Source organism: Pipra filicauda, unplaced genomic scaffold, assembly GCF_003945595.2.
Source record: "Pipra filicauda isolate LSUMZ 115617 unplaced genomic scaffold, ASM394559v2 scaffold49_size4853605_pilon, whole genome shotgun sequence".
NCBI lineage: Eukaryota > Metazoa > Chordata > Aves > Passeriformes > Pipridae > Pipra > Pipra filicauda.
The window spans coordinates 3,243,657-3,796,714 of NW_024104642.1; the positions used below are offsets into that span (position 1 = coordinate 3,243,657).

At 41.0% G+C, this 553,058-nt stretch overlaps 9 protein-coding genes and 4 long non-coding RNA genes across 26 annotated transcripts; 9 read left to right on the forward strand and 4 right to left on the reverse strand.

Moving 5' to 3' along the window:
- Positions 1-31,175: 31,175 nt before the first annotated feature.
- Positions 31,176-60,742, reverse strand: LOC114000617. The gene is made up of 3 exons (XR_005565581.1): positions 60,468-60,742; positions 53,907-54,026; positions 31,176-31,268 (listed from the first exon to the last, which is right to left on the reverse strand). It is a non-coding gene; the product is annotated as an uncharacterized LOC114000617 (long non-coding RNA).
- A 263-nt stretch (positions 60,743-61,005) lies between these two features.
- Positions 61,006-64,528, forward strand: LOC120324339. The gene is made up of 2 exons (XR_005565583.1): positions 61,006-62,306; positions 62,584-64,528. It is a non-coding gene; the product is annotated as an uncharacterized LOC120324339 (long non-coding RNA).
- A 62,084-nt stretch (positions 64,529-126,612) lies between these two features.
- LOC120324338 lies at positions 126,613-250,779 on the reverse strand. Its single transcript, XR_005565582.1, has 5 exons — positions 250,425-250,779; positions 214,084-214,170; positions 211,663-211,720; positions 183,225-183,323; positions 126,613-126,680 (listed from the first exon to the last, which is right to left on the reverse strand). It is a non-coding gene; the product is annotated as an uncharacterized LOC120324338 (long non-coding RNA).
- On the forward strand, positions 157,244-161,013 carry LOC120324340. Its single transcript, XR_005565584.1, has 2 exons — positions 157,244-157,466; positions 160,613-161,013. It is a non-coding gene; the product is annotated as an uncharacterized LOC120324340 (long non-coding RNA).
- Positions 211,439-222,475, forward strand: RBM24 (RNA binding motif protein 24). The gene is made up of 4 exons (XM_027744996.2): positions 211,439-212,094; positions 212,623-212,746; positions 213,856-213,910; positions 220,360-222,475. Exons 1-4 carry the CDS (start codon positions 211,927-211,929, stop codon positions 220,688-220,690), a joined length of 678 nt encoding a protein of 225 aa, XP_027600797.1. The 5' UTR covers positions 211,439-211,926; the 3' UTR covers positions 220,691-222,475.
- On the forward strand, positions 249,950-318,903 carry CAP2 (cyclase associated actin cytoskeleton regulatory protein 2). 2 transcript variants are annotated; one of them, XM_027744992.2, is made up of 13 exons: positions 249,950-250,044; positions 261,731-261,855; positions 265,397-265,497; positions 282,212-282,289; positions 294,642-294,785; positions 295,012-295,097; positions 296,788-296,893; positions 310,287-310,479; positions 311,341-311,516; positions 312,649-312,772; positions 312,985-313,067; positions 315,649-315,789; positions 317,350-318,903. In XM_027744992.2, the coding sequence occupies exons 2-13, from the start codon at positions 261,732-261,734 to the stop codon at positions 317,431-317,433; spliced, it is 1,440 nt and encodes a 479-aa protein (XP_027600793.1). In that variant the 5' UTR covers positions 249,950-250,044; position 261,731; the 3' UTR covers positions 317,434-318,903. The 2 variants fall into 2 exon arrangements, with proteins under 2 accessions (XP_027600793.1, XP_027600794.1); XM_027744993.2 differs by lacking the exon at positions 249,950-250,044 and adding an exon at positions 255,841-255,941.
- Positions 318,904-326,504: 7,601 nt separating this feature from the next.
- On the forward strand, positions 326,505-334,734 carry FAM8A1 (family with sequence similarity 8 member A1). The gene is made up of 5 exons (XM_027745017.2): positions 326,505-327,085; positions 330,448-330,568; positions 332,762-332,885; positions 333,109-333,248; positions 333,564-334,734. Exons 1-5 carry the CDS (start codon positions 326,530-326,532, stop codon positions 333,706-333,708), a joined length of 1,086 nt encoding a protein of 361 aa, XP_027600818.2. The 5' UTR covers positions 326,505-326,529; the 3' UTR covers positions 333,709-334,734.
- A 2,232-nt stretch (positions 334,735-336,966) lies between these two features.
- Positions 336,967-383,315, reverse strand: NUP153 (nucleoporin 153). Of its 4 annotated transcripts, none has more exons than XM_027745016.2 (22): positions 383,165-383,315; positions 365,504-365,720; positions 363,283-363,531; positions 361,935-362,074; positions 361,723-361,824; positions 359,812-359,928; positions 359,648-359,692; positions 359,497-359,550; positions 355,128-355,274; positions 354,315-354,367; positions 351,704-351,842; positions 349,998-350,135; positions 349,529-349,621; positions 349,211-349,301; positions 348,806-348,925; positions 346,604-347,218; positions 344,505-344,699; positions 343,227-344,075; positions 342,280-342,639; positions 340,340-340,612; positions 338,866-339,025; positions 336,967-338,398 (listed from the first exon to the last, which is right to left on the reverse strand). In XM_027745016.2, the coding sequence occupies exons 1-22, from the start codon at positions 383,255-383,257 to the stop codon at positions 338,314-338,316; spliced, it is 4,335 nt and encodes a 1,444-aa protein (XP_027600817.1). In that variant the 5' UTR covers positions 383,258-383,315; the 3' UTR covers positions 336,967-338,313. The 4 variants fall into 4 exon arrangements, with proteins under 4 accessions (XP_027600817.1, XP_027600815.1, XP_027600816.1 ...); XM_027745014.2 differs by having other exon boundaries at positions 351,704-351,839; positions 361,723-361,851; positions 383,165-383,314; XM_027745015.2 differs by having other exon boundaries at positions 349,211-349,298; positions 361,723-361,851; positions 383,165-383,314.
- A 2,647-nt stretch (positions 383,316-385,962) lies between these two features.
- Positions 385,963-399,888, reverse strand: LOC114000598 (tRNA selenocysteine 1-associated protein 1-like). Of its 6 annotated transcripts, XM_039386663.1 has the most exons (10): positions 398,064-398,075; positions 396,556-396,631; positions 395,467-395,543; positions 395,237-395,370; positions 394,546-394,677; positions 393,519-393,638; positions 391,102-391,297; positions 390,453-390,498; positions 389,492-389,660; positions 385,963-386,286 (listed from the first exon to the last, which is right to left on the reverse strand). In XM_039386663.1, exons 3-9 carry the CDS (start codon positions 395,494-395,496, stop codon positions 389,524-389,526), a joined length of 795 nt encoding a protein of 264 aa, XP_039242597.1. In that variant the 5' UTR covers positions 395,497-395,543; positions 396,556-396,631; positions 398,064-398,075; the 3' UTR covers positions 385,963-386,286; positions 389,492-389,523. The 6 variants fall into 6 exon arrangements, with proteins under 6 accessions (XP_039242597.1, XP_039242598.1, XP_039242599.1 ...); XM_039386664.1 differs by lacking the exon at positions 395,467-395,543 and adding an exon at positions 399,710-399,888 and having other exon boundaries at positions 385,963-389,660; positions 398,064-398,234; XM_039386665.1 differs by lacking the exon at positions 395,467-395,543 and adding an exon at positions 399,251-399,268 and having other exon boundaries at positions 385,963-389,660; positions 398,064-398,234.
- PAK1IP1 (PAK1 interacting protein 1) lies at positions 399,088-408,333 on the forward strand. Its single transcript, XM_027745029.2, has 10 exons — positions 399,088-399,434; positions 400,855-401,017; positions 403,372-403,492; positions 403,591-403,665; positions 404,326-404,378; positions 404,843-404,988; positions 405,080-405,177; positions 405,894-405,993; positions 407,140-407,266; positions 407,821-408,333. Exons 1-10 carry the CDS (start codon positions 399,372-399,374, stop codon positions 407,979-407,981), a joined length of 1,107 nt encoding a protein of 368 aa, XP_027600830.2. The 5' UTR covers positions 399,088-399,371; the 3' UTR covers positions 407,982-408,333.
- Positions 408,334-411,352: 3,019 nt separating this feature from the next.
- Positions 411,353-416,967, forward strand: LOC114000599 (transmembrane protein 14C-like). 2 transcript variants are annotated; one of them, XM_039386666.1, is made up of 5 exons: positions 411,353-411,510; positions 411,713-411,796; positions 414,110-414,211; positions 416,106-416,193; positions 416,380-416,967. In XM_039386666.1, exons 2-5 carry the CDS (start codon positions 411,721-411,723, stop codon positions 416,435-416,437), a joined length of 324 nt encoding a protein of 107 aa, XP_039242600.1. In that variant the 5' UTR covers positions 411,353-411,510; positions 411,713-411,720; the 3' UTR covers positions 416,438-416,967. The 2 variants fall into 2 exon arrangements, with proteins under 2 accessions (XP_039242600.1, XP_027600837.2); XM_027745036.2 differs by lacking the exon at positions 411,353-411,510 and having other exon boundaries at positions 411,588-411,796; positions 416,069-416,193.
- A 27,631-nt stretch (positions 416,968-444,598) lies between these two features.
- On the forward strand, positions 444,599-516,127 carry LOC114000621 (glucose-fructose oxidoreductase domain-containing protein 1). The gene is made up of 2 exons (XM_027745068.2): positions 444,599-445,158; positions 510,754-516,127. Exons 1-2 carry the CDS (start codon positions 444,906-444,908, stop codon positions 511,671-511,673), a joined length of 1,173 nt encoding a protein of 390 aa, XP_027600869.1. The 5' UTR covers positions 444,599-444,905; the 3' UTR covers positions 511,674-516,127.
- Positions 516,128-529,678: 13,551 nt separating this feature from the next.
- LOC114000591 (TBC1 domain family member 7) lies at positions 529,679-550,135 on the forward strand. 4 transcript variants are annotated; one of them, XM_027745007.2, is made up of 10 exons: positions 529,679-529,763; positions 531,098-531,149; positions 531,228-531,381; positions 531,830-531,950; positions 532,664-532,744; positions 536,036-536,268; positions 538,406-538,543; positions 540,237-540,382; positions 548,012-548,141; positions 548,988-550,135. In XM_027745007.2, the coding sequence occupies exons 4-10, from the start codon at positions 531,839-531,841 to the stop codon at positions 549,072-549,074; spliced, it is 927 nt and encodes a 308-aa protein (XP_027600808.1). In that variant the 5' UTR covers positions 529,679-529,763; positions 531,098-531,149; positions 531,228-531,381; positions 531,830-531,838; the 3' UTR covers positions 549,075-550,135. The 4 variants fall into 4 exon arrangements, with proteins under 4 accessions (XP_027600808.1, XP_027600806.1, XP_027600813.1 ...); XM_027745005.2 differs by having other exon boundaries at positions 531,231-531,381; XM_027745012.2 differs by having other exon boundaries at positions 531,098-531,381; positions 536,036-536,223.
- Positions 550,136-553,058: the final 2,923 nt, after the last annotated feature.

The window sequence follows — 553,058 nt, forward strand, 5'->3', positions numbered from 1 at the left end:
GTAGTACTTCTCTCAAAAGCAGTGAGATTGGACAAAAATGACAGGGTCTTTTTTTCTACCTTCTGGCTTCAGAGTCACATGAATGCAACAGGTGCTGTGCTGCTCTGCACTCAGAAGGCAGAAATATTTTGCTTTTCACTGAAAGCTGAGACAGGCACCACCGCTTGCTTTGGCTGCTTGGAATCTTAAGAAAACATCAAATATCAAGAGAGTAGCAGCCTGATAAAATGCCAGCAGTGGCATTTTTCCCCAGCCTTCCTTCATTTCACAGTGGTGCCTCTCTCAAAAGGCCAATGGAGCTGAACGGACTGAGACGATTTTCCATTCTAGGTAACTTGCACGTTTGCTATGTTAGCATGACTTGACTCTGATCAAAACTGATGAAAAACCACAGCAGTGGAAACAAAGACTCAAGTGAAGAGAGAAATGAAACCCCAGGACAACCTACAGAGAAAGACTCAGCTCTTATTTTTGGATTTGGGCAAGCTTGCCTACCTCAAAGCCTGGGCAGCAGACAGGACTGCCAGCCTTCCTTGCCATTCTCAGGGTAAACAGTTCTGGGGTGGGTCTGGGCAAAACCACTGTGGTACTTATTGCATGTGACAGGACAGAGCCAAGGGCAGTTAATAATAAAGTGGATTCCCAAAATACGATTCCATTTTGGGATTAGCTATGAGGGCAGAGATATGGCATCACTAAGCTCTCTGCACACCACTTTTCCCCAGATTTCACAGGAACAGGCCTACTGCCCTCCCTTGCTTCTGCTGAAGATCTATCAGGCTCAGGCACATGTTCCTACATGGTATTTACTCTTTCTCTTGCCTTCTGCTCGTAAGCACAAACACCATAAACTCCGCTCTTTCCTTAACAGCTGAGAGTGACTTTATTGCATGATTTTTGGAGCAAGGACTACCAGCCCACGTTCACTGCTCCCATGTCCTAATGCCACCTGTTGATTACTACAAGCTGACACAGAGACATGCTCTCCCACTTACCCAGAGGGGTGTCATATCTTTCCAAATCATAAACCCTCCAGCCTCACCAGACACTGACCTCAGGCTCTGCCTGGTACCCTCTTAAGTGCCTCCTTATCCCAGCACCTTAGCACAGCATGAAGGTCTGACAGACACGGACTGCATCACAAGTCAATGGCTTCATCCCATGGCAGGCGGCCCTGCCATACAACTGCCTGCACCAAGGAGCAGCCCCCCCGGCTCACAACCCCTGAAAACCAGGAGTACCAGTGGATGAAGAGCTGAATACTCATGGCATGATTTTCAATGTCCACATACATTCTGGGTTCTTCAAATGAAGAAAAATTCTCTAGAAAAACAATGGAAATTATATGTTGTTTGGGACAGATGAGTCTGGTACCTTCTTCCTATTGCCTTCTGCTTTACTTACTCATCTCACCTACCTTCTAGCTATATGAGGTTGGTTTTTGAGATCTAGTTGTTCGCTGCTATATAGAAAGACCTGAACAATCAATATTTCTTATACATTTATGTATCTCCAATGACACAGAGTACAGGACACCTCAGAAGAAACCTGTGGTGACCTTTGTTGCAGGAAACTTTGGAGGCCTGACTATAAGCTGTTTTTAGAACAGAAATTTGACTAAGCTACAACCAGCTCAGCACCACAGTAGTTTGGTCTTACTTTTTGAGAGTAGCAGGACTATGCCAGCAGCTTGGCAACTAAAATCTTCCAGGCAGAGGAAGAAATGTTGTCCTCTGCCTGGATTCAGTGAGTTGTTTGGCTACAAAAATTGGTTGGTTTTTGTAGTCAAACCTACTCTTTTAATCAAGAAGAGACAGGACATTGAGAAAGATAAAGTTTTCAGTAAATCTACTTGTCCAAACTTGTATTTTCTTTAAAAAAAATCCCAAACATTGTACAACTACTTCTATCATCTCTACTTCTTCTTTTTCTTCAGCACAAAGTGTAACAACAGTATTTTAGCAAATACCAGGTTTGGTCGTAGGCTCTCCGGGCTGCCAACTGTCAGATCCAGAAAGAAGGACTGTCACATCTGCCAGACTGGCTCTCACAGCTACTCCTTCAGAGAACATCATATATTTTCCCAAGTCATGCTAGCAATAATATGACATTTCACCTTCTCTGCCTCAGGACACATCAAAAAGAACCTATACACCTTTAAATAAAGGATGCCCAGCCAGTGTCTTATGATGACCGACAGCCTCAGTTCAGAGCAGTATCTAAGCACCCTTTTTAATTTAAGAGTGTCAGCACTATCCCCATGTGAGCACACACTCACATCAGTAGGTCAAGTACAAACCGCTAGACATGGGTCATTACTGGTTAAGCATCTAACGTGCACTCGGCATTGTATAAGTTCCTTAAAGGAGATATGATCCTTCTTTCAGTAGAAGATCTCTTCTTTCTAACTTCTCAAGACAGCCTTCCTTCTCAGAGGCCTACTCACGTCAACCTTCCCTTTTCAGTAATAATTACAAAGAAAAGGGAAGAAAGAATACTAAGAAGGAAAAATGATTAAATGAGTTTTACTAACTGTTATAACGATCAGATAACTGAAATACATCTTTCTTTCCATGCTTTCATCACACTACGTCCCTATAGGGCAAAGATAGATACCCTCTGCTTTTGTTAGATCAGGCATGCAGCTTTTGAAGCTACTCTCCAGATAATCTATCCAACCTGGGTTTTTGGTTGCATTGTGAGGTGGTCCTGGATTCCGTGAACAAAACCCAGTTCTTGGGAGGAACTGAACTGGAAGCATCATGTTCCCCAGAGCAGGCAGCCAGCAGCACCAGACTGCTCAGAAGAAAAAGCAACCCTGAGACATGCCTGGTGTGAACCTCAGGATCCCAGAAGCTTTTACAGATAATATCTCCAGTCAGTCCACACTACTTACTAATGTAGGCATAATCATAAAACCCAAATATTCTGTTGTCGTTCATCTTTATGCCACCAAATAAGAAGATATTATTATTTTCTGTTATAATAATGGAATAGTGTAATACTGACAGCAGCAAGAGCATCTTGAAGTGAACAATATAAAGAATAGATCAAAGTAGTTTCAACTACAATAACTAACTTAATTTCTGTAGTTTTACAATAAGTTCTTCCATTCTTTAAAATATTTTCTCTTCGTCCTGCACCAAAATAGTAAAGAACAATAACAGAACAGAAAAAGTAAAACAAATCTTGCAACAAAATAGTAAAGAATTATTATGGAAGTTAAAAAGTAAAACAAACTAGATGACCAAAAAAAAAGTACTACCTAAATCTCATAAAAATAATAAACTTTAGGCATGATAATAAACTTTAGGCACTAGTTGTAAAAGCACCTAGCAGAAAATTTTAGGCAGCAGTGCTTTTTTAAAGTGACTATATTCTCATCTGAGCTTATGTCAAATGTCCTCTGGTATTTTTTACTCACAGTCAATCTTATGTTCTCTTTCAAAATGTCATTAAATAGACCCTCAAAATCTTGAAATTTATCATAACTAATTCAATTAATAAGGCAGTCATCACACTTTCAGTGCATGCAAGGCTAAGAATCCTCTGACATGATGACTAGCTTTCTCAGTTTCTTTTTGTCCCCTGTTAAAAAGTACCTATTACAAAGTCTGTGGAGATATGCAGGCCACATGGAGGTCTGCAGGCCACTGGCTAAAAGCCACCTGTCTACACAATCCACCATATTTGTTGAAAACATTATCAGGAAAGAGAAAAGGATCTTGTCCTCATAAGCTGTTAGTTCCTAGCAGTAACAAGAGCATAACAGCGTAGAGTTTCACTGGAAGATACTAAGAAACACCTTGTGATGGAAACCTCCTTTCACTCCTGGTGCAGGAAACCAACTGAACCTCACTGATCCACTTGCTTAACTTTCCTTAAACAGTTCCGGACCTTGCAGCAAATTTGTGAGCAAGAGCAACGCTGTGCTGAGGCCCTGGTTGAGGCAAAGTGAAATGCTCTCCTAGTACTCAAATACTTCTTGAAAGCTTCTTTCTTCCTTCACATGCCTTTCACACAGGAGACAGGTCTGAGCTTGGAAGCCCAAGCATGGAGGAAGTATGTGTAAAATCCACAGTCTCACTTCACCACCACTGTCCATTTTCATGACTGAAAGAGGCAGTGTTAGTAGGGGAAGCTGTGCCCTGTCATGACTGCTACCATGTCCTCTCCCTTCAAAGCATTGTGTATTGTGGTGGGGAAAAAAGTGGTTTTCCCCCTGGAGTTAAAAGAATGGTAACCCCCAAGGGGGTGGTTTCTCTCTTGGTGTTGACCCAATCAGTGCCTCTACAAAATTTAAACATATCACACCAGACTGGAAAAGAAGGGATGATGAGGTAGTTGTTGGAGAGAAGTGGTCATGTTTTAGGCCATGAGGGAAGAAGAGCCAGGAGCCCCGCTGGGGGCTGGGCCCCCCCAGCCCCCAGCTGGGGGCTGCAGGAACTTGGAACAGTGTTAGACTGGGCCAAGCATCTGTAGCTAAGAGCTGGGGGAAGTTTCCCTGCTGTGAGTGGACAGCCAGAGATAATGAAAGCGGTGGCAGAGCAGCAGTGAACGGAGAACTGTGGCAGAAAGCCAAGAAGATAAGAAACAAGCAGCAAAGATGGCATGCAGCTAAGCAAAGAGACATAGAGAGGTCTGATGGAGAAAGAGAGAGAGGACTAAGCTCAACAAAGACAGTTTTGGGGTAAGAAGTGAATCAACTCTCCCCAGAACCCCTTAGAGACCCCTTCTAGGAGGACGAGGTGGACTCCTACTGGATGGAAGTCCTGAAATGCAGCATGCAGCAGAGAAAGAGGAGCTGAAAAGCTCATAGACATCCTGGAAGCTGGACCGGGACGGCTGGACGGAATGCGGGGGAAGTGGCCTTGTCCGCCCCCGCTGCTGCCACACTGGCAGTTTTGAGACAGAGCAGAGGAGCTCTGATAGAACACTTAGGGCAAAGACTAAACTGAAAGCTGCCCTAAACGTTCTGACTCAGGGAGTAAATCCCCTGAAGAAGGGACTGTCACAAAGACCCCTGCACTTCGTGATATGACGTGGTGAGGCAAGCTTTGTCCCTGCTTCACAGTCCACAGGACAGAGACCTTCATTTGGAGCCGAAGGGCTGAGAGAGGTGAGAGAAGACCCCCTTGTGTGTAAGGGAGAGAGATCCAGCTACAACAATCGAGCTATGACTGCTGCATTGAAGAGTGAGACACTGCTGCCCTAAACGTGGAAAGGATCTTTCCTTCTTCCCTTCTGGACTTTTATTGGAGGGAGAGGAGATTTGATCCAATGTAAATACTGCTTTATCATAGGAGAGATAGTTAAGATTGTGTATATAATGTATTATAATATTTATTTGTGTAATAATTGTAATATAATTCCCTTCCCCCCCTATTGAGTCTTGTGTTGTGTCTGGAAAACCCCTCTCACACTGGGGTGAGTTGTGGGAGGGGGGCTTGGACTTGGGAATTGGATTTTTGGGAGTCTCAAACCACCACATGTATCCATATTAGTTTCCTTCAAAGATAAATGTTTCTATATATTAAACCAGCCAGAGACACTGTTTCTAATATGGTTAATTTTTAACAAAGAGCAGAGCAGCTTTGTGCCTTACTCCTCATCTTGCTTTTTTCAAGAGCAGTCTGAGAAAGTTTGGGACATTTAATAACTGTGTGTTTAAACCATATTCAGTAGTGACTCTATGCACAGGACAGAAAAGGTGAGAGGTTGGGCTCTAACCTCCCAGCTCAGCTGCGCAGGCCAGTGCTGTGTTACATCACCCATATAGCCCTGGTCACAGCGCTCTGTCCCTCTGCCTCAGGCTCCATTTGTCTCCCACAGAACATGTGAAAAAAGAATGACGGTGCTGTTGATTTAGAGGAAAGCTGGAAACTTAAAATACAACATTTACTAAATAAAACGTGGGAGAATTAAAAGGATTTAAGATATTCTCCCTCCTTAAAAGATCAAGCAATCCCACAAGCAGTGGAGTCCGTGAAGGCTGGTTTCTTGTGGCTTTGCCTCTCATGGGCACGTGACCCCATGCACAGTAAGACACATGTTCTGAGGAAAGCTAGCCCTGTGCTGGGAGCACTAGCAACGGCTCTCACACCAGTGCACTCTTGTATTTGCGATAACACAAGCAAGCCTTTCCTTCAGAAAGGTCACCAATTTCTGCCATTGTCCTATACCCAACTGATTGTTTCATCAAACTGCTAGAGCTCAAGGACTTTGTGATCTCAACCTGTCTTTTAAATTTAGCTGGAGGTGCCCAGTGGATTCCAGCCTCATTGCAGAGACTCAGAGAGACAGCAAGACAGTGTTACTCCAGAAAGAAAACAAACTAAAATATCCATCTTGGCCCATGAAAAATGACGATGAATTGGTAAGAATGGTAAACAAATGGATCTGATGTTAAAACTTAGAATTGCAGTGTCAGTTCTGCAAGATTCATCAGGTACAAAACCAGGCATAGCCTTGCCCAGGGAGGTTTATTTTACTTATGCTGGTTTGAAACACAGCTTTCCTTTTACTTACTGCGAATTGCATTTATGAACAATATTAAATCTATCTTCTGGGGAATTAAATTGCAATCTTTCCTCTGTTCCATTTCTTTAACACATTCAGTTTACTACTGTAACTTATTTGTGATTTACTAAATTGCAATTACAGAAAATAGGACAACATTTTGTTCCTATGCAAGACAGGAAAAGTGCATCTGTAGATTTTGGTACAGATAACAGATTCAAATCTGCTTCAGATGACAGAGGACAAGTAGGTGTCTGGGGTTTTGGGGGAGAGGTGAGATAGACAAAGGGTTTTTCCCCTGGAGGATCAAAACAAAGTATTTTTTCCTTAACATGATTCATAATATAAGACAGATAATGACATCTTCAGGAAGAAAAATAAGTTTATGGAACATTCACAGTGTTGCATATGGCTACATATGCCTTATTAATTTTGGTGAACAGACTTCGTAAGCAGAAAAAAATTACTTACAGTCTAATTTAGTTTGGATATTGTATCTCTTTACATACATACACATGTACTAATAAGGGCTGCAGTGCAGTCTAATATCTCCAGCATTTATTTAGACCGAGGACAAAACTGCTTTCAACCCGCAAATATTCATCATGACAAAGCTAGCACTTAAGAGTTTTGTTTTCCGGCATCAACCTGCGTCAATTTTAACATTATACTGTCTCTGCCACCATTCCTTGATCTTACATCTAGGGTTTCTCTTTTATAGTTAGTAACTACACCACTACATAACTTTCCTATCACCCCAGTCCTGGAGAAAATGAAAGCAACCCTTCAGCCAGTCTCTGCAGGATGACTAACATTTGCAAGGAAACCAACTGCTCAATTTTCTTTCAAATTAGCAAAATAGACAACATTTTGCTTTCAGTAACTGGTAATATTACTAAAAAAGCCAGTAATTATTACATAATTGCTTTAAAAATCTACAAACACACCTCTTTGTACTAGTCCCCTGACTCATTTTTTATGCTAAAATATACATGCCTCGACATATAGGTATATATTTAAATGTAATCTACACTACATTAATCAATTTAAGGCTTATAGAAAAAATCATGAGATTTTGAAAGTCAGCAAGGACCATTTTGTTCCTTTAGGGTTATGCTAACCATATGACATATGACAATTTCAGCTTAGAATCCCCTCCACAGTGGCAATCATCCTTCCATTTCATGCAAGTGAGAAAACTTGCATGAAATGCAAGCTCAGAAATTTGCTGCGTAGTATTTTCAAAAGGACATCCAAACTCTACAGAAATATTTCATCTACCTATGAATGTACTATTTTCCTAGGCCTTTTCACGGAGAATCTTCTCATTATTATTAAAAACAAACTGTTCTTCATTGAGAAAGAGTGAACTGTTTCCCCTGTTCTCCCAAGTTCCAGCGAGCAGGATTTTCCACAAGCATTGACACATTTGTACTATAGAAAAATGTTTCATTAAAAAAAAAAAAAAATCCTTCACTCTCATTTGAGTATTTTTTCAGGACTGTTTTCCACATATGTTAAAAACTTTCTTAAATTAACAGTTGCTATTTAAAATCCATGTCTTTGAAAAATAACAGCAGCTGATCAGCACACAAAACCATAATATTTTCATTTGTTGCATCTTTTTGGAGCATTGAAGATTATTGGCATACATGAACAAATGGACATGCATTCCCTCCACTTCATATCCCACCGACATCATGAGCCACCCGCCAGAAGCAGGAAAAGACCTGTGATTTGGGGGTCATCCTGTATCATATGGTTTTGAAGCAAACTCTCCAGAATGAGCCAAGGAGACTTGTTCAAGTCCCAAAACATTTAGGTGAATAACTTTAGGGGCTCCAGAAAGTGAGCAGGACTACTCCAATTTGCAAGTTAAACGCCCACCTAGCCAGAATTGTAATCCAAGCCAGTCAGTGGTACCGCTGTTAACTGTCTGGAGCAGTTGAACTTGTTCCCTCTGCTCCCCCAGCTTTTCCCTTCCTTTTATTTCCAGAAGCAAGATGAAGGGTATTTGTACTAATCACCCATTAGTCATAGGAGTCTGAAAGGTAAACTGACACATCCAGTCGTTTTTACTGTTTCCAGTATTTACAGTATTATTTCTCCAGGACTGTGAAGCAGCTGCCAGTGATTACTAGAATCTGGCACATAGAAGTTCACGTATATGATAAAACATGATCAAACAATATGCACCTCATTAAAGGAAGTTTGTAACTCTGTTCCCTGCCCTAATACTTTGTTTTTATCTCCTGGAAATATTTACCACATACCTGATTAGACTGAGCTGCTTATGTAGTTTGAAAATACAAATTATGCCATCAGTCATTTGTTGTATGACAGTAAACTTGCAATTATACAACTCTGCGAGCTCATGCAGAGCACCAAGGCAGACACAACCCAGCCCCAAGTGTCAGTACAGTACAACTAGGCTACCCAGTCTTTATTGATCTTTGAAGAAAACTTGGGCAATAAAACAGCCTACACTCTGAAGAACAAAGCTTGGACCGGCTCTGACCCTGAGCCAGAGTAAGCAGAGTCATGTTTTTCCAGTTCACCTCTGCAGGCAAGGTGAGAGGGAAGCGCTTGCAGAGGAAGGATTGGCTGGCACACTTTCCTAGATGTATAACAACCCTATCAAAGACTCATTTCTCAGAGTTGGACGTTTATGCCAAGAATTTAATGGACCTCAATCCTATGTCAAAACCTACTGACATTCTTTCTTCTCCCTCTCCTCCAGTTTTCTTCTGAGTTTTTATGGTCCTCCATGTGAAGATTCAGTCCTTTGCATGTGTGCAGAACTTTACATCCAGGGAGTCACCTGTGGCTTCCAGGAGAAGGATCCAACTCTTTTGGACTGTGATGGCTCAACAGAATATGCTCTACAGCCACCTGGATTGACAGCTAGCTTAAGGACTTTGAGAAATCTACCCTTCGATTTTTATATTCATCCTCCTTTCTACGTGTCCTAGCACACTTAGAATAAAGCCTCTCCCTACACAAAACTGGCAATAATATTTATGGTGAACTAGCAAGTCAAAAAGTAAGAAATTATAGTGTATGTACAAAATTCATGCTGCTGTATTTATTTCCCCTCTCATGTATCTATCATAGCACAATTAAACTCCCCCAACGCTAAACAGCTGGTTTCCTCTCTGTTGATGTGATACACTATCTTGATTCACAGGATACTGGATTCGCCCAAGGTTGCAACTCATTCAGAAAGCCAGCACAAATGCCATGTCCCATTTAAAATCCAAATGAGGCTTTAAAACATCAGCCTAAATCTACATAAGCCTCATCCCTGACTCCTTCAGAGCAGAGAGCATCATCCGAGCAAGCCTTTCTGCCCTCGGAAGGCCCAACCTAACTGGTCAGTATGAGTGGCATGACACAGGTAGCCACAGAGGACTGCTCTCTGCATCTCCTTGAGACGTAGAAGGGAACAGCGCTTGGTCCCGCACAGATCTGCACAGCACCAGCGATCTATTTATACAGCTCTAGCAGGCTGAAACTCTGCATAGAAACTGCAGCCATCTCTTCAGCTTTCAAACTGAAGAGGGGTGGATGTCTCTAACTCTGATTTCCATGGTGTTCCCTGCAAAAATGACAATCATTTTAATTTAGCGTGGGGGAGAGCTGCTGGCATGTTTTGTACGTCTTTCCCTACACCAGCTTCAAGATTCTTACATCTCAAGGATTATCAGCTTTGTCACTGGGTTTTAGATTCCACATCTGTGATTTATAATATGGCCACCCAAATTAAATTGAGGGTAACACTTCCCCTCTATGTTCACCTAATCAGTAGGCACTGCAACTTTCTTTTTCTTTCCTTAAACAGTAATAAAACAACCCTCCGAAAAAAGTAATTTAGAGTCATACTATACCCAACTGTCATTTGTAAGACTTTACTGTATCATTAGTCAGAGCTTCGGGTGACAATATAACCCACAAGACTGAAACTTGAGTGGCTTACACATGTCATCAGAGCCTTAGATAAAAATGCCACTTTAGAAAGTGGGAGTATTTAATTTTTTATAATACTTTTGTACTAGTATAAAGCATTCACTTAATTTAAATCAGTGACTTCTTTTCTTAAGGTATTTGTATCTGTTTGATCTTTTCCAAATATCTAGCTCTTTTTTTCAGATCTAATAATGCTGAATATTTCGAAGACAATTTGGTAACGCTTATTAATTAGAATTTCTACAAACCTTTAGGATTTGGGTTTGGTGAGGGTTGTTGGTTTGGGCTTTTTTGCGTTTTTGTTTTGCTTTTTATTTTTCCTCCAAACTAGAGAATAGCATTGCAAATGCAAAATTGCAAATCCCCTTCCCCAAACACCAAGTGGCAGATTTTTGAAGTGGCAGTTAGTTATGTCTCATAACTTCTGCCTGGTATAATGACTAGGTTTGCATGAACACATATCCACAGGCTAGAAAACACCACGAGCCAAATTCTCAGCTACTGTAGAAAGGCTAAACCGAAATGAAAACTGGCTGTGAAAGAATGCTGTGGCTCAAATTCATCACAGCCATCACTGTGGACGTTATAACTACTTACACAGTACTAAGAATTACATATCAGAACTTCATTATTGACTTTCCTAGTATTGAAAATGCTTATAAAAATGGAAGCAAACAAAAAATGGAAGCAAAACACATTAAGAAAAAAAAGTCACTGCAATGAAATCTGGAAGAATCACTTAATTTTATGGCAATTTTCCATTAGCTCATATTGCTCCACGGCAGCTTCACTGTATTCATGGAAATGTGCATGGGCATGCATTCACACATATGCACACACAATTTTGGGAAGTGGAGGGCAAAGAAAGAAATAGATTTGATGAACAACCAAAGAAGTAGAAATTAAAGAACTGATTCAGTAGACCAATAAAGCACATGATTCATTTCCGTTATCTTCAGTGGAGCTTGACTACAGTTACAGTGCTTTGATGAATGAGGGTCCCAAAAACACAGTGCTTCTCAATCCATTTATCTGATCATGGCTTTACGTGAGGCAAAACATTTGAAAGGGACTAAAGGTAAGGAAACAATCCGGTTTAGCAAATAAAGGTTTGTAGGAATTCTTCTGGTTAGGAAAAAAATAAGAGTGGCTTCCTAAATGTTCATCACCTCTAGTAGTTTTTGAATAATTCAATGGTCTTTCTGGCAGCTTCATAAAGCTGTACGTAATCCGCACAAGAAGTTCTACAATGTCTCAGCATTTCCCAGGGACTTGGAGCAGTAGGATAGCCTTGCAACACAAGCAGAGATTAATCATTTTCTAATGCACAGTAATAAATAATGTATCCCCCATAGTACATAAATTAAAGCTGTAATTCCATCCCCATACTGTGATGACACCAGAAGCCCAAGATGGAATTTCAGCCTCATTATGAATAGTCAGGATACACATTATTCCTAAAATTATGTTCTGAGAGTTGATGATGAACTGAGAAGGCATTACCAAAAAAAGAAGGATGTGTAATTACAAGCAGAAAGCAAAACTATTAAGTCAGATATTGTTTGCAGAACTTCCTAAAATAAGCGGCAAATCTCATCCCTCAAAAGCCCACTCAGCGTATTTGTAGCAAGGCAAGCAAAGATCACTACTACTGTCAAAAAACTGAAAGTTGTTCTACTACCACAGGGCAATGCCTTCATCACAGCGAACAGTAAGAAACTACACGTTGAAAATCAGGTTTATACGTTACACAGTCCTTAAAATGCTGAATATAAGTCCTCCTACAACCACACACAGTATTTAATTCAGAAGTCACACAAGTATTGTACAGGTGCATGACAGGCATAAAATATCAGGATAAAGTCACAGTATGTCTCAAAACCACATTCCTATCTGAGAAGAAAGCTATTGAGAAAAGCAAAATACTCATGACAAGAAGTATACATATTCTGGTGAATATATATATATACACAGTTTACACACTGTAAAGGATCTAAAAAATTTTCATTAAGAACATGGTCCTAATATTCTTCTTGCAGATAACTTCAAGAAATCTTACAAAGACTCTAAAGACATTTTACAAGTCTAACAACAAGCATTTTGATGGAAATAAAGTTAGAAGTATGAAGACTGAGAGCCAAAACAATCATGTATCTAGAGTTAACTGCTATATTCACCCTGACTTTTGTTACCAATTCCCATGATTTTTTGCAAATCCCACAAGATTTCAAGGAGGTCTGGAGCCAGCTGTCTTTCAGAGACAAGAAGAAAATAACTTTCTGACCATCTTCCACAAACAAGGCATGAAACTTTACAGGATCACCCATGGCCTGGAGTGGTTCCATGTTCTGAACTTTTTTGCACAGTATTATTCACAGATTTATCTCCCCTCCCTGTCACCACATTCTTGATAATGTGAGACTCCTAAGTCACGCTCACTCTCTTGTGCTTTCTCTCCCCCTTCCCTAAGGTTTCTAGCTTACAGAGCTGTAAAGAGAAGTAAAGAAGGGGAAATCTGGAGATTATGACAAAAAGTCAAATAAACTGGTGCAGGAAGTTGATATTTTTAAAAGCTGAAAATCTTTAAGCCTAGAGCAACTGTTTTTGAATATCTGATGTTTTCCCACACGCCACTGCATTATTTGTTCCTTGCCTCCCAACTCTTCCTCTTTCCACTTCCCCTTTTTATAAAGTCTTCAAACTTGAACACCTGAACTTATATTTTCTACACTCATATTTGAGCACCTTAACAATAATGGTCTCATATTCAAGGGGCCACTCATCTGGAGAAGCCTACTGATTTTTCTGTTCTCTTTTAATCAATCATTCTGATAACCAGTAAAACTTAAAATCTAAATATAACTATTTATGTGCCTACATTTACATTTAAGGACACATGTTTTCCAAGAACCAGGCCTTTCATGACTATTCAGACAACAAAAAGTACCAAAAATAATGAGAAAAGGACAATGAAAGCAAGACAATCAATGTCTAAAGCTCCTTGCCTCCAAGGTATCTCCACAAGAAGCATTTCATCACCTCTAAATAGCAACCTGAAACACTCAAGAGATTTACGTAAGTCATGAGTCAAGAACTAAAGCAGTGAGTGTCAAAACATTCAAAGACACAGTACCCTCTGCTCCTAGTAGTAAAGGAGTACTGAGAATATGCAAAGTAGATCCTTGCACGGACAAAAATCTCAAGAGATCGATGAATGGTTTGGGTTGGAAGGGACATCTAAAGATCTATGCCAACCCCTCCCCTGCTATGTGCATAGACATCTTTCACTGGATTATGTTGCTGAAAGCCAACCATTCAAAAATCATCCATGCAAACTAAGTTACATGCTTCAGCAACAGTAGTACGCTACCAGAAAACCTTCAACCTGGTGTGATCTTGGAGGCTTATTATGTCTCAAATAACAATATAAGCTCCCACAGAAGTGTTAACATAATGCCCAAAGCATGCATAAATCTGTTTTTTACAGGGGACTCAGAGAAAGAAATGGCTTTCTATGGGATCTCTTAGCTAGTAGGTTATGTTGCTTATGAAATATTGTTAATGTGGCATGGCAATCCAACACAGAGACTAAAAGGTGACCCTGTAAATAAATGCCAGCTGCAAAATAAAATACCTATCCTGAATAAACACAGTGATATTGATAATGTAAACAAAATGCTGAGAAGAGATAAATCCCCAATGAAAAATGAAAGAAGGAAAAAACCCCTAGAAGTAAGCAAGAGGGAATGTGAGACGGAAGGGCACATGGCAAACTTAGGTTATTAGAACTCTGACCGATGCAGGTTCTTCCCATTCTCATCACCACACCATCTGTGCTTAAGTATAAAAGGGTTACCTATCATGTTTGCTTTCCTTGTGCAAATATCATTTTCACTTTTATAAATTCTGAGGACTATATGACTTATTAATTAAGAAATTAATCTAAAATGTTGCCTATATAATGCACATCATATTGATTCACAATCTCACTGCACTGGTCACGCAAACACATATTAGAAATTTTTGTTCAGAACATTTTTCTCCTTTCTGGGAATTACAGCACTTCCACTCTAAATTTAAAGGCATTTGTACACTAAAGTCTGAGCACTAGTCTGTTAATTGGTTTTCTTTCCTTGGTCATTAGATCAACACACAAGATGCATGGGTGAGGACTCAGTAACAGTGAAAATTTCAGTGCTTGCAACCCAAGGAGAGGAGTAGGACTTCAGAACAGTGTAATTAAAAGAACTAAGAAAAAGCACAGTTGAAAGAGTCCCTATTTCTGACACAGCACATCTCAGAAGAAACAGCAGCACTTGTCACAATAAAGCATGTGGCTAAGACTTCCCCCCAAACACCATAACCAGAGATGTGGACTTTTCATCATAGAGAATTCCAATTTTGCTACTGGTAAAAAGGAAGGAGACAGGTGGCCCTCAGGACAACTGGCCTCTAGAGCAGATAGACAGAGACAGAGAGCTGAATAGCCCTCCTGTATTCCAGGAGGATGTAGTTAGCGACTTACTGAGCCAGCTGGATCCTAACAAGTCTATGGGACCAGTCGGGATCCATCCCAGGGTGATGAGGGAGCTGGCAGAAGAGCTTGCCAAACCACTCTCCATCATCTTCCAACAGTCCTGGCTCTCTGGGAAGGTCCCAGATGATTGGAGGTTGGCGAATGTCACCCCAATCCACAAAAAAGGCTGCAAGCAGGACCCTGGCAACTACAGGCCTGTCAGCCTGACCTCAGTGCCTGGCAGGGTTATGGAGCAGATCATCCTGAATGCAATCACATAGCACCTTCAGGATGGACAAGGGATTAGACCCAGCCAGCATGGGTTTAGGAGGGGCAGGTCCTGTCTGACCAACCTGATCTCCTTTTACGATCAGGTGACCCACCTGGTGGATGAGGGGAAGGCTGTGGATGTGGTCTATCTAGACTTCAGCAAGGCCTTTGACACTGTCTCCCATAATATACTCCTGGAAAAGCTGGTAGCCCATGGCTTGGACAAGTGTACCCTCTCCTGGATTAGGAGCTGGCTGGAGGGTCGGGCCCAGAGAGTGCTGGTGAATGGAGCTGCATCCAGCTGGCGGCCGGTCACCAGTGGTGTTCCCCAGGGGTCTGTGTTGGGTCCAGTCCTGTTTAATATCTTTATTGATGATTTAGATGAGGGGATTGAGTCCATCATCAGCAAATTTGCTGATGACACCAAACTGGGAGGGAGTGTCGACCTGCTGGAAGGCAGGAGGGCTCTGCAGAGGGATCTGGATAGACTTGAGAGATGGGCTGATTCCAATGGGATGAAGTTCAATAAAGCCAAGTGCCGGGTCCTGCACTTTGGCCACAACAACCCCCTGCAGCGCTACAGGCTGGGCACAGAGTGGCTGGAAAGCAGCCAGGCAGAAAGGGACCTGGGGGTACTAATTGACAGGAAGCTCAACATGAGCCAACAGTGTGCCCAGGTGGCCAAGAAGGCCAATGGGATCTTGTCCTGTATCAAAAATAGCGTGGCCAGCAGGAGCAGGGAAGTGATCCTTCCCCTGTACTCTGCGTTGGTGAGGCCACACCTTGAGTATTGTGTTCAGTTCTGGGCCCCTCAGTTCAGAAAGGATATTGAGGTGCTGGAGCGGGTCCAGAGAAGAGCAACAAGGCTGGTGAAGGGACTGGAGCATAAGTCCTATGGGGAGAGGCTGAGGGAGCTGGGGTTGTTTAGCCTGGAGAAGAGGAGGCTCAGAGGTGACCTCATCACCGTCTATAACTACCTGAAGGGAAGTTCTAGCCAGGTGGGGGTTGGTCTCTTCTCTCAGGCACTCAGCAATAGGACAAGGGGGCACGGGCTTAAGCTCCGCCAGGGGAAATTTAAGTTGGATATCAGGAGAAAATTCTTTACAGAGAGAGTAATCAGGCATTGGAATGGGCTGCCCAGAGAGGTGGTGGATTCACCACCTGGAGATTTTTAAACGCAGATTGGACGTGGCACTGAGTGCCATGATCTAGTAAATGGACTGGATTTGGACCAAGGGTTGGACTCGATGATCTCGGAGGTCTTTTCCAACCCAATCGATTCTATGATTCTAAGAAGGAATTAAGTATTTTTTCACAACATTTATAAATTATTTAAAGCTACTAACTGAAAAAGACTCATTAGCAATGAGTTACTGAGTTGTTGCAATACAGGCATTAAGAATCCAAAAGCAGAAGCTCTTGCTGTCCATACAATTATTGGTGCTGATTTGTTCCTGACAAAATATAGGACAAATGAACATACTGCTAATGCACCCTGTGTTAATTATTCTGTGGTGCCATGTAGCAACCCTGATGGAAGTTCAAAGAAGTTGTGACAGATACAGATAGAAACAGTATTATATATAGTTGAAATTTGCATTCAGTCAAGTTTGCAGCTATAGCACAGGAGAATTGAGTTGCAAAGCTGCACTACTGCCTAAATGATCTCACACTATGCTACCAGATTAAATACTCCTGTGAGCTAAAATACTGTAGAGGGTTGAAGTTCAGAAAATCAATTTCAACGCTATTTTGTAAACTTCAGTATAGCTCCAAGTCTCTGTTATTGATACCAATTCAATGGACCACATTTACATTGCAAGTGCACACCAGGCTTAAAAAGTCAACTAGTTACTGCACCTTAGGAACGTAGACACTTACAGACAACACATTGCCAAAACAAAGCTTTAATTTTGAGGAAAAAATACCGGCCTCTGGAGCTGTAAGAATCATGCAGAGATAGGAACTGGGAGTACACAGATAGGCAGAAGCAATGTTATGAGTCTACACAGAGCAATTCCAAAACTCACCCTCCCACAGTTTTACCAAAAAGCAGCCAGGTAACCTGAGCAGCAGTAGCCAGTTGTTATTGGGGACCCCTATATGGCCCTGAAACCAGGCAAATCCCCATTCCCTGCTCAGCCCAGATACCCAGGACACCCATGCTCAGCCTACAGCCTATGGGCCACAACGCTGACTCCCAAAATGCCCAATCCAGCCTGCCACCTGCTCACACCCACCCACCCTCCAACATCCTTTGCCCCTGGGAAAACATGGCAGGTGCTGCCTCACCCCAAGGGCACCTCTACTTCAGTTCACGCAAACCCACAGCAAATTGTGGGGTGCGGTTTAAGAAGTGTTTGATACTGATCCTCTCTGAACACAGCAGATCTCCTGGCAAACTCCACCTGTCAGAGGAGAGTAGGCACCAAATCACTGCAGCTGACACAATGCACACCTAAACACAGACACAACTAAATATATCAACCCTAAGTACAAGCTTTCTTAGTAAAGACAGATTTGCGTCTATTTACAACATACAGTCTTATGTCTTGATGTTGAAGTGTTGTTACCTCCCCCATACTCCCCTAAATAAATAAATAAATAAATAAATAAATAAATAAATAAATAAATAAAGGAAAGTCCCTTTGGCTTTCTTCAGTCATTAATCATATTCCACTAATAAATAATCTGACAGTGACACTGTTCAAACAATCTTCTCTTCATCCAAAATCCACTGGCAAATATTGTCATAAATAAGCTGACCATCCCACAACCCTGCTTTTGAATGCTAATCAAAACTAAGTTCCCCCAGCCAGCACAGTAAAGAGCTACTCTTTGGGAAGTGGAGTGCAGAAAAGAAACAAGAGAGGGGCCTTTGAGAGGAAATAAAAATAGGATCCCTTGATCCCACCATGACACAGCCCAGACATTCTCTCTGTGGGTGAAGAAAATGTATTTACTGCAGTAAGTTTTTATAACACTTTCTTCTTTTTTTTTCCCCTGTGCAACTTTGCTTCCTGAAGAATGCTTTATGTAAAAGACATGACATTTGGCAACCCAGCTCTGCTGCTTTGTGAAATTCTTTGGCAAGTACCCCACGTGCTGACTGCATTAAGTACATCAGTTTATTTATTTATTTAGGCAGAAGTCAGAGGGAGCAAGTCATACATTTAACACATAGCACAGTATTGCTTCATCCAAAAAAAAGCAGGAGGAGCTGTGGAGGGTGTGGCTTTTGGGAAACCTCATCATGGGAGGAAAGATGGTTCTCCAACCTGCAAGTGTTGTTACCGCTCTGAGGCATATGCAGTGATTCTTGGATCTCAAGGCATTTAGGGAACATCAATTACTTAATTAATTAAGACTCAATTCCACAACAAAGGCAGGTATCATTACACACTTATTTTGCATACGGGTAAAACGAGCCACAAAGTAAACCTAAGCCTGTCCCCCGAGGCAGGAGGTACACTACCTTGCTCTTGCTGAGCGAGAGCCACTCTGCACTAGCAGGCAGGAGGGTACTGGCCACCTGCAGAACCACGCTTCCTCCCTCACACTACAAGTGAAAACAGAAAGCAGAGACATTTCTACATGCCACCATCTTCCCAAGGGTGCAGCCACAGGGCGTGACTGTGAGGCACAAGAATTCCCTGTCAATAAATACTGATCTGCTTTGCTCCACATCGTGTGCCCATGACATACCTCAGTGCCATTAGCAGCAAGTCAGGGACAGCACCATGTGTATGTACCATCTGTGGTCATGTTCTCACAAAGGCAAAATCTCCAAGTGTCGAGAACTCAAACGAGCAATGCCCATCTCATAGTCAGACATCACAGTCTGAGCAGGAGGGCCCTACATTTGTGGTTTGGAGTTATGGAGTGTATTAGTTTAGGCTTACAAGAGAAAAAGATGCTTCTCAGAAACAATGGAATATTTTTGCTTGTGACCATGATTAGCCTCATTTATTCACACCAGAGGCCAACAAAGCTTGGCAGCACATGCCCAGAGACACCCAGCAACAGCAAATTCACAGAATCATGAAGTTTTCAAGCTAAACAGGAAGGAGAGATGGGAAGAGGAGAGGACATGACATACCTGCCCAGAGACAGAAGCCAGTCCCACAAGCTTGGAAAGGTAAAGTTTCTGCCCTTACCACATATCCCCTGATATTTTCAGGGCAAATGGCTAGCAGTAAAGGCTCCAATCTATCCAAGGCATTGTTTAGTACACACGTCATGAGGGAAATGCTGAAACATGGTCTGGTGCCTTCCAGGGGAAGGAGCTACCAAGTCAGCTACCCTGCAGATTGCAGAGGGATGAGATGGGACTGGAGAGTTTGCCTGATCAAGCGGTGCTGCTTCAAAGGCTATGTCCAAGGACAAAGATAAATCACATAGCCTTTAGAAAAGTTTTAAACAGCTTGGTCTAAAACAAATGTTACATGTTTAACACTAAAAGGTATTTTCTACACACAAGTCTAAAAGAGACAGCCGTGAGTTCTCATCTGTTGTGCAATGAAAAAAAAAGAAGTCTAACTTTGTTCCTAGAAAAGAACATTGACACAGCAGTCTAAAGCTGCCTAATGTTTGCTAGAAAAATATGAGGGCAACTTTTTTTCTTTTACATGAAAAAAATCTTGCATTACACTCCCTTTCCATTTTAAAACTTTTTCCAAGAATTTATCTCCTTCGTTTCTAGGCTAGTTTTTATGATATTTTAGTTATCACAACAGCAATATAAAAGCCCAACTCTTCAAGGTTTATTCAAGGCAAATAGACCTCAACCAGACTGCCAGTTTTAGCAGAAGTTTGGTGTGACCAAGAACTCAGGACAGTAAGATACAGCATCAGTTAAACTGTACAGCAACCTCTGCCAATCATCTGTCCTCAATGAAGGATGTACCAGGCTCTCCATTGAAAAATATTTAGGGATCTCAGGACTGAAAAGGGCCAAATGGACACAAACCTGTCCATAAAGAAATCACTGGCAAAATTCCCCTCACCCGAGGCAAGGAAATACCAAGCCCTCAGTAGCACAACTCAGTTGTCCTCTTCAACCTGGAAACAATGCACTAGCACTTCAAGTGGGGATTTCAAGCTTGCTGTAACAAGTTACTGACTGCCACACAGGATGCACACCTTGGTCTACAAGCTGATTCTGAAAGTACAGGCCAAAAGCAAGCAAGGGAAACCTCAGTAAAAGTTGTCTGAAGCTACGGTCTCTCTAGTCCAACACAAGGGCTTGAAAGTGCACACAAAATTTGAAGTCAAGTGTTTTCATATCTGTGTGCCTACATTACATATCAAGACATGAAAAATGCACATGTTGTCCCCATGCAAAATTTCACACCAAAACATTAATAAACACACTTTTTCTTTAAATAGAGGAAATAATTAAAAAATATTCCGCACGAAACGTATCTGTGAAGGCAAGTAAGAGGAACTAAGATATTTTAGCACAGACTGCCAATCTCACTAGCCTGAGGTGCACAGTGCAGAGATGCTATGAAAGAAGAAATTATACAGCTTAAAACCTAATTACAGATGTTTTACTTGGGGGAAGGAGTAGATTATGACAGAGGGTCAAAACTTGGAGGGAAAGGGTAGGAACAGGACACAACACATGAGAGGGGGGCAAGACCGGGTTGTTTTTGGCTTAACACTTGCCAAGTGAAAAAGTAAGTGTGAGTCATAGTAAAGGTAACTCAAAGTGTGATGTGACTGCAATGGAGAGCTGAGCAGACCACACTGCATGAGTCAGCAGCACAGATAAAAAGGGTGATAAGAAGCAGCAGATGGGACATGTCTTTACTGAAACAACCCCGCAGGACACAGGCCTCCTTTGCTCTAATGAAACAGTTTTGCCAAGCTGCCCTGCGCTGGCTCGTGCACTTGCAATCCTGTGAATCAAAGAACACCACGCATGGTTAGAAAAGCAACAAGGCAAACAGCTGCAGACAGATCCACATGCAAAAAAAAAAAAAGCACAGAAAAGCAAAGCAACAGCACCACCCCAACACTCACACACCCTGTCAAGTGCTCTGGGACACCACCCTCCAAACCACTCAGGCAGAGGGGTGGGGAGGAAGAGAAGAAGGGAAGGAAGCTGTCACTGGGATCATGGCATTCAACCTGGCCGACAGCCAGCTCTTCCGTTCCAGCTAGTCAGACTCTGCCTTCCTGGTGGGTGCTGAGGGCAGGCGGCTGCAGTTCCCCCAGCCCCTTTCTGGCTCCCCAGCGCGCACCTGCAGAGCCTGGGAGCAGCTGCAGCCGCACAGCTCATACGTGTCTCGAGAAGCCAAAAGGGCAGCTGGGGCTATTTGTGGAGCTATGCTCCAGTACACCTGCAGCTCAGGTGGCTTTGGAAAACTCAGGTTTAAAGCTCCATCTTTTTGTTCAGGGTTGCAAACCCTGTTTTGCTGCAAGAGCAGAACATTTACCCCCAAGAGACCAAGAAGCACGTTATTGGGTAGCAGAAGCCATACAGTCATAGGCAAGGCCACATTACCTGCAAAATGCAAATGCAGCCCTGACCGCACAAACCACCTGCAATGGTGGTTCCTCACTGTCAGAATCCCTACTCTCTGCACTTCTGGACCAGGTCAGGAAAGACAAAGGTCCTCTGTCATAAGCTCAAGAGAGGATAGAGACATAAGACAAATCTCAAATCACCTTTCATCTCACTTCTTGGATGAGGTAAAATTATACCCTGCTTGCGAGGGGCAAGATGGAAAGTAAAATGCTCTATTTTTAGACACAAGATCCTGCTTCATCAGGTTCATCTAATTTCTAAGAAACAAACTTTGGCAAAGGTCTGCAGCTGAAGGGGATGAAAGATGACTTATTTCATTTTCTTTTAGTGTAAATCATAGCATGACTAGCATAAATCTAAGGAAACCTGCTTTAGCCCTATATACATGCCAGCTGTTTTATTTGGGACAGACAGTCCCTATATTTTAGCAAAGCACATTATGTCCAAGCATTTCAATGGAGTTAGGTGTGTCTATTCCCCCTGCTCCAAACATCCTTATTTATAGATTTCAAAAGTTGGCAGGTATGCCAAGGAAGAGCAGTTGCTGAGCCTAACACACTCTGCACAGCAACAGATCTGTTGTAACAGATTACAGGGAGAGAGAGAGACAAGAAAGTGATGTACTTTCCTTCTTTACACATGTCCTTGCTTTCAAATGCAGCTTTATGGAGATAACGACAGCAACGGCGTGTCTAAAACAAAGCTGGACTGAGAGCCAAGGCTCATGCAGCCGCACTGACAGCAGAGCTTTGCACTTTGGTCATGCACTTTTCTAACCCAAGTGTGTCTGTTCCAAGAAGTAGGTAGAGGAACTGCTATCCTACAGTTATCAGGAGCATAAGTGAAGGGGGAGGCGGTCAGCCTGTATGAAAAACAGTGAAGCTAGTTTTCATTTCCTGTCAGTTTTAATCTTGTCTAAAGGCTTCACTAGCTGATATTTTCTGACCTGCGTGCAGTGGAACTCCTTTCTTTACTCACTCACAGAAGGTCCCCCTTAGCTGCCTGCAGTTAGTGTCTCTCGTGCTCCTGGAATCCCCACCACCACCACCATTTGTGGGCTACAGCAGCAGTCAATCAGTCTGCAACCACAAATCGCTGTGTTGGCTTCTCCCTTGTAATTCTACAAACAAACATACTCCTGATTATAGTGTCCACTGGCAAGTTATTAAAAATAAATAAATAAATTAATGCACAAGATTCATGGAAGCTGATGCACCATTTTATTTTTCCCCAGTCTAATCTTTCCATTACTCCTTGAAGGGTCTTGGCCATGCAGAAATACCCTTATACCCATTTTACTGCTTAGTTTCACACTTTCTGATTTTCTTTGAACTCAAGATGCAAGTGTGTCTATTTATTCTGCAGATGATTCCTGAAATCACTGCGCAATTTGCATATGGACATACAGCGTCGACTAACCTGAACACAGTTAATGACAAACTGTGATCAGAACTCAGACTCAAGCTCAGTGAGGACTCTCTTGTCCTCAGCCTGGAGACAGTGCTGCACCTACATAACTCCCACTACAGGGCTCTCAGGCCTTCAGCGTGGAAACCACTAAACAGTGACAAATGGATGACAAAACATGACTGCAGAAAGGTTCCTACATCTCTCAGTCACAGTCCCCTGGCAATATACACACTTCTGAGCATCACCTTTCAAAAGGACCCATCAGATGCACTCATCCATCCAACCCAAGGTGGAAGACACAGCTAGACAAGAGTGACATCCTGCATCAAAAGTGGCTGAGGATGGGTATCAAGCTAGGAGAAGAGAAAGGAGCAAGTGATGAAGCACAGAGCTCATGATGCAAAGAGTTAACCAGCACAGTACATGCCAGGAGCAATAACTCCTTCCCATCTGTGAACTCTGACCAGGAGCAATGCCAGCAAGGGTGTGCAAAAAAAGTCATGGCTAAGAGAGATGGAAGACGGGGAATCATCTGATCCTCCATTCATGCCCTTCTCTGAAGATTTATCTCAGCACCACATCCTTAATCCCTTTCCCAGTTTCCAAGAACTAGCCTTCATAGACTCGGTAAAGAAAATTAGTTTGTCCAGTATCTTTACTTCCAGCTCATGTTTGCAAAGCTCTCAGGGAAGAAAACTGCCAGACTCCACAAGTGATCAGTGTTATTGCACTTGATCTGTATGTGCCTTGAGCTTGCTGGCCCCCATGGGACCAACAGCCATCACTGCCTTTTCCTGGGAGAGATTATGTAGCGTATCAGAAATCAAAATTGCTAACTTTATTCCTAAAATCTCTCAACAGTCCTCTGCCTCAGTTCCTCATTTACAGCTGGATGAATCTGAAAGACAGAGTCACTTCTGCAAGATCCAAGAACGTGACTGGGAACACAACAGCAAAGCTCCAAACCCTACTCCTCACACAACCCACTTCTCTCCCTCTGGGTAGAGACGGATCACCACCTTTTGCATACAGGCTAATATATAAGTGACTTCTTTCTCATGCATCTATATATGTAAATTAAGACATATTTTAAAGTATGTTGTGACAATTCATATTACATTCAAATGCTGTATCTAGTGAAACCATTCAAATTCAGGGTTTTTCTTTGAGCAACATTTAGGGAAGGTTGTGTTTGCTGCTGTAGTCATGAAGAAAATTAAACCTCAAAACTGCTAGCAGTTACTGACTACAATTCTTAAACCAGGACTGACTGACAATCTACACCAGCTTGCAGCAGCAGATCCTTCTTCCAGGCCAGAGAGGGTATCTTTCATGCCAGTGCATTTAGCAGGTTGAGTTAATACTTGGCTCAAACAGAAAAAACAAACTGGAAGTTGTAGAAGTAAGAAAATAGGAGTTAAAATAACTTAACAGAAGTGATGTGCAAGAGTTCAGGATCTATTATTCCCATACTCTAATCTAAGATACTGTGACCAAAACTCAAATTTGACTTAATAACTACAATTAACTGTTCCTTTTAAAAATGGCTTAATTTTAATGCAAAACAAGCTGATTTTTTTTTCCTTTTCTCCCCGCCTATTTTTCAGCTCCTATTTTAAGGAAGCATTTAGTTACGTGACAGAAGTGTTTCAGAATCTCCTTTTTGGGCATTTTTGCTGAATGTTTATTTTCATGTGAATATAGCCTGAAACACGTCACATGCAAAACTGTAATCTAGTAAACAGTGAACAGAAAACACACCACTGATTAAAATAAAAGATACAAAAACTGGAGACCCACTGAAGTCTGTGTTGGACCAGATTATTGACAGAACATCTGCAGAAATATAATGTAATCTAAGTTTAAAAAAAGATATATGAAATTATTTCAAATACTGAAAGCATTCTCTTCACTAAGGACTATATCTAAAACGAGTAAATGTAAAACAATATTTAGAAGCAAACTATTTCAATAAAGTTTTTCTGCTTGCTGATTTTAGTCAATTGAAGTCAGTCATTTAAAATCTCCTGAAGAACCTCCACAGGAGGAGCAGTGCTGATTTATTTCTCATGACATGGGACACTCAAGATCATGAAGAATGCCAGTTTTCTGATGCATAGCAGATACACTGGGACAGAGACAAGTGCATGCAACTATTCCAAATTTTAAAAAGGCAACAGACTAAAACATATGCACATATGTACACGTGTGACTTCGTGTCCTCATTTTGTTATCACACTCAATCTGGACACTGACCTGCATAGCAGCAGATCAGGAAGAGGAAGCTCCTGCAAAAAGGTAATGGCCATCAACTCTTGAGCACTCAGGGCATCTCCTTCAGATGCAGAAGCACCAGGACTGGCTCAGCAGTAGGTTTCTTGACGTAAGCACAGCACTGAGAGGCGAGAGGTGCAGGGCCGGGGACATGAACGCATGATGATGTGTGACTGCTAGGGGGTTAGTGTGGATACGGCCAGGATTACGATAAGCCTTGCTAAATCTGTGCCGGGCACATGGTGACTCTGCACCATCCTTCCCCAGTGCTCCTAGTCTCAGGATGAGGGTGACAAAACATCCCTCAGGGCTGTCAAGCCAGAGGCTGAGCTAAGCAGGACACAAGGCTGCTCTCACCTGGACCCAAACTGCCTGGCCCTATCTACTCAGGGGCCTCTCCTATGGGTGTCCTGTAGCACCTCCACCACCCAGCTTGTTCTCATGGGCTATACAGCAACACAGACCTCCTCTTCCCTGGCATGCACAGCAACAAGAACAGGAGAAGCTGTGTTTCGAAAAGAAAAGTACTTTTTTGTTTTATAACAGAAACTTAGCTAAAAGGCTTCAAGGGACCTGCAGAAACTCGCAAAGTCATGGAGGTGATCCTCCAGTGAGAAAAAAAAGGAAGAAAGTATCCATAGGGACACCGCAAGACATTTCTCAAGGCATCAGGTTACTCTATGGGGAAGTACCTCTCCCCTTCCTCTGTGCTGCCCCCATACACTGAACAGCAAATGCATGGGGAGCTGCAATCAGTGGCTGCAGGAGATGCCGAAGAGCTTCTTGATTTAAGAAGCAAAGGACAAGTTTGAGGTTTGTTCTTCAATTGCTGCCTCATGCACTTAATGTAGCAAGACAATGGAAAAGAATAACTCATGTATATAGATAGCAATGAGGTAATTGAAGCTTAGTTCTTCTCAGCCTGCTCCCTGTCTCCACATAAAAGAAGCACACAAGTGCACAAACATTTAGGCTGAAAATACAACATCATGCTCCCGTGCCTCATGGAGTACTGCTGGCTTTACTACGGCCACACTGTGTACAATCAGTAATGGGTACTGATAGTGTCTGCACAATATTTCAATAAGCAAAGCCAACCAAATCACTTCCTCTATTTCAGTATAGAGTAAGATATTTACAGGAACAGCTTTTTGAAATGTTCCAGTAAAATTAGCTTACTCAGATTTTTTTTTAACTAGAACAGAGAGCAGAAGGATAATATCATCATTGGGGTTTGTGCATAAATCAGCTGTCTATTTACCACTGGTATGTTGCAATAACGAATTGCCACTATCTCCCGAGTTATTTGCTGGGTTATTAGATTATCTAAATTCACAGGATTAAAAAAAAAAATTCTTCATTATTTCCTGGGAAACGACCTTCAGATGCATGTATTCCACCTCCTTCCCCAAAGCAATGCCCAAAATATTCCTGTAGGAAGTTTGTCTGTTTTATAAAAACCTCCAGTAATGATGCTTCCAACAGCTTTCTCAAAGGCAAATAACTGCAGCACCAAAATACCCTCACCACTTGAAAGCTTTCTTAAATGTTTACCTAAGTCTTGCCACCTTCATATTGAGTCCATTTCTTTTAGTTCTAACCCCAAGCAGTCATGCAGTACAGTTTACTACCTTCCTCCCTGTAGGAACCTTCCACATACTTGAACACTGCTATCATGTCTATTACTGGCCTTCTGCGCTGTAGACTAAACAATCCCCATTCTTTCATCTTTCCCAGGTCGTGTTTTCCAGATCTTTGATCATTTTCCCTGCATCCTCCCTGGACACCATCCAGTTGGCACTTGACTATATTATGCCCCAAAGTAGATGTTAAGCCATTTTGAACACTGAATGGAGTGGATGGGCTATGTCTTTTCTTTACACACCCCCAAAACAGTGCTTTTTTGAGGGAAATGGATGGCAAAACCTTGTTCCTTGTATGACTGTATGACACACCCACAGTCTCAGGTCTGTGATCGCTCCCCCTCCCTCTCAGATGCGCTATCCTGAGCACACGGATCAGGCCTGGGAGGAGTTGGGCTGGGGCACTTCCCTGCAGGCACTCATGATGGAGCTACATGGTCACCAGCTCCAGGGTCAGAACCAAAGCAGGCCCACTCAGCAGAGCACTGGCAGCCCAGGTCCCAGGGGAGAAAAGAGATGGACACAACATAGACTGGTTTTCTCTGGTGGTCTGGGAACCAGATGTTATTTTTTACCATTTTATTCAACTAAACCAGGCCAAATTGCCTCCAACACAGCCCAACTCCAGGTCACAGGAGGACCACTACCGAGTCAATCATTCCCCATCCTGTCCCATGTAACTGAGTATTTCTATCCCTGTACAGTGCTTCTAAGCTTGTGTCCTGGTTGGTTGGGTTTTTTGGCTTTTTTTTTTCCCCCAAACCATTCCTCCAGTTAGTCAAGGCAGCTCTGAACTTTAATCCTGCCCTCCAAGAAGCCTGCAGCCCCCCTTCATGCTTCTTATCCTATGTAAATTTAACTGTTGCTCTCTCTGCTCCATCAATCATTTCAATAATGAAAACAATGAGTATTACCAAAGCAAGGGCAGACCCCTGGGGAATCTCACTCACTCCAGTCTTGCAGCTTTAACAGCAAATCATGAATAACTACTTTGACTAGTGTTTGGTGAAATTCTGTGCACCCACATTTACAGACCAGCTGACTAGACACCCAGCCTGCTTCAAAGAAAGCTGTGTTAGAAAGCATCCAGAACTCCTCCTTTACAGAGGGAGTAATTTCTGTCAGATAGGGAGGTCCAATTACACTGTCATAGGCGCTGTTGGAAAGTCTTTGCTAAACACTGCCATAAAAATGTAATGCATGCTGATAAGAGGAACAGGAGGGTTGATAACCAAGCTTTAGGATGACAGGAAGAACTTTAGCTGAACTGAGACAGCAGGAGTCTGACTTTGCATCTAGCAAAAGAGAGCCTTGGAAGAAGCAAACTGAAACACAGAATAAAAATTACAGGAATTTTATACTTTCCATCAACTGCTGCTGACTTAGCAGTTAAAGAAGATACTATCACACAGGTGTGGGTTTGTTTGGCTTTTTTTAATAAAATCAAAATATTTTCTTAGTTCTTCCAGATGTTTTTTGAATTGGTTTCCTTACTACATCCTAACAGCCAGTTCTGCTCAGGGATCACAAACAAACCAGACAGATAGCAAAGACCACGGCTCCCAAAACCCTGAAAAATGCTTTAATCAATCACTGAAAATACCCCCAGCCCCACATCACCACTAGGAGAAGCAAGTGGCAGTGGCTGGTGCCTGAAAGAGGGAGAAAGGGTAAGTTCCATGGAAAGTGAAAGGTGAGGCAGCTTTCCAATGCTGGCTCCCTCTGCTTGCCAAAATAGCAATGCCCTGCCCACGCCTCACTCCTACTTCTGTGGAAGATGCGCTTGCTTCCCAAGAGAGTTTACTCTTGCAATGCAGATGTGCTTCACTGAGGCAATCGCACTATGTTGTGTAATGCAACACAGAATTAAACAGTATATGCTATTTGGTGCATTTTTAAAATGTAAACCACAAGTTACTGTGGAGCTCAGTGAGCTGCCAAGAATGTTAACGCTATGATTTTAGCAGGGAAGAATACATCATATCCTCCTCCTCCCACAGGTTACTCCAGTCGTAATTTTGCAAGATCCTTTTGTACTTGTCAGTAAAATACAAAGTCTACGTGACTTTCATTTTGATTCTTGGTGACTTCGGGTATCATAACCTCAGGACATAACACAGCCACACCAGTGGCAGAAGCAAGGCAGCTCTGGGAAGAACCTGACAGGTGACTACACCAAGGTCCAGAGAGTTGAATCCTTCACCCCACATGCTACAAAAGAGGGTTAAAAAAATAAATAAATAAAATCATAAACAGAACCTGCAACCAATCACTTTCAGTCCCCTACGTGAACACTGCAGATGCTGAGGCATACTTTGAATAAGAATATACATATATTTAGATTCTTCTTAGTTTTCAGGAGTTGCACAGTGCCATTCCTCTTTAGAGGCATACAGGTCTTTTCTAAATTATATTATGCATAACCTAGTTTTCCACAGCAGAAAACTCGCCAAGGGAATACTGTTTGCTCATACCAGAAATGTATCCCAAAATTACAGTAATTTATAGCCTCATTTTCATTGACAAAAGAAATAATATCATTCTCTTCTGACAAATATCAGTACACTGAAAAAGTAATGAATAAATGCCTATAAACAGGTATCAAATAAAGCAACTATCAATCACTGCAACAAAACTTTAATTAAATCATGTGTTAAACAAAAAAAGACTGAAGTAAAAACAAGCCATATAATCTGAGATCAAAACAAAAATCTGTCTATCATGCCAAAGCACAATTCAGAGCACTAAAATACCATACCCTGTTATGCAATCAGTCATCTAATTGTTAATTGTAAAGCTCCAAGTTTGCAAAATGAAGACAAACATAGAGATTCAGCAAAGAACTTCAGCATATAGTACTTTTTTTATACATAAAATACATGTGTATTTTAGAAACATATTTTAGATGACTGAGTTCAAAACTACGGAACTGATCATGTACACCTCTACAGTGATTTCTTCTTAAGAGACAGAAAGCGATCTGCACTGTTCACATTTTAGTTTTACAAATCAAATCAGCATTCAGCCTAAGCTGAATACATATTTCTGGAGACACATCAGAAAGAACCCTGAGGATTAGTCCTAACACAAAAGGATGAGGGAGTTGCTTGCTGTCATCCTGCCAGTTTTTCAGAACAGAAGAGTTAGCAAATGAGGCATAAAAAGATGTGAGCAAAGAAACTCACACCTGCTAAAAATGCAGGAATATCAGGTGTGCAAGAAAATGATAGTAAGTAGTATCAGGCCAATTCACAAGAACTGCTGACCAGCTGAAAGTCCTTTTGGCCTTATCTGGAAATATTTAGCACTCTTAAGGCTAGTTAGACTTAAAAGCCATCATAATTTAATGCTATAAATTAAATTTGAATATTCTGCACTTAACTTTTTTAGCCTCTGACCTTCTTTTGGAATCAGCAGAAAGGCACCAGCACTAGCTGAACCTCTAGTTACATTAAGAAAATCTTCCTGTGTGCCTCTGTTTCCATCGGTTATCATAAAGAAACGGATACAGTTCTCTCTTTTTCTGTTGCTTACAGTGATAGTGATAGCAGTATCAAACACACCTATCTTACTGCTGTAGGAGAAGCCCAAAAGCTCCCATTCTAGGCTCTGAAAATCATTAATGCAGCTGGTGGCTTTCAGAGTGCATCAACAAAGGGAGAGCATTGTTCAAGTGTGTGGGTACACACACACACATGGGCCGGGAAAGTGACAAAGAAAGAGCCAGACAATATATACTGTAATTCTCTGAACATGAATGCAGCAACCAGCCACATTTAGGGCAGATAGACAGTCATGTCACAGTAGTGTGGAGTCAACTGTGTTAGTTCCGTATCTAGCAAGGTGGGGTAACAGGTTTCATATAGCAAAAACTACCTCTGGGGAAAAGGAAAGCAAAGGTGAGGATGAGGAGTTTTGCACCTGCCTGGAGATACCTTAAAAGTAATTTTAATTAATCTGATATATAAGATATTTTTAAAAATACCGAAATCAGGAAAATAAATAAATTAACTGAAGAACAAAAGGCTTAACTTACTGAATAAGACAGCACTTTAAGAGGTTTCTCCACTTTCCCTACTGTAAAGCACTTCAGAAAAATTCAGCCACTGAGCTAGTGCTTTTCTTGACCTTTTTGCTGAAAGAGAGCAGAGTAAAAACAGGAAACAGCTAAAATGATACGCATTAAAGATGCTTCATGTTAGGAAAGTCTTTTGAGTCACTCTTGCAAATTCATTCTGTGTCAGATTTGCCAATATAATGCTTGCTAAAGACTATCGATTAACAGGAGCCCCAGTTAAAGCAAGCGTATTGCCTCTCAGCTGTTGCAGCAACACCATACACACCATACAATTCAGCTACGTAGCATTTGCATTTGTTGCTGGTTTTCCACACCCAAAAGCTCACTGCATGTCTTATGATTAATTTATAATGCCCTGAGTCCCAAGCAGATTCGCTCTGCTGATTGCCCTTTTCTTAACAATAACACAAATAAACATTGAAATAAATCTATTGTCTAAAGAATCCTTCCACTAATTCTGTTCTTTGATGGTTTGGTTGATTTAGTATAGCTAGGAATCAAGAGTGAAGTGGATCATAGCTTAATATAGAGTGTGGTTAATCTTCCCTTTGCATAATGCTGGTACACTATGGCCCAAATACCAGAGATTTATTTGATGTGTACATGCTTTCAAGCATTAGTAAACAAGTTGCAGCCCATTATGAAAGAAGAGCAGATCCAAACAGTTGTGAAGCTCTTTATGTACTAGATAGACACAGGCAGTGCAATATACTTACATCTGCTTGTATACTAGCTTTAAAATTTTGGACACTATTTCATCATGAAATATCACTCTAAAAATATGACTAAAAGTATGGCTGAGATCACTTCCTATGTCCTGATGCACTGTTGTCTGAATCACAACAAAACTGAGCAAGAGGCACAGTCTTCTTTTTCTCTTTTTCTTCCTTTAATTGATTTTATTCCTCGTAACATAGGCAAAAAGAGGAAGAACATATACTAGAGCCTCAGAAATATACAAACACATTCATTGCCATGGAAAAACAAAAGGGTTCTCTCACTTCTCATTTCTTATTCTTCCATTACTTTGAAGAATGTTACAGAACATACAGAAGTACTCTATCAAACATCACTTAATTTTTTACTACTTTACAAGACCTATTGAATAAATTACTACTGTACAGTCTCTTAACTAAAACATTTTTGTTGTTGTTAATGTACAAATTAAAACAAATTGGTCCTTTAGAGGCTGGATGTAAGAGCAAAATATTAACTGCAATAAAAATTATTTTTAATAATGAAGTTCCAAGCAATGGTACAGTGGAAGCACTTAAAGTGCACAAAAGTTACTTGCATGTGGCAATGCTCCCTGGATAAAAGACCCAGTGTGAGTCTACTTTTTTTTAACACACACAGGCAAAACTTACCCAAGGTGTACTGTTAGGTATCAATAAACCATTCTCACAATACAGTGCACTTTTCCTGCCTAGGAGAAGAACCATGATTCCATGCTCAGGCACTAGCTTTAGAGAATAGTACCTAACTCTTAGCACTGTCATGTACATATAGGATTTTCAGCAAGTCTCCCAGTGTTTATACTACACTCACTGGCCCCCTACACAGGCTACAAGTGCGTATCATCCATCACTTGCTGTCTCTGGCCTAGATTTTATCCTGGTCTGTCCTCAACACTAACTTGGGATGACTCAGGAACAGTTGCCTCTGATTTTTCCCCCCTTATAAATAAAGAAGCCACAAGAGAGACAAAGTTGGGGCGGGAAGCAGGAAAGACTCTTCAGACAGCAATTCAACTCTCATCTATAAAGGTATAGAAAACATACACTTCTGGAGCAAGCTGTTCAGATAAAGCCCTAAATCATGGTGGCAACTATCAAATGGACACGAAAGTATATGCCTGTGAAAGAGGTGCTGTGAGAACAAACATATCAGTGACTGAGAGACGCCAGGATACCACAAAAAAGTAACACAGTAAAAACAGAGGATGCCAATGTCTCAGATAAGCAGTTATGGCCATGTTTACTTAAACTGTTCTGCTGAGCTGTTCCCATTTCAGGCAGAAAACTTTGATTTAAGGAAGAGACTTGCAGTTCTGTCTTGATTTTTTTCCTCCTTCAAAGCATGAAAGAACTTCCTTTTTCAAAACTGATTTAACAAAGTTTACATCCAAGCCCTCTCAGTCCCAAAAATGTCAGATCTGAACTCTATTAAAAGCAGCAGTTAGTGCAGTAAAATGTTCCAACAGTAGGTTTAATAGCCTATAATATTTCTAATGCCCTACTGCATGAAGTCTATGATCTGGAAAACCAGCCAAGCACACCCACCCAAGAGCAATGTTACAGGGAAGACTCTTGTCTCCCTTGGCTATGGCCCTCTGCCACCACTTGCATGAGCAGACCAAGGACTCTCCAGCTGCAGAAAGCAGGCACACAGACCACCTCTCTGGCAAGAGGAAGCCTGAAGGAAGCAGACAAATTAGAAATGGAATTTGTGCCAAGCATGCAAGCATAGAGCTACTGTTTCAAACTTCAGGTCCTGCAGATGTGTTTTATTACTTGATTTTACTGGATCGTCCTTCTCCTAGCCCACTGATTCTCTCATATCTCTTACAGTTCCTCTCATCCATTTCTACCTCACATCCTTCAGGCTGGAAGATTGCTCAGATCAGTTTCCCTAGTTCAACCACTAACTCTCTTGCTGTCAGTGAGGACCAGAGCAGGCATCTGCCCTGAGCTCAGGTATGAGCAGCCTGCACACCAATATGTATTTTTCCCTAGATGGCCTAAAGGATGCTTGGGAAAAACATTTTGATGCAGATTTCACAGTTGCTGGTTGTGGCACTGGAAAACAGAGTTTATGCTGTCTCCTGACAAAACACCACACCGCATGTTCTTCTCTGTAAGGTGTACATGTAGGAAAGTAAAATACTTTTTTTAGTATCAGTATTAGCAAAGCAGAAACAGCTTCCTGGTACCTATTACAGCCGACTGGAAGCTAAAGTGATACTAATTATACAGTTCATTTGAATTCTAGCAAGGCTGCATGAGTCCTAGCATGAAGAGCACTGCCTGAGCAAACCCCCTGGCATGCACCTCCCTGCCACCACATGCGGGAAAGGCCCATGCCAGGGGTACACAGCTAGGAAGGGCAGGCAGCTTTCCTGCCTGCCCCATGGACACAGCCCACTGCTCCTCCTCCATCACCCTGCACCACAGCACCAACAAGCACAGGACAGGAGCAAGGCCGTCCTCATCCGAGCAAGAATTTACTCCCATCTCAGCAGATTTCTAAGCATCAAACCTTATGCTGAAGAGCATCCTCCACTCCCTTGCCAGACTGACTGCTCAAGGTTAAGCAAAGGTATGGATGACTCTGCAGCTCATTCTACGTTATCATGCCAGTGGGTTGATGTGGATTTGCAACGAAGCAAGAGAGGCAGCACACTCAGATATGAACCAGGTTGAACCTTCAGGAATGGTTTCTCCTGTTTCAGGGCCATCTACTAGCACTGCAGTGGAATTTTTAAAGAACAGTCAGAGATAGTGCAAAAAAAAGGATTATTTGCATGTATCTAAATAATGAAATGAGGTGGTTTTCACTTCCATGCTTCAGTATCTCAAAAATGGCCAGGAGAGTATTATCATTTACTACAAGGTATGACAAATGGATGGATTCCCACAAATACTAACACTAACAGTTTATTCTCTTTTATAACGAAAAAAAGCAGAAAATATTTTATTCCAAAGGATGATTTCTCCAGCAAACTCTCAAGTTCTGTGAAAACAGCCATAACTACAACACTACTCACAGAATGTTTGGTAACTTTACAGAAGATGCTGTATGTTAAACATTAGTTTTTAAATAAATTCACTAAGCTACCCTACTGTGTTTTAGAAGTCACCCCATTTAACTACTATATTAGATCAATAAAGAATTTTGGATAAGAAAAATTGCACATGTAGTCAAAAAGAAGGACAGAGATGTTAATTGACTCAAAATGGATGGGAGAAAAGCAGAAAAAATTACATGAAAATGAAAATGTTTAATTAATATTCTAAAAAAAATGAGCATACCAAAAAGATAACTTTCATGATCTCTTTTCACCTCAGAAAGGCTGAGCAGGCTTTCAATCTTTTTCCATTTGCAAGCTCCCTAAGGTAATTTCCCCGATAAAAGTGAAGCATACCACAGAGCAACTGCACCAGCTGACAGCTAGCTTTGTTTCTTGAGTCCCTGCTCTTCAGAGGTAGGCTCCAACCAACAGGCTCACAGACCAGAGTCACTGGTCCCTATTGCCACCACAAACTAAAAATCACCATTATCCTGCAAACCAATTAACCCATGCAGCCAGGAACACGCTGCTGCTCACAACCTCGAGCGAGAGCTGTTATGCACGTGCGGTGGAACACTGTTGTATCCAGTTAGCCTAAAGGGGCAGCATTCCTAAAGGGTAGAAAAATTTAGTTAATAGATATTATGCAACATTTGGGGTGTATTTAAACAAACTCCAGGCTTAGCAATTAATTGCCTTAAAATTTTCCGGGTATCCTGAAACCATGCATAAGGTGAGCAGGCTCACAGGCAGCCTTGGCATCGCTCGTTCCTCTTTCAACCACATCCCAGCTGCACCACTGGCATCGAGAACCAACAAGCTCCCAAGAAAAACCTGACCCTGCAGCAGCACAGAGCAGCAGAAAAATCCCTGTGAGGAGCAGCTGCTGCTCCAGCACAGTAGGATCACGGTGGTCCCACAAACAGGGAACACCTTGCCCACTGCATGTCCATGTGCCATCACTCCAGGAGTGGCACACCGAGGCGTGGCTGGGACTCAGAAGGGCAGATAGGGCAGGGCAGGGGCAAGCAGCCAGCCTTGAGCCCATGGATGCTTGGGAAGACATGGGTGGTGGAGTTCCTCCAGAAGCTCTGCAGCCAGGGGCAACCCCAGGGCCTTCTCTGACCCCAGGGGCTTCAGGAAAGACTCAACAGGCCCCGTCACCAGCAGCTCATGGAAGAGTACAGCGAGGGCAGGAGATACCCCTGCACCACCACCCCCAGGGGAGTCAAATGCCCAAAATGCAGTGGATTGGCTGAAGTTGGGGAATGAATTTATCACAGAAGCTACTGGAATTCCTGCAGGAGTAAGATACAGCTGTAATGAATACATCGCTATACTCTTTCTCACATAAAAATTCCCCAAAATACCACATACAAAACAGCCTCATCAAATGCAACAGCAAAGGGCAGGCAGGAGCAGGTGGGAAAAATTAAAATCTGGTCATCTGCACCCAGGCAGTTTCTAGTCTCTGAGTAGCAAACAGGCACATGAGGCCCCAGTTTTCACAGTGTAACGTGAAAGAGCCTTAATACTCCCATAACGCACCCTCAGAGTCTCCAAAATGTACCCCCGGGAAGGACATCTCCCATAGTTTGAATCCCCTACTCCCTAGGGTTCACATATAATCAGGCAGCTCTGACCAGAGTCATGAGCAAGTTATCTCTCCTCAGCCAAGTGATGTCAGGTAAAACATTTCCAGATCGAATTGCATGAGGCTCTCTGGCCTTGCATGCACCTCTTCCTAGCTGTTTCTCCATTTTTCTGAGAGGCTTCAGTACTTCACACATATTAATGAACAGTACCGCTGTAATGCCAAAAAAACAATTTCTGGGTCACAGTTCTGACTATAAGGTTTTAAAATCACTAGCTGTCAAACTCACTCCCAAGCTGGCTAAAGATTCAACTTTGAAAGCAAATACTAATAACTATTTAGAAGAGGAAGGCTGTGGACAGTTACACCTCGGGGTATTTCCAGAAATGACAAATATTTTAAAAGGCAAATTCACAAATTCTGCAGCATATATAATTTGAATACCTAGTGTACATCCTGGCCATATACTATATTGCAAATACCACAGTGCAAACAATTTTTTCAAGACTACATATATCCCCAGTGACACACTAGAATGTAGTTTTAAACAATAATACAAAGATAAAAGCATGTTGTATACGGCATGCTTTGGAGCAGTTACCATATGCTCTGTCAATAATCTATGGATTAATAGGGCCCTGATGCACAATAACACATTGGCCACTCAGAGTTCCATGGAAGATTACTCCATTCACCACAACAATTAGCTGAGGTTTAGGCATATGTCACAATTTTTCATTCACATTTTTAACTTGGTCAGCTCTAAGACACTACTGTTGGAGTTTAGAGTTTTTTTCTGTAATTCTTAATTCCTTTAAGGTCTGATCCTAATTCCACTAATTTGCACTAACATCAAGGAAGCAGGTTCAGACACTAAATCAGAAGGTTAACAATCTACTTCTATGTTCCTTTGAGAACCTATAGTATGGAATTTTGAAAAAACATATATTTATTTAACCTATTATCCTACCACTGATAGTAGATGTAGCTGATACTCTGGGAAACAGTTGTAGAGATAGAGGAAGTACAGGATATAAAAAAAAGCAATTTGTTTCAGTATGATTACTCCCAGTTTGGGCTGTGTTTCTGGGCAGTTAAAAAATCAAGACACTTTTCTAAATCTTGGCATTAGGAACAGGCAGTAAAATAGATCTATATAATCATCTGCAGCAGCAACCCATCTTGTAACAGGCCAAAGTCTCACAAGTATTTTATTTTCTTGATTTTTATTTAGAACAGGTCTAGATTGTTGGGTGAATAGCTGGCCACAAAATAAAATGTTATTTACTAGCTACAGCCTAACCTAGGATGTAGGAGGTTCACCTTCCACTCTTTGTAGCTCTAGGGGCTCCCTGTACAATCACCAGCATTTGTACATGAGGAAAATTACTTCAAAATAACAACATACTGGAAAGCTTCCAAGACAACATTTTCCATTCCTTCTGTACATGCTGTGAATCACCTTACAAACAGCACAGCCCCAGAGAATAAGATCTCCAATGAGTTACTATCTTATCCAGGTCTCCTTTGTGAAAATGAGATCGTGCCTAACAAATTTAAGAACTCATTGGGGCAGGCTAAAATGCCATTGGCATCACCCCAGGGTCAGGAGTCTGCCCAGTTTTTACATGGCAGCAGGGGATTTGCATTTCTTAATATAAGTGCTGTTGTTTCACCCTTTGTACAGGAATGCCAACGACTGCCAGGGACGTGTGATTCCCCATAATCCCCCTGCAAAATGTACCTCAGAGGGGTTGTTCCTGTGTAGGTTACCACCACCGAGACACAAAGGCTTTGCCATGGTTCTAGTGAAATGCCTGACTTTTTCTACCTACAGCAGCAACACGCAGCTAAAGGGAGCTGCTCACACTTGGCAAAGCAGAATAGTGTCACTTTGGCATAAATATGTTGCAGCTATGAGTATACAAATATTTCAGAAGGTAAACTGCACTTTGGTTTTGGTTGGTTGGTTTTTAAATACATACCTATCTTTTTAATTTGTCTGGTAAGCAGTTTGTGCAGAGAGAAGCATTATACAGTGCAAAAGTATGCTAAAATTGCATTTGCATTCTAAAGATAAAAATTACCATTAATCACGTCTGAAAATAAGAGAGTCTGAAAGCACAAGATATATTTTTGAAGGGAAAAAGCGGTCACAACTACCAAAACACTTTCAGAAAGGAGGCTGACAAATTTTTCCTTCCTGTCCTCAAAAAAATAAAACTCCTTTAACTAGCTTGCACACAGCTAAACAGCTAAAACCAAACTGGTGCAACCTATATTAACAGTACAAAGTCAAAAATGTGCTCTATGTACTCCATTGACAAGGAATTTTGGAAAGAAATGTACCTATCAGCGCTACCACCAGCTGAATGACTTACCTAATCATCTACATAACAACATGATTGCCAAAAGCCACCAAGAGATTTCTCAACAGGGGGGACCATCCACATCAGCACTGCACTGCAGTGACTCACAGAACAGAAACATTCCTGTTTCTTTGCATGGGCTTGGCTTGGGCTGGCCTCTTCTACTTGCAAAGTATCATCAGTAATTTTCACCAATCTCTATCTTTATTTTGTATCCTCTTTGAAGGAAGTTTGTTACAGTATGAATACAAAGAGGACACAGTCCTTGGACTCCATCATGTAGGTAGGCTGAAACTTGCTGTGTATTTGTATGTGAAGTGATGTATTCTGATTTCACCACACATTGCTGTAAGAACCAAGAAAGTCTTAACAAACTAATAGTAAGGGATTGTGCACACACTCATATGCACACAGACGTGGAGAGAGCAAGCTTGCTTGTTAAAAAGAAAGGGAAAGTTAGCCCTACTTTACGTTTAGAAAAGAAAGGTCTCCCTTTAATAAAGCAACCCATAGCCAAATCACAACCTTACAGAAGATAACTTACAGTGCACCTCAAGCAAGTTGGCAAATGGATATCAAAGACTCCCACGCTCTTTTCTTGAACCCACATCCACTCATGCATTTGTACAAGTGAATCCAAAACACTTTGTAGCCCAGTGCTATCAGCCTTTTTTGAAACAGTCTTCATCAAACTGCAAGCGGGGGAGGAAGGGGGAAGACAAAAATGACAGAGACATCTCTTCGCTTCCAACAATACCTGCACAGATATTCCCAAAACTGGATATAAAATATCCAATCTTGAAAGGTAATTTTGCCCCAGTTTTCAAAAGGTCTTTTTTCAACCTATCAGAAGAGCTTTAAAATTCTTCTGTCTTTACCTGATCAAAATGCTGTCCTACCTCCTGCAGTCCTGGCATTCTTTGTGGTGAAACTGTTTCAGTATCAGTATTAATATTCAAATGTCAAGTTTGTGACACTACATTTCCTGTGCTATTTAAAACAGTCAGAACAATTATTATCCATGAAATATGAAACAGTAAATTTTTGCTACCTGCTTACAATCTCAGCAGCCCTAACTGGGGCAGAACAGCACTTACACCAGTCACATGCCATTTTACATAGAAATGTACTGTTCAGCTTTTCTAGCAGTACTCATGCATTTCCCCAAATTTGATTTTGTTCTTTCTAGCAAAGCTACACATTTATTCTTTTTCTGAAGTGCACCAGCGCAAATAGATATTTTCTGAATATCTATCAAATTTATAGCATCTAGTATTTCAGACTTTCGTTCCAAATATATTCCCTATCTGATAGCAACTTTTACATATAGTAAACCACTGAGCTTTTTTGTTTGTTTGTTTTTAATATTTATAGAATAGTAATTCTGTCCTTTGTAGATTCTACTGCTCTTAAAAATATTTTGTTGTTTTTTTTTTTCCTGTTTCAGTACTTAGTTGAGTCTCTGTCTTTTGTCATTACCTAGACTGTGGTCACACATCTTTGGCTATAAGGGGTATTTTTATTGTAACATGTAGGTGTCTTTAAAAGCAACATATGTTAGAGCTGCACAGCTGAGAATGCACCAAACTGTCACTCCTTTCTGTCAAGTTGCCAAAGTTTTGGAGAAGCTTCTATATAATAGTACAAACTTAAAATAATGAATTAATAATAATACATACACAGAAAGGCACATGTTAAGGCCTTTTTCTCTGTGACAGAGAACAGCTTTATGAGGAAAACTACACAGAGCCTTACACTAACAGGGAACACTATAAAGTGTAAATCAAAATGAAATATCCAAAATATCTTAAGGAAAGCTTTATTTTCAGTGTATGGCCTGATGATGCCATAAAGTACTTCAGTATCACTGTACAGGTCAGTTATTTCCACTATTCTCCCTTCCAAAACTAGAGGGTGATTTCAGAACATGTACACTCAGTCTTAATTCACTCCAAATTTGAGCCAAAGGGGTCTGATTCTAATACTCCAAAAGTCAACAGGAGGAAGCCAGTGGGAATGGGGCCTAAAACAACATGTCTACAGTAGTCAACAATTCTGAGTTATATAAATACTTGCTAATATATCTATATTGACTGGTCATCAACATTTCCATTATAATCCTTGTACTTAGGGATGTCTGTATGTTGGATGCTATCCATGTTTCTCGCCAGCAAGCTGAATTATTTTTGAGTGATACAAGGCACTCCCTCTCCTCTGGAGACCTGCAGACAACTAACAGAACCCTCATTTTTCACACAAATTAATAAGATACTACCATCTTCGGCTGAATTCCAGTTTACCTGCTTTGCTACAATGTGCTTTTGCAGGGCCATAAAAGGAAGCTTTGGGTTTGTTTCAGGAAATCAAGGGCTACCAGATTTTTCACGTAGTATGTCATCACGTGAAATCATCAGGGCTAGAAATGCAACAATGAAGTTTAAACAACAGCTTGTGAATAATGTGTCCTGCAATTCTTCTTCATTCTGTTTACACTGCATTGAGAGTTATAAATGAAGTAATAAACAGCAAAACCTAGTCTGCCAAAATAAGGAGCCTCTCACAAATGCTTTTAGAAAAAACAGATGGGGTAATACTAACATCACAACAGGTATCCTTCCCACTCCTATCAGCAAAACCATCCCTGAATTTGATCTCCTGTTGCACTCGGAAAGACAGTTATGTTTGTCTACAGAGCCTCAGCACTATTATAGCTGAACTCATTATTTTAAAGTGTTTGAAGTACCTTGAGCATAACAGAAGACACAGAAAAACAAATTCCATTAGACAATATGCAATTCATACTAATGTTATTTAATTCACATCCACAACATAAACTGAAGCTGTTCCAAAAACCAAAATTGGTATATTTTGAGAAAAAATACTGGGAGCAAAACATAAAGCTTGACTTAGTTTAATCAACCTACCAACACAACTTCATGTATCATTCTAAAATGATCCCAAGTCTTCCTTCTCCCTTCTGCTCCTGGAATGATGCTAATATTAGGTCCACCAAACTACACGGATCAAGAATCAGCCCTAGAAGTAATTCTTATTTCTGCAGAAATCAATTGTTAGGGGGTCCAATAGCAACAGTTTTTAAGAGCATTGTGATGTGAGTGGAACTGCTTCATGCACTACTTGAGCAGTCTAGCCGAAAGAATGGGCGTACATGTTACCCTTAGCTTTTACAGTGAAATATGACTGTTCCTTCTCTTGCCCTTCCAGGATTCCTCTGTACCTGCTAATTTAGCTTTGGCCCCGCTGGGTGCCTAGAAACCGAACCATGCAATGTACAGGCACTTGCAAAATGGTCCTACCAATACCCCCCTGAATTTCCAACAATTTGCCCACATAAGATACAACCCTGCTGAGGAGAACTTGCTTTGAGACCACAGAGCACTCTGCTCTGTAGAAGCTGGGCCAGAAACAGCATGACAGACACCAGCAGGTAACACAGGACTAGCTAAGTGAGGTGAGGTGAACCCTGTGTGGAGGTTCATGACAGGCCTTCTCCATGGCCGAGGCTTCTCAGTATTTTTTCTGAGGTACAAACACACAGAGTTTATGCACTTATGTTGTCAAGTTAGCAGCTTTGCTCTCAGTAGTAACCACAACTTCTTTTGAAGTCTTCAACTGAAGTTAAGAGATGACCCAGGTCAGTATTCATACATCACACACCACCGTGTTTCTCAAACACAAGAAAAAAAAAAACAAACCAGCAACAAAAAGCCTAGCTACAGAGTAAACACCACTTACACACACCACAAAAGCTCTTATTTTCCATGCCCATCCAAGAACACAGATTGTCCAAAGACTGAATACTGGCTTTCCACAAAGGACCTCTGAGCCCATATGAGTGTCTCAGCTCCCTGCCAACCTGCCTGCTCCTAACAACCAGGCACTTGCACATAACAGAACTGTCCTCAGCCAGCTACAGCAATGCACTTAGCATCCAGACAGTGGCTTCTTTTCATTCCATACCTTCTTGTGCAGGCCTTTGTAAAAACACACACACAGAAACTTTACTAGCATGGAGGGAAATCAGTGCCTACATCTGCAAAGCGCCGTGTTGCTAGCCAGAGACAAGGAGCGCACAATTTGACGCTGAATGACTGCCAGCAAGGAGGAGTCCCAGCTTAAGGCCTCGAAACCGCTTGGAAAGCTGTTGCCTGGCTGATTGCATCCCCACTGAAAGGGTAAGGCTTCGGACCAGTGTGCACAGCAGATTAGACGCATGGCTCCCATCACCGCCAACAGAAGCTGCAGAGCTGAGCCGACACACGTACTCTGCAAGTACACCCTGGTGCGTACTCGCACTGTAACGCGCCTCCGAGCGACACTGCTATGAAAATAACTGCCATTACCACTGAAACTGTAGCCCACGGGCAGGGACCATAAATACAAGCTAAACTCCCTCTGAAACGAACTGGTCCTTAAGAAAATTTTAACACCAAGTGAGAGTTGTGGTAAAACTCCCATCAAAAAAAAAAAAAACAAAAAACAAAACAGTAAGGGCAGCGTCTCTCTGAAAAAAGGGACAATTTGGCATTTGCAGCGTGTTCAAGCTGATTCCTTGCCAGTAACTATTCAAAAAAGACCACTTAACAAGCAAACAGGTCTTCAGCACAACAAATAATAAAAAAGAGAGCAAAGCTTGTGCTATTTAAATATCATGAAACATTCTGCTAATCATGCACAGATGGAAGTACAGACGCTTCTGCCAGACGCCTTGTTCAGAAACTTTGCTCTATTTTTAATTATTTGATGCACAGAGGACCTGTTTGCTGATTAAAAGGGCACTGCCTTAAAAAGGACTCCATCAATATGGAGTCTAGCCTTGTTTTTAACAGAGGACTTTAAAAGTAGTAACTCATGCCTCCGAGCTCCCTGCACCAGTTTTTATAATCTTATAAGCATGTGGTTGGGGTTTTTTTCAGATGTTTCTCTCACCTTGGGAAACTGCCTATATAAAGAAAAAGTGAAACTAACTATATTCAAGTTACTGTTATATTCACTGAGTAAAACAACTTAGAAAATGTGTATTTTCCTCTAATATTCCTTAGTCTGTATCTTTTTATTGTTACTTATAATAAGAAGGGTTATCAATTTCCAGATAAAAGCATTATTTTTGATGGTTTTCTCTTTTGTCAAAAGCCTACTTTTTTGAGAAAACGTATAAATTCGAGAATTATCAACCAAATATTTACCATTGTTTTTTTTTAAATCTGCCATAGCCACAATATTATTCCAACTGTCAGTTCGTGCCAAAAGCACACTGATACACCCACACACAAAAAGCAAAAAACCCTCACATATTTTCACTTCACACCTTAAGTGAACCTCACTCATTCAGTGGTTGCTTCATTCCAGTACTTCTCCATAGCAGCCCAGGAATTTTTCCTTCTCTGAAGAACCTCACTCAAAATGCATACTATGTCAAATTTATTTTCTTTTTCTGAATGAAGTCCTTTTCAAAAATTCTTTTTTTTATTTAACTTACATTTTATCTTGGAAGTTTCCTTACACATTACTACAGAACTTTACCACTGGATCAGAGTCATCATATGAATAGAAATGGAAGCCCAAAGAAGAGTGCCCAAGCTGCTACTTTTGCCCCATCAGTATGATACGTGAAAAGGGTATTATATTTTTTTAAATTTACATTAACAGTTTGAACTATTGCTATTACACAGTAAAAGAATCCTTCCATTAGCAGATCACATGATAACAAAGTAATAGTGACCCCATTATTTTATGAACAAATGACCCAAAGAGAGTGGCTCCTGTCTCATGCTCAGGTACAGAGAAAATAACTGAATGAGTTTTGGGTTTGTGGGTTTTTGTTTGGTTTGGTTTTGTTGGGTTTTTTTTACAATGCCAGCATGTAATACTATACAAACAAATATATGCTACTGATTTGTTAGAGATCAGCAGAAAAGCTGTATAAGCAAGATGTCTGCTGAAGAGACACTGCAGCAGAAGCCAGGGAAGACTGGCAGGGGCATACGGACTGAAAATCCAATGTTCAGCCAGGGAAACAGGCACCCACAGAGAAGCTTCAGAGAAGAAATAAAGGGTCTTTACCCGTGAGGAGAAGAGGAAGGCTGCATGGAGTGAAAGGCTTGTTCAGGCAGGTCATTGGGGTTGCAAAGCTCAAAATCCAGCAATTACTAACTAGGAATGGAAGTAAATGAAATAACACTCAAATTTGTGTTTCTGAAGAAAACTACTGAGGTATTGAAACACTCTAAGCAGAAATACATTTTAGACACATAGAAACACACACACAAAAAATCAAACTAAAGAAAAGGCCAACACACAGTCTAAGTATCATGCAGGTAACACACCCAGCAACGGAGCTGTACAAGTAGGTCAGATATGCAGCAGCAAGAATTGCTGAGCATGGGAGAATCTTGGTAGAGAAGGCAGTAAGGAGAAAAATTAATTGGTCAGCAATAAGAGAATGAAGTCTGGAAATGGTTAAAACAGGACAGAAAGATAAAAAGGCAAAACACTGCTTGAGCTATATAAAGAAAAATTAGTCTAATTCACCAACACATCCACCTGAACCATGACAAGAAAAGAAGATTGATGACACTTGACTAAGAAACAGCTTTCACTCCCTTTCCACTTGGAGGAAAAGCCAAGCGAATGCTCTACTGCTGCCAAACAAGCAGTGTCTGATCAGAAATGCTGACCTGCCAGCAACAGCTCTGAGTCCAGAGGGCCCTGACACACCCTGGCGACCCTAAGCTCCATCACACAGCATTTACACCCTCATGGCTCCATTTAAACCATCCAAGTAACTAACAGAGGTGGAAACCTGACCTCTTCTTTCACCTAGCCTTTGGCTGAGCACCTCAGTGCAATGTGGAACACATGCAGTTCACGTTTAATAAGATGAGGAGCATAAAACCCCCGGCTGCTGCAGCACTACAGGTTTCATAGAGACACTCTGGCTGAGCTGTGTGAACAGCACCAAACACTGCAGCCAGCCAGCTGACAGCTCAGATAAACGCTCTTCATAGCAGAGCTGCACACATAGCAGAAGTGTGTCTTAGTTTGCATTTCTCCCATTCCATACAGCCAACATGACATTCAACAAGTTTGACTCCTTAGGTAACGGGTGTACTTGATTGCTGATGTTTAATGCAGTTCTGATGTTTACTATAAACCTTCTACCCACTTCAATTTTCCTTAGGGCTCCTTCTAGCTGTAAGCTAACAGATAACAACATCTGGACAATACCATCACGTAATGTCATATTTTCACTCAGGAATTACTTTAATTTCCTCAGTCACTACACACCATATTTCCTCTGAATCTGCTACTGTGAAGCAACCAAAACAAACTAGTGGTGATCAAAAAATGGTAGGATGCACCCATGCTGGTTTGTATCACTCTCACAGCTGAAGACCAGGCAACAAGACTTAGTTATTCTGTCATCTAGTGCAAATATTCAGTCCTTTCGTTATTGCAGTATCACATGTATTTTAAGACAGTATGTAACATACTTGCGAGCTATCCAAACACATACACAGTGCAATTTTAAACTACAGATCTATGGTAGAGGTCTATAAACTTCACCATCATCCTCTTTCTCCATAAAATAGAACACAGATGTGTTACACATACTGACATGTCACTTATCTCCCCACAATTTAATTAAGCAACTGTCAAGTTCACAAAGGAAATCACAAGGGATTTTCAAGACTGTCATTAACAACAGAAATATCAGGCCAGATCACAGCAGAGATCCAAGAAAGTTTAGCAAGCCTGCTAAGTAGGAAACCTGAAACTCTAACCCTAATTCAAAGAGGACACAGGCAAGTCCAATGTAAAGAGGTGAACCAGCTCCTCAGTTCTGCAAACAAGGAGATGCAAAGGCAAATAATTTGACCAGATGTATACCAGGTCATCTTTGGCTAGTCCATCAGCCAGTGTTGCTCACAGAGGACTCATTATAGTATGGCCCAGGGCAGCTGTGGAAAAAGGGAAAGAGAATCCAGATGAAAGAAACACAGTATCTAGGATGTATCAGTCTCTCATTTGTAATAAAGTAAGAGGAAGGTACCATTGAGTGCCAGGGAGAGAACAGCAGCTGTCAACAGAAAAACCGTCTCCGTACGTTAATCGTTGGGTTTTCTTTGTTTTCAACCAGATGCCCAAATCTTAAGACATTAATATGTAATTAAAATCTTGTGTTAAATGAAGATCACGTTCACAATATTCATATGTTACTGTTTTATTAATAGAAATAGTATTGGTGCATTCACTTAAGAGTTGGACTTGATGATCCTTGTGAGTCCTTTCCAACTCGGAATATTCTGTGATTCTGTGTATTGGTGTTTCTAGGGTCGAACATTTTAGTCTAAAATTCAATCTCAGTAACAAGCAACACTGCCTCCCCTTGCTGAGGGAAGAAAATACCCCGGGCCAAATATGTAGTCTTTTAGTACAACCTCTTCTGAAATCATAGGCAGTGCTGTCCAAGCGGAGTCTCAGCCTTTGGGGAAATGCTGCTAAGCCTGGAGAGAGTGTTTCACAGGTGGACAGACCATCTCTGAGTAGGCAGTTGAAGACTGGCCTGAATCACCATCTAATAACTCTTTGGCTGCCTCTGGAAAATGAATGTGACATCACAGCTCGGGATGTAGGGCCCTTCACAACAGCTATAATGGTTCGTAGAAGGATTTGTCAAGGGACAACTCCCAGCAGTGTAAGCAAACCTTCATATCACAGATGGGGCATTTTGCTCACAGTCATATTTCTTTTCTGATTCTTACAGAGGATTTCAGTTTTCAGCAATGCCTATACAGCACTACCTGAGACACCTTGACTCATTAAAAAATTAAATAGGATAAAACCTAAAATGGTTCAATGACCTTCTGTGGGGCTTCAATTGCTTGTGTTGTTATGCTCTCTACTTACTGCATTTTACAAAATCTGAAATTTTATATGTTTTGCCCTCTTGTATCTTTGCTTTTAAAACACGACACACTCTCTTAAAAAAAAAAAAAAATCCAAAAAGGAAAATGGGACACTTTTCTGTATTAAAAATTAAAAAAAAAAAACCAAACCCAAGCTACAGCAAACATACAGATAGATAGAAAGTAAATGTGTTCATATTTGAATTTTGTACTTCAAGCCACCTTTGATCAACTTGATTAGTAATCCTTTCAAAAAGATTTTATAGCTGGTGTACTTCAAGAACACAATTAAAGTAGATTAATCTGCTCTGCATTATGTGTTTCATAAAATTACTGTTCCTCTGATCAATTTTGCTAAAAAACACATGTAACTATCTACCATTTTTCTCATTGATAAAACAAGCTTGTGACACAGCTTTCAGTACTGGCCAAGCAACAGCATTGTGAATATCTAATAAATCAGCAAGCCCGATGATGCAATGTCATGTGAGCTAATACACAAACTACTACACTTTTTATTCATGGGAAAAAAAAAATAGCCCAATTCTCAGCTTATAGCACCGACCTGGAAATCTACAGGTATCAGTATCTGTGAAATAATGCCACCAGCTAGTCAAAGTGACTGTAGCTGATCCATAAACCCTTCTCTACTGAAATCAGTAAAAAAGTCTTATTCAAATTCAACAGTATGGTTTTGCATGGCTGAATTTCAGAGATACTGTAATAAACAGGACCCATCTGATTCCTGATCTGCAAAAGAGACTCACTTTGACCTTACCATGACTGCCATGAGCAGGCTGATGTCACTTCACCCCATAAATCCCCTCGCCTGGCGCTGTAGCTAAGCACTGTTGAACTCAGGTACCCTCTAGAAACACTGTGATGTTGTAATTAGCAGTGAGACTCCCAATGCATTCCCCAGCCAGATACAACAGTTGCTGTGGCCACTAGAGTAAAAGAATGTGAAAAGGGATTGGGGAAGAATGAAAAAGACAGGTAACGGCAGAGAAAACACGGTAAAAACTTATCTGTCTCATATTAAAAGAACACAATAATCACCAGGAATCAGCTGAACTGTCAGATAAGTATTACAAGAAACAGTAGGTTTTTTAAAAGAAAAAAAATTCCATTAAATTGATTATTTCAGTGGAGAGGAGCAATGATACACAGAAGATATAAGCTTTTGCTTCTTGATGTCTAAATTACATTAGGTTTAGTTTTGTCTTTTTTTGAGAAATTATGTATTTAAGATTCTGTTCGCAGTGTAACAGTAATCTAAACCCTTCCTTTATTTTTTGGCAAAAGCTGTGCATCACTCACGTTCAGCTGTTAACTGTGAACTGTTCACATCTTAGTGGTGTTTCAATGTTCCTATGGCAAGGCTAAATAGCATTTCTAAAACAATGATATCCCCAGGCCTGCACTGTAGTTTCTGAAGCACAGATTAAGCACAGTATTCTGCCCAACAAGCTCATCACTGTTAAGTAACTCATCAGAAAATAAAGAGGGAATTATCAAATGGGAATTGCCAAGTAATTAGTTCTCTGAAGCAGATGACATACAACTGTTAAAGGGAGGGGCTTCCCTGTTAGTCATATGTCAGAGTAGAGCCTACTAATCTGTAAATAAAAATGCAGTACATATGATTAGTGCCAAGGGGTTTCTAACAGCTAGTGGTACATGGAGAATAAAGTTACAACTTCTTGTACTGTAATAACCTACTAGGATTTTTTTTTTCTCTTGTATACAGTGAATTTTCAAACCATTCTGGATCTGCTTGTTGTCAGACTACTTTGGAAAAGCTATGAATACAGCACAGTATCAAGAAGGGAATGTGTTCAGGGGCTACGGAAAAGAAGAAATGCCTTTACTATCATATACATTAGAAAATATCACTTTCTATTCAACTGCTACACATGGCACTGAAAAGGAACTGCACGAAGAAGAAAATATTCACAAGTACGAAATATCTGAGCACAGTAAGGGATTAGGCCTGTTAAGACTTTCTTTTAAGTAGCTGGCCTCACAGAAATGTTAAACATACAAAACTGCAATGGCCTTCATGCCTTTGGGTATGTGACAAACAAAAATATGGTAACAGTCACAACCACACTCCAATATGAGTGAGAAACACTTTAACATTTGTACTTTTTTACAGTGCAAGAAGTGACCCAAAAAATCCTAAAGTCAGGTTTACAGCTAGTTCTAAATAAGTAATTGATGAGAAAATAAAAAAGCAATTATCAAATTTAGGGTTTGCCTCTATCACTGTCTCACTATGAGAAACCCCTTAGTCAACACATTTAAATCCAGATGCTGCCACCGGGGCTAACTTTTGACCAAAACTATACCCGCTGATACAGAAGGCTAACTTTCACCCAAAACCATACCCAAAACCATGCCCAGGAGGGGGGCACACACACAGACTCAGGCGTATACACAACTTCATGTCACATCTAGTCACCTCACCACTTTTCGGCCCCCAGGACACAGAAGCTCTCCAACTCTCTCATACTTACACTAACATCCAAAAGCCTACACCTTGAAAGTAATGCTAACAAGTTGCAGAGCATGGGACAGCAAGTTTCTTATTCCATTTGATACACCTTCTTAAAACACCAAGGTGGAAGGTGAATCAAACCTCAGATTGTGGCTTGTATCACATTATGAACATGTGTCTTGTATTTTTATGTAGACAGACCACTACACACAACTGCATTTACACTTCGGACTGTGTATGAAACTTTCTATCAGTCAGACACCAGACCTTCAGTATCTGCTGAAGGAACAACAGAGCAAAAACATGAAAGGTTACAGCTGAGGTGAGGAGACCACAAAGCCTCACATCTCAATGCCTGCACTCACAGCATTTCATTTAATTTACCTTTGAGTTACCCACGCACAAAACAAACAATTTGAAAAAATAAAATTATTTCTAATTACTATCCTATTATACCTAGTTCACAGCTCCATTTCACCTGTGCTCTTTACATGCTAAAAATCTCCACTGCCTATCTTCTTTTAACCCTACAGCTACTGTAGACCTTCATAAAGAGCATGAGAGGGAAGAAATAAAACCAGCTATGATAAAAGGACACTGAAATGATAACCAAAAAGCTACCATTGCACACAGTAATATAGAGACAGATTGGCTCTTTTTGTGGTCACTATTAAGTATTTTAAAAGGGCAGATTGTTGTCTGTTTACAGAGAGCAGTAGCCAGAAGCCTGCGTAAAACAGAAATTATGTCTTATGTACAAAATAAGCTACAATAGATAGTGTACAGACACACTTATTGAAAATTCCGCCCCAAAAAATTTTTTACAAATGGGCTGCAGCTGTAAATTCAACCCAGCACTATAATATGATTCATAAATATCAAGTGACTTGACAGTGGAAAAGATTAAAAAGAACTCTTTAATTGTTAAAATGTCCAGTGTATCATGCAAAATCCACTCAAGACAACTGTTTAAAAGAAAGCATTGAGTCATTTGCCTACGTGGAAGGAGGCAGTGCATACTGTGAACAAATAACAATAGAGACAATAACAAAACAAATAACAGTAGAGAAGGCTAAAATTAACTAAAAAAAAAAAAAGCTAAACTGTATCTATTTATTTTTATTTCATTTTATTTTTACTAAACCCCATTTTCTTATCCAGGCAAGATGCTTAGCAGGCTCTGGAAAAAATGCTGCTGCTTGATTTGGAAGGGTAAGCACACTGGAGCTCACACACGGCAGCGACATTACTCCCTGAAAGCCACACAAATCCTCAGGTGAGTAAAGCCATGAACGCACATGTAGGGATATTAGGTCTCAAGAACAGTTTCTGAGATCTCATTTTTGGATGTGTTCAAATGCATCCAATGTTCAGTCTCTCTGCCAGACACCATGGTAATAACTCAGGTCTGCCTGAAACAAGAGCAGACCTGTCACTACCTTCACCCCAAAATAAATGCAAATGCCACAAAGACAACGGGCCTGAGTATGAGATATTCTGTCTTAAGCTGTGAATCTTACCTGTGGCTGCTCACTGCATGGTGCCAGGTCACGTTTCTTTCATGTGTTACTACTGTGAGCTCCTGCCTGTTTCTCCCAGTGAGAGAGAGAACACTTGTAAGCAGGCAGTGTCTATCTCAACAACTTTTATCTCACTTATTTAGTTATACAGTGGGCCTGATTTTGATTGCTCCATAGAGAAGATGAGAACTAAATAATGAGGTCAACAGAAATACCCCAAATTCAGTGACTAAAAAGTCCAACAAGAAAAGAAGCTAAACTAAATCTAATCTAAGATCCCCAAATACAACACTATACTTCAAGTTGAGCTGGTACAGAAAAAACAGCAGTTTAGAACTATATTCCTGTCGTGCCTCTGCATCAGACTTCACTGGGTTACATTTTTTATCCAAAATGTTTGCTTAACATCTAATATATTCTCTCTTCTGCAACTGCAGAAAATGCCAGATGCTAAAATATTCAAGGTGACTTAGCAATACATTGTGGGTAACACAATCTGATTATTCATAGGATTTGACCAATACGCTATAAACTATTATTTTTTCTAATTAAGAAATACAAGCCTTTCCTTGAGTAATCACTTTTTCAAATAAATACATTTTCATACAACCCAAGCTTACCCTGAAAAAAAATGAAAAGCTTTGTGGAAATGATAATGTCTTAACAAAAAGCTTCCTTCTATCTCCCAAGTCAATAGCTAGTCACTACTATAGCTGCTACCAAGCCAGTTTTCTTCCAAAATAGAAAGACGAAGTGTGTCAGTGCACAGGGCACTTTGTGTGGTTTTTCACTCTCAAGAAATTCTTATTGATCTGAAGAGATACAGTGGTTAAAATCTACCCTCACCATTCAAGATCATTTGTAAACCATAACAGACATGTCTTTGCACATAAGTACTTGCTTAGGCAACTTCCCTTTAAAACACAGCACCCTTCCCCACAGCCACAATAAAATGTAAATTATAGGCTGCATACTTGGCTATGACATGCTGTATACATTAAAAAGTTATTCTGCAATGGAGACTTTCTGATCAACCTCACATACATAAATGCTACAGTAATTAAGTTTTCTGGTAGTAAATTAAAAAAAAAAATCTTTGATTTTCTGCAAGTAATCACTATATTTAATTTTCTTTCATTTAAAGACACAAGCAATTTTATTATGACCCTTTATCTTTTTTTTTTTTTAAAGCATTAGCAGTATTGCCAATCCCAAGCACTTAAAAATCATAGAACAGGTCCAAAAAACCAGGCTGGCTTAATGACAATCAGATTAAAGAAATAAAATAAAAATTTATGTTCTTTTTATTGGCAGTACGATTGTTGAGTCTTGGGACTTGGTTTTTTAGAAGTATTCTCCACAACCACATGGGAAGAAGAGAGAGAGGAAAGGGTGAGCAGACTGATATATGTGCACTATTATAACCTGTCTGACTATGATATTTCAGGGAACAAAATCAGAAGAATCTAAAAGATTCCTCAAACCAGAATAAAAGACACCTAGACACATCAGTAGTGACTAGTCATCCTAGGAAGTATTCTTATGCCAGATAAAGTTCAATGCACAGGAGGAACTGGGGACAGTGGAAAAGGCAAGTAGGTGGCAAGCAACAGGAACCACTGAAAATGTTCATAAAAGTGCAGGAAGGATTTATATCATTTTACACATGGCATTTTACAACAAAAATCGAAGTCTGTCAACTTTTCCGTTCATACTATCATCTTTTAGTAACCCAATGTGCTCTGATCTGAGGTGAGCATAAAACCACTCATCTGGAACCCACTTGTCCTGTAAGTCACTGAACTGAGTCACTAGAGTTAATGGAATTTTTCTGAGTAGAGTTTCTCAAGGACCTCTACTGCCAGGCAAGGGAAGTACAAATGTATCCCGGGTAGGTAATCACACAGACAGCAGGAAGGTGTGCACGCTTCTTAAAGCCCAGAGCAGACAGTGTATACTTGTTATAGGAAAATAAAAGCATTGCATTCTCACCTTATTGGCAGTGCATAACTGTATGGTGAAGACAAAAATGAAGGTCGTCACTGTCCTACAGGGTCAAGAATAAATTCACAGCTTGTATTGCTTGCCCATCTGGTTTGGCCCACGATGTGACTGTTGATCCAGGAGTTGAAGAGATGGAAACCAAAATAAGAAGAAACAAAAGCACAGTTAAGAGTCAAGCAATTTACAACATGCCAAGACATTCCAGTGAAGACTGAGAGAGGCTGCATTTGCTATTACTCAAGCACAAATAAACTATAGATTTAATCCTGCAGACAGAGAACATACAGTAGAGAGTAGAGCCCATTTATTCAAACTGAGTGCTCTTTTCCTAAATGTGATCTTAATGAGGTGAAGAATCATAAGCGAGTTGAGATGACTGCCTTCACTGCCAAGAGAACATATTTTATTTGAGAAGCAGCCGCATCCTGAAAACACACTGCTGCAACTACTACTATTAGGTGAAAAATAATCACCTTTTGGACCGTGACTTTATCTTGTACACTATTTTGTCATTAATGGTGGCATGCTAGAGTCAATGCCTACTACTGCAAAGTCCCAAATAATATAAACAAAGCAAAACTCTACCAATGTGATTTTTTTAAAAATTTCTGTAATTTTGCTCAGTGAAATTATAAAGAGCCAGCACTGAATTTCTGCTGACATCACGTATTAAACAAAATACATTTGGGTTTTTCACTTGGAATCTCACCAAATATTTTTATCACTCTTGGTACAATAAAAGGATTTAGTGGGACCATTTCTCCCTCACTGAGAAGCATTTCTGTTGTTTCAGTTACGAGCATACTTACTAGTTCCTATTTATGGAAGGATTTACATGCATATTTAACTCTAGATGGGTTCTTCAATCAATTCTTATTCAGCAAAACCCTTACTGGGACGTGTACTAAAGTAACTTTGCAGACTGGGACCAATGAATGCATACAGATCTGCACATGTTGTACAACCACCTCAGACTACAGTATTATGAGGAAAAAAACCCACGAAGAATTACATTCTCAATACATGCACTGAGATCAGAAAGGAATTATGGTCATCAATCTGGTTTTTGTCTTTTTGTAAAAGTCAGGAGTCTACAAAGTTTCTTACATTTTAAAATATTAGTCATGCATCACCTCAGTCAAAACAGAGTAAAAATCTTAAACTTTCTTATATAAAGAATGTGAAACACTGAATAAAACTCCAAAATACAGTGCCTTCATCCAAATACCTATTTATTTATTTATCACACTTGCATAAAAGTAAAATGAAAGGATGAGGTCAGGATTTTCACTTTGCAAAGCTTAGGTTATTGAAGTCATCAGAATATAGCATGTCAGTTCTTCGCAATGAAATATTTACCTGTACCAAGCCTGCCATACTTTTGTTTCTTGTGCTAATCATGTTTTTATCTGTTAACGTAGAGTTGGTTACAGCAGTCTCAGAAGATAACTACAACTAAATCTGTTATCTGCACTCCCTGCATTGTACACACCGTACCCGTACGGTTCTCCAAAACAGGCAGATCATTCACAGCCTGCATGCTTATAGCTGAGGCTGTCACACAGCCTGACTTCTCTCAAGCAGCATCAGAGTGAGCTGCCTCACATGCTGGAGTAGGTTTGCAGCCAACCAGTGCTTTCAGACCACCTATGCAATTCTGACACGCATTTCCTTTACAGCCTGCCATACTTCTTTATTGCATTTCTCCTTCAATTAGTACACCAAAACAAAAGAAGTGCATTGTATGAACAATGACGATGATAATCCTGACTGCCACTTACTAAGATGTGCTGCTAAGCTTCAGCAAGGGGAAAAATAGGGCTTGATTTTGTTTTACTAGCTATGTTACTAAAACAATTGTTTTTAAATTCTAACGTTGAAATCCTTAGTTGATTTTCAGGTGACTGCATCCAAGTGTCTATTTTCTTAATTAATGGGAAACTAGGCCACTGGATCTATTATATAAAAAATGTTGTTAAGTGAAATTCCAGGCCTCTTGTAAATGTCTTTTAAAACAAGACTATTTTTCTCAACTTTTCTAAATAAATTCAAGCAGGTCAGAAAGGCAAAGAAGAAAAGTTGCACTGTTTATTTTCAAAAAGTCTTTTAACTATGTATATATGGCCTTTTTGAAAGCAATTACTTTCTAACACTCTTAGTCACACAGGTAATTTGTCTTACAATAAAATATGTATAAGCAGCATGCGGCACACAAAGACTCACACTACAGGAGTCATCCTGCGCGCGACTATTCCACTTTCTCCAGCCAGTCCTCCTAACAAGCTCTTCTATTTCAAGCCACCTCCTCAGTATGGAAGCCCAAACAGAAGCAGACACACCGAGCAGAGGATATTCTCTCCTAACCAGAAGGGCAAGTTAGCTGAGGCACTGAAAAGCTGCACTTTGGGTGCAGAAAACTGCCCGCAAACGCCCTTTCCCCTTGTCCCTCTGAGAAGAAACACCTCTGTTCAGCAAGCAGGCTGCGACCTGCAAACTCATCACACCAAACCCAAGACCACCAGCTGCCTGTTACCACAAAGCTGAACCACCAACAGGCATTTCTCATTACCTCTTCCTTCAGCTCCAATGTTTTAGCACCAGAGAGATTAAAATATCTATTTTAGAGCTATTTCTAGATTGCTTTATGCTCCAGTCTGATACTTACAAATGCTCAGGAGCTGTGGGTGCTGATGATTTCTCATCACTGAAACACGAAATCCTCCAGGCCAAGTTCAATATTAGTGTAAGTCCACACAAGATTAGTGACTGGAATAGGGGTGTTACCCACTTCTACAGACACTTAATGCAGCTTCTTAATCAGGCAAAAATCCTATTTAAGCCCACAGTGCTTTTTGCCATGAAAAGTAATATAGAGAAAATAACAGTAATACGCACCAGATCACTTTCTGAGCTTGGTTACTCTACTACATGCCTGGATTAAGTCCAATAAACGGAGTTATTCTAGATATACACCCATGTAAGTGGCTCACAATCCCGTCCCCTGGAGTTGCTCCAGATTTATGACATTAGAACACAGTGCCAAATTTGGTGCTTTTAAAAAATTATACCTACATTTGTGGAAAAGTGGCTTAAAAGAGTGATGTTTAAACACGGAGAATGAAGACAAATATACGTTGCTTGATGAAACATGTTTTTAAGAGCAGCATGCAGTTTGAAGCTAATTCTTTGCATATTCTTTCAAGGTATTATAAACTGCGGCAAAAAGTCTCCTGCTCTGTGGCTATAATATTTTGATGAGCACAAACACAAAAAAATTAAAATGAAAGAAATACTACTACTGGAAATGAAGTGATTGCTGAGGAGAAAATTGCTTTTAGTAGCATATACTTAGGATTTTATCAAGAGAAACTGCAGTCAGCTTTAACCTAGAACACAAAACCTTGCTAAGAACTATGACAAGGCTTAGCAAACCTAGAGTGACAACAGTGATATCAAGTATCACTGATTTTCATTTTACCAGGCAGAGGGTGTAAAGTACAGTACACGAGTGAAGAATAACAAACCTGTGGCCTAAAATGTGAATGCTGGAATGGGAACTGTTCCAAACAACATGACAGCCACCAAACAGTTAATCCAGACAAACAGGAGGGGGGAAAAAAAAAAAAAAAGGAAAACTCTGAAGAAACTTTTATGCAAGCTTTTATAAGCCAAAAGCATTTTTACAAAGTACCCCACCTTCGTTAATTTGCTAGTAATACACGCAAGCGGAGCTGACGATTTGGCTAACCTGCTAAGCGTGCCATGTACGGTCCCATCTGCCTGACACTACCGCAGGCAAAGAACACTCTTCCCAAGAAGTTCAGCCATTAGGAACCCACCACTGGCATCCTTCAATTTTCAGCAAGCCCGAAGCGGTGCCCACGGCACACACAGAGCCGGCGGTAGCCCTCTGGGTCGCCTGCCAGCCACACACACACACCTGGCTGGACGGTGAATACGGCGAATCCCGTCTGTTACCATGGCAGCCTGATCTAATTACATGACTGATCAGGGCTGGAGTAAGCACACTGAAAGCCTGCACCGCTGACATGTCGCTACATGATGAGAGAGACAGACAGACAGACAGCCGAACACGAAGGAAAACCTATCGACCTCTGCCTTATGTAAAAAGTGAGATTACAGCCACCCTTTCAAAATAACTGCTGTCTGTAAAATACCGGGCCGGTTTTATGAACAAATTAGGTGCAATAACGTACAGTTACTACTATTATCTCACATCACAAAAATAACTACAGCATAATATTTTCACTGGCCATTCTCAATTTCCCTCTCCCCCATTCATAACCCTTGCTCCTTATGATAAAATTGCACCGTCTCCATCACCCAGAACAGAAATAGATTAACACGAAGCCGGGATTTTCCTTTAGGGGAAGGCTTCATTCGAAACTGAAATTAAAAGTCCTTGACTTCTCGGTGTGTCAGCACAGTAACTCACTATTCCTGACCATATCCGACGCGTAAAGTAACCATTACTGCATGATATACATAACCATGAGTGTTAAAGGTTAAAGTGTAAGCTGTGTTACAAAATATGAATTTCTTTACCATATGAAAGGGAAAAGGTCTCCAGCAAAGGTCATCTACCTGCACACCCCTGCCAATCTGTACACAGAAATCATTTGTAAAGAGGAAGGTTTTACAAACACGGATTTCTTTGTCTGGGCATAACAGGAATGCTTAAAATTTTTCCCCAATTCTATCTGAAGTTTGGGCTCACGGGGGAGAGATGCTGCTCGGAGGAGTCCCTATTACACAGCATACGGTAAACAAAATAAAAATAGCCTGTCGCTCTCGTTGTCTACACAGTGCATTATATAACGGGCTTCCGACTTGTTTTCTTTTCTATTATTACTCTTCAGTAATTCCTCCTCTTCAATAATATGTAAATCGCTCCCAATTCTGTCATTTTATTATTACAGCTATTACTATTACAGTAGGAGCTAATGCTTTTCCAGCACGCTTTAATTTAGACTTTAATATTCTCAGGAATCGCATTGACGGATTCAGCACCCACAACCGTACACGGGGTCATTTATTTGTTTTTCTGCCAGTAAATTAGGATGCCTCAGGAATAAAAAAAAATAACATTAAAAAATAATTAAAAAAAAAAAAAAAAAAAAAAAAAAAAAGCCGAACCACCACCAACCAACCCCAAACTCCCGCAACCGAATCACCCCCCACCCGACCCAAGCAAACCCGGAGGTGGCGGGGCATCGGTGAGCGGCAGGAGGGCAGCGGCCGCCGCTGGCGCCGAGCTGAGCCCCGGGGCGGCGGCGGCGGTGGGGGGAGCCCCGGTCCCGCTCCCCCTCGGGGCTCCGCCGGCCGGATCCCCTGGCCGCAGACGGGCAGCGGGGCGGCGGCCCTCCGGCGCTCCCCTTCCCCCATCCCTCCCGCCCCGTCCCTCCCGGCAGTACCGGGTGGCGTCTGCAGCCGGCCTGGGCCCTGAGTGAAGTGGAGCGGGGCTGCTGCCGGGCACATCCCAGCGCCAGCGCCGCCTCCTCCACCGCCTCCTCCTCGCTTCATTCACCCTCCGGCAGCCGCCCAGCCCCGTACTACATACGCCGTGCGGCGGCGGCGACCGGCCCTGCCGGCGACCGGCCCCGCGCTGCGCCCCGCCGGGTCCGCCCGGCGTACGCGCCCCGCACGGCCCCCCCGCACCGCGCTGACACACACGCGCGCACACACATCCACCGCACCGGCACGGCACCCCCCGCACTCTCACACACACGGCACTGCACCGCACCGCACGTACCGGCACCCTCCGCGCACACACACACACACACGCATCGCACCCCCCGCAAACACATACACACAAATACACGCACGGCACCGCACACACACACACCGCACCGCAACCCCCGCATACGGGCACCGCACACATGCACCGCATCCCGCACGTATATATTTATATATATATACACACACACTCACACTCACGCACAGCACCCCCCCCCCCCCCCGCACACACAGTCTCACAGCGCAGTCTCACACACCCCGAGTCCGCCGCCGCACCGGGGGCAGCCGCGGCTCGCAAAATGTCCACCGTCCCCGCGGCCACCCACACCCCGCCCGGGCCGGGGGGAAGCAGGAGGGAGGGAGGGAGGGAGAGGGGGGGTGAGGAAGAAGGAAGGAGCCGGCGCGGGGGGGGGGCAGGGCTGTACGAGCGGCTCCCGCTACGGGGCCGCCCCGTCCCCTCGCTCCCTCCCGTGTCCCCGCATCTCCACTCCGCTTCCTCCGCGGCGCCCTCGGTCATTTCGCGGCCGCCCCCTCTCCCTCGCTCCCTCCCTCTCTCCCCAAGGCCGGGCCCGCGGCGGCAGCGCCTGCGGGCCAGGCCGGGGGCGGCCGCAGTGAGGCGGCTGCAGCCCCGCGGCAGGGTGGACACTGCGCTCCCCTTCCCCCCCCACCCCCAGCCCCGTGTTTTTCCAGCTGGAAATCGACGGAGGTTTGCAGCCTAAACAAGGGAAGAAGCCGGGGGTAGGGGGTGGGGGAGGGAGGCAGAAAGCAGAGGAGGAAGAAAAAGCCACTTACTGTAAAGTGTCAGTGGAGGTGGGGTTGGCGGGGGTGGGGGGGTCAGAGAGAGACTCGCACACAAATGTCTTCCTAGCTGATCACGGGGGGTGGGTCTGCTTTTTTGTTTGTTTGGCTTTTTTTCTTCCCCCTGCAGTGACACAGGTCCGGGATGTCTCCACCGCTGTAGTAGAAATGATGTCTGCGGTACAGCGCTCGCTCCCTCTCCTCTCTCCAGCATGTAAATGGGTAATAGAAGCCAAATATGGAGCAGTTGGCTGCCTCTGCAACAGCTCAAGGATCCTACTTCATGCAAAAGGCGGGGGGGGGGGGAGGGGGGAGAAGGGAGGAGGAGGTGGAGGAGGAGGAGGAGGAGGCAAGGCAACACTCTGGCAGGCGGCCAAGAGAGCCACACAGATTATTGCATACGCACGGCACCGCCGGGCCAAGGCGGCCTTAACCCTTTGCGGGGCCGCCGCACGCTGCCCGGGGGCGGGGAAGGGGGCTGGGGGGCTCGTCTCGACACTTACCTCCTCCTTCCCCTTGTAACACTTCAAAGGCCAGGCTGGCTTTCTACGGTGGGCTTAAACCCTGCGCACACCAGTGTTCCCGAGAAGTCCCCGCTCCTGTGGCAGGCTGCGTTGCGCGGATCTCAAACCACTTTGCAGGCGGAAAGAAATGAGATGGGGAGGGGAAAAAAAAAAAACAACACCACACCAAAAAAAAAACCAACCCCAAACCTATATTGTTTAAGGGGGAAGAAACAGGCAGCTAGCGACGCGTGCTGTCCTTCAGAAATGGCAGGGAATGCTGGTTTAAAGGATGCATGAAAATCGGTTGCTCAGTCAAGGCTGGTCTGTCTCTCTAAGGGAGGAAATAAAACTGTGCTGGAAGCCAGGGAATGCTCTGAAGCAGCCTCTGCGAGAGTCAGAAGAGGGTGATTTTATTTAAGATGCCATATTGCATTTCGCTGTGGAGAACTGTGAAGTGATTTAGAGCAAGAGCCTGCATCCCACTCCCTTTTTCTGAATTAGTTTTATTTATCTGGATCCTTGGCATATGCTTGAGTTGCTTTGTAGAAAGTACCTTCCACTTCATTCAGACCAAAGAGGCTCTGACTCATACCGTCACTGAACTACAAGACAGGCAGGGCTGAACCACGCATGTTTGGGTACTGACTCCCTCTGGATTCCTCAGCACTGGTTTTATCAAAGATCTCTTCGCATCTCTCCCAGCTGTATGCAGACCACTATGAGCCTCTCCCCCCGCCCACTATGGCAACTTACACTTCCCTGGCACTCCAGCGCAGCTTGTTACTCTCTTACTTCTCTCAACACAGGTCTCTGCTCTGCAAGTGCCATAAACTGCAGTGATGGGCAAGTAACAAGCACAGATGCATAACAGAGACCAGAGAAAATACCCTCCTTCTGGACTGTCTCAGTCTGCTATTCAAGTGGAAAAAAAAAACAAACTCAACTTATTAAGGGAGGTACAACTTAGAGAAAAAAAACAACTTATGGAAGCAATGAATGCAGCCCAGAGTAAGGAAAGGACAGCAGGCTGCTATACTTGCATGCAACCTGACAGTGGTACATAAGAAGCCAGTCACTGATTTGGCATCAGAAAAAGTAGTAGAGCACAGAGAAGGCTTCTCCCCACCCCAAGGACATTGCAAAAAGTGTTGTATAAATACCAAAGGCTGTTCAGCTTCCATGGAGCTGGATGCTGTGCGGTCACAGGCCTCAGAAAGGCCTGAGATGTGCACTCCATGTGACATGGCCATCCCGACCAGGCCATTTATTGCAGCTTGTATGAATTTACCACAACAGTATGCTCCAAGCTACCTGGTTTCTAGTGCAGGTATACCTCCTATGTGTCCATTATCTACTAGCATTAGGTTTTAGCATTAAATCTAGCATTAGAGTCTAGATGCAAAGTACCCTAGGACTCAGCCTGTCACTGTGCAGATCAGCAAAGTAGTCCTTTCTATAAATGACTGTACTAGTCACCGTAATTGCTAAAGAACATAGTAATAACATTGTAAATGCAGTGCTCTTGCTTTACAGTTGATATTGTAATACAGACTAGCTTTATGAAATGTAAGGATCTTTTACTACAGCACCTTCTGCATCTTTAGTTCAGGTTCACTATGAAAACCAGCAGGATATTCTGCTCTAGGAGTGGTCTGGGGACAGAAGAAGCAACAGGCTAAGATGTCTGGACAAACGTGCCACTCAGCACTACAAGACAGTGAATCTACAGCAGCAAAGCAGATGGCAAAATTATATTCACCCAGCTAATGTAAGGTTCATTGATTTAATAAAAGGAACCAAGGGAGAGAGACAAAGACTGGAGATTACTGAAAATCAAGTGAAAGCCCTGGAGAAATTCAAACCTATCATCAAGGTTCAGTTCTGAGTACACGGCATTCTCCTGTCTGCCACCTTTTTTATTCCAGTAGTACAGAGTGTTACCTCAGGAGAAAGGAATCTTTCCTTCTCAAACGTTCACCTTGCCAAGAGGTGTGGCACACGCAGAGAAAGAGAAGCCACATTCATGCTGAAGCAAGCTTTGGGCAACTTTCCCTTCTGCAGCAGGCTCATGTAAGAGGCTTGTGTGTTCCTCCACTCTGTGGCCATGGTGTTTGCCTCAGGACCCTCATTTTTTGCCACAGTCCAGGCTCTAGGCTTTTACATCTTTGTCTGTGTTTCTGCTTCAGAGTAGTAAATAGATTCCCAAAATGTAGGTCCACTGTAAGTCAAAGCAATAGTTTTCCTGAGCCAGCAGGCAGCCTTAGCCCATTGGCTCTGGAAAGTGCCACAACCGCCACCAGCCACGTCAGGTGAATAAGCCATTCTCAGCTCCTTTTTGACTTGATATATAACAGGTGAGGGATGAGGGTACTATGCCTCTGCAAACATTGACTGACCTATGGGACATACAACTGTGTCATAAGATGTCCTTGTGCCTCTGCATCTCCCCTGCTGAGGGCCTACACTGGGCCTCAATATATTCCCTCCACAGAGAATTCCACAAAATGTGGAGGTGCTGATGAAAGCAGTGAGTGGGACACAAGAACCCACATCAACTCGAGCATTTTTATTTACTGCTGGTGATATGCTGAAACTGATATGACCCCCAGTGGAATACGGTATTTACCAAAAGACATTAAACAATTTTACATGCAAGATGCACACTGTGTAGAAGAAACTATGTTTCAATTGACTAGTTGTAGTGTGTCATCTACACTGCACACTTTATACCATTAATAGTACTTACGGAAAATGAAAGAATAAGAGGTTGGAATTATTTTTTTGTTAAACATTCATATTCAGGGAAATCCAGGGATTGACAATGTATTGAGCATGAAAAGTAATTTCGCAATTATTGATCGTTACAGTCCAAGTCTCCAATCTGTCATAAAATGACATTGTTGGTCTCATTACAGCCTCTAGTGGACAGCAGTAATCCACTTCACAGACCTGTCATACCATTTGCTCAAATGACAAGCGTTATCAAGGCAGAGGTTACTCCAAGAGAGCATGAGCATACAAGTCATTCTCATCCCCTGGCAAAGAGGATTTTTGAATACAATCAAAGGTTTGATGTCATTGCTCGTAAGGTGCCTTGCTTTACTCTTCAGGTATTAGCATTGGCCTGTAAATAAACAGGGAACTTCTGCTATTCATTTCAGCTTCTGACAGCTTTCATAAAAACTAAATTCATCTCAAATATTTTTATAACAGAAAATATTGGTTGCCATGTTTTTGGCTTAAGTAAGATGTTTTTATTCCAACTCAGAATCTGCCGACTGTCCAATTCACCTCCTATCTATTTATAGCCCTCTTGCATTCAGATAAGTTTTGCTAATGCAGTTATTTTCATTATTATTTCAGACATATGCAGCTGATTTAAGGTATTTTAACAGCTTTAACAAATGAGAAACTATAATTTGGATTGCAGCTGGCTAATTAAGGTATGCTTTCCTCAGGAAAGTTAAAAATGTACACAATCTGAAGAATAATGTATTTGGACTGCATTCTTTAAGTGCCACTTGTGTGAACATAATAAAATATGACTAACATCTTTATTTTTTGTGTATTCACTTAGAAATGAGTGTACCTCCTGTCAAAACAGAGATGTCAAGGATGTTCTCCAGAACGCTGTGATTGTTTTCAGATGCAAGGAAATTAGATTGGTAGACACAGAGCGCTACTGCTGTCTCTTTAAAGCCACAACTATCTCATGCAAATTAACATTTAGTGAAATGAGAGCAAAGCATTCATGAAGACTAAGCAAGTATGTAGTACTACACTGTGACTCAAAGAGAAAAATCTTATGATCTAAAATGCTGTGGTCCTTTGCAAGTGAATTCAAAGGAAAGGCTGCCCTTAAATGCTTTATTTTACCACATTGTGGCTAGGTAGGGATTGTAGGGTACTGAACAAATCATTATTTGTCATGCCTTTGAGTATAGGTAATGGGATATTTAGGTACAGAAATATTTACCATATCATTGTCTTGATTTTTTAAAAGGAGCAATCAAGTTCCTCTTCTAATAACAATAGCTTCAATAGCTTTAAAATAACAATTGGTCCTTAGATGCAGATCTTTTGCTTTTTCTGAAGTAGGTAAAGCGATTCATTGGGGAATTAAGAAAACTGAGGAATCCTCTGAAGTCTTAAAATCAAGTCTGATTTAGTCTTCTGAATAAGCTTTCAGTCAGTTATAGGTCTCTGATCTGGAAGGAAGAACAGCTAACCTACTAGTGACCACCCCAGGAAGGACCACAGCCACAGTCAGTCCCATAAGCTGTTCCAACAGTGACCAGTGGGAAATAAAAGTGTTTGGCCCTTCTCTAGAGGTGCTTAACTGGTCTAGGCACCTCTCAAGTAATAACTAATATGGCCTGTCATGTGCTTTATGGCTGGTGGTCTGAGGTTTCCACCCATGTCCTGGTCTCCACATATCTCCCCTGCAGTTACCCCTATGGCTGGTGTGAGAAGAAGGACCAAGCACAGATGGACACTAAACAGCTATCTTATTCCTAGAAGTGATCACTTCATCTTGGGGTCAAAGTACACCAGCAGGGCACAGAAGGGAAGCTGTACTCTGTGGAAAATGCTTGGTTTCCAGGGATGTCAAGGCAGTGCTGTTAACGAGGATTAACATTCAACCAACGGTGCAGACCTCAGGAGAATTCACCGGCCACTTTCTAGGAGGGGACCCTCAGATGCTAGCAGGGAGCAGACAAGAGGCCACAAGTCCTCGTAAGAGACATGTGTTGTCCCTTTAAATCAGACCTGGTACAGAGACTTATCTGGGAGTTCACTTACACCAGTTTTTTTTCTGTCTGTTAAGGGCGTTATGGTCTAGACAGATTAGATTAGCATCTATCGTGTAAACACTTAGGGTTGGGAAATAACTCTTGACCTTTCTTAAAGCTTCTTACCCACATATAAGGCAGTGTGGTTTCCAAAACCTGCCACAGTCTCTCTGATCAATGCTATACATACTTTGATAAGTGCAATGAGTTTTAAGGGGAGAAGGGGAATGGGCTAGAATGGACTGGTTACCTGTTTGAACAGACATAGGGATTGAAAACATGGATTTTTGACTCCTAAGTCCTTTAATGGTCCCAACTGAGCTGTTCTGGTCTATTGAACAAATCCTTCCTACCTCACGGATCACTGACCTACCAGACCTCCAGAGCCAATGTGCTCAATCCTACTGCTAAGTCTGCTCATTTTGTTCACACTCTAAAAATCATTATGTTTCGTTGAGAAAAAGCACATCTTATGAATAACAGCTATTTTCTACTCTCCCTGTCTCTACTTCCTCACAAAATATGATATACATGGGCCTTGGCCCCAAAGGTGTCATGCAAATTCAGAACTCAGGTTTACCAAATCCATTCAATATGGGTAAATCTGGGGCTCATGCCTTGGTTTCAAGACAGAGACAAGTGCAAGTTGCTTTATGTCCAAGACAGAATTTATTTTGTATCTATATTTTCTTCAAAAAGAAAATTAATAACTAGTACAGTATTAACCAGAAAGTCAGTAACAGTTCTGAATGTAGGTATCTTTTACACAGAAAAGAGCTGTATTTCTTTGTTTTCAAAAGGTATCATATAGCACAAAACAGCAGTCACCTGATGCACAGGAATGGTGACTTGGAATGGTTCATAAACATCAAGCAAAAATTTAAATTTAATAATTTTGGTATGAAGGAGTTGCTAAATCCCCTTCGATTTGATTCATAGTCATAGTCGGCTGGAAAATCCCCGGGCAGAGATAGACCACAGGCATGACAGTGTATTGCCTGGAGGGTAAGAAGTCCTCAGCCTGCAAGGCTTTGACCAATAACCTAGGTGAGCATGGTAAACATTTACCTTCAATTTATCCAATTACAAGCTGAGTGGGCATTTTTCCCATTTATTCTGCAAGGTCACAGGGATATGCTCAAAGAACCCTGAAACTCTGTAGTTTAAAAAAAAAAAAAAGGCCTGGGAAAAGTGACAGGAGGTGTGAGGTAGGATATTACGTTAAATCAGAGTTATTTCTGCTTGTGCAGACCATATTGTAACTACACTGGTATCACTTTGACTTCTTACTGGACAAAGGCAGCATCTTTCCCTCAGAGATTTGCCAGATCCTCATGTTCTGTCTTTACCCTTCAGCAGAGGCCTTTCTACTACTAGGCAATAATTGTTCTCATATTGACTGTCATATTATGTCTCTCTCTTTCACCCTGTCCACTTTTTCCGCATGAGAGCTTCCATTTATACTTGCCTACCTCTGCTTGATCTGTCCTTGATCTGCTCTCATATTATCCTCATATGATTATATTCATTTATTTATACTTAAGGTAATGAAAGATACTTATTCAAAGCTCTAGAAGCCCTGACACAGATATTACAAGCAAAACACAACAGTGCGAAAGAAGTTTTATTAAAAGGAACTTAGCTGGGCAACAGGTACACCAAAGACACTTGCCTTCTGACAGCCTATTTTTAACCTTCTCCCAAAGCACCCTCAGGGCCTCTTCAAAAATCATAAAATTCAAACTCTTGTGAAGTGTAGGTTCTATCACATGGATAGACTTGCTCATGTGTGGATTGTTCTGTCATGGAGTCAAGTATATCCAAGAGAGTGGAGTGGACACCTGAGGGCAGGACCATCTCACTACTGGTTGTTCCTACTCAAGAGAAGCCAGTTTGGAAAGGTTTCTAACTATAGATTTTTCACAGTTTATATTCTCACAGAATCATAGAATTGTTAAGGTTGGAAAAGACCTTTAAGATCATCAAGTCCAAATTGTCAGTCCAGTACCACCACTATGTTCACCATTAAACCATGTCTTCAAGTGTCATTAGCCACATGGTTCTTGAACACTGCCAAGGACAGTGATTGTACCACTTCACTGTGAAGTCTCTTCCAATGCTTTACAATCCTTTCCATGAAAGTTTTTTTCCTAATATCTAGTCTAAACCTCCCCTGGTGCAACTTGAGGCCATTTCCTCTTGTCTTGAAAGTCCTCTTATCTTCTTTGTGCATGAGGACAAAAAATGGCCACACAGTGGCTGTAGGACAACAGTGGTCATACGCAGATGCTTAAGGAGACATGGGCATTGTATGCTACTTCCTCTACATACTCTCCATCCTCTCACTGTTTTCAGCTTAAGGGACTTTCTGATCAGGATGTGGTTTCTGGCTATTTAGTGATCCTCAATGGATTATGTCCCAAGACTTGCGCTGTCTCCTCCATCAGCACGTGTAAACTGTAGATATGTGCTATGTCACAATGCACAGATTGAGTCCCTGATGCAAGAAGAATCACCTCATCCTTCCTGCTTCATTCAGTGTTCCTAGCTCTTGCTTGACAGAGAATGGCCAGTTCCTACCCAAACTCTCCAAGCGATCCAGATCTTTACAGCCATCTATCATATTGCCTCTAAAGTATCATTCTTCCAGGCTGGAAAGGTTGTTACACAAACCAGTCTGTTAAAGACTTCACTGCTTCTGCCTCAATTCTTACCTGGTTTTAAGTCCCTTTGTCTTGGTCTTACTCCTTTGACATCTTCACTCCCTCTGTTCTTCTGCCTGAAGAAAAGACAGTAAAAATTATCCTTTGCTTTCATGGAACAGTAGTGACACAGTGAAGTACAAGTATTATTACTATGAAAGCAATACAGAATGCTCTCTTTTCCCAAGGCTTAGTCAAGGACTCAGAAAAGCAACAATTCCATATATCAAGGACAAGACAGAACAGTATTAATGTAAACAAAAATAAACCCATGGTTCTATCTACATTTTTTTCATACTTGTTTAGCAACACAAACTGACTAAAACCCTTCATATTTCACAAACTACCTCTGTCAATCAGTCCACTCTGGTGTTAAAAATCAGAAGTGATGGGACATCTCCCACCAATTTCAGGAAATTATTTCATACACTAGTATGCATAACAGGTCTGGAAAATATGACATGCTACAAAGGTGAGATTGCCACATGTTTTTCCTGCCTTTTAATCTGTCTCTTCCCTTTCCATGATACATCTCATTTCTTAGGATATATATTAAGTCATTTCTCTCCCTTACTTGGCCCATCTTCAGCTAGGTGTGTAAACTTGGTGTCTGATATAAGGTGTACAAGTTGTCCCGTTGTCTTAATGATTCTGAATCATACATTTAAAGTTAGCTTTGTGCTTGAGGGTATGGCCTTGTGAACATGTTACAGTGAGGCATTCAAGGGTGTGGATTTATAGGACACCAGCTACTCTGCAATAACTGCACAGATAAACACCCTTTGCTTGCTGGTAAATGCAAAGCAGGTTAGCCCAGAGTCTCAGCCAAGATCACCTCTGCCCCCCACTACAATTGCTTCTGCTGCTATTCCCTGAACACTTGTCCTATTAACAGTCTGTCCTCAACAGCAACACTATGCCCAGAAATAAGCATGATAGTTGCACATAGAGGCGTTGCCACCTCCCTCACCTCCAACGTGATTCACCGCCAAACACAGTTCAAAGTGTACTTTTTTTTTAATACACCCCAAAATCTTGCAAACAGAAGTCATATTTAAGAGACTTTCTCTCCCTTGTTGCATTACAGCTTCAGCTGGGTTTTTTTTAAACGTTTATATAATAGGATATATTCTTTGCCGAGTCTTTGTTATGTATCACACATATATAAGTCCTCTAATTCTTGAACCCCTCTGTTTCCCTCTGCTGGTTAAAAATGTGTAGCTGTGGGGAGCAGGGAGGGTGGGAAAGGGCAGGAAATGCCTCAAATAATTCTCAGAGTCAAATCAGGTACCCAGTGTGGGAGGAGGGGGCAGAGGGGACAGACCTCACAAGTACTGTATACGAGTGGTTGCTGCCCTAGTATATGTATATAAATTTATATATATATAAAATGTATAATATATAATATTTAAATAATATATTTATACATATTATTATATATAAAATAAAAATAAATACATTTCGGAGAGCCTATAGGTATTGTTACAGCGTGTATATACTTCATAGGGTCCTGAGAAGAGTTTATCAGCTGTACAGAAATTCCTGCATGCTTTATCATCTGGGCAAGCATCCCAGTGCCAGTGTTGTCTCTTGCTAGAGTCTCTTTGGAGTATCAGAGGTTCCCAGGAACATTCCCAGAAGCTTTTAGCTCAGCATGAGTCACTGCCAAGTTGAGCAGTTTCTTCGAGTCCCTTGTAGCAATCCTCCTGAAAACTGCAGAAGAGGAGCTTGCAGGCTCTACAACAGTCCCTAAAAGGCTGAACTTGTACAGGAGTCATTGTCTGGCCTCTCAAAACATTTATGCAAATGAAGACACATTTATCTCAACCTTGCACACATTTAAGGTCTCTCCAATGAGATTGCAAAATCTGCATGTAGCTGGAAATGAAAGACTTCTCATGGAAGTTTTTCCTTTGGTGATTTCCTAAAATCTTTTTTTATATTCTAATAATCCCTCAATGATGATCAGCACCCCTTTCCTGTTTGAACTAGATGCTCAAGTCAGTTATATGAGGCCAAGTTTCCTCCCCAGGCAGTTTATAATGTCAGCACACAGGTTATGTTGTCTGCAGTAACTGATGCAGTGAATTACTCCATTATTTGACATATCTCTCAGAACAGTTACCCTCTGAGAAAAAACTGCATTTTTGAGGCCAGCTGATTTTTCAGAAATAGCAAACCATCAGTGGGGTAAAAGGGTAGATTTCACCAAAGGTGAAATAATATTGTTTTCTTATTTTAGCCTACAAAAATTATAATTTCCCAAAAACAAAATGAAAGAAAAAATTCCAACAACCACCAAGCCCTTTTTATTCCTGAAGAACCCGCTATTCCCCACTTACTTTGCTGTGTAAGAATTTGCCTATGTTTTATGTTAGCATTTGAAATGCTTCTTACTAGCCAAAATGCTAATTGTGTGACTTAAGTTCCAGTATATTGCTTCCTTTGAACCTGCTACTCTTGTATTTCCCTTAATAGCACATTGAATTCATGCAGTTTATGGTCATCAGTTCCTAAATTCCCTGTAGTACTCAAATCTTCAATGAACAGAAAGATGAGCATGAAGCATTTGCCAGCTTGAAATCCCTGCTATCTGGACAACAGACTGAAAATTGGCTTTTAATTATTTCAAGATTCTAAACACTGAATGTGTGGCTAGATAATTAAAATTGGGATTGGTAAAATATACTGAAAATACATTTACCATTAAAATGTATCACCTGTTAGTTGTTCTGCTTCGAACTCTGTAACTTTGCAGTGTTACTATTTTCTTTTCTTTGATGTTTGTTCCTTTTAAGCTAACACTGAAGAATTTCACTCTCACCCATCGTGGTTATCAAGCTGTGGTTTGTCAGCATTGTCAGTATTTATGATATACAACTCTCTTCTTCTGCTCTTCCCAGCTTTGGGGAATTAATACCTTGTATGCGTTGATTAATAGCCCTTCTGTATTGATATTCCTTTTAGGAGAGTTAGGAATGTCCACCACATAATCATCTCCATCACTTAGTAACACTGCTCCTGGTCTGTTTTATAACTCTTGTATAGGGACACTTGGTATGTAAATACTCTCCTTAATTTTCATCTTTTGTTTCAAGGATAAAACAAACAAAACGATAACAAAACCTCCTTTATTTTGCATGCTGGAAGCATATGCCATTAATATTAATTAATTTATTTATTTAAAGTTGGTAAAAGAATTTGCTCTTAGGCTGGGAATGTGACTGCCAAGTTTCCTGTCTGCAATTTGTTACGGCTCAGTAGTAAACTCCTGAAAATAGGAATTTGAAATGGAAATAGTGACAGGCCTTTTAACTACGCTATAATAAGCAGGGTGTTTTATCCTGCATACTGTATGTCGTTACACAATGGCAGCCTATCATAAGGTGCACGGAAAACAAACAGGGTCTCTTTAGATCACTCTCCTGGCTAAAACTGGGCAGACAGAGGAAGCAAAACAGGCTGAAAAGACAAAAGACTAGAAGGTCAAGAACACCACACCCAGACCTAAGCCCTTCTGTTACACAGCAGAGCAGAAGAATCTTAGAGAACTTGCGCTTGAATAAATTGACTTTGATCAGCTTGCCATAAAAAAAGAGGTGTAGTCTGCCATATTGCTAAAGGAGGTAAAGAAGGAAATTTCCCTCTAAGTCTTAAGCTGCAAATTAACATACCCAGGCCTGCCCTGTTATGCAGAGCAAAGCTCAAAAAAGTATGTTTCTTGTAAATGTTTCTTATCTGCCTATAGCAGTATTTTCTATGTAATTCTGCACACATAAAACACAGGAACATTAAAGCTGGTTTGCATACTAGCTTTCAAGTGACAGTTGTAAAATGTAATTTTTCAGAGATGCTGAACATCTGGAGTCCTAACAAGTCAGCTGAGTTCCTCCAGATTTACACCTGTGTAAATGCCAGCAGTACTGCATCTTTGTGAAAACAAAATACTACTACTGCTTTTAACTAGGTATTTGGCAAACAGGAGAAGAACTGAATCATATGTGCAAAACAGAACAGAGTTATCTGGGACTTGAACTGAGCCCTTCTGGTTTGTAGCACACATGCTTAAATGCCACATATTGAACTGCCACATCATGTCTATTTTTACTAATTGAGTTTACTTGTGTTTGGGCACTGTACCAGCTACTCGGCAAGTCCAGGAGATTAACGTAAAAGCCTCTCTGCATTTAGAAAGTATAGGCATTCTAGATTTACAGCTGCTTATTCTGAGGGTGGCTGACTGCTGATCCTGATGTCTTTGAGTAACAGATGGTTTTCTGAGCTGCACTGATAATGAAAATTATGTAATTTGCCTCTTAGTAAAATAAAGCAGAGAGGCGGAATAAAAGAAAAAGCAATATATTCACCTTCTACAAATAGCATATCTTACTTCACAGTGGGATGGGGGGGGAGAAGTCCAGTCAAAACTCAAGGCTATCAATAGTATTGGAAATTCACACAAGTTAAAACTTGCATAAAATAACCCTTCCTGATCTGGACTGGGAAAGCATTTGCTCCTGTAATGTTAGAATTTATAGCTTTAATCTTCTTAAAAGCTGCATGGTTCTTCTCACATGTGGGGAAAACAGATTTGATGTTTCTGAGATTAAAACTACTGAGCTGAACTTTGCTTGTTATTGGCCAGAAGCACTTGGAAACCTAATAAAGCATTCCATTAAAATCTTGGCATTTTAGTAACACAAAAGAAATAGGCTTCTCAAAATGTGAGTCCAAGGCAAAAGGACACTTTTGTGAGGGGGAGGGAAGATTATGGAATTTGGATTTTAACGAAGTTTGCAATGACTTAAAAATACATCAAGGGAAATGCAAGGTAGAATGGAACAATAAATGCTTGATGTAACCAGCAATGTGAACTCTTTGTTATTTAAACTTTATTACATTTGAAGACACTTTTTCATGTTCCTTTAAAGCTCATAATTTTTTGAGTCTATGAGTAGCTGGAAAAAGTACAACAAGCATCACTGACTAGCTCTGTGGTCTCTAACAGGTAACGTTAGGCCTGATTTCTTAAAATTATGAGGATCCACAACCACAGCTGAGATCAACATGGGCTACTAGTATTCTGGGCTTTAAATGATCAGCTTTACTCCAAAAAAAAAAGCTTCTTAAGGCTGGCTAGGCTACAACTTCAGGTGCACAGGCAGCCTATAGTGAACACAGTTATGCACTTATAATACATGATTTGATTTGATCTATGATGAAGCAATTAATATTTCTTTAGAAAGAGGCATAATACTGGTGGTGATGGTAAGATCTATGAGTTCAAAGCTGTAGCATGACTGAACAAGGTTTATGATGTTATCAGTAGTGGTAAAACCTTGTACAATACCATCTGGACAAATGGGATGAGAAATGCCTAGTGCCAGCTGCATTGTCGAGAACCCTTGCTTGCCTTCACCGAGGTACAGTGAAAAGAAGACTCATAAACTACTGCTTTTACTGTTCTCTGCAGGCTAACAAACAGACAGAAATAAAGACTTATAATCAAATATAAAAGAAGTAAAGCTCCATAACGAGCACTAAATATGACAGGTCTCTTGCTAGGGTTCATTGAAGAGGTTTGGGGTTTTGTCAAAAGGCAAACAACATTAATTCCAATGTGCTATGAAACTACTTGGTCCTCTCTATACTGGCAAAGACAACCATGAAAGTTATGCTAGAATTTGCCTGCATACGGTTATAGCTAAATCAGATCTTCTAGTGACAGTCTACTTATAAATTGCCTTGTAGAATCAGAAAGTATGTAGGCTATCTTCTGGAAAACTTGTGGTTAAAATCCTGGGAAGCCTGTAGTGATAATCAGGTAACAATCAAATACCTACAGATTTTAGCCTGGATTTTACCTCACCCAGAAATTCAGAGTGTTGAACCTGGATCCTACAGCTGATGTCAATGAGTTCTACTCAAGTTCATCTGTAGGTGACAGTTGCACAGAGTTCACTTATGCAATTCTATTTTCTGCCCTTTCCAAAGAAATTCACCTTTACACAGCTCAACATTACTGGGTGCTCATAAACTGGCTGCTAACATGGCTGGTGTTCTTTAGTTTTAGTGGCACTAACATATAAAGAGCTATCTACTGTAACAGATGCTCTTTCATAGTGCAAAATAACAGCACTCAGACTTAAACTGTAAATTACAAACAATCTCTCTCTAACTACAAAATGAATATGCTGAATGGGGAGCCTTGTCAACTAAGATATTAGTAAATCAGGTTGAGGAAGACAAATTATTCACTAAAGCTAAGTAACTAAAATTTTATTCAGTTAATGTTACTGTCATTAGAGTTCTCCTATTCTTTGCCATAATTGGTAGATACGAAAGAGAGTAATTATAAGCAACACACAGAAAATCAGTTATGTGTTTCCTTGCTATGTTAAAGCGACAGAAAATGTTTCTGTTCTTTCTTTTTATTAATTTTTATCAGTAGAAAAGATGTTATATAAATACTTATTACTGGCAAGTGCCTGGACACATCAAGATAGACCTTTCCCAAAGATTTTATGATTATTTTTTCCACATCAAACCACAGACAGGGCCCAGTGGTGCAGCTGCCATGTACTTGATTACAAATTTACTGATAGTAATGCCAAGGAGGGGAGTTACAACAGAAGATGAAAATGAGTTGAAGCATAGCTTTCTGCGCAGAATGTCCCTGGTAACCTGGCTGCAAAAAGCATTCAATGCACAAAGATGATTTTTTTTTTTTTAATCTTTTTTTTTTTTTAACCCATCTCTTCATGAAATCCCAATGCCGAGTTCACCAGAAGGATATGCTCAGGGCAAATACCCTAGATTACAAGGTTTGCAGCTACATCTGGAGTCCTCGTGACATCTCAAATCTAAAACTTCTTCAGAAAGGACATGGAGAACTTAGAGGGAGCATAGTAAAGGGATGGACACAGCACAGTGGTTCCTGCCCCATAGTGGCAGCCTTTCAGGAATTCCTGAACATGATGGCAAGGATGGTGAGCACAAAGCTGGCCTTACCAAATGCATGCAACTGCCCATGACCTGCATGAGGGGTAAAATGAACTAGCCATTCATCGTTTTCTTCAGCATGCACTGGGAGACATTGTTGTGTCCCTCAGTTCAGGATCAGGTTTGACAAGGCCTGATTATTATGACTCTGGAAGAAACAGGTATGCTCAAGAAAAGACCTTGGCAGCTGTCTGCAGGCAGGATTTAATACCCTTGCCTTTCATGGGGCTCCTGGGCAGAAGTCTCAAACTCCTCTGCATGACAAATGCAGCCAGGTTTTATCTCATGCATTTGCACTGCCTGCATCTCCTTCAATACCTGGCACCAGACCCCAAATGCCACTAAATAAAGGTACACACGGGTAAAGTTGCCTTATCTAGGTCTTGACCGCACTTGTTAAAGAACAGGACTAGCTGAATGGCTCTGCTCTGAGAGCCAAATTTGCCTTCTTTCTCCTTCCCAGATTAAGCAGAGAAGCAGGCAACAACCCCAACAGTTTTGCCGATACCAGCTCAGGACACACCCAGAGACATATTTTTTGTGCTTAAAGAACTTTACAGAGTTGAAAGACTTAGCTCAGGAAATGCAAAGGGTCAGGGCCTGACCTCCAGAGCCTGACAAAAGAGTGTATGCATATACTGAGGAAGGAGGCTCCCTCTGTTGCACAGAGCTGGCTCCATTGCTCTTTCCCATTTCCCTAGATATCCAAGGTATTTGTCTACAAGTTAGAAGGAAGCCAGTAGACTAGTTGGTGTGCAAGGGGACTTGGTGGTCTCAGTGAAGATTGCTTTAGGTAACGCAGCAAAAGGATGTCCTAACGTGGGACCCAACCCAGCCGCAGTTTGGGTGGTGGGAAAGCCCCTCAGTCTCCACTTGCTATAGCTGACAAGTGAAATTAATCCATTAGTCTCATTGTAATGCACACAACAAAATCACTGTGCAAATATGCCATGACGGGTAGTTTGTGCCCATGATGCAAGCTATACCCAAACCAGTGGAAGGGTCATAAAATAAGGATTAAAGTTCAACAAGGAAGCTGATAATGAAGAAGCCTGCCCAGACTATGCCCTATTCTGGCCAGTGTTACGTTATCTTCTAATTTTAGAACAGCTGACAACTTTTCCCAGACCAGAAGTTGACAAGAGGCTGAGCAACGCCAATGTCGTTAAATCTTTGTTTTCAGGCAGAGTGTTGTCTCCACACTGCAAGAAATTGTTTCAGCTTGTGAAATTTTGCAGGAAGGCACACACTGTCGCTGGATGCCCATACAGGGAGCTGTGTAATATGTTGAAACCATCTGGCATTTTGTGGTTTTGCAGTATCAGTCAGACACACTGTCTGGAAACACAGGGCTCAAACCCAGAGTCCTTGATTCAGGTCAGATACCTACAGATGCCTGTGGTCATTTGGCTGGACTAGAAGCTGCAGAATAAAGCACTTAATTAGGTGGCTGAAGTTTATGACTGATTCTACGGGCAGCTGAGCTAGAAGCCTATTATCGCTCAGGAAGGTTTAGTAAATGTAATTATTATGGCATGCTTGATATAATACACAGTCTTCGTGAAATGCTCCAAAATATCATTTTAAAGACTCCTTTTGTTGCTGTTATGCTTTGTACCTTTTGACTAAGGAATAGGCCAGATAATGTGAATCCCAATGTGAAGCTTACTGAAAACTACTACTAAAATTAATAGAGCACAGTTACGGAAGAGTATTTTGTATAGAATTACCTTGTCTGGAGTGTGAATAACACTACCAAAAGCAGGCTCTGGGTTACATTAATCCAGTGATCCAAAGTTTTTTAACCAGCTGATGTCACTAGGGAGATTTGAAGTCTTTATAATTACCGCTCAAGGCCTAGAAGAAAGGGGGAGGAAAGACAATGAAATTATGTTTCATATGTTGATTCAGAGAGTAACCTGCAGTGGTCTGTTAACTCGTTTCATCTATCAAGAAAAGCAAATTAATTCTATATCAAGTCGGTTTTATAAGTGGCAGCTCAATTTGCTTTCCCAGTTAACCAAGGAAGAAAGTGCCCTTTTGTCACAAACAATTGCTTCCTGCAATGCTGCAGAATAAGATGTAAAATAGGCAAAGAGCTTTGGATACAGCTTCCAACGTCCTACTAAGAAGTAAAATTTCTTTCTTTCATCTTCCCTTAGAGAAGGAATTCAGGTTATGCTCTGCACTAAATTAAAGTGTTCTGCTCAGTTATGTACATGTACAGCTTTGAAAACTGTTCCTGCTTCTAGGTCAAGGGCTCTCCCTGTGGCCGGGTGCCAGCTTTATCCCTGGACTCCCATAATCCCTTGAAATAAATCAACTTTCCATTGAAATCCTCTGCCAGTTCCACTGCAGACTAAAATGTGCTGTCTGTTGCATGACGCTCTTTTATACTTTTGTGGAAACAAAAAAAAACCAAAACATAAAAAAACCCAGAGAAACAATGTGTCCATTGTGTACTGGATACAGTTGGAGGTAACACACATTGTGTGTATTAAAGTCTATCTTTGTATCTTTCACTAACCCAAGATTTCAGCATTTATTATTAGAACTAAGAAAAATACCCTTGACCAAAGGAATAATTCAACTGATTGAAAAGGATCCCAGCTTGTGTGCGTGTGTGTGTGAGTGTGTATCCCATTACTACTCTGCTCACGTGGACTGAAGTGTGTGGATGCATTATACTACTTCCCTGAGCAGATGAAGCCCTCAAAGATTTTTTTCTCTTTCCTCTTTTTTTTTTTTTCCTTTCCCCCCTAATATCAATTTCTTCTCTGTGTGTTATAAATGAACCTGAATACATTCACACGTTCATGTGGAAGACTAAAAGCTGTCACTTCATTTCAGGGAACAAGGAGGCTTTAAAGTCAGCTGCAAGAAAGCCCAGATGCTACTACATCTCCAGGGGAAACTTATCTACTCAGAAATAGCAAAACTTCTGAACAATAATAACAAAATCTAGCTTAAAGATGCTGCTGCCGTTCTCCTGTCGGTGCTGAGGTCAGTACTTTGGAGAGTGGGTGCCAGTCAGAAACTGCAGCACTCAGAAGACTGACATTTCTAAAAAGCTCTGCTTCTCCCCAAATCTCAGTAACTTTAAATGGTCTGCCAGTTAAATCAGAACAGCCTGGTATAAAGCCTCCAATTTTCTGACAACCTTTATAGTCTCTTGGCTCCTACAAGGCCCTAAAGCTGATCGTGTATAATCCTGAGCTGAATGTAAAATAAATATGAAAACCTGTCATGATTTTACAGTTTTTCAAAGGATATTTCACTAAATAAAAAGAGCTGCATTTTTGGCACACAAATGCTCCATATAAAAATCACAGTTAGTTCTTTGAAATAAAGTTACACTACACGGTGCCAGACTCTGCCCTCTGAAGTTTCTCCCTGAGTGCTGGGGAGCAGCTGTCTACATCCTTATGAGCTGGCGGGCCCTGAAGGTCCCGTGCTCCTTTCCCCTGCACAATGACTGTGCGAATCAGGGTGGTGACACTGGCTTGAGCCAGTCTAGCCCCTGAGGGTTCCTCCAGCATGGGAGCCTAGGGGGACATACCTGGGTCTCATATGAGCTAGGGCACTGCCCATGGTAGCCAGCTAAATCTAGCACTGGCAATTGCTTCCATGCTTGTGGTGCAAACATAGCCTGAGCAAATTGTGACCCAGAGCTCACCCAGCATTCATGTCCTTGAAGTCTGTTGCCTAAGAAAATAAAAATTGTTTGCTGAAACCTCTTCCGCTAAGCCTGCGTTATTCAGCTATCTACATTAACTATGTGCCAAGGCATGGGCTATAAGCTGGAGCGTCCACAGCACTAGAGCTCAGAAATTAGTTTAAATCACTGACAAACTATAGCTGATTTCAGGCTCCACTGGCTTTACAGACCCTCAAAAAGATCTACAGGTCCAGAGCACAGCTACAAGGCCAGAGAGAGATGCATAGGTCTAGCAAAGTAGGACCCAAACACAGCAACATTGACAATGGACATGAGGTGCATTTTGAGTGAAGCTGTGATCAGACTGAAGAAGTATCTATTTACCACCCTGCAGGAAATCTAAAAGACCTGTCCTGCAAGTCCTGGGGTGGTAGCTCACTGTTAAAATCACAAGTTACATTTGCACAGTGCTGTTCAGATGGTTGGCAGGGAGGATACAGAGGCAAGGCAAGGCATCTGTGATGTCACTCACAAGGTTTCCAGGTTTGTCTGCAGAGCTCTTTCATCATGCAGGTTTTAAACGTGCATGCACCTGTGTCTCATATTCTCCTTCTGGAACAGGGTACAGGCAATTGCACTGAATATAAAAACCTCAGTAAACTATACACCTAGAGCTTTAATTTTAAATCAGACTAAGTGAAACTATCTGGTTTTTTTCCTAGAAGCCCTCAGTGCACAGTTTCTTCACTTAGCTCCACCACCTTCAGTCCTTCCTTTTAAGTGAGGAGTGCAGCTGAACCTAAAAATTCAAAGCAAAACTCAGCTGAAACCATTATGTTTCATCTGGTTACGTGTCAAAACCTCAAACCTTGTGTACACAGGGCTCAAATTATAAACCCATCAGGCATAACCCCAGAGTTGGACGCAGGTTTGCCTGGAGAGCCCACAAATCTTTTAGAGAAGCTGATATGAGTTTTGAGTTCATAATGACTTGAAAACCCAAAGTGGCCAGGAGACTTTTCCAAGGTCAAACAGTGAGTTAGAAGGGGAGCTAAGAAGAGGACTGCAGCCCTGGCCACTTCACACACTTTCCTACCAACAGAGGCAGAAACTCACTCTGCTTGAATTTCACTCTGCATAGCCTTTGTCAAACCACTTAAAATAACCACTTTTCTTGCCTGTTAATTGTCTTAATAAGTCACGTGGCAATGAATGACTAAAAACTACATCATCCCTCTAAGGATTCAGCTGTGGAAAAAGCATCCATTTAGCTGCAGGGTAGTTATTACTGCATAGCTTTGATTTTGCTACACAGTTTATTGAAATGCTTACATGCTGCTGTGGGTGAAATCATGATGACTTACAGGTATATTCTGACACTAAAGGAATGAACTCAGATCCACTCATCTAGACTGAAAATGAGCCCTGTCCACTTATCTGGGTCTCCATAATGCTCTCAGAATTTGGCTAATGTCTCTTTGGACGTTTTTGAATGCTACCCAAATCTCTGCATCTAAAACATGAACATAAAATTTCAAGGTGAGAAAACACACTTGCAGTTAGAATATCTGCCCCTCCTGCTGGCTCTGCCATGGCACGTGTCTCACCAGAGAGAACTGAGATAATTTCAAATTCACAGCATAGGTAATGTAGTAGTAACTTTCAAATCTAGACCATCATGCAGTAGTCACTCATTTGCCTGTTCCACATCCATTCTACCAAAACTTTAAGACATTCTGCAATATAGTAAGCAACTGTTCTGGGACCAAGGCTTAATGCTGAAATACCATCAGGGCTGAGGATTGCTACATATTGCTTTCTAACAGTCCCTGCTGTTTGACACCTGGAATGGCATTAAGGAGCTCTGGCACTGCATCCAGAGTTCTCTACCAATAATTTCAAGTGCTTCTACAATATGAGAAAAAGAAAGGGGGTTTCAGCATTCAAGGATTGGGTCTGTTTAAGGTTTTGAAAACATTTTTGTGGAGTGAAGGGTCAGCATTTGAAAAGTAAGGTATGGTTTATATACACATGCAGTAAAAACCTGAGACATACCTTTTCCAGTTTGAGTTAATTAGGAGTTTGCTTTACTCCCTGCTAGTTTTGCTTGCAGGCAAATTTTTTTGAGCTCAGCAGCCAGGACTGTATCTAGGGCTAAGCGCTCCCACCATATCATTCCAATATTGAAAGAATTTTTCTGGCTTCCTGTTAAACCATGCACTGATTACAAAATTCTTTTGCTTACTTAGGGCCAGATTCAATAAAAATTCTGTCGAGCTTCCGCATCATGGAAGGCCACAAAAGCCCTGAAATATTTTGGTTTTGAAGCCTGTGTGGGCTTCCATGGTTTGGATGCTGGGTAAGTGTTCCAGTGAATGTGGTCCTCATAAAGCTTTTCAAGGTCCTGCTCCATATGGACCTAGTGATTTCTCTTTATTCTCTCCAGTGTGGATTACAATCCACTTCAGAGAATCTTTGATTTATGCCTCTAGCTACAAGCTAAATCCTAGAGGAATAGGTCCTTTTCATACCAGGTCACATCCTCTGCAGAACACTGACAGAAAAATTAGAGTTTCTGAAAAGCAAGCACCACTTACAAAAAACTGGTATGTTTTGCATGCTTTATATGAATATAAGTGAATGGTAAAAATCTAAAAAGAAATTCAATAAACTACTCATTATCTATATTCATATGACTAAGCTACACGTGGAACGTAGCTTTTATCCTCCATAAAAAATGTACAGATGTTCTATAGAAAACTGTATGAACAAACTTTAACCTCACGACTGCTATTATTTTGTAATAAAAGGCTTACAGCATAATGTGAGCTTTTTTTAGAATGTAAGTTCCATGTGAGTAGTGTGTTGTTAATTTAATATTAATGCAATGCACCAGGAAAAACTCTGCACAGAATCTCAAAGAGAGAGAATCACAATGCTGCAGACAGGAGATTTGTGGCATGGATTTTATTTGTTTCAGCACTCAGAACAAAAATCATTGACCAGGATTCCCATTGCCATAGGGCAGTGGATTCGTCTACAGATGTTTTCACATGCCTTGGCATGAGGATTTTGCTGCAGCATTCCTGCTACTGTTCCTGAGAATCATGTGGTTAAGTCACCTTGCGCTGCACAGAAAATTTACCTCTCACTGTCAAGTGCATATGAATGAGCTTCTTTTTTGGGAACAGCAAAAGAAAAAAAGAATCCACTGAATAAACTTTTGAATTTCTTTTGCTGAACTGTCCTTCAGGTAGCAGGTGTGAAGGCTTTCACTAAACTTGCAGATTGCAAATGGGGTGTCTGCTTTGCTTGTACCACGAACAAATTAAAGCGGGGGAGCAGAACAGAAATCCAGTTTCATCCACACAGTTTCCATTTCTTACTGCCTGAGCCCTCTCCTCTGCAGCGTCTGCCATTCAGGATACATATCCTGTATTCCTCCAAGAATCAGTTCACTGTCTCATCTCCAAATGCACTGGTGAAGTAATTTATGACTCCCATTATTATAATCGCTTAGCAGCTCCCAAGCATGTAAAAATAGCAACAATAATCTCTCCCACTTTTCCTTCCTTAGCACCCCATAGGAGAAAGCTTGATTAATCCTGTAGGGGTTACACATGCACTTGTGTTTTTCTGTAACTTACAGAGAGAGTTTGACATTTTCTGAAAGAGATGATGTCTACAGACATCTTATTCACTGCAGAAATTCCTCAGTCTAGATACAACTTCTAGGAAAGTCCTGTATCCAGAAGCTTCCCTCTTTTGCTTGACAGTTTCAATGTTTCTGTGAAATGCACTCACCTACTATCATGATAGTAAAGGACGGCCCAATCTCAGAAATGTGAAGGCCATTTCCTTGGAAGCCTTCCAGGGTCAAATTTGAAAACCTACCCAGGACTCCGTGCAATGAAGCAGAACTTCCACGCATAGCAGGGAGAAAAAAAAAAGGGGAGACATTTATGAACAACAGACCTATGGCAATGTGTGTGTGGTAAAATGACAGACTGCTCCCTTTTGTTCCAGTTTTCCAAGCATGTGATTGCAAACGCAGTTATCATTTTATGTGGACCATCGCAGCTGCACTGCACCCATCACAGCGAAGACAACAGTCTGGTCCTTGTGAAATGGAGATGGAGCTTTCCTATTTCTGTGCATGTTCTGTGGGCAAGTACTAAAGCTCAAAAGTTAACAGAGGTGCAACAAACGTCAAACAAATGCCCTCAGCACTTGGAATAGTTATAAAAGGAAGAATTTCAAAGCGCTCCTCTGCTTCTACAGTCATCATCTAGGTCTAAACTGCTAGGAAAAAGTACACTGGTTTTTCTAAAGGCATAATTTAAAATCCATTTTGGTCAAACTGGTGTAGAAGACAGAGTGGGCATCCTCATATTTCAGTGTTAAACCATGTCTGTTTTGGTTTAAGCTTAAATCTATTTAGGAGCCAATTTTGTATTTGCAAATAAGATGGTCTTAAGCTAGCACAGTCAATTGGGTTTATATGTGATTTTTGAGCTGACACACTGAAACAGTTGTTTAACACAACTGATAACTTGGACTTGTCTGGTTCACTTCTGGCCACTTGCTCTGCAGTGCAATGTCAATTTCAGGTAGTCACTAAGATAATTAGGGGAAGACAGTAATTACACTTGCAATAAGGAATATGAAAACCGAGATAACATCTACAGAAAAGCAGGCACTGTAGCTCACTATGTGATCTCCTCAATCCCGTAGTGGTTTCACATGTGTATGGAAGAAGCCTTGTCAGCTTCCAGAGATGAGGAGTTTGGAAACATGAAAACAACTGCTGCTTGTGATTCCTCTGGCTCCATCTTAGGAGAAGGAACAGAATGCTTTCAAGGAGCTTCCACTGAAATGCACGGCTTCTCCACACAGGTTAGAAGCATTTGACAATCAACAGTGTCAAATATCACTACCATTTTTCACTGGCCGAAGTTACAAAGGCAGCTTCAGTACCCTGTGCTATCCCTCACTTACAGGGATCAAGTTACTGGCTGCCTAATAGTTGATGTCAGAGATTAATTTTTGTCAACCTGATTAGCAGAGGACAGTTAAAATTTGGGTGGAAGCCTGTAGGATCTCACTCTTCAAAAGACCAATCCATGAACAAATCTCATGTAGTGGTTTGAACCTTGTTTTCCCCAGAGGCTAACAGAAGTGGTAGACCCTAAGGGGTGGAAACCCCTGGAAGTTTTGAAGTTCTGCCCAATGGGCGCTCCTGCAGAAATGTAAACATACCACAACCAGACCGGAAAAGAAGAGTTGTTTTTTGGTTGTTGGAGAGGTGGCCATGTTGTAGAGCCACGAGGAAGGGGCTCTGAGCCCCTTGGGGCCTCTGGCCCCCTCCCAGCCCCTGGCTGGGGGGCTGCAGGGACCTGGAACAGCATAAAGCTGGGCTAGGTGCCTGTAGTATGCCGGGAGATGTTTTCTCCATGGGCACAGAGCAGCAGCCGATGCTGACCAGAGAAACAGTGGCAGAGAGCCAGAGATAAGAACCTGAACTGAAGAAGCAGCAGAAGCAACATGCAGCACTGCAGAGGAGACTCCTGGAAGGAGAGTCGAGGAAAGGAGAGCCAGCAGCTGAGAGCTACAGAGTTCTTGGGGGTAAGACTGATACCAGATCCCCAAAACTCCTTTGAGACCTCCTGGAAGGAGGAAGATGATGGACTCTTACTTGAAAGAGCCCTGAAGTGCGACATGCACTGTAGAAAGGAGCTAGAGAGCTCCGAGAGGAATGCAGGGGGAGTTGACCTTGGCTTCCCCCCCCTCGCACTGCTGCCACGGTGGCAGCCTGAGAGACAGGGCACAGAGGCCCTGCAAGAGATACCAGACCGTCACGAAGACCCCCCTGTGTCTTCGTGATATGACGTGGTGAAACGACCTTGTCTGGGGTTACGAAGACCACGGAAGACCCCTCGGTTGTGAGGCGATGGGGCCGAGAGAGAGGCTTGGATACCTCCCTCGTGGATGCTGGCAGAAAAGCCAGCCACAGCTGCTGCATGCATGAGAAGAAACCTGCTGCCTTAGAAGATGCTGCTGTTCAGAGACTGGAAGGGATCTGTCCTTCTTTCCCTCCTGGACTTTTATTTGGAGGGGAGAAGAGATCTGATCCATTGTAAATACATATGTCATGGTAGAGATAGTTATGATCATGTGTATAATGTGATATGGTATTTATTTGTACAGTCATTGTAATATATTCCCTTTCCCCCACTTTGAGTCTGGTGTGTTTTGTCTGGAAAAACCCATCTCACATTAGGTTGAGATGTGGGAGGGGGAATGGAGCTAGGGAATTGGATTTTGGGACTATCTCAAACCATGACACTCACCAGACCAAACATTAGCTGTGATGGAAGATTCAGGTCAAAGGGGGAGATCATACCCTCCATTTACTTAAGCCCAAAATACTGTTTCCATGCCCATTTGCTCAAACCTTGAAAATAGTGTTACATTTCTTCTCCTGATTTAGCTTGAGTGCCTGGGGTGTTTCGGCAGTGGCTGTGAAATAAGATACCTCATACAAGATAGGTGACAAGGTGAGTAGTGTCGACTGAGGTTTATAAAGCAACATTAGGCTCCTTCTGTAACGTCAGAGGAGTAGGCATCTGGCAGTGGCAAGGTATGTTGTAGTACTTTGTGTAGTACTGTTGTATCAGGCAACATTTCTGTCACTGGTACTCACAGGCTGTCTTTCGGTTCTTCTGCTCAAGTCTCCATTTCTGGGAGAGAATGGGGGCAGACAGAAGAGCAGGAGCTGAAGGTTGAGCATGCCTGGAAGTGGCTGCATCTCTGTCTCCCTGATCTGTTCAGTTACTCTGAAACATTTTCTAGAACCATAGGCCACACAAAAGAAACATTGGGTTGGCCTGCTTTGTACTGTTCCAACTATGTTCCTTTTACTATCTGCTCCTTCAACAGAATGGCGGATTGCTTAGAGAGCAAAGCCTGCCGAGTTGACGCATCAGATATTTCCATCAGAGTAACAAGACTTATTGGGGTGGGAAGGATTCTCCTCTTCCCTGCATCAGTGACCATTTCTTCCTTTACAATTAATTGTGAAAACATCTCGAGGAGAAATTTTTCCTGTTCATTTGATGCTCTCATCTGCAATAACCTGGGTCCCCTTGAGGTAGGCTGAAAACTCTTCTTTGCCGGCAGCCCTATCACAGGGACCAGAAACAAACCCCCCACTTTGGCTCCAGTTTCCACTGTTTCCATCGTACATTGCACAGCACACAGAATGATGAAAATGACGAGGACACTACACATTTTTCAGAGTCCTGTCCCCACTTTTTAGGTGAGGAGCACCGCCACATCCCCCCAAAAGCTCCACGTATTCTATTAAAAGAAAACAACCGTCACTAAAAACAACCCAGTGCTTTCTTTGGTAGAAGTAACAATTCATGGGCAAACTATTAATCTATTAACATTTTTCATTAAATAATTGCTCCCAGCTGAGTCTTATGAAAGACCCTGCCAGGCCAAAATGTCAGCTCAGTTATAGGATTTATTATTACAACTGTTAGGCCAGAAGGGTTTGACGCAGCAGATCCATCAGGCATGCTCAGGCAGGAGCTCCTGCCTTTGGGCCAGCTGCTTCACAAACAGGAACAACTAATGTCAGATGTTAAGTTCTGGAACTGCTGTGGAATAATGGATCATTTTAGCTGTTTAGCAACTGGCAAAGACCACATCAGGTAGGGTAAGCATCAGTGCTATCCTGCTTTTAGAGCTGATAGAGGCCTTTGTCTCAGCTTTCCCTATTTTTAAACTACTATAGCATAGCTTTAAGGACTCATGACTCAATCAGCAGGGGAGAGACAAGCTGGAGGATGAGGTGTACTTTCCTCAAGGTGGTGGCTGCTCTCCGTAGCCACGTGCCTCAGCCGAGGTGGCTGAGGGCATCCATAAGCTGTAGGTCTGTGTTCAGGAGTCACAGGCTGGTCCTGGTGCAAAGAGAGGATTGTACTTGGGTTTCATAATGGAGTTCATGGAAGTCAGTGGAAATTGAACTGCAGCCAAGGTGGAGAGCCATGTAGAACAGATGTCTTTACAGAGGATAAAACAAACAAAAAAAATATACTCAGAGCCTGAGTTAGAACTCTTGGCCCACATTAAATCTGTAAAAAGCCCCAAAGTGCTCTAGTATGGCTGTCCGAAATACTTAAATTCCACATGTATAAAGTGAAACACATTTGCATTGCTAATTTATTAAAGGCCTTCTTGACCCAAAGTCAAATACTATGCAAGTCTTCTGCACAGAAAAGCTGCGACAAGCACGCTCTAACTCTCTCTGTGAACATTCAGTAATGCTCCTTTTAAAAGTACATGTGCTTCTTCTGCTGTCTGATGCTAATTATCTTATCAGATAACAGGCAGCCCTGTGCTGAGTAGGTATGTAATATATTAGCCTTGGGGAGGGGAAAAAAAAAAAGCCTTATCTTTCAAGAAGATTTGAAACTGCATATGATCTTTCTGAGTCTGTGGAAACTTTCCTCTGCAGCAAAGAGCTTATATAAGGAAGACAAAGAAGAAAAAAAAGGAAAAGGAAAAAAAAATCACAGACCCATACAGCGCTCACACTGCAATTCTCCAGGCTGTTCCTTTCTGCTGAATTTTCTCCTCTATCAGTACTTTGGAATGACATACAGGTTAAACTGTTCATCTGGCAGGGAAAGCAGCTTTGGTAATTGCAAGTTTACATTACACTATAAACGAGTGGATTAGAGTAAACAGATGAACTGTGTAAATAAAATGTCACTGCTTAGCTCTCCTTTGTGACTTGTATTCTGATACCACTACTACTGCTTTTACTACAACTACTACTACTACTACTGCTAGGCTTCAGCTGACAGCTCAGCCTGAAACCCTTTATTCATCTTTATTACTACTTCAGCTGCTTTGAGAGCAAAAAGGCATGGAGGACTTATTGGCTAGAGGCTCTCTAACCTAGCAGGCCTGCATGGGAAATCAATATGCCGCACTCAAGAGCACAAAGATGGATTGTGAAGCCGGGGCTGGCAAAGGAACGCATGCTGCATCTGGAAGGACATGGAGACAGCCAGTTCTGCTCTGCCAGAAGCCTCCCCAGACCGCGCATGTTTGCACACCAACCTCATGGCACCCTTCCAAGTCAATTTGTGAACCTTGGTTCACACTATTTTCAAAGTAGGTCATACGCAGTAATCTCAGCCGAGGAGAGATACACTGTCAGCAGCAGCAGTCGCTGCGAGGAGGGCGATAGCTACGACCAATGAGGGAGCTGGTGCAAGCGAGGAGATGAGCGCTAGGAAAGCGCTCGGGATGGGTCCAGCTGCATCCAAGGTGCTCGCCGGGCTCAAACAGCTGACAGGCGAGCTCGTACAGACCCAGCCTGTTACCATTTATAGCTGTAAAAAGCGCCCACTGTTCTCCTGGACACAACACCAGCACAGCTTAAATATTAACCTGAATGAAAATAGAGTAGGAGAAGAAATCTAACCTTTACTTAGCTGTGTGGTCCTGACAGCAGGAATCACAGCTAATTTTGAACCATGGGATTTAAATTTACTACGAACTTCAGATTATTGCTTCCTAACGTGCTTCCCTTACCTGCCCCTGCTCTGACAGATAAAACACAGCCTTGAAGGTAGCTGTGTTTCTGGCAGAGAGGATTCCTAAAGCACTTACAGTTTCCTGCATTTTCCTGTATCCCTTGCTTGGGCTGTTTTAGGGGTACGGAATTCAAAACAGGCACATTTAAAGCTATGTTTTTGAAAAATAGTGTCCAGGAAAATAAATGCAGAAATGAGTGCACATACTTGTTTCTGCACTACAACAATAGAGAGATCATCAGAGAATTACCAGTTTAAAGCAACAGAACAGAACTTCACAGGCATAGGAACTGTTGGGACTATGTTGCCTTTAAATGCAGCCTGCACACCATCAGAGATGACTTGATGCTAGAAAGCTGAAGGATTGCCTGAAGAGTGCTACTGCGTTATGCAATTTTTTCTTTAAATGGGTTAATTTTTAAACAGGCTCAATTTAACCTTGTGTCTGGTCAATAGTTACATGAATCTGAATGAAAATATGCTCTCTGGAGAAATCTACTTCAATACAACGGGCAGGCATCATTTTTAGCACTGAAATCGACACTGAAAGAGCAAAGCTGGGAAAGCATTGCTTTTTTTTTTTTTTTAATCTGACAAGTAAGAGGACTGACTTTCCTCCATTTGAAAAGCTGTGCTTTTTCCTCCTTTTCTTTCTTTCCCTGTGACGTGTCAGACTAGAAATCTTAATCAGAAAGAAGCAAGTGATTTCTGAAGTTACCATGCTCTATGCCAAGAGAGAGGGGAGATGACACCTTGTAGACTAGTGAAAAGGTATCCAAGAAAGAGCTCATAGAATGACTGTCTGCTTCATTGGAAGTGACCTACCAGATCAATAGCTTGTCCAGGCAGTTGTAGGACACGCAGAAACATGCAACAGTGTGTAACTGTTATCAGCTGAAAGGGTGCTGTAATGACTTTCTATGCAAATATACAGAAAAATCCATAAATCCAAAAAGGGTTATCCCTCAGTACATCATCAAGGGAACAATTTATTCTCTAACGTGCATGTGATACTTTCTTGCCAAATTCACATTGCTTGTTTGTTATCACTGAGCTTCGGAAAAAAAGTAACCAACAAAAATCCCTTCTGCCGCTGCCTCCTGAAAAGAAAATCTCTTTCTTTGTAACAAAGAAAACCCCCAGACACTTCACTATTTTTTCCAGAATGACAAATAATTCTAGCCGTGGTTACAAATGGTCTCAGTATTGTACAATTTCAGATCATGTGAGTTTTATTACTTTTTAGGCTAACTTTTGCTTTTTCCCAGCCAGCTGCTGGCAGTTGTCATTTTAGGATAGAGAGCAAACGACTTTGAAAACAAATTTGTTCAGAAATCTTTCTAAAGTGATACAGAAAAAAAATCTTTTGTGTTTTTAATTTCAGCTTGGATATAACCTCTTTTTTCCTCTAGTCTTTGAAAGGAATGAGTCTCAAATGCTAAACAGGTCACAGAGTAATTATGCATCTACCTGAAAATTAAACACATATTCAAAGGCTTAACTAACAGCATATGCTAATTCATAACAGTTATATGTCACTCATCTTTTTTGTGGTTGATCATTAGGGTGTAAGCAAAACCAGATCACATCAAACCCAGAGAAGAAATGCTGTAATCTTTCTGCAGGGTTAAAAGGAAATAGAGACAGCAAGGTAATAGTGTTCATGAAGCTGATCTGATACTGCAGGGCAGCTACAGCAAGTTCTGTGTGTCTGAAATCCTAGTGTCAAGGTTGGAGGTGTCTCTGGGTTTACTGAGAGAAAAGTCAATCCTGAGGCCTGGCCAAGCTTCTCTGCTTGGGCAGGTCAGCAGAGTCACTCCTTGTTTGGGCCAACCTGAGATCAAATTTAGACAGCTACTGTCAATGTTGTACACTTGTGTCTCAACTGAAAAGACAGACAAAAACTTAGGCAACCCCTTTTATGTTCAGTGCAGAACCAAATTTATTATCTGGGACAAGCGCATCTTCTTGCTCTGGTGTTATCAATTATTTTTTGCTAGCTTCCTATGTTTTCCTTGACCTTTCATAGCCCAGGTTTGGCAGCAGCATTTCAAATGCACAAAAGGAATTGAATCTACATTTCCTTCATAGAGTGGAGGTGTTTGAGTTAGTAAAATCTCTCTTATAGATTTCCTTTGTGGTAAAAACATTTTTCTTTGACCTGGAGAGAGAAATGCACAGTGTTGGCAGAGATCAAAGGCCCAGTGAAGAAGCTGAAAGGACTTCAGCATGGCTTTCACACAAGTGCACAGTGGCACATCAGAACTGTGAATTAACATAACTGGTTTGTACACTACCTGCCTGCCTTCAGCTGAGCACTTGCTGTGACTCAGTTTCAGATTTTTTGGACCAAGCACTGCAGAAGTCTAATAAACTGGGACTGGTTGAAGGAGATCTTTGGCCAATGCTAAGATTGAAGATGGATTAAAGGTGACTTTGGTCAACCTTTGCTTCCTTATCCCAAGTCTCCCAAGATCAGCACAGGTAAGACTGAGTGCTAAGCTATTATATATTGCCTTTTGCATCTGTTGCTGCAATAAGTTTGAAGAGTAGCATGATCTGCTCTTTCCAACTACCTTTGCACTTGGCAAAAGCTCTGGCCTCACAGCATGCCAGATAGCCACTGTGTCAGGGACAGGAACCCCACACATCACCTCCCAGACAATTTTTAAACTGAGCTGAAGTTTTTCTCCCATTTTACTACTTTTTTTCTTTTTCTTTTTTTTTTTTTTTTTCTTTTCCCCAGTGCTATGGTCTCTAGAATAGTCTAGTTAGGCTTGGAGGATTTCACATGGTCTCTTCTGGCTATGATCAGCAGATAGCTAGATAAGAGAAGGGTGGAGATAAAAAATGGGATTGCTACTATTGCCTGTTCAGCAGCATGCACATAATTGCATACTAGAGAAGGTTTTCCATGTCAGCATCTCTATTGCACTCATGCTCCTGCAGAAGTGCTACTGATTGTTCATTGTGGCTTCATAGCTCTTAGTGGTCAGAAAGAACATAGTCTACTAGGCCAAACAGTTTAAAATGTGGATAGTAAAATCGCAGAGCACAATTTTGTTCCATTCGCCTCTTCCTCCTTCCTTCTGTCACCTCAACTCTGCTCTTGGGAGCACTGGTATAGGAATCTAGGCAAGTCAATAACTGTATTCATGATGCAACTGAAAGCAGAAGGTAGCTTAGAGGCTCAAAGGTATGTGCCTGTGTGTTACTCCTGATAGTTTCTGACCAAACTGCTTAGCTGACCACCATTGGATTAGCAATCTTGATTTAGTGTTTCACACCTCCTGCAGTCAGAATGTCAGCTCTCTTGTGAGCTGAAAGAGCCTGCTCCTCCACCCTATTCATTCCTGACAGGTAGCACAATAGCTGGCTAGGCCTGAAGTGCTCCATGACCCAGGGCCATGAGCATACCGGGGCTTTTAACACAGTGACTGCCATCACTTCAGCTTAGCACCACCCAAGCAAATGTAACCCTTCAGTTTAAAGTGCATGAGGTTTTCTTGTGTTGGCATCAAACAAAATAGGATGCTAATTCTTCTGGTATTAGTCAAATGGGGTTTAAAAATCCACTCATATGCTTTGCAATTGCAAGACTTCCCTGGCAAGTCTCAGTCACAACTTCCCACAGAATCTAAGCTTTTGTTAAGAAAAATAAAAAAAAAACAAGCTTCATGGCAGCAAAAACCACCTTTCCAAGCTCAAACTGACCACGAACTGTAGCAACACTGGCTTCCTGAATCTGCAGAGAAAGAGCTTCAGTGCTTATGCTGCTCCTCCATCCAAGTGCTGCTAGCCAGCAGCCACTGAGGGCAATCTCAACCTACCCTCCAGCAGGGCCCCATGCTGTGCAACAAAACCCAACAGCTCCCTAAGCTGAAGCTTGCAAAAGCTAGAGTTAGGAGCAGGAATGGGCACTGGAATGATTCACAAGAAAGAAAGATCCTGAAGAAAGGATGAGTAAAGAAATAGCTTGCTTGCTCCATCTTCCAGAGAAGCACAGAGGAGGGTGAGGGATGCTGAAATGAGAACACAACTTCTTTTTTCCTCACATGACTGAATATCAGGAAGTTGACAGGAAAAAAAAGACTTGCTCTGGTTCAACAGATAGAAAGGAGAGCTTCCCACTGAACAAATACTTACTAGCTCTAAAGGAAAAATTGCACTTCAAGCAGGCTCCTGCAGTAACTTCCTTGCAGAAATCCCCCAAATCCCACGTGCTGGTGGAAGCAAGGGACTGAGCTTCTCAGGAAGACACCAAGAGCAGCTTATGATAGAGGTTCGCTCACCTTCATCTAGTGTGTTTACTCACATGAGACTTGTTGGTTTCTTGAGAACATTTTACTGATCTAAAATTGTACCAATTCCCTTTTATTTTCTTCAGTGAAATGTGAACATCAGCTTGGTGATTATTTTTAATTCTACCATGTTATGTTTTCTTAAGAGAGTAAACATTATAAAATAATAATAAAATGTTTGTTGGGATGCATTTTTATATTTTTGTTATCATAACCTGAATACCACACATTTTACTAATCCAGGGTACTCTTCTCTTGACTGTTATCTTATTCATGTGGTTAAGTCAACAGTAAAGGCACAGCCCTGGTAGTATCTCATCAGTGGTCAGTGGGACTCACACAATCACTGAAACTGAGACTTTTCTCAATGTAAATAACACAATTTTTTTTTTGCACTCTGTTTGATTTGGCTTAAGCTACATAATGCAGAGTTATGTCCAATGGTGCCACTTAATTATAATGATTGCAGAACCTAAATTTGCTTCCAAACATCCTTAATTAATGTTATACTTACAGATTGAGTGGGTAAGGGGAGGAACTCCTATTTCTGATTCCTAAAAACCCCCAGTCAAACCAAAACAAGGTCTGGAAGATTTTACATTACATTTTCAGTGTCAGTTATTATTTTAATAACCACAGAATGTGCTCCATGGTCTTTAATAATTTCATATCATGAGCAAACATTGTTTGCTGGCAAACAATTTGCTAAAATATTTTAACTTGAGTTTTTCTCTCTGTGCCAACATATGATAGATTTGCTCCACATAGTAAAATTTACATCACAGGATATATATGCCCTGCATGCTGTATGTAAATAGAAAGTTATGACTGAAGTGTTACAAATATCTGAATTCAGCTGTAAGTTATATCATTTTAGATAGGTTACATTCGGTTGATTTCAACTGCTCTAATCAAGTGGCAGGCGGGGGGAGAAAAGCCATCTAGTGGACAAAAATGTAATTAGATACCAGAAAATATTTTCAGGCACGAAGCTTTTACTGGAGAACTCTTTTCTTATTTCGTTATTCATCTGCAGTACCGCTTATCTAGGAATACTCTAGAAGACTCCAGGAAATCGAGGTTTGCTGGAGGGCAACAGTATAGATCTCTAAGCCCAGGTTTTTGGCAGATTTTTTGATTAGCAATTGTTATAAAAGGTAGAAGACACTTTGTCCCTCTTATCCCTTACACAGAATTAATCAGCATAATTCTTACAATGCTGCGTGGGTCATCAGTTGACCAAATATCTTATCACTGGGTTCAACGCTATGTGCCAAGCAGACTGGCATTGCCACAGGGTTTAAATAACTGAGCTAATATTTAAACTTTTGTCCCCTCTGATCCCTGAAAAATAATGAGAAGAGACTTTGTGACTTTGTAAACAGATGAGCCAAAGGGCATCCAGAACAGCCTTTTACTAAAATTATCTTTGAGATTCTCTGGGACACGAGATCAGGGAGGGCTGGGGAGTGCAAGGCACAGCAGCTGAACCGCCGCCCGCACAAACCTGCATGTGCAACTCATTCAGCATGTAACATAAAAAGTGGGGAGAAGGGAACAAAAACTCTCCTCCCAATATTATTTGCAACACTCTGGCCTTTGCTGAAGTGCTGCCTGCCTACTGTGGTTGTAGTGGCCTGTGCCATGAGTTAAGTAACTGAATATATCCCAAGCACACAGGCTTGGGATAAAAGCACTGCTCTCCTTGTCTTCCATTTATGCTGGGGAGAACAGGGAGACAAACACAGCAGCCTTTTTTTGTGCAGCATTTTCACAGACCTGGCCCTCAGATTCATTCTCTTCTGCCACTAAGTTCAGAGCATTTAGCTAAGCACTTTCAGCTAATCTTGAAGAGAAGATAATGATCAGTCATGCCCAGACAGGCCATAGTACTGAAGCCAAAGTATAATTTCTGTGGGATTACAAAAACAAAAACCACCATCATCAGAGACTATATTGTCATGATGCAATCAAACATCTGTAACTCCTGCTGCTCCCGGCAAAATACTGAAGCAGGATTAGTGACCCGCCACTTAGGGACTGCTGAACAGGTTTTGTTCCCTCTCCTGTACCCCTTTTGTTTGAGATAATAGGTAACCCCAGGTATTGTGTGCTCCCATTAAAAAATAAAATCTCCCAATTAATCTTTTGAAACAGTTGGTTTCAGGACCATTCCGTGCAATGATTTCCACCCAAGTTATCTTTGCAGGGGCATGCAGGGCCATGGGTCTTCATGGCCTCCCTTTCCCTTTAACCCTGCACATACATATCACATCAGCAGCAGGCATCTCCTTACATCGCTCCTCGGTTTGTCCCAGCATAGGGACTATTTAATGCATTACTTCTGACAGAGCCATCATTCGCTGTGCTCAGACAACCCTTTTGTTTCTGGGTTATGAGACAAGGGAACTGAAGCTTTTGAGCTACCTTGCATAGACCTCTGCAGCCTCTTATTCATCCCCCTCCTAATGAATCACAGCCTTTTCTCTGTCTTTTCATAATAACCAAATAAGGATTTCAGGGTTTGGCCCATTCACTACATTCTGTGTTTTAATACAGACAAGAATGGAATACAAAAATATTGCCAAAAGTTTAGCAGCAGGGGCAACCTTTTGGCTATTTTCATGTCTACAGTTCCCAACTCAACAATGCCGACTTGCTGTTCTGCACGACCGCAAGGCAAGGAATTCATAAACAATAATAATAATAACTGTCCAACAAGGCCTCATCTCACCATGCATAAGTGCAGGACTGGCACAGAGCAGAAAGACGCTGCTTTGCCGCTTGCAATATAAACTTTGCACCGTCAGTTTAAAACTTTGGCATCCGTGTCTGCAAATGGGGAGGAACCCATTTTCAGACACTTGTGAAATATAAACTTAATCTGTTGCCAAGCTCAGAGATACATTTGCTCCTTTTTATTTTTAAAAGTTTCCTGAATATGTGAAGAAACCCACAAAGCCATTTTAGAGACGTGTAGCTACGAAAAATGTACATGCTTTTGGTTTTTTTAAGAAGCATTCTCAATCATTGTAATTATTCCTTGAGAATGCTTTTTAAAAAACAGAACTGTGGCTATTTTTCACAGCTACAAACCCCTAAAACAGCTCTAGAGCTTTCTGTTAAACTTAACAAAAAAATTGCCTTTCAGCTAAGAACAGTAAAAATAGATCAAAAACCAATTAGCTGGCCCACATGGCAGAAGACAGGTGTGCTTTGGATGTGGTATTTATACAGAATCAGGATAAGCATTTTTTCACTTTTACACATATTCCTGAAGACTATAAATATCACAAAGCTCTTCTCGCCAATGCCCATCCCATCCATTTAAAACACGGGCCACTCAAAGAATAACCTTAGGATACAGTCTAAAACATTTCATCTTGCGTCCTACCAAGTTATAAAAGTGAATTAACATGAAAAGCAGCCAATTGATGGGTGAATTATGGTAATAACAAAACTTCAAAAGCAAAACCAAGCAAACTCCTTTGGAAACTGCAGCCAGAGAGAAGGCTGGGAACACTGAAACCAATTATGACTGCTTTAGTGTTACACCTGTTTAAATGAATGCCAAATCTAGTACAGAATTATTTACATTATGTTATTAAGAAAGGGACATATAAGTAATGGGAAAATAGACATGGTTTATGCAAAACAGGCTCTACTGAAACCAGCTAAGAACTTCAGATATTTGTGTCAGAAAGCAAAGGCTGTGGTCAGATGTGCTGCTCTGGGTGCCCTTGAGTTGGGCAAAGAGGCTCCTGCTCTCTGAGCCCTCTATAGCTGCTGGTCACTGTCCCCAACCTGCCTAACTGATGCCAGAACAAATACTCGTGTAATTGCCCCTTATGCAATTCAGTCAATGATCTTCCCTCCTTTCAATACTTTGGGGTTATTTTTTTAAAACTATATTGCTCAAGCAGAAACAGATTTATGGACAAGAAACAGCCAGGAGATCATAAGGATAGTCTTCTGCAAATACATGGCAGGCAACAAGCAAATAGGAAGAATCTGAGAGCATCAGCTTCTTTCCCAAGCCATAGTGTCAGTAAAAAAGGAGAGATCAGGTGCATACAATTCTCTTTCTCTCCTTCTTCCTTCCAATTTTTGAGTATTTAAGTACCTACATAAAAGATAGTTCCCCACTGTGTAAGACACTTCATGTATTAAAGCATGTGACAGACAAGAAAATAAGTATTTCTAAAGAGACCAAATGCAAGGCTGGGAGCTGGAAGTGACTGAAGGAGCCTGGCAAAGCTACCCAGGGGCAGGGATACCCATGAAGCCCAGGTCCCAGCTCCCTCTCCATGGCATTTCTTCTTGAATATCCTGTCTTCCTCTCACCTTGAAGACCTTGTCCAATTCCTGATGATTTGGGCAGGTGACCATTGATGGAAATTGACCCATCATTTGCAGAAGAAGGTTTCCAAAACCAAGCAACCGTCCTCACTAATCTCATCCTCTCGCTGAAAAATGCCAGGCCATCTCAGGCAGATGGCTGTGGTCAGGCTTCCCAGACACTGGCTTGAAGCTAAAATCCTTTTCTCTCAATTCAGCCTTTTAAGATGCGTCTACTTTAACTAGTTCAGAAATGGTTTCTCAAGCCAGCGGAAAAATCAAGCTGTCTCTTTTACTTCCAGCAAGCACATTCGATGTTTTTGACCTTGTGATAACTATTGTCCATTCTTGTCACAGCCAGGATACACATAACTCACTTTGATCATTTGTTTAACTCAGCAATATGACAGAAAAAGACATCTCTCTCTTTTATACCATAGAAACCTTACAAAAGGGCTTATTCTATACAAAGATGGTACATTAAGACCAGCGAGTTTTCACAATTCAAGTTTCACTGGAGTAAAAAAATGGCTCTCTTCCATTCTCATACTTAACACAAGCACTACACAGACAAGAAAACAGAGCTTTTACAATGAACTGGACAGCCTGCTGCACCTCAGCAAAGCTCCAGGGAAATTAAGAACGGAAATAAACATTGTATAACAAGCTGCACAACACAGAACAAAAAAAAGGCAGAATTCAATGTTATATTCAATGCACATCTCAGAGGACTTTGCCAGATCCTCACTGTCTCATGAAGAAACATTCATTCTAAGAGTGGTTGAACACTACAGAGTGACCATGGGCTCCAATAGAAGTCTGTGAATCTGTTCCCAAGAAGCTCCCAACTGTGCTTCAAAATCCAGGATGACTGCCATTTAAGGTTCTCAAGAGCTGAAAGAGCTTATACATAAGATTTTCCTCTCACAACCAAGAACACCAGGACCCAGAAAGAGTTCCAGCTGATTTTCCAAGCAGTGAGTGACTGGCTTTCTCAAATACAGCTGCTTTCTTCATTAGGAGACTAAAAATAGTTTTGCTCCTAGCAGGCTGACTTCCTTTTAAGCCTTCTGCCATATCCATGTGTGTATTTCATTCAGAGTTTCTGCATGTCTGTGCCACTGTGATTCTATTTCAGCCTTTAAGTACATTCAAGAAATTTTTCATTTCCCTCTCCCATATTCACTCCAGATGTCCTGAACTGTCCAAAACTGTTTCATGTTACAAGAATTTGTAGGGATATTCTGGCATTCACACAGCTCCCATCTGCTTCAGCATTTTCAGGAAAGATCAACTTTCTTCCCCAACCGTTAGAGAATATGGACAACGAGCTTATGGTTTTAAAACATCCATGATTAATGGTTGATGTTTTGCTTGTACCTTGTACAATAACTGAATACTGCCATATCAGGCTTTCACTTTTTCCTCTTGAAGAGATGCTGAGGTGAGAAATCTCAGAGAACATATTGCAACAGCAGTAAACACTTTATGATGCTGCGTCAACATGCAAGAACCTCACTGTGAAAAGTCAGACTGAATGTGAGGTGGAGGACTGTGGGAGCACATGCTGCAGTGTTCCTTTCAGGCCCAGTCACCCTGTTTTCCAGATCAGGGGAAACTGAGCACTGCCACCCTCTTCTGGCTCACATGGTGGGTGTGAAAATCAACGTGCAAAAGGGATGTAGGAAAGGAGGAACCAGGGCAGGGATATACACCTTGACTCCCCTTAATGGGAAGTTAGCATATACTTGGATCCATATAGCTCCAGAGTGTTCTAGATGTCCCAGTTTAGATCTGAAGTAAAAATCTGGGTATATTCAGTCCTGAGTGAAATGTTTAGTTGGACAAGTGATGTATTAAAAATTTGACAGACACACTCAACAGATAAAAGCATTTGCTTCTACCCCAGCAAGACTTCAAACTAGAGACATCATACCCAACCTCTGCCAAGTATTGCCACTAATGTCAATGGAAAAAATATTCAGGCTTTGGTAATCATTCCTACCACCACAAGAAGTTCTTGGATCTTCCACTGATACAAAAGGATGCAGCCCTTCAGATAGCACATTAAAAAATCACTTCACTGGAAAGATCAGCAAAAAGGCCATTTGGGATCAGCTCCATAGTGTTTGAGGAACAAAGTTCATCAGAGTTGAACTTCCCAGCTTCAGCAAGGGTAAAACAACTTCAGCATATCCCATCTCTTTGTCATTCAAACCTTTCAGCAGAATTCTCTGCATCACTTGACAACTCCAAGCAGTATACTTTGTGATGATGGGAACACCAGTTGAAACAAACAGTTTAACTCCTAAAATTCTAACCTGAGGCACAATTGCATTTTCAAAGTTTAGGTCTTAAGTATGATGTGCTTTACTAAATCTGTCCAGGATGATGCTGTGAAGCAACAGGGATCCTAGTGCTCAGGATATTTCTGGATGAAAAGTATTTACATAAGCATTATGAAATTCTGGTAGCATTTCTGCTCCTCCCTAATCTTCTTGCAAGTGTAGGTGTGTTATCTAATAAATTTAAAGATGTACAACCTCTCTAATACAGATCAACTGGTTGCAAAATTTTTATTCCAGGAAAGATAATTAAAAGAGAACTCCTGGTCTTTTTTTTTAATCTGGCGTTTCAGTGATGTGAATTGCTAAATGTGCCTAAGAATGCAAAGGTATCCACAAACCTTTCTAACCCTATTTACTTCTAGAAAAGTTGATGTTCGTTGTAACCGCATAGTCTCGAGTCGAAAATTGTTCTAAGAATAGTATTGCTTTGGACTTTTTGAAAAGAGGAAAGAGAGAAGGGAAATATACTAATATAGAGGTAGCATTATTTAAAATCAAATATGACAAGCGGCGTACCTCCTCCCTCGAATGTATAATAGATAGGTCCCTTCAGGGTAAATAGTCTAAACCATTTTCAATGATGCTAAAAAGTGTAGGTTTCAGCTCTTCCTTCTGTATAGATAGGAAATATAACTGACAAGAATGCCAACGTAAGTAGAAAGCAAATGAATCTAGCCATGGTTTGCTCTGAACAATGCTGTTGCACTCCTATGATAACCCCAACTGGGAATAAAATTTGGCTTGCTCTATCTTCTCCCTCTAAATGTCTCATTCTGACCATACAACCATTCTATTTTCTGGTTAAACATTACATGGAGTGCGTTCACTTCTGCTTCAGCTAATTTAGCTATGCTAAATGCAAATGCTTCCTGTACTTATGAATACAATCTGTTCATAGTGAATAGTTTTGAAGATTTGGATGAGTTAAAACAGCAACAGTATCCATGTGGGACCAATCTTCCCTGGACAACCCTTATGCCTTGATTCATAAATTCTTTCCATAGGAAATATCTGTGGAAAATCTCCAACACATCCAGAAATGCACAACTCAGTTGCTTTAGTTATTAGGAGTTCTTAGTACTTATTGCTTCTCCCCTTTTTTCTCACTCTTATAACAGCATTGGCTCTTGGGTTCACATGAAACCCCTTTTATATTTATTTTCCATTATTCTAGAACGTGTGTTTTTAATAATTGCAACAACATCCGTCATTAGTGCTACCACATTAATCTACTGAAAAGCAACCTCCAACTCTGAAATATCTGATTTCTGCATCTAATGGGTGTGCTACGGCACCTCTTTCCCTGCTGTTACCATTCTGTATGTTGGACTTACAGTGTGGAATTAAGACCCAGTTGCTTGATTATGAAAAAAGCATACCATTATCTGACTTACTTTATAGAATTTCAGGAAATCTTGAAAAAACACTCAGCTCTGTGAGATGTAAGGGTGACAGAGGTGGGAGCACAATGGAAAACCTGCAAGTGAACTTCTGAGACCTGTGGCATTCATGATCCACAAAAAATGAAGCAAAGCAGGCTGCTAGAATGTCAGAATGTGCTCAGATTGTCACAGACATTGGAGGCTGAAGGATAATTTTCCTCTCCAACAGTACATTTTGGAAGCATGAGCACTGTGCTCAGTTGCATAGAGTGGAGAGCTTAAACATACCTGGGTAGTTCTCTTCTCATCTCTGGCAATTTGTCACGGACTTCTACCAAAGGAGTTCAGCTCTTTACACTAGATTTTGCAGGCTCCATTCAGCCATTGGTACAGCAGTGCCAGGTGTTGCCCTAACATGAGGAGTTGTTCTCCTATAGCTGAGTCTATTTTTATCAACCTTGCTTGGGATGTGGTCCCACCAATGGAGTCCGAATCTTTCCTAAATTAAAATTTATATAAATTATAAGAACCTCAGGCAACACTCAGCAAATTGCAGCTAGTCAAGGAGAAAGATTAAGAAACTAGCACTTCTGGTCCATGTGAGTCCAAGAATAAAGTTTTTAAGTCATGATGGCACCTCGTCAGTCATAGAAAAGAGTAACAGCTTAACACCTTTTCACAAAGCATTTGTCTTCTCATGCTTGCATTTGACTCACTCTAGATTATTCAGTATTCCCTCTCTCTTTTTTATTTTGTGTCTTCTTCAAATGGTGTCTCTTCCTCATGATTCCACTGCTCAACATTCAGACAAGTTCAGGGGTACAAGTGAGTGTTGAAGGTCTCATTTCTGAGCAGCACTTCTCTCATGCTCTGTACAATTCTTGACTGGCCATTCTGCTCCAGGTTAGACCAATAATTGCAAACACCATCAGATTTCTCACCTCCCAGACCAAGACAAGACCATAGCTCAGTCTTCCTCTTAGCAGGAATGCTGTGGCAGTAGAATTCTTTTGGTAAGCATTCTGTGGGTTTCTTTTAAAAAACAAATTAGTCATATGCAGAGTATGTCTAGAGTGGACAAAAGCCAAAGATAGAAGTCCTTTTACAGACCTAGCTATGCCAGCTGAAGATGATGATCTTCCCAGCTGCCTCCCACTCTCGCCAGAGGTTACAGCAAGCTGACCTCCTAGTGTGCAAGTGTGCTTCAGGCAAAATGAGTGAAGTTGACTGAAAATGCTTAAATATTTAGTCTTTGTTCACTTTTTTTTTTTCTGATGTGAACAGGTTTATGAGACTTCTGTTGGTTTATGAGTGGTGCCCCTGACACTGAGCCACAGGTCAGAGGGGACAGTAATCTCTAGTGTGGGTAAAATGTTTCCAGGTAGGAGAGGGATATTAGTAGTAACCTTTTCAGCTGGCAGGGGAGGATGCAAGACAGAACATATTTACACAGTTCTGGACTAACTTAAATAACTTAAATATTCCCTGTCATCATTTTCTTCCATTCCCTCATTGGATTGCCCTAGCAGTATAAGCAACTTCACACAGTATCATCACATTTGCAGGCCCTGATCCTCACAAGGGAACTACAACCACCCCGATGTCTGCTGGAGGGACGACACAGTCCCTCACAGCAATCCAGGAGGTTCTTGGAGAGCATGAATGACAATGAGGAGAAATGCTCTGCTAGACCTCATACCCACCAAGAAGGAAAGGTTCACTGTGGATGTGAAGATCAAAGTCAGCCTTGGCTGAAGAGACTATGAAATGATGGAGTTCAGGATCCTGAGGTCAGGGAAGAGGATGAAAAGCAAGCTCTTAACACTAGACTAGACAAACTCAAACATAAAAATGAAGCATACAGGGGGTGGAGGTAAGGATTGATAACCTGGGAAGAATGTGGAGACATTGTCTGAGCACCCAGGGACAAAATTAGGAAAGCCAAAGCTCAAATGTAACTGAATCTGGTGAAGGATGTCAAAGACAACAAGAAGGGCTTCTGTAAGTACATGGGTGACAAAAGGAAGGCTAGGGAAAATGTTTAACAAGACTGGGGACCTGGTGACACAGGACATGGAAAAGGCCAAAGTACAGAATGCCTTTTTTGCCTCATAGCAAGACTGGCCTTTAGGAATCCTGGGTCCTGGAGACTATGGAGAAAGGCTGGAAAAACAAAAATACACCCTTAGCAGAGGAAGATCAGGTCAGGGAATACTTAAGGAAACTGGACATAAAAACTGTTCCATTGACCATGACAGGATGCACACGAGTGCTGAGGGAGCTGGCAGGTGTCATTGCAAGGTCACTTTCAGTAACCATCTTTGATCAATCACAGCCATTGGGAGACGTGCCTGAAGACTGGGGGAAAGCAAATGTCATTCCTGTCTTCAAGAAGAAGGATACAAGAAACTACTTGCGCCACGGAAGATGTTGGAGCAGCTAATCCTGCAAATCATTTCCAGGTACATTAAGGACAAGAAAATCATCAGTAGTCAGCATGACTTCACCGAGGGGGATATGTAGAAGGCTGAACTTTAATTTCTTCCAGATTACAAATGAGTAAGAAAAAAAAATTAAATGCCTTTGTAAGAAATGGCTTCTGTGCTTAGTTCACAGGGTATTTTCCTCAAACTCTCAGTAGATCCCGAGTAATTTTACAATACTAGTAGCTTTAATTTCAAGGGCAAAGGAAACTGTTAAGAAATGTCAAAGTTTACCTTCCATTAAGCTTGCCAGTTTGTAAACATGAAAGGAAACACACACTGCATTTGACTATGTCCTGATACTTGTTGATTAGTCCAAGCAAAAAGCAGGTATGACAAGTGTTCTCATTTAAGTTGTAGTCATTACCTCGCGCTTCATCCCTTCTGTTGATAGCAACCTTGTCACGCAGCCAAACAAACAACAACCAGCATAAACAAAATCGATCATTCTCTTTCTTATAGTACAGAAACGTACATAATAAATCCCATCAATTCCCACAGAGATACACTTTAAAACAGTTAAGTTGCCGCTATGAAAAGAGACATAAAACAAAAATAGGCTAACAGCATCTAAAGGTATTCTGTTGAGATGTCGGCAGCTGTAAATGGGTTAGTTTGGCTTTTTGAGTTACAGTTTGCAAACACATCTCTACAAGATTATCGCTATGAGTTACTGTTGTGTACGTTTAATGGATTTTCCCACTCTCTGGTACTGCAGGTTCCTAGTCTGAAGTTTTGCCTCTTGCCAGATCTAATCAGCTAGCACTATGTTTTACAATATTTACTTATTAGCTGCTAAATTTTGGATTCTCAGGCCAGGGAATGAAGGACTGAGTGCTACACATTTGATTATGCAAAAACTGTCTCTATTTTCATCTGTTTGTGGTTTTTGATATATTTGCCTTGTGAAAGTCAAGAGGCTTATGTTTCTCCTGCATCTCAGATAAATATTTTATATCTCTATTTAGATGTAATTTAAAGTACAGCTGACTGTGTTGTCTGAATTTTACATACTAATGCTTTCTTAGTAGCCCTCACACAGCTTCTGTTAGCCTATAGCCACTCCAGGACCCTATCTTTCAACCCTCTTTCATGCAAATAACCATGATCAAATGCTAATACATGTGAATTCTTCCTCAGTCAGTAACCAGTAACCACAGCAGTGTTGGATCAAGGGTTGGACTTGATGATCTCTGAGGTCTTTTCCAACCCGATTGATTCTATGATTCTGTGATTACCTTAATTGACAGAGACATTATGAAAAAATCTGAAACACCACCTTTGAATAGTGTCTGCTTGTATTTTTATTTTTTAATTCTCTGCCACTCTTATTAAATATATGGCTACGGCCTTATAGGATCTATAAGCAGTTCGGTGGAAAGTACCTTTTTAGTTTTCATCAGACTGGATTTTCAGTGGCACCAAGAAAGTGAATGAATAAGGTATCTTTGCTATGGCTCTGCTTAGCCACTCCCAGGCAGCTCTCAAAAAGCCATCACTAATTTAAACTAAGATTTGAGATAGTACAACAATGAACATCAGACACAGAAATCTCCTGGGTAAGTTTCCTGTAAGAGAGTTCACAAGATCATGCCTAATTTGAGAAAGACTATTTATATTGCACCATAAATTTAAATAAATAATACCTATGCCATCAAAACAGCAGTCCACTTACACCACCACTGTTTAACAATGGCACTACTAGAGCAAACTGAAAAAGTCTGATTTTCAGCCTATGAGTAGCACAAAAATCTATAAGGTCAATAAACAGAGCTTTTGTGTGGCACAAGGGACTGCTGGAAAAATTACTGTGCAGGTAAAGGATGAAATTTCTAATGGAAGTCAAGCAGCTTTTAGTGCAGACTGCAGATGAACAGCACAATGATAGTTTGATGTGGTTTTGCTGGCAGTAACCAAAGACAGCGCTGTGACAATTTTATCCATCTTAGAGTCTCAGTTCCTCTTTGTACTGCTTGTCTCTCAAAAGCACGTATTAAAGTACCGCAAAATGCAACACATGACACCAATCAGCTTCAAACATCTGTTGTGTAGCACACATGGAAAAGCACGCTACAGAATTTCTAAGGAAAGCTGTCTTGTAAATACGCAGCAAAGCTTTACTGATTCTCTTCTGTAAGGAACTAAATTCAATTTAAACCAAAATTTTTAAAAATTAGGAAAAGTATATGTGGAAAACAAGAAATGGTAGAAGCTTTGTGGGCACACACGCACACCGCCCCATGCCTTCTTCACACAAGAATAATAGCAAAGAGCTGCCTTTTCCATTGGCCCATCAATCATCCAACAAGGCCTGATGAGGATATTTCAGTGACTGCTTTATGAACACAGAACCCAGGAGCGCTTCCCAGCTCTGGGGTCCAGCTGTACACACTAGTGGTGGTTGTCAGTGTGTTAAGACAAAGCATGGTTGTGTACCACGTCCTCCTACTCAGCCTCACTGCCTGATCCCCACAGGAAGGCAATTCAGGTGTGAGGTCAGAAAGACTGGGATGAGGGGTGCGGTGAGCACAGCTGAGCTGCGGCCGCTACCACTGGCAGTCAGCTGTAGCTCTACTACAGGTTTCACCAGTCAGTGTGTCAAGTAACAGCATGATTCAGATATGTGGGACAAAGCAAACCCAGGATATGTTCTAAGCCAGCTAAGACTGGAAAGGTGATCAGCCCTGTCACTGCTACAAATTGAAACCGTGATGTAACAGGAGGAGGGGATGACTGCATTATTAATCAATGACAGGGTAGCATCTGCCGAGCAGAAAAATCCTACCAGTCAAAGTCACGCTGTGTCTGCTGGCCTTATCGCTCGAGTAAAACAGCCAGAGTGTATAATCCCTTCTGACATTGCTTCCCTGCTCAGATTACCAGGGCAGGCCCTAAATACAAGCAAAACAGATGCCTATTCTGGGCAGCTGGTATTTTTCAAAGGCGCTTGATAGGAACATCTGTAAATCCCTTGATCACCTCATCAACTCGGAGGTCGGCCGGGCCGTGGGCAGCACAGCTGGGTGTCAAGGGTAACCTCACTGCTCCCTTCAGCCTGCACCATCACACCTGACTGGCCACGCAGCTCAAAGCCTGTCATTCACTGAATCCCAAGGGGCATTTCTGATGTCCGAACTCAACTTTTACACCCGTATCATCTGTAATGCAACAATTTATTTCACGATAAGTGTTTGATATTTATATAACCGGAGATGAGAGAGGGGGGGAAAAAATCTGTCAGAAATAGCTTTATAGATGAGTCTTCTCATTGTCTAACAAGCTTTTCATTGTTTTTAATTTTCATTTCTCTCCATGGTTCAGGGCACTTTGAAAAAAAAAAATAAAATCTATTCAGCAGTTTCCCACTCATAATTCAAGGAAGAGAGTCATGTATTATAATAGAGATAATTAGCTTTGACTGAAAATAATGAGCTTGGCACCAAATATCCCCCACTACTGCACAGAATAACCATTTATCGTCTTATATACTCTCCATCAAGCCTAATTACCTCAACCGTAATTACTAACCTGTTGAAAGAACAAAAGAAAATGCAACTAGCTCTGCACTAAAATAAGGAGAACAGTGCTGATTCTAATAAGAAGCTCTTGGTTGCCCTCTCCTAGAACACATTTACTTGCCACTTAGACCCTTTATCAACACATACGCTTGTAAGCCCCAGAAAAGAAAATACATCCACAAATAGTCTGATTACAATTGTTAGGTTCCACCCATTTAGGCCAATTGTTACTTTGGACTGAAGGAATGGCACTGATTTTTGGATTTCTGGGAAGTTAAGAGAGCAGTGCCTGTCCCAGGCTGTGTGCTGCAACATTCAGACTTCCTTATGCTGGACAGATTTGCTTGCCTGCTTTTCTGACCCACCAAACCCCTCCCTGGCCATTATTCTGTCTTGCCTCAATAGATATGCTGCCAATCATGTCAAAGGAAAAAAATTAACAAATGCAGCCCTCTATGTTCAAAGAATAACATGTGCTTAAAGGGTTTGAAGTCTAATCTTTATCTGCAGAAATGTACTGTGTTCATGGTAGTGTTTCTCCCTAGTTCCACTGCATTCCACCATTGCTTCTGCTTAAATTCAGTCACAGAGCTTCAACTCTCACAGCTGAGTAAGCTCTGGAAAAAAAGCAATGACTGGCAGCACCAATCCCTTCTGCGGCTCAAGGTATTCCTCCAGCCATAAAAGAACCTATATTTAGGAGAGTTTTACAGCTACCTGAGAAAGTAGAGGGAAGTGTCAGTGGTATCCTTATGTCCTGTTCCATCCAGGTCCCTGAATGGGACCTATCACTCTCTCTGTCTTTGCCAATGGGATTTCAAGAAAACTGGTGCCTTCCAGACACCGTAAGTACTTTTCAAAATTTGGACTGCCAAAGTTGTTATGCTCATTGAATTTAGGAACTGGAACAAAGCCACACAGCATATGCAAGCATTCACAGCTAATCAACCCAGCTGAAATTTCGGATATTGAATATTCTCTGGGAAACTGTTCGCAATCAATCCGCAGCATGTAAACAACACAACTCTCCCACCTCTAAAAACCCCAACAAGCTATGAAGTAATTCGTAGCATAAATACAACCAAAAAATACAATCTAGAAAACCTCAGAACCAGTAACCTGAAGCACTCAATAAGCATGAGTTACATTCTTCCTCAGATAACAAGACTGGTATAAATCAGAAGAGGTTTGGGGCTTTTTTCGAGTTCTTAATTTCCCCCCCCCCCTGCATTTTGAAGCATTAGGGTCATTAAGTTTCAGGGATTTTTCACCAGAATCATGAGGCCTAAAAAATGCCTTCCCCCCCCCAGTTTTTTACAGCCTTTACTTGCCTACAAACACTATATCAATATATTTTAAAACAAAAATAGACACATTTTTCCTCCCCAAAACCCCATTACCTAAATGTAATTTGATACCATGTTTTAAGGTGTCATTAATGACATTTAAGAGATGCTTATATCAGGATTAGAGCCTTGCAGCTACTTAAGTTGTAAATGAAAATTTAAAATATCACCAATATTTTCTTGATGAAACAATTGAGAGATGGATCTGATCACGACCTAACAATTAAAAGATCCAAGAAACGTTTTTATATGGCAGTCACCATTTAGAATAACACAAAATCAAGACAAGGCATCAGAAGCTAATGGAATGACTCAATTCTCCATTTTGTCCAGCATTAAAATGTTCAGTTACGGGCTCATTTTGAATGCCACCATAAATTTCCCCTACTAGCTGAAAAAAACCCCAACAAAATAATTTCAATGGGGTTATTAAAGAATTTCCAGTTTTCCCACCTTCCTGATTCATTTATTGTTTAAATACTGAACTGTATTTCTCTCAGTTCTTTTCCAAGCAGCTCTTCTCTGCAATGCTCAATACACGCTTTAATGGGACCCCGAAAGAAAAAAAAAATCAATTTTAAGTTGTAGGCATTGCTCCATCCAGAGGATGTCTATATGGGTTTTCAAAGACAACAGGCTTTTCGTATGTCTAGGATTTACATACTTGGACTTGGTACTCTTCCGGAAGCTTGCTTTCACACACTCTAAACTTGTTTGCTTTATCCTGCATGAGTCACAGTGAAAAAGCCCACTCGGGAAAAATATCCAAAGAAAACATGAGCAAACTACTTAGTTGGAAGTAGGACAGGCCTATGCCAAAAACAGAGACTCAAACATATCTGAACTTTGGGAATATAGACTTTAACTTCATATATATTCCCCATGTCTATAATAGGTCTCAGAAGATTAATTCGTGTAATTAGTTCTACTTGTAATTATGCTGTTTGGTCACTATTGCCTTTTGGCTGTTTTGATGCTTTCAGGAAAGGAAGTGGTTTCTGGAGACAAAAAAAAAATGAAGCAGAATTCATTCCATTTGGAATTGCTGCTTTCCTTTCTAACAAATGCTTCTTTAAGCACTTTGGAGAATCTCATCACCCTGATTCCCAGAGACATTCCAAAGAAGTCAGAAAAATTATTCTAACCTACTATTCTGACCATGCACGTATCAATCTGACATTGTGTTGGACAGAAGCTGCAAGACTCAAGATGATAAACTTATGAAAAATCTTCAGTTTTGCATGCATCCAAACTTTTGGTCAAATCTGAAATAGATAGATAAAAAATACAGGTTTTGTTTTCAACATGAGTGCTCTCAGCATCTGATGACCTTTTGCCTGAATTTTCTCTTCAAGACTCATACCAATATCTCTGTTAAAAATCTCACAGTAACTCATTTCAGAATAAGTAGATTATCAAATTATCTGATGCAAACAGTTTTTACCACAGTTCTATTTTACAGGATGAACCACACACTGAGAGTATATTATATATCTGTTCTTATACAAAAAAGGTTGTTATATACTTTTAGTCTGAGTAGCACTTTGACTTCATCACAAATTCTCCTTTTCCCTTTAGATACCTTCATTAAGGATATAAGATTGGCTGCAAAGAGTTTTGTAAAGAGTTCTTTACAAAAAATTTCTCCAAGTTATAACTGCCTACATAGCAGATTCAACAGGACATACAGAATTGGATATCAAGAATAATGTACACATCCTTATAGATGGAAATGAAAGTTCTTGCATTCTGTTAACACGGATCCTTTTCCAGAATATTTTTATACCTAGGCTCTTTATTTATTTTGGAATGTCTTGAAAATTTCACCCTCTTCTGGCTTTACAACATACCCCACATGGATAATGTAATGACTGGACATCATGTCTCTAGGATTTTATGTGCATTCTTTTACAAAAACTTTAAATGTGGTCAGAGGTATTGTAAAACTCTCTCTGTGAACAAAGCCATCAGCTAGTCTGGAACTTCTTAGTCATAATAAAAAAAAATAACTAAGTGAATTAATATTTGCCTTAGAAAGATTCTCTGCTGCGTACAAATAGTGCTCTAGAGTCTTCATCAGGTAGATCCCTGGTGTATGTAATTTGGCTTTGACAAAGCTTGGGTACTGCTTGGCCACCTGATCTATATTGACTCCTCTCTGGTAGGAAAGGTCAAATGATAGTGTCCTTGATCAGGTATTCAGACTGGTGCATCTTTCTTGACTTAATGCTGCAGCCCTCTACTCTAAGTGCTGGCATTTTAAGACAAAACCTGGACAGGAATGGATCACTACATAAGGAAACTATGGCATCAGTTTCTCCAAAGAGTAGCATACAGGTTTCTTCCATTCTGCTTTGCTGTTTTAACCACAAAGTATTATAATTTTTGCTGGAAGCACCGAAGAAGAAACAATTGCTGCTGGAAATACTCAGCCCACACATTTGCTGGACTATGAAAGCCCTACCTCTGCTGTAATCCACACAGGACTCTCAGGCTCCCTCTTCTTCCTAGTTCTGCAATCATCTCATCCTACGTCCTTTTTCAGTCTCTTTGCCCAGATAGCTCTACTTAGCCAAAATCTTGAAATCACTGCCTGCTCCTTGGCACTAAAAGCATCTCCCACACAGAACGTCCCAGAGATTAACGTCAAGAGTATATAGATACAACAAGGTCTTTATGTTTCCCTGCTCTAAACAATACCACAGTGGTCTGACAGAGGTACAAGGGTTTCCATTGTCCTCTGTGAAAAACATTTAATGCTATCCCTTCCTCCTCCACATGAGAAATCATGTGTTACTTGATGTTTGACTGGTCATGCCCTAAAGCAAACACATCTTCCTCAATTAATGCACCTGTATCAGCCAAGAAAGCCTGGCTCCTTTCACTGGCACTCCATGGCTTCCAAGTGTCCTGAATGAATCACCTTTTTTTATTTCACATCTTATGGGTCTGCAGCTCCTACACCTTCAGCTGTCACTTCAGACATATGGTCAGCCCTGCACAAAACGACCAAAACTCCTGTGTCCATCAGGTTCACTGAAATACTTTAAAAACTCACATATCTGGGTCCTTTTCTCAGTCACCAATTAACTTTTGCCTTTACAAGTCTGTATTATCTAAACTAGATAATAATTAAAAAAACAAAACAAAATCACTGTCTATAGTATAACATCTAATTACAAGCCTGTAAATTTCCACAGTCCAGTGTACACAGTGTCTTTGTTCAAAGCCCGGACTGCTGTGGCACAGAAAGGGAATTAACACCTCTTCTCCCATGACAGAGTGGTTGCTTCAGGCTACACTAACACAGTAGTGTAGCTTGTAAAGCGTAAATAACTTCAGTGCTGCCAGTCCTATAACTTTCCTATATAGGAACATCCAGGAAAACTGTTGTTTACCTCCTGCATACCTTCACATGGTATTTGTATCACAGTTGTGCCAGGATATCCTAGTCGTACAGCAACAAGTCCTGCTGCTCCACAGACCTTTTCACAGCTACATGAAGGGTAGCTGAATTTAGTGTCTTAATACATACTAAGAACTGACCGTGTGAAGCACAAATCAAAGAGAAAGACTCTGGGATCCAGAGGTGAGGGAGCCATAGCTGGTTTGTTGCACATGGTATGTGTATGACTTTCCATAGGGATCCCTACAGCTAAAGTTATTGGAGCTATGTATTGTGTGTGCACCATTCTTTAAAAATCAGATCTGTTATAACAACAGGGATAAAGATTTAGTCTACGTCTCTCTGTCAGCAGGTCTTGAGCTCCAGCATGCCTAAGACTTCTCTGAAGAAAACAATTTGGAATCCAAGGCATATGAATATGTCAGAAAACTTTTCCATGAGATCACCAGAGTTAGACGGAATGATTTAAGATTCCCACACACGGATTCAGGCCAAAATGATGCCCACCTTGCCCTGGTTATATTTCCTTTCCTGTGCTTTTGTCACTTGGGTGAAAGGGAACAAAATGTGTGCTATGGCCTCCTTTCCTGCCACCTCACCACCTTTTGCAAGTTTCTTTCAGTGAGAAAGAATACCACTGTACCCACCAGAAAAAGGACCACATGCTTGGAGAGACAGCAACCCAAAGCATAGACCACCTTCTGGCTGTGCTCACCCCTGTGGTGTGCTAATCCAGAGCCCACCCAGAAGTCTCTTGATGGAACAAACTCTGCCTGTCCCTCTCTGAGCCAAGCATAAATACTAGTTCTAAACAGGGCTTTTTCCACCCGTGAAATTGAAACGAACAGCATTACAAAACAGGTCCATCTGGAACTGAGAACCCTGAAACATTGGTTTTGTACTTTCTTGATGTCCAGAGTAGCTGTGACTTCTGATGCATCAAGAAATATACTGGGTATTTTAAGTACGCTTTTAACCCACTGGCTAGATGGGACGGGGGGGGGGCAAAGGGGTCAAAATACAAGCTGCCTAAGAACAAAATCTGTGAGCTCTGACCTTCTGTCTGAAGATGAAAGCTGAGTTAGGCGATTTTTCTATAGATGTCATTAAGGCAGCTTTTAAGGCTATCCTTCTTTAACTCTCTGTTGCACTTCAGTATTGTAAACAACCGCCGGAGGGAGAGTTGAGTGAGTGGAAGTCCAAAAAAGTAAGAAGTGTTTTCAGCAGTGGAGAATATTGATCACAGTGAGAAACCATTTGTGCCCCAAAGGGCATCAGCTGTCACTATTTCCCTGGCTCTGGAGCCATATTTAGGTGCCCAATAGGAGTTAATTAACATTTTCATTAATAGGTAGGTGGAGCTGTGTCAGTCTCTACAGACAGGGAACACTGACATCAAAATAGACTAAACATAATTTGAAACTGTCCAAGTTCACAATTGATAGCAAACACGGAAAATGCAGCATCATAGCAGACAACTGGCATAAAATCTATTCCACTTGGTGTGCTTCCAATGAGTGGCCAGAAACAAGTATGTAGTATTACCTGACATGGCCAGTTAATGAATAATTGGTGCATAAGAACAGCAGCTAATCAATGAAAGGCTTACTCCATTTTGAACTCCCTGAACAGTTTAAATCTTATCTAAGGCAATTCTGGATGGATGATCTCTATCTCCTCAGAAGCATTTGTAGATAGCTCACGGCAATGTCTTCCACAGGCTTAATAGGTATTATACAACACTGCGTCACTTGAATCAACTTCAGGTTTCCTGCATTCAATCTTTTCCTCATGTGATTAGAAAAAAAATGAATAGTTCCAATTCACAATTTCATATCATTCATTAATTCATCATCCAAAAGCTGAAATTTAGTTGTAGACATGGCCTAAATTCAGAGAGATTCCAAGTACTCGGCTCAGAGGTAGATCCACCTCTTCCCTTCTACTGAACTCCCAACTGACTGATACTGCCTCAAGGAATGGCAGGTCTTACTAGATCATTTTGTTACAGCAGATACTGCATAATTTCATCTTGTAAGTCCACTGTTAGGATGAACACTTAAAAAAAAGAGTTCTGTCCAAACCCAGCAATTAAAACAAAAAAAGCTACCAGCATCAGACATTGTGAGGGAGCAGTGCAAAGGAAAGGAGAGAGAAAATGGGTTCAAAGTGAGATCCTAGCAAGTGGGAATGAAATCTCACTTGCTGGCATGCACTTCAGTAAACAGGTTGCATACTATACTCTGCTTCCCCACCACATTCCAATTCAAACGCAGCTCACATACGGAGTGTGAATGTTCTTGTTCAAATCCCATAAGGTTTTTATTTCCTTTGCTTATTGACAAAACAGTAAAAACACTACGTCGAACAATTTTGCTACAAGAAAACAGCAGTTTGTCAGAACAACCGAATAAGGCATCTCTCAATGGAAAAAACCACAATGTTATTAGGCAGTGGAATGTAACAGAGAGATTTCATTATATGGATACTGAGAGATTGCATTATTTTCTCTTAAAAGGTAGCATTTATACAAGTTATACAGTATTACAGGCACACGAAAATTACTTGAAAAGGGAGCAGAGAATGATGTTGAGAGGTTAAATGGGGTGTTCCCCTTTATCTCCTCAGACAATACAAAGTAAGTTGATACTCAAGGAAACTGAAAGGCAGTGAATTTACCAACAACAAAAGGAATTTTTTTATTCAGCGCATGATAAATAAGCTAGGAAACCTGCAGTTTTGAGACATTATTAAAGCTAAGAACTTATCAAGATTCAAAATGAGATTTTTGTATATGCACACAATAGGAAAACTGGCAGTAGCTCTGAGAGGTAGGTTCTTTTGAAAATTTCTGACGAGACCTAGAAGCTGAAGTTCCACCTTCAAAACTGATTTAAGCCCACTGCAATTACATCCGCATGAATAAACCCTGCTTCTGTAATTGATTTCATCATTCAAGACTGCTCTGGTGCTAAGAGCCTCTTAACTCAAACTTACCCTACTCTTGTCTGGCTCCTCAGGGTGGCAAACCCAGCTAGCATTCATCTGTCTGCTCCTGGGTGTCTGTGAAGACATAATTTGTGGTGCCAATACCTGTTGCCACCTGAGGGGGCATGACTGAGGTGGTTATTCACTGGTAAATTCTATTCCAAGATACAAGTCCAAGACTCCTTTAGAGGTCAATAAAAAGCTGGTTAAAGGCAGAACTTGGCTTCCAAGATGCACTGGCAATAGGTTCTCCATGTATGAAGGGCTTTAAAGGCCATTCTGGATTCTTGCTTTCATTTTTAAACTGCTTTGACAGAAAAGAGCAAAATGCTACCATGCACAAAATTGCCACAAAGTGAGATGGGACCTGAATTAGGCAGGGAATTCAGCAAGTAGCAAATTCACTGATGAACGCAGCTTGGATTATTCCTAAGTATATGCAAACGTATGCTGAGCTCACCCACTAGTTTCATCTAGCAATGGGTATCCTATTTCAGAAAACTGTTCACAAAACTGTTACTTACAATTACCCCATTTATAAAAAAGCAATCAGGATAATTCATTTTTCTGCCTAAGGACAACAGACTCCTTGTTTGGGAGCATCCCTTTGCCACTATGCTACCAGCTGGGTAGCATCCCTTTGCCATTGTGCTGGGCCACCCTCAAACTCTCTACTTTGCACAAATATGCATTCACTAGCAGGGGAACACAGGAGCTTCCACTTGCAGAGAAGAGCCCCAACCATCAGGTTGGTTTAGTCTCTCACCAGTTCAATTTTCTGCCTCTGCTCTAAATAGCAGAATCTGGAGCTCTAGTGCTTGTAAACATTTAACGTCTTCCCGGGCTAGAGTGTACACAGAGAATGACAACTTAGCCAGTGGCCAGAGTATGTGCATTTAAGTTCCTGGTTTTGCTCCATTAAAGGTTGTTTATCAAATTTGAAAAAGATAATGAATGTACCATTTCATCTAGCAATGCCTAATAGCATGGTAGAATACGTAAAAAGGTATGAATTCTAAGCCTTTCACACAGAATCGAGGAAAATCTGAAATTCAGTCTGTGATGAGATCCTGATTTGGAAAAAGCTTTGAGGTGGATGTGCCTAGGTCTTCTCCGGCAGCAAGATCCCCAACAAAGCCCAAAAGAATTTCAACTGAAAAAAATAAGACGTATTTTTTGAGATTACAAACTACAGAAGTTTTATAAACAGAGAAAATTCAAAGCAACTTATATATCTCCCCATAGCCAGCCCACTGTGCACATACACACAGGTCCTTAGTTACACTTAATGCTGGGACTTGTGCTTTTCCAGGCCTAGGACTGGAGCTTGGTGTGAGGTATCCCTAGACAACACTGTTAAATTCACTGCTTGCCTGAATCTGTATCATGTAGTTAGGGTCAAAAAAACCATGTCCATCTGCTGTTGCTGCAGAAATGGATATGTGTTCCTTTGCAATTGGCCATAAAAGAACTTATTTTCCTATTACAGAGCCTTTCATCCAGAAATAGGAAGTGGTTTCTTGCTGTAACCACTGATTCCCTCTGAAACGTCAACTGGGTCAAAAAGGGAAGTGTAACAAGCAAGTTTCTCCCTCTCACCTTTTTCTTGAATAACTGTACCACAATTTTCACCTAAGGAGAGGAAATTACCTTTGCTCCTCCATACTCACTGCAATATGTTCATGGTCATACAAAAATGGCCATGAATGCTCATGGTTCTTCCATCATACAGTTTACAGAGACAAAAAGAAAACTCAACTTCACAAAAAGATAGAAGTAGCAGTAAGATGATAGAGATGCTTCTCTAAGAGCATTAGTTCAGGATCACCTTCTTACCACTAAAAAGGGAGTTGTCAGAACACTTACACAAAGAAGTAGTCCATACAGCTAATGTGCTATCAGTTTCCATCTGAGCATCATGCACACTAGCTTTTTTATGTAGACAACACCACTGCAAAGACAATTCTCTGACCATCCCTTGAACAAACAGAGAAATGAAGTTTATTTACTCAAATAAGAAGCCACTGGCTCTACTGAAGTTAAAGCTGAGACTTATCTCTTTGTGCTGAGATTAAGCTGGGGGTCTTTTCTCTGTGTAAGTGACTACAGAAAACAGATTAATGTTACTTTATGCACATCCCAGTGCTGCTAATGGGTTTGATCAATTACTGTTCATGCATTGTTTTGAGGATATTAGTATTCTTCCGAAAGTTTGTATCCATCTCTCTTTGCAGACTATTTTCATCACTGAGATCCCTACAAAGTAGCTATACAACATTCAATGCAACAAGGCTAGAGAAAAGTGATTATCTGCTGAGTATACACATAAGGACAGTAAGTGTTTACAGATCGGTACTTTATGAGACAGATCCTGTTTGCTGCTCAGAAAACGTTTTGGCAAAATACGGAGATTTGCCAGAAAGGGTAGCAGCAATACTGTATTGTTTGGCATTTTTATAATTTGCCTTGTCCCCATGCCTTCTCCACCCTCAAAACATGCTTGCCGTGATTGAATAACTCTCATCTGCATTTATATTCTTGTATCTTTATCTATTATGCATTACGTGCACATGAAGCCAAGTCTCTGATCATATGCTATTTAGAGTACACAAAACTTCCCTGGAGGGTTTCCATTTAGAGAAAGAAGCAGATTATTATAAGTCTCATGCAGTGGTGATAAATACAAAAGGCTCAGCTATTTCCACTGCAGAGTATCAATGTCATTCATGTGTCCCTAGTTTAATATATTTGAGTATAGCAGCAGTCCTCCACAAAGGACTGGGAACAGGTTTCCAAGAACATCAGGTAGGAAATAGCTTTTGTTCTCTCTCCTGCTGTTGTCCAATTTATACAGCAAAGAACTTCAGACCAAAATTTACAATAGTCTGTTATTCAACTCACCTGCAGTACTACAATTAGTGACTTCAGAAGGTTACATGCTGCCTTTCATTTTCAGCATGCTTGGTCTGCACTGAGGGATAAAAAAGGGCAATGTAGTCAAACAATACAGTAATAATTGTACAGAGCAAAACAAAGGGGAGAAACGCAGCTAAAGGAAAAACATAAAAACCATTTTTTCCATGTAAACTCATGCTGAATTTCCCTCAGAACAGAACAGCAAATTGTAACAAAACACAGGTAACAGAGTCATGCCAAAGCACTTGTGACCGGGTTTTGGCAAGGGATGGGCAGCAGAAGGGAAATGTGTGTGGGACAGTTTCTGAATGCTGCTGAGTCTTACCCTTTGACAATTAATGCTGGGTCATTTGTGGGAATGCACTTGCATGTTGGGTTCTCCCTATGGACTAGATGGGAATCACTCCAAGGGGATTTTTGTTCCAGTAAGAACAACGCTTAGACCAAGTACCTCTGTACATAGCCAGCTGGAAGACCAACTCTTGAGACTGCGGGGTTGAAATTCATTCCTCTGGGATTCCATTAGTACCCCTGGAGTGACACCAAAGATATTTCTTATGGAAAAAAAAAAAAGAAAAAAGAGTTAACTGGTTTGCCTTAATACCCTTAAAAGACATACCACATTAGCTTTCTCTTCTGCATTTTCATTGTGTGCTGCTTTCTTTTCTTCAAGGAGCTTGCATCCAGTTAGACACAATGTGTAAAACTGATCCACTCCTATCACTGATTCGTAAGATACGTAAATAAGCATTCTTTATTGATCTCTCTTGGCCAGTCTCTTACCAAAAGAGGTTACCAGACATGTCTCATTCAAGTGCTGACATTAAAGCAAGCTTGTTAGTCCAACTGGTAGGGATAAAATCTCTGCCTCACAACTACCTAGTCTGTGACTATCTTTGCTAGTCATTCCACTGGAGGTCAAAGGCTGATGACACTAGACTAGGACTGTTCAGATAGCAAGAAGCTGGCCAAGTATAAATTTGCAGATAGGATGAAGTAAAGTAAACAAAAGACTGAACTGTCTTCTGACCCTCTAGTTGATTCCTTCTCAGTTAAAGCAAAGCACTTATGTCCACGCAAAGAGTCAGGACAAATAGTGTTCAGCTAAAGGTCTTGTGCCCATATGTTTATGAAAGAGCAAATGGTTTGTGTCTTTCCTCAACACTGACAAAGGGCGAGAGCAACTGGAAGCCTTATTTTTCCCAGCCCCATTGAAATGTCTTGTCCTTCACTGAGCTAATGGATATAAACAAGGAAGAGGAGAGAGGCCTGTGCCAAGGCAGTTATTCACTTCTGCTGTTTCACCAGGCTTGTCCCAACAAGGTGCAAGCCCCCTAAGTTAGGAGAGTACATTTTGTCATCTCAGCTTGTGCAGACAGTGCAGCCATAATAATTGGTCTGTACATGTACATGTGCCAAGGGATGAGAGTAACTATGTTCTTACAGGCAAGTAGGAAAGAAAAAAAAAGGTATTTTGAGAGATTATGGGGCAGTGCTGAGTGCTGCAATCACATATGTTATGACTGGCCATCAGCAACACAGACAATTAGATTTATTGTAATGTGAAGTGACACTGGCTCCTAGTCCTTTGCAAACAAAAAGGTTTGTGACTCTCTTTCAGTATATTGACCATGGTTCACTTTCTGCAATATGAAACAGGGAGTTTCCATGACTACTTCTTTCCCTTAAGGCCCAAAATTTAATTGCTTAATTCTGGCTGCCCGGTACTCCTTACAATATCATTCACATCAAAGTCCACTTGCCTTTGCTTCTCTCCAGTCACCCTTCCATGAGGAGGAGATGAAACTTTAGGACACCCACAAGCACTGTAGTATGCTAGAAAGACAGTCTTTGTTGCTCACTCATTTCATGGCTTCTCCATGGCCTGGAAGGAAAGGTAGGGCAGGATGCTCTGACCTATGAAAAGTATCCCATCCATTGGGTCCTTGTCTGCCTCTATCACTGAAGTGATGGAGAAGGACATCTGGGTCTTGGGTCCTCATCCCTGACTGCAGAGTCACAGGTGATGAGAAGCTTGCTGTTTGCAACCCTGCCGAAGGAGTTATACAGCTGCAGGAAACACTGACGTGCCTTTTGAGATGGCCCAGCAGGTCAGTTCTGTCTCTTTAATGTACACAGCTTTTGATATTTTTAGAAGTTTAAACTAGCATCATATAGCAGCTGGCATAAACCCAGCCTCTTCAAGTTTTGCTGTTATCTGCTCATATTTCTAGTAGGAATTTCTCCCAGTAGTAAAGCCACAGAGCAGGACACAGTCATCACAAGTACATGAAGACCTTTGTCCCCAACTAAGCCCTGCCTGCACCCCTCTGTGCTGATACCTTGCACACTAAGTACGTGTTTCTAGAGCGTTGCCTTGGTGGTGTGGCTTGGACACATCAGGCCTGATAAGATACTTTTGGAGGCATTTTTTAATGGTTGGGAAGTAGAACCTCAGTGGGAGGTGGAGGGTGTACTGGTACAACAGCACCAGAAAACTCTACTTTGGAAGGGTTTCTTTCCATTTCCAGAGACTATCTAAGCTATCATAGGCACTTGTATAAAGAGGTGACCAAAATGAGAGGCTCCAAATAACCTCACTGTCTCAGTGCTAAAGAACATGTGTCAGGACAATTTATCCTAAAACTTAGAAACAATTTCTCCATTTTCTCCTCCCCATTTTCCTTCATTCTCCTTCCCATCACACCCCTGCGAAATGGAGGGTTTGCCAACATTTCAGACATAGAAATCACGAAAGATTACTCATGAATCATGTGATTTCCCTTAATTCTTCGAAACTATTGTATAGTTGGGAAGAGAATCCTGACATTTGGACTTCAGATCTAATACCTTAAACATACAAAAAAATTTTCTCTCCTTATTTAAAAAAGCAGAGACAAAAAAAACATTAGAGATCCAATTCTCTGCTGCACAGCTGTACGAGCGCGGGCTATCAAGTAACTGGTCTAGAACAGTCAGTGTGAAATGGTGGAAAAGGAAACACCTGGTACCTAATGAGATGTTACAAGCTTGTATTTGCAATGAAAGTATACAAATTCAAGAGGAAAATGGACTCATGCAGCCTGAAGCCAGGAAAATCCAATGAGCAATGGATTGATCTTTAGGCCTTCAACATCAATAGGACTATTCATGCACTTAAATGTTACATGTGTATTTTAGCACCTGGCTGAATTAAAGCCTCGGATAGCAAATCAGGAGATGGCTGCTTGTTTTCAGCCCGCAGAAAAGCCAACCCTTTTTGAGAACTGCACTCATTACCCTAGTTTATAATCTCCTTAATATCAAAAGTTCCACAAAGATACATTTTGTTCCCTAGAGCTCCTCAGAAATCAGCTAAACATATGGACTGCTTGCTCACACCTACTACAGAAGGCTCAGTATTGAGGATTTATATATTTTAGTCTATGTGGTGTAAATATGTATAAATTTATATTGTGTTAATTTATGGCATACACTACAGAAGGTTTTGCGTGAGCTACATTGCATTCCTTCCCACGTTTGTGCTGAAATATTCATCTTCGGGTCTTTTTCTCCATGTTTTCCTTAGTCTCGCCACAGATGTTTGGGCAGCTTGCGTTAGAAGGGAGTGTGCCTTAGAAGTACATTTAGGAATTTAGGTGATGAGAATACCAAACTCAACTGTGTGGCTACAGCCTGACATGATTAACAGGCTTGGTGAGCACTCACCAGTGTCTGAGACCTGTCTTCTGATACCCAGGCAAGCATTGCAACATAGGTTGCGAATTAGCACCACCAAGACAGACACCCAGTGCACAAAGAACTTCTGTCTCCGGAACTGCCAAACAAGTGCCTGACAAACATTGTGTTCGCACACAAAATACGGATACATAAAGCTGCCGTGCCAAAAGAAGGACTGATTCGCGCAAGAACAGGCACCTGCGTATCAACAAACTGCACTCAGCGTCAGCACCAGCAGTCCCTCCCATCTGCATGCATGCAGCTCTCCAGAATGAAAATGCATTAATGTGTCCCAATCACTTTGAAATTGATAGGACTCTTGCTGTTGGATCAACAAGAGCAAGGTCAAGCCATTGGGCCAAAACATAGCCCTTATCTCCCCCTGAGCCCTTATCGCAATTCTATCAACAGTCTTTGTGTACAAGGACTGGAGGTAACCCAGGAGTCCCAGTGCCAAATCGTGGCAGCATTAAGAGCCTGCTGCCTGCCCAAATGTCCAGCAAGAGATATGAAAACATACAGAAAACTTAATTAAGGCATGACCTAACCAACAATAGTGGGGCCCAACACACTCTTTAATTGCTTAACATTCCCGTTGTACATCAACACATTGCATTTTACTGACTTACTGGAATATGAAAATGCACAACTACATAAATAGTACCAGAGGGAGTTACCTGAATAAATAAATCATATCCAGCTAAATAAATCTTTCAGCTCTCACAGAGTCCCAAATGCAACACTTAGCACTAACAGAGAGGAATAAGTAAGAGAACGCGTCTGCAAGCTGTGAACTACTTTACATTTTTGACCCTTTCTCCCATTCATTGCCCAAAACCATTTCTGTGTTCTGTGTTTATGGCAGCATACTGCAAGATCGGGGTTCAAAGTCCAATGCTACTTCAGATTCTCTAGTTAATTCTGGAAAAGTGACTTTCTCCTTTGAGGCCCTCTGGGAAGGACACAGTTACAGATATTTTTCTCCAGTCTTCTTTGCTTTTCTCGTCTAAGATCAGGGACAGGTTTTAAAAGGTATTATGATTGCTAAAGCTGCAACCAGTGCTCTTGCAAATCCCATCAGTCACTTCATTTTGCCCTTGAGAACAACAGCAAATATCTCCCATCTTCAAGTGCCCACAGATCCTCATCAGATTGTCCCTGTGCTCTGGGATGGTGAATGCCCACCAGTGTGTGTGTTACCTAATACAGGAGTGCTGGTATTTCACAGGGCAGTGTTAGAAGAATAAAACATAGAGTGTTAAGTAGACACAGATTTCAGTAGAGTTTAATTTAGTTTTTCTGGATAGCTTTTCCATAACTACTACTACAGCTACACCACACAATAGTAGATGCATCAAAAATGCTGAAAAAGCATTTTTGCATAGAGAGGGTGAATAATTCTAATTTAGCAGGCAAAATTCACAGTAATTCAATGAGGGCGCAGATTACATTACCCTGCTATGTTGTTGTACAAAGGTTTAAATAGATTGTACATTTTGCTGGGTTTATTTCATAAACAGGCCAACTAAAGCCTCACATATAAAATAATCCACAACCAAAAATACAACTCTCAGACTACTGCCACTCTTCTACCTCACCCTTGTTTGCCCAACTCTTTCCCACCTATTGCCCTGGCCCTTCTTGTCTCTCCTGCTGAAAGGATTCCACGGTGGAGTCTAAAGTTGCACAATCCAGGGAAAAGTCACTAGGGCTGAGCATGGAAATGAGTGCTCCCTGGTCCCCCACGTGCTGCTTCCTAACTGACCCTAACCCCCTCCAATACCAAAGAGTTACGCAGCACTGGGAAGATGCTGTTTGGCCCTCTTTTCCTGGAGCAATAGAGCCACATTCTTAGCTAGGGTCCTGAAGCAGTCCTCAAAGGTGAAATAAACAATAATACAGTTTGGAGTTCTCATGCGGCTGATTTTCCTATTCTCCTGGTTTCCTCCCACTTTCTTCCTTCTCCTAGGATTTAAATAATGACTGAAAGATTAAAAACAACAGAAGTTAGTAATCATCCTATCATGCCTTAGAAACAACAGAACACACTCAATGAGTGTTGATGGTTTGAATACTTCTGTAGGCTGAAATATATTCAGAGAGCACTTCAGTGAACTTAGGTAAATGGGAAAAGTTGTTTAAAAAAAAGCCCAAAACAATAAAATTCCAAAAAGCAAAATCTGATCTTGGATAATTAACAGCAGAAACAGGGCTAAATTGAAATAAATTATTCAGTGCAAGTACTTCAGACAGCTCTTACGAATAACACATGGATCTGTGGCACTCTTTAGGGGACTTTGTGCCTATAAACTAATTAATAGATCTGACTTCTCCATATGTAGTTTTTCCATCTGTAACAGATAAAGTATGGATAGGTTTCTTCATGTAACAGGAAAAATTAAAACTAAAGTTATTTTTGTAAGTTGTAGAATATTCTCTAACTTATTCAGAATGCGAATGTGTGAAATACCATGACAGAATGGAAATTGATTTTGTAAAATGTGAGAGTGAACGACCGCGCTCTGAAACATGTGGTGCAAAGTCAGAGACAGGGCGCTCGGCTTCCTTCCCCTCCAACCACCACCCAGGGATGTTGCAACCCAAACGGCAGAGTGCAGAAAGGAGGGCAGCTCATAACCTACTCCTCACTATGGTCAGCGAGCAAGACAGCAATATCAGAAGTATTTTTATTCTAAAGCCAAAATGCTCCAAGTTTTTGCCATCCTGATAAATTATACAACAAGGCTTCGCTTAAAGCCTTTGCAAAACATTGGACCCTTTGGCTTAATCAACACAGAAGCTTCCAGTCACTCCTTGAGGCAGCTACCATGCTGCCTGCATGTGTAGGAAAACACTGTACAGCCTCCCAGGGTAAGCAGAGCAGGGCAAGCAGGGCATGCATGAGTTTGTCCAGCCTTTTCAACTAGTTAGAAATCCGTCTGCAGTCATTTCATCCAGCTCAGGTTGTGAACACTGCTAGAACTCAGCTGAGAAATAGCTCACTTCTGTTTTTACAGATACCTCATATTTCACAGGATTAACCTTGACACTTGGATTTCAGAGGTAGCTTCCAAAGTTTTCGCCAAACTAAGGTATCTCTGTTAGGGTCACCCGCATACATTAACCAAATCCGATGAGTGAGAACCAACAGTTTCTCCCATGCTTCCCTCTCCCTAACCAGAGAGCTAGTCAGTACTCTGACAACATATATTAGTATACTTATTTATTCGTAAAGATTACTTAACAGAACGTATTAGCAGAAAGGGACACAGTCTTACATTTCAGTTTTCCAAAAGCAAGAACTGTTGTACAGCCAAGTCACCATCAACATTTATAAAACCCCCAAACCTATTCAGAGCTCAGAAACATGTGGGCAGTTTTTTACCTGACATCTTTTCTCCCAACATGCTTCATAACTCCCATCAACAAGTTGTCCCAACAGTGGTGCCATGTCTAACCACTATCTGTGCCAATAATTAACACCTCTTAGTTGCCTCCCCTCTTCTTATCCCACATCCATCTCCGGCCGACACCTCATCACCCAGCCCAAACACCTGGCCACCTTCACTAGAAACTGCCTCTTATGCAGCCTAATTGCTACAGCCTGATGTCCAGCAATGTTCCTGCCCTAGTCTCTATATGCAGCATTTGCTTGAGTGTGTTGACATCAGCTCTCATTATTGACTTTAAGGAGAGCATCGAGAAGAGTTTCCTTCACTTCATCTTCTGTTGATGAATACAGACAACAAGTCCTGACATCTACCTTTAATTAGTATGAAAAATGGTAAACTTTGGGAGACAACCTGGAGTTTCACCCAATTTGACGTTAAGCCTAAACCTAAACTAAATACTCCTCAGCATTTTTGGAGGCTGTACTTGGATGCAGGGGTTTGGTTTCACTTCCTGTCTAAACTGATTCTGCACACAAGAGTGCTAAGATAGTTTTTCTTTTTATTCTAGTAATTTCTGCCTCAGATTTCACTCCTTACAGAGCACTCTCTGCAGAATTGTCAGTCAAAAATACAAAAAACCCAACCATACACATCTACATTATTCTTTTGTTTGTGTTAGGGTTTGGTTGTGGTTTGTTGGTTAGGTTTCTGGGGTTTTTTTAAAACTTACATGTCTTTTTAACATAGCTGGGATTCACCTGCTCCTGCCCTTTCTTTGTAGTTACGTGCATCTTCCTTTTGTCATTCCCAACACGCTTTTCATTTCAGCAAGCTAAGAAAAGAGTCTTATATGCAAGAGATCCAAACTTATGCTAGAAAAAGACAACAAGAACATTTCAAAAGGAAAAGCAGACAGGATAGCAAAAGACCCTATTGCTCTCCACCATCAGTCCCCAACTATCTGACAGGATGTCACATATGCAGAATTGGCATGGTCTTTCACATCAGCTTATATCAAAAGAATAAGTTAATTTGACAATTAATAAATCCTTTCATTGTTTCACTTACCCTTCTGCTTAAGGAAAAAAAAGTTTCCTTGGCAGTCTCTCCAATCTGTATTCAATACACCAGTTAAAGAATAAAATATAAGACTGAACAAAGCTGGTGGTGTGTGACTGCTCCCCCAGGTGTCAGCACTCTGGTGGCTGAGGTGAGGGCAAATGGAGGCAAGCAGTGATCCCATTTTCTCGGCAGTTTTCCTGTGTAGGAAAACGCTCTTATCAGGCAATCACTGTGCATCAAGGCAAACGCTGCTCAACAAAACAATCCGTTTCCCCCAGCACCACGAGGATATCTCATTTCCACTTACACCTGTGCACTTGCTTTGATACTGCATACTTTGCTGTTTGTAAACGTGCAGTCAGGTCAGTTGGAATGTACATGAATGCAGCCCAAGAGCCTGTTTCCAGCTGCAGCCCCTATTCACTGGCCACACAAGGGATAAAAAAGAAAAGAGGGAAAAAACCAACCAAACAAAAAAACCCCTGCTCTCCCTGGGGACTGAGCTTGTTTCCTATATAGTAGTTTAACAGAGGTGAATCTTCCACTAACCTGGTTGGCTGACACAAATTGTACAGGGAACAACAGGAGGCTTGTCAGCACTGCTCCAGCATACAAATGAACATAACAGACAGGTAGCAATAAACTCACCTAAAGATAAAATTATGATCTTCAGTCATTGAGAAAGATGATAACTTAACCACAGGATGTACCGCAATTAGCTTCCTCAGCAGCCTACAGAAGCAATATATACAAATTACAAGATAATCTTCCGCAATTTGAAACCATTTAGGATCTTTAGCATCATATACTTGGATCAATTTAAATCTTAAAGTTGCTATCATCTTTCCTTCTTACTCAGAGATAAATATCTCCTCGTTTTCTAGTGAAATACAGTAGATGCTGTTTTCATCTGACCTTAACTGTATTCACTTCTTTCTTTCAAGGTAGCTGGTTGAGCTATCATGAGCTCCCCAGGACTGTGGCTGCAAAGCACAGGCAGCGTTGGCCACCACAATACCTGTGTTGGATTGCCCCCAGTGGCAAGGAACTGTAAAAGGCTTTGGCAAAGAGAGAAATGAAAATTTTTGGATTGAGAAACAGGTCTGCTGCTGGTGAGGAAATAAATAAATAAATAAATAAACATCTGCATGTAGAAATCTTCAAGCTTTCATCCATTTCTAGGAAACTGGAATGGGAGGAGCATGCCTCCTACTCCTAAAGACATCTGTACTGTGCGGATACAGGGAAACTACTGCAGCACAAGCAAGGTTTTGGCAAATTAAAGCCTGTCAGAATCACAGTGAGTTTCCCGTTGGTCTGGGTCTACTTATACTTCCATTACAATTCTGTGCTTTTTTCTGCTATTCCCCTCTGGACATATAATATTTAAAAACTAGCACAAGAACTTGATTCTCTTCAGAGTCTAGAAGTAGCCAAAATGTTTCTTTCTCTAGCCTTCTCCTTCCTCCTCCTGCCTTGTTTTTGACTTAGCATCTGGCAAAACTGGAAAAACCTTGGGACATAAAAATTCCCTTAACTGTGAGTAAGCCCTCATTATTATGTCTTTCATTATAAAATAGCCTGTTTGATTAAAGCCTGTTTGCATGGAAAATTCTCTCCTCTCCTTTGCTCTCTCCTGCAATTGCTTTGTGTTTTAGTGTCTGCTTTGGCAAATGGAAAAAGCTGGATGCTGGGTTAAATCATGGCCTCTTTCTGAGATCTGTGGGACTTTTGTTGTTCATTTCCATGGCAGCAGGATTTTACCCTTATTCTTAACTACTACAGCCTCCAACAGTGGCCTACCGCACCACTTTAAGTCTCTGGAGCAAATGACCCAGTCCAAAGTTGCTATTTAAAATACCAGTGATTTTTCAAAAGCCTGTTTAATTCATTAGGCTTTATCCAGTCCACTTAGCCTTGTTTAGATGAATCCAGTAAGCTGTGTTCCCTTGTGCTCTCTTGCCTTTTAAGTGGCAGCACTTTTAACTTTGCACAGAGTAAGAACTTACCCCAAACAAGTTTAAAAATTAAAAATCCTTCAGCTTGAAATATGAGGCTGATACTTGCACGCGTGACAATTTTAGATAGACTGAATCTTTGCCATAGAAAGATGTCTGTTTAAAATCTAAACAGGAGACTAACTTTTTTACAAATCAGGTTTACTTAAGTTTATGAAAACCAGTAATAGACCTGCAAACATTTATGTACTTGGCAATTACGGGCAGCTGTCTGGACTCACAGCCAATGGAGTTAAACATCTGAGAGATTGTGATTCTATGATATAATATGGTTATGAAGCTAATTACACCCCTTGTCATTGTTGACAATGTATGATTATGGACAAAAATCTTGGTTCTGCTAGTCAAATCCATGGAGGGGTATAGAGATAGAGAAAGAAAGGAAAGAAAACAGAAGAAATCAAAACAACTTTCTTCTCATTTAATAAGCGACTACCCAAACCCAGAAAAAGAACAAAAAAGAAAAAAAGAATCACACCCAACAAGAACACTGAAGTTCCCTTAAAATGCTAAAGGAGATGATATATGGGTAAAAAGTATAAAAGGTTATTTTCAATTCATCTGTAAATAACTATGTAAAGGCAAAGTTGAAACTTCTAGAAACCTAGAATAGAAAAAAATTATGAAATAAAACCTTGAACATAACACAGTTACAGCTTTGCAAGTAAGGCGATACATTCCAGTACATCATGCAGATGCCAGGGATTTTCTCAGACAAAAGCACATCTCTTCTGAGAATCAGAAGTCCTCACTACCCCTTGTGATCTGCAGTCTCCTAGTTCCACATGTGCAGTAGCTAATACAGAACTGAAATTGTAAGCCTTCCATATTTTCCATAGTGTTTCTTAGGCTTTATGCTCATCCCTTAGTTGCTGATTTTAAACATCATTGGAAGGAAGACAAGTTAATTTCTCAAGCTATTAAACCATAAAATCATGTATGACCAGAAAGGTATGGCATATTTTAACAATGAAATTTAAAAGAAAACCAATTAGGATCAAACGTATTTCCAAAACACTAATTGAATTTTAGATTTTTTTTCTGACAACATTAAGACCCAAAGTTTAAGGAGTCTGTTTCTTGCAAAACTGAAATTTTAAACAAGTCTAAATTTTTTCAAGATCATAAGTTACCATGCTCATGGAAAAAATTCAGTGACCTTACTGAAAAAGAAATTTCGATTATTTATGTTTGCCAGATGTATTGAACAATAAAACAGGTAACTTTATAACACACACACACACACACAGACACAGACGAGAATCTGAGAAATTTAGTAGACTGTGGAAAATATCATGATTTTGTTTGGCAAACTGCTATAAAATGAAAGACGAAGAAGTGTCTGCACAGAGATTCTTTCATGGTTTTAGAATTAATATTCTATGCTGGCCCCAAAAACCCTGTAGGTCATGCTACAGAGTTTACCTAGTTGCCCTGACTCATACATGCTTATGGGTCTCTGGCAAAAAGTAAGGATAATGACACAGCTTGTTTCTATTGCTGTTTAAGTACTGCATTTTTTTTTCATTTTTTTTATTTAAAAGAGACACGGACCCTTGTCTTGACTTCTATATGCCCCAGAAATGAAAAAGGCACTTTAGTTTCTCTTGGTATAATTCTCCTTTATCACTAGTAATTTCTTCTAGCCCACTGCAGATGGAATGGATAGTCAAGGTAGAAAGAAATAAGAAGAGTAGATTGCTCTGTTCCAAATAACAGTATAATAATAATAATAGTATTTCCTCAATTTTTTACTTCATACTGCTGCTAACATTTTGTTTCCAGAGCCACAGGTGAAGCTAGTAGCTACAAAGAGTAAGATGAAAACAGCACTTAGAAATAGTATTTAACTCTCCTGATCAGAAACCAGTCAGCCCATATAAATTGCACTTGTACTTTTGAATTTAAAATGTAACTGTACTCAGTCTCCCAGAAAGCATAATTGAATTTGGAATTCACAAAGCAGAAGGGAAAAAATGGTATGTTAATATTCTAACCTCTCTCAATGTTTTCAGTCTGGAAACTGCTATTCTTTTAAGCAAGACTAGTAGTTTTGGAAGCAATACAGGTAGAGTGTACTTCAACTAAATTCTGTATGAGTCATATTCTGTTCACTCAGAAATTCAAAGTAAATGTTAGAAACTTTAGGGAAAAGAGAGCAGAAAGGTGCTGAAGGATGCTTATGACCATCAGGTTTTGGAAGAAAGAAGTTTATTGCATGCAAACACGAGCCACTTACTTTCATACCCACAAGACCACAAAGCCTAACTGGTTAGTGCTGGGAGCAAACTTCTGATGAGCATTTAAAGTGTGATAGGAGATAAATCAATAATTTTTTCTATTAATAATCTTATACTCTAACCATAGAAATGCGAGCTGCCAACAGCCAGGCACATATACAGCCCAGAAAATGCCATTCTCTTTCATGGTTGTAAAGCAAAACAATAAATCATTTCAATAAGATCATTTTCTGTCTTCTGCTTGTTCCTACAAATAAAGAGGGCCTATCCCATTTTCAAACAACAACAACAAAAATAATTTAGGGATTTAACAATAATTTAATGCGTATTAACCATGGCACAACATAAACATTTCCTCAAAGCTGAAGCACAAACAGCTTACGCACATTTTCCATGTGTGATTTTTTTTGTGTCTATGAGCTGCTGAGACTGCTTTCATTAAAACAAAGGAAAAAACTCACTTCCCATATGAATCAGAGTTTCATATTTAAACTGCAAGATTTCTCATTTAATGGTTTACTTGTTGATTGAATTAATATGGATGTTTAACAAAGGCAGATCAACCAGGAAAACTGAGTAAGAGGACAGGGAATAACATTACATAACAGTAACAGGGAAAAGTGAGATTAAATTAGCATAATGACAGAGTAAAGAAATATGACACGAGAATTTATACTTTTTTGTCCCTTTATTTCCATCAAAATGAATTTGTGACATGCTTCCATGGCCTGTGAAGTAAACACAAGCTTTGAAGTAGGACAACAATCTCGCATTGAATCAATGTCAGAAAGTGATAAAAGACAAAGTACACAAGCTAGTGGCTGATCTTGGCACTGTCAGGGCACCTCGTTCAAATATCTGTGTTAGTGAAGTCCAGTGTTCACTTAAAATGTCCTTGCAGTTGATATTGCAGCTTTTTTGTCTGTGAGCTACTCAGTAGACACCTCTTTGAAAGGTGGCAGGAGGGTGGGAAACTGGGTGGTAAGGCTGGTGCTGCAAAACAAGCTACTTGCTGTATCTGGGTCACAAGGACCAAGAGAGGTCCTCATCAAGTGACACTGGAAAACCTGTGGGACTCTCAAAAAACACCACAGGAGGGTACAGATAGCAGATCTGACACCCAGATCATGGATTCAGCATCCCTACATGTAGAGCAGAAAAGCTGAATGGCAGCTTTAGACTCTATCCCATCCCAAAGCTATAACAAGCTCCACATATCAAGGCCTCACTTGAAGGAGTCCAAGGTTTGCTGGAAACCCAGGAGGTTAAGGCACTTTTGAAAACAAGATAGTGGTCTCTCAATCGGGATCTTTTAGTAGACAATCTTTGTCTTAGGTGTGAGCTTGGTATGACTGTTACATCTGAATGTTTCTCCTATTGTATTAGAAATCAGCCTACTGACTCAAGTTAATAGGATTTGAACTCGCTGCTGTTTTCTGCCAAGAAAGCAGAATCTTCTAGCTTTCTGCGCACAGGAACAGAGATGTTAAAATTAGCCACAAGCATTACATTGCTTTCTAAATACAAGAGAAAGGTACTGCAATTTCCCGCACAAAGGAAATTAGTTAAAAAATTAACCCAAAAGTAACAGATTTAAACAGAGTGTTCTGTGGTTTGCCAAGACAACCACTATGCACACAAACATCACACAAATAGCAAAATGTGTACGTTTCAGTTTTGTTTGATCAAATGAGAACCTCTGAGAGGTCACTGCAGATACTACTGTTACTTATTTCAGTGTCTTACAACCAGTGTTGAGACGCTTTTTAAGCCAAGCACAGAGCACATGGAAACCCAGGTCACTTTCTGCATCTCTTATTGCTACTACTGGTAGAATAGCCATTTCTGCTGTTAGTACTTCAGTAAATCCCTGCAACATTTCTGAGGCCAGTGGAGGAGCTAAGGAATTTCCATGACCTCAGGTTTTCCCTTGTTCCCCACAGCGCAGCAGACTCTAGCAATTGTAAAAGGATGAGCAGGTAGCAAAGAAAATGCCCTCAGAGCTCCTGCTCAGTTGGATTCTGTTCAAACAACCGTGAGACAGAGCTGCAGAACCAGACCCTATTATATCCCAATAGGTTGTTTATGCTTCCCATTCCTAGGCCAGCAGAGGGGCCTGAGCTAGTGTCCAAGTGTCTTACCATGCTAAGGATTGGAGACAGACTCCAGGACACTTGAAGTGTGCCGTGGTCACATTGACTCCTATCTCTGTATGCTGGTTCAACTCACTAGCCTGTAGAAAAATGAGCCCAGCTAAAAAGAAGAGGTTGGAAAGGTGTTGAGGGCTAGGGCTCACAGGAAAATAGTTTGGTGGAGTGAGGATGGGGGTGGGAAAGAAGCAGAGGGAAGACTGGGAGAGTTCCCATTATGGATAACACAGTGTTAAGGTCAGCTCTGACATTTAGAAAACTGTAGCACTGGTGTGTGCAAAGTCCTAGGCATTCTCTCTCTCTCTCACACACACACACATACACACACAGAAAGCAGTAGATATTTTTGAAATGTGAAAGTATTTAGAACCATGAGCAGAAGTAGAATTTATCCAGACTGGTAAGCACTTTTTGTCTTCCTTAGAGAAAAATAGCTCTGTGAGCAGGAGATTCCATGAGCACCTGCATCTCAGGGCTTCCTTCCACCACAGGCACTCTGATATCTGATAGCCCTGGAAACCTTGCTGCCTTCTTGCTTCAACCTGACCACTTGCTTTTGAGAACACCAGACACTTAATATACTCTAGGCCACTGTCAAATTTGGTTGAAACAGACTATGAGTTCATAAAAGATTGGTTTCATCATGTGCAAGGAGAGACTAATAATTCATACAGTGTGTCCTGATGCATAATGACTTTTTTCATTAGGAAGCACGTCTAAGAAAAAGATATAGACGTGTTCCTGCTCTATTAAGAACCACTTACAGGCCACCTTTTACTTCTGGGTTTATAGCTATAAGCCCAGAATCACTCTGATTCACCAGCTAACTTTAGTGACAGTGAAGAATAACCCAAAGCACTTAACCAGACTGACATATACACACCACCTAACTACTGCAGTTCTCTGACTATCAGGTAATAGTGCATGTTTATCAGAAACTATGGGGGTGGGGGCAGCATGTATGTCTTTGAAGACTTCCTTGCTTGTGTTTGGTAAATTAAAACATCTGAAAAAGCAGGTTAGAATTAGGAGTATTGTATGGCATGTTTTAATTTTTCCTTTTTAGCAGCACACAAGAAATAAGAATATTTAAACACATCCTGGAAAAAGCTGTACTTTGCTGTCTGAGGTACAGTATTTTCGCAGGACGTTGCTAATCCAGCAAACATGTCAAAGTAAACAAAGCAAAATTAATTTCCTTTGTTACTGACTACTGCTACCTTATAATAAAAGAATTATAAATCTGAGTTCGTTTTGTTCTGCCATTGTTTTATGCCTACTTTCGTATTCTATTGGATTAGAACAGATTAATGTGTTTGAGTTTTCTTTCTAGACACTTTTCATGTCCTGGCTCAGTAACAAGGCTCCATTCTTAAAAAAGAACAAAGTCTCAACATCATCTAATTTTTTCCTTCGTGCTACAGTTGCTTAAGAAAAAAGAAAAGTCTTAACAACTTTAATATTTGGACTTAGACTAGCTGGCAAAGTAAATTTCTCAGTAAGTGACAACACTTCTTCAGATAGTTGTCTTCAGCCCATTTTTTAACACTTTATACCACTGCTTTGCTTCAGGCCCCAGATCATTTATTCTAGCTAGCTAGCAGAATTCGTGCTTTTACCTCAGCATTGACTGCTTTGGCAGGAAAATCTCTGTTATTGCCAATGGAAAAACAAAATGTGGTTTAATGTTTAAAAAAAAGCCTTACAAGCCCTGCCCTCACACATCAGATTGTACCTCCACTTGCCCTGAAAGCCACCTTGCTGTGAAAGCAGGGAAGCCAGTCCCAGACATGCAGCTTCTCCCAGCTGTGAACTGAAGGAACTCACCCCAGCAGGTCCCCTCTCTGTGAGGCAGGGCTCAGCTGCTGGGGCAAGCCAGTACCCTCTCCTTGTCTGACCCAAGGGCTCCTAAGAACACAAAGCTCCCCCAGGCTGCCTGCTCATCTTCTGTCCTTAGCCAAGTGGACTGCTGGCCTTTCATTCCACCAGCTGGAACCCAGTAGGTAAGTCACGGGAAGTTTCCTCCCCAGCAGGTCCCAGCTTGTGTTGTTCCAGTCCTAGATGGCTGTAGCCGGAAGAGGGAAATGGCTGAAACTCTGAAACTAAGGAAAAGCAGGGATGGGTTCCCCTGCAGGTAATCTCAGGCAAACCATCTATCCTACCTTCCAGCTGCAGACTAGAGAAAAGATGACTGCTTTTATCTGCTGTTTCAATCACAAAACTCTTCCAGTGGTCTGCGAGACCTGGCACAATGGAGCCATGCTATTGTTTGGAGTCTTCCCCCCCCATCCTCCTACAGACAGAGATAACAACTGGAAACAAAGGCATTCTTATGCTGGGTCACTTTAAAATCTGTGCACAGAATGCGTGTTCTCCAGTAGATTCAGCATGATTTCCTGCAGCACACACAGCAGTGAGCTTTTACCCATGGTAACTGGCACTTGCACTAGTCTGGTTTCCATGAAGATCAATCTGATTCCTTCCTAATAACAACAGTCAGTCATCTTGGATGACAGATATTAGCCGATAATTTAATGGATCATACTGATAGAGATTTTGGGAAATACTGTTCTAGGATAGCAACATAAATCAAACTGGACAAGCAGACCCAGAGAAAAGTGAGTGACTTTCCCAGAAATGTGTTTTTATAACATTTAAGAGTAGTGAATGTTACTCTGATACAGCACAAGGAAAGGAAATTGTAAGAATTATACACTAAGTCTAGAAAACACAACAACCGTGCCCTGTTACCATTTCTTAAACTCATTAGCTCCTCTTCCTCTCTTCACGCTCTAGGGCAGTAATGGCAGCAATTCCTTGGCATCTTGTTCATGGGTCACTGTCAACTTTCTGAATGCACTCTGGGCTACGCACACTCCCTTGTAACACCAACCTTTTAAGGCAGCATGGCTTTGCAGGCCGCTAGCGATCTGTGAAGCATAACCGAGAATCACTGCTCATGATAATGTGACTTCAACAAATCTCAAGTGAACTAATGACAGAGCTGCCCATATCCAAGGTTGAGTTGTTCTGCTGGCAACAGTTTTGGTATTTGATTTCTAAAGATGAGGCAAGTGTGGAATGGTGACAAATCCAGTACCTCTTCACTTAGAGGTCACTTGCTTAAATATCAAACCACTAACTTCTGCTCTAACTCCTAGGATTTGACTTGGTGGTTCAATCTGGGGTGCACTGCTGTAGCAGTGGTAGCCTCAAGGAAAGTGATGAGGCTTATCCTAAGCCTTCTCCTGGAATCAGATTGCACAGTAACAAGGAATTCCTGGCACTGTGGTACAGTAAACAGTTCTCCCATGTCCAGGATATAACACCAGAACAGATGATAATAAATAAGCCACTTCAACAGGGCTGTGAAAAATGATCCGTGACATATCTGTAGCACAGCAAATGTCAACTCGGAACGGGCTTGTCTGGATGCCTACAGGAGAGCACCAACCGTCTGGCTCAAATTCACAGTCTACTACCAGTGCAGCACTGTGAGCATATTGGTGACTGACTAATTCTGCACAGCGGTTCCCTACCTACTGAGCGCTCTTCCCAGCTATTAGCGTCACAGTATATCCAACGAGCTGTCACAAACCTGTTTATCACCCTTTCCCAAACTCAGGCAGGTATCCAGCAGCAACTATTCAGCATGGATATATGCACACATCAAGCGTTAGCTCTCTAGCACACTGGGCCAGTGCATCTAATTCAGAGCAGAATTACAGCCCTTATGTATTCTGAGATCACTTCAGACACGTGGGATCAGAAGTGCAGCTCCGTTACATTAAAAGCCTCTCTTCATGTTCACTTGAAGAGCAATTCACAAAAGCTAACTTCAGCCTGGTGAGACCATGTTTCTTTCTACAATCAGGGGAGAAATGACCCTAATGGAGAACAAGGTTATCCAGAACAGAAGCCCCACCCAGCTGTTCCGGTGGCCTTCTCTCTGTTCACTGCTAAGGAGCCTTTGCAAATACTCCCTTATTTTATGCTGTCAATTCCTAAGACTTTATTGTGAATCTCATAGTATTTGATGTTTCTCTTGAAGGCCCTTTTTCAGAAGTCATTTAGTTTTACAGTATCTTACCTTTTGCCAAATATATACATACATATGTAATTATTATAAAAAACATATGCCTTGTTGTGGAGGAGAAAACTTGAAAGTGTGAAATCCAGAGATTTAAAAAAAATAAAAAGGCAGAGAAATCAAAAGGAAAAAAAAAGGGAATCAGAAATTACCACACCTTTTTTAAAGTCAAAAGGTGTGACATGTCATGCCTTGACACTAGCAATACTCAACTCTGTCTCATGGCAGCAGTCTAAGAAGTCACTTGAAATTTGCAAAAAGAAATACCTACATTTGCCTTCTGTCTTTTTCCAAGTTTATTTTTTTTTTATAATATGTGCAATGTTTGGTTTTCTCAAATTCCCACATACATTAGAATTCCATTCTATTTGCCATCTTAAGACAAAATTAGCTTTTTACAGCAAATTAGGAAAAACTTTGCCTCTTTTTAATATCCAACACATAAGAATTGTAATCAGATTTCCTAAAACATCATAAGTATTGTTATGACTGACAGTCATAGTTGCTTTAAGTAAAAGGGACTTCCAAAAGGTGTAAAAATATGTTCATTCTCAACAACTATCCAGTAAAATGACCATTTCAGAAGCCATTTCAATATCTTTAAGGCTATGTCTAAAAGTCTGGATGTTGTTCAGAGAAAAAGCAATCTTAAGTACAAGCTGCCTTGTTAGCTGATGATTTATCCAGCATTACATGAATATTTTAGGTCAGTTCCTATTCCCCTTCACCTGGATAATAATCATGGAATTCCTCTTGTGTTCTGGTTATGATCATTAGTTGAAAATAGGGGAGATGCTCCAACAATTTAGAATAATTCAGTTTTCCAAATGAATTGATAATTCAATACCTGAAGTTTACCCTAAAACCACTAAATCTCAGGTGAAGAAGACTTTATTTTATTTGTGTTAGAGTTCTTTTAACTGCTTGAGACTGGATTTTTAAAAATTAAGAAACATAACTAGTTAAACCCCGTGTTCTCTAGTAAGAATGAATTAATGGAATTTATATTTAGTTCTCAGAAGAAACTTCACAAGGGGATCACCATACTACACGCTGGCTTTCAACCAGTAGCAGTAACTTGCACAGCATGTGGACAGGTCTCCAGCTCATGATCTGCAGACAAGGAATCAGCACTTCAGGGAATGCCATACTTTGCCCAGGTAGGCAAGCCCTAGACTCTCTCAGCTACAGTCTCCTCTTTGTTTGGTAGAGCTTCAGGTTACAACATCGAGAGTTTTCTAACTTTCTGTATCATCAGAGGAGGGGAACAAAGGGATAATTAGTACATATAGGTGTTCATTACCTGTTTTCCTGACCCCATGTGTTATGTATCTTAACCGTCATACAGGAAAGGACCAAAGAGCATGGACCACAGAACATGGAGGAGATGATTATATAATACAAGCTCTCTCTTCTGCTCTGTACCCTTCACATATAACTTCCATAGTATTTTGAGAAATAAAAAGAAATAGCTATTTTATTTGACATCCTCTGTGCACCACAGGAGTCTGTTCTGCATAGCAGTGGATATTTCTTATAGGAAATTACTCAACACACATTCAGTCTACATTTTCTTACATTGAGCTATTTGGTCTTCCTCCTAGTCCCAACCTCTGGTTCATACTAACCACAGCCTTATGGGTTTTGGCATCAAAATGTGAGGATGATTAGCAGAGCATTGATGTAATCAACTTTCAGCTATTCAAAATGTATACAGGGACATTTTGTTTTCTGTTACTTTTTCTAGACTTATTGTTATGGTGAATAGCATTCTTTATTTACCCTTGAAAGGAAGATGAAGAGTCTCCCTAAGGGAAGAAAGAACTTTCTAATACAAAAATAAAGTACTAGAGAATACAGGCCTGGCCCATGTATAGACAGATAGACATGACATGTAAGAAACAATGGAAAAATGCTTTTCCACTTGTTAAGTAAAGGTCACCAACAGTGGAGTCTACTAGTCCATTTTTTTCCCCATTTCCAAGGGGAAAACAGAGGAAGCTTATATGTGCAGTCAAGTCCCCAAACATATCCTTTGATCTTATTGTACTACCTGAACCCTACTGCAATTTGCTTACTACACATAATACAGTTTTCATGCATTTATACACACTCAGCAGCAAGAACTTCTTGAGTGTCATGTAACCTAAATTGGTATTCTTCATACCACTGGCTAATATATAAACCTGACACACAAATACACAGAGAATGATCTGAAATAATTGGTAAATACTTGGTCTACTTATCCACAGTGAGCTCTGGGCTGCCACAGCTGTAGGACTGTCTGTATCCAAGTTAAAGATGCCTGAAAGGTTAAAGTATGTATATATACCATGTCAGACAGCCCTGCTATGAAAGAAAACATGGTAGCTTCATATATGTGGGAACATGAGTTTCAGGAAAGGCTATAATCCCAGTGGGTAAGTCCTCCAAATGGGCAGAGTTACTTAAGCAGCTGGCTGCAAGGGTGGGATTTGGTTCAAGACTAAGGCACTTAATATGCAGTAAGTGCCTGAATTCCTATTATGGTCAAAGGAAACCTACTTAATACAGTCAATGAAGCTTATAGAATCATTCTGCTGACAGATGAGAGGTGTCTACTCCAAGGTAAACTAAATCACTTGGTTCCATAAACTGTAGTCAGCTTCCACTGACTACAACAGGAACTGAATGGGAGCATGACTTTGGTTCTACAAATTTACACTTAAGTATCTACAGTTACACTAGCTCTCTAAAAATCTCATTTAGTGGTTTGATCTGGAGCCAAATTCTGCTCTAAATGGCAGGAGGAACTCTGCATGGAAGATGACTTGTGGAACCAAAGGCTGTGTTTGGATTGTGAGACTTAACATTTGCATGCACATAGTAACGTGTACCTGTGCATACATGTTACATGTATGGATCACTAGTGAACAACTTGCTGTAGATGTTGGCTGCACCACTCCAAGGGACATAGACATTGGAAGCTGCTCACTATTGAACAGACCTTCCAGAAGACTCCAGTAAAGAGGAGCTCACGAGTGACTTCATTTAAAGCAGAGTTCTGGAACATTGCTGTATTTGCTGTGTTTGGCCATGCTGACTTAGACTGACAGTCTGGTTAGAAAAAGGATGATCACATGAACCCCTTTGGATACACACAGCTGTGGGAATGTTAACTTGGTATCAGGTCCAGTGAACTGCTGGAGGCAGCCTCAAGGACAACATCCTTTCGACCTTCCCAACAATAGAGCAGCACAATGTGTATAGGCCTGCGATGTGTGAACACACCAGCTCTGCACCTTGCTCACAGCTGTACCTACACCTCCTGCTATGTGACAGTAACAGTGCTCCTGACCAGAGGTCTTAGCTGCTGAATTCATAGTGCTACCCACAGATGCAGTCTCACTGAAGCACCAGGACCAATATCTAAAGCATAGGTTCTCAGGGCAATCCAGGGACTAGACCTAGAAATGTAGAGAAAAAGATCTGAAGATGTATTTGAATTAACTGGTTCCTCCTATTCCTTTCCTTGCCAATCCCCTTCTTACACTAGAACATGTCATCAGCCTGATAATTACAACACCCACATCTCTATTACCATAAGAAAAAAAGCAAGGTAGATGCCCTTTATGTGCCCTTCTGAAGTCTTCTGCACATTTCTTGCTGCTTCCCTAGACATAAGGGGCCAGAGTCAACCTGTTTCATCACCTGACAACTCCATGACAGCTCTCTGAAGACACTGTCTGCAAAAGCCTTTTTCCTGCAACACGGCAGAGCCAGCCTGCAACAGTTCTATTCATAGAGCAAGAGAGAAAAACCTTCTCGGGATTGGAGGCTCCTAGGTGAGCAGCTACAGTAACCGATCCAAATGTGTCCCTTGTATTATATGATCATATGAGAATTATATTATATGAGAATGTGTGTTTTCATTTGCATTTTCATCCTTTGGTTTTCTGCATCTGGTAAATACTGGAAAAGTAAATGTTAAGATGTCAGCTCTCTCTCCTAGGAAGTGATTGACAGTCCCTGAGTGCTCTGGGCTTTTTATAACCAACGTGACTGACAGCTTTTAAGTGGAAGCAGTTCGTGCAAGTTTCAAATGTTAGTTGTCTGCACGAATAACGCAGAATATTGGCTTTTCTTGTATCTATCTAATGGTATTTCCTCCTGCGCCGGCAGCCGCTCTAAACCCTCCGTTGTTAAAAGGAAAAAAGGGGGGGAAAAAAGAGTCTGTGTTCTCTGCTCTGCACATTTCTAAAGCTCTCAGTCTAACAAAGGGCAGAATAAACCAATGCCTGTATTTCAACTTCTTGCATTTCAAGGCAGTGCAGCAAATAACTAATTTCACTTCATATCAGGCTCAGCTAAAAGATGATGGTATCTTGTACAGTAGTATTTCTACTTAATAATTTTCAAGCATTCTTCTCTGAAAACACTTTCAAGAAATCCAGTAGTATTGTTACCCCATCAATGCACCCAATCAAAGCATTAGCAACCATCTCTTGTCCTGCCCCTCTAATAATTAAGATAAACAGATGCACTATATATTGGACATAAAATTTAATGTAAATACCAGAAATGTACATGCTACTTCACAAATAAATGTGTCAAAATTAGCTTGTTGTACAGTTCTTCATTTCAAATCCAAGCACAGGTGAAAGTCAAAATAGGGCATTTAGTACCCTATTAAATGAACATTCATTCATTTAAATGCACCTATTTTACTTTGCAAGAGACAAGCAGTTAAAGTGCTGGTGTTAGTTAGCACATTTCACCTGTGAGATAGGAACTTGTAAAAATGTTGCTGGCCCTTCTACCTAGAAAAGAGACTGAGGGATCTAACAGTGTTCACTCACTGAAAAAGTTTCCCAGAATGGATTTGAAGTAGATGGAGTTGAAGGGCAATCTGGTTTCCAAAGTTGCAGAAATATCCATCACTTCATGCATACTTTTACACTGAAGGACTTAAATTTTGTACTTCTTCCATGCTGTGTAACTCTGGAAATGTTTTCAGTGTGAACACTTCAGTGAGAATCAATCAAAAAATGTCTTATGCTTTCTGAATTAAGCAAGAGGATAGAGGCTTTACCTAGAGGTGGGCCACTCAAGTTTAAAAAGCCCATTACTACAGAAGAATCAAAGGTCCCTTTGTCCTTAGCCACCATGACAAAGATCAGGTGGAGGCGCACTCCCTTGACTTTTCCATTTTCCAGCACTTGCTTCTCAGTATCACTGTCACCCATCCTCCAGGAGAAAAAGTCCAGGTGCCGCCCAACATTAGGGAAGGCACAGTCTGAGGCATCAGGCCACCAGCCAGCAAGGCAGACATAGATTTTGCATCAATGCAGTGCCTTCTCCCCTGGGTGATGCAGCCCTGCAGCCTACGTGGGTACAAGTAGCATGGTAGAGAAAAAGAGACTTGCTCTTCCAGTTCCCTAACAATTTCTCTTTTCTAAAATGCACGTCCACCTAGAAATAACCTTGGATGCTCAGAAAAGTGAAGCTGCAAGTCAGAGAAAACAATGGGGCACTATTTAGATTTTGTCATGCCATCAACATAAAAGGATTACTGTTAGGATATGGAACAGACCTTTCCAAACCTGTAAATAACATATTCCTGTTAGTGGAGAGCCTCTGGCTTCCTACAAAAGAGAAACCAATTGTATACTAAGTGATATTGTCCTCACTTTCTTGGATACAGTGGAAGATTTTTATTGTTCAGTTACATGACTTCAGCAATTTATTTTTTTTAAGGAATGTAAGTGACTCTAATTTGTTAACTGTACAACATAATCTACCTCAGGGAGTAATACAATTTCCTCTTCAGCTTCTCATTTTTCTCAACTTTAATGCAGTTGTGTAAGATTTTCCCCTCTCCAGAGGGCAGGCAATAATCAGGTTAGGTTGGTATCTCTATGACACTGACCTTAAAGTTCACCTAATTTTCTCTCCCATCCTCCCCCCTCCCCAGCCTTTCTTAAGTCCTTTCCAATTCATTTTTCACTGTTGAATATACCTAAAAAGAGAAAGTGGACACAGATTAATACTTTTACCTCAAAAATCGATCAGTGTGAAAAATAAACAAATTGCTGCCCAGCAAATGTAGAAAGTTACTTGATCTTTCGTATCATCTGTGTTCATTCATTGTCTTTCTCTTTATATAGGACAAATTTCACCTTGAAAAAGATTAGAAAAGGGACAGAACAGTAGGTTTGTTTCCTATTAAAAAAAACCAAGTGAACTCACTTAATCCTTTCAAGATAAAAACTTCTCCAAGCTTTGGAGAGCAGTACTTAATTTATATTGCATTTAGGTACTATAAACAGTTAAGAAGTTTTGTGTTCCCTCTGAGTAATTGATTTGAACACATGCAGCAACATTGATTAATCTAAGCCACCTTATTTCCTGGAAGTGTTTTCTTTATATCTATATCTTTCAGGCTGCAAATTATAGCCCAAACAGATCTAAGTGAAAGTTCTACAGAACTGCAAGTTACTTTCTCAAATTTCCAAAACCTCATGCTCTCCAAAAACAAATGGTAGTAAAAAAGGAATAAATATGTCTGCATTAGAGTGATTATAAAAAAAAAAAAAAAGGAAAAAGGAAACTTTTCCCAATGTATATCAGCATTTCAAGTATCTACATCAAGTAAGCATTCAGATTCAGGATACTATAAGTTCCTTCCTCCTCCAACTGTTCACTTAATCACTAATATGCACCACCTGCATTTTTAGAGGCTGGAAACCCAGAATAAGGATCTGACAATATGCATTTGCTAAAATAACACATTCATATATTTTACTTGCTATATTAGCAAAGATTTAGCTGGAGATGATTTATTCCAGAACATTGTACTTGGCATCTGCTAGACATGCTGGATACTGCCAAGGTTAGCTAAATGGGAGTTTTCCCTGACTCGCAACCTACACTCCAGGATAATATTATTAAGATGAGGAATATATACTTTGTAATAGGCCTATGATGATTACAACGCACACAGCAAATCAGATGCTCTTCTGAGATTACTTCATTATCTCTCCAGTACAATTCTCAAAGAAGCCCCAGAAAATATATAATGTGAAAAAGGAAAGATAATTCTAGATTTTCACAGCATTCTTCAACTCACCATAACAAAACTTCAGTTAGAGGAAAGTCAGTGAGCTGGTCAGTAAGAGCATGAACTCCTGAGCCATGAGATGGGAGAAGACAATGCTTTTCAAATTCAGCGATGCCGGTTTCTAAAGCTGAGACTTTCACCTTCACATAATGAAGCTGGAACAACAGGTTCCATCTACTGCACTTGGCAAGAGGAGAGCATCCAAAGAGATGTGCTATATACAGACACGGAGTAAAGAAATTTGTCCTTGTTTTGTGGTGTGGCCATGCACTGCTGTGCAGGATGGTTCCATATACCGCAAAGTATGTGACTTTGGAGGAATGTAGGTTTATATACCCAGTTATCTGTCAGGTATTCTGGATAGAGCATGTTATCATTTAGTTTTATTCTGGTTTTGAATTATGAAATTACCCTCATTCTTCAAACTGGGCTTTACCTCGTCTAATCTGGTATCGTTCCTAGACAGTGACATATCTGTATGATAGTGGGTTTATGCAAAGGCTCTGTGTCCTTCCTGACTCAGCTAGGAATATGTTGGTAGGACTGGAATGAGTCGGCCGTATTTGGAGCTGCTCAGGGACCGCAAGATTACGTGAAGAATATCTGTAGTGATTCAGAGATGCTGTGCTTGCAAAGGGAGTTGGGACTAACCTTTCTTCGGTGAATGCCTAGTGATGTGTTTAAGGTGCAGCAGGGATTAGGGAAAATAATCTTAGGTTGACAAGGGATTATCTGGAAAGTTCAGTAATGAACACTGGCAGCTTACAACCTTAACAGGAAGGATTTTTTTTTTTTTGCCAACCAGCTATGTTATGTAAGAGAGAGAACATATATATAATTTAAGAAGGTATTAGAAAGTTAGGATTTCAAACCACTGTTTTGGTTTTTTTAAATGTCCTTGCTTCCCTGTTCTCTTCTGTTGTACGTATCCCAGATCTGCTATATCAGTAAAAAAGGAAGTGAGCATAAAAAATTCCTATCCTTTGGGAAAAATTGATTTAGTGTAATGTAATATTCTCTAGCTCACCGTCAACAGCCATAACAACTGCTTAGCTGTAACAGCTTCCTGATCTACTTTTTGAGGAACTCATTCTTGAGCTGACATATTCTAATGACAATACCTATGCTCAGGGCCTCTAGGACCTAGTTTTAAAGTGGTAGATAACTTAAGGTCTGACAGGACTATTTCATACAATTAGACCCCAGTAACTGGATGCAGCGATTACTACAAGAGCAAGCTGTCCCTGTAGAGTTACATTTTCTTTAGTGTGCATCTCCATTGAAGATCAAGGGATTTTTTTTAAAGGAATATTCCTGTGGAGCTCTCAATCCCCTGCTGATATGAACAAGACTAGGTACACACCTCCAAGTTATAGCTTAAAGAGGCCTGCAAGTCACGGAAGTTATTACTGCACTTAGCTCACATCTTCAAATTTGCATTCAAAACCATAAATGCTAAGAACAATGTTTTATTCATGTATTTTTCTTGTTGCTCAAGGCATGGCAGTGGATCTAAGAACAGGGAAAACTGCTTATTTTGTTAGAAGGGCCTATGTTGCCAGAAGCTAACTACGTTTCCCAGGTACCGAAGCTGGTCTAGTAGACAACATCATATCCAAAACTCCTCTACCAGAAAACAAATGGTAGGTGCAAAGTGCCTATTTAAGTAGGATATCAAAGCAAAGGGATAAGAACTGAGCCAGCAGGGCAGGATAGAGTTAATAAAACCCATCTAGGATTACCAGAAGAGAATCACATGCTATTCATGATTAGGAGGAAGACCACAGTCTCACTAGGTAAAAGGCTAAGGAAAGTTTGGGTCAGAACAAATGTGGTCAACTAGGTAACAGAAAATGGTTCCTTGTCCCGAGTGTGGAAAGGAAGAAACATTAACTGAAAATGCCTTCTTTGGTTAGACAGGCTAACTGATGTTTAGAAACCAAGCTAAGGAAGCATTTTGGTCTCAGCTTAACACCATCCCTGTGGCTAGCTCCATTTGTTTATTTTGCCTTGAACCTTCCAACATCCCCTTTGCACAAATCATCCGGCCTTCAAACTCTTGGGCACTGTCCTCTCTCCAACCACAGCTTTCTGGCTCCTTCACAAAGCTCCACGCCTATTATATTTCAACCTGCTTGTCATAAAGCCTAACAAGCTCTTTCAATAGCTTCCTAACACTCGAGAGTTACTGAGCTTTAAAAGCTTCCTCAACCTTACTTAAAAGAGGCTGGTACTGGAAAACCTAATATATTCAATGTGACAGGGCTGGGTTTACAAATCTATTTGTCTGGTTTCTATTGACATTTAAAAACAATGTTAGTGACAAAAATGTAATTATTCCTAAATGATGGAAACAAGGAGCCAGGCGTACTGAATGAACTTTTTTTGAACCTCTATTCATTTCACTTCAGATTTTGGCAGGGAGTTTTGCTGGTTTCTATTTTATCCTAACCAGTTTATCCATGTTCCAGACTTTATATGCTTTGCGGCTGTAAAGCTTTCCTGCGGAATTCGCCCATTGCCACAGAACCGCACTGGAGAAACCCAGCTCGCCTCTGAAAAATGAGAGAATTTTCTTGCATTCACATGTACAGATAAAGCTGAGAACATGCACTGAGCATATGCTGACATAGCTCATTCTCCATCATGTTTCAGGCTGCCTTAATCTGCAATTCTGAAAGATGTGAACTACCTCATCTATTTCAGTTGGAGCTGGAAGGATTTCCCTCTTCCAGTCTGTAGAATCTGCTGATTTGTAGTGTGCCACAGTCATTCGGCATTTTTGCTACTGAATTCCCTGTTTTACAGCAGTCTAATGGTTTGTTTCCTTTCTCCCAACTTTGCTAAAATCCACCTACACAACATCCTCTTCTTTTCTAGTTGCAGTGAGCACAAATTAAAATATGGTGAACTCCATTTAAATGCCCTTTTAAGATGGAACTTTTACTGCCAGTATGATTGGACACTGGCACAGGTTGACTAGCGAGGGTGTGGAGTCTCCATCCTTGCAGGTACACAGACCATGACTGGTCAAACTACCTGGGCAGAGTTGTCCCTGCTTTGAGCAGCAGGTATAGGCTATTTCCAGTGGTCTCTTCTCCCCTCAGCCCTTCCGCAACTGGGTGAATTTCTTCACAGAGGAAGACGTTTGTTGTATTTTAGCATTTGTTCTGCCTGCGCTATTCCACAGTCCTCTCCAGCAACCACCCAGAGACCTAACGATTGTACACAGGCTGAGACCACAGGTGTCAGCTTACAAATAGATGCTCTGCCCTACTGGAGCTGGAAAATGATACAGCAGCAAAGCCCTAGGAAACCATGAAAGAAATGTTCCTGTCTGTATGGAAAGGTGCTAAGGGTTCAGCAGAATTGTCTGGGTAGGAGACAGAGAGCTGCCTTGATGAATACCTGCCATCCCTCCAGCTGAATGAATTCGCAGAGAGGAAAAAACTAAAGGAACAAAGATGGTGCAAAAAGACTAGAGAAGACTCGCAGATGTATGAACAGTGATGTTTTGACAAGGTTTTATGAGTCAACAAGTTGTGTTGATAGCATACCATGACCTCCACAAACAGCTGTGTTGACTGCATTACTTTGTAGTTCTTCCTACCACTCAGTATGGCAAAGCAAGGCAGACACTTGTGTAAAATAGCATAAGGCATTTTGTTGCCCCCTTTCAACTGCACGATGCCCATTCTCAATGTATTTATTCTACCACTGTAACATTTTTTCTTTAAGTGAGGTGAGATTTTGGTTGGACAGATTTAGCTGTCTCAAATTTAGGTGCTTAGTGTCAGCTACTCATCACCCAGGTTCCCCTTAGAACAAATCAAAAAAAAGCAGAAAACCAAGATTTCACTTCCCAGAATAAGTATCTGAGACAGGTGAAAAAAACAGGGGTGCAGAGAAGGTTATTGTGCACCTAGGTTTCCTTTAACATCAGTGGAGAACAACTTTTAGGTACCAAAAATAGGTTCATGAGCTTCCTGTGATGGGCACTCACCTTAGTGTCATCACAGCACAAACAAACAAGGCGCTCCAAGTTTAGTTAACTACCACAATAAATGTTTTTAAGCTACCCCACAACACTGGTCATCTGGACTAGAATAATGCAAACTGAAAAGCCTACTAGCAAATAAACATTTAAGTCCATCTAAGAAGAGCCCAAACAAATGTTCTGATATCTCCTGTTGGTTGTATCTGGTAAAACGAGAGTAAGAGCCGGTCAGTTTCTACTGACATTCTCTGTCATTCCCTAAGAACAAGCAGGTAGGGGTCAGAAAGTACTTTAGAGTCACCATCATAAGCTTCACAGTGGACCAAAGAAAATTCAAGATATACTTCATTAACAACTGAAAATTAACTAGGAGTGGGAGTGGTGAAAATCAATCTTCAAAACCATTAAGGAATGAAAGCTACCTGCAAGATACAGAGACAACAAAAGTTCCAAAATTGAAAAAAGCATGAAAATTGCTGGAAGAGTAGGACACAGGTGGGAGTCAGAAATCTTTTTGCCTAATTTTGTCTCTGATGCACTGAAATGACGCCAGCAGATATTTTATACCCTTTGTGCCTTTGCTTCCATATCTGTAATTCCAATCACAGCTAGCCTATAATGTTTACCTGACAAGGACATAGAAAGGCTTGGAGGTTTTTTGAGATCCAAGATGTGGCTTAGGAAACACAATTACTAAAAACATGAGCATTTGGGAGATGATCAATAACACCTCTGAACAGTATTTAAAAATCAGGAAGGGCAGTCTGCAGGTAGGAGCTCAAAGAGCTGGAACTGAAGCAGTGTGTTCACAGGTTAATCGCTTCCCAGAGCCTGGGATCTCTGTTCACTTCCAGAAGCACACACACTGACTGCCCGCAATGTTGTGCTATTAATCAATGCCTGAGCACAATCCAAAAACAAACAAAACCAAACTGTGCCTGGACTTTACACAGCTGCGACTTCCTGCACCTAAACCACAAAGGTCCAATAATACCTTTCTTCGGTGGGAACAAGTGTTCTGGGAGTAACTAATCCATAGACTAATAAACTGCAAGAGTACCAAACTGCCCACAAACACTCAGACAACAACATAGGTAAGAAGTCACTCTCAGGATGCAGCCTCACTGAGAGATGATGCACCATGAGCAAACCAGTCCCAGCGAGCACTGAAGGTGATGCAAGGAAATGCATATTACTGCAAGATCAATTTACATTCCCACCCCTTCAAACCTCATCTGTACACAAAAAAAAAGTGAAAAATAAGGTAATTCAATTACCATCATAAAACACTACAATGTGAAATGACAGGTAATGGTGCCCTTAAACTAGACTTCAAGATTCATTTCCTAAAAGACTCTGTTCAAGTGCAAAGCTGTCAGTTGCATTAGTATTAACTAATGACAGCAGGAATTTTGTCCCATTTATAACAGGCTGTTATGTTTTCATTATCTGTGAAAAGTTGATGTAGTTAAGCCATGGGAAATAGAAGAAAGTTACTGGAATTAGCAAGGGTGCATATGTTTCTGGATTTCTAGGAAGGCTGAAGTATGAGAACTTCACAAATGTGTGGAAACTTTTGATAGCATTCCAGTTGAAACAAACTTGTAACAAACCCTGTGGAGAGGTTCATTCAACAGGATGAGCTAACCAAGAAAACAGTCAGTTCTGGCTAGTTGCACGGATATTAGCAGCAGCTGTGAACTCAGTAAACAGCCCTGTTTTCTGGTTGTCAAAGAGCTGCTAAAGCAGATGTAAAACACATCAAAAATAGGTCACAAACAGAAAACATGCAAGGGAATGCATCAATATCAGAGTGATCTGAAAACAAGTACCACTGGAACGCTTCAGTAGCGTTTATAACCCTGAAGAGTACCTGGCTCAGAGCTGCACCCAACAATAGGTTACTTCACTCGATTCTTACGACAGGACCTTCTGCAGACTGCACTGTCTGTGTGAAAAAGGGTGCGGCGCACTCAGCAGCTGAAGCGTCAGACAGAAGAAAAGGTACTGAATTGAACTCTGCTTTCCTTTGAATTGAGTTTTCTGAGAGAGGCTTTCATTTCTGTCTTCCCTCCCCTCCACCCCCCCAAACTCTATAATTAACTCAGACTGAGATATCACAAGGAGCCAAGCATGGAATTTGCCACTACAAACAGATTACAAACTCACTCTGTCTGATAGGCAGCCCTCCCGCAATAGCCATTCCTCCACGGACAGGAATCATGGCCAACATGGCAATTACAACCTCCCTTTTTTTTTCTTCCCATTTTAAGAGCCCACGGGACCCAATTCCTCGTAATTCTCTGATATGGAGATTCACTTGGACCTACTTCTAGGACTCTTGCGGTACTTAAAACACTTAAGTTCCTTTATTACTAGGTATATAAAGGAGCAAGATTTAACTCTAAAGGGTGCAGGTTAAGAAAAATAATGTACTTAGGCTATAACAGGACTAAACAAGGAACCTACATGTCTTGTCATTCCCCTAGTAAGCCTTTGTGGCCAGCCTTCACACCGCAGGTGTGAGATTGTCTTTGGCCAAATGCCTTCAACAAGCTGAGCCCAAGCACCATAGCCTGAAGCAGGCTCAAATACTTCCCACGTCAGTCAGCCACAAGGTGAGGACAGACACTCTCCCTTGTCTGGTTGCTTTTACTTCCATTACCTGAAGACATTGTATAATCAAGCACTAGTAAGAAGAGATTACTAAGACAAAGGAAAAAAAGGAAGTTGTTGATATAGTCCATATGTGATAAGGTTAACTCTTATGTTTAAGTATGAAAACAGGTCTTAGGTAAGTATTCAGCAACTAAATCCCTTCATTTAAGTAGCAGTGGCTCTAAAGCAGTGTTTAACACAGAAACACTGAAGAGATTTCACATTATTAGGGTTTTAAACCAGCAACCAGGCTTCCAGAACTTGTTTTCTGTCCTTCAGAGGAAGGGAGGAGGCAAAAAAAAAAACCACAACAAAAAACTCTGCTCATATCCAACTTAAGAGAAACCCTTTGTGGCTTACATTCAGCTTGAAGCCTTTGCTGAAGCAAATGTTCATTTTAGCATGGATTTCTTAGAGTCCAGAATCCAGGGTGAAACGTGGTAGTTGATTACCAGGTTAAAACTAGCAAAATAAACACAATAAACGTCACTATTAGTAGTTATGTGATAATGCTTGAAGGTACCTTTTTTTTTTTTAAGGTCATGGGCTTTTATTATTATTGTTTATCTAAGGCAATAACCCAAAAGTGAATCTTGGAGGCTGAAGCACACTGCTGCACCATGCTCTTCTGAACAACAGTTTTATAGAAAAGGAGGCTGCAGAGCAAGAACAGAAAGCTGTTACTTTCCTACAAGGACATAAAAGGATCGTTTCATTCTTTCAGAAGAAATTGGGCTACATATTTGTACTCAGTTCTTGGCCAGCTTGTTCCCTCCCCTCCTCGTGGGGCAGCACGTTAAACACATTTGGCCGCTGTTCTCCGACTGCTGGGAGTACTTTCGTTCCGGTAGTGATGTGAGTTTGTGAAGTAGCATGGGTGGATAGGGACAGGAGCCGAGTTTAACTTTTGCTGACAAGCCATTTAAGAACATACTTTCTGTCCCTCCAGGTTGCAGTTCGCGGGTAAGCTCTCACTTCCAAAAACAGAGCAATATGCGTTTTTACCAAGTAAATATCATGCAGACAAATCAGATGGTAACTACTTCAGAAAACTTGGCAAAAGTTCCGTTTACGCAATGCTTTCCAAATGTTCCATATTTGCAGAATAAAGATGAAAACTCTGATCTTTGTAGTCTGAACTTGTCTACTTGGTTTGCTGTTCCTTTTTGGCCTGAACAGAACTTTCATGTATATGAATCTTGATTTAATCCAGTAAACCTAAATAAAACTCAGTGCAAACATGGGACTGTCAGCTATCGAGGTTTGGCTCAGAATTTGGGGCTTCTGACACTGGAACTCTATTTTCTCAATTTGCTTTGAAATGCACTTGGGCTGGACTGAAAATTAGTTCCACAAACTTCTTCTCTGGATTTTTATTGACTTAGTGACAGAGAAATCCTTCCTCAAAGACAACTCATAAACTGTTTGTCATCAAATCCTGTTACAGTCAGACACTGAGTTACCTTTTGTGCTGTGATCTGTTGACAGAACGTGTAAACTGGTGCTTACCCCAAATTTCCACTAGCTGCAGCATGTTTTGAAAATCTGAAATGGCTTACTTCAACTTGCCTGCAATGATCTGCGTCTGCCTAGTAGGAAGCATAAGGAAGTGAATGATTAATTACATTCTTCCCAGTAATTTAGAAGCGTTGATGAACGCCGGGAAACATCATAATGAGTACTAAAAAAAAAAATGAAGGCAATACCTTGGAAGCCTTACTGTTGCTTTCAATAGAGGCAAAACAATTAAGTCTGCTAATTAGACATTACCTCTAAATAACAACAGAACACATTTCATGCACTGTCCACATTTTTGTGCAAAAATCCTAAGCTGAGCACATACGATTGTAGCTGACAATCCTTCATCGTCACAGAAACCCTGCAGTTTTATCTTAAAATTGGCAATGTACATAAACATACACACAGTCAAATAATCTCTCCTCAGTAGACATCTTTCAGTCTGTCATTTACTAAGCATCTCTGTGCTTCGAATGCATACTTTGGTGAAACAAGCAGAAAGTATATTTTTCATGGTCATTTGAACTAGAAGATCGCGTAAGGCACTACCTTTATTCTGTCATGTGGTTCACACAGTCTTTTGCACAGATGAGAGGGGCAAGTTGCACATTAGGGGAAAAAAAGGCATATTACACAGTTCATTCTGCACAGGATCTGTAATGTTGAAGATTTTCCCTGACACAACTCACAGAGATTTTATTGCTCAATTCACACTATATTAATCTCAACCCTGTATTTTATATAACTGCTTGGCTTAATAACTGTACAGTCTTGTATCCAATGTGGATTGCAGATTTCCATGAATTTGAACAAACTGAGTTTTAGAGTATATGCTTCAGAGAGCTAACAGGAAAACTGAAAAGTTAGAGCCTCAGAAGAAAACAGGGTTTTTTCCTTACCCAATGCTCAAAACTAAGTAGGAAAGCTCTGCTGTCACCCTCTCCGCTGTTTGTGGTCTTGTATTGGGGTAGTGTTAAAAAAACAATAAATAGAGACTTAACAAAACCATTCTTCAGGGCAAATCTCTATCTTATTTAAGGCTTTCACCAACACATTTAGAAACTGGTATCATTTCTCTTCAAAATTCTGGAAAGTGGGAAAAAAATATCAGGGGGGCAATTATACTATTATTTTAATTCTAAATTGTCCCTAACTGGAAGTACCACTAAAAACATTCATGCTGACAAAAGGAAGTTCAGCATGCTCAACTGCATTGGTTGCAGAATTGAAGCCTACTAAGCCTAAAGCTGAAACACAGTTTTCATGAATGATGAAATTCCCTTAGGGCTCACCTTTAGGGGCAAACACCAAAGCAATTTATAACCACAGTGTTGAAAGGCATTCAGCTTGAGATATCTGCACCTGCCCTGTGCAGGTAGTCACACAGCAAGTTAAGTGTCTGAGGGTTAAGTATACCTTTAAAATACCAACTAGTAAATCTGCTATTGCCTCAGAAGTGGAAAACAGAAAAGAATCAAAGAAATAATCTTTCTTAACTGGAAACTACAAGTTTATGCTAATTTTACTTGAAGTTATAAGTTAAACTGTTGAGAGTTCTGTCAAATTTATTGCTGTTTATGAATTAGGTACCAAGATCCTACAAAACCAAAACAGTTTGAAATAGATTTAACATCAAAGCCATGAGGTCCATGTCAAGACCACAGCCAGAATACGGGAGCATTTTCAGAGGAGTATACATTGAGATAAAAATAAAAACAAAAGCCAAATTAGGTTGCATTAAAAATACCCCCACCAAGCACACCATCCACACTCCAGCATCACTATTCATTCTATTCAGAGGCAAATGCTCCCTTTGTCAGAACAAAAAACACTCACAGGCTGTTCGCATGGATTACAATAACTTAAAAAATATTCCTGATTAAATAAAGAAAAACAAGCGGCCAGGACACAAGTCTGATATTTGAGATGGCTCCTGACTCCTCGATAAATTGTTCCAACTCTTTTGTTTCCCTTCCATGTCATGACCTGTGGGTAGCAGGGCTGCCTGTGTCACATTAGCAACTGTCCCTGACACTGAGCTGTGTCCTGCCCTACCAGACAGTGTGTGCATGTGTGTGTCCATCCCTGCATGAGTCTGCAAAGCGTGAGAGAAACCTTAAAGAGTAAAGGGGAAAAACCCCCACCCCCTTCTTTGTATAACGACAACAGACTAATAGACACACGCGCATATATATACACATTCGTATCTTTCTTACCCCTCTTGATTACTTACACTGTGGTTGAGGAACATGACCAGGTGAAAAAGTGATGTTATGAGGAAACAATTCTATTTGGGAACTATCAAGCACCCATTTCTTTCTGTGCCGTCCTCCCCCCTCTTCCCCTGCACTACACTGCAGCTCTGAAGCAGCACCTTTACGGGCAAGTTCCTACATTTTTACTCAGAGATAAAGCAAAAAAAACCCAAGCAGTTGCAGTGTCTGAATAAAATCCAAGGATACTAGCAAGCCATTTCCCCATTTCAGCGTCTGCATTTGCTAAAATAAGTTACTAAAATCCATTCAAAGTAAAGGTAAAAGCAGTAACAGAGAGAGAATATAACAGGCAGATGTGTCGCTACTCTCAATGTCTACACAGACAAAAGAAGGTTTTCAAGCTTCAGAGAAAGATGAAGTGTTGTGCCTGCTGGGTTACACAGCAACATGCTACAGGAAAAATAAACCATTATCCAAATGTCTGGGATGCTACAAACATCAGTGCAGGGCTTAGCATGTGGCAAGAGGATATGCTAACCAAAATTCCCAGAAAAATGTATAGAGACACATCCAATCCACTTCAGAGAAAGAATCTTAGCTCTGTACATGAATCACCAGCAGTCCAAAGAGGATCTTGGCTCCTTTGAGTACAGAGTGATCAGAGGCGCTGCCTGCGCCCTCTAGCAGGATCAGCTCAGGCCCTATGGCAGAGGAATGGCAGAGGTGGCTGAAGCAGCACAAAGTGCCAGCAGGGGACCCACAGGAAAAGCACAGTTATGGTCTGTGTGCATGTTCCTGCGTGATCCCTTAAGCACACGTGGAGGCTGATTGTGCACATTGCTTCATACCCATCCTGCCATAAGGCTCTCACAGCCACAGAACTGAGGTGACAGACCAGGCAGCACATTTTCCATTACCCCATGAAACGTTTAACCCAGCCTGGGGCTGCTTCATATCTTCCCACCTCCTCTGGCTTCAGCAACAGTCTAATGCAAATATACTTCCATATTGCACATCCTTAAGAGCTCCCCAGGGATCAAGGGACTCTGCCTGAGCTGAGCTGAAGGGAGCAGCTAGCAAATGAGGTCCACTCTCCCACAGAGACCGAGCACTGCAGGGCAGCCAAGAGCAGGAGAAACCAAGAAGTGACAGATTATCATCTGTAGCTGTCAGCCTCCCCTTCTCAGCACCAGTAACTTACAGGTTTACACAGACTTCTTGTCCGAAAGAGCAGGAGTGACTTGTCCGAGCTCTCTAAGCCCATTTACAACCCAATTAACATTCCAGTGCTGCCGCTGTGCAACACAAGGCAGACCTTCGAGGCGGACCCACCAATTCACACTGGTGGTGCCCACAGACCCTGACCGAGGTCACACCCTCACAGCACGTGGATGCTTCCACTTTATGAGAGACATGATCAATGGAAGCAACTGAAGGATGTGTAAATGGCATTTGGAATACTCAGCCTGGAGAGTGGGGGAACAACCTGGAGCAACCCACTAGGACCCAAGGCTCACATGGTCACATGGCTCACACTTCACAAGGGAAGTGAATTGCAAAGAAAGAGGCACCTTAAAGATACGTGTTGTAGTAACCTTCACTATGAGAAATCTTTGTGAAACTTATATTAATGCAGAAGGAAAAAAAAATATAGTATTTCCTTTTTAACATGCTAGAGTCTAATTGAACAGAGACATCCTCGTTCAAGCCCTAAGCAACACTTCACAGCACATGAAGGATACAGAATCACTTTAATTTTATTAGGTAGTTACTTGAAATAAGGTGATTGAGGAAGAGGCTTTATCTAGGGATAAAAGCTCAGCTATTTTTCCTCCAGTATAAAACGTTGCTGCAAGCATGCCAGCCTGAAAAAAACCCCTACGCTATAATAAATGTAGAAATGCTCTCAGTGATTTCATAAGTGCATGCTGCAGGCACTCTGAGTAGACGTGATCACTGTATGTCACATTGGCAACTCTGTGGTACTTCCATTCGCTTTGGTGTGGCACACTGTGGAACCTGGAGCTGGATGCGAGTGAATACAGAGAGGGGCAGTAACAGTGAAAGGGTTCAGAAAACATTAATGAAGAGGAAAGGCTAAAGTAATTGTTTGTTTAGGCAGAGAAAGAAGAGATGAGAGATGATAACAGGTTTCCAAGATGTAAAAGGTCAAGCTTTTAGACAATAAAAGACTTTACATGACCCTTTGTGCACATATTATCTTGAACACAATTCTCAGTACAGAAGACAGAGTTAGAGGCTTTCCAGCCTCTATATATATACCACGTAGGTATAATTACACAGTAGAACCCAGGGGGTCGTGGTATCCTCCTTGTTGGAGGGGCTGAAGTTAGAAACTCATTTGTCATGAGAGTTTGAGTGCAGACCCTGCACACATACAAGATGAATTTCTGAGGGGCACTCCAGTCTTGCCTTTCAGCTGTGCTTCAGAGTCAAACAGGCAATTACCACCCGGGTTCTCATTTCTGCTCTTCAGCAATCCGGCACTGGGGCTGCGTGGGCTGCGCTGCACCGTCGGGGCGCTAAGAGAAGGGTAAATGATATTTAAAAAAAAACAAACACAAAAATTGGGGAAATAAAACCAAAAAAAGCCCAAATCCCAAAGTCCCTCTAGAATTACTGGCAGGACATGACGCGCGGGACGTGACCACTGCCGTGCCGGGAGCCCCTCACAGCCCCGAGACCCCGCGGGGAGCCGCGGGTGGGTGGCGAGGGCACCGCGCCCCCTGGCGGCCGCCACCATTACCGCCAGCACCGCGCGCGAGGCCCGCTGCGCGACAGTGCGCGAGATCCAGCCGCGTGACGGGGCGCGAGCATCGGCACGAGACATAGCACGCGATACCCGGCGCGCGAGCCGTCACGAGACCCGGCGCGAGACGGTGCGCGAGATTCCGCCGCGCGACCGGGCACGCGACAGCACGCGAGACCCGAGCACGCGACAGGGCGCGAGACAGGGCACGCGCGAACCTCCGCGAGACACGGCACGCGACCCGGCACGCGACACAGCGCGCGACAGGGCGCGAGCACCAGCGCGCGACAATGCGCGAGACAGGGCACGCGCGAACCTCCGCGAGACACGGCACGCGACCCGGCACGCGACCCTCAGCGCGCGACCGGCCGCGAGACAATGCGCGAGACACGGCACGCGACCCAGCGCGCGAGCAGCAGCGCGCGACCCGAGCGCGAGACAGGGCACGCGCGAACGTTCCTCCGCGAGACAATGCGCGCGACCGGCCGCGAGACAATGCGCGAGACTCGAGCACGCGACAGGGCGCGAGCACCGGCGCGAGATTCGGCCGCGCGACACGGCACGCGAGAGGGCGCGCGATATTGGGGCACGCGGCAGTGCGCGAGCCCAGGCGGTAGCGCCGAAACGCCGTCGCGGCCCCAGCGCAGCCAAAGCCCTGCTCGCGGGGGGAAATCCCGCTGTGCCTCCCAGCATCGGGGAACACCGACCGCCCGGCGAACGCACAGAAAGCCCGCACTGCCCAAGGGCAGTCAAGGGAGAGGAGTAGGTCAAAGAGCAAACGGTGGTGTGAACCCCTCCCAAAAACCATGGAAACCTGCTTCGAGCTTTTCGGCTCTCTCCCGAGTCCGAACCTCGACAAAGACGAACAGGGGTGGGGGTTGGCGGGGTTGGTCAGGAGGGAAGGGAAGCAGAACGTGCTGTGAGCGCAGAGGAGCAGAGAAGGCAAGTCTGATGGCTCCAACTCACACCCAGGAAGGGGGGATTCATGTATTTTTTGAGGTTGCAGCTGTAGCCCCAGCAGGGTTTGCGCTGTCCTGAGTTTTTGTTGCCACTCCAAGTCACAGACTGGCAGTGAACACACCACAAACCCGTGTCTCCACTGCCCACCACCTGCCACGGCTATGAGGTACTTGCCAGTCCTTTTCCATTGGGAACCAACAGCTCATCTTCCCCACTTCCAGGCTCCTGGAAGAGTGATTTTCAAACCATATCCTGCTACTGTAAACCTTTAATTTAACAGACTAAATATTACAAGATGTTATTATAATCTACTGGGACCTGTTGCTGTAAAGTGATTTTGACAATATCAAAACACAAGGAAAACTCATGTATCACAGATGAAACCAGGTAGTCAAAATGAATATTTCAATCTTAAGCTTCAATGCTATTTTAAGTTATATCTTGTGATAATTGAAATTCAGCTCAAACTGTTTTTTAATTTTCATTTAAGAGTTACACATACTTGAAATCCATCAGGTGCTTGATTCTGCTCTGGAAACATTCCCACACCTCCCTGTGCTTCTCCTCAGTAAGAACTAGCACTGCTTGACTTCTTCATTGAAAGCCTCCATGTGGAACTGTGGAAGGGGGGAAGTTTGGTCAGGTTGGTGTTCCCCCCTCCTACCCTGAGGTCACTTTGCACACCAGTCCACGATCTTACAGCTCCATGTTTTCCATTAAAGACTCCTGTGGGGCTGGAGACATGAGCCCACCACTACCATCCTAACATGATCATCATATACATGAGCAACTACAGCTTCCTCACAATTTAATTTAGCAGTTTAAATGAGCACAAACCTCACAGAATGTTTGCCCTCTGATTACCCTAGAGGTGGTTCAGTGAAACCAAATTCCTAAAACAGATTTGAGGACAGTGGAATAAAGCAATACAAGAAGTTCTATTGATTTCCAAATTCCAGCCCCTCAGGAGACCGCTTACCTGAAGAAATAGTTACTTGTTACCAGCCCTACATGAGGAGAAAGGCACACACACTTTACCTCCTCCCCCAAAAAAACCCTGAGTCTACTCCAACTGGCAGAGGGAACTTCAAGAACCAAATAGTTTCTGCTTCCTGCAGAAGCAAGCCAAGTTCCCCTCATCATTCTCACTCCCATAGGTCTGGGATTCAAGAAAACGTATCTGGAATATCTGGTTGTATTTATTTGGTTTAGAAAGGAGAACGATCCTTTGAAACAGCTCGTATTTCCAGTTTCATTTTTTTAGTTAAAACAGTCCCTTTTCATGGTCACAACCATACCAGAGCTGCCCTCACAACCCCTGTGCAACCAATTCTGAAGGGGCACAGGGTGGTCCTGCTTCACCTCAGGAGGATCCCACGAGAACGAAGGAGCTGCGAGGTCAGAGATTTCAGCCTGCATTTCATGCTGCCTGCCATGAAGCCAGCCAAAGGCTGTTTACAGACAAAACTTTTGGGCAAGTTAGATATGCCAAAAAGTGGTAATAACTTTGACAAATAATTTTAATATATATAAGTAATAAGATGCAGGGAAAAAATTCTGATGCTGTATTGCACAGCCTGGATCTGTGTATTTCTTATGCTTCCAAGAGACTGGTTCTAGTCTATAGATTTACTTGCTTTCACTACTGTTTGTCTACCAAGTACTGTAAATACAGTGTTGCCACCTCCTTGTAGCTCTGAGGGAACTTGCACTTGAGCGACTACATCAGCACTACCCTTGGGAGCCTAAAAAGCCTGAAGAACTGTCCATCCAGGGAAAAACTAGACTTGTAGCCTGCTCAGATGTGGGAAGTTAAAAAATACAATGGCACGATACATGAAACTGAACGATGGCAGCCTGCTCAGCACCCACACAGGAGCAACTCCACCAAGACTTTGATGGGAAAACAAATGATGGCACATGAATCACCAGGAGATCTTTTTTTTACTAATCAAAGTCCCACCAATGTCCATGTGACATAGAAAAAGCAGAGCTATCTTGGCATCAAGTGCCAGAGACCCTACAGCATTCCTGAACTTTTCAATAAACAAGAAAACATAGCTATGAACTTTTTACAATTTACAGACCTCAGCATTTTTTAACAGTGGTGCTGACTCCTGCAGAGTAGATTTAAATCCCAGGACAAGAGTCTTTCTCCTCTTATTTACATTTACATTTCCTTCAGAAATCATCCTAGGTCTCCAGAAGTCCACGGATCACAAGTTAAATACTTTCTCAGACACTAGTATATGCTTCATAGCCTGGAAAACCTAGCACAACTGGGCAGGCAGCCAGAGTCCGTCTTCAGATTTTTTTTGACTGGCATGACTTAACTGCATCTCTTTTATTTATTTATATGAGATACTCTTGTGACAGAACAGGAAGGATTTACAGGGAGATGTCAAGTATCTGCTCAGCTCTTCCCCATCATCTGTATCATGCTGGCACAGTGCCCTTGCAGAAAGCACCAGAGCCTATCCATTTCCATCCTTGGCTAGCAGTGGATTGCCAGACAGTGCAGAATATACCCTCAGGATATTAATGTGAGCCTCATAGGTGATGCTCAGGGGATGCTGTACTATGATCCTATAAAAACACTCTTGTGATGTCATGCATGCTATTAGTGCATCAGTATTTATGCTTGCGTGCCTGAATATGAAATGCAGACAGATGTATGTAATACTTACTGAAGTACCTACCCCTTTAGGAGAGATATAAACAGAAAAGTGACTGAAACAATTTAAAATTTTAAAAGTTCACCTATATCTCTTAGGCTGCTCACTTAAGGACGATGTTGTGAGAAGCGATTATGCAGACTGAAGTGCACACCTCATCGTTTTAACTGGAGTTCAGCCTGTACTTGTGCTCACTCCAGTGCCCTGCAGAACTTGTTCATTCTCCTGCTTCACAGGCACATATTGGAACTGTTTCCAAACTCTCTATTGCAGGGACTCATGTGACAAGGGACTGGAGAAGAGAGAAGGAAGGGACAGACAAACCAGGCTGGTTCTACGGTCTTCATAATACAGAACAGCAACTGGTGGATTTTTTTTTTTTCCCCAGACAGATAGAATAACTCCTGTGATGGAATTAAAATATCATGTCCTACATGTGAAACAAGCAAGCCTGAGTTAGAAAGAGTGCAGTGTAGAAAGATGTATGAGATCAGGGGAATTCCTTCTTAAACAAATTGAAAGAAGAGCAGCCCACAGGTGTGTGAACTCTGGAAGAAGCATGTGTCAGGGAGAAACTTTCTCACTCATAATACCTCATAGAAGGGATAGTAAAGCAACCAATAAAAAAATGCTATTTAACATGATATGAAATTATAAACTATAATCTGAAATTATCTGAGCTCTACTCATTTTTCTTTTAACTTTGTTTTCAGTTTTGTAATTAGCACTTCATTGTGTGCTATGCTAGAATCACAGTGTTTTCACTTTCAGCCTGAACAGCGTTAGCAGTGACCCAGGCAAGCAGCACCTCTAAATAGCAGAGTGCCATAGACAAACTCCTTGGGTACTTAAAGGCCACACTCCTGGTCACACTGATGGTGTCAAGTGTGCAAATACTGATAGATTTTCCTCTGCTGGGTGTTAGCCAACACCCTCTTCTCCCCCAGCCCTTGAGCAGGAATGACACTGCTCCCAGCCTCCCATCATCACAGATACTCTGCCTGCCATCTAATTTTCAGGAAGCAAACAAAGGCTAACTCTGCCTTCCTCTGGGTAAAAAATGGGATGTGATGCACACACACATTAAATACCTTGTATAAAATCAGATCCTTTGCCACAAGAATGTTTCTCTTAATGACATTTTGTGTCAGACACCACCACCATAGACTACTTCCTGGAAGAGATCAGCTATAAGAAACATTTGCCCCTAGTTTTCAGACAAGCAGCCTGTCCCAGTGCTATCACAGTCTCTCCAGAGCTTCAAGATAGTGATAGAGAGAGGGAAAAAAAACCCCACCTCTAAGTCTCCCACACTGATTTAATACACATTATGCTAACTGGAAGACTAGGCTTTTGTATCAGGGGAGATTAACCAGGATCTGCAGTAGCACAGACAAGGATGTGCATGTGTTCTGCCACCTATAAATAGGCTCTCCACTTAACAAAAACACAACCCAAACAGCCAGTTGTTAAAAATTAGACCACAGAGTCTAGGCAGCAACTGTCGCTTGCTGAATAAAAAAATCTGTGCAACCTACTCATGCTTCAACTGGCAAATGATGTACAGATTAATGTTTGATGAGAGGTGATAATATTAACATGATCTCTGAAGAGGCAGGAGAGAAACATGCTAAGCATGAAAACAATCTTTGAACTGCTGTTCAGCGGGGCTGTGAGTGGGGCTTTCCAGAAGTGAGCATTTTTAACTCACAGCTGCCACAGGCAGGTTTGGCAAGGACAGCAAGGACTGGCAAAGAGAGGAAGGCCACCTCCACATCTATGGGCTTATATTTGGCCTTGAGGCTTACCTCTATCACATGTTTCTTTTGTGATTAATTGCCCGGCTCTGTTCTAGATTCACCAGTTGCCTGGAATTACCTACAGGGGAATTCCAAGGATCAATGTACTGAAAACAGGAGAAGCCTAGCCCTCAGTATGGTCATTGCAGAGCAGACTTGAGTCAGGGAACAGGAATGCAGACAGAAGTTTGCATTATGCTAAGCTCAGCTGAGTCAAACAGTTTTAAAGGACCAGCCCCCAGAAAGCTATACTGCAGGTGCTCTACAGCAAAAGTAAAGTTTGATTGGGTCATGGAAGCACCAGTGCTTCTGAAAAACACCATTTCTGCATGGTGCAGACTACTTGCCAGCAGCCCTGTACCTTTGTGCCATTCCAAGTCTCACATGTTGACCTGACTGTTTATAAATCAGGACAAAGATTCACAAAGGCCAACCTGGTTTGATTTCCCAATTTAAAAAACCAATCAAAGAAAAAACCACCGTATCAAAAAAAAAAAAAAAACAAAAACAAAACAAACAAACAAAGCAACAACAAAAATCCCAACCCCTTTCTATCGGTCAAACATCTGAATCTTGTCTCAGGGGCTGATTTTGTTGATCATTTAGCCCAAAAGGATAAGCAAGATTACCCCTACACCACTGGGCTAGGGCCTCTCTGATACAAAACACTGCCCTTCTGCAAGGCTGTGCCATGCCTTGTGCCCTGTGTCATAAAGGTGGTTGATTTGCTGACTTGATCTCAGTTCTGTGATTGAGCTGGAGTTGAAGCTGCTGATTCATCTAGCTTGTATCACCTGTGTCTGAATGCCTGCACCCCTGCCAGGCAAGTCTACTTTAAAGGGTTTGAACCAGCCATACAACAGAGGTCCTTCATCACATAAAACAGCAGCTTTGACACCAGAATACCCATGTAAATAAAATACAGCACAACCTTCCCAATGTCTTGCTCTTCTCTTTTTCTTTTTTATCTCTCTTTTATGTTGTTTTTAATTAGGGTGAATAACAAGAAGGAAGACCTTTTACAGCTTAGTTATTTAAGCCCTGAGATATTTTCCATTATGCATGCCAATATGGATTCCGGATTCAGGCGAGTCTTACACTGCAACGACTTCCCAGACTTCAGAAGCAAGATTCCACTTTAGGTAAGCAAAAGCGGAATTATGCTGAGAATTTGGAAACAGCAGCTGTTACAGAAACAAACCAAAAAATTCATCCACATCCAGAATGACCCAACGAAAAGCTTACAAATCCCTTAAACAGGCACTGCAGAATTTAGCCAGGGTAAATCCAAACTGCACCATCTTCCTTCTCCGCCTTGCTTTCAGCAAGAGGTTACTGCTCCTGTAACAGGAATGGCAAAATACTGCTCTTTTATGTAGTCTTCACATGCAGCTTATGACAAGATGTTGGCTGTATGCAAGAATATAAGGCTATAAAAGATCACAGCCAAACCTGCCACATCTTACTTGTCAGAGCTCTCAGAGAAAACTACTAAGGCCACACTTTGAAATTTATTCTAGCACTAATATTTTAAAGGCTCTTGTAAACTTTATGAAGGACAGAGTGCTTGCTCTTTCACCACCCAGCGTGGACACCCTTTAACTAAGGGCAAACTGTGTTGAAAAGGTATGCATAAAACAACAAACTGCATTAAAAGCTTGAAATTCCTTTCTGAGGAAGCTAAATATAAGTCAATATATCTTAGAAGAAGACCATGAGGGTAGGGGAGGTAATTGACAGTGGAAGGCCAGAGGGCACTTTTTACTCCTTTCTGGCTGTGAAGCTCTCACCTGGGAACTGTTTTTGGCATCTAAAGATATTTTTCTTTCTCAGTGCTCCAGAGTGCATGTCAGATACCTGTCAGTTCTAGAATAGGCGCAGTGTGAAATACTTTGAGAAGCAGACATTGTATCAGTAAGCCATATGTTCTGCTTTAATGGCCACAATGGGAGTCCCGTGTAAACAACAGGAGAAATTATCGTGGATATTTAAAGGCTGAACATTTGCTTAATTTACACTGAAGAGAAGCATTACTAGTACCACTATGTTAGTCATATATTAAACTATATACAGCATTGAAGATCTATGATGACAGGTATATAAACCAAATCACAGTCCCAAATAGTCTGAAATCCATTTGTAGTCTTCCTTTATAGGAATGAAAATTTCAGAGCTTGAAATATGACTGAATGACTTTATCAGTGTATTTTTCATCTTTATAAAGTAATTACAACTGAAACTCCTTGCTCACAAATGCACAGTGAAACATGATTCCCATTCCCAATATCACCACTATGCCTTGTTATAAATGCACCAGGACAAACTGCTAAAACATTCCCCCAAGGCTTTATAAAAGTTATAAAGGCTAGTTCTTTACAGGTATTCAAACTGCATTGAAATCCCTAATTTTTGAACATGTTTTTGTGTGTATATTTCAGTTTCCATGAAGAAAAACAGGTAAACAGAATAACCTGCAATTATGCTTTGTTTTTACAGTAACTCTGGCAGGAAAATGCAGATCATGGATGTGCTTGCCAGGTTTAGACAGTTCTACAGTTTTACATTTTACATATCTCTTCTCTGAAAACTGCTGAAATAATGTCCTTTAGTAACTAACTCACCAACTTCCAAATGTTACCACCTTCAACAACAGTAGGTTCTTGGGCACATTACCTTCTTTTACACAATAACGAAGCTAGTCTGAAGTGGAAGGAATACCCAAATGTGCACTAGGAAAAGGTATAAAATCATTCCACCAAACATCAGCCACACCAGTTTTAAAAAAATGACCAATCAGAATACAAGAGGCAGGCTTTTGACTGTGTGTTTGCATTTTGCATTTTTCATTTTTCATTTACTGCAGTAACAGACTGTTCTGTTGCACTTAAACGGCTTTTCACCAGTAACACTTGCAAAACCAAAAGTCATTTGCACAGGAAAATCAGCAGAGCAGCTGTCAGCAGAAGAGTGAATGTAACGGTGCTAGTATCATTGCCCAAGTAAAATGCTGACTTTGAAACTCCAGCAACCTGAAAAGGCTCCGTAAGCCCACCGCAACCTTTTATTGTAAGGTTTCATGTTAGGATTTCATCTCCAATTGACCACATATGTCAGAAAAGCATGGGAGTGTTGTTACCTCTAAGGAATGCAGCATACATCTCAGGCATACATAGAGGCAGTACCTGGTGTAAGAATCAGTTAAATCTTCAGAAAAGGGGTTTGAGCAGGAGTTAAGATGCAAGTGTCTTGCTGTCTCTTTTCACAGGGGACATTTTGCATCCTGACAACCAGCTTCTTACAATTCAGTGCCCACTGTTCTGGGCACCTGACAGAAACATCCCAGGCTTTGTACTGTAATGTTGTTTTCTGAAGCTGATATCGCAAGTGTTTACAGTTACAGGGCATAGCATTATGAGCTCTTCTCCAATGAAATAACTTTGGTTGTCTTGTTTTACACTGCTCGCCAGCAGAGCCTTGCTGACTTCTTTCAAAAAAGCGTGAAGCTGTGTCTGTGCTCATCGGGTCGTACTGGTTTGTCATCAGTCCTCCCTTAGTAAATTAGCAAAGTCATCCATGAAGTGAGTTGGGGAAACAGCATCATCCTGTGCTCTCCTGTGCAATGCAGCAGCACGCTACTAAAAATAGCTGCTGCCTTCTACTCCAGAGATGGAAGCTTCCTGAAAGTAAGATTTTTCTATAGTGAGGGTATATGCATGATACACAGCACACTGATATATCACCACTTGTCCCTATGTGAAGTGAATAGATTTGCAGTATTTCCCCAACCAAAAAGCTGTCCTAGCCACACAGCAAGTATGTTTCTAGTAAACATTCTTCGGCCTCCGCCCCCCCAAGCTTGAGCAGTAGCATTTTAGCTCATGTTTTTTTAATTTTATCTCCACAACTGCCAAAGCAGTTCCATGTTTCTGCTAATCTTTTTTGAAATAGAAGAGAGTGAAAAATGTTTCAGGAGACATTTTGGAACCTCTTCAGATTATTTTTTTAAAAAACATATTTTGTTTAAATAGAAGCAAACAACAAGTTTTTGATCTCAGCTTTCACTTATAAATCTGGATTATTCCACATTTAGACAGAAAAATGAAATCAATCTATTGCTGAACAGAACTGGCTCTGGGCAAGGATAGGCAAAGCATGAAGGTCCCTCACTCAGAAGAGGGCAGAAGCTGGAAGAATGTTCCCTGACAAAGGGAAGGGACGCACTGAAACAAGGGATGGAAGAAGGAATCACAAAAGGTTAAAATACACAGAACTATGAACCAGTCACAGATAAAAGAGGCTGGGAATCTGAAGGAATTTGTTTCTGAGCAGAGGAGCAAAGCTGTGGTACAGCTTCCTTAGAAGCTCTGACAATTTTGCATTAAACATCTGCTAAAATGGTATTTGATCACTGTGCAAAAAGTACATCTATGATGTGTTGCTCCCAGTAAGGCTGGACTGCATTTGGCAACGCAGTAAGCCCCATGCTCCTACCAGACCCAGGAAAAGAGTGCTGGCTCCTCCACCTCATTGCACAGTCACTCTCCCAGCAGCACAGAAATGCCACCAGGAACAAGTAGCTCCTTACATCACCCCTTCTGCCTGCCAAGGAAGCGTGAGAGCCCAGTGCTTTGCCTGTTCAAATTGAGGAAAAAGGTGTTTGAAGAGCTTTGCTCAGCAGAGACAGCATTCTGTGAACAGTGGCAGAGATCTAATTAACCACACAGACTTCATCTCAGCAAACTGTTTTAAAAGAAATTTTAAAAGTACATGAATGCTCCAAGCTAATCCATAAGGCAAAGAGCTGAATCACAGACTCTGACAAGGCAGTCCCTGGAAAGCAGATAGATATGTCATACACTCCGTTTCTCATTCCAGGAGCATCCCAAGTTCAATGTGTAGCAGTTCTATATACATATAAGCTGAAAGGAGAATGCCGGTTTCTAACACCCATGAGGAAAGTTCAAATCTGGAGTCTAATTAACTTCACAAATCTCCTTCACTCCTAGTATAGGAAAGCTGTAGTCAAGTCAGACAGTCTCCCTTTGTATTTCTGCCAGATATGTAGATTCCAGACAATGGCATTTCTCCTGAGCCCTTCCACAAAGCCCAAACTGCAGGCAGGAACAAGCAAGGACAGCAGTTCACCCAGGCTTGAGTGCTGTCCACTATCCTGGGTCACTTCAGAGCCAGATGGTGCTCTTGGGACAGCACTTTTCCAGAGGCAGAGCTGTCCTGTACCACAAAAGGACCTCTAGCATCACTTCACAACAAAGCAAGGCTGATGCCTAGAATATTCCCAGTCTGCCCCCAACTAGAAGTGCATGGGATCACAGGATTATTTCATTCCCTGTAGAGTAACTTGCCCCTAACCACAGTCTTATCCCAGTGATGCACAGAATCTCAAGGTGGGACTATCTGTACATGCACACTTCCTTCTCTGGTAGCACAGCGTCTCACATAGCTTGTACCCAGGGCTGGAGAAATATTGACAAGAGATCCTTACTGATGCATATCCTTCTGACCATCCATACCTGTAGGCACTTCTACCAGTTGGGTGGAGAAGTGATTGGGAGCAGCCCTGTGGAGAAAGTCTTGGGGTGATGGTTGATGAAAAACTCAACATTTGAGCTCAGAGCCCAGAAAGCCAATGGAATCCTGGGCTGCATCAAAAGGAACGAGGCCAGCAGGTGAAGGGAAGGGATTCTGCCCCTCTACTCCGCTCTGGTGAGACCCCGCCTGGAATACTGTTTACAGTTCTGGTGTCCCCAACATAAGAAGGACATGGAACTGTTGTAACAAATCCACAAATTTGATAAGAGGACTGAAGCACCTCCCCTATGAAGATGGGCTGAGAAAGTTGGAGCAGTTCAGCCTGGAGAAGAGAAGGTTGCATGGAAACCTCATAGCAACTTTTCAATATCTGAAGAGGGCCTACAAGGAAGCCAAAGAGGGTCTCTTTATCAGGAACTGTAGTGATAGACAAGGATTAATGGGCACAAATTGAAAGAGGGGAAACTTGGGTTAGATATTGGGAAGAAATTCTTTACTGTGAGGGTGGTGAGGCACTTCAACAGGTTGCCCAGGGAGGTTGTGGATGCCCCAATCCTGGCAGTGTTCAAGGCCAGGTTGGATAAGGCCTTGGGCAACCTGGTCTAGTGGGAGGTGTCCCTGCAGAGGGGGGTTGGGGCTAGATGATCTTTAAGGTCCCTTCCAACCCTTAACTTTCTATGATTCTATGAGTGCTCTCTATTCTGATAGGGCTTTGGTTTGCCCCTGTGCATGGGTTTGCATTTCCATGTTCCTTTATTCCCTTAGGAAAGTGTAGTTCAGCTTAGGTCAACAGCTTAGGAGGAGAAGCCTGGCAATTTCCACTGTATGGTATGGTAAAATGGTATGGGTCTGAAAAGGCCTGAGGAAAAGGCAAACTCAGCCCAAACTGATGCGAGACTTCTGAACTATTCCCAAACCATCCAATTCATCTGCATTAAATATTTTGGACGAACAAATGTCACTACGAGTTATTTCATATCTACTTGGTATGCAAGTCTTCAAAGACACTTTAGTGGCAGAAATACAAGTTCTCAGAAGACCAAAACATCGATCAATTCAAATAGGATCCCACTGAGACCAAGAGATACACTCAAAACATTCATAAGCAGTTTCAGCAAGACAGAAAAGGCTGGTATGTTTTGGCTGAGAACAAAAGCACCTAAGGTAGACATGAGAAGCTTTCATAGAGAGCAACTTAAGTAAGGAGCAGGAAGTTTTTGCTGTTGCTTGGGAAGGGGAAAAAAGAACAAAGAGGGATACAGACAAAAGACATACTTCAGATAAGCACCATCCTTCAGCTTCATGAAGTTTTTCTCGTTGGATAGAAAAGAAAAAGCTCTTATATCTCCTAGGCAAGCTATGTTCTGCACAGAATTGGATGTAGAGGTGGGACACAATGGAGAGGTTCTGAACACCGTGAAGATCTGTCCTTCAAAAAACTCTCCTACAATCAAATACCTATGCCCCCCCACCTACACACACACAATTAGTACTTCAACTAAAATTATGAAAAGCCAGCCTGAATCCTTGTTCAAGAGAGCACCATGCAAAAGCTGCTTTGAACATTACAGTAAGAGAACATACTGGCACACCCTGCTCTCAACTAAGTAGCACAGTACTTGACTCTACTAGTAATTGGCAGAATTGACTTGTTCTTACTGGAGAAGAAGGAAGACACCAAGTTTTAACAGAAATTCCCATTTCCTATTTGTCAGACATTCCTTAAACTATGCCATGCTCATGAGAAACCTGCAACCCCAAAGAGAGAGTATAAGCACCCCTACTCCTAAAACTAATTCAAGCAGGGTTTCAGTGCTATTTACTTGAATAGCATTCAGTCAGTCAAGGAAACTGAAACAATAACATATGTGAAACAGCTTGAATCTTGAGGATATGATCTATACAGAATTAGTTAACAAAATTTTTTTCTTTAAACCCACACACTCACCATAACATTCATTTAGTAAATCTGAATAAGAAATGCATTCAATAGCAACACAATCTGCGTGTGAACATTCTGTGAACAGAAAGACTGAATTCCATGAATCAGTAATTTGGTTCAATTGTCTTGGTTCTGTTTACTATCTACACTATGTAGGATGAGTCTTAAGTTATTAATATTGGACATCTTCTGTTTTAAATCTCTGTATAAGGCTCTGAGTGAACAAGGCCTGTGTTTACTTTGACTTCAAAGGTAATTAAGCATCTGCAGAAGTGTTTTCCAGACTGAGCTAGACTTTATTAGCTCTGCTGTCATAAGTTCAGAAAAAAATAAATCTCTACATCACTTAAATTTGAGGCAAGAGGCCCTTCATTCAGTATTTTTCATATTTTGCAAAACAATACTATTTACATAATGTTGGTATCCTATATAGTACTGTAGTTAACATTAGCATAATAATGATGACATATGTGCTATTACCATTACAATGTTGGCATGTTAATTTTTAGTATTGACAGAGCTGCCTGAAATATCTACTGTTTACAACATTTGTTCTAGCTAAAGAGATTTGGTAGAATTTGCTAATCAGCTGCAACCTCTTCCCACCCATAAAACTGATGCAAAGAGGGGAAAAAAACAGCTAGTGGGATCCAAAGACATAAACACTTTTACTTATAACTCCGCGAAGAGAAATCCCTCTCTCTCTCCATATGGTTTTCTCTTGGCTCTTAATCATCTTTGCATTGGCTTCCAGCTGGCTGTCTCACTATCATCTAGCAGTATCACTAGCAAGACCAACTTGTTATGCCAAAGTCAGCCTCAGAAAGATGAGAGCTGCAAAGTAGCATGACTGGATGCAGCAATCTTTACTAGGGGCAAATCTGCCATAAAGGATGCCTAGCAGGGTCACTTCTCTTGCCTCAGCAGCAGGTCCATGTTTGCACTTTTTAGTAGTGGGAGTGAAGAACGACTACTACAATTGAAGCTACAGGGAATTTCTGCAGGCAGAAGTGTAATTACCTGAGTGGGAATTCTGGCAGAAAACCCAAACCTCTTTCTCTCCTTAAATAGAAACAAATACATTGCAGTCACCATGGAGAGATTACGTACAGCATTTGGATCACATACAGCACTGAAATACAACACACATAGAGAAGAGCCAGCCATGGAGCTGGTTCAGCAAAGCACAACCAACAGCCAGTCCACTGCCTACAGCCAGCACTTTAGCCATCATCCGCTTCCCAGTTTTACAAATAGTAAGCCGTATGTCAAAACTCAGGCTCCGTATTGAAGGCCAGCTCAGGAAGCTGTTTAGTCCATCTGGGGCCTGACATGAAAGAAACAGAGATGGAAGTACTGACAAATCCATCTACTACCATCCAGGTAAGATTTTGAGTTGGGAATTGAAGAAAACTGCAGGGAAAGAAACATCATATAGTGCGCCTGTGTGTGAAATCTCACTTGGATTTAGCTAAGCAGCCAGTCATTGAAGTGCAGCAGTTCTTGTACAAACTGTAGAGGCTTTGACTTCAATTGCAAAAATTCTCAGTTTCAGTCTATGTCCAACCTCTTTGGTTTTCAGTCACCTTATGCCTCCAAGCTCACCTCCTCATCTCTCCTCCTATCCTTTCCTTCTTCCTATTCCACAACCCAGCTCATTTTTTTTGCCTTCTGCCCACACCAGCCTCTAGACTCAATCCCAGCTGCAGCCCCCATTTCCTAGGGTGCATTTTCCCCCTCTACTCCATCACCCATGTCTCTAGTGGACACATTCCTCCTTGGGGCTGCAGCGAGTCATCAGAGCACAGGCACCCTTTTCCCTCTTCAGGCACAGTATGGGCTGCAGTTTTTCAGTCCCTTTGGCCTCACACTCTCCCCCAGATGGCTACTTGTGCTCACTAGTAGTCAGGGCACTTCCTCTTTAGCCACCTGACTATTCAGTCCTAGTTTCAAAGAGAAATATGGCTGCTCAGAGTCCCTGAAAAATCCAACCTGTTGCTTTCTATCGTTTGAAGTCAGCAGGACTGTTGTCAGACTAAAAAACGCCAGAAATTTGCCTCTCCCCTCCAAATCAGCCAAGCTTTGCCTTGTTAATAACTTCAGCCAGCCTCCAAGACTAGGAGAGTGCTTTTTATCTATATACATGTCAAGCTAGTGATACTACATGGGAATCTTTCACTTAGCAGGACCAGCAAAGCCTTGCTGTGTATCAGGAATGCCATTCCATGGATAGTAATTTTCTTGCCTCTCTGCAGTAGCACATTAATTTAGGTGCATAAATCAAAGACAGCTGATAAGGTTGCTGACACCAAGATGTACTGCCTCTCATTCAGTTTTCCTTGCAAGCCACCAAATAGCTTCAGATTTGATAGTATTGAAAAAAGCAACTCTCCTCATTTTAAAATATACATACATTTCAATTTCCTCCACATAACACCAGCAATTATAGAAACAGCTGTTTCTGATTGGGTACTGATTATTCCCCAGCATGCACATCCCTGTGACTGGCTTTTGTTTTCATTCTCACAAGACAAGGCATATAGAGACCTGCACTTTTTTCCCCACATCCTGGTGCCTTGACTGTACTGAAACTTGCTTATTTTTAATTTTACATTTTAATGGAAAGCTGCTAAAATGAAAGATTTTTCTGTCATCAGTCATCAGCAGCATGAGAGCAGTCTGCTCTTGAAAGCCTGTAGCCCAATTGTTCCAAACCATACTATTCACCATGTCAATTTGATCATGTGTGTCGGATATGAAAAGATCAGGCTCTAAGTGTACAAATCCTGTTGAGATCTGAGAAAGTTCTTTTCCATAAATATGAATGAGGGTGCAAAATTCATGCCACTTGATATATGCCACGTACTCTTATTTCTTCAAACTATCACTTGTCTTGACTTTTATGTGCCAGTAATCAATTTGTAAAGCATAAATCATAAAGCTTACCTAGTTTTTGATTATGCTACAACCTATGATTTTACATTTAATCGATTTTCTTACTTTTATAACTGACATTGTTTCCGTTTTATCACCTTATCTGTGTTTGAAGGAGCAAATAAAAATCACCTTTTTGAAAAGGATTAAAATTTCACCTATTATGTACTTAAAAACTAGTTTAAGAACTGCACCATCACAGCAGGCATTTAACCAGAAATGCAAACAAGAAGCTGAGCCTGTACATCATCTTCTGCCATACATCAAGCAGCAATCACATTTCAGCATTATCACATGCAACCTGCAAACATCTGCTAAAGAGAGAAAAAGCAGAACAGCAACAGCAACAAAACACCCACACACCAAAAGGTTATTTGACTTGCATTCTGCATGAATTCAAGCTGGACACAAGAATCAGGTCCCCTTCCAAGAACAAAATTTCTTGGAAGACATTTTTTTCTCAAGAGATGCACATTTCAGAGTTCCTTGCACAGGCAGGTACAGCCACATGCATGTGCTCCGAGCTGGGTAGAGACACAAGCTGGAGAGAACCTGGAAACCCTGCAGAACCTTAGGGCAGTGCTTTGCACAGTCAAGTAAGGCACACTGGGGCAGGGAAGATCACTTTAGGCTCACTGCCATGCAAATGAGTTTATTCAGCTTTCCAACCCGACCAGCTGAGGGTTTGGACTGAAGACAAGGGGAACACATAAGGCTGCCTGCAGCCAGCCGTCCAGAGTGATCTCTGAGGCTGGAGTCACACTGTCTCAGTACTGGGGTTCATTTGATCCTGAAAGTCCACTGGCTTTACTACTTAAAAGAGGCATTAGTCATGTAAATATCTCCATTTCTGATATACAGAAAAAAAAATCACAAGTTTTTAAATAAAGTTTTCCACTACGAAACAGAGTAAGGTCACAAGCTGACATTCATTTGTTACCAGGGTCTCAGGAAGTTAAAAAAAAAAAAATTAAAAAAAAAAAATCCTCATAGTTATTAGCAATTATTTGAGGGTTTTGAATCCTTATTTCATACAAAGAGTCTGTTTCATGTAAATATTTGTGGAAAAATATGTCTATTTCTTATAACAGATGATGATCTCAGCGCAAGTGACCCAAGATATGATCTTCAGCTGACAGCACTGACTTAACATTTCTGTACTATCTTTTATAACAACCTCTTGGAAGTATAAACCATGGGTGCTTTTTTCTTTTTTTAAATCTGCCACAGACATCTAGTTCTAAGGATGTGAACAGACTCAAACAGTAATCAAAAAATTGTACAATGATCTCAAAGGATGCTTAAAACATTTTCCCTAGTTACAGCCTGTCCCTGTCTCCTGATGACATTTTCTCCCATTTAAAAACTTGCCTTGCTGCTTGGAATTCCAGATTTGGAACTGATCTTTTCCAATGGCTAATGGTTTTGAAGAGTACTTAACAAATGCAACCAGAGGCTGAAATATGTGTGTATTTTACATGACAGTATCTTGTTCATTTAATAGCTTGAGTTCCCACAGGAGGTTCACTAACACCCTGAATGACCTGAACAGATTTGCTGCTCCCAGACCAACATCCCAGCTGTGCAGAAGAAACATGTTCCCTCTCAGCTTCTGAGCAGGGTGCCTGGACAAGGACAATGAGGTCTGTATGCCAGGACATAACAAGAAAGCCTTCTGTGGTGTTATTTATTGTAGTAACAGGCCCTGGCAACAGGTAGGCTCCATGGTGATAATAAATAACCAAACTCTCAAGGAAGATACTAGGGCATTCCTACTCCCTGGACTTGCAGCAAGGAGAAGCAGATGGTCACAGTTTCACCACGAGCTGCAATGTTTCTAACCAGGTCACAGTCACAGAGCTGTCTTCTGAGGAGCCACAGAAAAACCAGGAAGTCAAAAGCCAGGTAGTGACTTCTTTTCCACAGACTCTGTATAAAGTATGTTAGGAGACGTCTTAGCACGCAAGTGTGCAAGGACATATGCATACAGAGCGATGGTTTTGCTGATGTTAGTGGTAGCTCTGACTCTCTCAGGGAGCTCTTTAAGAGAAGGGCCATCACTCACTCAGCTTAATACAATCCTTATGCTACAGTGGAAGCAGACTCACCATTTGCCCACGAGCACGATCTGATTTTACAGCACCTGAAAAGTTGCTTTTCACAGTCTGTCCTGCTTGTCTCATTAAAGATACAATTATAGGCACTTATGTCCCACACGAGCGATGAATTACAACACTGCAGCAAGGTGGATTTTGCCTCAAAAAGTTATTTTAAGGCAGGGAGCTTGTATACATGCAAATACTATATATGCAAGATATATATAGATATAGATATATATATAGCCACTTTGTGAAGCTTAGAAAGTTGAGTTGGCTCAAGTCCAAACATACAGAGAAGACAAGAATACATCTAGGCTCTAATCCTGCATTATTTGGAGGTTCAAAGCTGTTGTTTAGAAGGGGCAAATGTTAACACCTTTTGAAGTGCTAATTTAAAACTGAGATTTAAATTTCTAACTAATGTTCCGCATACAGAAGGCACTTAAAGTACTGAAACAATACTCCAATAGAGTCAGTTAGATTATGGACACATTTAGGCTTAAGGTTATTGATTCCTTTTGAAAATAGTCCAAGAGACCTTCACTCACCATCAACATCCACCTGTGACAGAACATGGATAAGTATATCAGGAATGCCTCTGTTTTCCACTGCACTCTGAACCTGCCAATTCTATGGGACTACTCTAGATAGCCCTTTAAATGTTTAGAAGCCTGAGGAGCTTTTCCCATTTGTTTCTTCATTTTTGTGTAGACTAAAAATGACAGCACTGATGGAACAGAGACAGTTCTCTCACAGGCTGGGGCAGCTTAGCCAACAGGCGCTTCAAAGGATCGTGCCAAACCTGAAGATGAGATTAGTGAGGAAAACTTCCCCAAGGAACCACCAGAAAGATTTACATTTTTTCAGATAAACAGAGATTCCCAAAGCACAGGTAAACAGTAACTGAAGTTCATACCAGCCCCACAGAGACCTAGGAGGAAATAATCTTGAAGGTCTATTGCTAAAGCCAACTTCTGTACCCAAAAACATTCATGCTGTGACACCACACAGATTGAGCTCTTAGCACTGGTTTAAAACCATGCAATAGTAGCAGAGAGTAGCTGATGATTATGTTCTGCAGCATGACTCAACCCTCACTACCAGAACAGACAGCAGGGTAGATACTTTTCTTGGCAGATGCCTGGAACAGACCAAGAGAACAAATTCAGCCTTGTCCCCAGGGGTAACCCTCTCTAACTGTCAGTCTGGTGTTACAATGAGCTCGTTTTTACAAAAGAATGGTCAATACAAATGCCCCAACTATCAGCAGGTAAAGACAGTAAGTAGATACCCTGTTATTTCTTAAAGTTTGCAACTAAAAGTTGCAGGGCCAGTTATGATGTGGAAAAAACTATAAAAATTCCAGAAATCATCATGACAATAAGCAAAGGTGTGCTAAAACTTTTTTTTCTTTTAAGTGCAAGTGAACTCTTAAACCCAAACTTTTCTATAATCTTAGGGTGCCATTGCAATAAGAGTTACTAATGGAAAATCAGCACTATTTTTTGGTGCATTTAACCACCCTAATTTTGCAGTTTAACTCTTCTATTTTTCAAGTGCTATGAAGCTTACATTTCACAAACACGCTAAATGGAGAATCTACAGTTGTTGTTTACTCTTTATAATAAACAAGTTGTAATAAAATATTTCGGATTGAACACAAAAGGAATAATTAGTGGTGTTTGCTATTCATTAAAGAGGACTTAACTCCCAATGCGACAGAAGGATTTGATGAAAGGATTTCATTTCATATTGAACGAAATTATTTGCTTGCTCTGAAATGGTTTCATCTAATTTTAAGCTCCTCTTCCTCCCACTTGCTAAAAGATAACTTCACAGGAAATTTCTAAACAGAAAGTTTTTGAAATCATGCTTCAATCTTCTTTTCCAGACCAAAAAAAACCCCAACCCATACCATACCAAGATACTTCAACTACATTTTTCTCCTGAATGGATTAGTAGAACCAATACAAATTGATATCACTTGTCAGTGTTGCCCACTCATCCTGCTTTTATTTTTTTGCCAAGATGTGTTTTGCTGTATACTGGCTTCTGACATTTACATGTTCTGACTGACAGCTGAACGCCAGTGCTTTTTGGTTCGGTTATTTTAGGAGAGGTACGGAGTCAGCTTCTACAAGGTGGTAGATGTTCTGTATTTTTGTTTTACAACTGAAAAATAAGACGATGTTGTCATAATCACTCCGCTTATAAAGACTGGAAGATGTCAAATAACTGCAATTTTGATTTGGTCCAAGCATTTTTCATACAAAAGCTCTCACTTCTGCCAATAGAGGTTGAGCAGATGGTAGAACTGTCAGCTGAGGGCTGAAAAACCTGATGGCTCTTGGCAATAAAGTTGCTCGTTGTTTATTCATGTCTAATATGTGGAAACTAAACAGCCACTAAGAAGGGTTATCAAAATAATTTGGGTTTTAGTTCTAATTGCTGATTATAAACATATAATTGTTGGAATGCTTATGATCCGACACAAACGTATCAACGCTGTTACAACAAAAATCATAGACCACAAAAGCACATGAAAGTTTGGGTTTGTTTAACAGAAGAACATGGTGATCTTTACAATACGGTTCATTAGTAGGCTTGTGCTATCCCATCCCAGCCTGGATTTCTTCAACCAGATCACAGAACCCTTAAGAACTCAAATTATGAAGAGTTCCCTATGGACCTTCTTTTGGAACTTGCTCAAAAATGGGCTTCAAACATCTTCAGCGTATGCTTCCATGCTTTCCTGAATGTTCCCTCTGCGCATAACCGACTACAGTGAGAAACTGGACTAGGTGCCTGCACCATTTTCCAAGCAACTAAAAAGCTTACTGCAAAGTTTAAGCAGGGAATAGAGCCTCCAGCAGGGCTTTTCCACTGGACAGTCTCAGCATGCAACCTCTTAAATAAAAGCTCTGGCATTGGAAATACACCATGAAGCTTTGTTTGAATGCCAAGTGCTCTACAAGTGTAAAGTTTTAACATTTTCATCTTTTGAAGGCACACTGTTCACCAGCAAGTTCATCAGTAAATCACCCGTAGAGGAAACAGAGAGGCAAAAATCATCAAACCTTCTTGAACAGCTGAAGATACAAGGAATAATTAAGAGCCAAAGTACCACTGCCAGAATTGGAGAAGCATATGAGAACAATGTAAGTGTTATTATATGAAACAGGACCCTGCTACAGCTCTGACCATGCTGTGAGCACCTTGAGATTCAGTTTCTACGCACACGAAGCAAATTGTTAAACAACGGAGAACTGCATTGTAGGGGTGTTAATACAACAGACGCTGGCAGTAGTTTCCAGTTGTTTACAGCTTCTGGGCTTGTTTCAAATGGCAGCAAAGGAGATAACAGTACTAAGAACTTGCTCTTTGAAAAACTCACCAGCAGTTACATACCACAAACTTGGTTCTCAGGTCCATGAAACTAGAAGAAATACTGCTGTCAGGGCTTATAATTACACTTAAATTAAGATGTCAGAAGTCACACTTCTGAGAAATCTACAATTCATATTTGATCTCAGACTAAAGAACTGCTAAAAAATTGATTTAAAAAAAATTATAAACCTGATATTTGACTAAGAAGCTAGTGTCCATTTTCTTTTCATTTTGAATAATAACCCGAGATTTATTTTGGCTTCTGAACTCAATTTTATTCTTTTTCGTTAAGAATCAGATGCTTCTTCCAGATAGGGTTTCGAGTACAGATTGCAGGAGGGAGAAGGTTTGCAGGACATCTGTAGGAAGTTTAACATATTTATGAATATGTGTTGTCCAAAGCACGATCCCACCACTGCCTGAACACAGGAACAATTCAAACTCAAACCAAAGATGATTCTGAATAGCTTTTTCATCTGAGGCAAGTCACTCACACATCTCTAACCTCAGCCTCACATTATTGAAAAATCAAACAGAAACTTTCATATTTTGTGATAAGAAGGACTAAAGCAAGTGCCACCTTACAGTATGGTCACTGGTGCTGCCTAACACATTTCCTGTTGTCAGCACTTTAGAAAATGGGGATGGAGGGTCTCCAGCTTCCCTATAGCTTTTACTTACTTCCTTCAGACAGAATTTTGAGCATCCAAGAGGATTATTCCCTCTGTGGATAAATTTAGGTAACATACTGCAGGCAGGTTTTTGTATTTTTCCCCTTCATAAGATAGGGAAAAAAAAAGAGCAGACACTTGCCTATTGTATTAAAAAGCTGTCTGGTATTAAATTACACAGATTCTTTTATTGACAGAAACTCAGTCTGTGCTGTTTCTCCTTAGAGAATTTCTATCCTCTGAACAGGAGAAAGGCACTTTTTTTTGGTTTTAAAATCAGTACAGCTTTTAAAAATGAACTTCATACTTTTTGCTAACAAAGCCACCTTTTCCAAGTGATCTTTTACATTTGAGCTGGGCCCACTGCTGGGTAGCCTACAAGTGAAAACATAAATCTGTCACTAGCTGTTAACTATTAGCTCTCCCTTAGCAGCAATAGAAAACTCAGCCTGTGCTACCTCCCATAAGTACAACTTATTCCATTAAAGCTCAAATCCAGCAGATTATCTATGAATAAATGGACTAAATGCTCTGAACACAGATGCAGTAGAAAAGACATATTGCGAGTTACAATGTGCAGCTCTGGATTTTGTGCATTAACACACAGGTAAATTCACATCTGAAATATTGCAATTGACCATGAATAAGTATGACTATCTTTATGCCAAGTTTCAATCCAGCACTAGTTTCAATGAAGAAATGAACTCATAGCCCTTATAACACCATAAAAAACAAGTACAACCAGGTTTTAGATTATTTTTACAGTCATACTGGAGATAAAGATAACCTTGCTAGAGTTTCATGTCCATAATTCTGCTCCCTGTATCTGCATCCCTTAAGCCTTGACAGCATTACCTGTGAAACAGCTGTGCTAGAAGTCTTCAGTCTTTTGACCATCTCTTACTTTACTGGGAACAAAGGAACTCTAAGCAGTACAGGTTAGGATGCCTTGTTACACTTGTTTCTAAGCAAGTGTAACATTTTTGAGAGCAACACTGTGAGGGTCTAGCATAACAAAGCCAAGGAAGAGACACACACACACCATGGGATAAACCAGCCTCTACAATTTTAATAGTGGCTCTAATAAAAATGCTAGCAGAGACAGAGCTTTCATCTAAGACACAGGTATCTAGGCTTCTCTGCATTATTACATTTCAGCACTTGCTCCTCACAGGACTACCTAAAACTAAACCATATGACTAAGTGTCATTCAGATGCTTCTTGAACTCTGACAGGCTTAATGCCGTGCCCACTTCCCTGGGGTGCCTGTTCCAGTGCCTGACCACCCCCTCAATGAGGAACCCTTTCCTAATATCCAAAGAATCATAGCTGATGGCAAATGTGAAAATGTTTCATTCTCACCCCTGAAGAGTTAGATTAAGCTCTTAAACATTCCTTCTCCCAAGAAGTGGCAGGACTGGAATTATAGGCAGAACTGAACACTTTAGTTCATTAGTGCACCAACAGCTGTAGGATGTCATCTATCGGGTACCTTTTTTTCCAAGTCTACCTTTAAAGGCACTCCTGTTTGTGTGAGCCAGAGGGTAAGCAAAAGGACCAAAAGCTGTCTTTTCAAATGGAACGGTCTCTGGGAATTTTATCTCCTTATCATGACTTATCATTTACAAGGAACATGGATAGGTTATTTTAGTGTTTCCACTGCTGTTAGCTTTCACTGTGGGTTCACTGATGCTATGAGGACTATTGATCTCCAAAAACTGTTTAGCTCAAAGATAAGTTCTTTTCTTAGCTTATGTAGACCCAGAACAATCTGGAAAGCAACCTGCTTGCTGAATACTCTGCTTTGTTTGGACATTTTGGGAAGAATTTTCCATCCCTCTCTTCCCAAGCAGTCCACAGTTTATCTTGGGTAAGGAATAACATGGCCAGTATGCAATACCTTCTCGCTTTGGGCTTTCACTACAACGGCCTTTCTCATTAAACAGAAGTTTGAGGTTTTTTCTTTTGAAAAAAAAAAACAAACAACCTTTTGATTCATTTTTATGATGATTGAAGATTGCTTTGTTCAGATTTTTTGTGTCATCTGCATTCAGGATGTCTCCGTTGTATATCAGTTTTCTTCCTACTGATTCATGCTCCACCTTCATCTCACTACATGAGTCATCTTCTATACTATTTGCAGCACTTAACACTTCTAGCATAGAGGCCTGACTTCCAGAGTTATTTATGGCAATAAAAGTCTGAGGAGCAGATAACTGAGGAAACTTGTAACAGGATAGTGATTATTTCAACTCTAGGTCCTCGGTGAGGGTTTAACACTGCTAAACCGCACACAGAAAATGGTGGAATTCAGCCTCCTGGCTAATCACATAATCACTGCATCTTTCCAGGACTGAGTGCTACCCTCAGCAGCAGAGCTCTAGGATTGGGCAGCTCATTTGAATGCAGCAGAGGCCAGCAGTATTATGATTACCAAGCTCTAACAAAATCATTCTTAAATCTCTTCAGCAGTAAAAAAGTAACTTCCCTAAATCCTTAGGACCTCATTACCAAATCCCCACATCTGCTGGGTGTACAGCAACATTGCAAGTTTCGCAGACACATCATTCAGCAGCAAAGGGGAATTCTCACTGCAGACAACACTCCCTCGTGAGTGAGCAATAAGGTTATTAGCACATCATTATTTCTAGGCTTTCAGGGGTATAGGAGTCCATGGGCTCCATGCATGAAAAAAAAAAAGCAGAAGGCAAGCAGCAAAGTGTCACCCCAACAACAAAATATACTCTGCCGAAAGCTTTTAATGTCTCTCCAGGGAGATGCCCTGGAAAAGACACTGAGGAAACCCCCAGCTAGGCTGGAAACAAGGAGGCAGGTGATTTTACAGTGAAGGACACGAAGACTTCTGTTGCAGCAAAGAAACAGGTCATCTAATTCTGCTGTGTATTTTTTCCAGTGTTTGCTTTATCACTTGAAACCCTCTATTTTTTTATAAATCAAGGTAACACAGACAGTTTATGTACAACCTGCTACCAAAACCTGATTAACTGCAGTACAGTGGGTCCTATATCCATCTCATAGATGTTGCAAGTCCAGGTTTATTTTTGCTGAAAGCCTGGAAGATTACTCTAAAAATATTCACAAGAGAGGAAACTTCTGGACCAGTCTTTTTTAGTTCCTATAGCAAAAGATGCATCTTCCACAGACACTAGAATAAATTAACTAAATTCTGTGCTAACTGGAATAACCTTCTGATCACATTTGGGTAGAAAGAAAGAACTGCTGCATGTTCTTGACACATATCTACTTCATCCCTCATTAGAGAGCATTGCTGGTTTTGTTCTAGGTTAAGGAAAAAGAACTGAACAAAATGCCACAACACATTAGATAATTTTTTTCCCCCAGCAACTGCTCACCAAACCACAAGGAAACAGACTGAAAAGGACTGTCCAAGTTTTGAAAGTCAAGGAGGTACAAGCACCCTCAGTCCTCACCTTCAGATGGTGAGCCAGGGCTACTGCTGAAGGAAGTAAGTGCAGTAGAAGCCACAAACAATTATACTGAGGACTCTGTCATTGAGTCTGGTAACTTAAAGCTGTGTCAATGAATCAATATGGATCTAAGCTCTCTTGCAAAAATGAACAACCCCTCTGTACCCCACAACTGTCTTTTTTGACAGCATAAGTAAGTGGTCTGTCATGGGCCACAGCTGAGTCTTGGTGCTACTTATCTCATCTGGGAAAATGGCATCTAATCTTAATTGTTACACACTAATTGGAAGTAAAAAATGAAAAGAACCAGGAAGAGGAAAATTAGTAACAAGCCAGTCACTATGTTCAAGCACACACATATTACCATGATTCTATCAAATTTAATTTATTGTATTATTAAATCTAGCTGACTTCTTTAATGGCTCCAGGAAAAGATTCCCTTTCCCTAGGGAGCAGAAGGTTGGAAAGACCTTGTATACACACAGGAAGACACAAAAGCAGGAGCACGAAGGGAAAAAGCTGTGACCAGCAGGGATTTGGGGCAGTAGAAGAGCACGGTGGGACCCTAAGAATTTTAACTTATTGCACAGAGAGACTGGCAAAGAGGTGATACCTTCAGACAGTAAGGTGACAACAGGCCCCAAGAACATCTCTTTGACAAGCATTGAGCATACGAGGGAAAGACAGAACAAGTACCAAAATTACAGTGGAGAAAACAATGGAGATATACAAAGTGCGTGTCAGTTGGAAGGAGATGACTGTTTCTATTATAGAGTTATCTGTTTGGTCAGTAAGTTTCTTGATTTTGGAGTCCTCCAAGCCCTACCTCCATTGGGCACAAAACATTTACTACAGCCAGCTCTTCCAAAAAACAAGTAAAGCACTTGTGCCATTCACAGTCTCCCTGCTATCAGCCCTGCCACCGCCTTCTGATCCAGCTCTAAACACTTTCATCCCCCCTTCCATTTGAGTCACTGGCTCTGCTCACCTCCCTCTCTCATCAATCCCACACCGTGCTCACCTCTGCTCCTACCCAGGCATTTTACTTTCTTACCTTCAGCCACAGATGACACATTCTTCCTTTCCACTTTCCAAGCCAAGGAATTTCAGCTGCAGCACAGGACTGCTCTTCTCTCAAATCATAGACCAGGCACTGCAGAATAGATGAAAAGGTAGCCCCTGTTTTTACAGTCTCATGGCAGTTCTACTATCACTCTTAGGAATAAAAAAAGCTTTCCTGCTGTCTCTTCTCTTGACAGACTTGCACTAAATCACTAAGGGGAGGAGTAAGAGCTCGTCATTTCCTGAGCAGCTGGGATCCCACCTGAGAAGCTGAGAAAGGCAGCCCATCAGAAAGAGCCTATTTTTTTCAGGCCTACCTCCAGGCCTGCAGCAATTGGCAGGTTTTGTGAAAAAATTCTATTAGCAATAGAGAAGAAAACGTAAAAATCACCCTGTTGTTGCTGGGAAAGAACAATGGAGAAATAGGGAAAAGAGAAAAAAAATCTTAGGAAATAGAGAAACTTTACTCGGTTCAAAATTATCCAACAAACTGACAAATAGGAGAAGTAGAAGATCTGCAGGTACATTCTCACCACACAGCTAACCCAAGCTATTCCCTGAATTTTGTTTCTTAGGTACTTACAGATAAGGCTACCTGGCCAGGTGTGGAATAAAAACTGGTGTATGTATGCATCTATACAGACTGTTCCACCAAGTTAGCGTAATTTGCCTCCCCTTGCAGTGAAGTTACTCAAGTGCTAATAGTCTCCCAGCACCTTCCCATAGTTTCAGAAGGACAAACGATGGTCTGTCTGCAGTCAGTGTCATTTCTTCCACTGTTTTTTTGGGTGAGAATCTCAGCTCCCTGCAGCTCAAAGCCCAGTAAACCCTGTGATACAGAGAGAGATGCCCAGCATCAGGAAAGGTGCCTTTCTGTAACAGGACCATTCATGCGGTTCTGCCTGGCTCATCTGTGTGTCACGTGTGATTGTTAGTCTCTGAAATCAACTAGGCAGCAAAGATACTCTGAAAAAAGCAACAAGAAACAAAAGCTCCTCTGCAAGTGTAAGACTAATAGTAGTCTACCTCAGAAAAACTTCCGGGAACCAAAGATTTGAGATGAAGCTGTGGCACAGTGTAGTTCAACTGATAGGCTAAGTCACTAAGAAGACAAGCTTCCTAGCTTGTCAGCTTTACTTGGGGAGAGCATAGACTTATTTCAGAAGTGAAACACACAGTTCTTCCTCCTGTGCACCTCCAAGAGCTTAAGCCCAGAGCAGGTAGTAACTTTTGGCAGGGTGGGTATGAAAGGTAGGTAGCCTGGTGTATGCTTCATTGTTTTGTTGCCTGCCTGACACCATTAGACCAGTGGGAGGAACATTCTGAGTCTTTCTAGGATGTTTGTTGGAAGAGGCTGAAACTGTGTACAAGCAGCAGAAGGCAATCTCAGAAAAAAAAGCATGGATTTCTCATTATACAATATTCATAACAACTTTAATTATTGCCTCTGTTTGGAGGATCTGCTGAAACCCACTATTTTGTACTTTTTGGCACAGTAAGTTTTTGAGCCTTTTCCTACAATAGAAGATATAAACTCTTGGCTGGGCACACAGCTTAAATATTTTCTGAATTTGGAAATCATTTAAAAATAAAGACCAAATCTCTCTGTTGAGTAAACTAATTTTTGTGTTATTAATAAGAAAAGCAGTTAAAGCCTGCCTTACTGAATTGTGTATTTAACTGAACACTGATCTAACTCCCACTGAAAACCAACCACATCTTTCCATTACCTTCAGTGGACGTTGTACTTGTCTCTTGATGCTTAAGAGAATAGCTAAGCAGGGAGAACAAAGCTACATTTCTGAGCAAAGAAACAGCTTGCTGTTTCAACTGAGTTCAAAGGAACAGCACATTGTGTATATTCCTGGGTATAAAATTACACTGAGATATAGCTGACAACTGCAGGGCTCCTAGCCATGGCTAACTGCTTGCACAAAAAAAGCAGGACAGCAAATAGGTGCCAGGTGCCTGCTTTTAAAATTCCTTCAGGTATTAAATTTTCTACTGTTTGACTGATAGGTCTCTTACCAAAGACCTTAGGGCACAGTTCAACAGCACCCATGACTAAGCACCATGGACTTATGTCACACCATATTTGCACTAATCCCTGTCATTTGACGGGTCAAAAAGCCAACAGGTAGGCAGTAGGAGCCCACAGCACCATAGCAACTGAGCAAGAAAGCACTAATGTCCCTGTCAGTGCTGATGGCTCACTGCTAGTCATGAATGGAGAGAGACACACAAGTCTAGGCAAGGGTGACTTGAGCAAAGATGCCTTTTCTCCCATGCTAGGATTGAGATATGGGGAGGCAGAAGCATCTCAGTAGGTCAGACCAGCCAGGACTTGCCCTCCTCAGACACAACCTGTTTCCATAGGAGTGGTTTGCCTGAATTTGCTCCCTTGAGCTTCGCCGGAGGGCAGCCCCTTTCTGAAACTGAACTCAAACTGAAAGAGCTACAGACATTTGAGTGTGACAAGTATCAGCATCACCAGTGCTCAGCTTACATGCAGACCAGAGGATTCCTGCCCTTGCTGTTTGAAGATGACTTTTCAGTCTCTGCTCTAAACCACAGATGCCTTGTGAGAGTCATCCAACCCTTATCTCAGGTACTGTGTGTGGGGAGGCCTTTTGGAGCCTCCTGCTCACATGATGAAGAAATGGTCGGTGCATGATGATGTAACACGTAGTCAAGCTCCTCTGAGCAGAGGGTTCGGTGCAACTTGCCTGCTGCTCCTGCACAGGGATTTTCTCTGGAATACCAGTACAAGGTGCCCCAGCAGAGGTCACCCTGCCCCACGGAACTCCCTCCTGGCCCCGGACGTGCTCTCCACCCCGGCACTGCCAGTGGGGAGGTGTTTGTTCTTGCTTTTATTTTTTTTCCTATGAGTTTTTGAACTGGAAGGGGAGAATATACCGTGTGCACAGTATTTATACCACCGTGACTTTCAGTCACAGTTTCCTAAGATACTCAGCTAAAAGAAAGATGTGAATAACTATTCGTTCATGCTGTCACTAGGAAGAAAAAAGAGGGGGAAAAAATAGAGTTCTGAGAATACAGAAAGACAAGTTCAAGGGAAGTAAAATTATGCATGTACTATGAGTTTGCTTTTTCTCTTACTCCAAAGGCAACTCTGCCACAGGAAGCAATACCAGCCACCTCTCTCCCAGCTTTTTCTCTATTGAAGGGAAATGCTCCATGTGATGGTGAGATGAAAAGTTCAAGGGAAGGGCCAGAAATATTCAATCCGTGAAACAGGGGCAGGTTTTGCTCTGATGGGTGTTTGCCTCTGTCTGAAGGAGAAGTGATAGCAAGGATCCTATGATGATGAGAATGCGCAGGGTTCTCTCCCTTTGCCTGGGGCTGATGCCGGTGTTTGTCCATCAAGCTTGTTCCTGCGCAAGTGCAAGTGCAAGTGCTGCTGGAGGTCCCTGTGGGACGTGGTCGGAGTTCCTCCCTTCATGAGTCTGTGTTTCTTCTCCTTTCACATTTGATTTTGTGTCTTTCTCTTCCCTTCCTCATTTTATTCATCTGTTCCTCTGACGTTGTTCTTTCTGACCCAGTTTGCCTTCTCTCCAGTATGCAGGGGAGTCACTAGTCTTTTCCCTGTCCTTGCTGCACTGCAGTTCTCTATCCACCAAAGAAGAATTATCCACTTAAAATATCAGCCCTTGCTGCTGGACCACCAGAATGTCTCTGGGACAAACATTTTTCCTTACAAAAAGCAAGACATGTTAATCACTATGCCCTACATCTTTGGGGAGAAACAAAATACGCATCTAGACCAAGAGCAGCATTCTCAAATAAGCCCCTAATATTCAATAGACAGGAGTACCTGGAAGTAATTGAGATGTCTCTGATTTTGAGTTGTTTGAACTCAATATCCAAATGGTTATATGTTGCATAAGTCTCTGTTTTATAAACAGCCTGTAGTGCTGAGCCAGTTCACTGCAGCAGCTCTTGGGAGCTCTCTCTTGTGAATCTGCACTGTTTCCTAACTTGCTCTGTGCTTACTTTTAATATTATCCAGAATGATGGAACTAAATTAGAGCTTTATTTAAGCTTTGCTTTAGCTGCCTGCCTCTGTCTGTGTACCTCTGAACAAGCCAAATTACTGAATGGTGGGGATGCAATTGTGCTACAGAGTGTGATGCTTTGGCATGAGTTAAGGAAGCTTAATGCCAGGAAGGGTCAATAAATAGTGTCATCTGACCTCCTGTATATAAAGAACATTATATTTAATTACTGACTCTAGTACTAAGGGTATAGAGGGACTGTAAATGAAAAAACTGAACCAGGAGCCTTCAACCTGCCTTTGTTTTTCAATGTTAATTTTACATTTCACAACAACTCCGCTGCTTTTCAACTGCTATTAGAAGTGCTGGTTTCCTTTGAGGAGCCAATAAGTTCTTATTTCAGGCAGCACATCAAGAGAAACCACGTTTTCCCAGTGCAGAGTCAGTAAGTTCTGAAATGTGACTTCTGTGACTGTAGAAGCAACTACTGAAGATATCCCAATTGGTGTAAGACTCCCAGGTCTAATGCACAGGGGAAGGTTTGGGGGCAGAGGGCAGAGGGAAAGGGCAGGATTATTGAGGAGAGAGGGCTAGATACCAGGATGCTTTAGGATAAAAAAGTTTCTGCTGTGCAACCCCTCCCAGAATGGTAGTAACAGAAATATTTCCCTCCTCCTTTTGAAAAACAAAACAAAGCAAACCAAAACAAAACATGAAGCATTTGATAAAACAAAGAGGCAACTTTTACAAAGCAAAACCAGTATCAATCACACACAGCAGGAACTCAGTGCACAGTGAATTCCCTGTGTTTTCCTGTCAGCTTCCAGATTAGGAAGGCACAGGATAAAGACATCTTGTCAGGGATACTAACGGAGCTCTTCTGCAAAGATACCATATATAAGCTCTGGTCCCAGGCTCTCCTTACCATGAAGCAGCCAGCTCTGGAGATGTGTTTCCAGCTGATTGACACTATCTTGGAGAGGGTGAGGACAGAGCTAAGTTAGAATGTCCTACTCGGGTGTGTGACCCCTGTGTGCCCTCACTCACAGCTACCCCATTAACCCTTCTGCCTGAGATTTTATTCTGTGGAGTGATTTGTTCTGAAATAAAGACCTGACTGACATGTAAAGAAGAGAATAAACTTGCCCTCTACCAGCACTTTTCCACTCCCCTTATATTCTATTTTCTCTCATTCTTTTTGGGTTTTATGTTTAACAGGCAATCTCTTATTTTTAATATTTGAACACCTCTGGCAGGTGCTAGATCCATTCTTCCTGTCTGGCAGTTTTAGCATAAGAATTGTTTTGGTTTAGAGGAGAGGAAGGGGGGGACAGAAAATGAATAAGGTAAACATAAACTATTTCAGAAAAATATTTGCAAAGACAGCACTGGGAAAATTCTCTCTCCTCCACATGAGAATATTCAGTGTGCTGTGGCACTACATAGTGCCTGGCAACTATAGTATACTGATAAGACTGCTTCCATTATTTTGAGTCTATTTATATTCTGGAAGACACTAAAACCAGCTAGTGATATTGGTGATGGCATCTCTTAGACCAGAGTCATATTTTAAAAAAATCAAATGAGTAAGGTCCTGCTGCAGAACTGCAAACTGTAGAAAGTCCTGCCGACACTAAAAACTTCCTTCTGAAGTTGTACTCTCACTTAATTGTGAGAGCCATTACCTTTCCTGTTACACTCCCTGGATGCCTAGAGCTAGAAACATTAGCTATTACAGTTGGAATTACAGAGCCAAAGGTCTCAGGCTAGGACTACACAGGATCAAGATTCTCAGTAGCACATTGTGTTACACTGTGACTTCCTCTACAATAGGAAATTAAACATGCCTGCGGTCAAGTGGTATGCTGGCCAATGTAACAACTATCAGAGGCTGTTCTGACAAGTGAACTCATGACAAGTTTGTTTACACTCAGAAATCTTCCTTGACACTTTAAATTACTAGAGTGGACACAGTCTTTCTGAAACTATGTTTTTCTCACATTTCTGACCAATGTAATATTCCATCCTCTATCCTTTATATTATATGCATTTTCATATACTACCAAAATACTTAAAATTTTCCCATTATTTGATACTTACCTGCTAGAAATGAGCTACTTTAGTTAACAAACAGTCATATTAAATACCAAATTCATTAAACTGTACCCAGGCTGCTTGACAAAAATAGTGTGTTTTTATCATGAGCTCTAGCAATCTATAAGCCTCATGCTTTATGATATTCCTTTTCCCATAAGAGTTCCTGGAAGATCACCCCTTTGCAAAGGCAATTGATCCGTTCTTTGACAGCACTTGTTCACTACAGCAGGCTGACAGGCAAAAAAAAAAAAAAAAAAGAGAGGCCAGTAAAGAGAAAACTTTCTGATAGATAGCCCTCATGAGCTAGGAAGTCAGTGGACTACAAGTACTCTCGAGCAATTAAGCTGCTCCTTGGCATATTTGCGCCTCTCCTAGGATATCAGCCTTCAAAAGAAAAAGATATTTCATGGTCCTATAGGATACTGAACACAAGCACTAGATGGAGCAGCGGGCAAACTTCTTGACTCTTTCTGTGCTTATATTCAATCCATGAAGTTACCAGATAGCCCTCTTGGAATCCGAGCTGACAAGCTGATGCCAGGTCAGTGCTTTGTGAAGATGTGGGTGTGCCTTATGTAGGGCAGAAACATTAGGCTTTATTACATGACATTTTGCATTCAGTGCAATTAATGCTGATAATAATGATAACAATGGCCACTTTCTTAGATACATTCTTAGATGTTCATACATACTTCTTTGTCTAATGGTTTAAAACAATACATATTCTTTTTGAAGATTTTTACTAGGAATCTCTTAAGTCCACAGTATCCCACTAGTCAAAATAAGACCTTTCTTGTTAACTATGGATAATGCATTGCACCTTGTCTGTCTTACAGAAACACCACAGCTTTGTCACCGCTGACAGTCCACAGAGTCTCTGGGCTTCCTTGGTGGTTGAAGATTTCCAATGATGTAAATGATCCCTAACTTTAGAAAACTCACAATGTGTCCAAAGGGGAGAAATTTTCTTAAGGCAGCTGGTTTGGGTTCTAGACATTTTTCCAGTTGGAGAAAAAGTTACCTTGTTACAGGGACAAAATCATATTGTTAGGAAACAGCCTCATGATTCTTAGAGTAACTTGGAGGGAGAGGGGAATGCTGAAGTATAGCTTTCAAGAATTTGGGAATGCCAGTGTGAACTTCAGCTTTCTTTAAGGAACAAAAATAGAAAAGGAGAGGGAATATTTTTACCTCTTCCCTTGACAAAAACAATCTTTGTAATGTCAACGAACAGCTAGTGCTGAGCTTATCACTCCCTTCACTCTGCCCTGCTCTCCCATCTCAGTAACCTGCTCTGGCTTCTGAAACTCACACCCTTTGGAACTGATTGAATAATGGACTTTTCACTTCAGGCTCTGCATCAAATAAGAGAAAAAAAATCCTATGGGTTGCATACGGAGTTATTTAATCTAGCTTCAAGAACCTACATTTTAAATTTAATTGTAAAAATGAAAGAGAGTCACTTCTAAAATGAAAAGTTAAACCGTACTGTTTCGAAAATGACAGTTGTTCTAAGGCCTCACCCTTCCTTGTTTTTCCCTGTCTGGTCTATTTATCAAGACCTACCCTATTTTGCTAGTTTCATGGCAAATGGCTTCAGTTTTCCAGAAACTGCAGATTTCCCTCACCGGATTACTAAGAAAATAACTGTAGAGTATATAATGTTTGCATGAGAGATATTTGAAGAATTATTCATGTCAGCAGTTAGTCATAAACCTTTATGCAAACATCTATATCACCAGAAAGCTGATGACAACCCCAAATTCTTCTCTGAATTTTTCCCCCACTCTTCCCTTTTCTAACATGCTTTCTAAGTTCATCCAATGATTTGCCCAGTATTCATCAGTCTGACTTTATCCCTAGCGTATGCTCCAAGGAGGCAGGAACAGCTTGGTTATAAAGACTCAAAAAATGGTTTCATTTACTCATGTAAAGCTGGCACTTAGCTGAACTCAAGTATCAGCAGGCTAATGGTTGTCATCTAGCTTCAAAAACAATTTAACTTACATTTTAAAACTCAATGTAGCATCATGCTACATCTCTCAATAGCCCCAGCAGCACCTCTCAAGAGAGGCATCAGTGACTTGGGCTGCAAGGAAGAGCCATTCCCAGCCCTCACAACAGTAATTATTGCTTTGTTCACCTTGTACCCTTTCCTGCCCTGACACCTTCAGTCACCAGTAACAAGAATTGATGCTGACACAGCACAGAGTGGCAAATAGCTCATTCTCACCTCCTCCAGCACAGGTACTGTAGGCGGTCACTGAGGAGGACAGACTACTGGGCACAGGAGATTGCCTTCTTTATCTGTGCCTGAAGCTGGTCCTGATTCAAGGTGTGATGGCAGTACATGTTAACATGTGACAGACAGCAGCCTTTTTTTCAAAGGGTATGCAAGATGTCTGCCAGGGAAAGGCTGAAAATAAGCAAAGGAATGCTGATATCACACCTTAAATTTTACTCCAGAGAAATGCAAAATAGCACTATTAACCTCAGCCAAAAGCACTTTCTGTTGGAAGAAAATCCCAAGGAAGAGTGGCTAAATTGACAGAAAAGGACCACAAGTTATGCAAATCTGAATGACAATATTGATCAAGAACAAGAACATCACTGTCACATAATGGGAAAAAGTAATTTGCACATGACAATATCTGCTGGCAGTATTGCTGTGAATAATTACTCTGAGGTTCAATTTAGTAATGAGTATCACCGAGACCATTTTAAAAAAGAGAAGAGCACAGGATATTAGCAGAGAAAAGTTTTAAGTTTGTTACTTTATTAATAATGATTTGTATCATGCCTTATTAGTCATCATTTTTATTTGTGTAGAGGCTTTCATTAAAAAGTTACTCTACAGAGAGATCTAATTGATTCTATGGAGAGAAACACGCTAATTTTGAGGACATGCACAATCAATATTATATCGCTTTCACCTGCTTTTCCACTGGCTATTCAGGAGACAAATCCTATTTCCATGATACACTCTTTCTTGCAAAACCGTAGACCCAGATGTTATCAAAACTATGCTAAAACAGTGACAAGACACACATACTGTGCATTTACTTACATATACATATTATTGCAGTATGCTCCTATTTCAAGCAACAATTGCTCTGAATTATGATAAGGTACTTTAACTACAGATTTTAACGTTTAAAAACATTTCTTGAACTTGAAAGTCATGCACTTATTTATCAGCATCTTACTTCACTTAATGGAATAATGAAGAGTAGAAGCAAAACCAGGCAACCTGCACTTTTTGGCATCCTATGTAGCACTATCATCGAAGTGATGCTGTGGCAAGGAGAATATCTCAAGCGTGTCACTAAGCTCTGAAACAAGCTATGCCATTATGTGAAAGTTCCCATGAAGCCCCAGTGACTGTTAAATTATTGAATGTGAATTGCTTGAAAAATGCAGTATTTCCAGTAATTCCTTTGCAAAAGACTGAAATTTTGTTCACTATGAGATGTCTCAAGCAATAATAAAACCAAAGCATGAAATCCCTATGCAACAGCAGATTAAGAGAGTCAGGAGAGCATAAAGTATTACTGAAAAATAAAATTAAGGATAATCTTGTATTAAGTGTTGGGATTCAGTCTTCATCCAGAAAGAAGAAGAAAATCCTAAAATAAGTACCTATGGGTTCATCTGATAGCATGAAATGTCACTTGTTTTCCCCCATTTTCACTATGACCATCAACTCAGTGGAATCAAAATTATTTGGCTCATTGCTGTGAACTCTCTGTTCTGTTATTGTCAGGAGGCAACACTCCTTTTCTGCCAAAGGGCTGGGATGTGTGCAAAGCAGGAAGATTTGGGCCCTTTCTCTTTCCTTTCCTTTCCCTTCCCCTTCCCCTTCCCCTTCCCCTTTCCCTTTCTCTTTCCTTCCTTTATCCCTTTCCCTCTCCTTCCCTTTTCTTTTATTAACTGTGCTTTGCTTTGGGACAACAAAACAGCTTTTTTATTAGTGTGATCCTGGAGCACTCATACTGAAGGTGTATCAGTTTATACCTAGTGACGTGCATACACAGCATTCCGTATTAGGCAGTTTAATGTGATTACAGGACTTTTTTTCTTGCTGGTAGAGTGTATCTTTTATTTAATAAGAGAGGAGCATAGGTATTGTTGTTCTGCCTAGATGCCTCTTGGGACCTTTCTTTAACTTCTAAAGCCTTTTTCTGGCAACAAATTTGTTCTCTAACAACAACAGGCTGGGAGTTGTGATAGATCCCATTTAGTCTTTTGAGAAACAACTAAATTCTGTGAGTTAACTTGTCTTCTTTTACCATCTAAGGAATATTGGCAGGCTGCAACCATTTTCTTCTGTTAGCCCTTGAAATGATTCTTCATGCTTTTGTCACATAATTAAAATTAGATTATTGCAACTCCCTGCTGGCTGGCCTTAGAGTTTTGTAAACACTCCAGTTGGCCCCTAGGTTCATAGTGAAAGGGATGCTCTAAGCATATTCTTTCTTTGTCCTCTCTTCTCTCATCTGTGTTGAAATCACTGCACTTGCTCACTGCCAGCAGAATGCATTTGGTTATTGCTTTCTAAGGGCAGTGAACATAATGTTAGAGACATTATGTGCCAAAGTCTCTCTCAAGCTTTGCTTGAAAGAGCCTGGATGCAAGAGCTTTCAATCTATTTTCTCTTTGTTGGTGAGGTCTCTTTTTGCTGAAAAGAAGGAAAAGAAGGGGGAGGGAGTGGAGGAGCACAGGCTCTCCTAATACAGCATTCAAATAGAAAATGCACACAGCTACATGATTTCAAAACCAGGGACTGTCTTTCATTGACCAGTGTGTAAATACCATGGACGTTATGCAGTTGCTTCTTCTCCTATGACAAAATTACTCCCTTCCACCCTAAAAAGATGCGAGCCCTTTTGAAATAACAGCATCTTCCACTACAGGCAGGCTTTCTGAGTTCAATAGGCTGCTTTCCTGGCCGACTTCTTTTTATGTTACATTTGCTTATGGACCGTTACTCCCACATTCACATCCAGCCAGTTCCGCCTTATAAATCTTGCATGGAACATCACAACCGTGTGAGATTTGCCTGATGAGCTTGTAGGGATTATCGTATTAAAGTTCTTAAGGGCCTGAATGACTAATTGTTAATGAGAGAGAACAATGCAGGGATAATGGCACTTTAAAAGTAAGTAATACTAATGGCATGGTTTGTGTTTGGACGTGATTGCTCATCTTACTGTCACATGTAGAGATTATCTCTCAGTGTCCTCTGTTTTTATGGGCCTATAACCTCAGCTTTGTAATCAGCTAGTCAGTAAGCCCTTATTCTGCTGAAGGAGAATTATAGTGGTGAAGAAGCACAAACAGGCAGTAAAGCTGACTATATTGAATTCTCCATAACTATCACCTTCACTGAGCCAAGAGGACGTTTGTTTGGGTTGAGTTTTTACATAGTCTTGGCCAGCCAGTGTTATGAGACGGTGACTATGGCTGCAGAACCACAGTAGTAATACTGTAGAATAGGAATGTTCCCAGTATTGGTGCTTCACTTTATCACTTATATTAATGATTTATGCTCCAGCATAGTCACCTCTCTGCCCAGTCACTTTTTCTCTGCTTTTTCTGTTCTATCTCTTCCTCACCAGTATTTAGTGATACAGTACTGTTACTAGCCAGGGGCTTGATTTTAAATCCCTTGGACAGATTTCCAGAATGACTAGTCCCCCATCCAGCTGAAAGTATGAGTACTGCGGGACTTTGGCAGCTCTGCAAATCAAGACTGCAGCTCCTAGACGAAGTCTGAAAACACAGTTGATTCTTACACTCAGCTTCCTGCCACAGTGCAGTTTGTGACTGCTGGCAGCCACAACATAACATAAGCTCCATTTCTTTTTTCCTCATCTCATTGGAGCTTTTGCTAATGTAAATACGTTACCACATGTGAGCAAGTGCACAACGCCATGGCTAATGCAGAGAACATCATCTCCCATGACAGAGATGATATTTGCCATGCTCCGCTGCCTTCCCAGTGCAAACATCTCCGCTGGGGACCTCACCACTGTGGTGCTGGCATGCCACTGCCTTTGAACAGGGACAGTGCCAACCTCCCAGACAGCCATAAGCATGCGAAGCCAAGACACCATGTATCAGGGCCTGCGCATGTGTCAAGGACAGGTTTCCCAGCCTGAAATGTCAAAGCAACTGTTTTTCCCTCAGGAGGTGCATTTGTCTCTATGGTGAAGAAAATGTATTATCACAAGCGTTGCCTTTGAGCTCAGAGCTGGATAAAGACCAAACAGACACTGAATCCAGCAAAATTTCAGCATCGCTGTCTTCAGAAACATTCACATCCTCTGACAACTTTTTTCTTCCAAGAACCAGTCTGCTTCCAAAAAGAGAGAGCTGAATAGTGACCAACACACTCTTTGCTTCCAGACTTGACATGGCAACTGCTTGGAAAGCAACACTTCTGTTCTACTGAGGTCTACTCTTAAACCTAGTGCCCTTGTTCGCCAAATTGTGACTCTACTTCTGGTGAGCCCGTGACCCCAAATACTGGCACAGATAAATGGCCTCTAACTGGGCCCTCTATTTTGCTCCTAACATTACAGACCCCACACAGAGAGACACAATCCCTATTTCAGACCTGGGGGCTTGCAGAGGGCTGTGCAGTGATGCTGTCACTGCCAAGTCCCAGAGGCGTGAAGGAGGCCAACTGATTTCAGCATGCCGGCAACCCAGTGGGGATCCCTGCTCCTGACCACACCCCAGCTTCGTTCTGGGTCTCAGCTGCTGGCTGTCACCGAGTTAGTTAGTGCTGCGAGCCAAAGGAGCCAGGACCCACAGGGTATTTAACACTTCAAGCATCTTGCAATGCTGCAGAAATGCAGGCTTGTGGAATAAAACAGACGGTTAAGCAGAAGGAGATGGATACTTTATCACTTGACTAAAATGGGCAAGAGGAAAATCCCCAGTTGTCTTTCGCAAGTGATTTCACGTTATTTCTCCTATGTTGCTGTGATCATGGTTTTCTCTTTCAAAGTAACACGAGGGAGGGTGGTATGGAGTTTTGTTTCTTTCTTTATTTTTAATTAGCACATCTGGGCAGTGACCCAATCAAAGCCTCATCTCCCTAATAGAAGCCTGTCTGACCATAACTTGCATATTCCAATTTTCATTCACAGGCAAAGACTATCTGTTGTCCAAGTATTTTTACTCTGCCATAATCAAAATACAAATTGTAGCTTAACTTAAAATAGACATGTCAGAAACACTTGACATGACCTGCATACCTGTCAACAAGTGATAATCAAATTCCCTTGCCATACTAAAGTTAGGCAGAAGACATTTATTTAAAAAAAAAAAAACCAAACCAACCTATCTGGTTTCCATATCATATTGAATTTCGGAGACACAATGGGATTTTTTCTTTTATGCAAAGGAGTCTAAAAGGAGTACAAGCAGTTAAAGGGATGTCTGCCAAAGCTGGCATGAGGGTAGAACTTCTCTTTGAAACAGCCTAAATGCAGTGTTACTGAAACTTAAAGAGCAGAGAGGGGATTATTTCTCCTTTTTCTGTTTATTTATTATGTAAATGCAGTTTCCCTTGTATAAATATTTAGCTTCTCCCTTTCTCTCTGAAAATCAAACAACAGCAGGGGTAGAAAAGCAGGGGATACAATTGTAGAATTGGCATTACAGTGGATTTGTGAAAGTTTGAAAGCAGAAACAAGTTGTAGTGCACTTGTTATGAAGGTAAAATCCAACCTGACACTGTCTCTTACAAAATTAGTGGGGAAAAAAATGACACAGTACCAAAAGGAAATTTTATACAGAGAAGTTTCTTTTAAAAGAGTACAGTGAAAACATGGCAATGTTTAGCAGAAGAATAAGATAAAGGTGCAAGGAAAGAGAAGTTATTCCAGCTCTTTTCTGCACAGACTTCCTCTGGAAGTGTTTGCCAGAAACAAAAAGCATGTCCCAGGAATACAAACAAATAGACCTGTACAGTACACAGTTAAAATTATCAACATCTCACTAACTTGTAATCCAGACTAAGCAGGGCATTAAAAAATCCAAAAGAGCACAGCATCTTCTATTCCTGAAGAGATCGAAAGGGTACACTGACATAACAGTTTCCAACAGCTGTGATAACAGCTTGCGCAGGGTCATGCTGGAGCTGATGGACAACAGCCCCTTGCACACAGAGCGCTGGAGCTTCATGGGCCTGCGTGTTGCCAGGTTCAGCTCTGGTTACCTTGTACAGTATATCACAGACTAATCCCTCTGTGATTGTCTGGGTCCTCCTCCGAGGGGTTCTCCTGCATATCCTTTTCTAGTTTTGACAAGGCAGAGGAATGCCTGTCCCTGACTCCTTGATCTCATTTTGCCTGTTTCAGCTCCTGACAAATGGCCCTCCTTACCCAGAGGTGTCATGAAATGCATAGAAGAGGGCTTTTCCTTTCACTAATTGCATTGTTTTGGGATGTAAAAGTTCCAAATCTCTGATAAATACAGCATCAGAACAAAAGCCTTTGTTCGAGGTGACATCACTGCTCTAAGACATGAACTTACAGGGTTAAAATCTGAGACATTTCTTATTTATTTGAACAATCTCCCAAAAAGCAGCTGTACTGAGAGGAAACTACAGTGGGGACTGCTGAACAGAAAAGCTCACAATTACCAAATAATTATTCCAGAAAGCTTACTGCTGTGGGAGACACTGTTGCCCCTGTTCCCATAAGACAGGAGGACCAGGACACAGAGACCTTTGGCACTCCTCCTTGCCTAGCTTTAACCTCAGCTCTGGGAAGACTGCTGTTCCTCACTGAAAAGCCCCTCCATGGAAGAGTATTATAGCAACACATCCTAGAATACTTCAGCAGGGTACAGTGGAGGGCAAGCTGCCCACAAACACGCATGGCAAAGCAAGGAAAGTAGATACCAGGCCTCCTTAGCTCATGAATATTCCAAAATAAGTGTTCCAGGAAGAGACCTTGCTCCTGTCCAGTGGCACAGCTTCAAGAGGGATGCTTGCAGATACAGGTGTTCCCATGGGATGCTTTCAGATATAGCCTCAGGATGTCTTGACTGTTTCCTGTGGATTCACAGAGCACGTGAAAGAGTGAATTCTGAAGACCTTGTCCTCTCTTTATTTGTAGTCTGAGGTACCTGGAGTCCAAGGGCTAAGTCTAAGAAAATAGCAAAGACCATGTAATTTCTGGGGGGAAAAGTGAGACTGGCCCCCCAGGGAAGCTGAGCATTAAAAAAACCCCAAACCTCAACTTTTTCTGCAGACATGTCACCTGGATTCTGAGGCAGACAAAAACAGATTTACAATGCAAATGCCATATTTTAGGAAAGTCTGTGTGCAGAAGGCTAGGAAAGGTGTCAAATGCCTGATACAAACTACGGTCTGAATTCTAATTATTTGTCTTTACAGATGGCAATTTGTGTCAGTGTAATTTTTAAGCTGCTTCTGGACTTTTCCCTTTCTGTTCCTCCAGTTTAACCTCTCCCTTGCTATCCTGTTGCTGGACTACATGCTAATGCCCCCTGATGTGCCACATGTGGAGAGAACCAGTTGCATAATGCCATGCTTTACTGAAGGGGATAAAACATCTGAAAAGCAGCAGAGATGGTCAATTTTTAACCTTTTCTTCTTTCCTCTTTCTCCTCCAAACTGACCATGTGATTGCATTTTTAAGCAGAATTAATACTTGGGACAAAACAGAGTCAAAGGATGAGGAATTCATATTCTAAGCAAACAATGAAGAGTAGCTGCAAGAGTTTTGGCACCTGACTATGATAAAGCTTTCGAGAGAATTTCCTTCTGAAGTGATCCAAACTATTGGAGATTACACATGCTGCATACTCAATCTGCACACTTAGGCAATTGTAAAATGCATGTGTTTCAACCATTTCCTTAGCACTAGTATAAACAAAAATAAGGAGAAGAGGGCTGCAGAGGAGGACTAACAAAGGCTGGGGATTAGTGGAAGGAACATGAAACCATGAAAGGTGTATATGCTCGTATTTTCTCTAATGCTCACAGCAACAGCCAAGTAAGCAAATGGCCACTCCTTAGTATGACTAATGGTGTAACTACTTAAGGACTTATTTCTACTGAAGTTTATGAAAGTTAGATCAAAACAAAACACACAGTTTAAAATAGAAATGTTCTTTATCTGCTGTCAGCTGCAGCATACTATTTCAGCACGTGTGTGAGTTTAAGCACACACACAATTCTGCAGAATGAGATTTAATGCTTAAAACCAAGTGCTCACATTAACTGCTTTGCTGAAGTGGGTCTCCATCTGTCCATACTGAGCTGCACATCCAAAGTCTTTGCAACTTTACTTTGCAGCCACTAGTTTTGGCCCCACAGGAAGCTATTTATAAATAGCTGAATTAATTAAATAAGATTGTACAGCAGAAAAAGGAATCAATGAAATATGGTCACTATGGCAACAAATATTTCCTGGATGTAGTTTTACTTCTAATCAGCAATGGCCTTCCCATGTTCGCAACAATGGCAAAAAGTTGTCAGGCTTCTCTTGTTTGCTTGTTTGTATTAAACATGTTCCTACATACAAAGTGTAAGACAATAAAAGTAACGTCCAAGTATTTTAGACTAAGTTCCTTTTTCAATAGTATTTTACACCAGTTAAAAAACTATTAAGAGTTCGAAATGCGAGTCCATTGTTTTCCCATCTTCTTACTGCTCTCCTGCCTCCTGAGTACAGAGAGAACTTCTGCTACCCTGAGAAATTTCATGGGTTCCAACTCTGAATCAAATATTAAACTGATCTCTTCACCACCAACATCAGCTGAAAGCAAGGCTAGAAAAAAATGATGCCACAAAACCCCCTGTTGTTTTCAACAGGCAGTTCTGGCTGATCCTTGTGTCCACACTAAGCAAAAATAGAAAATAAAAGGGGCTGACACTTTGCCAGACCGCACCTGCAAAATACACTCCTGGCCATGTCAATCACAGAAATTAGGCCCTACATGTGGTACATGGTGGAAATGTCCCAGTCATGTCTACGTATAAGCACTGGACTTGCCAAACATGACCACATCACCCTCCTTGGAGTTTTGCAAATGCTATGCTTTGTGGATTGAGTCTTTGATGGGTTGTAGATATCTCAGAGGGTATCATGACCTTGTTTGCACTTTATGGAGCTCAAAGATACTAAGGGGTTGTCTGAACTTGCTTTCTTTTTCAGTTGTTTTTTTTTTTTTCCTTAAGTAGGTAAACCAACATTTTAAAAATAGTTTCAAACACCAGTCTTGTCCATTGCCAAACGAGGGCATTTCCAGGACAAGTCTACTACATTTCCCCTCTGTTTTTACTTCCCTGTTGTTTTCTTTAAACAGTGGCTTCAAAGGTATGTTGTCAGTTCAGATATTTCTTTCCCTTCCTTAAAGACTAACAAATCCATTGGCAATGTCAACCAAATGCAGCAAAGGAAGTCAGTCCTCAGAGATAGTTAAGACTGTACAAGTTTCATGAAAACAGTTATTCGGCACAGAGAAGCAATCCTTTCCATGCCATGACTGTTAGAAAAGTTAGTTCATTGTCTCGTCAGCTGTGCGAGAATCTGTGTTAGCACTGGGGCAAGAGGCAAAAAAGCACACGTTTACGATTGCCCCAGTCAAGAGAGATGCTTCAGTGGGAGCTGCCACCTTTTTTAGACACTGATGTAAAAATCAGGGCTCTGCATGGAATCAGCCTTTGTAACTCCCAGTGTGCCTGATCTTGCCAGTCTTCCATCAACTATTAAATTGTTAATATTAACAATTAAGTTGTCTCTTCACAGTTACCTGTGACAATTTAGATGTGAGGTTTTAGATTGAGGTTCCTCTCCAGTGCAGATTGATTGATTGATTGATTGATTGATTGATTGATTATAATTTTCATGTGATATTTTGGAGAAGAGAGCTCTGTTTATGCAAGACAGGCACACAACCAAAACCAAAGGAAATGCTCAGGCAGCCTCTGACGTGCAAGCTTTGGGGGTTTTTTTCTTCTCTATTTCGACACAAGAAATTCACACTAGCAAAGGAGCTATAGCTGAAATAAGGTAAGTTAGGAAATCAGTAACAAAGTACTTGGAGATGACATGACTATTCTCCCTCTGATCTTTAGCTTTCAAGACCATCCTGGCACAAGTCACCTTCTGGGGACAGCAAAGAGAGCAAAGGAAACTAAGGACCTCTCACCCACATCGGCACTCACAGCAGCAGCAGTAGCAGCCCATTAGCCCAGGCTGCTCTGGGAGCCTACAGATGGATTTTTGGCATAATATTATCTTCTTTATTAATACAGTGTTTTAAAGCAAATATTCCTGGTAAAATTAAATGCTACCAGACTTGTCCTATATTAAAGAATAATTTCACATCCCCCTCGTGCATGAGTAAGGAGTTAATAAAACCTCAGCTGTTTTATGGTTACATTGGGAGGGTACACCCATTCCCAACGTGGCTGTTTGTTAAATGGGGTAACAACTCTACAATGCAGAGTTATCTGACATTTGTTTTCTAATGCACATGCTGTTTCAAAAAGAATAATGAAAATGTAAATAAATGCAAAGGAGCCCTGGGGATAGAAAAATTTCTATCAAAAAAACACTTAACGAAAAGCCCATATATTGCTCTGTATTGTGCCATATATATATATATATATACACACATACATATATATGTTAATTCTTCTAAGCCTCATTTGCCTAACAGCTTGGAAACTGTCAGTATTTTAAGAACTGTTATCAAATAACTTGAAATTACATTAGACAGACCATACAAACAGCAAACAGGCTCTAGTGACTGTATTCTTGAGTCTGATTTGAGGAATGGTGTTTTTGCTACATGCAGACTTTAAGATGGCTAGACACAAGCTGAGTCCCTAAACTTCTGTGGTAAGAGAAATTACACAGCATGTTGCAAAAATGGGGCTCTGAGAAATTTCATGTGTTGAGAGTTGATCTAAAATTTTAATTTATAACCTTGCCCATCCAGGGGGTTGTTTTTCCCTGCTTCTGTCTTCTCATACTTCTCTGTCACTTCTCAGTAAGTCAGATGAGAAAAGTCTTGCATAATGACTGAATTTCACTTTTAGGACTGTTTTCCTGACACATCCAGGGTCACAGCAGTACAAAGAAAGCCCAAGCCAAAACTGCCTGTACTACATGCTAACTCAAAACAGTCCCAAAGAGAGACAGGCGGTATGTATCTGAACCACAGAGATACTCTGAAATCTTGAAAACACTCATGCATGTACTGAATTCATTAGAAGGAATTTTGTTATTTTCAAGGAGCCTTTTCACATGTTTAAGAAGATGCCTATTAGGATGACAGCACAGACCAAACTACTAAACTTACACAGGACTCTGTTACAGAATAGGTAAGAGAACAGAACAAATCCCCCAGAACAAAATGTACGTCCACACAACTGTGCAGCCTTTCCTCCCCTTAAATAAGACTATAAAAATATATTTCCATCCCCCTTCATATAATATAAACTTTAAATGATTCTTCTTACTCACTAGTATTTCACATGAACTTCTAACCTGGTTGCATTTATGGTGTCTATTTTTCTCAAGCTAACTGCCCCCTTACCCCATTTTAATAAAACCCGTTAACACTCTTGAGAGTCAAACATGAACAAAAATCTCCCATTCCCTCCAAAGAATGGCATTCACGAAGATGTCATGAATAAGTAAACATTCTCTAGTGTTCTGTTTCTTTTGTCTAGCTTATTGGTGTTGAGAAACCTTCTTCTTCATTTATTTATGTTGGTATTTTATTTCCTTATTGAGTTTCAAAGATGAAAGGAGAAAAATAAGTACCAAGGAAATAGCTGATAGGCTGAAATAACCAAGGATTTTCCCAGGGAGGTAAAAAAAAATACACTTTAATACAAAGATTTTGGTGTGTCATTATTTCATTTTGTACACCCGCTTTTAATATGGAATGCATGACATTCTGTGTATTACAGTAAACAGCAAGCCAGTATAGCAAAATCCTGTTCATCAATGTCCAGGAACCCAATTTCTTCTCCTAATTTTGATTTAATGATATCACATTTTATGCCCCTAAATGACTATTATGCTTTGAAGTGAGGCAATCCTGCTAAGTCCAGGTTTATTCAAATGGCAGAATATGTACAAATCAGACAGCAAACCATTTTTGTGTAGACCTCACTAATGTCCCAGACACCCTCCTGCAGCAGATCTAATATTCTTACCTTTTTTCAAATCCCCTAGGGAAACAGTGCATGGCAACCTATTTGCAGTTCCTAGTGGAAAGGCAATGTGCAAGATCAGTTCAGCAAGTGGGCTGATTCTTGCTTGCCTCACTTTGCTGTACTCCATAACACATCTTGGTAAAATGAACAAATCTCAGAGAAATTACTGCTTGGACTCCAATTTTAAAAAGAATTAATAAACCTCAGTGAAAATTAAAGACCCTGATAAATGCTAATTGGGTAGGTAGGATGCTTATCTTATGTCTGAAAATATAGTCTACATTTTGTTGCTTAGGAAATCAAAGCACTGTACCTGATCCTTACGTGCAATTAGTATAAAATTTTGGTTGTTTCATGTTGACAGGGTCTGTTTTTCAAAGCCATGAGAATTCTTCAGTAGAGTTAAATCTGATTTCATCCTTTTACATGGCTAACTAAAGGACAATGTGATATGGTTTTCTACAGCACTGTTAACACACTCACAGCTGTAGTTTCTTAGCAAAGGTCCTTTCCAGAGATGAAAATGGAGGCATTAGAGCACGACACGTCTTCTGTGTCCTACTTCATAAACTCACACCTTATATGAACCGTGAAACTTAAGACTAAGGGACAAACATGACGAACCAGCCAAACAGTACTATTTTTATTCTCATGACAAAGCCTAAGTTTGGTTGGTTGAGTTTTTTTACTTCTTTTTAAAGGCAAAAGTCACGCCTTTTCCAACTGAGGACAATAAAGGCCATAAGAATGCTTAGAAACCTCCCTGGGTTGCAGCAATGAGTATGTAGATGCTAGATTGATGAAACTCCCACTGCTCAAGTGGTAACATGTACTTGTACTGCAAAACAAAACAACAAAGAAACGACCTGCTGCATAGTTTTGAAGCAGTAGCCTTCAGGGCTAGGATCTTACAGGTTAAACACAATTTTTAACAGAATTTGGCTTTTAAATTTGTAGGACAAATATAGAAAGCAATGGTGATTCAGTGCAGACAGAGCTCCTCCCTTCTGAGTCACTTCTGTTCGGATATCACAGGAAGATGGGAGAAGTGCTGTATACCTGCAGGTGTCACCTTACCCAGCGATCATACTACAGAGATTCTGACCTTTTGGAGGGGTGTGAAGAAAGCCTCCATGAGGCTTATTCCACTTTACTGTTTGGGCCAAATTCTAATTTACCTCATTCTACCTACCAAAAAAAACCCAACCAAACACAAAACTCAAAAACAACAAAACAAAAACTAACCAACCAAACAAAACAAAACAAACAAACAAAAAAAAAACCACAAGAAAAACTCTCTGAACCAGCAAAGATAATGTCCTCTGACAGTCCTTGAAGAAGAGGAATGCTGTGTCACAGAGGAGCACTTGCTGTACCACAGCAGCAGGTGGTAAGACTCAGTGCAGGCTAGTAAATCTCTCCAAGATCCTTCTGGAATGAAAACACCGTACAACAATCACATGCTGCTACTTTTTTTAACAAATCATGTCTAATCCAACAAGTGGAACCACCTGAAAGTTACTGTTGTCTTGGAGCTATTTTTAGTTGAAGAAACCAAGACTGTAAAGTAAACTGGATATTAAGAAGCTCAGACTAAAAATACTTGACATCAACATATGATATCTTTGGATCAGAAAACAGTTGAACTAGTAAACAAGACACATACTCCTACAACACAACTCACGAGCACATTACGGATAAGACTGGCAATATACTGTCTATCCAGAGAGAGGACAGCACATAAATGGGATGACCTCTGGCTAAAGTCCATCTTCCCTCCTAAATGCTCTCTTCAGCCCTTGCAAAGGAAGTCTGGATTGTCTAAGTCACAGCATGAAGAACTCCTCCACATCCCTAGCAAAAGACACTGTGTGAAAAAGATGGAGCATGAATTTAGTTCATCCACTCTTCCTCTGCATACCATTGTTCCCCTGATACCTTCAAGAGAAAGGAGGGGACAGTCCTGTGGAGCAGTTCTCCATCTTCTCTGCTCACACTGTGATTAGCAGACATATCCCTGGGTGAGGGCTGAGGAACATGGAAAGCTCCCTTTTTCTCTTAATGAAAAAGTAGTCAGGAGAATGTTTTGGACTCTGCTTTAATTGCTTCAGCAATGAGATGAAAGTAAATTTTCTTGCAAACTCAGTTTCCCCAGAATAATACAAGAAGAGCTAAGTCTTTAAAAAAAAAAAGTATCGGGTTGGGTTGAATTTGACAAATGACAATGTGGTGTCTTCTGGTCATAAATTAGAACCTTCCAGCTCTCTGACAGGAAAGCACAAGTCACTCCTCTGGAGGGTTGAGAGTGCACGAGGCCAATGAGAAGGCAATTCCTGGATCCAGAGCTGCAATACTATGGTATTCATCTGAGAGGCAGTCAGTTTCTCACTAGGGACTAAGGGGCTGAAGTGTGTTTGAATGAGCTCTTCTCTGCATTTCTATCCACCTATCTACATTTCTTTTCCTTTCTTTTCTACTAACCTACTTCCACTAACAGATGTGCACTGTTCTATAAGGCTAATGTCTAGCATACAGCTTGTCGACTGTCACTTTAATCTCTTGTAATAATAACTGACTAGGGTTTAGTGGTCCTTTCACCAGCATACCCATATTTCTGTTTCCTTTTTTTTCCCCCTGCTTATTTGACTGCAGGCCAGATGTACCCTCATTCAACTTGGTTTAGTTTCTTTGCTTTTAGCAGTGCTCCACCAGTTTAAACTGGTTGAGAATTTTTTCTCAACAATATTCTTCATACCAAGACTTCTTGTTTTCCATACAAAATACAAGCAAGCAATGAATTACGTGGTTGTATCAGCCCAGGCTATGTGCGTATGCCTCAGCAGACAGCTCTGAGCACTGGTTTTCCCATCAGGTATCACAGTGGGGGTGGGTGTACAACATTTTAAAGATGCACAGGAGTGTGCTTAGCAGACAGTTATTCAGCTGTTATGCCACACAGAACAAGACCAATGGGATTTTGCAAATTTGTTAGATCTCTGTCTCAGTTGCTTGTGACCAGGACAGGTAAGTATGAGAGTCTGGTGTTTCACACTACAACTTCTAAGCTTCAGCCAGTGTGCAAATCCACATATTTTCCTTCCCCTGCACAACTGCCTTGCTTGCTGTCAACATTAAGAATCATTGTTCTGACTCTGAGTGTGTCACGTGGTGGGTGTGGGAGCTTTGTGATTTGGCAGGTTCAGCCTTTGGCATCAGCGTTTTCTCTGCTATGGCATCATAGGACAACTTCAGTTCATGCCAGGCATTAGCCTCATTCTACTTTCTGACCTGTTCTAGCACTGGGCAGCACTATTCAGTATAGCACTCATGATTGGTATTCATAAACCCTTTCCCTCGGCTTTTTTTTTTCCTACCACACCTTTTTCACGTGTTCCCCTACAAACATCATGTGCTCATTGTAACCTTTATGGACACATTCAGCCTTCTGGGTACACTTACCGTTCACCCCTGCTTCACCTGACATGTCTGTTATTTTCCTATATATAGGCAATGTGTTTAAAATCTAAAGTTTCACAAGCTTTGAATTTAGTTTGCTGAATCACTGAAATTCTGCATCACCTTTTCCACTGCCCTTTAGAGGGAAGAATATTCCCATCAGAAACCACTCTTGGTGGTCTACATTTGGTGATTTAATTGGTAATAAGGAGGTTACCATACTTGAAGATCATGCAGCTTGGAGCTCAGATACTATAAGAAAAGGGACTTTGGAATACAGTAATATTATAGGTTTCAGGGCAAAAAAGAATCCTATGACGAAATCTGTTATAATAGGGACACCATCAGGAGAGAGGTGGTGGAAGCTTCCGCAGTTAGAAAACTTTTAGCAGAAATTCACAGTTCAGGAACTAATCATAGGTAAAGATTGTACATCAACAAGAAGAGCGAGAAGATAATGAGATTTCCAAGTTTCTCACGCTATGATCCGTTGGAATGTGAGTGCACTACCTACTACTGTATTTTATGCTTCTCTAGACCAAGTCAAACTATTGCCCATGTAATATACACTGAGCAGAGCAGAGGTTAGACATTCTGCTCCTCTCTGTAATGGGATGTGGTTGGTGGAAGTGCACAGATTAGCAGACAAAGCCATGCCTAATGTTATTAGCCAAATGCTTTCACAGAGCTATGGCATTATGGAATTTCAGCAGAAATGTCTCACTGACCAAAATGATGGTCTTACTAAGGTTAACAGAAAAATAATTACTTTTATCTTTAGCCCTACCTAAAAAATCATGGAGTTTTAGGCCCCGGGCATTCTAGTAACTGTGTTAGCAAATAAAATGTGTGTGTAGGTATATGTGTATGTATACATAGAGAGGAGTTCCAACCGTGTATAGTTGATGGTGTACTGAATGTTCTGAAGACGACTATTATTTACTGAAATAAAGCATTAGCAAGAACGACTGGTGTGCAATACAATCACGGGTCTTTGTTGTTTTCAGAAACCTAATGAATGAACACATACCATCCATTGGTTTCCAACATGACTGGCATATGGTGCTCATAAATAAATAAAAAGCATGATATTACAGTTACTCTGATACCAGTCAGTGGTAACATTTGGTAAACTGGAGAGCTGTCTATTCTATCTTACCTCAACAGCAAAAACACAAAATCTCTGAGTAAAAGACAATTAATTGTAACTGATAGTTTTTGGGATTTCCTCCCATTAAGCCAGGTTACAAGGTTCCAAAAGAAACATTAGACCATTTCTTAATGTATGGCTTCAGATATATATTTTAAAACCATTAAAATTACATAGAAGGTAATTGTCAGCTACAATAGCCTTCAGCAACAATACCTCCATACCTACGAGAGAGTCACAGCAATATAAAAGAGTTTAGCAGGACCTACATTCTACCTTGATTCAAAACTGAGATCCTAAAAATGCCAAAACAGCTGCCTACAGGACCAATACTGCTCTCAGGTTTTACAGTGGTCTACTCTTTGTGTTACTTACCAGAACATGGGTGACACTGGTTCAATTTCCAAATTTCCATGGGTTTAGGAACCTCAGTTTCACATCTCTCCCAGGAATGCCCTACCTCTACACTCCTCTTTCCACATGTTCTCACTGCTTTCCCGAACTGTCATGCTCTCGCCAGTGGCATCACTACTGCAAAATTTGCAGCATACAGGAATACATTTCTTTCTTCCACACTCGCATTCCAAAGCCACAACCAGATCCCTAGCAGTAAGTAATCTTGCTGATCCATCTCAAAACACAAAATACATATTATCTCAAGCAATTGGGAAAATGACATTGGTGAAGTTGTCCACTGACATCCCTAGCACAAAGACACAAGCCCTAATGAGGTCAGAACATATCCAAAATGGGTGTCATCTGAAAGAACCACTCCCCTGGGGTATCTGTGATCACCTCTTTTGGGTTCAGACTAGGCCAAGATCTGGCATTAACATATAGTATACAAGAGAAGTATACAATATATTCCTGAACACTGAAGTGTTCAAATGGTCTTTAATTAATTTCCATATGATAGAGGTCACCTCTCCTTGGGTAAACCTAAAGTGATGATTAAGACTGAGATACAGTTGGAAAATATTTTTATTTCTGCGGGCTGTTGAAGTAGTATATAGGCTAGTGCTGGTAGTAACAAATCTGCCCAAATTTGGTCATTAGATATAGATCATCCATCCAAGAGCTGGAGACCTGTGTTTGTTTTTCATAGGTTATACCATGCAAAAAAAAAAGGTTTGTGTTGACAGTGGATTACATGGAATAGCAGAATAGCGAGGTATCACTTCTCTGGGATTTAGATCAGAATTCCTAGGAATCTTAAGGCTGGAAAATTGTATCCTAGATTCTGTCAGGACTATCAAAGCAGAAGAACGTCTGATGCTAGCAGGGATGACGGGTAAAACTGAGTTTTGGGGGGGTTATCCTTCAATAGTAGGGGTTCTCTTCCTGTGATAGTGCTAGTGATACAGCTGGGTTAGAGGAATGAATGAACTGGAGAACTGTATTTAGTCCTGAATTTCATCTTAAACTTAGAATGCTAATACAGTAGTAGAACGATTGTAGCATAGCTTACAGGATATATTTTGATCTGTTAATGGCCAGGGTCACTTCTGGTTTTAGACAGGAGGACATGTTAGCCTGTCAGAGTAGCTTGAAAACTGTACTGTAGATACTTTGAATCATAGCAGTAAAAGCAAGGGCTGCATGACGAACCCTACCTAAATGCAAGAAGTTTGTCCTTTGGGATATAGGGATATGTCCCTTGTTGGGATATAGATGTGGAAAGTTAGGTTTTGTTTCTGGATCCTGGAAGACCTGCTGTTGCTGTTAGACCAAAAGACTAGGGTTTAGGTCTGTCAAAGTCATCAGTCTTCCACTTGGGTTGAAAAAGATGAACTCCTAAATACACCTGCAATTAGTCCTGGGATAGCCAAGTGTTGCTTTTCTGGCCTTAATACAGGAGTTTGTGTAATGCCTGCAAAACCAGGCTAATTCACCCTTTCTGCAGATGCCACAGGAAACACAGGAGTTCTGGGTACAGCAAGGGAACAGAAACATGATGGGATGGACTATGTTTGGTTTTAGGTGAAGTTCATCTTTCAGGTCTACAAGGGTCTGAGAGGTTAAGTGCACTCCTAAGCAGGTTGTGTGCTGCAGGGCTCTGCTGAGCACTGACACCTTTAGTTGGGCTCATATTTAAGTCAGGTCACTGGGCCAGAGTTTACAGTTACGATTAGCCCTTGGAACAGAAGTGGCTGGAGTGTCAGGTTTAACACAATGTTCCAGATCAACATGAGAGCCATGATGGGAGAACTTTTGGGACAGAGTTAGCTGACCTAACTGGATTCAGGTCAAGGTTAAGGGCTTGTCATAATTTCAGCTGAAAAGCAACATATGTCTCATCCTGCTAGGATTGCTAGACTTCACCTGAGTTAGTCCTAACATATTAAACCAAATTTAACCTGGAGAGTCTGAAGGATCAAGTAAGGTTTAGTGACAGCATGGTCCAGTATTGTACAGGTCATTAGGACTAGGACAATGGCACTGGAAGGGCTGAAGAACTTTGTAAAAGTCCCTTCTGCAACTGATGCATTTCTCTTTCTCCTGAGGGAGAAAGGGACTTCATAGGGAGAAGCCTAACAGACATAGGAAGAAGGAGACAGAGGAAAAAGAGATACCAGTACTTATCAAGACTTTGGGACCAAAAGGGAGTGGTTTAAAAGTCTGTACACATATGCACATCTCTTTTCCCCAGTCTTTAACCTTCCTCCCATCGTTCCTGTCTCCTTGTGAGTCTCCCTTCCCCCCAACTCCCACAGTCCTCTGCCTCTTCATGTCACACAGACATTCCTTTCTTTTTGTTCCCTTTTGTCCTTCCCAGTCCCAGCATTGGGCAGAGGCAGCAAGAGAAGAGAAAAACAAGGGAAGCAGCTTTACCATTTCTCTTTTCACCTTGTGACCAAACCAACAGCCAGTCCCACAACCACCAGCACCACCAGCACCACCTCGACCACAACAGTCGTGGAAGTGTTGCAGCACCGTAGCTTTGTTAGCCTGGAGAGACAGGTAAGTGAGAGTGGCAGGGGTTTGACCACAAGCCTTCGGGCTCTAATCGAAGCATTAGAGGACCGCCAGCCACCAGTGAGCCGGCTCTGCCCGCGGGCTCCCCGGCCGGCCGGGCAGCGCTGACCCCACCGGACTCTGTCTGCTGACACTTGCTATTTGCAGGAAACCTGCCTGGGAGGCACCGAGCCTCCCCGCGAGGCACCCCTGAGGCAGCCCCTTCGCCCGGCGGCCCCGAGGGCCGGCTGCCGCCGCACGGGGGGCATCCAGCTGTTGCCAACAGCTGTGTGTCAGCCCCGGCAGCGCCGCGGCCGAGCGCGGGGTCCGCCCCGCCGCCGTCCCCGCCCCTGCGAGGAGGAGGAGGAGGAACCGAGAGTGCCCGACCCGGTGGCTTTTAGGGGGGAAGGCCACTCAGTTGCTAGAGCTCAGGCCCTGCGCTCCTCTTCCAGCTGCTGCTTCTGCTCGTTTTCAGCGCTACGGCCGCCAGGCTGGCTGCTGCCCGGCCTCCCCTCCTCCTTTCGCCGATACCTACCTCAAAACCGCCGGAGGCTGCGGGGCTCCGCTCGTGAAAGAGGAGGAAGAAGCTGGGTCTGCAAAGGCAAAAGGGAATTGCATTGTAGCTGGGTGGCGGGGGGAAAAAGGGGGGGCGGGGGAAGAGAGGAGAAAAAAAAATAATAAAAAGGCAAAAAAAGAGCGGGGCTGAGTCTGGAAGCGGGTCTCGCCGCCCAGCACCCGCACGCCCCGGCGGCCACGCGTGGGTGCAGATCGCGGCGCGGCGCGCAGGGCCGGGCGGAAGATGCACACGACGCAGAAGGACACCACTTACACCAAGATCTTCGTCGGGGGCTTGCCCTACCACACCACCGACTCCAGCCTGCGCAAGTACTTCGAGGTCTTCGGGGACATCGAGGAGGCGGTGGTCATCACCGACCGGCAGACGGGCAAGTCCCGGGGATACGGCTTTGTAAGTGCAGGGGCGCGGGGCAGGGCGGGGGGCGGCGGGGGCAGGTGGGCGGTGGCGGGGGCATCGCGGGGAATCTTCCGCGGGGGACGCTGTAAGAGCTCGGGGGCCGGGAGGGGGGGTGCCGGGCGTCCGGCTTTTTGCTTTTCTTTTTTTTTTTTTTTTTCTTTTTTTTTTTTTTTTTCCCCTCTCCCTGCTGGAGAGTTTGGATAGAGGCGGGAGGGGGGTATTACTGAAAAAGGAGATTGAGGGGGGGAATTGCCCAATTCCTCGCAGCGCCGCCAGCGCGCCTGTTGCTCGCTGATACGGCCGCGCCGGGGTTTATCTGCCGGCGGCGGAGCTCGGCCCGCGCCCTCCGCCCTGCGCCCGCCGCGGCGCCCGGAGCCCCGCTCCGCAAGGCGAGCGGGCCGGGGCCGGGGGCCGGATGGGGACCCCCCTGGCCGCCCCGGGGGGCATCCGAGTCGCCGCTGTGGGCGAGAGGCTTCTCCTTCCCCGCGGAAAGGGATCTAATGCGCAGCGTCGCCCCTTAAGGTCACCATGGCTGACAGAGCTGCTGCCGAAAGGGCTTGTAAGGACCCCAACCCCATCATCGATGGCAGGAAAGCCAACGTGAACCTGGCGTACCTTGGTGCCAAGCCGCGGATAATGCAGCCAGGTGAGGAAGCGACCCCGAATGGCTTTTCTCTCCGTACCTCAGGTTTCTGAAGAGCAAAACTTTACGAAAGGTAGTGCCGCCCTCCACGTTTCTGAAGTACGTGCACAGTTGGGCGTGCTTTGGTTTGGAGTTTTAAATGCAGCATGTAGTAACTTTTTGGCTATTTTGTACGTGTGCCTTATTTAAAAACCAAAAGCAATCAGAGATAAAGTATCTGCAGTTCCCCAGGAAGACTTCCACAGCTCAAACACTTCATTGGTTATTCCTGCTGCTGGGAATGTGGTGGTGCTGACCATTTACAGTATCGTTGCAGGGTAAGATTGGCCTAGGAATGAATTGCTTCCAATGTGTGCGGTCTTATTAATACAAACAGTATCTTAATGCAAACTCTTCAAACAGATGGGAGCTATTATGCAGACTTTAAAATGAAATGGCTCTTCCTAAGACCACATCTGAGCCAATCTGATGTCCTAGCTCTTCCCAAACTGCTGCTTTGCAGTAAGAGCGAGAGGAGTGTGGAGTGTGAGCACATTTGTGCTCTAAAGGAAGCTGCTGTGAGTTCCCCCATGTTTAGCTCGAGGAACACTTGTCTGAGTAATTAAGTGCCCGCCAAGCAAAGACAGGGTTTATGTTTGGGTGTTTGAAGAACTGAAGTCAGGATTTGACCCCCCCATGCTAAGACCTCATGAGCAGAGATGGCTCAAATTTTAAGTCTCTAGAAAGTACACAAATACACTGATGAATAGGAAATACCATATAATCCTTCGGAGGTTAAAGTTAGGGACCGGAATGGGGCACAGAGTGAAATGTGAATGAAAACCTGTGCTTGTTTAGAAAAAGTTGTTCTCCTAAACATCTCTAGGAAAGTGTGCACTTTACTGGTTTAAGTTCTCTGTGTGTGTGTGTGTGTGTGTGTGTGTGTGTGTGCGCGTGTGGACTGATACATTTTGCTTTCTAATTTTTGGTTCTACAGCCTTTCAGACGTTGTTCCTGGAGGCTGTTAGTGAAGGCTCTTGCTCTGCATTTGTGTGCGTGTGCATATGTACATAGCATAAATAAATGGCCAAAAGAACACCCATACAGAGAATGTGATGTGTTTTTGTTGGTAGGTTTTGCCTTTGGTGTCCAGCAGCTTCATCCAGCTCTCATACAGAGACCTTTCGGGTAAGTCTGTTCAATGGGACCTCAAACAGGGGAGAAAAAAATCTCTTTTTTTTTTTTTTTAAAAGGAAAGAAAAAGTATGATCGTTGAAGGCCTCTTGCAGTAGCATCCTTAAAACTGGCCAGCAGTGCTGAAGTTCTCAGATTTATAAATATATACCCATAAATGCACTCACCTTGTCGGTCATGTTCTAAATGCCGCAGCTGAGTCAAGTTGTGTGGGACGTGGCCCTTCCGACTAAGCAGTCCAGTCCCATATGACTCTATAAAAAAACAAGGAGGTATGACTTGATGCAAGATTGCTGTGCCCCATTTCTCTTTTTTCAGCTTGACTCAATGTTATTTATCTCTTTCTAATCTGACAGGGATCGTTTACAGTTAAGATAACTGATCAGAAGGATATGATGATAAGAGGTGGAATAGTTCTGTTTGGAATTAAACTCTGTAACCAGTAGACTCAAACACAAACAAGCTAAAATGGTGATTAACGATGCATGTATGTTTTTCTTCATATAGTCAATAGACCTCCGTGTGCTTTTTTTTATTTATTACAGTAATGAAGTGGTGTTGATAGCTAAACTGTGTGCTTTTATTTATTTGAAAGAGCTGTAGTGAAAGTTTTTTGGGGGGGTCTTTTTAATTTTGGTTTTGTTGTTGAGGAGTGACTTTGCCATGGGGAGCAAAGGGCCTTTTTTTTTTTCCTTGCTTTCAAGCTGTAGCCTGTGACTTTTTTTAACCATATTTTGTAGTGAGTGCTAAATTGTGTGACTTCTTGATTTTTAAGTAAATCAACGTATTGCTTGCATGTTCATAATTTTTGGGGGGCTTTGTTCTCGGGAGGGGTGTGGAGCTCCCTATTAACGATGTGCGTCCATTTGGGCTTTCTAATTTGAAGAGTTTTTCCTTCAATCCTTCTTTAATATCTAGCGCATTTCTCCTGTACTTGAATGTACTATTCCTAAGTAGATCTAACTCTTGCTTCCTATAGGCATATAATTAGGAGGTGAAGTCTGCATTAAGTTTTCCATAGAGTGTCACTTCACTAATGCACACTGACTGAGAAACCCATTGCAAAACAGTGCATTTTGCTAAGCTAACAATAAAGTAGGGAAACTGTGTCACAAATGTTTATTTGATTAGAATAGCTTGAGATTATCTTACCTATCCGTTATTAAGCACCAATAACTTATCGATAGTTTGATTTGTCAAAATGGTAGGAACTAGTTCCTATCCTGAAAACCACAGGAAAAAGTTTTCTTAGAAATTTCATGTAATTTTAAAAGAGAGTGTTGATTCTTCTGAGAGTGGGGAGACTGTAACAAACTTTGTCATTTTTTTTCCTTCTCATGATTATCCTCTACTATATTTTGCTCACTTCTTTGAAGTGTGAGGAGATGACAATGCGTATGCCATGATCAGTTTATGATGCCTGTGCTAAGGTAGGCAGGAGGCAGAACGCCTTGTCTCCAGAGCAGTTAAAGTACTTGTTGCAAAGAGGAACAAGTGGATTGCACAGGGATCAACTGTGGAGAGACTGAGTATTTGCTGAGCACAACAGAAAAGGAGGACCTGTGGCAATCCCTTGCTTAAAGGACTGTGCAAATGTAGGGCTCTTTTCTTGCTTTACTTACCCAGATCATGTAAACCACGTGTAGGCCAGGGAAATCCTTCCAGCAGAATGAATAGGGTTTTATTTCTAATGCACTGGACATAAGTCTGGAGAAGTGTTGGTCGTAGGGTCATGTATATATGAAATTGGTCATTTTTGATCCTTGGCTCTTGCCTTTCTTTTATGATGTGCAAACAACGGAGATTACTAATCCTGCTTCCTTCTCAGAATTTCCAGTGACCTGTACCTTTTCTAAAGTATGTAGTTGAGATTAAGAACAACATTCACTAGGATGAATGAACATCTTCATTCACAATATTCCATGACAGTAAGAGGGGATGTTTCAGTGCTTACTCGAATCTACTTCTGTTAGGAGTTCACTCTTAGAGCTTTCTATACGGGTTGCACTGAAATACAGCCTGAAAGCCTTTCTTTGCACAGTTTCACTTTTTAAGTACACTTTACTAATACGCTGCGTAAAATCGGTTGTAGTGGTGATTCACTATCGATACTCTGCTAATCCATACACAAAAGCTTCAAATGTTTCGTGGTTGTGTTTTGTTTTGTTGGCTCTTTTCCTAACAGAGTGCAAATTAGCAAGGTACTGCTGCATTTTGGTATGGTCAGCAGTGTTGTAGAATCATAGAATCATAGAATGGCCTGGGTTGGAAGGGACTTTAAAGATTGTTTAGTTCCAACCCTGTTGCTGTGGACAGGGACACCTTTCACTAGACCTTGTTGCTCCATCTGGCCAGGCCTTGAATACATCCAGGGATGGGGCATCCACAACATATGCTTTCCCAGCTATCAAATAAAAAACTGAAAATAATTGGATTACATTACGTTGCTTTTACTGAGAAAATGCAGAAGTTCAATATTCTGACTTAAGTACAACATTATTGTGGTGGAAGGAGACAGAAACTAGATTAGCTTCAATGCGTGACGCACTTTGAAAAGTCAGGGAACTTTTCTTTATTCAGTGCTGAGGAGATCAGTTCATCCACCAAATAACATTTCTTCCTACTTTTTGCATTCAGCATCTATCTTACTGTTGGTGTGTTTCATAAAGCTGTTTGATCACAGGACTGGTTATTTATAAAGCTTTGTTTTCAGGATTGTTTATTAAAATATTATCTCTGAATTCAACAGGAATTTATGGAGGGGGAAGATGACTTTGCTTCCTAAGATAGCTTTTCTTGGTTTGCTTATGGAATTTCTATTTTCATATTGGTGGGAAAATTTGGGATTATACAGAGGTATTGGTGTAGGACATAACTGTTGCAGAGATTTTCTGTTCCTTTCCTTCCTGTCTAAAACTTGTGCTTCGATCAAAATGAAAACATTCCCACTGTTTTCAGTAAGACCAGAGTTAAATCCAAAATTACTAGTTAATTATCAAATGGTTAGCTGATACTACCTGCCTGATATTCCAAGAGTTAGGCAATTCTGCCTTTTTAAAGAGAGAAGGAAAAGCCCCCTCTCGAGTTTGTGATCAAATGACTTGTATAATACTAGACTTAGGATAATCTGAAAAGAGGGAATGAAGCCAGAACAGTAAAAAGTTAGCCTGCTATGTCCTCCTTATGGTTATCAGAGAAAAGGAAGCACAGTAAGGGTCTTGTATGTCTTAATATTTAGGTAACCTATTTTTGTTAAAAGGAAAGCTGTTCGTTGCTGAAAATCTACTCTTTAATTATGCCTTCAAAACCAGACAATGCCATACCATGGCCAAAGCAAAACATTTTGTTCCAAGTTAAATATATACTTTCACAAGAATGTAATGCTGTGAGTCAAAGATGTGCTACTACTGCTGAATTTCTATATTTCACAGCTCTCTGCATTAGTCTAAAAAGTCCCTTCTTTCCTTTGAAACAATTAGCATTCACTTTATTATTGCTTATAGGATTATTTTGGAGGTCTTAGTTAAACACAAATCTTCTGTTATAACAACAATGAAGGTCTTAAGGCATGTGGCAGGGGTATATGTCATTGAATTTTGAATATCTCAAAGCTGCAGTTACTGCTAAAGTTAAGCACGCCTTCCCCTTTTTTTTTATTGCAAAAATGTAAAACAGTAAATAGACATTCCAAAATAAAATCTACTGCTAGGAAAGAGAGCTTAAATCATGTGCATTTCTCACACTAGTACTCTCAAAAGTAAAGCAGCAGCTTTTTATTTAAAATTAGGGACACTAAGGATTTCCAGTGTAACTGGGAATTGCTTTTTCAGCTTTTGAAAAGCAGTTGGGTTCTGAATGGCTGAGATCTTCATGTCCTGGCCTCTGCAGTAGGTAGAAATTTACTTTGGCCATATAAAGCCATTTTACTCGACTCAAAACAGTTGTAGCATGACAGATGATCAAAAATAGCCCCACTGCAGCTTATGCTGTCAGTCATCATGTGTGAAATGGCATGGTGGAGAGGAGCCTGCACAGGGTTTATGTTTATTGTAGAGTAAGATGTGGCAAACAGATAATGTTTCATAACTTCACCACCTGTTAGTTTCTTGGCTTAAATAAAACAAGTCACAAGAGTTTAAGTGGAAGCACATGTATCTTTCTGTCTTGTTCACGGAGGTGGCAGTGTCCTAACGTCTTCAGAAAATCTTAGTAATGTCGTTTCAAGTCAACACAAACAGTCTGATAAACTTGCTTACTGTCTCTTCTGTTAGAATTACTCTCTTTCATAAGTACTGTATGTAAAGATTCCTTCGATGTGCTGCAGAAGTTGTTCTTGGTGACTTCAAATTTGGTTTTATATCTCTCTCCTTAATACTTAAAAAACATGGTGTTATTTTTATTAGGATTGTACTTGGTTGGTGACCAATACAAAACGCTTGTGTATGCTCATCCATTTTCTATGGAGAGCTCAGGTAATGATGTATATTTAAATGCACAGAGCCAGCTTAAGTATGCTTCAAATGCACTTCTGGCTAATCACTTCATAAATTAGGTGAGTGTTAAAAACCCAACTTATGGTTTTGTTTTCTGTTTTCTTTCCCTTCCCAATCCCTCCCTGTTTATCGCTCTTTTTTTAAAATTATTTTTCCTTTTTCCACACAGTAGAAAAATAATTTCACTGACATGTTGGGTTTTTATGATTGTGGTGTTCGTGTCTTAAACACGACAGCTGAACATTTCTCTCTGCTAATATTCCTTATACAATCAACTGAGCTCTTTTTTTCTTAAAAAGAAAACTAAGCTGTTCTAAAGCTTATCACTTATTTTAAACTATGTTTTGCTATGATTCCAGTTGACAGTGTCCCTTCCGATTGAAACGTTTCCTTGTTGACCATTTAAGTACGTCTTAAAGTTATTTTAAAAATGAAACAAAAAAACCCTCAATAAACCCTTTCAATTAGATCTGGAATTTGGAGAAAAGAGGACAGTTTTTAGCATCACGATTTGCATCTGTGCTTAAAGTACGCTAAAAGGTTGGTGCAGTGTTTAGAGTTGTCTCTAAAGGTAAAGTTCAGTATGAAATAGTAGTAAATCTGCACAAGTGGTTTTCCATGGATTTATAAAGATTCATTGGCTGGAAAGGAGATACATATATGTAGGACTTCTCCGGAAATCCAGATGCAAGACAGAGTTATGAATGTAAAATGAGATTTATATTGAGTGTATATATATATTTTTAAATCATATTATATGATAAAATACAGCTATGAGATTAACTTGTATGTAGATTTGTGTGCTAAGACAATGATATGACCAATTTTCAAAACTGAAGGGCTAAATAAATAAGACAAGGAAGCAAGTTTTGTGAAGAAGATGGGAAATTGTGTATTGGTCTGTTCAGAATGGCTGTTTCTTAAGCTGTAAATTTATGGTTTTTTTGCTTTTGTTAAGCACCAGATCTATTTAGACTTAATCTTATGCCCACCTCCCAAAAAACTCTATGCTGTATGTCTTGCATAGAAATAAACAAGCTGGCACAAAACAGGACATCAGTGACCTGATAATCAAACAGGTTTGACCCTTGTGTCCTTACAAATTTTTATAAAAGTGTGATGCACATGTACTTAGGAGTCACTGTTATGGATTTTAATAGCATCTATGTAGCTTCCCCTCAATGGTAGCTTCCCTCTTGTGACGGAGTGAGCTGCACTATCGTTCGTTTGGAAAGTGTGATTCTTGCTGTGTTTACCACACTTGTGAACTCTATTTAAACTCCTTTGTCGCCTGTGTTGGTTTTTTTTTTCTTATTTTTAATAAGGGTGACTGAGGTTGCAGAGAAATTAATGTGTGCTGAGTCTGCATAGCAACTTAAGTAGGGTTGCCACAATACACTCCCCTGCTCCCTGGAAAGTCTTTACATAAAGTCAGGGTTCAACCATTTTGTTGCCTTACTGGCTATTGTCAAATTCATTATAGTGATACTGTCAAACTGCTCAGTTACTACTAATAAAAGCATTGCAGGAAATAATTTTACTAAGAGTCAAGTAGTTAAGAGAGAAGCAGGGTAATAAAGATGACTTACAGGTTATTTGAAAAACCAGTACTGCAATTTTCCAGATGAAATAATCAAGCTTAGTTCTTCAGAGTTGTCCTAAAACTGACATCAGTAGTGCTGGCTCTTCTGAAGACTTTCATGGCATTAAAGACACTATCCTGAAGCAACATTGAACACTCTGATTCAACTCAGCTATAACGCTGTGCTTTGGAGCGATGCGTCTCTTCGGGCCAGCGAGCTGACAGTTGGCCCATTGAGTCTAGTTATTGTGGCAACCCTATGCACATAACAACAACTAAATTGAGTTTGTTTTAGTTCGGAGTATGGATGTGACGCTTAGGCGCTGACTCGCGTACCAACTTCAACTCCCTCTCCCATCTTTCAACAGGATACCCGCTCACTATATCTATCCACAGGCTTTTGTGCAGCCCGGAGTGGTAATTCCCCACGTCCAGCCTGCAGCAGCCGCTGCTTCCACTACGCCCTACATCGATTACACCGGAGCTGCGTATGCCCAGTACTCGGCCGCCGCAGCCGCCTATGAGCAGTACCCGTACGCCGCCTCTCCGGCTGCCGCTGCTGGATACGTGGCAGCGGGGGGCTATGGCTACGCGGTGCAGCAGCCCATCACCGCGGCAGCGCCCGGGACCGCCGCGGCAGCCGCTGCGGCTTTTGGCCAGTACCAGCCCCAACAGCTGCAGACAGACCGCATGCAATAGCAGATGGACTCCTGAAGGAAGCTCGCTCTTTCTCTTCCTCTCTTCAGCCTTCCAGTATAAGTAGTTAACAGAGACAATTGATATTAACTAAAGGAGCTTTAAGGAAAGCGATGCTATTGCGAAACTAAAGACTTTTATTCCACTGTTTTCATACAGTATGCATCCAAATCATGTTGTTAGAAGGGAGGGGTAGTGCGGCATGTCTAGTTTCAAGTATCAAGGCAGAAGAAAACGGGGGGTAAATACTGTACTGTCATGGAAGAGTGGCAGGAGTAGCAATGGGACTTCATATTTTCAAACAAACAAACAAGAACCAAAAAAAGCAAAGGTGTACTCTTTACAGTATCAGGGAAGCAAAACTGCCTTTTATAAGTAAGAAAATGGTATTTGAAAAGTTTGAACCAGGGAAAAAAACTGAGTCAGCAATATGTAATCTCTATCCATTTTAAGAGGAAATGAACTTAAAGCATTGATTGTCCTTTCTAGCTTTCAAAAGTTGTCTTCGTGAGATAGTACCTTCTCACTGTCTCACTCACAGGCATCAAACAACCCAAGGAAGATGGCCGGATAGTAAGATGGCGGACAGGCACCAAAGTTATTTTCTTCTCTGTCCTCTGGATGAGTGGAACTATGGAGCAAGTGATGTGGAAGTAAGGGGTGCAACAGCTGTAGAGACAATCAATAACACAGACAGTTCTGGACAGAACACATCACTCGTGCTCATGTGATGAGCTTGTCACATCCTAATCCCTCGCCCCATCCCGTTTCACTTTTGGGAAACTTTAACTGCTGGTGTCAGCTATTCTGATTCTAAAATAGGATCAGCCCTTTTACTACAACAGCCTTCTCTTTCTGTTTATTGCATCTATTCGTAACTTGTGAATAAAGGCAGGAAGAAGCCTAAAGAATTAAAACCTTTAAGAACTGTTGTAAGGGAATTTTCTTTTCTGAAACCATTTGTACAATTTTAATATCTATTTCAGGATTCTATTTAAAGTATTTATTAGCAAACATACAGTACACAAGGCGACTTTTTGTTACCAAGACTGCAGTTCTTGAAGGGTTAATGGTATGTGATTTATACTGTGCCTTAATTGTTATGCTATTTAAAAAGAAATATTTATTTTGAAAGTTTTACTATGCTGCGCTCTGAAGAAAGCGACTTTAGATGTGACACTGTAAAATTATGTATTCATCTCATGGTATAAATTATTTAGTAGGCTTAGATGTAGCATATTAAATATTAACCTAATTAACTAAGGATGTTGACTTGGATTTATTTAATTTCAGTATGTGCACTGTATGAGGGTACTCTTAAATTAACACTTTTTTAGGTTTTTACATAAAACATTGCTAGTTCATTCTTTTTCCCTCTACTAGTTAATTCATGTAGACCTCTCAAATACATTAGTGCCGTTTTCTCACTCATCTGTATGTAGACTGACTATTTTTCCCTTTGCTAGAAAATGCTGCTTTACATTGTCCTGTGAAACTACAATACTTGCAATTTTTATTCTTGACTGAAATGGAATTTAATATTTTACACTGTATTGGATTTTTTTTATACTTGAACAATTTCATACAAGGGAAGACAGGATAGCATTTTTATGGACTTTATCCAATGTCACTGGATTTATTTGAAGTATTCTGAATACTAGCCAGTGTTATAATGTAGACATGACTCTCCTGTGCATATTATTTATTCAGTATGTATATTGCTTTACAACATTTCAGATCTCTTAATCTATTCACTCGTACTAAAACAATAAAAAAAATTGTCTCATCTTGTCTAGTGTTGTTCTTGCTTAAATAGTCTTAGATCTTGTTTAGTTAAAACTCAGGGGGGCAACCTTTTATATAGTTTTCCTGGTCTGTGGGACGAATGGCAGCATATACACAGACTTCAAATACATAGACTGATAGGACCTGTGTTACATGGAGGAAATTCTACAAGGAAGATGGAGAAGATCCATCCTGAGAGTTACCATAAAATAATTCAGAATGGAAGGGACTTTGGGGGGGTCCCAGGTTGCTTATGTCATTATCCAGTCAGGTCTTAAAATCCCCCTCGTGAGGACCGCACAACCCCTCTGGGTAATCTGTTCCACTACCTAATTATTCCCGAAGTGTCATTTTTTTCCCCCTTCTATCTAGCCAGCACCTCCCCTATTCATTTATAGCCTTCGTCTCTCATTCTTTGGCAGAGAGCCCAGCCCTGTCTTCTCAGTAACCTACTCTTAGGAACTGGAAAATTGCTGTTCTCTTCCGTAGGCTGAATAAACCCCAGTGTCTCAGCCTCTCCTCACAATTCTCATGCTTCAACCTCCAGCCATCCTGCTGACCCTCCAATGGAATTGTTCACATTTATCAGCAGCTTTCATGTACTGGGAGACTCAAGACAGAACCCACTATGCCAGCTGTGGTCTAATGAGTGCTGAGTAAAACAGAATAATCAATTCCCTTGATCTGCCATCTGTTCTGCTGTTGATCCAGTCTGATGCACTTTCACTGGTGCCAGAGTTTACCACGGACTCCTGTTCAGCCTGCCCCAAGCCTCCCATGTCCTTTTTAGCTTGCTAACCAAGCCCTGGGGGTCAGTCCATCCTAGATAAAGAACTCGTTATTTGTCCTGACTGAATTTCATGATGTTCCTGTTGACCTAGTCCTCTGGCAAGTGTAAATCCCTCTGAATGGCAGGTCTGGTCTCAAGTATATCAAGCCTACCCTCCATTAAGTGTAATGACAGTACTGCATCCTATCTCTTCCTCCAAGTCATTGATAAAGGTATCAGACCAGACAGACCCACAGGGAACACTGTAACCAGCCTCTGGACAGAGCATAAGCCCTTTGGACCAATGATTCAGTTAGTTTTTTGCCAAGCTAGACTGGACCATCTGAAACTGGATACAAGGATTCTGTGAAAGACTACATGGAAAGCCTGGCTAAACTCAAGGTAGACAACAGTGTCTGCTTTCCCCTCCTTGAGAGATGAAGTCACCTCATCACAAGAGGCAATTAAGTTGGTCTGGCATTATTTACCTTTGTAAATCCATGCTGGCTGTTCCCAATCGCCACCATCTCCTTCACATGGCCAGAAATTTCTGCCAAGATTGCTCACACCATCATTGTTTGATAGGTTGCTAGATTGTCCTTCACACACTTTCTGAAGGTGGGTGCATCATCTGCCTTTCTGCAGTCACGGAAGACCTCCCCAGTCTCCATGACCTTTCAGAGATGATAGTGAGCAGCCTCAGAATGACAACACCTTTGGGTGCAGCCCACCAGGTCTGTATGTGGATTGAGCTTCTTCAAGAGGTGCCTGAATCAATCCCCTTCCACACCTGACAGTTTTTTTGTCCTTGAACCCTTCCTACAATCATAAAGTAGTGTTACTAAAAACCTAAGGGTCACAATACCTTCCTGCATGTAGTACTTGAACTGGGAAGCATTGAAGAAGCTGCTCAGATCCAGCTGATGATGGTTTTGTAACCTTTAGGACTAGTTAACATTTCAGTATCAGTCCAGGCCACTAATGACCAAAAGCAATTGCTACCTGATGTCTGAAAGAAGCCTGTGTGAAATACATGACAGTCTTGGCCAGTTCTTTGAGGAATGGGAGGATGTTTATATAATCTTCATACTGAAATTCATTACTGCAGCTGTCACTCTTACAAGTGACTTCAGCAGAAGCACAGGCTTGACTGCGGAATTCGAGCTGTTCTTTCATCCTCAAAAAGGGTCTTTTTTTCATCTGCAAAAGAGGCAGCAGTGAAATTGAAATTATAGAAAAGATTTTTCCTGGTCTTAGGGTCTCACTTCATTTCGCTGTGGACAATTATGAAACTCAGTTGCCCAGAACTGGTACACTCACTAACATCCTGGGCTGATGCTGTCATGTTCTGTTCTTAACGAGTGCTTAAAGCCTGGCTGCTGAGAAGTGTTGCTGAACTGCCTTTTGCAACCTGACCTTAAGATCTGTGACCTTGCAGAGAGCACTGTAGTGCTCTCTCTGCTAAGAAGCGTGTAAACAGCCAGCAGGGAGGTGAATAGAAAACAACAAATGCCATTTTCTGCTCTGTTCTCCTATTTTCCTACTCTGGTCTTGCTCCAAGGGGTTTGCCTACAAGACATGGTATCAAGTAGGAATTAAAACCAAAAGTCCCTTTGAGAGGAAGGCAGAGCACAGTGATGGTACACTAACCTTTTATTTGATATAGGATGAAGAAAGCATCTTCTCCCTATTGATATGCACCCCTGACAATGTCCTTGGGCCTTCTCTTACCTCCATCTGGAGGTAACAGACACTGCAGGGGAGGGCATGAAGGGGAATGCTTGCTGCCCTGGAGGGGTCTGTGTTGTGGTAAGCCACAATGGGAACAGAATAAAAGTTTATGACTCAGTTTGTAAAGGTCAGTTGCATGCTGGCTCTATAACTTGACAGAATGAGTAACATCAGCAAAAATGGGAATGTGCAAGCTCCACTAGCAAACCTAGCTTTAGGCATACAACGTGAACACTGACTCTTCTTTTTGACAAATGAGTAGCTGAACAGACCTTCGTACATAAGATACACCTTAGGTAACATCTCACATACACGAAATACCAATAATTCATATTATCAGGACCAAAATAAAACAACTGAGAAATATCAGCATCCAATTGTGATATACCTGAATACTCAGCGAAAATGTTATCATTTTACTTGAGAGATGGCATATATGCAAGCAGCAAGAAAATACCCACAATACAATTTCCAGTTCTGTTTCCAAAACCTTCAGAAGAGATTTTATACTGAAAAGTGACCAACGCTGAGTTCCTTACAGAGGGAGGGAGAAGCCGAAACAAGGAACCATTGCTAAGGAATGTGTAGACTAAAAAGGATGTAATACCTTAAAAGGTTACATTGATGACTTGTATGCCAGAATTGTAATTTTTCATAATATTTGTATTTTCCTATTAACTACAGAACATAATTTGGCAGCACTAGAGTTCATTGATTCTAATTTTTCTTGGATTTTTCAAACATGTAAAAGGACTATATTAGGATTAAAATAATGATGCAACCACTCAAAGCACCTCTTAGTCTTTTTCAGCAGATGCTGAGCCATTTTAAACTGAGCAATTCCCTAGTTATGCTCAAAACCTTATGAGAAAAAGCATTCCATTCTGAACCAAGAGCCTGCACGTGTTATTGAATTGTCTTCTGTACAATTTCAATTTATTTTCCAAGTTTTTGTTATAAATAAACATGTAAGCAGTGTATTCAGATGGCCATTAACTTTTGTGTTTGAACTTCAAACTATTAGGTTACACTCCCTCAAACTAGCAATAAAGCAGTCTCTGGGCAAAATCTGACTGTAAAAATCTAAGGCACTTAGGAAATTTTTAATGAAAATATTATGAGCAAGTAAAAACGGAGGATTATAACAGAATTTGACCTTGTAATTATCACCAAAATGTGAATGGGAAGAATGGAAAAATGCCAGAAAAGGAACACCACTCAGCCTTACAATACATTTAATATTACAGCTTATTGACTAGTAAGATTACCTTGCAGGAGCCATCCAATAAGTTTACATCCAGCCATTTTTTGTTCATCCCTGAAAACAATGGTGAAATACTCTTTTAAGCTGGTTTATTACATTCATGCCACCATATTACTGGGCATAATGATCCTAAGCAACAGATTCAAGACACTATCATATACTTCATTTAGGAAAACCAAGAAAACCAAGAAAACACCAGACAGTAGCAGCAACTAAAGATTTTTGAGGACTTTGAAAATAGCATGGTTATGTGTGAATTTACAAAATATTTATTATGACTAATAGTTGGGCTTTGGGGGCTTGTTTGCAGTTACTTTTTTTCCTCCAAAGATCAGAGTAAAATTATGAGAAAAAATAAGCTTGACATACTGTCAAAGAATAAGGAGAAAATAAATATGACTGTTTCATCATCAAGCATCTGAAAGTCAAAAGAAGCTATCCAAATTAATTGGTGAGAGGTCTCTAAGATTAATATATAATCTTTAGCTCAGTACCCTTGTGTTAATCTTTGGACTAGACTTCACTGTGCCTGCTGCTTCTTCTCCCTTCTCTAGAGGTGGCTATTGGGGGTGACGTGCCCCCACTTCTATACAGGGCAAAGACTCTTGCAGGTGCCAACTCACTTCCTACTTAAGATTTAAACTGGGTAAGATAAGAAAACCCCATAGTCTTTCACCAAAAAATTTATGAAATCTGGAAAAGTCTTTACAAAAGAGCTCTTTCCATCTGCAGCTCGCCCTCTTCTGAGTACGTCGACTCCATTTGAACCAGAGAAAAAGATGTCAAAATACCAAAACTGACAGAGGTAGGTCACAAGCAAAGCTCAGTGAATCCATCACCTGTTATTAGGCTGTTAAAAATGTTTTGTCACTGCACTTGCAAGGACATGAATTGATCTTTACCACATACTTGAAGAACAAAACACATTTCTATCCAGAAATGCAGGCAAGGGATTTTGCCACCCTGTGAAAAACTTGTACTTTTTGTTGTTGGTGTTGTCGGGATTTGTAGTGATGACAAAAATAAGCTAAAATTTAAAACCCTGCAGTAAACGAAATTGTCTCCCAGAACAAAAAAATTGGGTAATTTTTAAAACATTTTGTGGTTTAATTATTTTTAAAAAAACTATTTTAAAAAAATCATAAATTGTTTAAAAGCAAAATATCGCTGCATTTACAAGTACCAGAGCAGATTGTTCTTATTTTTTCCTGACAAGAACCATTACAACTGAATGGCTTTCAACAGAAACACGTCAGTGCATTTTCCAGCTGCTTCAAAGGAAGGACTGATTACTTGCTCAAGGCTGTGGATACCATGATGTTGCCAAAAATTGGGATTCCCTGACTATTTGTTCAAACCGCTGGAATTCATCTGCTAATTTGTTCACTGGTAATATTTCTGAATGGAGATAGAAATAATGAAAGTCTAGAGGAAAATCTTATTTTCACCAAAGGTAGTCAGACAGTTTAGGAATCATAGAATTGTTTAGGTCAGGAAAAGATCTTAAAGTCATCAAGTTAAGCCGTAGTGTTTTATGCGGACAAGTAAATGGGCAAGAACAACCCAAGCATAACCAAGATGAAGCACTAGCTTTGTTTCAAGGTATGGCCAAAGCTTTTTCAAGTGATGGACAGTCCCAATTATGAGGTCATTTCTTCATCATACTAGCAACGAAGAACCTTAAAAGTGGTCTGCTCTCTTTATCCAGTGTGTTCTCTTCCTAGCCTTGGAAGATGGGAAGTCATACATTAGTGCAATAAGGAATGTTTACAATTTCTTTTTCAATTACAGTTACAGAGTAGTGTGCATTCCTTTATATGAATTTATGTTATGAACATTGTTTAAGGAAAAACTGTTCTTCATAAACCAAGTCTTATGTATCACAGAATGCAAGTTCATGCATTATTCTTTCTTGATTTTCATCAATATTGGCTTTTTTTTCCATTAGAGAACTACTTTATCAAGGAAACGCTTTTCTCATTTTCTGTAAGCTGAATCCTTTCACTAACCTGAGTGCCATCATCATTTATACTGGTTTTCATGTAAGAGGGAGTAAAGAGATCTCCAGGCTTTACTCTTCTGCAAATGTCACCAGTTTCATGTACACTCTTGTGTCTTGAAACCGGTTTTCCTCTGACCTTATCAAGAATAGCAATTCTCCTGTCTATTCTAACGACACCTGGGATCTTGCCAAAAGAAATCAGAATCTAATGTAAAGCTCTGAGAACTGTGCCTGAGTGTGGAAACAGAAGTGTGCCCACCAGCCTTCAGAGGGCTGGTGTCAGATGGAGCTGCCTCTGACATGGCTGCAGGAGCTCAGGTAAGCGGGCACCTGAGAAGGGCACACCACAGTTGAAAGGCTTTCTTTGTGCAAATGCATTGATTTGGCTTAATAAAGGCTAGTCAAAGGGCAAACAAAACAGCAATGTAGTGTCTTCCGGGGAAAGAAGGCCTTGGTGGCCACTGGAATTTCAACGCATGAAGCTGGCTTCAAAGATCCTGTGTCTTGTCATCAATATAATGCAAACCGTATGGAGCGCCTTGGCCTGATCCCGACAGTGGGACTAGTGCTTGCCAGCAGTTCTCTAAGAATATAGGTTGGCAGAGATACAAACAGTGTGTGGAGGAACCTCAAGGAATCTGGCTTTCCTAAAAGCAGGGAATGGTAGTATTAGGGAGAAGTAGGCACTGTCTCTACTGGATTTTAGATATAGTTTATTTGAAATGCAGCCACACTGTATTAATGATCTTTGTTTCAGCAGGACAGCTTGGTTGCTAACTGCAGAGAGAACAGACTAGCAAGCTTTGGACACAATCAAGATGAGCTTGATATCCAGCCAGGGCCCAGACTGTAAATAGATCTGCATGAATATTTCCTGAGAGAACTGCTGGACGCCAGAGAGGTTTGCTCCAAAGGGGTAAGAAGTACAGTCTGCTCGGTGGTACTGGAAGTGCCACTACTTGCAAACATCACAATATTTCAATGGATTCTCAATATTTATTGTGCTATTTAATGTGATTATCAGGATGGTACAATTGTCTGGAGTTTAAATGCTAAGAGACATTCCAGGTCTTAACTGGCCGAGAACGACGGTAGTTATTGCCCATTTGGTGACTCCTAAGGACAAAATATATATATGCCAACATGAAAACAAATTGTTTCTCAGTCGGATGTTTTTCAATCTAAGCATTGTTACCTGCAAAGTCTCAGGTTCCGTCAGTCATACAGGTAAAAGATTAAGTGATAGTAATTGACTTTTAATTCCTAATTCAGCAATGAGCTCAAGAAAAGAACTATTTTACTGCACTGTTCCCTGATCCTGGTACTCAGAGGATTACCGGTATTTGCAACACCATTTGGCTACCCCAGAGCACAACTCATTAAAGCCTTGTTGTTGAGCAGAGCAAGCTGCACATAAACCCTCCGAGCAGCACTGTGTTCTACCAGGCATTGGCTTGCTCGAACATCTTTGTGGGTTTAGTGGAAGGACAATTCTGCTGTTCAGTGTGACATGCTAGAAAGAAGAAAGGGGCAGGAACATGTTCATGTGTGCGATGAACTTTGGGTCTTCTTCTGATAATGACTTAGTGTAGAGAAGAGGAGGGGGAAAAGAAATATTCAAGTGATGTTCAGTTGATTTCCCAGAGTTTGAACCAAACTATCAGAGGTGAAATTTCTTATGTTGTTCTCATTCTTGAGGAGGGGTAGAAAGCGCTCCTCCTCAGGACTGTTTGAGAAACAGTAAGTTTTGAATAAGGTCACTCAAAGAGCATCACACTGGGGACCCGTGCCAACTACAAATGGAATTATCGGACTCCATTTAAATGGAGCTGCCTAAGCACATCTCTAGTTTGTAGATTTCGTAGCAGCTCTTCTGTATTTATAGGTGCATGCTGCTGATGTAGGAGGTCCTGCAAATTCAGTCTCTCCACCACTGCCTCATTTTAACTAAAAATATCACAGACCAAGGCATTCTTCTTTCTGCAACTGAAATCCTCCTTCTTTCTCAAGGTTTACAGCTACATGAACCTGGGCAGAAGGTGGTGCAAAGCCACTGACAAAGACCTTCTCAGGCTACTGGCTGAAAAGCAGGATGTGTAGAAGGCAGAGTTATTTCAACTATCAAAGGCAATGCATTGAAAAAAAACCAATTGGACAGTGCCTCCTCCATTATTTCTCAAATCCACTATCTCACTTCTTTTCAGATAAGTGCACCTGCACTCATTTCTCATAAAGCTGTGTTTTTTTTTAAAGTAGAGGCCATCTGTATTTACACCAGAATGTAGAATAATAAATTGCTTAGTCTACTGCTAATCATGGACAAAATGAAAAAGGGAAGATGAAATTTCTTATTCTAAGAGAAAAAATTACATAAGCATAAAAAGTGCAACACTACATCTTATATGTAGAATTTCTTGCAAGTTTATGCTTTTGTTTAATTGTTCCTGTTTGGGGTATATCATATCAGAGGCTTCCAAAACAACAGATCTTATTTTAAAAGACGTAGTTAAAGGCTTTCAGGTGACTGAAAATTTCACTTAAATGCTTTTTTCAGAAACAATTCATTTGCACCATGAACATTTCTTCTCACTCAGTCCAAGTATTTTTCCCTACCCCAGATAAGCAAAACTTTCCCTGGAAAAGGGAAAGTGCTACCTGTGCTTTCTGTCTCATTTAGTATTTTATCAGACTAGATTGTAAATATTTTGACCTGACCTTATTATTTTCCTTATTTAAAATATTTATTATAGGCTACATATTGAATTATATTTTAGCAATCATAAGTGGTAATCATTCAGACATCTTTCAAAAAATGATCCATATATTTTATTATGCATTTTTATACCCTCTCTTCCTTTCAATTTTCTCTATCATTTTATTATTCTGTGAATCTATTTTCATGTCTTTCAAAACTGCTGCTGTTCTTCCTGGACACTACAGTGTATGTCAGGTAGCATGAAAGGTATCAAGAATTTGATGCCCAATTACAGCTACGTTGTTGTAAAATAATTATTGACTATCTCCACTCTCACCTGCTTTGCATCCTTCTCTCAGTCTGCTATTGTTCCTTCTCTCAGGTTTCAAGCTGAGACTATGCTTTCTAGCAGTTTCCAGTTCATTGGAGGTCATTAGCAAACAGCTTCAGAGAAGCTAGACAGCATGTTTGCTCTTTTCATGTTGCTGTATTTCTGTCTTTGATGGGACAGAATCTATTAAGATCTTCTCCGGTACTCTTCTTTTCACATAAGCTCTTTGTTCCTTATGATCTATGGGGGGAAAAAGTACATATATACTGTCTCTTGCTTTCACAGATGAAAAACAGCAGAGACACAATTTCAAAGGTAGAGAACATGCTACTCTATCAGATATTGGCATATGTCTTTACATCACTGTTGCACACACCTAGACTAGATTCAAATATGTAATCAGATATGAGTAAATTATGAGCTGCATGTATAATAAAACACATAAGAAATTACATTTGCAACTGTAATGCATAAAATCTTGAAAATCTGCTCCACTGTGTATTTTTATAGCTTACTTCCCAAAGTCACCACGTTCTTATTACAAACTTGTTTTAGAGCCTGTCAAATTCTAGAGGCAGTTCATCAGACTCTTCAAGCCTGTCAACTCCTCCAGCTAGACCTCTGCAATACAAAGCCATCTAAATCTTGCAGGCCCTACCCAGAGTGAGACTTGGAGCTATTAGAATCAACTGCTACCTGTGCATTTCCTTCACAGAGAATGGTGTTCCACCAAGAGGTTTTCACATTCAGAATGATAAGCAGGGAAAGTCTTAATAAGGTCAGGAAATAGAAAAAATAAACAGTTAAAATATTAGCTTAATATACTATCACCAAGTAAACAGGATTGTTCAGAGACACCTATTTTCTGTGGAGGAAAACCCAAGAACCAAAAGGTCAAGAGGAGGAAGACACAGCAGAAAAGGTCACTTTCAGGTTCTACAGAAGGAGGTCATTTGAGAAAACAAGAGGAATTTATGAAAGCTGAAAAGAAAAAAAATGTAATTAATTTACTCATTCAATAGTTAGCAGAATTTGCATATCCATCCCTGTTTCAGAGGCTTTGAAATACTGTTTTTCTCCAGCTGTTTTTCTTATCATTTTGGCATGTTTTCTCTCAGATGTTCTCACTAACAGCCTGTTGGCATCTTTCAGCTGCTCCCAGGCCTTCCTTTTTAAATCTCCCAGCTGCCTCTCTTACTCCTCATAACACTGGCCTACCCATCTTATGTATTTTTTTAAATTGTTTCCAGCTGCCACATTTGGTGCTCTAGATACTTTCCATTCTCTCCCCCAGAATATGGTATTTTGGAGTGTTTCTGTGGACTGATGGGATGACAGCAGATTTCCAAAACCCTAATAGGAATCTCATCCGCATCCTTTCAAGATTTTCATGTGCCAAACTGAATGGGGATTTTTTTGCTATTGGTGAATGCTAGGAAGCTGAGGGGAGGAGGAGGAGGAGAGCATGGTGCTAAGTTTCCCAGGTGGTAAAAATACAGTGATCTACAACCACATAATCAAATCTCACCTCTTACTATTTCACAGATCTTATGTATCTTGTTCTCTGTTCTCTTAGAGCACCGCCCAATCTCCTACAGTGTATGCAAAACCTCTGAAATGTAGAAGGAATTTCAGCTAGTTTCAGCCCAACAGCATCCCCAGTCCTTACACTACTCTTGCAGACTGCAGCCTCTGGAACTGACATGGAAAATGCTCTATGTATGTTTAAGAAACATACTTTGGTACATATGAATCCTTTGACTTTCATGGTCAAGAAAAAAAATTTATACACTAATTCCTCTTAACTGCATAACTGACAGTTTAGACACACCTGGTGGTGATTCTCATGCATTCGCTTGCACTTTAAAAAGCAGGTAATGCTTTCATGTAAAATGGTTGGTAAAATTTTGTCCCAAACTTGTATGGTTATAGGAAAATATAATTGCTATCTAATTAAATGTACTCAAAATTAAATTTCAATCTGGTCATGTGAGGCACTTAAAAGTTATGGAATACTAACAGTGTCATATGAATAAACATGCTTGAATGTTCAGAAAAGAATAATAATTTTGAAAACACCAAAGATCTTATCTGCATATCATCTTACTTTCTATGGGATTCACCCAGGGCTGTAGAAGCTTAAATTTACCCAGTGGAGAGGCCTGGGTGAAGAATCTTCTCTGTAACAGGTGCTCGGTGTACCCAGATAAGACAGAACAAAATGTGTTGGCTTCCAGCACTTCTTTTGAAATAGGTCATGAACCCAGAAAATCCATTTATAAACATTGTGCCAGGCTGTTCAACAAGGCACATGTTTGGAAGTGCCTGAGAAAGGAACCCTCTTCTACCACTGTGGAGGAAGGATCCCCTGCTTGCCTTCTTCCATTCTCTCTGAAACTCCTAGCAGTGTCATGGTTTAATCCCAGATGACAACTAACTAGATGAAACCAGGACACACAGGAAGAGGAAAAAGGACTTCTAAATCTGTCTGCTCATTCTGAAGTCGTTAGAGGGAGAAAGGAACTGTATCAAAAGGCTTTGAAAAATGCTTAGAGGAGCTTGCAGTTTGAATTTAAGAACAAATTAAGTCACCACAGTGATCAGCAGAGAAGCAAGCATAGAAAGCATAGAATTGGCAGATTTAAAAGTAGAGGAGAGGCTGGAAGAGACATTTTTAACAGAATCACAGACACTTTCATACTGACTGAAAACAGTTTCCCTGTTTCAGTGGTCTTCTCCACAGCACAGTGAAATTATGGAGAGCTCTCCAGATACCTTCAGAGATCTGTACTGGGTCTTACAGTCTTGTCTTCAGATGAGATTATTTTAATAAGGTGCATTAACAGATGTTTTCAAATGCCCCTAAAGTCAGAACAGCTTCAGGATCTTTGCAAGACATGAGATTGTTACCAGACCTGAGAACAAAAATCCCGGGTTCCTTCACAGTTTGGTTTCTAATGTTTGCAAAATGCTTCTCAGGTAAAAAGAGTAAGAATTTGAAAGTCAGCTCAGGAGATAAAGGAGAATCAAATTCCGCAATTAACTAGGCCATCATCTAGCACACGTAATTCTCCGTTGCTGCCAAGTACTATCAATACTGTAAAAAGAACCCTATTAATAAGAAATGTTGTTATTTGGAATAGACTAAGTTGGGGTTGCCTAGTTCCAAAGAAACCAAATATACCGACCGTGACACAGCACTCTGAACTTTCCACATGAGATCACTAGATATCTTTGACAGTGAGAAATGAGAATGAGGTTATATATTGAGTATACAAAATATAGAATCACTTTCTATATCTAGTGTTGCATCAAGTCAAATGGCAAAAATGGGATTAAGTACTTTCCTTCTTAAAAAATAATTTAAAAAACAACATGTCCTCCCATTCCTGCAATTAATTAGACAAGCCCTGGCAGATAATGCCAATGCTGTAATTGTCCATCTTACATTTTACCAGCACTGAATACTGTAGTCTGGCGTAAAGCAGAATTTGTTTCTAATAGAGAAACTTGAGAGACATTTCCACAGGCTTAACTTTACTCTAGGGAGAAATCTCCCTAGTCCTGCTCTGTGGTCAAGAGACACATAGATCCTCTGAATTACTGTCAAGAGGAGCCTCTTTCTGCTGCTTGTAGAGGGATGCAAGGGGGAGTAGCTCACCTAAGGTAAATTTGCTTCTGTAGTGTTATTTGCTTCTATATAAAAGATTTTCTGCTAGTTTTTCTTGTTCTTCAAGTAGAAGTATAAGACAGAAATTGCCTAGCTTTGCCTCTCTGATTAACACTGAACTAAATCCTAAAGAGACAAGTTCATAGAGACAATCATAAAAGCAATATAGCAACACAAGAAATTATGAATATCCTGTATCAACAGCAATGATACTCTGCTGCTAACTCACAGGACAATCACTATCAGCTTGAAAGATACACCCTTAATTATGATATTGAATATTGGCAGTAAGGAATAATCGTGAGCATAGTCTGTATTCATTTAGGCCATTTGAAACCACTGGAATATATTCACAATATATGTCACCTAGTTTTCATTTCAGAAAAATCGAGATTATTTTGTGAAAATTTTTATTCAAAATTATGAAAATGCCAGTTGTAAAAGCTGGTGTCTCCAATAATTAGTTCTTGAAAGAAGAAAAAGAAATGTCTAAGAAGAAATAAAAAAAGGGAAGGAACAGATACCACCACACTTTTCATTGTTTGAAACATTTTCTCTGGAAAAAATTGTTATATCAAAGTTCTGTAAGTATGTAGTCCAAATAAATGTTCTTTTATGAGGGTGAATGGAAGTGCACAATGTAAGTGCTTGGAGAGAACTGTATTTTTGATTTGGGTAATTTTCAAGGCTTTCTGTAAATCTAGTGTCAGCATTTAGTTAACAGAGCTGACAGAGCGAGGATGCTGCACAATGTTTACATTACATGCGATACATTTGCCGGGTAGCTTTTGCAAATGAACATTTGTAATTTTCTAAAAGCCACAGACTGTAAGTCAAGAACAGATGTCACAGACTTGAATCCCTACCATCGAGTACTAAGGTATGAAAGAATTAACCAAATATAGTAAAAAATATCACATAATTGCATATTGAGTTTATCTCACATATGCTGTGGGATACCAAACATGTATGTAATGCATTCATTTTATGCATACAACATGTATTTCTTAGATACTGGTTATCTTCTTTTAATCAGCAAATTCAGTGTCGAGACAAAGTTGCCTGTTTTCACTTACACACATAGCTGAACACAGTTATCTAAAACTCTTTTCTACGTAGCCTTTTCTTCAACATTTCTACTGTGTTTTGCTGCTCAGTCTGCCAGTTCTCTGATCATTTTTGCTCACTGCGGAGTCAATATACATGCACGCATCTATGTGTGGATTGAGAGCCAGATAACTTGTGGAACATAAAAGATGTGCTCGCCAGGTAACTAACACACAGGTGGGGTAACACAGAGCTGCAAATGCAAACGCCTCACATGACTGTGTGCAGGAGGGGAGTTTCAAATAAACTCTGTATCCGTGGGGGTTTTATCCCTCTGTAGATTCCACCGAGTTTGTGACATTCTGTTGTGGCTGTTATTCAAAAAAAAAAAACCACAAACCCTGCTAGAAGAATACAGACATTTTTCACATTCAAAAGAAGAGCAGATTATTACAAGTTATTTCAAACTACTAGAGTTGGAATTACTGTGGTTTTTAATGGCCATTTTTACCTGGCAAGACAGCAGATCAATACAGTATGTCTGTTTGTTAAAAGACCTCAGATAAAAGAAGATAGCAGGCATTTTTTTAGAAAAAGGATGGGTTATTTAGGAAGTTGTGAAAAAGTGTAAAAACTTGTGGTATATAAGCAAAATTGTGCTAGAAAGTTTCATTTCTTCACTAAACTGCACCAGAATTTCAGAGCTGATCTGGGATTATGCTATAAAATCCAACATTCCCTCAATTACTGAAACACAGTGATTGTATAAATTTGAGCATTATGTTATACATTACCACTAGTATCCCTCTCTTTTTTGGACAGCACAACAAATGTACTGTCAGTAGATACAACTCACAGAGCCAACCAAACGTTTGCTGCTACAACACGTGTGGAGCTGGTAATGGCCAATACCACTTGATCCTGCACACCATCAGCCAAAATAGCCACTGCTGCTGCCAGACTCAAAATACGTCACTATGTCCTTCTGATAATACAAAAGGACAGGAGTCCCACAAATTCAGATCTGTCATCCTTCTGAAACAGATGGAACTTGATGGGGAAATTATCACAGAATTTGATTTGAGTCAATTGAGCCAACTGAATCATAACAAACCTAAACGGCCAACTGACGTATATTCCCCTGCCTTTTTGTCATAGACAGGAACAATCTATCTTTATTCGCTGTGCATATAGTTACTGGTGTGCGAGTTTGATGACAAGTTATTCCTTAGAGCACATAGCAAATTCTAGGTGAATATATTTGTGCTAAACTGCAACACTGTAGAGCAATCTGAACCCAGAACGATAAGTATCACTTACAAGTGCCAGTTGTCCTTATAAAGCCCAGTGCAACGTTCAGCCATAGAGCTTTTGATCCACAGGATCTGGTCTGTGACTCACATAGGAATTTGACATATTCATATTTTACTTTGCGGTAAGTACCTTGATTGAGGTTTCTGAGGTTAAAAAAAAAATTAAGAGAGTGACATATTTGACTGGCATTAGTCCATGATTCACTCATCCCTGTCAGCACCTCAGAACTCCCACTTCCCAATGCCATATCTGTGTTCAGTGTCTATTTGGGAGTCTATGTGGGCATGACTGGACAATGACATGACGATATTCAATATAGAAGCCACAGTTGATTGGCATATATTTATGCTAAGGTAGTCACATAAAGTATTAAATCCTTAGCAGCACACACATTCCTGGTTTCAGATTATATATCAGTGAAGTAACTGCATGAATGCTGGGTCAGATGTACAGTGACTATAAATCAGCAGATCTCTGCAGCTTTCTGAACAAGTCTGGAGATCTAGAAGAACTGACAATCTGACTTGAAACATGTAATAGGTAAAAAATCCACTTCTAAAATATTAACAGAGAAAATTACATAATTGTCTCCAAAGATATATTGCCTGATTAATACTATCTGAAGACACAGTTCTTGCCCTAAACAGGTATTCTAATCTAAGATGCAAATGAACAGAGATAAAGGAAAATACGTGAAAATATCGTACTGGATAAACTTAATAAAACAAAATCTTCAAGTTTTGCAGTCTTTTCAGTATTAATGGCAACTTCTCGCTAAGAGAAGTTTGAATAAAGAGGACGGGAAGATCACACATTTGTTCTGGCCAAAATTTAATCTTGAGTCAAAACCAAAAAGCCTCAAGCCACTGTCAAAGCAAAGCTGTCACCCCAAGCCACTTCCAACTGTCAAAACATTTCTGTGATTGTGTTTAAAGTAACTGGTAATGGCCTGCCCAGATTTTGTACCCCAAAAATGTTCCCCTAAAATAAAGCAATTAACCCCCTCTGCTTAAAACTCTTTGGCATAGGAAATAATGAATTGACAATAATGAGGTGTCAGTAATTAGGTTATTTTTTGATCCCAAGCTAATCCAAACTGCTGGAAGATCAGTCCCTAATGTGCCAAATAAGTCCCACCTCTCTCAACTTTGAGAGAACAAAAGGAGAACAAGCATGAAAATGGAAGCGTGAGATTTGCACAGAACCAAATCCCATGAATGAATCTAGAAAATCATAAAAACCGTAAAAAATTGGAAATTATGTATACAGAGCCACAGGGTGGATTTTAAGCACTTTCAATCCTAAGTTTACTTCCGTTTGCTGAAATCACTCTCACTTAGTATGAAACTTCTTTCAACACACATATTGTGCCTGAAACAACAAAAAGCAGTAGCTTGGCCAAGTTTCCTAACAGATCTGGGGATAAGACCACAAAGCTTTAGTCTACAGGGAAAAGCAGTTGACTTGGCAAGTCTGTCTGTGGCATGCTGACCTTTCTTTCAGAAAAGGTCACCGCGGAGTCAGGTTCCTGAACTTCCCAGGGATTCTGTAGCTCTAAAGCTAGGATCTTTTAGACTACGGCATCATGATAGCCTAAAGCAACATGAATTAATAAGCCTTTTTTTAAATTCCCACAAAACCTTTTCAGAAGTTTAGGAGCAATCAGGAGTGATACCAGTCCAGTTCTTGGTGATCAGCAACTGAGACATTGCTGAAAAGCACTGTAAGAACACATAAACCCATCTGCACGTAGGTGAAAGGCTGAGGGTTCCTGTGTCTGTGTGAGGAAATCTGATTGTCTGATGTCTGCTCTGAGCACAATTATGGGAATTTAGCCTACAGTGCTACCAAGCTGCCTTCTTTTTGTTACATTCAATGCAGTGAAAAACAAACAAACAAACAAGGCAGTGAATTTTTCCCCAGTGATTTTTAGTGTAAAAATAGCACACTACACACCTTGGACTGCAGGAATTAAGTTCTAAGGCATGGCAGATTCAAATAAATTGATTTGCTAAATGAATAAATAGAAACCCTTGAGTTACACAGCATTTTAAGTACGAGAACGACTGACTGAAACAGGTTTAACACTGATACTAGGTTAAATCTTAAATTAGGTGTGCAAAGCTTTTCTTTTTTTCAGGGTGTGGCTCACACATGGGACGAACAAACCAGTTTTTAAAGAGGTAAAACACCCACAATTAGAACGATTATTTTAAAGAATCATAGAATAACTCAGAGACAGAGTTGTAGATGCTCTAAGAAAATAATCACATTATTATTCATTCCAAAGGAGCGATAGCTGCTTACACTGTTGAACTGCATCATCATTCTTTTAATTTAAATTATTTCAAATTTTCTAAAAAGTGCATTTATATTATATACTTTATATAACTTATCTTCTTATCTTTGGTTTCTTTTTTTTAAAGATACATCTTTTAAATGGTTTAAATAAGGCAGAAGAAACTGCAGGAAAGGACTCCCTTTCTGAAATGAAAAAGTTGCTCAGTTTTGAGGGAAAAAAATCGTTTAGGGGCAGGTGGATTAGATGAACTCAAGAGCTACCTTCCAACATGAACAATTCTGTGATTCTCTGAGTTATTTTTATATATTATATGTTATATACCTTATATATTATAGACACAATATTTTATTTATACATATTAAATATATTTATTTCTATTAAACATACAGTATTTTATTAAGTATTGTGTAATTATTATACATTGTATTTATATATTCTATATTCTATGTATCATGCAAATCAAATAAAATTAAAGAACAGACAATGTGGTCCTTTCTCTTTAAATAAAGTTACAAACTTAAAAATGTGTTAGCAAAGAAAAAGAGTAAGAGAGAAAAATAGATGTTGCTGTGTTCTTGATTATTTTTACAGCACACTCTGCAATTCAATGTGTATAGTGACGACAGAGAAGTAACTACTATGACTCTTAGTACTGCAACTCCTTATGCAAAATAGATCACTCATATGTGTCTATATCTACAAATATATGACGAACCAATCCTAATATAATACTGGTTCATCTGTATTTATCATTCTGCATGCAACCACACCTTTCTACCTATTCTGAAGACCATGAACACTGCATAAGGGGGGCTGGACACGCATTCCTAGCATCCAAAGATTTTGGAAAGAGAGACTGCAACTGCTTTCCAATCAAGTATTAACGCCAGGCTGCACCTATTGCTGCTGGACAGAAACTGAGTAATCACACGCCCTTCGCAGGTGGAGCGTGGGAGGTGAAATCCAGTCAGTGAATGAGGTTGCTGGGCAAGACACACACACACACACACACACACACACACACACACACACACACACACACACGCTCTCCCACACCGCAGCTGCTACTGCTGTTCCTGTCAATAGCCCTACCGTCTGAATGAGAAAGGCTTTCTACAAAGGTGAGCTGATTCAGCTGCACAAAGGTTTAAGGACAGTTTTACTAATTATTTGCTGAATTACAGATACCTTCTATTAAATAATGGCAGCAACTCAGTTGCCTTCAGCTGGAACAGGAGTGGACTCCTAAGAACTGCCACCTGCTCTCTTGAATCAATGACTAAACTTGTGCTGACTTCAATCACCCTAGAACAAACAGACCTTTAAACCTGAGGCTTTCCCTCAAACAAAAATGGACTCAAATCAGCAGCTGTTTTGCTCGTAAAGGCTCCTGTATGAACTTCCAATTGCTAAAAACAGCCCCATGACACACACAGATGCATATTGGCACTGCCCATCATCTATCCAGTGTCTGTACTGACATGTGGTTTTGAAAAGGATCTAAACACCTCTGAGGAGCTGAGCTTTTGCTCATCATCTTCCTCCTGGAGAGTATCAGGAAACATGAAATATATGTGTATTTTCCCCTGCACATGAAACTAATTGTTCTAAACCTTGTTATTTGTTGGCACCCGGCCAACAGTCAGAAACGTGACATGGTAACTTTTAATCTAGGTTTTGCTTGTATTTTTGTACAACAGGAAAGAGGAAAAAGGTAGTAACAAACATCAAAATAACTAATAAAATCAAAACAATAATAGTCCCTTCTGTTATGCTTTTCTTAATTGAACAGTAAATTACCACAGAAGACATACAACCTTTTGACTGGGGATCTGTGTCTCACAAAAATCAGGGCAATCAATGAACAAATCAACCTCAACCAACTCCCATATGTGAAGCACATCAGTTCTCTAGTAAATTTGTTAAATAACACTAAAAAAAAGGGTTTCAGGAAGATCTGATATGAATACCGTGAAGATTCCTGGGAAATATGCACTTCAGAAATATTTAAATTTCTTAAACATTATGACATTAACACTGGTGAATCATTATAAATACTTATGAATGACTAGGGGATTATATGTGTTGCTCACCACAACTGGTGATGTAGATCGGCCTATGGTTCCGAGAACATTAATGTGGAGACCATTTTATGTTTTGCTTCCCCAAAAGACTTTACTCCATCGTTCCTCTAACAGTTTATTTCCCTTTCATTAAGCGCTACGCAAAAGAACTTACAACATTTCATTCCTTGCTACTGCTGAAATGCAACCCCTGAAGGCCCCCAACTTTGCTGATCTCTAAATTACCTCGCAGGAGGTGACAGAAGCCATGGACAAAAATCACACAAGCATGCAGCCAACCACAGGGAAGCAAAACTGGTTTGGCTGATTATCATGGGCCTAATGAAGCTGGTGGCTGGGAGTGGCTGACATTTCAGGATTGGTCAGCACATATATACAGAACAACCTTTTATATGCTGTGGCACAGGTAAGTGCCCTCAATACTGGTCTGACTCTGTAAATACATTCTTCATGGCAATACACAACTATTGGGGTTATTACCATTTGGCATTTTATAAATACCACAAGACACACAGCTTTGATACTTTATACATACTTTATACAAGCTGCAATGCCTGAGTGTATCTTATACTAGGGAAATGAGTTGGAACTGCCTACAACAGTGATTTGGAGATATCCCAGCTCAGCAGCTGGGCAGTAGATGACCTCTACAGATCAGAGGGACAAGATGGAGCTGAACCTCACTGGGATGCTGAAAGGTCTCTCACTAATCTGACATGTACATCAAATAAATAACAGTAATCTAATGAAAGACCTTACAATCATTTGTAGGCTACAGATTGTCTATGAAAGTTCTTTTAGGCTCTTTCCTTTGCATCTAAAATCTTTTTATTTTAACCTAATAGGATATATGGGAACTTATATTAAAAGCTCTTTTATCATCTATTTGTTTCCCAAATATTATAAATTGCATAGTATTTCCAGTTGAATTTATATTGTACTGTAAGCATTTATTTTTCTCTTCAAATCTTACATAAATTGCTAGCCTTATTAACTCAAGGCTAAATAGCAAATCTTCAGCATATTTATCTTTTATACTCCTTTTTTTCATACTCTGAGATACATCAATTATAGCAGTGGAAATCTGTATACAACCACTAGTATTGTTTCAGAGGTACTGATGTAAATGAACTAGAACAAAAACGGAAGTTCTTATTTATACCAAGGCTTTATGTATTTTTAATGTTCATGGTCTAATTCATAAATCAGCCTTAGAGTGTTGTTTTCCTTTCTTTTCCTTTATGAAGTTACAAGACTGGCACATTCGATGGAGGATTAAAAGAGAACTCCAAGATGAATCATTCAGGAGAGCAAACAATATTCTTTTCTAAAGAAAAATTACAGCTTTTAGAAATACAATGCAGTATGTGCAGAGCCTGTGTAAAAACAGGAAAGCAAGAAAATAAGAATGAAATAAATTACTAGTTTTGAAACAAAAATATTATTTCTGATACCGAAATGATTGGCCTATATTTACTCAAGTGAAACATGAATTCAGACATGTAGGGTGAAACGCTGCCCCTGTTAGTGACAAAACACTTACTGACTTGAGGGGGACCAGGATTTCACCCCATCAGTGTGAAATATTTATAGTTACTTCTAATCCATTTTAGGCATTAAATTGAATAAATTTTGTTACTTTTCTTTATGTTTTGTTACTTTTCTTTGCTCCTTCTTTTTGGGAAAAAAATAGGAACATAAGGTGGCTATTTGGACCAGATGATCGTTGTAGGTCCCTTCCAACTGAAATAATTCTACTTTCTATTCTATTCTATTCTATTCTATTCTATTCTATTCTATTCTATTCCTTGAGTTTATTTATCCTAAAACCTGTTTTGGCTTTATACTTTCAAAATTCTTATGAAAGAACAAACTCTTCTGCACTCAACAGAGGAATTCCTTTTGCCACAGATGCATGGGAAAATCATGCGTTAAGAAGGATAGATTTCAGAGAAGGGGTCTGGTCTTCAGAAGCTCTCAGAATATTACAAAATAAAAAGGTCCCACTCCATTTGCCATGGAGAATATAAAAACTAGAGTAAATGACTGTGCTAGGCTCTGTGCTGCTGTGCCTGGTCAGCTCCTTGCATCTAATCTAGATAACCATAAACTGTGAAATAATAATTCAGGCTGACAAAACTGCGTATTAATATAAGTAATGTACTGTACCTAAGGATCCTTGCCAGCAGTCTCATTTAGCAGGAGGATATAAAACTGAGATATCCTTGCTCTTCAAGTCCTTGGTTGAGGGAGAGGTTGAAGAAGCAGAAGAAAATTCACATCTCTGTCGCCCCTGGCATTCCAGCTCTATATTGGAAAATCATAAATCACCTCAGATTTTTTTCAAGAACTAGGTAAAATATTTCAAACACTCACATTCAAAACTTGTGGTTTTGCTTGCTCTACTCCATATTAGGCTATTAAGTGTATTTACAGAAGATACCTGTCAAGAGCTAAACGGGTCCTTACAGGACCAGACCAAGCACAGTGACTATGCTGAGGTAAAGGTCTTTATTTTCTGCCTGAATGAACTGATCTAACAGGGACTGAGTGCTTTCCTTGCTTTCCCCTCACCCGTACAGCACAAAGGAGCTTGGAGGTGGACAAAACCAGCTAGGTACTGCATTGGCAGAAGGGGGTAGCAAATGTCACCCAGTAGCTAATTAACTGTCGTGAAAGAACACAGGAATAATGTCTCTAAAAGGCAGTTTTTCTTTGACTTATTCGGCCTGCGATGACCACAATTGGGGTTACACTACCTTATGAACCACTGTTTGAATAAGGGGACAGTCTATTTAAAGGCTTGAAACAACACTAAGTGTATAACTGTCAGAATACATATTGGTTATCTGCCCACATTACTATTTTATCAATTAATGTCATTTTACCACAAATTTTGCACAATTTGGTGTTTTCTTTATAGCACCATTTCCTAGAATCAGATGATTCTGTAATTATTTAAAAAAAAAAGTTTCTAGCCCAGTGGTTTGCATAGTAAACCTTTCATTTATTAACTAAAAGAATCTCAAATATCCCCAGATTTTAGGAAAAAAAATCTAATTTTCTATGTGTCTGGATTTTTCCATACTTCTGCTGCACCAGCTGTCTGGGCTTTCCTGTGCAACAAGGATATTGATCTCAGGGAATCATCTGTAAGTCTTCCCAGGAAAAAGTTTAGAGCTGGCTCTATGCTTTCTATCTCTAGGAGATGAAAAAAAAATTGTAATCTGGATTTACTGGGAAAAAAAGAAGCCATGGTAGAACCTCCTCGGCAACTAAATGAGGGATTTTAACTGCAAGTAGCACATGGAGAGGACTGATGCATTTTACTGATGATGTAGACACAGCAAGTCTTGACAAGCTCTGATCATGACAGTGATGCCACCATACACATAGTGATGAAAGAAACACAGCAGCAGACAACAAGGAGAAGAATGCCATCTAATAAGAGAAAACTGCAGCCACAAGAAAACACAGATTAAAACACCAGACTTCCATGTCTGACCCATCCACACATTCTGAAAATGACTGGAGCTGGTGCTAAGGATGGCAGAACATTTTGAATGAGTCAAAGAAGCTGTGGCATGAAGAAGACCTCAAAACATTTTTAGTTGGTTTTGACTTGTGGCAGTATTTGGGTACGCTTGCATTTTCCTCAGACACAGATGGGTTACAAAGCACCGACAATGACAAGGTCGAGAGCATGGACATTTAACCAGCTGCAATTATCCTACTAAGATGCTTCATAGCTCACATCTGGAGCTGGAACGGTGACCTAGCATCATGGTAAAGCTGTCCTGAAACTCTGTCAAAGCAGAACTGTGTACTCAACTACTAAGCTGGAAGCAGTACCTCACATTGTTTAGCTGTACCGGTGCATCATTAGAGAACACTGCCAGTCTCTCTTAAAGGATCTCTGCAGCCTCGATTGAAAGAAAGGTGAAAACAGAGACAGGAATGCTAAAGATTCTAAAACAGGAAAACTAACATTGACCAATGAGTAAGACTTTGTCATTCCTTTTGACTACTGTTTCCATAGGTTTCATACACGGCAAAAGAGTAGTTTAAGGTGGCACAACAACTCTACACTCACACACTTGGAAAATTTGCTTTCCTTGCTCTCTCAGTCAAATCATCCTCACTGAAAGTTCCTTGCAAATTTCTGCCTATAACTAAATGAAAAACACAAAACTCCATTTGAAATCCGTATCAAAATGCAGTACTGTACAAAACAGGATATTTAGCAAAAATACAACATAAGCCTGTATCCCATGATAATCAATAGATAATGCCATGTAAATACATAGCAGAACTGAGGGCCAATATTCACTGAGTGGCTTTCCCAAAACATCTACAGAACTGAATTAAACCACAAAACTAACATTAGTAAAAGTAGTCACAAAGATAAGTATTTGTGAGATCAGAACAATTTCCCCTTGGACCCAGCAAAGCCCTTAAACATATCCTGAATTATAAACAAGTGAGTAATACCATCCCTATGCGACAAGCTGCTTAAATACAACGGGAATGCTTAAGTGTTCTGCTACACAGGGATGCCATTACTCACATACTTAATGATAAGCACGTGCTTATTACTTAACATTTTATGTTGCCATGCCTAAAAAGAAGCATACAACTAATTAATGTACAATTATGAGAGTCCACACCCCCAGATCTTACTGCATAAAAGAGAAGAGAATACAGACAAGAGATAAAAAAGCAGTAGAGTGACATCTTTGAAATTAAATGTAAATCGAATCTGCCTGAATATTTTACAGGTGATCAGTTTGAATGATGACAGATTCAGCCTTATTTCACACTAGCTTGAAAGAGGAAAAATAGTCCACTTTTTTGGCATAATCTTCCCTTTTTTTTCCCCTGCATGTTTTGACACTTGATCTGTACAAGATATCCACAAAGTGCTCTTCACAGATGCATTTTGTTAATTAGCTATATGCTGTTTTTCAAAATCTGTAGACTAAACAGCAGATTTGGTATGCAAAAGGCATCTTGACATGTCCTGAATGCACTCCAATATTATTTAAGCAGATGTAGCAAGTCACACTACAAGATTTTCACGATATTCCAATTTATTTTCACATCAGTAACTGCTTCTGCAATTTTAATTTGTATTAATATTTTCTGCATTGTCCCAGCAAAGACAGACTTAATGAAATCAAGGAAATGAGCAAAAATATTTGTGGTTTTCTCCGGACTCGTCTATGAAATATTTAGATGCAACTTTCTTCAGCAGGGAAATTTTACAGTCATATACATTGAAAGTCCATTTTCAACATAACTAGGAAAGTAGGAATTAACATTTTCAAGTTTTTGCCTGTGAAAAAAACCATGTATGCAAATAAAAGATGCACCAGAGTATTTTCTTCTAAGTAGGTTACAATGTTGTCACTCTACAGAGATTTTGATAGTCTATCTCTACAGCCTCTGATCTCTACTTTGGGATCACTGCACAACTTTAGAAATACAGTCTTCTATAAAAGGGAATAAAACATGCCAGCCTTGGCACAGATTGTCTGCAGCAGCAAAGTCAGTAAGTAAAATGAAAAAAAAATCATAGTTATATTAAATGCAATACACTAGGCTTCATTTTAACGTAGCCCCCTGCAAGAGGGCTATTACTGCACCTCTTGCTTAAGAAGAGCTCCTCACAATTTCAGGAGGACTAGAGCATAAATTAGAATTTTAAGGGTTTTTTTCAGTGTTTCAATCCTGTCCCCACTAGAAAAAGTATACAGATAATCACTACGTACTTTCTGCATATAAATCTAAGCCAATACACGAATATGTTGTTAGACTGAGGGCAAAATGCTCAGCCCTAAACTCTGATCTTCCAGCCATTCCTTGCTCAGTGTTTCACTTGATGCCAATTCCAATGCCACTTCCAAAACTTATTCTTTATTGCTGTTCAAGCCTTTTTCCTTGATGGGATGAAAGAATAGCATACCATCTAGTCCACATTTTTGCACATACAATATTTTGCAAAGTCCAAAATTTGTATATCTTTTGTTTGTTTCTTCTCTTTGAGGGGATGTTGCTCAGCCTGTATTAATAACTACTAAGTTCCTTCTAGAACTGGCCTTTCAGATTACCTTTCTTTATTATAGAAACTGCAAGGCTTTCTTCTCTAATGTTTTCAGGCACTACATCTTATATCTTTGCTTGCCACTGGGTTTCCTCCATATTATAAGATCACTTTACAATTACTGAATCTCCCCTTTTTTTCCTTCTGATTAAATGTATTAGTTCTTTTTGTTCCCTTTACTTTAGTCTTAGCCTTTCAAGTTTGCCAAAATTCTCCTGGGGACAAGAAAGAAGAACTCACTTGTTTTGGTGAAGAAAGGACTAGAATACAAGAGAGAAGATGGATTATAGACATGTTTTAGACATGTCGGGCATCTGCTGGTCTGGTAGCCTCATAGGACTTTCCATGGAAAGGAATTACCCAGTAGTTTCTCCTTCTTTTCCACATGCCTATTATGTAAAAGGATGATGTGGAGTGCTTGACTGAGCTCTTACACCAAGAGCTTATGAAACTTTTCCTCACTTAACTACATTACACGTTTTCAAATTAAATAGATATTCTACAGAAAGTCTACTGCATTTATCATCCTAAACTTTCAGCCTATCACGCTGACACTGCACAGGTGTTGGGATTTTTTTCTTCTGAGTTGTAAGGAATATGGAATTTGGGCTTTAATCTAAGCGTACTAGATTCGCCATTTCTTAAGCCTTTGGGCTTTTTTTTTTCCCAGAATGAGATCTTCTGGGCTTGTTTCTTGCTTCTTTTAAGTAGTGTCCATGTTCTGTGCATTTTTTTCAGTCAGGTTTTCAATTCCATACTACCTTTTCCCTCTTGGAAGTTTTGACAAGACCCTCTGTTTTAAAACTTGTGCTGTTCTGTTGATTTCATCTGGCTGTTTATACATGCCAAGGAGAAGCAGTTCATTTCACTGCATACAGGACACTGCGCCCGTAATTCTTTTGCAATTTCCAATGCCAATTACATTGTCTGCACTAGTGAGTTTGAATCCTAGACAGATCCTTGGAGTCTGCTTGCTTTTGCTTAATGCTGACTTTAGGCATGTGAGGTCTGTGAGCTCCTGTTAACTATGGCATTCTTGTTAAAATATGACTTTTCTCAGCCCACATGTAACTGTTGCACAATTAAAACAAATCCTTATGTTCCATATTGTATAGTGGTGTTGTCAAACCATCAGATATGAAACACAAAGTCTTCTAAAATAAGCTATATATTTGATAGAGAAATGTGCTACCAATTCTTGCGCAGCCACATGGTTGACTTGAAAAATGTATGTGGGCTTTTTTATTATCACTAACTAATGAATTCTTCTTCCACTCAAGAACAAACTGTTCCTTTAGAGGCTGGGAATTCATGGTCTTCTCCCAAGACTTCCGTGCAGAAAGCCAGCTCATTTGATACGAGGAGGTGAAGCAGATTTCAGGAGGATGATCAGATGTCCCTTGGGACCATGTGGTGACAAGCACTGCACAAGTGCAAAACATGTGTGCTCCCCGTTGGCCAGGGGTACCGACTGGTGGGAAGCCCACAGGGTCTAACAAACGAGGCCTAGGCATGAAGGTTTGCCTGCTGGGAGAAGTCCTGATTTCATGGCCGTATTGAATGAAGGCATCAGCCCCACCATGGGCCCAGCTACAGCAGTGGTCAGGCTGGCACAGTTAGTCCGGCCCAGAGTAGGCAACATCCTGGTGTACATGAGGCTGCCCTTAGCCTCCCCTGCCATGTGAGGTGAGGAGTCTGATGGTCTCCGCACGGGCCTCGCTCTCCTTTCCCAGCGTCGACTGGGTCAGTGTGGTGTGGGATGCTCACTTCCCACTCTCCCAAGCTGTGCCCGATGGGCAAGCAGGGCCACCATGCCAGCAGCTGTGGGTGCCCCTGCCCTGGGTACCAGCGCTCTCCCCTGCTCCTTGTATGATGCTCCACCACTACCATTTCCCCAGACTCCCAGCCGCTGCCGTGAGACACCTCTCTCTCTCTCTCCATTTTCACACTCCACCCACTTTTTGCTTGCTTTCTCCATCTCTGTCACCGTCTCTCTCCCCTTCTGGACTTGTCTTTATTTGGCACTCCCGGAAGCTGCAGGGCATTGCTCTCCCTGCCTGCCGGGGCAGCTGATGTGACTGACTGACACCGGCTCCCGCTGAGGAGGAGGAGGAGGAGGAGGAAAAGGAGAAGGAGGAGGAGGAGGAGGAGGAGGGAGAGCAGCGGCGTGGCGAGGGAGGGGGGGGAGCGAGTGACCGGCCGCGGATTTTCATTGCAGAGAGGAGGGGGGAAAAAAAGGCCACGCGGGTCATCAAAACAGGTAACTCAAGAGCAGGCGGCGGCGGGAGGGGCGGGATGCGGGGAGCGGCCCGACCTCTCCGGCCCCGGGCAGGCGCGGCCGGGGCCGTGTCTGCGCTCCCGCCGGCGGCAGCAGCAGCGGACATCTTGGGGATGGGGGACAGTAATGAGGGGACGGCTCCGGGCTCGGCCGGGGGCTGCAGAGCTGCAGCGTAATTCCTTGGGAGGGCAGTGCCCCGGGCGCTTATGTGGGTCAGGGACCCTCGCTGCCCTTCGACTTCCCTCCTGTCACCTGCGCCGGGCTGCGCACGGAAAGCGTCCCCCTCCCTCCCTCCGATCCCCAGGGTGATAAGTGGGGAGGAAGTAATCTGGCCGGGGAGCGGGGAGACCCGAGCGAAATACCACGGCAGATGAGGGATCCTCTTTGGGGCTGAAGTCAGACTTCCTCCGCCGAGCCCCTGGTCAGCGCCGTGAACGACTCCGGGGTGCTTTGGGCCCCCGCCCCGGGTCCCGGCAAGCCGGCTTTCCGACGGGCTATTAAAAATTCCCTCGTCTTGTTTATGCAGACCTGGCTGTCAAGCTGTGCTGGTCTTGAACTCTCTTAATCAGCGTAAGATGATCTAATTCTGAGGGAGGTGGCTGTAGTGCCCGTGGGTAGCTGGGCGCCGAGTCCTTGGATCCCCCCGCCCTTGGAGCTAGGGGTGTGCGTGTGGTGGAGGTGGCAGAGGAGCCTACAGGTTTAGCCCAGAGGAGAGGGTTAAATAGCATCTTAGGGTGAGAGATGGGAAGGCATAATATGTACCTTTACATAGAAATATATGAAGGATACTTGAAATACAAGGCGGAGTTCAGAGCGAGCAGGAGGAAGGCAGAAATGAAGGACCGTGAAGCCGAGATCCTGCATTTTGCAGGGACTTGACATCTGAAGGAGAACTACCCCGGAGACACAGCCAGCACAAAGACGAGGAGAACTTATGACCCCACCTAAAAATGTGCAGTCTGTCCTTTGTTTTGGGGATTGTTGTAGATTTGTATCTTAGCATTACAGAATCAACAGTGAGGATTTTTATCAAGTAGAATTCAGATTTCATAATGTGCAGGAGCAATCTTAAAAACAAAGACCATCCAAGGAAGAAAGCTTTTTTTATATGCCTTACCTAAATGTGTTTGTTTTCTAGTGATGGAAAAATGTTGCCAGAAAAAAATCTGCACAGAGGACTGTCCATTAGGAAATAGTTGGAAGGGATCTGTTTAGCAGGGGGGCAGGGTGGGATAAAGCAGCAAATATTTATCAAGTTATTTCTAAGCCAGGCAAAAGTGGCAATGGTTTATGGACTACCATGTTTCATTGCTCTGTGAAATTGTAATCAGAAAACTCATCCTGCTTCAGAAATGTAACTTTAAAAATTATTTAAAATAGCAAAGTGGTAGATAAAATGAATTAAAACTCAATACAGTACTCTCAAATCTGGCCTTTTAAGACATTCCTGCTAGTCAGATATCCTAATTTTTATGCAATTTTTTATCTCAGCATTTCCTTTTAATTACTTATTATGCAAATGATAATAAACTTTTTTCTGGTTCTGTGCATTTGCAGCACAAGGATTTCATAACATTGGTTCTATTTTGAGCAAGTTTGCACAAGAACAAAGGCAAGCCACCTTCTATAACAAAGCCAGGCACATACAACAATATGGTCTTTTTGATCTTGGGCATAACAAAAACGCTAGTCTTCAGAATACTCCTGTGATTGACTTGTGTCTTTCCCCTCAAATGAATGCTGCTCAAATGTGGAAGGTGGACAGGCACAACTCCAAATGTAATGAATAAAGTATGTTTTCTCAATTAAATAAAAATTAAGAGGATGTGCATTATTTACTATTACAGAAGAACTGACCTATGATGTTTTCATTATTCTTTTTCAGCTGTGGCTTTCACTTTAGTGGAGAAAAGGGTTTCTTGGTATACCATAAGGAGCAAGAGTACTAAGATTACATGTATGAAATCCCCTCCCATCATTAGATTTTCTGAATCCACTGTATAATTTTTATTCACCATGCAAAATACATTGGGCACCCTAAGTTAGAGAAAAAAAAAATTTAAAAAGAATGAAAATTCCCCCAGGTCTGAAATTCATGGGAATTTGAATTAGCTTGTACTGAAAAAGGTAATAGAGTGCAGCAAGGAGGGCTGAAAACCAGCTCTCAGCCTTGACATTGACTTGCAGCAGTACCTGGAGCAAGTCAGATAATCTTTGCGTGTTTCAGTCTGTGGCCTGTCAGTAACAATAAATTTGGGATTGGTTTGAACTCTAGTGAGAGAAATGGTGAACTGCCGGATTTGTTAAAGAATATTCTTTGTGGTTCTGCATGAATTTTAACATCATGTGCAACAGCAGCCAACTCAGTAGCTGCAGTTGTTGCCTACTAGAACATCTGACAACATGAAAGAGATCATTCTTTACTTATCATGCTTAGTGGGGCAAAATCAAAGAAACACCTACAATAAATCAGGCATACATTATTGCAGTTATTCAGACAGCTATTTTATTGTGAACTGGTAAAAAATTTTGCTTGACAAAGCACACCTAATATATATAAATAATTTTAATTCCTGTCTCTATAACTTAATATGCTTGATTTGCAATAGGGGGAACAACTGGGAACATGTCATTTTCATGTAGTACAGATTCTGTTCCAGTTGCTCGCATATTTTTGAAAAACAAGTAATTTTGGTTAGATAAGGTTTACTGACTCTTCAGATATTAAATGCTTTGAACTCTAAAGGCTCAGCCATTCTTCAGAATGTCACTGCTAGAACCATGGCAGAATGGCAACACCTTTCCTAAGCAGTGTCCATTGAAGTGACAAAAGCACACATGAGCACAGCAGCATCTATGGCAGAGATTATGCTGATTCGGATAGTTCATCAAGACTATGGAATTCGGGGTTTCTTAAATCTCTGTGACCTTTGTCACCGTGTTAGCAAGGCTTTATGGCATAGACACTACCACAGTTCATACATGTACTGGCTACTGTTGTCTTTATTTCACCTGTGCACAAAAGGTATTCTGACTTCAAATTTCAGGGACTTCTTGTTACTGAAAAGGTCCCATTGAGACTACTTTCCTGAGTACATGCTAATGGAATTACTCTGTCTGACCCACAATTTTTAAGAGAACAGCAGGCTAAAGAAGTTGCTTGTAAAATCCAATATACCAGTAGTAGTATGTTTGGAATCAAAGGCTCAATACTTTTGTAGCATATATTTTAAAAAACCCACAAAAACCAGGGAAATGCTCAATTGCATTATCAAATAGTGTAATATTTTTTCCAAAAAGACATGCTTAGATCCTATGCATTAAAGCTATGTTTTGTATTAGTTTAAATATTTAATTAATTGATTTTTGGAAGGAATGCAAATAATTATTTACATTTCTGTGTGTAATCTGTCATTGTTTAGATAGAAGAAACAGCAGAATAATTCACCTAACCGCTCTAGGTCCCGTAAAGCAGCCATCATCAAAAAGGGTAACTTTATAAGTATCTAGGATGGGTCCAGTTTGATCTTTCTGGGTCTCACAATGGAAAAATAGCCAAATGTCTCAGATCTAGTAAATTGCATGGATTATCATTAAAACTCAGGACCTCTAGGTGGTAACCAGGTTATAGCAGGAAATGGAAAGGTCTGTTTTAGTAGCAGGTGGCCCATTTCATCCTGAACCAGCAGGAAAGGCAAAACCCATTGCAATGCTAGCCGTATTGGAGAGTCAGTTGGATGGATTTTAAAATGGGAGATGGGCAAAGGCCTTGAGTTTTTGTGATCAATAAAGACCCCAACTGAGCTGCAGAACAGAAGAGTACTCATATGGCAGAAAGTTGGCTTCAGCCCTCCTGTTTGCTGCTATGCTGGAGGAAGGGTTACACAGGCTGGAGGCTGAGCCATGATGAGCCTGAGAACATCAGATACAGAGTGCTGAGATCATAATTGCAGCAGGATGTTCTGGTAAGAACAAGAACACGAGCTAAATTGGCTGAAATCAAGCCCAACTATTCAGGCTTCAGCATAATATGGATATGCATGAGAAGTAGGGTGTGGAAGCATTGTGAAAGGCCACCAGCACAGCAAACAAACCCGTTACTAACCTTGGTACTGAATAGCTCTAGTCTCCTCTTTCCTGCAGAAGTAATTACATAGTTTGCACTTTTAGAGCTTGCAGTACCATTTGCTTAGTTGTGACTTCCTCCTTTGCTTTTTTCTTTCACATCCTGGAAGCACTGGAACACTCCATAGGGGTTTGTACTGTGTGGAACTTATGCTTTTGGAGAGTTTAAATTCAATTTGTTTGGAACTGTAGCATAAAGGATCTTACTGTTCAGTTATTATGAGCTGAACTGAAGCACTTTAATAAAATCAATGCCTGCATGCAATAGTTTCTTGGTTGAGCAAGGCAGTCTGCTTACATACAGTAATTGGACTTGTGACAGGTAATTAAATGGCTTGTAAGGCCTTTAAGATGCTTGGTTACATGAAGAGCCCCACACTAATACATAGTAAATGAGGTGGCTAAGGACACTGCGTTTCTGTTGATTGGAGAGATGCTAAAACTCTTACACTTCATTGGAGGGAGAGAAGAAAATAAAACCAAGACAAAAGACTATGAGCAGTGGTGACATGAAAAGGGAGCATAAAAAGAATAGGAGAATGTACTTAGAAACTGGGTTGCCTTGGTTATTTTAAGTCAATCATGCTTACACAGACTGTCAAGCCTTGACTGCTTCAGTATATCATTAAATAATGAACTCGTTCTTTGTGATCACAAAATTGATGACAGTCAAAATTATTCAGCAAGGAATAGAAGCTCTTTGCAGAACTTATGTATAATTAGAAAGTGAACTGATATTCCAGGAGATACTAAGCACATACATAAACACAGGACATATTTTAAAGAATTCATATTAAGTTATCAGAGGCCTAACCACAGTCCATGCTATTATTACATTGACTTGTAGACACACAGCTTGATGTGTGCAGTTGCTCACCCATAATTATGGGACTAAACTGGATATGATAAGAACGAAAATATATCAACAGTCCTAGGGGTACTTGTCAAAATAGAGATTGTTTTACAAGTGATTTTGTAATTTTTTTAAACAGTGGGATACAAAAATGCTTCTACTCCTTTCCTGCATGTTTTTGTGGACAGCAGCCTGGTCACTAGGAGAGGGAGAGAAGCAGAGGAAGATCCAGAATGCAAGCAGAAAAGTATGCTTGGTGGTACCAACAACATAAAGCCAGACAAAGGAAAAAACTTGGGTTAAATGGAAGAAGTTCCTCTTCTACACAAAAGTTTTTTTGCTTATAAAAAATAGCCCTTGAAAAACACAGAGGGTATGCCAAAGATACAAATCCACAGACAAGATAATTGAGGTAGCACACAGTTATGCACAGCAATAAGGGATTCATTCATAGCATATCAATGGTTTAACACAAGTTGAGCTATAGACAGAAATATTTTATGATGAGTATACTAGAACCAGGCAAGACTTCAAACCAACTTATTAGTCAAAATGGCCCATCCATCCACAAAAAGCAGAAGTCACACAGATTTCTTTTTGTCTTTTTGCTATCCCAGATATAATCCTTGTCCATTCTAACAAAAAAAACCCTATATATTTTAATGGGTTTAAAAAAAAGATTTTTTTTTCTATATACTTAAAACTACATTGCTTCCAAGTAAGCTTGTAGCAGATCTAGGGGCTCAACAACAAAAAAGACTGATTTGAAACCCGAATCATTCTCCTCACACAGGGCTTTACGGAGAGGTCTTCTGGTTTAATCCACTTTGACATCAGTTTGAGAAGCCTGTTTACATTCCTCCCGTACAGCTAATGAGAGACAAAACACAAACCATACAAGGTAATGTTCCTATTGGTCTACCAACACATACTTTGTTGGTAGAATCTTTTATGGTAGTAACCCAAATAGCTTCAGGTGCTCCTCCTTACCTCTCAGCCAGTACCAAGCTGCTTCTGAGCTCTGCCTGGAAATTAACAACTCCAGAGGCCCCAAGCCAGTGGGTTTTCATTCTCTGAACCAGAGTGGGGTGCAGCAGGAATTTGGGTTTCATGCAAAAGGTGGCAAAAAGACTGCCTGCTCAACACAGGCTTGGAGTGGGTATGTGTTTGAATGATGGTGTAGGAAAGCCAGCTATTACAACCTCAGGCTGCCTGTGTTTTTTTCAGAAATGAAGTGCCCTAAGATGCTTTTGTAAGTTGTGGGAATGCTCAGGAACATGTATGCATTTCCACTCCCTTGATGCATGTTGACATATATTGTACAGAAGAACTGTCAGAGGGCACTGTGCTTTGGATCTATAAAATGTTCATGACTGGCTCTCTGATAGTACCAGCTGGCAGTATGGGTTTCTGTATATTTTATTTCCTATCTCAGTAGCAATTTATTAAAAGACTTAAAAGAGAAAGCACATGTATAGGCTGCTGTACTTCCAATAACACTGTGATTTTCCAAATGGTGTAGGAATGGTAGATACAGTTGAAATGCCACATTGCTGGCTATGCTCTGTTTTAGGCGTCTGCCCTTTTTTGACATAGAGAGGAGAACCAAATCTGACTTGTAGCATCTCAGATGATGAGTGTGAGTGAGATCTGGTGTAATTTTTCAGGTGTTAGATGTATTTGAAAGAACTGGTACCTAGGGGGAAAAAACCCCAAATAAATTAAGCAGTCGTTTCTTTTTCTTTCAAATTAAAAGAGTCCTAGGAAGTAAAACAAACTGTGGAACTATCTCTTGCTGATGTTTGTCAGAGTAATATCATACTTTACAAGGTGGCACCATTCCTGTGTTCCAAATCACCATTTTTACATGCCTTATAAATCGTCATATGTTTATTTTTCCCCTTATGCTACTATACTGCTTTTCCCTGTGCGTTCGTTACAGCTTGTTTCTTCTTGAGATAGAGCAATATGGTCCTCCGCCATAAGTCACATACAGTGGTAACAGGAATAGTACCTGTGTGTTTTGACTTACAGTTTGACTGCTGTTTGGGATTAGTATGTCAGAGAATTTCAGTCTGCAGCCAAGTTTTTTTCCCTTGATAATAGATGAATGGTGCTTTGAGACAGATGGGGAGAGAAGCAATGATCTCCCAAGGCCTGCCCGTAAAAAGAAATCTGCTTCTTGGGCTTCAATATGCCTTCTTCTACCTGGTTTTGGCTTTACTTCTTTTGGGGAAGAAATGACAGATGGTAGTATTACCACATGCATTTAGCACTCCCAGAAAAGATATCATTAGCAGTAAACAGGGCAGAGCTGTGGATCCTCTGTCTTAATTTTTGTGCGCAAGAGACAGTTAACAATGTCAAATATTAAATAATTTGTCAGTAGATGTGTATTAACACCTTTCCTGGCTCTTAGGTGACCTTATTTTCAGTGAAGGATACTGTATTTCTCCACCAAGAGAACAACTGGATACATGGGAGTTGAAGCATTTTTAACTCTTTATAGGTGGTCAGCGTCAAATCCAAGAAAAGATATATATGATTAACCTGATCATCAACTTCAAGATCAAAACTTTAATTAAAATCCTAGTAGAGATGAGATAGAGAATCTGTCTTGATGTAAAAATATACTTTATGGAAGTGTATGCATCCTACAGACATGTTTACATCCTCTATATTTTCATTAACATGCCAGGATTTTGACACTGTGAGTAGACCAGTCTTATTATTTATTTATAATATAAGCTCTGATGGTATATCGCACAGACAGCATCTTCACAGAATCAAGCTGTACCATTTGTGTTCTGACTCCTTCTGAGCTGCAGCTTTGTGGTACCTGTTTGACCACACAGAGCAGAATAAGTAATTGGATGAACAGCTGAATATAGGCCAAGAAAATGCTGAAGGTTGTTGTAATATTAACCAAATACGTGAATCCCTAAATATAGACAAAGATGTCAATGTTTAGACTGAGAATGGATGAAGAGAGTTTTCATGCTATTGCTCAGTGGAGTCTTCACTTCAGAACAGTAACGTTAATTCCAGTGTTGTTTGTAAGATAGATGCCTAGTTAGTTGATGGTAAAGCAGGGTGTAAATGTGAGGTTATTGTAGGTACAACTGATTTGCTCTTTTAGTGTTATATACAGTAATCACAGAAGTGTACTTGCACTTTATTCATACATGACAGAAATACCTGTGTGTATTCTTACATTCATGCATATGTGTAAGTATAGATGCAAATACCGTGTACTCATGAATATATAAGTACACAGACAAAAAGGTAGGTGCACTGTAAACATGATGATTGAGTTATTAAGCATAACATTCTGTATAAAAACAATAGAAACCTGGCATCCCTAATTTTAGGGTAAAAAATAGTTTCTACTTCTGTTTTAAAAGACTATAACACTATATTATTTTGTGATTGGCCTCACTGGTGATATCTGTTTTTGGAAGAACATGTGGTAATTCTGATCCTGAGATAAGCTCCGTTGGTTAGAGCATGGTGCTATTAATACCAAGGTTGAAGGTTCAATCCCAGTATGGGCCATTTGCTTAAGAGCTGGACTTGATGTTCCCTGTGGGTCCCTTCCAACTCGTAATATTCTGTGATTCTCCAGCTAATGGAAATAGAATAAAGCTGTGAAGAATATAGTGAACAAAAGACTGTGTTGCAGCGGGAAAGCGTTGCATAAAGATGTCCATAGGGTTATTGAACTGGGTTATTCCTCTGATCTTCTGACACTGTGATGTATTTTCTTAGCATCTTACAGAGGGAAGTTTGTTGGGTAGAACATTACAAGTCTGCTCATTTGTGAGATTCCTCAGACCTCCAGGTGTGTGCAGTCAAACATACTGAGTTTGTAAACAAACAATGGGCAAAATCAGGCAAAATCAGGCTAAATAGGCCAAAAAGTAACAGGTCTGCCATAGAAATTTTTATATTATTTTAGTGCACTTTGGTGACATCATCCAAGAACATTTTAAGGCAGATTAATAAAAAACCCAACCTACCCGACTGTATCTTTAAATACAGACAAACAAGAACTGTACTGAAAATGTATTCTAACATGCTGATGAAATGAGTTGACTGTTAGTATGCTATGTTAGACTAGCCTGACTTTAGGCTGGTTGAAAACATAACTTTTTAAATAGACACCATTTTAGGCTTTTATGTAGCCTAAAAGAATGTGAAAAGAATGTGTTCATAATACTTTTGAGAATTAACAGTGCTTTGTTTTAAGAAAAGGTTTAATATTCTCATGGAAGTTTGAGCATCACGGAAGCTCCCCTGATATATTCATCTCATTCATGCCAAGATATTTTTACCCTTGCAGTTTTGTGTTTGTTTTGTGTTTTTTTTTTTTTAACGAATTGATTTTTCAAACAGAATAGTATACATTTCCAGTATAAAGGAAGAACATTGCCAACAGGTCAAGGGAGGTGATCCTGCCCCTCTCCTCAGCCCTGGTGAGGCCGCACCTGGAGTTCTGTGTCCAGTTCTTGGCTCCTCTGTACAAGAGATACATGGAGCTACTTAAACAGGTCTAGCTGAGGGCCACAAAGATGATTAAGGGACTGGAGCATCTCTCTTATGAGGAAAGGCTGAGGGAGTTGAACCTGTTCAGCCTTGAGAAGAGATGACTGAGAGGGGACCTCATCAATGTCTATAAGCATCTGAAGGGAAGATGCCAAGAGGATAGACCCAGGCTCTTCTTGTGGTGCCAAGTGATAGAACAAGAAGCAACAGGCAGAAACTGATCCACAGGAAGTTCCACCTGAACATGAGGAAGAACTTTTTTACTGTGTGAGTGAGCACACACTGGAACAGACTGCCCAGAGACGTTGTGGAGTCTCCCTCACTGGGGATATTCAAGAACTATCTGGACACAATCCTGTGCCATGTGCTCTAGGATGACCCTACCTGAGCAGGGAGCTTGGACCAGGTGACCCACTGTGGTCCCTTCCAACCTGGCCCATTCTGTGATTCTGTGATAAGCAAAGAGAGCCTCTCTGAATTTTGAGTTTGTCTGCATGCTGTCTAGTGACATCCTCTTTTGGGGTTTTGGTTTTTCATTTCATTTAAATAGGAAAAACCCATAAATTTCAGACAAAATTCTCATGAAGGGGGTTCTCCCAAGGGTTTCTCACTGTAAAATCTCCTGCTTCACTTTTAGGTCAAACCTCATTATATTTATAGGGTAAAGTCTGAAAGTCCCGCCTTGTTTGACAGGCAGCATGACTCAGCACAAGAGCTCTGCATGTGTTTCTACAGTCCTAGTAACTAATCTCCTCTCACATTTAAATTTTAAAAATAAAAATACTATTATTTTTTGTTAATAAGAATTATTAATACTAGTTTGTAAGTAAAACCATTTCTTTCCATGCTACTTTACTTTTTAATTGTAACATTTAGGCATTCTCCACTGGCTCTGGGGACACTGTAGCAGCAATGTTTGTTTTGGTTGCTAAGTGTTTCATAGTGTTGCAGTCTATTGGAATCTACTATTATGCTTTAATATCTTAAAAGTACTAGCACTTTTAGCAGGCTCTTCTTTAGGAACTGGTATGTTTACACATATATTCCGAGTATGCCTAAGCTTTCTAGTCTACAAGCCAAACAGGAATCAACCACAAGGTAGTGGTGCCAGAGAGCCTCTGACTACCTGCTTGCCCCAGCTGGGGATGCAAGTTCTGATGCTGCTCCTACTCCTGCACACCCCAGTGCTGGGCAGGGGATGCAGCCTAGTGTGGGAGCTGGCTTGGAACTGTTCTCAAGGATCACGTTAATTAAATGATAGGGGATTTAAACATAGTTTTATCTTTGCTTATATAACTCATTCTCACTCTGGATTGTATATAGCACTTTTTTCTCTGAGAGATTGGCCAGTATTCAAAAATGTCAATGCCTAAACTGCTTCACATGTAAGAGAGCAGATAATCACATTGTAGGGATAGAAATAATGTGTGAGTTGTTAAAAATTTAACCTAATTTCTATTTAATTTTAAATCAACAGCACTGTAGCAGTGCTACAAGCAGGCCTCTGGATTTTTTTTTCTTTCCAAAGGTTAATTAATGCTTGATTCAAAAAACTTGGAAAAACACTGATTCATATACTTAACAGAAGAATAAACACTTCAGTCAAGTGACTGAGGCTTACTGCAAAGCATGAAAGACTGAGACAAATTTTAGAATGTACCTTTTCAAGAATCAGGGAGTATACATTTAAAGTCTTCCTTTCTGTCAAGTATTAATTGGGTCTGTACTTTTCTCCTCTGTAAATGGTTGATGCAAATCATTGTAGACATAACTTTTAACCAGTTACTTCTATAACTGTTTCAGTCATCTCAGTATCTGACTGGGAGCATACACATACATTTGTCATAAATTATCCACAGGTAGACTTTGCAAAGCTACACTAGCAATGGTTTGAATCTACTATTTACAATGAAAAAACAGAGCTTGGTTTTGGTCATATTCTCTGTTGACAAAGAAGCAAGGTACCCTATGTCAGCTTCATCACTGCAAATGCTTATCTGTCAGAAAGACAGTACTTAAAAAATATGAGTTTTACCATAGAAGTTTATAAAAGAAAAAGCCAGAAGGTGAACAGAACTGTAGCATGAAGTGTGGACTTTATTTACAGGGATCTAACACTGTTTCCATCCTTTATGATTTTTTCAGAATGGCAGAGACTCATGGTTTGATGGAGAGATTGGAGAAAGCAGTGACTCGACTTGAATCATTATTTTCCAATTCACATAGGTCTGGTGGAATGGAGTGTGATGGCATCAATGGAGTCAATGGAAGTAAGTCTGTTTTTTTGAAGTACCATCTCTGTTATTTAAAAATTGCAGGTAGTGCATGTGTTTGTCTTCTAAGAGGGAGTGCAATCCCACTCGTTGCAAATTCTAAATTAATACCACCTAGAGAATTCAAGATTTGACTGTTTCTGAAATATACTGTCCATATCTCAAGCTTTATTACTCTTTCCATCTTGGCATTTATATCGCTATAAATAACTCACCAAATGAAAATGTCTGCTTGAGCCCAATTAGCAGAAGAAATGAGACATCCCCAAAATTTACAGCAGAAATATTTCTGTAGAGGTCACCAATATAAACACAGTGTTTATTTGCCAGCTCTCTCTGAATTTCACAGTGCAGACCCACTTCATTTAATTGTTTAATACCCTTAATCAAATATGAGTTTGTTCATAAGCATTTACTTGCTAAGGACTGCTACACATCCATGGCTTTACGTTGCTGTCTCTCGAACTCTCTTTTCTCAAGTGGATCTCCAAAGCACTACATTGAAGAATATACCAAAAAAAGTCTGTTTATTCACATCATATCACCAAGTCATATTTTTTCACTCCTTAATTTTTTGTTGTTTCTGAAATTTATTGGATAAATAACCCTATAAACATGGGAGCTCCAAATTCGATTGAATAGAGGTGCCCTTTCCTTTCTCCAGAGCTTGTTTTTTCATCTAGAACCCCGACATATATCTCTTTATTAGCTTCATGTCCTTTGCTTTCTGTATTCCTTGGCCCTTTTGTGCATTCTCCAGAGAAGAGCGCATCCCAGCACAGACTCAGCTGCTGTACAGAAGCTGCAGAATGCAAAGAAAGTTACAGGCAGCTTCCTTTACTGACACAGCAGCAAGTCAGTGTGTGAGCTGCTTCACTGTCCTCTCTGCCAGCCCTGACCCAACAACATATGCGAGAGACCTTCCCCACACTTACGTGTGCCATGGGCCTACACACTGGCAGCTGCTGTGGAGCAGCTGACAGAGAGCAGCATGTTCCTGGGGCAGGAGGGGAGCACCTTCCAGCAGTCTTCCATAGCAGAGGAGTTAGCCAGTCACAGGAAGCTGGAGTAATGAAATGCTTTAAGTCCAGAGAAAACCTAGACAGCTAGTAAACCAAAGCAAAGTCATGGAGAAATATGATCCATGTGCAAACTGACAAATAAATCAATCACTACTAGGAGATGTACATTTCTCAAAAATACAGACTTCAATTCTATAGTGAGTCTATTTAGGTGTATCTCTCCATTTATCCAGAGCTCAGTATTGCAAACCAGGTCTGCTTCAGAACAGGAGATAACTTGCCATGTGAGGTACTTCCATGAAAACTGTTTATATTCTTGACCTAACCTAAGAGCTCAGGCAGGTGAAAAGATTTACTCCCTGGGGAAGCAGAGGCTTAAAATCCCAACAGATCTCTAAAAGACACTAACTGACAAACCTTGTTGGAGTGAGATTATAAAACACACCCACTGGGAGACTGCGGTAAGAAGCTGAGATGAGCAGCACCATGGGGCGCTTGCCAGCCTGCACCACATCTTCAGGCAGAGCTGTCTCACACGGGGACTCAGGAATTAGCTTTTGCTTGTGCAGTTAGGAAAGTCTTCAGCTTGTGTGACTGATACGCCTACAGTGCCATGAACACTGTTGTGTATGCCCGTGTTACTGTGCCTCTGTGGAGGTTCACATGCCCTCCACAGCCACTGCAGAGTAAACAATCTTACAGGTCTCTTTTCTTTTCCTCCATTAAAACTGACACTCAGCCAGAGCATGACCTTTTTTAAATCTCTAGTGGAAATGGAGATATATTGCTTTCTTCTACCATGCCCCCCCTGCCCTAAAAGACCAATCCATAGTTAGAATTATTTAGAAAAAAAACCAACTTGACTTTTCAGTTAATATGTTTTCAGAAACAACAAAATAATGAGGAGGACGGGAGACCTGTACGTTTACTGTTTTCCTAAATGGCATTACAACAGCAGGGTTGCAAATAAATCATTCAATTGCTCTGCACAGCCTGCAGCAAATTCTAGTAAATGCTCCTGAGAGTTAGCTGTATTGAATAGTAAAAAATAGCATGGTTGCTTTCTAGTTTTGCATAGGACAATTGCCATTTGGTGAACTGCGATGTAAAACTCTGCTATAAAGTAAAAGGTTACAGTGATTCTTTTGAAAACATACACAGATTTTGACAAAGAACATAAATGGGCTTTCAGAAGCATCTTCACCACTAAAACCTTTTGTATACTGGGTCATTTGAGGGGTTTACATACAAACACTTAATATGGAAGAACGCCCAGAAATTCCTAGAATTATAGGTGAATGACATCAAGAGAACAAAAGGAGCCTCAAAATTCCACCTAGCTAAGTACATTTTCTTTTTCAGACAGACCACTGCAAACTCCAGTTGCCAGAGCCTGTCTTTTTTTCTGTCAAGGAGCCAGATGACTCTTGTGGAATAAAGAGGGCTTTCAAAGATTATGAATTTGGACACAATTGTCATATAGTGCCAGAAGGTTAAAGCAGATTTTTTGAGTAAAACCTGGTACCTCTTCAGACCAACCTTCAGGCTTCATTAATAAGGGAGAGAGACTGGGAAGAATTTTAACCTTGATCCCTCAGATCCTACATATGCCATAAATTCACCTGTATGTCACTCATGCTGTATCTGGCAAAGGTTCTGAGGCATAGACAAGACACGAGGATATGTCAGGGAGTAAAGGGAGGGCTGGGAGGCATCCAAGGAAAGATTATTTTTGCTATCTCAACAGGTACATAGAGCCATGTAGAAGCTAGGAGCATAAGATATTGAGCCTTGTCTGCATTTTCTGAGTGTCCAAATTATTAGGAAACTGCTCTGTACACCATATAGAAAATAGCAGTTTTATTCCTGTAATGTTAGACTGTATAACATATATGTAGTCAATGAGATATGTCATCTAGAAGACTTGTTTGAGCTTTCTTTGTCCGGTGACGGTTTCATAGGGTGAGATGACAAAATAGGAGATTACAAAGCCACATCTCACTGCACAAGTCTTATGTCAACCCATTCTAAAGACTTTCTTCCTGGAAATGGAATGGATTGCTATTCAAAGCCAACAAACAATACAAAGACCTTCAGGAATGGGTGGGCAGTATAAAAATAGTTGTTGATTGTGGTGCAGATTCATTTTAAGGGATAATACTTTAACAGGAGAATTTTGTTAAGACAATAATACTTTTCAGGTCACTAGGCCTTTGAAGGGCTGAGAAGTGTTTATTTTAGCACTTGTCATTTTAAGACAAACACTACATTGTACACAGTAAATTCTCATCATGTTTCTATTCAAGTTCTACCAAAAGCAAGATTTTTTTTTTTTATTTTCTAGCTAGGATAAAAAAATAATTATACATCCATTTTCAGTGACTTCACCAATCAGAAATGAAGTTACTGCAATCTCCTCTGTTTCTATGGTATATTTCCTCCACCTATTACACAGGAATGTCCTATGCATTATGTACTTTATGAACCCACTATAATGGAATTCTTTTCTTTTCTAGGCATAGCACCATATGTTGAAGCCTTTGATAGGCTGCTGAATGGAAGTGTTGCAGAGTTTCTCAGGTACAGCAAGATTCTTGAAGGTGACGTGAAGACACATGTGAGTATTTACTCAGATTTTCTTCTGATGATAGAAGGACACAAGTCTTGGAATCTGTGTGATCAGCCTTGATTTCCGAGTAGAGTAGAATGTTAATAGCAGAATTACCTCTGAATTATTAATTCTTCTAGTAGTAATAGTCTGGCATAACACACTGAGTACAGTTGGTTCAGGAAGGACAAAAGGTTCTATGGATTGATAAGAAGAGATTGCTTGCCTGTTACAGCGCCAAAAGTTGAAGACTTCTCAGTCACAAGCAATCTGAATTGTCACATTGGCTGCTAAGCTCTTTGCATGACAGGGACACAACTGAGAACATATGTCAGCAAATGAGTACCAAACACTAGGTGAGCCCAAGCAATGGTAGCTTCCTGTGGTTGTTTTCTAGCCATGTGTATCATCATTACAGTTAAAGTAGAGATTTTGTTCTTTTGACTGTTTTTAATACTTACATCTCTTTCATTTGGAACCATATAGCAAACTAAAAAATTAGTATGTCATCCATTTAAATGACCCATTTTTTACTACATATGTTACAGTAAGGAAGTACTATGCTGTCATTTTCATGATGAAAATACTTCCTAACTTTATGAACCTCTTGTGGTCAGAACTTGTGTTTTTCATTTTATTTTTTAAGCTAGTCTTCTCTAAAACTGGTGGTGATAGAATGACAAGGAATGGACTCATCTTACAAGCAGCTTGCCGATATAGATTTTGGAAAAAAACCCCACCCCACACACAAAAGAGCCAGCATCAGTTTAAGCTGAATCTGAAGGAGTGTGAAACTTTTGACTCCTAGTAGGTCCATGCCACCCGGCCTTTCTCTGTACAATTCTCAGTGGATTGCAGCTGCTGCTCCACGTAACAAACACTGTAGCGAGACAAACACGCAGTCCTACAGCCTACCAGGATTCATGTTGCAAGGCCAACATAAATATTCTTCAAGACAGCCAAAGCAGCAGCCTACTCACAGAGCAGGATGACTGAATTATTCTTTGAACTGTGTTTTTTACTACGGTGTTATATGTTCTTGTTTGTAGGGCAGAGTTGCTGACCTAGTTAGGCCTAGGAAACAGGAGGAAGTAAGGAGATCAGGGAATTCTAGAGGATCTTTGTGTTTCTAAGGAAATGCTGCACTTCCTTTTTATTTGAAAAAGCCTGAACAATTATACTATAAGCTACAATGTATGTACTTTTTTCTTCAGAGAAATTAGGGAAAATTAATAAATGGGGCTGGGAGGGGAAGAGGAGGAATTATCAACCCGACTAAGCAGAGGATTGCTCCCTGGAAAGGATCAGTTCTAACTTGGTTATTGCATTCATTAGACATCATTATTTTGAAGTTGATTTTTCAACAGTTTAGATCTGAGTGATCCAGAAATAGCCTTAGTACCAACACTAAGCAGGGAAAAGTATTGCATTTAACATTCTAAATGACTGAAACCTTTTTAATATACACTATCTGTAAATGTTTAAATCAGTAAATGTATTAATTTATGCATTTGTCACTATTTGGTACTCATAATTGAGTCCATATAAAAGATTATTAATAATTTATCTGCCATGTCTGTGAATAGTCCCTAGCATATTGTTGATGATAGTGTAATGCAAGCTGTGATAAAGGAGTATTTGTTAGGACTATGAGCTTAGACATTGCGTTAGCTTTCCTTACATAAAGAAACCGGTGATTCTGATTGCAGCCTACTAAATATTCTGAAATCTTAGATTCTGAATTTACAACATGGAGCAGACTGTGGTTGCCTTATGCTCGTGCTTATCACTGAAGCAACATCTGTGCTTTACCTTAACAAGTGGAACAAGGAGTATTTTTCTTCTGGGTGTCTTATAGACCATGTGTCCCTCAGCATTATACTTGCAGCTGCTGTCTCTTTCACATAATGAGCTGAAGGGAAGGCTGTATTTTATTTCAAAAAACACCTGTTGCCTTGAAAAACCTCACATACCTGACAGACCAGAATGGTAATATGAGAGAAAGAGAGACTTCATATTATGCTAAAGAAATGAGGGATTTAACATGTTGTGTTTTGTGCTGATTGCCGTAATGATTGTGTGGTTTGTGTTCCTGGCAGAAGGAAGAATACAGACGCAACTAATATCTGTTGGGGAGCCTCATTCCAATTTTTTCAGCATGCTGTACTCTAAATAGTCTATTGAAAGAGAAAAAAATGAAATAATAAAAAAAGAACTAATAGCTAGCTCCTGGCTTTGTTAAACACAGCAGCATAGTGAATTTTACGAAGATCAGTTTATCAGAGTTCTGCTTAGACTCAATCTTGAGAGCAGCATATTTCTCATTCAAATTACAGTACCTGCAGTGGTGAATCTCTGAGGTCAACTGCATTGAAGAAATGAATCACTTTTTAAAAGACAGAGAGAATGGCTAGGGTTTTTACATAGTCTGTTTAAAACAAATTACCCTAAACAGCTGAGATGCTTTCCCTGTCCTGTCACTGGGGAATAAAGATCCAGTGATTATATGGATATTTCTATGAAATACGAAGTCCCCTACAGGCACAAATATTATGGAACCACTTTCTGCTGTCCATGTTGTAACTAATAGAGAATGTGAAGTCAGTGACTAACAGTTAGTGTGGCAGGACTGCTACCAAGCAGGTGTCTTTGGCCTGACATACCAGTGAGAGGAAGCTGTCACCAACTATTAAGGTTATAACAGCCCTGAATCTGACTCACCGTATGTGCCAACACCAAACCGTTCTTCTGTCAGAATGAGGGAAATTCAAAATCAGTATAAAACAGTTCTCTTCTGCCCAGCTGAGAGTACAGTCCCACTGCTTTGCCCACCTGCGTCCAGCACTGCAGAAAATGTGCCAAGGATGACAAAGGTAGACATGGTCTACCTTCAGATTGTGTCCCAATGAGGAAGCTGTTCAAGCAGGTTTGATGGGCTCTTCTCCTTGTCAAAGCAAAATTTTAGAAGGCCAAGGAGCAGGTTTTTGTGATGTGTTTATTATGAGCTTCTTCACGTTGTTTTTGTTTAAGTGATAACTCAAGTGGTGGAATACTTTGGCTTGAGTTTGAATAATGTACCAGATCAGACATCATGATAAGAAGAGAATGTACTAGTTCTATAAAAGAAAGATAGATAATGTAACATTTCCATATTTTAGTATTTTATGTGGGACAGAGCAGAGCATAATTACAGCCTTCTGTCAAAAACATAAGCTAATACTTGCCTTTCTTTTACTTGTTTATTTGTAAAAACCTTTTAACCTACCAACCCCACCAGTTGAAAGAACAGATTGTCCGTGTGATTCAGTTATGTTCCCTCTTCTCTCATCCAAGCTATTTAGCTTGGAATGGAAAACTTTAAAAAATATGGATGTCTTTTCCCTCCTCTCTTCCATCAGCTTGCAGCTGCTGAAATGCAGAGCTCAGAGAAGCAACCACCTTGGAACATTCAGAAATGAAATGACTGTTGGTTCGCTTGCTCACTTATTGGGAGAGAGTTGAGATGCAATTCATTACATGTATGACTACACGAACAAGGTAGCACAGAGAAGCAATTCATAGCACATTATCCAATCTACAGGGGTTCTTTCTGTGCATGCACTGATTTCTTTTCATGATGAACAGAGAAAGCAATATTCACCCCACAAACGTTGGTCTTATGCACATAACCACGGAATTTCTTTTCCTTATCTATTACGTGAAAGCAATGACATTCTTCTCTTCTTCTTCCGGGTATAGTCCATGTAAATACAAACAGACAGCTGAAATGAGATGTCTTTTATGAGGTATATATACACTTTGCAAAGTGCTGCTCCAGTTTGGCCTATCAGTGAAGTTAAAAAATCCTAGCTGCCTCTTTTTTTTCCAAAGAGTATTTATGACACATGAAATAGCTGCACGGTGCCTTTTCATATGACAGATGTCAAAGAATTAGTCAATGACGTTCATAGCCCCAAACTTTGAACAGCATGTGCTGCTGTCTGTGCTACACCAAAAAAACCCACTTTTGCACTTTATCTTAGCTAATCTAAATGCAGACTATCAAAGCCATTATTTGACTGATTCCTCATTAACAAGGCAATTTGCTTACAGGGCAACAGAATGCACAAGTGTACTCTCGTGTTCATCCTTTGTGCTCAGAGGCTGTGTGGTTTTAGGCATTGTGTTGAAAGTTGAATTAGAGCTCAGAGAGGAGGATGATGTCAACATGCCCAGAGAGAAGCTTGTTGTCAGGCTGCCTTTGCATTTCTGTGATAGGTATTTTCTGCTACATGAAATAAACACCAAACCAAGTAGCTGCTGCAGGACTGGGGAAAACGTATGACAATCCATAAAAAAAGAATAAGAAGACAAACATTTTTTACAGCATATAAAGTGCAGTCAGCTGAAAGAAAGAGACTAAGCGTAGAAAACGGTAGTGCTGTCCAATAAAAGTGAAAATAAAATGACATCATCGACCAGAAGAAGCAACCTTGGAAATCTATCAGTGTTAAAGTTGATTTTGTAATGCTAATTCAGCTGTATTTCTCACCCTGTATATGTACTACGAGATCCTTCATAACCTAAGCAATAAAGAATGTTCACTTGAATAGGATAAGAAAGGTGGAAATGCATTATACACAATGTAGCCAGGTGCCTAACCCAGAAAAAAGTAGCATTTTTAGGAGTTTTACAACCTTTGATTGCTCTCTTCCGAAGGACTACTACTGGTGTGGTCTAGGGATTGAATCTGGCTTTCAAAACAGGCAGGATTTATTGGGTCAGGTGTAATGGGCGTGCAGACATGGTTGCATCTGTCCGGCTGTAAGACACCTGTTTGGGCATAAAGATGGCTCCTTATCATGTGGAACCTGTGCATTGTGAGTCTAGAACAACACCCCCTGAAAGAGTGGGAGTTTTCCCATTCATTTTAATGGGAGCTGGATCAGTTTCTTGACAATGACATTGCAGTGCGTACCACTTGCTTTTCCTATTATTTAAAAAGGCAAGGAGGAGACAAAAGTCAAACAGACAGTATTGAAAAATACAACACCGTGGTGGCCAGTTCTGGGCATTTAGTTGTGTGTTGCTGGCATGAAAAACATACACCTATAAATTTAGGGAGGTGGTGGTGGGAATATATAATGAGAACATTCCATATGGCATTTTCTCAGTCAGAAACATAAGAAATCAGAAACACAAACACTCAATGCTGTCAAGAGTTCTTCATAACCTGTTTTGATGGGGCTTCTTTGCATATGGAGTAGTTCCTGACTAAACCCATGAGTAGTTGATTTCAAAGTAGTGCAGTTGATCAGGGACCATTTTAGACCAAGGTATAAAATGGTTGCCCCCTAAAAGCAGGGATTATATCTGTGTGTGTTTACCCAGTACAATGGCGTTTTCTGATCTCCCAAGGATGCGAGAAAAGGTATCCAAATGATTTGTGTGGGAAACCTTATATGCAGTGAGAAACCAAAGAAAAATCCATCATGTTTGTCCAAGAAAATGTTAGATAACTTGCTCATATGGAAAAAAATTCTGATTGTGAAGGGCTCTTTAATTGACTAGATGAATTCAGCATAATAGATTTAAGGTCCGTGTTTTACCAATTAATTTAACTAATGATTGCAGCAATTAATCAAGGTATACATTATATTTTCAGCCATTTGAAGTCAAAATCAGAACTGATCATATGCTTAACTCATGCTAGTTTTGCTGTCCTCTAAAATTTTTTCCTTGAAGACCTTTAAGAGCAAATGCAAGTCAACTGGCAGGAAACCACTTTTTCTTGGTAGTTTTCCAGGAGAAGTAGGTGTAGACTAGAGGCATAATTGTCCCACAAATTGAAAGCCACTGCATCAGCTTAACCAAAAATCATAAAGTGATAAAATTACATGGCTAAATAAGCTAGCTGAATGACAGATAGCTTTAATATGTGGACCAGCTGCACTCACAGCCTCAAGTACAGTGCGAGAGGGTCTCCACGAGCCTGTTGCAAAGCCATCGTGTAGGACACTTGCTAGCGTAAAGTCAGGAGAAACTTGGTAGGGAGGATTGGAGACGTGGAGTTGGCAAGGTCCACAAGGAAGCCTTGATAAGGTAAAGGGACCTTTACTTTTCCCTCTGGTTCAAAACAGCTAGGATTTAGAGGGCATAGGTCCAGTCATATCAGGCACTTGGCCTCAGAACAGTGAGGCCAAGTTGTGAGGCTGTTGTTCTCACAACAGTAATTTTCAGTGAACCACTGGCAAATTACACTATCTTCATCCACCAGAAAAAAGAAGACAGAGGAGTTATAAAACCAAGAAAAGATCCATTAGAAAAACCAAGACAGTATCCTTACAATTGTCATCAGCATGAATGTCTTGTGACTGAAAATTCTTTTTACTGGTGCTCATGGTTCTTATTTTTCCTGTGAAGAATTATGATTTTTCAAGTTGGAGTAGTAAAATTGTATAAATCCATTTGTTTCAAGCTGAGAAATATACACCCATGAATGCTTTCCCCCCCCTATTTTTTTTCTGTTTTGGGACACACATCTCACATGCTTGATTGATGTCATTTGTTGCTACAGGCTCTGAGCAAGTCTTTTATTAATTTTCAATCTCATTCTTTCTGAAGAGCACGTGCACACTCTTTTCACTCATCTGCCTCCCCATCCCTGACCTGATTTTATTTTGCTAGTTGGAGGTTGCAACAGTTTTGAGTGTATAGAAATGCTGGGCTTGGAAACTGAGAAGGCTGTTCATTGTAGTCAGCAAAAAACCAAACAATGAGCTCAGAATCTGGCTCTTCAGTCAGTTTCTAGTAAAAAGGAGTTCAGTGAATAATGAGAATTAAGCCACAAGGGAAACCAATGTGCGGTTTGAATGTTGTTTTAAATAAGCTGGGAGTGCTGTCAGGAGTGATGAGGGTATAATGTGGCCACAAATGTGCATTGCCTCTTTTTATCCCATATGAATTGCGTGATCAATATATTCACATCTGTGAATACTGAAGTGTCCATTAGACTAGATTAAACCATAAGACTGTCACTGCTAACTTCTTTTAGTCTATTGACATCCATAAATTGAACTATATATTTCCCACAATTAATCTGAACTACAAAGGAGTTTAAGTATTGCTACATAGTTTCATAAGTTTAATTGTATGTTTTATTCTAAATCCCAGAGATATAATGAAAAGATTCATTAAGGATTTTTAGATAGATCTTTGAGGCTGACATATTTCTTCCTCGTTGCTTTAATACATGTCCTGTTTAAAAAACCACCTTAGTTCAGATCTGATTTTCAGTCATATCACTGTGTACCATAGGTAAGCACCTTGCCTTTCAGAGGGGCTGAGGCTCCCTCTACAAGTACACACAGGCTTTTGATATTTAACACCTCTGAAAAGAGAAACATAGTTCAGGTGGGAAGAAATATTAAATATTATTATAGATGTCTGAGGTTTAAGTTTTGAACTTATTTCCATGTTAGCAAATTTCGATTGGGGCCTGGGATTCTTCTAAGGTGATAAAAGTGGAAGTGAATTTACAAGGAGACAGGTTTGGCGCTGTGAGCCTTTGAGTTACTTTTGGGGAGCTCAGTGGGACTACATGAAGAATGAGGTGCGTGGGCAATGTCACCAGTTGTCTTGAAGTGCATGAGAGGCAGAACAGTCTTTTCAATATAAGAACCTGTTTGTCCAAACTTTCTCTCTAAAGTTACTACAATTTCTTAGAAATGAATGGGTCTCCAGTCTTTGTATCAGGCAATTTGGTATTTGTCACACAAAGTCAAGAAATCTGTTCCTCAGTCAAGTGCTCAGTGAACAGTGCTAGAAGAATATTTAGGACAAGTGCTGTAATCTTTTTAATTTACAGAGATACGCATCTGAACTGCTTAGAACTTGTATGTGTTAAACTGGGGACACACGAATGACATCCTAAAGCCTGTGAAATCATAAGGTCTTTTCTGAAATTTCCTCAGCATGGATTTGGGTCTTCACTGAGAAGGGCTTCTGACAGAATAGCTGGGGATAGGGAGTGGGGCTGCTTAATAACAGGCCTCAGGGGCAAAACAGCCCATCAGAGAAATAACCAGAGTGCCTGCAGCCAGTGCAGCAAAAGGTTGTTTGTACAGATCACAGTGAGACCTGTGGGTCCCTAAGATCTCTGTGGTTGTCCAATGTGCTGGTTTACAGGATATGTTCCGTGGAGGAAATGTAGGTTTGCTTTTCCTCAGGGAAATGAGGTCTTTCCACAAATAGTTCCTTAACACAGGCAACCAGGTCCTCTAAAGGATTCTGAGCTCAGATGTCCATGAGCAAAAAAAAAGGAACCTGAATTTTAAAACTGTTGATCTTAATAATAACCAAAGCTTGGACTTCATTCTTCAGTACATGGTATGTGGCTCCTGTTTATTTAAAGAAGTAATGCACACTTTCAGAGATACAGGCTGTAGCTCCAAGTAATAGTAGAAACTAGAAAATTTGAAAGTGTGAGAAACTTTAATGTACTGCACTTTCTGTTCTTCAGTGAAATCCTGAACTGGGATGGATTTCCTTTCTCACCTCTCTTTGAGAAACCTGTTTACTTTTGTAGGCTAGTCAGCACAAAGAGCTAGAAGAGCTCTCTCAGGAAGACTGTGGTAAGCTTCCACGAATGCCTGCGCAGGTTGGGGTGCCGCTACTCTTCCTAATACTGATTACAAAAAAAGTTACATTTTGTTATTGCATAATCTTTGACTTGTGATACAAAGAATATTCACATAATGATGTTAGTTACATTTATTTCCACTGGAAAAAAGCCAACAATAGTGGCCTAATATAGATTTTAGTGATGCTTCCTCTGCACTGTATAAAAGCAATTCCTTCTTATGATGTTTTTATGTTTGTTTTTAAAATGTTTGGCTCTTTTTATCAGTTATTTGTTTCTATGATTATCACTAATTACACATTATAAGGCAGAAAATGTTATCACAAATCCCCACACAGCTGACAAAGCATTTTGGGCATGTCCAGTCTATAGATAAGCACCAGGGACTAGGTGCTTAAACCTAGATCAGATGTTGCAATGTGCTAATAGCATCTTTTACTTCTACTGATGTTGAGGCTTTTAAATGTGTGCTGTGCAGTGAGACAGCTTTGAAATCTCTTAGCAGGCTACTGACTCTTTGCAGAAGACAGTCTGCAATGTAAATGGCAAACTTGAATTCTTGAACATTTTCAAAACTGTTCAGAAAGGTATTGAAAAAAAGCCCCACTACTTTAGTCTGTAAATAGGCATCTTCATTAATGTGTGGACTATTTATTTTTACATAGAGTTCTCAGTATTTTCTGCTGAATTTTCTGGAATCCCTAACTATCAGTACATTACATCTGGTTTTGGAACTTCCATGTAAAAGTTGAAATGAATAGAGGTCAAGAGAGTTGCAGATTTTTGGCTGTTGAAAAACATATTCATGAAGAGTTTGTGAATCTGGAAGACAAAAAAGCAGCCTGAGCTTTAGGAGAGCATCAGCTCAGGTCAACAGCTTTGGTCTGGACTTGTTCTTCTTCTCTAATGGATAGCAAAGGTTATTTGAGACATTTTTGGTGAATACAATCTCCTATTGCTTCACTTGGCAATAATCAGTAGCCACAATGGCCCTAAAGCCAAATATTTATATCTGTTTGAAACAGTGACAGATGAATTGACTGCTTCTGCTACCAATATTAATAATTAATTATTTAACAAAGCTGACATTTTTAACAGTATTCATTAGGTTTCAAAGTTAACACTCCCTTGAGATCAATCAGAAAAATTCACGTCATTTAAAACTGAGAGAGTTTAGAGGCAATTCTGGAACACTGGCAAATTTTATTGGTGCAAAAGATGCACCCAAGGCAATAATATTGTGGTAAATGTAAAACCAACTGTTGTGGCTTTAGATATCCCTTTACTCCAGTACATCTGTCCAGTTCATGTTTCATGTGGAGAAGTAAAATGGCAGTAACAATTTACCCCAAACAATTCTATCCACCTGTCTTACGTCATTAGCACTGAAAGATCTTTATGACCAGTATGGTTTGAGCTCCACCAGATAAGAACTCTGAGTGGTTTAAGTCAAAATCAAACTTACTAAAAGGTAATGAACCTAGATACAGATGCTACTCTTAAATAACAAATAAGTAATATTTACTAGCACTGTGCACAGTTACATGACACAGTGTTTAATACACTGGCAGATATAAACATCTAGAGAGACCAACACTGATACAATTGATAGCACTGACTGGTACTGTAAAGGCAGTAGCAATGCTGAGAAATTTTAACAAAAATTCCCCAATATAGACATAGCCATGAAGGCTAAAAAACACTAAAAAACCCCCAGTAACAGAGGACAGCTGATTGGCAGTAGTCAAATGTATCTGTCTGAAAATAGAAAATATCTGGGGTGGCTTCTGGCTCTATCAAAATCAGTGGCAAATCTCCCTCTGACTTCAATTTTAACTTGAATTTCAACCCTGTTTTCTGCATGGACTGTTAAGAGAAATGTGACAGGTTTTTTTCTTTCTTTCCTTTTCCAGTATAAAAAGTTCTCTGTTTGGAGAACTGCCACTAACTCTTCAGCTCTTGGTCCAGTTTTTAAAAAAACTGTATCAGCCAATGAGCTGTACAAAATAAATACTGTCTCTTTAGCAGGCCTGGACAGTTTCTATGGCAGCCCCTTATTTAATTGAAACTCCATTCTATTTCCATTTCTTTCCTCTCCCTTCAAGCCACCAGCCACTTCACCACTTTGCTTTGAAGAGGCTTTTGAAAGCAGAATGTAAAAGATAAACTGTTTCTCTTCCTCTGGCAGTGCTGTCCCTTTTAGAGAAATGCTGGGGTCTTTGCTCAAAACAGGGAAGCTCAATCTGTAGTTGTCATTTGCTGTCAGTCATTGTGTCTTTTGCTAGACACAAAGGACTCAAAATTATTTATGTGGAAACTACATTTAGAACTCTGGATCACTAAATCCCAGATCTATTCCCTCATATCCTCTTTACTATTTGGTTTCAGAATAAAGACATTAAGTATATTTTGGAAATCAAAAATACATAGAACTGTATTTTGATTTGCAAATTATCACTGTTAAAGTTAGCATGTGTATATATATATATATATATACAGATGTGTAGTATTCTCCAACAACAGAAATCCAGGGGATTCTGATATTTACATTGTGCTATTCAGTGCTATGACTGAGGAAATATGGTATTAAATACAATAGCATTTGACAAATTTAATATTATGAGGTCAACAGGGTAATTTTCATGACTGAATGTCATTAGGAAATCCTGTGTTTGTTTCTCTTACTTCTATTTAGTTTTATTACTTTTTCAAATACTGAATTTACATGTAACTTGAGATCTGAATGCATGTGCTTGTTTGTTCTTGTAGTTTGCCAAGCTCTTGTCACATAAATAATATTTATATTTTTTGTTGCTTGGATACCATAGTGATGGTCAACTTAGATTGAATAGAACATTGAAAATGAGAGACAGATCCTAAAATCACATCTGCTCAGGAGAACTGCAGTTTTCCAAAGCAAACTGGTAGTTTAAGCTTCAAGTTCAGTGCATCTACATCTACTCAATCTGAAAGTGCAAGTCTGGATGAAATCTGTACTCATGCTCCTTCAAACAGGTCAGAAGCATTGTCTTCATTAAACATCTCTCACAGAGCCTCTGGCAATTTTTCAAGCAGTGGCTTCTGGGAAATATCAGAAGTTGGCATTATATTGTGGCAGAGAAGGTTAAACCAGTTGCTATTAAAAAGGTGATTTGTAAGTAAGTATGATTCCTCCATTAACTTCTGGAGGCTTAACTGGGAAGAGGCCTGTCTGTGCTGCTACTGCAGTGGTGACAGAGGGGTCACTGCCACAGGTTTCCACAGGCATGGAATTGGGCTCTCATGGCATACGTGTCAGACTTCAGCTCTTCCAGCCATATCAGTCACCTAAGTCAGCTGTCAAATACACGTGAAGTAAAGGATTAAGATGCCTTATTCCACAATTTACTGGTGGGGAAATTGAGGTGGTGTATGGAATGCCACATGGTCCTGGCATTCAGGTCCAATATCACAGCGATCTCCTCCAGCCTCTGGAACAAACTGCTAAAAGCAGAGTAGGAAATGCTTTAATGAACTTGCTTCCTTCCTCATCTGAGGAATCTGTTTGATGATTGATGTGTCCATGCATAATACCAAGAATGCCAAAAGGATTACCCAGAGTTTTCAGATGTCAGTTATCTGTTCCTCCAAAATATGCGCATTTTTCTCTGCAGACAGATGTGTGCGAGTTTGTGGTCTACTCTGCTGGGATAAATTTGCTCATGATTCCTATGCATTTTTGACACTCAGGCTTCATTACTGTAAATCAGTATAACTGAATGAGTTTCAGCTGATTTGTTCTGTGGCAGTCTTTTGGCAGAGCTGCACAAGTTGTTGAGAAAAATCCTCCCTGCTCCATTTTCACTCATTAGTGAGTATGGGTATGGGGATCTAATGAAAGTGTCATCTCCCTCTAAAAGTGTAGTGCTCTCTGCTTAGTTACACAGCCTGTCTACTAAGCAGAAGGAGGTAGCAATGAAGTGTCACGTTTCAAAGACTATAAGAAAGAACTGGAATGGTGATGGACTGAACTAATGCATTCTTAATGAGAAGAAGCTCTTCTAGTACTTTGATGGGATGCATGGAAAGAAGTACTTCATGCTCAGAAACAGTGAAACTCTGAAAGCTATTTTTAAAGCTGTTGCAGAAAGAAGGAAGTAACTGTGGCAGAAGTCTCATAAAATTCTTCTTGTAAAATGCAAATACTGTGTTAGCATGATCCTTTGATTAAGATTTAAATTCAGAGGTGAGAGATGTAACTGCTCTGATCCCTACACAGTTATAAGCTTTTTGGACTGGACAGATTTTGGGCATACAGCACAAGCCTTGCGATCATTATCTAGTCTGCTGACCGCTGAATGTTTCCAACATCTTGTAATAAATTTCAGATAATAAAAAAAATGCAAAAAGCCACCCTTTAAATGTACCACATGTAACACAAAAGAATGTTACCATTGGCTTGGGTGTCTTCAATAGCAGAATATTTCTTAAAGACAGCTCCTAGACATTTTGAGAAAGTGGCCTTGGCCACACTTTGCAGTAGTGGAGAAGGAGTAATACAAATCTGGAGGAAAAGTGCATCCTGACAGTTTTCACATCTGTCAGACAAGCAAGAAACATGTATAAGGCATACTCAAGGAATACCAGTCTTTTAGGAACATCTGTGTGTGTCATCCAACAGTCTTGTCTCCAGCTCTGACTAAATTCCAGTACTTCATCAGAAAGAGATGAACAATCAGACAAGAAACTAATTGTTACTGTATGCTCTAAGTGGAGAAGAAATTCCTGCTTGGCCTTCTTGAGCGACCACTGTGTTTAATGCAGTGCAAACAAAGTGCCAGGCACATTTTTCAAACCTCATTGATGTTACAGCTCAGTATATGTTCAAGAACTCAATAAACAATCTTAACTTTCGATATCTAAGGACTCTTTACTCATGTTTATTATCTGTTTGATCAACATCTAAAGCTCTCTCTTAAAATAATTCTACCTCTTTATAGGCATTTGAAAGGTCTCTTCTGAACTTCACTTTTTGGATTGTTGGAAAGCTTCTAAATTTGAGACTATGTTTACTTATGACCCAGTTTTCAGACCTTTTCTTCATTCTCTATTATTTACATTGTCTATGAGAAAGAATCCTCATATTCCTCAGCCACTCTGTTGCTAAGCAAAACAAGTGAAACTGAAAATTTATCTTTGTATGACAGATACTTATTGCTCTAAATAAGTACGTTGTCTCTTTGTCAATTCTGATTTAAGCTCATCATTTTTAACGCAGGTGAATAATGCTTTGCACAGAATTCCAGAGGAGGTTCTCTCCAATAGTACTAACACTTCTGTAGCTTTACTGAAAATACTTTGCTACATCCAGTGTAGAACTGCATAAGCTCTTTTCACAAAGCAACCCTCTTGGCTTTTACACTTGTGTTTTCCAGTCTTCAGTATTTCCAATTAATCAGTTCCATGTTTATACCTAGAAGGGGCAGCAAGGGAGGACTGCTAAATTCTATCCAATTCATATTACCTGTGCCAACAAAATCGTCTTACCCTTCTCAAGTGATGAGTTAGTCCTTCTTGACCATGTTAAAACCTCCTAACTTTGTGTTTCCTATGAATTTTATGAGTGCACACCTAATTTATATGACATCTAAATATACAAGATCTGACACATTATCCTTTTCTAAGAAACAAAGTAATGATTTTAAACACAGATGATGTCGTAATTTCTCCCATTTTTAATATTCATATGTGTTTTTAATGACTTGTTTCAAATCTGGTTTAAATGTTCATGGTGCTAAGGTCAAACTAACAGCAATGATATCACTTGACATACTTTTCCCCCCTTCTTCTTGGGCATATTTGCCCAATTCGTCATTGCATACTTCTGTCATCCAAATGATATATCTTTAAAATCTTTTCTACTTGTTCTTCCATCTGTCAGTGTCTTCAGTACTCTAGAAAAAAAATAATACGGACCCAATGATTTTGTCACACTAAGCTGCATATATTTGACTTCTCTTTCAAGTGATCTAATTCCCATTGATTTATCACCATTCTCCTTGGCTATCCTTTCAATATCTTTGTGTACATCAGTTCCTTGAAATTAGAGAAAAGCATTTATTCCACAACAGGTAAGCTGTACAATAAAATTAATGTAGGCATGCCCAGCTTACCCTTCAGATCAGTGTCATGGCCCTACTTCATTGCTTTATTTCTTTATTGTTCCAGTAGTTAAAAATAATATGCCTTTGTTTTACTTTTCTGTGCAAGGTACAGTTCAATAAGACCTTTATCCACCACTCCTTTGCTTGTACATATTATAATGCATGCAGAAGAATTCTCCTTTATAATCAAGGCTTCTTCTCACTCTTTGGAGGTTTTGTATCTATTCTTAGTATGTTGCTTTAGTTATTTATTCATTCAGAGACTCTAGCTCTTTCCTACAATTTCTCCCTCCTGCCTAGCACACAGAGATTATTTTCATTCTTAATGTAAATCCATCCTTTCCTGCATTCAAATCATTAAGGTCCTCAGAGCAATCATGTTCTTTCACTGATTTTTCTATTTTCTAAAATTTTGCCTTGTACCAGGCCTTAGCTATAGATTTATTTTTGTCCATCTTGCAAATTAAGAAGCTCTGAATTCATTCATAATCACTTCCTCCCCAGGAGCATCAGTTTTTGCTCAGCTGTTCTACAATGTTCTCCTCACACACTCACAACCCCCCCCCCCAAGCTTAAAATAACCCACACCTTGTTGTTTTATGAATTTCTGTACCAAAAAGTCAGTCATCTGAAATGTCTAAGAATATCTAAACCTTGCTATTATTGATGGTATTTATGTCTCTCTCTGGAAAATTTAAGTCTCCTATGCTCATATGAGTTCCCTTATTATTTATTTCTTTATCTATTTATAGAGATGATTAGAACCTTCCAAATCTCAGCCTGTCAGACCATATTATCCCCTTCTCTCAAATACTGTCCAAGTCGGGTCTCTTTTACCATCTTCCATGTCCTGATTTTCGTCCTAACAGATCATGTTTTATTCATGCCATTACATTTTAAGATGAATAAACACAATTTGGCTGTTTTACTTTTCTACAACTTCAAATTTCCTGACTTTTATGTATTTTAAGTTGCATCCATATAGGCTTGTATATAAAATTTCCTTGTTTTCTGTTTAGATTGAAAAAACCCCAAGGAAAAACAGCATGAGCTTCCCCACCCTTTCACAAAGTGATTATAAATGTGCCTATTCATATTAGATTAACTTAACAGCATTTGGTTTGGTTTGATCTTTATTTAGCAATATACACTAGCTATGAATCGTTCTTTTCTATACCAGTAATGCTTTCTCGTAGTCACTGCTGATCTACCTGGATGAGGTATAGGGATGCTGAAATTCTGATTCGAATCAGAATGTACATCATTCAGAATGTACAGAAAATGCATAGGGTTCAAATGAACAAAAAGGACCAGAAATTTGATGAGTAGGGAACACCCAGGAGTATAGAGATTTACCTCCCATCCCCACTGGTAGCACGTAAGTATGCTGTACCCAAATTCTAGAGTTCTGTGAGGCAAAATTGCCCAGAAACCCTCAGCCACAATCTCTCGTAGCCATCAATCTTAGAGTCTGCCTACAGATGACAGGCAAGGAATTAATTAGAGTATAGTCCCTCAGCAAATGTGCCAAGCTCAACTCTTCTTAAACAGCACTACAGCCTAAGTTCCAGTTCAACAGAAAGTTTGCAGGTTGCTGTTCGCAGTGGTAATAAGTTCTTACCCTGCACTTGGGTATAAGCATCACCATTAAAATGCCTAGACATCCTCTGAAGTGCTAAAATTAAGTCCTTCTGTGACTAATCTTAGAAATTATAACCAAAAGCCTGCATATCAACTCATTGTATTTCCTATCTGAGAAATATAGGGAACTTAATCTTAGATGTAAAAAAAAAATTAGCTAAGTCAGTACTGCAATACATTACTTCCAGTCAACTCTGCTGTGATTTAGATGAGAAGCGGCAAGAAAGATTTGAGCTGTCACGCTTGACTCTGAGCTGCCAAGAAGAAGCATTGGAGGTTACAGGCTAAGGTTTAATCTGTATTCCTCCTTTTGTTACAGGCAGAGATGGTACGTGCTGCTTTCCAAGCGCAGAGATCTTTCCTGGTGTTAGCATCTCAATGTCAAGAACCTCAAGAGGTAAGGAAAGTAACCTAGAGTTTCAAGAGGCAGCGTATTTAAAAGCCTGTATTCCTATATGTCATCGAGTTCTGCATTTGCTTTTATTTGTTACGTTATTTATACAGCGCACTTAGAGGCTTGCTTTCACTTTTATAAGCACGGTAATAATCAGAAAGCCACGGTTCAGGGTTAAGAACCTTTTCTGTACTAATACATATAAGATCGTTAAAGAAAGCGAAAGAGGCTTCCACTTCGTGGCTGTAAGTGGGATCAGTGTTTCTCTGGAAACTGGAAATGCCGTGTAATAGAATGGCTTTTTGCTAGCCCCCCAGGGATGCTCTATGACAGACATTAAAGTCAGGGTATAAGCTAGTGAGAGAAAAATCAATATTGGCCTGTAGACTCAGTATTCTCCAAGCTGAGGTCCAGGTTAGGCCAATTCTGGAAGGAAGGCAAAGCGTTTTGTCAAGAAAATGAAAAAAACACTTTTATCGAGTTGATTTATATACTTATTTTAGTGGCAACTATTTAAATCCTCCCCTCACAACTAGAAAGCTCAGGGAAGCTGTGGAGTTGTTATGAAATCTCGTTTGTAGTTTCTAGAGGGCACAAGGACAATAGCACTGCATCATTCCTGGGAATAGCAATCATGTAGCCCCTTCTGTGGGACCACCCTCAAGCCTTCCTTCTTGGAGTATGCAGAGAATGAAGTCTTCACTTGCAGTCTCTCCATGGCCTTCAGTTCAGCCTTTTTGCATTAGCTCCCCACTACAAAATGCATTAAACTCCCTATTTTCAAATCAGAACTCTCTGCACAGGATATAAATTATTGATTTTTTGATGTCACTATTGTTCTTAGAGGCACAAATTAAAAGTTTTTCTAATCAGTATGTCTCAGTGGCAAGGGTACTCAAGGAAAAGAAAAAAAGCACAGATATTTCAGGCAAGACCGTAGATTTAGAGTTCCAAGCAGGAAGGGATCAGTTGTTTTTCCAGCTGTCCCTGATCTGAGAGAGTAAAAGTGGGTCATGATTCACAGAGAACAGGCAAAATTCCCATTGGTACAGGCCTCAAGCAGTCATTTATATTGGCTGTGAATACAACTGGACCCAGTGGCCCACAAAACTCTCCATGCTCATAGGTAAAATATTCCCCAGTGAACAGTTTCCAACGGCCCATAATGTAATGCAATGTTCTGAAGGGTTGGGATTGTCCCAGCTCTGGTTCGAGTAAAGGCTGTAGGTCATGGTTTGGCCTACTGAGCTGATGTGCTATCAGTGTTATTTTCTCAGCTTTTCCAGTAAGAATGGCAATGGATTCTCTCTTACCTTTACAAATTTCTGACCTCAAGTCAAGGCTTTGAGATTTTTTCAGCTGTAAAGTTTAGAAATTTCATTTAAAAATGGCAACAAAACAAGCTTAAAAAAAAAAAAAAAGGAATAGATGTAAAAAGAGATTCTGCAGCAATCCAGAATGACAGTTACAGAAACATTAAGAAAAGCACCAAATAATAAAAACCTTGTCATAAACATCACCAGAGCTTGCCATGTGTATCCGTAAGTCTTAGTTGCACATTATCAGTCTTGCGTAGGTTTCTGCAACTTATTGAAGTCAAGAAAGTACACTTCTATCATTTAACTATCTTTTAGCATTGAGGAAATGCCACATGATATGTGTGTACACATCATTCCAATTTTAAAATACCAGGAATAGTACAGACTAAAGTTTCTTTCTCAGTGAGAACAAACCCAGTCCAGTTACCCGAGGGTTTTTTTTAAAAACTATTAGGTACATGTCTTTTATAGGCATTCGAACACATATTGCTGTTCATTCCTTTTCTCTTTTTTGCATATATTTCTTGCACGGATACATTCAATTACACTGTGGACAGACCTGAAAATAATTAAAGACTGCCTATTCTACACAAATTGAACATTTTTTTCCCACTGCAGAGAGTGATTAGTTCCCGGCATTAGGCTTTTTATACGTCCATGTCAATGAGGAAAAATATCCCATTGTAAAGCCAGATTGGTTAACCATTTTGAAAAAGCTGGTTACCACCAGCTAACCAGGAGAAGGAAAGAAGTAGGGGTCCTCCCCCCTGCTCCCCAGGACCTTTATTGACATGATGTCATCTGGGCTCTAGTTGTATTTATAGCCTAGAGCCATGGAGTCAGTGTGGAATCCAAACAGGAAAGCTAATCATTAGTGTATCAGAATGCACAGAGTAGAGAAAAGCAAATGAAGATGACAGCATATCTATAAATGCAAGAGAAAAGAGAGTAATTCTGTCATTCAGCTGTCTAGACTGTTTGCTTTATAATGTAAAGCTGTGAATGAGCCAGCGAGTTGCGATTATGGCATAGTAGCTTTGTAGACATTCAGAGACAGCGGTGTGGAGACTGAGGGGATTTACTGAGTTCCTGTCATGTTGGGATATCATACATGGTGCCTTTAAAAAAAAAAGAGGGAGGGGAGAATGCACTGGAAAAATAAATTAGCTCAGCTCTTGCAGCTTACAAACTAATGAATAAGGAATTCAAACAAAAACAAAGCTCCTATATGTATAATAATCCTTGATTTTTTTTTGTGCTCAGCAAAGAGAGAAATGTATATCACACAAAAAGCAGTATTTTTTCCTAAGAAGCCCTAGAATTCATTTAGCTGACTCCTGCTATGAGTCACTAGCAAGCATTTTCAAACAGTTAAGCTTGTTAAAAGTTGCTTTTGCAGAGTTTTGCATCTTGTTATTAACGTTGATATTTTTTCATTTGGAATCTGTTGCAGTGCACAGCCTTTATTATCTGTATATGTGAAAATAGTAGGAGCTGGGAAGGTAATTCCAGCTGGCATACCAATCTAGCATCAACTGCAATAAATTACTTCGTAGAGAGCATGTTCTGTTACTTTTTATGGTCATGTTCTATATTTGTATGTGCAGTGGAAGAGATCACATGACAAAATCACCAGTTGATATTCCTGTTTGTGTATGTCCCAGCTAATGGCTGCTGGATACAGGCTCATTCAGCAAGATGGGTTTTTTCAGTTCATCCACTTATTAGAAAAAATATTATCTGGTGCCAAACTTCAAACATTAAAACAAGAACATGTCTATTATAAATAGTGAAAGAGAGTATAGAGAGTACAAAGAAGATGGAGAAGGAAAAATAAATTAGAATATTGCTATAATCTGTGAGAAGCTGTTTAAAAAGCTATTTTGAGACGATATGCTTACATGTTGCTTGGGCAATTCAGAAGACAGGTTTTAACATAAACCTTCACAAAACTTTCTGAAATAGTTTGGATCTGAATTTTGAATCTGAATTTTCTATTCCCCGTAGTCTAAGCGAAACACAATTCTAATAAAAGCATTTTTTTATTTCATTGTATAATAATTTTAAAAGTTTTTAGTGCTCTTGAGCAAGTTTATCTGTTTAACAATGTTTTTTAATTCACGAATACTAATGTATGAGATTGGTGCTTAAAGTCACTGCACTGAATTCTTTGTGAATGGTGACTCAAATACTGTCTTCTCTTCAAGAGTTGCTTCATTCCACTTTAAAAGTTCAAACAATTTTGAGAGTTGCTTTGAGGGAATGAGGGATCCATTATTCCTATGCTGGGAACAAGTTAATGGGGTAAATATTTTTGTGATTCAATATAAATATATGCAGGATGAACATACCCACGGTAAGAAGTACTACAAACAGATTTAAATGGCAGATGCAGTTAGGACTATAAATGATTACGTAATTTCTCATTAAAAAAAATGCTGAGTTCATATGACTGCCAAAGCTCATGGATTTAATTACTAACATTGTGCAGACAAACATTCCAATTAAATACCTAGCTTAAATAGCCAGATTCTGAACACAGGTGGGAGCAGAGGGGTGGAAAAAAGTAAGAGATAAAGGACAGCTTTCCCTTTTTTTTTCCTAGAAAAGGGACACTCCACCCCACAGAAACCCAAGAAACTGTATTTGAAGTTGAACTTAGACCCATCAGAACAAATCCTTCAGCTTTTACTTTTTATAGCCAACCAAAAAAAAAAAAACATATTGTAGCATTAGAATAGTTGTGGCAAAAATCCTTGAATAAAGGACTCATTTTCAGAATTTTTATGTAGAAATCAAAGATGAAGATTTACAGTTCCCTACTCTGTCAGTGTAGGATTGCTCATTTTCTTCTCTCTTCTATTTTAAAGTACTTCAATAACAGGACTCCTGGGACTTCTTATGCTGCATCCTAGCAGGATTTATTTTCTAATTACCATGTCTGTCTTATGTTATTGCATTTCCCTCTACTTTTTATCATAGTTATGGGGATGACCCTTACTGTTTTCCAAAAGTGCGAACAGCAGGGTACTCCTCACCTGTTAATTTATTACTTTCTTGCACAAAAGAGCTTGAGCTGAGTTTTGCTGCCTTTCTGTCAGCTGGTTGACTGCTGCAAACCTGCTCCTCTGTATCTAGAAATAGCCTAAGGAAGAATTTACTTCAGTCCTTTTAAGGTCCTCAGGTCCCAAACTCACAGAAAGTGCCAAGAGTGACATGGACAGAGCCTGAGAGTCCAGAGCTTGCAAGGGAACCCCTTACCCTGCTCCTGTTCTCTGAAATCTTGCCAAACTGTTGACATATTTCTGTTATCAGCAAGCCTACAACTGCATGTGGTCACAGCCCCAGTGGTGGACCAACAGTTTCCAGTCACCATACAGCGTTCACAGGCTCATTTTTGGATATTGTTGCAAACTCTTACTCAGTGTCAGGTCCAGATAGCCTCTGGCACCTGTTATCTCACAATTTTGTCTCAAAATCACTCATCCGTGTTTAATCAGCCTCAAGCTCATTGTATATTCAGATCACAGAATCATTTATGTTGGAAAAGATCTGTAAGATCATCAAGTCCAATCATAAACTTAACACTGCCAACTCCACCCCTAAACCATGTCCCTTAGCACCACATCTACGTGTCTTTTAATCGAGGGATAGTGACTCAACCACTTCCCTGGGCAGTGTGTTCCAGTGCTTGACAACCCTTTCAGTGAAGAAATCTTTGCTAGGATCCAATCTAAACCTCCCCTGGTGCGACTTGAGGTCATTTTCTTTTCTCCTGTCACTTGTTACCTGGAAGTAGAAACTGACCCCCATCTCACCACAGCCTCCTTTCAGGTAGTTGTAGAGAGCGATAAGGTACCACCCCAAGTCTCCTTCTCTCCAAGCTGAACAACCCCAGCTCCCTCAGCCAGTCCTCATAGGACTTACCCTCTAGACCCTTCACCAGCTTTGTTGCCCTTCTCTGGACCTGCTCCAGAACCTCAGTGCCTTTTTTGTAGTTAACTTCTGTAAGTATCCTTGTAGCATTTCTCTTCCTTCACTCTTGTTTGCCAAAACTCCCAGGTCAATAAAAGGTGAGTGCATTTGAAATTCAGTTCTATCCTGGGACAGTACACTCAGCCATAGAAAGGCCCAGAGATGCCTAGGGATCCAGGGAATACAGAAAGGCTCAGTGCAACATCTCCCAGCCTGCACAGAATAGAAACAGAAGCAGAGATTCACATCAGTGCACACCTCTAGACTGGCTCGCGCCAACACCCCCAGGCACAGACTCGCCAGCAGTTCACATTTTGTGCAAGAGTCAGGCTCCAGTAACCAAAGGCCCCTTGTGCTTGTGTACTTCAGTGTACTTGGGTACTCCAGCTCCTCGTTTGACATACCTACTAAGCAATTCTGGGGATCTTACAGGCCTCTGTTGGAATTCTGCTGTTCCTAAAATAATGTCCTAAATCACCAGGCTAGTTTTCAGTCCCTGTAGCAACGTTCATATTCAAACTGTGCCATGTGAGATCCTACTGAGCTAAGCTGATAGCACACTTCCTCTCTCATTAAGTATCATATTCTTTATTTCATATTCTTTATTTCTGCTAAACACAAATCCAAACTAGTACTCTCCTTTCTCTCTGCTACACAGTTGGTTCCGCAGATTTATGGATTGCACATAGCCTTCTAAAAGGGAAAGCACTGAGGGTACAGGTGACTGAACAGCAGGGTTTTTCAGTTCACAGGTTTGTTTTGGGGGTTTTTTTCTAATTTTACTTTGGTCTAAATCAGACCACAACCAATGATTTCTGAATTCTGAAAGTTATGCAGATTCCAGCACTGCTTAATGAACCTGGCAGTCTTACTGTTTTCCCTAGGGAAATCTCAAGTGAACACTATGCATGTCCAAGGATGGAAACCTGCATCATCTAACATCCCTGTCTCGAGATGTGCCCCACGTGAAAGGCAAATCTCAGATGCTGTGAACAAAGCAACTGTGGCTGAACAGAACCTTGCTACCTGGAATGCCTTGGGCCCCACTGACATGGGCTATGATCACAGCAGCAGGATTGAGGAGCAGTCAATCAAAAAGTTGAAGGCAGTTCATTGCTGTAATTGTTCTTGTTCATTAGCTATGGGATGTTGCCTGTGTGCCTGAAGCAGGAGGACCCCTCCTTGTTGAAAATACTGCCCACAGAGAGCTGTAGTGGACAAGAAAACAATGTAGAGAGCACTCAAGTCCATTTAAAAACCAGACAAAGTCCTGGCTAAAAGCATTGGTGTGGTTCCACACTGCTGTAAACTGATGCATGCAGTTTGTATGAGGCCCTGGATATCTCCACTGGTTAGAAGCTATTTGTCTTTTGCATTCCTCTCCATTTGCCCTGCCTCAGAGTTTACATTTCAAAATAAACCCACAAATGACTAAAGTAGTAATTTGTCATGTGGGGTTATGGTTTGGTCTTCCCTGTTTTTTTCCCACAAAGGACAAAATTGCTACAGCTGATATTGGCTGTTAGATTGAGAATTTTTGTGCTATCTAAGAGGAATAAAAGCCAAATACCAATTATGTCACTTTGGAAGCACACAAATGTGTCTAAGCTTCTGTGCTGATGAAGCTGACCAGACAGTTCTGCAGATTTGTCTCTCTGTGTCATAGTCCTGCTGTTGCACAGCAGTGAGTTGAAGTGGCAAAACCTGTACTGTTGACCAACAAATCACACACTTGTTATACCACTATGTTGAAGATTTACAGTGAGAGAAAACTAGGCCGTAATAAATTAAAGTCTCTCTGTAGTTAGGTAGGAGGAGAGCTTTGAACCTTGAAAATATCAGAATACTAGAGGGACATAAATGTAGTGTTCTCAGAGAAAAATCTCACTGATGGTCTCTACTGTTAAACAGAAGATGCTTGCAGAGGAAACACTGGATTAAGGTGTAGTAGGTTATACTGCAATTTGAAGAGCAGAACTGTGGTATCAAATGTGAAACACTCTGTAAAGAGAGATGAAGATAGGAAGTGCTAAAAGAAAAGTTTGACTGCTGCCAACAAAAGCTGATGGTATTTTTCTGTGGAAATAATAATTACCAAAAAAAAGTAATAATTTGAGGAATCCAGATGCAGTATTGAGACATTCAGAGTTATCAACTAGCTTGGATTCACCTCTGAAAAAAAAAATACATTTTCTATATACTCTAATAAAGAGCCTGTTCCTCAGCCTAATCTGAACACTGATTCCATCCAGACTCTGAATACTCAACTACAAGAAAAAAGACTTTCTTAAACCACATATATGCAAAAAAAGAACAGACTTAAATTTTAAAGTCTTCTTTACAGATTTAAAAAATACAAAATATGGGAAATCACAGTTAATCAAAAACTATTTCAGTTCTAGAATCTTAGCCACTCATAGCAGAAATGCATATCACTGTGATCACTGAAGCTACCGGTATCTTATTCCTATAGACATAGGACGGAATTCTGCTCATGAGCTTTAACTGTCAAGGTAGGAATGTTGTGTCAGGTGTCTTTCTAAGCTCTCTTTACAGTAATGGGCAGCACCTCTAGAGTCCATTTCTTCACATCTTTTAATGTCTTCTAACATATAGTATTCTAATATCTATTAATATGTGGAAGGAATTCCTCAGGGAAATCTCTTACTTCATTTACAGTAGAGGGAATCAAGTCTCAGCTGCGAGCAGATGCTCACCTTTTAAATTGTTAGATCCGATTGTGGCAGAGTCTATCCATGATATCTTTCATCCCTGAAAAGGATGAAATGTGGGATGGGACTGTACGAAGTTGTTTGCAGAGATAAAGGCTGTGTCAACGTTAGTGTTTCAGCTCACAGTGGGACTATATTTCTCCTTTAAATCAATCCCATTTGCTATGTCATGATTCACATTGTAGAGCAGTTCTAGGGTATACAAAGTGGGTTTATTTCTGATGAAGTTAAATGGAAGATAGGCTCCCAGACAGCATCTAAAACACAATTTACAGCTAGTCCGTAATAGCCCCCCCCAAACATGTATAGTGTGAATGTCAAGGCCTCAGTACCAACTGTTTTGCAGAATCAATCTATTAGGCTGCACTATCTGCCAACACATACAGAGACGCTTGATTCAAATCAACTCCATGTTTCAAACAAGCCCCTGAAAAATACAATGTAAGTATGATGGAGATTTTGAACTGACGGGAGAAGGTGACAGAACTGTACACCATGGAATAAAGGTTGTAGTCGTGCTGTTTGGGTTACAGCTGAGTAAAATAAAGGGGCTGCTGATCCCAAATGCTCTCAGCTTTCTTTTACTGCTTCTATGCCAAAGGCTGCCAACCTCTCTGTTAGCATAACTTAAAAGGGTATTTGTTCTCTCGCCATGTTTTTTTCATAATAAGGTTGATTTAAACACTATAATAGTGAGGTCTGAACTGTGTTGCCACTCCTCAACATAAAAATTCTCCAGTAAACAATCTCATCCCTCAAAACCATTAGCTTAAAAATACATAAGATCTTTAAAAACTGTATTTTTATTTACCTGCAGGGTTTCATGCCTTTGTGATTCATGCTGGTAGGTTTCTGGACAATAATGGTCCTGAGAAAATACCCATTTTCTCAAATTAAAGCTGAAATTTTCAAGTAATCACTGGCTCAAGCAGTCAAAGTTTAATCATGATACTGAGTTTAGTGTGACTTCACAGGCAGATCACAAAAATCACAAAACCTGAAAGTTTAGTCATTCTCCTGAAGAAGTGTCCATGTGCCCCAGTCCTGTTAAACGTGGGGGACTTCTCATGTGGTTATTGCAGAAACATGGAGGAGAAAAAAGTCTGTGCGGTGTGGTCTGTTGGAATACTGGTATTCCAGGCCATTTTATGAGACTGTTAATCTCTGAAGGCAGTTCTTGTTGCATGCTGTATGTTTTTTGGAGTGTTTTGGCTAATCACAGCAGTAGTCTTACTGCTCTTGAATTGCTAATAAGAATTATAAGACATGGAACAAAGCTGGCTGGTTGTTTAGGTATTCATATTTAAAAAGACGATCTGGTTTTAATCATTATTAAAAAAAGGAAAAAAGCATACTGGGAATTACTTCTGATGGTTCTAAATTGTGCCTATGTTGCATTTTTAAACATTTCAGCAAAATGGATATTATAATAGGAATGATGTTTATACAGAGACTCTTAAATTTCTGCTAAACAACTGTGCTGCGTCTTAAATGACAAGAAATTTTATCTAGCACATGCCAAAGGCATGCTGGAGATTTTTCCAACAGCTCCGATCCATCTCCTTGAATTCATTTTTTCTTAGACATACAGTATAGACAAACATTTTATTAACAGTCAACTGTTTTAATATTCATTGCAATAAAGAGATTATTCTTCTAGAACTGTTTCTGCGTTGTAAAGCCAAACAATACTGATTACTGCCAGAATTAATGAGCCTTTCTATACCCATATGCCATATACACTGTAATTCATCTGCAGTTTAATCACTAACTAAAAATTTAGAACTGAGGCAGAACTCAATTAAGCGATTCCTCGCAGGCCTGTCTGTGTTCCTGTGTCCAAGCCTTACACAGAAACTTATATGAAAAGAAGCTGGCACATTTTGTGCAGCCATTGCAGAACAGGAGGAGTGCAGAGTGAAAGGGCGGCAGGCTGTCCTGCTCTACCAGTTCATCTCACATGGGACAGAGCTGAGCAAAACCTCAGGCCCTTTGTGGCTCTTTCTGGTGTCACTGCAGTGCCAAGGGAATGATTACTTCAAGCTACTTTCCTTAGCAATATGTATTTCACCTTTAAAACTTACACAGGGGACTTTTTCTGTGAAATTAAATAAATCCACTACATTTTCATAAACAGTTGGTTCACTGGACAGATTAAGTCCTGTGTTCTGAGAGACAGAAATTCTGTCTATACCACTGATAGAATATCCTCCGAAAAGTGTCTGGGATTTTTTCTAGGAGGAATAGGAGGAGGTGTGGGACATTGTGGGTCATTCAGAAAAATATTTGACCCTGATTTTGCTTTCTTATCTGTAGATATCAAAGTATTCTACAAAGTAAAACAGCTATATTAACATTATTTCATATCCGGGAAACTGAAGAAAGCTAACACAGCTTTTCTGCAACCTGATGGCAATTTGATGGGAGAGCTGCAAAGAGAACCCCCATTTATGGATTCCCACTTCTGTGCCCTATCCACAGAAATGTACTGCCTCCCAGTGCTGTCTAGATATACCAGGCATCTGTGGAGCTTTATTTTTAGACCCGATATTCTCTTTGGCTGGAACTGGGCCATGAAGATTCACAGTAAGCTAAGGACTGTAAATATCCCTTAGACTTTATGGGAGGAAAACTGGCATAATATCAAAGCAGAACAAGCATTTTCTTAAATTTCAGTTTTGTTAGCTACTGTCATACTTGAAAGATTTCCCTGGAAAATAAGAAAGAACCAACCAGCTGCAGCATGTTGTAAACAAGCAAAAATTAGAAAGAAGAATTTCTGCAGGCGTTATCATGTTATGGCAACAAAATCAGATTTTAAGAACTACAAATCATGGAGGTTTCAGGGCTTTTTCAGACTTAATGACTTATGCTGGTCATTAAGTCATCAGCAAAAAATCTTTTCATTTCCCAGTAATACTGTAAATATTTGTTTTCTCCCAACCCACTTTGTTGCAGGAGAAGATCAAATATCCCTGTGTATTTCAGATTCATAGGCCAATTACACTACCACTAAAATATTAAGGCTCCATAGGTGGATCAAAATTCTTTTCAAAATGCAGAACCCCTTTTTTCATGTTTTTGAAGTGTCTTTTGACCTGTGTTGGTCCAAAGCAGACATGCTTATTTTAAGATGGCATAAAATTCTGTAAGGTTGAGGTCTTGTGGAGGGGTGAAAAGAAAGACCTGACAGATGACAGAGATCAAGCAAGACATGCACACATCATCTTATGTGTGTCATAACAGCATTAGTCCTCAAGAACATAAGGATTAATTGCCTCCAGCAAGCACACTATTCCATTAAAGAAGTAGCCCTAGAAAAACTGAGAAAAAATGCAGAGTTCTGCTACATCCAGAGTGATTTTCAAGTGAAGTGCCTGGGAGAATCAGAATGGTGTACTGTCTTTGGTGGGACATCGTATGGGTTCTGTGGGCATACTTTTGCAATGTTATAGGGTTGCAAGGTGTAGCAGTTGTTTTGCTGATGAGCTGATGACTCCATGTCCCTCAGTTGTCTGTTTTCTGAGTGGAAGAATTTTTCCCAGTGAGTTAGTGCTTTAAATTAGTTTTTCTGAGACATGGGGCCAGTGTGATTAGCATTCACTTTACACAGGAAAGAGCTTGGATAGCTTCTACATTCATTCGTTTTTTCTCTTCACTCCAGACACTATTCCTTCCGTTCAGCAGTCATTCCCCTGGATACCATTCGTTTCTGATTAACACAGGAGAATTTCCCCAAACCATGGCTTGCAGGCAGTATGTTTCCCATGAAATCCTCTCACATTACTTGCAGCCAAAGGAAATAAAAACATTAAAACATACCGATAGGGAAAGCTGAAATTGATATTGCCTTCTGTGTATTACTTTCTCAATCTTGTTGCCAGATGATAAGAGGCTGCTAACAAGTAGTTTGTGTTTCTTCTAGAAAGAACAACTCAATTAATAACATGAAAAACTGAAAAACTCAAGCCAGTGGAAAGAGTCTCAAGAAGTTCAAGGGATATGACATGCAAAATACAAACATTCTGCTAACTCTGAGCGATGGGGTCTATATGGTTCTTAGCCTGGGCAGCATGTGAAAACGCTGCAAGCACTGAGAACATTTTTTGCTGCAACACATTATTAATAGTTAATATCTGTGCATTTTATTGCTGCAACCAGAGGAAGATAATTAATTTGTTACTGTAATGCAGAAATTTATGACCTTTCTTTCCAAGTCCTAAATCAGTGGGCAGGGAGGACAATATTAAACCACAGAGTGTTTTTGGACACCCCCCCACTGTTAACGGCAGCGTCTTCTTTTATTTCTTTTTTATTTTTTTCCCCCAGAATGAGGTGGCAATGCTTCTCAAGCCAATATCAGAGAAGATTCAGGAAATCCAGAACTTCAGAGAAAGGAACAGAGGAAGTAAAATGTTCAACCACCTCTCAGCTGTCAGTGAGAGCATACCTGCCCTTGGGTGGATAGCGGTGGTGAGTGACACGTGGGAGGGCTGGGAAGGGTGTAAATGTGCTTCTGGATGGTGCAGCCCAGAACAGTTCCAAATCCTGCAGAGCTCTGTAGTCTCATCTGTATAGTTCCTCAGTCTGCTACATCCAAGAAGGTTATAAACCTAATGTGTCAGGGAAGGTGTCTGACTAATGTTTTACTTCCTTTCTCCTTCTGTTGTTTCCTGCTACCATGGGTTGATGGTCCTAGTCTCCTAAACCAGGTCCTTATGTCAAGGAGATGAATGATGCTGCTACCTTTTATACTAACAGGGTATTAAAGGACTACAAGAACAGGTATGTTGCCAAGCCCCAGTATCCACTAGCCAGAGAACAGAGCATTACCCATACCAGTAGGGTTCACGATGCTATCATAGAAAGTATTTTGTAAACTAAAAAGCGTTTGATAAAACCTGCTTGCAGTATATAGTTTCCCCTCCTCATCTTTGACCTGCAGCATGTTGCAGCGAGAATGGCAGCAGCACTAGCAGTGCTGGTTTTCACTATCTGCACATTTTAAGATTATATTTCATTTTCTGGCATTCCAGCATCATAAGCTTATCTGCAAATGCATATTTGCATAGCAACACATGGCTGGCTAGCTGCTATTTTTCCTTGTCTTATTTGTGCACTCATACTGTTGCTGTTCTTGCTCTTCACTTGAAAATGCGTATTTAGGTGGTAGGTATGTACAGCTGCACATCAAACTCCATAGCTCCCAATTTAATTTTTCTCTATACCACTGCACTGTTATTAAAAAGCACAAGGAGTTAACAGAAAAAATTCCATGAATGATATCTGTGAGCTGATGGACAAAAAGAAAAAATACAGGTCTTTCCTGTGCCCTCTTAAAAAAGCCATGTCTAAATCTTATTGATTTGGTACTTTTGAAGGCCAGATATTAGCTCCTGATTTTTATGTCACAGCGAAGAGCAGTATTTGCTATTGAGTTTTTCCTCTTTAGTGAGGAAAACTTTATAAATATTAAAACCTTTTGTGTCTATTTATATTTCTTGTCTATGTATAAGTATATATTACATGCTACATAGAATATGTCACTTTATATGTATTATATATTATTCCTAAAGCCTTAGTTCACCTACTGAAGGTATTGCCTACTAGAGTAACTGAAGATTTTTACAGTATAGCCTTAGTACTCATACTGGAGAAAAAAATGTCTCATGTATAAATAGAGTACATTATTTAGGTATTTAGTTCTTCCTTTAATAAGGAGATATTTTCCTATTTTCCACTGAATCAGACCACAGTGTCTTCCAAAGTGTGGAAGGCTCTCCCTTGACTTCAGTAGGCTTTGGATTAAGCCTGTTGACCCAGATCCTCTGCATTATTGAGGATCAAACTCCAAAGGAAATAAATAGAAGGTAGACACACAAATCCTTGTAAGCATCCAGTCCACAGCCATCACTATTCAGTAATAATTTGTCATAAGTAAGGACTCCAACAGTTTATCTCTCTCTACATACTTCTTGTTTTCATTTACAGTCCCATTGGAAGACTAATGATAATGATTCTAGAGCCAACTTGTGACTTGTACTTTAAAAATTTTTGATCTATAAATACTTTAGTCTGATGACTACACTATGATCCAGTGTTAAACATTTGAACTCGGAAGCTAGAATATCTTAAAGAACCCATGGATATTTAGGTTTCTAAAGTTCAGCACCCTGAAACTGAGGCTGGGTACCTGCTGCACAGCTCAGGTCCTTCTTCAGTTGATTTTGTGCCTGAGCAGAATGATGACACACCCTTCTAGCAGGAAGCACTCTCTGCTACAGACATCCATTGGCCTTGTTTGTCCTCTGGAAGGAGCTACAAGCTTTCCAGTGTAGTAGGCCTTAGTATTTGCAGCATTGGGCTGGCTGGCTGCCTGCTGATTTGTTGGGGTTTACCTGCTGTAAGCAAGAATAGCAGTGCTTTCTGTTTTTACGTACACTTACAAATATAAATATTATCTCTGTTTTTACAGTGACACACGCCATGTTGATTGGGTGAAGTCATATCTGAACATCTGGTCTGAGCTTCAAGCTTATATCAAAGAGCATCATACCACAGGTCTCACCTGGAGTAAAACTGTAAGTACTCTTTCTTTCTTCAAGAACAACTGTAAAATGCAAGTAACCAGTTTGACTTTTAATGCAGGTCATTAGCTCAGGAAAAATAAATATCTAGGCCAGGAACAGAAGTCATGGTCCGTGGACTTCCCAACCAAGCCAGTAAAAGTTTAAAAGATGGGTGAAGATGTGTCAGGCCATTATGGTACAGGTTTGGAGGAAGAGGGAAGAATTATTTGGGGTGATTATAGTCATAACCCTCAACTGCACATGGTGAGGCGAGGCCGACATAATTCTCCATGCCTGCTACAGTAGAAGGTAGGAACAAAAACAAGCCACAAAAAATTGAAGGACATGTCAGACTAAAGGAGAACTGGGGGAACATGGCAGGGAAAGGAGAAGAATGGTGGAAAGAATCTGAACAGAAAGATTTAATAACAGGAAAAAGAAACACAAGGGATACATAACAATTTATTACTTCATAGATAGATAGCTTTATACAACTGTTATATTAGACGTACAGAAATAATTCCTGAAATACAAAGAGAGAGAGTAAATGTAACAATGTCTAATTACTTATTCCTCTGTGTGTTACATCTGAGATGCATAGAGAGATGAAAGCAATTACTATTTTTCTCTAAGAGAAGTATAAACATGAAAAATTAATTTTCTGTTGGGTATAAGTGTAAGAGTTTATGTCCACTGTCTACATTGATGCAGTGTTCTATATTGTTCTAATAATGTACTCATGTTTATTATCAGGATAGGAGAGTTTCTGAAGTATATTAAAAATGTAATCAGCCAGCTCTTTGCTGATGTCATCTCCTAAACTTACCACATATTTGCACATGCAGTCTTTCACACCAGATTTATAATTTCTTCTGTGTATGGAAATATTATTTTTTTTTGATTGAATGACTGTTGATGTAGGCCACCATTTTAATTCCCACACCAAACAATTTTAAGAACTCAGGAACACAGGGAAGCAAAATAGAGCTTTCAGATTACCTTTAATGTCGCTTCTAAATCCAGCTATTCTATGGTTCTATGGAATAAGGCCTGGAACACCTCTCCTACAAAGGCAGGCTGAGGCAGTTGGGGTTTTTTCACCTGGAGAAGAGAAAACTTCATAGAGACCTTTTTGCAACCTTTCAATATATAAAGTGGGCTTATAAGAAAGACTGAGAAAGACATTACCAAGGCCTGTAATGACAGGACAAGGGGCAATAGTTTTAAACTGAAAGACTGAATATAAGAAAGAAATTTTTTATTACAAGAATGATGAGACACTAGGACAGGTTTCCCAGAGAAGCTGTGGATGCTCCATCCCTGGAAGTGTTCAAGGCTAGGTTGGATGGGTCTTTGAGCAACTTGATCTAACGGAAGGTGTCCCAGCCCCTGGCAGGGCTAGATAATCTTTGAGGTCCTTTCCAACCCAAACCTTTCTGTGATTCTGTGGTACCTGGAAAAGTTGCTTTATGTGTCCCTCTATGGAGGTGATAACCATGTAAGAGAATACTTGTGCTCAGCAACAGAATATACAGCTTTCTCTTCATACCCTTCATTAGACATTGTACAAGTCCTTACAGTACTCAAGTTTTCAAGTGCTCGTTCAAATACAGGAGACACCATGATCTGTGTGCACTTCCTAGTCTGAAGCAATGCAGAAATGTTCAAACATGATAAATTAGAAGACTGGAATTACTTGCTCCTTTGTAGGTTTCTGTAGTAAAAATATAAAATATAAAATATTATTCTTTATTTAGCACTAAATGTCTTGCTACATTTTACTCTATTACAAACAGTGAATGTGAGAAGAGCTAGTGATTTTTAAATTATTATTAGATAAGGAAAAGAAATTGTCATGCCCTGTTAGCTGAATTAATCTGGGGAACCTGGGACGAATTTAGTTTTATTAAAACAGGGAAAGAATAATTTTAATCTTTAATAGAACTTTACAAGCATGGAAGTAGTGTTATAAGATAGAGGCTGATTACAGCCATTTGATCAAACAGGAGAAGCTCTCAGTGCTGTTGAGTACTGGTAATCTTATTCAGAAGTGTAGCTGTTACAGATTATATTTGACTGGTCTTAAAACCAGTATCTCAGCCACCATGTATTTATATTTTCCTCTCTTTAGTTGTGCAAGAAATTGCTGAATGCAAATCTAAGTGTGACTTGTTTATTCATATTAAGCATAGTATCACTGCATTTAAAGTACTAATATCACTTCACTTTGGATATTACTCATATCTGGAAGTTTTCTTGGCAGCATGGCTTATTTAAATTATCATTCATGTGATGTCAGTCCGAAAGATTAAATTACAAGCACATCTTTATGGATGTATATATTTTTTAAAGTTTTACTTAATGTGAGTATAAGGAAATTAGAATCCAGTAAGTTAGCATGTTGTTTAAAGAGCTTGTTGAAATGTTATTTAAATATTTCTATGAAGCTTGGTAACAAATACATTCAAGAAAGCAATGAGTTACTCAAGTGATAATTTCATTTTTGTTACACATTTTGAAGTGAGAATGAAAGTCACAGATTCACGCCGTGTGAAGTTAAGCATAAAGGTCTGCAGAATCAGGGTCTAGACAGAAATACGATATACATAAAAGCTGTAGATATACTCCAGACACAGTTGTTAATCATTGCACACAGCAGCTTCCCCAGTATACGCATAAAAAGAAAAAAAGGAAAAAGCAGTAGTTTGGCAAGGCGTTAACAAAATGGAACATTTATGAAAGGGAGACATTGATGCAGAAATGGTATTTTATTATAGACGGAGAGAGAAAGAGAAACTTCTGCATAAGTACAGATTTAAAAGTATATTATACTGATAATTTACTCTTCATATCTGCAGAAGTCAACAAAGCAATGCTTGAAGTTTCTATAAAAAACTCTTAAGTAGCATATCTGGATATTTCTAAAGAGACTAAAGAGTCAAGAAGAATATTAACTACTGCTTCTCTCAGAGCTGTATTCTCATAGCTTGAGCTGCAAGAAAACCCCAGGAACATCGTCCTAAATCAGACTATGCTTGGGTTTCCAAAGAAAAGGGGACAGGATATTTTAGTGGGCAGTTGGCCCCTTAACCTATATGTGCTGTAGACTGTGGTGTGTACATTTCTGGCCATGGTCCATGGCACTATCACAAAGCTGTGCCATTTCCAACTCCCATGTACCCTTCCATCAAGCTGCACAGGGCAGCTGCAGCCAACCTTGGAACAGATCACTAGTGTATAGAGTGAAGTGTTCCTGGCTCTGGCAGCAAGCACACAGGCAGATACTATAAAGGAAAGACAAAGAAATGTCTTAACAAATTACACAACAGACACTAAAACAGGTGCAAAAGGTTGAAATACTGGCCAAGCAGTCAGCTCTGACAGCAGCAGCTACCTCTATCTGCTCTATAAGGATTTTGCGATAAAAACAGATGTTTACAGATTTTGGGATCTAACACAGTTCTCTCTCCTTATTCACTTTGGCTCTGGTTCTGCCAACATCTGTGACAATATTTTACTTCTTAAGCACATCCTATTGAAATGTGTGGGACTGTGTAAGGCGAAAGCCAAGAAATAGTGTAGTTAAGGACCTTTAGACCTTTTGTATCTGAGCCTGTTTTACTACTTATGTGGAGTGGTGGTATAAAGCTGGGCCCTATGTAAATTGTAGACATTTAAAGGCATGATGGATGTGGTTAGGATATTTGTTGGTACTGTGCTCACAGAAGAAAAGTACATATTTAAAGTATGTATGTTTGTGAGCAGGATTGTCCCAGAGAGCAAAATGTTCCATGTAATTTCACCATGAAATAGTCATTTTCGTTAATTGATTATGCATATATCAGAGAAAGTCTGCTTGTCAGTGGAAATCAGATGGATCTACAGTATTTCCTTGAAAGTCTGGGTTTCCCTTTCCCCATCCACGACGTGGGGGAGCCCAGCTCTAGCTCCTTCTCCGTCTGAAGAACCATTTCCGACGTCTTGGTGGACGGGGAAGGGGGACTCCAGAGACAGGGTTTTTCAGGCCCCGAGCCTGGAGGGGAGAGGTGCCCTCCCCTCCCCCCACCACCCACGTGGCTCCATGGCCGGCACAGAGACAGCACACCGGGCGTGGAGAGGAGGCAAGAGAGAGTTTATTGTTGGGAAGGGGTTTATAAGGCTTTTAGGAGGGTCAAAGGGGAACCAATCACGAGTTCAGGGTCACACAAAAGAAACCATCAGGTAAGGGGTCAACAGCCAATAGGAAGGGGTTAAACAAAGGACCAATGGGACACCTCAGGACACCTTCCCCAGGACATTCCTGCATGGGAGATAACAGTTGCTGTGGGGGGGTGTTGGGAAGAAGAAACACGTGTTTGCAAAGGGACCACAAAGAGCCATTTTAAGACATGTTTAAACAAGTTTCTCATCAGGTATAGTGCTACATGAAAGTGTAATTCTGTAGTTCATTATTTTGAATGTAAAGTGGTCTTCTGCCTTATACATCCTGTGGTGAGTGGCTGCTCACTGTACTCACTGCATCTCAGTTTAGCCATCTTGACAATGGGAACAATAGCAATTACCAACCTAATGGAGATTTGTTTTAATTTGCTACCAGATGTGACATTCTCAGATGTCAGTGAGTCTTATGAAAAAGCTGTTGTTACAATGAAACATTTTAAGTGCCCAGGGTAGCATTTTACCTATGCAGCAATTGTCGTTTTTGCTTTACCAACTTACACCACAGCTGTAAGTGACCTGTCTTTTTTCAGTTCTTACTGATAAACAGCAAGTCCCTTTTTTTTTCCTTTTTTTTTGCCTAAGGAATGGGTGCTGTTGAAGCATGCCTCTTTCGACCCTCCACTTCTTTTTTGGTGGTGCAAAGAAAAATTAACAGCTCTTATATAAGTCACAAGAATAATAAAAAGTTTGTTTGTGACAAGGACTGCATAAATAATCTGGGGGAAGTGAAACTTCTGCTCCTATTTCTGCAGGTTAACTTTGCAGCAAGAAAACAACCAGCAATAATCAGAGATTGCTGCAGTTTTCCATACATCAAATGTGCGTTAAGAAACGAATCTTGCTCAAGGATAATTGTCTTGGATCTTTCAGTTGCAAGTGGATCCGTAGTTAACTTTTCCTTCTTTGTATGCAATAGTCATTTAGGGCAAATTTTACCAGCAGTTTATTTACAAACAGGAAATACTTACAAATTAGCAGTGAATTTTGTTACAGTGTATAGTTTCTAATATAGAATTTCACTCAAGTGATGAGTGGAATCCTCCCCCCCCCCTTACAAATCAAAAAAACTTACAAGGAAGTCTGCACATCTTTACAAGCAATCAATATTTATTTAAATCCTGTTTCCATTGAAGCCAATAGAGTATTTTCAAGTCTTTTTTTTCCTGAAATATCATTTTAAAAAATATTTATTAATCATTACATAGTAGTCTAAGGACTATTCTTTAAAAGCTGGAATTCTCCACACCAAGAAGTACTGTCATAATTCCTACATAATTCCTGATTGAGTGCAATTACAGTAGTCTCAGTGCAGACCATTTCGTTCTTGTTTAAAATAATCACCTCCAGACATTTTCTTATAAAATGGCTCTGCCTCTCTCCTGTTCTACCAAAACTGAGGTGAACAAGCTGCACAAGACTAACTTCTGCAGGCGAAAGCCTCCTAATGTCTGTCCAGTATCTCTTCTATGCTGTGTTTAGTTTGACCTACTTATCAAGCAGCCATCGTCTGAGCCACTTCACTAAAGCTAAAGGTCAAAACTGTTGTGCCAAATTCCAGCCACAGCCACAACTGCAATCCCAGGGGCCTCATTCTGATAGAAGTAAGGGCAGCACAGATGTCCCGATTTATATGCCTGTATCTTGGATGAGATGGAGATATTTTCGGAGTGCTCAATTTTTCTCAGTCATAGCCTTTTCTCTCCTTTTCTATATCCCTTCCATTTCTTTTTCTACCCTTCCCTTTTCCTATTTTCTTATACTTTTTTGTTGAAAAAAAATCATCCTTTAAATGCAAGTGTTACTTTCCCAGAGAATAGGCAGTGTTCTGGTTTTTGGTACACAGTCAGTTAAAAAACCAGCCATCCTGGCAACTCTACAATAGTTGCCTCTTTGGTGGAGACTTGCTCAATCACATCCCTGCCCCTTTGAAAGAAAGTGGTTTTACTCTCTTATTCCAATAATGGCTGAAAATATTTGTCTTTACTGTATGTCAGTGGTGTTCTCTTAACATTAGTGACCAAACACCATTGAGACATGTTAAGGGAGAACCTGGGAGAGGCTTGTTTGACAACAGCTGTCAAATGCCACATGACCTGTAACATAATGCAACCTAGTTCCAGTGGAAAAGGGAAAGGAAAAAGAAAACTGAAAGTATGCAAGCTGGACGAAAAAGGGAAAGGTACATCTACTAAAACTTTTACTATCTTTCTAAAGGGATTGGTCTTCTTTTTAACTGAATTTTTATGTAAGTAAAAGATGGTTGAATCTGCCCATTGGAGCACATTACTTGTTGGCAATTACAGTATTATACAGTTCTCAAATGATTTAGAAGACTATGGCTGTGTAAAGCATTTCTGGTTGGGTACCTCTGAAGATGTAAACATCATTTTAAAGTCCTGAACAGGTGATAAATGGCACAAGTGTATTACAGGGGGCTTCAAAGTTTGAAAACTCTACAGATAAATAACTCTGTTGAGATCTGGTAACAAGAAAAGGACCTGGCCTTGTTTTTGTTGTTTTGTGTTTTAACTCACAAAGATTACAGGCCCTGTAAGTCAGCTGTTTCATCCAGTGAATTGCAGATCTCAGGGCAGCATAACCCCTTGCAGACAGGTGGCTTAAATACAGTAGGTAATAGAACTGTTGTGCTAAGCTACTTTTACACAAAAAAACACCTTAACAAGAGCTCTGTGCCCCTGAGTCACAGTCCACCTGTTCCCAGAGGTTGATATGTGATATTTTGAGCTTCACGATTCTTGTCTTTGTCTGTGCATATGTATGGAAAGAACAATACAGAATGCTGTAATCATTTTAGGTGTGATTACTATGAAGGGGGAAAAAACAGGGATATCCTTTTTTTTTTTTTTTAGAAGAATGTATTCCCCATTAGGACTCCTGTTTATCTGCTGCCATGAAAAGAAGGCTTTGCAATAAATTAAGAAGGGATTTCATGACCTCTATATAAGCCACCTGTTGCCTCAGCTGCAAATAGGTACTTACCTCTTAATAGGAATGGCTAATAAAATAGGTACTATATACTATACACACATATATATGCATATATCATTTATTTATATGCATTAGGTAGATGTTTATAATCTTCTGAGTAAAATCAACCACTGCAGCTGCAAGAAATACATGTTCATTCAAACGCTCCACAGCAGGTTCCCACCACAAGAACTTTATTCCCTCCGGTTTCCGCACTGCACTGTGTCAGCCGAAAGCTGGATAAACACAGAGGAACATCAGGGGTGTTTGTACAGGGTCTGGCACGTAAGCCCCTCATATCCCCAGAGATACCAGCCTCTTACTAGGGCTCCTTGCTGCTACAATACTACAAATATAGTAACAGTGACATGGAAGGCTAACCCAGGGAGCTGTTCAGCAAGAATAGCTCAGGAAATAGTAACATCTGCGATAAGACATAAAAAGACATTCTTAGTCTCTCGGTAGCTGGGTTTAGACCTAAAGACCCGTCAAGCTGCCACCAAAAATTAGTGACAGTATGGCATCCAGAGCACTTGTGTTATGTATGAACAGCATTTCATTTCTCTAACAAGACTGGCTGTTGCCCTGTGCTCTGGGGTAAGGAAGCCTTTAGGAAAAATGTGTTCAACAAGGCCTAGCTTCTCACAAGCAAAGGGCTTTGCTCAGCTCTACTGTAATTTCAAGGGAATTAAATGAGATTCGAGACAGATGAATTTCAACCAGCCAGCTGCCTCGACATAAACAGTCTTTCTTTCTTCCAGTGAGCAAGATAGGTAGCCAGCATGGAGATAAAAGGGGAGTACATCACCCATCTGCCAGTAGTACAAGATAAAGGTAGAAATACAACCTACTTTGAGGCTGTACTGGAATTCTGCAAACCCTTGCACAGTGATAACAATGCGTTTATCAGACCCAGCTCCATGAGCAGCATCAGACACTGTCCCTAGAGGAAGCTATTGTGCCACAGTCAGTGGGAGGCCCTTGGGTCTCTCTGCAGATGGCTCAAAACTATCCAGCAAGGAGCAATCCCTGACCAGTTCCTGCCACCTGATTCAGAGCATGGTTTAGTTGAAGCCGAAGACACTTCTTTTTCCCTGGGAGAAAATTTCTGGAATGTTTCATGCCCTACAGAGCTCTTACTGTATGGTCACAGGGCCCACATCTCCTTTTCTTGATAGGACCTTACTCCGAGAATTAGGTATTTCCCCATTTCAGAAAGCTCTGAGAGTAAGTTTTAAAGCACACTAAGTTCACTGTGATGCAAAGCTAGCAGATTAAAAGTTATGGCTTATTTTTGTGTTACCTTTTCAGAAAGTAAGGCCGACACTATCTGTTCCTGATAGGTCTTACAAGGGGCCTATTTGTAAATTATGGAAAAATGACCACACCAACATGTTAATGGGAACAGTGGGCTATCAGTATAACTCCACGTGACATAGACACCATGGCACTGAGAACAGCAGCTGTTACTGAGGCAAACAGCTGAAATAAAAGAGGAAGAAAGGCGGCTTGCAAATAACCGCCTTTGCGGTCCAAATGGCTCTTAATACTCTTTGTGTAAAGACACACTGTTGTTAACATCTGCTTGAAGTTAATCTGAAGAGTTGTTTGCAAATAGCAAAGCTGGTAAGCACCTGCTGCTTTAGGCTAGATGAACTTTTGTGGGCACGTAACATGCTATTTTATTCCAGGCAGCTCTCACAAACACTGCCCTGTACAGAACAGAAATGAATGGACTTTGTGAAGGGCACTTTAGTTGAAATTGGATAGGACTATATACACATATTACCAGATACCAGAACAGTTTAAGAGCCTGGTTCAGAAATATTCTAGAATCTGAGGGTCTAAGCAGTCTTAGAAAGGTGACTAAGGAAAGCAAAGTAGTTGCCAGTGACTTAGGTTGGTAACTTGGAGGTTTATGTATTAATAGAAGTCAAAACTAATCAAAAAAGAAAGTCCCTGGAACCACTTCACTAGACTGATTTTAAATCTGCTCTTTACATCAGTGTGTTTAAGTGCAGCACAGGTCCCATCTTCCTGGCATGCAGGGAATGCAAGAAGTGAAACGTGTTTTCTGCCTTTCCAGTTCACTTTTGTGCTTTCTGCCCCCTTTTCTCACAAAGAATTTCACCTCACTTGAATGTTTGTTTGATTTCAGTTACGTAAATCAAAATGGCAAAGAAAAGAAGACGAAAGCCAGAGTAAGACTGAACCCCTCTTTACAGCAAGTCTCTGTATGGCTCCTCATTAGTGAGACTTGTCTGTCTTTTTCATGCTGTTCTATTTCAATGGGGGATGGTCCTACTGGATGTGTCCGTGCTGTAAGATGGTGGATCTACAGTGGAGCAGTTAGTGCCACCCTGTATTTTAGTGGCCTTTTTTCCTTTGGTTTGTCCTTCAATTTTGCCTGGCCTAATTTATGATTTAAATTGTTTGCAGTTTCCAGAATGGCCATAGATGTTCAGACATAATTAAAAACACCATGATACAATATCTGTTAGCTTCTGCAGCTGTAACTGAGGTCATAATCTAGACAGGAATTTATCATGCAGGAGAAAAGTTAACAACTAAGTTTTGGTCCATCTCTCTATTTCTGCAACTGCACAAAATTAAGAGGAAAAGTGGGAAGGGTGTCTGAAACTCAGGTGTCTTCCAAGACCTTGTGACAGCTTCTGTGTTCTTAATTAGATCTAACTTAAAACCATAGAATCATAGAATCATAGCATCAAGTGGGTTAGAAGAGACCTCCGAGATCATCAAGTCCAACCCTTGATCCACTACCGCCGTGGTTACTAGACCATGGCACTAAGTGCTTCATCCAATCTCATCTTAAAAACCTCCAGGGGTGGAGAATCCACCACCTCCCTGGGCAGCCCATTCCAATGCCTGATTACCCTCTCTGTAAAGAATTTCTTCCTAATATCCAACCTAAACCTCCCCTGGCAGAGCTTAAGACCATGCCCTCTTGTCTTGCTGATAGCTGCCTGGGAAAAGAGACCAACCCCCACCTGGCTACAACCTCCTTTCAGGGAGTTGTAGAGAGTGATGAGGTCTCCCCTGAGCCTTCTCTTCTCCAGGCTGAACAACCCCAGCTCCCTCAGCCTCTCCTCACAGGACTTGTGCTCAAGTCCCTTCACCAGCCTTGTTGCTCTTCTCTGGACCTGCTCCAGCACCTCAATATCCTTCCTGAACTGAGGGGCCCAGAACTGGACACAGTACTCAAGGTGTGGCCTCACCAGCGCTGAGTACAGGGGAAGAATCACTTCTCTGGACCTGTTGGCCACACTGTTCCTGATCCAGGCCAGGATGCCATTGGCCTTCTTGGCCACCTGGGCACACTGCTGGCTCATGTTCAGCTTCCTGTCAAATGTTTCATGTTTCAGATTCCTGTCAAATCTTTTGAGCTCAGTGGAGATAACCACTGACGTTGGTGGAGGGACCAGGATTGTAAAGAAAAGAGGAGGCAGGTGGGCAGCATGAGTTCAATGAGTAAATTTTTTTTCTTACTCTTGAAACCCACTTAAAGGACTAGAAGGTCTTCACTCTTCAGGTCAAGCATTGAGATTTTTGACTAGACTTGTTTTTCATCAGTACTGCTCTGTATGGGAAAGATGCTTTCCCAGATCCTTTCCTAACTCTTCTCTTTCTTAAAAGTAAATAAGACATTCTCCAGTCATACAAACCCACATCCAAACCGAATTGTTGTATTTAAAATCCTTCCTTTTGTCTGTACTTTCACAAGATAGTTCTTTCAGAGTTCAGGGAGAGAGATTATCCACTTCCACAGATAAATCCCTCTGAGTTTTGCTTCCATCTCAGTTACATAGATATTCCCATACTTCAGTTGCCATTTGGGAAACTGCCTTTGATGCACTACTCAGCAGCATCATTTGAGCCTGGAGTCTTCTGCATGATCTGTGATGGACTTCAGTTTGACACTTTAAGCAGAGAGACTGGCAGTGACCCACCACTCTCTGTTGTGTCCAGAATACCCAGATAACTTCCAGATTTTTTTTTTTTCTGTAATGCATCTTTGCAGCCTTTGCACAATTTAGTTGGTGTTAATTCCAAATCAACCTGTGAGTCTTACGGACACAAGTTTCTGGAAAACCACAGCACTGTATTTGTGCAGGTGGAAGCAATGAGGTATGTTTGAGAAATGAGATGTCAGTCTGGAGTTTAGGAAAGCAGATTTTTATCTCAGACTTAAAGTTATTAACCACTGCTATTAATCTCCTCCCATAAAGCATACATAATTCATAACTACATGTTCACACTGTGCACGGTGAGTGCCGTTTCTGGGTATCTAAGTATTTTAAAAAGCCCCACAAATGCCGTGTTCATAATTCTGGATAACCAGGACATAGTGGATTCAGTTGCTATGGTTGCAGGCAACAGAAAGGGAAGATATGTATTGCACCTCAGGCAGCAACAACTGATTGTGCCATTAAATCCACTTACACTCTTTTTTTTTAAATTATAATAATTCACTGTTCTGCTGACTCTGCTGCAGATAACATTACTGGTATTAGCAGAGGCAGGGAGACAGACACTATAAATTGGGGGCCCAGTGAAGAAGTTGTCCCCAGCCTAAAACAATAACCTGTAATTAGGAATTATGTAAGCAGAAACGCTGAGTTAAATGCTTCCATGCAAAAATGGAATGTCTCTAAAAGCAGTCCACTTCAATTCCAGTATATCTTGACAATAAATTATAATCAATGCCAAAAGGAGATTCTTCTCGTTTGTTTACACTTGATCAAAAAGATTTAATAGCATAGAAGAGAGCTTATTCCCTTAGGAGATCTTGGATCCTTTTTTTTTTTATTTTAAGTATGTCTGAAGAGTAAATAAAAAAGGAGCATATGCACCTCAGCCCTTTTTCCATTATCAGTTTGGTATTACAGGCCAGAACAAGTTTACTTTTTAAAAAATAGCTACAGTTTTCACTCTTGTGAGATGCATAAACCAGACAGACACTTTGCTGTTTCAGTTTAGTGGAAAGCAGGAGTAGTAGTATCATAAATTGTTAAAAATATCCTCTGAGGCCAGCTAAGCAATATCTATTTCTAGTATGGATTACCAGGGTTGCACTTTTAACAACCTGTATCTCCTAACAAAGGTAGCCAGTTAGAGAAGCTGTGACTTTGTAAGTCACTGTACTTTTCTCATTGTATCTGCCCACCTTATAAATATCTGCTGGTGCAATGTACAATGTCTGTATAGCCAGCTAAATTCATCAGAACCAATCTAATTTTCTCAATGGTTCTTTTAAAAGTCCCTTCTGTGCTGCAGAGAGCTGGGATCAGAGTGACACTCAGTGGCAAGACAGCAAAAGTGATTCTTAGATTCTGTCTAACACTTATAATTAGGATGTTGGGATATTATCATAAAATATTAGTCAGATCATTACTAGTATTTTTTGTCTTTTTGATCATATTCTATGTAGGCATTATAATTCAGACCAAAACATGTACTTTTGATTATGCAAGCTGAAAAATTGTATTAGTTACTTTGCCAAGGCCCCCTTCACTCATAACTTGTGTGCTGTGATCTCCTGCAACCGAAAAAAATAGAAAAAAGAACTTGATAAATCGAACTAAAAACTCAAATATTGAATTTCAGAATCAAGAGACTTGAGTCACTTTTACATTCCGTGGTATTTCAGTCTTTGCAGATGACCTGAACAGTCCAAAGGATAACATTTTACATCTTGCATACAATTCAGTGTGTTCCATATGTATAACTGACAGTTCATGACCCTCCCAGTTGCTTGTGTTAGATCAAAACATTTTCTGTACATTTCTGAATGCACACCAAGATACGTGTAACTGAACTTGGTATCTGAAAAAAAAAGGAGACATTTTCCCTTTTATGTAAGTAAACACTGGAATAAATTATGGAATCTTTACTATTAAAGATTTTTAACATCAGTCTTGAGACAAATATTTCAGATGGAGTAGTTCTGCACTAAGGTAGCAGTGTGGACCGTCAGTCTTTCCAGCCTTGCCAGCTCTGTTACAGGGAAGGATTCATAGGATTACATTTGATTATGGGGCTAGAAATTCTTCTGAGCCTGTGGCTGCCCAGAGCCACCCGAACTCACAGCATCCAAGGACGCCAATAAAAAAAAGTTATCATGACACAGTGTTCCTTGAAACTCAGTATGTAAATAATTTCCATCTATCTCACACAGGGTCCTGTCGCATCACCCATGTCTATGCGATCTGTTCTAACAAGCGGGTCGTGCCTTTCCCCACCCCCGCCGCCGCCGCCACCGCCCCCGGGACCGCCGCCCATCTTTGATACAGAAACCGCAAAGGATGAAGGAACTGCGGCTCGCTCAGCCCTGTTTGCACAGCTTAACCAGGGAGAGGCAATCACCAAAGGTCAGGAGAAAAGAAACTGAATTGTGACCCATGAGTCAAACTACATCAAGAGCTATTATATGTATTAACCTAGCTCTCACTGCATTTTTAAGTCACATTCAAGCAACTCAGATCTTTCTGAGGCTTGCAGTGGTCTGATGGAGAAGACTGCACACCAAAACCTCCTTTAGAAGCAACAGCATCCAAATAAGTTCGGCACACCTGAAATTCACACAATTTATTTAGAGGTATCCTTTTTTATTTTCAGGCAGCCAAGCTGTATATCTTCAATCCCCAGTAGCTGTTAACCTCTAAGGCGCAATTGGAATAAAGATTTATCCCTCTTTCTGATTCACATTGAGTGTACCAACCTGTGTCAAAATGCGTTACGTGTAAGGTAGAAAGGTACGGCTCACAGATCAGCGTGGAGTGCAATAGTAAAGCTTCTTATATTAATACTGGACAGCTGTAATTAAAGTGAATGCCTATTAGTTTAAATACATACGATAGATATACAGGGATAGGTCAAATACTGTCATAAATTAGAAAAAAAACCCTTCATTTTGTGGATGGAAAAACATGACAGAACAAGCTCTCAGGGCTTGCTACAGACAGAGAGGGACTAGAAGACATTGTGTGATTTCCTGTTGTAAGATGCTAAGATAGTCCACCCACAGTAGGTTTTATATGAATTGCTAAAAGTGTGCTGGTAGTTACACTTTAGGTCATTACCAAGGTAAACCTTGAGAAAATAAAGCATGTAAATTCCCAGAATCATTTAACACAATTAGAAATAGACCTTTCATGCTTAAATATGAACGCTCTTAGGACTGGAAAGTAGACTCTCTTTCACAAGCACTCTTTTTTTTTGTTTTTCCTTAGGGCTTCGACATGTCTCTGATGACCAGAAGACTCACAAGAACCCCAGCCTACGTGCCCAAGGTCCATCTGTTCGTTCTCCAACAAAAAGCCATACTCCAAGTCCCACCTCTCCCAAAAATTCCCCACAGCAGAGCCATGCCCCTGTCTTGGAGCTAGAGGGAAAGAAGTGGAGAGTGGTGAGTTCAGTCACACCTCTGAATTGCACCCTGGCACACTGCAAACCATGTTGAGCTTCTCTGCTTTGCTACAGATTAACTTCTACTATTCTGTAGCATCTTTAATTAATTCATTTTTCTCTGAGAATCACTTATTATTTCGTCCCACTGGAGAATGTCAGAAACAGTATATAAATTCCTTGCAAAATCGGGGAAAGAAGTCCAGTAGAGAACTCCAATTAAAATCTCTTCTTGCAGGACATTTTTGCGAGCAAGGGAGAACAGTGTTACCACAGACCACTTTTTCCAGATACCTTATCTGACGGAATTACATATTTATTTTTCATTGCTCTTTCCATGCAAGCATGTTTCCCATGCTTAAAAGTAGTTTCCATCTATAGATGGAAAAGAGAGATTTGCTTAAAGTTTGGGTGTTAATTTATGTAGGCATATACCAAAGAATCTATGAATGAAAATTGATTTGGCTGTGTTGGTTAACAGAGGGAGGAAAGAATATGCATAGTCATACAGAAGGTTATATAGACAGTCACTACTGTGGAGCTGAGTTTGCATAAGGTGAAGTCACCATTTACCTGTGACATGTTGTCTTACTCTTCTAATGCCTGGAACTTTCCTTGTGGATCCCTAGCCTTTCCTGGACATCCATGGAGTGAAATTATCCTTTCATATTTCATAATGAAAGGAAATTTCTTTACCTATTGCTCCTTTATTGTACGTGGTAATGCCTGTACTTGTTCATAATGCGCTGTACTGAACACTATATAACGTTTGGGAAAGAAAAACTTGCTCTGTTCTTCAAGGTGACAGTCTAAATTAGATGGGAACCAAACTACAGTTTTGTGAGTGCCTTTTAAATTGTTGTGAGCACAATGTCTTCGCTACAAAATTAATGGGTTTTGTTGTGGTCTGTGCTAAGTTCTCCAGTTCTGCAGCTCTAAAATATACATGTGTCATCTAAGGGTGAATTAGGTGAGTTATCTGATCACCAAGCAGATTAGGATTTTAAGCCACAGGAAGGATATTGCTCTGTTGTATCAGAAGAGGCAATGACTCGAGGATAAGTTGTACTCAACTCTGTCTGACTGTTAGCTAGTTAAAAACAACCAATTAAATAAACTTTCTTTTGAAATAGGAATATCAAGAGGATAAGAATGACCTGGTCATTAACAACACTGAACTCAAGCAAGTGGCCTACATTTTCAAGTGTAACAAATCTACACTTCAGATAAAAGGAAAAATCAACTCAATTACTATTGGTGAGTGGATAGCTCAGCTGGGTTTTAAATGCCAATCTTGAAAATAATGACTTATGTGATTAATAATGCATCTGAATCATTCCATTCATTTTAATGGATTGATTACACTGAGCTATGCAGTGCCAGACTGGGAATTTTCGTACTTAATGTAGCAGGTGTGCATGTATTTGCTTTTGTCTTGCCTTTCTTACTTATGATTGCTTTTATTTTAGACAACTGTAAAAAGTTTGGCCTTGTGTTTGACAATGTTGTGGGAATCGTGGAAGTGATCAACTCCAGGGATATTCAGATTCAGGTAAATATCTATTTGTGACAAAAAGATAGACAGAGAACAAGAGGGAAAAAACCCATGCAGCTACAAGAGATTTTTAAAACTCACAGAGCACAACAAAAATAAGTAATAGATGCATCCAAATGTATCTTTATATGCACTAAATTCTGCTGACGTATTTAGAAAATGCCTATGAAAACTATCAACTGTCACTGAACAAACACCCCATAGCCCACTGCCTTCTGGTTCTGGTGAAGCTGAGAGATCTACACACTGTAAGAATTGTTACTTTTGTCCCTAATCTGGTTGCTTTCGTGCTAAATAGCTCCTAGCACTTGAAAGTTCAGTGGTGCTTAGAGAACAAATTCTGGGAGTTAGCTAATTGATTTCTAAGCACAGAAGATTTTTTTCTTTTCTTATCCTCTCAATGGAAATGTTCAAATAGATTGTCAAGGTAAACTAAATTATACAAAGTGAAAGTAGGTGACGGGATTTTGAAAAATCTCCCCAGCCAGCAACGTGACACATTATATGACCAAGTAATGGACTTACTTGCCTGCAGAAAGATTAATCAGAGATCATCTTCCTTGTGGTTCTCATGAAAAGAAAATAGATGTACTTTAAATCTATACATTGCCCTCTCTACGTTGGACACTTGTCTGGTTCAAAATACAGACAGTCTGCCTGACATTTACAGCACTTCATTCATCCCATTCCAAAGAGGTCCAACTACCGGCTGTAATACTGGGTTGTGTCCAACACACATGACCTAGTCTCAGGAAGGGACTTCAGGATGTATTATTTTAAGTGAAAAAGGAATTAAATGTTTATTAATTATACCAAACTGCCAGTCTTCAAAGTGAGGTCTTTTGAGTAAAAGGCTGTGCCTGCTGTATGACATTAAATATAGGCAGTCCCGCCCCATGCTTCAGAATTGCCGGGCACAGCCACCACAGGGAATTATAGCAAGATGGGTTTTTATGTTTTGAACCTTGTGCAAGTGACTGACGTTGCTACCAACTGTGCATCGTCTTCTGAACTGTAACAAGCAGTTTATTCATGATCACTACGTCTTCTTATGGCAGAGGTGGTCAGTTAAAGACCCCAGGCATTTATTTGAGCAGTTTTTAAATAATTCGACTATTTTTATCATTACCTCTAAAACTATTTGTGAAAGCTGAAAAATTCATATGTCATGAATAGCAAAACCACAGCTTGTTAATACTCAAATAAAGAGGAAATATCTTTCCTAAGAATCAAAATTCTTAGAATCAAAATTGATCATGCTCTATGAATATTGCATAAGGTTTCTATGCATGCAGTGGAGCAGAGTGGGGATCCACTTAAGAAGGCACAGTCTGGTCATATGCTGTATGCTGCTTGAATCAGGCAGCTTCCACAGGGTTTGTGTATGACAAGTGCTAAGCACCTCCATTTTCTCAGTACTTTGAAGACCTGATCTTATAATTTCCAAACACATGATATGTTAATGCAACAAATTTCAGTATATTCATCCTACAGATTTGGCTATAAATAGTTGCTTCAGTGCCGTACTGCCTGGCACTCTTTTATCTCAGTGGTATTTTTTTCTTGCCAGATGTTTGCAAAATTTATTAAACACACCTTCCTTTTGTCTTCCATTGCATAAGAACCCCTTTAAGAAAAGAAAGTTTAAGATGCATTGATCCATTACATAGATCAGACTTCAGTATCAGGGTGGGATGCAAGAAGACAGACCACTTGTTCTTTGTTTACTGTCACAGTTAAGGAACTGAAGCTGAAAAGATATTCTTAACCTGAATGATGGGATACACTGTCATTAACAAGTACATATCTGTCACATGCTGTTACTGTTTTATGGCTCAGAATAATCTTTGCCGTTTTCATGCATTGTCCAGAGTACATTGCTGTCCTTGCTAGAGAGGGCAGGAGAAGGAGGAATTTTTATTGACAACCAGTGAGTCAGCCTGTTAGCCATGAAGAAATCTTTTAATCTGTACAATTGTAAACAAGAGATTTCCCTTTCTCCCCTCAAGTAAATCTTGTGCTTGCTTTTAAAGCGACATAAGAAGTATCTTTGGAGATTTAATTAAATTGATCTTAGTGCTTTTTTAGAACTGTAGCTTGCTTGAAGGGGATAGAAACCCTTTCCTATCGTATGCTGGAAAAGCTTTGAAGTCTTCAGAACATATTACAAATCCCTTGTTAAGTACTACTGTATGCTGGGGTCTTTCATTTGCCCTTATTGGGTTGGAGTTTACATGTTTGATTTCTTAGCCAGTTCTCACTGATGAACAAGGTGAACACTGCCTAAATATCAGCACAAAAGTGTCACTGAAATTAGAAAGAATCAGGGAAACACTTTCATCAAACTATATTAAAAGCTTGCTGTATATTACAAGTTTGCTGTTGTGTACAGGTCTTCGTTACCACCACCAAGAATTTTCACAGTGTCTAACAAGTCAAATATAAGCATCACACAGGCAGCCGACACATAGATCAGATATTAGTGGCCAAAATTACACCTGGAAGGCAATGAGGATTTTATTAACAGTATCTCTGTGTGCACTTTAAGATTTGATGCTAAGTAGATTTTATTTTGCAGGTGATGGGGAAAGTGCCAACCATTTCTATTAACAAAACAGAAGGCTGCCACATCTACCTCAGTGAGGAATCATTAGATTGTGAGATTGTGAGTGCCAAGTCATCCGAGATGAACATTCTCATCCCCCAAGATGGTGATTATGTGAGTGAGATATTTTTAAAGCTTTCCTCCCCATTCCATAATAGTCTTGGTATCTAATAGCACTTAAGCTGCTAGGAAAGAAACTGACACACCACACATATTATGTCCCCAAAAAATGATCCAAAATAATTGAGTTTTCTATGTGCCTGTATCTCAGGAGGAAGAACTCTTTATTTTCTGGGGCACAAAGTAATTTCGAAGATCAGACATGATGTTCTGTTCTTCCATTCTGATAGATAGTGGCTTCATCTCCTGTCCATTTGATCTTCTTTTTTGTTATCTAAACGTAATCTCTTGAAAGAAATTCACTTCACTGAAGAGCACTTAAGTCTGAAGACGATGACACTAAAACTAAGATAAATAAAATACTTCTACAGATGAAATAATACAGTATACTATATACATGGCTTTTCTAAAGCTATTGTTGCATGGGTTGGAGCTGTAGTACTTTATACTGTTTTCAACATATGTCCTTAAAAGCCATTCAAACAGGTGCATTTCCCCAGTTCCTTTCCTGTTCTAGTAAGATTTTCATACTATGCCCAGTGCCATTTCCAGTAGTCACTTTACACACAAGCTCTGCTGCTTCACAGACAAGCAAGGGATCATGCAGGCAAAGCATGCTTATAATAGTTTCATAGTTTCCTCAACAGACCAGTGTTGAAATTGCAGTGCATTGAACTTAAACTTCTTGTTAGTCTTTTGGGCTGGAATTCTTTTGGATAGAGCAGTTTAAGCCTTATAAAATAAAATGTGTAATGAGAATTCTCGTGCTCCACATTTCCAAAAGTGACTGCTGGATGCCTAGCTTCAGATAACTAAAAAGGGAACAATTTTCAGTGGGCACATATTCACCTATTTCTTTTTTTTAAAAAAGCCCTTTTGGTCAGTCTCGCCTCAAAATCACCGTAGCATCTGAAATTACTGGCTATCAAAACACTTCTTTGAGGTTTGAACAAAACACCCCTTCTCTTCACATAATTTTTTGTTTACTGGGTATAAAGAAATAGCCAATGACATCTCCCATCATTTCACTGAATTCATAGAATGGAAGGAGACTTTATTTGATGTTCTGCTTCATTTTGCATACCCTACAAAGGGGGCCGAGTCTTTTGAAGTGCATCACACTTAAAATGATAGGGTTTTTTTTTATTTTATTCTTCCATGTTATAGCATTGCTTTTGTCCTTAGAATTAGACTTCTGGCTAAATCTCCACATCTAAATCCTTTCCACTGTCTTCCAACCCAGACACTGATGGAATCTAAAGTCATTTCTGACATGAGGCTTATTTACTTAGTTGATGCAGATAATGGTGTGAGAGGGATTATTGCAAAGTAAGTACCATACCAAGGCTATTTGAAACCGGGTAGCAATCGGGCTTTTTCCTGTGTGGCATTGTAAAATAGCTTCCTAGGGTAATGAAGAAGGCTTTTCTCTAATCCCGGCATGTCTGAGCTATCAATGCTTTCTCAGTCATGTAGCACTAATAGTATTCCACCAGTTTTCATGAGGTATCCACTGTTTATTTAATCATCATTGTTGCTTTTGTTTCCTACCAGAAAGAATTTCCGGTTCCTGAACAGTTCAAGACAGCATGGGATGGCTCTAAGTTGGTCACTGAACCTGCAGAGATTGTGGGTTGATTTCCTAGCGCCATACAGCACTTGCTGACCGCGAGCAGACCGCAGCCAGCACGTACAAAGCAGTCATGTAAAGAACTAGAAGTAGCAGGAGTTCACACTGCTGTGATAGGCCTTCAAGCATTAGCTCTGCATGCTAGAAACAATAACACATCTGGCACCCTTCTGTTAAGCATCCCGGTGCTTTTCACGTTTCCACAGTTTGCCTTCACGTACAGTTTTAATTCTAAATGTGAATGTAATAGATTAAAACTCCCCACCCCTCAGTCACATCATTGGTTTGAGATACTGTATACACGAAACCAAAATACTGCATGATACACTTTTTTTATCATCTTGTTTCAGTGCATTCCTTTTTGTGTTTCTGCTAATCAAAAAACAGCATTAAGACTTTAAGATGTTTATTTTTACCTATTAAACAATTCCTGTATGATGCAGTAAAAATTACCCCGAGAAAGTATGCAGTTCCTCATAGTTCTGTGGCAATCATAATGGGTTTTATCTTAAATGGGCAAAAAAGGACAACTTTCAGCACGGCAATACATTTTGCTAACTGAAGATTAAAAAAAAAATCTGATATTTTAATCAAACACTTTTCTAATATGTGTATTTAGAAGATCCCACAGTTTTCTGTGAGGAAAGATTTTATTATGATTCACAGACTTGCATCATCTAAGCTAAGACCTTGCACCAAATTATTTGAAGGTATTTTGTTCCTTTGCTTGAAGGTATTTTTCTCCTTGGATTTCTTTTTTCTTTTTTTTTTTTTTTTTGGCAACATAGTCTCTCACTTTTTAAAATTTCACATTGTATCTTGCATACTATACAGAAAACTGAGGGAGGCATATACATCTGATACCAGCTAGTTTGCTTACTAATAAATTTCCTTTAAAATATTTCTATTGTAGCTCAAAGTCATTGAAAATATCTTCCTTTTTTTCCCCCCATATTTTTAGGACTTACTCAGTTTCAAATACGTCCACAAAGCAAAGCCATAGATTATGCCATACTAATTCTGCGCCCAAATAAAAGGGCAATTTCCCGTTTAGACCTTTGACTGTACTTTATAGTCCCTACTGTACATGCTTTTTTAACGAAGGTGGAATGTTGTATACATTTGTACTATTTCAGCACATAGTACAAATAAAATTTTAAAAATTTAAAAAGTCGGCTTATGTTTTTGATCACTTGTAATACTTTGTATCAGTGAAATCACAGTGAGATGTTTGCAGAGCTAGTTACAAGCTAAATTTTGTGCCTAATTTACCTTGAAAGTACATTAACTCTTGAGGGTTTTTAAGTATATCTTTGATTGTAAACCCTATACAATACAACCAGTAGCGCTCATTCCATACAGTTTTGCTATCTGATGTTTAATCTATGTGTATAATGTGTTTGCTTTAATATATACCATTTTTTCAACAGTAAACTTCTTATGAAATAAAAAGGAAAATGTACTTGTTTAAAAACAAAGTTGTTCAGAGCTTGCTCCATTGCAGTGTTTGTCCTATATGCTTTCTCTTCCCTAAACACTGTTTAAAAAGCTTGAGTGAAAAAAGTAACTTTTCCTACCATTTTAATAAACATTATCACTTTTCCTGACATAATCCACCTGTATGCCAGCAGATAAACCTCAAGTGTCATGCACATAACTTTGATGACAGCCAGAAAATTGAGCTTTTCATGATTCTCACTTCTAGATACACCCGCATCTTCCAGTGATTATGTCCAGGGAGATGATCATGATCTGGTGCAAGTTGATAAGCTTTGCCTTCTATTTTTAGCTTTCCCCATTGTTTCTCTATATGGCTTTGGCTATGTCCCTCCTGTGTTACCAAAGCACAAGCTGTCCACTCCATGTGTCACTTGGATGTACCTCATCTCTGAAAAATGTCGTCACATACTTGTCATGATAAAAGGATCGCTGAAGGATTGTTTAATCCTTAAATTATAATTTTTTTCACAAAGCAATCTCATTCTGGAACATTCTGCCCTGAAATACTGACTCCTTCTTTCAGACAGCATCAAGTAGGGAACAAGTCATTATGCAGCAACAGGACACCACTTAATACTCTGGAGGTAAGAACAAACCAAGGATTGAATGCTTGATGATAAAAAGAAAGCAGCGAAACAGCCCTGAATCATCACAGAGGAAAATTCCTATATTTCCTCCAAGGGATTTAACTCCCCCATCAAAAACAAATTCTGTGAAGGCTGATCTGATTCTTTTTTAAAACATTTGAAGGCAAAGTCCCCCATGTGTAGACCTCCTCCCCTAACACTCATGTTCCTACAACTTGCAAGACCCAAGTACATTGCTTTGACTGGTTTCTTAACAGGAAGAGGATCTGTGCAGTAGCAGCGTGTGCCTGACAGTCTGAGCACACCTGAGAACCTTGTCAGAGGGCAGAAGTTTAAAAGAAAAGGAAGAAGGCCTTGCTCGGACAGACCCAAGGTAATTGCTTCAGCTGGAGAAAAGGCTAACAAGTCAATGTGTTATTGGACACCAGAAAAATAGGAGAGAAACTTTTTAAATATGTAAATAGCTTTTATCCAGCATCCTTAGTCAACCACATAACAACAGAAAAAAATCTATAACCACTTTTTGTCACTTCTGGTCATCATAAAAAATACCTGTAATACATTTCCAATAGGTTGGACTTTTCTCCCCCTGCAAACTGTCATTAAATTCAAAATTTAATGACACAGTCTTAAGTTGCACCAGGGGAGGTTTAGGTTAGATATTAGGAAGAAGTTCTTCACAGAAAGAGTGATTGGGCATTGGAATGGGCTGCCCAGGGAGGTGGTGGAGTCACCAACCCTGGAGGTGTTTAAGGAAAGACTGGACATGGCACTTAGTGCCATAGTTTAGTTGACAAGGTGGTGTTAGGTCATAGGTTGGACTCGTTAATCTCAGAGGTCTTTTCCAAACTAAATTGCTTCTGTGATTAAAAAGGAGTGCTAAATGGACAAAATTCTGATTCTAGCTTACATGAATTTGTGTACAATTAAAGGTTAAAAACTCGTTTTGTGAAAGATCAAGTTTATCTTGAGATAGAAATAATCAACAAGCTGCAGAGCTGTGAGTTGATGGATCATCCCAACAATGGCCAGTTGCATCCACCAAGTCTTCAGCAGTAAGTTTGATCTGTGTTTAATGGTTGACTCCAGCAAGGAATGAACTTCTAAATGCTGAACATCCCTAAGTTCCCACTGATGGTTTCTTTTTACTGCATGTTATCACACCAGTTATGCCCCTTGATTTCAGCTCCACACTGCACTAAAATTGTGGTCATGCCCTAAATCAGTGCAACTGTCGAAACAGAAAACAGTGAATTTGGTTCATATATTGACGTGGAACAAATGTGTATGGTGTTCATTTCTATAAATCTGCAAGGGTCAAATACTCACCATTACAGATGCCATCAATCAGCCAGTAAAATATGTATAAAAGAGAAGATTTTTTATCAAAGTGCCTAAATGTAAAAAGTTCCTTTCCTATGAAAAGCTTCAATGGATGTTATGCTTTCTGAAATAGAACTTCTGTAAGAGTAATCATGAAGTTCAACAAGGGCAACTGCAAAGTCCTGTACCTGAGTAACAACCACCCCATGCATCAGTATATGCTGGGGGCTGCCCAACTGGAGAGCAGCTTGGCAGAAAAGGACCTGGGAGTCCTGATGGACATCAAGTTAGACATGAGCCGGTTATGCGCCTCTGCAGGTTGATGCCATCCCGGCCTGCATAAGGAAGAGAGCTGACAGCAGGTCGAGGGGGGTGATCCTTCCCCCCCTGCTCAGCACTGGTGAGGCCGCAGCTAGAGTGCTGAGTCCTGTTCTGGGCTGGACAAAGAGAGTATAGGGACATACTGGAGAGAGTCCATTGAAGGGCCATGAAGATGATGATGGGACTGGTGCATCTCTCCCAAGAGGAAAAGCTGAGAAGCAGGGACTAGAGAAGAGAAGGCTCAGGGGAGATCTGTTAATGTGTATAAATAGCCGCAGGGAGGGTGCAAAGGGGATGGAGGCAGACTCTTTTCAGTGGTGCCTAGTGATAGGACCAGAGGCAAGGGGCACAAACTGAAGCACAGAAGGCTCCCTCTGAACATCAGGAAGCACTGTTTTCCTGTGGTAGTGACTGAGCACTGGCACACATTGCCCAGAGAGGCGGCAGAGTCTCCAACCTTGGAGACATTCAAAAGCCACATGAACACAGTCCTCCGCAAATGGCTTTGGGGGCTCTGTGTGGGTAGGGGGGTTGGGCCAGATGGACTCCAGAGGTCCCTACCAGTCTCAGTCCTTCTGTGATTCTGTGACACTTGCTTAGTTGTTCAGAATATTGGTTACTAAGAATTAGTGGAAATTAGAAGTATCGAGGTAGTGACTCCAAGTACCCACCAGATGGCAGGAACCAGCCGAGGCCCTCGCAAGCTTTGAATGAAAAACCGCTGGTCTGCACCACTTACAGAGGACGTTTGCTGTTTGGACGAATGCTGTTTGCCAAAGAATTGGGAAATTCTGCCCTCTAAAAGTCACTGTAAAAACGTTTAATATTTCTTTGATCTTGAAATTATCATCTTGGTAAAACGAGGAGGTTTGAGTGGGATGAATAAGGAAGAATAAAAAGCAACTACTTATTACTAAATTGATCTTTTGTGTTTTCTTTTTTTTTTAACACTGATAAGCACATCTCCATTAAAAGCACATTTAAAAAAAAAAAACCTGATTAATCTTAAAAGTAATATTTAGCAGAGCTACTGAAAATATAGAAGTAAGTAATTTCAAGTCTGCATTTGAAAAATAGAAATATTTCAATGTCCTAGGGAATTCAATGTTACTGTACTATATCCATGCATTACGTCTTTCCTTTATCCATTTGGAATCCTTCAGGGGCTCAATTCAGTACACACCCTTAGTGCATTCTCCTGATGTGCTGTTCAACTAGGCTCCTTCTAAAATGTGGAAGCAGCTGCTTCCAGACAAATGCAGGTCATGTTCACTCAATTACATGATATGCCAGCAGCACAGAAGTTATCAGGACCATACAAAGCAGATTCAGTTCCCCTGCTGGAGGTGATCAGGGCCCACCTGATGTGAAAATATTGCCCAAAAGTAACTACTGCCCTTAGAAGATGCCTATGAAAAGGCCCCCATAATTAGATAAAATAAATAAAGCTCCCCAAGGAATGTTCTGACTACTAGAAAACAAGAACCTGCTCCTTTTTTATGGTTGAAAAAATCCTGAAAAATCTTTTTGTGTGCCAAAATTTTTGTAGAAGAACAGAGGACATTTCCTACTCCACCACCCAAAACTCAGTGGTGATTTCCTAGGCTTAACCCTGCTTCCCTAAGCCTTGCTGCACACTGAGGTCCCTACCTGATCACTACTGACCACTGAAGATTCTTATTCTCCAAAGTCCTAATTCCACTGCTGCTTCAGCAGAGGCACAATCATATGTCCTCCCTGGGAACAGAAAAGAATGCAATAGGGAATCAGGTAACTGGTAAAGTGTCTGAGTGCCACACTCCTGAGTAAAACTGTTTTCTCTGGTTACTCTTCATTCAAACAAGGTCAAGGTAAAAGGCAAATATAAGTGTTTACACACAACTTCTAAAACAGACTGTATTAGTAAACAGGCATCCACAATAAGAACTTGTGTAACCTAATATAAAAGTGGAAAACTTTCTTTTTTTTATCTCCAGCTGATTTGCTATGGCCTTTCTATCAACTGTGACCACTAGGATTCCATTTTTTCCATATTACACTTGAAGTTGCATCTATTAAAAAGAAAATGCCTCTCAGTGGACCATAAGCTTTTAAAGCCAATCTCTCCTTCAAATTCCTTAGATGAATGAGACAGATCAGTTGTAAGAGTGACAGGCTAAATAGATTTCATTTAGGAGACAGTTGTGCCATTTTCCACACTTAATGTATAATGTTTTACTTTAGAGTTCTGTAAATGCATGCATTTGGGTTTTTTGGCTCAAGTGTCCTGTTCTGTATCTGGCTGCTTGCTCCAACAAGGAGTAAAGTTCTTCCTCTTTGGTGACTCACTCTATATGTTTCAGTAATGAAGAAACTCTTTAACCAACATTTACATATAATTTCACTCCGTACGCGAACATATATATACTTGATACAAATGTCTAAATAGCATGACTATATGTAGACTGTTGGGCACAACAATAATTAACCACTTTGGAATGACAAGAGCTTATTGTTGACTAATGTCCAACAACTCTCATCCAAGGACTTTTCAGAAGAACTCCTATTATTAGAACACTTCAGCATGATGCAGAAGGTGTGATCTGTATGCCCCAAGCAAAGGAAGGAACTGAATTTTAATGCTTCAGCAATTCCTTGGTTTTAAAAATGGTTTAAAATCCTTGAAAACAAGATGCTAAAATGCCTATCAAAAATGAGCAAAGATGCATGTCTGTAGCTCTGAACAACAGCTAGATTTACAGCAGACCAGTGTTCTATTACTTCCTATTGCCCATAAAAGATTGCCTGCTCAAGTGTGACTGATGAGGCTTTTCAGCATTACCTATACTTAAAGAGCTTAAGATGGGATTCCAGATTCCCCTTAAACCTTGACTATTGCAATAATAGCTTTTAGGTGCTTACCTCCCTCTTTTGATCTAGTTCAAATCATTTCCTCTTGCCTAAGTCTCATTTCTAGACAAGAGGATATTTAACTGCTGAGGCATCGAACCACTTATTCTCATCAACTGGTACAATGAACTGCCCAAGCTTATCTGCCTTTCTGACTCTGCCCACGGGAGGAAGCAAAGTTAAGTTGCGAGAAATCAGTGCTGCAGAAGGCTATAAATACTACCATGTGTGGCAATCTGACGCGGCAATGGAACAAGACCCTTTGTCATCAAAAGCCTAAGCTGTGAGTTTCTCACTACTGGCAAGTCCTATTGTTACAGCATCTCTGTCAGATGCATCCCAGAATAGAATAATCTGAATGCTAGGAGAATTTGTGGGTCATTTGTGGGTTTTGGTTTTTTTAAGGCAGAAGAATGAAAAACTGATAAATGAAAAATTTAGGTCTGAGGAAATACAGCATTGTTACCTGTTAGTCCCCTGATCTCTGCTGTCAGTGATTCAGTTTCACCTTGAGTATCCAGTATAATCACATGGTGAGTTCTAACTGGTTATGCCTGTGTAATGCTGCTGCTGGTGAGATTAAAATTTACATGTGACCGGCAGCATTATATGAAGTCTGTGAGATCTTGTAATTGTACCTTAAGATCTGATCTGGCTTTCAAAACCTGTAGCACACACACACGCACAAAATTTAGAAAAAGGGCCTGACACTCTTTGATCCTGATGGGTCTGTGGTAAAAAGAAAATTTAGAAAAATTAAATAGACTGTAACTGACAAAGGAAGAAATGAAATATTATAAAGAAAGAAGCCCTGTTACGCTACATTTACTGTCAGTTTTCTGCAATAGTTTTTCTATTAGATTAATAGATGGTTTAAAGCCATGTTTTCTTCTATACACTTGTCTATCTTCCCTCCTTTCTTTCATCATAATCATGCTAAAATTTGCTATGTTTCCCAAATCATTTATCCATATTGATTTCACCAAAGTCTATGTTACAAAAACCTATGCCAGTAATTAGAACCATAACTACATAATGAGTGCCAGTACCTTATGTTACTGCATTTAATCAAGGTCATATGGGTCATTTGCTAAGAACTTTGGCAATTCTTCTCAGCTTGCTTGTATGAAGAGACTCACTCCACAGGAACTTCTGGATTCAAACCGAAAGAGGTGAAATTTAGGTTAGATATAGAGAGGAAAGTCTTTACTGTGAGAGTGGTGAGGCACTGGAACAGGTTGCCCAGAGAAGTTGTGGATGTCCTATCCCTGGAATTGTTCAAGGTCATGTTGGATGGGCTTTGGAGCCACCCGGTCTAGTGGAAGGCATCCATGCCCATGTTAGGGAGGTTGGAATTAGATGTTCTTTAAGGTCCCTTCCAAACCAGGCCATTTTTTGATTCTATGAAATTACTTCATTTTTTAAAATGAGTTAAGGTTACACGGGAAAGTAGTTTAACAGGGAGAGGGAGAAACTTCTGTTTTTGTTCAGCTGTGATATTTGCTGTGTTCAACATGGGAAACACTCTGTATTCGCAGGATACATTACTCGCTACTTCACTATGGAGCTGTGTTTACATCAGTGTTCTACGGCACATGGGGTCTGGTTGAGATGCTTAATAGTACACAGAAACCTTAAAGATTATAAATTAGTTTGAAGAACTGTGTTTAAACTTGCAGCTGGTTCTTTGTCCAGCATTTGATGAGCGTATGTCCTATGAGGAGCGGCTGAGGGAGCTGGGGTTGTTTAGCCTGGAGAGAAGGAGGCTCAGTGATGACCTTATTGCTCTCTACAACTACCTGAAAGGAGGGTGTAGCTAGTTGGGTGTCGGTCTATTCTTCCAAATAACAAGTGACACGACGAGAGGACAGAGTCTTCAGCTGCACCAGGGGGAGGTTTAGGTGGGACATTAGAAGGTATTTCTTTACAGAAAGGATAATTAGACATTGGAATGGGCTGCCCAGGGAGGTGAAGGTTCTTAAGGAAAGACTGGACGTGGCACTCAGTGCCATGGTCTAGCTGACACGGAGATGTTTTTGATCATAGGTTGGACTCGATGACCTCAGAGGTTTTTTCCAACCTAAACTGATTCTGTGATTTTATTTTTTTTTGCAGAGAAAGAATATGATTATGTGATAAGGAGAACGATGAAAAAAGGGAGATGAAGGGGGGGGAAGAAAATAAAAATAAGCAACATTTAGACAGGAAAATAAAAATGTATAAGAATCTCTCGACTGCGCAGTCCCCTTGCGGGGCGGGCCGGGGCGGGGCGGACGCCGCTTCGCTGCCGCCTCATGGGCGCCTGACCCCGGGCAGCCGCGTCCACCACAGCGCCCGGCCATACCATTTCACATGCAGGTCGGGGGGAGGAGGGGAGGAAAGGCTGTTTCTTTACGGGCGTGGCGGGCTCCGCGCCAGGCTGTGTGCTGCTCCCCCCCCCCCTCCGCCCCTCCAAGTGGGAGAGGCGCCGCACCTCCCCCGCGCATGCGCGGTGAGCGCTCGCCGCCCGCCGCGATGGAGGAGGCGGCGGCGGAGCGCGGCCGGGCCGGCGCTGGGGCGGCGGCGATGGCGGAGGGCGGCAGCACCGCCGGGGGGGAGGACAACGCCAGCGACAACGACAACGCCAGCGCCACTGCCGCCACCGCCGCGTCCTCGGCGCCGCCGCGTTCCCCTCCGGAGGGCGGCGGGGCGAAGCCGCTGAGCGCGGCGGAATACGCGCGACGCGTACACCAGTGGCTGTGGGACTCGTACTGCGGGTACCTGGGCTGGCAGGGCTGCCCGCCCGCCCTGATTGCCGCCGCCGCGCAGCCGCCCCCTCCCAACGCCAACGCCGCCGCCTACTACTACAGCCCCTTCTACCTCTTCGCTCCGCCGCCCGCACACGCGGCCCCCGCCGGGACGGGGCCCCGCGCCCCCGGTGCGGCCGCCCCAGCCTGGCCGGGGGCGGCGGGCGCGGTGTCCCCCGTGCCCAGGGCGGGCTCCGGTAGCGCCACCGGCAGCAGCGGCAGCGCTGCCCCCAGGGACACGGGGCGGCCGGCAGGTGAGTAGGGCAGGGGCTGGGGAGAAAGGTGAGCAGCCCCAGGAATCAGGGTCTGGAGAGGGGAGCCGGGGGTGTGCGACGTTGGGGGTCGCTGCGCCGCCGTGTGCGGCGGGCCCGGGCGTGTGCCTGTGACACGGAGTGACAGCCCTGAAGCCGAGGTGGTGGAGCCAGAACTTGGCCCGTGAGCGGGTTTGGGACACAGGGTGACAGCCCTAATACCGAGGTGGTACATCCAGAACTTGATCCATAACTTGAACCGAGTTTGGGAGAGTTGACTTGCGTGTACAGCTTCCGTGATTGTAAGATGTTTGTGTGGACGCGAAGGAGTTTAATTTCTAGTGAAACTTGCCGTCACGGGCTTGTAATGCATCTAAGATTTATAAGCAGCCTGTTTAGATGATGAAATCTAAACTAACTTTACCGGTTTTAGCAGGCTCTCGGGGCCCAAATAAAATCATTTAATGAAATCGAAGCAGAGATGTGAAAACACGGCTGCAGTGAACAAGCTGGCGGCAGGAGATAAACAGAAGCCTGTTACAGCTGTAAATATTGAAGGCAGTGCACAGCAGGCCTTCTGTTTATATTTGTTCAAGAGTAAGGCAAACTTGCTCTGATTACGTCAGAGGTGAAACCTGGAGCCCCAACATTTTCTCACAAGTCAAGGAACATATAAGTGACATTCCCTGAATGTTCCATAACACCTCAAGTAATGGTAGGAGACTGTGGAACTGCTGAAGGACTTTGGAGAGAAGCCGGATCTCCTTTCTCTCTGCAGGGCAAAGTACGACATTACTGATCTGTAAAATTATTTATAAGCTCAGTGGCTGTGTGTGTTTGAAAAATGTTTTTAGTTCCTTTTCCCTTGTTTTGAGGGGAAGGGGATCTAGCTTCTGAACTGGCTTCTTTCTTATGTTTTTGAGCAGATGTTGCTTAAACACAGTTATAACACAAAGTAGTATTTTCTGTAATTGTGCTCTGATTCTGAGTTACAGATTGCTTATAAACACATATTGCCAGTCCTTAGAAAAGAGGAGATAGACAAAGGCTAGACTGATTATTCTTGGATTTTTACCTAGTTTTTCAGGGGCTAATTCCATGTGTTAAAGGTAATTTAGGACTTCAATAGCATTTCATGCTGCTGAACATGGTTATTTGGAATACTACATACAGTTGCAACACCTGGCCTTCTTAAGGGAACTGTGTGTGGGATATAGTGGTACAATACAATTATAAACAACGACTGTTGTGCCCATGCTTTGGCTTCAGATTGCAGCTGGATATATCTAGAACAGCTAAAGTGATTACTGCTCCTTCTTTCCTGCTGTAGATTATTGCCCACACAGCAGGCTCAGCAGGGCAGGCCGTGTATCCGTCCCTGTGCCACTGCAGTTTACAGCCCAATGTGCTTACATAAGCTGAAACAAGTGACAGCTTATGTTAATGTTGCAGATTTTAAACTGGGATGTCAAAAAGTGGGATTGTTAACTGCCTCTTCCACTTCGGTCTGCCGGTGTGTGTCAGAGCACCAGTATTAACAGCATGGTCATCAGGATTTCAGACACATCCTCGCCTTGCCCCTCCCTGCCTTACTGCAGGAGATCACTGCTCATCTGCTGGGAACAGTAGGGCAAAAAGTGCATCCAAGCCCCAGCTGCCCTGTGGCTGACTGGCGCAAACACATCTTTAGTACTAATCTTGATGTAAAATCCTATATTTGAGCTGGATGGATGTTGCATTTGGCTGTCCTTGCCGCGCAAACAGCAACTCTTGGCAAAATAGTGGATTTCTAATATGAGGAACATCTTGAAGCACTGCAGTATAGATCTGCCAGAGTCTTAAGGGTTGCCAAGGTTTCTTAATGTAATGCAGTTTAACAAAATTTGAATATTTATCTTCTTAGCCCCACATAGCTTCTTCCTTATGCAGTCATTGAATTTAATTTATTCAAGTGAGTCTCTGCCACTAACTTCAACAAAGGTGCTGCTTTTAACAGAGCAAATGAAGGCTTTTGCCTGTTGCTGTGTGCTCAGGCCAGAACTGGGAGACTGGCTGTGCTCCCACTTGCCTTAGTTGAAGAATCTTAGAATTTAATGGACAACTTGGGCAGGCTTTGACAATGAGAATGGAATTTTAGTATTATATATGAGTCATGCTACTTGATACTATAGATGCAGAGGTATTATTGGTGCAGCAGATATGAAACGAAGATATATAAACCAAGGTATGTTAAATAAGAGCTGGCTCTTACCTAATCTCTGCTTGATTCTACTTACCCCACTTAGCGCCTGAGCACTGTGCGCTTTTGGCTTGGCTCTTAATAGCTCACAGGGCCACAATTGGCAGGATCAGTCTTAGCAACTGGACTGTGGAGGCTTATTCCAAGTGAAATTTGATGATGTTTTTTGAAATTGGAATGATTTTCTTTCCTCTTTTCTTGTTTCCCTGCGTGTGGGAGTAGGTGTTCTCAGAAACAGTACCAAACGCAGTCACTATTTCCTGTAGGTTAAGTCTAGTAGTACTTGGGTATTTCTAAGTAAAGTTTGATGTGAGTCCTTGCAGATTCCATGTGAGAGTCGTGTTTGTCCTTTGGGAAATAGAGGGGTGGTAGCTGGGTCCAGATGAAATTGTTTTGCAGTAGAATTCCTTGGAAACTTTCTAAGGTGCTCTTTAATGTTTTCTCTGCTTTAATCACCTGAGGTAGCATTAGCAACAAGACCTTGTAACTGCTACTACTTACTTTGTGCCCATTTGCACTCTACCAATTAACACAGGAGAAACGTGTTACATTTTCTGGCTGGGTGTAGAGCAGCACGCTGTGCTTTTTCATAAGTAGTCTATAGGAATGTTTATGTCAAGTATGACTAATATTTTCATCCACTCCTGTTTTTGTCTGAGTGGGGACAATATGCTGTGGTTTACTCTTAGAGCTGGTACTTGGTGCACATGGAAGCCTTGCTGTTGAGCAATAGAAAAATTGTGGTAGATCTAAGATCTGATTTTTCTTTTATCTGACCTCTCAGACTTACTTCTCAACGAGGCTGTTCTAAACAAAAGAACACAAAAATTGATGCTTCTTCAATGTACTTCAGTTCTTTAGCAGAGTATGATTTTGCCTGTAATCCTTATCATGAGGGGACTCAGAGTTTGAAAGAATTTAAGAAGGCTCTTTTAACTCAATTTAAACAATTCAGTTAACTTCTAAAAATGTATGTTTAAAAAAATTTTCTTGAAGAAGATGTGAGCTAAGATCAAGATCTTGATTATATACTTGCAGAAAGGTTAATGTGGAGTGTTCTTTGGCTCATAGTGTTAACTGTGTTAGTACAGTAAAATCTGGGTAATATTAACTATTTCTGTTACAGGTCGGGAGTTCCTTATCCCTTCGTTGGCCCACAGGTTCATAGCAGAGATGGTGGATTTTTTTATTCTGTTCTTTATAAAGGCAACCATCATTTTAAGTATTATGCACCTCAGTGGAATAAAGTAAGTTTAACAGTTTAAAGCTTTGTTGTATACAGCTTTAAGCTTTTCATGCTCTTTGAGGTGTCAGGTTGTATTTATTGTACGCTTGGGCATATGATGGCATTGAATAACTGACAGAAGTTGAGGAAAAAGCACCACTGGGTTAACCTCCTTTTAAATACATCCTGATTTTTGGGTCAGCTGATGGAAACAAAAAACTTGTACAGGTGTATAGGCTCACAAACTCCTTACTAAGGACAGAGTAGACTTGCATACTTACTTAGGGGTGGGCAATAGCAAGATTGTTAAAAAGTCCTTTATATTTTTCAAAAAAAAAAGTTGACAAATAAACTTGTCTTTTTAAACAGCTTTTAAAAAATGTACTGGATCTAGCTACGATGGAATTAATTTCCTTCACAGCATCTTCTAAGGTGCTGTGTTTTTAGATTTCTGAGCTAAACAATGCTAACCCACACACACAAAAAAATCTGATCATGCATCAGATATGTATGTACTTTGAAAATGCAGCCTCATTGCTAGGAATGCTACTGCACTGCGGGCTTTACTGGGTGTAAATTTGGGTTCTTAAAAAGTACAATTAAACACTGTGTGTGCACTAGACTGAAAGATTCTTCATTTTACATTTTTGTACACAGACGTAATACTTTTCCTCAAAAACTTTTTTTTTTTTAATCTGCTTCTTTAACTGTAGCTATCTTATTCCTCAACTCGGTTATTCTGCTTTGGGTTGGGGTAATCAAATATTTTGGTCTGATTAAGAGATGAGTAGTCAGTAGTTGGTGTAGTCAGTAATTGCATTCCTGTGCAAACACATTTCAGAACCCAAGCTTTCTGCTCAAGAGCCATCCAAACATACATTGACCATAAAGTGATACTATACAGGTAACATTTTCCAGGCACCTTTAATTGCAGTTTGAAAGGTGTGTGAAAGAGAGTCAAATCCAAAACAATAAATATGTCAGTGTAAACTATCAGATAAGCAGCAATTAAAATGCCAAAATCTCAGTTCTCTTTAGTTGCCAAAACCTCCAACTGTAAGCTGACAGCTTGTGTTTCCATTTTGGTTTTAGTAGGCTGAAATACTGGAAAGATGGGGAACAACTATGTGTAATTGCTTCTGTAAAGTGGTGAAGGTGTAATTTACAGCACATTCAATATTACTGGTTTTGTGAGAGCCAGGAAGTTGCTTACAAGGAACTTCAGAGAAGCATTGGCGGGGGGGTGGTTCTGCTTATGAGATGTGACGTTGAGGTTAGGCTGAGTTGTCATGAAAAAAATACCTCCTCTCAGGCTCAAGAAAGACACTTCAGGTCAAGGCTGTATTGAAGGGAAATGCAGGTTGTGCTTCACTGTCCTCTTAATTGCTTTTCAATCCTTAAGTCTGAATAAAGAGGAGGGTAAGTGGTACAAATATAAGATGGACTGTTTGGAAGTGGGACTACATGTTTTTATGTGAGTCTCAGATGCATGAGTGGAAAGCTCTTGCCTAAATACATGTTGCAAGTATATACATTCCAGGTGTCAGATAAGAAGGTTAAATATGTGGAGTTTTATCTTGCGAAAATATGCTATTAACTCAAAATGGATGCTTCACATAGCTCTCTTAGGATAAAAACCAGAAGGTTTTGATTGCTTTAAGGTAAAATCTTCCTGTTGCATACCAAGGTGCCTTCCTCCAGTAGAGTATGGTGAGCAGTAAAGACTGCTGAGAATGAGAAACACAGATCATGCAAAGGATGATATAGGGCTTCACTGCTTGCTTAGGGAGACTTGCAACTTCTCCCTTGTGTTTGTAGAGGTGTTCTTTTTTGTTGAGAGTTTCTGTAAGGAAGAGACTTGGAGACTTGGATACCTTCTATTTATACAAAGTTAGATGATCACCTGCAGAATCTGTTTATCTCCCAAGAAGTGTGAGAATTTTCAGAACAATTCTGCAGCTCACTACCCAGGGATACCATTGTGCAAAAGTGGTAATAAAGAATGATCTTTTCATAATGAAAAAGACAAAACAATCTGGGCAGCAACTTGGAAAGAAACATAGTGTTCTGAATTTTAATGGCTTGTTTAGTATCAGAGAACCAAGGAGATTTTTTTCTTCTACTGATACCAGAACTGAAGGAGTGAATTGTAGTATTAAAGGGGTAACATTGGTATTGAGAGGACGGTTTTGAAGTTCAGTTTTATTTTGCACAGGGACATCTCTAAATTTGCCATGCATTACATCATAGAGGAAATAGATGAAGATACATCCATGGAAGATTTGCAGAAGATGATGATAGTAGCTCTCATCTACAGGTTATTAGTCTGCTTCTATGAGGTAAGTACTCATAAACACTAACTCGTATAATTAGTAGTTGTCAGTTGTTGAAGAAATGGTTTAAAAAATTCTGTCACCATAGACCTATAAAGTAAATCCTCTTTACAGTATTTTGGATTATGTTGAAGCTTATGACATCCATGTAGTTGTGAGGATAACCAAGTTTGCTAGACCTATCAACCACATGGTGGTGTGTGGAATTGAAATAACCTTTCTTTTACAGATAATCTGTATTTGGGGAGCAGGTGGAGCAACCCCAGGGAAATTCTTACTTGGACTGCGAGTTGTGACGTGTGACACATCTGTACTTATTGCGCCCAGCCGAGTGTTAGTCATTCCATCCTCTAATGTCAGTATGACAACGTAAGTGCTCTTGGCTCGGTCACGTTGCATCAGACTAATAGTGTTGAAAGCATGTGATTTGGGAGGAAATACACCATTGCTTTATTGTTGACCTTTGCAATAATTAGATTGCAAGAGCTATTGTCAGATTACGGGATCTAAGAATAAAATGGTAATTATTCAATCACATTGAATGTTTTTCAGTTTAGGTGGTACAATCTCCTCTAGAGATTGATCTTTGTACCATGTAAAACTGAGGCACTAAACTTGGAAGTTAATTACTAACATAAGCAGAAAAGTGAAAATAAGGCACTGAATGTTCTATTCTCATTTCAGGTCCACAGTACGAGCTTTGATCAAGAATTTTTCTATTGCATCATTTTTTCCTGCATTTATTACACTGCTGTTTTTCCAGCACAACAGAACAGCCTATGATATTGTAGCAGGAACTATTGTGGTCAGAAGAAATGGAGTCAGATGATACCAAAAGATGAGATTTCCAGACTGGTTCTGAAGATCCCCTCCCACCCCCAGAGAATAAAGACCTACCCCAGAACTGCAATTGAGGTGTCTATTGGAATCTTTTGCCCTAATTAAATGGGAACTGATTCAGAAGCTAAAGAAAGTGTATGGCTCCTGTATGATGCCAGCAGCTACCTTCAAAATACTGGAGTTTTCATAGATGCCAAAGAAGTTTGGGAGAGACAATATGTATTAAATCTGGGAGTATTAACTTCTGATTGATGAGACAGAAAGTGGCTGCTTTAACTGCAGAAAGGAGCTGTTCTGTTCATCAGTCTGTGGAAAGCCGATACCTAGAAATATTCCACCTTAAAAGAAATGTTGCTCCTACAGTTTTGGATGTTGGCAGGTAACTAGAAAATCAAGTTGTTTTCCAGGCCATTGCCTGTCAAAGGATAAAGGAGGAAGAGAACTGCAGTATTAGACAGCAAGGCAAATCATGTTAATTAAATTGCCATGTGTGCAGAAAGAGAGATCAGCAGTGGTTATCATGTCTTTTATAATTGCTTCACAGATCATATTTCCTCACCTTTTAAGTATTTTATCACAATGTTAATGTGAAAAGTTTTTTGCATGACTGTCTCAAGCATTGTCACTTACTTCAGTTGTCCACGCTAAGGAAGAGGTGAAACAATAGCTACTTTTTTCCTCCGGGAAGGGTATGTTACACTGCAGTGTTAGTGAACCGGCGTGTGTAAATAATTTTGCAGCCATGAACAGTACAGATCATGCTAATGAAAGGTAACTTTTTTTGCTTCTGTTTGGAGTGAAAGCACTTGTCTATTTCTTGCATATAATGCAGAGCAAAACAACTGAATATGTTCCAGAAGCATGCAGAAAACATTAACTGAAATGTGTTATGGGTGTAAATCTGCAGAAGTACAAATACTGGTTATTCTCACTTTATCATTCTGGCTAATTGTTTGTATATTCAGAATAACTTAAATACTGAATAAAGAAACCTAATATTTTGCATGACTACATAGCTTGGATAGTTGGTTTGTTCTCATCTTATTAGTATCTTGGGAAATGAGTATTACCAGCAATGTTGATGTTTTAGTAAAATTTGAGCGAGTGTTTGGAATTCTTCTAGATGCCAGTTTTTGTGTGTTCCTCCCATAGGCCTAACTTGCCACTCAGTGGCTGAAGTTCTTGCCCTCCCTTCAGTTTTGGACAATGGTTTCATTAACAACAGACATGTTTGAGAGCTTGGTTCTCTCTTGTCTTCAGGTGAAATAACTTAAAAATGTGTTCATATTCTGCAATACTTTTGTTTGACAAGTCATGTTGTTCTGTGTATGAATGTACTGTGTATGCATTTCAGTTTTCATTTGGAATGATGAATCAGGACTGGATCCAGTGCTGAATAGTGGGAGAATGAAATTTTCACCTCTCCAGAATGAAGCCGCTAACTATTTAGATAACTACTTTTAAATATTTATTTTTGAAGTGAAAAAAAAGTTGTCTTGTCTAGAAAAGTTTTGCGTCCTTGCTCAATCAGACAGGGTATCAGTATCAAAATACCTCATACTTTTGAGCGTTACTACTGTTTTACACTAATGATTTATTACCAAAAAAACTTTGGCATCTTAAGTGTACCATTAGCATTAAGGATCATGACATCCATCACTGAAACAAAAATGTCTAAGTAGTAAATGGCAATAAGCAGGCCTCAGGAAAGCACCCCCTTGTTGCTAGACCACTTGAACATGTTGAGCTGAAACAGAATTTCAGAGATACCACTTAACTATTCCTAGAATCATAAAATCGTTAAGGGTGGAAAAGACCTCTCAGATCATCAAGTCCAACTGTCAACGCAGCACCACCACCATGTTCACCATTAAACCATGTACTCGAACGGCATTCACATGTTTTTTGAGCGCTGCCAGGGATGGTGACTCCACCACCTCCATGGGCAGTCTGTTTCAATGCTTGTCAACCCTTTCCATTAAAACATTTTTCCTAATGTCCTGTCTAAACCTTCTGGGGCCAACCTGAGGCTGTTTCCTCTTGTCCAGTCACTTCTGGGAAAAGAGACAGACCCCCATCGGGATACACCCTCCTTTCAGGTAGTTATAGAGAGCAAAAAGGTCACCACTGAGCCTCCTTTTCTTCAGGCTGAACACCCCAGCTTCCTCAGCTGCTCCTCACAGGACCTGTGCTCCATTCTTTCAAAAAATGTTGACTTAAGCAGTGATGTCAGGCATGGCAATCAGCCTGATGAAAACTAAAGCTGTCAGAAATAACCAAAGTCCCTTCTAGGGTGAATTTTACCTATTCACAAAAAGAAGTTTTTTGTTCTACTTATTGTAGCAGTGACCTAGAAACTAGGATTCAAGATGTGGGGGGAGGGAAGGGAAAAGCATTACCATTGGCTAACTTCATTGCTACCAACTCAGATATAATGGAAGGTTTATCTTACCCTGCAGAAAAATACCACCCCTTCCACAGCAGGTACAGAAAACAATTAATGCAAGAAGACAGAGCCTGTCCATGGAAATATGTATATTATGCTGTTGGAAATGCTTTTAGTTTGTCTCTTATGCAAGCTGCAGTGAAGATGCCACCTTTTTCTGTTTGTAGGATGAGTGCTGGGCCAGTGATTCATTGCTAAGGGGGAAAAGTGAAATCTGTGACATTTTCAGGTTTAGACAACTGGAAATATGTAACTGCATATAATCCTTTCACAGCTCCAGTGGCACAATATGACTCTCTGAATAGCAGTGTTTGTGTGTGGTTTTGAAGTCTAGTTGCCGAGTATCTTCTGTTTCTAGAAACAGTGACTGGAGCTTTACACATGAAAAGGGCAGTTGGCCTTTGTCCTGCTGTCAAGTCCAGCTCGTGCTTAGAAACTCATCTCACTTCGTACCCTCGGCACCTGCAGCCGTACAAGGGGTGAGCCGTGTTCTGGTGAAGGGCAGCAGTGCCAGCAAAGGCCTCAGCCCTGCCTCTGAAGACATTTACAGCACAGACAGTTATGCAGATCTCTTCTGTTCTAGCTGAAGGAAGAAACTGTATCTCAGTCATACACTGAATGCTGTGACTCGGTACAAAGTTCAGCTGTGGGTCCCCAGATGAATAAGCATTTCCTTTGATTTTACTAGAATAATGTTTGTTCTCCAAGAAGTTCCTTTAACTGCTACTGAAGTGGAGTCCCCTAATTACTCATTTATAATTGGGGGTACCTTTTCCTCTTCAGTGAGAACAGTGGTGAATGTAACATTAACTTTTTTTTTTAATAGCATTATAAAAAAAATGAACTACAGTCAGCTGACACACTGATAAGCTGCTCTAAGCTTCAGTCTACAGTAAGACTCTCCTTTGTAACAGGAGACCTTTAACTTATTTAAGATCCTCTAAAATCAGTGACACTGTGAAAAAGCAGAGGTTGAAGAAAGCATGTTACATTGCTCAGGTTGACGTAACCATCTCACTCATACAGTTACAGCTCCAGATGCCTTTATGGAGAGTTAAAATTGCCAGATCATATTTCGCAGTTTTTATTGATGGCATTTATCCCATGGTTTAACATGTTAATTATACTGTAATAAACATGGCTTTAATATTAAACTTTTCCTTATTATCCAAAGTCACCACAGTCCATTTCAGTAAATATAAAAATATATACTTAATACTTTGTACAATACTGGTTTTTGGTCCAAACAAAAATGGATCAGAAAAGCCAATAAACTTACTTTAAGAATTCCCAATTTTAAAGATTTTCTAAATGGATTTAGGCAACTTTGAATAATGAGATTTACATAAAATCTGAGACAATACTAAACAAAAATGGCCGTAACACACAAAATTAAAATTTCAATTTCACAGATTTGTTATGCCAAAAAAGTACATAGAGAAACAAAATTGTATTTACACGTTTCATAATAAAATAACAAGGCGAGACAGGTGATAAAGGGCTGTAAGAATGAAAATATAGAAATAGCATATAATTATTAAATGAAGAACTACAGATCTAACAAGTCCTTAGCATGGATCATCCTTAAATCAGTCTTCCTCTATCAGAAAATTTTAGTGCACGATACACCCAAACTCACTCACTTCACACATACACCAGCACAAACTCAGCATAGAAATCATTCGTTATCAACATTCTCTACTCTATACAGCATCCCTCGCTGATATAATTACAATTTCGAGGCGTCAGTAAACGCGAATGAGCGCACGTAGTGGTGCGGATGAAGAGGTATTGTACAAGCCATTCACTGTGCAGGCTCTACTCAGGGCTACAGCCAGACCATGCCAAGTCAGTGAAAGAAGTAACTTGAGACTTTTGCTTGAGAACAGCCTTGTTGCCAACTTTACTTGCTACCGAAAAACGTAACAGGGAGAGGGGAGGGAAGGACAGGAAAGCTAGGTTTTATATTCCTTTAGGCAGATCTGACTTCCGATAAGCCAGCATGAGGTACAATCCCAATAACTGAACAATTCAGGATAGCAGCTGAACAATTCAGGGTAGCAGCTGAACAATTCAGTCAGGGTAGAAGCTGAACAATTCAGAGTAGTAGCTGCTTCCAATGTTTTTGATGTTTTACCAATCAGGCGTTTACTTTCTACGTCTAACTGCATGCTTTATCTTCCGACCAGGAACTGAAGGTCCAGAGGCAGAGAAAACATTTTTCCCATTAGTCCTATCAAAAGAAATTAGTAGTTCAGAATTTAGGACAGTGTAGCTGAAAATTCAGTAGCAGCACTGAGAAGATATTCCAGAACAACTGTTTCATAGTCTTGTCTCACTAGTTACCAGCTGGCAACAAACGGCAAATGATGAACAGGAGGAAGAGAGTTCCAGAAACCAAAACCAATTAAATCTCTCTTATTCAGAAGGTAAGCAGCAGCATAATGGCTGGATACGGATTTTACCTTTCAAGAACAAGACAATCTCACATGTGTTGATGTGTGATATTCCTGACAGCTAGGCTCCTTTAAAGATACCGTTGCTTAGTTAGCCAGTCAGGCTAATACAAGGAAGGGTGCCAAATTTAGTTTCAAACTCCAAGGTTCATCTGAACACCTCAAGATTTAACAGCAGTAGAGGCTGAACACTGTCCACTGATATTACCCGAAGCTCAAGTGAAATTCTGATATGGTCTCTTACCCCAATGTAAATGCTGCAGGCTGGCTGAACGAAAATCCTGAAGTGCCAGAAGGCTGTGCAGGAGCTGCTGGTGCAGAAGGATTTGCACTAAAAGTGAATACTCCTGGGCTATTTGGAAAGCTGAAATTAGCAGTATTACTTCCAAACTGGAATACAGAACCTGGGAAGATGGGGTGGAAGCAGAAGCAAATAAGAGAAAGTTGAAATTTGAGTTCATCCTTTCCAGCAAAATCCTCATGTTCTTCCCCACTATCTTTATAAAAAATTTTTTTACAGGTTGCTCAAGATGACAAAGTTGTGGGAGTGGCACCTGAAGTGCCAGATCACTACAGGAACAGTATGTATGGAATGAATCCATTCACCTTAACAGAGATTGAGGAATTCTTATAGTAATACTGTTGGCACACTGATAATGAATTGTTCTCTAACTTGTGTGCCATCATAAAGTTTATACCTATGCAAACTGAAGTTTATTAATAAAGTCTTAAACTGTAGCCTGGAATCACATAAATTTATATTCAAGTAAACTTTCCTGTGTTCCTGCAGTGGATCTGGGGACTCTCCCTTTCCTTTAATGTGCTAACACAGCACCTCACCTTTAAAAACCCCAAACATTCCTACCATCAAAGTAACTGATAAGCAACACAGACAATCCAGGGAGAATTTTACCTTTGAACTGCTACCTAATTTATGAAAGGCTGACTTGAGTAATGTAGTGTGCCAACTAATCTACTGATTAGTACAAAAATATCAGTTACTTATAATGGAGGCTATTTTGTAAAACTTCTGAGAGGAAAAAAGGGAGGCTTTTCCCTTTAAATACTTGATGTGATATCAAATACAGATGTTCTGGCTGTGTTTTTCTTTTTGAATTGTTACTAGTGTGTGGAACAGGTCCTTCTTACACTTAAATACCTTCCCATGGTATTTTACACTTCATTAGTAAAAAGATCTTCTAATATGTCTTAACCCATAAATTCTTAAAAAAACCAAAACAATTCTGACCATATTTTAAACAATGAAGCCTATTAAAGTCAGATAACTAAGAACTACTCTAACAAATCCAACAATAACAATAACAATTTTGCAGTGCTTCTGCCCTTCTGTTTTGCACAAACTTACCAGTGATTACTCCATGGCTTTCAACACTTCCTTTTAATCACTAGGTTTCTCAAGAAAATAAAGCCCAGAATTTGTGGTAGGGTTGCAACCTCCTATCTGCTAAGTCTCTTGTGGAGAAGGCTTACTGTGAAGCTGGATACCTATGGGTACATCATGTCTCCACAGTCAGTACTGAGACACAAATCACACCCCTATACCCATTATTTTTATGGAGGACAATTCCTACATTTGAATACGAGCGTAATGCCAAAGTCTTCTTTCTGCGTATAATTTAAGGTGCGCTTCATGAAAAAGAAAATAAAATGTATCATCTTTGAGACCAAAAGGGAAGAGGAGGATGGTGGGCACTCACCAGCACTGGGGGTACCAGAACCAAAACCTGGCTGTTGGGTTGCCTGCTGTCCGAACACAGAGGGCTGAGTACTGCTTGTCACTGAGCCGAAGGCAGAAGGAGCAGGCTGAGTGCCAGCTGAAAACAACGCTGACGACAGCGATCCAAAGCTTGGAGCGCTTGGCTGGCTGGACCCTTGGCTCGGGCCAAATGCTGGTGGCTGACTGGCGCCAAATGGTGCGCCGGCAGCAGGCGCTGGGGGCCCAGAGCCAAACAGAAACAAAGATGACGACCCTTGGGGAACAGAAGAAGGATGTCAGTCAGTACGTGCCATTTCCCTCCCACCCTCAAGAATGAATCTAGAAACAAAGGGTTCTAAAACCCCAAGCCTGGTAGCTCAATCCTCATTTTAATCTCAAACTAATTGTGTGGATATATAAAGCAAATAGTACATCAGCCACAAGAGGAATTACACCTTTTAAGTAATATGAGAAACACTATGTTTATCAGAATCAGACAAAATTAAATCTCAAACACACTGGTTGTTCTACACACTCTTTATATTCTACAAATGAATTCCCACAAATGGTATGATTTAATCTGTATTTACTAAAAACTGTTTCTACCACACACAGAGAATATTCACTCAAACTGTATTTTTCAAACATGCAAAATACAGCTCCTGATTTATTAGAACAACAACATGCATCTCTCTTCTTGTCAGCAACTGCACCTCTCCCCTGTCCAAGTGTTTACCATTATCAACTTCCGGAGGTCAAATGATGCTTGCAGTGATGATCTCTCTACTCAAAAATTTGGTTGACCAGAGTAACTTCTCTACCTATCATCAACAACCAGCCCAACTGTTCAGCTGCTTCAGTTCTGCATGGCCAGCAGAAATAATGGAACAAAAATGAAACTCAACTGAGCAGTGACTCTGAATGTACGTGGTGGATGTGCTATGCAAAAAGGACATTTTCTCAGCACTATTAGTGCAATCTGAGCAGCTCTCATGCAACAGGAAATACCCTTTGTTGCACCATAACTTGGAATGGCTTTATTTCCAAGATGAACAGATACACAGTAAAATAAAAGCTTCTGCGTTTGTGAAGATGTTTGAAATATGGTGTCACCTACTAACGAAATGACACTAAAAGTTACTGATTTGTGAGCAGGTTAAATCAATCTGTTGGGTGTTATAATTTTGGACTGTTTTCTCTCTGTTTCTGAAACATGAAAAAGTGTGCAAATTAAACTTCTGTGACTGACAAAGTTAAGCCATCAGATCAAACTAGATTAAGTCTTTCCCTCACAGGTTCAATCTTATTTCCAGTATACTCTGTGGCTCACAGGAATATGGAAAATTTAGTGGATTTTGTCTTGTGTCGTACTGCTTCATGCATTTATTCATTTAAATCATGCAGTGGCGTAATGAACATAAAACATGAAGAAACTTTGTATTTCTTATTGCTCTCTTCTAAGATATTATTGCTAGATAATTAACAATTAATTGCTAGATAATTAACAAACACCAGCCACGATCCTTAGTAAAACCCAACCTTTAAGCAACAGTGATTGCAGTTAGAGAAAATGCATTTACATATACTTGCGAGGGGGAAGGACTTTGCAAATCTTGACATTATTTACAACAGTTGAGAGTTTTAGGTATGGGAGAGAAAAATCAGGGACACTGATACACTGACTCCTAACTGTAAGCACTGGACTGATAGCAAGAAGAAAGAAATTATCATTCATTTTCATGGGGAAAAGCTCCTATACAAGCTGTATTTCTCAGGCTAGAGAAGAATGAGCCCAAATTTATATTACTGAATATAAATACTACTTCCATGCATTTGGCCTGCACATTTTCCAAAGTAAAATATTCATGAAACAGGATCTCCTTGGTCCACCATGTAATGGCAAAAATGAGAAAAGAAGAAGAGCATCTATTGAAAACGTACCTGTTGAACTCGATGTAGTTGTGGCTCCAAAAGTAAAGCCTGAATTTGCTGCATTGGTGCTGCTCTCTCCCGAACCAAACAGAAATGGAGTGAGAGTCGAGCCAGTGCTGGAAGATGTGGTTGCTGGTTTGTTTTCTTGAGAGAAGCCAAATGACTGAGATGTTGTAGATTCTGCAGGATTGCCAAAAACAGAGCTGGTCACAGTGTTGCTGGGTTGTCCAAACACAAAGGGAGTGGGAACTGGCTGAGGGTTTGAGGAAGAGAGGGTGCTGCCAAACACGCCGCTGCTGTTGCCTGAAGTGGTGGGTACGACTGTGCTGGAGGAACTAGAGCTCAAGAAGCTGAAAGATGCTCCTTGTTCTGAAAGGAAGAAACACAGTTAGTAAGTCACACAAATGGAATTTAACAACCAAGAATTTTTCACACAGTGATAATCAATGAAGAACTTCAATCCTCCACTACAGACTTTCAATAAATCAGAGGAATACAAAACTGTGTAGTATCTATGAAGTGATTTTTGTACCTTTGTAGGAGTAGAGAAACTCCAGTATTCCCTGTAGCACAGCTGCAAGTACATGGAACTAAGATATTCCCTCTCTCCTTCCCTTTTACTATAAAAAACAACACTAGTATGAGGCCTCTATACTGCACCATGTTATAGATTTTATCACCAGCTGAGCTGCTGTTACTGAGACAATACAACTTCTGTGCTTATACCTTATACAATAAGGTTCCCTAAGGTGTGGCAATTCTTTTGTCTAAACATAGTGTTGAAACTCATTGAAATCAATAAAGGAATTGCCACATATTGTCTATGCATCAACAACCGGAACTAAAGACAGGCTGCAGGTAGTATATAAATCCCACAGACTTTGTCCAGTACAGCCTCAGAGCTATTATCTGATAGACACGATCAGACAAGTGAAGGCAAAAGATGTTCTGTTTACCGCAAGTACTGGTTTGTGCCCCAAATGCAAAAGGTGGCTTTGTCTGCTCACTCTCCTTTTCCGACGGTTTACCGAAACTAAAATTGAATACAGGTTTTGCTGTGCTCTCCTCTTTGGTATGCTCAGCTGTCCCAGATGAAAAGATAGGTTGTGCCTTTAACTCTTCATTGTCAGATTTCTTTCCAAATGCTAATGGACCAGCAGAAGTGACAGAGTCCTGTTTCTCTTCTGCCCTTCCCAAAACAAACTGTGAGGCAGGTGCAGACGCAGACTCCACACTGCCAAAAGAGAAGCCTCCCTTCATTGAAACAGTTTCATCCTTTTTCTCATCTGACTTCTTAAATGGCAAAGCAGATGATGCTACCTCCTTTTCTGCCACAGTTCCAAAAGTGAAGCCACTGACTCCGGTCTTATTCTCATTGGTAGCTATGGAAGAAGTAGAACTTGTGCCAAAACCAAAACCTCCCAAAACTGGTTCCTCTTTCCTTTCCTGTTGCCCCAGGCTCGCTGTTCCGAACTGAAATGTTGAAGGGGCCTGACTGGTTGTAGATGGAAGTCCAAAGGTAAAATTGTTACTTTTACTTTCTTTTTTACTGTCTTCTGACTTAGAGTCTGAGGAAGAAACTCCAAATTTGAAGTTTCCTGAACCAGTAGGAAACTTAAATCCCCCAGTCACAGTGTTGGACGATGCAGATTCAGATGCAATCCCAAACTTGAAGCTACTTTGTTCTCCAAATTTAAAATTTCCTGTGCTACCCAAAGTTTGAGAAGATTCAGAGGACGATGATGGGACACCGAATGTAAATGGTGGCGTTGCGGCATTTGTAGACACAACAGCAGTATCAAAACCTGCAGAAATAAAACAATATCAAGTTTGCAATATATGATGCACCCACATACACATACAAAAAACAAATAAGGAAACTCCACACTCCCTCTCTGCACAGATCTTTTCTCAATGGTGCTCTTCTGTCCAGCACCTGGCTTAGAAAAGCACTCTGCTAACTTCTTTGAAAGACCATGTTTTTAGTCTAAACTCCAAATGAACAACATGTAAGGCTCGTAAAGGACAACTATGTCACTGATATAAGCTTTTCTCTGAAAAAACATAACGTTTTTCTGGGGAATGGGTGTGGAAACGTAGGCACTGTACCTTATTTAAGCAATATTCCTAGACGAAAACACAGACAATTTTGTCATACCTCAAAGGAAAAATCACTCTACTTAGAAAAATAAATTGTAAATTGCACACCCTTGTTTTTCCTCATGAAGTATTACCTTTGAGCTCTGCTTTGGTGTCTGGCTTTGCATGTTCACAGGCTATGCATTTTGTGGCTTCTGCTTTGTTTTGGACCAAGCAGACCTCACATTCCCAGCTTCCTTCAGGCCTCTTGAATTTGTCTAAATCCAGAAAACCTCCAGAAGAAGCAGAAAAAGTAGAAACACTGCCACTAGTCACAGGCACTGAACTCCCTGAGAAAGAAGCGAAATAGTTAATCATCCTACTTAAACTATAAAGTGAACATGAATTTTTTAAGAAACTCTCCAATGCTCACTAAATTGTAAAGCACACAAGCATAACAGTAAAAAACCATCAAGCTACAAGTTAATTTCAAACACATTTTGAGAATGTAAACAATAGAAACATCTGCATTCTTCGTTGCAATTTATATATGATTTTAAGCACAAATTGAACCAGTGACATTGAAACAGCAACTGCAGTTCATAAAATACAGCAACATGGCCTATTTCAGATGTAAATTACAGGTATTGCATCAGAGCTGCTAAAAGAATTTCTGGTGACACAAGTAACTGGTAGTCAAAGTTAGCGTCACTCAAGTTAATGATCACTGTCAAGTGATGAAAGGCTCACAATTTACTAGAATGATTCATTAGCAAGTCACAAAGACAGGAAACATTCAAAACTACACAGTGACAAAAGAAAAGAAAAAAAAAAAGGAACTCAAATCTTCCAAAGCCACAACTCTGTTCACTACAGAAGCTACACTGTCTTCAAGAGCAGCAGAAACAGGTTGCTGAGGCACGGAAGACAATCTTGCCTTCAGATTTTTTGTTTCTGATTTTTATCCCCCTATGAGATGTCACTTGCTGCTGCACCCCAACAGCAAACTTCAGCTCCACAGTGTGAGGAGTGAAGCAGACACCCAGAAGGCATAAAAGCATCACATAATCATCAGCTACAACTTCAAACCACTGGGGGTGGCATTTAAGAGAGAGGCAGAAGATATGGTCGCAAGTTCAAAACATTAAAGACAGGAATGGGTCTTCTGTTCCACAGAGAATTTATATTCATGCATCTTACCTGCCTCACTCATCCCCTTGACAGACATAATATAACTGTGCAATTCTCTGTGCCACGGCAGTCATGGCAAACCCCTCAGTTCTAAAATTCTTCCTTGCAATGGCCAGAGCCTTGGACAACTGGCCAATAGTGCCAGCTGACCACTCTGAGGCTGGAAGTCCATGAGAACAAGCTCTAAAATGCTTTACTCTTAGCTGAAGAAATTCCACTCTTACTGCACAAAAGCACAATCTAGTCCATCTTATATTAATTGCCCCCCCCCCCCAGATGTATTTGCAAGGATGTTTTTGACATTAAATGATGTTAAGAGCCAATGAAAATTAGTGCTAAAATAATTATCTGTGGTTTAAAAAAGAATAAATTCACTCAATACAGTTACAATCACATATAATAAGAAAAAAACCAGAACTCAACTAAAGAAGGCACCGGTGTCCCCAAAGTCTGTAAGGACCCCGACTTCCCCAAACAAGGTCACACATGCTCCGGAAGGCTACCATAGCCTTCACAGGCATAGCTGAACATATGGCTTTGTTCTAGCTTAAGACAACTAGTTAAAAACTACACTGTCTTGGAATCTGGCTTCATACCTCTGCTCAGTTACACTCAAATGCTGACTGGAGACATTTTTAGCCATGTTGTATAAATACTGTTTCTACTTAGGTTTTGAAAGAGAAAAAAAAAAAAGCCCAAGAAATCCAGTAGTTTTTAACTCTACGGAGTTCACATTTTTCCCCAATGAAAGGGAGTCAACTGGTTTTAAGTTAATTAAGGCATCCATTTTAGTCATCTTTCCTCACCAGCTGTAAAGCAGAGTACATTTGCTTCAATTCAGCTCTGCACTAATACATTTCACAATCAGTTCAACTCATGTGACAGGCTGGAATCTGGGCTGAGACCTCCGAAGTGCCTGCAACCATTCCTGCAGAGAGCCACTAATCCATCCTGTCTGGCGTACAGCCATGCTGCTGACAATATTTTTTAGATGCAACGTATTTTGTTCTGTATAGAATGCACAGAGACTGAGATTGAAACAACTGAGAAGAAAAGGACAAACCTGCTTTGTCGGACTGACAAGCTACACATTTGGTGTCTTCTGCCTTATTTGATACAAGGCACACTGAACAGTTCCAAGAGCCTTTTGGCTGTTTAAATTTGTCTCCAAATCCCAGAGTGACTGTTGTGCCGGCGTTGCTGGAGGAGGATGTCACTGTCACCGAGTTGTCTGTGACCATTGGCATTGTCAGAGCAGGCATCACTCCTGTTCCAGGCTTTGGTGTCTCACATGCTATACATTTTGTAGCTTCAGGTTTGTTCTGGACCAGACAGGTATCACAATCCCATGTGTTGGGTGCTGGTTTAAACTTGTCTTCAAAGCCCAATGTCCCTGCTGTAGGGACTGTTGTCTTAGAGGAGACACACTGACTTACACTTATCGTCTGTTTCGTACTCTCAACAGTTGACAGTTTAGCAGCTTCACATGTTACACATTTTCCATCTGTGGTTTTGTTCTGCAGACATGGGTCATATGTGTCAGACTGCCAAAACGAGGATGCTTGTTTAGAGGTGTCTTTACCTGCAGAAAAACTACTTATTGCAGGCCTTGTATAGACGACTGTGCTTGTAACAGGCTGGGCAGATGAACAGGAGGGTGTTTTCCCAGACATAAAGCCTAAATTAATTAAAAATTAAAAATTTGAAAAAAAAAGGAGAGATCTTAGCGATAAAGCAGTACCCTGCTGCATGTAAGTTACTTATAATACTAGACAACATAAATTTAAACAAACTGTCAATGGTCACAACTATACATTCCAACCAACCACAAGAGGAAGTCCCTGGAAATCTTATCTAAAGGGATGAAATTTCATATGCTGCGCTGGGACACAACATAACATTTCTTTAAAGCTTGATTTAACTCTTCATTTCCAAGAAAGTTTTAAATACAAATCTCCTATGTATCTGCCACTACAGTGGTAGATACAAGTGTGAACAAACAATACTGAAAGCTGACTGTCATGGACTAGAAATAATCCAATTTCATTTTAAGACACCATGTCCAATCGAATCAAATTTCTAAAGCTATTTCTGTCGTAGTAGATGACTCACATTTACTTTGACAGCTGTACAGCAGTTGGTACCTGGAGCAGTAATAATTAATAAAAATTAAGACAACCAAACAATTTTTATCTATAATCTTTGTTCAAAATGCACTGGACACAAGCCAACTCCTTTATTTAAAGGTGACAACTTTCCAGAAACAAGTACCACCAATATGGAAACACTAATGAAAATGCTAGGGCAATACATCTTAAATATCAGCACAAATTATTTGTAAAGGTAAAATGAAGCATTTCTTTTTTTATTATGTTGTTGTTGCTTTGTTTTGTTTTTTTTTTTTTAATATCAGAAGTGGAATCTTTCAGCAGTGTGGATTCAGAACCCGCCTCTCTGAAACTGATAAAGAAAACTAATGTCACTTCACTGGTAAGTCTTTCCTTAAACACACAGCATAATTTCTCTCATTTAGCTCTTTCCAATATAAAAAGCCACTGCCTACTTAAGTAGTATATAGATTTGTCATTTCATAATAAAAAGACCTGCTACAACTCAAGGCTTATGGGAAAAGATCAAATTCAATATAGTCCTTCTTGAAACAAAAACCATCACCTACACACACACGCACACACACTTTACTGAACAGTTGAAAACAACTGCAACTAAAATATTTTTAAGTGGAACAGCCCATTACTAATTAAAATTTACATTTCAATTGATAGTAACTGTTATAATTTAGGGCCAAAAGATTTGCAGCTTTTGAAACGTCTTTAGGAATGACATTACCATTCTTCATTTCTGGAGATGGTGAAGGTGGGAAAGGAATGTTCATAAAGCATTTTACAAACATTTCCTTTCCAATTACATAAACGTCATTTATTTAAAACAAAACACTGATTATTTGACTAATTCTTTTATATTTAATTTTCAATTACAACCTAATACGTAAGGAAAATCAATGCATTTGGTTTGAAGTTGCAGTTTTCCTTTCAGCAATCAAAGCCACTTACAATAGAATCAACCCTAACAGGTGCAGCATTTAATGTAACGTTCTCCTGTGTTTGTATTTATAGCTAACATTGCCTTAACTGTGACAAATGAGGGGCTTTTTTGTTGCTGTTGTCGTGGGTTTTTAAAAAAATCAATGCAATGATATACAAGTCTATTCTTTGCAATATATTTTTGAAAGAGTTCATTATCTCACCAGGGCTTTTTAGGATGTCTAACACACTTCCTTGCTTTAAGAACTTAGCAGGTTTGCAGAGGCCATCGTATTCTTCTTCCTCTTCCTTCTTATTGCTGGTGCTGTTTACAGTGGTGCTACCTGTAAAAGTAAAACAAAACCCACCTTTTACAAAGAAATCCACTTAGTATATATTCACATTTGCTAGAAACAAGAATTTCCACGTTTCATTCCTCTTATATAAGAATCTTCAAAATTCTACCTTGTTTACAACAGTTTGTAGTTACAATTTGGTTAAAAGCAGACCTGTCACTGAAAACACCTTTTGCCTGGAATTTGTAACATGCTCAGAAATGATAGATTACCTATTTCATATACATAAAAAGAGAATCAGCACTAGATTTTAAATGTTAAAATTTCTGTTACCTGGACTAAATAAGGATGTCACTGGTGTATCAATGGATCCAGAAAGCTCTGCCGACTTTGCAACAGGAACACTAAATGTAAACTTAATCTGCTACGAAAAAGAGAGATTTTTTAGATTCTAAGTAATTTTAATCAAATTTCACACAAATAATAACCTGAAATCCAGTCTTCAAACTTGTGGTGGATGCTGGATAACAAATTACAAGTCAGAAATCTATATATTAGTTTTTCCCCTTACCAGGGCCAATTCTGCTTTATTGTTCTGCAGTATTTTACTAAAGCCTTGAGAAAACATTGATCTTTATTTATTTTACTTACAGACAATGGAGGTAGCACTTCCACCTCAGTAGACTTCACAATTGGAGATGAAAATACAAACACGGGACTGCCAACATTACTTGCTGGTTGTACCTGTATTTTCAAAAGAATTAAGGTTTGTATCTAAAAGAAAAACATCCAGGTGAAACAACAGCAGCTACGTGAATTCACTATCTAACAGACATTCTGCAGTGAAGTTGGGAAATCTGATCTTTGATATTTCTAATCCACAGCTAAGAGTTATAAGAAAATGAAGCTTGCAAGTGAGTGTATAAGATGAACAGAAGCCAAATCAAGAACTTTATGCCTCCCTCCCCAGGTCCCAAACAGAACACAACCGCGATTCATTCAACAGGTTATAAACTCATGCTGGTTAGTTTTATGAGCACCATAGAAAAAGTTAACGTTCAACAAAGCAGATGTATACTCATCCTGAAAAAGTGTCCACGATATACAAAGAAATATTTACCTTGTTCATCGCAGCTTTTGAAACAGTGCTTGGTGATGATGAGACGGCACTACTGGCAGGGAAACTGAAGTTGAACGTCGGCAGCGATGCAGTACTGATAGGTAGGGGTACTTCGGGTAGTGCTGCTTGCTCCACCTCCTAGGTGTACATTTTAATTGTTGTAAATTTCAATTTTTCTTTAAAAGTTGTAAATTTGAATTTTTCACTTCTTTAGAAAAGCTGTAGATTTTAATTTTCTTCTTTCACAACACATACTACCTTCCTATCCTATCCCACCCTTAATTTCTTAACAAAGTTAAATATAACAGAGAGATTTATAGGCAGAGCAAATTTTTAAAAGGAATCCTAACTTCCCCACATAAATCTGCCACATCATTTTTATTTATGGCAGCCCTGTTTCCATGCAATACTACATTCATCACCTGTCCAGTAAGAAGACTTTCTGAAAGTTAGCTCAAAATTGTTACCTGTGCAGAACAGAGAGGAGCACAGATCAGATATGTTTTCTGTACTCTAGTTAATATAGAGACATAACCATTCTATGATGCCCTTATCTCTTCAAATTAAGAGTACAACTTCATGGCAAGTAAGAAAGTGTTCCTCTTGCAAAATTAGGTAGGACAGCTGCCAAAGTTTCTGAAGTCAATACTGCAGTGAACTTGGAAAAAGATAATGTTTAAAGAAACATGTGTGCTCCTTTGAGTACGAAAAAACTCAAACCAAACCATAGCACAGAATGCCAAAAAAGAAAGCCTGACAAACAGCACAGAAGATCATACTCTGGTAAATCTAATCTATATCATGTATCAGGAAGCAAAATTTAAAACTCAGAAATCAGTGTACCTTGAGAACTTCTGGTCTTATCCTTGTCTTTTAAGCAGTTTGATTACCAAGACTAGATTATAGTTAGGGTTTAAATGGGAATAGCCAATCTAATCACAATTTGCACAGTAGTACCAAGATCTTCCCAGAAGCTACTACAGAAATTTAATGTACCCTACAACTCACATATTTCAGAGATTTCATCTTAAGAGTCTATCACAACCTTGATATTGAGACCATTTCTATTATAAAAACATTCTCCACTATCTACTACTTCTTCATTTTGCATCAGCCAGAAGACTGATTTAAACTTTTTATATTTAAGATCCAGTAGTAGGTAGCTTACATAACAATTCAGTCAGGAAAATAAACTTTGGGATAGCAACAACCATTGTTTCATTAAATGGACTTCTGCCATTAAAACAAGAAAAAAAATGCCTCCACAACAACTTTGACTAAGTGCCAAAAATTGTGAATGATCATTAGCAGGCATGCAGAACACTGTCTTCTGCTTCAGGTTCTTGGCCCCTTACACAACTTAAATATGAAATAACAAAATAAGCAAACTTTCTTTTTTATCTTGGCACATCATTCCTTTATAAAAACTCTACAAACTTCCACCAAATTTATTCATTCAACTACTAATTAGAAACTTTGTAGTATGAAGCATATCCATAATACATCTATAGATTTAAAAAACATAAAACCAAAGTTCAGGCACCTCAAACAGATAACTGAACTGGAGCCTGCTCTGAAAGCCACAGTAAAACACCCACAAAACCCAAGTGACATTGTTACAAATTACTATGAGGCAACGAAACTGGCATACTCAGCTAATTACTTCAGTAATCTCAGAGAGATCAATTAACCTCAGAGACCCTTACCGGCTGTTGTTTTTGTCCAGATTTTGATGCTGAGTATCGTTCTCTTTCCCTCCTCATCTTGCCACAGGCACTATCCATTCTTCCTCCTGAAGACAGACCATTGGACGCAGGAGTATCGGGTTTGGGGTAGGTCAAACTGCTGGCACAGAACAATACATAGGTTGAGGAAGGGGGACAGAAAAAAAAAGGAAAAAAAAAGGAAAAAATCAACTTGTCAACTAATTGTTTCAAGCTATTATAGTCACTATTAATCCTAGAACTGTCGCCTTCTAATTGGAATAAAAAAATTGTCCCACAATTTGCTAAATGCTGGTAAATAGATGGTGTTCTGAACAGCAAAAGCTGAATAAGAGCAGCAATGACAACGACATACATAAGAAACAGTCACAACATCCATAAAGGAATGATGACTAAGCCAGAAGACCCGAAATAGAAGAACTGATTTAGCTTGTTATTTTCTGATGTTTGCTTTTAATAGTCCAGACACTGGAAATTTTGACTGTCAGTTTTCTGATTCTGTGATGAGCATGTATCTTTGAAGGGTTATAAAAGAATACCTAAAAATATATGGAAAGGGGGGACGGGAAAGAGCGTGTGTGTGTGTGAGTGTGTGTGCGCATGCACACATGAATGCTGCCAACAGCTCTTATGGAATAGAAGAGGCTTAAACTTTTGTTGCCAGATAATATGACAAAAGCTTCACAAGCAGCTCTGGCTTTCCTGAGGCCATCAGCACAAGCAGCAGAGGTGTTTGGGTGCGCCAACATTCCAGAAGTCTTTTCAGACATGAATACAGATCCCTTTTGCAAGGCATACAAAGGCATTTCTCTGTTCATTACAAAAGCCTAGATCCAAGCCAGAAGACTTCCTAATCCAAATGGGAAGGGAAAAGAAGAAAACAAACAACCCCCCCCAAAAAAACACACACATTCCCCCCTCCCCCCCCCAAAAATAACAAACCCATGCGACATCCCAAAATAGAAGTGAACTAGGGAAAAACAACAGTAAAAAGTAGTATGGCATCAAAATGAAGCATCCCTGGAAAAATTACCATATTAAGCTTATCCTGCAGCTAAGCAGTCAGTTATTACAGAAGTACATTTGATGACACTGAAAGACACCAGGTCAAGTTTCCAGAGGACTGAGGAAAACAACTGGTCTAAATCTGTCAGATACTTGCAAACAGTCTGTTTAGCACTGTAACCACTGAGAGGAAGCCAGATCCTTAAGGCCATATGCTCAAACTTTTATCTAATCCAAACTGACAATCAATTTGAATTCTGAAAAAAAATCTTATGTCAAAATACATCTTTATTCAGACAATTATAGCATGTCTATGATAGCCCATATTCCTCTTTTCTGTTAACACCTGTCAGCTTCCAAGGGGGAAAGACAGTGTTCTGTCTTCAAGCAAGTAAGTCCAACCTACAATTCTGACACAGGTTTAAATACTAAACAGCCTTTGGTAGACTGGACAGGGGTGTACTGAAGTACTGCAGGTTAGCTGCACAAAGGGACTCTGGCCCTTATCAGTGTTGCATCCCTGCTCCAGAACATGACACACAACAAAGTCTGCCTTGTAAAAGAACTAAAAAAACCCAGAACCATCTACTCTAAAGTCAAAAGTAGAACACAGCAGTAAACCTTGTGAACTAAATAAAAAGCAGTATCAGTTTTCTAGATCTCCCTTCTACATGGAGAAAGGAATTTTACCAAAGAAAATTTAGAATAATTTCAAAACCCACAATTAAAATCTAACATCTGTTTGCACCTCTGCCAAAACCACCTCTGCAAAGATGGTTCTTGTAAAGACAAACTACTTGATGATAAAACAAAGGGCTGGCTTTGGGGCTTTTTGCAAGCCAAAGAACGCCCAAGACAACATAAGAATTGTTTGAAGATGAACATAGAGCCAACATGTTGGCAGATTCCATACTACTGTTCTTTGAAAGGGAGGAATCCTCAAAAAAAGCATATCTTTTGATCTAACAGTGTCTTAATTCAAGCATAACCCAAAAGATTAGTTGCCACGAACGGAGAGCTATCAGTATTATCTGGAGGTGAAGTCATTCTATCTAAGACAAGTGAGCAGGGTAATGTAAGATAATCTCCTCAAGAAGAAATACAATTATTAACTCCCCTGGAATTATGTGTTTCAGACACAAGCTAGCATTTGTCCTCAGATGATTCTAAAGGGCTTCTGTTTTTCATGCAAACTCACAGAGCAGACAAGTGACTTTTGTCATGTAAGAAGCATTAGAAAATACGTTCCCCCACTTTTTTGCTTAAAAAAGTTCCTAAATATTGAATATACTCTAGAACTGTAAGGCACTTCACATTATGAAGAATTTTCAGAAAGAAATTCCTGTAGGACAAAGCTTTCAGACTCCAAGCAATTATTTAATTAGCTGAGACTAACAGCTGTACCCCTAATGAAAATCAAGATGCACAAATGGTTAAACTCTCTCATAATACAATTTTTTCACTTTTTCTATTCCCTTGTACTGAGAACTGTTACTGCCCTTTCAAAAGAAGGCAAGCATGCAGACTGCAGTGACAAAGGAGAGGGTGCTCTTCTCTCAAGTGTTTTAAATTAATAGATTTGTCATACCTTTCAGATGGTTTTACAGGTTTTTCTGCAGGAAAACTCTCCTGTGTCATGTCCTGCAAAATAGGTTTGATTTATTTCAAGATTTATCTAAATATATTTATAAACAAAACACAAAGAGAAGACAACCAAATGCAGATGTTTCATGCTGGTGGTTTGGGTTTTGGTTTGTTTGTTTTAACACCACTGAATACGCCTGATCTGCTTAAGCTTGTTCCCTAACTACTATGCCTATCCACCTAATTTCCAGCCCATGTATTTAATACCTGGTCATTTTTACATCCAGGTTGATACTGGAATCATGGGTGGCTTTTTTTTCTGAAAGAGATACCAATATTGTTTTAAGGATAGTTTATTGGGGACTTCATTTACACCAAAGTGATCAGAATATGTAATTAAGAAAGTAATCCGAATGGGTAATTGTCAGAAATCTCACTTGGAGCCCACAGCTCACCAGAAAGACCTTGTACACAACATCAGCATGTTCGATCGGTGACAGCTCTGTGTACAGGAGCATATGAAAAGGAAAAGTTTGGTTTTGTGTTTTAATATTCCTTCACTGAGAACAGCCTGGCCCAATAGCACATCATCACATTCCGAAAAGAAGCACCAGCCACACAGTGTGCCAAATATACAATTATGTTCATAAAACCTCTAAGTATCTCCTTCACAGTGGTTCCCACTGTCTTAATGCTTACCTCAGACATACTATCAGTACTCTGTCAAGAAAGAGTAGAATAACTTAGTAAAATAACCAGTTAGAGACATTCCAAGCTTGTAAAAAGCAGGCAAACAAAGACCAGAAAATTTACTTACTTGATGCTCTCTATCTCCCCTTTGGTGAATTTTTCTGGAATTAGTAGCTGGTTTCAGAGATGGTTTAAAATACGTGATCCGACCCCCCGACAGGGAGAGTGGCTTTGGTGTCACAAGTTTCTGGACAGGCGGATGCTGTGAATCCATCTTTGAAAGGAAAGGAGAAGTCAATTTATCCTTGCATCCACCCAAATTACCACAGTATTTACTGATAAAAAAAGTTACAGAACCATAAACCTCCCATCAGCCTCAGCACCCAGTGAAAACTATTTGGAAGTGCTGAAAACATTTAGCTTGCAGAATGAAATCACCAGAATATCAGTTATAAAATCCAAAAAGCTACAGAAGTAGTTGAAGTCTGGCTGAACCCTATGTCAAAATTTGGCAAAATAAATCATATTACTATTAGCAAAATAACTTGTTTGTATAATATGCTCCCATCCTTTCCTCTCCTCTGTTCTTGTTGTTTTTTTGGGTTTTTTTACTGGCTAAATCCATTATTTTAACATGCAAAATGTAAAGCGGTGTTAAACCAGATTCTGGGTTTCATTTTTTCTACATTTTCCTCCTTTGAAGTTAACACTGTGAAAAAAAAAAAAAGTTGTAAAATAACTTTAAAATAGTCTCATTCATTAATACATGTTCCAATAACATGTATATTAATTAATGACTTGCATTTGATGCTGTTAAAAGTACTGGCCTGACTTTCCTTGTCAAAGCATTTTCACAGACAAAAGCTGATTTTTGACAGAAAGCACTGTATCTTCTACAAAACTGGCTTAACTGAATTGGGAAAGAAGAAAGACCCCAAAAGGCTACACTATTTAACAAATCATCTGCAGGCTTGATGATCAGGACAATCAGATTTACGATACATGCTATTATTTAAATTAATATCAACAGAAAACTGTGTTTACAATGCAAATTTAATTTCACAGTATCTCAAAACTCTTACTAATGAAATTCATGTTGCTCTATGTATAAAGTTACTTCATTCTAAAAATTATTAAACTAATTTCAAAATCTTGAGTAAAATGTACTTTATTTAAGTTCACAAAACCATTTTGAGTGAAGAATGGTCCACTGTTGGTATTAAATATAAAGCAAATAGAATTGGAATAGAGTATTTTCAGCTGGAAAGGACAAACAAAAATCATCTGACTGGTCAATGAACTGCCTGACCACTTCAGGGCTGACCAGAAGTGAAAGCATGCTGTTAAGAGCACAGTCCAAATGCTTCTTTAACACTGACAGGCTGGGGGCATCTCCAGGAAGCCTGTTCCAGTGTTCGACCACACTCTCAGTAAAGAATTGCTTCCTAGTGTCCAGTCTAAACCTTGCCCTGAACTGATGCAGTTTTCAGCCATGTGTCCTGTCACTGGATCCTGTGGAGATCAGCACCTCCTTCTCCACTTCTCCTCCTCAGGAAGCTGTAGAGAGCCATTGAGGTCACCCCTCAGCCTCCTTCTCTCTAAACTAGACAAGCCCAAAGTCCTCAGCTGCTCCGCCCAGGACAGGCTTTCCAGCCCTGTCACCAGCTTTGTTGCCCTCCTCTGGACACATTCAAGGACCTTCACATCCTTCTTGAATTGTGGGTCCAGAACTGCACACAGTGCTCAAGGTGAGGCCGCACCAACGCTGAACACAGTGGGATAATCCCCCCTCCTGACCACTGTTTGTGCCATGTTCGATGTACCCCAGGATGTGGTTTGCCCTCTGGGCTGCCCGGGCACACACTGCTCACACTGAGCTACTGCTGACCAGCACCCCCAGATCCCCTTCTGCAGGACTGCTCTCCAGCCACTCCTCCCTCAGTTTATACTTGTGCCCACATTACTCTGTCCTTGGAGCAGTATCCCACCTGCCCCATCCAACCTGACCTTGAATGTTTCCAGGAATGGTGCATCCCACACCTCTCTGGACAACCTGTTCAAGGGCTCTACCATCCTCATCTCCTTATACCTAGTCTAAATCAACTCTCTTTTAAGTGATAAACAATTACCCCTTGTTCTATTGCAACAGGCTCTGCCAAAAGATCTGTCCCCATCATTCTTCTAAGCCCACTTTAAATACCGAAAGGTGATACACTTATTGTGGTAACGTCTCCGTGAAGCCTTCTGCAGGGTGAACAACCCCAACTCTCAGTCTTTCCTCACAGGAGAGGTGCTCCATCCCTCTGGCCAATTTTATAGCCCCCCAGTGGACCTGCTTCAACAGGTCCCTGTATTGAGACCCCCAGAGATGGATGCAGCACTCCAGGTGGGATCTCACCAGAGCAGAGATCAAGGGAGAGAATCACCTCCCTTGACCTGTTGGCCATGCTGCTTTTGATGTAGCCCAGAACACAACTGGCTTTCTGGGCTGAGAATGCACATCGCCTCTCAATTCACCCCCAGGCCTGTACTGATGGGGCAACTGGGGGTTGCCCTCACCCAGGTGCAGAACCATGTGACATTCCCTTCTTTTAGAGCTTGTCCTCGTCCCTCTGGATGGCATCTCATCCCTCAGGTGTGTCAACAGCACCACTCAGTTTGGCGTCACCAGCAAACTTGCTGAGGGTGCACTCAATCCCACTATGTCATTGATGAAGATCTGGCATTTGGACTTGCTAAATTTTATCTGACTGATCACTGTCTAATGCTCCAATCTACCTAGATCCTCCTCCATAGCCTCCTCTCCCTAAAGAGAGTCAATAGCACTTCCCTGTTTCATATCATCAGCAAACCTGATAATGGGGCATTCAGATCACTGACAGATATACTGAACCACACTGGCCCTAGAACTGAGCCGTGAGGAACAGAGATAGTGACCGGTCACCAGCCAGATGTAACCCCATTCACAGGAATCCTTTGCATCCTGCTGTTCAGCCAGTTCTTCACCCACGCATCCCACATCTGGACAACTTGTCCAGAAGGATACTGTGAGAGACAGTATCATAAGCCTTAAAAAGTTCAAAATCTACATCCACCACCTTCCCTTCACATGCCAGGCAGGTGATGTTGTTGTAGAAGGATACCAAATTAGTTAGACAAGTATGTACAACAACAACAACAAAGTCACCCAGTTACATGTTCAATACGCTAAGAGTTATTCTCTCTGGTGCAGACCCTCAAAATAAGAAAAACACCATAATAAAAGAATACCTGCAAAAGTTTTGCCTGAGTGTTCAAGTGCCATGTCAACCACTTGTTTGCTTTAGCAGGAAAACACACAACCCTCTCCTTGGTGCACACAATCCTCTCCTCCCTTCTCATCAAGGGCTACCCTTTCCCTGCCAAACTATGAATTCTAGCATTATGAATAGACAATTTCTCTATTTTTACCCAGTGGCAGCTGTGCGCAACATTCGCTTTCTGACTGATGTCAGGGGCTACGCTGCAAATCCAGCAGATCTTTCTTAATGCCTTGTCACAGGTGTGGTTCTGCATTTTAACTGAGAATCTGTATCGGCTTTGTTTTCAATTATTTGGATAATACTTTTGGTAAAAAAATTACATGCTCTACTTTTCAATGCTCTTGTAATTTAGCACATGGCCAAAGAAACTACAGGAACTCTGAGATATTTCTAAATTCTGAAGTGACTGCATAATTAATTATACTCCTAATTAAGCTATTAGCAGAGAAACTTCTTGAGACATTCTATCCACTTTCTCATTACAACAACAGACAAAAAGTTTGCATGGAAGAAAAACTACACTTTTGTTCCTTTGGTTGCCTGATCTTAAAAGTGACCTTTTGCGGGTTTTACAATTAACAAACTTGATACTTCAACTTTTTTTTTAACAAAAACAAGGAAATAATGATTTACCACAGCGTTATCACCAACTCAGTGCTACCTCCAAATAGGAGTTTAGGAATATAAATTTACAGAAGCGACAACATTTAACCATTTTCCTTCTCCTTCCTCTGAGCAGTTATAAAAAACATAAGTATTATTTTTTTCTCAAAATGAACATGGAAACCTGTACAAGGTCTGATTCAATCAATATTTTTCTACTTCTGATAATTTCTGCAATAAAAAGCTTTTGTAAACAGGAATATTAACATGGAACTTAACCCCAAGTTACCCCCAAATAAAACTACTTTGTTGTGTGTTCTAGAGAAGGTGTTCTTGACTGACATATCAATACACCACCACAAAATACAACAGAATTTTCAACCTGAGTAATCTTCACAGTCCTTCATCTGGTGTGGGTAGAAAAGACATTTTTAGCTATTACCACATAGGCAAGACCGCTATAATTCACACAACGCTAATATTAACTTCAATTCATGTGTACGCTTCTCATTGAGATTTGTGACATTTCTTCTGATAGCTATAATGTACAGAAAGTTATCTATCTCAGCTTAAGATGTTACTGGTTCTTACCTGGTTTTGTCTGGATTGGAAGCTAGTCATATTCAGCACGCTCCTGTCCACAGGCTATGGGGGGAAAAAAAGGCCTAAATATTAGTGAACGTTTTTTCCCCATAAGAGGGTTCCATCTAACAAAAACACGGGGGTTTTGCGATCAACTTACAGAAGACAATGGACTAGAAACAGAAGATGGAATCCTTTTAGCATCCTGTTGAGAAAGCAGTGCAGTAAATTAAACAATGACACAAGCACAATCTTCATCCTATACTTGCACATATTATGTTTTTCAAGCACATGAAATAAAACATCAAAAGGAGTGCCGTTTACCGCCAAAGGGCTTGACATCTTCTCCAATGTCTGCAAGATGCGCCGCGCTGTGGAACTTGTCACACCGTAGGATTGCACATTTGCCTGTTTAGCTTTCATTTGTCTTTTTAACGGTGGCTGAAAAATTAGCATTGCCAATGTTATGATGCTGGATTTTGAGTTAAACATACGTGTATTTTATGCCTTATGGATACAATGATGACATAACCAATACGTATAATGACAGAGAAAAATGTACTCGCAGAGCATTCAAGCCATGAAGAAGAAAATACACACTACTGACTTTGCAGAAGTTTAAGTGGGGCAGGATAAAGCAACGAAAGAAATACTTAAATTTAAAAGGTCATAAAATGGAAGATGTTAGGCCTGTAGAGTCTCTGAAGCAGTGATTAGGAAAACAGAACTGAAGCAAGCTTGTGCTGCAGAAAGTACTTTCAGTAACAAAACAGATCTCAGGGTTTCATGATGGTGTTAAGTGTGCCATCTTAAAATCACTGCATACAATCATCATCAGAAATTTCTAGTTTTATTTCTCTCATTTCCTCCCTTCCCCCAAGATTACAACTGACTGAAGACCTTTTTACTCTGCTTAAACCGATAAAGATCTGATTTGAACTGTAACAGATCTCAGCATGATACATTGAAAAAACAAATGTTTTATTCGTACCACATGACTTTGAACATAAGTTAAAAAAACTTCAGTGTTACCCTTTTCAGTTTCCTTAAAATTACATTAAGCCTCTCATGTAACCACATCACGCTTACCACACTGCTATGTGAAGACAGGAAGCAGATCACAGCATATAAAAAACACAAGTGAGACTTGCTCTACTCTACAGCATGCAGCAACAAGCAAGTTAGTCTCTCCCTTAAAAGCCTGGTATTTGCTTCCTCTTTTCAGTACAATCCACATTTATTTTTGTAAAAATAAAAATAGCTGATCAAAGAGGGCTCCTAGCTTACACTCCTAGAAGTTTTAAGTGTTCTGAAGTTTGACTCAACACCAAGTCCGGACAAACCGCAAATTGTCAAGGTTTCCCCTAAGTCAGGAACTTTTAAGTCCCCTTGTTCCATGGCAGAAAAGAAACAGACTGCCAGAATAGGTCCAGCAAACTCTAATTGCCAGTTTCTTAAATAAACTTTCTTTTGGCTTTTTGTTTCTTTTTGTAATAAAGATCTTTTTGACTTAAACACAACACATTCCAATCAAATCAGATTTTACTTCTTTTTAGATTCAACTCTAGCTACTGAAGGTAGTAAGGATTTTTAATTGCTGGTTCATTTTAGAACACAAAGAATACTTTGGGGCAAGCAGCTCTTCTCAAGAGCTACGATATAGAGAATGATAGCAAAATAGAGGGGACTTATTGTTTATCTTGAGATTACATTGAGGACTGCATGCCTCTAAGTAACAAAAGAGCAAAGGATGAGCAAATTTGCCCTTTGGATATTACTATATTAAAGAATGCACGGTTTTACAAAGTATATTCATAGTTAAGAGCGTAAGGATCTACCAACAAGCATCAACTTTTGCTACTATAAATATAAGTTTTCAAAGTTATGCCATTGTAGTATTTATTTACACATTACTTTAACATAATACAGTCAGAGGCAGACAATGGCAGAAAACAGAAATTTTTGAAAGAGGTAACAACAGAGGAAATCCCTACAACAAACAACTACCCAGCAACTAAGATGCTACTGTCATTCTTGTGCACTATGGTAAATATTTCTACGTGAACTGAGAATTTAAACAAAGATGCCTCTTTTTCACTCTTGTAGGCTGAGGGCAAAAGAGGAACTGTTTCCGTATTTTCAGTGTTCAGTTCCCCACTCAGAGCTTTTTAGGGAGAGTTATCCCTTCTGTACTTCCATTACATTTTCCCCCACACCACACTACTATTTTCATACCTGATAAGCAGAAATCTGCACTTTTGTCTGCCTTGCTGCTGCAGCGGCACCACCATACGAGGTCTTTCCAGGGTAAAATGGAGAATCCCCAAGCTGCCTTGTCTTAAAGACAGAAGTGTTTCCAAGTGACTACAGAAAGGTGTTTTGGTAAGTTGTTAGTAAAAATGGCTACACATTCAAACTGACTAAACTTAACACTGTGCAGTACTTACAGGAGAGGGAGATCCAAAAGCAGATAAATTGAATGCAGGTTTTTTAGAGCTAGATGCAGGATGCTGTGAGAGGGAATGAGATCTTTCAGCCTCTGGGGACCAGAGCAGTGGTGCTGAAGTATTTTTTGAAACTGTGATATCTGCCAAAATGACACATGCTTTATGTAAATGCCTCATATACACAGAGAATTGTAATATTAAAGATATTTTATCTTTATTATATCTGATATTTTATCAGAGTTCTTTAATATGAAAAAGTAAGTCTTACAGAATGAAAAAGTCCCTTTATACTTACTTCTCCAGCACTCTAAGCTTCAGAGTTCTTCAAACAGATTAGTTTTACATATGGTATGAAAACCAAGTATCAACTCTGAACCTGAATTCTGTTCAGAGAACTGCAAATACATTACCTTTCAGTAATCTTTCAGAAGCACGCACAAGTTAATAGCATGCTTCCAGGGTAGAGCAATTCTATTTTTATTTCTTTCATGGTAAAATAAAATGGAATGGCATAAACACTGGTGCATCTATAATGGTACAAAGTTCTTCCTGTGTTGGTAAAGGGCTGGAGGCCACCATAGGACAGAACTGTATCCAAGTAAACAGGTTATATTGCTAAGCCCAGGCAATACAAACTGAACTGTAAAACTATGGTCTCCAGAGAACTGGTTGAGCATGACTCTATTCCCACTTATACAGGGGATTAGAAAAACTTGCAAACCTGCTGTTTGCCCTTTCTCAGTGAGACAACCTAGGTCCCCATCTTTTTCAATACAATGTTTAGGGGGTTTTTTTTAACTTTAAAATTGTGTACATTCCTTACTGAATTCAGTAAAAGACATGGCAGTATTGACAACTGATGCCTTCTACCAAGAAAAGCAAAAAAAGCTGCCCAGACTTTTTCAATCAGAATAGTTCCATTACTGACTCCTGGTAAAAAAAACCAAAAAAACCACATGAAAACATCTTGTGTTTTCATCTGTCACTTAACCAGCTGCGAGTTAGATATTCAAGGTAACTCCTCCTCTAGGTCAACCTAGCTGTCAAGCTACAGCAAGTCATCTTCAGCTCCTACTATCCCAGTTCAAGAATTACAGATAATCCAGCTAAAAGTGTATTTATCAGCACCAACTCTTTAGAACATCAGGGACTTATAACTGTATTCCAAAGCATGGTTCTATTTAAAAGATGACAGGATTATATGCTTCTAATATATTAAAAATGAAATTTAATTCTAACATCCAAAGCTGACATTCACCTACTTTATTTACTAAGGCAATATGAAATATTAAAGAATACAAACTACTTCATGCTACCAAACAACTCAATTAGAGAACACAAAAGTTACCTTTATCAGATGCTCTAGAGGAGAAGCCACTGGTTGTTGAGATGTTATCATCATCATGCTGAGAGGTAGAATCTTTTATTTCTTTTACCAGAGACAGCCCAGGACTGACAATGCCAAGTGTGGAAGATGTAGAGGGCTGACAGTGTGGTACCGTGGGATCCAACACAGTACAGTTCAAATGGCTCCGATGGAGAGAGGGCCTTGTTAACACATCTGAGAAGTTCAGTGCAGACCTACTTGTGGATGGTTCTAAACAAGAACAGCAAGACAATTAGCTTTCCTATAGACAAGCTCACAGAAGCCAAAACCTGTTTTCTATCAACAGCAATGTTATTGCCAAGTTCTAAGCACAAAAATAGAGAAGCCGAATTTAACTTCTTCACCCAGATAGGGTTTCATCTATCTGACAGCAACAGCAATACTGCTTGAAATACTAGGTTCTGGTGTCATCATCACCCCTTCCAAATTCTACCATATCAGGTCACGCTACAGACAAAAACATTTCTCCTCTCCATTGATTTTTGAGATTTTGGCACAAAGGACAAGTAAGCAACATGGCCTTGGTTGAAAGATGGGCATTTTTTCCTCATGAAAGGAGTTTGTAAACACTGCCAGTGTCCTGCAAAAAGTAGTCTCACAGCTCCCACTTGCCACATGAACAGAACAGCTATTAATGGCTATCTTGCCTGATAGCTATGTAAATCTACAGTCTTTCCCAGGAATTCTGGGTATGAACAGGATTTTGAGTCACTACCCTCTTGGTATTTGCACTGAAGCTCAAACTAGCAACTGTAATCTACATAACCACCGCAGGGGGTAATTCTCCAAAGGACTGATAGATTTTCAGGACGGTCTTGTTTGAGATAAAGAAAGTGTGTTATCAGACTGAAGGCTGGTCAAGCAAAGGAATACAAGCTCTAGCACACTGGTATCTCAGAGCTGAAGAAACAGGCTCTCTAAAATAAAAATACCAGTAATAATAAAAAAACTTTCTATTAACTATAGAAAGAAAGATTAGGCTACAACATCCACAGACTGCAACACCAGCCACTAAAAGTTCTAGGGTGTCCCATCTGCTCCCGATTTTCTGGAGCTAGAAAGTTTGCTGTGCAGCTGTTCTTACTGAAAGGTCCTTTCACACAGTTCTTCAGGAAAGCCAACACATGTTCCTCCTTCATGAAGACCTTCTCTATTCCTTTACACAAACTTATTCTCAAGCTACAGCTACACAGAGAGCAATAATGTTCCTTATTTACAATTAGATGACATTGGTGACATAGATATTTCCTCATTACCAACAACAGAAACAACTGACGTCCCACACAGATGGTTATGTACAAGTGGTCAGACAAAACTTGTCTCCTTATCAAAAACTGAGTTCCACAAAAGTGCTAATTTAAGAGAAACTCAAACGGGAGCATACACAAATTTTTAGAGTTTTTTAGAGTCCTACAGAAACAGTGAGAGGCAGAGATATAAAATACAGAATAATCTTTTATATAGTAAAGGGGTTGCAAACTTCTTTGCCAAGGGGCCAAATAGTTATCAAAGACTCCATGTTAGCCAGGCAACTCCTTAATGTTACAAAATATTTTAAAAAGAACAATGTCACAAACAAAGTTCTCCAGATCTCCATTAAACCAATAAGGAAATTGAATAAACTGACTGAAGAAGCCCAAAGGGAAAAAAAAAAAATCAGGACATGGGAAGTTATTTTCCTCTGGCATTCTAGCATCTGGCCTTTTGCTTTGAGGACAACAAAACAAATTAATGTTTCTGTTACAGTAGGCAATTAGATAAACTTTCATTCCAGGTCCTTTAAAAAAAAATGCAAATCAGCACCCTAGTGAATGAATATTATTGATATTTTGCATGTGGCTAGTTCACTACCTGAAGTTAACTGATGACTTCCAAGAGCTCCAAGTCAACCTCTAATATGTTTTGCAATTTAAACATTGTAGTGTGAAGCTAAGACAGTTTCAAAAACACTTTTTGATTTTTTTCTATGTGTTTGCTTTCTGTGGGTTTTTGTGGGGTTTTTTTTGGTTGGAGTTTTTGTTTTGTTGGCTGGATTTTGTTTTGGGTTTTTTTGGTTTATTTTGTGACATCTTTTTAATTTTGTCAAAATGCTCCTTCCAGCTTCTCTTAGAAATCTAGATTCAGAACGAGAAATCTGTGAATAAATACAGATGGTCAGAATACTAAATGATATTTCACATACCTTCCAAATTAATTCTTGCTGATTCAGGCGTGACTCTCCCGTCAATTACCGTAGCATCTTCATTTGCATAATCATCGTGATAGTTTACTGGATTCTCTTCCTGGTTTGGAGATTCATTTGTATCTACACATTTATCTTCCCTTTTATTGAAATACTTCTGTAACCATCCTGGTACAATGTTTTTCACTGATTCAGTCACTCTGCTAATGAGTCCCAGCTTAAAAGAAAAATACAGAAACAGTCAGCAGCATACTGTGGGATGCAACCTTGCTCAGACCTCGAAGACAGATATTAGACAGCAATATTCAGAAGAATAAAATAGAGGTGGGTGGGTTGTTGACACAGAATTGCTATACGTCTGGAACACGCATGACAAAAATTCACCTAACTCTGATTTACTTAGTACTGACCTATCAATTTCTGCACTTCCCAGTGACCTTGGCAATGTTCAAAATTCTGAAACTACAGCCAAAATTCACCAGAGGCTTGTCAAGTCACAAGGTCATTGGGAAATTCTACTTCTAAATAACTCCTGATAACACTCTTTTTCTGAGGACTCCTCCTTGTAATGCCTTCACTTGAAAAAGCATTAAACCCAGAAGCTCAGCAATTATCTACAGCAATACTGATGACCATAACAGCTGCTAAAATCAGTGAATTTAAATATTTCTCTTTCTAATGCTGAACTGCAGTAACAAAGTCTATCCATAAACGCACTATTATGCTCTGAACAGTCAAGAGTATCCTGAAAGAATCCTGGAAGAAACAGCTATAGCTGAACAACAGATTCCTCACTACAGGACTGTTCAATAGATCCAATTTGATCAAATTTCATTTTGTGGTATGTTAAAGTTTTCTATCTTTAAACCTTAATATTCTGCCATTAAGGTATACATAAAAGCCATTTCCATTATGACATTTAGAAACTATTTGCAATGCTTACATTCTACATTTAGGAAACATTTATTTACCATTTTGTTTTAGGCAGCCACTTGATCCCCATCATGTCCTCAAAATTTCAAAACACCTTCCTGTCAAATCTCAAACCCCTGCAGCAGATTGCTTGCAGCGTGGAGTTCCCCCTCTCTTACACTGACTGCAGCCACAGAAACAGCTGCCAACCTCTGCAAGCTGGAGGCAAAAGTGAAATCTATCTCCATGATTTCAACACTTTGGAAACTAAAAAGTAACAAGAGTTAAACGGATTTTTGTTGAACTCCATCGTCATTTGCTAACACACGTATCAAAGGCTCTGGCAAGCTGCTTTGGTTTTCTTCTGGGTTTAGGTAACAAAATTTTCTAAAAATTATTATTCATGTGTAGAAAATGAAGAATAGTCTTTAAACATGTATTAGTTAGTCTAGTAAACAACTGTGAAACAAGAACTCTGCTGTATTCAACTTTCCTAAACAAACAGCACACAAATGAAAAAAGAAGCCCATATTCCTCATTCAAGTCTTTCATACATGGTTACTTACAGGAGTTATAAACAAATTAGACACCCTTGAATCTGGAGTTAAGAGGGGGGGCAGGGAAAGAGGATAAAGGGAAGGCAGAAAATAAAAGCCCTTTCACAGAAGGAAGGTCATCTTAATTAGACATTTTTCATAATGATTGGTAATTTAATCTTGTACTTGCATAAAGACAGAATAAACATCCAGAGACAGCTCAAACCAGACAGAATACAGCATAATAAGCACATCCATCACAATTATGACACTAAGATACAGGTTAGTATGCCACATTCAGGGTGTTGATACTACTCTACATATATACTAAGCCTCAGCTTCCCAACAACAAAAAACTAACTGCATGCCATACCAGAACTCATGAGCAGTTCAGTGCATGGTACCAGCAAAGAGGCAGTTCCTACTCTCTTCCCAGCCCCTCATTTTCACCTTTCCTTATGACACACTGTCCCCCTTTTGGGGGGTATTTTGCTCCTATATGAATAAAAGCATATCAGGAACTCAGAGGAGTCAAAATTTGCCAAAATAAGCAAATGGTCAGGACACAAACTGCATCCAAGGCAATGCTCTTTCCAAAAAGCTAGGCAGTGCTATATTCACTATTGCTAGAGAGTTTCTTCATCAAGAGAATAAAAACATAAAACAGGCCTGTATGATTCTCTTGCTGAAGAAATCCTCCCAGGACCGAAAGGTACCTAAGACTCAAGATGGCAGATGTCATAGGCATCCAGAAGAGTAAACACCCAATCATTAGTAATCTCAATGAGTAACTGGAGAACCCAGATAGACTAATAATTAACCAAGGTAACATTTTACCATCCATATCTAAAACCAGACTGGTTTGACCCTTTCTTGCAAAGGGCAGCCTTGCTACTGTTCTCCACATCATCAGCACTTCAAGCTAGGTAACACAGGGTAACTTCCCAAACCAAACCAGAGGCTGGAACTCGCTCGGCTCAGCCGTACTGTAGCAAGTACTAATGGCCTGTTCCATCTAGCTTAGGCACAGTGGAAGACGTAGCATAGTTTTATGCTCCAGAATAATGCAGGCTTAGTGACAAAGCAAGAGAAAGCAGAATACATGGAAATGCACCTCTGTTTTCTGTCTGCAAAATATACTGATTAAAGGCACTGTGAAAGAGTTATGCAGGCATTATGAACGAGCTACCATCAAATGCAGATCCTGCTAAAACAACCAAACACCTTCCCCCCACAAAGTAAGCCATACACCCCAGGTATGCCTATTGACATACACACAGACCAAAAAAAAGGAAAAAAGACAAAATATCCTACCTGCCTATCAGAGCTGAAAGGCACTGTGTTTGGATTCCTGACCACGTCAGGCAGGTAACACACCACTGACCAAGTACACTTTTGAACATGCACGCTTCCTTGTTCTTGCCAGGACAATTCAGCAAAGGATCACTGTCTTTAAAGCTGGCATTCTAATCCTATCCTAACTTGTGATTTTCTTATTCTTCAATTTCAGCACATGTATTTGAGAATCCTTTCCCTCTGCCTGCACATGCAACACAAACCTACCTTGTCAGCAGTAGAGCACTCCCCCTCTACTGCTCCTGTGCCACCAGCTCTGCATTTTCTCCATCCCAGGTTCCCTGGCACTACCATCTCCCCATACAGGAATCATTAATCCTTCTAGAAGGCTGACAAGGATACCGCACATCTCAGTGATGCAAACAGATCTTCTGAGGCAAAATACAAAAGACATAGCAAAAAGTAAGTCTAGCAGACTTATTCCTCCAGCAAAATCAGAGCAAACTGCTCAGATCCCAATCTCCTGTCCTAGTTAGAACAGCTGGGACCAGTTCATCACTGTATGGGTGTAACCCAAAACTGTGTATTCTATAGCCTTCCATGCCATTTCCCAGAAACTGGTATCAATAGACTATTTACACCTTCTGCCCAGAGCAGCCTGACTCCTCAGGCTATAAACTGGGTGTTAAGAGGCCTGCAAGATAGGAGGATGCTCCTGTCCTCACACTCTTTTGTGGAACTCCCCGCCCTGAGGGAAGTACTGAGCATTCCTACCTGAACTGGAGAATATATAATCTTGGAGTCTTGGAACTTTTGGAACCACTCGTGGGATCCAGAGGAAGACTGCAGACCAGCACTCTTGACTGGACTGCAATCACCACTCTTGCCCAGACTGCAACAGCACTCTCACCAACAGGTTTTCCCCTCTCCTTTTGCTTTGGACTCAGGGGGCCCAACAAACACCACTCTGTTCATGCCCCAGGGTGCTGGGTTATACATTTGGGTTCTGTGGGTTAAAACCAATTGTTTGTCTGTATAATCATACTTATTGTATTATTTTATTAAATTGTTATTCTGATTTATAATCTCTCTTTTGAGTTGAGTTCATTTCCCCTGTTGGTTTACCTTTAAACCAGCACATCTCCTCAAGCCACGATTATGTACCAGTCCCTTCCTGAACAACTTCATTCACTAGAGCTATTCTGAATGTGCTACTGCACAAAAATTTTTCTAGTTCTCAACTTCAGATTGGGAGTGGAGGAAGCAGTGTTGGCACACAGCTTTAATGCTCATAAATCCTAATTTCTAAAGGCCCCAGGGGTACCTAATATCACAAAAGGGCAGGAGATGTAATGGGACAATCCTGACTGAGTGGAGCACCACTTTAGTCAGTGAACACAGTTTACTCCTTAGCTGATTTCAGAAGTCTGAGCTACTGTCAGTACCAACTACTGTCTATTCACCTCAAACAAACTCATACTCATCCTAAAAAATATAAGCATGAAAGCTGAACAAAATGAAAATCCACTGGAAAGACACAGCAGCTTATGAATAGATATTTACAACAGTTTTTCAAAATCTGTGCATCGTTCGAAGCGTCTGCAGCTCTGCTGGATCTAAGTCTATGTATACAAACATCATAGCAACAGTAACTACAGTAACAGCTACTTCAAGTCACATTGGTTTGACATCATGGAATCACTGAACCACAGTGGCTGGGAAAAGACCTCTTGGATCACTGTGTCCAGCTGTTACCCAAGAGTCCAAACCCTCCTTGTTTGGGCACAAACTCTCATTTCTAAGTTCCGACCCTGCTCTTGAGGTCTCAAGACTCATCTGAAGGGCCTAGAGCATTACTTTGAAGGCCTCAAGTCTAATTTGGAAGGTCCAAAGACTCATTTGTAGAGTTCAAAGGCTTCTTTATAGAGTCCAAAGGCACATCTTCAGGTCCAAACTCTAGCGTCCAAAGCCTCCATGTCAGGGATGAAAGCCTCCTCTTCAGGATTCAGCCTTCAATCTAGTGGTCTCAACGCCTTCCTACAACCCTCCAGAGACTCATTTCTAGGGGCAAGGCTTTATTTTGTGTTATTTTAGGGCACAAAACCCAACTCGTGGTTCAAACCCTCCTTCTCACCTCCAAAAGCCCATTTCCAGGGCCCAAAGCCCTGTCTTGAAGACCCAAATTCTCCCTTTGAGGGTCCAAAGCCCTGTTTTCATAGAATCATAAAGGCTGAAAAACACCTCTAATATTATCAAGTCCAACTGTTAACCCAGTACCACCATCATGTTCACTATTAAACCATGTCCTCAAGTGCCAGATTTATTGCCCTTCTCTGGACACGCTCCAGCACCTCAATGTCTTTCTTGTAGTGAGGGGCCCAAAACTGAACACAGGATTCGAGTTGCAGCCTCACCAGTGCTGAGTACAGGGGCATGATCCCTGCCCTGGTCCTGCTGGCTACACTATTTGCTGATACAGGCCAGGATGCCGTTGGCCTTCTTGGCCACCTGGGCCTACTGCTGGCTCATATTCAGCCAGTTGTCAACCAGGCCCTTTTCTGCCAGATATCTTCCCAGCCACTCTGCCCCACACCTGTAGTGTTATACGGGGTTACTGTGACCCAAGTGCAGGTCTCAGCACTTCCCCTTATTGAACCTCATACAGTTTGTCTTGGCCCATCAATCCACCCTTTCCAGATCCCTCTGTAGACCTTTCCTGCCCTCTCAGGATCAACACTCTCACCCAATCTGGTGTCATGTGCAAGCTTGCTTAGGGTGCGCTCGATCCCCTTGTCCATGTAATTGATGAAGATGTTAAACAGGACTGGCCCCAGTACTGAGCCCTGGGGAACACCACTGTTGACCAGTCACCAGCTGGATGTGACTCCATTCACCACCACTCTCTGGGCCCGGCCATCCAGCCAGTTTTTCACCCAGTGAAGACTACTCCTGTTCACACCATGGGAAGACAGGTGGATTCTCTCCAGGCAAATGCTGTGGGAAATGGTGTCAAAGGCTTTACTAAAGTCTAGGTAGAGGACATTGAACATCCACAGCCTTTCCCTCATCCAAGTGGGTCACTTTGTCACAGAATGACACAGAATGAGATCAGGTTGGTCAAGCAGGACTTGCCTTTCATGAACTGATGCTGGCTGCAACACTGAGTAAAAGATATGTAGACAGAAACACCAGTAAACAAACAGGTGTCATAATTTATTACTTTAAAATACCATTTCTTCAAAGGATTTATATAAAAAAAGAAAAATCGATAGTTTATGGTCATGGTTTTGAATTCCAAACTCGAAAGCAGGCTATTTCTTGGCCAAAAATATTTACAGAATAGGACAGTTTTTCCAGCTTGTAAGGGTCTTTCATATAATATAGGGTGAGGAAAGTGCTGGCAGGAGTACTCAGAAATGATAAAAGCAGATAAAAGAGCTACTTTTCACTTCACTGCATGCACACTTCTGGAAAGCATCAAGTTTTTGCCTCTCAGAGACTGCTCTGCTTCCCATTTCAAAGTTCAAGTTATTAAAACATATGAATCAGTAAGTCCTGAAGAAGAAAACCTGCTCCTAATGGTGAAGTTCATTGAGAGAGAGCAGATTAATCTAACCACTTAAAACCACCAATAAAGAATTTTCATGTCCTCTCCATCCCCCACAGTTACCTCATGTCAGCTCTGGCACATAGCATAGTACTCTCCATACTAGCTGAATTCATTAATCTGGCAAAAAGTACATGTTTCTCTTCTGGGCTAATGAGTTAAACTGGCTCAGTGCACCAGAACTGGCACGAGAGACAGTATGATCAGGCAGCCAGGACCAGAGGAACATGAAACAAAACTTCTCCCTTCTTTTAACCATCCTGTGTCCATACTGCCATTAAGACACTGTCCCTTTCTCCTTTTCAACTCGCCCTTCCCTTATGCTGCCTCTAGCACATACATGCAACCAAGCGACAAACTGCATCAGGGCTCTAATAAACAGGTCCAGCCAAAAATTTGTCTATAGACTGTGACTATAGACTACCCACCAGGGGTGTCAGGTCGCTGGTGCAGCTTACCATGTGGCTGCATGGGTGATCATGTAAAAAGCAGGAACAGAAATGAAAATGTGACATGACTGTATCTTGCAACAGCAGACTTAGACTGGCTTATACTAACTCTGCTTTTGCGATTTAGGGAATGGCTTCAATTGGGATGTAGGACAGCAGTTTGATATTTCATTTAGAAAAAAGACAATAAAACTTATGACTTAATATGAACAATATGTTTCAGGAATGACATTAATTATGTAACATTTGAAAAACAACAATTTTATTTAAGGCAAGTGGACTAATTCAGATTTATTTCTAAAAGTCATGAAGAAGTGATTGTGTTACCAGATGCCAGTGACTTTCTTTCTCCTTGCTTGAAGTGAACCTTATTTTCCTTAGTCTAATTAGCTTTAGAATAAACATTCCAGGGAAACTCAGGTACTTTTTGGCACTGTTTGCACATCTGTACATATCATTATCAGTTGAACTGAGTGCAAAACACAGAGTGTGTGTTCTGACAGATAAATTGGTGCCTAGCCCACTAGGTTAAATCCTTGTGACACTGAATGGTTTTATCTCAAGTTTTGTCCACACCTTCAGTTGACACAGTGACAACATTACAAAAAGGAGCACAAAGTACAAGGCACCTTTCTTGGCACACAAGCCTACATTAGGCTCTAGTCGACCCTCAGCAGTGATCAGCAATGGGAGCTGTAAATTACATTCAGTATTACTGTTTGGATGGAAATCTATCAGCATCAAAAATGAAAAAGTTAAGATTCAGGACACTGCCTTCAGGACAGTTAAGATTCAGGACACTTACAACTTTGCAAGCAGTTTTAAAATTCTTTCTTTCTCAATCTAAGAAGGAACTCTAAGTAGTTAATACTTTTTAATTGAAAGACTGCCACAACTTAGCTGCCACAGTGTGACTGCAGCCAAGTTTCATAGATAGTATGTAGAACTACATTAATTTAAATGCTGCTCAGGTTATCTTTCTGTTTCTATAAGGGAACCCTATAGTCTAAGCTGATTGTTTTTCTTTATTTCTGACATAACCACACAGACAAGAAGTTTAAAGTTTTCAAAATCAGAATGATCAAGAAATACATTTCCCATAGCACCAGATGGTCTTTAAAAGCCATTAGTACACGTATCAGATTTAGCAATGTAAAACATACATTTTATATTTAGGGTTTAAATACACTGTTTAGGCATAAAATTGTCTTATTTATAGATATTCTCTATGTAGTAAGATCTAATTCATTACAGTATTTCAACATCACCAAACATAACTGATAATAGAAGATGGCAAGCTCTTCCTCTTTCCTGCATTTACAGCACAGTTTATGCACACAAGGGCTATCAATGCATCACACCCCACACTACAAATCTGCTACCTTCTATAATATACTAGACTCCCACATTAAACATTTTCAATGCCACTTTGCCTAAGAGAACTCACAAACGAACAAGGTATCACAGGCCAATCTATGGCACATAGCAGTGAGGACACATTGTGTATGTAAAACACAAAGGCAGTCCAAATTCTGCAACAACTCCTGAAACAACAGTTAAAGGCCATTGAAGAACTACAAAATCTCATTCCTGACACTTTGGAGTGGCCCTGCAAAGTAAAACACAATCTTCAAACAGGAAGACTAGAATTAATTTTTTAAATAAAATGCACTGTTAGTATTTACATGCTCTCTCTGAAATATCTTTTCTGACCACGGTGATCTACAAACTGAGCTGACAACATTACAAGCTAATCTTTTTGCAAAATGTATAGCCAACCCTGCTGCACATTTAATGTTAACTTATTCCCAGTTTTGAACCTGTAAGTTAAAATGAAGCAACCAAATAATCACATTTAGTTATTCTTGCTGATAATTTGGTATTTTACCAAAACTCGAAGCTTCCCTACTTTTGAAGTATCATACACAGACATTGTATAGCATACACACAACTCATCTAACCCACCAGAACCTGCAATTACTTTAAATAGGACACATTTATCCCTGGTGCATGCGCTGCCTGACCAGATTTTAAAAAGAAAGAACCCGTGTCTAAGAGAAACCAAAACAATGACTTTTGGTCACTTTAGCTGCAGCAGCAGTGGTTATTGTTATATTTTTTTGACATTTTAAAGTAATATCCTGAAACTGTAAAGTCCAGGTAGCCTCACCTCTGCTGCAGGGCAGTAATCTTCAGTTGTACGGGGCAGCAGTGTCTTTCTGGACATATTTTTTCATCACTCCTCAACTGACAGAACCAAAAACATCTTACAAACATTTAACTAGTATCTCCAAACACTGTTTTCTTACCAGCAACATGAAAAATTGCCATTGCACATAGAGATTATTTTTGTAGTGACTGAAAGTAATGGCATCTACAAATCTGTATATATTCCACAACTCTGTAAAGTAAGTTTATTAACAAATACTAAGGTCTGACATTAGAACATGTGCACTGTTATAGCTAAATTTAATATTTATTTAGTTGCACCACAGTAATTCCCTAACACAGCTACATTTAAACCAGTTTAAATCTTGTTCTCATCTGCTTAGCACAGGATGACTTTAATTACAAATGCACAAATTAGAGTCTAGCACATATTGGTATAGTTTTTCCTTATCAATTTAATATTTTGTTAGATATTTCAGTGCCTCACTAGACCTGTAATCCAGTCTCAAAGAAAACATCAGTTAAACAGTTTAAGTCTTTGCTTGTTTACTTCTGTCCTGCAGGTCACCAGACCTTGAGCTCTAATAGGGGAAGGAGTTGTGAGACACATGTGCTTCAAAAAAGTTTCATTCATATACAATCATAACTAACCGCAAAGTCAGTCAGCTCCCCAGAACGCTCACACAACCCTTTACAAGAGCAGAGCTATAGAGACAATAATAAACAGCCTCAAAAAGGAGAAAGAAAATTTTCAGTTGGCACAGGTATTTGCAAAGTTCATGTGTAGGACTTGGTGCATGTTGGTGTCCATGTGTTAGCACACACATTTCATCCCAGTAGTGTGAATGTTAAGTTGAACTTACGCTTAGGTGAAAAAACACAGTAAGCTTCATCTCAGGGCTTTGTCACAACCAAGCCAAACCCTCCCAAAGTCCCTGTACTTACGTGCAACATGTATAGATTCATAGAATAGTTTGGGTTGGAAGGGACCTTTAGAGGTCACCTAATCCAACCCCTCTGTAATGAGCAGGGAACATCTTCAACCAGATCAGGTTGCTCAGAGCTCCACGCAACCTGAGCTTGAATGTTTACAGGGACGGAGCATCGACCACCTCTCTGGGCAACCTGTTCCAAAGTACCACCACCCTCTTTGTAAAAAACATCTTCCTTATATCTAATCTAAATCGACCTTCCTTCAGTTTAAAACTGTTAGCCCTTGTTCTGCTAAACAGGCCCTCTAAAGAGTCTGCCTCTATCTTTCTTTTGAGTCCCCTTTAGGTACTGAAAGGTGACAATAGGGTCTCCCCAGAGCCTTCTCTTCTACTGAGGCTGAACAGTCTCAACTCTCTCAGTCTGTCTTCACAGGAGAGGTGCTCCAGGCCCTGATAATTCTTGTACCCCTTCTCTGGACTCACTCTAACAGGCCAATGTCCTTCCTGTGCTGAGGACCCCAGAGCTGGACACAGTACTCCAGGTGGGGTCTCACCAGAGCAGAGTACAGGGGCAGAATCACCTCCCTCAAACTGCTGGCCACTTTTCTATTGATGCAGCCCAGGATACAACTGGCTTGCTGGAAGCGCACATTGATGGCTCATGTTCAGCCTCTCATCCGTCAGCTTGCACAAGTCCTTCTTAGCCATGCTGCTCTCAATCCATTCATCCTCCAGCCTGTATTGATAGCAGGGTTGCCCCAAGCCAGGTGCAGCACCTTGCATGTGGCCTTGCTGAACCTCATGAGGCTCTCATGGGCCCACTTCTTGAGCTTGTCTGGGCCCCTCTAAATGTCATTCTGTACCTCCAATTAAAAAGTTTTAACAGGCAGATAAGACTTGTAGTGTTCAGACATAAGGACAAAGCAAGACTTTAAAGCAGCAAAATAAAATTTAAAATGTAGTGTCAAGAAGAGAATAATACTTGGCACAAGAGATTTGTACAAGGGAAAACAAGAAATATGTCTAACTTTAGGGCAGTTGTTAGTGAAACTGCATAGACAGTGATTTAATACAAGTAATAAAAAATCCTGCCTAATGGCTAGAATTCTTCCTCAGAAAAATACTGTGGGCACTTCATAATTCTGCAGCATTGAGGACTTATATTATTGCATGTTACGAAAAGCACAGAAGAGAGTTTTCATTATACTGTCTTAGTAGCACACACACACACATACTGAGGAACACCTTTCCCTTCTCTCATGACAGTATAAATACCACTATTCAATACATCGTAGATGTAAAAAATATACACAATAAATACTGAATTGATTACACAGAACAATAAAAAGCAAAAAACCCAAAGTACTTACAACTTAATAGCAGAAAAATGGAAAAGCATCACATGACCTACCACTAAAAAACATTTTCAAAAATTAGTCTGCAAAGCAGCAACCCTAGAAAAAGAGCCCCTTAGCTATTCTCTTCTTGAGGGCAAGCTTCCAACTTATTCCAGAAAAATTGCAACAGTGAGATGGAGGCATTATTTCCTCCCTCAAAAAGCAACACAAACCTGAAGACACAATTAGAGAATGGACCAACAACAGGATTACCAAGATAGAGGAACAGCAACATTTATGCTGAAACCACGCCTGTCTGTGCTCTGTGGTCCGACTGCAGCTTTGACAGAAACACACATCCACACACATCCACAGGGGCTGCATGGCTGTCCAGAGGTCACCTGCTGCAACCTCCTGCTAAGAGAAGGGCCAAGAACAGCAGGTCATACACAGCTGTGCCCACCTGGGCTTCGAGCACCTCCAGGGACAGACACTTCCCTACACAGTTCTTCCAACACACTGGTTTTCCTCATAGTTAAAAGATTTTTCCTGATATGAAATTGGAATTTCCATTTTTGCATCTTGAGTCCATTGTCTCTTTTTCTATTGCTATGAACCTTCTAGAAGAGCCTTGCTACACCTTCTCTATAGTCTCATTAGGTGTTCGCTGCTCTTACACTGAACACACCCAGTTCTCTCAGCCATGGGCCTTTGCCGCTCTAACCATTTTGGTGGCCCTCAATCAGACTCACTCCAGTATGTTGACTTTTTTTTTTGTGTATGGGAGAGGCCAAAATTGAACACAACGCTCCAGATGCAGCCCCAGAAGTGCTGAATACAGGGGAAAAAACAACTCCCTGAACATCCTCCCCACATTTTTACCAGTACCTCCCCGTATGCAGTTGGCCGCCTTCACCTCGAGGGCATGCTGTTGACTCAGGTTCAGCTTGCTGTCCAGCAGGTAGATGGGGTTGTTTCATCCCAGATGAAGAACTTAACATCTGCCTTTACTAAAATGCATGAGGTTCTCGACAGCCTGTTTCTGCCAAGATCCCTCAATGCCAGCCCTAACCTTCTTCATACAACAGGACTGAAGTTCCCCCAGATTTGGTACTATCAGGGAATCTCCCGAGGATCCATACCATTCCTTCATCCCAGGTTTTAGTAAAGACATATAGCAGCATCGGTCTCAATAGCAATTCCTGACAGCCTTTATTAGCCATTGGCTGCCACTGTAACTTTATACTGCTGATCAAAACTCTTTGAGGTCAACAGTCCCGCTAATTTTCTAATCACTTTACGGTACACCTGACAGGTCCATATTTCACCAAACGGACAACAGGGATCATCACACGGGAGACCATGCCGAGGGCACTGCTAAAGTCTAAGTAAACAACATCCACCACTCACCCCATGCCCACTGAGCCAGTCATCCCCCTGTGTTATGAATTTGTTACACAATGGTATGGTAGCCCACCATCTGCACCAATGTGAAATACTTCTGCTCAAACATTTTTGGGCATGCGAGATTTTGAAGTCTCTCCTCCCGCAGTCCTTAGAATCAACAGCAGCTCAGTTTGTCTGTGGCAGGGGAGCAAGAACTGGTTCTAATTACTGACTGGAGGAATAAATAACTCAGAGGAAGTGATGTGCTGCCAGCAACCAAAGACAATTTGCAGTGTCCCAGCTAACACAGTCAATTATTTCATCTGCTTTTTTTTCCTCCTAAGATAGCGCCCACTAATATTCTTCCCCAGTACTTCACAGCCTCCAAGCCTGTCACGACAACACTCTGCAAGACAAACCCCAGAATATTAATAAAATGCTATAATAATCATCATCTACAATTTGTTGTACCACTGACAGTACTGTTAGCCTAAACGAGAGAAAACTGTCAGTACCTCAGTTTTACAAGTTCTTCCCAATCATGATACAATTTTGTTTATGGCAGCAGTAGAAAGCCAAGTATCAAATTTAAACACCCTTTTTCTAATATAATTTGATATTGCTGGGGCAGAGATAAAGCCTCTGATGCTGACTATTAGCCCATCCTTTTAAAACAAATCTTTAAACACATATTAAACATTTCTTTCAATCTATTTGTTTTAGCACAATGTGCTGGCCTGCTACTAAACCAAATCAAGCAGAGAGTTGCATACAAATACAAATACCTAAGCATGTTTCAAGGTGCAATCCTGTTGATAGAGTTAAACCAATACAATTGTACTTGTGTAGGTCCCTAGGGAAATTATTAATAAAGATCTTTTTAAATTAATATTTTCCTGCCCAAGGTTTATGAAACATTACTAAATAAGATACTCCAGGAACCTTTTAGCATCAGAGTTTCCAAATTTCCTCACAAAAGAAACCTGGCGGTTTATGAAATCCCACCTGCCCACTGTCTGTAGTCACTGTCCAGCAAGGCCTACCTTCAGGACAACAGCAGGTGACATGCAATGATTTAGTCATTACATAAAGTTCCTGATCCTGTAGCTATTCCCTCTGGAAAGAACCTTACAGAATGACTTAAATGACTTTACAAAACTCACCAATCTAGAGGGGCTTTCAGGACCAGTGAAAGTGACTTTCAGTGGCCTTCTCCTCCTCTTTGTCAGGTAATGTCCGAACTAATCAGCACAAGACCAACTACAAACATGCAGAAACTTAAGCTGGTTTCATCAAGGAAAACATCTTTAGATTTTCTTGTGTTATCAGTGTAGCACATCTACTTTATAAATATGCACTGGCACGTACACACATAAGTAAAAACAAAAACATATCGCTCCCTAGCAGAAGTTTTAATCTACAAGTACTATCTCTGATATTAAACAGCCCTAAGATGAAGCTTAACACATATATATACAAGTTTATGGGAAGGTTAAACACTATTCAGGTAACTGGTTTTTTTCTCATACTTAAATCTGCTTGGATGAGTTTAAAAGTCCAGGAGAATCAAAGTTCGTTGACACTTTCAATGGTCAATTATCTAATAAGAAAGATTACCAAAAAAAGTTATTCTAGTCTCTTCTCCTGTAAGACACATTTAAAATCTTTGAAATCTGTATTACCTGGATGAGAATGGCCCTGTTCCAAGCTAAACCAGTGCACACATAAAAATGACAATAGAAACATACAGATACTATTCTAGAAGCTTAATAAGTCACCAATGTAAACACTCCTCCCATTTACACATCTGCACTAGTAATTCCAATCATCAGTTTGCCTAAATGACCAGGACAAACTGGCATTTAGAAACACTAGGGTCACATCCAGAAGATGAAATCCAGGTTCCGGACACAAGAGCTCCCTCGCCTGCATGTGCTTAGCTCTCAAAGAAGCCATAATTTTAACTCAAGTGCCTAAGCTTCTTAAACGGTGCAGGAAGAGAGGCTGGATATTTCAGCATGAGATGGCTAAGTAAACAGGTAGCATGCTAAGCATGGTGTAACCTAAAGTCAATGCACTCAGCGTGTAGCTGTCAACATTTTGCCACTAGGAAAGCACAGTCAATGGAGAGACCTCTGCAATTCTACTCCAAGAACACCCAACATGAAGATACAAAAGGCTCTTTTCTTTCTGAGAAGCAATTCCCCCACCACAGATATTCATGGTGGATGAGTCAATACCATCCTTACTTAGCAGTGCTGCTACTTTTCTATTGTTAGGTTTAGTAATACAGCTGCTGACAGTGCACTTCCTATAAGGCAGGGTGGTAGCTCAGAAAGGAAAATAACGAGGTTTAGTTCCTTCACTTGTGGGGGAATCTGTACCCACATCTCCATCTTCCAGGAGAATACATAAGCTGCAAGTCACATCTACCAGCCATCATCTGTTCACCTCACCTCTTTGAGGTTGACTTAAAAAAATGCTCTAGACTTAAAAAAACATACATACAAACATAAAAAAGCATGGCTGCCTATCAGGGACTTGGGGAGCAAAGGGCAGGAAATACTTTGCACATGTTTATTCCATGAACATATAAAATAATCTCTGAAATAAAGGATCAGATCCTGTATGTCTCTAGTCTTGGAAGGCAACATCTTATACCTCCTCTTCCTGGCTCAGTGAATCACAAATTCTTTTTCTGGATAATAACACAGTTTCAGTCAGAAGAACTGAAGACAACACACAGCTTGAGGACTGGGATATTTGCCCAGAAAGTGGAAGATGTAGGTTGATGCCTGCAGGCAAAAAAGGAATCTGAAGCAGAGTCTACCACATTCTGAACAAATGCTTTAGCTAAGCATCTCTGAAAAGCAGCAGCATCTTCTCTTCCAATTGTCTTCTAAAGCCATCACTGCACTTAATACAAGACTGACTCTGCAGCACATGTTGGACATGATTGGAGAATTCTCACCTGACTGAGTTCCCTGGGAGACTATGGCAAAATAACAACATTGAGAAAGCATAACAAGACACCAAAAAAACATGACACCAGGCTTACAATTGTAAGCCTGATATTGTGCTACTCACCTCTCATTCAAGTGGAAAAAAATTAGATATCCTAGGAACTTTAAAGCTATTAGCTATACTGTGTACAGTGCTTAGGCACCTTCAGAGCTTGATGAGAGAGTTTTCAGGACTGCAGTCTTGACTGTAAGCACCTAGAAAAGCTCTAACAAAGTATTTCTACGAACTTACTTTATTGATAATAATTAGGGGATCAGAATCAGGGGTATAACCTCACATCAAAACTGCGTTGAGCACTTTCATGTCTTCCCAAACTTATTACTGAGAGACAACACCAAATCGCGGAATATTTCTGCAGAGTAGATGCTATAGTGAAAATAGGAACACTTCGATTAATTTCAATTTAAGTCACTTATCTACCTAGAGTTCGTCTTTTTACGTAATGCAAGTTAGCAACCTGCACAGGGTTAAAAAAGCTACCCGTTGTAACAAATGTACATATCTGACACCTACTGGTTTTCCTATTTACCATATTTCCCCCAACATACTACTTGTCAATTTGGTCTGCGTATTCGATTTGCAGCACCCATTCTCTGGGCAGAATCCCACAGACATCCCCAAGCACGTGTTTGCTTTGGCACATTGTTTAAATAAACCTACTGGAAAGCACATAGAGACAACAAACAATAGAAGAGTCAGGAAACCATCTACATTAATTATTTTAAATTCACGTGTAAGGTTTACCAGCTATCTACATAGTATCAACGCATATAAGATATCACAATTTAAATGTTATCCTTATATCATTCACATAAGAACTTTCAACATTTGCTCTGTAAGTGCAGTGATTCTTTGGATGAAGCATCCCCTTGACAGCTTTACAAGGACATTGCTGAGCAGTTTACTATATAAAAGACTAAGTATAGTACTTCCCAATGAATAAAGACTAATTGAGCAACAACTCGTGTGTAACACCCCCTCAATTTTGCATATAATATTCAATCCCCTAGCTTATATTACCGATTTAATAATGTAAACGTTTTAGCTGAACAATCAATTTCAGGTTCATAAATACACGTGGAAGGCATTTCCAGAGCACAGTTTCTGGGCATCTTGAAATTTCTTGGCAAACAGCAGATGGGAAGGATCTTTGCTTCTTCCCTCTGCAGTCACTCTAGATGGTGTAGGACCTTTGTATCACAATTTACAAAAAGCGAGGTTTTTTGAATCCATCTAACTCTGTCCTACAATACAAAGGAGGAAAAAATGCCTTATGATTAAGAGCTACATTTCAGTTGCACTGCACGTTTAAGCACAGGCAAGACACTGAAAAAACGACCAAATGCAGACCTAAGGGTTCTGCAGGCAGAATCCTACAAAGAAAAAGAGAAAACAATGAAAGATGCCTACCTACTCAGCACCCTCACAAACTAATCCACAATACGAAATTCGCCAAGAAAGCACATATTGGAAGCGACGCACTTAAATCTGAGGAGTAACTACACTTGGTAACGCAATCTAAACCAATTTAACCAGGATTTAACCAGGCAGCCCGGAGACAAAACGAGCATCCCGCAGAGCGGGAGCCAGCCCGCTCCATTCGCCAGTCGAGGGAATGCGTACCTACCCCTTCCCAGCCGCCACCTCTTCCTCCCGCCTTTGCTCCTTCCGAGCGGGGACAGGCGGGAGACAAAGGGGAGGTGAGGAGCCCCTCGCGGGCCGGCGGGGCCGGAGCGGAGCGAGCGCCCGGAAATCCCACAATCCCCGCGGCCCCGGCGGGAAACCCTTCCCTCCTCCCTCCCCGGGGGCCACTCCACCGGGAAATGCCGGCCCGCAGCCGCGCACGTGGGGCTGCGTGGAGGGCAGAGGGGTGGCGCAGGGAAGAGGCGGCTCCGCCGGGCCGGGCCGGGCCGGGCCGGGCCTCCCGGGCGCCTCCTCCCGCCGCTGAGGGAGCGCTGGGGGAGAGGAGCGGGTGCAGGGGAAGGGGTTCACCGGGCTGACGTGCGGCCTCACCTGCTGCTTGCCCCTCGTGTAGGGTGGCTTCCCGGCTCCCAGGTGGTGCCGCCGGATCCGGATCTTGCCGCCGCCGCTGCCACCCGAGGCCATGATGCGATCCGGCCTCCCCCCCCGCCGCCGCCGCCGGCGGCCTCCTCCTCCTCCTCCTGCTGGTGGTGCGGCCGCGCAGCCCCGCCGCGGCCCGGCCGCGCTGTCACCGTCACGGGCCCCGCGGGGACGCGCCCGGCGCGGCCCGGCCTCGCTCCCCCCGCGCCGCTCCCGCCCGCCACGCGCCGCGCGCGGCCTCTGGCGCGCGCGCGCGGGGGGCTCCTCCGCGGCCTCCGCCCCGCCCCTCCCCGCGCGCGCTCGCGCGCCTCTCCGCCTCTCCCTCTCTCACGTCTCTCCTGCCCCTCGGCGCTCCCGCCGCTCCTCGCTCGCGCTCTCCCGCCCGGCGGCGGGACCCTGTGCGCTGTCCGCCCGCCCGCCCGCCCGCCCGCCCGTGGCCCGAGCCGCCGCCGCCGCCGTCGCAGCACCTCCCCCGCGGCCCGGCCTCCCGCCGACCAACCACACGGCGGCTGCCCCGGGCCGCGCACGCGCGTCACTAGCCCGCGCGGGTGCGTCACACCAGCGGCGCCGGGCGGGCCCGGCAGCCCCCGCGCGCGCCGGCCCCGCTCCCGGGGAAGCGGGAAAGAGGGAGGGGACGGGCCGGGCCTGGCCGGCTGCGCGGGAAAACTGCGCGCTGGGCTCTGCCGCGACCCGCAGAGGAACGTGGTGGAGAGAGGGGAAAGTCCACCCCTGGGCGCGGCTCAGGGACGACTCGAAGGCTGGGAGCGGAGGTTTGTGCCGGGGTGAGCCCCGGAGGCGGTGGCGCTGGCGGCTCCTCCGCCTTCTCCCTTCTTCCCACGGCGCTTCGCAGGGAATGGGCCAGGTTGGAAGAGACCACGGTTGGTCATCCAAGTCTAACCTCCCTGCTCAAGCAGGGTCGTCCTAGAGCCCATGGCACAGGATTGCATTCAGACGATTTTTGAATATCCCTAGTGGGGGGGACTCCACAATGTCTCTGAGCAGTCAGTTCCATGCGCGGTCACGAGCATAGTAAAGAAGTTCTTCCTCATATTCGGGTGGAACTTCCTGTGCTTCAGTTTCTGCCCATTGCCTCTCGTCCTATTGCAGGGCACCCCCAAGAGTAGCTTGGGTCCGTCCTCTTGGCACCCACCCTTCGGATATTTGAATGCTCTGGCGGCCCAAACGCTGTTCCCGCCCAGGGGACACAACTTGCCTACCCTGTGCCTCCCCCGAGGGACGGCGGCGGGGCAGATGGTCCCTTGTTCCTGCTGGGGAGCCGGCTAAGATCAGCGTGGGGAAGGCGGCAGGAAAAAGAGCACCAGGAGGTACGCGGTGCTCCCCCGGGATGCCGTTATCCATTGCGTCTGTGTAAGCAATGGAACTGCGATGGTGCAGGTTTGTCGTCGCCCGTTTTTAGCAGGTTGGGAGCAGGTGGGGGGGAAAAGCTGTGACACATTTTTTTTTCCTCCTCAAAACATGAGGAAGAGTGCATTCCTATTACAAAATTAAAATATGTAAAAATGTGTTTTGTTTTGTTTTTTAATTCTACTGAGACTACAGTTGAGAAAAATCTATGGCTCTGCATCTTATTTATAGCATTCACCTGCCTTGGGAATCACGGAGCAGAGCAGAAAATCACAAGCACCTTCCCTACATACAAGTCAATAAAAATGTTCACAAAAAAACCCAACCCAAACCAGAATGTACTAAAAATTTAGTAATATAGAGTGAGGCCCACTGTGGGCCTCAATATAACTGTGGAAGAGCTGTGATGTACCACACACTCCTTACACCAAAAATAAAAATATTTGGTCCAGCACACACCTAAAGAAAGAATGCAGAACTGGGAGTGCTGGGGGGAATTAAGGGAGTATCAAAACAGCAAGGGCAATTCTGAAGGCCTGCAGAAATGTAAACCAGCAGCAACAGCAGAGGAACAGCTTTTAGAAGAAATTTTACTGGGGAATTCTGTGCTGCCCAAGGTTTTTTTAACCTCATCATGCCTTCCCAGCTCTCCTACCTGACTTAACTCCTCAATTTCTTAGTTCCATGTTCATAATCATCTAAAGGAGATAGCCATTTCCAAAAACCCCAGCCAGGGTGGAGTTACTTTCCACATATTTCTTCTCATGAACTACACCTCTGGAACTCCAGACCCCTCCCCTCCTGCCCCACCCTTGTAAATACAATTTTACGTGCATGGGATGACTCACAATTACAGAGGATCCTTTCCAGAACGTGGAACATGTGGGTTTAGAAGTCACCTGCAAGAACCACCTCATCTTGTGTAAACTGCCCATGTGTGACATCTGATGACTAGCTTTAGGATGACACTGTTTCTACAATACATATCTCAAGATAATCATCAATATAATCATCAAAATAAATAAATAAAAAAAAGTATTGTAGCCTGGATTTGTAGCTCTCTCCAGGAACCAAGCAGCATGGTAACTTTGAACTTTAGGGAGAGGAAGGAAGGGTATCATAATGCATTTCCATTATGGGAAGAGCAGGATTTACAAAGGATTTATAAACAGTGCCCTTTGGTAACAGACACTCATTAGTAACAATACCGGCTTCTAAAGTGGTACCTGTGTGGGGACCTGACTAAACTCCCTCCTGTGCTGGACATGTAGGAGCTGGGCAAAACTGAAACAAGTTTCCCTCTTTCTGATGCATGCTAAGTATATAAGGTAAGCTGTAATCATGATATTCTCTTCCAAGTATGTGTCAAAGGCAGCTACACTACATTTGCTCTGTAAATTCAAGTGCTTCTTTATTTACTTATTTTACTTCCATTTTACTTATTTAGAACAATTTTCATATGGTGACATGCCTTTAATGAAATTCATGACTCAGAAATACTTGTCGATGTAGTCAAACAAAGTCTATTGACATGAGTGACTGAAATTAAATAAATGTCATTAAAAATGAGACAAAACAAAAGGCAAATATATATATATCTCCAGCAGAATGATAGTGATCATCACCTTATGATCAATCTTCCCTGTGAGTTATATCTGCAAGTTAATTTGAGGTAGCGCTAGAAAGAAGCTGTTGGTCCAAGAGCATCCCTGCAAAAAGAAACATTCACGGCTTAAGTACCATTGAACCTTTTTGTAGCCTTTTAAGTACTCTTTGCCTTTTTTTAGCCTGTTTTTCTCCCTGTTCACTGACTGCAGGATCAATAGCCCCTCAAACCATGGTACTAAAGCTTTTCTGTTCAGAGAAGTGATAGAAAACAAAAGCATTACTCTTCTTCAAGAAATTAGCAGGTTTTAGGTAAAGGCACTATCTATCACAGCCAGGTACAATAAAGAGTTCATAAAACCAACACTAAATATCCTTCCAAAAGAAAAAAAACCTTCATCAGACTTTTTTTTTTAAAAAAAAACAACCCACAACATTTCAGCTAGGTAAAACAGACAAAACACAACTGGACAAAGTGAAATAGTGCGGTGTTGAAAACACTGCTTCCAATATTTTTTTTATGTTTCTACTGCAATCAGATCTTTGTAGAACTGATATCAGGCATCTGTATTATGTACACATTCAGGTCTTCGTGTAAGCTAGCTAATGCAGGCAGTACCAGAGCTGTAAGTTTCCTCACTCAAAAGTCTCAGCAATGCACTCCAGCAGTTCCAGTGTGCTCACTTTTTCCTGAATTTGGGCTTATACCCATGCAGAAAGAAGTTTTTTCAGTATGCCTTTACAGTAAAGAACGTGCTCTACACGTGCTTGATCCCGTATATGCACTCCTAACTGGAAAGCAGGATAGGCTAGTAAAGCTTGGGAGACAGAAAACAAAGTCAGAGAGCTACTTTAGAACAGGTATCCCATGGGCTGCAACCAGCAGACTCCCTTCCTCACCTCTCTCTTCTTGTATGTTGACTGGAAGAAAATATATTTCCCAACATTTCTCAAGTGTGCAGAACTAATGGCCCAAACAACCTCTTTCAGTACATTTCGTAACAGTATTTTCCCTATACAGATACTTTACAGGCCAGAACAGAAGGTGCATGCATATCTGAAAACAGTCTCTAATGCAAAGCATAAAGACCTTGTTAACATGTAAAATCTGCATAAATGTGGTGGCTACAGACTGACTTTGAGGTTTATATGCTAAGTGAAATCACACCGCTACATGGGCCCCTCATTACATAGTTCACACACAGGTCAACCTCCCAAATACTAAAAATCAGCAGATACTGCATAGTAGTTCTGCCAAGCCGACATACATCTTTAGCATCACATTTTTAACTGGAAACACAATAAAAGGTTTCCACAAATTACTTGCTGCAACTTCATTATGGTGTTATGTAATGCTATGCAAAGCAGGATATGCACTTCAAAGCAGGATATAACCCAGGCACAGACCCGGAAGCTGTCTTGTTGCTTGTGATGATAGCACTTGCTAGATACAAAATCCTTTGCTTAGCAACATCTTTTTAGTACCAAGCTCAAGTACCACAGCTATGCACTACAACTGAAGTGGTATCAAATCCAGTGTAGTTGTGAAGCTTTAATGCTCCTATCCAAATTCAAGGGGCCTGCATCTACTATCTTAAGTCCTCCCCCTGCTTCTGCAGTCCCCTGAAACAATTCTACATATGCACACAAGTACTCCCTTTCCCATCCATATTCTCTTTGCTTCATTTATTCCACTTTCTGTCACATTCCCATCAATAATCTCCCTACTATCATCCTCCAAGAACTGACCAGTTCACACGAGGGAAGCCTTCACCTAAGAAAGCCCACTTTACAGCCACAACACAACTAGTTCTCTTCAAACCAGGGAAAAAGTTGCTAAAACTGTGATAGTACACTCCCTGTCTAAATGAATTTTTTTGTTTTCTCTCTACATACACATCTGGACAAAATCCAGGAAGAATAAACTTCCTATAGCACTCTAAAACCCTTCTGTAGTTTAGAGCATCTGCGTTTCATGGGTGGAACTTTGAAAAAGAAATGTAGCTGAAATTAAACTGTGAAGAGAAAATATGCAGATTCTGGTGAGCAGCTAGAAGGGACTTCCTGTGCCAAGTCATCACTCTGCAATGCAGAATTAGTTTCACATTTAAGAACAGCATATAGGTTGTGACCACTTTAATGTAATTAAGTAATTTAAAAAAAAAAAAGCCAGGACTTCATTCTTATCTGCCATTCTAGCAATTCTGGTTTAGATTGCTCCCAAAACACACATGGCAGTACCCTAAAGGAGGGATCATTACCTACTTGACTAGCTTTAGTAGCTTTCATGGCTATTAGCTATCTGATGATTTCTACCTTTTTCTCTTCAAAGAGTATTCTTCTGTTTTCAGCCTAAATTTATTTTATTGCATACATTAAGCAGTAAATACTTTTGCATACACAGGAGCTTAAGTTGTCCCTATGCCTGGAAAACACTTTATACCCTGCCAGATATTAAGTTTAGAGGAAGCCACTCAGAAGTTGCTATCTTAAAGCAGAACATTCTTCATTGCCATCTCCCCTAATCTCATTTGAATACTGAACACTGTCATCCTACTAAGATTTATAACCTCATCACTATGAAACCTTTGAGCATGAAGACTGAACAAGTAACAGATGTTTAGGATAGGATGAAACTTAGTTGAAGAGTTGTTACTAGCTAGGATACTATAACTCCTGATGGGTTATTCTTCCTCCTTTAAACAGAAGTCTTCTCCAAGGATTTTCAGGTTTAAGAACACATATGTTACACCAGTTTCTTTGCTGTACAGCATCAGTTGAGAAGACTAACAAGAATGGCAGAAATAGAATTATCAGTAGGTATCATCCTTAGTCTTTGGAATGTTTGCAGCTATGGCAGCTGAAAGTTTGCCCTTCTGTATGTTAAAACTGTACAGATAAAGTGTGTTAAGAGCTTGTAAAAGATTGCCTAGGTAACTTGGAAGTATGTGAGAGCTAGTTCTTGCTAGTCCTGCTGCCCATACCAAAGACAGGTGAAATACCCCTACTGCCTCCAGCTAAACTCAACAAGCCAGAAGAGAATGTGTTTCACAGATGTAAGTAAAATCCCTTGCTGGCAGGTTTGCAGAAACAAAATTTTATTTACACAGGCAAGTCTATCTTTAGACCCCATTGAACTCTTTACATTTCTAGAATATTTACATGATTTCAAGATGCTCCAAGTGATGAACAAAAAAAAAAAAAAAATTACAGAAACTGTTAAAAGCATAGCAAAAAAAAACCCCAATCTATCATTGTGCTTTAAAACTTATGATCTAGAGTAATGTAGAAGAAATGTAGTTTTAGCACCTTGGTCATAACGGTCATGCTATATAAGACACTTAAATAGCAGAGGGGATGTCAGAAGTGACCGTATCCAGAGGTTGCCAGTGACAATTCATGAGGGCATCATAGAGTTCTTCACTTGTCTCCATGAATTGTCTGTTCATTTCATCAACATCCAAGTACAGCTGTGGATCTGAAAATAAAAGCCTGGTAAGTACAAGTGTCAGATCTTGGAAAGGTTGCACACAAAAACCTGAAGTAAATGCCTCATAAAATGTATTTTAGCCAAATCTAATATATTTAATAGTAAATGTAATAAGATGTTTATTCACCTAGAATTTCAACAAACCTGACAAGTCCAGCTTCCTTTGGAATATGTGTTATTAGAATGCTAGGACCATACTGCTATTTCAATATAAAGTGCAGATTTAAGGATAATTAAGCCTAATAATCTACCAAAATCCATTTAAGTAATTTCTACCACAATACATGTTAGGCAGGATAAAATTCTGAATGCTAACACAAGATGTCTCTCTGTGAGGAACTGTCTACAAACCTCCCAGGCCAAACAAAGATCTTCTACAGAACTTAAATGCAAGTTCAATCCTCCATTTAAGATCTGCAACATAAGCTTTTATCTCAGGTTTTGGAAAACCAAGCTTTTGCCTATTAATGAGTTTAACATACAATGATTTTAGCAGAATTTATACAAAGATATGGCAAATCCTCTAATAGGTCATTTTGGAAGGAGAATGAAGGCAAAAGTTAAAGACACCTACTGTGAATTATTGTTGACACTGTCCCCCATTCTACTTGACATGGTGTACACTATTTGCTTTAAAATCCTACCTCCTCTACGCTATAACCCATAGAGGATCCTACTACATCAGCTGAAATTCATTCTTCATCCAATAGTCATTGGCTTGTATTGTTAAAGGGCAGAAGCATGGCTAAATTTGATTTGCAGTGATAGAATTATCATTACCTTCAGTTATTAGGTCATCGTTGATTTCAGTCATAGCTGAAGCTTCCTAAAAAAAAAAAAAAAAATTTATTCAATCCATTTCAGAAAGCATCACAAATCCAAAATAATTTTGTACTTTCAAACCATTTCCTCCTCCCACAACTACAGAATAAGCAGGGGGACGTGGTGTTTGTGGGGGAGGGGTTTTTTGCAGGGTGTTTGTTGTTGTTTTTTAGTGGTTTGGGGGGTTTTGTTGGTTTGTTTAGGTTTGGGGGTTGTTTGTTTCTTTGTTTAGAAAACCATAGTATAAGTTCAGCTTGGAAAGGACTTTTAGAAGTTGCAATTGATAAACTAATTCAGATAAGATCATGTTACAGTAATTCTTTAATTTTCTTCAAGAAAAGTATATCAAAAATAGGACAAAAGCCTACACAATTATGCTTCAGAACTGTTATCTGGCATACATGAACAAATAGTGGTGTATAAATATCTAATTCCATAGATGCACTACTGAAGCACTTAAATCAAATATAGCTCTCAATGATGTCTGCTAATATAACCTCCACACTAAGCTGAACACGATTTAATTTTTAGGACTTTTTGCTCTGACTTACACAATTCATACAACTTGTTATTTGTGGTTTTTTAATCAAGTGTGTAGTATCTTTACCTCAAACACAGCTGGAGCCATAACAGCATCTCCTAAAGAACATTCTCCGACAGCTTGCATGCTATCATAGGGAGTATAGGAGCTGTAGTTGTAGTCAGCATAAGGATCATAATTCCACTGTGAGTAGTAGTTCTGATAATCTTGGTAATAATCGTTATAGTTGTATGACTGGTACCGCTGGAATTCTGCTTTCAGTCTGAAACATGAGAAGTTATATACAGTTAGAGTTTGAGAACAACAAACTGTAAACTCACTGCTGAAGTTAAACAATTTGCCATAATTTACTGGCTTCCAAAATTAAAAGGAAGCTTTTCTAAATAGTTGCCTAAGCAACAGTTTTAAGTCACAGCACAGTGTCTCATGTTTATACAGAAGCAAATACTCTCACCTTCAGCAATGCCGAAAGTAATTATTTCCATGGATTAACTCAATTACATTTATCTGTAATCAGTTTGAGTACTTTTAGTATCCATTTAAGCAAGCTGCTGATAAAAAAATCATTTATTAAGACCACACACCTTTATAACGTACCACTGCTTTAAAGACACTTTTAAAGATGCTTTAAAGATTTAAAATCTTAATTAGCTCTTCTATCTTTTATTTGGTTAATACTAAATCTTGTTATTTCCAGAAACAAGAGGTGAAGTCAGATTATCTGTTTCAGAGGAGCATCTGACACTGCCTGCCAATTTACCATGCCTACCCTTCACCTACTCAATTTTTAGTCCATGGGCAGTTGACAAAGCATAGCTGTCAGGTTAAGTCAGCACTGCCATTATCCAGAATGAAGCTGCAGCAGCAGGAATATGACAAAACTCACTGGTTCTCAAGACCAAAGGGCCAGGCAATTAGTTTTCACTACTTTCTCTTTCCTAAAACTCACTGGTTCTCAAGACCAAAGGGCCAGGCAATTAGTTTTCACTACTTTCTCTTTCCTAAGCAGATTTTTCCTCAGGGAAAACTTCACACACTAACAAGTATCACTGCAAAAGTACTGTCTGTACTAACACAGATACGCTACATAAAAAACATTCAGATAAGCCAGCTGCACACTCCAAGAAATCCCCTATGCTCAGACATTTCTTCACTGTTTAAGTGCAAGCAAAACTCCTGTTTGCAGAGTCCAATTTCTCTGTATCTCCACTTCGCTACAGAAAATTCAGATCAAGGTTTTTTGCCAAGAACACAAACTGAAGGAGCTCAGAAATAGAGTTTCCAATGTAAGTGACTTAGTGACAAACTACTCTGATGGCTAGATATTTTGATGCTAGGAGAGCTCAGTACTCAGCCATTTAGAAACAGGTATAGATTAGCAATGTTTATTTCAATACCCACATTTTTTTCATTACTGTGAAGCTACACATACATTCTAATAAATAGGTATTCTACTGTGTCACTACTGTGGTAAACAAGTGATTACATAATGTCTCAAAGTCTTCTGCTTTCAACTTCTCTCCTACATCCATCTCTGTAGGAAAGAAAAATCTGAAAATGCTGCTAATATTTATCTGGATAGCAAATGTGAGAAAACCTGTTTCTTTGGGACCTCTTCTTATTTTCAAAGCAATTTAGTCAATGCAATTCTGGACAATGCTCTCTTGGTTAAGAGCATTTCTGTTCCAAAGCAACAAGGCAACATTAGCAAAATTATCCAGGGTAAAAAGAAACAGAAGCTGTTATTTTTAGTCTTCCAACAGAACACACAAACTACCCTCATGAATATATACTGAAATTGTTTTATATGAAGTTCTATATATTTGTCTGTATTCTGGGTCAAAGTTTATCAAATTTGGTATCAAGATTCCAACTGAATTGTCTTAAATAACTGAGAGAACTGTGCTGGCAGAATAAAAAACCCTCTCAAAACTTTAGAATTTCCTACTGCTCTGATTACTTGAAAAGTAAAGAACAGTATCCTAAATAAATTGTTCAAGCAACATCTCCTTTGGCTTCTTCCCCTCTATATTCTGTATTTTTCCACTAAGGAGTTCCTTCCTCTGCCAGCCTACTTTAAAACTAGCAACATACGAGCTTGCCTAAACTAGGGGGAAACGTCTAGAAGAAAAGCTTCCTAGCATAAAAACCAAACACTTGTTGTCCCTTCTACCTTCTTCAGACCCAAACCCGAAAAATATTTACAAATGCATTCAGCTTCACTAGTGTAAGAATTAAGGCTGGTTACAACAGCTAAGCCCAAGTTATACAATCTGGCTAGACTTAGGAGTTGGATTCCCCCAGAAATACTGAAAGAGGGTGATGAATCCAGGTAGTCCAAACATAATGCTTCTGTGATTTTGGTTTTGTGGACTGCATTGTGTGTACAGCCATTATAGCACGGGCCACAATCTTTACAAAGGCAGAGCTAAAAGAATCCGATTATTCAGAATTACTGTATCAATGCACAACTCATTTGTTACCTTTTAGAAATTCCTATGCTCAGCCGGATTCGTTTTCCCCCCAGACCTGGTGCATTCTGGCAGTCTTGCAGTGCCCTCATCTGATCACCTTGCTCACCAAATCTGACAAAGGCATACCCTCTACAATTTTCAAAAGGGAGAAAACAAATTCTAGTATTCATAACAGTTACAAAGCTAATGAATGCAATTTCTGTCTTCATGAAAACAGAAAATAGCTACTATAGCTGTTATTACCTAAGCAACCTCTCTGGCATGTGCACATGCACAGAAGATGCTTTTACAAAATTAAAAACTTGGGCCAGAAGCAAAAAGCTTGTTGACAGCATTAAGATGTACCTTGCTGAAAGCCAGCAAAACAATAAGTTTTAAATAGTTAAGTAACCAGATTCCATATTTCTGCACTTACAGCAGGTCATTTATCTCTTAGTATTAAAACCACTCCTACTGCTGTACATCTCTAACATTCTTTTTAAATTAGCTTTCTCAGATTTCCTTTTTCCTTTTTTTCAAGTTGTTTTGAATTAGTCCATTACAGCCAGAGTTGTCTGAACAGCAAACTTGCTCATCCCTGCTTGACTCACTGTCTGGCCAGTGTAACTTCCACTAAGCTTAATTTACTAATATTGGAAGTTTGGTCTCCCAACCCCCTAAGATTTGCCAGGCCTTACAGTTTTCTTTACACGTAAAAAGGGAATTAGCTTGTCTTCAGTACTGCAGATGACTAAGTGGACACACTGCTGTAGACAGGCACAGCAGTGCACATGTCCATGCAGAGGGCCCCCTTCTCCCACTGTCTAGCTTCATGTAGATATTCATATGGCTGAATAGAAGCTTTTCACATTAACTGCTTAAACTAACCATAAAGTTTGAGAAATATATGATCTATGCTGTTAAAAAAATAATGCCAAAGGCTAATCTCTCTCTTCCTGCCTCCAAAGAAAATGGAGAAACAGTTCTGATGCAGGTTCTTATATATTACTTATAGAAGCAAACATAGTGACATCATTTAAACATTTTCAGATGTTACCTGGAATATCCCAGCAGGTCTGTTGCTATTTTGCAGTCAATACATGAGGGGTACCTCTTTAGGAAATAGTCATAAAGCTGGAAATCATCCACTTCTGGAGTAAGCTCCCCAACAAATATTGAATAATCTGGTCTTTAAAAAGGTAAAAAAGAACCATGGTCAAGTTTGAGACTAACATAGCTCACTGCAGTATTAAAGTACCCAACATACAAGCAGGCAGTTATCACTGAACAAATACAGAGACAAAAATATGATCAGACTGCAAAACTCTGCTGAGCAATGTACAGAACTGCAATGCCATCACTACTGTGGTAATGTCCATTCTACCACTTTTGCAAGAGAAAGCATTTTAACAAAGACCCATATTTATTAAAAAAACTTCTTAGAAGTGGGTTTTAAAAAGTAATATTTGCTGTCTGAAGGGCAGGGCACCCAAAAACACCACGAAAAACTATTAAGTTACGGCCATAATTCAAAAGAGCTATGACTATTTTGCCACCACTTTAAGTGATTATGAGAGAGACAAACTAGAAAAAAATCCTGAGTATTCTACTGGCAATACAATTCCATAAGAAATACTTATAGTATAGGCACTAGGTGTGCCATTTCAGGATTTTAAAAAAAAGTGATGGCATTCACTAGTCATCATCAATTTAAACAGGTAAGGCTTCTCCATTCTAAAGGTCTTTACCTGGTCGTATTAGTACTACTAGGGACAAACTCTATTCTTCCTGGTTTTATTTTGTTCTTTTTCTTCCGTTTCTTCTGTGGTGTTCTCCACCAGCTGTATGCCTGAAGACATTCTCTTTTTTTCGCCATCAAGTCCTGTAGGGAGAAAAAAAATCACCTTTATAGTTTTTAGCCTCATTTACATTCCTCCCTCCCACTCCCCATCACCACAGGTGATTTCCCCATATTCACCTTGCCCTTGAAAGAAGCCTGGGGTCCCATTTCTCCCTCCGCCTCCCATGAGGGAAAGCAGCCTCTGGGGAAAACGCCTGGCAAAAATAACAGAGCCAAAGGATTGTATGAACAGCCATATTCCCCTGACTTGTCAAGCTGGCTAAAGGATTGACAGCTTCCTCTGGGAATTAGGGAAAAAGCAGATAGCCCTTTGATGCTGGCCAATCCTAAGTGTTAATTAGCTTCAGGACTGGACTGTGTTCCACTTGAGCTCCAGGACGCAAAAAATCCTGCTGCAGCACAGACTGACTGATGAGGAGGCAGGGAAATCATCACTCTTCCAAAAGGGATCTCCGCTGTCCCTATCTTCCCCTCACCTAGGAATTCTTCTTCTGTGAGATGCCTCTCCTTACTACCCAGCAGTGAGTCACTCTCCCAGGCCAGGAACAACGACAAGAGGCCAATGAATGGAATGTAAGGAGAAAGCAGACCAGGAACAGGCACCAGCTTGGCTGAGGGAAAACGTGAACCCAGACGCAAGGCCAGGAAGGAAGAGGCATAAAAAAGTGCCTCTTACCAAAAAAAAAAAAAAAAAAAAAGGTAAAAAAAAGAAAAAACTAAAACCCCAAAAACCACAGTTCAAAAAGGAAGTGAGGTGGGGTAACTGCACAAAAAAAAGGAGAGGAAACAGCCATATTAAGACAGGTTGCCTCCCTCTCAAGATTCTGAAGAACAAGGACTTCCAAAAATGAGAATGATGTTCCACAGCTTTTACTTACGCAGGCTTTATCGTTCTTCCTCTATAACACCTCTACACGTATCTTATATAGAGAGTGTTACACGCAAGGTCCTTCCGAAGAACTCACACTCAAATAATCCAAACTGCAAAACTTAATGTTATGGCCCCAATCTGCTTCAGTTGACACAATTAAGTGTCCAGAGGACAGCCACCAATTACCACGTTGCCGGAAGAAATCACAGGACTAAAAGAACACCCAACTCAGAGCAAGCTAGCTATTTCAGCTTTACATTTACTAGGAATTCTGAGTATGGTTCTGGAATCCATTTAGGCACTGCAAGCCTGTATTTCTGACCACATGATCTTACCTGGCTTGCCATGGTTCAAACTGTCTTCTGTCTTTCTCAAACAGTATGGCTGCACAGATTCAGTTCACTCCTTCAGCTGGAAAAAGAACAGGGGAAGAAAAAGATGAAGAATTTTATCCCTGAGATTAATTACTTCCAAATATGTTCACCCCTCTGCATCCTTTGAATGATATTAAGTCGGAACTTAATTTTTTAAGTTCTGACTTGTCACTGCTAAAGCAATGGGTGTGAAAAGGATATATGGCCAATGGGATTATGATTAGAAGTAATCTTCACTGTCTTAAACTGCAATACACCACAAAGCCTTCCCACTGTCCAAAGCACTAGAAAGTTACAGAGAACTTTTAAGTCACCTATACCTTACCCTTAAATTCTGAAATACCTACACACAATAACCTAGTAATTCAGAAGATTCTAGAATAGCTAAAACAAGGCAACAAGATACAAGGCTTCAGTATGCTTTGCAAAAGTCCCCAGAGTTTCTTCCCCTTTTAGCCAAATTAAGAGTTGATTTACTTGTACCACAAACTACACAGCTGAAAACAAGCAGTGATACTTCCTGTGCACTAAATAATAGAAATAAAAGCGGGATGAGGGCACAGTACAGATAAATGTGATCTTTCTCTGCACCTTTCCTTAGGACTGTTTTCTCTCTTTTGCCTTTTTCATTTACACATTTCACTCACTACCAGCGAGTTGGCCAATAAGTGACCTTTTACTGCTACCACTACACCAGTGGACACACTTTCTTGAAAAGGTACAAATCTTTGTTGATTCCAATATCCTTTCTTTAAGCTTTTTCCCACAGTCATCTAACAAAAATAAATCAGTGCAAAACCAAGCTTCATTTGTAAAATATTCTACATTTACTTCCACACACAGCTGTTTATTCACCACTGCTGATTTTTTTATATCCAGTGTTGCTCCTTCTATGCAGATGCTTGATTGCTGAAGTTCTAATTTCTATTTCCATGCAAGAATTTATGCAATGTTTTACATCCTAGCTGATCAAATCGACATTCACATAATGCAATAAACAGGGAGCGTCCATAATGCCTTAAAGGCTTGCCCACAGAGGGGACCACTTCAGAGCACTGCTTCTGAAAGTGGATTAGGCTAACCTGACACAGGATAGCCATAAACCATAATTAGACCATCCATGCATGGTGCTATTCAAAATAACTATGGACTTGATCCCCACAGCCATTCTGGAGGCAATGAAACTGTCAAGTACAAACAAGCCCTTAAAATACGGTCTAGTCCCAGTGAGGTTAGCATATGGTAAATTGAGAATACACTTACTAAAAGTAACTGTGTTCATTATAATTATCAGCAGCAACGTCTTTCTGTTAAAGATGGTCATTATTAATACAAATTTCCACAGAACAGTGTTCCTCTAACTGAAACAGTACTTTCTATTAAGAGGAACTATGAACGTCTCCACAATCTAACACTGAAATAATTAATTTTCAAATTCTCGTCTGCACAGTAGCTTCTTTTAAACTTACTGCTTTTCACTCATGCAGATCTGGCAGAAGACAGGCACACACAATAAAGCAGTCTTGTTGTAAAAGGCTGTCAGGAGGCAAGTGATGTAACTGCTTCTCACCAACTTCTAAGCAACACTGTGTTTGTCCTCTTCCTCATCCAATCTTGATTGTCACCTCTTGATCTTTTCACTATGAAATAAAAACATTTTAAAAGCAGTTAAAACAGCATGTATAAACATTTTTTTTTTTTAACGTTTGTCTTAACTGTAGCTAGCTTTCATTTAGGCAGTTGGGCAGCTTCAACCTGCAGAATTCAAACAGATCCTCAACTGGATTACACACACATCATAGCAGTTTTTTTATTGTATTCCAAAGGTTCTTTTCATTATTGTGTTTGTACATGCAAAAAAGCGAGAGAAGCTACCAACGGGCAGTATCGGTGCGAACACCGCTCACCCGGGCAGCGGCCAAGCCGCCCCCTTCCTACGGCACTAATTTCGCTCACACGAGGCGCTGGGTCAGGGCAGGGGGACGGGGGAAGCTCCCGTAGCCCCTAGGGCCGGCGCGGTGACCCTGGCCGGGCCCAGGCCCGAGCCGTGACGCATTTCTCTAACTGAGCCACTCGGCACGACGGGAAGAACCCGACCACAAGTGCGCCCCGCCCGGCCGCGGCCCTCCGCAAGCGGCCACACTGGCGCCGCGGCCGCGCTCATTGTGCTACGCGATAAGAAATCGAATTAAAAAAAAAAGAACACAACCGTAAAATCACCCGACAATACAAAAATAAAAGCCAGCGGGCCCAGCACTAGGAAGACGGTGGGGGAGCCGGTTCTCTGGTGCCTCGGCCCAAGCGCCGCCGGGGCCTCCCCGCCCCACACGCCCTGAGGGAGGAGGCGGCGGCCCTGCGGCCCCGGGGGAAGGGAAAGATCCGACCGCCCCTCCCCTCCTCCTTCGGTCCCAGTAGATCGGTTCGCGCCCCTTTTCCTCCCCACCAGCCCCCGGTGCCGGTCACCGCTCCCGCCCTCCCCTCCCGATCCCGGCACTAACGCCTCTCGTCCTCCCCGCCGCCATCACCGCCCGCGCCAGCGCCGCTTCCGCCCCGCGAGGCCCCCCCGCGCGGGCTGCCCCGCGCGCAGCCTGACCCCGCGCCCTTCCCTGCGGCGCTTCCCGCTCCGCGGCAGCTCCCGCGGGATTCTCCTCCTCACCCGAGGGTAGCGAGCGCCGCCGGGGACGCCACGCGCGGAGCCAGCGCGGAGCGGCGCAGGCAGCGCGGCGGGCGGGCGGAAGAGCCAGCAGGAACCCCGGGGCGGCGCCGAGCGGCGGCGGATGGAGCTGGTGGCGGGGTGCTACGAGCAGGTGCTGCTGGGGTTCGCCACGCAGCCCGGGCAGGTAAACGGGGGAAATGGGGAGGGGGGTGGGGAGAGAGAGGAGGACGGCGCATAGAATCACGGAATGGTTTGCGTTGGAAGGGATCGTCAAGTTCCAAACCCCCCTGCCATGGGCCGGGACACCTTCCACGAGACCAGGTTGCTCAGAGCCCCAGCCAGCCAGGCCTGGAACACCTCCAGAGAAATACAGGGAAGAACGAAGGGGGGGGGAATATATGGAGAAATATGGAGGGGAAATGGCCGCGCCCGCCCCCGAGAGCGCTCCCCTACACTCACCGCCTCGCCCGTCCGCGGCCGCGGTTCTGGGCGCCGCCGGGGCTCTTAAAGCGCGCTGCGGGGGCGGGGCGGCCTGTCCCGCGGCCTCTCCCGCCAGGCTCGGCCCCCTCGCTGCCCCAGAGGGTTCCCAGGAGCTGCGTGACGCCTCCCCCGGGCTGCGGGAAGCCGCGTGGGTGAGGGGGGCCGCGGTGCGGGGCCGCTTCTCTCTACACGGCGGTGAGGAGGAAGAGCTGCGCAGGGGATGGATGGGACGTGGTCTGGGGGCTGGTGCCAGGTGGAAGGCGTGTCTCCAGCCTGCCGTGATGGAAAACGAAAGGATCCGCCTCCCTCGGCCATAAGATTTGTCTCTGTGCAGACGCTTTTTCACCGGCAGCTTCGTCTAAGCACGGCACTGATTACAAGGGGCGGCTTGCACGCTTAAGTCCTTTAGACTAATCTCCTAACAGCACATTAACTCAATAAGATCCCATTATGCTTATGTGTAATTCCTCCCCCTGTACTTGGCAGTGGTGTACAAGTACACAGCCACACCTCGAGTACTGTGTCCAGTTCTGGGCCCCTCAGTTCAGGAAATACACCGAGGTGCTGGAGCAAGTCCACAGGTGGGCAAGGAGCTGGTGAAGGGTCCGGAGCACGGGTCTGATCATGAGTAGCTGAGTGAGCTGGGATTGTTTAGCCTGGAGAAAAGGAGGCTCGGGGGTGACGTTATCACTCTCTACAACTACCTGAAAGGAGGTTGTAGCCAGGTGGGGTCCGTCTTCTACTCCCAGGCAACTAGCAGCAGGATGAGAGGACACAGTCTTAAGCTGCACTAGGGCAAGTTTAGGTTGGACATCAGGAAGAATTTCTTCACAGGAAGGGTGATTAGACGTTGGAATGGACTGCCAAGGAGGTGGTAGAGTCACCATCCCTGGAGGTGTTTAAAGAAAGACTGGACGTGGCACTTAGTGCCATGGTCTGTTGGTCATAGGTTGGGCTCGATGATCTCAGTGGTGTTTTCCAACCTAATCGATTCTCTGATTCTGATTTTTACACATATACTTTTCCAGGTTTTTCTTTTACAAAATAAAATAACAGGACGATGAAGTGGAAGCTTATGATGGTAAGCTTCATAAATACCTGTTTGTTTTGCATTTCATTTACAGTCCTGGACAATCGTCCCTGATTTTACACATCATGCCCACTCTGCCTCGTTGTCAGCAGTAGCAGTGAATAACAGATATGTGGTCACTGGGAGCAGAGATGAGTCAATCCAAATCTATGACATGAAAAAGAAGATAGAGCATGGGGCACTGCTACAGCACAATGGTAAGGGAGCATTTTTTTGTAAAAAACATTAATGATATAAAATTGTAGCTGAAAAGCCAGCCCTCACCAGAAGAAGAAAACTGATTTTTTTTTTAATAAGACTCTAATAGTGGTGGTGCTGCAGCCATGATGGTGTGATGATACAAAGAAAACTTTTGAGCATAAAAGTAAAAAAATTATTTTGAATATTAGTGCTGCCACAAATATAGTTGCTTCTTACAAGTGTTTTTAGTTTTAACTGTTTAAAAAGTTATGACCCACAAATGGCTCGTGCCATTTTTCTTCTATCAGGAGAGTTACATATGTGAGAGCAGGCTGCTGCTGCCAGATGAGTTAATGTGGTACATTTCCCACTGTCTGTGCTGGCTGAATTACAGCTGTAAAAGTACATCATAAAATCATGGAATAGGTGGGATTGGAAGGTACCTTTTAAAGGTCATCTAGTCCAACCCCCTTGCATTGAGCAGGGACATCTTCAACCAGATCCGGTCACTCAGAGCCCCGACCAACTTGGCCTTGAAGGTTTCCAGGGCTGGAGCATGGATCATCTCTCTGGGCAAACTGCTTCAGTGTATCACTGCCCTCCTTGTAAAAACACTTTTTCATTATATCTAATCTGAACTGACCCTCTTCAATTTAAAACTGTTACTCCTTGTCCTGTCACAACAGGCCCTGCTAAAAAGTTTGTTCCTGTTTTTCTGACAAGTCCCCTTCAAGTGCTGGAAGGCCTAAATAAGGTCTTCCTGCAGCCTTCTCTTCTCCCAGCGGAACAATCCCATTCTCTCAGCCTTTCCTCACAGGAGAGGTGTTCCATCTCTCTAGTCATCTTCGTGGCCCTCCTCTGGACTTGCTTGTTGGGATCCCAGAGCTGAGTGCAGCACTTCAGGTGGGGTCTCACCCGAGCAGAGTAGAGGGACAGAATCTCCTCCCTCAACCTGCTGGCCATGCTGCTTTTGATGCAGCCTAGGATACAATTGGCTTTCTGGGTTGGAAGCGCACATTGCTGGCTCATCCACCAGCACGCCCAAGTGTCTCTCGGCAGGGCTGTTCTACGATCTGTTCATCCCCCAGCTTGTATTGATACCAGGGCTTTCCCTGTGCTTCATGGAATCTCATGAAATTCCCATGGGCCCACTTCTTGAGCTTGTCCAGGTTCCTCGGGATGGCATCCCATCCTTCCCTGCTCAGCTTGCTGTCATCTGCAAACTTGCTGAAGGTGCACCCTTTGTCTATATAATTGGTACAGTCACCAGTTAATGGCTGTCCAAATAAACCTGTTTGGGTCATTTGTAGCTTAGTCCTGATGAGCTAAGAAGAACCTGGAGTTCGACTCAGCACAGTACCTGCATTTAACTCCTGTATGATGAATCTGGTGCTTACGGGACACAGTATGTGCAGTAGATTCAGCTGTGTGACAGTAGCAGCAGGGCTGTGACATGGGAGCATTCCTTATCGCTGATAGGAGCCTTCTGTCATCCGTGCCACGATGTTTGAGTACTGCTGTGTCAGAGAAAAGACCAGGCGGAGTTCAGACATGTATGGCTAAAGGGTGGCTGATAGAGCACATAATATATGTGTTATATGTGAATATAATAAGAAAATTTCAGAGTTTTGTGAAGAAATACTTAGGAAATAATTTAGATTTTCCCAAGGATAGGATAGTAGCTGGCATGTTTTGATGGAAGATGCTTTTCTGTTAATTCCTATGTGTGCTGGTTTAAAGGTAAACCGGCAGGAGAAATGAACTCAACTCAAAAGAGAGATTATAGTCAGAATAACAATTTAATAAAATAATACAATAAGTATGATTATACAGACAAGCAATTGGTTTTAACCCACAAAACCCAAATGTATAACCCAGCATCCTGGGGCATGAACAGAGTGGTGTTTGTTGGGCCCCCTGAGTCCAAAGCAAAAGGAGAGGGGAAAACCTGTTGGTGAGAGTGCTGTTGCAGTCTGGTCAAGAGTGGTGATTGCAGTCTGGTCGAGAGTGGTGTTCTCAGTCTGGTTGAGAGTGGTGGTCTGCAGTCTTCCTCTGGATCCCACGAGTGGTTAAAAAAGTTCCAAGACTCCAAGATTATATATTTTCCAGTTCAGGCAGGCACCCTCCTATCTCGAAGGCCTCTTAACACCTAGTTTATAGCCTGAGCAGTCAGGCTGCTCTGGGCAGAGGGTGCAAATAGTCTATTGACAACAGTTTCTGGGAAATGGCATGGAAGGCTATAGAATACAGTTTTGGGTTACACCCATCCGGTGATGAACTGGTCCCAGCTGTTCTAACTAGGACACTGTTCTCTGTGCAATAACTGTTTGGTGTGTACAACATTGTTAATAGCTCTGGTTTGTATGTCTAGGGACAATAACTTGTTTGGAGTTCTATGGTACTGCACATCTATTGAGTGGGGCTGAAGATGGACTCATTTGTATCTGGAATACAAAGAGATGGGAATGTCTGAAATCCATGAAGGCACATAAGTGAGTTTCTTAAATCTGCATATTCACGTACATTTTCATGTTTACTTTCCTTGTAAATAATACAATAATACATGTGGCTAATGTTTTGTTTTTATCAGGGGACAGGTGACATCTCTTTCTATTCATCCTTCTGGGAAATTAGCTTTGTCAGTTGGAACAGATAAAACATTAAGGTGAGTCAAAACTAATGAAGGAATGTGAAGAATCATAATTCAGTAACTCTTAGTAAGGTATTATAAGCAACAATTCCATATTGGGACTCAACCATGAAACACTGGCAAAACATATTTGTCATCAAACGGTTCAAAGATCCATTGGTTTGTCTTGTGAAGTTCTAAGTACCAGCAATATTTTAAAGTCTTTTAAGAATACTTCCTGCTGTTCATACCTTCTTTTTGTGAGCTCTGACTCTTTACAAGTCACTTGCAGATGTATAAATATATTTGCATTTTGAACACAATTTGCTTAACCTTCTGGAAACTGTCAAGGTTTTGTTTAGTGTGAGAAAACTAATTTTTCACTAGGAATGCGTCCATGTTGCTGTAGATATATTTTTTAAAGACATAAAATTCTATTTTAACACCACAAATTGTTATTGGGCTCCTTTTAGGCTCTGTATTGCAAATGGTGGTTTAGAAAATAAATAACACAAATTCAACTTTATACTTCGCAAGCGATATATGAACTCATCATTTTCTCTTGCAATAAGAAGGCAGAAAAATGCACAGAGATGCTTAAAAGCTTCCTTTGGGTGCCTTATGTCAGCATTTCAGACTTCAGTTTTGCTGTGCTGTTTTTAACCAGAATGCATATTATCTCTTGTTGTCTTTCAGAACTTGGAATCTTGTTGAAGGACGATTAGCCTTCATCAAAAACCTGAAGCAAAGTGAGTTTATCAGTCTAAATCCAAATAAAGTGGAATTAGATAGTTTTATTTTTTGTGTAAAGAAAAGTTGATTGAATTAATCAACAAGTCAGTTAATTGGAAACAACTTTCACAATGTCTTTTTTACATATGCAGACAAGCATATATAAGTTTATATCCTTAGGAATAATAGTTTACCAAAAGGAAAATGGAGTATCACTAAAGTAAATCCTTTTTTTCCCCTTGAAATTTGAGGTCAGGACATTTAAATAAATATGTTTTGGTTTGTTTTTCTTTACACAAATCTGATAATCAGAAAGAAACATTTAAGAGCATAGTTTGACTTGTTTATTCTAGATTATTTGATTTTTCACAATATTTTCTCAGATCAAGGTAGAAAACTGTCTAACAGCTTCTAAAGATTCTTACTTTTAGATTTTCATGCAATATAAGAGTGCAAAAATTCAGTGTCTATGTGTATACAGATGTGCACATAATTAAGTGGTCCCCTGATGGAGAGAGGTATGTGACTGTGGTAACAAACAAAGTGGATATCTACAGACTTGACACAGCTTCAATCGCTGGCACCATTACAACAGAGAAGAGAATTTCTTCACTTAGGTTTATTACAGTAAGTACAAAAAAGAAAGGTGTTGGGAAATTAACTGGTTTAAAACACATGAAATTAATCACAGTTGCATTTCTCTTTTTCCCGTTCCAAGGATTCTATCCTTGCCATAGCTGGAGATGATGAAATTATAAGGTTCTACAGCTGTGACTCTCAAAAATGCCTGTGTGAATTTAAAGCTCATGAAAACAGGTATTCTGTATTTGTTTACTATTTAGATACTTATGGCAATGCTGAGTCCTCAGTAAAGTTCAATGGCTTGTAATGTTCAGCATATTTTACTATTGTTTTTGTTTTAGTATAGAGAGTAAATTTATTTATGTGCTAAATTTCAAACTGGAGAGACTTGTTTGCTTTTAGTATGAGCACCAGTATTGTGCTGTCCATGCGTGTTACAGAAACAAGGTATATACTTAGAGTTATTACTGTTCTAAGTTTATGAGTGAGTGAGTGGGTGAGTGTGTGTGTATTTAACCAGTCTTTACTGATTCTGACTCTTCAGAATGCTTTAAAACAACAAACCAGTTCTATTCAATTCAAAGAGGAGTGTAATCACATATTCTCTGTTGTTGTTGAATACCAAATATTTATCCAAATATTGCTTTTAATTCATCAAAACACAAAAGCATTAGCAGTAATGTCATTGGTGTGTCTGATAGCAGATGCTTTAAAGTATTAAAGCATTCTGAATTGAATCTTAATGAGCCTAGCAAAGGCAAATGTTCCTAATATAAATGACAGCACCCAAACCAGATCACTGTTAAAGTTCCTGCCTGTCACTTGTGGATTTTCTGTTCAAACTGATTTTTTTAAACTCTTGCCTGTTCATCTTTAATTTTTGTTAGCTTACTGTTCTGATGTGAACTGCCATGCTATAAAATAGAAACATATTACTTTTCTTTTCACAGAATAAAAGATATTTATACTTTTGAAAGAGAAGGACAGCATCTTATTGTTACTGCATCCAGTGATGGTTACATTAAAATGTGGAATCTGGATCTTGATAAGGTTGGTCTATTAAACTGCTTGTTACATTTATGAAACATACCAGACAACCAAATTTGCAGACAACCAATTTGCAAATCACTGAGGAAATTTTACTTGAAATCTGGATGTCTTGATCTTTTTCCATGTTATGCTCAGTAGATACATATACACATATATTTATGCACTTCTATATTTTTTATCTTTGTAGGTTTTTTTTAAACAAACTATAAAATCTGATGATATTACGAGATCTCATCTCCTCTTTATATGTAAAGTCATGCTTCCCATCAGACTGACCTGAGCAGGTCTATGACTATCTAATCAGTTATATATGTCCTAAGGACTGCTGTGAATTTTTGTAATGTTGATGACTGTTGCTACTCTTTTAAAAACACAAACTCTGTGGTTTGGGGCGGGGGGGGAAGAAAGTGGTCGTTCATGTCAGAGGAAGAACTTATCCTTCAGAAAAATTCAAACACATTACTGTACTGGGTACTTGTATTTCCTGTGTTCCCAGTAGCACAGTTCAACAAGGAATCATGTTTTATCTTTTAAGTTTACCATGTTTATGGTTTGCTCTTAAAATCAGAAATAGATTTTTTAACATTTAATGCCTAATAATAAAGGATCTACTATATTTCACTCTAAGTATCTTGAATAGTTCAAATAATTATTTCTCAACATTTATACACTTCATATGTCAATTTGCCCATTTTTAATTTTACTCCTTCGGGTTATTTTTATACTTCTAAGTGCAATAGTGAAATCCCTCTTTTCCCTTCCTCAAATTTCTGTTCCCCTTGTTTCTATTCCCTGTAATTGACATAGTGATCAGGGAATTCTTTACCTTTCTCTGTAACACTGTATTTATTTTGATCAAATCTGTGGTAATTTGCTTTCTGTCCAGGCAGAGTTTTGTATAACTGTGTGGGCTGCTCTGTCCAGCTCTGTGAGGTACAATATCCTAATACAGTAATTTCTGATGTGTTAATGCTGTTAACGTTGTGACACTTTATCCTGATATCTGTAATAGGATACTTGCTCAAGTACTCCCAGAGTGATACAATTGCCTAACAATGAAGTGGAAGTTACTTTCTCACTTCAAATACTTCAGTAAATTTAAACAGAAATAATGTGTAAATAATATTTTTTTTATGTTTTCTTCAGATTAAAAATGTGCCATCTTTACTGTGTGAAGTCAATACCAAAGCTAGGCTGACATGTCTTGCAGTATGGCTTGACCGAGCTTCAGAAATGAAAGAAAACTCTGATAAAGCTGCAACATCATCTCAAGGTAACAGAACTGTGTGTATTTTCAATTGTTAATGTGACAGTGAAATGGAATATACTACGTAGGAGGTTTCTACTGTATGCACTGGAAAAAGTTTTGGTATTTTGAAGAACTGGGGAGATGACACTGGCAAGTGATACAGATATACTTACCAATCTGATGGTGTCTCAACCCTATATGTTTGTTGGACAACATAAGCCTCTTTTCACTTTTATTAAGTTTTCTTTCTCTTTACTTGAATAACATACTGAGGAAGTCACTGTGAAGCTTTTGAGACAGATAAGAAAATAAACAGATTGATTGGACTGCATGTCTTGTTTTCCTATAAACAAAATTAGGTCTGAGGCCATTGTAGTTGGGCAAACTTAGGAGGTCTGGCTCTGATTTGTTTGGGTTTTGTGCAGTTGTTTTTGTGTATTGTTATCTATTTACATACTTGATCTTCAGATATTTTAATTTCACAGGCAAAACTAGTGTATATGGCACTTTCCACTGTAAAATAAAAAACTATAAGACTACATAAAGATCAGTGTGAATAATTTCTTGCTTTTTTTCAGCAAAAGAAGATGAAAAATCATCAATAGTCAGGAAAAACAAAGCTTGTTGGACTGATACAAGTGATAAAACAGCAAAAAAAAAGAGAAAAATTATTCCAGAGAAAAAAAAATTGGAAGCTCCATTGCAAAAGAAGAAAAGGAAACAGAATAGCTCGGCATGAAGGCAGCTTCTTTCTCTCCTGTATAAAAGTAAATGCTGGTGTTGCTCTAGTTTTTATAAGAATGTAAACCTCTAACAGGATATATACCTCTGAACTGATGAGTTGTTTAAAAGTAATTAATGTTCTTACCCTAAGAAATTGACTGATCATTCTGAGAAGTATCAAAAGAATTAAGTGAAGGAGGCAAAAATAAATTTATAATATGTAATGTTTATATTTTTCTCTTAAAAATAACATGTACCTTTTTAACTGGCTCTGAAAAAGGCAGCTAAAATAATAAAAATAGCTGCATCTGTCTCAGATACATTTTTGTCTTCACTTCCATGCATATTAAAAACATGTACACTTTTCATTTTGGTGTTGAAAAAGTTACTATTTATTTGACTCAAAATATGATCTGTCTTTGTCTTGCATTACTTTTCCTACTGTAAGAAGGAACACGTTAAAATTACTTAAAATATGATGATCACATTCCATTCATACATTCAGAGAAAACCATACTTTCTAGTTCTTGACATGGACTTATACATGGAGTTTATAAGCAAAATGTTTGGCTTTTTTACCATGTCCATACTTCATGTATTTAAGTTTTTTTTAAGTCTTGGCACTCATGGTTCACATGATTGAAACCTTTTGCTTAGAATATGATACATATTTTTAGGTAGAAGAGTTTATATCAATACAGTTTTACCTTTTTCTTACCCCTTCCCTTTGTATTTTTTCAAGTCCTTGATCTGAGCCATATTGTTAAAAAAGAATTATATAACATTTGAAATTTTTGCCATGCTGATAAAATGTCACCTATCTGTTTTGTTTGCACTTAAACAAAAAGTGAATTCCTGACCTTCTCAGTCAGTGGGAACAGGATTTTATCCTAAGCCTTATTACAAATACACAGTGGGAAAAACAAAGTTGAGCTGGAGTGAACAAGCTCAAATAGCTGTGCTAAATGTTCCCGTTCTTTATTTTAAAGTGTAAGGCACGATAATGTTGTTTTCTGCACTACTGGAGTAGTCATTATTTCTTCTGCTTTTGAAGAGTAATTGGAATTATGCTTTATTCTGATTCACTTCAGTAATAATCTGTTCCTCCTTATTTGTGTAGCAAGAGAAGAAGTAGAGAAAATCAGAAAAAAGATTGAGCCAAATCTGGAGATAGGAATGCAGGCTGGTTTAGGGATGTAAAATAGAATACTGCAGTTCAGCTCCATGTATGCTCTGACACTGAAACAAAGTGAGCATCATCAGTGCTGTTATGGAATTGTTCCTGTGGCAATGGCAGTATTCTCTTGGAAGTAGGCATCCATATTTACCTTCTGTAACTGTTTTCCTTATTTAGATAAATGATCGTAGCCTCTTCTTTGGAAATTCAGTATAGCTGATTTATGTGAGCTCAGTTAAATTCAGCATTAAAGGTATTTAGTTTGAGCTTACACAGCTTTTAATTTTAACGATACCTGAAATGTTTGTGTTCACAAACACAGGCAAATAATATAGGACTTTGAAGGGTTTGTAGACTTGATAGAAAAGTACCAAAACAGATTTTTAATTCATAAGGCCTCTATAGTAAATATACAACTTAAAAAGTATAAGCTTAAATAAGAGAACTGTGTAAAGTGCTTTCCCTTCTAAAGTGTTATGTCTATTTCACAGTGCTTATCTTACGTCCTTGACAAAACGGCTGCCACTACTAAACCAGTTTTTATTGTTTGAATTTTTAAATACATGAGCTCATGGCCACAGACATCACAATTACAGAAGCAAGCTTGCATAAGCATCAGAAAAAATCCAGTCTGCACATAATTTTAAGAATTAAAAAGCAAAAATTCAACAGAATTTTGGTCCTAAAGTTTAGACTTAAAAGTAAATATCAGACATCTGTAAAAATGCAAACTCCCTGTGTAGTAACAAAGAATTATGCATCTCATGAGACTCAGAACAATTTGGGAACTGGAGACAGTGAAGAACAGTCCTAACAGCTTTAAAAGTGAAATACACAAACGGTCCTTAGGGGAGAACTCATTTTTTCTGTACCTTGAGTGAATGCTCTGCCACTAACTAGTACTTGGCAATTTTTTGTCATTGTTGTTTCCCTGTGAACATCTTCCTTTTCAGCACATTTTTCATTCTAGTTTTCAGGGAACTGAAATGGTAGAGGCAGCAGTGCAGAGAGAGATGTCAGCAGTGAGAAATCTGTCCCTGTCAGAAAGGGTGGATGTGCATGACACTGGTAGAGTAGATGGAGCCATAGCTGCAAGAAACAACAGCCTAGCAAGCAGCATCTGAGATAACCCCAGGTGAGTTCAGTAGCTCCAGCAGCTGTGGATTTCTTCCAGTTTTCCTGCTTCCTCCTCTTGGGGAACCCCTGTTCTGGATTACAAAGCAGAGCTCAGCGAAGCTTGAACCTCATAGCTATCACACAGCTTGAATTGAAAAGGGAGCCCCATCCTGTGTAGCTTAGATATGTGTTGGTTGTGGCACTTTCCAGGGAGAGAGGAGGTTCCTATTTAAACCACTTAACCCGACAAAGGAATTAAACTGCTCCTCCATTTATGAACATTAGTCTAATTCATAAAGATGGAGAAGTTTGAAATGCAGCTGAAGAAAGCTGCATTTTGCAGAAAGTACAGGCCTCTTATATTTTGTGTCTTCTGTTATGAAGAGGAACTGAAGCTCCTCAGTTCAGGGACCTGGCTAGAGGAGTGCTTTTTCTCTATATATGGTTAAATGTCCGTGGGAGGTAAGTGTATGGACAACTGGAATAAATCATGCAGCACCACTTATGTGAAGAAACCCAGTTTCAGCACTTGGAAAAGAGAAAGGGTTTATCTTTGTAGGCAGTTATAAACATATCTACATTTTTTCTAGATTAAAAAAAATGCAAAACATTTTCTTTACAAGATGTTTTCCATCTCCCACTGTTGCATAGCTTCTAAAGCAGAAGATTCATCTTGTTGCACTAGCTTGCAATTTAAAGGTTATGGAAATCCTCTACATCTTCCATAAAAGAGCTGTACTGAAGTTACTGATCAAAGCAAGAAGCAGTATGTAGGCTGCCCGAAGTTGTGACTCATGCCACAACAAAACCCGACTCCAAATTCTCAGCCACATAACCCCATTTCTGGAATAGGGCCGGGAGGGAATGGGAGCACAGGACTGCTGCTATGCCCCTCACTGAACAAGAGCACAAAACCTGGTCTGCACTGAAGTCTCTCCTCATTTATAGGCACCAGGGCTTGCTCGGGCATCCTCCATATCCCCCCTCCCGTCGTGCCGGGGCAGTTCCTGGGAGCTCCGCAGGTAAGTGGGAAGACACCACCGCCTTCTCCTCCGCAACCCCGGGCTGCGGGACGCACCCTCCCCTGCCTCTTGGGTAGGTTTTTGGTTGGTTGGCTTTTGCGTTGGGTTTTTTTTTCCCCTTCTCCGAGAACAGCCGGAAAAGGGAAGTTTTGGGCGGTGCGTGGCTCCTTCACCTCCCCTTCCGCCGCCTGCTCCGCCCCCAATTGCTGCGGAGCGGGCCTCTCGGGCAGGTGAGACCCCGCAGCATCCCTGTCACCCCCAGGGCTGCCTTCCCAACAAGTCGGGTTTCCTCTCCTGGGTTCAGGGCTTAGGCTTTGCTCATAGCAAAGCCTGCCACGGCACAATGCTTCTTCCCCTCCCCCCCCCCCCGCCCCCCACCTAAAAAAAAAAAGGTTAAGAGATGCTGATCCTCGACCCGATTTCCCGTTACAGTTCTCGGCATGGCAGTGGACTGGTTCGGCTTTGGCTACGCCGCCCTGGTGACATCAGGAGGGCTTATTGGCTATGTAAAAGCAGGTACGGAGCTCAAAGATGCTTCTATCTCCCATTCTGTCTTCGTCCTCCCTCCCCCCAATTACTTGGTGTGAGCTGGGCGGCTTTTTACGATAGGCTTCTAGCTCGAAGTTGGCGCAGATGTAAAATTTATCAGTTTGTGCCATGTGCTGATAACTTGCTGCTGTTGGGGAGTGGTGGATTTTGGGCTGAGCTGGTGCTTTGGGCAGATAAGCCCACAATCGGCTTTCTGGTGGATGCTGATATGCTACTTCTGCATTGTGCTCTTTGAGTGAACTGACATAAGTTTCCTTCAGAAAGGCTTTTCCCCTCCTGTTTAAAATACAAGCATTCTATAAGTGTTCTGCATCTTCAAATGACATAAATCACCATTTTTTTCCCCTTAGAGATTTATTCCCATCTTAATCTTTGACAATAACGGTGTACTGCAAGCTGCAGAGAGTTTTCTGAAGGATCCTTTCTCCAAGTAGAACTGAACAATGCAAATCAGTCCTTAAACTTGTTCCTTTTCTGGGCTCTTCATCATAAGCTTACCCTCTGACCTACTGTTTTCATTTCCTGGCCTCTTCCTGAGTTACCCTCCTCCAGACAGAGCTGAAGCTTAATTCCTGCAACAGTCTCTTTCAGCTTTGAAAATCCCTAAGCTGTCCTAGCTTTTATGACAGGAAGGGGCATTTCTGAAGTCAGTAAGAATCTTACCAGTAACTAATTGCATCTGTATTTCTCTGTGGGCATTATGAAATGGTAGGAGTCTTTCATGTCCTCTGGTCCCAGATGAGAGGACACGGTCATGCTGAGGCAAGGGAATCCAGGTCACAGGATTTTTGAAGGGGGAATAGAAACTCATATGGTGACTTCTGGAGAGAAAAAAAACATATTGTATCATTACTAATAACTTGGAGAAACCAAAAGAAAATGGAACTTTCATCTATAGATCTAATTTGATGATCTGATCTGTTCTTTTACAACCAGGTCTATTTACCCACACACATAGTGGACAGCAGTAGGTGCCTTGGGAAGAGTATGAGAACAGAGCAATCAAAGAGAGAGATTGATTGATTGATTGATTGATTGGTAGTTTTTCTGTCTTCATTTAGTAAGTTCTCTGAGTCCTTGTGTGTTGAGACTCAGGAACTTCTTGAGCCAGAGGTGATGTGTTTGTCCTAGTAAGTGTATGTGTCATAGTTGCTTAAACGATGCCTCAAGGTAAAATTCATCGATATGGATATGGTGGATGTTTCTTGACTCCCAGGCTTGTGGAAAGAATTGTAGCTACCACATGTTGGTTGCTAAACTGTATTCTGTACAAAGCAGCTGGTTATTATAGTGTGCATCTTTTTCCTTGCACATGGACAAGAATATCAGGTGCTTTCTATCAGTTTTTAGCTCTTGCTTTTTTATACCAAAAGCAGGATCTAAAGCAATATTACAGCAACCTTGTTGATGACTGAAAAGTGATTACTTTCTGGCAGCAATATGCAATCCTCCTGTAACATTGAGAGATCTTTATCAGCTTAGTTTTTTAGTCTCAAGTCTTTTAAAGGTGACCTGAAAAATGGAATATAAAAAGAACTATCCTCGGTAACATTAAGTCCTTAATTCTCCATTAGCCTTATTGAGGATATTCACCACTCGCAGTGATCATGCCACTTCACTACTTGGTGTATTCTATAAATCAACTTAAATGTAGTATCCTTTATTTTCTGGTAGCTTTATACCGAGGATCTGATTCAAAGTTTAGGTGAGTCCAGGGAACCTTCTTCCAAAGTCTGCAGTTACCTTTGGATCAGATCTCAGGTGTATTTAAGAGATATGATCTCCATTATTCGACTCCACCTTCCTCTTTGGCAACTCTTTATTTATCTGAATGCCCTCCTGCCCAATTCAGTCCACATGTCCTTTTTTCCCACTCTTAAATCCTTACTATTTAATCCATCTACTGTACTACCTCTCAAGAAATTTTGATATTACTGTTTTGAAACAACATGCTTCAGTTTGCACAAGGAAAACACCGATTCTTTTGTTTTTCTCATAATTCTTTCCACCGTAAATATATTAATGACTTTGCTGTTACAGAACTAAATACTAATGCTATTTGTATCTTATGCAAGAGTATTTCAGCTGGTTTTTGGTGCTGATCAACATGGTCTCAATATCTTAAAAGAAAAAAAAACCTTCTCTAATCTTTATAACAATGAATGATGAATGCCTATCTTTTTTGTTTTTTTTGTTGTTGCTGGTATTTTGCAAAACATACGCTGATGAGCAAGTTCATTTTTAAGTTTCTAATAAATGCATTATCTTTTACTTATTCAGGTAGTGTTCCATCACTAGCTGCTGGTCTGTTCTTTGGGGGTTTGGCTGGACTGGGTGCTTATCAGCTCTCACAGAATCCAAATAATATTTGGCTTTCTTTGAGTAAGTAATTTTAAAATTTTTCTTAGAAGAGATTATACTTACCCTAAAATAGCTGGATATTTAAAATTAGTTCCTAAAAGTCTTTGTAGAAGAGTTAAATGGATGGTGTTATATATCTAATTTCAGTCCAGTCTTTGAACTTCACTGCACTGGTGGCTGCCAACACTCATATGTCTGGTACTGATGTGTTTGAGGGATAGTAGTTCTAGGAAAGCGTTAGTAAATTGATGTCTGACCTCTCTGTGTTCTCTATCTGATTGAATCCTGCTTTAAGCATCCCACAGTAAGCTGGAGCATTTGGGGAAGTGGGATTCCCCTGTAGACGGCCTGTACCACTAGCAGGTTATTTTATTACCACTGAAAATGGCAGTAATTGTGATTGGCTTATTTTTATATATGACAAATATGTGGAATGACAAAGGTGTTGCATGCCTGGGGGGATTTAACAGAAAAGTAAGGTTTGGTAGTGCAGCTTGTTCTACCTTCTTCTCAGAACTGGAGCTTCCCTTCCTCCTGACTGTAGAAGCTGACTGTGGAGAGTTACTGCTTAGTCAGTGTTTAAAGAGCTGACACTGACACTTTTTCACTGAAGCAGTGACATAGCATCTGGCTCTTTGGTATATGAAAGTCAGAAGTGAAAGGGGAAGGCCCAGCATTTCTCTCCACTTCAGTTTTGTTTACAGGCAGTCCTGTTTACAGGCTTCCACATCTACTGGACAGGCCAAAAGCCATGCATGGTCAAGCCTAAGTAACTGGAATAAACTGCAAATACAGCAAGCTTAAGAAGAGTGATACCAAGTGTTTTCCTGAATGTCAGGGGCAGTCAGATACATTTCCCTACCTCAGTAGCATATGAAGTCTTTTCCTCTCAAGTTTTTGGAGAAGGGGTGGTCTACTGCTGCTTTGGATAAAATTACATTGTGAGTTGTGCATATTTTGAAGAGTGCCTACTAATTAGAGCTTGAAGCATTTGAATACTAAAATATTTTAGTTTTACTGTGTGTCAGACTGTGATCCCAGTCTCTTATATATCTCCTTACATAAGATCACTAGACGTCAGTGACAATATGTGGAGTGGTGTTAGGGAAGGGGCATGCCATGGCTAGGACTGAAGATGAGCTGGGTCCTGCAGGACCAGTCATCACATGGAAACAATGGTAGAAGATAAATGAGTTGGAACATACTGTGCGTAGCTGTTACCACTGGGTAGCAAATGCATGCTAATGCTAAGGATTTCATCAATATGTTTTTCTTACAGTTTTCTTAGTATTCAGTCTGTCTTTGATATACAGTGTTCCAGGGACTGCTCTTTCTATTTTACTGGCTCAGTGACAGTACATGGCTCCTGTCTCTAAGTCAGGGACAATAGATTTCACTCTCATCTTAGTGGAAGGAGGTGCAGGACTGAAATGGCTTGGTAATGCATAGCACTTACATAGCACACTTCCCTTTTGAAGTCTTTTGAAACATAAATTAGTTCATTCTCAGAACATTACTACAAGTTACACATGAAAATGCTCTCTCCTTTTTATGAGAAGTGGGGGAATTACGCGCACAAGTTTAGTGATTTGCCTGTGCATGGGGAAGGAGTGAGCAGTGTGGCATAAATTATTTCCAGCCTCAAAAAGAGCACATTTCGAAAAAGAAATCTGAGGAGTGTGTGCAGAACCATATGGAGCGCACTGTCTGCTAGAACTTGATGTAGAATACTTTTTACATACTGAGGCATTCCAAAATTTACACAATTTATTGACTCTCTTAGTCCATCAAGTGAAATAACTGTTTCACTTTTTACTTGATGCTACTGCTTCTCACTGTTCTGTTAGTTTTTAATTCTATTATGTCTCTTACACACATGTATCTGCTGCCTGGACTGTACAATCTCTCATTTAAGTTACATCTGGAACACTGTCTGCCATCATGGGAACAAGATTTTACAACTCCAGAAAACTCATGCCCGCGGGGCTGATTGCTGGTGTCAGGTACAACACAATATACTTTTTTTTTTAACCTCTTGTGTGTGATTTCTTAATTAAACTGAAATGGAATGAGTCATATCTTATGTATCTTTTTTGTTCCTGTGCACCAGTTACATGGGAAGTATTTGAAAATGTATTAACAAATTGTTGTTATTATTGTTTAATTATGTGTTTTTCCTCCTTATGCAGTTTGCTAATGGTTGGAAGATTAGCACTGAAGATGTTAGAAAAGCCCCAGGATAAGTAGCTGTTCATTTTACCGCCTAATATTTGGATAAGGAAACCTGATAATGATGTTGCATAAATTCAGAAGCAAGAAGATGGAACAATTTTCTATATCAAGACATTTTTTCCCCTTTTTTACATAAAAGGGAGTAGAATGATGGGACAGATAGTTTATAAACATTTGTTTATATACATTTGTTTCAATGATCAGGTAGACCTATTTGTGTATAGAGAGAAATGGGTCCTGGTTTTGATTTTTCCAGACGTGAATCAGTGTATTTTAACACTTCCAATTTTTATATTTCAAAATATTCTGCTGACATATATGAAGCAGAGCGAACCTGTAATTAAGAAAATAACCACAAAGAGGCACCAGGAGTAATTTCCTAAATACAACAGTGTATCTCAAACCTTTTGTACTTAGTATTACAGCATGTTGCATTCTGAGTTGATACACCACGTCTGTAAAACACCAAACAGATCTTACATTTTTATTGTGAAATGATGCTAAAATGTTGCTTTTCTACAAGTAAATTCTATTACAAACCTTTATTTGGTGTGGTTTTTTTATAATTTCTGTGTTTGGGGCATCGGGGGTATTTTTACTTTGTTTTCTTCTCAGTGGAAGTCTTTGCAGTGAACTGTTAGTATCCAAGCGCCGTCTTTCAAAATCGCTTTATAAATGTGGGGGCAAAAGATTAAATTAGGGGCCTTCATTAACATTTTAATTTATTTCATATTGTAACCTCTCTTGTTTCCAGACACTTAATCTGTAAATAACCTGATTGTACAAGGTGAATCTGCAGGGAGCAACACTAAAAACATGTAAAAGTGTGTCTGAAATTCTAGTCCCGGTTAAATTGTAGTCTCTTTTGACTATGCTGTAAGCAAAACCCAACAGAAGTTTTGTAATTACATTTTTATGTTTCTAAATCTCCCCATGTAATTGAATAGAAAATTCCATCCCTCATACAGAATTTTCTAGAGCCATTCAAGAACTAAAGACATTAGTATCCTTTCTCCAGAGTGCTCATGCTTTTAGACTGATTGTTAGCTAATTCTAAAAGTTTTCTTTCCTATTTTTATTGTGTAGGTTTCTGTGTTTTGGTTTTTGGTTTTTCTCCCCTGAGAGTTGTCTCTATCTAAATTGAGATAATTACTTTTGCATTAAATTCACTGTGGCTATGCCATGACTTCAGTGGAACTTCGTGCTGTGAGTCAGCTTTTATATGGATGTAAATTTTGGAAAATGATTTAGTTATTTTTAGGAAATCAGTTGTTAATTCTTAAATTAAGGCTACTCTGTTTAAAGCACACTCTGAAAATAAAAATATTACTTTATTATTTCTTACAATATCAGCTATCAGCACAAGCTTAAATGAGTACAGATTTTTCAACAAGGTTCAGTAACAGGAAACTGGTTGTACAATACACAGACTGGGTGATGAGAATTCAACAACTGGGAGTTTAATCATGCCTCCAGAACTTAAATACATTATAGAAATGTGAGAAGAAGAGAGTTATGGTTATCAAATCCTCATTTCCCAGGTTGAAGAGCCAGGCCCTCTATTGCACATCTACATGCCAGGTAGAAGTTTGGGTGGCAGGAGGAAATGTCAGGTATTTCACCCCTCTCTTGAGGGGCTCACTCAGGACTAGAGGAGAGAATTCCCTATTTGCTTTGGTAGGTAAATGATCTCTTGAAATTAGGAGTTTGCCTTAAACTTTGTAAGGGGGGTGTATAAGGCTGTTTTTGTAATAGCAAGTCCTTAAGTCCTGGAAAGTGAGAGATGTTGCACTACCTTCACCTCCTGCTCTGGAGAGGTTCAAGTTCCCTTCCCAGGAGAGGGCTCTTTGCTTCAGGCACGGGATGTCCCACATGGAGAATATTACCTGGGGAAGCCACACCACAGGTGAGAAAAGACCACAAAGTTCTTGGGACCTCTGGCAAAAGAAGCAATTATTTTTTTTAAGTCTTCTTTTAAAGCTAAATAGTAACTGGTAAAAATACAGAAACGTCCTGAGGCTGAGAGATGGCACTCAGATTCCTCTCTGCCCAGGTGGAAAATCCAGTGGGACCACCTAAATTTTGCCTATGCTATGTTTACTTCTGGCTAACCCTAAGTTCTCTGCCATTCAGGCTCTTACCTGTGGTGTTCCAACTGCTGACACTGGGGCAGCGTCAGGCACGTACAGGCTTCGAATGTTGCAAAATAACGCAGTTAGTGGAAAGCTGAGCAAATATGTTGGGGTGAGCCAAAATCTGGGACACTTGAGTGCCTCAAATGTGCCTTAGTCTTTACAGGTATAACACTGAGACCTCTAACACAGCAATAATGTACTGAGGCTGAATTGCATCACTGAGTTGAGGGGAGGAAAAACGGACTTTTTACTCACCCATTGATAGATGTCACACCCTAAGCTGTTCTTCCAATTAATGTGACATTTGCAGGTAGCAAAATCTCTTTAATTTAGTACAGATCTGTACTATAATGTAAGAATGTAAGTAATGTTACACGAGTAGTGCAGACAACTGACTTTTACAAACTAGTGAAGGAGAACGATAAAAGGATGGAAAATGTTTCAACTGAAACGGTTTAGAAAGGAAGTAGTCATGTGCTGTCCTACTTTATCCCTTGTTCTAAGAATATGGTATGAGGCTGTTTATAATGCAGAGCGAATCCCCTAACTCTTGTTCTGCTTCAGGCTTCGAAAGTGCAATTTGCCATGTCCCAGTTCTGTCAGTCATTGTGCTGGGAGCTGTTGGCACTTCGTCATCACAGGCTGAGGGTTGGTTCTGTGGTGAAACTAATATGGCCTGAAGTATCACACAATTATCCCTTCGTGGTGTTAAAATTGCTGGCTTCTTGGCATTATAGTTATGCTTTCTGACTGCACAGTTTAATCAGCTGGAAAAATGGGAGGGGGAAAAAAGGTCAGGAGAACCTCCAGGCACTCATGACAGGAGGGAGAAAGTCTTTGTTCCTCAAGAATCCCTACAAGTAAAAATGGGAAAATGTCGTGTTTATAATGGCACGGAGGCTGCCTACATCTGTTTTCCTGCTTCCTTTAAATGCTGCCACGCTGGAACAGATCAAAGCGCTTATGGTTTTGTGCCCTGTCCCCAGCTCAGTCCAGTGCACAAGTGACTTTGGGTGTTCCCTTTAGTTTTTCTGTACTTCTCCTCTGAACTGTGAAATAGAGATAACGTTTTCTGTATCCCTTCCCTGTTTGTGTTTTACATTGCTGTCTTACACAGTGTGTGGCATAACATGTTCCCTGCCCCAGAAGCAAGAATTGGTGGTTGGAATTGATACTGTTTTATTGCTGATAGTTAATACAGTCTGTCCTTGTTTTAAGTTAATACTCTTTTAGAAAATACCTAATGAGAAAAGAAAGGGTACAACAAAAGTCTGATCCTGTTCTTTCATTTAATTAAATGTTAGCGTTTTCTAATATATTGCTATCATATTTGAGATCCTGTTCTGCAAGTACCATAGCTAAGTGGAATTGAGTTTTAGTACTAATACTGGGAGGCATACTTAGAATATCTTGAGTTGGAAGTGAGCCATGAGGATCGAGTCCTACTCCTGACTCCACACAGGGCAACCTAAAAGTGAAACCATATATCTAAGAGCATTGTCCAAATGCTTATTGAACTCCATAAGCTTTGGAACTATGACCGCTTCCTTGGGAGCTTGACTACCCACATAGTGAAGATCACCGTCTTCCCCTCTCTTTTCCTTTTTTCCTCATTTTTTTTCTTCCTTTTTTTTTTTAAATTTCTTATATTTTTTTCCTTTCACTTTTTTCCTTTCTCTTTTTTCTTTTTGTCCTTTTCCTTCTTCTTTTTCCTGTTTCTTTTTTCCCTTTCTCTCTTTTGTTCCTTTTTTATTTCCCCCCTCCTTTTTTCCTTTCCCTCCCCCTTTTATCCTTCATTTCCCCTTTTTTCCTTTTTTCCCCTTTTTGTCCTTTTCGTTTTTTCCGTTGGTGTGGGATTTTTTTTCCCCCTCTTTCTTTCTTGGTTTCTTTCTCTTGTTTGTTTTGTTGTTGTTGGGTTTTTTTTCCTTGTTTATTTTTTATTCAGTGTCTGCCTGTGCTGAGAATGCAGAGGTTTTGGAAGGCTCTCCGGCGTGGAGAGCCGAGAGGGGGCGGCAGCGGTGCTCCGATGCGGCTGCCGCTCCGCCCGGCCAGCTGTCAGCCGGGGGAGAAAGGCACCCCAGCCCGAGAGATGGAGACGAGGATAAATAATAATCAACCTGCTTCTAATTTAGGGTTTGTCCACTTGTGGTTATGTGACCTGGAACACCAAATACTGGAACACAAACGCTTGGTTCTCTCAGCCGAAAAGGAGTGTCGCTTCTTTGCGCTGGCCTGAGGAATGAAAGGAAATGATCCTGGGGCAAAAGGCTTTTTTCACTGTGTGTTCTATGCAATCCCTGGCTAGTGCTGCTAAGGATCTGATAATAATCGCGTGAAGAATGAAAAATAAAACCCTTTTACCACTCTTCTTACACCCCCTGGAGGAAATCACTTACCTGTATTGGAAGATCAGCCCAGTCTTTCTCACCTATTTACAGGAAGAAACAACATCAGCAGGTTGTCACCCTGACTCACAAGCAGAGGGGATTTGGCAGGACAGGCCTTCTTCTCTAAGCACTTTTAAGAAATACATAAACGTTATAGTTTTGTAAGCTGTTGAGGTGTATATATAATGAGGGAGAGGATGTTGAATGCATTTCTTTGGAGGCAGTGTTCTTTCAGCAGTGGTATAACAATAGGAAATGGCTGGGATCAAATTATGTGCTGTTACCTGAAGGTATCCCATCAGTAGGAGAGTTATTGGATGCGCTGAAATTCCTTCTGACCCCTCTGTTCCTCAATAAACCTGTGTGCAACTTCCTCTGGGGACGGGCCAAGTATTGCTCCATTAGTATGCAGCACCACAGTCAGCAGGGCAGAAAAATACACACCAGGAGGAGAGAAAATAGATGAAAAGCAGCAGGATCAAAGTAAACGCTTTTAAATTCTGTACTGAAATTTCCCTACGCTGAGGTTCCTGCTGGTCTGAGGTGTCGTGACAAGACCTAAAATATTCTGAGATGAGGAAGGTTGGTCCACTTACTCAAGTTCTGTTTCTGTTAAAAATGAAGCCTAAACTAGGAGGTAGAGAAAATTTTTTGTGATGGCAGTGAGAACCCAAAAATCATGACAACAGACACAGAGTGACAGTCCTAAAATCTTCTGAAAATATTCTAATCCATAAAGCTGTTGGGAAAATGGTCATTCTGGTTCTCTGTAGTTACATATCCCTCCTGTTTAACAGCATGCTAGATGCTCCACTCTTCATTGTTTGTCCTATACTCAGCCACATCTTCAGTTCCCAGACACTACCTCACCTGGCAGCCCTGCAGCATTTACATCAGCTTACAGCCTGTCGCCAGGTTTTCTCCTCCATATGCCACTATTGTCTGATCCCTGCCAAAAAAAAATAAGGACACTCTGTTCAACTTACTCCTATAAATATCATCTATATAAATTTATATTTTATGTAAATTCATTTGTTTATGTGAAGGACAGTAGGTAGTTTAGCAGCCAGTGTCTCGGGCAGCACAGAGAGTCCCTGATCAACACAGGGACCCAGGTTCAGCTACATCCTTCTCACAGCCAGGTGTGCAGTCAACACATACACTCATGCTTGTGCACAGCAACAGACAGTACCATGATTGCACAGGAGTTTTATTTACACTTTTTAAAGCATTTTGTTTGCTTATGTATGTTTTTTGTATTTGTCAGTGACAAATACCAAATAACAGTGATAAAAACTGATATAACAGTGATAAAAACCAAATAACAAATAACATTTGCTTCTGTGTATCTCATTCCCATACTATCAAGCAAGCAAATATTCCCAATGCTAAAAGGCACTGTGACAGAGATGGCAGCAGTATGCAATTATTCCTGTTCCTCTTAACTGTCAATGATCAGAGTACCAACTTCTATAGAGAGTGGTGTGTTGCACAGAGGCAGAAAAGATCTATAGATTTTGTTAGACACGCTTGATTTATGGAATATATCCCACAGGATGCCCTTCAGAGTCAGGTCTTCCCTCAAGGGTATTTCTTGCATGTAAGCATTAACTGTCTGATGTCACTGCTTGCTTTAGCCGTTTCTATAACAATGCACCAAAAGACACTAAAAGAAGATGTTAAATGCATTCAAATCCTCCCTTAACAACCATAAACAGGGTGTGGTGCATATGTTTAACAAACAGCAGGAAAGAGAAGAGTTAACTATTTAAATAATTGTGTTCAGTGAGACCTAATTAGTGCTAATCTCAAGTTTTTCTTTTTTTTTTCTTTCCCAGGAGCAGTAAGTGTACAGAAGAGGATGTTTAGGGGGAGGAAGGGTAAGAGAGGTCAGCCTACTATTAATTGCATCTTGTTTAGCTGGGTCACTGCAAATGACCTCATTCAAACCTGGCTGTATGGCAGGTGCCCACTGAAGCCACTCTTACCACTCCTCTCCTCAGCTGGACAGGGGAGAGAAAATATAATGAAAGGAGATAAGGACAGGGAGAGATCACTCACCAATTAATGTTATGAGCAAAACAGATCTGACATGGGGAAAATGAATGTTATCTATTACCAATCAAATCAGAGTAGAATAATGAGAAGTAAAACCAAATCTTAAAAACACCTTCTCCCCACTCGTCCCTTCTTCCAGGGCTCAACTTCACTCCCAGTTTTCTCCACCTTCTCCCCGCAGTGGCACAGGGTGATGTGGAATGGTGGTTGAGGTCAGTTTATCACATGTTGTGTCTACCACTCCTTGCTCTTCAAGGGTAGGTCTCCTCATGCTCATCCCCTGCTCCAGCCTGGGGTCCCTCCCACAGGAGACAGACCTCCATGAATTTCTGCAAGGCAAGTCCTTCATATGGTCTGCAGTTCTTCACAAACTGCTCTCATGTGGGTCCCTTCCATGGGGTGCAATCAGGAACAAACTGCTACAGAGTGGGTCCCCCACAGGGAAACAATTCCTGCCAGTAAACCTGCTCCAGTGTGGGCTCCTCTCTCCACAGCTCCACAGGTCCTGCTGGGAGCCTGCTCCAGCATGGGTTTGTATGGGGTCCCAGCCTTCTTCAGGTGCATCCACCTGGTCCTCCATAGGCTGCAGGTGGATCTCTGCTCCACCATGAACGTTCATGGGCTGCAGAGGGTGCAGGGGTACATCCTGCCTCAATGGTCTTCGCCACAGGCTGCAGGGGAATTTCTGCTCTGGCATCTGCAGCATCTCTCCTTCTTTACTGAGAGTGTCTGCAGGGCTGTTTCTCTCACATATTCTCACTCCTCTCTCCAGCTGGAGTTGCTCTTGTGCAGTAACTTCTTTACCCTTCTTAAATACCTTATCCCAGAGGTGCTACTGCTGTTGCCGATGGGCTCAACTTTAACCAGTGGTGGGTCTGTCTTGGGACTGACTGGCATTGTCTCTATTGGACATGGGAGAAGCTTCTGGCAGCTTATCACAGAAGGCATCCCTGTAGTCTCTCAGCTACCAAAACCTTGCCACACAAACCCAATACAAAATCTTTACATGGCATGTTTAAAATCCAAGATGGCAACACCGTGCAAGATTTGTGCATACTCAAGAGTCGTGCTGTCTTCATTAGTCTCTCATTCTTTATGAAACATTTATTTCATATGCAGATGAACATTTAAATTCAGTTGTGGCATTGCCCAAAGGTACAGTGAATTTTGTATTGCCATGTCCTGCCTAGTGTTGGGTGCTGCACTCCTACTTCGTCTAGAAAATATGAAGATGAGGCATGCCCCTGTTTCCATGGAATCTGAGGGGAAATAGGTGCAGCACCCTTAGGGCCAAGGGCAAAAAAATAAGACAGATGGTTAACTAAAAAAAAGGAAGAGTGAAATATCTGAAGTGTTGTAAAGATGCCCTGGAAGAAAGTTTCAGATATTACCCTGATGAGTGGCAGAGCCAAGTGTTGCTGACCTGAGACATGCTGTGCCAACTCACCCACAAGAGTTTCTGTTCTTCTACCCTTTAGTTTCTCATTTTTCAACAGAGAGACATGACTGTGGTCAGTAGCAAATCTATTTACAGAGCTTGTCAAAAGACCTCTCAGAAATCTAAGTATGTCCCGACATAGGAACATTCCCAACATAAGGAGAAGGCATTTTTGTGTTAATTTCTTCTGAAGTTGCTCTGAAATTTTTGGAAGCAGAGAAAATGGAAGCAATTAGCTTTCCTTTACGCACTTCTGGAGGCAATACTGATTCAGGCTTAGTTTAATCAACATGCTGGGATAAATTGATATTCTCTAATTTGCTCAAAATTGTTTTTTAAAGGAAACGGACTTGTGGAATCCTCTCCTTGAAGACAAAGTGGTCCAAGGCACCCTTCACCCAAGCACCCCAAGTGAAGGAGTGCAAACTGGAGCAGGCTGGGATCTTGAGATCTTGGAGTCAATGTCCCTTTTCCTCTCCATCAGGAAAGTTTCCTAGTCCCCCGAAGTTTCCCCTGCATGGGAACTGAGAATTAGAAATGGAGATTGTAACTCATTTCTCTTCAGTCCTTTCCCCCGTTTTTAATCAATTGTTGCCCTTCTTTATGTAGACAGGCCTTTTTCCCAAAGAAGCCGCAAAGTGGTAGCTTGCAGAAAAATCAGTCTTGTGCTCTTTGAACACTTATGCTTTTCTTATTTATCCTCTTGTGTCTGTAGTTTGGTGACTTTGGTCAGATGCTTAACTGGGACTACACATCTCTGTAAGGTTGTGCACTGCCAAGTAAACAACCAGGCAAAGGACATCCTTTCACAAAAACGTGGGAGGTGGCCAGGTGAGCTTGTGGTCAAACACCTGGGTTTGGTGCAGGGCACTGAGTGATGGGGAGGAGGAGTTGCTGAGGCAAGGCTCGCTCCTTGAATGCACGTCTCGTGGGCCACACATTGGCTGAAAACCCTCAAGTATGGGCAGTTACTCCCCCAGATGAAATGTCAGCCCTAAAACATTCCCAGGGAAGAGAAATGTGGGAACCAAATGGATGGGTACTCCTGGCCGGCTGCACTGTGCTGCTTCTTGGGGTGTACCACAGCCTCTGGTGTCACCGTGGTCACCTCGGCCACCCCTGCTCAGGACAATTGATTTTTTCATCCCTACTCAGAGTAAACGCTGTGGATTCAGCCCCTCACAGGGAGGAGGTACAGCTGACAGCAGGCTGCTCTCACAGAGTAATTAACTAATATTAATTACATGAATACACATCAATTAGCATTACCACCTTCCTGAAGCTTTCTATCGTGTGACCTGTCCATGGTTGGGAAGTTCCTCATTTCTCTTGGGAAAATAGTACCTGGGAGTGCATTTCCTCTGCCAGAGTGACCTGATGTGCTTATTAGGTGAGAGGAAGAGAAAGATGGTTCTTTAGAGGAGGCCAGTGCTTAGGAGAAATCTCTCTGGTAGGCTACTTAAAGAACCCTAAAGCAGTCAGTCCTGAAGCAAAGTGAATTTCCTGCAGTGCTTCTGGCAGTGAACAGGTTGCAAAACACTCCCAGCCATTATCCCTCATCATTTTTGCCATCACCACGAATACTTGTGCAGTTCAAGGTAATCATACTTTGCTCCTCCGAAGTGCTCCATTACAGAAGATGCAAAAAAAAAAAAAAAAAAAAAAAAAAAAGAACCACACAAACTGCAGCCCCCCCCCAGGAGCAGGGTGAGGTAGGAGAGTGTTGTACACAGGTAGGAAGGGGCTGATGGCTTGCTGAGTCTGGGGCTGGCTGTGTCACACCCTTCAGATTGTGGCTACAGCTGCTATGGGAGACTCACCCCATGATGAAACAGCAAGTGGACCTCAGTGACCGCCAGTGTGCAGCACCTGTTTTTGGTGCAGCTGTGCTTCCTGCCTTGCTTGTGGACCAGCCGCTGCCAGCTCCACTTGTTGGTTGAAGTGTTTCTCTCCAATGAAAGAGCAAAAATGCAATTTCATAAAAATGGAAGGGAGGGAGGTAAGGGAGCAAGATGATAAAACCTACCCTGGCTGGCCCTGCATTTGAGACCTGCCCTGAAAAAGGAACAAGCTAAACTCAAACAGCTAAAACTGTGAAAGGCTATGTTCATACTGAGTCTTTGCTTTTTCTGTGTTTGCTGGGGGGTTTGGGGAGAAGGGGAATGAAGAGATGCTGGAGCTGCTGCTGCCTGTCTCTCAGAAAAAGACATTTATCTTAGCATTTTCAATGCAATTTGTTTGTATTTTCCCTAATGTGACCATATTATATATACATACAAGGATATGCACTATATTTTAAGGAAACATATCACTGAGGAGAATTTAAAAAGCATTTACTTAGCAAATCATGTTTGTTTCTTAAGTAAATCTCTGATCTAGGAATCATACATATTTAGACTTGGAAGTTGTTTTTCTATGTATGATTAACACAGATTTCTAAAGTACATGATGTCACTTCTCCAGCTATCTGCAATCCGCTTCATAACTTATAAGGGAAATTTCCGTGCTATCTGTTGAGCTGTGACACAGACAAAAGAAATTTTAGAGGACAAATGAAGGATGCCCTTGAAAATTGGTACTCTGCTCTGTATTGATCTCACTCTTCTGCTTCTGAATTTGAGTGAGAGTCCGCAACCCCAATCCAGGCAGGCTGCCATTAAAGAGTTTTGTTCTGCATTAAACCAGCAGTATTAAACGCACTGTGGTTCTGATACCCACCTTCTGAAACACCTTTCCTCTTTTCACCAGAGATGCCCATCCAACAGACTTTCTGTCATTCCATATCCTGCCATAAAAAGAATTTGCTCATCCAGCCCATCTACTAAAAATTAGTCAGTGTTCCCTGAAAAAACCACCCATATGGCTTGCAAAGCATAACTTAGTCTTTTTGCACTCTTATGCTTCATTCTGCAGAACTGCTGATAATGTTGTAGCTTCAAGTTTCTCCACACTAATTGCAATGATATTTTTCAGTCTTTTCCTGCCAACCAAGCTGCTGGCTTTTGATCAGAAATCACATGTGTGCTAGAAAGAAGCAGTGAATTGCTGTCAGCTGGTTCCCGTCTGTTTTGCCATGGAGGAAAGGGTGAAGAGCACAACACAGGGCTTCTGCAACTAGGGAGACAAAAGGTATAAGATACACTAAGTATACGAAAGTAAGTGTTAAATAGGACCTTAAAACCCCAATAATCAAACCCAGGGGCCCCTGTTTATGCAATATTGGACTTGAATGGAGTAGAAATTGTTTCTATCCCTGGATTCATTGCTGAGCTGAGGCTGAGTGTAGACCGTCCACTTTCCTGTGCATCAGTGTCCCCATATGTGAATCAGAGATAAAAACTCCAGACTCCTTTATTAAGTGCTTTGAAACCTGCTGAGGAAAAGCATCATTTGTCATGATGGGCACTTAAAAATTATTTCTGTGGAATGAAAAGGCACTAATATATATGTAACAAATAGGTGAAGAAGAGTTAAGTAAAGATCAACAGAGCTCCCACTAGCTTGGCTGTAAAGAGGCATCATATGCAGCCCGCTGGAGTGCAGCCTACACACCAGATGAAGTTATGGATAGGGTGTTGTGCAGAGGGGTCATTCAGTAGGGACGGACAAGCCCTTCTACAGACGAACCTCTCATACTGAGGGCTGTCATGTTTCTCCCTAGAAGATTTTGGGTACAAAGACAGCCACACGTGTGAGATAATGCCTCCTCGGTAGCCCCCACAGTTCTGGAAAGCCATGAGCATGTGTCGTACAGATGGTGTTTGTGTGCTGGGAATGTGCAGTGCCACCAGCGAGCCTTGGACCTATGGCACAGCCACATGGCGATGCCGCGCCCACGCAAGGGAAAGGCTGTGCTTACTGAGCATCCAGTGAATGCCTGAGCAGCTTCTACCTTCCAGGGAAGCCCAAAATTTCCAGATATGGCTCCCTTGCAGAAACACCGGCTGGCCTGCCAGATGACCAACAAGATGAGGTTTTCCTCAGAAGGGTGGGCAGAAAGCGCGGAAAGGCCATGGTTGTGTGGGCTCACGGTTACCCCATGGCAGGTGATGCAGCTCTTGCACGGCCCTCAGGCACCGCTGCCCGGCCTGCTCATGAAAGGCATGAACCTCAGTCCCCTCAGTGCCTCTCAGAAGCCTCTGTTATGGCAAAGAATTGGTTTTGATTTCAGGGGGAAGGGAGGACAGTGATTACCAAGTGCGAGTTTACCTCCAGCTTCTCTGCATATAGCTGCTGAGGGGAGCTCATTGCAGATCAAAGGAAGAGGGATGGATACTTCAGGGAGGGGAGGTTACCAAAATACTCTACAGTCCAGCTCAATGGCAGCAAACATTATACTCGCCTCTTTCCTCAGGGAATTGCAGGGAAGCTTTGTTTGGAAGGGAGATTTGACAGGATTTGTGTGATGGATAGTGTGAAAAGTTTCCAGGGAGCAATTAAAAAGTGGGAAGGGGGGGCAGACTCTTTTAGCATTTTTCCATTACTATTTGGGTAACTGGAAGAGCTACATGTGAAATTCTGAAGCAACAGTAAATTCCTGGAGAGAGACAAGATGCTCCAAACACTTTGTTTCTGACAAAAACTGTTCTAAGTTTTGCTCCCTACAAACAAAAAGTGAGCAAATGCCAAGCCAGTCATCCAAGTAACTGTACAGTTCAGTGCTTGTTTTATGCTGTCTTTTTCAGGGACCTCTTCTAAATAGAGTTTTTTTCAAGTTCCCTTCTTTTTCTGTCTAACTTGACATTTCTTTTGAACATCATCATCTTCCTTTTGTAAGGCAACAAATTCTGCTTCTCTGTTCTCTTTTGTCATTCTCCTTCCATGGTGTCTTCTGTGAAGAGCATAAAAATCTCTTCCACATATTGAGCAGGCATTCCTGCACCAGTACTTTCTGTTTTGTCTCAGACAATCTATCAGGCTTGTGTGATTAAGTTTAATGCCTGTATATGGCTTATATCTCTTGTCCTACTGAGAAGATTTTTCTATACCAGTATATGGGGCAAGGCAAAGTTCTCTCAACCTCGAATATGAGTGTAAAAAAATCACGCCTTTGAACCAGGCTTTCAGAAGTCAGTTGAAGGAGCACTAAAAAGTTACAGTCAAGAAACTGGCAGGATCACAGCTTTGCCATGCAAGCTGCAATTTGATTAATGTGGCAGCTGCTTGATGGGAAATTAGGAGAGAGTTTTGAGAGTCATGAGAGGAAATTAGGCCATTTTATGCTTTTAAAGCTCTTTAAAACTCAGTGGTACTCCTCCTCCCCTGGAGGTTTATGAGCATGCGGCAACTTCTGTATTTAATAAAGAAAGCAAGCACAGTAGAAAGACTGAAAATGTTTTTCAGGGGCAGTGGGGCTCAATCGTCATACGATAACAGACCAGAAAACTTGCTTTCTGGAAATCTAGTCCTCAGCATCTTGGTTTGCATAGTCCAAATCCGCAATCATGTGTCTCACTTTATCCAGTGCTGAGGTCTAATTTAGGAGCACTTCACAGTGTCAAGCACTGAACATGGCCTGACTGACAGCCCTGGAAATCTCCTTGACCTCAGAGGGATCTCCCAGTAGGTTGGACCGGCTGGCCAGAATGAATTTTAGTTCCCTCCAGCAGAGGCAGGTAGCCAATGTGTATGAACTATGTGGAAGAGAAGGTCTCGTGGCATGAATCATCTCCTTCCCCTGGTGGAAACTGGGTGGTTCTAATCAATGTGTTACAAAAAAACAGAGAAACCTCTTTCCGGCAAATGATCAACATATGCTGTCTGTGAGACAAATCTAATTCAGGAGGAGTAAACTTGGGAAGCAGTCAGCAGCGTTAAGGTTGCCTTTGAAGCTTCTTAGTGTTAATGAATGTTTAAGTGGGAATTTAAGACTTTAAAATTGCCTTTCTACCAGGTGTGAGAATGCAAAATTAATGCAGATGCAGTAACCATGACCCAGAGGAGAGGTTTTGGGCTGGAACTTGAAAGATCCAGTTTCTGTTTTGGGATGTGCTGATTGTGACATGAGAAAATACTCTATGCTAGATTTAGGAGCGTTTAGTATTTCTGGCAGTCACAAAATCCAGTTTTATCCTTCTGTGCTCCCAACCTTTCTGCACAGTTAGCTTTCCAGTTGTTGAGTCCCCAGGGTCAAAGCTTTTTAACCTCCAGTTTGGAAGCTACTAACTGTCTGTAAGATATCAGAAGGTGATCTGTGGGAAGTGCCACAACTAAAAAACAAACTTAAATTATTGCCAAAGGCAGCACGAACAGACAGAATGTGGAAAGTGCAAGTACTGAACATCCCTAACTGTATTTGGCTGCAAAGAACAGCTGCTGTGGAGTCTGCACAGAATAGTCTTTTGATTTGTTACCCAAAATATGTAAAATGCTCTGGATTTGAGGAGCATCACTTTCAACGCATGGCTTTGTCACCATGGTGCCCAAACTGGTGCTTCCCAACCTGTTCTGCGTTGAAAGTCAAAGTTCATCTTGCCTCCTTGACAGCAAATCTGAAGGCGATGGTATTTTCCCTCTTATGCATGAACTCTGTAGTTAAGGCATTAGTTCAAATTGTAGAAGAATCAAATTCAAAACCATCTGCCCTGAGGGAATGTGAAATCCTACCTCTGAGCTTCTGGGAGGTTGTCCTTGCATTCAGGATCTCAGCAGCTCTCAGTCTCTCCCTCCCAGTAGAGCCCTCCCACTCTCTATGGAGTATTTTTATCTTTCCTAAGACAGCTATGATCTCGCAGCTGACAAGAGAATGCTCTTGCTTGTGAGGAGGTGGGGAGACCTGAGGTCCAGTCCTTGCTCAAGTTAAAAGCTCAGTGTTTTAGTAATGTGTTTGCTAACAAGGTTCTAAAGAAAGGCAGAGCACTGAAATGGGAGCTAAGGCATTATGTAAACTCCTGAGACAACCGCTTATTGAAGTGATAAACAAGTTTTTTCACTTGGAGCCTTTATTGCAAGTGAAGAAAGTGTATTTCCTTCATTTCAGTGTCTTCATTTTAGCTTGGTCATCCAGTTGTTCATTAGAACTGAGAAATTATTTACAGGTTAAAAAAGCTGTAAATTTCTTTTTCCTACCCACCAGTCTATGAATCAGCTGAGACATCAGGACTAAGATCTGCTCATTCCTGGCTGTTTAAGCACTGGTTAACAATCATTTCATAAGCATCAGTTTTCTTTGTACAATAATACAGTCAACGTTAAATAAAAAACTTGTTTTGACACCTTCTTCTTCTTTCATATCCAAATCATTTTTATATTGCTTTATTTGATAATGGAAATCAATGCCACCTTTTTGTATGTTATTACAGCATAATTTCTATCCCAAGGCAATTCAACATAACTCCTAAGAAAAAAAATTGAATTACCTAGTAAGTACAAAATATAATTTGCCCTTTCCTAATATAATAAAAGGTAAACATTAGGCATTTGAATAAAAATTTAGATTGGTTAAGTATTTGAACATATACATATCACATTCTGAGTTAGCAAAACAAGAAAGTATGAAATATAGCAGAAGACTTCAGAAGAGAAATCTCAGTGGTTACCAACTACTAAGCATCAACCGCTCTTGGGAAAGATGATTAAATACAAATGCAAAACAGGAATAAAACCTGATAACTTTAGCCAAGGTCACTTGCTTTCTCCTTTAAGTGACAATTAAAATAGTTTGCTAAAATCCCACGCATATGAATCACTCCACCCAGCTTGTTTTTCACAACGGGAGGTAGTGAGTTTTTGCCTCTGCGGTCAAAAGAGAGGAGGAAGGAGGCACCCTGCTAACTCTGTCGCTGCTGGCAGCCCTTTCGGTTCACCTCTGTTCAGTCCCAGCCCTCCCTTGCATATGGCTTCCAGCAAATGGACTCGTCTCACATTTCTCTCTATTGCCTGTCTGAGGAGCAAGGCTCTTGTGTTTGCCACCTGGCCTTTCACCTCTCCAAACATGCATCTCTCTACCCTTGTCCCATTTATGATCCCCGCAGATCTTTGGTGATGAAGAGATACCTCTGAAAGCACCAGATAGGTCTGACCAGAGATGCTTGGAGGAGCCTGAGATTTCCGTGGAGCGGCAAGTGACATTAGGTGAGACTTCTAGGGCGTGCAGGAAACTGGGACCTAATGTGTCTGAAGGAAGAAAAGCAGAGAACTTGGGTCTGGCACCCTGGGAAGTCAGGAGACGAAAAGTGAAGCAGCCTTGATGCATTGGTTCAGCCCAGGAAAAGAGATGCTATTTCCTGTGGTGCTTTATACGTGGGGCTCGTCCGCTTCTTCCCTCCTTTCTGTCTGACTCTGAGTTGCTCCAGCAACCCAGGTCCTAACCACATTTTGTACTAAACCAGGCCAGACAAATGCAGCATAACTCCCCTGGATGCTTGTGGGAGAGTTTTCAAATCCCACCAAACCACCAATTACACCTTCTCCCAGGAATAGGAAGGACTTAAGCTCTGGGGCATTTCCAAGGGCAGCCCAGTCCTTCTGCCACATCACTGTACATGCAGGTTGCCAAGTTCCCTGATGCCAGCTGTTGTCTCTGAATTATTCCAAGACTGTTTGCCATTGCATTTGGATCCTGTTGTTTTGTTTTGGTTTTGTGTTTTGGTTTTTTTTCCCAAAATAAATTTGCTGAGTGTAGCACTCTGGCAGCCATCAATATTCAGATCCAATACCACTGTGCTGCCAGGGGATAAAGAGAAAGAGGAGATGACATTGGGTGCTGCTAAAACTTGTTATCTACTGGCTATCTCCGCTACAAATCTGATGGGGGGGAACTGACGCAAGGCAGGTTGGTCTGCCTTGACTGCAAGGCATAACTGCAGAATTGTAAAGCCTTGTGACTGTGCTCATTTGGGGAGTTCAATGCAGAGAAGAGCAGGATTTGCACCCACGTGAGACTGCTTTGAATCTAGGCTTAGGGCATTTTCTGTGAGAAAGGAGTTGATATTTCCTCCTCCTTAATTGTCATGAAAATGAGTCACAACTTAATTCTGGGCCATTTTCTATGCCAGATGAACAGTACAACAATTCTTTGTTCACATATCTGAAATGATAAAAACAATGCAAGGATGAGAACATCACATTCCAACACTGAAATCAAGAGATTCTCCTTCTCTCAACTGGGATCTGAAATGCCTGCATTTTTTTAAGTGTGAAATGAATGAAAGAAAATGCAAGCATCTCTTCTCTCAAGATGTGCATCATTTCATGGCAAGTGCTTCTTGCTTATTTTTGACTTGCCTCTGAGCCTTGCCCAATTACAAAGTTCACTACACTGAAAACTATTTCTCTGTGTAATCAAATCTGCTTAAGTCTAAAGTCTGAGGGTAAACGCCCTAACCTGGATTTGTAAAATGGTTTGCAAATGTGATTAAAGCCAGCCTAGCTTTTCATGGTAAATTATAAAAATTATGCATCTGACAGAGATGTTAACCTGAACACTGCCACTGATTGCATTGCTGTATTCAACACCCTCCTTTGTCTTTTGTTAGAATAACAGGAGCACAGGCATACATTTGACAGTGTCCCACATAGGGTATATGTGGGACACAGCCCAATGTGTACTGCATTAGATTTGTGATTCCATACTGTCCTTAATAAAGCTGCCCTACTTTCTTTGTCGCTATGATTTTCTAATATTAGGAGCGCTGAGTGCTATTGTGTAGCCTTATTAATATTAAAAAAAACATTCTCCTATTACTGAGCAATCCTCATTCAGCCACTTTTGGTCATGTGTCCTACACTGAAAGGTGATGGGTTCTTAAGCATCAGAAAGGCAGGTACACAGCTGGAACATTATCTTGTGCATTATAGGTAAAATGTGTGGCAACTGGAAGCTCCCTGCTGTAGCCTCACTCTGATGAGAAATCAGGAAGTCCTTTCATGAGGGTTTATTTAATAAACCACAGTTGCTGCACCAGTTACTAAAATGCTAAGTATCCATTTTATTCCTAGTGATTAATGCCTGAAGCCTGATAATATATATAGTATCTGAGCTATTAAAATATTTTTGAATAAACATTCTCCTCTTAAATAAAGTTCCTTTGAAAGACCTATTTTAATTTCAAGAGAAAGATTAAGCCTTGCTTAAATATTAAATTATTTCATGAATTAAAAAGGAATTAAAAGGGAAAAAAGGAAAAAATCCACACAATATCTGGTGCGGATATTGTCTGTTTATTTTGAGTTAGGAGTCAGTCTCTAGCAGTTATGATTTCAAAGATCATCTCAAAAATATAACCTCATTTAAATTGGTGCCTGTTTGCCTGCCTCAGTTTGCAGATTTCCTGAGAGAGCCACTCCCTCCTATTCATTTTGATGGTGATGCTTCAGGCCTGGATACCAGAAATCATTGACTTTTACCATGTTCCTTTGGGCACACCAGGGCAGGACCTGTTTTGAATGACGGCAGACACAGGGCAAGGAAGAAGAGGAAGGAGAAGCCATTAAACCTGATTTTGAAAAGGAAGCCTCCAGCTTCAAAAAAGCCAAGAAACACCTTTAGCTCTTAGGAGAGAGAGAATTAAGAAAACATCTGGTAGCTTCTTTGTTATAAGGACATCAGTGCTGCAAGTTTCCAATCCTCTGAAGCACTTGACAGCATACTCTTCCTCATCCTGTGTGAATGGGGACCCAAGGGACCCTAGGAATGGACTGGCCTCCCTGCTCTGACCAGGAGACACCATTGCCTTCCTGAGGATGACAACACTCACCTTCTTCACTATAGACATTGCACAGGTTCAATATTTGCCTGGATTGAAGTAAGAATCTCCAGAAATAACAAAAAATAATGGATTTACCATTGCAGATAAAGCAGAAATTGCAAAGAGCCAGTAGCCTAGAAACTGGACTGGACTGAATTCACCCTTTGTGCAAATAAAGAACACACGATTCACCGTTATTGATTTAATGAAGCAAGGTCACAGAGCAGGTAATGCAGGCCAGACTTCCACATGATCACATCAGTACATCTGGCAACTCTAAGACCTGAGATTTAACAGTGTTAAAGAGCATGATTTTAAGGGAGTAATAGCTGTGCAGAGGCAGGCCAACATCTGAAGATGTCTGAAAGCAACTGCACTCACCCAGATTGTGCTGTGGTGCTAGTGTAGACCTAAATAATGGGGTTTCTCTTTTTTTTTCTCTCAGTGCATAAAAATGAAAGACTCACTAACTTGCATTTATTTGTTCAGATTAAAAATAATCACAGTACCAATCCAGAGCTCCAATTGCATGTGCCATTAATTGAAAATTGAAATGAAAAGTGCTTAGGCTGCTTAGGATCATAGGATTGTACTTCAGGCCAGCAGGGTGCCCAGTAGGTAATGCAGTAAATACCACTGCCTCAGTGTGTTTCCCTTCAGTAGCCTAGCAGGGAAAGAGAAGGCTGGCATTTCAGTGTGTCCAGGAAACTAACAAATCTGGATCTTTGAACAGATTATAGGAAAAGTGCAAGTTTCTGTACTGAATATAATGAAAAAAATATATGTATAAAGACCAGCATCAGGACACAAGCCTGCATTAGAAGAGAGCACTCTCCAGAGGCAGTTAGCTGGGTTATCTATTCCTAAGAAACCGACACTCCTGGGATTCAATATCTTTTTAGTGTACACAGGACATGGGCTTGTTTCAACAGGTAGACAGAAATTCTCGCCTACTCTGCCTGAATCACTGAGCCTTTGTTAAACAGCAGTAGGTTTTCCATTGTGAAATTAAACTGATTTCAGTACCCTGAAAGGCTGTCCAAGTCTACAGCATTTAACACATCTGACAATTAAAACTTATTCATGCAATAGATGTATTTTCCTCTAACATCTATTCCATAACTGAAGATTTCTTTCAAGTCATGTTAAAATCCCAGCTGCTTTCAGAGAGAGGACAGTTGAGGAGGGAGGTGGTTGACTCCAGTGTGGAGCAGCCTTGAGTTATATTCCCAGGCCACTTTCCCCTAGAGCACAAGAGCTCTCTATCCTGGTGTGTAGGAAATCAAGCAAGGCAGGCCATAAAACACCATGGCTGAGCAAGGATCTGCTTGTCAAACTGAGGAATAAGAAAGAAATGCACAGCCAGTGGAAGCAGGGACAGGTGACTTGGGGAGAGTATAGGGTTTGCATGTGCAGGGATGGTATCAGGAAAGCCAAGGCAAAGCTGGAACAGGACTTGGCAAGGGATGTGAAGAATAACAAGAAGGGATTCTGTAAGCACTTAGGTCAGAAAAAAAAGTGAAGGAGAGTGTACTCCCCCTTATAAGAAAGAAGGGTGAACTGGTGTCGATTGATATGGCGAAGGCTGAGGTACTCAATGAGTTCTTCATCTCAGTCTCCACTGGCAGTCAGGCTTCCCACTCCTCTCAAGTCCCTGATCCTCAGGGTGGGTGTGGTGGGAGTGAAATCCTCTCACTAAAAGCAAAGAGCAGGTTTGGGATCACTTGACGAAGTGGAATAGCCTGTGGGATGGCAGGCATTCTAGAGTCCTTAGGGAAGTGGCTGCTGTTGTTGCCAAGCCACTCTCCACCATATCTGAAAAATCATGGCAGTTAGGTGAAGTTCCTGGATAAAGGAAAACATCGGTCCCATTTTTATAAAGGTGAGAAAGGAAGATCTGGAAAACTACAGACAGGGGAGCCTTCCCTTTGTGCTTTGGAAGATCGTGGACCACATCCTCCTAAAGTTAAGCTAGGGCACATAAAAGACAAGGAGGTGATCCAAGGCAGCTAGCTCAGCTTTACTAAAGGCAAATTGTGCCTGACCAATCTATGATAGAGTGACAGCAACGATCAACAAGGGAAGACCTACAATTGTCATCTATCTAGAGTTCTATAAGGCCTTCAACATGGTCCCACGTGACACCCTAATCTCCAAATTGGAGAGGCATGGATATGATGGAGGGACTCTTCAGTGGATAAGGAATTATCACAGAATCACAGAATATGATGAGTTGGAAGGGACGCACAAGGATCATGGAGTCCAGCACCTGGCCCTGCACAGGACCATCCCCAAGAGTCACACCATGTGCCTGAGAGTATTATCCAAAATTGTCTGGATGGGAACAGCCAGAGAGTTGTGGTCAATGGCTCTATGTCCAGGTGGAGGCCAGTGATGAGTGGTGTCCCTGGGGGCTCTGTTTTGGGACTGATGCTCTTCAATATCTTCATCAATGACACAGACAGTGGGATGGAGTGTGCTCCCAGCAAGTTTGCAGATGACATGAAGCTGAGCAGTGACACTGACACAACAGAAGGACAGGATGCCATCCAGAGGGATCTGGACAAGCTTGAGAGGCCCACAAGAACCTCGTGAAGTTCAACAAGTCCAAGTGCAAGATGCTGCACCTGGACTGGGACAATCCAAGACATGAGTACAGATTCAGAGAAGAAATCATTGAGAGAAGCCCTGAAGAGAACACCTTGAAGGTTCTCATTAATGAAAAGCTGAACGTGAGCCAACAGTGTGCACTTGCAGCCCAGGAACCCAACTATATCCCAGGCTACATTAAAAGAGAAATGGCCAACAGGTCAAGGGAGGTGATTCTCTCCCTCTACTTTGCCCTTGTGAGACCTCACCTGGACTCACATGTTGGACCTGGACTGCTGCATCCAGCTCTGGGGTCCTCAACACAAGAAAGATGTGGATCCGCTGGAATGGGTCCAAAGGAGGGCCATGAAGATAATCAGAGGACTGACTGGAGCACCTCTCCTACTAGGAAGTCACATTGAGAGAGCTGGGGTTCTTCAGCCTGGAAAGAGGAAGCTCCAGGAGACTTCATTGTGGCCTTCCAGTATCTTAAGGGGGCTTATGAAAAGGAGGGAGAGGGATTTTTTATACGGGCAAATAGTGATAGGACAAGGGGCAATGGTTTTAAATTGAAAGACAGCAGGTTTAGATCAGATATTAGGAATAAATTCTTTACTCAGAGGGTGGTGCAGCACTGGAACATGTTGCTCAGAGAAGTTACTGGCTGCCCTAACCCTGGGAAGTGTTCAAGGCCAGGTTAGATGGGGTCCTGAGCAACCTGATCTAGTGAATGGTATCCCTGGCCATGGCAGGGGGTTGGAACTAAATGATCTTTAAGGTCCCTTCCAACCCAAACCATTCTATGATCCTATGATTCCATGACAAAAGGAGGGTTTCTACCAAACTAAACCCTTGCAAATTCCACCCTTCATGGGCAGGCTCAGAAGTCTAGAAATCACACGTGCTTGCTCTCATGAACTCCTGCATGACTAATAAAGTGATGATTCTTTTCTATTTTCATCCCAAAGTAACACATCTCAGCTGCCCTGCAAGCAATGTGCAATGTAATATTGCTAAAATAATAAGCACTTCAGCAGCATATTGCAGCTATTTGCACAGCACTTAACAAGTGTGATATGACACAAACTAACAGGCTTAAATCCATTTTTCAGAATTAAGAATTTCTATATGGCTCATTCACACTGTTGGTTTTTTTCCCCAGTGAAGTATAAATATGAGAATCCCCTTCTCCATGGGTCTACTTACACAGTTCAAAAACCATAGATTTGCTAAGGAGGCTTAGGAAGCTTTAGCTACTGCTGCCCAGCCCATGGCATTTGTCCACGGTCTCTGGAAGCCTGGCAGAAGCCCAGACAGAGCACCAAACAGCCCAGGCACAGAAAGTTACATTTACTGTGGGCAGGAATCCTGCCTCCTTTGCAGACCTGGTGCTGTGCTCTAGGTCTGTCTCAGGAACGCCTGGTTTGCTGAAGGCATGTCAGGGATTTCATCAGCAGGTGCGTAGCATGCAACATCTGACGATCCAGTGCTTGCATGTTTGCTGTCTGCTGCATACTGTTTCTGTCAGGAGGGAATGACTGATGTGAGCTTTAGGTACATATTACACCATCATGAGTCCTGGTTGCACCCATGCTGTACGCCTATTCCCTACTTTCATTAGGTGATCCCATGTACATCGTTGCTAACAGGTTCTCTATCTGCTTTTTCATGTTATTAAAACTGTGACCAACAGGAGCTTAAGAAAGCCAGCAAGACCAAAACTATAAGTGTACGCCAGCTGAGCGTCCTGTTTTGCGTGCCTAGTTGCCCTCAAACACCCAAAAAGACCCAACAGAGAACAATAGAGAACATTGCACTCATTTTCTCTGAGCCTTAATTTCTCTGCATGTAAAGTGAGAATACATGCACTTGTCTTCATAGGATGTCATAGATTGTCAAAGAGTGGAAATTGTAATTATTTAGGTCCTCATCTGTACCTTAGCGAAAAGAGCAGCAATGCCTAACAAGTATCTTGTTAATGATGTAGTTTCTTGAAGCCTCAGTATCTTCCTCACAGCCCATCCACACTTGGCATATGTATCTTCTAAACAAAGGCTCTGGAAACTGTGAAGGAAAAATGTTGAAATCGTACTGAGCAGGCTCAGAGACCCCAGGCATGGTCACAATTCCCACTGATCAGAATAGAGGAGGGCTGAATGTATTATGACCCCTTTGCTAGCCGTATGGTCTACTCTAGTTCTCTCTGTTGCATGTTGGACCATTTAATACTACAAAAGGCAATGCAATTCCTGCCTCAGAGCAAGAACTTCTGTGGATTGTGTCAGTGGAAATGCATTCAAAGAGACGCTTAAACAAACCAGCTCTTCTCAAGAACAAATTCCTGACAGCCTGAGAAACTGCCAGTTGTGTGTCATAAGATGTAAAAAAGGACTTGAGCAACTCAGCTCACACATCCTTTCTCGTGCTGCACATTAAAGCTAAGGATGAGTCAGTACAGCTGAGTGGGAGAACCAGACAGGTCTGATTCACCACTTTTTCCTCATCTCTGAAGCACTATTATTTCCATGCAAATAATTTCAAGGCTCAAAGTTACAGAAGAAGCCCAGTAGTGGTGTTCACTAACCTCATACCTCAGAAGAAATTGACTGGTTAATGAAAATCCACAGCTGTTTCATGTTTAAAGACACTGATCTATGTAAAAGGAAATGAGCTAATTAATCTTAAAATTCTGGAAATTGAGAAGTATCTGGAGAGACAGCAAGCTTCATTTCAGGATTTCACTGAAGCTATATATTATTCAGCTCTTTCCCTTGTTGTTCAGGCAGACGTATGAGAGGTTTGAGGAACTCAGCTGTGGAGTCTGACTGGATAAATGTTTAAAAAATCTGAAAAAAACCAGATTTTCTTTTAAGTACAGAGAAGTAAGAAAGAAACAGTGTGAGACCCCGCTACTCTTATCAGGTGGATCTTATCTTTGTGTTGAGTTGAGCAGGCTGTACAAGAGAAAGCTCTGCAATAAGTGGGAAGATGCCTTCAAACAGATTCAGAAAGTAAATTGAGAATGTTTATTGACTAAGTGCTATCTGTCTCTGGGAAACCACCAACTTTCTGCATTTTACTTATGCCAACAGATAATGCATATTTTCATGTCATATATGCTTGATTGATTCTTTTATGGCTTTTATATCTAGTACTTTCAACTCAGTAGCTACCTTAATAATAATAAAACTAAATACAAAAGATAAATAAAAGCTTTTAAAGTAATTAAATAAAATTAATTTAAAGAAAATATATTTTACATTATTAATTATTAAAAATAATTAAATAACATTAAGAACTCAAGGATTTCTGACTTATATTTTCAACACTTATTTAAGAAGAAACCAATACAGTTGTACAGAAAGAATTTCATGCAATATATGAAATTCAACTGAGAAGACAGTTTCAAATCTTTGCAAACAACAGTATCAGAATTCTGTAGAAGTGCTATCGAGTTGAGATTTCTCACATGAAGTTGGTAATATACTTAATATGTACATTGTACGGTATAATGACTTGGAGCCACAAAACTCAACTGAAATATATAAAAGGATCAGAATTGTGACTGCAACACTTTTATTAGTTTCCTGCCAGTTTTTTTTCATAATTTAGATACAGAAAAAGGATGTATGAGACTTTCATGGGTTTGTTTTTTTTTCCTATGTGCAACTTTGTTCTTGAAAAAAAAAAATCAAGAAAGAACAAAATTACTGTCTCTGTGAGAGAAATCTCTGTGTGCTTGTCTTCACTGAAGGAAGCTTTAGCAACCTTCAGAACAAAATGCTGGCTCTCTTGACAAGACTGACAGGCTTAGAAGTGTAGAGGTCTAATATACAGAGTACCTGAGGCTTCATAGTTCAATACACTCAACTCAAAAGAACCTTGGTCCTGGTTAGACACATCCTTCAGCGTGAGGGACTTCTTTGTTGTCTTAATCTTTTTTGTTTTGCAGGAAAAAATCTTGCCTAGATATGATAATACTTCAAATTAGAAGTAACTGATAACTGGAAGCACTAGTGATGTGTATTTGAGCAAAGATTCTGCTTTCATTCTTGTTTTCAGTCACCTACATCGTGGTGAGGACATAGCCTGGATTCCCAAAAGGCCAATGGTCCTTCACTGGCTTCCCTCAGTCCTTCTGGGTGCTCATGAAGACAGGTAGGTGCAACATGGTGACCCTATTTCACACAATTAACTGAGAAAGATTTGACCCCGCTCCAGTACAGCAGTATGGGGTGTGGCCCCCAAAGTCCCAGCAGCAAATGAGGGAGAACACAGAGCTTCTGCAGATGCAGTAATTCAGGCTTGCTCAGAGGTTGACTTGGCTACTGCAGTGTTGAGGGCCAGGTGCCATTCGCCAAGTTTAACTCTGGAAACCTAACTGGGGAAAAAAAAAATTAAAAGTAATGCAACGAAAAATTCTTTTTAGGGAAACAGTGGACATAGCAGAATGCATAATTTCATTCCCTAGTCCTTAATTCTCAATTTGAATGCCTAACTGAGTATTTCTCTAAACAGTGACCTTACACAGATCTTCATAAAGTGGCTTGTGCCTACTAAAGTAACAAAAGCTATATAATGACTAAATAGTTACATAGCATTTATTTTTCTTGAACCTATTCAAACATATTTACCCTGTTCATGTAACCTGGCTACTTTTTTTTTTTTTTTTTTTTTTTTTTTTTTTTTTTTTTTTATTATGCACAGACAAGCAAATAAGACAAGACAGATATTCCAAATTGCTTATCCTGGGAACACCCTGTATGAACAGGTTTGAATGTCTGATAGAGAGTCCCAAAGCAATCTTTGTATTTTAAAGAAAGGTAATACTCCTGCAGTTCTTTGACAAATGGATCTAGATTGTGTTTCAGTTGTCAGAAGCCAAAGAGCATCCATCTCCTTCACTTCAGCATTAATAGCACATGGAAAGCAAAACATGTTTAACTCACAGCAATCCTTTCAGTGACTCTGCATTTTGTAATGAAGAAGAGTTTGCTGTGAGATGGTGGCAAGAAAAAAACCCCACTCCACCTCTTTACAGAGTATGGGAAAAGACTGCTGGCTTCCAAGTGTAATTTTTTGAACACTGGTGGATTACTTTTGCAACATTGTCCTTGGCACATTTCCAGGAGTCTCATAAAGGAAAGGTTTTTAATTTCTTTTGTCTTTTCTTTCCTTTTCCCTTCATTCTCTTCTCATTCCTTCCTCCCTTTCCTTCCTTACCCTTGTCTTCCTTTCTCTTAGGAGCTGGTAAAAAAGACAACATGTGGAAAATCGTCTTTATCCTTATCTTTTAATCAGAAGCAAGAAGTTTCATAATTTTTCTACCAAAGAGTGAGTTAGGCTGTGGTGTGACCGTGTGGCACTCACAGGAGATACTGTGCTCTCAGACCAGCTGATCTGTGCACAAAGCCAGTGCAGAGATTCACCTCTGTAGGAACCAGCTCTGCACAGACCTGTGTGGGACCAATGGGCACTGCAGTCCTTGGCCACTCTTGGGCCCATCTGGCAGCCTCCAGGTTGGCAGGAGCGCAGCTCTGGAGGACCAGCATTCAGCCCAGACAGGGCAAAGGTGGAATGAGCAGGATCTGGCACGGGGCACTGCAGTGGTTCTGGAAGGTTTGTTCTTCTGGAAAGGGAGTTTTTACAAGGGCATATGGTGATAGGTGGGCTTAGATTAGATATTAGGAAGAAATTCTTTACTGTGAGGGTGGTGAGGCACTGGAACAGGTTGCCCAGAGAAGCTGTGGATGTCCCATCCCTGGAAGTGTTCAAGGCTAGGTTGAATGGGGCTTTGAGCAAACTGGTCTAGTGGAAGGTGTCCCTGCTGACAGCAGAGGGGTTGGAACTAGATGATCTTTAAGATCCTTTCCAACAAAAGCCATTCTGATTCTATAAGTTGCATGCTACGCACCTGCTGATGAAATCCCTGACATGCCTTCAGCAAACCAGGCGTTCCTGAGACAGACCTAGAGCACAGCACCAGGTCTGCAAAGGAGGCAGGATTCCTGCCCACAGTAAATGTAACTTTCTGTGCCTGGGCTGTTTGGTGCTCTGTCTGGGCTTCTGCCAGGCTTCCAGAGACCGTGGACAAATGCCATGGGCTGGGCAGCAGTAGCTAAAGCTTCCTAAGCCGCCTTAGCAAATCCATGGTTTTTTGGACTGTGTAAGTAGACCCATGGAGAAGGGGATTCTCATACCGATGCTTTACTGGGGAAAAAAAAAAAGAAAGAAGAAAAAAAAGAACCAATGTAAAGATGCAGAGGCGTGATATTTGTGAGGGAAATGAATGATCAACAGTCTGGGATGGGATGGGTGGTGGACATATCGGCTGGGAGTCCCAGGCGAGTAGCATGGGCATGGTAGGAGCCGGAGTCCGACCCCGCGCCCGGCAGGTGCCAGGGCTCGGTGCAGCTCCCCTCGTGCTCTGGGACAATCTCCGCTCCGGAGAACTGTCTCAGAGGGAGACGGACCGCGGGGCGACGCACACGATCAGTTTACGCCGGTCTGCCGCCGTGGCTCTCCCAGCAATCCCGTGCCTTTACCGGGGCGTGACTCCCTGACTCCCCATCACCACGGCCCTTCAGCGGTTCTGCCGTGGGTGAAGAGGCGGGGCGGGATATGTCTCCGGAGGTGCCCCGACACCCACCCGCCGGGCGGACGGCCAACCCCACGGTGCCTCGGGACCGCACCTGCACCGCACCCCTCCTGCACCCCAGTGCTGCGGGGCGGGCGGGCCGGCGGCTCCCAGGGGGCGCCCCGCGGCGCCGGTGCCGCCGTCGGGGCGGTGCCGGGGCGAGCGGCCGCCAATGGTGCGGCGGGGGCGGTGCGGGCGGTGCAGGAACACCCGGGAGGTGACAGCGACGCACCGCCCTCCCGGCGGCGAGCGGGCGCCGGCGAACATGGCAGAGGAGAGGCGCTGAGCCCGCGCCGCCGCCCGGGGAAGGGCGGTCGCCCCCGCGTCCGCTGAGGGGAGGGCAGCGCCGGCGCCTCCGCGGGGGCGTGTGTGTGATGGTGCGGGCATGGCGGGGCAGCCGGCGGCCGAGGCGCTGCTGAGGCGAGGGGCGGCCGGTCCTGGCCCCGGCGGCGGCAGCGGCGATATCCAGCGGGGGCTGCCTCCCTCTCCCTGCTGAGAGAAGGAGAGAGCGGCTCGCCTCGCCGTGCCGTGCCGCCCGCCTCGCCGCCGCCATGCTGCCCGGGGTGGGGGTGTTCGGCACCGGGCTGACGGCGCGGGTGATCGTGCCGCTGCTGAAGGCGGAGGGCTTCGCCGTGAAGGCGCTGTGGGGCCGCACGCCCGAGGAGGCGGAGGAGCTGGCCAAGGAGATGAGCGTCCCCTTCTACACCAGCCGCATCGACGAGGTGCTGCTGCACCAGGACGTCGACTTGGTCTGCGTCAACCTGCCGCCGCCGCTCACCCGGCAGGTCGCCGTCAAGACCCTGGGTGAGTGCGGGGGGACCGGAGGGGCGACCCCGCCTCGGGCTCGGGGTTCGCGCTCGCCTCGGGCTGAATGGAATTGCGCCCCACCTCAGCGGGGAGTTTTCCCTTTGCTTTGCTCTCCTTTCCCTTCTTCCTTCCCCGTGTCTCTGGAGAGGGGCAGGCCGAGGACCGGCGGGGCGCGGGCGATGGCGCTGCGGCAGCTCGGTGTGACATCCCGCACCCCCGGTCCCCGCCGGCGTGGTCCCTGGCAGCGGGCACCCGCCCTTCCAGGATGCTCGGGCAAGCCGGGGCAGGGCCGGGCCTGACACCCCGGGCAGTGGGAGGAGGGAGCAGGTGTCATCCGTGTCGTGGAGAAAGTCGCGGTAAAAAAGGGAGAAAATAACCATCCCGCCCGCGTTTGGCCGGCGGTTTCCATCCGCCCCTGGCAGGGGAGCGGGGAGCCGAGCATCGCTCCCGCCGTGGGGACACCCGCGCTGCTGGGGGGGTCGGGAGTGCCGGCGCTGCCCCCGTCCCCGGGACCCCAGCTGGGAACCAGGGGGGAGGCAGGAAGCGGTGACAGCAGAGGAAACGCTGTTACAGCCGAGGCTTAACGAAGCTCACGTACAAAGGGAAGGAGGGACTGAAAAAGTAGGCATGCACTGTGGTGAGCGTCTCTGGTTTCAGGCGTGCCAAAGCGGGCCGCATCTCGCTTTCTCTTGTGTGAGCGCAAGTCCTGGCTTTACTCTTCCAGCCAGCTTCGTGATCCATGCTCCTCGGACGCTGGCTCTACCATGGGTTTTAGTGGGAGCACCCTTCGGATTAAAGAAGTCTTATTTTGTCCCTAGAATTATAGGTGGGAAAGGGTGAGAATGAGAGGAAAATGCTGCGAGTCGTCGTCGCTGCAGAGAGCGTGGAGGTTAACGAGCCAGGGTGGCTGGTTTGGCTCTGGGGCTGCAGCTATGTGGGCTGATTGCTATCGCTTTCGGCCTCATAAATGTGTGTAGCGTGTCGTAGTGTTACATTGCTACTAGCATACTCATTAGAATTAGTCACTATTCAAATGCTGCTAATATCGCAGCCAGCTAGTGTTTTCAACCTTTAAAATTAAGCAATTAGGGAAATTAAGGCAGTGCCTAAAGAAAAAATCCTGCCTCAAGTACAGTGTAGGCATTTGTCTGGAAGCTTTGCTCAGTGTTACTTTCTGTACTCGGAAATGCTTGTCTTTGAGTCAGAACATTTGCTTTTCTTTTATATTGTACTTTAGACTTTTTCCTGAAGGTACAGCACTTGCATCAGAAGCCCGACTTACTTGCCAGAATGATGTGCAGATGAATTTGTAATGTAGGAATACATATACCAAAAAACTTATGTAAAGGACAGTATCAAGGTTTCATGTTTGACACACAATAATTTGGTGACAATTGTGTCAGTTTTCCTGTGACACTCTTTCCTGCAGGTGTTGCTCATGGAAGTGACCCAGCTTGCCTGTGCTCTCAGAGGTAGAGTCCCATGAGGTTTCAGGCAGAACAAAGGCATCTGGTAGAACAAAATTTCTGAAATAATAAAGAAATACAATTGGTGTGCTTTTTCTCAGAGGGCCAGACACACATGGCTAGCATAATAAAGTAATAATATGTTTTGTCCTTCTCTGAATATTTGCAGCTAAAGAAGAAAAAAAAATCTGTTCCCAAACATGAGCTGAATTTATGAATGATTTTATGAATCTATGTAGCTGAGATGTTACTGATAACTCGCTGATGTAATTTGCTAACAACAGACTGGAGCAGGAAAAAAGGTATTTTCTCACTGTTTATTGGTACAGCACCATTAAAGATTCTCTTTCACCTCTAGTCAATAGAGTTTTATTCCCTTCTTCAGTGGTCATTATTTTTATCTTGCAGGGATAACAAAGTTTGTGTAAAAATGCATGGCATGGTCATTAAACAGGGATTGAACAGGTTACAAGGTGATAATGTGCAACATGTGACAATTTTTTTTTAGTGTATTACTTAAAGGATTATTTACAGAAATATATCTTAGAAAATAAATAACTCTTCTCCCAGTCATTTCAGAGGTAATTTTTTTTTAATATATGTATTGTATCTGTAACTTAGAAAGTTCTTGCATAGAGGTGCAAACAGGGACCTAGAGCAGTGGTTCCCAAACTGTTGAGAGGAATATCTCCCTGCTGGCAGCTCCATCTCCTGATCCTGCTTGTGGTTCATGGCTTGGGAACTGCTGTGCCGGGGAGTGTTTATTTTGCTTTATTTTTTGGTTTGAAGGAGGGGGTACAGTTCATCAAGTGGGGGGTTCAGAAGCCACTGGTAAGCAGGGACAATGTTGTATAGACTGAGCAAAGCGGAAGATGGAAAAGCATTACTTACTCTTGAAATTTCACGTGAGAAATATTATGTACCAGCTAGTGATGGGACATAAATGGTGATTCCAGACATTTTACCCATAGATAGAGGCTTCAGGAGGTCTATACATGATGCCCTGCATTGCAGTAGAAAAGGTTGAGGAAGACTCGAGTTACTTGTTAATACATGCACGTCTGGCTTCCCTATGACAGGATGCATATCTTGCCTGGGAAGAGACGGGGACCAACTTGTCTTTTGTACCTGTGTTTTAATTTAAATTGTCTTGTTGCCCAAAGCTGTGCGCTCATTTGGTGAGGTTTCAATTTACTAAAAAGTAAAAGCCCGAGGAAGCAGTTGGTGGTGTTTCCATCACCCATCTAGCGCTGTGTTTACACTGTGAATTTGCAGCATGTTAAGTCCACTCTGGCCTATTTCTGATGCGGACTCTGGAGGTAAAGGTGGAGTGAAACAGGTGTCTCTGCAGCTGTGTTTAACTTGGGCCACTCAGTGGGAAGGACTTGGTTGTTTTGTTTTCACTGATACGCCTGACATGTGGATGTATTGCTGCTTGAAATGTGTTTTTGGCAAGGTGGCCCAACAACCGCTGTTGAAACAGATGTGTGAATACATGCCCCAGCTGAGGAAGTCCCCAAACTGTGGCTTCCTGGCAGCTGTTGAGGGGAGAAAATGGGAGAAATAAAGCTATAAGCCTGCCCTGTTAACTTTTCCTTTAAGCCTCTGCTGATCGTGATTGTTAGAAACAGGTTCCTGAGCTGGGTCTGACTCTGTATGGTAGCTTTGTTAGGAGTGAGACCAGTGTTGGGCAAGTCTCTAGAACAGACTGAGTTCAAGAGAGAGTTGGAAATCAGGCTGATTTGAACAATGACCAAAAGCACGAATAAAACCAGTGCCATTTTATGTGAAATACGCTGATGGCCTCTGTCACTTCTGTATGAAAGGAAACAAATTCCTTGTTTGCATATACAAAATGTCTCTGATTGACTCTGTCCCTTTCCTGCCTCTGGTCTGTCCTGCTCACTTAGGAGCTCTTTTTTTTTATTGCTTTGTATTTGTTCCCTGTAGAATAATACAAAACTCATGTCCTGACTGACTTGCTTGTTTGGTGGTCAAGAAAGATCAACGGCTGAATGTTTAGGTAAGCATAGAGAACAGTCCTACTGTTAAAAACGGTTGTTTTCCCTTCTCAGTGTACTGAAAAATTTGGCACGTTCGCTAGAAGTGGTCCACTTTTCCCCTGCCCGCGTGCATTGGCAATTCGGTCATATCCCAAGCCTGATCAGACATGGGAGATGTGTTTGCATACAGGGTCAAAATATGTCACCAGAGTGCCTACTTGTGCTCAGCATCAGAAGGGTTGCTAGTACAGGCAATATGATACGACCCTCCATCCAGTTCAAAACTGTCAACATGACTGTTCCCAGTGTAATCCCTCCTCCTTAGTCAATTAAATATGACATTCTTCAGATCCTGACTGAAACTGTTGCCCTGTGTGACTAAACAGCTGCCACATCAGGTGAAGTGATTTACTGCATGTGGTGCTGAGAAGGCCTTGGTGGCATTTCATCTTGAAGGTACAGATATTTCTACGTGTCTGGTCCTGTTGTTTCTTGGGTCAGATCAACTTGGCTAAAGAGAACTTATTCCTGAGGTTCAGATAAGTGTTTCTGGGGAAGTGCTTTAGGGAAGAGTCAAGTACCAGATGTTTTTAAAGCGTATCTGGAGATGTTACCCTTAATTCTGTTTACAGTGGTTTTACTTACTCTTTCATCCTAAGTTAAGGGCAGAAACACTGAGCTGTGTGCTGAATATTCACTGCACGTGTTTGCAGCCATGTCTAGATAATACTACTTTTTAAAATGTTTGTGTTGTGGTAGTGCATGGTAGGAGTCTGTTCTGCCTGAGGACTATACAGAGTACGACTTTTGCAGCCCTCCAGAAGTTGCTCCTCTTACGGAGCACTTAAATTTTTTTGCTCATTGGTGTTTATTCTATACTTGATCACGGTCATGAGGGAGCATCTTTATTTAGAGATGAACATAAATAGTACTGCTCAGATGCTTACCTTCCCGCCCCTTCCCAGGAAGCACTGGCAACACACAGGCATGCATTATAGGCCTGCTGTCCAGAATATGTTTGTGAGAACTTCTTATTAAAGTACTGGCAATGTTATTGCTGGATCTACCCCTGAAGTGGGAGGAACATCAAGCTGCAGTGAAGTAATTTACAGATCTGATGCAATCTCTAATTAATTTCTACATACCTCTGCACCCATGCAAATCAGGCAGAGGTTAGGGTTGTAGCAGTGGGTAAAACTTGGTCCAGAGTTTATAAAACATTAGAATCCTTTGGGAAGAGATGCTCTATTAAAGGAAAACATTATCATGATTATATATTATTAATAACAATGTAATTTCTGTCCTGTAATATTGAGTTTAAATTTGACCTAACAGCAGTGACTTTCAGCAGAACATGCTCCTTCACTTGGAAGGCAGATGACTTTGCAGCATATTAAATGTGAATTATGGTCATCTTATTGCAAAAGAAGTCAGATGAAGTGCTGTCTGTCTTTAATCAGCAGAGCTAGCAAAGGCTATGATGCCTTTTTTTTACATTTATTAGAAAGTCAGTTCAAAGACTCTGCTGGCAATCAGCTGCATTTTGTCTTCCTACTTGAGTGATGACGGTACCACAGAAAATGGCACCTAGCTCTTCCATTGACCTTTTTCTTTCAGTTCTGCAGACCTTTAATTCTGGTATTATTCCTGTAAAACTTATAGAGAGATATAGTGGATGTGCTCTCTAAGACAGTTAAAGACCACTGTTCAAGTTTAAAAACAAACAAATAATGATAAAAAAATCAACAGACCTTTCTGGCCTTCAAATCAAAGATGTGTTTTAATTTTTCCCAGTTTTCCTCTTCTGTCTGAAAGTAACCACCAGTTCTGCTATTGCAGTGGTAGGGCATGTTGGGAGCCTAGTATGGACCAGAGTTAGGATACTGGGGCACTGAGCTTATGCCATGATGACGTACCCAAATTTGCCTACGTTAAGGAACAACTAGTTGCAATTGGAGTGGTTGTATCAAACAGTGTTAGGCATGAAGATCACCACTGTGATCCTGTGTCCAGTCAGGTCAGTTTGTGTTGCTGCAGTTTCCTCTGTATTGTTTTTAAACAATGTGCTTGGCCTCTGGGATCCCAAAGTGCTGTCTCCAGAGCAGTGTGGGCAGTTGAAGTGGGACACTCTGAACCTCCTCAGGATGGCTGCAGGTCTAGTCTTGTGCCCAGTCAAGTGGACACTGTAGAGATGTGGAAAGCAGCATCTCTCAAGTTTAGGAAGTTACCATCCTCTGTCAGAGGATGTGTCCTGTAGGTGGGTTGGCTGAAAAAAATGGCTGCCCACCCCCTCAGCAGGCCCACTTCTCGCTGTGAATTAAATGACAAAATGTGATGCTGGAGCACAGACACCCTCCATCCATCTGCTTGGCTGCCAGGGGCTTGGACCTTTGGCACAGTGGTAGTGAAGGAAATGAGAGCAGTGCTGACCTCTGCCAGTGTTTGATTTGATCTGTCATGCTTTGTTAGGCAGAGCCCATAGTCAGAGATGATACTTTGAAAAGAAATCTGACTTTCTTTTAATACATGAGTCAGGGGTGCTAGTGAGGATCACCTTTTGTATTTCTCTTGCTGGCACAGTTGGTAGAGTGGATATCATATAGATAACATCTTGTGCAACTTTTTTTTTTTTATAAAATGGCTCAACTGTGCTATAGTACTGTTACACAAACAGAAAATGTGTAGCATAGCTTTATTCTATGAGAAAATGAGAGAAGGTCTTGCTAAAATGTGTGTTTATACTGTTAGAGCTGTGCCCAGGCTAGGTATTTTAATTATTTAACTTCTGGAGTAAATTATTGCACTCTTATAACATGGGAAACAGCAGAAGACAGATGTTTTATTAGTATTCTTTCTTGAATAGCTTTGTGCCTTCATTCTTGACAGGCAGTGGCCACTGTGACACTTGCTGTGGTACTGAGCTGTCTGATCCATCTTGAACAGACCTTTCCTCTGTGACTTTCTGTCTTGTTGTTTGTTTTTAGGGACTTGTGTTGCTGAGTGCTCAGTGGTATAGGTAAAGAAGGGAATTGCATCCTGCTTCTGTTGTTCCATATTTTGGAAGATTATTAAATAATAAATTAGGGAAGAGTACGTAGATAAATGCAGAGAAGGGAAAATGTGTTGGACAAGTAAAATGACTAGATTTTCAAGCTTTCCACTGTTGCCTCTTTTCTGTCTCTCTTTTGTTTCTTTTTTTCTTCTTAAAGTCCTCTCGTGCCTGAGGTTGACAGTATGTGACAGAGGTTTGCTGTATGACTCCTGATATGGATAGTTGAACACAGCCCCTGATGGAGACAGGGTAAAAACTCTGCAAGGCATTTAAATACGTTGTTCTGTCAGCTTTTGTTTGAGAACCAGGTAAATTGTGTCCTTTTCTTTGTACGTGGAGTAGATTTTGCCTATTGCAACAGTGGTGGCAAAGCACTGAGGATGAAAATGGAGTTAAATTTCTAGGATGGCCAAGATGGGTGTTTTTCACAGGCCGCTGCAATGCAACAGCACCCTTCAGTGTTAATATATGTTTGCCACAATGTTATCTGGAGTTGCTTAGAATTGTTCTGGTTTCCTCAAACCACTGAAGCAGAAGCCTTTATCCTACTGCTTTTTGTTTATTATTCACGTAACAGACTTTGAATTGGTAAGACTGAGCTGTCAAAGTCAGTGACTTAATTTGCAAGGTCAGCATGAATGCAGGTAACAAACCCACACTCCTTACAAAAAAAATATTTCAGGTCCTAAGTCTTGATTTAAACAAACTCATTTAAATGGCTATCTTATTAAAGAGAAATAATCCCTTGTGTAGGTTTCCTAAATTGATTTAAGGCCTGGATCTGTGCATAGATTTTTGTACCAGTATAATTGTGACAGCAAGGGGTATGATTTCTTTAATGCAATAATTGCTGTGTGGCCATTAGAAGTCCAGCTGGTGTGACTCCTGGCATGAACGCTGTTCTACCAGCACAATGGCATCTCTATTTGGTACAGGTTATTCCTGCTCCTATGCAGGCATAAGTTGTCAGTTGCATATCTCTTTAGAGTGTTCAGTTGGTGTAAATGTATCTGTGTTGCTGGTGTAGTCCAGCTCTAGATGTGTTGGTACAGCTGTGCTCTGCATAAAGGTGTGTGATATACTCATTTAGGTGGTTAATTGTTGTGGACACTATGAGGAATCCTTTTGAGGCACCATGAGTTTGGAGACCTTTCAGCAAAAGTCTCCAAAAGGTCTGAAGACTTCTTCAGGAGCTGGCTGTGCTAAAAATGTGATGGTGAAGAGCAGAGGAGGATGAGCCTTGGTGCAGTGCACAGCCAGTGCTGACCACCTGTGGCAGACAAGACTCATACACCTGGCAAGTGTAAGCAGAATTGTCCTTGAGCACTGTGGATGCCTTATAGAGAACTTCCAGATGGTGGAACTGGCATCCAGGATAGCATAAACACCAGATCTTATTAATACACAGGTTTGACTCACAAAATAGTAGGAGTTGTAGGGAATTGTGGAGGGCAAGAGTTTTCCTCCTTTTCTCCTTTGGAAAGAGATCATAGCATCCTTTGTTTCAGTCCAGCCAGGGCTAGTGAGGAAAGCTACTTTTTATCAGGACTAACTTCTAAGTATGAGCATGGTGAAGGGCACTGAAAATGAAAGCACTGTGTGAGGAACTTGCTTGATTGTAATGTAAGAATAAACATAATGATGTAACACAGGGAGTAAAATTGCTTTTATCATTTGCTACTGTGCTAGAGTTTAATCTCAGGGTGAAAATCAGTGCCTTCAATTCCATCACAACAGCAATCACAGCTTTAGTGAAGCAGATGGAGGTGAAAAAAAGGTAGCAACTCTGTTTTACATTCTGATGTTTCCATGGCTTTTATCAGCAATAAAGACCCTTGCTTTGGCATTTCCTTGCAGTGAATGTTTGGCAGTCTTCAGCTCTTCCATCTGGCCATTTTTTGCCAGGAAATGCCCAGAAGGGAGGTCATGGTTGAATTAAATACTGTTTCTAGGGCTTCACATGGCTAATGAGAAGCCTTAATATAGAGAGCTTTTCAAAATTCAGATAGAGTCAAGCAAGGAGAGAGAACTATAAAATAGTAATTATCCGTGCTGTGCTGGAGTGCTGTTGCTTAAAAATGTGGAACGAAGGGCTAGGCTGAGCCCTCCAAATTCTTTTTCTTGGTGTCCATACATATAGTTTCATGTATGTATAAAAAAATAAAAACAGCATTACGGTGAAAAATACATAAATTAAAAATTCCTGGAAGTCCCTCCCCTTCCTTCACTTCCTTAGCCCATAAAAGACAATGCAACTATTACTGTTTCATGTGGGGATATGAAAGGAGAGAGAATAACTGGGAGAACATCTGAAACATAGCTTGTGCATGCTAAAATGAATTCCAGAAATGTGCCTGAAAAGTTGTATGTAAAAGCTTGGATTCTGATTCTGCTTGCACCACTGTAAATGCAAATAAAGCTTTACTGGATCAAAGGAAGTAGTTGAAATTTATGATGATACTACTGAAAACATGTTGTGGCCCAAAAGAAAATCTAACTGCGCCTCTGGGAGAGGAGCCTGGCCTTGCAAATCTTTGTCCTCTTAGCAAAAGCATCTCTGTCAGTTTAGGGAATGATTAGTGGGAGTCTTGGGACACAGTTCTGCAAACCTTTGCTTACTTCAGTAGTCTCCTTGAAGACAAAAATCACTGATTCTTTACAGAGAATATCTGTCAGGCACAATAATTCACGTAAGAAGGAATTTGCTTGCAAATTGCTTTTGTATCACTTCATAAAAAAAGCCGAAGCTATAGCTACATCTGTGCAATTCTGTAGCTCGATATCATCATCATGGCTAGGCTTCACAAAGATTTGGGAAGGACTCTACCCACATTTGCTACAAGCAAAGAGGCCAATGTGCGGTAGACAAATCCGGTTGCAAAAGGCACAGCAGAAAGACTCCTTGGATGGTATCGGCAAGACACGATTCTTTCTGCGTTGTCTTTTCTCCTCAAGAGTGACCCTGCGTGCGTTCTCAAAAGAAGCAACAGCATTATAGATGGCATGTCTCCAGACCTCCTGATTGGAGGCCAGAGTAGACCAATGATGAAGATCAATATGGCCAAAGCTGAGATGATGTTTCAGGGAGTCCTTGTATCTTCTCTTTGGGGCTCCTCTCTTGCAGCAGCCACTGGCAAGTTCACCATAAAGCAAGATCTTAGGGAGGCGGTGGTCCTTCATCCTTGGGACGTGTCTTGCCCAATGCAGCTGTGTTCTCAGCAACATGGCCTCAATACTTGTAACTGCTGCCTGTTCTAGAACAGACGTATTAGTCACATAATCTGACCAGTGGATGTTTAGGATTGTATGGAGACAGCATTGATGGAAGCGTTCTAGGAGTTGCAGATGGTGGTGGTAAATGACCCATGATTTGGATCCATATAAAAGAGTAGAGAGCACAATGGCTCTGTAAACACTGATCTTTGTGCTTTTCTTCAGGTGTTTATTTCACCAAACTCTTTTATGGAGTTTTCTGAAAGCTGTATATGCCTTTGCTAACCTGTTGTCTATCTCTCTGTCAATCTTATCGTCCGAGGAGATGAGGCTATCTAGGTAGTTAAACTGCTGGACTGATTTGAGCTCTGATTCGCCAATGGTGATATGGGGATGATGGAAGACTTCCTGAAGTGCAGGTTGAAGCTTGATATAGTTGTGCTTCTATAACATGTTATGGCAGCATGTCTGCAGGAATAAAAAATAAGATAGAAAATATTGGGAGTACAGATGCTTAGAAACCTTAGCCATAGCCTACAAAAATATATCACTAAATGAGCATGACAGAGCTTGCAGAACTCTTGTGACTTGCTACTTGCCTTTAAGGTACTTGATGGTTTCGTGCTGGGAAAGATGCTTTGTGGTTAAACAGTATGAGATGCATTGATAAAGACATAAAGACTTATTTCTCAGGCAGAGAAATAAGAGTGCTAAGCATTACTCTCTGAGGCTAGTTTGTAGATACAGTGTTATCCAAATACAGGAGAAGGTGTCCTGAATTTTAAATCCTTGGTTAACAGGCATTATTCATGTTACTGAATAATTCTGTTTCAAAATCTGTGTCATGAGATGCCTGGTTTGCAGGGGTGACACCTTTGCTAAACTAGCCAGAGCGCATGTGGACATGGTCTGACTTTTGGCGTAGCTTGAAAGAACCATGAACCTGAAATGTAATTCTGGATATAATTTTTACTGGACTCCACTGTAGCAGTGAATCTGATGAGAAACTTGTTTAAACATGTCTTAAACTGGCTCTTTGTGGTCCCTTTGCAAACACGTGTTTCTTCTTCCCAACACCCCCCACAGCAACTGTTATCTCCTATGCAGGAATGTCCTGGGAAAGGTGTCCTGAGGTGTCCCATTGGTCCTTTGTTTAACCCCTTCCTATTGGCTGTTGACCCTTTACCTGATGGTTTTTTCTGTGTGACCCTGAACTCGTGATTGGTTCCCCTTTGACCCTCCTAAAAGCCTTATAAACCCCTTCCCAACAATAAACTCTCTCTTGCCTCCTCTCCACGCCGGTGTGCTGTCTCTGTGCCTGCCATGGAGCCACGTGGGTGCTGGGGGGAGGGGAGGGCACCTCTCCCCTCCAGGCTCAGGGCCTGAAAAACCCTGTCGCTGGAGTCCCCTTTCCCCGTCCCTCAAGACGTTGGAATGGTTCTTCAGATGGAGAAGGAACTAGAGCTGGGCTCCCCCACGTCGTGGGTGGGGAAAGGGATCCAGACTCCACCACCTACCCATTAGGAGAAAATACTTTGATGCATTGTATGCCTAAAATGAGGAAAGTCTGTGTTCACAAGCCATCTCACTTCTGTCTCATAAATGCTGATATGTTTGCTTCAGAGATTTGATGCTAGCTAGCAGATTTATTTATGCCTTTGATTATAGTGCTGTCTTGCAGCTCTTCATATAAATTTAATTGTGATGGTAATGTGGTGGTGGTTGTTTGAAATTGCAGATTTGTTCACATTGGTGAAGGTGATCCTTCACAAGGCCTGATGTGCACAGATGTTTTGGCAGCTGCTGAGACCACACCTGCAGCCATCTGTGTGCAGAGGGACCTGACCCTTTACGTGTCAGGTGGGAATAAAATTGTTCCACTCTACCCTTGGTGTGTGTTTGATGAGATTCCTATTTCCTCTAAGCAAGAGTGGCACGATGAGAATAAGCTTGAGGATTTCTGTCCTGAGCTTTCATTCTTTGTAATTGTAATTGTAATTACAATTGTAATTGTAATCATCTGAAGAGGACCAGTCGCTGTCACTCTGGTTGGGGCTTTTCCCTGAATGGTTGTGCAGGTGATCTAAAACCAGGGTGGGAAGAGAGGAGTGGGGACAGTGCAGGGAAACCTGATTCACATTGAAAATAAGCTCTACCTCTCCTCTTGTTGGTGTCACTTTTTAATGTGTATGCAGCAGCTTGTAAAGGAATTGCAAGGACTAGTGGAGGGACTCCCTTCACCAGGAAAGATTCGTGGCTAGGATTGAGTGATCTATGTTGAGTTTGATGATTGTATCTGGCACTGAATATTTTGCGTGTTATTAATGTCAGTAATCATCTTTCCAGTGTTGGAGCTTTATTTAACAGATGCCACCAAAAAAAAAATCTTAATAAGATGGCTTGCTCTGAGCAGTGATGGCTCAGCAGCTGGGAGACTTGTGTATTTATTTTTAATGAAGTGTGGGGTTTCTCTTTAGTATTCTTTATGACCCTCTAGACACTGGGAAACCCCTTTCTTTAGCAAACGGGCAGGGCCTTTTCAGGGCTGATTGGAACAACTGCTGTTTTGGAAGGCAGACAGTAGCGTACATGTGTGTAATGTTGGTTGCAAGTACAACCTTGAGCACCAGTGTAAGCTGGTGTGAGCAAGTTCAGATTTGCAGCTGCTGTTAGAAGGTGCTCAAATTAAGTATCAAAGAAGATAGGTAATTTCATGTCTGGGCATTTTTTCAGCCTGTAGAGTGCTTGCCTATGGCCTCTTGCATCAGGCAGAATCATCTGATAGTGCTGGGTGAAAGAGAGTAGGGTGCTGGTAGTTGCTGGAGCTGCATGTACCATCTTGATGTTGTGCTTACAGGGAATTTGCACTAGATGGAATTGTGCTGTACAGAGCCATGAATGATGTCTTTCCCTCTCTGGGTACATCTGTGTTTTAGTGCATTTCACCAAGTTGGTAAATAAATAGGCAGAGCATTTGAAAACATTTCCTTGGTGCTCAAAAGAAAATTGTGGGATGATGCTCTAACCACTGACTTGGGTTTTGGCAAATCATTTAAGGTTCCCTTGAAGAGTCTTAAATGTAATGCAACAAGTGTGATATTAATTGGTCTTGTGAGCTCTTTGGTGTAATGAACAAGGACCGGATTTTGAGGCTTTTGCTTCTTTTGGGGAGGAACTACTCTCACATCTCTCTTTACTGGAAAGGATGCACCAAAGAATTAACATCACAGAAGTATGGGAAACTGTTTTTTTACTCCTAAAGAGTATTTATTTTACCAAGGCACTGACAGAACATGGCTTTGTCCCTCTGTTTGAGAGGACTGAGTGCTTTTGGAGTCCTCCTAGCAGATAATATCCAGGCTGATAAAGTATCTTGGTTGCAAGTGTCAAATGTTTGCACTGCAGCTCTGGACCAGGATGATGGAAACATCTAGGTTTTTATAACTCTGTCTGGTCTTAGTATGCTGAGTTCCATGTGGATTATGTGGTGCTTACAGCTGGGAAGTCTGGAGGAAGCAAGCAGATCATATGGATTATACTCTTGTGATTGATTATATATTCTTTGTCTGTGGATCAAAAATCTCTAGACTAAACTTCAGATGGGCTTGTGCTGGGGCAATAGGCTTGTAAAGTTGCTGCAACTGTTAATGCAGGAAAAACTGAGGGTATCTTTCCAGTCATGCCAGTAAATAAAAATATATTAATTTTTAATTTAGTATTGTTCACAGAATACACATCTCTAGTGATTAGATTACCTTGTCAGTCTCTCTGTTTTTTTCTCACTATTTATTCTTTTATTCCCAGGCTCACTTGGCACTGTAAAACCTGTTAGGGCCTGAAACTAATATTAGGGAAACTAGTGTGGGTAATTGTGCTGCTTCAATTTTCTTGTAACAACTATTGGGTGTAGTTTGTTGACTGAGGGGAAAAAATAAAAAATATGGCCAGAGAGGAAGAGAAATCAGAAAATTAGCTTCAGACCAGGATAGACTTTGAGGCTCTGGTTGGAGAACTGTGTACCACGAGTTCTGATTTAATGCAGCTGTGCTGTCCCAGTCTCTAAACCTGAAATTAAAAGGCTCTGAGAGATGGATTGATGTGGACAGTAGTTAAGATATTAATTAAAATGCCATGGATGATGAGCGGAACAGTATGCCTTATGTGCTTTAAATAGAGAAATTTGAGAATATATCATTCAAAATGCCATGAATTGTCAGTCTTGGATCTTGTTTCTTCTTTTGAAAGCTCAAGCAATTGTAAATTGCTTCACGGAGTGCAAGACAGTGGAAATTTGGGGTTCTAAGTCAAAACAAGGTATTTATAGACAAATGTTCATTCTAGTAGGATTAAAGTGCTTTCAAATGGCCTGTTGCTTTTCAGACATACAAGCGAGAGAAAAAGGCCTGTGTAGAGCAATCTGAGATTTACCTCTAAATTTCCTAGCAGAATGTCATCTTTTGTTTTCATGTCAGTATTTCCCTGTGCTCATATAACTCAGAGTCTTTCCCACAAAAATATGGATGCAATCAGTCTTTACTCCTCCTTGGGATTAAATTATATAGAGGTGGAGAAGGTGAAGAACACTTTGAGCAGCTGGGGATGGGTTCCCAGTTTCACAGGTCCTATAGCCTTTAACGCAGCTGTGAAAATCCTTTTCTCCTGTGCTTTTTACATCTCCCATGAGAAGTTTTACAATGATGGGAAAACTCTCAGCACCTCTGATAGCTGCAGGTGTTGGAACCCGTTGATTTGAGGCATATCAACAGCACTGAGTGATCAGAGGTTGCGCATCTCTTCCAGAAAGTGAGACATGGTTCGGATTAGGGGAGGAGAAGAAGGGAAGTGGGTGTGTGGTGAGGTCCTGCCAGTCCTCACCTCAGACATATTGGCTGCTGTTGCTCTTATGGCCTGCCTCAGTACAGCAGGGAGTGTTTTGGGTTAAAGTGTGGGAAGAGGATTATCTGCCTGGGCAGGGTAGGACCCCTAAACAAAGATTCACATCACTGTCTCTGTTGAAATTTTTGGTCTTCCAGCTTTGGCCCACAAGATGTTGATCAGTGTTAGGAGCGTGTCAGGCGTGATTGTCGTTGTACTTCCACATGCCTGAAACCTAAAGACTTGAAAGCCTTCTGATCTGCTGTTGGCAAAAAGTCATCTGTTTGAAGTTGTTTTCTGTCTCACAGTTGTTTTCCCTGAATATTCTAAGTTGGAAGGGACCCATAAGGATTATTAAGTCCAACTATTATTTAAATGCCCACACAGGAATCAGACTCACAACCTTGGTGTAACCAACTGAGCTAATCTCAGTGTTGTCTAAAACTCCAAAGAAACTGATCTTCTACTGAAAGCAGCATGGCAAGAAATGGAAAGCCAAATCCACTTGCTTGCATTGTCTTGGCATTTCTGTGATATTGAAAGAAGGGGCCAGACCAAGTTGTTTGTTTTTGTTTTTGTTTTTTTTTTTTTTTTAAATAAATACTTCTTTTGTTTTAGTGTAGTGCTTGTTTTATGGCTGATGCCTTTTTGCCAGGTTTAATCTCAGAGCAGTAAAACGCTGTGAATACTGGGAATGGGATAAAGAGAATGAAATTTGTGATGAAAATGTGCAGTGGGCCATAATTGGGGCATTGCTGCCACTGCTGTCTGCAAGACAGTAAACTTTAGTCAGATCAGAGAATATTGTATTTCTTTCTGCATGGCTGACTTGCTTACATTTGGTGGCTTGTGTTTAGCTTGTTACCTTTGTTTGGAAAGAGGGGCAAAAAAATGGAGACTTACGGAGGAGTGGGGAGCAGCATAGGCTGTTGAGGTTGAAGTCCTGGATTAGAGGTATAAACCACTTAAGTCTTCCTTCTGCCCCTTTCACAAGACACAGACACTTGCTGCAGGTTCCCTGAATGTCACAGCAATGTGGCAAGCCATGCCCAGCTTTGTGTGAAGTGCTGAAAAGGCGTAGCAGCATTCTTTGGCATTTCTTGTCTTTGAAAACACACTGCTCCAAAACATCACGTAATACATGCCTGGAAGAGGAGGATGTGTTTCAGTCAAATGATAAGAGGGGAGGGGCTGCTCTCAGGACTCAGTGCGAGACGCCTCCCTTGTTAGAAACGAGAAAAATAGATGAAAACATAAAATGGAAAGGCACCCGTCATGCTGACAAATTTGGCCTGAGGAAGCCAGCCGAGTAAAGCCTGGCAGGGAAGGGAATGGGAGAGAGCCAGAGCATGAGGGAGCAAGTATTTAATGTATCAGGCTGTGCTGCTGGGACCAGGCTTGCAAAAAATGAAGGGAAAAGAGGGTGTAGGTGGTGGTTGTGGCTGTGACTTTCAAAATCCCTTGTCTGTACTCCCTCTTGCCAGCCACAGGCTGTGTTCCCCATCTCCTTCCTGCTACTGGGCTGTGGGCTGCTTCCCTGGAAAGGGCCATGTACCAGTTGGCCCTAGGATGTGCTGTGGGGCATCCCTGGCAGTGAGATGCAGCTGGGAGGAGAGGGCTCTGGCAGGACCCGAAGTGAGGTTTGAGTTGCAGTGGGAAAGGGTGAACTAGGAGGGATGCTGGGAGGGAGGAAGACATCATTGACTTCAATGGGAACTGTCAAATCTCCAACACTAAGTGAATTAATGAACCCTTCCTGGAATGCTAGCTGTATGCTTTGGTGATGAAAAGGGTTAAACAAAGCAGTGTGTTACTTTTACTGTCTTTTCTTCAAGCTGTCTTGAACTTTCCAGAGAAAGACTCTGTAAAGGCTCTCTCCCTGTGGAGGTGAACTTCAAAGATCAAGATTACTGAGTGGAGAAATAAAGCAACCTGTCTGGCACCACTGACTCCACACTCAGTTACCAAGGATTATTTGGGTCAGGCAGATAATGCTTTGGGCACCAAATGTAATAACTTACTGGTAAAATCACTGTGGTGGCGAAGGATGGAAAGTTAGCCTTCCTTTAGAAGAACAGGAAGGCAGAGAGAAGTTAAGCACAGTTAGAGGGTTTTGTTTATTAAACAGAGGTGATGAATAGGTGTTTCAGCATCTGTAAGCCCTGAGACATTTGATAAGAGCCTTGTTAACTTAGAAGTTTTTCCCAAACATAGTAAAGTCTGTTTGAAGTGACCTGTGGGGTGGGTGTGTGTGGCATAGCCTCGTACATATGAGCTGTCTTCTTCCCAGCTGGGTTTCTGAAAAATGCTGTAGGCAGACAGCCAGTGTTACCTAGCCTGAATTCAACCTCTGTGTAGAAAATGGGTAAGAAGATCTGTTTAAAAATCTGGACTTTGTTTGGGGTGTTTGTTTGTTTGTTTTGTTTTGTGGGTTTTTTTGTTTTTTTGTGAGGAGGGCCTCTAGGACAAAGCTTTTCTCCCATGCTCTGGGAAGGGAATGGCAGTGGTCAAAGCTCCATCAAGGCTTGCTCTTGGTTGCTACTCTGTGTCACAACCCTACCATCTGCCTTGTTTTGCTGAGGCCACCCACCTCCTCTTAGCATTAGCCTGACTTGTGCTGCCACGCTGCCTGGTCTGGCAGTGGTTCACCTGCAGTGTATTTCAGTTGTGCAGCCAGCATTAAGGCCAGGTGGGCTCAAACTTATTTGCTGTTGTGTTTGAATGTAGTTAAATACCCCAGTGATGCTGTTAACAGCATCCCTGCAGCCTTCTTCGTGTTTAAGACACTTTCCTAGTGCATGCAGTACTTGAGTATACTCTGGACTGCCACAGGAGCCCCCAGCCAGTGGCTTTTAGGCAACAAATTGCTTGTGGGTGTCTTCAGCATAATCTGTGGCTCTGCCAGGCCCAGGTGGAGAAGGAGAGCAAAGTAAGTGGTACTTTTATCTATTTAGTGCTGTTTCTTCTGGGTCAGACAAGGTTTAAGATTATTCCTTGGCTTTGTGAGCAGGGCTGGTATCTACAGGGGGAGGACAGCAGAGGAAGGAGGATATTAGGGCCTAACGAATCCTTCTTGAAGCTCTTGTTTATTATCAGTCTCCAGAGTGGGAATACATGACAGAAATTCTCTGCTTTCTCCTTTCCTGAGGCAGTATTTCTGCCTTGAGAATTAAAGGGTATGGCTTCAACCAAAAAACAGCAATAAGAAACACAGCTGTGAGGATGTGAGTGATGCTTCATCTTAAGAAGAGTTAAGGGAACAGTGCAGCAGTACTACTCAATCTGAGGTCTGTGAGATAAGAGTCTGCAGATACATACCTTTCTGCAACTGCAGGCAATCGATTTGCAAGGGGGAAAAATGCAATAAATTAGTATTTCAGGCTTAACTTAATGCTTAATGGTTGCAGATGACACAAATACAGGACCAAGATAAAGACAGCTCCTTTTTTTTTTTTTTTAATTTTTGGGATGGGGGGCTGGGTGAGTTGTTTGTTTGGTGGGTTTTTTTGTTTTGTTTTGTTTCTCCTTGAGAAAATCTTAGTGGTCCTTGGATTAAAAATTGTTCAGAATGTTTTGCTTGTAAGTTGTAGCTAATTGTTGTCCATCTCTCACCCTGTTTGCAGCCTACACTGGCACATTTTTAAACACTGGGCTTGAAAGGGAGAGCTAAGGGAGCTGTCACTATGACTTGCTTGACTTGGCCAAGTGAACAGCTTAGCTTTTCCCAAACATGGCTATGTCTACAGTTTGCATGACTTTGTTTAGTTGAGCTATGTTTTTCTCCTCCTGGCTTCTTTTTATGTAAAGTTTTTCTCAAGTGAAGTATTTTGGATTAGATGAGATTTACAAGGAGGAGTTAACATTACATTTCAAGGTTTGCTTCTGCAATTGCATTGGCTTACTGACATCATATCCCCTGGGGTCAAACCTCTGGGCTGAGAGCCAGTATTTAAAAAGACTTTTTTTCAGGGTGGAGGAATATCGTGTAATTTCACCCCCTATGAGTTCGACCTCTCCCTCTTGTGCTGCTTGTTCATTATTTCAGATTCTACTTCTACAACATGTAAGAGAAGACTGTTTTAGCCCTTATTGTGATACTTCATGCTTAACCATCTGCTTAGAAGGCATTGATGATACTACATGCAGCTTGATTTCCTCCTGACTCATTTCTGAATTGCTGGTATATCCCTGTATGCTGTTAAGGCATCTTTGAACCTCACTGTGTCACAGCATGAGGAGTAAATCTACTGAAGTCAGTCAAGTAGTACCAGCGTGAAACTGGAGTGACCAGAAAATCATGTCTCCTTTCTTCTGGATTATGTATAGCAGAGAGGAGTGAAAGCTTCAAGTGAGCAGAAAAAATTTTGAAAGCAGGGTTTTGATTTCCCTACTAAAGAGACTGGCCAAGTATAGTGAAAGTAATTCCAGAGACCACAAGCTGATTTGAAGTGTGTCCCTGGAGTTGCATAAACAGATGGTGCATTATTCATGAGCTAACTGAGCCTCTTACCTCCTTAAGCAGACTGGGACCTGCAGAAATGTGCTTGCTTCCTTCACCTGGTTGACTGGCCCTCTGGGAAGGGTCTGCTCTTTGCAGAATGGAGTGGAAAGAGCAGAGAAGGCTGCTGATACCATTAGGCTGATTTGCACTGTGACTTAGGAGCAGTTACGGGAAGCCCACATGAATTCACTTATGACTTGTTAATGCTGTGTTTGTCAGACAGCAGTCAATGGGGATCAGAAGCCTGAGGTACACAAAAGCAGTGCAAAAGGCAAAGACTGCCTAGGCACTGGCAGTGCCTAGAGTACCTGTGTGTCACCCCCACAGGCTCACATCAGCTCATCCTTGTTCCTCCTGCATGTCACTTGCAGAAAACAAAAATAACAGTAATTTTCATTAGAAGCTGGTGAATGTGCCCTCCTTCAGTGTGTTTCTGAATCATAACCTTGTAGAAAGCATACCTCTCCCAGCAGGAATTCAGCAAATCCATTAACAGGCTTATGACGCTGGATCTGTTGTGAGATGTTTCAGTTCAGCTGACCATAACCTAACCAGAGAGCAGAGGGGACTGCCCTTGTTTGCTCCCATAGCTATGATGCTTGTGTGGGATGCACCATTTCCTTCATGCTGTGTTTGTCAGTCTTGCAAGCTCCACATCTGACTACTTCTTTGGTAGCTGCTCTCCTCTCTGATTTTAATCCAGCAACAATAAAATTACATTTACTTCCTCTCCCATCCTCCACCGCTTACTTTACCATCTAAGCACTGAGCTACAACAGTTGTAAGTTCATGTACCATCAGCAAAACCTACTAAAATAGTGTGATCAGACAGAGACCAGATTAATGTTGTCACTTGAATGTATTCTACTGAGTTTTATTTAGTGTTACATGTGTAGCAGTGGGTATTTTAGCTGGTACAGATGTGTGATGATGTTCTTAGTCCCAGGACTGCCCTTTCTTGTAATAGTCACAGTTCATTAGGAAGAAATAAGTGTACACAGAGAGAGCTGGCATAATCATGGCATACTGGAAGAACAGGTCATATTACATCCTTGCAATAAGCTGCTGTGGATTCATCATGAAAACAACTGTTCAGGTTTGAGTTTGTCTCTGACAGACAAGCTCTCTTATTGTGTCATATGTTCATAGCCATTTGAGACAGACAAAGCTGTTGAGGTCACCTATCCAATCTGCTGGACAGAACAGAGTTTTCTCCAAAGCATATTTTTGTCATATATCTAATCTTAAATATTTTCCCTGAGAGATATTCTATCTCCCTGCTGGAAGAGGTACCTTTGTAGTCAGGCTATATTGTCCTTTATTAATTCAGTTGCATAATTTCCATGTAACTCCAGTTTTTAATACCTTAATGAGTTCCCGTCAATCCTTGATGTCTCATTCTTTGAATTCACATCTATGTGTATCAGAGATTTCTACATTAATGTGTCATACCTGTCTTTCAGTGCGATTAATGAAGTTATCTCAGTTTACTAATGCCTTGCGTAATCTTTTGAACTGCATTCAGATGCCATTAAAGTGGGTTGGGGGTTAGACCACTGTGACAGGAAACCTTCAAGCTGGATAAACCTCCAGATTGGTTTCCAATTTAAGCCATATCCCAGAGGTGTAGTAAAAAGCAAAAAAAGCTGCTTTCGTGATGCTGTGGTTGCAGTTCATCTTCTAGTGTGTGATCAGATGACCCACGAGAGGATCCAAACCATTTAAGGCCTGCAAAATCAATGCTGATTATGTAAGCAGTCACTGTTTTGGAGTATGGATCAGAGAAGTATGCACAAGGAAACTGTACTGTGTTTTCCCAGACTTTTTGGAATGACTGCTAACAAGGGACTGTATTTTCCCTCTGTACTGTTACAAGTGGTGTGCAGGATGTGGTGTGCGTTCACACTGCACTGTATGAAGGCAGTCTGCACGATGATGCCGGATCTGACATGCTTGTTGATCACAGCCATGTCAGATAGGTAGACAGTAGCTGTGATTTTTCTTTTTCGTCTCTTCAGCTTAGTCTGTTTGTTGCAAGCCTGCCAGCAGCTCTTGCCATTCAATTGAGTAATGTTCTAGCAGCATTTGAGAGCTGGCAGAAAAGGGTGATGATCAGATGCAGCCAGTTAAAAAAAAAAAAAAAGCATATGCTTTACAGGAACATTTGTTCTGTATCCCTGAGCTGAAGATGAAATTTCACAGCGTCAAGGCAGAACAGTCTTGTGAGGGAGATAGTGGCCTTTTGGAAGGCTTACTTAAATACTAGGTGCACTGAGAGGGCATGTCAGCTCTGCATTTAGAAGCTCGAGGGTTTTGCTATGTTAAGAAACCCAGAGGTGGATACAGCCTACTGAACATAGAGGACTTGTTAGTGAACATGTTATGTGTGTTACAGAAATACAACTAGAGTAGATGGGATCATGTTAAACTTTAGTATGGTAGTATTGCACCCTGGGGATGTGTAGGTGTACTCCCCAGGTTGTATCAGCACATTACAAAATATATGTAAGGTTGTAGCTGAGGTGATACCTTATGGTGGGAGAGATTCCCTCAAAAGAACCCCCCCTTGGTTGCTCTGCTAAGTTTCATGGGTCAGTGTCTTGTTTCTGTAACGTGCTGTGGGGCACCAGTCTCATAATGTAATCAAGTTAGGTACCCATCCTGTGTCAGTGCTCTCAGTCTTCCTCTCTGAGGGCTGGCTGAGGGCTGCATGAGTATGGAAGTTGAAACCTCCATACTTTTGGGTATTTCAAGCCTTCAGGATTGGATGCAGTGATGTGAATGCTATGGAAGAAATTGTAGCTGCTGTTTTGTTCAGGAGCAGATGTAAGTCTCTGGGGATGTCAGTCTCATGCTTCCATCAGCTTTAAATTCACAGAATGGTAAAATGCAATTGTATTATGAGACCCAAATGTAGTACATGAAGAATGTATGGCACATTAAACCTGTCTGGTTCATACAGAAACTCATGTATAATTCATAGTCTTTGTAAATATGTCAGCTTAATGCCTTTCTGGCACCTATCAGCAAAGCTATGTCTCCCTTGGGTTAGTCAGACCTGACAGCTTTTGAAACTAGACCTTGAATTGTGTGACAAATGGTGCTGAACTCTGAACACTACTGAATAATAACTAGTTTTGAATTCAGAAAAAAGAATTCTTACAGTCAAAGCCATTTTATTGAAGTTCTTCATTGTCTCCTTGGGACAATTTTAAATCTTAATCCTTGTTATGATGGAAAAAACCCTTACTTTTTTAGTAGAGCAGGATTGCACTAGCACCAACCAAGCTTTGGTTATTCTTGTCTGCAACACATTCCACCAACATCAGAAGTGTAATGAAGTTGTTGGTCATCTGATAGTTCTTTCAGGCATTTATTTGTAGTTTAACTAATATGTACAATATTTTCCCATAGACTGTAGCTCCTGAATAAGAGTCACTTGCTAAACTGTGACAGAAATGTGCCATGCCATAAGGCTCTTGGTGACTGGTGTGATGGGTGTCTACTTTTTATTAAATGAATTGCCTCTATTCTGTGGACAAATTGAGCTGTACTTACACAAAGCCTGTGAGAGCGCATGAACTTACGTATTTGGTGCTTGCTCCTTTAAAGTGACAACACTGGTCTTTTAAGTAGTCCACAGTAAGCAGCAGCTTGGTTTAGTCGCTGCTCCTCTGAAAAAAATCAAGTCCCAAATGTATAATAGGCACTATGAAAATAATGTTAAATAACAACGTGTTTTACTGTGGCTCAGTAAGAGATGCTGAGAACTGTTGAGAGCTGTTGGATGGTAAATTGTTAAAAAACACTGCTCTGCGGGATGCTAATGTAGCCTGGGCTGAAGCCAAAGTCTGTAGAAATCTGAATTAGGTGTCCAGGGAATTAGCCTGCTTTGGACTGGGTCCTTTGGATGAGATTTTCAGAAGCAGTCAGCAGTGCTCAACTCCATTGACCCTAACTTCAGTGGAAGTGGAGAACCTAAAGCTGAGTTTTCCTGATTTTAAATCTGCTGGATTTAACATCATCTTTGAGTGACTCAAAGGCACTGAGGGGAGGAAAAATAATTGCATTTTTAAGTCAGATGCAGTATATATTCTCTCAAGAGCTGGTTTTACAAGTGACTTTACAAGTTACAAAGCTCTCTTTACCACATGGCCAATATGAATTATTTTCCTGCACACACATGTGTCAAACCAGGGGCAGGGAAAGGTGAGTCTGCACTGCTAAATGCAGCTTTTTGCCTGCAGCTGGGACCCCTCTTGCGAAAATTTGATGTGAAGGGAGCTAGAGCAAGAGATTTTAATTTCTGGAAGCCCTCCCAGGGCACATCTCCTTAAACTCTACTTGTGTTCCTGAGCTCTGTTTTCTTTTGCAATCATCAGGCTGCCATTTATCACATTTTAACAGCCAGTGAAAGTTGTGTTGCAACCTTCCTACTTTGTTGTAGGGTGTCATGGTAATTCTTTATTCTCTATTGAATTCCTATAATTCCTTTCTTTGGGAAACAAAACCAAACCTATCTATAATAAAAACAAGTGCAAGTCTTCCTGCAAATACAACAGCACAAAAGCTGGCTGCTCTTTCCCACTGAGGCTATCTGAACGAAGCAGCCTTTCCCCTATCACCTTCAAAGCCCTTGATTTAAGGAAGGGGAGTGATTACTGAATCATTAAGCATAATGGCTATTTACTTTTGGAAACAATGGACTTGATGAACCACAAAAAATAGCCTAATTTTCAGAAGCCTCTTGCCTTGGAGCAAACTAGCAGAGTTTTGGGATGGAAGTGAGGTGGTAAAATGTGACCTTTTGTTCTGGGATTAATCACAATGGTTTTTTGTTGTTTTTTTTTTTTTTTTAAACTTGAGGATTGATGTGGACCCAGGCATGAAAATGTCAGGCTAGAAAACAAATCTAGCATTTAATGTAATGAGCACAGAATTTAAAACCTTATAATAATTACAAGTTCTCAAATTTACCTGACAGCTTGCTAGGTTTTCCTGTTTTCACCTTGTATATGTTAGACGTATCGATTTGCTCTGTCTGCAGTAGGATTGTGCCATGTATTCATCAATATGTGGGAAACTGCTCCTATTTTGTAGAATCACAGAATGGTTTGTGTTGGAATGAACCTTTAAAGATCACCTACTCCAACCCTCCTGCCATGGCAGGGGGACATTCCACTATATTGGTTTGCTTAAAGCGCCATCCTACCCGGCCTTGAACACTTCAATGATGGGACATCCACATTTAGGTGTTTAGTCGTGTCTACTTCGGTTACAGTGTAATTAAAATGTGCTGGGACCTGTGTAGGCAAGGGTAATGGAGAGGGTGTTACTGTGCTAATTAGCATATTATTGTAAAATAAGGGATACTGCTGGATTTGCTGTGTGCACTGGATTGAATTACAAGCTGAAGGTAGTAGTGGTGGGATAGCAGAATTATTTTACTTCCAAATCCTCTGATAGTCCTTCCATCCTCTGTGCCTCTGGAGCTTGGAAGACGTGTTACCTACAGCATGGGCTGAAACAGTGACTGTTGTTCTGTTCTAAGCGATTTTGGCATTCATATGGATTTATTTCTCAGGGTATGTAGTCTGAGATTTACTCCTGACTTGCAGACTGGGAGTAAGCGCCACTGCAAATTCAGCTGAAAAAGTGTTTGGCCTTTCAGAAGGGGTCCTGACAGGGTGCTTGTCAGAGGTACAGATGTGCATGGCAGAGACTTTGGATGACAGGATCCTGCTGCTGTTCATGATGATTGCTGTGAAATAATCACAATTAGTTGTATGTAAACCTAAGGAAGAAATACTAATAACAAACTGTGCAATGGCAAGCAGAGAAATAACCCAGCAAGACCAAAACTGTGAGAAAAAGACAACAGTTTTGAACCCGTGTTTGATGGTTCTTTGTAGGCAAGTGACTTGTCAAAAAACTTCTGTGAAAATGCTACAAAAGTGGAGATAATCACAGTAATCCAGGTTTTATATGCATTTGATAAAATGGTATGGCTGTACCTTTGGCTTTGGCAATTTAGGTTTGCAAGTTTAAGCCCTCTGCATATTATGAAACCCTAGGCTACCTTTTGATGCCCATGGATGCTTTCTTCTTGTGGAGAACTCCAGATGTTTTTCTTGTCAGAGGCAGACAGACATGTTATCATTGCCTTTTGTTGGTCCTCTCCTGGGGTGCACAAACCCTATCAAATGATATAAATTGAAATTTGTGATCACTGTTTGAAGCTGAAGTCTCCACCAGTACCAGTATTGAGGGCGGATGTTTTGTTCTTAGACTTCTTATTAGCTGTTTTTGCATAAAATGCCCAATGATTTCACTGTTAGAATATGAGGGTATGAATCTCATTTATGCTACTGCAGTTCCTCCTATTGTAAAGTTACTTTAAAATGCTCCTGTAGTAGGTATATAAATATTTTAAAGCTGGTTTAGACTTAGGGGACTGTAGTGAATTGACCTCTGGGTTTTTAAGAATCAGGCTCATAATATCTCTGAAGGGGATTGTTCTACTGGCATCTGATCATATGTTCCAATTTATAGGGAATCTCGGTTTTTGTTTTTTGTTTTTTGTTTTTTTTTTTTTTGGTGAGCACTGCAAGCTTAACTCTGTCAACTGGCTGAACTTTTAGTATAGGGACAAGGTTATCATTTGGTGTTTGTTGAATGAGTGAACCCTTCCCACTTCTGCTGCTGTCTTTGCCTTCCAGGAGACACATGAAAGACTCTGGCAGAGCCCAATTTTTTTTTAGTTCAATTTTAGATCATTTCAGCATTTATTGTCCTTCCTGCTATTGCTTAGTTCAAGTGGCATTATGCAATCCAGCTTGTCTCCATACAGTGGATAGGCTTCTGTCACACTCCTGGTGTTCCCTAAGTTCTAATGAACTTCAGCAAATAAATGCTTATTCTTTCCTGAATGCAAGGAATTAGATGCTTAATAATATGTATATTGGCAGTTTCATTTCAGATATAGGTTCCTAAGGGCTTTATGCTGAATCAAAAGGAGTGATTCTAAACTACAACATGGCTAACTTGTCTAAGAAAAAAACGTTTTTATAATAAAGTAGTAACTTTGTGATCTTTCTTTAGAAAAAACAAATAAGCGTGTGTATGTGTATACAAAAAGGAAGACCACTGCCCTTTTAAGAATTGCATGCACCTTTTGAGTAAATTTAAACTGCTTTACTGCAAATGCTTTGTTTTATTGGCAGTGTGCAGTCATGGTGCTTAAAGGTGATCTAAGGTGTACAGAAAAGCACAATATCTAATATCTGATGAAGCTGGGGAAAAAGCCCAAGCTTTCAAGCCCACAAACCTTTGTGTTGTGGGTTGGGTTTTTTGCTGTTGTTGGTTTTGTGTTTTGAGGGTTTTTTGAGTGTTACAGAAGCCTTAATGAGTGAGACAGACATTCTAAACTTCATCAGACTTTCTGTTCTTTAGTTTAATTTTGCATCCTGGGCAGTGAACCATGCTAAAGCTCTTTCCACTTCACTGGTGCATGCCGGAAAAGTGTAACTGAGAGCTGATGTAGTTCAAGCAGACACTGCAGCAAAACTCCCTTCTGACACTTTTTGCCGTTCAGGCTTTTGCCAATGCTGCCAATTCACCTAAAGGCTGGATTAAAAATATCTTGCACAGTCAGACAGAGCTGGTTAATCTGTGCTTGGTTTATATGTCTGAACAAGCAAAAAGTTCTCATTGATGACTGGATATGCTTTTGACTCTTGCCATTGACTTGTTTTAGGACCTTCTTGTACTGTAGATTTGACCACATTTGAATGTGTTCCATCCTTTCAACACACACAGAAGACAAAGACTTTCTTCAGGCAGGAGAAATGGCTCTCACATCTCAAGCATTCTGGACCATAGCAGCAGAAGGCCCAGGCTCTCAAGTCCAGAAGGTGGGAGCTCAAGAACAAAACCAGGGTGAGCGTCACATTTTTTCTGCCCTGGCACTCAAAACTGTCCCCAAATACAAACATGTTTAGTTGGTGCCCTGCATGGCCTAACCTAGCCAGGCTGACAGTCAGCAACAGTGAAGCTGCAGGAGTACAGACATCAGTACACCCTGTGCAAAGTCACCAGGTATCCTTTAGTCTGTGAGAGTCCACGCTGCTGTGGATTTCATTGCTATTGCTGCTAGAGTAAAACTCACTCAAGCACGTCAACATGTGTGGCTGTCATATTGTGGCTTGCAGTGTAGACATAACCTTGGAGAGCACTGGTAAGATGCTGTCTCCATTGACTCCCATGGTTTGGAGGGGGGACTTTTGACAAGTGATAGGATGGGGGAATGGCTTTAAACCGAAAGAGGGTGGGTCTAGGTTAGATATTGGGAAGAAATTCTTTACTGTGAGGGTGGTGAGGCACTGTAACAGGTTGCTCAGAGAAGTGGTGGATGTCCCATCCCTGGGAGTGTTCAAGGCCAGGTTGGATGGGGCTTTGAGCAACCTGGTCTAGTGAGAGGTACCCCTGCTAATGGCAGGGGGGTTGAACTAGATGGTCTTTAAGGTCCCTTCCAACTCAAACCATTCTGTGACTCCAGAATGTGTTGTAAGTACTCACCTTTAAAATGGGGACAAAACTTAAGGTAGAATACAGGTGGGAATCCCCATGTAGACTTTTTCTTGATTATTCACATGCAGAGTGGTGATTTCATATGGTAGTATTGTATATGACATTGACTCAATAGGCTAAACTCAGGCTTGGCTTCTACTTGTTGAGTGGTTATGAAACCTGAAATAATTATACTATCAGAAGCACTGCTGCTGCAGCTGTATAGTTATAAAGGTGGTTTACACCAGTGTAGTTTCTTGCTTTAAGACGAGTGGAATAAGCTGTGCTAAAATAAAGCATGATACAGATAAAACTCTTTCCACAACAGAGGAATCTGTGAATACTTGGGAAATGTTTTAAGAATTATTTAAGAGTTTAGACTAATTGTTTCCTGATTCTGTGGGTGGCTACTAAACTAGATTAGAATACTTCTACTCTAAAATATTTATCTTACTTTAAAATTTCAGATTTACATTCAAATAGCAGAAGTAGTGGTATATTTTGCTTGCTCGCTTATACCCGTTGGCTGTTTTGGTACACAGGTGTCATGGTTTGAAAATTGCCCCCCTCCTAGGAGCCGGGGGGCCTAGAAGTGATTGGGTGCCAGGGCAGTCTCCCCTGGAGGGCCAGTCACTGCTCGTTTTGTTCGCTCCGGTGAATAATCATATATTCACAACCGGTGGAAGTTGTTGGCAGTCGGTCTGTCTGGCTGCTGCTGTATCTGCTGCTGTGTGAGTGCGTGGGTGTGAGAAGGCCCAGGGGTGGCAGGGCCCCCTTTTTTTTCCCTCCGGGGGGAAGGGGGGTCCTGCGGCCCAGAGCCCTGGCTAAGCCAGGGTTGGAGGCAGCACTAGAGTGAGTGTGTGTTGTGAGGGAAGGGACTCACAGCACCTGAAGGTAAGAGGGAGAGAGGAGCCAAGCCCTCTCTCCCCCCACCCTTTGCAGCTAGATTGCAGAGGGAGCTGCTTCTTTTCCCTCTCACTGTAAAGTGGAGGGGAGGCTCGGCATTGGAGCCAAAGCGGACGGGCTAAATGCAGCTCGGTGCCAGGGAGATAACCCCAGGTGAAATTGGAGATGGACCAGAGAAAGGCCTGGAGGACGTCCTTGCCGTGATTTAAACGGAGGACAGCTGAAAACTCGGAGGAGGCATGAAGATTCCAAGACGCATATGTGTGATAAGCTGAACAGCACGGAACTGAGGTATGAGAGAATCACACAGCAGAGACTGACATGGAACCAAGGAGGACGGACTCAGAGCTATCTTCTTGGACTTTGTAAGGAAGAAGAGACTTCAGTAAACAGCTGGAGGTTGGTGGAGGAGTGAACCCTTTCCCCTGAACACTCTCACAAGAGAAAGACTGGTTACCTATCAGCCTGAAGGGCTTTTCCTGGACTGAATTAAGGGAAAAGCTTAAAGGGACTGATAGAAGTGTATAAAATTATATATATAGTTGCTTTTAGCTTGTACAGTATATTTATTTGTGTAAAATAAAATGTATATACTTCCCCTTTTCCCCTACAGAAGCCTCTTGCCTGAAAGTTTCTCTTCAGTGTTGAGATAAACATTAGTTCTGCACTGTATTACCATTAATTAATGGAACATATATACAACACGTGTTGTTGTGTTACGTATTATAATACCATAGGCCATATCTGGCACACAAGCAGGACTGTACTGTGCTAGGCACTGTATCAGCACAGAGCAGAAAGCTGATTCTGTCTGATGAGCTTTCCATCTTAACAGAAATCAATATATAACAGATGGATATAGATGGCGCATAGGGGAGTGCAGAGAAGACAAGGGCATAATGTTTTTCCCAAGCCAGATGTCAGTTTTGATGTAGGTGGCACTGAAAAGTTGACATGAATAAAAGGAGGAGACAAGCAGTAGCAGCAGAAAAGGCAGGATGAAGCATGGAAACACTTGTTGGAAAACATGATAGTTGGGTGATAGTGGAAGGCTTCACAGGGTGATCAGAAGCAAGAATCGATGCCTCAGTATCGAATGAGGAACAATAAGGATGAGAGTAAGAGATGGAAGGCTTGAAACCAAAGATAAGTTTGATGCAAGAATGTGTCTCAGAAAGAGCTGCTGATAGTGACAGGCTTGAACTGTGATCTTTGCCAAAGCCCTTTGGGTGGAAGAGAACAAGGTTCTCTTTATCGGGACTGAAGGAAATAATGTTGGAGTCACCAAGATGTTTGGTACCGGACGCTTGAGAAAGGAAGAACTGTACAAACACCATGTAAAAAATATATTCAGGATATGCTGTCCACCCCCCTGCGTTAACATAGGCTAAAATGAGATGGGGAATTTAAAGTGAGTTTTCTGTTACTAACTACACTGCTTGCAGGTAGCTCTGCTTGGGAACAACCCATTTTTCTATTTTGCTTTACCCTTTTCAAGTGAAACTGCAGAGGCATGTTTCTGATCCAGAAGAAAAGTGTCCTCCTGTGGAGTTGAGGTAATCGGGAGATGTTAATAGGATAAGCTCTATCTCAGCAAGACTTCCAGTCTACTCCGGATTTGTAGACCTAAGTGGTCTTGGCATATCCAAGATGACAGCTAATGGTGCACTGATGAGCTGTGTTGTCCTCAAGATGAAAAGCAAGAGGAGGTGAAATTTGATTCAAAGTGAAACAATCCCTTTTACTATGTTGTGCTTGAGCTGAAGGCTAGATGTTGTGGATATGCTATCCAAAAGACAGGCCAAACATTTACTTGAGGACTGAAAGTGAGAAGCCTGGAAATAGTTGTACATTTTTGAGCGTCAACAGTTCAGATACAGTTGAAACATCAGATAAAATTAGCCAGATATAAAATGCAGAGGAGGCAAAAAAAGCTGATGAGAGTATTGTATGTAACAGGACCACAGAACGTGGGGAGGATGTTGAGAGCACAAGTAAAGCAGGAGAAATCAGATTTGGACAGAGTCATAAAATTATGGCTTTTACGTGTCCTGAGAGACAACCTGAGCAATTGTATTAGTACTGCTGTAGTATTATAAGGTCACATTAATCATGTTGAATGCTATATGATGAATACTTTATATTGTTTGTGTGATACAGAATATAAACAATCAATGGTTATACTAGCACTCTAATGTTGGTACCAACAATTGAATTAACATTGTGGATGAGTAACCAGACAAAACCTTATACAATGATTAATTGCTCAGTGCCAGCACTACCGCTCCATTAGGGAAGAGTGCAATTTTTTTTTTCTAATTCTGTGAAAGATTTCAACTGTAATCAATGGGAATTTCTACCCTTAAGAACCAAGCAATGTAGTGCAATGTAACTGTTTCATTACCCTGTGCTATCATTAATTATTAAACTTTCCAAGAAGTGAATATCTGTTTAGTCAAACATGAACTATAACATGGCTTGAATTCACTATTCTGTTTGTCTGTATCATGCAAAGCAAGTGTAAAGCTACTGCCATTTTGATGTGATAACAGTTTGTGCTCTGCTTGTTTCCTGTTCTAGTACACAGAGTAATGCAATATATAGTACAGTCCAGCTGTTACGGGTATGGTTAAGTACCAGAAACAAGGCTGGGGCAGAAACAGAGGATCATGCACAAGGATATTCTGCACAAGGAGCCTCTCATCTTAGCTGATCCTGCAGTTTAGGCTGGATTTTGCCTTGTCTTTGCAAGCAGAGAAGTCAAGATCTGTTAGGTGCTACCAAATGAGGAAGGCTAATGCTTACTGCTGTTTCTAAAGGGCTTAGTGTAATTTCGGTGTGATCACTGGCACTTGTAGGTATGACATTTTGATTCTTATTTTCCTTCCTCCTTCTGATAACCTTTGCCCTGTCCTTCCTCAGCCTGCTACGTATCAGATAGATTGTAGTCACAGGGCTTCTGGCTATTTTCTCTTAGACTACAGAGCGTTGTGTTTTAGTTTGTTTTTTAAAGGTAAAAAGAAAGGGAAATGATTGAATGCCATACCCTTTACTGGAAACCTGTTCTTGTGTGAGCAAAACATTTCCCTTTTGGGAAACATTCAGGCTGAGTTCACAAGATTTGCTCCTGGGAGCTTGTTCAGCAGCTGGATCTCCTCTGCCTTTGTAAACCTTACAGAAAGTATTTCTAAACAACTGGTTATCACAGAAATTCCCAACCTGTCAAGAAGCAGTAGTAATTGGCTTTGGGAAAGCAGTTACTGATCCGTAAAAGCAGAATAATTACAATAAGCAGCAATTACTGAAATCAAATTTCACTCTACACTAACTGCCCTTGCATATTTATTATACTGCAGTTGGCTACTTCCCGTGTAATTCTATCACTGGGCTACCACTAATAATGCAGTTTTAAATCCATTGGTAACAAACTGATCAAGTCATTAAATTTCATCATGCTTTGCTCAGCCCTGCTTTACAGAGCCATGGTGACCTGCTGTTAGTCAAACTTCTGCAAAACTTTGGCAGCGACTCCCACCGACTATGGCGGTGGCACCATTTTACATCCTGAGATTCTCTTGAGTCATGTTAAGATTCAGGAAACAACCATATAAATAGAGCTCTCCAAACAGTACCTTTACATCATCATCATGTGTTTCCAGTAGGGGGATAAATACTTCCTCATTCCAGTGGTGACATCACTTTTCCAGACCCTCTCTAAAACTAAATATAGTCATAGAAAGTGTCTCTGCACTTACAAACTGAAATGGTTGAATCATTTAGGACCCTGGAGAATGAGAGGATATGCTGTATTGTACATACAATTGCATTACACCCTGTAATACAGGGTGGCTTTGTTGTCATTAGTAAAAAAGGGAGGTGTGGTCCTGAGTTAAAGTGTAAGTTTGGTGGTCACTAATTTGTTATGTACAGACTGGCCTTGCACAGATGATTCTGTCTGTTTGTCTGTCTGTTTGATCCATAGACTTAGAAAATGCTACCCATCAATGGGACATCTGAGTACCTTTCACTTGGAGGAAGTTGCAGCCCCCAGGCAGCTTTGTGGCATTTCTGGTAATATCCACTTTTACATGCTGAGCTCCACTGGCAGTAGCATTCCCTTTGAAGGGAATGGTGAAGAGGAAGAGGAAAGGCATCCTTTGGGTCTGATTTTGATGATTGCTGAGCATGCACAGTCTTATCACTCAGAACTCCTGAAGCAACTTTGCTGCAGGCTTCTGTGGTCGACTCTTAGATTCAGAATATCAAAAATTGGTGGTCACTCCTGAAAGTGTTGAATTCTAACATTATAGTCTCCCTTTCACTTAAAAAAGACATTGGATAAGTAGTATTACAGATAGAATAAAATAAGATACAATCAAGTGTTTGGGCCCTGTACGAAAGTCAGTAGCGTTCATTAGATCAAAAGAACTAATGAAGTGTCATGCCAATGAGCAAATCTCCTAACAGGGTTGTAACTGCTCATTCCCCTACCTTAATTCTTCTGATGTTACCAACCACAGTGGAGTCTCTGTATATTTACATCACGTCAAACTGAAGGGATAGTTCCATTCCAGTTTTTGGATGTAGAAATACAGAAAGAACATCACTGTTCAGGCCTGTAATTTGCCAGATGGCCAGGGGAGCTGATAATATGGAGAGAGCAGAGCTCTGCAAGGCGCACAGCACTACTGCCCAAAGCCTGGGGAGGAATGCCTTGCTCCACACTGGACTTCTAATCAAGGAAGGTTGCAAGGACAGTTTTTCACTCGTAAAAGGAGAAGGTTAAAAAGGACTTCCAATTCTGGCACAAAATCATCAGGCTAAACTAATCAGCATGCTTGTTTGCCTGTTGATATCCGGAATGCTTTTCTACTCTGCTGCCTTTTCACAGAAATACTGGTGTTTGAGCCACTAGGGAAAAAAAAAAAAGGATGCCAGGTGACCAGAGAGCATGTTTCCTTGTCATATGCTTTCTTAATAGGAATGCCAAGACCTCTCTTTATATCTGCCTTTCCACAGTTTTCTAAATAGCACTTAACTACAAGATTTTTGGCTGGTATTTTGAGAGAATTAAATCTTCCTCTAAAAAAAGCCCTAAAGAAGTCCGAAGAAGACTTTCAAGAAGAAAACTTGGTGGAAAAAATACAGCTCTCAATCCACCTGGAAACTTCAAAGGGAGCACCTTTTCACTCCAGCAGTCCTCTCAGGCAGTGGATTCCAAAGGAAGGCAGAGGGCCCCAAACAACTTGTGCCTGGGAGGAGGGGTGCTGTGAGTCTAGGTGATGAGCTAAGTTTGGGATAGTGAACTGGGTAGAGTAAGATATACCATCAAATGCAAGTTTTCTAATCAGAAGAATTGGAGAAAACCACTGCCCAAATGCTTTTCTCTATACCAGAGGGTTGTACTCTTCTAATTACATGTTCAGGTAGTCTGTATATAGAGAAATGGAAGACTGCTTCTGAAGTTTTGCACCTTAGCTTGCAGATGTAAGGACAAATATTTGTAGGAAAGACGACTGGCAGGTGCTGCTCAAGTCTTCAGAATTATAGAATCATTTAGGTTGGAAAAGATGTTTAAGATCATTGAGTCTAACCATTATCTCAGCACTGCCAAGTCCACCACTAAACTGTGTCCCTAAGTGCCACATGTGCACACCTTTTAAATACCTGCCAGGGTGGTGACTCAACCATTTCCCTGGGCCACCTGTACCAGTACTTCACCTATTGGTGATGAAATTTTATCCTGGCTTCCAGTCTAAACCTACCCTGGTGCAGCTTGAGGCCATTTCCTCTTGTCCTTTCTAGCAAGGACCAAATGCATCCTGCAGATAAAATTCTGGTGAATTGCATTCAGTTTGAATCCCTCTCATAATTCATTTGGATCTGGCAAATACATATTTTGTAAAGCATATATTGTGACTTATGAGGGCACTTCTGGTCTATGATAATTTTTTTTTCCCACAGACAGTGGGGGCTCAATCACCAATTTCTGAAATGCTGGCTTTTCAGTGCTGAAAGGTGCCTCTTGTCAAGCAGCACAAAGAAGTGCTGCCCAAGCTAACTGAGCAAAGGGAGGGAGTCGCGTGCTTGCTGTCATTATGGGGAAGTTTGTAGGTAAATGGTAATTTTCCAAACCAGAATTTGGCACAGTAAAACTAATATATTCTTCCCCTGAAACAAAAAGACTGTAGAATTGTTACTAGGCATAGTGATTTGATCTCTCTGAGATCCAGCAGGAAACAAATTGGGAAAAAGCGAACTGCAGTGTCTGCTTGCAGTTCCCACATCTTGCTTGCAGAAGCCTTACCACTATTTGTGTGTTTCTGGGTATTGCAGTGAGAATGTCATCCTTCTCAGCCTTCAGGTTACCCACTCTCTAGCAGTAAGCAGTCTTTGTGCTACCTGAAAAGGTCTGTGTGTGAGGCATCAGGTGCAGAGAGACTGGAAGAGATTCTTGTGAATTGCCAAGAAATATTCTGCTGTAGTAACTACACAAGAAAATTAAGGTTAGTGTAAATTCAGCATTGATGTGTTCAGCTCTGTCTCACAGGGAAGAAATTTTTATTGTTTCCTTGCCCGTGCCCTGCCCTCTGACCCAGGTAACGCTGTAACCAATGGCTGCTGTACGCTCCTATCTGATCTGTGTTCAGAAGGGATTTGAGGAGGGAGAATGGTGTTAATTTCTTCTATCCTGTTACGCTAAATTGGGCTGCGCTTACAGCTCTTCCATTTTAGCATGTGGCTTTCCCTGGTACATCCCTTCTCTGTTTCCAATAGATATCCCTTATAAAAGGAGACAGCATCTGGCGTAAGCTCAGGGAATTCGAGTATTTAGGACTCTCACAGTTAGCCCTGTGTCTGTTGGTGTTTGTTTGTTCTTAGGAAGCTTTTGTAGGATGCAGGGACTGGCAGGATGTGGAAGCATATGATGCGGTCAGCCCTGGATTACGGTTTATTTTGTAAAGCGTTTTAGCCTTGAGTGACATTAATTCTTTTGCCTCCCCTGGCTGTAAGGAGTAGGGAGATTTGCCACAGAGCAGGCCAGATTCAGGTCAGTGATCTAAACAAGTTTGTTATTTATTTTCCTGTAGCATCTGAGGCACCTTTCAAGACCAATACAAGGGTATTTGAAGGGTGTAAATATATATATCCCTTCCTCTGAGAGCTTATGACCTTATTAGGCGCAAAGACAGGCCAGGAGGAAATTTTGAGTTAAACAAAATTGCTTAAATTTTAGCACAGAAACATATATCCTGATACTGGAAGAAAGAAATACCAGGAAACTTTCCAGCCATTGTTGGGGCATAGCTTTATCATTAGAGCATTTTTGGGGCAGCCCATTCAGCAGAGCAAAGCACTACTAAACTACTTATCACCTCACATCTATGCAGACAGTATGTGCTAAATCATCAGGAAATATCTTCTGCCTGTATTTCCAACTAGAGCAGCATCAGCGCGAGCCCTGCATGCTTCCAGCAAGAGACTGCTGTGAGCAAACCAGAGAAGAAAACAGCTAAAGAGCCCCTTTCTCCTTGCAGCTTTTGGGGAAAATCTTTTGTTTAAACAAAGGGAACAGAGCCAGTAGTGCCTGGGAGGATGCAGGCTTCCTGCTGAGATGTAAATCACTTTGGATTCTGTCTGGAAGATGTATTCTGGGAACAGAAGTGAGTGACTGGAGGAGCTGTGAGGTGGGAAAAGTGGTTGGTAACAACCTTTACACGGTGGTGGCTTTGTATACACCCAAAAGGAATGGAGAAGTTTCTCATCTGGTTACCAAAGGGGCATGATCTCCATGCAGTTGACTCAAGTTGGAAGAAACAAGTTAAAAGCCTTGCTCTCGGCTGGTGTTTTTGGGTTACCAATTATTATATGTGCACTGTGTGAGCACATGGGAGTCCAGTGTGAACTCAGTGCACCCTGTAAACGTGGAGCAAGAAAGTAGCCCCCTTGGCAGCTGGCTCACAGTTTTATTTGTCATATTTCTTTGTTGTTTTTAAGATGGTTTTCTTGCCAATGTTGCTGTGTGAAAACCCTGTTTAAACTTTTGGAAGACAGGCTGATAATACATGCAATGTGCTGAGATGAAGAAAACAGCAAGTCGGAGGAACGAAGATGGGGGGAGGGAATTTTGTTTAGTCTTTCTTGTTTTCTTTTCCCCCCCCTCCCAAACATAGCACAGAAGGTTTCAGCTATCAATGATGAAGACAGTAGTGAGTCACCACTTCTTCAGGCAGATGTGGAAACTTTCCATATGACAGAATTTCTAAAAGCAGGCGTCCTGCCAGGGGCCTGCTGGTGGAGGAAGCTGCCAGTTGGGGCAGGATTTTTTAGGCAAGCCATGGGAACATGCAATGCTGGTTCCCTGGACAGGATGGGCTGATGGCTGCGTGACTGGTGCATGCATCTGTGCTAACCCTGACGTAGTCAGAACAGGTAGTAACACCAATAAAGACATAGTAGAGTGGGCTTATTCAGCTCGGGGTAGCAGGTAGTAGATAAATGCCCAGACCCCTAAGTAGGCTTGTACCCTGTGATGAAACCTGCTATAACTTCTTCAACTGGCAAGTTCAAAGTCTGTGTGGAGGTGGCTCTCTGAAGTCCAATTACACTTTGTCTTGCTGTGTAGACACACCAGGTGTGGTGGTGTGTGGAAACCCTGATGTTTTTCTGCCTTATAATAAAAATATGCCCTGTCCCCTCTCTTCATTTTATTCTCTTGTAATAGTTGGCTAACTTTTTAATGACAATATGAAGCTAGAGTAGGCCTTGACACTTTTGTGTAAGTCAGGAGTAATCCTAAGGAAGGCATTAGTGTTTTCCTGATGCCTAAGGAGCTGGGGGATCCTAAGGGGCTAATTACAAATATTGTATGTATTTTAACTTGCTCTTGAAGGGAATGGCTTAATTCTTGTCACCTTCGCCAGTGTGATACCAGGGAAGGTACAGTGGTGTGGCCAAGGAGACAGCAGAGAAATGGATTTGACCATGGTTTTGGTACTGCAAGTGCCGAACTTCATGAAACATCAGTTGCTTTATGAAAAATCTTACTGGCCTTGCAATTGGACTTGAGCTGCATCAAGGGTGTTTTAGCTATGTATCCTGACTTCAGGGCAGGACTGTCCTGATTTTAGGAATGTTCCCACACAACAGCTGCCGGCACCACTCTAAATAACTTCCTCTATTCCCCAAAATAATGAGAGGTTTCTTTATTCGTTTTTACCATAATACATGAAACAGAACTGCAAACCAATAATCCATGGAGGTTTAAGATACCCCAGACTCAAATGAATCAGACTTTTCAAGTTTCGTAGGTCATGCACTTTTCACTGGTGACTCAGAAGTCCATCTCGTTCTTCCCTGAGGCTTAGGATCTTACCGGATTTGCTAGTAAAGTTTGTCTTCATGAACAGTATTTCACATCAATGTTCATATGACTAAATGACTCATGAAGCTGAAGTTTCAAGATCCTATTTCATGACATAGACAAAAACCAAGAAGTAAGACTCAAAACTGATTTCTGTCCCCCCCCCCACTATTTAACTTGGTCTTCTACAGTCAACTGGAGTCCCTCTAACCTATACAGTATGCTAAAAGTTTAGGTGCAGGTGAAAGATAGTTAAAAGAAGAATGAGAAGAGCCAACTAAATTCTTCTGCCACTGGTGTCAATCATCACTAGATGGTCACTAAACATAAAATAGCTCCTTTATAGTTTGGAAAATGCTAGGTTCATACAGTGCATGTACAAAGGCTTTGCGTGCCAGATAATTATTACAACAGAAAAACAAGTGATGGAGCCAGCAAGGTAACTATCCCTCCACGTCCTGTGGCATCTGCTGAAGTCCCATCTCAATGTTTGCTCTTTCTGTTTGGAGCTTGTGAGCTCTAGGCCTGGCAGACATGTTTGTAATTAATATTTCCAACGTCATCCTGATACTTCTTGCTATGCCACGGAGAACATGTGTTCCCATGAAGCCAGGATGTCATGTGGACTGCTCAGGGGTAGTGCTGAACTTTAATCATGTTACTGCATTATAAGCCAGTCTCTGTGCAGAATAACAAAAGCATGCCTTGCTGGAGAAGTAGGTGAGCTGGGCTTCTTAGGGTAGAAGCGTGTTTGAAGAGGGAAAGGTGTCAGCCTGTCAGGGAGATCTGACAGAGTTCACCAGGATTCTTAATGCTGTGAACGTGAATTTACTACAAATTTATGGTTGTATAAAGGAGTGCTTATATGCCAGGGAGTTAATTCCCCTGGGACAGGGTAAAGGGAGAAAATGCGTATAGCCTTCCTGTTCACTGCTGCCCATTACTAGAAACTGTTAGAGCACTCAGAGCTGCAAGTGAGGTAGTGAACACTGTGGAAATCAGTCCAAATTAAGTCCCTGAACCTAGCAGTAACCTAACAATCAGGCATGAAAAGATGAGATAAATACCCACTGGGTCACACCAATGTGCATATCTGGCCCTGGATTCTTTTCCAATGGTGCTCAAAAGATGTGCTGATCAGGAAGAGCACAGGAGCCCAGCCCCTGCTCCCTTGCACTCTCCTGCATCCACTACTTTTGTATTGGGAATGTTAGGAGAAGCATCGTGTACTGTTTGATTATGGACTTAATGTCCCTGGATTTGTCTAATCCCTTTTTGAACCTGCTGATACTGTCTGCCTGTGGCAGACGTTACAGATCATCACTGTGGCAACAAATTCCAGAAATTCACTACTGTCTCAGTAGAAATGTATCTTCATTCATTAATTTTAAACAATTTCCTGCTAGTTTCGGTGAATGCCTCCCACATCTAATAATACAGAATTTAGATAAAAACAGTGCTATGAGTACTTTGTCCATAGACTTCATAATTTGGTAGATGTTAATCACATCCCCCATGAGATTTTTTTCTTTCTAAGTTGAAGATTCTTGGACTTTTCAGTCTCTCTTGGTAAAGCAGCTCCTCTGTCCCCTTAAGCATTGCTGTTGCCCGTCTGTGTACCTTTTCTGTGTCCACTCTGTCCTTCTTTAAATGCAGAAGCCAGAAATACCCCCAGGGCTTGGGAGGCCTGTAGGCTTTGAGCGGATTGAACTTGGAAGATGGAACCGGAGACCTGCAGAATTCACCGCACAGAGAAACTATCACAAATGCCAGTTTGAATATTCACTGAGCACAGAGATGGAAATATGTTTGAAATCACTATTACAAACTGCTGTTACTATTTTATATTTGATATTTAGTACTGTAAATACGCATGGCACATTACAGAAAGCGGAGGTAGGGTGGGTCGAAATAAAACAGCACTACGTCATGCTTTGTGAACAAAATGGTTTACCACATGGTCCCAACCCTGCAAGCATTTCCAGCTGTAGTGTTGCCAGGAACAATCACATGAATTTGCAGGGACTGTTCATGGCAGTAAGCAGCATTGTGGTCTCTGAACTCATGATGCTTAGGTGTGTACATACATACACGCATATATAGGCAAGGGCTTTTTTTAAGCCTTGTTGTGTTTTTCCAATGTAAATGTTGGTGCCTTAAAAAGGCAGAGTAAAGGTTGGCTTAATTGTATGGAATGACTCAAGGAATTACCCCTTTGTGGACATAACTGGTAGCTAGACTGAGGTAATATTTTACACAGTCTAAGATTAGGAATGGATCTGAAGAACCCTAAAAATCCTTACCCATATGGTCAAGCTTAAGTCTGGTGATCTGTTTTGTAGTGAGAATTATTTTCGCCAAGCTTTGCAGATGGAGGGTTAACCTTGAAGGGGTGACTATGTATGGTAAGGACTAATGCTTTTTTGGCATTGCCCACTGCGACAGCAAAGGAAAATATCCCATGTTCTTGCTGTGTTATGAGCTTCATGTGAATTTTAACCCCTACATCCTCTAAATGTTGTTTTTATGCTTTGTACCTGGTTAGTTGTGTCTTGGTTTCGGTAGACGATTTCTTGAAAGCCTTAGAGACCACCGCTCTTACTAGAGATCAACTGTGAAGTTTTACCTTGTTGACCCATGCTCCAAGGATATCCATGAGTATATCAAGTTTGATTTACTAACAGGCAGGGAGAAAATTGAAAGAAGCATTACTTGTTGGCTTTCATAGTCCTTTGTACATAGGGCAAAGTGACAATATAATCAACTTTAATTTCATTTTGTATGAAGGGAACAGGAAAACTGATTTACAGTCAGTGTTTGTCCACTAAACTTTGTCTTATGAATCTGATTTCCAGTGTTTTAAAAAGAGCAATACATTTTCTAGGATAAATATGGTTTACTTTGGCATCTCATTCCTTCATTTTTCTCCCTTCTCCCACTTCATTATGGATGATAATCCATCCAAAAAGCAAGAATGGCTTTATGGTGCAGCTGTACTCCATGTATAAGCAGTTTGGCTGTCTTCCCAAAATGGCACATTTCAACCATGACTGCCATAAAACCTGCTTGTAAGGATTCTAACCATACTGATGTGTTTGGATCAGTTTCATTGTATTTTTAAGTCAGGTCATATTCAAGAATATTCCTGGCCCCTGGCTACACAGTATAGTAACACTTTGAAATTTCATCTCTTGGGACATCAGCTGTCATTTTTGAGTCATTGAAAAATGTGTTTGATGATATCTACCCAGTCCTTGGTGAAACATTTGCTCATAGGACCATCTGCCCCTTTTAATAGAGTTGTCATTTCAGCATCGCTTCAGTTTCTGCAGCAGCTGCCCATTGATAATAAGTCAGATGTGGAGACGTTGCAGAGGAGAACAGTGGAACCTCACTCCGATGCTGTCATTGCCTTCAGCTCATTCTGCCAGAACATCATTTCCCCAATTAATGAATCCCCATTACGTGCTCTGCCTGATCCATCCTTCGGATTTCTTCTTGAACCGTCTCCAGCCAGAGAGGCAAGTCATGTGGTAGCTCAGACCAGATGCCTGTTTCATGGCCTCCACTTACAGTGAGCATCTTTCTGCGCCTGCTGAGTTGTGCTTTTAGCTTGGCTTGGCTAACTCAAATTAAAACATTGGCAAAGATACAGGACTTTGCTTTTTCACATGGATTAGCATTTTTAAGTTCTTTTTTTAGGCTTGAGCTTGAACTGATAATCTCTCTTTATTCTTAGACGTGCCAGGCATCTGCCTTCCAGCTGTCCAAGTGAACATCCTACAGAACCCCTGCAAATCTGAGCTGTCCAGTTTGTAGCACTCCAGCACTATTGAGCCCTGCAGTGACTCCCACAGGGCCTGAGGGACTGTTGCTAATGCTGTGTGCTTTGGGACACAGGCATCTTGTCGGCTGTTCAGCCTGAGTGAAGCACTTGTGTTTTTAAAAACAAGCCCAATATGAGTGACTTGGAACAGTTCTTCTCTTACAAGTGACCTCTGTTACCAGGCACAAATGTGCCAAATGAGGTATTATGAAATAATGCAGCATAGGAAGGGTCATTCCAATAGTTTGCCCATTACCCTGAGTTCTGGGAGATGCAAATTAACTATTCAGTCCTGCTACTGATTTTCTGCCTTCTTTGTAGTGGAGGTCTGTCTCAATTAACTTCAGACGATCTCTGTTTAGACATCTGGTCTAAAAGTTATGTATTTAGTTTTGATTGGTTACCAAGATGCTCTGAAGGTGGTGGAAAGATAGGCACCATCCTAAAATGTGTGCCTAAATTAGGTAAGATAAATAGGCCTCCTGGTGGTATGTGTTTATGTTTGTTGAGAAATACCAGATTATTATTTTAGACTAGACTCTTAACTTCGTGATGGTAGAAAGGAGCAGAAATGAATCCGGGGCTTGTAGTCTCTCTGTGCCTCTTTTCACAGACTGTACAAGTCATTAATGATTATCTGCTGTTTCACAGGATGTTGTGGTTGGTAAAGATGAAAGTGCCCAGAGATTTTATAAGTAACTAAGTTATGCAAAAGGGAAATGTGACCCTGTGTAGGCAGAGGTGACCTAAATGAAGTGACAGTGGCTTCTTTTTATGGTAAATCAAAAAAAGAGAACTTTTATCCTCTTCCTAAACAGCTAGCTTTATAAAATTTAGAAAACCAAAAGCATAAGCAGTTTTTTTGGCAATCTTGGCTCCATTTTCTGCTTCTCTACACTTGGAATCTTTCATAGATGTACGTATTTCTGTGTGTGCACTGTCTGATCGCAAATCCTATGCCTCACGTACTAGGTGTGGATTAATTCCTTTTCTTTCTTTTTTTCTTCTGTTTCTCTTCTTTTTTGATTTGAATGCTGGTTTGGGGGACTAAGAGGGTAAATTTCAACAGCATAGTCTCTTGATTCTCTGATGGGTGTTTAAGGTGCAGACAGACTCTAGCTACCACTTTATTTCATTTCTCATTTTCTTCCTGTTCTTCTGCACAGGCATGTGGAAGGCTCTGAGGAGCTCTACGCACATTTTTGGATTGCTTTGCCCAGGACCTCTGGCTGCTTTTTGGGCCTTTGGGTCATCTTTCAGGCAGAAAGGGTAGCAATTGTTTTTATGGTTGGAGGAGTCATTGTATATCAATAGAATAGACTATTAGGCAAAAGTGCCATATGCTTCCAAACCTTTTGCGATCTCACACCCTGGTCTTCTGCAGTTCGTGAAAAAGACACTGTTGTCTGTCTTTCTTGGGGGAACATGGTCAAGTTCATTGGGCCCAGCCATCAGGGAGCTGGGCATCTGCCTGGCTGGAGCTGGCCATATGAGCAGAGGGTGAGTTGCCACGTGGGCCACTGAGCACATTCTGCACAGCGATGGGAGTTGTGAGGCTCTTGGGCTCCGTCTCTTTCAGCCCATTGTGGTAGAGATGATGACATTCCACCAGGTGGTTTAGCTCAGTGCCCACCACTGAGAGGAGTATGAAGGCATTACAGCATTGCCTGATGGGTTCTGACTGTGTGTTTCATGGTACTTGACAACCTGGAAAGGCTTCAAGGAAGTTGCAGTGCACGATGCCTTGAATGCCAGGTAAGACCTGCTTAGTCATAATGAGTTGGTTTTTCACTAGATCAGATTCACGTTGGTTTAGCAGCAACTGACCCACTAGAGTCAGATGCTATATTCACTCACACCGCTGAGGCACTATTTGACAACAAATTACCAGTCTGGAGAAAACCTCTGTTTCTTTTAGTGTGAGATCCAGTGTGGAACGATGAATGGGTTTTTGCTTGCCTTATCCTGCTCTACTTTCATCACAAAAATTATTTTGTTAAAAATTTCCTGGTCGGTTGTAGAAGTCACCCAAGGATTCAGTATTTGCACAGCTCTAACCCCAGCAAAACATGATTCAAGATAATAAAAACTACTGAAAATATTTTCCCACTCCTTTGTGCCTATGCTTATTGAAGAAACTGGGAAATGAAGTTAAGACTTAAGTGCTTTTCCACAGAAACCTGCTACGCTGACTTTCAGTTGGGATACAAACATGTCCCTTCTCACCAGGCAGTTTGCACATTGTGCTGTCCTTGATCCCTTATAGCGGCACTGTCTGCCTTCCTCACTGTGAACAGGAGATGTGACACTTCTCATTTACTCTGAAGTACGTTCCTGGTGGCACATCTCCACCATGTGCTGTGTGATGAGAACGGAAGAGCTTTTTTCCCTACGAGGTGCACATTACGCTTGTGTTTCAAGAGCTGCCTTTAAAGAGGCTGGCAGATGTTGAGGCACTCGCACAGCTGGGGTTGTTTTGAAGCTGTGTGTAGTGCACGTGAGACCTTTTTCGGGTGTCTTTCTGTTAGATGTTTTGCACTTCATTTTCCCCTAGAGAACTCCCCCTTACAAAACAAAACCCTATGGCACACCAGGTGAGTTGGCAATCCGGTGTGTGTTGAAGAAAGCCCTGTGTTTTTTCACTCCTTCCCCTTTGCACCTCAGTCAAAATCACACACTAATGTGCATTAACAGCCACCTTTTGTCATTAAATTTGTCGATTATGACCTGGTCTGATCTCAGACAGTGTACCTGTACCCCCACTATGTTTACCTGTTTCACTCTGTTTTGTTATAACAGTGCTGAGTCTTTATCTGGGGCAGAGAGCTGGTAAATGTGAACTCTGAGCCTTGAGATAGCCTCCTGTTTCTCTGACTGAATGCTCAGAGATCTCACATTTTGGCATCTGGCCACAGATTGAAACCCTCTGTGGCCTGCCATGACCCCGTAATTGCATAAATCAGCCCTAGAATTTGGCTTCTGATCATAATTTTTTGTGTTATTGTGTATTGTATTCCTAATGCAGTGATGTATAAGGAGACGAGTTTCTGAAAGATAATTTAGGTCAAGCTGAAAAGAAATTGCTGTTAAATAACATTGATTTTGTTTTATATAACTAGGACTCTTTTTGAAGTCCTTCTTTAAATATTTAGTGACCCTGTTTCCTCTTTAACTCAAGGGTCAGTGTCTCGTACTGGCCAATGGTGTGGGTTCCTGTGCCAGCATACAGAGGTTGCCAATTGTTTCTTTTCATCTTACCAGCCTTGGCTTTCCACCATGTCTGTAAGCAGTGCTTGACTATTGTATCCAGATGATGGTCCAGCTCCCTGCAGCTAGACACTGCTCACTGACTTCCTCTAACAAGCTTTGCTGGCTGGGATACTCTTAAGCCCTTCTTGCATTGTTCGGGATAGGTCAGCGAAAGGCCATGTGTTAGCATAGTTTTTGTTTTCCTGACTTTAAATCCCTTCCTAGTCAGAACAACTGCATCTAGAAAAGAGTGGAAGATCAGTCATGTGTCCCTGTCCTGTTGTGTCATGTGCCCCTGCTCCCTTTTTTTGTGTCCTGAGATGTCCACTTTATCATCATGGCTCATTCTGTTTGTAACACATTACATCTGCAAAGGTGAAGACATGCGCTGCTGAAGTCATAGCCTTTTTAGTCATGGGCAGTTTTGATATATCCTTGAGCTGGATTCAAAACAGTTCTGTGAAAAGCAGAACTAATAAAACCTGATTTGCACTTTTTTTTCCTATGTGGAATTACTGAACATGTAAAAAAATCATCAGGAGTCAGATGGACAAACATTTGTCTGCGCACAAATGTACACAAAGTGTGATGCCATGAGATTTGTTTCCTTATGAAATTAGTCTAAAAATGAGTCTAGCCAGTGCCATCTCAATCTGTCTTAGGAAAAAAAAATACGGAGACTTGAACCTCTGAAGCTTTCTCGTGCTCAAGCCAGTTTGCAGCTTTTTCACAAGCTGTTATGAAATGGGAACTTTATCCCCTCTCCTCTGTTATTCTGTTAGTTTCTTTAGTCTGTGATTCATATTTTCACTGGCTAAACCTTAAGGATTTGAGTAAAACTTTAAAATCTGTCATCTAACTCAATAATAGATATAGAAATATTTTATCCTAAATGTTCTCAATAGGATTTGCAAGTTTAAAAAAAAAAAAAAGAAAAAGAAAAACAACAAAAACACAACACCCCAAACCAAACAAACCCTCCCAACAAAACAAATTAAAAAAACTCCCCAAAATCTTATATCAGATACTGTAAAATTTATTTAATTGTAAGTTAAAACAGTTTCTAGGATCTGTGGTTTCAAGATGCTACATCCTGTCTCCAGTGTCAGTCATGGAAGTGAAGTGGAATACAGCTTTTGCAGTAGAGCAACCAACTTCAGTGGTCTTAATGGTCCAACATGAAAAATGACCCAGTGTAACGATTTATTATGACATTTGGGTTTCATCTAGTTAAAATCTGCCTAGAAGCTGAGCATTACATCAGTGATATTTAATTGTATGCCAAAGAGCTTGTATGCATTAATAGGATCTGGCTTCCAAGACAAACCAGTGTTTGAAGCACCTTCTCATGGTGGGCAAGGCCACACCTAGGCCTTCTTCAGGAATCTCCCACACACTCCTCTAGGCCCCTCCGAGGCATTCAGGTGGCAGAGAGTCAGCTGCAGTCCCTCTGTGCTCTGCTCACTAATGCAGGGGGAAAGCTTTGTCCTCTTTATACAGCCACATACATATGTATGCACTGAAGTGGTGAGTGAAGGCTTTAGCCTGTCTGGACTGGCTGCACAGCCAAAATTCACATTTGTATGTGTCAGATTTCTTCTTACTGTCACTACTTTTGATGCCACTGTGAAGTGACAGTAGAGAGGGGCAAATGGGGACAAGCAGTTCTTGCAGAGAGAAGAGAAGAAACTGTGAGTGATTTTGTGTGGAAAATTAAATTAAACCCTAGTGAGGTTATTGGAGCGGGGTCTTGTCCGAGGAGGAGGAAGGCAACCCCTCCTACTACCCTGCCTCTGACACTAGGGACTCATGTTCTCTCCCAAGGACATTTTTAGTGTGTCATGCAGAGGTGATCTTCCTTGTGAGCTTCAGTGGAAATATCAGATGAGTTGCAATGGGAAATGAATAGCCACAGAGGAGATAGGGGCTGCCTAGCCTCCCTTTGCTAAAATTGCCTGATCCTATTGAAATGTTTTATAGGGAGACAAAGCCCAGTACAGTAGACAGGACTTAATTGCATAATTCCTTTGGGAGAAATAAAAAGTGCTTCCAATGCAGGTCCAGTCCCCTAAAGGGACCGCAGATTAATGGCTGAGAAGCCTTAGCTGAACTCAATCGTTGGGAAGTCATCTCTGGTCATTCAAGGAGACAGTCAAAGTTGTTTCAGTTTTAATTGGATATGGCATTGCTTTTCCTTTCCTTTCATAACCAGCACTGAGGGCTCCTGCACTTGTAGGCTGGTTGTGTCGGTGTTTTGTGACCGACACAGATATCTGGCACTCAGACTCCAGTACCAGTCTGTGTGGAAACATTCCTGCAGCAAAGCCATGCCAGGCTGCCTGTGCCTGCTTTACTAATGTGATCACCTCTTTTGTAGTCCAGGCGTACCCCGTGCTTTTCCTGCTGCTACATGCCAAGATCTTTTGCAGCCAGTTACGGCAGCTGGGGGTCAATTTGTGTCCTGCGTAGGCCCTTCACAAAAGAGTGTTGGAGGTTGGTTTGATGTCCTTGTTTTGGCTCAGAGGACAGTGGAGTTGAGACTTTAACCAGTGTCACCAGCTGAATGTCCCACTGTTTTTCCACACCCCAGTGAACAGCTTTTTCTTGGGATAGAGGGGGAGAGGTCTGAGACCAAAACTCCTTGCACTATGGAATGGCAGTATCGGTAGCTGGCCCCTTGGACAAAGGGATGCTCTGTATTCTGAAGTCTCAACATCTGCTAGGAGTAACTCGATTCATACCTATTAGGTACCTGATCAGAAGGCTTTTCCTGTCATACTTCTGGAGAGCAAAGATTGCAGGACCTCCAGCTGTGCACAAGAGCTTCTCTAAATAAAGCTGGCCAGGGGTGAGCAGGACATAATCTTTGCAGAGATCTTTCCCGTAACCATAGTGAATAAAGAAATAGTTTTTTTTTTTTTGTAAGTGCACTTGGGATATTTTGAGGCAAGATTGAGGCAGGAGCCACCAATATTTTCTGGAATATTCACTGTAGAGAAGGCAGTAACATTCTTCTTAAATACTATATAAGATGGAGGGAATAAACCAGTATGTCTAGCAGTTAGAAAAGAAAGCCGAAAGATACTGTGTTTTCTTAACAGTGAGAGAGGAGAACTGGACAGCAGAGCTCTGTGGTCTTCATTTCTGCAACCACGCTCTGTGCTGTAAATGGGATCCCCTCCAAAAGCCATGTGCTTGGCAGAACAGCATAAACAAGTGAATAAAAAAATCACATAACTTGAAAATTTTGTTAAGCTAAGGTAGCAGCAGTGTGGCTGTTTACATATCTGAATGGGAGTAGTCATTAATCAGACTGTGCATGAAGTTCATTTGTTTGCTCCAAGGAAGGGCGGTTTTCACACTAATAGTTGCTTCCATAAAAGAACTGTAGGTGTGCTGCTCTGTTCTTGTCACTGGGGAAAGGATGTGCTGGAAAGCTAAGCCTGTAGTAGGTACTTGCTGTGAATGACAAGTTTTGCTTGCATCCTTTTAGCTTTTTTCAGTGATTAGTGAAATGGTCAGAGGCTTTTTGGAAGAAAAAAAAGTCCTGCTTAAGTTATAGATGATATTAAATTAAACTTCTATTTTCCTTCATAGATCCTTTCTTAATTTTCTATATTCTGTGTAATATTGTCACCTTTTTCCTGGCTTTTTACAATAATGCTGAAAGTCAGAGAGCCAGCTTCTTTCTTACCTTCTTCCCCTCTCCAAAACTGATGTTTCATTGCCTGCCCTCAGATTTTCTGGGCAAGAGACTCAACTAGGGACCAGACGTGGATGAATAAAGGCATGCTGCAGCCTGATATTTTGTCTGGATGTGTTTGTGCTTTGCAGGGTTGTTTGTGTGGCAGTGAAAACTCTTCAGTAATGCAGTGAACATGCACACTGGAAATGTTTGCTTTCTATAAATGAAGGGAGGGATGTATTAGTCTTTTCTGAAATAGAAGCAAAAGAGCAAGGAGATGAGCTGGATCGCTTTCCCTAGGCACGATATTGACCAGGTAACCAGATTTCTGTGGTTTTGTCAATTCTCACTGTGGAGGGGGCAATTTTAGATGAGCCAAACCAAAGATGACAACAACAGAAGCTTTGAACCATAGAGTTAGAGAACAAAATACTCTCTAGAGACTTAGGGGGCCAGTTTTGTTGCAAACAAACAACACACATTTTTTCCAAAGGATAGCCCGACTGGATGTGACTCAGAGGGGAACCATCCAAATTTCTGTGAAGCCCAGCTTCCTTTTAGTGTCACTGAGCCAACTGAAACCTGCTATATTTTAAAAACACTGACATGAGCACATGCATGTGCTTTGTTCACCCTTGAATATTGTAGTGTTAAAAATGGTTTTATTAAAGGAAAGCCACACCTATAATATATCGGTAAAGTTAAGGCTTGTCCAAGGTAAAGAAATTTGCATTGCTGTGATGACATCCTACAGTATTGGAAAACTCCACTGTTAAATGTGGAATTATAGTGCAAAATGGAGCTTGCAGCAGGGAGGCTGTTCCAGTGTGTTTGCCACATGTTATGTCCTGACAGGCCTCAAGGACAAATACAAGCTGCACAGTTTAGAAAAAGCATTTTTGAAACTAAACACTTCTGCAGTGAACAAAAACTCATTTAAGGAATCTAAATATGCAGGCAGCATACAAAATGCATGCAGGATTTTTGCAGCACATGTAAGAAATCCCTAAAGATCAAGCAGTATGTTGTCTCCCGGTAATGCGAGTTTCAGGAGATGTGAGCAGCTTGCTACAGCCTCTGCTGTAGCACCCCCCTCAACCCTGGCAGTAGGGCAGTTTCTCATTTCGGATCCACTAAGTCATGTCTCTTCCTAGTGCAGTGCAGATGATGCAAGCAGCGCTCAGTACACAGGTAGTGCTGTGCCAAGGTACACCAGCTGTACTTCCCTGTGGCAAAGGCTCATCCATCTGCAGACAGACTGCAAGGTCTATCTGACCTTGCCCGTACATTCCCAGATCATTTTAAAGAAAATGGGAGATCTATGTGCAGATGCTTCCTCAGAGAAGGGGAGTGAAGGGACACGTACTAACTGTTTTGTGTTGATGTGCCCTTGGAAGGTGAGGATGTGTTTGGTGAAATAGCTCAGGTGTCCCTGTCATGGAAAACTAACTTTGCCTTGTTTGAGCGCTTCCCTTGACTTCTGCCCTGAGGGGCAAAGCCAGCTATTGTAATGTCCCTGACAGAAACATACTGGTTTGTGGGGCAATGGAGTATTTGGTACCACGTACTTACTGCTGCAATAGAAACACCTCTTCAGCACGTGCTACTACTTGTAAAACGTTTGCTTATAGGTTGAATAAACCTGGGAAACCAAAATGCTCATGGTCGGGACAGTCTCTGATGCAGGTTATGGTAATGTGAACATCCAGCATGTGCCTTGATTTTGAGGCTGGCTGCTGGACTCTGCTTTTACCCTGTCAGTCTTTCTGGGAGAGCCCCCAGGGGAGTCACTGATCTTGTCAAGAGTGGTTGTGATGACAGTCATGCTTCATGGCATCTGGTGGTAGGGTGAGCCTCTCATTTCACCAAGGCCACCACGTTTTTGTCAAGCCAAACAACATGCAGTTGGCCGTTATTAAGATGAATTTGGGCTTGGAGGAGGAGCACATTACTGCAGCAGTTACCCTGAGCAGCCGAGTGCCCTGCGTTGTTGTGTTCAGACCAGGTTTACCTCACAAGAAATCACAAGTGGTTGTTTTGCACTGAGTCATAGGGGTGAGCCTCAGCCAGCAGTGAGTTGCCGTGGAGAAACTGGCCTTTCCTGCATTTGGCACTCTGTTCATTTCTAGGTAGGTGGGGTAAATATTAACCCTTAGTTTAGCCCTCTGCTGGGCTTGCATGACTGACTGGCGTCTCTCCACATGGACCTGTTGCTGCTGATGGGTATAACCACAGCCAGGGGATGTTCCTGCCATGATTTTAGGGAGTGCTTTTGTCTCGGGACCCTCCTCATTTTTCTCTACCTGCTGGCATACAGGAAGATGTTCAGGGATTAATCTAGCCTAAAGCTGGTATTTCCACCTGCCTGCAAGGCACCCACAGTCAAGTGTGTGAATACGGGAGAACAAGAGCCTGGTGGTTTTGCTATTCACAAAATCTCTGGAAAATGTCTGCCCTTAGGCAGTCAGACCTACACTCCTAGTGCTGAGCTTTCACTTCCAGCTAAATGGCAGTGGCTTTTAACACAGAAAGTTGAGATATTCCAACAATCTGCAAAGTACAGATATGGCACTTTTTTAAAAAGAAAAGAGTAAATCATGGTAAAAGAGGATGGAAAAGCTGAAAGAATGGCATAATTCCTGCAAATGCAGCAAGGTTACTAGGGAGGAAGAGGTTAGATATGTTTCCTGCTTTTGCCACTTTGATAATACGTGTACCAGGAGAAATCATCAAACTTCTTGACTCCTCTTTCTTCTGTCTTTGTAATGGGAAGGTGGTATTGGCTTGGCTTTGTCAAGTGCTGTGAGTGAACTGTGGCTCATAAGTGACTTGTGGTAGCTTTCAATAATACCATGGTTACCTGTTGTTTATCCTTGTTCCTGGAAATGGATAATCTGACTCCCAATGTCTTCTGTGCTGGGTGCAGGTACAAACTCCAAGTTAAATTCGAAGTGGGTGATGACAGGGATGGGTCAAAAAGCTCGGCTTTGATATGTCCTAGGGAGCCTTCTGTTTGGCATATGGGGATTCCCAGTTCAAGTTTAGATAGGCTGCAGTCATAAATGAAAGGGAAAATAGCGCACAAGTCCTGAGTGGCACCCTTCTGTGGCTGGCCAAGCGGAGTCCTCTCTGATGGCCCATGAGCATGTGATCATTGGCTGGAGTCCACAGCAAAGCTCTTGTCCAAATCCATCCACACAAAGTCATGTTCAGGTTTCTAACGGGAAACTTCATCCAGACTAAAGCACATCTCAAATAATACGGACCTCCCAAGGAACTGTCTGTCCTGCATGGAAATTAATCCTGGTGTAAGATGTGGGATGTGATGTTTTACATGTGATGATGGCTTCTGCTATGGCTGGTTATGCTGGAATAAAGATGACCTATTGAAATGAACCAAAAAAACTATAACATACTTTTTATCAGTAAAACCATGTGTGTACTTGGGGATGGGGATGGTACGCTTCTTAATGTATCATTATGAAATAATAATGGACTCTGTGTAGACATGGCTTAAAAAAAAAGAAGAATTGCAGACTAACTTTTTGTCTGTACTTACTGAAGTGTCTTTTGGGTTATTAAAACCCTAGGCTATATTAAATGATTTTAAATACACAAGCTTGTTATTATGAAGCCACTTGAGATACTGTACAGTGTGACTGCAGATGTATGCAAATTGGCATAATTTCCATTTGACATATGCACTGTAATTATCGTAAGCTTTTTTTCCAAATTTCTTTTTTATGTCTGCTGTAGTTAATTCACTATCTCCTTTTAACATTGGCAATTATAATTATTTGCCACGAGCAAATCCTTGCTAACAAAAATCCAGTTTTCTTTAGCCTGCAGCTTTTCTTTTGATTTCATGATGAGGTACTGTTAATCAGAGAAACCAGTGCTGGCCTCTGAGTATCCAGCAGGGCAGGAAAACACTGCAGTCAGAAAAAGAAATGCATTTAATTAGCCTAAGCTGCTTTCTAGCATCCCAACTCTGGGCCTCCTGAGTTGCCCTGTTTGTGTGAAGAGGTGCTCTGTGAGAAGATCAATCAGAGTTAGCATCTCAATAGGACTTACAGTGAAAGCTGTCTGTGCCCACTGTTATATTTCTCTTCACAAGTTCTTGCTCATTCTTCTTTTCTAGGGGCTACATGTAGAAAATAGTGTGTATTTGGGGAAAATGGTGTTATTGAGTTGAAAAAAAAAACCTTTCTAGGGCTGTTTTGCCTAGGAACCTGAGCCAAATCTGTGACTGAAAAATGCAGTGTTTGAGGGCTTTGGGCTTCTAGCTGCATACTGTTGTTCAGAAATAAAGCAATTCTTATTCCCTTGAAATGTCTTGTCCTTTTTGCCCTCCTTTTCCTTGGAGATCATTGTATTATGCAGCTTCTGAAAGGAAACACAAGTGCAAGTGCTGTCTAAGAATTACTGACCTACTTTACAGGTATTTTATTCTTCATTGAATCAGATGTACCTGCAAGAGTGTAGGTGGATAAAAACTACATTTCCTTCACCCACTATGGCACAGGTCAAGTGCAGGAGAGCTCTACTCTTTAAGTCTCTACCCCTGGAATAATACTTCAGATTCTCCTGGGGCTTCAAAGGGATGAGGTCCAAACATAGCTTTGCAGTGAACTCAGAATAGCATAAGGTAAGGTAACCTGGGCTTCACTTCTCCCACAGCAGGAGGTGGGCACACTGAGAGGAACTACCTGTGTTAACCCATCTTTCCCATCCACGTATCCAGTATGTACGTGATAAAACAAAGCCTGTTGTGAGTAGGTGCTCATTTTTCATTGCATGCTTATGGAGTATCTAGCACAAGGGGGTCCTGGGTTTGCAATATAAATGCATCAAAATCAGGTTTTGAGGTTGATTAAGAACACAGCAGTTTGGGCTACCATAATTGATTATATCCAGCCTAATGAACAGAACGGGGAAACGTTTCAATGTTGATCTGCTTTCCAGCAAATTTTCAATGGTGGGTAAAAGTCTCCCTTAGAGCAAGTGGAAAAGCATAGTGAAATACAAATTCAGCTGCTGCTGTGCTGTAGCTGTGTCTTATCCGGTGCACACTTAGCCAGCATGATTGTGAATGGCATTTTCCAAGAAACCCTTCAGGGAGGATTAGTTTGCAGATTGACTGCAGACAGGACAATCTGGCATCCAGGCAGATTGCACCTGAGGAGTTATGGCCATCTGAGTCAGCTGGTTGGGCTGCTGCTGAGTCGTTGGCTCTTGTGTAAGCTCTGCAGTCTGGGGAGTAATTAATCAAACTTCCATCTTTCTTATGGAGCAAGAGTTGGAGCCAGGGAAGCGCGATGTCAGCGTCTCACATAGTTAGAATTGCTGATTCACTTCATTCATGCTTGCTGCTGCTTTTCAGAATGGGTTTATGGCTCCTCTTTAGCGGCACTTAGCTCTCACTGACAGGAATATAAAATACTACCCAGGAAAGTACACTGATTCTAAGACTACTGCCTTGAGGGGGGGTTATAATTTATTTAGAAGTTTCTCTAAGAACCTGAGAATTATGAAGTACTGTTGGATGAGAAGTTAACGAAAGTACAGTTAGTTTAAACCACAGTTTGCTTGTCATCTGTTCACTCTTGTTCCATTGACTGTGTGGCTTGAAGAGCTAGACAAATGGCCAGTGTGACTACTTTAATTCATAGGATTACAGCCGAGGTAAATTTTACTTGAAGCCTGATAAGACCTGATGCCAACTCCCTGGAAAACTCCGTTATGAAAATTCTTTAACTTAAAAATGGGACTGGGGCTGGACTGAAGGAACCAGACCCAATTATGCCTAGGATAGAGTTTGCTTGATTAATGTTGTGCTACTAACATCAACTTGGAGAAGTGGGGGTCCTCTATAAGGACATATTTTGGGTTGACAGCATCCCAACAAAGGGATTTCATTATGATAGGGTTTTAATTCAACTGGCTTTATTTTTCTTATATGGGCCAAGCTAACTTATTTTATTCACCTCTGTGTTCTGCAGTCCTGATCCTTGATGTTCTTGGCAAGAAGTAAAAACTATCCCTGGTCTGAGCAGAGGACTTAGATTGTGAAAAGGAAATGAGAAGCCATGAAGAATCCAAGCCATGATCTCATCTGTAAATAGCCTTAGGCAAACTTTGATGACCTAGGCAGGTGGAAGAATACTGTCCTGCAGATTCACTGTTGTGTATGTGGTTTTGTAGTCTCCCATATCCTGGTGAAATGGCACAACAGAAACGAACAGATAGAAAAGGCATCCTTGAGCCCCTTAGGTGAGGTTGGAAGGTTGGTCCAACTGCCCTGTTTCATCGTGACACCTTTGGCATCACAACTTCTCCTCTCTGCTGCAGCCTTTCCTGAGAGCAGAGCACTCATGCCAGCCTCTCTAGCTGTGCTGCTGATGCTGTTCAGTGATCAGAGAGAGGACCTGATGACACATTGAACATGAAACCACTGAGAGAATGTTCTCTCCGAGATGCATTGTGCAACTTGGTGTTCGTGTATCCCTGGACAACACGCTGGAAGATCTGGTCCCACTGCTAGGCGCAGCCTTAAGGGCTCTGCTAGGGTATGCCTAGTAATTATAAATTGACATTTCCAACTTTTGCAGGTGTATATGTGAAAGAGAAGACGTGATTTACGGTGTGAGCCTGTACATACAGGTGCACGCAGGGGACACCTGGAGTGTGCGTACACTCACTGCTTAATGAAAGGAATGGCACTGCTCGCCACTATCTGCCATGTACTTGTGTTTGTGTATGTGAAAGGGGCTCTCTTTCACGTTCCTTTGCATGTGTGTGTCTGTCCACGTGCTTATATACTAAAATCAGAAGTGTGTGTGTGTGGTAGCAGTCTTCAAATGAGTCCAGTTATGTTAGTGCATCCCAGTGTACAGTTGGGTGCTTTGGTGTCCGTAGTCAGTACAGTATTTGGGAATATGAGTAATGATCTTAGAATTTATTTTAACCACTTGTATCAGAAAATTAGGTCAAATGCATTCTCCATTCATCCAGCACTGCAGGGCTGACACACATTTTCTTCAGCACTACAATCCTTCAGACTTCACTGGGCAGGAAAGGAAGTAGAAATACCCCAGCTGAAAATATTGCAGAGAAATAAGGTTAGGAAAAGTGTTTGCAAGGTTAAGTAGGTAGCGAAGCTGATGCTTCATTTAATCATCCCATATAAAGGATCGTACTAGAAACTGCAGTGCTTCTCCTGCAAACAGATAGCATCGCTGAATGTTTGCTGAATAATAACAATCCTGAAGTATAAAGTGCAGGGAGAGTACAGGGTTTGCTGCTCTGCGGGATGATGATATAGATAGGGATCTGACACTGCTACTTGTAGTGTCAGTAGGGGGGTTTTTTAAGACTTCAATTTCCTGTCACTTGACTGGTGAGATGTAATTTTTCAATGTTTATAAAGCTTCATGAATCCTGTACAAATCAGCCAAAATAATGGCTGCATTAATTACTCACCAGCGGTAGTCTGATGTTTATCTTTTGTCAGTTTTTTATTTACTATCAGATTACAACTTGCTAGTTTTAATGGGGTAGAAAGGGTAGGCAAGAGAAACATAAAGAAAATGAACTCTAATTATCAGTCATAAATTTCTCTGGCTCAGTAAGTGTAAACAAGTCCGTGATGGAAAAGCAAGCTGAAAGAAAATTGAACTGCCTGATTTCCTAATCCTCCCAAAGCCTCTACTATATCTAGGCATTTAGTTGTTGTCAGGTAGCACAAAAAGAAACATATTTAAATACAGATAATAATACCTCCAGGGAATAGGGATTGACCCTAGGCTGTGATCATCCTGTGATTTTTTTACTGAGGAAAAGAAAGGTATTATTATATACTGGACTGATGGCATGCATTTTGCTCCTGAAGTTGAATAAAGGGAATGAGAGTAATAGGAACAAATAAAGGGCCAAACACAGATTTTCACTGAGTTTTTTATTTAGTTCTAAAGCAATTAAAATCCCCTTGAAATTAATGTTTGCTTGAATAAGGTCTAAGTAGATTGTTTTTCTTTTTTCGGTTTATTTGTCTACTTAGAACTAGTATTTTGATTGTTTTTTCTTGTATGGGGAAGTACTCAGCAGGGATGTGATCATACTGTTTTGATGGGAATTTGAAGATATAAACATTTAATAGAAATTTGGAAAAATGGGTGTGTCCCATTTACTTTTTCCCAAGCACATATGAGAGCATGGAAAGCATCCAAGTAGGGATCAGGGAATGTAAGTCTGAACATGTTTCAGATGCCTGACCAGATAATCTCAAGCTGAGACCTCTGAAGCATTTCCTTGTGGTGTGCAAGTAGCTGGTTTGTCAGGGTGTATTTGCACCTTCTCTAGATTTCCCAGAAGTTAAATATTTTTAAGTAGTTAAAAAATTACTAAGTGCTTCATTTATTTCAGCCTCCAGTTATTTGTGTAAGTGCCTATGGAGAAGAGGTGAGAATGACATGCCAGGTGGGCTATAAACCAAGCATCAAGCTCTAACCCATGTTAGGAAAGGGCTAGAGAATTTTGCTTTGCCTTGCAAAATGCTGGCATACAGAGTAACACAAATCTTGATTGCTTTCCTTGCTCTCAAGCACATTGCCCATGGATTCAGTGATGCAGAAACTTTACACTGCCAAATCAAAGGCCCCAGCTAGCCAGACTAACAGAATAAGCAATCAAAATTTTATATGGACTTACTAGAAAAGTTACCTTCAAGTCATCACATATGGTCTTTGCAAATGAGGTCATATATCAGAGAATCCTTGAATATCTCAAGTTGAAAGAGGCCCATAAGGATCATCGAGTCCAACTCCCTGCTCACTGCAGGACTACCTAAAACTTTTCTGTGAAGCAACTGTGAGTCCAATGTCAAGCAAAAAAGGACTGGATCTATTCCAGATGCCATGAATACTGCTACAGCAACACTTAACACCTACTGTAACATATGCACGGACATGGCCCCAGTCCATAACCCTAACAATTACCTCCATGCAAATAGAAGTTAGCAACAATATTAATACATAATGAAAATTGATATCATCATTAGAGTCTTCTCTCATTCTGGTGAACCCTCCTGGCTCTGCTTAGGTGGCACTTACTTTCCTGCAGGCATCATTATAATCTCTTTGGAGTCAGCAGGGGTATTTTCCCAGCCTAGGTACCACACCTCAGGAGCTATCTCCAAAGAACCCAGCATCTTTTTTTATTCCAAGACAAACTGGTTCCTTGTTTTTCCGTTTGAGTGGTTTTACAAACTGCTAACCCAGCTGAAATCACTGCTGTGAGCTCACAGCTTGGTTAACCTTCTTACCTGTTTAGCCTGATTGCAGTTCTGGCACTGTTTGCCTGAGCCACACGTGTCTCTGTAGCTAAGTGACACCTAAACTGTCGGTGGAGATGGTGCTCATATGCCACCAGCAGTAAGGTGTCTTTGCAGGGTTTCTTCTCATCATGCAGGTAGTCACTTGAGTGAAGTTTGGTTTAGCCTATGATTACAGGGCAACCAAGACAGAGGCACTCAAAACCAGCTTTTTTTTTCAGTGTATTTGAATGTTTAGAGTTTTGTTTTCAAAGGATTTGTGTGAAAAAAAGGTTACGTCAATGAGGATAAACCAGCCTAAAAACTGGTGTTTTGCACCAGAGCCAGAAAAAGGTGTGTGAACCAAGAGCCTGGCTCTGGAGGTGGCGTGTACAGTTTGAGCATGTGTGTGTTTACTGTATAGGATTTTTCATTTAATATTTGTGAAGTGCAGCTCATCTCAGTTGACTGTAAAATGTAAGAGTACGTGTGGTCTTTTACTACATAACATTTAGATGCAGAGGAAGAGATGTAGGGTTTCTAAAATCTGTATAAGCCATTGATTTGCTGTGGCCAGATGAGCTGTCGCTTGTCAGCAGGGCAGTGTATTACTCCCGGTGTGCATTTGCTGTCTGTTTCAGTTGCAAAGGAAAACATGTTCCTTCAGTCACTGTTATTTCCCTTCACACTTACAGCAGACTAGGAATACACACATGGCCTGTTAATACGAATCAGATCGTGAGCTATGACTCACTATGCTATAGTAACTTGATTTTTTGCAACAGCTATGCATATCTGTGATTAACAGAGATTGTCTTGGCCAATGTTAGAGCTGTGACTAAAGCCAATCTTGTTAGGCATTCATCATCCAGATTTATTTCCTTGTCAAAAGTTTTGTTAAGTAAGATTTCCTGAAAGAAACATTGTTATGCCATCAATTTTCCCTGGCAGATGTATTGATTGAAATAAATGTTTTTTTCGTGCCACTCAAGGAACTGAGTGACACATTATGCACTGAATACAATAAATACAACCATTGTTTTTATTGTTACTGTAATCATTACTGTATGACAACACTGACAGCAGCAGCATCTCCTAATAGCAGAGACATCTCTGCATACTAGTAAAAAAATCTCATCCTGTTTGAAAAGGTTTTCAAATCACCTGAGTGATTGCTTTTATGAGATGGCCAAGGCTTCAGTCCTCAGTCTTTCAGTTCTCATTTCCCAGAGCAGAGCAACTTTCTATGAGGTTTTCTCCTCTTCCTGCTAGAAATACACATATCCATATCTATTTAGACAATATTCTGAGAGATTCAAAAGCTTTTAATCACTCTGCAGCATGTGATTCACACATCCCCACATGTAATGCATCAGAAAATATTATCAGCCCCATAGAATAGCCCTGTCCTGGTATTGCCTAATGTGCCTATTGGGCAACAGCTTAATTCACACACGTTTTAACACAGATGCTTTTTCTTAATATTCCCTCCCTCCTGACCAGTGTCTGGGTACAGAAGGGTGCTACTTTTCTCTCAAATTTATTTCTTTCTCCTCCATTGTTACTTTCTTTTGCAGAAAAGATGCTAGCAGGGCTCACAAAAAATTGAACTGAAGGAGAGCCTTTCAGGATGGGCCTCCAAATATTGGGGATGTTGCTGATACCATTAGGGGGCTGTTGCAGCTCCTGGAGTGGCAGGAGCTTCTCTACATTTTTGCACCAGCCCTTTCCAGTTCCTTTCTGTTGCCTCTCCTCTCTCCTTCTTCATCTACTCGGCTACCTTCCTGCTTTTTTCTGCTGGACCCCTGCTGCTGCTTGCTCATCTGGAGTGGCTCCAAAAACACCCTTATGGCTGCCTTGGTTGCCTTGGGGAGCCCCAGGAGGGAAGTAGGACTATGGGCTAGATACAACAAGATAATGTTGTATCTTCTGCAAATTCAAAAGAAAGTGATAGAAGAGAGTAGTTCAAATAGCTGTGAGGATTTCTGAGGTCATTATTATTGAGGAAAGAAAATGATTCTGTATGGATTTGCATATGGGCACACAGGTACACACCAGAATTAATTGTAAATTTTGTACAAGATAGAAACGGAAAAACATTTTCTGAAAATCCAAAGGGGCTGTAGTAGTACCATCAGCTAATGTGATTAGTGTTGCAAACAGATCTCCCTGCCCAGTATGGGAGTGTGCAAAATACACAGTTCTACTGATACGCAGCTTATATCGAACATCAGTTTAACTGCAGGGAATCATGGGCTGGCTTCTGGTGCCTTATGTAGTTTCTGAGATGGTTTCTGTGCCAAACTACAGAGTTAACGTATATGCAGAAGAAGAAACTGCTGAATATCAACTATTTACATGAGAGGTAATGAGTTTTGATTTAGGCCATTTGTTATTTTTTATATACTCCTAGGGAAAGGTCTTTTGTCAGTATGGCTGAAAGGACTGATTTGCAGCAGAGTAACTAAACTTGCTATTTTTTGTTTTTTGACTTGGGCACATTTATAAAGGTAGCTGAATATCTCTGCTTATTTTTTCAGTGTTATAATGCTGGAAAAATATGAACGAGATACTTCTCATTAATGTATTAAATGATACTTTTTTGCATTTGCAAACCATGTGAAACTGCATTAGGATGAAAACCGTGATCTGATTGCAACTAATAATAAAGGATAGCATTGCAATATGTTTTTCAAGCTGTGAACAGGACTGAGTACCAAGGACGATTTCCCCTCTGATTCCACATAGGATCCAAAGGCAGCAATGCAACAATGGTCAAATACGAAAAGAAAAAGTCGCCCTTATTTATTTATTGTGTCGGTATTAATGATGCAAATTATCACCATTTGAAATGTAATTTTGTATTAGCTTTTTTAAAAAAAATGTGTTTGAAAGAGGTACTATAATCAGATATAAGTATTATAAATCACTCACTTGAAATAACCTGATAAGCTTGCTCTTCCACCATTCCTGTGTTTTCTGAAACTCAGATTGTTCCTTGAATGTTGACAGTTCCTCTTTATTCTCAGAAATTTATTTTTCTGCCGACTAATGTAGCTTAGTCCACCAAAACCTTATTTTTCCTTTTTCTCTCCCTCATCCTGACAGAGACCAATACGTAGTGACTGCTAACTAATGAATCTTTCTGGTGCCAGTGAAGGTTTCGATTATATGCCTGCCCAGACTCCAAATAGAGCCCTTTTTGATTTTCTGGTGAATAGGAGGAGGAGAAAATACTGTACTGAGGCCTCATGTCTTGAGCTGAACAGATAGAGGACTAGTCTTACTTCATTCAGTGATGGACACTTGTTTTCTTAATTAGTTGGAGGTTTTTATGGAAAAACAATCAGAGCAGATGAGGGGAAAAAAGCTGACATTGCATGTTTCAAAATTGATGAAGCCTGTGCTAGTTACAGCTGCTCTACCTTCCCTGTGCTGTGAGTCCAGGAGTTCTGCTCATTTTTAGGCTGTGCAGCACAGGGATGATAGAGGGACAAAGAAACTTGGACTGCTGGTAGCTGAGGAGCTGGAGTGATCTGTAAAATGAAGGGCTGCAAATGCCAGGCATTTCAAAATCAAGACTTAAATTCTTACTGTACCTTCTTACTATTTCCCTGCATTTATATGGAAAAAAATGTAAGTACTACTACCCTGGACTGTATCTACTTGCCACTGACTTCTGGGCTGACCTCCAATTCACAAGGACTTCATATTTTTTAAATGAAGGCTGAGGTTTGCAAACAAATCACATACTTCCTCACAAAAATAATTACTGTGAGGTGGGTGACAAGCCATTAGATCATGGTTACAATTTGACTTCTCAACATAAGCTCCTAGAGGAATCTTTGTTCAAATGGTAGCACCAATGACAGCATAGACAATTCTTTTCTATTTGCTCAACAGCTTCTCGAGAGGTGGTTAGGCATCTCCTTCTTCAGACAAAGTCACTTGTTCTTAAATAACCTTCTTAAAATAAATGCAGATTGGTACCAAAGTCATTGAGGTTTGGCTTGGGGGATGCACTTTATGAGCTTTGGTAGGCTGGCCAGGAGTGAGCCCCCCCACCATGCCGTGCCAGGTTGGAGAAATCCCACGCCGTGTCACTTACTACCTGGTTGGCACCGCTGTCTCTCTTTCTGAAGCACAGCCAAGCAAGGAGACTGGGGTGAAGGCTGTGCAGAGCCCTCAGAAAGAATTACATGAATTTAAAATATTTTTCTTCTTAATTTTATCTAAGAAGTCAAGAAATGAGTGCTCAGAAATTGTCTGACTGAGAACTGTAGCACTGTGTACCAGATTTCTTGATGCATGTGGAAAGCATGTGGAAAGGGGTGTGTATTCTTTCACGGGATGAGATGTATTTAACTCTGTTGCTTATCAGCATGGACGAATATATTGCACTTTCTTGCTGAAGCAAGCTGACTGTACTTCCCTGCTCTTATGTAATTAATGAGGTTTTTGCTGTCTGTTGTGGTGTGATTTTCAGAGATGTGTGAAACAACAAAACACGCTGACAGAGTGACAAGTGGTAACAATTCATCCTTTCTTAGAGTCTTGTCGAAAAGTGGAGAGGATTAGACCATAACCCCAGACTAGAGGAGAAGAAGGTCTGTTCCCAGAGAAGACTCCTGCAGCACCTGCAGTCAGAGCATGCCTTTTCATGAGACTGTCAGTGTTGGGAAGGGAGGTTTTCCTCACGCATTGCCCTCTGCTCTGTCTGACGCTGCTTTAGAGAATGGCTCAAAGGGAAGGTGCCTTTTTTCCTTCTCCTTTTGAGAAGGGAGCAGAGGAAAGAGAGCAGAAAACTGGTGTTTTGATCCGCCTGTTTCTCATTCTGGTTGCATAAACACACCAGAGTATTTCTCTAAATTAAATTAAGCAAAGCTTTCATGTTCTCTCCCTGCTTCCAGAAAGCTAGCATGGCTGCTTGCAGATTTGCAGCTACAGAGGAGACAAAAATTTGTAGTGTGCACAGACTCGAGTGCCGAGCAGTGTCATGCTGAAAGAACTGCACGAGCTCTAATAGCATATAAAAGCTTTCTGGGCATCAAGCAAAAATCTGTTTAAATCCCTGACAGGGATGAGAGCACAGCACGTATTATCAGCATATGCACAGAGACAGAAAGGCTCTCAGAACATTTGCATTTTGGATTTGCTATAATTAGAAGGTTTCAACCTTTCCAAAAAGGTTGAAATGGTGGAAGGAGTAAATGTAAAACTTCAGCTTTTTTCCATCCCCATACAAATATTTAGGGCTCTTCCCTTTTCTCCACCTGTGTCCCTGAGTTACACTGATCCCAATGGCAATTTTTCTTGAATGTAAGGGATGTAAAAAGCCACAGGCTTCTCTTTCATATTAATAATCATAATCCGATCCTTAGATATTGACAATCCCAAGTATTCCCCACCCAACACGGACCCCCATCATGCACAGCAGCGAACACGCAGCAAAAAGATTGTCCCTGGACTGCAATTCCTCATGAAAGCAGATCCTTTTCCTAGTGAGCACGTGTAGAGCTGAGTATCTTGAGATACAGACATACCTGTGCCTGGACAGACCTCAGATAAAATGTGGCAGGTATCTGTGAGGCAGAATGATGCAAGCTGAACTGGAGCAGAAAGGATGCTCGTGGGTCAGTGGTGAGCAGGTCAGATAATGATGTAGTATGTATGGGTTCTCTGAGGGGAAAATGGCTATTCTGGGAAGGTTTGACTGTAGGGAAGCTTTGTCTCACTATGATTTCCCTTATTTTGATAACTAATTTGCCAGACTAAAATCTCTCTGCAAAGACTCTGTGTAACTCAAGGATGATTATATTAGTGATCTGTATCAAGTGGCACAGCTGAGCTAGCAGAGGAATATAGGGCAGGTGGATGAATGCTTTCTCCAGTATCAAACAGATTCAGCAGAAAATTATTCAGGAGCAGGAAGAGAAGTGTTATTAGGTTGAAGATGTCAGCTCAGTCACCAATAGCCATCTGTAAAGATGAGGGAGAAAAGTAAGAAGAGAAGACCATGGCCACTAAATAGAGGATTCTTGCCTAATTTAAGAGGAAAATGAGTATGTCTCTACTTATGTGGTTAAGTAGAAGGTAAGTAGGAACGAGTTGCAGAAAGGTTTTCCCTTCTTGTCTGTTAACTAGATGTGACTGCCACTTCAGTGACGACAGCTCTCCCTCCAGTTTCAGCTACTCAAACAGCAGCAGACAAAGACTGGGAATAGGCAGTGTGGATAAGCTGGTTATTGAATGTTTGGACTGTGACCCCCTTCTTCTTCCATTCAGACTGTTGAATATTCATGTAAGTGGGCTCAGATAGATCAATGCCATCTGTCTGTATTTATATGACTTCATCCAAACAACACCAAAACATGTACAATTTTATTCCCACAACGGCTCTTTAAAGCAAAAGGGATATTTTACCTATCTGAAGGGAAGAGGAATGAAAAGACAATGTGATTTAGCAAGTAGCCAGATTTATTCATCTGGACTCCATCAGGGAGAATCCAAATTCAGCTCCTTTAAGTGCCAGGCCCAGCTATAGCCAAGGGTCCTCAAGGCAGAAATCATATTTGGTGCTCTAAGGTGTTCCATAATTCACCTAATGTTGCTCATTAAATGTAAAAAAATCTTTGTATGCAATTAAAAAGGAAAATGGAGATTCCATCACTATATATGTGTATGGGTACAGACTGAAACTATTTGAGGAGGAGAAATCAATAATAAATGCATTATTTAGCCTGCACTGCATTTAGTTGCACACCTTGATGACCAGATAAAAGAGGACTGTCATACAGGCTTCAGTAAACAATGTGTCCATATGGACAATTCCATGAGGGAACAGATTGTCACAGCTACATTTGACCTGTTTTAGAGCAATCGTGACTCTCCCTTGGCACAGTGGATGTGCTGCTGACATTTCAGCAGAGCTGCTTCAAAAAAACGGAGTGCCATTGTCAGAATAGCGTGGCATTTTATGAGTGAGAAGCAATTTCTACTTTTTAAATCCAACAGCAAGCCCAGTACCTCTCCTTCTCTCCTCAGAGCCCCTTAAAACAGTCTGAGGGGGAGAGATGAAGGGACGAGACTGTCGAGAAGATGAAGTCAGACTTTTCAGTGTACCTACATTAAGTTACTGAATATGTCACTCATACGTTTCAGGGATTTGAATCTGAAGCTCAGATTCAGCTGACAGAAGCCCCCACACAGGCAGGTTATCACAGAAGAGAGGTCTGTGAGATGGTTGAGGGGGGGTGGTTGGTTTCATACCTTCTCCCAGAAGGTACCTTACTTTCTTATCTGTCCAGGCCCTCGCCTTTGAGCTATTTTTAGACATGAGTGCATTTTGAAAACAAAAAGGAATACATTTTCACTGTGGTGCTCAAGAAACACTTAACATGCATTTTGGAAGCACGCCAGAATGGGTCTTTGTGCCTTTAACACCATATTGAAATGTTTTCTTCTTTCAAGGATCTTTCTCCTTGGCTTAGTCTTTAAGAATAGCCTCGAGGCTTTCAGTTTACTCAGTCAGTATATTTTTGTTGATGATTTTTTTTTTCCCAACTGTTTTTCAGGCATTGGAAAAAATGTCATCTGTGACCGAACGGCGACTCCCCTGGATGCCTTTAGGATGATGACTGCGGCTCATTACTACCCAAAGCTCATGAGCATCATGGGGAACGTTTTACGCTTCCTGCCTGCTTTTGTGAAGATGAAACAGCTGATCCAGGAGGGTTACGTAGGGGAGCTGCTGGTGTGCGAGGTGCAGGTTCACAGTGGAAGCCTGCTAGGCAAGAAGTACAACTGGAGCTGTGATGACCTGATGGGAGGTGGGGGCTTGCACTCGGTTGGCACCTACATCATCGACCTCCTGACCTTCCTCACCAGCCAGAAGGCCGTGAAAGTGCACGGGTTGCTCAAGACCTTCGTGAAGCAGACGGACCACATCAAGGGGATACGGCAGATCACCAGCGATGACTTCTGTACCTTTCAGATGGTCCTGGAAGGAGGCGTGTGCTGCACGGTGACGCTCAACTTCAATATCCCGGGGGAGTTCAAACAAGACATTATTGTGGTGGGTTCGGCAGGACGGCTGATTGTAATAGGCACTGACCTCTACGGACAGAGCAACAGCTCTCCTCAGCGGGAGCTCCTGCTAAAGGACTCCACGCCAGTCAGCAACTCCTTACTTCCAGAGAAAGCCTTCAGCGACATCCCATCGCCCTACCTCCGGGGCACCATTAAGATGGTCCAAGCTGTCCGGCAAGCATTTGAGGACCAGGATGACAGGAGGACCTGGGACGGGAGGCCCCTTACGATGGCTGCCACTTTTGACGACTGCCTGTATGCCCTGTGTGTGGTGGACACCATTAAAAAGTCAAACCAGTTGGGGGAGTGGCAGAACATTTCAATCATGACTGAGGAGCCAGAACTGAGCCCAGCATACTTAATCAGCGAAGCCATGCGGAAGAGCAGGATGTCTCTGTACTGCTAGCTCCTCTTGGCTCCTAGGAAAGAATAGGAACTAGACAGCTCTCGAAGGAGATGGTAATACAGCCCCTGTGAAGGGCTTGGGTGTCTTAGAAACAGCTGAAGAGAAGGAAATACAGTGTCTGGATCAATTAAATCTGTTGGCAGCTAAATGCCAAAGCGATATGGTCCTTCAAAATGCCCAAAACAGATAGGAGATGTAAGAGCTGATATAACTTAACTGTTTTAATAACAGTATTAGCTGGGTGATTGGAAAGATATATCATGGACTCATCTCCTGCTTGCAGGTGCTTTAGATTATCCAATTGTGTTTACTGTGAAAGGTTGGGAAGATCCTTTTAGATTTTTCTTACCTACCAGAGGGCTGTGAAGGTACTGTCATGTCGTTAAATTTTCTGTAGTGTCTGACATGAATGGTTCCTACCATGACAGCTGACACCACCATGCTGTAGTACTACACCTCTAACCAACACACAGAATAACAGGACTTGGTGTGAAAGTGTTGCGTGACAGGGAAAATCTTGGCAGCTCACTTTTCATACAACCTGTTAGGAGCTTCTCTCTGTTGGTTTAGCTAGTTGGTTTTTGTTTGGTTTGATTTTTTTTAAAGCACAATTAAGTAGGAAAATGTGTGGCTTTTAAAACAAAGCAGTCCTCAACCACAGTGCATATGCCCCAGTATTTGGGGAGGGAGGGAGGGTCTTCTATGAGCTCCCTGTAAGCTTCAGTGTTACATGTTTGCTGATTGAATGGGTTGTGGAAAACCTTTAACAGATGACAAGTGGCATGACACAGTAGTGATAGTGTGTTTTATTACACAGCCAAACTCAGGCTAGTCTTACGAAGGTTTCCTGTGTCTGGGACTGACTTTTGAGTGAATTCATCATGATTTTGGTTCTAGGTGGAAAACAATAGAAACACAACCCAAAACCCAACAATACAATGTTTAGATGAGCTGTGTTCTTTTAAACCTTTGTGAACTCACACTTGAGAGATGCACACCAAGTAATTTCACATCCCTCAACCCAGAAGTTCTCACGTCCATCAAGTTCTGATTGTGACTGAAAAACAACAGGGATGAGAAAATTTCCCGTCCATTTCCAAGGAAAAAAATTGACATAGGACTCCCACTCTCCTCATCTCCTTAAAGTGACCAACTACTGGTACTGTAGTAATCATTCCCTGTCATCAGTGCAGGGGTGAACAAACTCTTTTGGTATGTTTGTCCTGTTGTTCTTTTTAATATTTTAGTTACAGTCTTGAAATAATATATTCTTTTGAGAATATCTTCTTGAATGAATATAGTGAAAGGCACATAAATTATCCCACTAAACAGGGATACTGTTTTTCTGCATAAAGCTGCTCCACTGCTGATGTGTTTACAGTGCTAGGTCTTCAGACAGTAAAAAAGTAGAACACAAGCATATAGCACTAAATTATATTAAACTTGAGAAAAACCTTTTCAGGGTTTGTTTTGTTAACTTTGATGAGGGGAAAGAAGAAAGCATTTGGATGAACAGTAAATGAAAAGAGAAAATATGACCCCTCTTTCTCAAGGCCATCCCATTAGTGTGGCCCTTATAGGTTAGAAGGAGAACTGTCAGAGTAATTTAGATTTTTTAAAACCACTTACAGTTTTGCTGGTTTTATGAGCACTAAGGACTTCTCTAGGGTTTTTCCTACAAATGACTCTGATTGCTCTATGCTCTTGCCTGTCCTATGCCCAGTTTTAGAGCTTCGTGGTTTTGAAAAGGAGGACATCAATAGTGTGGTTTATCTCATCTGACTTTAACCAGCAGAAAGTAATGTGTCTTGCCCTGATCAGCAAGGACACAGTGGTCAATACAGAGAGAGGTCTCCAAAGGCTGACTCAGTTCATCCTAAGATTAATGTAGAAGGAAGTGTCCATTGGAAATGCCCGTCCTCCTCCTTTGCATAGATTTTTGGCTTCTAAATTTTTAGGTGACTCCCAGTGTGAAATTATTCATGTGTGATTAATTTTTCAAGAGCGTATGTGTGACCTTTCATTAAATAGTCCCCAAAGTGTAACAGTGTGACTGATGAAGGAATAATGTAATACTGCAAAACCACACCCTAAGGGACAATTGTTTCTATCCATGTTGTTCTGCTGGTTTCAGCAACCCTCTCCGGGCCTGACTGTTTCTGCTAAGACCTCAGGCAAGCTTTCATTTTTCCTTCTTGAAAGCAGTTCTTGACAAGTTTGGTTGTTTTTCGTAAAAATGGATTTCTTTGAGAACTCCTGAGGTACTATCTGTGCCAAGAGGAATTTCCCATTGTAATTGTCATGGTATACCATGCTATCCAGTTCCTTCCCTCAAAAGTACAAAGAATAACAAGAAGAGAGAATTTGACCAAGAAATCACCTATATCTTTCCTGAAAAAGGGAATTAGACCCAAGGGGATCACGAGAGTTTTCATAAAGTAAAGCTAAAGCCATTTACTGAACATAGTGGTCTAGTTCAAGTCATGAATGCAAGTCTGGTGGATAATTAACCATGTACAGTTAAACATCATTCAAAAGTGGAACGAAACATGGACCAAAACATTTGTGAATCTTGCTTCTCAGTGGTTTAGCCACTGTTCTGGAATTGCTGTTCGTGTCTTTGCACTTCATTTTGGTTTACAAATGTTGACCATTTTTCCTATCTATGTTTTCTTCTTTTCTCTGTCTTTCTGAGTTTTGTGATGCCAGTTGGAAGCAGCGCCTGCAATGAACAGTCCTCAGGTGAGGCACGGTGTATAGGGATATAACTACTGAGCTCAAACTTTCTGTCCCAGATCCAAAGGTTTAGTTGACAGGCATCATCCACCTCTGTGCAGACTTAGTGATGCAGCTAGTGCTGCTTAGCAGAAAGAAAATCTAATGCTTTGGGTACACAGCCATCTGATGCTGGTTTTAGTACTGGCTTGCAAGTGGGTTGAACCCTGTACAGCTCATTGTGTGACTGCAGTGCTGGCCCCAGAGAGACAGGCAGAATGAGCAGGGGCAGGGTGGGACCTCTTCTTCTGATGGCAACAGAGATCTTACGCTAGATTTAGGTGAAGTTGTTACCTAACTGAAATGGCGGCAGTAGCTGCATATATTCAGGATTTTACAGCAGTTATTCCATTCTCTAGAAAGTGAAGGGGCTGTAGTGTCAAGTATAAACATACTAAACTTCCACCCGGCTTAGAGGAGGAAAAAATTGGTTTATTTATTGAATGTGTATTGTTATTCTGATAAATCATTCTTCTAAAGTCTGGGATCTTTCTTGGCAGCATCCAGCCCTCTGTTCTTTTGGTACAGTTGAAAGCACATTGAATTTGCCCTAAGTAGCCTCTGGAGTTTGTGCTGGATTTAAGAATTTGGGCAGGAGATACAGAGGTGTACTGGATTGAACTCAAAAGTGGTACCACCTCAGAAAACATGTATTTGGAATTGCACTTCTAAAGCTGTTCTTTAATGCTGCGCGACAAGTTTTGAGATGAATGCTGCTAAATTGGTGCAGGCTGAAGAGCCAAACCGTGGCTACTGCTGGAATTCACAGTAGCCCCCAAACAAACTTTTTTATACACTAGGTGTGTTCACTCCTCTTTACCAGGGCTGCTGTTGGAGAGGCTCTTTCCTTTGCCTTTAACCTGTGCACATAGGATCCTGAACATTATGGTCTATTGCCAAAGACAAAAAGAGTCAAAGGGTGAGCCCAGGTGAAATGCTTTGTGGCTCTGCAGGGCTCTGTTCCAGTGCTGTGACAGTCAGTTGAGAGATGGTGTCTTATTTCCCATGGGAATTACATTGGTGTTCACATCAGGGGTAGAGCAACCCTACTCTGTGTGACAGCAGGGCACAACTTAAATGTGCCCAAACAACCTTAAACGTGCCCAAAGGGGAGAGTGGTGACTGCAGCAGGGAGCAACAGGAAGGTGTGTCTGCAGGCTGGTACCTCATGCCAACAGGGAGAATATACTGGTCACATGGAGGGTGAGGGCTGTACCTCCTGAGGGTGACAGCAGCAGCCTTGCTCCACCTCTGTGTTTGGGAGCCCAAGAAGGGACCCTGCCCGTGGGGAAGCAGCATCCGTCTTATACTCCTCCTAGATACATGCACATCATCAGTGCTGATCTCAGTGAAGCCCTACATGGAAGCATAAGAACTCTTCAGGAGCTTGGGATTTCCTATACCTAGTATCGTGCATGTGTTAAATTAGTAGTACTTTAGCTGTGTAGTTAGAAAATACCAAGTAGAGATGATACTTACCCATGCCAGCCAGTGTGGCAGAGAATCGGGGCATGCGTAGATGAGTTTAGGCTTAGGATGGGCTACTGTGGAGTTCACCCTTTGCTTTGGCTGAAAGCATGAGAAATTCCTGCCCAGCCAGCATCGGGCAGTCAGAGGCACTACCCACTTTGTACTTAGTGTTCCCTCCTTTGCCATAGTTTTCAAAAAAAGTGAACAGCTGTCCTGGAAGTTCAGCCATTCAAAAAAGGAGGCTTTTCTGCTGTGTGTGGTCACAGCACAAGGACAATTCAATTTCTCTGTTGCCTTGTTTGTTTCCGTGTCCTTACAAATGTGGAAAAGACCCAGACAATTTAAAATGACTCATTGAGCTACCAGGAAAAAAAGAAAAGGCATATTTGATTTAATGGGTAAAGGTAAACATAGTGACTTGATTTTGCCTTTGTAGAGATTTAGAAATTAGTGATGACAGAATTTCTTGTTGCTGGGAATTTTTATATTTGACTTTTATCTAAGGCCTTCAATATAAAATATCACACATTAGGAAGTTCTGTATTTACAAGGGTTTAAAAGTACGCAGCAGAGTTTTGGCTTTGTGCAGATACTGAGCACTGGTGTGGTGTTCCAGTGGCCCAGTGATGTACTCTTAAGTGCGTATGAAACTTAACACTGGACTTTTGACCTCTGCAGTGCTCTTTGGGTATCTAGAGCTAGTTGTGAAATGGCAGGATTATTCAGGACAGCAGTTTCTTTTTGTTGTTGTTGAAGTTGTTACTTGTGGGGAGCAAAGTTTGTAAATTTTAGAGATGAAGTATGACTGAATAATATTTGGCAGTCTTATCTGCTTTAAAATTTCCTCTCTCTTGAGCTACTGGGTGAAGTCTGTCCAATAAAAATAATTTCCCTTAACTGCCCACTTCCATTTGCTCATGAAAAGAAGAAATTTTAAGTAAATGGGACTACACATAATGCTGCATTCATGAACTGATGTCAAAACCTCATGACTTAATGAGTGTATGAAGCCAGAGACCAGACAAGTAATGACTTTCTCGAAGCTGCCAGATTGAGGCCTTGGGGTTGGGAAATGAAGGGTATCAACATAGGTCAAACTGAAATAGCTTTTATTCAGCATTTTGAGTTAAATGAATAAACAGAATGCCTATGGTCAATCCAAAATTGAGGGCAACACAAAACATGTTTGTATAAGGTTATTTAAATTTTTTGGGGGGGATTAAGTTCTATTTTTAAAGAATGATGTTTTGAAATTAAAGGTTTTAAAAATCTATCTTTTATTATGTTTTGGCATGTGTGAAATTAACTGTTTGGGGTTGAGTTTGGGGTTTGGCTTTGGGGTTTTTTTTTTTTGGTTTTTTTTTTTTTGGATCGATTTTTGTTGGGCTTTTATTTAAGTTCATACCTTAAAAAATTCCATCTATTTGGTTTAAGAACGTTCAGTGAATTCAGCTGCCCTTGGCAGGTTCAGCTCTGAACCTGTAGCTTCACAGTGTCTTACAGTGACCCCATTTCTAACATCTGAATTTGGCCATCTGGGTTTCATTTGTGTCTTCTTGTGGCAGTGGGAAAACTGGTTCATTACATGGAGCTGGCTACAGATAATCAAGATACTTTTTGCAGCAGTGCCAGCCATCGTCTTTAAAAGCACTTAACTATTGACTTGTTTACCATGGTTATTTATGACTTTCCAGCTATGTGCTGTCCATTATTTCCTTTCCTTTTTATACTAGCCTTCAGACTCACTTCTCTCCCCTCTGTTTCTCATTCCATTGCAAACCTGGAGGCGAGTCTCCCTTGTTTCCCACTGAGCTCACGCTCAGTCTGTGTTACTCGTGGCGTACAGGGTGGCTAACCTACAACTTGAAGTAGCTTTTAACACAGGTCCAGTACAGGATATGTGAACACCACAACTGAATGCCTAGCCAGGGCAGGAATCCAAACTCCCTGCTACGCTGTCCTTCACAAGCAACACGCACTGTTCCTCTCCCACTGGTTTGCTTTTATTTGATTTTGAAGATGAGAGTATGTTCAGTTTGTTGCTGTGTCAATATTAAGTATATATTTATTGTTTTTTTCAGACATACATACATATATATAAATGCTATATATATATATAATGTCAACGCATGGACATATGTACAGTAGATATTTTAAAGAGCTATTTATCAAGAAAAGTAAGTGTTATAAGTAAACAGAGTTTATATTTTATATATTATGTAGATAGCAAAAAAAAAAAAAGTGGTTAAATTATAGTAGGACTCTTGGGGATGGGGTTGGAGAAATGGGCAAGGACTGGTTCTAGCATTTTAAATAGCCAAACTACTTTGTACGGAAGCTGCCTGCTGTGCCTCTCGGCTGCAATATCTGTTTGTTTCTTCTTTTGGAAGATGATGTGCATTGTTACTTTTACATTGCTTGGGGAATGTAGTTAGTTTATTCTCAGCCAACTGGTATGTGCTGCTTAAAACATGGTTTCCTGCTGTTCTGCGTATTTGCATTGATGGAATAAAAGGATCTTAACTGGCAAATAAAGATGTAAAAGGATGTGATCTCAGCTGTCTGTGGTTTTTCCCCACACTTCTGTTTTGAGAGGGTGTAATAACCATCACCTTTGCCTGGTTTCTAGCCTGCCTGTTAAGTTCAGCATATCAGAGTGAAATACATGGGCTTTTGTGCTTGGGGGTGGGGATTGTGATGGAGAGAGAGGAAGAAGAAGGTTTAACACTATGCCATTGAAGGTATTATGTTACAGCAAGGACCAAACTAACACCTATTGGAGGGATGTGTCCTGAGGAATCAGCTGGTTTTGTTGTCAAAGGATGCGAGTATGTCCAGTGGCATAACAAAACGGGGGCATTGGACATCCCCACTGAGCACAGCCTGGAGATCCTTTCTCCTGAATTTTCTCTTTCTCCTGGATCCTTTCTCTCCTCCTTTCTCCAGCACAGCCTGGAGATCCAAATCCTACCTCCCCACCGGTGTCCTGGAATGTTTTTGCCTTCCCTGTCCTGAGCTCCCTCCAGTGCCTTCCCCAGGCCTACCCGATCCTTGCTCCCATCTGCCAGGAGCTGTCAAGTCTTTCTGCTTACCCACTGTTCTTTTCTCCCCTGTGTGTCAGAGTATCAAAAGTCTAGTAAGGATCTTGTTAGTCCAGCCCCTCTGATGCTTAAGAAAACCTCACTCAGGTTTGAAGCAGAAGATAATATGAAGCAATTGCAAATTCTAGGCTCTGAGGAAAGCTTGATTGCCTCTGTGATTGATGTGTAAAAAGGCTAGAGCATTTTCTATGTTGCTTTTCCTATTTTACGGCAGAGCACACATAAGGATGTTGGATTCTATTCCTGTCAGTGCTCACTCATTTTCCAGGCACTACGAAAGTACACAAATCTGAGGCACAAATCCATGATGGGATGGGAAATCATTGTCACTTACAATGCACACAATCTTGTGAACTGTATATTTTTCCTATATATAAAAATTCTCAGAGTGGGTATAGCATTTACTTCATCACAGAAATGTAACATGTTAGTAACTTCTATTACTTCCATCGCAGCAATCATACTTTAAAGATGTACTGATGTTTATATACACATAAAATTTTTTTTATCGGTTTTAAAACACATGATTTTCTTAGGCTGAAGAGGAGAAAAGTACAAGACAAGGAAGCTTCTGTCTGCAGGTTTCCAGCAATTATTGTTTAATGTTTGTCTTGTCCTGGTGAGTAAATGTAGTATACCCTTGCTCAGATTTCTGGATCACTGTCTCCAGCTAATCAATTAGGCACTGAATTAAAATAGGGCCAAATTTCATGGTATATCCTTTCCCATCAATTTCATCATAAAACAAGGCCTACTTCCCTCTCAGAGGCTAAAACATAGAAATCTTTGGAAAACAGCACCTAGGGGAGCTGTGAGACAGTGTTGGAGATGCAGTGGGATTATTAGTACAGCATTTCAGTGCACAATATGTAACTGTGTAGGTAAGTGCAAATGCAAGAGTGAGTATAAACATTCCATGCTAATGAGGCTACACAAATGCTAAGGTAAACATTTCCAAACCTGTGTCAGCACAGTGAGACACTTAGGTGTAGATTTATGAACCCATGTAAGAGTTCTGCTTTTAAAACAAACTGCAGAAATGTAAGTAAAGGGGAAAACTTCATGCCATTTTCCCTAGTTTTTGAAGAACCAAGGCTTCTACAGTTTACCCTGTCTTGTCCTGCTGTTTTCTGGAGTCTTTATTGATTAGCAGCTATGTAGTAAAAACAATGGGTGGCTTGTAGCCATAAATATTAATCAAGAAGAATGTTAAATGCATTGCATTGTTCTCTTCAGGATTGAAGAGTTTGCTGGGGCAGGGGTTATTAAAACATGCTACTGTGCCAAAGAGAAGATGCACTTAATGCCTTTGCTACTTACTCCTGTTGGGCAGTGGAAAGCCTCGGAGCACTTTTGTGATGCCAGTGGAAAGCTCATGTTTCAGATTTGACATATGTGAAGCCCAAAACAATAGGACAATTTGCCACATGTAATGCACCATCACAGCTCAAATGGGGGTGAGACAGCATAGCTCTTCCTAGAGCAGCCTTTCCTGGGGCTGGAGGCTGGGGGGAATAGCTGGTGCAGCCCTGCTGCACCCGGGTGCCTCTTGCTCAGTCTGCTCAGGCCCATGTGCCTGTGCTGGTCACTTCTGCAGTCATCATGTTCAGCATGGAAAGAAGAAATTTCCATCAGGTGTCCCCAGCTGGCAACACTTGGAGTCACCAGACCTGTCACCGGTCTCACAGCAGTATCCTAGTACAAGCTAACACTTGTGTCCTGCATAGATTGCCTTTTCTAATCTGCTTTGCACTTGGGAGTGCTCCAGCTAGTGACTTTAGCACCGTGAACCTTGGCATGCACCATCTCTTTACTTTAAAATGAATAATTGCAGATCCAGAAGCAGTTCCTGAGGGATGAGGCAGGGCTGCTGACAAGCAGTGCTGACACTTCTTACTCTTGTTCTCAACTGCTTGTTCCTGCCTTCCCCGAGTATGGGCACATGGGGAGCGTGTGTGCAGCCACCTGGTTAATGTGATCATGGATTTAGCTGAAAGCTAAACATGTGAGGGTTTTACTAGATTACTTTTCAGGCAGAGCAATTCCCTGATTTGAGTCATTGTCGACAGCAATTGATGCGAGATCACTCTAATAGCAGAATGTAAATAGAAACCAGGTCTGCTGACTGCCAGAAATGCACCTTTTTCATCAGATCAAAGTAAAGTAACTACAGACTAATAAACAGGACCAAAAGAAAAATGAATGAGCAGAGGAAAACAATTTCTGTCCTTACAAAAGGATATACATGTAAGCAAATGTTTCTTAAGGAACCAGAGGCCTCCTCCTCCAGACATGGAAGTGGTGTATATACAGATTCTAGATAACCCTTTCAGAGCGTGCTCCAATCTGTTTTAATAACTCCGCCTTTTGCAGTTAATCACATCTTACAGACTAAAGGCTTTTGCAGTGATTATCATATTCCATTCAGGCAATGAGAACAGGCATTGTCACTTGTGCAAGTAAGTTTTACATGGTGTTTCAGCCAAACCTGGAAAAGCTGAGACCCACTTTTCAGACTTTGAGAAGGCAGAGACTGTTGGAAATGGAAATGGTGCTTGACGGACTTCTTTATTTTCCCAGTGCTAAATTGCTAGATTTTATATTTTAACATTCCTTTTCAGTGGTGCTAGTTATGATACCTTATGGAAGTTTCTGTTATGAAAAGAAGCCTTACAGCTGGGGAGCTGTGACAAGCTCTTCATCTCAAGAAGGAAGGTAATCAGAAAGACAGTGAAAGTCAGAACTGGCATAAAAAGCAGATTAAGAAGAAACAAGAATGTTCCTGGGCTTGGAAGATTGACTTTCTATCCTGTTAAATTGTTAGAAACATCCCAAGCATGGTTCCTGGCCTAGATCAACTTGTATTTTTCTAGATCCTTTCTGTGGCACCATTAGGAAGTTAACACGCAGCAGACATGATTCCCACTAAGCAAATTGCTTGAAACCACCCTCTTTTGGGTGATTATGAAATCAATAATAGGGCCACTGGCATTCTGTGCCAATAGGCCCTATGGCCAGATGGTGGGCCTGGGTGCTTGATCTGCTGTTGTGGATACAGTTCAGTGTTGGGGACTGATCGATAGAATGGAAGGATCATAGAATAGAATCACAGAATCATCTGGGTTGCAAAAGACCTCTGAGATCATCAAGTCCAACCCTTGATCCACTACTGCCGTGGTTACTAGACCATGGCACTAAGTGCCACATCCAGTCTCATCTTAAAAACCTCCAGGGATGGAGAATCCACCACTTCCCTGGGCAGCCCATTCCAATGCCTGATTACCCTCTCTGTAAAGAATTTCTTCCTAATATCCAACCTAAGCCTCGCCTGGCAGAGCTTAAGACCATGCCCTCTTGTCTTACTGATAGTTGCCTGGGAGAAGAGACCAACCCCCACCTGGTTACAACCTCCTTTCAGGGAGTTGTAGAGAGTGATGAGGTCTCCCCTGAGCCTCCTCTTCTCCAGGCTAAACAACCCCAGCTCCCTCAGTCTCTCTTCATAGGACTTATGCTCAAGTCCCTTCACCAGCCTTGTTGCTCTTCTCTGGACCTGCTCCAGCACCTCAATATCCTTCCTGAACTGAGGGGCCCAGAACTAGACACAGCACTCGAGGTGTGGCCTCACCAGCGCTGAGTACAGGGGAAGAATCACTTCTCTGGACCTGTTGGCCACACTGTTCCTGATCCAGGCCAGGATGCCATTGGCCTTCTTGGCCACCTGGGCACACTGCTGGCTCATGTTCAGCTTCCTGTCAATCCAAACTCCCAGGTCCCTTTCTGCCTGGCTGCTCTCCAGCCACTCTGTGTCCAGCCTGTAGCGCTGCAGGGGGTAAAGGTTGGTATTACAAAACTTGTGCGTTAAGAAATGAGTCTGTGTCACAGTGCGAGGAAATGCAGGTATAAACTGTGCCAAGTTCTTTCAGCACAACATTTTTTCTTCAAATGGACTATTTTTCCACTCACTTTTCTATGCCTTTTGTGTGCAGTTCCACGACAGCAGAAATAACTTTCTGGGAGATGTTCTGCCCTTTTGGCTACAGACCTTGCTAGCTGGGAATAATTCCTGTTTAGGCCTACTGCAGGACCAGGGCATCTGAGGAGAAGAGGGGACCAAGTCACTTGCTGAATTGACAAAATGCCCAGCTACCCATCCACATTTGGCAAACTTTGTCTGTACTGCTTCACATCAATGAAGATTAACAAATCCACTCCAAATGAGCTGTTGTGATTATTCCCATTTTGCAGCTGGCAAGGTGGAGGAAGAGGTGAAGTCAGTGAGATGACTCTCTAATGAATTTTTCCGTTCTCTGAGTTTCCTACTTGGATTATTAGGTTTGCCCTCTCCCAGTGTCTGAACCTATCACTCAAAATGTCACTCTCAGAGGGCCTTCCAAATGTCTAAGATGACAGAAATGTCTTATTCCAGACCAGGTACCAGCTTAGGTCTTTATGGAATTTCAGCTTACTTGGAAATACTCTTAAAAACATTTTTTCATATATATATATATATATATATATATATTTACTTACTTGTAGCTTCTAACCTATTTTTAAGGAAGTTTTTGGTAGGATTTTCCTCCTTTTAGGGACTAAGTAGTCAGAACTATTTAGCTTTATAAAAAGGATTTTTATATTCTTTACTGTGAGAGTGATGAGGCACTGGAACAGGTTGTCCAGAGAAGTCATGGATATCCTGTCCCTGGCAGTATTCAAGGCCAGGTTGGATGGGGCATCGAGGAACCTGGTCTAGTGGAAGGTGTCTGTGCCCATGGCAGGGGGTTGGAACTAGATGATTGGTCCCTTCCAACCCAAATTGTTCTATGTATTTATGATTTTAAAACCGTAGTGCTGGAATATTTGAAATTACAATTGTTATTTCTAATGGAATCTCTTTGGCTTTACAGAGAAGGTACATACCATTACCTTCACCTTGTCTTTTGAAAATCTAGAGATGAATGGTAAGCCATGCTGCTCAAGGCCGTGCAGAGCAAGTCCATGACAGCCAGATATTACATCCTGCTGCTTTAATTTCTAGTTCCCTTTAAATAGTTCTTAAACCTAATACAATTCTCATTCACTATAATTAATACAATTAGTCATATATAATTAATGCTTAATATGCTGTTGCGGTTTGTGAATACCAAATAAGCTGGGGTTGGCTGCACAGGCCGTGTTCTAATCCATCTGTTTAGAACAGTGCCTCTGCAGCACCAAAGCCAATACCAACAACTTTATATCTACGTGAATACATTTTGCACAATTCCATCTGTGGAGGGAAAGGTGAGAGACACTGTGTTCTGCATGCATTGATTTTAAAACCAAGCTGATAAAATTAGCACCAGGTCCATTCAGAAATTGATGGGGTAAACTGTTCTGTGGTTTTTACAGCTTTGCATTATTCTGTACAACAACCTGAAAGGAGGACACTGACAGCATCTGTAACAATTGCAGGAATGCAGACCTAGGAGGCTGACAAAAAAATCAGCATCAGGAGAGAGGTGGGGACTTCTTTGTCCTGTCACAAAATAAACATCAGTTCATCACTCCAGCTTAACAGCATGTCTTCACATATTAAACAAGCCTCTAAACCATGACTGATACAATTTAGAGTCATTAATTAGTTGCTGCTCGATCCTTTAAATGAATGCACTAGCGATGCCCTCTGAGCTTCACCGAGATCAAAAGCCTGCTTGTGCACAAGGCTCCCCTCCCCCTTGGTAGACAGTCTTTCTAAAAGAAAGTGATTAAGTGACAAATTATTCTTTGGAGGTACAAATGCTGTGTCTGCTGGGTTGCTGTGGTTGGATTCGATCCTTTCACACTTACATTAGTGGTCCCAGTGAAGCCACTGGGTTAGGCTCTTGCTTTTGAGCCTAGGCAGCAGGTTGGAGATACAGACTTATCTCTGTGGCCAAAAGTGCCAGCAGCAAGTTGAGTGCCATTCTCAGCTCAGGTCCTGGCTGAGGAGAGTAGAAATGGGGTGCAAAGCTTGATCTGCCTCTGCAATCACAGAATCATAGGATACTTTGGGTTGGAAGGGACCTGTACAACTCATCTAGACCAAGTCCTCTGCAACGATCAAGGACAGCTCCAGCTAGATCAGGTTACTCAGAGCCCTGTCCAACCTGACCATGAATGTTTTCAGGGATGGGGCATCCACCACCTCTGTAATCAGGGATACTTGGTTGAGTGAGGAACACAGAATCTAACTACCATATCCAGCTTGTGACCTTGAATTGGCATTTAGGCACCTTTATAGCTCTGATACAAGGAAAAATATTGCACAGACTGATTGCTACTTGCTTTCTCACTTTGTGACAGATAGCTGCATATTTTTGCCTTGCCTCTAACCATGCACAGTGATCGTAATAACTATACCTCATCCATATACCAGAACCCTTGATAAGGCTTCTCAAGGTGTATTATCTAATTTTCCCATAGTCCCTAAACTGAACAATCTTTGTCTCATTGTCATCTCACTGTCATTTCTCAAAGAGTAACATACCTGTGATAATATTATTTGGGACTATTTATTATTTATTGTGTACTGCCCCAAAAATGCCATGCTCAGTGACAGTACAGAGCATGTGTTTGATGCTATTTAAAAACTTGCAACCCTTTTTCAGACAAAAACATTGATCTTAACACAGCTACTAATCAAGGTGGTAGAAGAATAATTAGGGCAGGCACAGCTGATCTGAGGCTACACAACAAATCAAAGTTATGACTAGAATCCAGAATATATCCTAAAAAAATCACTAACATAATCTCAAAAACTCCCCTATGTCTGCTATGTATGGAGCAAGCAACTGCAATTGGTTATTTTCTTCATAATTGTCTCGCAGTTTCTGTATACCTTTGCAGACAAAAGCATGTCACCTCTGAAGTACTCTCATTCTCTAGCAGGATAAGAAAACAGAGAGATTTGAACTCAGATTTTCAAGTTCAGCTGCTCCTTATGCTATTTTCAGCCTCATAAGCCTTTTCCTTGTCATTTGGAGATGGGTGTTCATGATGACAAAGACAGTGTTTGCTCTGTTTGGAGACAGACCTGTCTGTTGTCCTACCATGCTAAAATGAAAGGCTGAATTCCCCTCTACTGCCAAACAGCTTTATAACTTTTTTACCCCAGAGTGTTATATTTTTGCCATCTGACTTCAACAAGGAATTAAACTGTGAACATTAATAGTGACAACATTTGCGTTCTTCTCTCAGGTAGAATGTAAACAGCAGAGCAATGCTGTTTTGGCCAGGAAATGGGGCCAAGCTCTTCTAGGTCTGCTGATTTTCATAATAAAAAGGTTATATGAATGTATAAGTAAATTGTCCTTTCCATTAACACAGCCTTACTCTGCATCTGGAACTATTCATGCTTGTCAAGAAGGAGGAGATGATATCTTAGAAAAGCTGAAATGTCCAAACTTGTAACTCCTTCCCTAAACATTAATTATTTCCTATTACATCAGGAACGAGGGATGGTGCATTACCAAGCTGAAAGTACACTCTGCTTCTGAATCACTGTGAAGATATTATCAGACAAGTGTCTTTTTTTTTTTTTAAGTACATCTTCTGTTAAAGCAAATGAAACCCACATGAAAACTTCACTTACTTTTTGAATGTTACATCATATGTTATAATGTCATGTAAATATGGACCTCAATGCTGCATAAAATTGGCATTCCGTTGCTTTCTATTTTCCACTTCTTTTGATAAATTCACATAATAACGTGTGCTTCTGATAACCTTCTGTAATTCCACTGATAAATCAGTCATATAGGAGAGACAAAACTGACTTTTCAAGAGCAGCACATGGCTCCCATAAAATTATTCCAGCTTTAGTAGCACGTCATGGAGAACCAGAGACACAGTGCAGTTTGTATTTTGTAAAAAAAGACATTAGCACTGACTGCTTGGCTTCCTTCTCATGTGACTTTGTATGTCAGTGAGTAATTCAGTAGTGCAATATAAAGATATCACTACAAAATGCAAACACAGTAGTACTCAAAGTCATGGATAAAAACCAGAGATGCAGTATGCTAGCAGGATACTAATAAGTTTGGCTCTGCTATCTCAGATAATCCCAAGCCAATTCCAAACCTGTTTCCTTTTATGTGTGCTACCTTTTCTGATGTTATTGCAGTTTAAAAAAAAAAAAAAATCACTCTTTAGATTATCATTGGACAAATGCCTAGGAAAGTACTATTGATTAATGATGTATTAATCAATTTTATTATAAACACAGACCTCCACTTGGCTGATTGACACTAGCAGCTATTAATGATTAATTTCTGCTTTCATTTACAGTGGCAAGAAAGAGATCCTGTCAATAGGAATGAAGATACTTTATGTCCCTAGACAAAGGAAAATAAGGTCTTTACTTGGTTTATGAAAATATAAAATGTTTTAAATTAAATATTTAAGTAATGAGTCACTTGTGTGCTTTACAACACTGATTTACAGCATACAGAGTCACTTAGCTAGTCCAGTTGGATGTAGAAGGGCAGGTAAAAGATAAAAAGGCTGTTAAAGTAAGAAAGTCCAACTATGCGCATTGCTGTCTTTTTGAAAAATAGGTTAGTCATCTTTGTTTCACTGTGAATGTGTCACCACATAATAATCATTGTAGTCATTAACAGTTCATGCTCAACCTATGCCTTTAATTTCACTTGTGTTTTGAAAAATCTCATATTAAACTAATTCATTTCCCCTTGACCTAAATATTTATGTCAACAATACATATACAACTGATCCCACTATAACCTATTATGTTACAAACTGTTTACAGGCACCATTAAGAAAATCTCTGTGTATAAGTAATACCATTAAGAAGCTTTCTATATATTGGATTTAGAAACTTTACTGTGTGGGGCACATTAGTTTTATTGTTTTATTGTTTTTCATGACAGGTATATATTACTATAGCAATGTAATACATTTTGATCTGGCCAGAAATGAATGACTGAAAACTGTAGAGATTTAATTTCAGTAGCTGTTTCCTAAACCTTGTGATACTGGTTAGCTCCCAACACCACCAAAACAGATCTCATCCAGAGACAAGTGCCATCTATCGATAAAAGATGTATTGAGTTGAAGAAGCTAGAACAGACCAAAAATGGAACCAGCCTGCCACCTGCTGCTGTGTGGAATTACTTCAACAAACATATTTTCTAGGCCTTGTACTGACCAAGAAACGCTCATGTGTGAGCTGGGTCCGACAAAAGCCTGCCTATTCCGCAACAGTGAGCTTTCCCCTGGGCAGTTCCAAAAGTGTTGGTTAACATTAAAATAACGGGATGCTCTGTGCATTTGAAAATAGGCCATGTAATCTAAGCAGCTGTCTTATCTTCTTTCCTGCTGTACTTGGCACTGGTGGGGCTTCACCTCTAATGCTGTGTCCAGTTCTGGGCCCCTCAATTCAGAAAGGACATTGAGGTGCTGGAGCAGGTCCAGAGAAGGGCAATGAAGCTGGTGAAGGGTCTGGAGGGTAAGTCCTATGAGGGGTGGCTGAGGGAGCTGGAGTTGTTTAGCCTGGAGAAAAGGAGGCTCGGGCATGACCTTACTGCTCTCTACATCTACCTGAAAGGAGGTTGTAGCCAGGTAGGGATCAGCCTCTTCTTCCAGGTAACAAGTGACAGGACAAGAGGACATAGCTGTGGCAGGGGAGGTTCAGGCTGGACATCAGGAGGAATTTCTTCATGGAAAGGGTTGTTAAACATTGGAATGGACTGCCCAGGGAGGTGGTGGAGTCACTGTCCCTGGACGTGTTTAAGGAAAGACTGGATGTGGCACTTAGTTGGTCTAGTTGACATGCTGATGTTCAGTCATAGCTTGGACTCAAATGATCTCAGGGGTCTTTTCCAACCTAACTGATTCCCTGATTCTGTGGTTCTAGAACTTCCAAATCTTGGGGTGGCTAACTTGGGTGTTTGATGGTCTCGATCAAGTTCTGCTCCTGGGAAGGGGCCATGAGCTGAAAACTCATCTCCTGCTAAAAGCAGCTGCCTAGTCCTTGCAATCACACAGCTAGAGGCTGGCAAGGTCTCAAAGATCTGAATAAAAACATCACCACCAACTACAAAAAAGCTCGAACCCAAAATAAAAATCATATTATTTGTTTAATGTCTCACAGTTTTAGCAGCACAGGTTGATATTTGAGGCTTTGAAACAGTGGTCCTTTATCTGTTCTGAGGGGTAGGATATTTAGCACCCGGTGCTTTGGTCACGTCCACCAGAGTAAATCTTGGGACTTGGAAACCGCACTCCGGTTCCTAGGGACTGCTCTAAGTAAAGTGTCCCCAGGATTCACTGGGGATGGGGCAAAAACGCCAAGCACATCAATTATAGCAAACAACGCGGTGCAGCCCTCAGCGCACCCCACGCCATGCGGGCAGCAGCACGGAGCGGGAGCCGGCTCTGAGGGATGGATGGGGGTGGCAGAGGGCTCGAACTGAGAGGTGATGGGGGGCACAGCCAGGGTGCGCGAGAGACCGGGTGAGCCCGAGAGGCTGCAACAACCCCACAAGAAGAAAGACACCCCCAATCGCCCCGGTCACCGCCGGCCGGGAGCCACGCCCGCCGCCGGGCCGGCACGGCTATTGCGCATGCGCCCGCCTGCTGAGGCGCCGGAAGTGGCGTCCCGGTGTCCTTCGGTCTCGCGGGAAGTGGGGGGGACATTGATCCCGTGCCCAAGTGTGCCCGTACTTTCCTTTGGGAATGTGTCGGAGGCCGGGAGTCTAGCCCCGAGGTACGGGCGGGTGTGGGGAGCCTCCGACAGGGCCTGCGAGGGAGGGTGTTCTGTGGCGGGCGGAGTGCGCTGGATGGCGTGTGGCTCCTTACCCGGGGTCTGCGCGGCACTGCCGCCGCTGCTGCATCGCCCGGCGTGAAACGCAGGGGTACCGTGAAATCCGCTGTTAGGGCCGAAAATGCTTTAGTTGAAGACAGGGCGAGTTAATTGCACGGTTTTGTACAGAACGTTTCCAGTGAGCTGGCTGGGGGTTTGTTTCCCCCCCCCCCCTTCCCTTTTCCATTATATTGTAGATTCGTGTGAAGGTTGGAACACTGGTCGCTTGCCTGACATGGAAAATGCATATGCTAAATTATGAGTGAGGAGGAAACTATATTCTTGCTTTTTTCCACTGAGTAAATAAAATGTATTGCTGTTACAGTGGTAGTTTAAAATTATTAAAATAGCATTCCTTTCTAATAGATAGTGCTGTTGTTTTTCAAATTATAGTTATTATTCCTGTTCTGTGATTCTCTCGTCAGCTTTCCACAAAGTGGTACGGGCTAAACACGTGCTTTTTTTTTTTTTTTTTAAATTTTTTTAAATAGCACATGTTAAATTCAGATTTTAAAAACTTGAAAATGTAAATGAAAATCTAAGCATTTTTAAAAGTAATTGAGTATCTGTAGCTCCATAAGTCACCATTAGACATGGCTGCAGTGTAAACAGTGAACACTGTGATCACCGGACCCTTAAATGCACAGTACATGAACGTCAGAGTCATTTTCATAGGCTAGTGCAGGACTGGCATGTCTTGCAAGTAATATTTTTTTTCCTCTGGTTTTGAAATAATATTTGACCTGTCTCAGAAAGCATTAATTCAGTTGTTTCCTGGTTTATATTTTTCTGGCTGGTCTTGGCCCTGATGCTGCAAAGCTCTAAAAACAGTTACAGTTTGAAACACAAATAGGCCTGGTGGATATACAAATTTAAACATGTATATTCTTTGCAAAATTATGGGTTTTTTTTATATCCACGGGTGCTTTGCTCCTGATGTGTACTTTGGTTCTGCAAAGAAAAGAAGAATTTATCTAGAAAAGCTTCACAGTGCATCATTCACCCATTGCCCCTCACTCAAAATAAATTATTTTTCTTCAAGTTTTGCTGCTGTCACAGCACATAAAAGTTAATATTGGTTTTAGTCCTTTGAGTTAGGAAACTGAGCTTTCTAACATTTGCAAGCCTGCAGAGGAGAGAGATTTGATATTTAGAAAGTTGAACTGAATTGAAATATCATTTACAGTTGTTATGAAACACAAAGTACTCACTGGAATTTACCATTGTTTCCACTACAGGGATTCCACTACATTGTCCTGGTTACAGGGGCTGGAACCAGTTTATCACTATGTGGGTATAACCAAAACTGTGCATTTTGCACCCTCTATGTCATTTCTGATGGACTGTTAATAAATGGATTGTTTGCAGCAGCTGCCCAGGGGCACACCTGACACCTCAGGTAACAACATGAACATTTAATTCATATGTGCAATGTAAGAAGAAACCTACATCCCTAGCTTTATTCTTTCCTGTGCCACTGAGGCCAAAATTGGCTCGTCCTTGCTTCTCACTACCTCATCTGGTGAGTATGAAACCTAATTATTTTACTTACCTAGGTAACAGTTGTACTTGAGTAGGGTTGCTGTACCCAAAATTTTGTCAGGCTCTTAACTGTATTTTTTATATTGGTTTTGAAATACGCGGTATGATGTAAAAGACCAGCAGACTTTTTTTTAAACTTTTTGAAAAGTATCATAATTTGCTATGGGAGTAACTTAAAAAACAAAAACTTCCTGTGTTTCGTTTGGAAAGTTGATTTCTTTAGACCTAGTTTAGATTAAATTATTTTAATGATTTTTCTCTGTTAGCATATGATGAAAAAAATCTTGGAAGATTTAATGTTCTGTAGGGTGTAATACTACTATAGAGACATAGGCAGTTAACTTCTACTGGTGAGCAAAAGTACTTGAGTTTAGCATAAAAGGAAAATATTCTTGTAAGTCTTAAGAGAATTACTGTTTCTCCAAAAGGAATCAGTCATGGCTGACGACTCTCAGAGGAATTTTCGCTCAGTGTATTATGAAAAAGTGGGGTTTCGTGGAGTTGAAGAAAAGAAGTCACTGGAAATTCTGTTAAAAGATGACCGTTTGGGCAAGTGGATTTCACTCTTTCCTCTGTTACTTTGGTGATAAGGAGCTGGGGAGGGAGTAATAGAAAATGTTAAACTGCTGTGCTTAATACTCATTTAAGTTTTTCATGTTTTACCACTAATCCCTCAGTTATTGCTAGCAGACCTTTGACTTTTGAAGATCTGAAAATCTGTTTTTAAAACTATCAAAGACTTGTCAGTTTGCTTCCTTTTTTTTCTTCTCTCATTCTTTGTGCTGAAGAAACTAAAAGCTTTTTAATGAAAGCAATTTTAATCGGAGAACGCATCATTTCACGCTGTTTATTCCATATAACTTCAAAACAATGAAGATTTTGTTATTGCTGTTGGTCCCTGAGGAGTGCCACATCTCTAACAGAACAGAAAGATAAATGTCGTCCCTTTAAAAAAGCCCTTAATTGTTTTGACAGTGGCACGATTTACAAAATACCTATAAAAATGATCCAGTTTCTTCCTGATGAAACTTAAAGTAGTTTTACTGTAGATCAAGCCAATGTATATATTTTTCAAAATTGTTGCAGTTTATAGGGCACATTCTATTCACAATTGAAGTGGTGAAAGATCTTATGGATAATATGTGATGAAAGTGAGAATTTCAATGAGCAGCTGAAGATTTGTCATAGTTAGGTAGATCAGAGACACAAAATTATTTATATTTAAATTTATCATAATTTTTTTTCTTTTTATTTTTCTACAGATATTGAGAAGCTTTGCACATTTAGTCAAAGGTTTCCACTCCCATCCATGTATCGTATACTGGTGTGGAAAGTGCTTCTAGGTATGAAATATAACATAGAATGTAGGAAGGTGTATTTTTTTAAAGAGGTAATGACATGGATTATTCTGTACTACCTTGCCTACTGCTGCATATTTAGCCTACTTTTGTATCCACCTCGAATGCACAATGGCAATTATAAAACAATGTTCCATGGGTAGTTTTTGAGAACTTTGCTGAAGTGTACCTAGAAAAGTGTGTTTCTGTATTTAACTTTGTAACACTATGCAGTTACAGTTATAAAATGGATTTGAAAGGTGGGTTATAGCAAGTCACCAATACCTGATAAGATATTCAGTGCTGTTTCTGAAATAACATACAGTTAGGTTGAAGTAAGGCTGTGATTAATTTTAAACTGGGCAAGTTATGGAATGCATGTTTATTCTAAAGAAAATCTTTGTGTTCCACAAAATCTTGGTTGCTTCTGGTTTTGCTTCTGGTTTTGAATTGTATTTGCCATTGAAGAAGTTATGAGGCCAAAGACAAGTTATGGTATCCCCAGAAACCATAAAACCCCATAAATAGGTTATATTTTCGTTGAAGTGCATTAGTCGATGACTAGTTCAAAAGTACTAATGGCTTTGCACTAACTGGTCAAGTGTATTGGTTTACCTGTGTCACTTGGAGACAGGAGGGGTTGTGCAAGGCCCAGGAGTTCTGACCCTTACAAGGTACCTGGAGAGTTTGTTTTCCTTAGAGTTGCTGCACGTAGAGAAACACCGACAGGCTGAGTGTGAAGGTACATCGTCGGACCGAATCTGTGGAAGAGAAATGTGATTTACCATACTGTTGGGGGGGGGGGGGGGGCTTGTGCCACTTTGTAAAGCTTGAGTGTGGCTCCCATGCTCAGTCTTGTACTAGCAGAGCTGTGCTGGCAGGAAAGGAGCTGAGAGCCAAAATGTTTCATCAGGGAGACCAGCAGCATCAGTCTGCAGATTGGCTTGGAAGCTGCTGTCTTTTACTGCCTGTGAACTATCCCGCATATTCTTTGTCATTTGGCTCTCCAGAGTACATGATACAGATCCCACATATATTTCATATGAAGATTCTTGATGTGTGATTCAGAGTCAGTAAGGCTGGTGATTCCTACCTCAGAATGGTTATTTTCCAAAACAGTTTTTGTCTGTTTTAGGATGTTTATTAATCTTAGGCCGTACCATAATCTTGAACAATGTTCAAGTAAATATCTTCCTTGTTTCCATATTACACTACAGTGTCTGAAGTTTGAAATAGTGTATTAGAAAGTTTTAGGTGAGTTTTAAAAATGATTTTTAATTTTTTCTTGGGTTTTTTCCCGCTTCTGATTTTCTACAGTTTAAAAGTTGTGGCTTCAATCCCTGATTATTTGGATTTGTGAGCCTGTTTCTGGCAAAGGTAATAAAGGAACAGAGCACAGAAGGTGCAAGATCTAATTATAAAACTTGGAAGTTCTTGGCATTGATCATTGAACTGACAGAGTAATTCTACTTGATAAAAGCCTTTGCCATAAAAAAGGTGATTGCATCCTGGGCCCTAGTGAAGTAGTCTGCATCCTTTAAAATATTAGTTGTAGGAGATATAGTGTCGAAGGTTTAGACAAGTGACTCAATAAAAGATCCTTCAGCCAAAATTATAATAGCAAAATATAGTCTGCAAAATTGTGGCTCACTGCAGAGCTAGTGGTCAGTCTTTGACTGTTATAGATAGATGATCCGTGAATCATGTGATAACACAAAACACCTTCTGAGTTAACTGCATGGAAAATTATATTGATTTTTAGAAAGATTTTGTATTTTAAACTCAGAGTGATTCGTTTCACGACATGAAGCTGTGTCGGGGAGGTTTAAGTTAGATATTTGGAAAAGGTTCTTCACCCAGAGGGTGGTTGGGCACTGGAACAGGCTCCTCAGGGAAGTGGTCGTGGCACCAAGCCTGCCCAGAGTTCAAGAAGCGTTTGAACAGTGCTCTCAGATGTGTAATTTTTTGGAGTGGTACTCTGCAGGGTCAGGAGTTGGACTCGATGCTTGTGGGTCCCTTCCAACTTGAGATATTCTGATTTCAAGCATCCATACTGTCATTCTGTATACTTCTTGGGTGAACAGAGGTGAACAAGGACTTCTCTTGTGCTGTATCTCAGTGTTAACACTTGTTAGAAAAGCTGGTACTGAAAAGGAATGCAAAATATCTCTCCTTAAGTAATTGGAACGACAACCTAGTCCATTTCTGATGGGAAGTGTTACATGTCCTCTAAACAGTGTTAATAGTTTAAGAAAATTTTGCTGACAGGATAGGCTTCCTTATCTCAGACATGTACCAAGACTTGATGCTGTCCCAGGTTGCATGGTACGTCAGCAGTGTCTCCATTAATTTCCTGTTCAAGTGTGACTCATTATGGTTTCTGGACATCCCTGTGTTGTTTAAGCTTTTTTTAAGCTTTTCTTTCTGCCTAAGGTTATCTTCTGTATTTGAGGAGAGCAGTTGGCAATATGTATATACAAAGTCATGATGTTGACTCTCTTTTGGCATAACATGAAAAATGTCTTGCTCTGTCCCAGCTTTTGAAATGCAGACAGGTTTGCAGTTGGAAATGAAAAGATAATTTTCTGTCTGATGTGCTTGTTACTAAACTCAGTCATTTCATGGTTTAACACTTGACAGGAATATTTTTTTTTTAAAGTGAGAGATAAAAGCAGCAGGTAGCTTGTTTCAAACTGATTTTTGAAGAATACTTTGTTCTCATGGGTTTCTGCACTGAGAAATATTCTGCTCCACTAGTGAAATGTTGAGCATCTCTTCTGGAGATGCAGTTTAATTTTGTCTACCTTACTACTTTTATTTCTTTTTAATTTTTTTTTTCTCCTAGAAAACTAGAACAAATATTCGTGTTGTGCTAAGAATGTAAAAAATGTTACCTTGCAAAGTGCCTGTGTGGTATTCTTAAGTTTTAATCTATAACTGATTCAACCCGTGTGATTGATTTTGCTTCTGAATGTTGTTTTAGAGAGATTTAATCTATGATACAGAGAGTCAAGTAATTAATACCGAGTTGTACAGTATCTTTGCATTGGTTAATGGAATCTGTATGTTCTCTGTCATCTCAGACAAAGTGTAGAATTTGAGAAAATGAACAGCTAATGTAGATAAAAATCATTCTGCACCCACTTTGTTTTCAAAGTAAGTGGAAGGTGGGCACAAATGCACAACTATAACTATACTAAAAACTAGATAAGTATAAACAAGTAACAAGTAAGATTTCTCTTTACAATTGCTTGTATTTTTTTATTTTAATTATTTTTTTTTTAAAATTTTTGTCAGGAATTATTCCTCCTCACCATGAATCTCATGCTTTGGTGATGAAGTGCCGAAAGGAGCAGTACTGGGATATACACCATGCTCTTCGTGTAATTCGCTTTATTAATGATTCTACCCCACAGGTGGATGTTTTCCTGCGCATCCATCAACTGGAATCAGGAAAATTGCCTCGAAACTTGGCTTTTGCATTGGTCAGTGAACTGCAAGTCACCTCACAAATGCATGTAGATAGACAAGTAAGGTGAATGGAAAACAGAGGAGTACTAGTACAAAATAAGAAATTTTAGTCAAAGTGCTTTTCTCTTTTTCTTCCCCTAAGTACTTATGTAAGATTTTATGCCTTAGAATCCCTTTTGTGTATTTTGCCTGCTAGCTTTTCAAGCATTTTGTACTCTAATGCACTTCAGTTTCTTTATAGCACTGAAATGAAAATGACATAATCCTATTGGAGCTCATAGATTCTTACATGTCCTGGAACAAGGATAATTCAGAGCCCGTACAAACCATGACTTAATGCAAATTGCATCATATATTTAAATTATTTGTTTTTAAATCTAGATTTTAATGTACTGACCTCCTTTTTACGTTAGTCTGAACTAATCAGGGCTTCTGTCAGGTCATGCATGTACTCTGCAGTTTACAGTGTACTCACAAACGGATCTTGATGTGATGGTAAGCCAGTAGAGAGATGAGAAAAACAATGTGTGGATCTTATGTATAAACCTCTGTCAAAGAGGATGTGATGAAAGGAACCACAGGGCTTTCTGCAGTGGATTTTGTCCCTTATTTAATATTAATTTATCCATCACAAAATTTGACATAAAAACTAAAAAAAAATAAAAAAAAGAGAGCTTAAAGTTAATATAGAAAGTTCAGTAATATTTTGATCTGGAGGATTACATACAGCATTCTCTTGTTAAAGGAGGGAGAACATTTTCGTGCCCTTACCATTGTCTAGGAATGTGGCTGTCCTACCCTGCAAGTTTCCTGTAGAGAAGTTTCCTTGATCTTGGCCTGTGACCCAGTGGGCGAAAAATTCCTCCCTTCTAGAGCAGTATTGCCTTCTGAGCACATGTTTTGTCAGTGCATTCGAGAGCACTGGCTGCTCTCAGTACTGTGATGGGGTTTCATAGAGATGGTGTTCAGCAAAGCACTAGTTATTAGTCCTGTAACTTGGATTTGTTTTGCTGCAGAAAGCATTTGTTCTCTTTATGCCAGTCTGCTTTCTGTGCAGTAATGTCCCCTTAAATAAGCGGTTACTGCTTGATAGTAGCTCAGTTTTACTGTGGAGGCAGGGGGAATATAAAGATGATGTTGGATTGATATAAATATTTTGAAATGTTTGAGTACCAGAGAGAAGTCTGGTAAATGTTTTGTGCAATCTGAAAGCAGACAGTTTAAGTAGGGGTATGTGTGCATTGCAGCAGTCTGTGTGGCAGAGACATATCAGTAGTATTTAAGACTCACCATGCATCAAACCCTGTGATCCTATAGCTTACTGCTGCTGAGGGTTACAGTACATCAGACTGTGGACACGTACCTGGCTTCTTACCCTGCCTCCTAATGTAGTCAGTACTGCCTGTGTAAGGAAGACTCTGAGAAATGAGGCAAATAGAGAGCCGTTCCTTGTGCATCTTCCCAGTTTAGACAGTTCTTGAGTCAGCTGTTGGCATGAGATCTAGCTAGTTTTAGCGTTAGTTCGCCTACATCTACCCTGTGTGCAGTCATACCATTACCTGTGGTTTAGGCTGATAATTCTGTTGGGAAGGTATCTCCTCATGAGAAAAGGTGATGGTGTGTCCATCACATGCTTCTAGTCGTGGATTGCAGGGAGTAAGATACTCATAACCTGGAAAAGGTATTTGTCTCTAGGAAGCTTATCTCAAACCAAATGATTTTCTGTGTGTTGGAGGTAGGTGCACAGCTCACGGCCGCATTGTTTTCGGTATCTGTAGCATCCACGACAGAAGTGTTTGAGGGGCCCGTTTGGCTCTTAGCAATCAACAGCATGAAAAATTCTGCTGCTGTGCAGTATAAATATGTGGTCCACATAAGTGGGATTATCACTACCTTGTTAGAATGTAGTATTTTCTCATCTGAGAAAATATGAAACTTTGAAACAGTTTTTCCCAAGCTCCTATTGTGTGTTTTGGTTTTAAAATTAAAACAAGTCTTATTTGCTCTGCTTTAGTATTTGTCATCATAGTGCAGCTGCTGCCCGATGTCTTATTTATGAATGTTAGAACAGCTCTTTGTGTACGTCGATTTCCATTTATTCTCCCAAATAGCAGAGAAAAGGAATATAAGAATAATTTAAATCAGAATAGTCCAATACTTCTGTGTAGTTCACTTTTTTTTGGCTTTGTTTTCCAGGAACCTGAAGATGAAGTGTTTCTTGTTATTGCTAAAGCAATGGAGGAAATGGTGGAGGATCCTGTAGAATGCTATTGGCTTGTCAGTTGCTTTGTGAATCAGCTGAACAGCAAGCACAAAGATTCCTTGCAACAACTGGTAAGGAAAAAACACTTTTTTTTTTCCTTTTGTGGGGAGAGGCAGTTGTGGAAAGCATTAATACATGGAGACAACTGGAGCGTCAGAGGTGACACCCTTGGGTTCTGTTCCACCAGCTGTTTTGAGAAAATGGGAGGAGTGCCTTTTGGGTTTTGATTGTGCTGTCCTGCACAATTGGTTTTGTTTGCTGCATGGTGATTTTCAGTTACATCTTATTTTCTTTTTAGCTTGCATGAAGGTTGCATTGTATCTAGTTGAATTATATTTCCTTTTTAGGTTGTCTAAAGGTTGCTTGTATCTAGGTGAATTATATTTCTCACAAATCGGTCACTTAAGAATTTTTTTTATTTTAAACAATTAAATTTAAATTACAGAGTTAAGAACATCTTGATGTATGTCTGCTACTTTTAAGGCTGCATCTCTAGCATCCATGTGTGGCTCATTGTATGATAGACAAAGCACAATTGTCTTTGCTTTTTAAATGAACCAGAGTACTACATCTTCAGAAAAACAGTATGTTGAAAATTAAGTTATAATAAAAAGTGGAATAGTTTTGTTTTAGCACTGATCCTTTAAGCGCTGTCATAGAATGTTAATTTTGAACTTCTGTCTTACTGATTTATAAAATTAAAATTTGATTGTAAAGAAAATGCGTACTTATCAAAATCACAAAAGTTTTTGTAATTCTTCAAATAGCCTTAACAGATAAAAGCTCTTTAGTTAACAGTATCCGCTGAGGTGGCACCGGTGCACTGGCAAGCACCGAATGAAAATTTGTTTTGCAGAAAATGATGCCTGCCCTTTGTTTGTTAGTCTTTTGGAACAAGAAATAATTTTTAAACCTACCTCCTCTTTCTGGGGGTGATACGTTAAACTATACAGATTTCTTTAATTCCTTTCAAAGGAAAAAGGAGTATTTTAAAGAAAGTGTGTACTCTCACTACATAAAGAGTGCCAAGTGTCTCCCTCCCTAATTTTTTTTTTGTAATATAAGCAATTACCAAGTACCAAGACTCTGCAGGTGAGAATATGGAAAAAGGACGTGTTTTCTCCCTTTGACAGCTGAAGTCATTAGCTGTTTACTTAATTATGACAAAAAGCAAAAAGGTACTCCTGAATTTATGAAAATGTGTATTGTGTTACATTAAAATTTAAACAAGATGAGAAAATTATCCACATGTTTATCCTTCTAAATACTTTGGGTTTTTAAGCAATAAATCAATGTCCAGCTTTTAATGGGTTGCACAGAGATTTACTCTCAGAATTGATTTTCTGGGTTTTGCTGTATTGTGTGTAGATTTTTTTTGATGTGTGCTAAGGCAATTAGGTTTGAGGTGAATGAAACTCAATTTTACTTGTGGAGGTAACAGTAATTAGTGGATGTTTAATCTCTGCATTGTCTTAAGCTCTGAAACACCTCCTTGCATTAGGGAATACTGCATATATTGGAAGTTCTGCTAGTGGTCAGCAATTTAAGGAAGCTGAGTTTGTTTATTTAGTTAAGTACTTAATTAGTTAATTGCAAAAGTCAGCAACACTCATATTTTGGAACAGTTAAAACAGTGCGAGTTCATTATTTTAACATGTTGTTTTACACCAATTGAATTTCTGAGACATTCCATGTCTTACAGTGTGCATTAACTATGAAGGTTTTCTGATGTGAGTGACCTAAAATTTTCCAATTCTTTCTCAGCCAAAAGTTCTGGAGCAGTATTTGAACATTGAAGATAACAGACTCCTGATGCATCTGAAAGCATGTGCTGCAATGAGCAAGCTCCCTTATGATCTTTGGTTTAAAAAGTGTTTTGCAGGATGTTTACCTGAGTCCAGTTTACAGAGGCAAGTTCTCTTTTTTCAATTTGTAACTTCATAGTACTTTTAGCTTTTTGTTGTCAGTAGCACGCAAAGAGCTTTCTGTACTTTATCTGTAAGATTATGGTGTTAACTTTATTGCTGACTTTACTGATGCAGGATAATCAATCTGTGTGATCATTTCACCCATTGAAATTAAAAAAGAATGGAGTTAAGTATACCAGCTGATTCTGTTAGACACTCCTGGGATTTAAAACTCAAAGTCCTGTCAGTGATAGATGGCTGAATGGTAGTCGTTTTCAGGCTTTTTAACCGAAATAATTTCGTAGGGAGTGACTGTAACATCATCATCATTAGATGAAAAAGATTTTGGGAATGTGTAGTAATTTTGGCTGGGATAGAGTTAAATTTCTTCAGAGTAGCTCATACAGGGCTATGTTTTGCATTTGTGCTGAAAACAGTGTTGATAACACAGGGATGTTTTAGTTATTTCTGAGTGGCACTAACACAGCATCATTCTGCTCACCAGCAAGGAGGCTGGGGCTGCTTAAGGAGCTGGGAGGGGGACACAGCCAGGACAGCTGACCCCAGCTGACCTCAGGGATATCCCATTCCGTATGGAGTCATGCTCAGCAATAAAGCTGGGGTGAAAACTGGCGGAGGAGAGTGCTCCCTTCGGGACTTGCTGCCTGTTGATCGGTTGGTGGTGGGCAGCTGTTTCCATTTGCATCACTCGTCTCAAGTTTTATTTTCCTCTCTTTGTTATTTTTTTCTTCTCTTCCTTACAGTTTTTTGAAATTATTATTTCTTTTAAATTATGAAACTCTTTTTTTCTCAACCCAGAAGTTTGTTTCTTACTTCTACCCTTCCAATTCTTCTCCCATCCCAATGGCAGGAGTAGTGACTGAGTTGGCTGTGTGATGCTCAGCTGCTGGCTGGGGTTAAACCATGACAACGTTTGTTTTAAAAAGTCCTAGGGCAGGTTGAGTATTACAAAGTTAATGAAATAGTGGATTGCATCAGGATTCTACAGCTAGAAATAGGTTGTTGAGCTTTTAATAGGGCAAAATTCTTGTGCATAGCATTTCACTGAAGGGCTTTTGAAACGAAACTTGTATTATTTCTCTAATTCTGCTGCCTGAGAACTCTTGGAAAGCAGGAAATTCAAGCTGGATGTAGAGAAACACATTCTTTCTGCATTAATAAGAGTTGCTAATAGCTGAACAGGATGTGGCACAAAAAAACCAATGGTTTCATCTTCAGCAGCCTGAAAACTTTGAGGAGTAATAAGGTTCAAGGGAATTTTTATTTCAAGGAAATCAATTCCAGGGCTTCAGTTAGTATAGGAACCTAGTGTGGAAACGAAATGCTTTGTAAATTGCTCTGTATAAAATGCTTTTATGGTGATAAAGTTGGTCATAATCTAAATAGTGAATGCAATGTTGTTTGTTTATCTGGAACTTCATGTTTCATGAAGAAAAGTGAGAAATGGCTGCTTTTAAAAATTTTATTGGCCCTTATAAAAACAAAGTTTCAGAGAACAAGCTGTAAGATTAGAAATCATGCTCTTTGGTCTTGGTGAACCATGGCCCTTGAGGTTCTGGATGTTTTACTGTTGGCAAGGAATATGTTTGAGAGAAAAAAACATTTTGAACCTTTAGGTGCAGCACTGTAATTGTTACATGCCAGGTTCTTCTCATCAAGCACCTGTAAGTCCCCAAAATAGTCATCTCTGTGTACTGGTTGTGTGTGATGTGATGGTGGAAAGCTTTTACTCCTATTATGGCTACAGAAATTATTTAAGTACATAGTGTGTTTGTTACAGCCTTAGAAGCAATTGATCCCCTATGGTTTACCTACATCTCTTTCACATTTGCGTTTTTAGGTTATTTTCAGCAGGTAATGATTGCTCTTGTTTCACTGTGCTTTCTCTTTGTGCAACTTAATGCCTTAAAATGTAAACTAACATCAGTCAGAAGTGACTGCCCTAGCTAGGACTTGTCAGTCTCTTCAGACCTTCTTTTCCATAGGCTTTTGTGATCTGAAATGGCCTTGGCAATCTACTGCATTGGAAACCTCTTCGCATGTCTCCTGGGAAATATTTTTATTTAGAGCTTATCTGATTCAATTTTGCTACTTAGTCTTATGGCCGAGAACTGTTGCTGAAAGAGGAATTTGCATCAGAGCAGTTTTGCTCTTGGAAGAAGAAGAGTTTTTTAAAATTTCTGTTGAAAATAGAACATTTTATGGAGCTGTGTAATCTTGATAGTGTAAAAGAAAAAATCTAGATGAAGAATTTCGATTTCATATTTCATCTTGTCAGGACCTTTAGTTTCAAACTTCTACCATTTTGAATCAGTTTATTTATGTAAAGTATTTTGTCTAGTCAGTGTGCATGTTTAGCATTCATATATGCTGTTTGACCTTACTGAAATAGAATATTTTGATTACCTGGAATTTTTTTAATACTTCCCCCACCTCCTCCCATGGAAAAGGTCAAAATATTGGCTTTCAGTATCACTATGGAGTAAAAACAAATTTTCATGTTGATACTTCTAATGGCAGAGCAATCCCTTTTGCCAACAGTTCTTGTGGGAACATGATACAAGTGCACTTTTTCTTTTTTAGGTTTCTGAATTATTCAGTTGTAATCATAATGGCCTTATTCACTAAGGAAATAACATACTTCATGGGTAGCATGTGACAAATGAACTTAATTAATGCTTGGAGATTCGCTTTGGATTAGAATCTAGAAGCCTGAATGCTTATCTGAAATGTATCCAAGTGGCAGTGTTGGAACTGCTGAGATTTGAAAACAGGACTCCAGTTCTCCTGTGAATTTTACTTACTTTTTTGTCAAGTGAGAGATGATGTGAACACAGTCTTTTATGATTTAATTTATCTTATGATTTAGCACTGTATTTCTTGGAGAGGTTGATTGCTTTCTATAAATTGTAGTCTTCTCTGCCAGGCAGCTAAATCTAGATTTCATGGTTTTCTTTCTTTTTTTTTTCTCTGAGTTGTACAAGGCTTGTATATACTGTGCAGAAGTTTTTTCTGATAGTGGTGGGATGACTTTGCACAATATCAACTTAAACTTCTGGCGGGCATTGCCATTCAATATAAATACTCTTTTATAGCACACTTCCAGTCACACCATAGGTAAAATTAATGCATCAGTTTAATTGAAATGGGCTTGGAAAATGTATATAGACAGATTTCAGGTAGAAACATTTCCTTTGAACTTATGCAGTGTCTTTGTGTGCCCTAATACACTTGACATATTATTCAACAAGCTTCTTAAAACTTCTTAAAGGTGCCATATTGATAAAAGAGAGGAGCAAACTGGCCATTTCAAAGAATCTCTGTCCCACCTGGAATACAGACAGGGTGCTTTCTGGAATATGAACCAGCCCATAGCACAGGTTTAAGAGGGACAGAAAGGTGTACTTGTCTCTGAAACAGGGAGAGAACTGGATCACGCCGTTGTTTTCATACTCATCATTACCCTGTTTGCTTGATTTCTGCAGCAGCATATCTGGTCATCTGTTTGGGAAGCCATGCCTGGAAAGCTTTCCAATGGTGCTGTATTGGCCCTCAGCTAGAAATCCCTGCTCTTAGAGCTTGGTGTTCCATTCGTGGCTTCAGTTCTACAGGCAAAATGGCATGTTGGCTGCCAGTTTAATCCAACACTATCATCCCAGATGATCCAGCCACAACAGAAGTAGTGCAGCTTTGCAGTTGTAATTGTGAATGAGCCAGGCATTTTTTTATGGCCTAATGGTGCCAATCATGTAACATGCCCCTGAGTAATGTTGTTTGTATTCTGCACTGAAGGCTTGGCATTAGCAGGGTGGTGTTAGGTTATTAGTCTCTGGCAACTTGGTAGTGGCAAAGTATTTGGTCATTCTCCAGAAATTTATGACTTTCCAGCTGACACTGCCTCATGTATTAATATATGGCTTCTGTAGTTTTACATCTGTGATCTCCATGTCCTGCATAATTTACATCTAGTTGTAAAAATGTAAGTAATTAGTTAGTAGGAAGAACAGAAATATGATGAAAAATGCCTTAAATTTACTATGGAGTGGGAGGGCATAAAAATGTGCATGTGGGCTACTACTGTGGAAAAACTTAATTTGATTTGCCTTTGCCTAAGTAACTGAGCTGCTTCTCAGCTCTGTAGATGGGTGGGCACAAGATCATGATGTGACATCAGGATGAGATTTGTGTGAGCCTCATCACGTCCTTCCATGCCCAGTTACCATTAGAAGGACACCCAGAAGTACAGGCAGAGGAGAAAGCATTGGCTCTTTTTAGATATTTCTGGCCTGAACAACTGGAGGACCAGAACCAGGGAAAAAGGCTAAGTGTGTTTACTGTGCAGCCTAGGGGGAAAACTGTGAGATTGATGGTAATATTTCAGAAAAAGAGAGAGCAGGAATGCTGTGATGCTTCTTGTGTCCTACTGCACTGTAGCAGTGTAGCAACCTCAGAAGCTGCCTGGAGAATGTCATCCGTTCACACATAGGTGCACACAGAGTAAGTGGTATCTTGTCTATGGAAAAAGCTCAGTGAAAAGTAAATGGTTTTATTTGCATAATCCTGGGCATGCTCTTTGCTTTAAGTGCTTCCTGTTTTTTCTTATTTTTCCTTGTGGTTGTCACTACTGTTTCACTATTAGACAAATACCTACAAGAATGCTCCTGTAGTTAGTCGAATGGTTATATTTCATAGAGGAAGACAGCCACACAAATGTAGGGAATTTAGCATATACCTTCTTTTTCAGCATTTCTGAGTAGGGCTATAGGCACAGAGGCATGATGTTTCTGTTCTACTATTAATCTGCTGTGGTTTTTTTCCATTTTTGACACAGTTTATGTTGTTCTTCTTGGCTCTGCTGGTACAGAGAAGGTGCTGACTCTTGACACAGTGTTGCTGGTGGCATTGCATTGAGAGTAACAATAGCTGGAAATGTTAAAGGAGAAAATATTGCAGCAGAACAGCTGGTTAGTGCTGACATCTCACCCACTTCTCTATGCACCATCTTCCAAAATTTGTGAAGACACTGGTGATTTAGGTACTGCATCCGTTTTGCCATTGTTAAAAGATTTGTTCTGGAATCAGACTAAATAATGCAGGAAAACAATAGAGTGTTTTCCAAGCATAGCATGTAACCTAATGCAGTTATGGAGACTAAAGTCAGGAGAGTCGGAAGCAAAATAATGAGACTAGGTGTTTTATACTAGGATTAGTAAGTTTGTTTTTGAATTAACATGTGCTTTAATATTAACTTTAAAAATTATTTCCTGTTTTTGAGGTTTGCTGCTCTTTGTAATTGTCATTCATAATTACATAATTCTGATGCGCATGAAACACACGGGGAAGCTGTTCTTGGGTTCTAAACAGATGTGTTTGGTAAGGAAAATGCTTTAGAAATAAACAGGGATGACTTGTACAGTATGGAACAGGGCTGTCGTCTCAGTTTTCTCATAGCCTTGCTCAAAGCTCCTAGACCTGACTTCAACATCAGTGTAATATTTACAGTGATAATTTGTCCTGGGATTCTCAAACCGCAAAGGAAGCAGTAAGATTTTGATCTTGGATTATGTGTTATTCCTCTCCATATGGGAATTATGCTCAGTTTTTTGTCATAACAAGACAGGGAATTAAAACTAAATTGCAAAGGGGAAGGCTGTGCCTTTTTTCCCCCCATCAGTCCATGTGGGGGTTTTTGTTTCCTTCTTTTTTAAGAGTAGTCCTGAGGATTTAACATATTCTTTTCCTCCTTTCTTCATTGTAAGTTAAAATCTAGTCTAAATTTTTTGATGAATGGAGAGGTGGTGAAAATAGTGTCAAAAATTTATGCGAATAGGAGGTTAAGAAACTGATAGAGTTGACTTGAGTCACAGTGTGAAAAATAAGCACTGTGTAGCAGCAGCAAGCCTTCCAGCAAGTTATAAAGCTTTTCACCAGAAAGCCACAGAAAGTTTGAGGTTGGCAGGGACCAAGGGACCAGGCACTGGTCCAACCAGTCCCTCTGCTCAGGCAGGCCTGCCTAGAGCCAATTGCCCAGTATCATGTCCAGACGGCTTTTGAATGTCTCCAAGGAGAGAGACAACTTCTCCTATCTGGGCAACCTGTGCCAGTGCTCGGTCACCCTCACAGTTGAAAAAGTGTTTCCTGATGTTCAGAGGGAACCTCCTGTGTTTCAGTTTGTGCCTGTTCCCTCAGATCCCTTCACCGGGCACGACTGGAAAGAGCCTGGCTCCATCCTTTTTGCACTCTCTCTTCAGGTAATTATGTACATTGATGAGATTCCCCAGATCCTTCTCTTTTTCAGGCTGAGCAGTCCCAACTCTCTCAGCCTTTCCTCACAGGAGAGGTGCTGCAGTCCCTTCATCATCTTAATGGCTCTTGGCTTGGCTCTCACTGTTTAAAAGTGGGATACCTACACTTCAATTCAGCTGTCAAAGTTCATATTGTGCCTGCATTGTAGTCTGCTGGCACTCTGGGCTGAAGGGCAAATTTGTCTAGGAGAGGTCATACAAAAATCGAGTTGCCTTTGGAAGAAGCACATCCACAGATCCAGATTTATAGGTGGGCTGCAGAAGATGATTTTCAATTAGTGTGACTGTATTCAGAAATTATGGAAGATGGTATGTGATCTTTGTCCCCCATGATTTTATTTGGAAGGAGAAGTACTTTGAACAAGTGCCCAGAAGGAACAAGATCTGTAATCCTCAAAAAGTCTTTCTGACACAGCTCTTAAAATTCAAGAACTAAAAATAATGCAAGCCCATAAAAGCTGCCATCTGACAGATGGTTTCACACTGGTTTTGGATAATCTTTTGTCGCGAGTGTGTTGAACTGGGCCTGAGAGAGAGCTGCTGGATGAAGGATGATTTCAAATTGTTGGTAGTTTTGGTAGTAAGGATCCATTTTAGTATTCATCCAGGTTCTGTTACTGAAGTACATGCAGCCTTTGGAGCCCTGCCCTTCAGGTTTTCCTAAAACTGAGGTCCAGATACAGCTTCATACAAGTGGTAGAAGTGCTTAGGTAATTCTGAGAGGGTCTGCACAGTGGGATGGATTGGAAGACTTAATAGTTGTTCTTGTGCCTGATTTAAACATAGTGGATTACATCCTGTAGATAGGTCATATTTGTATCATATACAGCAATGACCTGGAATATTTAGCTGCTTAAGATGTAGTAGTTCAGTATTACATCCCTTTTTGAATTTTCAGCTACTTAACTGTTTGAAAGAGTATATTAGGCATGCTAATGAAGTTAATTTCTTCTTTTTTGCACTAGGAAAAATTCTAACCTTTACCCTACACGGTAGAGTAGTTGTTACAGTTCAGGCTATTAAAACAAGATTTGCTTTTTGTACTTGAGCTTGTAAACAGTTCAGTTTCTAAACAGCAACACACCATATCAGTACATACCAATTACTGCTTGCCATCCCTCTGCTCTGAACAGATTTAGGAGCTGATAAAATGTCTTTTATTTGCCCTAACCCAAATAATTCAATACATTGCTGTTACTCAGAAAAATAATCTGGGAAGAGGTGATTGTAGAAGGCTGTTCCAGCAGATAGATAAGCAGATAAGCACTGCAATAATGTTTAGTGATTTGTTTTCATTTTCTTGTAGGGTTTGGGACAAAGTTATTAGTGGGTCCTGCAAGATTCTCGTTTTTGTTGCTTTGGAGATATTATTAACCTTTAAAATGAAGATAATAGCGCTAAATACTGCAGAAAAGATCACACAGTTTTTGGAAAATGTAAGTACTCTATTGTGCTTTTATAAAAGTGTGTTTCAGCCTTAGTCATTTGCCTGTTGCAGATGTACCATTGATATTATTACAGATGTACCATGAGATATTATTACACTCCTTCCTGAGAATAGTGGAGTAGTACAAAAGTGAAGGAAAAATGCACAGGAATGAGAATAATGATTTTTTCTATGAGGAGGTAAGGCTTTCATAGACTGAAGTTATTTTTAGGCTTGGGGAATGTATTATCTACATTTGTACAGAACTGACAATATTCCTTGTGATACTAAAGGGTTTTTCTGTGAAAGTAAGTGCAGGAGAGGTTAGGTTAATTTTTCTGGAAGCTCCTTAGAGGGGTTGGTTTCTGGCTGCTTTTTTTTCTTTGCTTCTTGGCTGAGTGCGCAGTCTACAGACTCAAGGTGTGTTTTCTGTTGATGTGAGGACAGGGTCATGAACCTGACCCTGAACTTTCCTGACCTTGAATAGTAATGAGCATCACAGCAGGGCTGTAGGGTTCCAGTGTAACCCAGGTTAGTTTGATGAGATATGTTTGTGGTCATGGATAGCCAGTGCGAGTTCTGCCTGCTGTCAACTCGGGGATGTGTGAAGTGTGAGATGTCTGGGTGGTAACCTTACCATTTTGTAAATAAAAGCTTTTTGTCCAAAACCTGGAGGTAATATGGTGTGTGTAGGACTGAGGGGTGGTGGGATGGTGGGGCAGGAAGGTGGGATTCTAGTTTTGTTTTCTTTTTTCTAAAGAGAGAAAATATGAACTGGAAATTCAAAATCTTTATTTTAAACGAAACAGTCCAAATGAAGTACTCTGACAAGGCATCTTGCCCTGATCTTTTGTAGATTCCTCAAGACAACACTGATGCCATTGTCAGCAAAGCTGTTGATCTGTGGCGCACACACTGTGGGACTCCAGCACACTCAGTCTGAGAACTCTCTTCGCTTGTGACAGCTTGGGGAAAAAAAAGACATTTGAAAAGATATTATACCACTCTTGCCCCATCCTAGTGTGATGTTCTTCATTAACCTATGTAAAAATGCTATTAAAACATTGTGACCAATTGGCAGAGACTGAAAAGGTTAATGATTTGCGCATTCTAGAATCTCCAGGGGACTTTTGCAGGCTGGGAAGAGGCGGCTGCTCACCCAGCAGGGCCCATCCCCTGACCAGTGCTGCTGAGGGGTCGAGTCCTGAAAAGGCAGGAAGTGCCATATTTGCCATGCCCTTCTCATGAACTCTGCATGTCTGGCCTGGGCTGTCAGAGATGTTGGAGGCTTGTGGCACGCCCGTCAAAGCCCATCCCTGCACCAGTCCTGAAAGGCGGGAAAAACCCTTTTACCATGCCCCTCACAGGAGCTCTGCGCATGCCCAGGAGACGTTGGAGGCTCGTTGGAGGCTCGTTGGAGGCTCGTTGGAGGCTCGTTGGAGGCTCGTTGGAGGCTCGTGGCACGGCCCATGACACTATTCTGTGGTAAAACTCCCCGCCTTTGGGAGGTACAAGGTGTTCTGGAAGTATATAATAACTCATAACTTCTTTGAGTGTGTGGGCCTTCCTCCCCCACCCCAATGGATCAAGACCACCACTTCAACTAATAGACGTGGAAGCTGCAACTACCAAGTTTCATCGCTGGACACTGTGTGCATTGACTATATATATCTTTCCACCTTTATCCTTTCTTTCCCCTTCTCTCCCTTTCTCTCCCTTATGCATTTCCTTAAGTGTTATCCTAATGATTGCTGTATTGCTATAGATGATAGATATAGATGGTAACACCCAAAATGGCACCATACCTGTTTACCTTTGAAACAAATTATTCTAAAATAAACCCTACATATATATGTTTTCAAACACCAATTATTCAGTGTCATTTTCACTCTAATCCACCTCAAGGGATTTATTAATAAGAACCTGGGTAACCCACCCCTCCTTTCCGGGGTGGGTCACAACACCAATATGTAAATATTTTTCAATAAATACTGGTGGAATGAAGATATCTAGCAGTGGTGTGATCATGTCCAAAGTGTTTGATGGTCAGCCAGCTACAGTATTTTGATTGTGCAGTGTGCTCTCTTGCTCATGAAGAAGTAAATCTAACTCTTGAAGCAGTAAATCTAACTCCCGAAGCAAGGTAAATTGACTTACTTGTAATTTAAAAATGTTTCTGTATGCCAGCTTATACTTGACATAACTAGTTATTATTTGGATGTGTTTGTAAGGTGAATGTACTGAATGTTAGTCTGCTGGACTGGTGGACAAGCATGCCTTTCTAGAAATGTAATGGTACTCCATTAATACTGTAAATTTTCAGGTAAATGAGGCTTCACAAGGCTGAGGTACAGGATATCACAATGATTGGGGTGGCGTCCTTTTCTGAAGTGTTTTAAAATACTTTCTTTTTATCTGTCAACCCGCTCTCTATGGCTGTACCTCTGTCTTTGTTCTTCATGAAGATATTCTAGAGAGAGGTGGATCTGTGCAGGTGTGGAGAAAATCAGTTGGGATGAGTCAGTAAAATTCAGAATTACAGCCCAGTAATAACTCAACTCTGTTGAGTGCTTGGCTTGAAGTTGTAATTTGATTCTTGTTTGGCTTAGATTTCAAAACAAATTTAATACAGAAATGTAATTCATGGTTTAAGTAGAAGCCATAGATAGAGGTTTACTGGAGAACTGATCTTTTTCTTGTAAAAGGGTAAAATTCTGTTTCTACTTCTTCCATAGCCCAGGGAATTGTATATAAAAATGTGTTGCTTAGCTGTTAGTTGACTCAAATTGATGTTCAGTATGCCGAGTATGCTCATTGCAATTGAAAGAGTGTGTTTAGCTTGTACTTGGCATAGGGCAAACTTGAAATGCCTCAGAAACTTGTTTCAGACTACATCAGGTTTACCTTCAAGCACATTGATTGGGGAAGCTTAGGATGCGGCGCAGGTTACCCCTAAAATCCTGGGAACATGACCTATGCCAGAGGCTGAGATGCTGTGGTTAGTGTTTCTGGAATGTCCAAGTTTTGCCAGTTCAGAAAAAGCATGTTCATGTCTGCTTTGGAATCCATTGCTGTGCCTGCATTGTAGTGTAATCCAGTGAGTTCACTTCAGATGGGAGCCTTATTTTCCCAGCGTAGGCATGAGAGCTGGGTAAGGGGGATGGGAAAGTGCCACGGTCTGAGGGGGGATGGGGCCGTGACACAGCACGCATAGGTCCAGACACAAGGCAGAGGTACAAGTGGAATACTTTATTGAGGTGTGCCCGGGGTTTTATGCATTCAGGCGGGGAAAGGGCTAGAATATGGAGTGGAGCATGAGACAGACAAACGGGGGAACAAATCGGGGTAGGGACGCAGGCAAAGGGGGAGGGAGGAACATGGGAGGAACCGGGGAAGGAAAGGACGAATGGTAACTCCTCTCTGCAGCTTCTTCAGCCTATCAGAGAGGGGAACGGGGAAGCAGGGAGCAGGCAAACTCGTGGCAAGTGTGGGCACGCCCTGGCTGTGCACTGTGTAGTGTGGGTACAATGCGATACACGTATCTGAAGTGGTAAAGTCCATATAATAAAGTCCTGTCAATTGCTGTATGTCTTTCTCCACGCCTGGAACCGCTCCCATCCTGAATCTTGCTCCTTCACAGGAAAGAGCACACACGTTCTGTGAACAGTAGCACTGTAACGTGCAGTGCACAAGTTTCTCAAATAATGGCCACAGGTGTAGTCTGAGAGATTGCCTATTTGAAGATTTCCGCCCCCCCCCGGCTGCACTGCTAATTCACACAACCCCAAAGGTACAGGTCCATTATCCAGGCTTTACACAGTGGATTACTTGGTCATTGAAAAAACAAACACCGATGACACTGAAGGTGTTCAGCAATTTCAGTCCTGAAGGGGAATCAATAACTCATATTCTGTGAAGAGAGGTGAATTGAATCAGGATTAGAAATGCCAGTCAGCGTTACTGCTTCCAGACTTGCCAGTGAGTGTTCCTCCAATTACTACTTGACTGAAGGCTCCAAAGGCTTTTTTAATTTAAAGAAGCCTTTCTCTATCAATAGGCAGGCCCTGGAGTTGCACAGAAGAGAAAGATCAACCTTTACGGAATCACAGAAAGGCTCAGGCCAGCAGGGACCTCTGGAGTCCATCTGATCTAACCTCCCTGCCCAAGCAGGACTGCCTAGAGCCAGTTGCCCAGAACCATGTCCGTGTGGCTCCAAGGATGTCTCCAAGATGGAGACTGTCCCTGAGGATGGAGACTCTACCACCTCTTTGGGCAACCTGTGCCAGTGCTTGGTCACCCTCACAGTAAAAAATCTTCGTGTTTCCACGACCACCCGCAATTTTACTTAAACATCTCATTGTATGTGGGATGGATCCTCACATGCTGCTCCCCTGTAATGTCCAGCTGAAGTTTGTGTGCAGCTTTTTCAGTTCTGTATATAAAGAGGGAACAGGAATGTGACTAATGCAGAGTACATTATTTATTGTGGGCTATCCTGAAGGAGGGGAGTTCTCTAGAGAAGATATTGTGGTTTAAGTCCGTTTTTCCTTCACCAATCAGGTAAGAGACATTTGTATGTCTCTTAATGGATCTGCTCACAGACTTTCACTGTGGATTTATGAGGGAATCAGTTTATGCAGAAAATGTACTGAATTCCCAAAAGACTGGAAGTATGAATCTGGCTAACTTATGCTCAGTTAATTTTTGGTGATTGCTCAGTTGCTCGTATGCTCAGTGGAGCAAAATGCTTCAGCTCAGAGACCTGCTTACCAAGAGAGCAGAAGAGCACAGTGGGAGCTTTTACTGTCTCCAGCATGTGACAATCAGGGGGAACATGAGACAAGGTACTTTTAAAGTCCCAGCCTGGAGCAGAGTCCACTGTTTGGGAAGCCTGGGTCTGTGCCTCCAGCAATTGTCATCAGCCTGC

Excerpts from the sequence above, each read along its gene's own strand:
- RBM24 (XM_027744996.2), top strand. The coding sequence starts at position 211,927 with ATGCACACGACGCAGAAGGACACCACTTACACCAAGATCTTCGTCGGG. Across the intron at positions 212,095-212,622 it reads AGTCCCGGGGATACGGCTTT|GTCACCATGGCTGACAGAGC; the intron begins GTAAGTGCAGGG and ends TCGCCCCTTAAG. Across the intron at positions 212,747-213,855 it reads GCCGCGGATAATGCAGCCAG|GTTTTGCCTTTGGTGTCCAG; the intron begins GTGAGGAAGCGA and ends TTTTGTTGGTAG.
- CAP2 (XM_027744992.2), top strand. The coding sequence starts at position 261,732 with ATGGCAGAGACTCATGGTTTGATGGAGAGATTGGAGAAAGCAGTGACT. Across the intron at positions 261,856-265,396 it reads CATCAATGGAGTCAATGGAA|GCATAGCACCATATGTTGAA; the intron begins GTAAGTCTGTTT and ends TTTCTTTTCTAG. Across the intron at positions 311,517-312,648 it reads AGGGAAAGAAGTGGAGAGTG|GAATATCAAGAGGATAAGAA; the intron begins GTGAGTTCAGTC and ends CTTTTGAAATAG.
- FAM8A1 (XM_027745017.2), top strand. The coding sequence starts at position 326,530 with ATGCGCGGTGAGCGCTCGCCGCCCGCCGCGATGGAGGAGGCGGCGGCG. Across the intron at positions 327,086-330,447 it reads GGACACGGGGCGGCCGGCAG|GTCGGGAGTTCCTTATCCCT; the intron begins GTGAGTAGGGCA and ends TTTCTGTTACAG. Across the intron at positions 332,886-333,108 it reads TATTAGTCTGCTTCTATGAG|ATAATCTGTATTTGGGGAGC; the intron begins GTAAGTACTCAT and ends TTTCTTTTACAG.
- NUP153 (XM_027745013.2), bottom strand. The coding sequence starts at position 383,257 with ATGGCCTCGGGTGGCAGCGGCGGCGGCAAGATCCGGATCCGGCGGCAC. Across the intron at positions 363,532-365,503 it reads AGCAAGAATTAATTTGGAAG|AACCATCCACAAGTAGGTCT; the intron begins GTATGTGAAATA and ends GTTCTTGTTTAG. Across the intron at positions 347,219-348,805 it reads AGACATCCTAAAAAGCCCTG|GCTTTATGTCTGGGAAAACA; the intron begins GTGAGATAATGA and ends TAATTAATTTAG.
- LOC114000598 (XM_039386663.1), bottom strand. The coding sequence starts at position 395,496 with ATGGGACCCCAGGCTTCTTTCAAGGGCAAG. Across the intron at positions 394,678-395,236 it reads AGTAGTACTAATACGACCAG|ACCAGATTATTCAATATTTG; the intron begins GTAAAGACCTTT and ends ACCTTTTTAAAG. Across the intron at positions 393,639-394,545 it reads GACCTGCTGGGATATTCCAG|AGGGTATGCCTTTGTCAGAT; the intron begins GTAACATCTGAA and ends TGAAAATTGTAG.
- PAK1IP1 (XM_027745029.2), top strand. The coding sequence starts at position 399,372 with ATGGAGCTGGTGGCGGGGTGCTACGAGCAGGTGCTGCTGGGGTTCGCC. Across the intron at positions 404,379-404,842 it reads CATCAAAAACCTGAAGCAAA|ATGTGCACATAATTAAGTGG; the intron begins GTGAGTTTATCA and ends ATGTGTATACAG. Across the intron at positions 404,989-405,079 it reads CTTCACTTAGGTTTATTACA|GATTCTATCCTTGCCATAGC; the intron begins GTAAGTACAAAA and ends TCCCGTTCCAAG.
- LOC114000599 (XM_027745036.2), top strand. The coding sequence starts at position 411,721 with ATGGCAGTGGACTGGTTCGGCTTTGGCTACGCCGCCCTGGTGACATCA. Across the intron at positions 411,797-414,109 it reads TATTGGCTATGTAAAAGCAG|GTAGTGTTCCATCACTAGCT; the intron begins GTACGGAGCTCA and ends TTACTTATTCAG. Across the intron at positions 414,212-416,068 it reads TAATATTTGGCTTTCTTTGA|GTATCTGCTGCCTGGACTGT; the intron begins GTAAGTAATTTT and ends TCTTACACACAT.
- LOC114000621 (XM_027745068.2), top strand. The coding sequence starts at position 444,906 with ATGCTGCCCGGGGTGGGGGTGTTCGGCACCGGGCTGACGGCGCGGGTG. Across the intron at positions 445,159-510,753 it reads GGTCGCCGTCAAGACCCTGG|GCATTGGAAAAAATGTCATC; the intron begins GTGAGTGCGGGG and ends ACTGTTTTTCAG.
- LOC114000591 (XM_027745007.2), top strand. The coding sequence starts at position 531,839 with ATGGCTGACGACTCTCAGAGGAATTTTCGCTCAGTGTATTATGAAAAA. Across the intron at positions 540,383-548,011 it reads CCTGAGTCCAGTTTACAGAG|GGTTTGGGACAAAGTTATTA; the intron begins GCAAGTTCTCTT and ends ATTTTCTTGTAG. Across the intron at positions 548,142-548,987 it reads TCACACAGTTTTTGGAAAAT|ATTCCTCAAGACAACACTGA; the intron begins GTAAGTACTCTA and ends GATCTTTTGTAG.